General features: G+C 37.4%; 10 protein-coding genes and 2 long non-coding RNA genes across 25 annotated transcripts; 4 read left to right on the top strand and 8 right to left on the bottom strand.

Moving 5' to 3' along the window:
- Positions 1-1,219: 1,219 nt before the first annotated feature.
- On the bottom strand, positions 1,220-214,323 carry LOC143259126 (netrin-1). Of its 3 annotated transcripts, XR_013032929.1 has the most exons (8): positions 212,170-214,321; positions 95,226-95,414; positions 33,336-33,485; positions 30,907-31,002; positions 10,590-10,658; positions 9,012-9,222; positions 6,733-7,854; positions 1,220-6,667 (listed from the first exon to the last, which is right to left on the bottom strand). XR_013032929.1 is itself a non-coding variant. In XM_076519993.1 (7 exons), exons 1-7 carry the CDS (start codon positions 213,500-213,502, stop codon positions 7,650-7,652), a joined length of 2,253 nt encoding a protein of 750 aa, XP_076376108.1. In that variant the 5' UTR covers positions 213,503-214,321; the 3' UTR covers positions 1,220-7,649. The 3 variants fall into 3 exon arrangements, 2 of the variants coding, with proteins under 2 accessions (XP_076376108.1, XP_076376109.1); XM_076519993.1 differs by having other exon boundaries at positions 1,220-7,854; XM_076519994.1 differs by lacking the exon at positions 33,336-33,485 and having other exon boundaries at positions 1,220-7,854; positions 212,170-214,323.
- Positions 214,324-221,805: 7,482 nt separating this feature from the next.
- LOC143259124 (uncharacterized) lies at positions 221,806-236,329 on the bottom strand. Of its 3 annotated transcripts, none has more exons than XM_076519986.1 (12): positions 236,045-236,329; positions 232,806-235,248; positions 232,571-232,704; positions 232,143-232,278; positions 231,845-232,003; positions 231,580-231,718; positions 231,264-231,493; positions 230,810-231,132; positions 229,127-230,551; positions 228,789-228,948; positions 228,319-228,487; positions 221,806-228,033 (listed from the first exon to the last, which is right to left on the bottom strand). In XM_076519986.1, exons 2-12 carry the CDS (start codon positions 235,102-235,104, stop codon positions 227,847-227,849), a joined length of 5,361 nt encoding a protein of 1,786 aa, XP_076376101.1. In that variant the 5' UTR covers positions 235,105-235,248; positions 236,045-236,329; the 3' UTR covers positions 221,806-227,846. The 3 variants fall into 3 exon arrangements, with proteins under 3 accessions (XP_076376101.1, XP_076376103.1, XP_076376102.1); XM_076519988.1 differs by having other exon boundaries at positions 231,264-231,481; XM_076519987.1 differs by lacking the exon at positions 236,045-236,329 and adding an exon at positions 235,691-235,961.
- A 421-nt stretch (positions 236,330-236,750) lies between these two features.
- On the bottom strand, positions 236,751-240,382 carry cin (Molybdenum cofactor synthesis protein cinnamon). Of its 3 annotated transcripts, none has more exons than XM_076519997.1 (12): positions 240,330-240,382; positions 239,640-239,728; positions 239,331-239,482; positions 239,046-239,233; positions 238,757-238,964; positions 238,401-238,679; positions 238,243-238,309; positions 238,059-238,173; positions 237,711-237,986; positions 237,493-237,632; positions 237,219-237,406; positions 236,751-237,150 (listed from the first exon to the last, which is right to left on the bottom strand). In XM_076519997.1, the coding sequence occupies exons 2-12, from the start codon at positions 239,668-239,670 to the stop codon at positions 236,908-236,910; spliced, it is 1,887 nt and encodes a 628-aa protein (XP_076376112.1). In that variant the 5' UTR covers positions 239,671-239,728; positions 240,330-240,382; the 3' UTR covers positions 236,751-236,907. The 3 variants fall into 3 exon arrangements, with proteins under 3 accessions (XP_076376112.1, XP_076376111.1, XP_076376110.1); XM_076519996.1 differs by lacking the exon at positions 240,330-240,382 and adding an exon at positions 239,891-240,019; XM_076519995.1 differs by lacking the exon at positions 240,330-240,382 and adding an exon at positions 239,862-240,012.
- Positions 240,383-240,837: 455 nt separating this feature from the next.
- Positions 240,838-258,026, top strand: whd (carnitine O-palmitoyltransferase whd). Of its 4 annotated transcripts, none has more exons than XM_076519989.1 (16): positions 240,838-241,051; positions 249,729-249,889; positions 249,967-250,103; positions 250,484-250,760; positions 250,905-251,228; positions 251,291-251,490; positions 251,630-251,834; positions 251,913-252,020; positions 252,095-252,120; positions 254,392-254,457; positions 254,913-254,975; positions 255,678-255,792; positions 255,941-256,210; positions 256,290-256,439; positions 256,509-256,718; positions 256,802-258,026. In XM_076519989.1, the coding sequence occupies exons 2-16, from the start codon at positions 249,749-249,751 to the stop codon at positions 256,907-256,909; spliced, it is 2,400 nt and encodes a 799-aa protein (XP_076376104.1). In that variant the 5' UTR covers positions 240,838-241,051; positions 249,729-249,748; the 3' UTR covers positions 256,910-258,026. The 4 variants fall into 4 exon arrangements, with proteins under 4 accessions (XP_076376104.1, XP_076376106.1, XP_076376107.1 ...); XM_076519990.1 differs by lacking the exon at positions 240,838-241,051 and adding an exon at positions 248,610-249,184; XM_076519991.1 differs by lacking the exon at positions 254,913-254,975 and having other exon boundaries at positions 240,839-241,051.
- Positions 258,027-259,473: 1,447 nt separating this feature from the next.
- Positions 259,474-265,422, top strand: Set (NAP domain-containing protein SET). 3 transcript variants are annotated; one of them, XM_076519983.1, is made up of 5 exons: positions 259,474-259,837; positions 260,917-261,106; positions 261,399-261,604; positions 262,009-262,273; positions 262,345-265,422. In XM_076519983.1, exons 1-5 carry the CDS (start codon positions 259,577-259,579, stop codon positions 262,395-262,397), a joined length of 975 nt encoding a protein of 324 aa, XP_076376098.1. In that variant the 5' UTR covers positions 259,474-259,576; the 3' UTR covers positions 262,398-265,422. The 3 variants fall into 3 exon arrangements, with proteins under 3 accessions (XP_076376098.1, XP_076376099.1, XP_076376100.1); XM_076519984.1 differs by having other exon boundaries at positions 259,477-259,837; positions 261,408-261,604; XM_076519985.1 differs by having other exon boundaries at positions 259,477-259,837; positions 262,359-265,422.
- A 5,725-nt stretch (positions 265,423-271,147) lies between these two features.
- On the top strand, positions 271,148-284,967 carry LOC143259120 (uncharacterized). The gene is made up of 19 exons (XM_076519980.1): positions 271,148-271,677; positions 273,388-273,693; positions 274,071-274,316; positions 274,435-274,582; positions 274,680-274,897; positions 275,179-275,334; positions 275,750-275,902; positions 276,011-276,148; positions 276,608-276,863; positions 276,958-277,073; positions 277,245-277,549; positions 277,608-278,188; positions 278,738-278,826; positions 280,234-280,553; positions 281,092-281,531; positions 281,698-282,022; positions 282,275-282,527; positions 282,984-283,113; positions 283,442-284,967. Exons 1-19 carry the CDS (start codon positions 271,602-271,604, stop codon positions 283,845-283,847), a joined length of 4,662 nt encoding a protein of 1,553 aa, XP_076376095.1. The 5' UTR covers positions 271,148-271,601; the 3' UTR covers positions 283,848-284,967.
- On the bottom strand, positions 275,580-278,105 carry LOC143259123 (uncharacterized). Its single transcript, XR_013032928.1, has 2 exons — positions 277,909-278,105; positions 275,580-277,829 (listed from the first exon to the last, which is right to left on the bottom strand). It is a non-coding gene; the product is annotated as an uncharacterized LOC143259123 (long non-coding RNA).
- On the bottom strand, positions 284,846-327,986 carry LOC143259121 (serine/threonine-protein kinase PLK1). Of its 2 annotated transcripts, none has more exons than XM_076519981.1 (8): positions 326,787-327,986; positions 296,567-296,671; positions 295,568-295,684; positions 292,718-292,932; positions 291,623-292,052; positions 290,741-291,234; positions 290,381-290,514; positions 284,846-290,275 (listed from the first exon to the last, which is right to left on the bottom strand). In XM_076519981.1, the coding sequence occupies exons 1-8, from the start codon at positions 327,510-327,512 to the stop codon at positions 289,932-289,934; spliced, it is 2,565 nt and encodes an 854-aa protein (XP_076376096.1). In that variant the 5' UTR covers positions 327,513-327,986; the 3' UTR covers positions 284,846-289,931. The 2 variants fall into 2 exon arrangements, with proteins under 2 accessions (XP_076376096.1, XP_076376097.1); XM_076519982.1 differs by having other exon boundaries at positions 290,381-290,511.
- Positions 307,031-307,892, bottom strand: LOC143259260 (uncharacterized). Its single transcript, XR_013033072.1, has 2 exons — positions 307,359-307,892; positions 307,031-307,278 (listed from the first exon to the last, which is right to left on the bottom strand). It is a non-coding gene; the product is annotated as an uncharacterized LOC143259260 (long non-coding RNA).
- A 3,069-nt stretch (positions 327,987-331,055) lies between the features above and the next one.
- On the top strand, positions 331,056-335,027 carry Plekhm1 (Pleckstrin homology and RUN domain containing M1). Its single transcript, XM_076519976.1, has 3 exons — positions 331,056-333,141; positions 333,289-333,924; positions 334,025-335,027. The coding sequence occupies exons 1-3, from the start codon at positions 331,618-331,620 to the stop codon at positions 334,184-334,186; spliced, it is 2,322 nt and encodes a 773-aa protein (XP_076376091.1). The 5' UTR covers positions 331,056-331,617; the 3' UTR covers positions 334,187-335,027.
- On the bottom strand, positions 334,800-339,169 carry Sas-6 (Spindle assembly abnormal 6). 2 transcript variants are annotated; one of them, XM_076519977.1, is made up of 4 exons: positions 338,783-339,169; positions 338,052-338,578; positions 337,233-337,981; positions 334,800-337,063 (listed from the first exon to the last, which is right to left on the bottom strand). In XM_076519977.1, the coding sequence occupies exons 1-4, from the start codon at positions 338,969-338,971 to the stop codon at positions 336,513-336,515; spliced, it is 2,016 nt and encodes a 671-aa protein (XP_076376092.1). In that variant the 5' UTR covers positions 338,972-339,169; the 3' UTR covers positions 334,800-336,512. The 2 variants fall into 2 exon arrangements, with proteins under 2 accessions (XP_076376092.1, XP_076376093.1); XM_076519978.1 differs by having other exon boundaries at positions 338,052-338,556; positions 338,783-338,923.
- Positions 339,170-340,822: 1,653 nt separating this feature from the next.
- Positions 340,823-359,654, bottom strand: LOC143259119 (limbic system-associated membrane protein). Its single transcript, XM_076519979.1, has 10 exons — positions 359,489-359,654; positions 354,645-354,746; positions 351,956-352,174; positions 349,122-349,243; positions 348,807-348,948; positions 346,739-346,836; positions 342,609-342,911; positions 341,623-341,815; positions 341,478-341,531; positions 340,823-341,401 (listed from the first exon to the last, which is right to left on the bottom strand). The coding sequence occupies exons 1-10, from the start codon at positions 359,526-359,528 to the stop codon at positions 341,277-341,279; spliced, it is 1,398 nt and encodes a 465-aa protein (XP_076376094.1). The 5' UTR covers positions 359,529-359,654; the 3' UTR covers positions 340,823-341,276.
- Between the last annotated feature and the right edge of the window lie 51,737 nt (positions 359,655-411,391).

The following is a 411,391-nucleotide window of genomic DNA, read 5'->3' as shown; positions in this document are numbered from 1 at the left end:
AAAGTCTCTGGGACACAAACTCGCAACTGCAATTTAAGTTTGCCATATTAAATCTCAAAGACATGAATGAAGATACAGCATGTAATGAGTTTATCAAAGAAATCGACAGAGAAAATTTTACTTTAAATTAAAATTATTTTTACCGCTTTTGCGTGGTTGATCGATAATGGCGTGTTTTGCGGTGAAATTTCAAAACGCAGTTCAGGGATTTGTAGAGTGCCAATCCATGTAGTGAGACAACGCCCAAACTGTTCGCCAAATTTTGTCGACCAGGTAGACGTTTCCTCTAATGCAATGTAGTGGTATAAAATAAATAAACTAATTGATTATAATATTTCCACTCAACATTTATAATTTATTTAGGTATTTGATATTTTTAAATTTAAATATTTTGATATGAAATTATCAAACTAATAAATAAATTATTCCCGTTTCATATATACGTGTTCACTCTAAGAAGATTTATTATAAATTGAATACTCGTTGGTAGGTAATAATAATAATTGAATTTATATTTACATGGTGACAAAAGATAATTCATAAACTCAATCGATATTTAAATATTGTTGATAAAATAGAAGACATTAATTATCAACATTTGCCATCTTACCATATAACGGTAAGATGCTGAACCTGCTAGTCAAAATCATGTGTTGGTAATTTGTCTAACAGGAAACAGATGGTGGCGACATCTGGATTGAGAAAAATATCTCTACTCGGCCGGTAAATTTAGCGAACAGTTTGGACGTTTTATCACTACGTCGAATGGCGCTGTACGGACCCCTTGAAGGAGTTTCGAAGTTTCACCACAAGCGACGCCACCGTAGCCCACACACGCAGAAACGATAACAATGATTTATACTCGAATAGAAAATAATATTTTAATTCTATCGTATTGGAATTTTTTAACTTCTGAGGGCTGCAATTGAAGCTAAAAGAATGCACTTTACGATAGGTGCATTGCGATTTGAAAATAATTACGATGGCATACTCAAAATATAAAAATAACGATTGGTTGCACGGCAGAAGAAATAATCAATGAAAGGATTCCAAAAAGTTAAAAAAAAGAAAAAAACAGATGCTGGTTAATAAGCACTTCCTTAATTATTTCACCTAAGTCAAATTTCATTTTTATATTACTTTCGTTAGAATGAAAACTTTTATACGTGACGGTTCGAAAAACATTCTAAGTAGAGGAGCTACGTAACAACGAAACCAATTTGTCTTGTTTATGCATTGTATTTATTATTCATACAACTAATCACATTTATTACACCACAATACACAACGGTACACTTAATAATTTAATCGAATCTAAATCGTAATCGTGGTACAATACTAATAGGTTATTAATGTGGAGGTATAAATAGCACACTTACTTTGACATCGTATGTATATACTCTACGATATACAATTGGTCAAGAATTTCGCGAAATCTTGCACCTATATAATGGTTTTCTTTCATCTACAATGTCGTCGTGACGATAAGTTTTCTGGCATTTTATAAGAAAAAAACATTAACATATTTCGATTTCTCGTTGAAAATGAGACATGTGAGTGATGCAACTATGATCGCTCGATCAATATTCCCTGACTGTTTCATACTGCTCAGGTCGTTAAAAAAAAAAAAAAGATATCAGCAACTTTTGCAGTCCGTCATTGAGTTACGTGACGACGATTATCGATTCTTTTCCATTTTTTTTCTTCTTCTTTGGTCGTTACCGGAAGGAAATATTTCTTTTCGATATCGTGCGCAGCGCAACCATGATTCTTGTCGCACGAACTGTACAACGAAAAATCATCGAGCCACTGGCGTACCATCGTTTAGACGAATAAGACAATTTGATAAAAAAAAAGAAATGAGGGGTACAAGTTCTTTTCGAAAGGAGAAATCGACGATTCCGTTCCTCTTTCTCCGAGAAACTGAAAAGACGATTTGATCTGCAGCTTCGCCGACGCGTTTGTATATCTTTAAGGAACAGTTCTTCAGTTTCTCCGTGAGAAAACAGCGAATCGCAGGGTCCGTCCATTTCCGGTCCCGAAAAGTCCTGTCCCCCTCGGAAACGAATGCTCGACGATGTAAATGAATTCGAATGTCGCGTGATTTTATAGTCTCTAAGTTTCTTTGTAAAAAGCTTGGAAGATATGCGGCTTAGTTAGAAATCATTCCGAAACGATCGAAGGTATATCGGCAAGGTTCTGTTCATCGTTTCGCCGTTTGACAGACCTTCGCGATCCAACAACGGGCCCGCATCGATCGGTCAATGTCTCCGCAAAAACGGTTTGCTCTTCTCTCTAACGTTCGAATATACGTAACTAATTCTGTGGATAGCTGATATATTCTTTACTTAGGCTAAAGCTATTTTACGTTGGTACATTTTATACACATAATCGTAGCACAGGCGACGGGGACGACGAACGCGTTCGAAGGATGACAACTCGGACAGCGGATGCTTATGCGAACTCGCGCGTTTATAGACAACTATACAAAATAAAAAGAAGAAAAAAAAGAACAAAAAGAGAGAGAGCAGTGAAATAGAACCTTTTGATTTCTTTTTTTCCCGCGAAGGACCTCCGTCGAGCGAAAAACAAAGCGAGACCGGTTTTATCTGCTCTTGACGAGTGCCTTCGTTTTATCGCACCTTGTGCAGTCATGTGTCCTATAAACGCATAAACTCCGCAGTCGATCAATGATACAATAATATTTAAAACGCGATTGCTTTACAGGAGAGTTCCCACGCCGTTGTCGAGTAACGATCAACAGCGATTAGGATGGATCCGCCATCTTGGTTTCTCCGTTTCTCGCGACCCTTTCTTCTCGCGACGTCCTCGGCGACGCGCGTGAAGCTTCGTTTTCTTTTTGCTCTCAATCCGATCCGGATTCGCTTGCGATTATAACAACATTAGGCAAGAAATTATGAATAGGTACATACGTTTGAACTGTGACACTTCCGTTTCTAAAAAGCACGACTCGGCGGGGAACGTCGATTTTTTAAGCGGCGACGCACGCAGATTTGCCACGTAAACCAAAGAACTTATAAAGTACATGATTCCGTACCGCTTCTCCTCGTGATGTACGATTAATAGGCTTGCTATTGCGTTCGTACGGGTGCCCGAAGCGCTCGCGATACTCGTTAATATTGTAAGTACATAGATACATCGTTGATTATTGTATGTAAAACAATACTTAATTACTTTCCTTCCGAGAGGTCGTGTTGGATGCCGCTGTTGAGGAACAGAGCTCCTTAACGTGAACTTTCGAGATCCTTTAGGAAGTTGGGAATAGCGACCGTTCGGTTATCTTTCGTCGAATTTGTTACGAAATGAAAGATCTATACTTTTTTTCTTTTTTATTATTGAATTTGAATAAACGTTCACGTTTTTATCAATCTTCCGAGGCCTTCGATCAAAAAATAACGAATGAATTCGGGACACTTCTGGTTCTTCGAATAAACGTTTCTCGAATATGTCACAAAGGGATTTGTTTCACGAACTTCTTACACCGGGATATTGACACGAGATGGACAACCAATGAGTATTACAACGTATGAAACTAAATCTTCTCGTTTAACGACGATACGAGTCGAGTGAAATTATTGTACCAACGCAGAAACGATTTGTACGGTTAATAATCGCACGATTTTTATAAAGATATTTTTAAATAAAGCTTTATGCTTCTTTGAGTATTTTTAATCGATACAGTACTTGGACTTATGTTTTACCACCGGTAACGTAATTTATTTAACTTGATAAGAAAACAGGACGTCCGAAACGATTACGAACTTTTTAGTATCTATATGCATTCGTTAATGCATCAAAATAATATCTTGCTTTCGTAAAATGCTTCGCAAAAATTCGATATCGCGTAAACGCGCGCCGTCCGAGCGAAACAATTGTATTGAAAGAACGAAGCATTACCAGTTTTGAACACTACACGTTGCTTTATTCGAATCAAATTCTGCCCATCTCTGTCGTAACCGAGACAGATGAACGTAAAGATTTGTCAAATAAACGAACACTTCATCGATCTATTTTCAATGAACGCCGACGTTGCAGTTCAAACCTTTGTTTTGGAAGAGCAACTACTCGTCGCAAGTATCTGTCACAATTAGGAACTTATTTTTTAACCCTTTCGCCATCGACGTCGATTATACGAAGCATCTTTTCCTGCACTCGAATCGACAGTTGCGAAAAATTACAGTTGCGTTTTCCAACGATACTTTCTCATTTGTAGCACATCGAAATGCTCTATGACAAAAAAGTGAACTATAAATAAAAATGATCGACATAACATGAATAAACTACGACAATCGTTTCGTCGGATTTAGAAAGTGCCGTAGCGAAAGGGTTAAGCACAATAAACATCGCCAATTGTTAATCATGCAGCTGGCAGTATTCGGTAATTAATGTTCGCGCGATGTTTGCGAAATGTCCGCCAACGGAGCGTTTATTGTCGACGTAACAGACGCGGATGGAAAACGCGACAGAACAATCCCGATCAATTGGAAGATCGATTTACTCCACGAAATCGCGAAAGACGCGCGCGTCCTCTTCGCACAATTCCGGTTCGAAATTTCACGACAAGCCGCGAAGAAACATGTACCACATGGCAAATAAATAATCCGTTCTACTTTACGTCCCGAATTAGGAGCCGCGACATCGACAAGCGGAAACGTTGATCACATCGTAATTTCAATTGCGACGGCAATTACGATAACACCCCCGTCGCGATAAGCGAATAACCCGATCACTTCTTCGTTTTTAAATGACACTCGCTTCTCTATTTTCGACACATTCCGGGCTTAGCCTCTATTTCTCTTTAATGATCCGTATACCTATTTCCTAATACCACTACTACCGATAATAATACTACTAATAATAATAATACCAACTAGAAACAAAATCTTAATAATTTATATAGAAAATGTACAAGAAAATCTACATTCAACGTACGCGTATATCTTTATATAAACGTGATCGATCCGCGGTGTACATATAAACGAATGAGGGGAGAATAAATAAATAAAAGAAGACAAACGAAAAATAAGGCGAAGGATGCAATGCGTGCGACAAAGACGGGAAGTCGGAGGGGCGGGGAAAGACGGAGCTTGCTCGAGAACATTGTGACGCCTCCGTTAATTAATTGATGTCGATGGCACGGTGGCAACGAGGGCGATGGAGCTGTTCCGAAAGGAGTTTTTCAGGAACAATTCGCGAAACTAAGGAATCTCCGATTGTACTCGATGTGTAACAGAGCGAGTCGTCGCAGAAAATTCTGCGTGTGTCCGTTATGCCGTTAACATTAAACATTATTTTATAGTATCGTATGCCTCCATAATTCACTTTGTAACTTATTCTCAAGTAAAAACTAACAAAGGTTCCGTTATAAAAACTTGTTTGTCCGTATCGTTGAGTTATACGTGCTCGTCCAAATGCGACAAAATTTTCTCTAGAGTTCTATAGTATGCTAGAAAGTACATATCGCGTTTCATTCTTGAAACCAAAACTTCTTCTTCTATAGTAAGGTAATTCCATAGAAAAAGACGGGTAGAACATCCGCGTAAATAATCACGCGTCGTCGTTTATATAAAGTCGTCAAACAAATGGAAGAATACGTGCGACAATGGGACCGAATTTTTGGCTCGACGCGCACCCTTCTCGGGACGGAAAAACAAGTTCTTATCGAGTATGTACAGTGCTATTATACTTGCAATGTTCGTTACAAATAACACGTCGTCGATATTCTCGTAAAAACGGTGTTCTCCTCGGTTCTCGTTCCATTTCGTTTTTGCTCGATGAATTATAATATAGTAATAATAAATTTGTATAAATACTTCCCCGATTTAAAGCTTCAGTTCGAACGGGAAGAATGAAAGCATTGCGAATTGACCAACGATATCCGTTCCATCGTGGTTGGTGCTCGTCGAATTAATTAACATACCAGCAGTAACAAACTATGAAAATCACGCATTTGTACGAAACGGCGGTTACAACTGATATGCGATACAACTAATCCCTAGTTTGCTATCCAATACTGCACATTCGATCCGTATCAGTACATTTAGTGGAATACATTCTTATCAATTTGTTTCTTATAGTTGAGCAAAAGGGGACTAAAACGGTCAAATTTCGAGAAAGAAAATAGAAACACGCTGACCGGCAACCTTAGCTTGAACTCTGTATGCACGAGTGCCAGTGTAACAATATAACTCTTCTTCTTTATTTTTGTTTTCTTTATCGGGTCGTTTAACGTTCCGTCTTCTAAGTCGAACAATTTTTGATTCAGCGTTACACGCGAACGAACGAAACCGTCGTTCAATTGTATAGTTCGCGTCACGATGGGAAATAAAATGAGAATAAAAATGGTAAATCCATAGGAAGTGTATAATTTATATCGATATAAATTCTACGTCTAATTTAGTACAAGATATTGCATTTTTGCCTCGATGAAATGCACGTGGGACATCTGGCCGGCAAAATTATCGGCGATATAAAAACCGTAGAAAGTATTCGATGGGCACTTCGTGTGTAATCATGCTTGTTTCGTATATCCGCTATAAAAAGTCATCGAAAAGATTCCGATAAAAAATGCAGCTACGTGAGAAACATTTTATCTTAAATATCCTACGGGAGGGGAAAACGGAGAAAACCGCGTCAGTGTGATCATCTGAAACAGCAACACTTGTGAAATGTATTGTTGCATTTCCAAAAATCGTTGATATTGAAAATCACCTGAATCCTAATACGTTCGTTAAATTGATCGTCGAAGGTAGCTCTGTAAAGCGAAACGTTACGCTCGTTAATCTAACATTTGTGCGTTATCGTTTGTAAAAAAGTTTCTTCGTTAGGGCCATTAATTTTTGAACACGTTGCAACAAGAAACACTAATAATTAATGAACACCGTGTACAACCGTGTATGCAATTTTCATGACTAACTAAGAGCGCAGCACTGGTTGACACTAGCGTGCCGAACAAATTTGTTCAGTGTTCCATTAATAACTATCGTTCTTTTCTCTCCGTTTGCACACTGGTCGAGAAATAAATATACGCGCGAAATTCCACTCGGCTTTTACTGAAATAAACGATCGCTAATTAATCGGCCAGCTTGTGGATGCGACACGAACTTCGTCCAACCTGTCTCTGCAACGTAAGCGAATGCGTGAGACATAAAATTACAGAATCCTCGACGCAATCGATCCAGAGTCCCGTTTTTGCAGTGTCCGGGCGTTATTTATACACCGTCGTGTACCCACATGCATTTCACATCGTATGCGATTCGATACTTATTGTTAATCTTAGGACGTCGTTGAGTATTTCGTGCAAAATTGTGGGTATGCGAGAGTACATACAGCTATTGGCAGTTTGATAATGAACGTGCACTTTTCTACAAATACGAGAGTAAAGGTTTTTCAATTCTATTTCTCTATTTCTCTGTGTTCTCTGTCCTCTTCCGTTCTCTCTTTATATTTCTATCTTTCTCTCCCACCCTTTCTCTTTTTCTCGCTTTCGTTCTCTCTCTCTCTCTCTCTCTCTCTCTCACACACACACACACGCGCGCGCGTACACTCGTACACTCATTCTTTCTCTCTCTCTTACTGTCTCCTCTCTCTCTCTCTCTCTCTTTCTCTCTCTCTCTCTTTTTCGCTTTTTACTCTCTATTTTCCCTTCTCTCTTCGTCTATTTTCCTCGGTATGCCGCGAATTAGCTCAATGACACAAGATCTCGCTCTTCGCTGGAAGCGTCGCATTCGGCGGTGCCATTCGCTGCGCCATTCGATGACGATCGACCTCTGTGTTACTGTCAGTCCACCTTGACTCCCACCGTCGCTCTCTTGGCCAAGAATCAAATACAACCTGGAAGTTACGATGATTTTAGTCGCATGTATTGTCGCATCTCTCGGAATACTAACGCTAAACGTGCCGGTTTCGGTCGAGAACGGGTGGTCCAGGGTCCGTCATGCGAAATTGGAATTCGTGCAGTTTCGTTCTTCTTACAAGCCAGTTACTTTTTTGATACACGATGCTTTTACTATTATTGGGGATTATTTTCTTTTTTTAAGAAACTTTTCGTTCGTATCAGGTGGGCGGATACGAGATGTCGGATTTTGAAACGAACAGGAGAAACTTCGTACCTTCTTTCGAAAGATATTGATTTAATCGAAACATGATCCATTCGCTTCGATACACGTTCCCCAAACCAATGTTTAAACGTAAATGCCATTTTTAGCGAAGTTCCGGAGCTTCCGAATGTAAATAATCTCGGCTTATAAAAAAATTAGCTCACGGAGAACACGAAATAAATGACGAAAATACAGAGTTTCGAGGAAATTCTTTTTGGCAAAATACGACCGTAAAAGTGTTTATGTCATAAGCAACAACACAACGTAAGCAGGGCGACAAATATTTACGCGCAATAAAGATCCGGCATTTCGTACCTTCCAACGATGCACGAAATTTCGTCAAAAAATTGTAGCGTTCGAATTGTACGATGAAAAGAGTGCGAACAGAATTTTTCGAATCGATCGAAACAATCTTTAAGCGGACAATCGCTGGGAAACGACGTTTAGAAAACGATCTCGGAGTTCGCAATCTCGATGTCTATCGGATGCGAAAGAGATTCATCGCAGAAAGTGAAAGGAATAGTGTGAAGTATTGTGAAGTACTCGAGGTGCACTCGAGCAGCAGAGAGTGACAGCCTTGAGGATTCAAGATGTTACATGAGTTTTTCGGCACTTGTTGCAAGGCCGTGTGTAAGCTGTTCGAGAACCAAGCCGCATAATTTAGCGACGATAGCATCGATACTGTGTCAAGAGGTTTAGGATGGTGTTGACAGTCGAGTGCATGTTTTACGACTAGATGTAGATTTGTATGCGAAGCAAAAACTGTCTGCGATCGTTACGCGATGCAAGAACTACGTAGACATTTGTCCCGTTTCTTACACGTCGAACCTAAGCAGCGCAATTAGGGAACGAGGAAATAAACAACCGTGTTATACTACGAATAGAACTTACTTGTTCGGCTTGATCTTCGGGCACCTGCAAGCCAAATCGGTTGAATGCACATACAGGAACACGTCGCCGCGACGAATCCTCGAGTTTTGAGCCTTCTTGTAAATGTAGTCGATGTTCAAAGTGAATCGTGTCCAAACCGACCCGGATGCGCTTGTTTCACTTGGGGAGCCATCATTCTTTTTGTGTCTGTCTGTTATTCTACCCAGAATAGCTAAGAAACAAAATATCGTCAATTTTAGATAATGTTGTGCTCGTAATATTATGCTAAATATTATTTGTCTCTGTCAATTAATCTAGCTCTTTCCGAATGTTCCGTTCAGATCTATAGGAAAACTAACGAGTTTACTAATACAATTAGCTATATCCAGAGCTGGATAAAAATATTTGAAAAGCTATTGAATATAGTTAATGAAATACTCTTGTTTCTATGAAATAATATTTCAACATTTATTTGACGTCGTAGAGATAAGCACATGTTTATAATTGTTTATATCGTTGCCGATTGTCAATAACTATAGAATCGAACTTTCTCTTCCCAAATTGTCCATTTTTGTTTCCAAGCTGAAGACCAATTAGGGAGAATTTGCTGTATTCCCTTAAGATGTATAGGAAATAATTATTTGAAATAGTATTCCGTGTGTCTAAATTTCTGTTAATTACTCGAAATTCCATTTCTTACGATTAATATTTATGGGAGAAAATAAACCTACAGAAAACCTACAAGCACATGTTCTTTTGAAAAATAAGCTTCCTTTTATATTTCTTTTAATTAATGTATTTAATTGGAACGTTTAACACCTGTTTGCTTTTCACAATGTACGTATCTAAAATATTCCGACATGCTTCGTCTTATTATTCACAATTTGCTGGAATCCATTATAAGTTAGCATTAGTCAGTATTTTACTTTTTACTGCAATCAATAAGACGAACTTGTTCGAAGTTGTTCTCTAATTTAGAGAAGAATTTCTTTCGGTGGCCAGACGGTATTACTTCAATCACGATTAACAAGGCTCGACTTAATGGCGAATCTCTACTTCGAATAAGAGTTTCAAAGATTCTTCCTGTTCGGTACGAAGACATAAAAGGCAGTCGTTCCACCTGTAATCGTTTCGATTGCGAACGTCGAAGTGCTGGTGCCACTTACGGCGATGCGATCGAAGTTATGTTACACGGTATGCAGTAGGGCCACGTGTAATCATTTCACTTCTGATTCCGAATCAAAAACTAGTAATACCATTACCGGTCGCTGAGTGTATAAATCGCGAAGGAGAGCTCCGCCATAACAAATTACGTCCATTCCACCGGTGACCGCAAATGGTAACAAGTTATTTCAAAAGTTGTCCCGTTTTACCTGTGTTTTGAAACGATTTCAGAAAAATACGCGGAAAAATAAGCCTAATTGAAAACACGCGCATAGATCAGCAAGCTGTGTTATACTTTCACAAGCATTCTTTCCTTCAAGAAATCTAAAGAAATCTCGTTACTGCTGCTAATGCTTCCAAAGAACAAATTATGTTGATTTCTTAAGAGGAAATGATGCTTTTCTCCGCAGTTGGTTTCACATATTTAAGACTTACCATAATCTCTTTTGCAGTATTTCATTAGATTTAATCTCTTAGTGTTGGCTCGACACTTTCCACACTGATCTGTAACAAGATAAAGTACGAGGTTAAATATATTATTTATGATTGTTGCAAATATTTTGTCGTACGCAGGTTCTTTTTAATTCGATGGATGCAAGGCTGATTATTTTTTGTTGTATTAAAGATTATTAAATCGTACGAAAAATGCTAATGCGAATTTCAAGAAACATAATTTCGTTTCTAATTTATTAGATCGGACTGAGGAACGCAAATTTCTCGCTCGTTCAATTCTCTCTTCACGTGGAGGTGCAAGGATTTGCTTCTCTTTCGAGCACATAAACAAAAGAAACGGTTTCATTGGCTTGATTTCTCCTCATCTAATAAATTAAAAGCCAAGGGAGTGTACAGTATCATTCCGATTTTCTACTTGACTGACACACAATGGGCGATGCTTAAACGCTGTGAATTATGAGTCATATCACTTGTAATTATATTGTTCGGTGTTCGCAGTGCCACACTCGGTGCGATAACACTGACAGGAAATCGTACCTATATGATTTAACACGTTTTACTCGAAACAAATGATGATTCTTCTTCTTTGAATTAAGGCTTCCCTTTCGTCCAAGATCTAGATATTTATTAAAGACAAATATTTGCCGTGAAATTAATTCTTTGAACTCGAAGCTACTCGAACTCCAAACCGAGACAATTTATAACATTTCCTAGTATTCATAGTATTTACATTTTCTATGATTTATTATCAATTTCTACAATACGATATGTTTCATACAACACTCATATTCTTAATATTTGATTTGGATTAATTATAAAAAGTGATTGCAATATGATGCAATATTGCAATATTGATTGCAATATGATCTGCTATCGTCGGTGATAATTATTCGAATAGAGCTAAGAATTCCTGGATAGATAAATTTAACAAGGTAAAAAACTTCTTTTGAAAAATGATACAACTATTATTAATGGCACCTCAGGCTAGCCAATCGAACACAACCGTTTACCGTCAGGACAATTTCTTTGCATTTGAAACTTAGCGCCTTTGTGCATCTTTTTGCTCGGACATAGCACTGTCCAGTATCGGCGACAGCATTGATTGCACTCGCCCATTTATTATGTAGTCCTGTGCTGTCCACGGTCAGGACCCCTCACACGTTTCACACTGTCTCCATTCAGCGTTGCTAACAAGGGACAGCGGTCGTAATAAAAAATAGAAACCTTAGATCCTCACATTCGATACGCATAGCGGTCAATAATGTCGTGCAGAAGAGGAATCGTTCGATTTTTCTGCACCTTGCCAGGCACTAGAACGCCTTTATGCAAGTATCATTTCATCAATTTTCGCGATTCAACCCTCGGACGATGGATCATCCTAACAACTAATTGACGATGATTCTGATAATTTACAACTTTGTTCGTTAATTTTTCAAAACATATTTTTGACGACTCTTCTCGTAGATCTATTAGTCTTTCGGTTGTCTCTAGTGTAACAGCAATTTGTTATGTCAAGGATTTTCACGGAAATTAGAAGTCCGAAATGATTGATCTACTAATTCCAGAGAGATAAACAGCTAATTTTTCAGTTTTGTTCTGAAATGATAGATCTCTAGTAATTCCAGTGATAAATAGTTAATTTTCAATCTAGTTTATGAAATTATTTTGATTCCGTGGAATTTTTCGGAGTGGCTGTCATTCCCGGGTACTGAAAACCTGACCGTTGAACAATATCAACATATGACCTCGGTTTTTGGCTAGACCTAAGCTATGTAGACAAGAACCATAAACCCGGTTCTTCCACCTGACGCGTTAATCCGTAAAATATACGACACGCGTCCTTCATGAAGATTATTAGTTACGGTCAGGGTAAGAATCACTGGACTGAAACGTATTCTAGAGAAAATTAATTGCGCGACTTCGAGACGAGGACGCGATATACGCTGACCGTGCCGTTTCAGATAATAGATGGACACCGTTGGCCAAATCCGTGCTGTCCAAGCTTTACTCGCGACTAAATTGGGCTTCTCCCGCTCTTCTCTTCATCGTTGTCAAGGTAACCAAGATGTTAACAACGGGGCTCCCGCAAAATTCCGCTTCTTTTTTTAACTTCGACTTTCGGAGACTTCCACGACACAACACTTTTCAGCAACACTTTTCTGCTCGCAGACGAATTTGATATTTTTGCGTTACTAGTAAGACATGTTATCGATTTTTATTATGTTAGTTGAACTTCTTTGTGATCAGAAGTTTTTCGATAATAATAATTTCTTAGAAATTCAATCCTTAAAAATTATAGCATAGAAAAATTTTGAATAAAAATTGGCTAATTTTGACTGACGACAATTCCGCGAAAAATTATCGTAGGAGGATAACCTTTCTTTCAAATTAAAGCTTGAAATCTCTACTTTAAGACACCATTTCCCGATTTTAAGTTCGACACATTCTCACCATTGTAACCCTTTAAATACGAAGGCATGTTTGTCATATTGGAAATTACCAAGTTTGATGAAATGCACGAACTTCGTAAAATTTTTTTGGGGGATGCCGCTTGAAGCGGGATATGCTTTGATCCTTCCTCTTTAATTTAAAAAAAGGTAAACGCGGCTGCGATTTTTTTTCATTAAGTTACAGTACTTTAAAGTAACCCTTGCATTTTTGTCATGTGCCCCCGGCATTGGCGTTACCAAATGTTGCGAATGATTGATAAGACACTGGGAAACATCATTGGGTAATTTCTGTAAGTACGAACACATGTATATTTATATACACCATGTTATATACTATAGTTATATGTATCATACTTAACACATTGTTACTAGAGATTTCAAGGGGTGACAATAATTTGTTCATACCAGACTTGGGAATCGTTGACAATTCGAAGTTCTTAACAATAATTTCTGAGAAATTCGATCAACAAATTTCCAGATTACCCAGAAAAATTGATAAGAGAATGTTTCATCCGTTCGACACAGTCAGTATTTTTGCTTTATCGGGACGAACACTTGATCCGTCCGGGTGCGAGGTCTTAATGTCGGGCGTAAATTAATCTCTCGTGTCGCGACAGTGTTTTCTTTGGCGAGAACCGTGGCCCGAAAAACGAATTTCATAAATTTCCGCGAACGTACAGCGTTCTTTTAGTCATCAAAGAAAACAGTGGCCGCGCAATAAGGATGTTGCTGCTCGTACATCCACCCACGCTCTTCCATATTTTACACATCATGTGGCGACTTCGCGTTTCAGCTTCTTCAATTTTCCTCTACAGTCTGATGACGCGTGTGCTCGCATTCTACAAAACTCTGGACGTTTATTAATCGAGGAGAACAGCAGAAAATACGTTGCAACAAATATATAGACTTTTTACTGCAATGAAACGAATTGTCGAGGAACTGCAGAACATACAAATAATAAACGTCTTATTCGACGATGTTATTCTTCGATAACGTATTGCAAAAAAAAAAGGAAACGAAAATACTGAATATATTCAGACTTATTCAGGATCGTTAATATTCATCAAATTTGGTAACATTAGGATTGTTCACTCTGTCAGGTATAATTCTATGAAGACGTAGGTATCTGACAATTCTTTTTTGACTAAGCGGTACGATGTTACTTCTACTTGTTTGTTGTTTATAGATGAGGTCATCACTCTACTGAAAATAACTGAAAATAAAAACGACAGGATTTCATAGCTATAGTCCAATACAAGGAATACAAATTCTGGCGGTGCGGCCGATCAAACGGATCCCCGGCAAGCGCGCGAAAACAAGGCCGGCGAGCTCACGAGAAGAACAGGAAAACCGCAAACAGTTGTCTTTGCATGTTTCATGCCGTTTTAATGAACCGTGGCCCTGCAGGTCGATAATAGAAACCGTACAACGCACCGAATCCCCCGAACTACGAATCCAAACTGCACGCAACCGGTGCATACACGCCTCCGCTCCGATCCGCTTCGCTTTTGCTCGGCCGTTGGCTAACCAAATTAAATGTAATTTGAATTTCGTTTGAAATTCAATCGATGCCTCGTTGGCCCACGACCGACGACGGGTTGTCCAATAAAAAATGATGAAAATTCCGGGGCACGTAGTCGCGTGCACGTCCGTCGACGAGGCTCCGTCTCAGGCCGTTTCGAAAATTCCGAGTGTTTCATCCGATAATCCGCTTCCGACTGTTAACGTTCGAACGTCGATTGATTGTTCAGCTCACGGTTTGCAATTCGACCGAGCGGAATGATTTGCGAAGTTAACAGAAAGAAAATTCAGCTGCCAAGATTTTAAGATAACGAAGTTCGGCGATTTCGTGCAATCATGAAAGTATGTCGGGAACGTACACCGTTGCTGAGAATCAAAATTCTCGCTCGATAAAGCAAGATTTAAAGCATACGAAACTTGTGTAAATTGCTTTGTTTCGGAATATCGCTTCGGACTACTTTCGTCGATATAACTTTCTTTTTCATGGTTTTCGTGAAGATTTCACTGTTTCGAAGAAAGGCTATTTTATCAGTCCCGAATAGATTGGGACATGAATTTGCATATCCGTCTGTATCTTCGTAACGAATTATTAGGTCGAGTCATAAGTAACTTCCGATGCAGCTAGATAGAATCTATCGTTCATATCTACTCATCATGAGTCATCGGGACAAGCGAGTGTTTGCTTGTACTAAATAGACAAGGGTTCGAAATGAATGAAATAGAAAGAAAACAAAAAATAAATAAAAGAATAAAACAAAATAAATGTCTCATAAAGAAACGAAAGTTATTTATGACTCGACCTAATAAATGATTTATGTGGAAAGGTGATTACGAGCGTAGGTGATGATGTTAGGGGTAATTCTGAAACTATGTCGGACTGGTGACTATCCCGTGGGATACGCAGAAAGCCGTAGAGAACGGCGCAGACTGAAGTTATACTTCGTACTTGTACGACTACGATCTAAAATCCCATCAAGGTGTTATCAAGCCGGCATCTAACGAAGGTTCATGTCTGATCACAAGTCGATGGTGAAGCCGATGATTCAATTTACTCTTCCGCGTTGCGTCCCGTCGGCTGCGTACGATACTCCAAACTTTATCAGAGCCAGAGAAATAACACGAAGGTGTTCCCGCTAGTATTTAGTTATCAAAATGTTATCAGGATCGGGGAGAAGTAAAACGAAAGTACAATAATTTCTCCCTAATTCGCGCTCAGATCGGACAATTTGGAAAGAGGAGATACGATTATTCGAGCTTTGTGCCTCGTTTTTATAGTTGTTGACAATCGGTAACTATAAAAGCGAATTGCATGGCTCGAATCATTAACCCTTTGCAGTCGAAGCTGTTTGAATTCGAAATCCAAAACATGATTTCTGATCTACAGTATTTCTATTTTATATAATTTATTGCGATTTATGCATATGAAATTGAGCCTATTGCAGCAAGTACAATGCAATTTTAAGTTTTTTTAAATATATAAACGAGTCTGATGCTCTCAGAATGATTTTGAAAAATAGTATACCAATTTTTAATGGCGCCTCAGAGTCGCCATTCGAGTGCAAAGGGTTAAGTCTCTTCATCGATAAAACGAACTCCGCGTTGAACCTAGTTGTTGCTTTCATCTAAATTTCGTATAATTTTCCGAAGATTCCGCAGTCTACCAAAATATGTGAACCGTACCGTGAAACGAATCGTGCAATTTTGTCCGCTTTGTTTTACAGTCACCGACTGCGAACTTTTCAATTTCGTAGTGCACGTACTCCGCAACCCTCGGAGCCGTTCCTGCGGGATAATTCGGAGGCAAACAGTTCCTTAATCCCGATTGCGCGGCAAAAATTCCGCAGGCGGCTCGACGTGCATGCTGCCATCGAACCAATTAACTGAATTACGAAATGGGAAATACGAGTCGAAAGCGAGCCAGATATATGTCGACCTGGCCAGCATGAATCGATCGTGATGGCGGAGACCTCAGACCATAATCCGTTTAATTCCCGACTAACGAGACGTCCTTTGTGTCGATTAACCCGTGCTAATCCGCATCAACCGAACGAGCAATAGGTTTGCCGTCGAACGTATCCAAACGGTAAGGTCTGCCTTTCTGATCAAGCAATCTGATCGATCGGATAGATGCGACTCGAAACTGGTTTCCGTTGCTCTCTTCACCGCAACGAGAGTCCGACGGTATATTCCAATCACCGTGCAAACCACCTAAACCCCAATGTTAAAGGCCAAAAGTCAGTGGCGAGCGTCAGTCGCGTCAGTTCGTGTCCGAAGTGGTTTCAGTATTTTGTTCGTCGAACAACCGGTAATAACGCGGCTAAACGTTTTTATTAGTTGCCGCAAGCTTGTCAAATGTAGAACATGTTTTATAAATTTCAAGTTTTTAGTATTTCTTTCTTAAAAGGCTTAGGGACGCTTTGGAAATTTCTTTTCTTTCGTGTTAAACAGCAGTTCGAAGTCTTCAAAATTAAGCGCAGAAGCTTCCAGGCTTTGAAACAAATTATTCTTGTAGGTATAGTAATTTCTCCCTAATTCGCGTTCAGATTGCGCACGATGATGGGCAATTTGGGAAGAGGCGATACGATTATTCGAGCCTTGCGTCTGGTTTTTACAGTTACGGGTTGTCAACAACTATGAAAACGAAACGCAAGACTCGAATAATCGTATCTCCTCTTCCAAAATTATCCATTTTTGCACGCGAACTGAGCGCGAATTAGGGAGAAATTACTGTAATGGCCGATTAATGGTAAGTGAAGAATTACGTTTCTCGAAACTGTGCGTTCAAAAGGACCTGATCAAATTCTGTCTCGTCTAAGAACTTAAACGACTGCTTTACAAGATTTCAAATACCTAAATCTTCGATAAAGAACGGTTAGACGCGAAATGTTTTCAGGATTGCAACAAATACGTTCACTGAAAGTATCAGTAATCGACGAAGCGTAGCATTAACATAACATAGTCCAGCACCCCAGCGTGCGTCGTGTTGTTATAGCGGGGGTTTCCTTAATTCCCTAACTATGTTAAGAGTGAAATCGTGTTGTAGGAACATGGGGTTGTACTGGAGTTACCTCGACACTAGAACATTTCGTACTCGAACGCTCATTAACCGAATATCCTGATATTCGAACGCTCTAGCATACGATCAGAGATTCTCAGGATTTCAGCTTACTGCATCATGCTCTCTGTTGAGGTTTCCGGGAGGAAACGCTGTCTAGAGCGACCTGTCCAGTGAATGAATGCTTAAGCTGCATTCTTTGTTAAAATAATCGTTATTTATAACACGTAAACAAAGCCACAAATTTTATTTTCCCTAAGGAAAAAGTTACTTCAAATGACCTCACGAATCACCCCTTTCCGAGTATTAACATAATTATGGGACAACCTGTATATTAGGTTGAATTAACAAAAATCAATGTTAATCTGAAGGAAGTAAGTTCAAGAATACGTAACAAAAATTGATGCATGAGCGGATTCAATCATGGCCGCCATGAAATCATCGAAAACATGCGTGTAAAGTTAGCGGACGCTGTACACGGTGCACGTATGTATGTGTTATTTCATAAGTTGAGGGATACCCGAGCAGTTTGGGCTTCATTAAGATATATTATGGTAAACCGAGAATCGTTTCTTGCCGCGTACAAGATCGAGACACGTCGAAGACGTACTATCATTACCATAATAACAGTTCCGCTAAGACTATTTTCGCTAAATCGTCGCAGATTAAGGAACGAATAATTTATCATCGTAATAAAAGCTGAATAATCAGCGACGAATAAATTCTTGATAGTATTATTAATGAAACTGCTACATCTACTTAGCATGTCTTAATAATGGAGCACTTCGGTCATTATTATGCATGTATCAGTACAATATGTGACGCCTCTGGCTTTCTCATTAAAATCCGCTTTGTGGATCTAAGGTAGCGTAATCAGAACACCGGTGGAGAATGTTTAATCTTGCTCTCGCGATTACCTTATCGTCTTGAATAAATGCAGCGATCGGACCGCGCAGTTAGCTTTAGGTGATTAGGTTGTGCCCCTAATCATTCAAATTGCAACGACGGTAAAATTCCTGATGATCACGAGCAAAGAGTTTTGCGAATATTTTATCGAACGCTGTATGTGTGTGTGTGTGAGTGCGGCGCGCTGTTGGTTGAAACGCGTTAGACGGCGTAACACCTGGCGCGTAAAAGTCCGACGTTGTGCAACGTTGACGAGAGTATTCCATTTAAACAAAAAATCAATAGCGGCGTTACGAAAATATTACAGCCTTTTCCACTTTTCTGGCATTCTGTTATCGAAACTGTTTAAATTATTCGTTCTATCGAACAATTGAACATTCGTCGTTGCGAGATTCAATTTTACCAAAAAACTTGTGTTCTCGTACCAAGGTCCATAAATATATTTATCGAGACTGTCTCTGCTTCAAATTAATTTAAACTTTTATATTACACGGTTTTACACACAACAACGGAACAATTGTATGACGAATTAAATGCGACAAAACTAAAGTATATGATTGTTTTGGATAGTTTTTAATTGTTTTTAGTTCTTAGTTTCTCTGAATTATTTTCAATAATTTTTAACACTCGATTTTTAATAGTTTCGCATAGTTTGGCACGATATTTATGTTGCTTCTGATTGTTTTCAGTTTCATTCAGATGTTTTTAATGATTATACAGCCTTCATACAATGAAAATAATAATATAAAATCTGTTTTTTAATGTTTAATAATACTCACATTATGGCGAAATACCATAAATAAATAAATAGCCACATTTTAAATCTATTAAATAACAAAAATAACATTTTGCTAATAATTTTGATTTATTTCCAATTATTTTTATCTGTTTGTAATTATGTTGTAAGTTAAAATACCATAAATAAGTTAATAGGTACATTTTCGACACAGTAAGTGGAAAATATAATTTTGACCAGCGAAATCGGAGAAAATTCGGAAAAACGAAATAAAGTTGTCTTATTATCGTTGCACTAAATGAATGGCCGTCGGGTATTAACGGCCGAATTTTTGTGAAATTCAAGCAGTGACGAAATTAACGTTCTCGAGGTAATGAAATTTCGTTCTTTCACGGTGAGGCCGTTTTTCAGTTTTCCTAGGCCACTCTTAGCGCTTGCATAGAGAATGCACGCGAGGTGTACTCACGACCGTAAAGTAACGTCTTAATTATAAAAGGGTCTCGGCGGTACGGCGTATGCCTTACGAGGCGCCCTAAGTATCTTACAGCGGCCGAGTGGGACTTTAATGGACGCGTGGGTGTTTGCCGGCCGCGACACCGTGGAGTTAGAGAATCTACGGTTTTTCGTGCGACTGCCTTTTGTGACGATCCCGTTCCACCAGGATAAACGGTGCTCTTAATTTAACGCACTTTCGCAATCAAATTATACGATTACGCCCATAATGTATCGCTTTAATGGGGATCCACCCGTCTATGCACCTGCATTCGTAATCCCTTAATGAGTCGCGGTAACAAATTGCAGCGTCGCCGTAACGTTTCCAAGTTTTTCCGGGAAATCTGCTCAGAAAGATGCTTCTCCGAGTGTACTACATCCAACGCTATCTCAACGGTAGAACGGAAAATGTTTTTACACTTTTATAAGAAAACTTCGTAGAGAACTTCTGATTAACTCTTCAACTTTTTCATTGCGTTATCAACAAATTGTTTCGGATTTAAAATACTTCTCGAGCGACAGCGTGAAGGGTTTATTTCATATACACGTACATATTATTCGGCGTTGGTGTTTTGCTCGTCCGGGCGATTAATATTGCACGAGCAGCCCGTAAACCATAACGACGCGATATTAATTCGTCTTTATTTGCATTTATCCGTGGATGTTGTGACAACGGGTGGATGTAACGAGACAAGTTTCGGTGAAGTTTCGCGATATTAGAAGCCGAGACACGACCCGCAGTAATGAAGGTAGGATCGCAATTAGTCTTGATTTAAATTAGCTACGGCGGCTGGTAATTAACTTTGGTTTAGGACCCAAGCGGTAAGCCAGCGCTGTCATAATGAAGATAATTATTACTGTAGAAGGCATCATGCACCGGGTGTCAAACATTTTTACGCGCACCTCAGTTTAATAATATTGCATGTTCGGCGACGTTACGCTACGTCGTGAGCGCGCATGAATCTTCACGATGTGCTATGCGCACGTTTAAGGTAAAATATTTGCAGAGTTTAAGAACGTCGATGTACGAAATCCATTTGGTAAAATTATTATTACGGTTTTTAAAAAATTTGGTGGACAATTTGATATAACTAATTCTAACACGGTCCATCCAAACTAAGTATTATGTATTATGTTTAAATTGATTCTGTATACAATAACCAAATTAAATTAAACTAACGAAGGAACAAATGTTTATTTCTTCCCTGTTCCTTGCAATCGACGCGCCACATTTTCATTATGCATACAAATTGACAGTCTAGTTTTTAGAAGATATCGCTAGTCATTCGATTTATTTAATAATAGATGCGACGTAGTCTGAGAAACTAGTTAATCAAAATCGCGTATCGAGATACCCACGATACTGATATAAACGTGCACATAACTGGTCGCATATAACTATTTCAATGTTTTTGTTCGTATTTACCAATGCAATTGAGTTTATGCCAACGAGTATACCAACGCGCCGCAGAACAATACCTACTTACGTCTTTTTGTCACTGTAAACCGCGGTCGAAGCTCTAATGTATTGTAGATGACATTGTAATTGCCTAAGCTTTTAAAGGCGCACCATCATCTTTTCCTAAACAGACCTCCTCGATTCATCAGAGATAATCGAAACTCGATCTAGTCCTATAAAACATGATGTCGTTCCAAAATGTTTTTTTCACACTGCGATCATTGAATCCACACCTATTTAATTGAAAACGCTGATAAGACGCGAATGATGACTGCTCGCGTAGTTCCCTTTTGCTGAACGTGTGTTCGGCTTTAATAGTTCACGAAAAACAGATCGATTGCTCATAGTGAGTACATCGTACCGAGAACGAAGCAAAAGGTCATTTCCGTCGAAACTTTCTTCTCTTTACGCGGAAGCACTTTATTCTGTAAATATTTTTACACGCGCATGATTACATTGTAGACAATGTGCTTGAACAATGAGAATCGAATAACGGCTTCATTGTTGGACCCTTTCCCACGGGGGCGTGATTCTGTCAAATATTTCCTGTGCAGCAACGCGAACCAATCTTTACTTCTGCACTTGTTGACATAAACGATTAGCTGTAATTCGAAACAGTGTAAACACTAAAAGAATTTATCAGCGTAGGAAACACGAGCGGTTCGGCTAAATACAGGATCATATGAGAGGAATTGTTTTCAAATCTTAAACGTACGCGGTAGAACCTTGTTTATCCGCGCTTTGTTTATACGAACGAATTAATGTTTCAGCTCGGATAAAACGAACTCGTATTCGAACCTTTTTTATCCGAACTGCCGTCGGGCATATTCTCGAGTTATTCGAACGCGTGTTCTTATATGTATACAAGAAAAGAACTTGAATCGCAAATCAGAACGATCAACGGAACAATTAATTCTCAGTAACGCAAACAAATAATTATTACGAGCAACAAACAAACTGTATCTGTTCTGTTTATACCAGTGCTGTGTCCGTTTTCTCGCGTTGTCAGCCGTAAACATTAATTCGTAGTCCTGCTAACTTTGACCAAATACCGTCGTCCGTAATTAGTATTAACGATCGCGGTACAGAGAATCGTACGAATATCGTAATAACCAATGAAACGGATATTTTATCGGTTAAAACCGGTATTTTATTGTTTGGTTGGTGCGCGACAAATGGAAATTGCGAGAGCTGCTTTAAACTGCATCCATGACTGTGGAAAAGGAAGAAAACGGGAAAGAGAACGAATCGATGCGGTGTACAAACAGTACCAGGGGTATGTTTCCTGAAATGGAAGGGCCCTTAGTGGGCGTTTATCCGAGCGCATACGCACAAGCAATAAGTTCACGCATCGGTACGGTGAGCGAGCCGCAGATTAACACGCCTTGTAAACCAGACAACACGTTTGTTTCTTCTTTCTTTCGTGCTAATACTTCCGTTACGCGTCGCACCTATTATATCTACTATCCCCGTATCCGCGATTTCTGATTAGCGTGTCCCGCCGTTGGAAATACGGATAAATGAAAAATGTCGCTGAATTACAGATTTCATGCTTTTATGACGGAATAGAGTCGCTGTTCAATTTTCGACAGAAGAAGGATTAAAGAAATTATTACCGATTTGTTGATTTTATGAAAGTATAGAGTATGCGCGTAATTTTTTAGTATTTGGTATAGTTAAAAGTTTGGTGTACGTATTTCAATCGGCTGGTTGTTTTAATTGAAATCTACTAAAACCCTCGTTGGAAGTCGTCCTCTTAATTCCACAGTTTATGGCCTATGAACTGTTCATCCCGCGTATGCATTCCAGTGCATTCGCGGATCAGTTGCAATTTCGGTATCGATATTATTAATATTTTATTTATGACCACCGTGACAGGACTCTGTTTAACAATCTTCTTAATACCGTTACATTTTTTATCACACAATTTCTAGAGTGGATACACGAAGGTAAATAATTTGAGTTGCATACGCTGCGTTATTCTGTCGTTCGCACACGTTGAAATTAATTTTCGGAAGAACTTCAAGAATCATTGCTTTTACGAATGCGATATTGTCCGTATTGTGTTACAACGGGCGCAGTAATCTTCAATCTGTATTTATTATACGTACACCTCCGGTTTCATCTTACGAGAGTAAAATTTTATGTCGATTGACGTCATCGTTCATAAGCTTCTTGTAGCTCATAATTACACTCGTAAAGAAGAATGCGTACGGCCACGGACACTGTGTACTTGGCATTTCTGTGTAACTCGTGTTAACAGTGTATGTATTAGCATAGTGTGCGAGAGGAGAACTGTTACGGCGGAGTGTGCTTCGGTGTGTAAGTGGACAATATCGTAAAAGAAGCATTAAATTTGGTTAAACTGATACTACACCGGTAATAAAATTAATTTAACTTTCAATCAAGTTAAAGCCAATACCGACTTGCTGCACGGAACGGAGGTATTTTAATATGTTATTGCTTCATTTATTTGCGTAGCGCAAGATACTCGTAAAAAGAAATACCAATTATTTTGATAATAAATCATCTGTAGGCATTCTAATCGTACAAGTTATAGCACACGTATGCGGAATAAAGTGTGCGTTTCTGTGTTGCGAATTTGAGATGAATGGTTTCGTTAGTGGCAGTGGAAAAATGCGGCTTTTGTGTATTTACAATAAGCGTTTCGCTAATCAATTTATGATACACATATCTAATTTCCGTTCTTTTTTTCGGTTCAATCTTAAGTACTCTACCTCGACAACGATATTAATTGTGATGCAACACTTTTACTCCCAGTAATAAATAGATCGATCTTCTTCAAACTCTACTCGCACATAAAATCGACATTACTCCGTCTCGTGACTTATGTCAACGTCTGCGATAGTTATTTTTATTACCGATAGAAGTTACAGCTTTCCGGATGCTAGAAATATTTATTTATCATTATTTTATGTTTCATGTACGATCGACTTTGAAGAATCAAATCAATAAATTCCATCCCAGGCATATTTTTCACTTGAATTGCTTAAAACCAGCATTCTTTGTACTATCGGAAAGGAAAATTATGAATTTCGAAATGATTATATTATCAACAAAATGTCCGTACACATAGTTAAAATTGAAAAATAAAACAGTTCGGGTATCCCGATCGCCGAACAATCGTAAAAACTTCGATCGCCTACAGAAGGTTTAAATCATGCCGGTCCTGACGATCCAAAAAAAGACAAGAAAAACAAAGATAATACATTGATATTGCAATGATAGTTGGATTAAATTAGATTAGAAAATACTTCGAAACACCTGATTCGTAGCAGCTCAAGAAATAATGTTAAGAGATCGTGAAAAGTCGACAGGTTCGAAGAGGAATGCATGGCAAACGCGGCGCAGGAAGGCACGAATAAGTTAGTATGCGGTATGTCTTTCATTCACCTACGGTCTCTGCACGGTGAGTTTTTTCGGAAAGCCACGGTCGTAACTCACTGGCAAGCTGGTTCGATACGATGTACTAACATGTTATTACACTCGGTTCCGCGCAAGCAGCAGAAAGCATCGATAGCCGTGGGCATCCCCTTTTTAGCATCCCGGGCACATTGTTCATGAGCGTTGCAAACTAGTAGCTGGAGGATACTTCTCGGTCCTTCGGGTATACGCGGTTCTTGCGGGGAATAAGAGCATCTCGTATCGCGTATGCAGGCGTGCACCGATCGGCCCAGGGTTTCCGGAGGGGGGCCGCTGCATTTCGCGTCACGAATCGCATCTATATGTTAATACGGTACGCAACCGCGCGCGTAATTCTCGTTGCGCGCACCCACGCACCGGTTCTTCGCAGCCGATGTGCATACGCGGACGCGCGATCCTGGAAATTCTGCGATGAGAAATAATCGCGTTGCGCCGCGGGACAAATTGATACTAACGCGGTCCCTTCCGACAGAGCTGCAGTTTCAACCTAAATGCCGATTAATGGGACACTGTCGACGACGGTGTAAATATGCTCCACCTGTCACAAAATCGGGCGCGATCGAGCTCGCGAATGTCATTGTTGCAGGAATTATTCGGGGTTTCGTCGGAAAGCAGTATTATTACATACAGTGCAACCTCGATTATCCGGGCTAATGTAAGCAGAGTGACATAAATGTTCGGATATCAAAACGGTTAATTGCAATGTCAGATTTCGTCTTTATTAATCTTTTTTTGCAGTAAATTGTTTTGCATATGAGTTGCCTTGGACTGCATAATAGATAATTCCGACATTGGAGGTTCTTTCGCGTTGGGCAAATATGTTGGTAAAATATTATTCAAGTGATCCGTGGTACTTTAACCAATTATGAAGTAAATAAAGTAGCATGGTAAAGAAGATACAGATTGCGAGAAAGTAAATGTTCTCAACGTTTAGTCGTGATTGAATCTCATTCTGTAATTTTGAGATTCTCATTCTGAATAACAATTCATCTTTGCATTAATATTTGCTGTATGCAGGCAATTGCATTTACGTGTATCGTTAATAAAAATATTTGACACGTGGAACATGTGTGCATTTAGAGAAACGAAGAGACACTTTGTGTTCATTGGTTATTTAACTCGTGATTGGATCACCGATGTTACTCTCGAGTTAGTGCAGAATAAAAGTTTTACGCATCGTTTGCAACAAACAGGAAATACATAAACATTATTCTTGTCTTGAATAATTTTAACGAGTTAAAAATAATACAGTCGAATTGTTGTATTCACCTACTCATTTTTGTTATAAATGCACAAAAATTGCAGTCTAGTTACAATATTACATTATTTCTTTTTACATTATTTTATATTACATTACTTCTATTTGCGACTACATCGGGACTCTCCGAAACACAGAATTTCTATTTAGCTGCCAGGCGTCCAGATGCTTGTAGTATAGTGTAGATAGAGCGTAATTTTGCTTGGATACAGTTTAACTGGTAAATTGTGTAACACTGTGTACAGCTAAGACACACGAGAGACGGGAAAGCTGTTCGCACAACACGGAAGGAATCCAACTTATTTGTAATTTCCGTTATAATATCTCCGCAAGCAGAAATGCTTACGGCACGTATGGGAAAATGTAGGGAAGGTAGGAAGTTTATTCGGATACAAGCTCCCTCGCCACGTGGCGGTATGGAATGCGAGCACAATATTAATTTGGCAGACGGAGAGCGAGAAAGACAGAGAGGAAGAGGGAATAGAGGGTTGGAATGTCTAGCCGCTTGGTCGCAGCCTCTCAGCCACCCTAATGGCTTAATTAAAACTACCGTCACTTGCGGCTTGCCCATTTGCTTAGAGTTTCCACCGGCCTATTTGCACCAAAACATCAGCCTAAATTGTCCATGAATTTTTACTTGCGCGTGTTTACCGAATACGTCATTCCGTCGCTCCAGCGATTTCTTATCACCTACGAAAATGCGTAAAAAAATGTGCTAAAGAGATCTTCTTCGAACAATTTAGAGCACAGGTTTTGCTGTTTAAATAGAAGTTTTGTACGGAACTCTGTTCAGTTTTATAGTGCATGAAAGTGCATCAAATGCACTCGTATAATAATAATAATTACGAGAAGAAGTATAGCAACGTAAAGACCAATTGAACATCTTCAACGATCCTGCGGTTACAAACTTGCGCACAAGAGCCACTAATTGTAATTCACTTCCACAAATATTTGTATTTACACATACAATCGAAGACTGGTTGCAATAGCGAGATGAAACGTTGTGTCGAATAGTTATGTTGAATTAGACATGTTGGCAATACGATTGCAGCGGAGTATGATATTCAATCACGTATTTCCGATTTCACGAAGTTTACTAACTTCGATGTAAACTGCAAATATATATATATAATCCCCGGTTCTTGCCCGGGAGAAGCATCAGGCTGTGCTTAATAACGTTAATGTATTTCCATACATCAAATATCCAAGTTTAGGCAATAATATTGCAATAGATTTAACTAAATAGATTTATAAGTTTCACCGAGTTTACTCATCTCCATTCTCGAACCAGCTAGCTTCCATTATCATAACATAAATAAACGTGAGCTATACTCGTCGTTATCAAGAAGTACATGGTCGGATGATGTATCAACAATAAATATGCCAGCGTTATCCTGTCCGTGGACATGTTCAATAGTTAGATCAAGTATCGTATCATTGCCGTGAGGTTCCAGTTAGTCCTACTATTACAAGGCGCAATAATTTGCAGATAAGATGCACTTAACGTTATAAGAACAGATACAGTCGTTACGGCTCGTGAACGATGCATTCGTTTCTTCCGAATCGAATGTTCCATCACGTTTACAAGCAATATTAAGCAGAAGAGGACACGTAAGTCTATCTACAGAAAATAAGTGTTTATACGAGTTTCAGTGCCCTTTAGTTTCAATACCGTATAGGACTAAAGCATTTACAAAGAACGTTTCGCTTGGAAGAAATAACTAAAGATTATGTATCCGACATTAAAACATTAACACCCTTTCACATAATTAATTAGTTAGCTGTTACAATCTTTGTGAAAAGTGTGTAAATTACTGTAGTTATGCTGTGTTTGATTTTCTTTAGATTTTATTTAAATACAACAAGTTTATCAAATATATAATTTGATAAAGAGAATATCCTTTTTAACCAGTTGGAGATTTTTTACGAGTACGTTCGTCATGAAGAAATGGCATTACTCGTTAAAACACAGCTAACTGGTTGAGAAAATCTAAATATATCTTAACCCTTTGCACTCAAAGCTAGTTTAACCATAAATTCGAAATAGTTTTCCTGACCTGCAGCAGTTCCATGTTGTATGATTTATTGCCTTTTAAGCATGCGGAAGTGAGCCTTGTGACCTTTACAACATTTTAACAGCTCTTTAGAATATAAACAATTTTTAGTAGGTGCTTCAGAGTCGCTGCTTGTTAAATAAAATTAGTTTCAAACGAAAGATAGCTGTTACAATTCACACGATTGAAATACGAGTGCACACCTACGCTTTTAATTTCCTACACGCAATGCCGCTGCTGTGTTCAAACAAGTAAATCGCCCCGAAACGAAAGCAGGATAGAAAGAAAATCTGAAAAAGTGTCTCTGAGCTTCGGTGCTTTGACTTTCATTGAACTGCGTCCCGGTGTCTTGCGAATTACTCTCCCTTGTCCCCTCCTTTTCTCGCCCTTTTTCAATTCCGCGCTCACCCTCGTCCTCTCTGTTCCTCTCCCGCAATTTCCCTTCTCGGCCGTCTCCTTTTTCGCTTTCCAGCTCTGTTTGCACACTGTTTCCCTCCTCGTTCTTCTCCGCCGCCACGTCCTCGCGTGCCGCCTTCTCTTTCTGCTCGAACACAAGGGAGGACGAGGGTTCGCTGTCGAGTTATTATTATTTAGCCGCAGATATACATTCGTATAGGCTCCCTTTAATGGACCGACGTTTACTTCCACGCGCCTTCACGCACACACGCCGGCCCATTCGCAAATTATTTGGCCCTACCAGGGCTCGGCCGACCGGCAAAGGAAAACTCGAGGCACCGGGGGCAACTGACAATAAATGCCTTACGTGCACACCCGAAACCTCCATCGAGCCGGTCTCTCGCCGCTCGTTTCTTTTTTTGTGCTCTAAGTGGGATTGCATTCGAGTCGATGACGTGCTGCACATACTGCACTCGCATGCGTCGACTGGTACGCTCGATCGCAATGCTAGATTTTCAGCTGCGGGCTCACAATCGATCTTCAGGCCCGTCGATAATCAATGACGTTCAAGCATTTTAACCCTTTACGGTCCAAAGTACTTTCAATCCTTTGTTCCTGTATTTACACTCCGGTACCATGTAGTCCGGTGCAAAAGTTTCCACGACTGTTCTAAAGGCATTCGATGAATAATGTTTGTACACCAAGATTTCTGTACGCTTACTTCTGTTCACAAGTATCTGGACACGTAACAGATATCGTTGTACACGTTTATTTCGATAATTCTTCTTATTTTATTTCTCTACATTTTCCAACCGATCGATTACTTTCCCTACATTCCTTTCACATAGCATTTCCACCATAGCCTAATTCTCTCTTTTCAACTCGTAACAATCCTCCAACCATTGCCCATATTGTAGTCATGTCGTTGTTACATAATACGCATGCTACGTTCACTATCCTTTAATATCTGTTACATCTCTTTGGGTATCTGCATCTTGTCCTAGCAAGTCACTCATAAGCATTTACAGCTTGATTCTTAGATAGTTGCTAGATAAAATATTCAAATGTCATCGAATCCAGTTTCAAACATTCTTCTGCACATTCTCACGTTGAGCTTTTATACATCTAGATTCAATTTAAAAATTCTATGCATATCTCTACACAGATTTCTATCTGTATTTCTACACGGATTTGATCAGAACGATTGTTATACTAATGCGTGGGCTGGAATCACAGTGATGTAAGACGTAGTTTCGAAAATTTTCGCTTATGTTTTAAAACATAATCTACGTGTGCACGTGAAATCGTCGAAAAGACGAACTAAATAAATGACAGTTACTATAAATTAACTTCACTTTAAATTATCCGAACAAAAAAAAATTGGAAAACAATACACACGTTAGCAAGCAATGACACTCATTGTTCCTCGCGATGAGGAAAACATGACTTACGTCACTATGATTCTAACACGCTCAAACATTTATTGGAAACTTTCTTGTTATTATTACATTTGATACGTTCGTGCACGACTTCCTCCGCCGATTCAATTAAATTTGCAATTATTTCAGCTGGAGCATATGTTAAAACAACGGTAACAATGAAATCTGTATTCCGTTCGTTAGTACGTATTCGAATTCGACAAATCGGAAAATTGAAAAGTTCTCGATTATATATCTACGCAACACATTAAAGTGGCGAAACGGCGTGTTACGGAAATGTTTAATCGTCTATTTGAAACTCGAATCACATATTATCCGTGTAGCTACCGACTCATTAATTACATTCGTAGGTACACGGTGCCTTCATTACTGCGAGCATTTCATTACAACCGGCGCAAATATTTGTCTGCGTTAATTACTGTAGAATTTTGAGGACGTCACGCTTGCTTCCGCAAGTTTCAGATATCGATCGTGAATTAATGAAAACTGTTTTCCTCGAGTGTCCTTCCAATTAAATTCCAAGTGGATGCGAATACAATTCAGAGATTACGTTAGACATCTTTTTTAACTATTCCTGAATATGTGGAAACCAAATGCAATTATAATTTTCTAGGCGATCTTGAAACTCTGACTTCATTTGCAACAATATTTCTCCCCTCGACTACCACAACTGCCATTCTATGAAAAGATCATTACTAAACAGCGGATAACAAAAACATGTAGATCAATCCGAGAACAGTAAAAACCTTTGGAGAATTTAAGAACATCAATGTATTATTTGCAACCCATTGAAATTATTAAGAAACGAAATAAATGTGTATATAGCTTACGCTTCTTGCAATTAACGTAGACAATTTCTATTTTGCATAAAACTACGCAGTCCGGTCGTTACTTTTCACGTCGATAAGCTAGAATAACGAACGCAAACGTTCGATGTCAGAGCTAATAGCATTTCGTTGGCGAAACATTCGTTGGAGAAATATTCAATCCACGTGTGAGGTGTGCTCGCGACATCCAGCGATTATTATCCGGGCAACGTGTAGATTCGCGCATTTGCAAGGGACACCGATTCGTTTGACATTTACTCACCGGCTCGTCCATCGTAACCACGTTCGTCGTCGTCGTCTTCATATTCGCCGCTCTCTTCGCCGGCTGTGCCCTGGGTCTGCACAACCCTCGGTATTCCTGCAAGAAAGAACACCAAACGTGAAACTGTTCGAGGAGAAGCCAACGCTAAATACGCCTCGTATCTCTTCTAAAAGACATACACGGTTTCCGCCTTCGTATTCGCAAATTTCGCCTAATTGGACGTGAGATCGAACGATAACGCGGTCGGTCGGTCGCGTGTTCCTTCCAATTGATCGATCGATCACTTTCCAAAACAGGACGGCTACGCCCGAAATTCTCAAGCCGTTTTATTTATTGGTTCTTCTTCTTTTTTATAACATTTCCGTCCCCGCTTCATGCAAATTATTTAATTGGCGAGCGGTTAAGCGTTATCGCGGATACAGTGTGTCCTCGGAAGACTTCTTTCCTCAATTCTTAATAAATTCCGTGTCCCCCGGATTAAAAACGTATAGAAAAAGGAAAGTTTTGTATATAAATTGATGATCTATATTTTTGTATTGTACCTATCGCGACACGTAAGATTCAGGGGGAGGTATCAATTTATACAGGGTGATCCGGAATTCGCGGTACAACCGAGCAGATGGTGATTCTACGTGAAAAGAGAAGAAAAAAAATTTGGTATAACATTTTATTATCCGGGAATGTCTCCATCATCGTCGATGTTTGTAGAAACTAAATTCTTTACAAAGACGAACAAACTTTAAAGTCGATTTTCTGGAAAATGGAGCCCCGGATAAAAAAAATGTTATACCACATTTGTTTTTTATTTTTTCACGCAGAATCAGCCCCTGTTCGCTTGTACTACGAATTCCGGTCCACCCTCTATATAAAACTTCTCTTTTTCAATACGTTTTTAATTCATTGCGACAGGCACAGAATCTGGGACATTTACCCTAATCAAATGGGAATGTTCCGTTGACGAATTAAAAGCTGAAGAATCATTTCTTAAGTACGATTTATGCAAACTGAATACAACACCGGGTTGCTGCATAAATTCTACCAGCTAGAAAACGTTTCCTGCAAATTTGATTTGTGAAACCAGTTTGTGCTCACTTCGAATGATGTATTCTCCATCGTTACTTGCAACTGCGAATGTTTATCCTTTTGTTGTGTACAATAACATTCATCATGCAATGTTTATAGTACGTAGAATATACCGTAGCTGTTTAGAATCTGTATCATCGTGAAAATTTGTTTCCTGAAACTGCCTATGTTTAATATCCATTTTTTTTATTTGTAAGTATCAAACTGTGGATTTTTGTAAATTAATTTACAGAGATTCGGATCTCAACGCATCAAGGAAAATTAGCTTGATGCGTTTGAAAAGTACGACGTACGAGACGAAATTTGGTTTGTGATATCGGGATAATAGTGTGTAGCTGATAATAGTTAGTTTTTGAACACCCAGTGTGTAGAAGAAAGCTTCGGAGCTGTATCCCTTGGCGTGTATAAGCCAGGACATGCTGTATAGGAAACGGCGCAGTGCGATATGCTGGAAATAATTAAGTCTGCTATGTGCGCAGTCAATTTTGATCGTCAGCATCGTGGGAAGCTGATAATCGGTTATTATGAGACATGTTAGCTCTCGAACATAAGTCAACCGTGCCATTCATCGGACGCAATATATCATCGCGACTGTAAAAATATTTCATTTCAGAAGTGCAACATTCGTGCTAAACCTAACGATGCTTCGTTACAAATTAACACGCCCACCACATTAACAACTACAACGATTCGTTCGTAGTCAGAACGATTTATTTTATAAACTAGAAAGTGATCAGTCAAGATTTACGATGTCAATTCCTCTTGCAAAACGTACGTACATTCCGTATAATTACCGTCGCAGAAATTCATTCTAAACTGTTGACAAATAATTTCGTCCTGCAAACATGACGAATAGTCAACGTGTTAACTAAGATTTAGTATGAGAAGATTGCAATGGTAACTTTTATAAAATCGTATCCAACAATTTATTCTGATTAATGTAACGCATGCACAACACAAATCCATTCAAAATCTAAATAGTAACAACTGAATCAATTTTATGCAGGAGAATCTTTGACACTATTGCACAAAAATGTATGTCCAAAAGGTGCAGAAATGTCACAGATCTTAGGCAACCGAGTTCAATTCGCGCGAAATGCTTCATAGTGTTGAAATTGTTCTACTGTAAGTACACTTGGTCAATAGCTTGAACCAAGCAGCATGTACATATTTCGAAACTATAAAGTAACCGTTCAGTTACTGGTTAAACCGTTTCACGTCCATTTACGTGCAGCCTTTATGGACAAAAATCGATTCGGATGCAGAAAGAAAAACTGAAAATGTCGTTTACGAGCGCCCTGATTCTCACGTGAAATACAAAAGGTGAAGGACTCGCGGGTACTTACTGATGCAAGGCGCAATGTGCGATCTACTCTGTTGGTAACCTCTGGCACATCTGTTACAAGTGGTGCCGGTTACACCATCTTTACAGGGACACTGGCCAGTACTTTGATTACAAATTTTTCCGGATGCTCCGATCGGGTGACAGTCACACGCTGTAACACACAACATGCGAGAATTAGAAACGGTTAGTCAAACAAATCGTAGGATTAACATCTCAAATCATTAACTAGTAATAGTTGTCGGATCACACGTGGGTTTCTTCGAGTGTACACAGAGTGGCTCGCGAAATTGATCACACACCATTTAGAACGAAATAACTTTTTTTCAGATTGGACCGAACGACTTGTATCTTTTTTAGATGTTAAAGAGACTAGTTTATTAGGCAATGTCTACAAAATGCTTTTCAAAAACATCAATTACTTGGAATAACGAAATAAAATAAAATACGTTTTTGAACTTTTTTATCCGAGCTTATAACGAAAATTTAGAAACAAAATTAAAAAATTTAACTTATATACATGCTGACAATTTCATCGAAACCGGTTGACGCATAGTTATGCTACAGTCACTGAAAGATGTCAAAATCTCCTGTTTTTATCGTTGAAATTCGTGAAAAATTGCTTTTTTCACGAACTGTTAATATTTAAACAGTTCGCAACAACGTCAATCGAATTCAATGAAATTTTCAGTACGCATACGAGTTACCGAGATCGACGAAATACATGTTTCAAATTTTCGTTCAAATTCAAACGTTGAAAAAACATCATTTTATCATTTTTTCATCATTCCAACCAATTGCAATTTTTGAAAACAATTTTTTAAACATTGTCTAGTAAACCAATTACTATAACATCACGAAAAACTTTAGAACGCTTGGCCCAATTATAAACAAGTTATTCCGTTCTAAATGACGTGTATTCAATTTCGTGAGCCACTGTATCTTAGTTATTAGTTAATAACTATAGTTTTATAGTTATTAGTCAAACTGAACAATCTTCTGGGAGGGCGAAATTACACTAACTTTTCAAAGCCATTTAAAAGAATACATTTGTAACACACAAATCAGGTCTACAAACTTCAAAAATAATATCATCCATGTTGAATAAAGGAAATTTTTATATTTCAGTTTTTAATCGAAAGAATTCCAAAGCACGCGAATCTTTTTTATTTATTTTCATAAGGTGAGCAACTTTCTAATCGTCGACTATCAAATTCGTGGCATCCTGTTTGGGAATTAAGTCGATTGGAGATCACGATGTATGTCAGCAACGTGAACTGTGAATATCTGCACTTTCCTGAGATCGATTCGTCCGAAACACAAGGTTCGAAGTCGCGGTTAGGAAAAGTGCATGTGCATCGTCGCCTGCATATTTATCGATCAGCGTTATTCCGACATTTTCCGCGAGCGTGTCGGGGATTAAGAGATGATTCGCGATGGAAAGAGGCTGAAAGCAAAATCGAGGGAGAAACGGTCGCTCGGGAAGCCAGCTTGACACGTTCCTTTTGCCCACTTATTTATGCAAGCTCGTATTTTTCATGCGAGAGAGACACTGAAAAGCGGTTAATTACGATTGCACTTCGAGCCGAGTGCATCCCTGCGAAAATCTAGGAGGAGAGTCTCGAAAGCTCTGTCAGTCGTTGCTCGTCTGCTCTCCTATTCCCCTTCTCCTTGTGCCCTGGCATCATTTTTTCTTCTTCTTCTACTTCCACTTATCTACTACAGTCGTGAACAAAAATCAGTGGACAGCGATATTAATGAAACTTAATCGAATTCACGTTAAAAGTATAAACAATTTCTTAAACGCTACATTGTTTTTTCTTTAAATTAGAGTTAAGCATTATTTGGATTATTTCGATACATATAAATACATATAAATACATATAATAAATACATATCTAAGATAATTAACCGAATGAATTCCTTTTAATCGAGTATTTATTCAAATAATTCGAAGAAGTAATATGTAAGAAATAAATCGATAAACTATGAAAAAACACTTTATATTCTATCATTTTTATTCAAACCAATTATTTTCCGTATGAATTTCTGTACGAATAAATTCTTGTTCGAATAGAATCTCATTCGAATAAAACTTTGCTCAACTCTGCTTCAAACTTGATGCTTCTTTTTTAATTGCTCTATCACGAATTTAATTTCATGGTTATATTACGTTTTTACAAAAGGACAGTGGCGTATTATAGACGTAAATATTAATTTGAATTTTTTAGCAAAAGTCACAAAGTGATCCATTTTGTAATTTGGCAATTACATTTGATTTTATAGTACCTCAAATTAGAATTTTCAATTTTTATGTGTTTAAAGTTTAAAAGCATATTGTAATTATTTTCCAACAAAACAGCCAAAAAAGTTTATTGCTGCCTGATCTACTTTTTATTACAAGTATGCAGAATAAATAAGACTTGTGTTAATAGCAATAGAATAAATTCGATTAAGTGTCGCGAATATCTTTACTCTCTACCTGACCATTCAATTTTTGTCCGCGACTGTATTTCACGGCATTACTATTTCGCGTTGAAAACATCTCTGTATTTTTGTGCCCAGCTGTGAGCCTCCTCACCGTAAACAGTCAGCAATTATTTCGTTTGATATATTACGCGATCGTAACGTTTAAAATAGCAAACTTCCTTCTTTATATTTGTAAAGTATAGAAAATATTTTTTAGTAGTCGCCGCGTGTCTTCATCTACATAAAAGACTAAAGTAGAAAAGTATTTGTGCCTTCAATTTGTTTCGAATGATTTTACATAAAAAGAGAGCAAGTTGGAAAAATCGAGAGATAAACAAGTATGCTCATACAGAAATTATTAATAATTATTTATCATGCAGTAGAAACAAAATCTGATTGCACAAAAATATCTCAGACGCAATAAAAACTCATTTATAAGCTCACTCACTGCAAATTATGAAATTTCAATCGCTTTGTGAAATCACATCATTTATTAAATTGTTAAATATATCGCTTCACTACTTTTCACTCATTTTTATCTGATACGACTTTTTCATTCATTGTTGAATATTATTCGAATAGCTTTCACATTGTAGTTGTCTAGAGTGTTTGCGCTCGATATATGGATTATTTATTGGACTAAATAAATTGGTGTATCTCCATTGCTCAAATTATGAAAATAAGTTACTATTATTAAATCAGTACCAGCGTATAAGTGAATATGAATTATTTCAATACAAAAATTGTTCTGATACAAATGTGAACTGTTTACCGAGATAAGATAATTTAAGATAATTTAGAGTTCAATTAATTTACAGTAACTTCATAATTTATTTCTTTGCAAGAAGTAAGCGAAAATTTTCGAAAATGTGATTCACGCCGCTACGATTCTAATCCACTCGACTAGGAAGCGAAATTGATCATTTTCTATTAGAAATAATTTCCTCGCGCAATCTCTTCCCAGAAAAAAAGATATAAAATTAACACCAAGCACAACCGGAAGTAGGAATGAAGCGAGACGCGAGAAAGAACATCGAGGTGACAATGAATTACGATGGTCAGAGGAGATAACCACACAACCTGGAGAACAGGAGTACGAGGTGACCATTTGCACTTCCGCGAAATGGATTAATCTTGAGGAGACTGCCGAAGGGACGAACAACCGGTTCACGCTTCTTCAGCGTGCACACATAGCAGGAGAATTTTAACCGTGACCAAGCGGAAGAAGAATCGCGAGATGCTACCGACGGGCATCCTCAAATTAATGTCTTGAACATTTTAAATAAATGAAGCTCGACGACAGAAAAATGATTCACCTATTATCTGAAACTTTCTTTATCGAAAGATGTATTTATAGTACTGTTCAGTTCAGTGCCCATCGTTATCCCCATTGGTTCTTGGAACTGGCTTTTCAAAGAATTTCAGCTTTCGACGTGTGTTACTTTAACTTTCAATTGTATCGATCGCTAAAAAATAAAAACTTTCGTTATAAGATTGTTAACATGAATCTAGCTCGTCTATTTGATCTAATAAAATCCTCTTTTTCATCCCCTGCACTACGATTTCATACAGCTACGTTGATTAGCAAATTTATATTCATTTATATTCAATGTTTAGCTTAATGTTCAAATATCGATTTTGATTTATCAGAAATACATAATATCAAGATTTAATAGATTATGTTCGAAATCTTCGTCACGAGTTTGACACAATGTTATAGTACAAGGGGTTAAGTATTGCTCAACAGGTTCAAATAGTTAATGAAAAATATTTGTCCATTAAAAGTATAATTGTACGTATTATATACATTATAACGATACAATAATTTTACTTGCATCTTAACCCTTAACTACTACACCTATTCAAACTTACGTAACTACTATTAGCGGTATCACGGACCGCTAATGTTTACTTTCTTATTATTGACACAGAACTGATAAATAAAACATGAAAATCAATTGTTCTTACTTTACACATCAATAATGAAGGGATCCAGCTTGGAGAGAACAATTGAGTAGGAACAAGTGTATTAAGAACGTTCCACTTTTTATAATTATTAAGGGTCAAGGGTGGAAGATTGCCAAAAGTCGACAATTTCAAGATCAAGAAAATGAAGCTCTAACATTTCTTTGTGACTCTATACGAATCTCAAAGATTCGAATTACATCAGCAACTAAGTAGTTTAAAACAATCTCTACCAACCACCATTTTGCTTGCCAAAACCAACACCGAAGCGTGTGCATGTATGCTATCATTCTTAAAAACGTGTATCATTAATGTATAAATAACCCATGAATTACCATTTAAGGTTTATGGTTAAAAACACTTACTTCACTGTACAACGAATAAGTCTCACCTGAGACTTGAAAGCTCATAATAAAAGGAAAGTTTAAACATACAGATGGAACCGTATTACGAACATGTCCTCCGAAATCTAAAATCACAAATTGCGATCTGGTATCAACGAATGAACGGGGGGGAAAAAAACAAAGAATTGTGCCGGTTGCGTCTACGAACACGAGAACAAAGGGAGGATGGGAAGTCGATCAAAAAGAGAGACACGCGTGCAACGTGTGAACTGCTCGAGTGGCCGGCTTTCGAATCGGCGGGGATTAATCGAACAATTCATCTGAACGCGAAACATCGAGAACGTCGGACGCAGATTTCACGGCGAGCCGCTCGATGTTCGACGCATGCACGATACAAAAACCGTCTGGACGCGATTTCGCAAGGGTCACCGGGAAACGATCGGCGGACGGGGCAACAGCGGCGTGGCCAGGAAGCACAACGGGGCACCGTAATTCACGTTCGCGCCTGCGAAATGACCGGGCATACCGGCGTGTCACTTATTGCTGGCTAATATAAACATGACCGCGAGACACCCACGAGAACAGAAAGAAAATATGTACGCGCCGGCCGTAAATCAAGGCCGTTTTACATTTTACTCGCGTTACGCCTCGTTACGGCCCGATCCATTCAACGCCGGCGCGTTGAAACGAACGCCTCGGTAATTGAGAGGATCGAGAGATCGATACCGAAAAAATCACCGACACGACTTCGCCCTCTGCCCGCTTTTCCCGGAGATCGACCCCGAGAAGCTGCATGGGCTCGCTCGTGACACTTCGTGTCGTCGTGGTGCAGCAGCGTTCCGTTTATCCGAACCTCGTGAGACAAATTTTACAGGCGGATATTACAGTTTTTTGATCCCGAAACCGGCGAATTTTTTTTGAGAATCTTTGGAAACGTACGTACACTCCAAAGTAGGGCAAAAAATAATTCGATCAATGATTAACGTCTGGAACGAGTTAGGTGTTATACTCAGTTTATAATAATTTTTATGCGAGATGAAAATTGCCTGTACTAATTGCAAGATACAGGAGCTACATAGATGTTTAATTCATTTTTTAATAATTTCAATGAGTTGAAAATAGCGCCACTGTGTATTTAAATTCTTTAAATATTTTTACTGTTTCGTATTTGATCTAATCATCTTTGTCATAAATTCATAAAATCCGCAGTTGAATTATAACTAATTTATAATAACTTACATAGAATAATATATAAATATATAAATTATTAATTTATAGGTAAGACGTTAGAACGTAACTGTGGATGATTTGGACAATGATTAACCACGAATACTGTAAAAGTGTTTGTTCATTGACGGTTTCGTTTAACTAATTACAACTACGAACAGAACTTGTTAAATCATATCTGAAACAAAATGTTTCGACTGTACACGATTATAATATTATTAGTTATTATAAGAGGAAAATTCTCACGCAATACAATTTCCTATAATACGAATTGTAAAACACCTAACGCATTATCGTGTTACATGGAAATCTACTGTACAAATAGAATTACTGAATCTCAAGTTTCGCATTTTACAAAGTGAATAATTACCCAAGTTTTTTATCGTTATGATGATCACATTAACGATTCGATATAATAATTGTAATCAATAGAAAATAACTTCTGCACTATCTTGATTATCGACGAATTCACTTTCGTAGCATGAAACATTTGAGCAAACATTCGTTCAAAGAATTTTTAATGTTCGCTAAGAAATGACAGAGATCCTCCTCACTTCTCTTCGATGTTACATACGTGCGAAACTTGCGTAGATCATTTGCGTCGCATCATTTACGCAGCAGTATGCATCAGGGAAACGGAAAGGGCTCATTTTCATTAAGGAATAATGTTTTGGATTTAAAGTAGCTGCTCCGGTCATAATTTATTGTATCGTCTACGATTGGGAACAACCTTCTTCGCGAGCGGTTCAGATATGCCGAAGGAATTCGACCATTTATCCGGCATTGGTCGTTTCGAATACCTGTTCCAGCAACCCTAAAGCGAGATCAAGTGCATAAAATGTGCAAAGGATGTCGCTTATTTATGAATATATTATTAGATGGGTGTAGAATATTCCAGCGAGAGAAGCGACTGTTTCTGAGATTACCAATCGGAAGGTGTATCAGTTCGAATTATAATATAAGAGTATATATTAGTGTATCGTTTCCAAGTATAATGTCATTTTTTGCTGGTACACGCTGCTTATTCTTTCATGATCTTTTATGGCGTAGATCTTCTAATCATTTTGTAAAAAATTATCGCACTGTTGTAAGAAGTATTCCGGAAAACTTAAATTAAATGCCACTTTGTATTTTCACGGTATCGTTAAGAAAATGTAACGAAAAACGGGAACAGTCATGAAAATACAGACTACTTCCAGTGATATCGTTCATAGAAAAAAATAAGAAATTATTCTTAGCAAAATACAAACAAATCGGCGTCTAATATTGTAGTACTAAATTAAGTACTACAAGTAAGTAATTAGTACAAAGTAAGTACTAAATCTCTCATTGAATAAACAAAACAAGAGTATTTACTACAACAGTTGGTACCAATCGTTGATACCTAGTATGCTAGCACTACATCAGCGCAGAATGTATAAGAATATTCGATTTTGATATAAATCTGCAAGTGATCAAAAACTTTTGTTCGCCGGGTATTTCACACTCTTGTTTGTTTATTAGTAGTTATTCTAGCTTCGTCAACTATTTTCAAATACGTTTACAAAGTCCCTATTTTAGGCATGTTGATTGTTCATCTTATGGCCATAGATCGTTCAACGTGGAGATTTCATTGTGATTCCGGGGACAGCGTGGATCTCGTCGGGTTGATCGCGATTACAGCCGTTTAACGCGTCAGGAAAGCAAAAGAGGCGAAGTCGTTGGCGCTGCCGCGCCATAAATTCAACTTACCAGGCTAGTTTCACAAAAGTATGTGCACGTATTTATATCCGTGTACCTACGTGAAATTGTTAAGGCGCCTTAAGCCGATTACCGGGGAGGGTCAAGTTGATCTTGCTAGGTTTCATCCTCGTCGTCCCCTCGGTTTCCATCGTTTCTTTTAAACGTTAAAACAGTTATGGTTCATTAGCGAGTCGAGTGCGTCAACAAACTTACAAAAGGGCTTTCGAGAATTAAGCCGAGCGATGGTCGAAATATCGATACCGTCGGCGTTGAAGGGTGAAACGCAGCTCTAAAGAAGAGTCTCCTTTCCCGATTTATTAAATTTCTTGTACTCCGCCACCCAATGTTCACGTTTCTCTTTCGTATACTCTGCTACGGTATTATAGAACGCTATACTCGTACAAAATATATATATATTTACCGATAAAAGTAAAGAAACCGATAAGATTACCGATAAAAGTATACAAATGCACGTTCTTGGGTGTAGTAAACATTCTTAACATAAGATAAGAATACCGGCAGTTTTTTAAATCCATTTAAAGTCGAAATTCAACAATTAGAAGTTCCACAAAAAATTGTTCGAAAATGATAGCAATCTTATACATAATTCAATGAATTATTTAGGTCCACATGGTGTAACAATTCCTTCTGAAATTGTTACATTACGTGGCTCCAAATAATTCATTACATTTACCTTACAGAAATTCGATAAATAAAAGGGACAAATGGGTACAGTATTTTGAATAACCTGCAATGATAGCACGCGAGTACAGTAGGTATGTACATAGAATGGATAGGAAGATAGTATTTAATAGCTGGTGGAATTTGCTTACCGAAAAAGCACGTAAATCGTCACGTGCTCCCCCGACTCTTATAGTAAGGAAGGCAGGATAAATCTGGCAACGAATTTGCATACTGAAATCGCCCACTTGTTTTTGCTCTCAGCAGGTAGCACGTGGGTCGTTTGATGGTTACTCCACTACCTACGTCCTTCTTCAGCCTCCTAACATCACAGCACCCTCCCTTTCGACAAACTGCCGTGTATCAGCAACATCCGGTCCCAGATTTGGTTTCCCTCGCGCGGACACCGGCCGCATGGAAGGTAACGAAAATACGCGTCAACGTAGTATATCGGCAACAAGCCGATACTTCAACGATACCGCGAAATATACTCAATCAAATAATCTTCGACAGTCCAATAATGTACTCCATGTTGCTTGTTCAATTAGTCTTCAATAAGGTGTTCTGTTACTTGTAGTCTGGTTAACAAATAGGGGTACACGATCGTCGTGACACGGTGTTGGTTACAATGCCAATGCATGTGAAAATGTTCATTCAAAGATACTAGTTCGTACATTAATTGGCAAAACGTGGAAATGAGTGGACATTTTTAATTACCTTTATTTATTTTTCGCTATCCTCTATTCACTTTTGCCATAATAAAATTAGATCGCGGATTTCGTGCATTTATTACAATAATGATTAAGCCAAATTTCAAACTGTGAAAAGATTATATAAATTTAAGATTATCAACGTACTATAATCTGTTGATTAAGATTGCTACAGGAAGAATGAAATTTGTTTTCGTTGCCTGTTTCTTACTATTGAGACAATTTTATTTTGCATAAAAATCCGCGATTATTATATGAAGAAAGTAAAACATTCGAAGGAATTCGTGTTGGTCCGCAGAACAGGCGAGCATCGAAAATCGAAGCCAAGGAACGCGGTTCCGTTGTTCCGCGGGAAAACTATAAATCCGAATAAATTACGCGTACGATCGTGGATTTTTATATACTATATATATTTTGATTTCCGAACGAAACCTGACAGAACGCCGCTTGATATTACGGTAATAAAAGCGAAGGTTCGTAAATTTCAAGCGGTCGCGTGAAAAAGGGAGAAAAGGGAGAAAGAGAGAGAGAGAGAGAGAGGGAGGGAGAGAAGAGAGAAGAAGAGAGAGAGAAGAGAAAGAAGAAAAGATAGAGAAGAAAAGATAGAGAGAGAGGAAGAGAGAGAGAGAAGAAAAGATAGAGAGAGGAAGAGAGAGAGAGAGAAGAAAAGATAGAGAGAGAGGAAGAGAGAGAAGGAAAGATAGAGAGAGAGGAAGAGAGAGAAGGAAAGATAGAGAGAGAGAGAGGAAGAGAGAAAGAAGAAAAGAGAGAGAGAGGGGAAAGAGAGAGCTCGCAGAGCGCAGAGGAAGAGAGAGAGAAGGAAAGATAGAGAGAGAGAGAGAGAGAGAGAGAGGAAGAGAGAAAGAAGAAAAGAGAGAGAGAGGGGAAAGAGAGAGCTCGCAGAGCGCAGAGGAAGAGAGAGAGAAGGAAAGATAGAGAGAGAGAGGGGAAGAGAGAAAGAAGAAAAGAGAGAGCTCGCAGAGCGCAGAGGACGAAACACGCGGTACTTTGTGAGAGCAATAAATGGATCGCGGAGAAAGATAGTCAATTAAATCGAGAACAACGATCGGTACATACGGCACGTGGATGCCAGCCAATTTATTAATCGGATTATCAGGCTGATTTCCCTCGAGTAAACTTGGGTGCGGGTTGCTCGATAATGTCGATCCGTCGAAGCCCGAACAGTTCCCCCTCTGTACCCATCCCCCCACCGAAAACCACCCTTTGAGAAGAAATTCTGTTCGTCGCCTCTCGCTGGAAAGGATTCCTCATTTTCTTTTCCCCTCTGCTCCACGTTATGTAAAAAATTCAAGTATTTTGGCCCGTTTCACCGAAGAATCGTGTTTCAAATCGTCAGTATCGACGGGATCAAAGGGGATCTGTTCAATCTCAGGATCGAGGTGAAAGCCGGCGGCTGTTTTTCCTTTAATAGAAGGAAAAATGGAAAATCAAGTTCACCGGCGGAACGAAACACGAGGGCGGACACGCACGAAACGATTTCGTATTTCGAGACGAATATGAAATATTCGTAAAACGAATATAAATTTAGCAATTGCGAATTACATATTTCTATGTTGCCTTATTTTATCGCATACGTTAGTTACACGGTTTACACGAAAATTCAAAGTATTTAAAATTGTTTCGAATCTGTGACATATGCGATGAATAGACGCTATTCATTTACAGGCAAAAGTAAGTATGTGAAATACGAAATGGTAAAAAATTTGAAGCAGTTGAGAGAGTACTGGGGTGTTATTTTCAACATACTAAAATTATTTGGAAACGGAATTTTCTATTTAGCAATTGTATGTGGCACCTGACGTAAAACACTAGTATTGTGCACAAATAACTGTCATCTGGCGATAATAAATCAATATTAAAAAACTTCGGACATTTAAGTAATTCAATAATAATTGTTTTCATCGCTTTATTCGATGTTATCTCAATTTTCTAAATTTTTTGATCTCCAATCGTTTATTACATTACTTATAAATTAAAATATCATACTAAAAGCAATCGAACGTGTAATTTCTTCGAATTGAAGGTAGAAAAGTATAATATTACAGTTAAAACGGCTATGTACAAAATGCATCGTATAATTTAAACAGTATAGTGTAAGTCGCGCAAACAAATGAACACCGCGCGCGTCCACTGAACTGGAAAAGGGATAATTAAGATGTATTGCCGATAAATAGAGTGTAATATGTTGTGTTTCTTTAAATTCTTTTTGCTCAGCAATTTCAGCGCGATCAACTTTCATGTTCTGGTTAAGGAATGTTTAAAATGCCAGCGATACAAGGTACCACATTAACTAAATCGTTTCCTTGTGCAGTGGAAAAACTGTAATATGTATGTATACTATAAAATGTAGATTATCTTCGGATCATCTGTTGCTTCTTTCTTTTTAACATGATTAATTTTCTATCGAAGTTTTAAACCGGTTCTACATAATTATATATAATTGTATACTAATGTTTGTTATAAATATACTTAACAATCACTTCTTATTAAGATTATGTTGTTGTTTAATACGTATTAACACAGTTAATGATGAGATTTTGAGTTTATTAGAAATAATTTAGTAATAATCTCAGTTGATTTATGTATATGTAAAAATATACGTTCACAGGAAATTGAATATCATAAACTGAGTTAACAATTCGATGCTATCCTCTAATTGCATCATTTCATAAATTCGAATAACATGATTGCACAGAATGAAATTAAGTTAATAATTAATTAAATATCGAAGAATAATATAATAGCAGGAGAATAGTAGCAGTAGGCTCGACACTGAATCTACGAAATACGATGGCCGTTCACCCTGATTGTCGTTTCCAATCGATAAAACTGCGGGGTCCACAGCTCATTGAATCGCCAAAGCTTTTCGAAAATTCTACGCTATCTCATAATCGCAGGAATCCGTATTATTTCGGACATATCGAATATTGAATAAAGCAATCACCATAACCCTCTGCGGAATTGCTTTGTTATTTCCGAAAGCCGTCACCGAAGATTGATTGAACGATGTCAATAATGGCCGGTCAAGTTCGTCGAGATGATGGAAAAATAATATCCCATCCGCTGATACGTTTTCTAGGGGATGCTGTCTTAATATCCAGGGGATAACGAGTCTGGCCGATGCTTCTAACAGTTGTCAAAAAAAATGTCGATAAACTGCTCCCCCTTCCAATAAATCACAATCTGACTTGTAAAGGAAGACGAAGAGCCAATACAAAAGCAATTTTCAAAAGCTAACATAACATTTTCCATTAGAAGTGATCAAGTAGACTGCAAGGATCTGTAGCTGGAATATAAAATTGCGAAGACACAAGAAGAATTTGATAACGTTGTTACATTATTTTGACTAAACTCAGGATGTATGCTTTGGTTTAATAGATGAGATATGTACATACTTTTTATACTGTTTTACTGAGAAATCGATAAGCATCATACCCAATCAGATGACTGGTAAACCAACTTACATAATCATTATTTCACAGATCTAAAAAACATTAACTCATTCATTTTCGTTACATATAAAATGCTAAAATCTTAAAAAAAGACAAAAAAAGCCAAGGACAAGATAAAAATAATATGATTTAACAGGAAACCATAGGTAATAAATTCACTTTATTATCTCCTCGACAAGCGTGTTTGTAATCTCAACAATCGCGAAAGAAAAAGGAACTCTGTTAATTCGAAAATTAAAAATCTGAAAGAATTCCTGCCTTCTGGTTGGAAAATTCACAATTTTCCATATTCAAAATGGAAATCCTCGAACGACTGTTAATGAGTCCATTGAAGCAGATTAGGTTTCGCGGACACCGAGGCGAAAGGGACGTCCATAGAAATATCGAAAATTACAAAGCACAAGGGGAGGAAGCTCGTCTATAAGGGAGACATGTTTCGCATTCGTCGGTTCTAACGGGACCAAGTTGCGCCTCTTCCTTTCGGGTTTAAGTCGAGGTTCCCGATGGTGTGGACGTGGCGAACCTTCAAATCCAATTCGAGACACGCTCGCGGAACGGCTGATGTATTCGCGTCACGACGAGACCGGCAGCTCCTTTGGATTCGGTTCGCCTTGCGTTTCTAACCCCCGTAATCAGCCCTGCGCCGTGGAAATTCCGATTCATAATTCACACTGCTTCTTTTTCGCCTTTGTGGCTCTGTTTTCCCCTCTCTGGCCCAGCGCGAGCGGTGCGTGCGCGTCAGCAAATTGTTATCCGATTCGCACACACGTGTCTGATTGAAGGTGAAAGCTGGAGGTCGCTTCTCCGGCCTGGAAATTGGAATCCGTTCCCCGGACAATGATTTCGTTTAATTCATTTATGCAGGGTGTGCCGCATTTTTCCGTACATACATCGGGAGTGTGTTCTATAAATAAGACTAAAGTGTTGTATAACAAAAAGTCCATAAACGCTTTGTTCTCAGAATTAATTGCAAAAATCAATATTCTTTGAAATACTATATTTCATTTGTAGAACGCATTGCCGAAGTAAGTTCGGAAAAATCCCTGGAAGAAATCTATGTTTATAATAACAGAATGACGGAGAATCGGTAAATTAGGTAATCGGTTTATAAAGACATATCTTAAATTTTGTAACATCGGCTGCAAATGTGTCTACGTTATCGCTGTTGTTGTTAACGAGTTGAAATGTCTTGTGAAGAGTCAATCGCACTAAATCTCGATGAGTAGTATGAGATTCCAAAGTAAACTTTCTACATAAAACATACGTCAGAGAGTAGTCCTCGAAAGCGATCCATTAAACCTTACACTCTGTGCGCGACCAGTGAGATAGGAAACGAGCCAGCGCATCTCGAAAACTTAGGCTAGTTTACCAATTGCAACGTTGATTTATTTTCAAAATACCACCGGGACCGGAGACGAACGATTCGCTCGTGGATTTTCGGAGCCGAGACTCTTTGATGTCGGAGACAGCGTCGCGTCGGCGCCGATGTTTTCCTACGGAGAGGCTAGAATGGAAATGTGGACTGTGTGGAAACCGTGAGGCAACTCGGCAGTCCTTTTCTCCTCGTAGAAAAATATTATGATACTGTGTACTGTTACGCGTAATGCCCGCCGTCGCTAGATATTGAGACCTCGAGTAATGCTAGTGGCTGTTTTGCTCGGATACATTAAATGCGCGCCGAAAATGGATACGGACGATAACAGCGGCCATTCGGTTGTTCAGCCTCGCCTTTTACGTTTCATCTTTATTCTTGGTGGGTCTGCACTACTTTCTTTTTATATTGCGTCGTAAAGACGGTCGTTATTGTTATCACTATCATCGGGATGACGTATACCTTGAAATATTGGGTTCTTGAAAGGGGCGCTCGCGAATTTCGTGTTCAAGTGATTCAGCGTCCCGATTATTAATTAAATTAGATGAATAGTAAATCGTGCGATAATCTCCCGGATCATTTGCTGCAACAGTGACGTCATCCGAAATAGTGTGGTGGAGAAAACGAAGACGAAGATGAGGACGTGGTTCGAATTTACTGCAGTTCGTCGTCTTCACGTTCCAAATTTCAAGTATTGAGTATCCGATTAACACGTTCCGTGCCGAGCTTTTTTTACTCGAATCTTCACACTTTGATATTTTACTAAAACTTGATGTATTACGTGCAATTATTAATTCTCGTACACATAACAACGTAACAAAAACTTATCAACGCCCATTCTTGCGGTGGAAATTGATTCTTCGGTTCTAAATTTCTTGTAAACAATTTGTTCAGTTCACTAAGTAAACATGCAAGCGTGTACCATGGATGGTACACGTGGCACGGAACGTGTTAACCCTTGTCGATCCGAGTTTTTTATTTGGATATACAAAATTTATATAATTCGTAACGAACAAATAATAGCCCTTTTATATGATATATCGTTGTTGGCTAAACTTGAGAAAATCGTGTTCTCTTAATATTTTTAATAAATAGCAGTTTCATTTCTTCGTTTTTCTTCCTCTTTGGATTTTCTAATTATCAGGCTTTACAAAATTTTCGTAATTTCCTAATTCCGTAATTTCGTACTTACGTAGTACTCGCCGAACTAAATCAAACAGATTTGGTATATTTCACTCAGGTACACAAGACTCTTTTGGTCGGCATTAAAAGGGATAATCTCGGATTGAATCGGAAAGAATTAAGTTTAGTCTGATACGTGAAGTGAAAGTTGAAAAGTGCGATGCATAACGTCCTTCATTACGAAGGAGAGGTAACAGAGAAAGATATTTTTACCACATTGCTGCTACAAATTGGATTAAACAAATTGGATCAAAGTTACATTGAGCTATGGAAAATCAAGTTACAAGTAGACTGCTGATCTTTATGCAGAGTAAAAATTGTCTCCATCAAAATCCCGAAACGTGAGATCCGAGTGCAATATGCCTTTTTTCTTTTAAATAATTTTGATAAGTTGGAATGAATTGCACCAACATTCTTAGTTTCTTTTAATTTGTTCTCTATTTTGTTTCATCTATCAATTTTGGGGCCATAAATGCATGAAATCCGTTAGTTATAAGAGCCATTACCTATTGCAAAGGAAAACAGAATAGTTTAACAGTGAAACTTGCGTAAAATAAACTGTCTTTCTGTGTAAAATTTTGCGTAAAATAAACTCACTTCATGTAATCTTCGCTTAGATTTCTAACCATTTACGTTTGTGTCTATCTAGGAACAGAGAACTGACATTAAACGCGCACGGAAGTCACCAAAAGATCGTTCAGCCTAATCGATACTATCGTTTCCACCAAAATGTATCAACCCTTACCGGTCTCCCCTAGCTAAGTGCCACAATACAATTTTATATCACAATTCTCCACTTCATTTTCGTGCAACCGTGTACGGCCAGAGCGATTCCACGACCGCAAAGCATGTTATGTCCCGCATAATCGGTCGAACAATGCTTGCGAACACCAGACCCTCGTCGTCTGAGAACGATATCCGCTCGACGCGTTATCATTCATCGATCATTAAATCCACCACTCCAGATTCGATCACGACTCGGCCGAATGGGTTGGAGTACGTTCGCTCTTCTGTCCCCTTGTTTAATCGGTCGGGACAGCCAGTCCAGTTGAAAATTTGCATGTAAGAGAGTACACCCTGGAAGGTGTACAAGGAGCGCGCTTCAGATCTGGCCCTCTCCAATCTCGATGAAATTTAGTGGGATCGTAAATCTACGTCTATACCGAGCTTATTGTTAGCTGTCTTCGTTGGCTCGGTTGGTTTAGCAATTTTAAGAAAATATTGATACACTAGGATGTGTCTCTTGGAGAGCTCTATTCAATCGTCTTCTCCAGCGTATTCTTGTTCTTGAACCGCTCATCTTGTAACTATCAGAAGTAAATGTATTGTTTAATCTTCCGACTGAGATCATCTTAACCTAGTGTATTTAAATTGTCACCTATTAGGACATTCAGTTTGAAATGCATACATTGCTCTATATATTCAATGACCTTAGAATTATATATATTCAGATTTCAGCCATTAAATTCAATAAATTTCTGTTATAGTAGGAACAATGGAAGAGTAATATATGGACCGTTTATTTCGAAAGCGGTGCAAGTCCGTTTTTAAAAATAAATGAGATATCACATAATTTGTGGTTAATTTGGTGTAACCTTTTTATTTATAACTAAAACAAATGGACTTGAACCACTTTCAAAATAAATAGTCCATATGTACACGAATTATGTTTAAAAACGTGCCTAGTAAATTTGATCGATAAAATTGAGAATTATCGTAAACATCGTCAATTTTATAGTTGTGCAGGGTTAATACATTATCAACGACAGGCATCAGCATATAAAAGCATGGTTTTCAGTAAAAGTAGACAACGATGGGAAGATACCAATTTTCCTGCAAACGTGTATAATATTATTCGAGTGAGAATCGTTATGCAAAGTAGTTCCTGCATCATTAGTAGAAACAGGTGTGACATAGAAAGTTAATTCTCCTTTAAATAATCGTAATAGCTTGGTAATAATACGTTCAAGGGTTCTCTTTAACTGTTTCCTGTTTCACCTGGATTACCTTGAAATCACCAACCAATGTTTTCATCGACACGATTTCAGCGGCACCGCATTTCACCGACGTTGTTTATATGCCGAGACGTTGAGATCACCGACAAATGTTTACATCGATTCTCGTTTCACCGACAAATGTTATTATCGACACTCACTTTTGGCAGTATACCAAGTATACGTTTGAACGTCGTATCGTACGCACTTATTGTTACTGCTGTGTATTACATATTATTTACGGTAAAAATATTATCGATGAAATAATTGTTGGAGATTTCAAGATAGCCCGTTCTACCTAGTCGTATTAGTTACAAGTGCGTAGACCCTACAGGCTAAAGAGAGAATTATTTCACGTGAGAACTCATCTTCTGCTGACAACTGGGTTTGTTATAATTCCCGAAATTGGTTGGTTAACCGACGCCGTAGCGACAGGTAGGTGACTAAATTTCATTGAGATCGGAGGAGGCCAGATCTGAAACATTCCTTGTTGGACCCCGTTTCGCGCGTAATCTATGGTCATATAGAGCGGTCCCGTGTATGCACGTGTGCATCGGTGAGGCTACCCACCTGTGGCGGGGGTATATGCAGTAAGGACGGGTCTGGCCAATCTTATGTAAACACGCTCGCGTGAGGAGAGCCTTTTAGCTGATGCGGAGAGACCTGTGTAGACCCACGGCACCGACGCATTATGCACTCGATTCTCTTCGCGGACTTGCACATCTTTCGTGCGCACCTCGTTATATCCTCGGAATTCTCGCGTCGCGTCTCTCTTCGTCCCTTCTACCCTAGATCGTACGCTCGCGATTTTTTCAGGAATGCGAAAACAATGCTTGTAACTCGGAACGCTCCGGCACCCTTATTAACATATTTTCGCTGAAGAAAATTCCGCTCGTTCCTTTCACGCTGTTTCCTTTCTTCTGTCTCCGCGCCGCATACTTCAGCCGTGGAAAAAGACTTCGGAATGTCTGCGAAATATTAGGACGTCCCGGTCGGCATCGTACCCCTTCTTCTTGATACTTTCTACCGTGTTGCAGTAAATTAACATCCTTGTTATAGAGTTGGGCAAAATTTTATGCGGATAAGAGATAAGGACTAACGAATACAATTTTATACGATATTATCGAATAAATATCCAATTCAATAAACATTCATCTCAATAAGAAGTTGTTTGCGTTATTCGAATAAGAATTTATCATCAACAATTATCCGCATTATAGTTCGAATAATTTATTCGGTTGAAAAATGAAGAATTATTCGAATGAATAGATAGAATAATTTATTACGAATAATGAATAATTGTTGTTCGTGTAAAATATTTGACTAAAAAGAATTCCTTCGAATAATTATTCTAGATAAACATTTATATTCGAATTAGTTCGGATAATGTCCAACTCTGATTCCAAATATGGAAGTTGTAGCAGCGTTGAGGGTTGTTTTAACAACCGAAAGACTGTGGAAATAATCAGACAAGCTGTTTATCCTCGTGGTATTAATTTACATAAACAGTTGTTTAAAATTTCGTAGAATTATGCGTACATAGAAGCACAAAATAATGAAAGAATATTCTTCTTCTTCTTCTTCTTTATTAAAATTTCGATTCAACTATATTGACGACCGCTCTAAAAATTTAATTTAGTTACATGTTTTTTTTAAAGAGAATGTCGTAGTTACGTGAAAAGATATAATTTCTACGAAACTCATTAAAACTTGTTTCTTGGATAAACGTTGAACGAGGGTTGGAAACTGGCTAAAATGCAAAATAACACGTCGGGTCGAAGCGAAATTCAACAATTTATTAAGCAACCCATAACATTGTACGTAATGCGACTATGGTAATCCAGTGAAAGGAAATTCAAATGAGAGATCTGTAAAAATATGTTATTAGTTATCACAGATATATACCAGGATTGCAGAATTACATGTCATGTATTATCGTTCGATTATAGTTCATGTTTTCTTTCAGCGAAGAAATTCTTGGTATTTTTAGGCGGACTGTTTTATTTTTATTGGAAATTCGTGTGATACGGTAATACATAGGTATGCAAATGAAACGTGAAATTTGCCTGTTTCTTGTTCCTATTCTCGTCTCTACGGAAGAGAACGATTACGCGAAATTGACGCAGACTTTTTTAACACACTGTCCTTGCCATTATCAGCTCGGTATTATTGTGTGACACGCATCGACGATTACTGTCAATCTTTGACAAAACCGGCTACTACTTAGGACGGCACGATAATTCTGTCTAATACACTCTGCATTATGTATATGTCATAGAAGGTCCATTGCCGTCTAGCGAGAGATCACATGTCGGATTTCAAGGCATTCCAACCAGTGCAAGCACATGCTCCTGTTGACGAGGTACTTAAACTTCTAATCGCGTAATCAGTGCCTTCGTTCATTTCTCTGTTAAATCACGACACGATTTATGCAAATTTTAATGTCACCTGACAGAATCGTGACAACGTTCGAAGAAAATTCAATTCATGTTCACGTCGAAGAAAATACTGTTGCAGATCTAGATAAATCACATTTTACGATATTTTTAGTTCAGTGGATGGAACATATATTTCATTCGATTCTAATTCTTACGAAATTATGAATAAAATTCGCGCGAACGGCTTGCAATAAATGCAGAAGTTGTAGCTGAAGATAAATCTGATTTTATGTTGTTTTTAATTTAGTAGATGGAACATATTTTTCATTTGATTCGAGTTCTTACGAAATTATGTACAATGTTTGCGCAAACGTATTGCAATGAATGCAGAAATTGTTTATTCGCAGCGATACCTGCAGTCTAATGACGAATATTCTATGAAACAACTAAAACACTGTTTAAAACTAGTAGTTATGTAAGAAAACAATTTAGAAATAATACAATATTTAATAATTTTCTATTATAAACGATACAACGGCATTGCAAATGATTGAAAACGGATATTACCTATGTCTAGAAAATATAAAGGTGAAAAGTAAAACGTTCATATTAACGCGAACTTCTGCATTTTCGAATGGAATGTTAAATAGCGTGAGAACTGGAGAGAGAGGGGGAGGGCAATAAAAATTTAAATTCTTTCGGACGCATGTAGTAGGTGGTATTTTACTGTTCGCATATTTTTCATATCTTATCTTTGTCAGATGCAGGCCATGCTGAACCACTAAACGGCGCTAAGCAGCTCCGCGACATGTTACGCGACGGGTTTCTCGGTCCAATATCTAAATAACGAGGACTGTTACGGACATTTAACTTTCCTGATTAAACCGAGCTACCACTAAAATTATAATTCGAGAACTTCGAGAATTTACATATGATATATCATGATAATTATTCTAATATCGATGAACGTGTATGAAACGTTACGCACCAGTAATTAAAGCCAGAGCTGACGTGAAATATATATATTACCAATTCCATCGAACTAATTGCAAAAGTCAGTTTGCAGAAGCGATTGCATCAATAACAACATGTGAACAAAATGATGTTGGTCGAGAGCTTGCTGCAGGTTCGTTCTTGATTTGACGAGATTTTTATTTTGTATGAACCTTTTCGGCGAACGAAAATGAAACTGCGCATGGATTAGCAATGTAGGTGATCGCAAGACTGCGGATTTTATGCACTTATGTCAATGATAAATTGATCGAGTACAAAACGTTAAACATTTGATGAATTTAAAGATACTGTTGAACTATTTTCAATTCATAAAAATGATTACATAATTAAATAAATATCTATGTAACTTCTATATCCTACATTTAATAGAGACAATTTATATTTTTCATAAAAATCCGCAGTCTAGTGATTACGAGTAAATGATTGGAGTGTCAATTAGCTTATTTTATTCAAAAATTTTGAAGTGAAATTTTGCGAAACTCCTGAAACTGTTCCAAATATTCTCTTCTTCTTTCCACAAACAAAGTCAGTCACTTTAAACAAAGTCAGATAATTTCGCAGTAAAACAGATGTTTGCTGAAACTGTGAATCGAAAGTAGTGTCTGCGTGCTAGCCGTGGAAATACTATTGAAGGGATTCAAGCCGTATTTAACCCTCCAGTGCGTGGGTGAAGGGAACTCCCATGAATGCACGGTTAGGGTCCGTAGAACGTTATCTGCTCTCTATAATATTCCTAATAAAACAAGAATTCACTCGATCGATTAAAAACCGCAAAAGAATTACCCAACACCGAAAGAATACTTTCGTTCCTCGACGCTGACAAACTCCTGCACAAAAGTGTTAATTCCTTTGTTTTTGAAGTAGCAGCTTCCGTGCAAGACTGATCTCTGAAGTGATCGATTCAGCTGAATACAATCTTTTTTATCGAAAGATCTGCAACACGCGAGAACAATACATTTGCGAAGCGACTTCTTCGCACCAGCCGGGACGAACAGTCGAAGAGAATGGAACGATAGGGCAGAGTGCCCGAGGCTGCGTTTACGTTTGACATTTATCGGAAACGACATTTGCGTTTCCATATACATATACACGTACATTTTTTGATCGCGCCGAAGAGGTTAAGCTTGCTGTTACTCAAGTAGTAAGCCGCGAACAAATTGGAGATCCGAGAGTAATCGGACATCGCCTGGAAAATGATCGGAGACATCCGCGACGACGACGGTGAAAGTGCAACGGACGATGCATACCGCATGTAAATTCGGGTTTTTGTCAACGTCGCCATATTTCAATCGAAAGCTGCCGTACTGCGTTTGCGAACGCTTAGAAAAGCATTCGATAATCTCAAGTAACATGATTTTTATTGTACAGTGACTCCAAAAAATATTTGAACACTTTCCGATTTTCGATATTTAAACCGTTATAATTAGATTGCGAATTTTATGCATTTATGAAATAAAAGTGCAGACGAAACACAGAACAGTGGGAAGATTCAAAGACTTAAAATACTGCTACATTATTTTCAATCTATTAGATCTCTTAGCAAGGGAAACACACTTTTATGACGAATAAAGAATAATCGTTATTCGAATAAAAAACATTCGATTATAAAGAATTCATTCGGATAATCTTAGATAAATATTTATTCCGAGTACTTTGCTTTCAATATCCATAATGCATTTTATTTTAAAATAGTTTTGCATTATGCAGCGGATAGCTGAAAACGCGTTTTGACTCGAATCTTCACTCGAATTTTTGTAATATCCTGATACCAAAACATTCTATTACCTAAAAATTTCATTCATGTTCTCCACTAGACGATAATATATCTATATAATACAATGATTAAATAATGAAACGTTTCGATACCAGAATGTTGTATAAATAAACATTCGGATAAGGGAGTCTCTACTGTATTGGAAAATTGTCTGAGACAAATAATTAACATTTATTGTATGCCAACATTTCTAATTACAGAATATAGAGAATAATATCCATATTTAGTAGCTCCTCTTCGACATTTTCATAATGAGTCCGATACTTAAAGGACTGGGGAATAATCGAATGTATCATAGATTTAGAGATTAATTGTTTGTTACTTACGAAATTATACAAGAAAAATTATGAATACTATGAAAAAAATTTTCGCATACAAAATTGCAACACAATTCTAGTAGCATATTAAAAATTCTCTATACATGAAACAGTCGTCTACGAAAAGTTTCTACGATTTACAAAATTGTAAATGAATAGTTAAAACACAAAATTATCGATCGGCCTACTGGGAAACAAAACATCGTCACGAGGCGAAATGTCTCTTCCTGCTAATGGAACGCGTGAAATCGTAAATCTGCATGAACTTCTACAACCTAATTATCACTGTCATTAGTGTTAGGAATGCAATCCAGGTAGAAAAGAACCTATCATTTATTCCATCAACCGAAAGTACATCGGTACGTGATTGATAATCAATATCGTTTGAACACAAAGTATCAAACAGGTTTGGAATTCATCGATCTTTATCGGGGTTGTCATTTATATGCGCGCGGGGTCAATCATGATTGTCAATCACATTTACGGACAATCTTGAGTAATGATATGCGATCAGCCGCGTGTGATGGACATTGAAATACGAAGGCGACGTACAATTATAGAAACGAAATAAAACGTGTAAATATTTTTTACAGTCTTGCTCGTGGAGAAGGACGTAATCGAGTGTTAAAATGTCTCATAAATGCAGGGTGGTAAGTTGGTAGCCTTTATTTTAACGAAACGACTAGCCAACAACGAAAGAATGGAAAACTATGGAAGTTGAGTATCATCTAGTCGTTGCAAGTCTTTAATAACGGCAATGTCAAAGGAACAGCTGGTCGGTAATAGGAATGTGGTCGCGAATAGGGACATTTAACATATGTAACCTCTTAACCCTCATACGCTCCAGAGATATACATAGATACACAAAAGACCGTCGGGAAGCATTTCACCCATTGTCGCTTTCTACTTCAACCCTCCAACCGCGGGCAACGTGGAATTCGCGGTCTAAATATTTTGTGAAATCTGGCAGAAGGAAACTAAATTTCAAGAATTTTACATTTTGAAAAATTTTTGAAAAGAAAGTTAACTGTAAAAATTATTTTCCGAATGAATTCCTGTACAAATAAACCCTTATTCGAATAACAAATAACTTCCTATTCGGATAGACTTTCGTTCGAATAAAATCTTGTTCGGTTAAATTGTTATCTGAATAAATCTGTATTCGATTCGATATTTATTGGATAATGCCGAATAAAATTTTATTCGTTAACAGTTATCTCTTATCCGTCGTCCGAATAAAATTTGGCCCACTTCTGCAACAACTGCGCAACCCGCAGAAATAAAATGCGACGTTTGTTGAGAGCTTCGGAGCGCGAAGAGTAAGATTGCAGAAATTTGGAGAAGAAAAATGACCGACGTTACGGGTAAGCTAATTGGTCGAGGAAGCAGCAGACAGTGATCCGTCCAGCGAAAATCTCTGCGGAAACAATTAACGGGCACGGGTGCGCAAAGGTTACGGCTGCCTGTGAGCGTAATAATATTTATCCGCGGACACAAATGGCGTACGAGAAAGTGAGTCACCATAAACGGCCGTCGAATTAAGGCCAGTGCGCGGCACAAGCACGCGTCAGGACAATCGAACAATTGCAAGCGCGATCTGCTCTCCGCGCGACTGGTCAATGCCCTTAAAAGTCCACTCCCGTCGTGTCCGATGACCTTTGCCCCTTTCCTGTTATCATCGTCATCATCGTCTTCCGTATATTTACATGCCGGCGCATCTCCGATAAAACACACCATTACGAAATCATCTTTTGTCGGCCTCGCGAGGGAAAATCGGTTATCATTGCCAAGGAGACGTGGTCCGTTCACCGGTGACAAAGGATCCATCAGGTTTCAGTGGTGTAATTTTTAATTAGTCACGGGAGCACAATGCGCGGCCCCGTCGTCTCGGGACACGCTTTATTAGGAATTATTGTTCACGACTTCGGACGTACCGTGATGCCCGGCTATAGTTGCCACGTAAATTCCAACTAGTGGAACATTTTTCGTTTATAATAGCGCCGTTCATTCTGTTGAAAGTCATTTTGACGAGTGTACACTGTTTCGTGCGCATCTTTTGTTATCTTCGAAGAAAGAAGTTACCTTCGCTCGCGTGTCATCTTATAATAAAAATTGTGCTTTCCATTATTAGCGGCGTTGCTTTGCAAAATTTGCAAAATCCTTGTTTATCACGATTTCGAGATGAATGGATTTTAGATCGATTGGCTTTTGATGCCGTCCATGTAAACGTTACATTTCTTAGAAAGCATTTTATTTCACCGGGAAATCTTCGTCCCCATCGATTCATACGAGCGTTTTCACGCGAACGCGTCGAATACGAAGTAAGGACAGGGAATAGTAAAAATTTCGAATGCGCTGCCTCGCGTTTCGCGACGGGTAGGCAAATGTATGTACAGAATTTCACGTAGCGAAATGCTGAAATTCAAACGAGCCACGGGAAAATCACGTAGCAACGAAGACAGGTAGGAATCAAGAATGATTGGAAATTCCTCTGCGCACCGTTCGCCGAGGTAACTGCCAGTCGGAAGTGCTCGTTATACTTTTCCTCCGGGAAAGTTGCCTTTGAGGCACCACTTTTGTTTCCTTTTCGCGAAATTTAAGGCTTGTTGACCGACTACGTAACCAGAAATTAGGGGCACAGATTATGTCTTTAATGGCAGCGAACTTAGTTAGCTGACTTTCTCCGACGATGTTTGTAGTATAGTATAAACTTTGAAGCTCTCTGACGGAAGAATATTTCAGCAAACTATATTCTGCCTTTCCGCGCTGAACTCGGGACAAAAAGGCTGAATGGTCCATAAATTCTGTGCTTACCTGCACGCGGATTATTCAGCACAGTTGGTGCTGTATATTTTAATCCTGAAATAGTGCTATTTTGAATATTGAAGCATTGCCGAGACCAAAAATAACAGAAATTTTATAGAAAAAGGATCACCGATAGAAGATCAAGAAGATCAGTTTTTATTCACACGATGAGTAGTCATCATTAAATTTTAAAGAAAATTTTAAAAAATATAAATATATAAATTTTAATAATATTAGACAAGATGAACTTTTATGTGTTGTGACTATTAATTACTATTAACCAATATATGATCCTAGTTATCCGTAATGGTTATTCATAACCAAACACTGTTTACCTCAATTATGATGGCTATCTATAACGATTTCGTTATAGATAAATAATGATCGTAAATGACTAGAATTTGTTTGTTTGTCAATAACCATTATATTATATTATTTAATATAATATAAATATTATTATTATAATATAAATATTAAATATTAAATATTATTACGATTATTATTTAATATAATATAAATAATATAATATAATGGTTATTGACAAGCAAACAAATTCTAGTCATTTACAATCATTAATTTATAGCCAAAATCATCTTTAGCAAAAATTTAATGGTTATGCATCAATTTTGTCTCGTTTTGGTTATAACAGTTATGGTGTTTAAAATTTTGTAATAGACATGTATTTTTTTTTGAGGAAGTTATTGTTTCGATGAATATTTGAAAGGAACGATTTTCTAACATTTTAGATAGGTCTCGCATCAATTTAATAATGTTAGAAGCTTCGATGACAGAAATCTGTTTAGAGCTGCAATTTTAGCGAATTGATGCACGAGCTCTCGTAAATTTGCACAAGTATGTATAGTTATTTTGCGAGCAAAATGAATATGAAAGGAACACAGGAAAGGGAAAGCAGCGTTTGTTCGAACCTAAATTTTCGTCCTCAAACTTTCTACGCTTTCTGTTGGCTCGCGAGCCGAACATATTCGTACCTCATTAATTCCATCTTTTAGGCATACAAGCGCGCGATCAAGCTACGATGTAAAATACTGCGATGCGCAGGCAGGCGACGGAATAACACGTATTCTCCATTCGGCCCGATATGCATTGATTCAAAGTACACGAGTGCAAATCACAGCGCGCAGGCACGAGCAAAGTGTACAAAGCTGTTGCGGACTAAAAAGCCTTACATCATTTCCAAGATTAATGGGTTCGTGGACATCAATCTTTCGCATCGTCTTTTTCCCTCATTTCCCTGACCTTTTACGTGCTCTTTCATTTTTCTGTCGCGAGTCAGTGTATTACGACACTTTCTCCATCGTCAATTTTTCATTTCGAATTCAAAATCGCGAGCCGAACAATTTGACGCATAAATATCACCATCTCGCATGTTTGCAACACAAAGTGAACGGAAACCTCGCGGAAACATTAAGCAATACAATTTCTGTTTCTTTAAACAAATTACACCAATTAGTAGTTGTAAACTTAAGACAAATTCTTAACGCCAAAAATCTCAAAAATTTCACATTAAAGTATTTCTTTCAATTAAATAAAAATTGCGAAGCAAAGTTATATGATATCAATTACTTTTCCAACATTCCTACCGTCTGCGGATCTTCATAAAATTAAGAAATTATAATGGATTAAAGTAAATATGTCACCCGCATATGAATGTCACGGCAGTTATGATACGTTTTGATAATAGTGCAATTATGATATACTTTGTTAATAATATAAATAGGATAAGTTTCGTTAATAATATAATTATTACAGATACATTTTTTAAAAAGACTGAGCTGAATCGATTTTTATAATTCGAATTTTCGTGAAGTCATAGATGCGAAACAACGGCCGTCAGAGAGTTTAGTAAATAAATGTATATTATAAATAATAGTTTTAAAGAGAACACATTATCGTTAGAATTTCCTACATTTGGCGTTAGAAAGTAAAATTCTGCAAATAAGAATTTACTAATTAAGGAAACTTCCGACCGACAGAACGTCAGCCAAGAAAAATGATGGCGACTTCAAAAATGGCGGATGCGCGGTGCACGCCTTTCTTCGATAACGTAACGAGAGAAAATGAAGGCTGTTTCATAAGGCGTACGGTATCCGGCAAATAAGATGGAAAAGTATCGATCAGATATAATCCCAATAGCATACTTGCTTTCAGACGATATTTTTTTCGCCGCCGACGACGGCATCCGTGACATCGATCATTCACAGTTACTCTTTTAGGGATCCGTACTTCGAGTGGAACGAAACGGCCGATTAATCTTTGGTTTTAAGCAATGGTTTTTGCTCTTGCATGGATTATGCGACCATCGAACGGACCACTGGCCACGTTAGTTCTTCCATCGGTATCCCGTGGCATAAAGACATCATGGTTTATTAAACAGCTTAATTTGACGCGATCCTCCATCAATGGCCAGCATTAAACCAGCCGGGGGAAAAGGACGGCGAACTTTTCGCCTGGAATGCTAATTAACTCATTTCTCACCGGTCGTCGCACTTCGATTCTTGTTACGCGATGATCGATCGGCCGTAGGCCGTCTATGAGAATCCAACGGACTAAATATCTTTCGCTACAACGGCTGCGCAAACCTTGATCTCGATTAACCTTCCGATCATAAAGTCGGGGAAATTATGCGGATTCTTGTGTACTCCGACATTTTTACACACTTTTGAAAACGTGACTGCGTTCTGCGGGACTACATAATACGGGTCAATTTTACGCAATAATCGAACATGACGTGAGCACGTTCACGTTTCATTCCAATGAAATTTCTAACATATTACATCAATTATGACATAATTTTGTGATTAATGAGTTTCTTGTTCGCAAAAATACTCAGCGTATAGATATGAGAGCGTATGAGTAAAGGGATGTGAACAATTGAGCCGTTTATTTTGAAAGTGGCATAAGTCACTATACCATAATGAAAAGTGGTGATTTTTTGATATTTATACGAAATTATTTATACTGAGAAAAATATCAGTATCCTGAGATAACAAATACAAGTAAATCTTCTCGAAAGTTAGCATCCATATTTTTAAACGTGTTAAAACGCAAACCCTTAAATATATCGACTTAAAAACAAAGTGACTTATGCCACTTTCAAAATAAACGGCTCAATTATATGTATACACAAAGTAACTTTTACATTTTTAGTGATTTTTGAACGTGTTAAAACGCAAACCCTTAAATATATCGACTTAAAAACAAAGTGACTTATGCCACTTTCAAAATAAACGGCTCAATTATATGTATACACAAAGTAACTTTTACATTTTTAGTGATATTTAAACAAAAATTTAACGAAATATTCAAATATTGTATTTAATAGGGAAGTAGGTTTCGTCGGTTTTCAATAATCGGGTTTAGAAACCGGTCTTTCCGTACATTTGTAAAATTCGATAACCGGTTTTAAAATTGTTTAAATCCGGTTTTAGACACTAGAAATCGCATGTAAAAATTAATTGATTGATTCATTGGAAACGTTAATGCTTAAAGAAGGAAGATAAGCTAAATTGATGCCCTCGGAACGATTAAACCGAGTTCAGCAGCCAGTGAAAGAATATTTTTTATTTCAGGCAATTTCGTGTCGAAAACAAGAACAGTATTAAATCAGTCGATACTTGATGCTTCTTAAAGTCATATTTCCTGAGGAAAAATATTAAAATGAGAAATTATAATTTACATTTTCTGTATTTTTTAAATTATGTCTATTTAAATTTCGTTGTATTTTTATAGTTCCATAACTGCGAACTAAACTGAAAAATTTTAAGACAAACACAAATGTTTTTTACTGTTCTAATAACGTTTGTATTTTCTACGCATAGAAAAATTCGAAAATCGGATTAATCGATCTTTTTGAAATATTGGAATTCGGGGACTGGTTTTTTCCAAAGACGACTTTTGCATAAACCCTATCGGGAAGCGACGCGAGTTTCGAGGGTACACGTGTAACAGCGCAGCGGGTTGCGATGTTCAAGTCCGCGATCGCGACGCGAGCAAATACCGACGGAACCCCCGTTGTCGCTGACAGCGTTATTTCATACAATTCTAATCGGGCAGAGGTTAATGGAGGAAGATCGTTCGATAGGATCGAGCATCCGCGAGGCAGGGTAGTATTTTCGCGCGCGGATGCGCGAGCCGTTCGGCCGATAAACGAACTCATTGGGACGGCGGCCGATTAATCTACGACATTAGCTCGGTCATTTCTTTGCGTCCACGAGTAACTCCGCTCGCTCGGATCGCGTACCCTCTCCCGGTTCTCTCGGCTTATGAATGATCGCGCAGCGGGCGGGATTCCGCGAGGATGGTAATTGCCGGCACGCTCGCGACTCGCAGGAAATGCCCCGTGGCTCGGGCGACACATTATGGATAAACCGTTGATTATACGGTTCGAGGGATAACGGCCGTGGAAAGCGAGTGCGGCGCGTGAATTATCACCGGTCCCTTGGTGTTAAAGTTACGATGCGGAGCGGGTCTGGACATCGTCACGAACGGGACCGTGAACGTTCGCCACCGTGAATCACGCCGTTCGAAAATATACCCGTCAACGGAAGAATTCTGTCCGGGGCTAGACAAAGCGCAGAATACGCGTTTGAGGGATCGTGTCAGTTATCACTTTACACGCATCTTTTCACCCTTCGGTGGTGCGTGTCCCGTCAGACCCAGGGTCATGTTACGCGCATGTCGCCGCTACAAGGACAACTCTACACGTTTTCCCGTGGGACAGTTTCTGTAATGCTACGCCGCTTTAAGTTCGTTCGTAGACGATCCTTGAAAATCATTTTCGTCATTGAAATGCTCGTTTGCTTTACCGATGATCTTCGTAATTGCAACGCTCGCGCCTTTGGCGAAACACTCGAAACACTTGCGGAACAGTCGAATTCTCGGGTTAATCCTTCTGGTGACACTCGAGATCTTATACGATGTTCATTAATATCGTATCTTATACAGATTCGATTTGCATTTATTTGCTTATAATTATCCAAGATCAGAGTTGGGTAAAACTTTTAGTTCGATGACGGATAAAAGATAAAGACTTAACGAATCGAATTTTATTCAATATCAATAAAAACTATCCAATAAAAATTGTTCTGGATAAAAATTTAACTGTATAAGATTTTATTGGTATGATAATTTATTTCTACAAGAACTCATACGGAAAATAATCGATTTGAATAAAAATGATAGAACATGAAGTGTTTTTAAAGTCATAGTTTACCAATTCATTTATTTCATATTCCCTTTTCTAAATGTTGCATCGGAAAATTTATTATATATATAGTTTGATGTAAAACTAAATAATCCTTCTATGGGTGCAGAGGAAGGCATCGGTAATCTTGTAATTCTACAAGTAGTTGGAATTGAACTGAATTAATTGACTGAATAAATTATACTGAATATGTATTCGTATAAATATACTCTTATAAAATTACGTAAAAACAAAAACAATCAACGAGTATGCGCATTATGATTCGAATAATATTTCAAATAACTTATTCGAATAAAGAGTATGCGAATAATTTATTCGAATAAATGGATATAATTATAATTATATTATAATGATATTATTAACGATATTATTATTCGATTATATTATTAACGATATTATTTTTCGAATACAGAATTATTCGAATAAATAGATAGAACAATTTATTACGAATAATGACTAATCGTTATTCGAATAATGTGAATTCTCTGACACTAACGTTGAATTTACATATTGTGTACCACGAACCAGTACTGTCGTAGCATCAGAAAAAGATCAGAGATTTCTCAAGTAGTACAAGAGCTCTGTTTCACTGTACACGGCTCACGTAACAAGTGTAATCGAATTTTTCAATGCTGGATTCATTTACTCGACCTTTCGCACGTTCAAGTATATGCATGTACCGCGGCATCCAAAAGCCCGAGTCAGTGTTGCTTTTCTTCGAAAGTAACTAATCAGTTACTTGCATATTCTTGAACGTGCGAAAGGTCGAGTATGAACAATCGATCATATTCTATTATTCGTTACTAGACTGCGGATTTTATGCACTGATAACAAAATTGACTAGGTTAAAATTAACACGGTGAGGAGACTCAAAGAATTTAACATAAATAATTATTAAAATAATTAAAGGAAAAGACTTAGTCTCTATTTTTTATTATTGATAGACAAAACTTTTATTTTACATAAGGATCCACAGTCATTTCATTGCAGTTGCAACTTGATGATGAAGTTATTATAATATGTAGTAATACCGATTTTGAATTTCTGTGAATATGTCTGCAAGTACAAAAGCTTGACATCAAGTGTAGTCTCAAGACAAACTTTAGTTCGGAATATAATTAATTTTTTCCATGATGGCTAGAATGAAAAAGTACAATAAAATATCTACGTTTTATATTATTTTATATTATATCAGTATTATACGAATGCCAGATAGATTTGATCACTTCTTCCTACATTCTATGCGCATTATAGTTGAACTTTTCATGAATACCAAAAATTAAGCAGTGTGACAAAACCACGCTGTTTAAATAAAAGAACAGTACAAATTCGTAATAATTTATGATAAACACATTATTGTTATTTTTCTAATCTAGCTTGCTTCAAAATAAATCACCCGACAATTAAGAATAATAATCAGACTGCGGTTTTACGTACAAAATAAAAACCATAAGAAATGGATGTCATTTGAAAACGTGCCTTCTTTCAATAATGTTAACAGGCCGATAGCAACGTAACAATATTATCGAATCTTTTCAATCTCTCCAAAATTTCGTTTCCCATTCACTCATTTTCGTCAAAGTTGCATACAGATCCGCGATCTAATGACAACACTCGGTTTTCGAGTCCGCGTTAATCGGGTCGAACTGTGTGATATTAATCACTTACAGTTATAGCGCGACGGCGCATACGTTGCAGAGTGCCATAAAACGGGAAAGCAGCTGGAAACGGATTCGAATCTCCAGAAAATTACACGTTAACTAGTTAAGCACCCGATCTGGCTCGTACCGGCAGAACAACATCGAGGCCCGTTACTTTTAAACGCCGCTGTAGCCGCGCGGTTCTCGCGTATACGTCTGTTTGCGGAAGCGGGATCGCTGGAAAAAGGGGCATTTGGTATTACAGTAACAGCGAGTTCGTCGATAACGGCGTAATTTTACCAGTGTACGGTTCCCGGCGCGGCTGTGTCCGTGCGCGTTCGAACGCCGTACAACGATAGAAAGACAAAAAGTCCTAGGAACCGATAAAACACGCGAGAGCCGGCGCATGTAACCGAGCGCGTACCAACGCGCAACGAAACACGGATCGGAACACGACCGGCTGTAAATCACCGTTGAATCTAAACACAATGCCGCAACGATTCCTGCGGATCGTTTCAAATCTCCTTAGCGTGCCGCGCAAGGAGACACGAGGATCGAGTGCAAGCCCGTGTTCAACGTGTGGAAACGTTCGCGCGGAAAACTCCGCACGGCTGCGTACAAACAAATAACGGTCCGCCGCGCCGCGCCGCGTCGGATCGTGGGCTCGCGAAAATATTTATAGTGGGTACTCGGTTTTATCCGTTTGCTTAGCCTCCTCGCCCCCGCCCGAGCGCACCGAGTCCAACGAGTGCAACGAGTGCAACGAGTCCAGCATGCACGCGGTCGACGCTTTTATCCCTCGCGCGTTCCACAGTGGTCCGGTACACGGCCTTTCGTGGCGGAAATCAATTTTTCAGCTATTACATCCGAAAGAACTTCATTTTGCCGTAGAAAGACAATGTTACAAAATTTCGAAATCCGAAATATCAGCACCTTTTAACAATTCTCTGACCAGCATTTTGAGGACAAAGCCATGAAATTAAAAGCGAATCTGTAGTTTCATGCAGTTATATTTCAGTTGCTTAATTGCGACGTAAGCAGTTTTTAATCGTTTTATAAGCGATGTAAAGTCAGTGACAATGTAAATCTTAGGAACAGTTTTAAAAAATTAATTATAGGTGACTGATATTGGGTTTATTTTATATGATACATACATCATTTTCGATGATCTGGTAACGATATATTTCCAACAAAAGTTCATCAGCATGCATTTTTCTACAAATTTGAATACAAAATATTTCAGGAACTATATTTTTTTTATAAATAATCGAAATCATTTCGATTTCTTTTTTAATATTAATGTATGCTCCTGACAACATGATATTGTAGTTGACGTCAAGACGAATTCAACGACCTACTACAACCCTGACATAACCCTCAACCTTCAAATAGCGCTCAATCAATTTTTCAGCTATTACATCCGAAAGAACTTCATTTTGCCGTAGAAAGACAATGTTACAAAATTTCGAAATCCGAAATATCAGCACCTTTTAACAATTCTCTGACCAGCATTTTGAGGACAAAGCCATGAAATTAAAAGCGAATCTAGTTATTTTAATTATTCGTGGTAGAACATCAGAATGCAGATTGGCGCTGTATTTTCATGCAGTTATATTTCAGTTGCTTAATTGCGACGTACGCAGTTTTTAATCGTTTTATAAGCAATGTAAAGTCAGTGACAATGTAAACCTTAGGAACAGTTTTAAAAAATTAATTATAGGTGACTGATATTGGGTTTATTTTATATGATACATACATCATTTTCGATGATCTGGTAACAATATATTTCCAACAAAAGTTCATCAGCATGCATTTTTCTACAAATTTGAATACAAAATATTTCAGGAACTATATTTTTGATATAAATAATCGAAATCATTTCGATTTCTTTTTTAATATTAATGTATGCTCCTGACAACATGATATTGTAGTTGACGTCAAGACGAATTCAACGACCTACTATAACTCTGACATAACCCTAAACCTTCAAATAGCGCTAAAATAATTTAAGCCACAGAAAGCGAATTCCCAGACCGTCTGTGCGTCCCTGCGAATTCTCGAGAAATCGGCGCGACGGACGTTGATCGTACCGCGCCACCAAAAACTCGCTTCATCGATCATATTTAATTGAAACCCGACACTCTGCCGGATGTCTGTTCGCGAATTCGGGTTCGCTATTTTCAGGGACGCTTTCGCCCATCGCTCTACCAATCAGCGCGGAGAGAGCCTTTTCCATAAAATGGATGAAACTCAATTGTTTCCGTGGCATGAAATTACTAACACGTTAAGTGCCCGAAAATCGATCCCGAAAGCTTACACCAAATCTAAGTAATTTGATCAATGAAACGGAAACTGAAAAACTAAAATTTATTAATTAATTAAACCTCGATTATCCGATCCAATCGAGGAAACACGAGCGTTCGAATAACGTATTAAGTAGAACAATTACTTACAATTAATTAGAATGTTGGATCAAGTTCCTTATGATTTATACAATAAATTGCGTAAATTCTTTTATTGCAGTTTCGGATAATCGAGGTTTTACTGTGAAAGAAAATTGTCGGAACCGTAGAGTTGCAGTGGAATAATTGCAGGCAAATATTGGGAAATAAGAGCGCAATATTTAATAATAAATCACGTAAGACATTACTGAACGGCGATTACTTGTAAATTCAACGATAATAACAGATCGACAAAGCGACGGACACTCGACGATTCATTCAAAGATGCAAAAGCTCTCCATATAGGAAGCAATCTAGCAAAAATTCGCGGATAACAGAATCAGATCGACGCGTTTTCGGCGTCGGTATTCATTTCGCCCGAAGCGAAATGGCGCGGGGAAAGCAAAGGGTAGCAAATAATTGGTTACAGGTGGTCAGGATGTCGGGCGAGTGGGTAAATTTCTTCACTGTTATTTTCGAGTTTTCGGGTCGGCGCGGCGCCGCGGCATTATGACATTTCGCCACGAGACGCCATAGACACCGTAGCCCCGTGGCAGGTTCCCCGGCTATCGAGTTTCGTCCCATTACACCTCCCATGCATTTATTACCGGGTTCCCTCTGTCCTCGTCCCACGTGGCGACCGTGGACAGCAGAGATCGGAGACCACGATCCCTTCTCGCTCGTCAACGTCTCGTGTTCCACTCGTTCTACACGCGCCCAATCAAAACTATGCGAGCGATGACGTCTTCATTCATAAGAGAGCAGCCGGGATCCGAATCCCTCCTATTGCCTCTCCTTTTTGTGCCGTGCTAATTGATCCAAAGTGGCCTCCTGAATTTTCATCCCCGACAAGGCGATACCCGACGCTCTCCTATAAGAAACAAAGAGCCGATCCTGACACCCGAGAATGCCAGTCGTTGCCTTCCTTGACACGCTCGTTGCCGCGCCGAACCGGTCAGCACGGATGTTTCACAAAATCAAGGTAATTTGTTTAACACTGAAAAATGTCAATAATGGTTTTCGATTTCGTCTTTTACAGTTTTACCGAAATTAGTAGAATTTGTGGTTAACTTTGGTAACTTAATTACAAATAAGTAGTAAATGATTATGTCGCTCCTAAATAGAATATTTGTCCTTACGGTAAAACATATCCTGAAAATGTGGTCGCCGTAATATTATAATAACTCAAATATTTCATAGCGCGTCATACTCCACGCCCGACATGAATATACGTAATTATAACAAGAATGAAGCATCATTTATATAGATTAGACGAAAATAGCTAGTAGGTAATTTATTTAGTGAATCTCTAATATATTAGGTTGGGCGAAAAGAAATCCATTATTTTTTCGGTAGAACGCTGTAGTGATCGATATCTCATAAAGTATCGAACAAACAATTTCAGATTTATACTCGTTGGAAAGGTGACATTTCGCACTAAAAAAATTCTTTTGCTGTTTTTTGTTTGGTCCATTCAGTTGTGAGTTACAGGGTGTTAAAAATGGAAGTCAACAAAGAGAAAATTCGGTAAAATTTACAATTTTTCTTTGATAAGGGCGAAAATTCAAGCCAGGCGGCTGAAATTGTGAATGGTGTTTATGGTCTCAGTACTGTAACAGCCAATTACGTGCAATTTTGGTTACGTTCAGGTTTTTTTGATGTTAAAGATGCACCCCGTACAGGTAAGCCTGTCGTCGAAAATGTCGATAAAATCACAGAAATAATCGAAGTTGACCGACATGTTAGCTGTCGGCATGTCGCAAACCGGCATGTTTGCACAAAGCTGAATTCAAAAAGAAGGTCGATGTTTAGGTGCCATACCAATTAACACAAAAAAACATGATGGATCAAATTTCCATCTGCGAAGCCTTGGCCAAACGGAATGAAATCGACCCATTTCTTAAACGGATGGTGACTGGGGATGAGAAATGGGTCACATACGACAACATTGTGCGAAAACTATCGTTGTCAAAGCACGGTGAAGCAGCCTAAACGGTGGCCAAATCAGAACTAACGGCCAGGAAGGTTCTGCATTTGGTGGAACTGGAAAGGAATCATTTATTATGAGTTGCTTCTATAACGCCAAACATTAAATTCGAATCTCTACTTTCAACAACTGGATTGTTTGAAGCTAGCGATTGGTCAGAAATGCAGTTTTTCTTGCATTGCAAAACTTCCTTAGTGATAAGAAATTGGCATCAAGAAAAGATTGTGAAAATCGATTACTAGAGTTTAAAATAATAATAAATAACGTCTTAAAGTTCACGTAAAAATAATGGATTTCTTTTTCTCCAACCTAATAATATTTAAAATTGGATTTAAATTTGCTTTAAAAAGTTCGAATTTATTATAATTTCAATTTTTCGGTAAAGGTCGCTTGTATTTTTTTAAACATGTTTTTATGGAAAGATATATAGCAATTAATAAATAAATAATTATCAATATAATTAATAAATTAGAGGTGTACAAATAAATTTTACATACATTTTACATACGCAACATATTTATTTTTGTAATTTTCGTATGTACGACGAATGTAGAAAGTAGAAGAAATTATTAAATGAAATACATCGTCCGCACTGTTGTCACAGCACGTAATAATAAATGGAGTCATAACGCTTGATTGCTAAATCCCCAAGCACGCCATCCAGGCAATTGTGAAACAATACGTTAATTGAGTGATTTTACACCGTACATATTACTTGAAAGTTTCGTGTCTGTGACCGCCACGGAGCGGAGTTTTCTCGTTTAAATGGATAACACACTTTCGCACAGTACATACATCAACTCTTTAAACTCTAAATGCGCTTAAACTGGGAGTAACGTGGACTATTAAGAGGTTAACCCCAGCTGGTACATATTTGCATGCAGTATCGTTCCTTTAATTACGCTTGAATTACGACTTCTCCTCGCAGTGCGATCGTTTTGTGTGTATGTGTGTGTTTGTATGCCGAAGAGAGAAAGACGTTTTAATCGTCGACACGTTACAACTCCGACGGTTTTGTCACGACGCATTGAAATTGCAGTTTCCAGTTTGCTTTTAGTGAAAAACTTTTTACCGAACAATACAAACACGTAGAACTATCACTACGTGAAAGTGGAGAGAGAGAGCAAATTATGCCACATTTAATTATCATCACGACACAAAACTTTCACAGTAAAGAAGGTTTGGAAAAAATGATCGAAAAGCACGAAAACAATGAATTTTCAACCGAAAGATATAGTTCTTTGTGACAATTAGACGCGATTATTGACTATTGAAATGAAAATTGAAATTAGTATACTTTAGTTAATAAGAGTAGAAATGAGAACGAAGGTAATTATAGAATGAAATCAACTCAAGTTTATTCAGAGAAATATGAGAATAAATGTAACCATATTATGTAGCTCGAAAAGGGAACATTATTCAATAAAAAGAACAAAATTAAAATTAAATATCGAATTCATTTCCGACAAATTATCATTTCAATTCATCAAATTAATCAAACGTCATTACAATTGAAGGGATATTTATCTCCCTCTACAAATACATGATTCTTTGCGTCAGAATTTGTACTTTCGTCTATAAAATACAACTTTCTTGAAAAACATTTTCACGATTAGACAACAGATTTTTATGTAAAATAAAAATTGTCTGCATCAATAGCAAGAAAAAGAAACTAAATAACAAATTCATCCCTTCTGTGATCATTTTAATAAATTAAAAATAATACTTAATTCGAATTCCGACCCACCGTGTATAGAAAAATAGAACTGCCCCAAACATAACTAGAAAATTACGGTTAATGGAAACAATTGTCCTCAAAATTTCAATCAAATAACTTTTTTAGCCGCGCTGAATCGACTGAAATCGTGTGAAAAGGGAACTGAATTTATTTTTCTAGACCGTGTTGAATCGAAACCGTGTCAAGCAGAATTAGGTGTATATTAATATTCAAAGAATTTTTGTAATCCTATAAATTTCAACGACGCAGCTTCGCTGCAAATGCGTAAAATCCGCAGCCTGCTCACGACTAAATTTATCTGTGTACCTTTGCAAAACGATACAGCGATTCGAAGGTACAATAATAAACGAATCAAAGTAGAAATGAACCGATAGCAATGCATTTTGATGAAAAGTGCAGCGATCGCGTCGATCGTTCGCCTCGCCATTCATGCATCCACGGGCCACCAGCTCGCAACGTGGTAAACGCGGTGGAAGATTGGCATGGTCGGTTAAACCGTGGATCGAGGCAAGAGCTGTTTCGACGGAGCGGCGATTGTCATTAACGTTTCCAAGGCGGGATTTTTTTCAGCGTGGCAAGGTGCATCGGGAGGTGCATCAGGCATCCCGGCGCATCCCGGCGCATCTCGGCGCGCGGCGTCAGTTGCTCGCGTGGTGGCGAGCTATCAATTTAATCATTCCCCGATGAATGGACGGATCGGTTTTCTTAAAGTGCCGGTTCTCCCGTAGAGCCGCATTTCTTGACCCATCCCCTGGTTCGGCCCATGGTGTATTCTCGGTTCGCGTTCACCGCGTGGGTCATATATTCGTGCCGCGCGGCGCGCCCTTAAATTATGCGCGCAATTACGCGTACCTGCATCGCGTAAGTGCATCTCCGTACAGTGTTGCGCACACATTCGCGCGCAACCGCCTAGAGAGCGAAAGAAGAAACGTTCGAGGGACGGGAGAGAGGAACGGGGATGACGATGATGAACGAAATCTGGCTCTTTCTCTCGCAGTTTCTGCCTTTCGCATTCTCTCTTTCCTGACGATCGCTTAATTCTTTTTTTTCTGCACGGGTGTTAATGACTAGTTGGAGTGGCTTGTATCGGGCCGGCCAAGTGCTCTCGAGTTAGCGAGATATACTTGTACAGGCCGGACCAACGTGTCGGCGAAACGCATCGGCCGACAAATTTCTGATACCGCGGACACGTCCCGTAACCCCCTAATGTGTTTCGAAATGTCAATGCCGATAGGCCGGCCACGCAGCTTCGAGGAACCGAGGCTAATCTTGGTGAAGGCAAGCCGAGACGGGAACGAGTTAACTACTTTACGGTACGACGAGCTATTAGAAATGTACTTGGCTGTCCATTTGAAACACGCCTCCGTCGAGAGGCGTGCGTATGTTGTTGTTGTTGTGTGCGAGCGCGGGAGTGTATGCGAGCGCGAGCGCGTATGCGTGTGCGTGCGTGTATGCGTGCGCTGTATTCCGTGTCCCGTCGCGAATGGAAGACTATTTTCCATCGTCATCGAATGTCTGCCCTACCGTCTGCGACTTGGCACATTCTACTCTGTAACAGTGTCATGTACGGGGTGGTCCAAATAAGTGTTTTTGCTTGGTTCCGCTACCAGAACATGTTCTTTTTGGAAGTCCAACGATACATATGCAACGAGCAATCGAATCGCTTCTTTTTCCAATGGAAATGTGTACTTTTCTTACGTGGTTAGATTCCTATCGTTGTTTCGCGTAAATGGAAATTTGGATGCAGCGGGAAACAAATTAATTAATTGTCGAGATCCGAGTTGGAAAACAAAGTTATCTGATCAATGATTAATGATTATAACTCGTTAGTTATTGTAATTAATTTACAATATTGTGTAACTTATATCTAATTTATAATAAATAAATAAATTCTATAATTTTTTTAATTTATAATAAATTCTAACGAATTTATAATAATTTGTAACTGATTTTTAAGAATTTATAATTTATAAGTGATTTATAATAATGTATAATATATATCTAATTTATAATAACTAATAATTTATAATTAATTTATAATAATTAATAACAAATAACGTGTTGTAATAGTTAATCATTAACCAGATTATTTTTTGCCCAACTCTTATCGAGATGTTTATCTAAGTAAGTTTATTGAAGTAAATGCTGAGATGCTTCTCCATTACCGCGGATTTAACGAATTTATTGCATTTTCTAGCTTCAGAAAATAAAACAGACTTAATGGATCATTTATCTTTCTGTGTAAATCGGTATTTCGAAATTTTATATATAACTTTTCTTTCGTGCGCGAAAGTGCTTCATATTTATTTTATTACGTATCCGAAGATCATGATTATTGTGTCACGTTATCAAGTTTGAGCTAGAAAATGTTACTTCGACCGTAATAATATTTACTCCGTCGGAAAGAACAATACCTCGTTTGGAACTCTTTTAATGCCGGGAAAGGTAACGCAGTTATTCCGCACGTTTTATATTGCGTGAATACTCCCGTACAAAGCGGTCAACGTTGAACAATTGAATGTCATATTATCTAAACCGTCACATCTCCGTATTAGTTCACATAATAAAGGTTCCAACCTATTGTAATCGCTACAGTACGATGCCCGATGGACCATATTATCTATCATTTATATTTTATGCACATTTTTGTACGTAGGTATATTTCGATAGAAATACTCAATCTGTAAAAGAAAGCTGCTTTTATTAAAGCGTGGTACGAATGCTTTCGTGGATTTTCTTTATTCGTTACTCAAGTTTGTTGAAATTTGATATAAGTGAATCTTATACGTGTGTCCATTTTCAGTAAACAATTTATTGCAAAATCTTGAACGCATTGCTTGATTTCAATATGTTTTTCTTTATAAACAGTGAGGAATTTGTTTTTTCTTTATAAAGAAAACGTTGACATTTTTCTTTTGTTTCTCTCCTGCTTAAGTTCACTTGTATGTAATCTCCTAATTTTTTACAGCTGATTTGCAAAATCCTTATTTATCTCAATTTTAAGGTTAATGGACTGATTGGCTATTGTGAGCCTTATGTACTACTTATGTACATTAGAAAATTGCACTTCTGCCAACTGTTTGTGAGAACACATATCATTGGCAATTTATTAACACGTTGACTGCCGCGTCACCCGTATTCGGGTGACAGCAAAAGTTCTCATCAGGCCACGTCACCCGTAATTCGGGTGACGTTGATTTGACTACTTACAAAGGATTTCCGAAAATATTTCGACAAATATTCTACAGGAGGTAATGAAACTATTGAATTCTTATAAAAATGGTTTATTAAAAAAATTATTCGCAGTGTGTAACATTAAAACATTCTCTGCAAAGTTGAGGTTGATCAGGACAGCTTGGACAAAAAGTTGTTGGTTTTTTCAGATATGCTCGTGCCTCTGATCGGTCCATTTCGTATCTTTTATTTGAACTATAGCTTTCTCAGTATCATCAACATTTCTTTCTTCTTCCATGACCAATTCTCGTAAAATCTCGTCAATAGTATCTTCATAACATTCATTATCACTAAGATTATATTTATCAGTATCCAAATCAGAATCTGACGATGTAATTTTATTTATGCTTCTCCTTCCGGGCAATCCGATCTCTTTTCATTATTGAACAAAAATAAGGGCAGAGATTTTAATTTATACCATTCGGTACTCGGCAAAGATTCCAACTGTTCATGCAGGAACAGAAACAGATATGAATTAACAGCGCACGCTTCCTATAGCGGCACGGGTGGCCTGTAGGAGATTTTGTTGTAAATACGCGTGGCAGTCAACGTGTTAAAGGTGTGCAAATGCCAGTAACTCACGAAAATTCGCTGTCTACACCGACATTCCATCGTGGCCACGGTCCTCTCGTAGTCCCGAATTCTCTAGACCCTATCCACTCAGGCCAGCGTGCCTATCGGCCAAGACGGGGGTCTGATCAATGATCATCCGAGAGCAGCAGCCGGTGGCTGGATCGCTGTCCCGGCTGTCTCGGGCTTTAAGATTTTCTTTTGAGAACGAAAATAGCCGGCGATACTTAGCCGGTCGGCCGTCGGACGATGCTTTTCAAATAGAGAAGTATCTCTGACACCGGGTGTGCACGGTGCGTATAAATTTCGAGCGTGTACACACGCACACGCATAAATCCCCGCGTAACCCTCGGGGTACGCGCGTAAACCGGCGCGCGCGTTCGCGAGCACGCCGCCTCACTGCAGCCTGCGCCCGCGAGAAGAACCTACAGAGACCGCATGTGCGTCGTTCAATGGACAAAATTCGAGAAATCAACTTTCTATTTCGTACCACTTATTTATGAAATTCAATTTAGGGTCGTAGACGAAGTTATAAACATCGTCGTGAAACAAAAAGATTCTGCTTATACAGTAGGACCTCGATCATTCGGGTCAGAGTTAGGTGAATGTTTGGATAATGGAACGATTACTTAATTAGAGTGCCAGATTACATCTTTATTAATTTGCACGGTAAATCGTTTTGTATATAGATTGCTTTAGTTTGAACTGATTACGTGTGAAAAGTATTCGCATAATGGATAATTCTGGTATTATTTTACTGCAATTACTAGACTGTCGATTTTGATGCATTTATGGCAAGAATGGATATATAAAATTGAAAACAGTGAAAAGATTCAAAGGAACTGAGAATGTTGGTGTACTGTCTTCAACTTATTAAAATTATCAAAGGAAGAAATCAAATTGTACCTGGCTTTTATATCTTGCAATTGATACATATAATTTTTATTTTGATCCTTCCAAAGCGATTAAAACGATCCTTACCATTTTTTTGCATCCTATACATATGATGATTAGTGAATGACACTACAAAGCGTTGGTCCATTATACAGAATTCATGTTATTATGAATCAGAACACATCAGTCAGCTTACATGAACATATTATCCCTCGGTCTGTGATTACTGGCTGATTTTGACCCAATGTATTTAAATTGCCACTTAATGAAGTTTCGGCAATTTGTTTGAATAAATGGGTATTACAAAAGGAACAACGCGAAGACTAATAAGTCTACATGAAGTATCTGCAAAATTGATGAATAAAACTAAGAATGGTCATAAACATCGTCAATTGTACAGTTGTAAAAATGGTCCACCGTCCGAGGGTTAAACAAAACGCTTTTGTTACTTGCAAATAATAAAATGCCAGAAATTTGATTCTTGCAAGCTGAAGTAAAAGGAGAAAAACAATTTTTAAATGAACGAAATACAAGAGTACAACTGCTGATTTTCGACACGATTCAGACGTTATGAATAGAAGCCGACGAACATATTGTGTTAGTAAAAATCTGCATGCAAGTTTTTATTGAGTCAAAAACAAGGGTGCCTATAGTTTTTTTTATGAAACCATATAATCTTTTTATGCAGATCAACGCATCGTTGTATCCTCTTTGAAAAATTATCAAGGCGTTCAGGTCGAAAATTGATTAGTTTCGAAGTTATGATTTTTGTCCGGCACGCTGCTATAAGCAACGCATTGGTGCGGCGTGGCGCGGCACGGCGCAGCATCCTAAAGGGCGAATGAAACGCGACCGAACGGATGAAACGAGACGGAGAGAGGAAAAGAAAGAAACTCGAGTCCTGCGTGTTCAAACAAAGGTGAGTCTGCACGTTGCACCTCGGCTGCAGGTACTGCGCTCCCTTGCTCCTCTTGTATCTCACTACCTTTCTCTTCTTTTTCTCGACCCCGTGCGCGTCCTCTCTATGATTTTATCTTCGTTTCGCTGATGTTATACACCGCGAAGGTTACATCCGGCCGAATGTCTTGTTGCCAGGTGTATAAGCGAACCTTGATTCCCTCTTCTTCTTCTTCTTCTGCTCCTTCTTCTGGCTCCTTCTTTGTGCCCTATTACTGCCTCTCTTCTCCTCTTCCTCATTCTCATTCTCATACTCATCCTCGACGTTCCTCCTGTCCTTCTCATCGCGTTGCGCAATCGGCCGATCGTTGCGTTAGGAAAGGAATCAAGGTGAAAGGTGGCGCGTTCGAATTTAAAAGGAACGGACCCGGCTCTCCCCGAGCGTAACAGATAGGGCTACATTACGGTGATTAAATAGAATGTTATCGCACGGTAGTTGCCTTTGTATTAATCCTCGCAGCGAACGACCGGAGAGACGCCGTTCATTTCGGTCAATCTATTCCCTAACTTTTCACTGTCGTTTTATTTACGATCGTCCCGGGCCACGTTGCAACAGCTACGTAATTGATTGGATTTACCCGGCCGCCCGGGCGGGCTCTCTGACGTGCTGTCATTTTTTCTCGTGGTTTGCTTCGTGGTTTCTCCGGAACTGGGCTTTCGAGATGGTTCCCACTTGTCCGGTTTACCCTTGGCCCGCGCTGGCTGAAGTTATCCGGGTCTTACATCCGAGAGACGCATTCAACTGTTCAACTTCTGGCGATTCGATTGTGTTGTCAGTTATTCGGAGTTCGTAAATCTAACGAGAAGACTGATGCACCTTGAACCCGGTACGTTGGAACGGAATTTCTGAGGAGATATTTTTATGAACGAATTTGAAGGAAGCGACGTAAACTTTGGATTCCTGCGAAACAGTCTCGATGGTGAATGAAAACAAATTCTAATTAACGATTGCATTCGTTTCAATCGTTAATCGCAATCGACGATTGAAATATTACTGTTTACCATTCATGGCAATCGACGATTGAAATATTACTGTTGATCGTTAATCGTAATCGACGATTGAAATATTACCGATGATCGTCAATCGCAATCAACGATTGAAATATTACCGTTGATCGTTAATCGCAATCGACGGTTGAAATATTACTGTTGATCGTTAATCGTAATTAACGATTGAATTTCTTTCGATTGTTATAGCCGCGATTAACGACTAAAGTAGGAATTTAAAAAAATATAATACAGTAGTAAACATGATAAAGACAATTCTTGTCGGAATTACATCAAAATATCCTTTAAATTCCATTGAAAGATCATCAATTATTAATTGTCTCTTTGAATCAACGACTGACGTTCATTCATCAGTCGATTAATTCAATCGATTTTCCGACGATTAATGCCTCCAATCAACAACTGATGATTACATTCGTCAAGCGATTAATTCAGTAGTCGAATTTTCGATGATTGATGCCAGCGATAGTTTTCATAAATCATTTAATCAAATTAAAAATTTTAATCGTTTGATGCGACATTGTTAGACTGCGGGTTTTAATATATTTCTAACTTCTATCCATTTACAAAATACAAGAAAAAAAAGTATTGCTCTATATTAAAAAGAATGTTCTAGTCAGTAGTACACATTTTTCTGTCACTCTAAATTATTAGAAATAACTAACGAATATTTCAACGGAGACTGAACGCAGTCTTATCAAAAAAGTTTGAGCTTTGACGATAAAAAGCATCAGTACCGCCAGAATTTTATTCGTAACGAATGTACAGCCAAATTTTTGGAGGAAATTCCATAGGAAAGTCGGGAGCCTGAACCGCAGATGTCTTTGTCGATCGGAATTTATGATTGGTTCGAACGCCGAGCGAAGATTGTTGCTTCACCAGATTGAAATTCACTTGAAAGACTAGCGCAGATAGGAGCATCCGAACCGGAAACTCGGTCGAATGGCGCGACAAATGAAATTTTCTTAGCAATCTGGTTAGCATGGAGACAGGAGACAGCGCCTGCAAAATTGCATTCCTGTAATCCTACGTTCTGCTCATAGGATTGTGGACTTTCTGGACTGTGCATCCTTTCTGAGGGAAGAGGCGTCTCCAGAGTTATCGTGGAAAATGTACCAGATTACGTCTGACGGAATTGGCGTATTCGACAAAATGTCGAACGATGCAGGGAGAGATAGATTGAAGTTCTCCGCTTCTGCGTAAAATATTCCCAAAGAAATAAATATCTTCGTTTATTTGAGAACTACAAGCACATTTCTAATTTTTGATTTTTCCTGTGTCTCAGTCCTTGAAGTTGACCAAACACCGCATATTTCTTTTCTCCAATTTTCTTATGCGTTTATAACGTTACTTACCATCGCCAACATTTCCATGAATTCTGCGATCGTATTATTGATTCAATCAATTCTACCGAAGGCGGTGCGCAATTAAAATCAACAGCTATTAAGAGAAAGTCGGTCACTCCACCATGACATTTTCTGTAAACAATTTGAAAATGAAATCGTAGAGAACAATCGATATTCATAGAGGCTGGCAAAATGTTACAATTTCATCATGCCAGTAGGAGTGTATCGACGGAATGATTTCTCTTAATTTATTTCAGAGATGCCAACTCGTGAACCTGATCCTAAGCTTCTTATTCAAATTCTAATTGGTTGGATGGTTTAGTTTCGAGACTGTGATTACAAGAGTTCTCAAGATCCGCGATCGTATTCCGTTTCAGTCTTGTTGTCAAAGGATGAATAATTGATTCGATCTGATTAATGAAATCTCTCAAAGCTGGGCAAGCTTTGCGGTGTTCCGAAAATGTTATTCTAGCATAATTTGCGCAAATATTTACTAGACACGGCTTTACTTAATGGCTTCCCCGTGAAACCCGCGCTCGATACAATGTAATCCGTTAAAAGCTGATAGTAGTTCGATAGTATTCAGCAATGAACGGTAAACATCATCTTACTTCGATCGCATTATGTTGATCAACTTTATTTGATGATTTATTCTAGCGTACAATCGTATTTTACTACAAAAATAACGACAATTTTTGGCAATTATTTTATAAAAATTTTTATTTCAATTATAGTACAAATATAATTTGAATAATTAATATTATTCATCAAGCAGGTTCGTACGACGAAGAACTTGCTGGATTCATAATATTAATTATTCAAACCACGTTTATTGCGTGACTGAAATAAAAATGTTGCAGCTTTTTAAATAGTTTTATTTTTTGTCCTAGATCGAAGGAAAGGAATATCAAGATTAATTGTTCCAGTAAACGAAAAAATAAATATATGTAAAAAGTTTCATCAATGCTTTACAATATAAACAAATTTGTCGTAAATTGTCCTTATCTTAAAAAGGTCTGGCAAATATTTCTTATGAGAATTAAGAAGAACAAATAAATTAAGAAGAACAAAGATGTTCTACCGAATTCGTCATTTATAATATAATAAAAAATATATAAAAACCATAAAATATAAACATTTAGAGTTTATACAAACGTGTCTCCATTGTACAGACTGCACAATTCTTTCGAAATATTTTGTTGTGATCTTTGTCGCGGAAAATGTCTTTTATACAAGACGTTGGAAAACGTGTCTGGCATTTTCGAGAATATTTTGTGCACACATTTTACACGCACAGTTCATTTATTCCGGCGACAGTGTAGGTATTTTTCTTTTTTATTTCGGGCCATTCGCCATAAAAAAAAAGTAGAAAATTCGCGGACAACGTCCGCAACATAAACCTTTTAATGTATATTAGTTCTGCCGTAATTCGAGCCGCGCGATTAAACCTTTTACGCGGCCGGCGTGTTTAATTGTTCAACGTAGAATAAAATTCAGCTGCGATTAATCTGTTGCATAAACAGAATTTATTCAAGCCCTGGCCCCGGACAAGAGGAATCGTTGAAACGTCCCGGCGGCGCAAACGAAACCGGAGTGTTTTTTAAGCGAGGCGCAAACGAAATTGGATGCTTGCGCGTAATTACATGCGTATAGCGTGTTTATCTGAACAAAGGGTAACGAGGGCCGGCGAATTCGAGAGCACTTGATTTCTTTGTCTCGTTTCGCGCTGTCTAGACGATCGATCGTACCTACTGCACGTTCCAGTCGCCTCAGCAGGAAGAAACAAGTTAGCGACCCGGACGAAGGAATTCTAATTGTCGGATCATACGTAAGAAAACCGTCTCTCGTTCAATGCCCCATATTTTTCAATATAATATTCACGAGCGTGTGCTGCAGACAAACAGAACCACCGCACGCAACAACGTACAAAGGAACGGTTTGTGTACCCGGCTATAAGAAAATCAATTGGCTTTTAATCTTTCATGCGTCGCAGATGGACGCTAATTCGACAGACTCAAATAACTGCGACGGTTTACGATAATTTATAGAATCGGGAGAGCTAAGTGTTTCATTCGCTAACAGTTTCGAAATAAAATTCTGCTGGGAATGGCCAAGTACTTAATTACAAAGTTTTGCAAGCGTTGCACGGTCAGAAAAACGTTGCTTGTATGTTAATCTAAATGCAAATTAGATGACACGAATAATGTTTATGGAAATCGCCCCCAATATAAACTTCATTATCTTTTATATTCAAAATCTTCTGCTTACAAAGGACTACAAAATCATAATGAAGAAATTCGTTGGTTACAAAGAGGTGATAATGTTCGGCACAATTTGGTTCCAGAAATGTCGTTTAATAGATCCAGAATGTATTTCTTCACGGAAAAATTCCCAAACATTTGGATAAACAACAAATCGAGGAGATTGTATTCTTCATTGTATTGCGAAATCTGACGGTTTCAAAATATATATTATATATTATAATTAATATATTATATACATTTGCAATGAAACTACACTGCGAATAAAATTTATCACTTTTTAGAAAGATATCGTTTCTCGGTGCAATCTCAAGTATGACATACTTTGTTCATTACTATGTTAACTACCTACAATGTATAAAAATTGAAAATTGTTTGGCGGTATTATAGTTACGAGACGCGGAGTATACGACCGAAAGTACCCAAAAGCGGTAGATAACATTTTCTATGTAAGATATTAAATAAAGAAATGTAGAGAATATAGGTGCTATCAAAATGAAATTTTGCATACTTAAAATAAACATCTAGTATACTTACTCCCACGAGCAATTAGTTGGATTAAGAAAACGACACAGCACTGTAAATAAAGATTTTACATTTCAATCATCTTGAGGTGTGCTTCTTTGAGATCGTGTAGCCGCGTGACAATTTAACACTTCGTCTTGCGTGTTACCCATATGTGGGTGACAGAATCATATATTTAAGTTTAACGTAAGAACGTTGAAAAAGTAATTGACGTCATACAACTGAAATTTTCAGTTTTAATTTGATCGAACAACTTCGTTGCACTTCATTCATAATTACGTTAGCCGCTTACAATGTATAAAAAGTGAACATTTCTCGGTGATCTTATAGTTATGTGACGCAGTGTAGGAGTAGTGCAAAGGTGCGAGGCGGAGAAGGAAATGATAGCAAAAGGCGGTGAAGGACTTAGCGAAAAGGAAAGATACATATAAAGAGAGAGTCAATGGAGGGTAGAGGAGGAAGGGGCGTGAGAGACTAATAGTGCTGATCCCACCGCAAGCACCGCTGGTTTAAGACCCGACTAAGTGGCGGATAATGAATATGCTAACGTGTGCCGAGTACGCGAGGAAAGCTTTGCACTTGGTATCGGGTTCAAGCACCTTCCGACTACTGTACGTGTGCGGTTCTATGCCTTTCCCTCTGTGTAACCGCCGGTTTTCACAAGCTTCGAACTAAGGCCATGCCAGGCGACGAGCACAAGAACGATATTGGCACCTAGCGTGCGGCAGGATTCAATTCCAAGTCTGACATTCGATTCAAATCGAATAATAGGATCTCGCCGTAATAATGCCGCGTTTTTTCCTTCGTTGACCCAAAAACGACGAGTGTCTCTGCCGAGTATCGCGTCCCCGGGATCCTGTTCGCTTGATCAACGCGTGAATCAGCTAGAGACCGAGATAGCAGCGTGATGGATCATGGTCACGCTGGAAATGTTTAATTAATCGACGACCATTGTTCCTACGGAAGCGACGCCGCAAAATATTATTCATTCTCCACGGAGCTGATCGCGGGAATCGGAAGAGTTATTGGATTCTTGCAGGGCTCTGTCGCGGCTCTATGGAGTCGAGCACCAGGAGGATCCACTCGCGGGCTATTATCTCTTGATTTCAATTAATCGTGTCTGTTTTGGCGCGGCGATTAAGTGGAAAAGTGGTTGTGTCGATTGAAGAACCGTCGCGATTCGATTGCGGATTTTCTTCGTTTACGGCTCAAAATTGCCACGCGAACGCTGTTTCTACTCCGGTCGGATAATGATTTATTTCGTAATTAGTGAGATAATAAAGACGCTTCCATGGGAAACGATGGAGCTTTCTTTATTCGAGTAACACGTGTATGTCCACGACTTCTTTTCATCAGTCCAACATTTCTCTGTCTCTGTCTCTCTCTCTCTCTTTTTTCGTCTCCGTCGTCTTCGTTGCAAACGATACTTTGCTCACTTCGCTCGAGGTTCGTCCCTGTTTCCGCACCTTTGGGCCCCTTTCGTCTGTTTTCTTATTCACTTCGGTCGTTCCTATGTATGTATGTCGTTTATTTTCTCTCCTCGTTCGCGCTTTCTTCGTCTCGCCACCTTCTTTTTTTCGAACATCTCCCGCTTTGTTTTCTTAGCTCTCTCTATTTGGCCTTGCCGCTTTATTTTCGCGGCGAATCTGTGTTCCGGCTTATTGGCTGCGGACTTTCGCGAGACACTGTTTGCAGCGGAGAAAAGTAAATTTTGCTTTCTTTGGATTTTGTCGAAATCTTCTGTCGGATCTCTTGTAAGAACATTCGTATGGAATTTTGTCTGCATCTTCGGTGGACAAAATTGTCAGTTTGCGTTGTTAGTGGACAAAATAATTATCAAGATAAAGTCATCAGGTTGCGTATATTTTAAATAGCACCGTGAATCTGTGTTATCAAATTATAATAAGCTAGCACAAAATAGAGAAATATTTAATATTATTGCTAGTATTACTGCTATTGTTTTATTGTCTGACAGACTATTTTCAGTAAGTCGAAGTGAAATTCGACTATTTCTCTTCAAATGAATAATTTCTTCCGCTACTCGGTAAATATATGGGCACACTAATTACAATCAAATGGCTTTGAGAAATGAAATATTATTTGAATGAATTCTTATTTGCATGAATTCTTATTTGAATGAATTCGAATAAATTTTAATCGATTAAAATCTTATTCGAATAAATATCTATCCAAGTACATTGTTATCCGATTGGATAATTTATTCGATAGTGTCGCATAAAATTTCATTCGTTGGTCTTTATCTTTCACCCGTCAACCGAATAATATTTTCTTCATTTCTTAACACAGATACAATGTTTTGAGCATCGTTCCACTATTTCCTTCATTAGTGTATAAGCAAAAAAAGAAAAACGACGAAGTCTAAGAAACAATAGATCCTTTACACGAAATTCAGTCTTGAATTTGCTTCTGCTAGAAAAATGTTGAAGTTAAATACAGGTCTGCCAGATGTACGTATGTTTTCCGAACAAATACTGGAACGTACAAGTTTCGATCAGGAAAAATCGAGTGTCCCGGAAACTTCCAGATTGAACTGTGGCCGAACCCTTGACGAAGTGGAAAAACCAGTAAGATTGCCCAGAGAGGGATCACGAATGTCTCAGTGACCGATTCTGTTTGAGAGACAACCCTTGCCGGAGGGTGTCACCGGGGTTAAAATCAACACGGGGCGAAGCTTTCGGGGCTGGATACAGTTGAAACGTATCGTCCCGGTATGGCCGCGCGTGCTGTACAAACAGGGGAAGTTTCTAATATTACCAGCCACTGTGTGCACATACAGGCTCTGGCTCCCCAACGGGGAGCATAACAATCCAACGATGAACGATATCAGAATCGAAAAAAAAGAAGCGAGAGTAAAGGAAAGCGAGATAAATGAGATTTCCGGCACTTGTGATTTTTTCAAACGTTCACACCTTGGATTATTAACTCTCTCTCGTTACGTTTTAAATTTTCTACTTGGTTACTGTTCGATCGCCGAATTTTGGCGTGGCAGCTTTGTATGCAAACTACAAATTTTCTTATTAAATTGTGTTACATGTAACTTAAATGTAAACGTATTTCTTTTGTTAATAATTCTAATAGATTGAGAAGAATGTAGAGACATTCATAAATTTCTCGAATGTTTTTACAGTTTGTTTCGTTGATCATTTTTATTATAAGTGTATAAAATCCGCAGTCTAGTCATTAAAGAATTGTGAAACATTAGATTTAGTAAAATGTTATTATTATAACATACCGTGTTCGTTGATGTAAAATATTTAGTTTCACAAATTTTCAAACAATTAAGATACCCGTACTAATCGACATTTATGGTCTACAATTTATCTCGTAACTCGTAGTATAGCTAGTCAGATTACTCTTCTATGGCAACGTGCTCCAATCATTTCACCCTTACTCATCAAACCCTGTCTGGTAGCCCTTGGTTACTACCATAAGCCATTCGCAGATTGTAGAATTGAAGCGTTTATGGCATATACAGCTTATAATTTAAGTTTATTATAATTACAGTTTATTATAATTACAGTTTATTATTTAAAGATTCGATATATTTTAATAATCGTTTGTTTGCTCTATTTAATTTTAGGCAAGTTTTCGTTCATATTTTAGGACAAATTTTTACACAATCAACGTCAACATTTTGCTCTGAGATCTATTTAAAAAGTTAAATTGACTTCTCAAATTGTCTGATGTATAAAAAACCAATCAACAACACATAATATGTTTCACTCCATATCAAACATCTTCTGTATTTAAGAATCTTTTCGTATCTGTAATGGTTCATGAGATACCCTAGTGTTTCCAGTTTGACCACCTGTTTCAGTTACGCGCGTTGCATGTAGAATGTACATAATATATCTCTTGAAGTTAACCCTTAAGTACTTACAGTTGCGTCTAGGAGTGCCCCAGACGGTATTAAGATTGTCATAACTTCGCTTCCTAGTAATAAATAACGTTAAACGCCGCTCTAGCCTTTCTTTCCGTTGAATTTCATAATGCGATGTCCTATTGTTTGGACGAAAGTAATCGTGTAGATGTGATGATCAAATTTTGACTTTTATAAAATGTACGTGTCCGCTGGTTGCTGGTCAACGTAATTGCATTTCACCACAGCAGTTAACCAGTTATGTAGCTGTTTTTGACAAGTATAGCTCGTCATAACAAAAATGTTGCCCTTTCTTCGTGACGAGTATACTCGTCAAAGACAGCTAACTGGTTAACAAGGGCACAGTAAATCTTCTCTAGAAGGCCAAATTTCGGGTTTCTGTGAATTTCCCTGTGCTAATGCTACGCCTGTGTAATTTATTGCTATGTCGATGCTAAGGGTTGACGGTGTCGGTCAAACCGGCCTCCGAATTGCCTTCGAATCGTGCCATGTGGCCTCCGAATAGTCTCCGAATCGTAGCAAAAAATTAGAAATAAAAAGTTATGTCATCGTTTTTATTCTAGTATTCATATTAATGTACACCAGCATGCTGGCCATTGCCTTTTCTGCCGACTGCCCCGAGTTTCTATAAAAACGAGCCGCGAGGCTTGAAGAATCGTGCTCGAGTGTCCGCCGATTACCGTTTCCAATTCCGAGCTCCGGGACTTCCAGGGAGAATTTACTGTACATTCTCTGATTAAATTATATATTTTATAAAAGTGTTGTATTTAAACAAAATATGAAGAAAATCAAATATATACAATATAAATACAAAAACTTACACACTTTTCAAAGAAATTTCAACAGTTAACTGGTTAACAATTAACTCTCCGGTGATGGATCTTTTCTATAGTAATCTTTCAAAATACAGTTTTTTAAAGCACTTCATGTAGATCCATTAGTCATTCTTTTCTTTCCAAAAATACCAGTTCTTCAACTATTTTAACCACAGAGAGTTGAATAATTAAATGTCGAATTTGATGCTGTTGGACTATTCCTTCTTTGAAAGTGGAAATTAAATTCTGCCATCTCATCTCAAATAAACGTAGCAACAAAGTAAATGTAAATTTTCTTATTTTTAGATTTTATTTTTAGACAAAGATCTAATCGTCGCAATCCCGACGATAATGGTTCGTCCAGCGGTCAACATTGACCAACGGACCGTGTATTTTCTTGCAGAACGAAAACGTGCTGATTGCAAGAAACCAAAACGACATAGAGATGACTCTTTTCCCTCGACGCTTCTAGCAAGTTACAAATAACGCGACAGAGCTCTCCCAATCTTCCGAGTGTCCCAGCTGCTCCGTAGCTCGCCAACTATGTACATACGAAACCCGCTCAATGAACAATCCTTGAGCGTCGCCGATGAAACCATCGTCGTTCTCTCCAGCGTAACCCGCGACATCGACTTAAATCACTCCGATAATTCTGAGTGCGTCAAACCCTGCCTGCAATTTATCGCGGCGATCCGGAGGCGAGATAAAAACACCGCGCTGGAAAATAGAAATCCGAAAGCGTCGCGGATGTAAAATGCCAGCGACGATGCTCCGCAGGCGTGCTCCAGATCAGGCGATGCCAAAGAGAAGAATAAAACCGTAGGAACGGTGACCATAAATATGTATGAAAATATGAATCGGGCAGCGAGCGTCGTCGGCGCTCGCCATTCGAACGCGTTAAAAAGCCGATGGGGGAGAAAACGAGAAAGAGGACCGAGTGGACGGAGAACAGATGCCGATCGGGCGACGCGGTTCGGCCACCTTACCATTAGGGAGGTTCGTTTCTCCTCGAAGAATTGATTCTCGAATCCATTTTAAAAAATCGAAATCGAAGAACCGATTTTGCAAAAGTCGATGCGAGAATGATCGACCCTTTATAACCCCTCGCATTACGATTTCTTTCAGAACTACGTTGGGTAGCAGTTGCTTTTCATTAATAAATTTCTATTTATTAACTTTTTGTTCATCTGTACATTTTCAGCTGAAATTTACGTAAAAATCAATTTTTCCTTGCATTCAATGTTGCTTAGTTCTCCAGTTATGCAACTAATTATTTTCAGAACGTTGAAGACTTTAATTTCATGCGAGATTAATGAAAAATGAAAATAATGTAAATGTTCCAATTATCGATACTTCAAAAGCTAGTTATGGCAAGTTAATCATGACCCAAGTACTGATAAATCCCAAATTTTTTTTAAGCGAAAAGCAAACACACAACTAACATCTTCTAATCATTTTTTTAGAACTTGCAGTAAACAAATGGAATGCTTAAATGATTTCATTCAATTAGTAGAATATCAAATGTCATATTAAAAATTTGTTCTTTATAACTCTTTGTCATATCATTCTTATTATCGATAATTGGGTCTCTTATCTAAATATGGTTTTAGTAGACCTTGTTCCAAAAATTCACGACGAGTGTGGCATGATATTACGAGTCAAGCTGTTAAAAATCAAAACCAATGAATCGATGTGAAAACAGATGTCGTAAAAATGGCTATAAAACAATGGATGTAAAAAGAAAAGACTCGTGTATACGATAGGAGACCAAAAGAGCCTACACGTCGAGCAGTTTGATCGATGCTTTGACCAGTTACAATTGTTTCTCATAAAAAACAAGACATTCGATTGTTGCATCAAAGAATCAATTCTGTACAATATCAAACACCGAAGAATAGATCCAAATGATCGGTCTTTCAGCCAGAAGAGCCGATCGATTTTCTGAAGAATCGAATCGAAATCGAACACCTCTGCTTAGCATTCGAAAAGAAGAAATCGGACGACATGGGCGCAGATGCAGAGCCAGAGCCAGAGGCAGAGGCAGGCATCCACGGGTCACCTCACAACGACATTAGATACGGCTGTTGGTTCGTTGACGAGGCAACAAATTTCCCGGGTAATTCACCGCGGCGCGGCAGGAGAGAGGGATGGCGGCAGGGCAGAAAGAGGTGAACGACGATTATGGAAAGGAGAGGGACGGAGACCGACCCGGGGGAAAGAGAGAAAGATGGAGAGAAAGATAGATAGGTAGAGAGAGCAAGATAGAGAGCAAGAGAGAGGAAGAGAGAGAAAGCGGGCGCGAGGCTCGTCGCGTCGTTCGTCGCGGTGGAAATCTCGAAACGAGCAGCAGTTGCCTGACCTGACAGTGCGCGGCAGCCGACAGGGCCGTATTTTCCGTGTGCTGGAAACTACGAGCACAAAATTGAGAGGGCTCGCCTCTGGGAGCCATTCGGAGTTCACTAACCGTGGAAATGGCACCGACACTCGATGCAACGTTGCGAGGCGACGCCGGTCGACACGACGAGACGCGACGCCGGCCGCCGCGACGCGACGCGACGCGACGCCTGGGTAGAGGACGACGCTGATGCCGTTGCTAGTGTTGCACGGCGAGGTAAATGGACGAATGCCTTTCGAAGACGCGAGCGAGAGCACGCTCTTCTACCGTCTCGATTGCACTTCATTTTTCCCTCTTTTAAAAATGCATTCTCTACGGCGAGCCGAGAAGAGCATCCTTCGTTTGCGTCTTTAAGTGCCAGCGGATCTCTTTCCTTGCTTTCGCTGTTTGCTCGCCTCTTCCCGTGGACGCTCCTACGTTTACTAATCCCCGCGCTTTCGCCGAGATGCAACCTCTGCCTGCACGCCGTCCTCCGAATTACGCTTCGCGAGGTACGGCTCGTCGTCGTCTGCCAGCTAACCGTGAACAGGTTCGGGACGGTGACACACAGTGCATCGGAAAAGTAGGTAATTCTTTAACGCGTTGACTGGGCTAGGGCTGTCAAGGTTTTTTACCTCGGTTGTTTGCTGGCGAAGATGCAGATTCATCGAGTTCTTGTTCTTCTGCGTGTGCCGCGTTTCGTTGCACCTTACTTCGCAAGATAACCAGCTTCACGTATGTGGATTAACCTTTTGTACTCGGATGTCGCCGATACGGCGACACTATATACAGGTTGTCCAGAAAGATTGGTATCAAATTTATATTATGCGTTACTGTGGTTAAATAGATGAAAATGTTCGTGTACGCTTGGGTCCGGAAATGCATTATTGAAAAGATATAAGCGTTCGAAATTGATATAAGCGTCGGTTTATAGAAACACTATAGAAATGGAAGATCAATTTTGGGAATGTACTCAAGTGTATTTACTATTATTTTCAATAAAGGTGGAATATTTGAAAGAGTTCGATAATCACTAATTCGACGAATAGAAGCCTGGATTCTTGCAGTGGGAGGAATTTTCGAACATTTCTTATAACTGCTACAATAAATCGTGAATGTCTTTAAAAACTTATATTTTTTTACTAAAGCATTTTCAGACATAGATTTACGTTAACAATTTTCCATCTATTTGACCTCAGTAACACGTAGTATTAGTTTGGTCCCAAACCTTCCTGGTCACCCTGTATATGCATGTCAAAGTATCGTCTACTAAATATGAATGTCAATCATTTCTTCTAAACCGATACAAAGTTCTGTCATCGAAACCTGAGAATGAAAGCACATGGAGCCATACAAAATTATACATTGTTTCTTTCAATATTGTTGAAATTATCAAAACTCTTACATAGAAAATGATTGAATAAATTTGTTAATTCAAGCATATATTATAACATTGTTATCATGATATGACATTGTTATGTTATAATATGTCAACGATCTAGAACATATCGAGGAGTTGTGTGTTCATCTTTGCAACATATATTTGACTGGCAAAACGTTCTACAAATGGTTTCTTTAAGGATAAACTCTAGCACGGCACATTAAATATTAAAATAACGAAGCACGAGAATTAATCAACTTTGACGGACTACATCTCAACAACCGTGCGCGATATTTGAAAATATCGAATTGCGTTCGATGTTCTAAAAAGTATAAAACATTTCGAAGAAAGGTGCCGTTGTGCGACATTGGCTGAGAAGCGTCGAAATTTGAAATCGACTCCCGCGGGAACGCTTCGGAATCAGGCGGTCGTACTCGGAGAAAATCCGAGGAGCGAAAAGGCGCGTGGAGGGTTGGCCGAGGGTAATTAAACGCGTTCCGAGCTAACAACTCATAGCCAGGGATATGGTGCAATCGTGGCTTCCTTGTGCCCATGGTTGCCAGTGTCTCTGGCTCGCATATAAAATACAAGTGTCGTGCCGAGGGCTTGCGCGTGCTCTCGCTGCGAAGATAACGAACAGTCTGTATTCTCGTTAGCAGCCATGGCAGCCGTTAAGATAACAACGAGACACGACACTCACCGAGAGCCCTCGCGGCACGGAAAGAAGATTTAACGTCGTCTTAGGATAGTAGAACTTTCATAAATTAGTACCTAGAGCGAAGAAGCCACCCATCGACGCGGAATTGCGTGGGACGCGCGGACGACGTCGCCGCCACGTCGAGTCGCGTCCTCTCATTTCTCTCCGCCTATGAAACGTAACCCCGGGGCTTTCGTCGCGAATTAAATCCGCCGAACTGCCACGGGAACCGACGCCTTTGAGAAGGTAATTAACATCACGGTAACTGGTTTAAAGTCTGTTCAATTTTATCGTGTTCGGGGTAACGTGTTCGCCGGAGCGCGGCCACGAGGAACCCAGCGCGCCGCACCTACGTACTCGCGTCGATTCCTCCACTCTATCGATGTAATTTGTAATCGTCGCGAGGGAAGCTTGTTACTTGCACGTGCACGCGTGCACGCGCTTTTTAAAATTCTTTTTGAGCACCTTCTTGCGGCCTATAAATAGAAATATTAAGATGCTTCGCGTCGTTCGTCGGAAATGCCGCACAACTGCTGAGATATGTGACTGTTCGTTGAAACAGTAAAAATATTTTTATTGCGAGATTTTTTATGGGTGGTAGATTGAGAGATCGCGATAGCAGAATCGCGTCGAACAGATAGGAATAGATCACCACGACATCTGTGGCATAATTACCTTTGTGTTATGATTATGGACATCCGTTCTGGAATATTCGTTCTTGCGTGAACGATTCGCTTTGTACTATGCTTGTTAGAAGTATTGTTATCGTATCGTCGATACGATAAAGACGTATTTAACGCCTTATTTACCGGAAGCCTATTTAATAGGCTTTTCAATGATTGAGCTGCATGTAAAGGAAGCTCGGCAATTTTTATTTAAATAATAACTTTAGAAGCAGTTATTCCATGTTATTCGACAATTTCGTGCATCACGGATAAAATTGTTGTCGCTTTTGATCAATTTTTTAATAAATTCTCAACTGGTGATTTTTAGTTTTTATATGACTGTTAGATAACTATCGGTACACAAAATTAATGCATAAATTACGAAGAGAACACTTTATATTCTATCAATGTTGTACAAATCGATTGTTCTCTGAATCAATTTCTAGCGAATAAATACTTATTCGAATAACAGATAACTTCTTATTCGAGTAAATTCTTTGAATCAATTGTTATTCGATTGGATATTTATTCGATAGCGTCGAGTAAAATTGTATTCGTCAATATAAATATTAGGTTGTGAATTGAATGCAACGAAGACCATGAATCTGGACAAGCTAATGTATAGTTTGTTCGAAAACAATCCGTTAGGTTGGTCTAGAAGTTCGTTTCACATTTCATAGAGCTAGTTTCATTCAGTTCATACGAAAGACTTGATATGAACTTTCACTTGTAGCGAACAAACTTAAACGTCCTACCGCGAAATCAATTTCACACAAATAACGCCATTATATAGGCGTCTCGAGTCAAATTTGTAAAAGGGGGTCGTACCATAGCTCACATTTTTACAATAATGTGCAAGTGTCCAAATACTTATGCACGATAGTGTAACTGGTTCTTTAAGTTGAACGCGCTAGGATGTTTTAACGATGTAACGAGGACAATGGTAAAAGGAAGAGCAGAAGAAACTATAGAGCATAAGGGAGCGTCGCATTGATAAAAGAAATCTGCCCGCGTCGATAGTGAAGTGTCAACGAGCGTGATATCAGTTCTATCGTAATTCATGGTGAACAACTAATTTAGTAGGTGCGGAGGATCGTCCGCGGCCGCGAACGTACTAGACAACAAATCTACTGTGTTACAATCACACGAATGGAATGTAGTACGTGAACACAACGTATGTGCAGTGGATGCACACGGTGGTGGACTGCACGGTGCACCGCATCGCGGCACAGAGCGGCGCGGCGCGAGCATGAATACGTTCCGGCATGCTTTCTCGCGCCAGGAGATCGTTATCCCCGCGTAGAAGTTCTTCTGGTCCTAGACGAACCTACATAAATCGAACTTAGAGCCCGAAGATAGGGGACGGGGGGATAATCCCCGCTGGTAGCCACTTTGTAACAGTACCGGGAAACAGATGAAATTAATAGTAATAACGGGGTAATAACTGGATTCCACTCGCGGAACGAACGTGAGAGCAAACACCGACCCCGCTTGCTAACTGTCCGATTCACCGTAATCGAGTGTATTAAGCTGTCCTGATCACTGCGCATTTCATGGGTTTGCGTGAAAAATGGTAACATGGAATACGGAGCAGGAAAAAAACCGACTTGGGTAAAGATATTTCAACTAAGAAATGCAAATGTACTTGTGCAAATACTATTTCTCTCAACTGCGTTACATATCCTCCATTTGAAATAGTTATTTATTTCTGTATTAAATGGAATACCAGTTGAAATGCTTCGCTGATTTTACATATGTACAATAAGTATTTCAAGTGTATATTTTATATTGAAATAAATATTTTCCTTATTGTATGTAAAATGTGACACTTGAACATTATTTCCATGAAATTTTGCCGCCCAAGCAACTGCGGGCATATTTTGCATTTGAGATATGTACATTGTTTAAAGATGCTAAATGATCCAATTAGATTCATTAACTAAGGAAATATAAGAAGAAGCTGATTTTCCGAAACAATATGTGTTTGCACTTTTTCTAGAGGTTTGTTGAAAGTTAATCGTAAGAAATAGAATTTCATGGAAGCAAGAGTACTTTCATTAACCGTTTCCAATACTTTTTCGAATACATTTGCCCACGTCTGGCGAAGAACCATCAGAAGAATATCGGAACATGTTGTTTTTAAATCATTAAAATTGTTAAGTTAGCTATTGAAATTTCTTTGAAAAGTACACGCGTTTCTTTAAACGCAATATTTTTGTAAGATGTATGATCGTGGTCTCACGAGAATAGTGAAACGATAGGACAAAAAGTTGAACTGCAGCAGAGAAATTCCGTGAACAAATCGTATTAAGACAATAGCCGTTTGTCTCCTTAGTTATTGAATGACTCTCGTGTTATTAACCCTCGGTCAATGATGCATCTCTCTGTTCAAAACCAGTTATACAGAGAGTCTTCTAACGTGAGAATACCAGTTTCAGATCCGAGAAGGAATGCAATTATCACACCATCATAAAAAATATTGGTGCTCTCACAAATGCGCTCTTACAGTCCGATAAAATTTGTTACCCGTAATTGCGACGTGGTCCCAGTTGTTAATATCGCAAACATATCGAACCAGATAATATATCGTGACTCAATCTGATTAATTGCTCGACGTCGATTCCGTCTAGCGATTACTTTCGCGCGTACGTCGGGCGTCTCAAATGAATCGTGATTTTCAGCATAATTTCAATGAATCGTACACCAGCATGCAAGTAAACTTCAACAAGTAATGCCTGATTAATAGATCAGCAGTGATAGCCTCCACGAAATTAGCAGTGATTAATGTCTGTCAGAGAGTACTACTTACGTTTGCAAGCCTTACGGTGCGTGATCGATCTCGCTGGATCTCTGTAGTAACCTTCCCGACAATAATGACAGTGTCTTCCTGCTGTAAAATGCCAGCATTGCAGACAAACGCCTCCGCTGACACGACCCGACAGCTTGTACAGTTCCATGTTGAATATGCACTTTCTCGCGTGAAAATTGCAGTTGCACACTGAAACAGATATACACACGTTGGTTTAGTCGACCGTCCGCCGGCTAGTTCTTGCTTCATCTTTTACATTCAAATCCCGTCTAATTAACCGCGCACAGGAACGACTACGGCTCCACCGGTTCGAAGTTTGAGACGCTACATTTTCTAAATATATACGCGAGACTTTTGTAATTAGACTGCGAATGTTATGCATTTGTGGTAGAAATAACTAGTTGCAATTTCACACAGAAAAGAAATAATAGAATTTATTTGATCAGGGGTCGTGGTTGTTATAATCAAACTGTTTGAAACTATTATTATTTTCATTAAAATGTTTGCCATTATTGAGAGAAACTTTATTTTGATTATTTAAAACTAGACTGCGGAAGAAATTGGTTCATTGAAAATGGTTCATAGAGTCGACAGTTTATTTTGTGATTAGAGGATTCTAAAACTACATTGTACCAATATATATTTCATTTTTCCAAAATACAAATTTTCCTAGTGCAAAGGATTAATTGTACGAAACGTAATAAGTGGGACGAAAATGTCTTTTCTCTTTTAATAATTGTAACAAGATGAAAATAACGTGACAATATCCTTAAATTTTTCTAATGTCTTTACAGTTTTATATCGGATTTGTCAATTGATTTCATAAATTCATAAAAACCGCAATTAATTCGTATATAATTGGAATAAATTCTCCTTTGTCAGAAATACAGACGACGACTAAATCCTAGTCAGACGACGACTAAATCCTTTAGAAAGATGAACAAACTTTAAAGTCGATTTTCTCGAAAACGGAGCCTTGGTTAATGTCATACTCAAATTTGTTCTTATTTTTTCACGTAGAATCATCCCCTGCTCGGTTCTACCACGAATTTCGGCCCACTCTATATAATTATTAGATAATTATCAGAACGCTCTTTCCCAGCTATCTTCTAATTCATAAATTCAGAAGTCGGAACTGGATTTTTTTCTCTCATTCCTCTGCCATAAGCATTATGGCTTAGCAATTCTTCGCATATTATCTAGGCTAGGTACAGACTATAGCCACCCTTAAATGAAATCAATACGTCGGACACGTTTTGCCTTGCGAAACACAGGTGCTTCCTCTTTCTTTCGAGCCGTGGCGTCGGCAATAAAAACGGTCAAGGTATTGAACAGTTTTAAAAAATACATTGTCGACGTCACAACCAGACCGCAGATTTTATGCATTTATAGGAAAAATTGAGTAAACGAAATGCAGGAGAATTTCAGAATATGTTTACATTATTTTGAATCTATCGAAACTATTAAAAGAAGAGATACGTTTTTGTTCAACTATTCTTCTGTACAATCGATTTTGCATAAACGTCCGCAGTCTAGTTATAATACATAAAATCGTGCCCACTGTCGGCAGCACTCGCGAGCAACAAGAAATTATTTAGGCAGCGCAATATTCTCCAAAGTTCATTTGCAAATTCTATCAGATTCATCCCAATCTCTAAACCCTCGTTGGTCCACTACATGAGAATTCTGTGAACGAGACCCGAACCAACTTACGACATAAATACTCGATGTCATCGCTGGCTTCGTCTCCGCAAATTATTCAGCCACGGCGCGGACTATCGGTGACACCTGAATATCGATTGGCAGGGTCGAAAAGTCTCAGCGTCGAGCTCCGTCGACGGGAAAGAAGAGGAGATTTCGCGTGTATATCTTGATAACGGGTAACGGGCGCATTCACACGGACAGGAGACAACGGAGACACGTGTCACCATTCAGTAAACGATGACAGTTTTCCCGCGGCGACCTCCTCGTTTCCGCTTTGCCCGGTTTCTTCAGCTCGCAGATTGGCCGTCGCGGCGCGGCGCGGCGCGGGGCGTCGCGTCGTATCGAACACGGCTGTCCATTGAATTTCTCGAGAGAGAGAGAACCGAAGATGTATCTCGAGAAGAATCGTGCCGTAACTTCCTCTACTCGAGCACGATGCACCGTCGTTCTTCTTCGTGACTTCTTGAAAATGACGGAATAATTGAAAGGCCGCGGTGGCGCGGATCGAAAGACCGTAGAAGGAGCTGGAGGAGAAGAAAAAACTGTGGGGGTAGCAGGGTGGCAATCGGCAAGGAAGTTGCAATTTTAACGACCCTTCTTCCCTCGGCTTTGCTCGTATACAATCACTCGACCCAATAATCCGTGTGTCGAACCGCGCGTCGAGTGTGCTTTTATTTTCCGCTTTCGCTGATATGTACTACTCCTCGGACTCGCTCGGTATTCTTCGCTCAGCCTCCTCGGCGAATCGAAATATTGGGTTGCCGGCAAAAGTAATTTCGCTTCTGTGGATGCATTAATTAATTCGCCACGCTGGCGGCTCGATTAATCCGTTACACTGCTCCGTTTCATCGGATACATCGAACTCTTTTTCAATCGAAACGATTACGTTGTGAAACAGTGATTTGTGGACTCAGGATTTTTATGTAACATTTCTATACCCGGTTTTGCGAAAGATAGAATTATAATAATAACAGTAACAATAGTTTATTGATATTAACGGGAAAAATCCTCTAGTGTACAGTAAAAAATAAAATGTACAATTTTATACAAAGAATAAATAAGGTGATAGAATTAAAGAATTCTATTCTATATACAGTAAATTCTCTCCAATTGTCCCTCGGCTTGTAAATAAAAATGGACAATTTGTAAAGAGGAGATACAATTATTCCAGCCTCTCCTCTTTCCAAATTATCCATTTTTTTACAAGCTGAGGGACAATTGAAGAGGATTTACTGTAATCATTATTTTACATGTCAAATGAAAATAAATCAGTACGAATTCGAGATTACTTGCATATGATACTTGTTATAAATAGTAACTATTTAAATCTTGGTTGACAATTAAAATAGATTAAAGACAGGATTATTGCATTTTCTTTTTATGTATCGCTGCTCGTACGAAACAAAGCATGACATTCGAAGCTTTAAAGGCAGAAACATACTTATGTCATGTCAAGTGAAATCACGTGAAATTATAAGAATGAAATCCGTCCACGCGTGACAATATATATATGAACAGCGTGACGTGATACCGATCTGTTTCGAACAGATTTGACACAATAGCGATACGCATGCTCACACTCTTCCAAAGTCACATGATTTCACATGATTACGCGTGACGTGACATTAGTATGTTTCTACCTTATGACCTATTCATTCACGGGTTAAAGCATTACAATTCTAAAGCAACGACGTATAACACAGTTGCTTCAGTTTCAACTAAATGTATTTCGTATCTGTTGTAAATAGTAGAAAATGGATTAAATGCAGAATTATTGTATTTTTCTTTTAAGTATGGCTATTTGTAAATGAAGTGCGACGTTCGAAGTCTTCGTTGACCTATTCACGGTTTAAAGCGTTACAATTCTAAAACAATGACATACAGAGTTTTTCAACTGATTTTTATGTACTCGGATCATCCAGGATGAATGTCTGAAGTTAAGCGAAGCCAGGAGTTCCGTAAATTTTCATAATGTTTCGACTCTATTTAAAAGTTGATCGAGCCCCCGATAAATTGGTTCGGTCTATATATATTGTAATATCATTCAATTTCAATGAAGTGTTTCCCTTGAAACGACCGTACATCATGCCATAGCCGATAAATGTCGCCAGAATAATTTATTCTGATACTCGGTCATTAACGTTGAAGGTACTAATTAAATACCTACACTTTGATGTCCCTTCATTCGTGTATTAACGAGTACCCGGGCGCGGTCATTCATGTCGCACACTGATACACACAAAGTGACCCATTATTGGCGATAGAGTCCAGAAACAGATGATTCTCCATAGAGAAACCAGTCGAAAGTGAAGCGTAGCGACGTTCCGAAAACTTTAAGATGTTTCAGGCTTCGAACAACTTCTTAGATCGAATTGGTACGTTTTTTTTTTACATGAGAAATGAAACCGTTTAATTAACTAAATGAATGAGTATTTGTTGAATAGACAACGGAACGAGGAATAAGTTTCAAGCGGGAAAACATTCCATTTATTGTAACAAGAACGTAAAATGTGAATTGCAATAAAAATATAACTGTATTTTTTACAAATAATTCTTGAAATGTTAGCTGTCAAAATATGTAATGGCTAGATCGCGGATTTTATGCATTCATGATAAAAATGGTTGAATAAAATATCAAAATGTAAACACATTAGAAAAATTGAAGATCGTTGCTATCTTTTCTTCGATTTATTAGAGGTACTGAAAGGAGAAGTATATTTTAATTTCATTTCTGTTTCGCAGTCTAATAGTGATCTAGAATGAAGTTGACTAGTTAAAAAAGACAATTAATGCCTCTGTTGGTAAACAAACGAGATTACTTTCCGACTACTTTCGAAGTTGAAAATTGTATAATTACTGAACGTGTTCGACTAATTTCTGAGAATGGAATTACATACCAAATTCGAAATTGTTGGAATCAAGGCGATTGCCCACTTTCGACTGTAAACATGAAATAACATTTAATCTGGAAAGTTCGCCGCAACTTTTTCATCCAATTTAGAATTTAATGTTACGAATAAGAAACGGTGGGTGCACCGTAATTAACGGGTGTCGATGTGATAAAAATTGCAGCCCGGTAACGAAATTGTACGTAAATGGAAACGCAGGGGTAGCATTATCGTCGCGTACACGAAAAAACGATTGAAATCAAGCGATTTTAAAGAACATTCGATTATTTTACGAGATACGAGATTTGATGGACTGGATACGAGCAGCAGTCGTTAAATGCGAGCGGAATATAGCGTGTCAGATCGATCGAATAACCTCTCGATAGTTAATAACCTTGTTCAGCCACCGTCTGAAATTTCTCGATCGATTCCTGTTATTAAGCTGTGGCTGGCCACGGCTGAGGCCTCGGGTTGTTTTCGTAGAGGGAATCGCTGTAATTAGCGATTAACCGTCGTATAATCGATGTTCTACGTCTCCTGGATTTTCCGTAGCTCTTCGAACCACAGATTTTACGCTTTCGATTTCGCTCCGATGCGTTATACAACCTCTGGCAAAAAGTAAAACTTATAAAACGCAAAAACATTTTTAAAACTGTACCGAATAACTTAAATTTTTTTTGGACATGTTAGAGGCAAGTTATTGTTTTTATCACTCCAAGTAACAGTAAAATTAAAAAAGAAAGTGTCTTAATCATTATAGAGTAAATTAATCTCTTTAATATTTAAAACATCTTTGTCAGAAGAGATTCACAGTCCCGAAACAAAGTTTATGGGACAGAGTAATCTGATCTTTATACATAGTACGTGGTTTTACAAAAACCTTTTTACATATTCCTTCCGTGTTTGTTTTTCAATTCGGAACAGTTTTTCCGTTTGCATTCCATGTTTCACCGTCAAACAGCATTCGCTATCGGGTAGGAAAAATCACGTTTGACTTTTCGGAAGATGAATGTGCGCATTTTTAAAAAAAATCGCATGAAATAAATTTACAAACTGAATGTTTGCCTTGTCATTACAGGGTTTGCAAATATAAATTCTGTTGGAAAAGAATAACATTCGCGTTAAAAAGATGTGTACTACAAGATTTATTGGCTCACTTTGATCCGGAGTATGTAAATCGTTGCCTTTGACGATTTCAATAAAGTATCTCGCTGTTATACTAATAGGACCAGATCTGCAAGATACATCTTCGAAAATATGTTTCGAAGAGCCGAGAAAAGCTGATCTATCGTATAAATGTTTTATAGGAATTCCCATTTCCATAAATCATTTTCGAAAAATCAGGATGGAGCTGGTATAAAAATCAGAGTAATAAAAGTTGAACGAAGATTTTATTGTGTCTAAACATCTAGTAATTAATCGCTTCATTGAGTGGGCTAAGAGAATTCGCAGAGAATTCGTTGGGCCGTGTTTTCACTTGTGTGTATTCCATTTATTTCCCAGAATATAGGACCATATATTACCTGAACACGCACCAATAAGGTCGGCTAGCGCATGCAACATGTGCTTAATCATACCTCCGCGTAATAACTACGAACCAAGTGGAACGATCACACCGATATGATTTATGTGGCAGAAACTGATCAGAACTTCGTAAATACTTGACTACCCGCTCCGGCAGATCGGATAAACTACCCGGCGGTGCGCGTTCGCACACATTCCCCCTCTTTGGTTACAATCTTCGTTGGATCTCGATAATCAGGCGGATCGGCTTCACCAGATGCGCGATAATTATCGTATCGGGACGACAATTTCATTACGAAATTACCGGCGGGTAATATATAGCACGCGGAGCTGGCCGTGCGAACTGCTTCCTTCGGTTTCCAGTGTAGACCAAGCAGATATAGTACACGCGCTACTTCAATTACCGCGGAATTTTAATTTGCCGTTGATTAACACGTTCGGAGCCCCTTAAATAACCTACCCGTTTACGCTCGTTTTGTTCTTTTAACGCGTTTATCGCGGCTGCTTGGCGAATTAGTCAGGGTAACGTGAGCTACAAAATTCCCGCGTAGTCTTGTTCCAGATCGATTAAAAAATTAGATAAGTACCCGCGGTCTCGGAATTGATGATATAATACAAGCGATAAATCTCGGTACGGTTTGCTTGTGAATAACGCACGTGAATTGGAAACCTTATTCTTCGAACAGGTTTCGCCATCTCCTCCGACAATTTTACACGACAATTCATTTTATATGTCGCGCACAGTTTTTACACTTTCTTTCGAAATTATGATAAATATAATAAAGCATCAAAATTATGATAAATAAGGCTTTTGCAAAATAGCTGTAAAAGAAATGTCTTTTTAGAAAAAACAATTCACTTTGTACAATTTTATTATCATTCTCCTTTTATTCGAACAAAATAGAGCTTTAGGCATGTAGGTCTATGAGTCATTGATGTAGAGATATAATTTCTTATTCAAAGATTAGAAGTAGAAATGCAATATGAAAAATCAAAGTTAGTTAGTAGTAAGAAATAGTAGTAGAAATATAATATATAAAAGATAAAAGAATCAAAATATATGTACAAATGAGTAGTATAACACAATATTAAATTTTAATGTTAATGTTAATCGAAAACTTGTTAATTATATTTCCGTGGTCGATATAAGTACTGCTATCTATTGTTGATTTATGAAGAAATCGGCTATATCGATTTATCGATCGCAAAATCCTATGATAAAAATATATTTGCGGTGCGTAACTCATTTTCAAAGAAAGGACACACGATTGCTTTAAAAACTGTCCATATATCAACGCAGTTTTTAATATTGATAACATTGATAATTCGAGTAAGTTTCTTTTTAATAGGCAAAGAAGAGGCAAAAGTCTTGGGAAACTGTTTACCGCGTAATATTGAGCATTTAATTTCTGGGTAATGCGTTGAGTTAATTACGGACGACGGTGGGTTTGTCGCGACGCGAAGAAATCGTAGACAAATTGGTTTATCTGGAGGCACACTTAATTTTCCCCGTTTTCTTCACGATCTGGAAGATTACCCTGAAACGTCGTAAAAGTCTGACCCCGGAGGCATGACCTTTTCTATGGGGATGGGAGCGTCTGCTATGGTGGTCCGCGTGAAAAATCTCCGTCTCGTTTTTATATCATTCTCCGTGCTTTCACAAAGAAAAAATCAGAAACTGCTTTTTCAAGGAAATTCCTGTGTCCTATATCACGAAGATGTACATTTTATATTTCAAATTATCAGACTGTATTGGAAAACACGTTTGGAACAAGAGAAAACGACTAGATCTTAAATTACAAAAACTGAACACCGATTTGCATGAACGAAAATGAAATATGATTAAAATTTCTGCTTCGGAAGTTTGAATGAAATCAACATTTATGTACGAGATATTTGTATTAATATTATATAATACGATATTATATTAAATTCCAACGAATATTGTTACAATCTTTACCAAGAAATAATGATAGTATCATTGGAATCTCCATTTTGAATTATAATGCAACATGTTGGGTTATATTTCTCCACGCACACGAGTCGATTCTGAAACGAGAAATACATATTTTAAATATATTCCACAGGGATGAAACAAAACAAAAAACGAGTAATATTTTAGACGTCTCGCGTTTGCGACAAGGAAGAAACACCTGCAGTGAAGTTTCAAGCTAATTTACGTCACGCCTGTGGATGCAAGTGCGCGTCTCCTGTAAACGTAGCCCGACCAACTTCCGGGGTGAGAGGTCATAAAATCTCTGAAAATTGTTCGACACTTAACCACGTTCTCGACCCCACTTCTTTATTACAATTTCAAAATCGTCGTAACGCTTTAAAGTTCGAAATATTTCTAAAATTATGCGACAAATATTTCCACCGACATCTATGCAGGTTCTGCTTCGCGTGAATTATTTTATTGTTAAAGGTACTTTAGCATGCTGCGAAATTTTAAAATCCGTGTTTTCAAAAGTAACGTAAGAAATCAAAATTTCACGCCAGCTACAACTATAATCGAGTGTTTGAATTGTCGTTTTGCTAACAAAACGTTCGACATAATATGATAAAATTGCGAAAAATGAGAACAGTAATCAAAAAATTCGATGAAGCGTCCGCCATGGTGAAGTAGAAAATCCCAATGGTGTCAAGTGCACAGAATTCCAAAAGTGGTGTGTAGCTCAGGAATGAACACTCGAGCGATAAATTAGGTCAAACGGCGCACTGTTTCGCACTTAGATCAAGCGAATACGGTTTAATGATTGCTTTTAGTCGATGGAGCAGTAATTAGAGCCATTCTCGGCATATCGGTCCCCAAGGGCGGTCTATTGTCACAGAAGACGCCGAGAACCACGGCCCGGGGAAATTTCAATTCGGTCCATATAGTTGGCTGCACTTAGCGAACTTAACCGAATTACAACCTCCGCACACTTCGCTTTTGTCGAAATGAAGAAGAGGCTGCGCGCAAATTGCCCCGACGCAATTTAGTCTTTTAAGTACGCCGCGCGTACACACGGCATCCGTGATTTTCACAGCTCCACGCTGTACCGCGATATGCTCTGACGAGAAGGCCATCAAGGAACAGAGCTTTGCGTACAATGAATATTCAGCTGAAGTCGGGTTATCGAGCAAAAGTTCCAGCTACGTGCATTGCTAATGCAAAAACGTTGGGGAACGTGCACTCTCTGAGAAACATTCTTTAAGTGGGTACAGTAAATTCTCCCGAATTGACGCTCGGATTGGAAACAAAAATGGACAATTTGGGAAGAGCAGATACGATTATTCGTGCATTGCGGCTCCTTTTTACTGCAAGCTCCTTTGAGCTGCAAGTCTCGATTAATCGTACCTCCATTTGTCCTCCATTTTTATTACAAACTGAGGGAGATTTAAAAATAAATTAGGGAGATTTTACTATACTCATAAAACTTGGTAATTCTAGTGTTAAAGTCTATAGAACAATTAACATCTTTGGAAGGAGTATTTTAAAAAGTATGTTGAACAAAAAATTGACAAGTAAAATTATAAACGATCCTAAGCATACTCACAATTATTTGTTCTTCTTAGTAGAACGTATCAAGTTTTTTTTCGATATTTAAGAGGATAATTGAACTGAAATTTTTCGCATTGTAACTGAAATTTTTGCAGCTCCGTTACCATGAAAAGAAGTAGGCATGTTTTAGAAAAATTGATAAAGCCGTAAACGGTTCTAAGCATCGTTAACTGTGTGTAATAATCATAATGGACCGCTATCAGAGCGTTAATCTGTGCCCCATATTCGCTACATTATGGAGATGTTTAATTTACACGTTTATTTTCTCGTGTAAGTACTCTCGCGTACCACCAGCAGTTTTCACACAGTCATTCACACTGTAATTACAACACAGTGGCTGATGAAAAGATAGCAAAAAAAAAAGGGTGAATGTTTTAGATCTCGCATATGTTACACGTTCATTCCAGAAAATATACACAAAACACCATCTGTATGCAACGTGTTTCAGTCCTCGTAGTTTATACAATTCGACGTCTCTCTTATTTTGTTGCGGTTTGTTGTATTTTCTTAACGTGCGACATTCTAAAGCAGACACGATTTCTTAAATGAATGTGTAAAGTTATGGGAGCCGTGTGTGATGTATTCAGAGAGAAGAAGAAGAGAAGTTAAAGAATTCGTAGAACAAAAGCAAGAACAGTATTTAATGTTAAGATTCAGCAAAAATATGAATCACAATATAATTTAAAAGAACGAAATATATCAAAAACAAAATATAATCATACAATTAACTGATTTTGTAAATACAGGTACACGATAAATATAAATTCTTTTCCTTCTAAAAAATTACACTATTACCTCGAAATTGTTAAGAGAAGAAGTAGAGTTTTGTTGTTTGAGTGATAGATGAATGTTGCGACCGAATTTGCAATCAGTGTGTCATAATCAACGGAAAATGATGTATTACACGTTATAAAAAAAATCCGACTGTATTTACATGATAAATCACAATTTTGTTGGAATATTTTAAGTTTAACATAATTTCTCAATGCTAAAAAATATTCACACCACAGTTCCTGCATTCGTTCCTAGTTCTGCAACATTTCAGCTTTAACGTAAAAAGAAACTCGTCGTTCTTCGATTTTCACACAATTCGTCGCTTTGCCCCATTGTACGCCACTCGAACTCGTTCGCCCCGAAATCAACGATCATCAACGAAGCTGTTTAATTAAATCTTTCAATATCTCATCATAGTTCCGTTGCTGTAACGCGCGACCGCTATCGTCTTTACGACCCGAGAATCCGACAGAGAAGAACGTGCCGCAGCTTCCGAAGAAGGAGAGAGCTTCACAAAGGTTTCCTTAGGTAGCCCTTAGGAAAGCTAATTCGATGTTAGGGCGATCCGTTCGGTTGGCTCGATCGAAAAGCGGCTTCGTTCGGAATTCCCTTTTCTTCCCGACGGGACGCGACGCGACGAGTCGGCGCGGATCGGCTGAAACGATTCCCATTAAATTTAAGCTCGTTAGCGGAGCCGGACAACATGACGTATCACGTGTTCCCGGGAACGACTACTAAACAGTGAAACGTCGGGAAGGCCTCCTCTATCCTTTCTAGCTTTCAAAGGAGATCCGCCGACCCAGGCCAGGTATCATCGGCTCCGGCGAAGTTCAACGGTGATTGCCAGCTGTATCGATAAGATCTGATACAGACACTCGAGTTTTCAAAGGCTGCGAAAGGTCACGAACCCTCCTCGCCGCTGCGCCGTGATACTTTACGCGATCCGATCCCGGTAGTCAAGGTTCCGCAGATCCGCTCCGCGCCAACTTTCGTAGCTGAACCGTTAGACTGTTTTATTTTAACCATTTAACCCCCTTTCCGAGAGAGAACATCGGATTACCGTATGGAAAGGAGAACTCCTATCCGAACGATCCGCGCTGCGAGTTAGCTGGAATCTCCATTGTATAAACTAACCAGCCGAGACTTTCGTAGAAAATGCGTGCTGGAGTTTTTTCAAGTGTTCCGGCAAAAGAATTTTACTAAAACTCGCTAAACATCGAAGTCGTGGCTGTAGCAAAGATTTCCAACGGACCATTGATCGAGACTTTATTTACTGCGTTCGATCAGCTATTTCTTCGAGAATGTTGACGCATAGCATCGGATTCTTCTTTTACCATAGCAATGAAACAATTTAAATGTTTAATATTGTCATTAAGATCATGAATGGGGTACATAGAAGATCGGCACCTTATGTTTCGCTTGTTATATCGTTCATTTTTAAGATATTTTCAGCCCGAAATTTTGGTCAACTTCGTTCAGTTTTTATTGAAAGGATTACTTGATGCCAAGTGAAATACCTATGACAGTTTCAATTAATCATCGGAAACTAGATGGTCGAATAATGATATTTATTTTGCCCCGTCATCCAAGCGTTAATCAAACATTCCACCGTCTCCGGAACCCGTCGCCAACGTATCTTTACGCAAGTAGGATGATTGCGGAGTTTTCTTACGGCGGGTTGCGCGTAAACGGGAAGATAAAGCATTGCTTAGCCATTGCACAGGTGTGATAAGAAGAGCATTAAGCTTGATCCAGACTGGTCCGTTTGTTCACGCGAACAAAACGACTCGGGGCCGAAGACGATGGCGACAGCGGTAGCGGCTCGATTTTAATTCCCGTAATCCTATAAGCCCAGTAACGTGATTTCACGCTTTCAGATTTCACGTGAGTTTCGTCCTGGGGCACGCGTTTCAGCAATCAACTCGAACGCTGACCAGCGTCTCCTATCTAGTTAATGACTTCCTCGACGATGCTCCGGTAAGAAACGACTGGCTGTTTCGAATTACAGTTACGTTTAAAGGGCCGAACAATGGAAGTTTCTTCTTCGCGAACATTCCTAATGAATAGAGTGCGCATCCCTTGGCGATATAAAAACTTTCCTCGAGCAATTTGCGAAGACCGAAGTTGAACGAAAATTCGCTCCCTTTCTCGATGATTTTAATCGCGTTTATCTGGATTCGACGTTTATCTTAATTCCACCTTCTTTTTTTTTATCTCGCTGCGTATCTAACAGGCGCGTAACTGTTTCTAGTTGGTCGTTCTTTATCGAACCTTCGTGTCGGACCCGTTACGAAAATTACGAACGGACACCTCCTCTGGATTGGAATAAAATTCTGCTCTTCTATCAACGATATTTCAACATCGAAGCAGAGATTGGCACGCAATTTGTGATAAATAGACTGCGGATTTTATGCATTCATTGTAAAAAATTATCAAAGACAAAAATTGTCGAGAGAAAACACAGAGACTAGAGAAAACATTGGAAGAATTTGAGAATGTTGTTATGTTATTTTCGATCGATTGAAACTATTAAAAGAACGAATACATTTTTATTTATCTCCTGCTTCATACAGCTGCTGAACAAAATTGTTTTTCTGCACAAAAATCCTCGGTCTACTGATAAGATGTGTTGAGCGTCTATTAATGCTTTCTTATAAGAAATAATTTTGTGTCGCGCGTTGTGTTATTAATTATATTATTACAATTAATGAAACGAATATTCATATGCACGAGAGTTACTTGTCCGACAGCTTTCGATTTTTCTTGGAGACAACAAATAAACGTTTAAGGTGAAAGCGATCTATTTATTGGTTTATTACTAGTTTATCGTTACTCAATGATCTGTGTAATGCGTGTAAAGATCTATGATTACTCGTTGACATAAGCTCGGACAGGTGCCAGTAGGACAGGTTAAAGGGATAAACATTCTTGTGGTTGTTTACGTCTCGGAGTAAGTCTACGGAACTATCGAAGTCATTTTATACACATACTCCGAGTTAGAATAAATACTCGATCGACAATTAAATGAAAGGAAGAGAGCGTTTTTAACCCGAGAAAGATAACCTACGTCGCAGAGGCGCCTGCGAAGACTGTTGATTTTTGTTAATTTTTCATGGAGGTCTAGTGATTTAAGTTTAAAATTACTTAAAATATAAAAAAATATAATATAAATGCATTTTATTTTTACAATAATGCCAAACCTTTAAAATGACTAGATTAACTTAAATAAATATCCATTGTTAGTATAAAATTGACGCCTTAGAAAAGCATGCGCCTCTGAAGCGTATGGTTATCTTTTACGTACGTTGTCATATGGTTATCTTTCTAGGGTTAATAAAAGGGTACGGACAGAATTTGTATAATTGTCGCTAATGCGAAGTAATTTAGTGAAATTTGCGCTTGCATACAGATTGGCACTCACGTGCAAATACGATGTTGCCAAATTGTTGGAACTAAAACAGTAAAGCATGTACATTCATGTTTTACGTTCTACAGAAATTTATTCATGCGGAACCATCATCCATAGGGCAGAATCACCAGTTACACGCCGCCACGTAGATTCCGCCACGTAATCCAATTATAATTACATTTGACACGGTCATTGTGTATCTGTCAGTTCCAACACGCTCCCAATGTGAGCATTCGTTTTCGTAATTGAAATTCTCTTCGATCCCCGAATCGGTTATGGTAATAAGAAAATAATAACGCCAAGTTGGCCGGAATTGTTTTCGATGTTAGTATAACGGACACGCAATAACCCTCCGCGCGAACCGTGCGGGCACAAACATCATTTTTTTTCCAAGCACACCTTGGAAATCACGTGCGTTCTATGTACGTGCGTACGTGTGTCCGTAAAATGTGATAGAGGCCAAGAGAAATGAATATGATAAAAACGTTCACCGTCGAGTTCTTTGATTCCCTAATGCGCGACACACAAGTCCATTTGTTCTTTTTTACCTTTTTACTTCGTTTATCTTCGAAATGAAACTTCGTCTTTATAATTTATTACCTGCTCTGACCGCGGACAAAAAATTATTACGATCACGTTAGTTTCGACAGATAAATTGATAGCACGTCATTAAAGTTTTTATGTTTCGCATCGCACGTTTAATCGTGCTCCGAACGAGTAACCTCTATTTCCCAACAATAAGTACATTTGCAAATAAATATTGTAGCTGAAAGCGTTTGTTCCATTATGTATATCGCACGAAATCATACTAAAATATCACCGCGATCAGATTGCAGATCTGTAAGGAAAACGCACTTTCCTATCTCATTTTGCGAAAAGCAGAATTCAAAAAATATATGCATCTATATTTATTACTGTGTTAATGATACAGAGAAGTTGAAAGCGTAAAGTTAATTACCTTTTATTAACGTGTCAGTTGCACGCGCAGCAAATGCATAAAACACGGAGTTTAATTGTAATATACGAACCCATATGTTCTTTTGAAATGATACATTTGCGACTACATGTGCAACTGAGCATTCGACAGCAGTCAGTACCGCGGAAAAATTAATTTGCTGCATGAGCTCAGAACGACAAATTGCAAAATCTGAGTTTCTACCTTTTTGAACAATTATAAATTAACAACGTTACTACAGAGTCGAACGTTTATGAATGTTCGAGGTACCGAAGAAACAAGAGTACAGTTTTCATGCTCGGACGATTTCTTCGAGAAAGAAATTTTTCCTTAGGTAAAAAATATATTCACAAAATTAATTTCTAAATATTTGAATTTGTCGTAAAAAGAACTGTAAAAAACGCGTACTTTCAAAACTTTATCTTCAAAATTACTGGTAGCTGATGTGTTTAGGGTTATCCTCCCCCCACCCTTCCTCCCTTAAAACAGAAAACGAAATAATTCAGATGTAAAGAGTGTACCGAAGAACTTTACTTGAGAAAAGTCCATATTTAAGTAACAGTTAAATTCCAGTCCCGCTTCGAATTAATTTCTCCAAACGGCCGATAAAAGAGCCGTTCAAAAACACGGTTTACATATCATTGAATCCCGCATGTAGCGGCGCATAGGTGAAAGCGAGGATATCAATATTCGACTTCTTCGGTCTCGGATGTTCATAATGTCTCCATAAAACACTCATCCGACAAATTGGCGGCGGAAGCCGCGCCGTTGTCCGTCATCGGGAAGATTAGCCACGGACAGATATAGTACGTGGAACGTCGAGTAAACACACGTGACCGTATCCTGTATATTCGGGAAAGCGTAAATTTACGAGCCAATAAATTATCGCGGCACGCCTATCGTGACACCGCTTGCAAAACGCTAACAAGCCGTTAACGGCGTCGCGCGACTACCGACGTTAATGAGAAACGGCATGCGTGAAAAAGGGTCCACTGAAATTTTGACGTGGCGTGAACGTAAAACAAACAAAAAAATAGCCGAGAAAGAGGGGGCGAGAGTGCGAGCGTGCGAGCGAGCGAGCGAGTGTACAGAAAAAGGAACGAGACGGGATTAAAATTTTCATATTTTATAAGCCTTCTCTGACCGCGCGCGTCGCGATGCTTGAACGAATATCGGATACACCGCGCCGCGGATTAGCGAACGTTTTTCAGATCGGATTAGCATTTAATAGCCGCGCTTATCGTTTTATAGTTTATATACGCGGCCGCGGGAAATTCTCGACTGAGCGTTAATACGTCCATACTGCCGTGCATGGATTATGGTGATTATAAACACAAAGTTAACCTTCCGCATTAAATTCGTAACACGTCGAAGTCGGTAGATACTTTTTAGCCGGAAATATTTTCAGAGGTTTGGGAACTTTGATCAACGCTGAAACTATCGAGTCAGTCAAAATGACTGGTTTCTGTATTTTCCTTTTCTAATTACTGATATGTATTATCAAAACCTAAAAGGATATATTATAATAGAAATCGTACGAAGTTGAAATTAATACAATTTTGTTATCGTTGTAAAACAGTATACATTAGTCATGTTTGGGACTCGACAATTGTAGTGTGAAAAACGAAAACGTGTCAATCGTTGTTTCACGATTAATATTATATAATTATTTATTTTTACATATAAAGGATTATATATAACCTTTTTAAAGTGCACGAATAGTTTCATGTTATAATATCGTCCAAGAGTAGAACAATATTTAATATACTAACATATTCAGTCTTTCATGTTAATTTTCCACTTTCCTGTTAGAACTTGCGGGCTAAGATCGTTCCAAAATCTAGTTAATTCGAGACAATAAGCTAACAACCATAGACTGTCCAAATTACTGCCCTCGTCCATCTCTCGTGTTGATTCGACACATTTCTCACAAATTCCATATGAACAGTATGTTCTATACTCCATTTAATTAGATAAGTTGGGCAAGTTAGATATTAAGTTAGAGCAATAATATTGTTATGCTTTAACGTAAGCATTCAGATCCAGACCTAAGATCTTTCTGTAATCTTTATACGAATAAAAATCCTTATTCAAAGGATCAGTAGTCCTACTGATCTTCCTAAAGGGTGTCCATTTTTTAGCGTTACTCTTCAATTTCGCGCCATTTAAATTTTGTGTACTAGATCGCCATATATTGACAAGCGTAAACAAAACGGTAAACAAAAATGGAGAAATATTCGATTCAATAACTCCTGTTTAACGGTAAAAACCTTACAACACTGATTTGCTGTCATTGTGCGAATTGAACACCAAGGAAGAAATTACATTGGGAAAACGAGAGGCGGATGGGGATTAACACGTTCCGTGCCACGTGTACCATCGATGGTACACGCTTGCATGTTTACTTAGTGAACTGAACAAATTGTTTACAAGAAATTTAGAACCGAAGAATCAATTTCCACCGCAAGAATGGGCGTTGATAAGTTTTTGTTACGTTGTTATGTGTACGAGAATTAATAATTGCACGTAATACATCAAGTTTTAGTAAAATATCAAAGTGTGAAGATTCGAGTAAAAAAAGCTCGGCACGGAACGTGTTAAAATGTTGCAAAGTCGTATGCAGAATTTTCCGATCGACCAATAATTCTCGATGAGAACCGGAACAGTTAAAAAACAATGAGATACAGGCGAGTAAGATCCGATAAAATGGTAGGAAGCGAGTCGCAACGAGTTCTTTCGCCGCTGATTCGATAATGGGTGCTAGGAGTAACGCCATAAACGACACGCCGGGGCAGCGCCGGTGTCAGTTGTTCACCATTTTCATTACAAATGGTCTCATCCCGGGACACGTGTTTGTTTATGTCGTCGTCAGTCGTGCGCCGTCGTTGCTACTAGCTCCAAGCACTTACTGCAAATGTATTCCACGCGAGAGGCATGCGAAGTGGAACGACTTTACTATCCCTCCGCCATTATGGCTCCTCTCCGCGGACTTATATTACGTCAGGACGTTGTTTATTCGACAGGGACAAACACTTGCTGCGACCGCGAAATATCAGGCGCGCTCGCTATCTTTACCCTATCGATGAGAACGCGTAAACGTTCTTCAGTATCGACGCCTTTACAACTCCCGGCACTTTTATCCTCCGGTTCCTGAAAGCTACCTTTCCAGGGGACGTTAAAATTTCATTCTGCGACGCGACGCCCCGGCCCTGGGGTCTTCATGGTGACAGCAGAATTTGCTGCATACTGATTCTTGCTACTGTATTGCCGAACACAGTGGCTCACGAAAGCGTACGAACATTTTTTGAGATCGAAATCACTTTTCTGGAATTGGACCGAACGATCCGAATCTCTTTGAGATGCTACAGTTTATTACGAGTTTTTATTTATTAGTATTTTTATTTACTACTACTTTACTGGTCGATGCCTAATTATATTTCTTTTAAATTGTAATTAGATGAAATGATAACAAAAATTAAATTAATGTCACATGTTTAGTGGTAATTTTAGTACGATCTCTTAAAAATAATTTCACAATCGTAATCTCACAATTTTAAACAAATGCAACAAATTACAACAATTCCATAGAAATTAGAAATTTCACTATATTGGAAAATAGTGTACACTGATCTTTTGATACATGGTCAAGATTAACCACTTGTACTACGGTTTTTTTCCTACGTTGATTAGCACTTCTTTGTCTGTAATCAATTTTTCCATGAGAAATATAATTTACATTTATTGTACGACAATCTCTATTTTGATATTTAAATATTGATAATAGGAGATATTAGAACTTCATTTCTACTTAACACTAGATTTTCAGAGAATTAAAAGCAGCCGTTTTATATTAGTTTATAAAAGTAACAATGAGACATCTATTCTGATTTTTAACGAATTTTATTGTAATATTTGCCGCAGATAACATATATATTGCATAAATAACTCATAAACGTATCTTTACAATCTGAATAATCGTAAATTGAAAAATCAGTGACCCATCAGTTTATTGGATCCCGCAAACTTAGTGTAATTATTGTTACAAATAGACTGAATTTTTATGGAAAATAAAAATTGTCTGCATCAATTGCAAGGAATAGAAACCGAGTAGCAAGTTCATTCTTCCTGTAATCATTTCAATACACTAAAAATAATACATTGACATTTTAAAACGCTTTTAATCTTTGAACTGTTTTAAATGATAATTATAAGACAATTAGTTAAAATACAACACTCTGTAGACCAGTTTGAACAGCTTGAAGCAACTCCGACGAAACAGAACGAGGATAGAACGTTCCAATGATTAACGCTGAACAGTATTATCGGCTCGCCTCGTCGGCACTTGTTAAGCTTTCTTTCCGTTCGAGGTTCGGAAAAACAGGCTGCGATCAAACCGTCAGTGGCTTATCGGTCTCGAGATCGTAAATCTGTTACTTTATTTCTTCCCTTATCTCTGAAGATGGTGCAAAACTGGCGGGCCAGTAGTAAAGCCCGAGGTACGTAGTAAAAAATAACAAGGTCATTCGGCGGAGCACCGGCGCATAGCGAGGGTGAGCCGGAGAGACCGTACACTTTATTCTACCATTCTATGGGACAGTCTTCGGCGTGTGATACCGAAAAATCAGTTTGTTAAATGGCCTGGAATCTGAAATTGGTCTGGGTTCGTCGTGGCACGAGCGTGGTCCGCCCAATCCCAGAATCCTTGGACACTTTCTCGAGTAGATAAACCAAACATCGATTGATCAGATGGCCGACTAACGTATGACAGAAACCGCACGGTTTAATAACGAGCCACGCTGATACCTTGAATTGCATGAGTTTCTGCTTAATGGAAATATATTATATGCGGTTCCCATGGAATCGCTGTAATAGTGTTTTAGATATTTAAACGCACTCTTAGTGCGATCTACGAACGCTTAACTCCCACACGATCCTCGTTTAGAAGGATCTTCATGGTCTTCTTGGTCATTTCTGACCTGACCATTTACATAAAAGGAAATTGACCACGAGCATAGCTATTCGTTTATTTAGAAGGTCGGGAAATTATTTTCGTAATATTTAACTTCGCTATCTAACCACTAGCATTCAAAATTCCTTCTTATGTAATTTGAGTTTAAACAAAGGATTTATGCAGAATTTTATTGAATACTGGAAAGTTAATTTAAAAGGCCTGTTGTTGGCTGAACTGACTAGCAACAAGAATTTGTTTAAAAATATATTCCACAAAGTTTGATTGAATTCTGAGCAAATGTAACGATAAGATGGAGCTGAATGAGACTTATTGTAACATAAATCAATTTTTGGAAACACAGCCATCATATCGCCATCATTTTTTAGCAAACAAGAATTACATCAGCGCGTAATGAAATAATTTGACATAATTGTCGATTATAATGAGTTTAAACACTTTGAATAAATATCGCGGTTAGAGAGAAAGAGAGAGAGAGAGAGAGAGAGAGCACGGTGATTTCTATACGAACCCGCGTAACCCGAGCCACGTGTAACGCGGAAATATGTTTTACGGTAATTTTGAGAGAACATTTCGTGATTTTTAAGAGACTTAAGTACCGGCCTGTATTACCTGTCTGGCTCTCTAAGGTGAAAGCACGCGGGAATATTACCATCTAAATGGTTAACATTATAATGTTATGTAAAATGTTATTTTACCGGGCTTATAAACCACGGTCGGGACAAGAATGCTCGTTATATTCGCTGCATACTTTGTCTGAAGTTTTTTGCTAGCACATAAGGTGGGCGTGTTTCACAATATATACGTTGCTTAAATGATTCTCGCCACTCGGAGCTCAACTTTTTCTAGCTCCAGTATCACTTTGAGACTGTCCAAATAATGAAGACTGAGAAGTACAATGTGAAGATCGCATAATATAGCGACATACCACTGAAATATATTTCGAATGTTTACGACAATGCTCAGAACTCTCGACAATATTTTTCTCCGATTACGAAAAGAAGCTGTAGTTTGTACATTAGGGGTTCAAAGTCTGCAAAAACTCGCACATGGCTCGCACATTGCTTCGTGTTCCGATTCTTAAAAGTTGCTTCTTTCATTCGCATAACAATTAAGGGCGAAACGAGCGAATTCAAAAAGTAAACACTGCGATCTAAGAAAATACAAAATTTTACGAGAATTTATCAGACAAGCTATTCAAACAACGATACCATTAATAACAAATCGCTCCGTGAATAAATTCTCATATAACGAAAACTTATCCTCACGTTAGAATAGATTGTTTCAGTAATTGCAAGCTAAAGCAGCTACGAGCTTGTTATTTTTTGAAAGTTCTCGGCTACCGCGCTAGCACAGTTTCAATGTCGGCGGCGCGCGATCCACAGGATTCAAGGTTCTGTGTGGGAATGGAAGGTCTGGGCTGGTCAGCTTGCCCACGTGTATTTCTTTAAAACCTTTTGTTGCCTCTGTCAGCTCTCTAGGAATATTCAAACACGCTTCTCTACTTCACGAAACCTAAGCACACACGGTGAAGTGACGTTTTACAACGCGCGCCGCGCCGCGCCGTTTCTACGCCCTGTACGATATATCCGGGGCCCCGCGAACCTATCGCGCTGTAACATGATCCACGTGTTATAATTCGAAGGTAACGTGCTTGCTTAGGAATCTACGATGGTACAAGTGCTTTTCCTGTATTTGTGGGCCGGTTTATTGCGAGCACACGCGATCCGAACATTTCCCTCGGTGCGCGTTCGTCTCTTTCGAAAGCGTCCACTGTCACGTTTTATTGGTATCAATTCTTCGTATCATCTCTGATCCGTTAGGTCATATCATACGTCACGTTATTCCTTATGCTGACTAAACACTCGGACAGCGAACCATTTTAACGAACATATAACACAATACGCTGTGGATTATTTATAATTTTATCTATCAATCTCTCTTTTCTATGGAGTGTAATAAAATATGAGAAAATTTCTATTAATGTCTTATAATTTGTTCTTTTTCACTGTTACATTTTAGCAAGTTGTAAATCTATTTCCGTATTTTATGTGAGTGAAGTAAACAATGGAAAGAAAATAATACGAATTATTTGAATTCAATGTATTCTACATATAAACACTAAAGAGTGCTTACATTAGATTAGATTACTAGTTTGTGGAAAAAGTGATTGCATAAATCGTCATACAAAATTTTCTATTTAACTCCTATTATAACAATATAAATAACTGAATCTTTGATTAAAATTCTGTTATAATCAACTTATACTATCTATTATAGATATGTAACTAAGTAAGTGGAAAGTCCGAAAAGTACAAAAACAATAAATGATCGTTCTAGAAGTCAATTTAAAAGAAGGAACGATTTTTTTCCAGCAAAAATGAAATCAATTCTTGATTTCATGAATTGATTTCATGATTCAAGCCATTCAACCACGAGAGTAATATCAATCAAATAGTTCTCTTCTCCGATTAAGCCAAAACACATAACCGTTCGGTAAATTAGTCCAGAACTCATCGGTCATTGTTAATAACCACATCCATCCATAACCACAATATTATTTGTTCGCGTGTTGATACGGTTCAATGAGAACCATCCTGTTTACAATACATTCTGATCAACATCATTGTACTGATTGAATCAATTGAAACGCTGGATTATTGATTAACATAATCACTGACTGTTTTCCAGCAAAACGTAACAGCACAGCCAACTCTGTGTTTAACTGTAATTCGAGCTTATTTGCCTTAATTACAGATCTATTGCAAACGAGAAGTGCGCTTCTCAAGTAAAACATTTTTATCGCAATATATTGTCGCATTTTAACTGATTCTATGATAAAAAATATTGTGTAATGTAACATTTAATGTGTGTAAAATATTGTGTGCTGAAAACTGTTCACCTTCGCACATTTCTGGAGTGTAAATTTTTAGATTCTAAACACTTGGATGATTGATTTCGTTTTCATTCTGCTGTAGTTCGTTGTATTTACTACAGATGTAATCATTCTAAATAAAATCAAAGTTGTAATGGATGAAGCAAAATTTCACACGAAAAATTCTAAACTTTCTAAATAGTGCAGCCTCCAATATTTCCAATAATTTGTAAAAATTGTTAAATGTAAAAATCATTTCTTATTTTTCGTACTTAAATTTGTAATAGTTATTTCTTATTTAATACTGTTTATAGACACTTAAGTGTTCGATTGTACAAATTCTTAAAAATCTTAATTTTTACAAAATAGAATTTCTCGATTTCTGAATACTTAAATGTTTGTACAAATTTTAAAAATCTTTAATTTTTAAGTTTCACTCCAAAAATACATAAACAGAAGTAAATAAAAAAATAATTTTTGCACATATAAATAAGAAATTTCCAAAGAATTTCTAAGCAAGTTCTAAATCCTTGAACGTTCGATTGTGCAAATCGTTAAATTTGTAAAAATGTGAAATTTTAAATTTTAAATTCTAAAAATTAGTACAATCAAACATTTAAGTATTTAAAAAACTGAGAAGTTTTCACTCGAGAATTGTATAAACAGAATTAAATAAGGAATAATCCAGCGAATTGGTGCAATATCGAAAGTATTTTTCCGGGTTCGCAGAATCTCCATTCCAGTGAAAATTAATGGCTTCTCCAATCACGATGTGCCACGGAATAGTCATAGAGGGTAATAGAAATCATAGATGCTATCATCCGGAGAGCCACAAGCGATATATGGCGGCGTCAAGGATATCGTTGGGTATACGTAGGTAAAGGCTCGCGAAATTGTATGTATAGGGGGTGTAGAATGGTGGCTGTTCGACGATGCGGATAAGCTGGAAATCGAAACGATCAATCGAGAATTCTTGGCGTGCGTCCATTTATCCACCGGGATTGAATCAAGCAATGGACAAAAAATCAGAGGGGCAAAACGAATCGATAGCGGTGATGCGACGAGTGGAGCGGGCGACGGTGTTCCTGCTATGCTTACAAGCCTTCTTTGCCGGGAAAGTAGACTCCGGGGAGCTTTAATTAAGCAACTAATTTCGGGGCACACTTTGCTCCCGTTGCCTGTCTGCCGGCAGACATACGAGCCTGACGCGAAGCTGCTCGAAATTTATTGGGGTACGAGGGTTAAATCGAGCAGTCGACTCGCAGCTACCGCCCTTCGTGAAGCACGAAGGGTCGAATAATGGTAAACATAATTCCCGCGAAATTTCCTTGCCGTTCGATTCGTGTCTCTATAGGGTATCCGATTTAAGGGGTCATGACTAGTAAACAATCTGACAGATCATTTCTACGAATTTTTTTCGGAACAATTTAATGAACCATTTTCCAACCCTTAGCACTCGGATTTCTGATACACCTATCAGCAACTCCGAGCGAAGACAAAATTCTGATTTTACTGTACATAGTCGAATTGAAAGAAAAATCATTAGACTGTTGCGAAATTTTATAGGAATTAATATAAACAGAAGATTTATGTATTTGAAGTATGAAAAACCAAATAGTAATTACAAAAGATGTCACTCATGAATATACATATATATCGTCGTGTCGGCGACATCCGAATGCAAAGGGTTAAAAAATCAGTTACTTAAAGGTACATACATTGTACAACTTGCAGTAATTTTTTGCAGCGAACTATTAAATAATGTTGCGGTTTAAGGGATCATAATTAGTGAACAGACGATTTCCACGAATTTTTTCTGAACAAATTAATGGACTTCCTTTGTTCCTTATCGAAAATATAAAGATCGTAAAAATTAAATTTTGATCCAAAAGCAGTGACATAGAACAGAGATATGTTTCTTGCGCGAATCAGTTTCTTTCATTACTTTGTCGAGAGGTAAAATGATTTGCAAATTAATATATCGTGAATAAACAGTAAATGTTTATACGAATATTTGTTGAATAAAAATCCCCGGTGAATTCGTGAGATTTTGAAAATGATACCACCTCTGCAAAACGTAGCGTACTAAAATATTAACGAATACGAGCCCTTGCACGAACCTACTAATCCCGTCGTGTTGTACATATTAATGTAATTGAACCAAGTCATTCGACCCCGTTGGAAAACACAATGCGAAATATGGAAATGGACGGAAATACGTTGCGCGTCAATTACTCCGATATCCGTATTTCATGCACGAGAAACATGTGCGTAGGTATATATATATTTTTTTTTTATCATGGCGGAAATACTGCTTGGATATTGGTATCTGCTGCCCGATGAAAAATAAATCCCAATAGTGTTCCTACGGACGAGCGACGCATTAATATAGCGATGTCGCGTATTTCCGTGACAGCGAATTTATTCCTTGAGTCGTTGCATGCAAAATACACTGAAAATTGTCTCGCCAAACCGAAAATAATAATGTCTCAGAAATTTATAATACACTTCATTATGAATTGTTCAAAACGATTTCTTCTCGAACGAGTAAAAGGATCACATTCGTTCGGTTATTCTTATCGAAAACGACGAAGATCTTACGTTTATGGTTGTAAGAAATAACGCCGCTCATATGTTTTCGCTTTCAACACATTTATCGCTAGCTCTGATCACTAGATTTATTATTCTACAGATCAGTCGGTGCATAGTTTTAACTTTGTGTAATAGTGTAAGTTTTAATTTTTTGAAAATGTGACATACAGAACTTTCTGACAGTTACAGATATTACATGGAACTTCTTTACATCAAACAAGAAGTAAATAAGTATACGATGAAAATGTTTACTAGACAAAGTGAACGAGTATACGATGAAAATGTTTACTAGACAAAGTGAACGAGTATATGATGGAAATGTTTACTAGACAAAGTGAACGAGTATACGATGAAAATGTTTACTAGACAAAGTGAACGAGTATACGATGAAAATGTTTACTAGACAAAGTGAACGAGTATATGATGGAAATGTCCACTAGAGAAAATAAACGAGTATATGATGAAAATGCTAACTAGAAGAAATGAACGAGTATATGTATATGAAGAAAACGTTCTCTAAACCGCAAGTTGGTGAATTGGGTTAATAGAATCACGAAAATCCACTTCTACTCAATTACATGATTTTTAACATTCCTATGCATATCGGTCTGTCCGCGTCCCATTAATTAGATAATTACGGCAATGTAGTCTGTTTTATTAGTTCGGTTAGACTACATAAATTCTCCCAGCTGTTACCCTATGCGCCTCGCACCGCGTACAAGCTTATCGGACGTCTCTCTGAAACTCGTAAACTCTATTTTCTCTTTTACGATGCAGTTATTAGATTATTTCGTAGGTAATGCCGCTTTATACTTGACGTAACATGGACATAAGCATTTCGGCCTCCGGCAACTACGTTACGTATTTAGAAACTAACTGTTCCGATATGTTTCGGTAACATATCGACTCGTAAAAGATCATATGCGAAACATCTATAAAAACATTCGCGACACGATTTCGTTGTATCACAGCAAACTTGTCAATTTACTATTAGAAGCAGCTTAAAACTTGTATTAAACAACGTAATAATATTCTCTATATGTATAGCACGGAGTTGGATAGAATATCATTCGTTCCAACGAATTACGTTAGAACATTCGAATAATTTCTTCGAATAAAGAATTATTCGAATAATTTTATAATCTCGATTCGAACAATTTATTTCAATAAAGGATTATTCGAGTAATTTTAAATAGATAGAATAATTTCTAACGAATAATGAATAATTATTATTCGAATAAAATATTCGACTAAAGAGTATTCATTCGAATAATTGTCTTAGATAAATATTTATTCGAATAATGCCCAACTCTGATACAGTATAATAATTGTTTGACTTCCTAAATAGAGTAATAATTATCTGTACTTTATCTATTCCTCAACACTCCCCCCGATTTTCTATAAATTAACGTGAAAATTTTCAACAAAAATTCTCGAATAATTATTTTTACTTCATCCTTTAATTATCCGAAGGCTCACGATACCAAATTAAAATATTCATTTCCGCTGGAAGACGTTTCATCATAATCGCCTCACACAAATATTTGCGACAGGTGTCAGCGTTGATTGAAAGACACCGAACGGTTTTACTCGATTTTTCTCTCGTGTGACAATCGAGATCCATTTCAATCTCTGCTCTGCTTACTGTCGCGCGTTCCCGACGTCCCTCCCGTGACAGAATAATCACTGCCACGGGACCGGCGCGTTTGCGCGGAAGGTACACGCTCGTCAAAGAGCTAGAATGCACTACTCATTTATCAAAAAAAGAAAGAGAATAGAAAAAAAAAACACTTCGCGTGCATAAAAATATTATTCCGACCGATGAAAACCGGAACAGCGGCCAGTGAGCGAAGAAGTCATCAGGAATAGCTTTCATCTGGCGCGGCGCAGAGATCTCGCGTCCTGTGCTTCGTCACGCAATTGGGACGAGTTAAATCTCGATCTTGATTAGAGCCTTGAAAAAAGCCGGATGCTGCGAGGTATGTCATCTTCTAATGACTTCAGGATTTTTATGAAAATGCGACCGGAAGAACACCTTGAAAAATTATCCCAGAAGGACTTTCCAAAAACCTGCAGATCCCTTTTTTTAAATGGAACTGTTTGTCTTTTCAATCGATTCTTTGAATTGTATGATGGCGTGGTATTTCAAAAGTTTTGCAAGTTATATGCTTTAATAACATCGACTGTCAAGCAGAGTTAAATTGTTTCGTATAAATATTTATGTAAGATAATCATTCGAACGAATTCTTTCAAGTCGAATATTTTATTCTAAGTATTCAGTACTCGTCATAAATTATTCTATTTATTCGAATAATTCGAAAAATCACGTAAAAACAAAAACAGTCAACAATTATTCGCATAATTTTACAATCTCTATTCAAATAGCTTATTTGTATAATAAAGCGAATAATTGTCCAGTGCATTTATTTTTATGTAATTTTATAAGGATCAGTTCAATTTCAATGATAAAATTATAAAATTGATGATAAAATAATACCCAAAAACTAAATCGATAAACTGTGAAAAACGCTTTATATTCTATCACTTTTATTCAAATAAATAAACGAATCCGAAAAAGTAGTACACTCTATAGATTTATTTATTTGCGAATGGTGTCAGTAATTTAATTTTAATCTGGTCTCATCACAGTGTTTTATTTTTCAAGCTGTTATTTAGAGATTTAATTTAATTGGAGGAAAATAAGAAATTAATAAGGGTTAATTGTAAGAGGAGTTAAAGGAAAAGGTAGACAGTATTTAGCTCAGTATTACACCACCAGTTTTTTGCAGCTATTAAAAGATTAATAATCTTAATTAGGGAGAGTGCACTCCAAAAATAACGCCAAAGAGTTCTCTTTCATATTTCGTGCACCAGCATTTACAGATCTAAGCGTTCGAAATACTGAACCAATTTCATTTACATAGGCATTTCATCGTATCCTCTACGGTCAACAAAATTGACCGTAGATTGACCACTAACGTTAATCAATATTGCAACACATTAAATCTTTTCAATGATATTAATACTTTCTGACTCAACTTAAGAAGTTTAGGCAGCTTTAGTGAGGAGTAACAAACATTTTCATCATTATGTAATCTTGTTATTGTTGGTTTTTCATTCCTTTGCTATGTGATTTTTTTATATATATTATATCATAATAGCTCGCATACGCAAATCGGGCAATTTCGCATTTCGCAATCGGGCTGTATACTTTCCCGCGTGCAAAAGTATGGATTCATTTATAATTATTAATTATAATAATATAATTATTTATATTATTATATTATATTATATATATATTTGTCTATTCTAAATGGCTCGGCCCGCTAAATAAATGAATCCATACTTTCGCACGCGGGAAAGTATGCAGCCCGATCGCGAAAGCAGCGCGTTCATATCTTTCGGGTGGATCGCCGCGTTTCCGGAGCGGAGGCGAGTCGTTTGAAAAACAGACCGGCCTATACCATTCAATTTTCTCCTCTACTACCTTCTCCTATCAGCGATCAAGCTCTCGGAGCACATAACCTGTCCCGATCGCGTGGCTCGCCCTGTATAAAGAGGAACCGGCGACGGAGAATCGGCTGACACGAGGAAGAGAGTGCGAGAGGATCGCTTTCAGCCGTAACAGTAAGCAGGGCAAAAAGCGAAAATCTCCGGAGCTCCTGATGGTAGCTCTTCTTCCTATCCCCCGGGGGAGCCTCTCCTCGGGAACGACGAAGGGTAAAACGAAGGACTGGGAAAAAAGAGGAGCAAGACGGCCAGAAGACGCGGGAGGCGAAGAAGGCGGACGTGCACGAGGAAGAGAAGCTGGACGAGGAAGAGAGCAAGAGACCGGCGAACCGGCTGGCGGTTATTTTAATGAGAGTTAAAGACCTTGAGTAAACGTCGAATAAATCATTTTGCCGGGGCGCTAAGTGCACGACAGAGGGGAAGTGCATCGTTGGACACCTCTCTTTATCCGCGCGGATCGCAGACAGGCGATGCTGCGCGTTACCGTGCAAACGCCTACGTACGTTCCGTGCGTTTCGTACGCGAGCTCGTTGCGCGCAGTGAACTATTTGCCGGGTTTACCTGGCCAAAGCCGATTTTGTCGAACTTGTCGTAGGCAGGAATAAGTTGTTACCTGGAAAAGACAAGTAGTTGGCAGACGATGTAAGGTAAAAGTGCCTATTACGAAACACCGCTCGATTGTGACGCCTTCTTGAAACAGTCACACGAGTAATACAATAAACAGATACAAGTATTAGATAAGTATATTTTTGAATATTATTCTTTATAAATTCACTCACACAGATATTGTTATGTGATAATCAACTGTGAAAAATAATTTTTCATACGAATGTTTCTAAGCAAGAACACACTGTTCCATATTGTGTACTTCAATTTTGCCATTATCCCCATTTATGGAACAGCTGGTCTCCGTGCTACATATACAATGTCCCCTATATTGGAACGAACATTTCAAATGGACATTGCATACATGGTACGAAATGTAATATAATAAGTAGCCCAATTAATTTCGAATCCACGTTGATGAGAACATTGTACCTTATTTGAATGAAACGTGAAATAAAAACACATGAAAGTACAGTTTCGTCCGTCCGGCTCCTACTTCTCGAAACATTGTGCGACGGTGCTGTCCGCGCGCGCGTGCACGCGCCATGTACACGACCGCCTACTACACGCGTTCGTCCTCGCAATAAAATGTCGAACAACGGCCTACGAATATAAACGAACCGGTGCCCACCCGTGATACGACCTACGAATACGCTGAAAACGGTCGTTTCACGCGCGTACGTGCGCCGATCAGTTTTATCGGCGTCCTAATTAATATGCATCCCCCGGCACCGCCATTCATAATGTTCCCGCGCCGTGTCGCGCGTCATGGAAAAAATATGCCTCGATGAAATCCTCCTTGGACGTTGTAAAACTCTGCCTGTAACGCGCTGCGGTCGACGCGGTTTTACGAGGAAAACAACCGTTCCGTGGTTGCTGATAGAGGATTCCCCTAATTTTCCCACCCTCTGTCTGCCCGACGCCCTCACCGACTTTCCCCGACTTTCTTCTACTTACTCCTATTCGCGCGAGCGATATGCGTCTTCGTTGAATGGCGTTTCATTATTCGAGGGGGTCTGTCAATCGTTTTAAGATTTCTGTGTGTAAGTTCGATGAAGTTTGACGTGTATTTCTGGTTGCAGGCGGCGGTGCGTCTTCTGGTTCTGTTTAACCCTTGCGTTAGCAATTGGTGGGGAAAGTTTGGCAAGGGAAAAATGAAAAATTAGAAATTAAAAATGAGAAATTAAAACTGAAAAATCAAAAATTAGGGATTAAAAATAATGATTATTTTGAATAACCTTTAATAATTTAACCATTATTGGTCATAAATTATTCTATCTAGTTATTCGAATGAATTCTGATCCGGATAATTTGTAATCTAGATAAATTCTTATTCGATTGGATATTTATTCCCCATAGTATTCAAGAGTTTAATCAAAAGTTCAATCAAATTTAATTCCTTTGTCTTTTTCTTATCCGATATCCGGATAAAATTTTGCCCAATTCTAGGTCGAATACAATTTTGACAATTTCTATTTTGCATAAAAATCTGCAGCTTAATGATAAGGGAACAATTCTTTCCCTGTTGAAACGTAGACTTAGGGATGAAATTGTATGTTTCTGCTAATTACTCAACATCCTCAATTTTCCTGAACTCTCACGTATGAGTTAATGTTAGAAATGATAAAGATGTATATTCATTGAACTATTTCACCCAACCGAAATAGAGATTCGTGTAGTCCTCGTTAAGTTTTTGCTATCATACTAGCAAAGCTGTGGTAAGTTTTAATCCGCAAATCCCTTGAGAATGCATAGTGTTATATTTCCAAATTGCAACTCTGTTTTATCATTGTTTTCGTTATTAGAATATGGGAACTACTCGGGTACTAATAATATATGCATACCGAAAAAGGCCAGCTAGAAATATGTCTTTCTAAATTGAATCCAACTTTAACCAAATTCAATTCGCAGCCATACGGGGTAACGGCTCCTCTGGGTGCAGTAAAATGCAGATTTTAAGCGCACACGTTCAATTGAAAACGATAACGCCAATGTTCGAACGCAGCGTTACCAAAATGAAATTGTGTCTAATACTGCATGAAGCTAAAACAAGGTTGCTCTCTAGGCAACAATATGCCGAAAATTTGCGAAATAATATCGCAAAAGCGTTTCTTCTACTTTTAAGCATGAGACTACATCGTGGATATCTTCGCGAAAATAATAATAAAAATTCTTATACACTTTGAATCTTTCCACGGTTTCGAAATTTCACCTGTACGCGGCGAACGTGTAAAATCCGCAAGGCTACCGGCGATAAAACCTGGGATCGTCACGATCTTCACGGCTACCCAATCGAAACGAGAAACTGATCAAACGGAATCGTTCCCCAGAAACTGTAGAAGCAATCGATAGATAAGTGCCCCCGTGGGTACAGTAAAATGTAGATTCCGAGCGTGGAGCGCGTGGAGCGATTGAAAACACAGTATAACGCATACATGGCAGTGCAAACGAGACGCGGGGCCTAAGTCTCGGCGAGGAGGAAAGATTTTGGGAAGGAACGAGTCTAAACCGCAGGGTCTAATACGTTCTACCTACACAGGAACAGCCGACCCCAGTTCCTCCGTGTGTCTGGATAGACTTCCAGGTACACACGCGTCCACATACGCGATGGAGCACATATTCAGGATAATAAATATCCTTCGTCCGAGTCAGCATCGGCTCGCTTGATCTTTCATAGCCGGTCGTAAAGCCCGTTGGGGTGGCTCGTAAAATTTGTCGGCTATCTGAAATGTCTCGGTCCCCCCCGGAAAACTTTTGGCGGAAACTTCGCGTTATTTTCGAGTTAAATGCGTCGGGATCCCTGTTTCGCAACTCTGAGAACGTAAAGTTGTAGCTGAGACTGATAGAACGGCATCGAATTGCCAGCGAATTACGCTTGTAATCGAGCACATCATTCTGCTAGACATTATACTTACATTTCGGTATTTTGCAAACTTGTATTCGGCATTGATTCGTTATTAGACTAGAATTCATTAGGATTTGATGCATTTTTGACAAAAATGACTAAGTCAGAAACAAAATTGTAAAGACATGAGAAGAATTTCGGAAGATTTTTCTATTGTGTACAACTTATTAAAAGAGGAAAGATATTTTCGTCTGACTTACGTTTCTTACAGTCAAATTAGACAATTATCATTTTGCATACAAATTCGCAACCTATTCATCATATTTTATATTAAATTTACGTATATTGTTCAGAAGTAGGCTCAAAATGTTTGAAGAAGAAGGCTCAACAGCTCATTTGTAGAAGTCGACAATGATATTACACCAATTTCGTAATATATTCTGAGTAATTAGAAATATTTATTCATTAGTTTATTTATTTATTTATTTATTCATTCATTCATTCATTTGCTTGTGATTTCAACGGGAAAACCCTTTGTTACATGAGACGAAAAAGTGAAATTGTAAAGCAATTAGCAAACTTAGACTACAAGTCAGTAAAGATGTCAAAATAAGTCATGAAACGCAGTGATAGCAGAGATTCTAAATGAGGCTGAAGAAGTCTTGCTTGTCGCAAAAAAAGGTTACAGTCCATAATTAAGCGATTTAAAGAATCGAAACTACTGCAGAGACTGCGACGGGATATTTCTAAGAATATGCAATTTTAGCCGAGAAGCAATACGAAGTCTTATCAATATTCTCCATTCAATTCTGCAACTTCAGCACCATAAGCGCGAGAGTAACGCTTTAATATCGAAAATAGAAACAAAGGCGCACCCAATTTCCAACGTAGATGATTGAATCAGCGAGCGAAAATTGGAAAAGCTCCGAGACGGGAGGAGACTTTTAACAAATAGCTGCGAGAGACCGGGACTTCGGGCAACAATCAGCCGTCGACGCGGCAGCTTATTATAGAATTTCGTCCAAGTTATCCAATGTCGGCCGTGAAAAGATTTCCCAGGACAACGGGACGAAGTTTTTCCTAGTAACGAGAGAAAACTTTTCCGGGGCGAGATACCGCGTCGAGGATCGGATCGACTCCTCTGTTCTTTCTTTGCGACTGTCTAACGAAACGTAGCCGCGGGGTTAAGTAGGTGATACACCGGCTGCCGCCTAGGGTTCGGGATGCTCGGGAAATTAGCGAAAACGGTGCTCTTCTCTCCCGCCGGTTGCGAGGGGAACGGAAATCTCCCAGCGAGAGTGCAGATTTCCCCCAGGGTCTACTTACCGCGTCCGCCCGCGAGGAACGTCCATGAAATTTCGAGCCTACCGCCATGTTCGGTGTTAAATAGGGGTGTGCGAGAACCCGGCAGCATGGGAACTCGACCTCCGGACCGGATTTCGATTCTGAAAGTACCTTACGGATCTTGATTGTCCGGATTTTCGAGAAACGATTCGTTTCAAACCAAAACTCCCCGAATCTGCCACTTGCGAAGTAATAAAAATGCAAAACCTGTTAATCTAAACATCCCCGTATATTTTTATGGGAATTATTATATTATATAATTATTATAATTATTATATAATATAATATAATATATATAATTATTATAATTATTATATAATATAATATAATATATATAATTATTATAATTATTATATATAATATAATATAATATATATAATTATTATAATTATTATGGGAATTATAATGAATTTTTATAATAACTTTAAATTGTAATAGATTTTAATAGAAACTAAAATTGTAGTAGATTTTTACAGGAATTTCGATAAAAAATTTAAATTACAACAGATTTGTAGTAAAAGTTTAAATTATAATGGATTTGTAGTAGAAATTTAAATTATAGTTGATTTTAAATCACACCTAGTTTCATCATTACGATTTAATTTTTATTCACGAACATTTTCTTTATTTTTCGGAAACGTGGATATTTTGCACTTGAATATATTATCGACGCGAGTTGATTACGGGCCAAGTTTCTCATCCCTTGTGCTCCTCGTCCAGTTGAATTCGCTTGGAACGCTAATGTAACGAGATAAACATAGAAATACATCGAAAACATGCTCATTAACGATAAGAACCGTTCACACTATTCGACGTCAGGACGGATCGGACGATATTAAGTTGCGTGAATATTTTGTTTCGCGATTTTTGCGCACACGGCGATGCCAGTTAAAACCAGTTGCGCATCTAGATTTCGATCGCGACGCTATTTAATGATGCAAAACAAACTAAACGGATCAAATACCTTGCTGCGCCGCATTAGCGATATTTTAATCGCGTTGCTAATTTAATGCGGCCCTGGTTTTTCGCGATAGAAAGATCGCTTCGATTAAAGGCCCGAGAGGAGAGTAGAAAGAACGCGACGCGACTCCTGTATCCCGCGTTTTTAGAAAACGTTTCTTGTTTATGGCGTAAATTCTACTGATAAGCGTAAATTTCGCGCCAACTGATTAAACGGAGGAATATAAAGATATTGATTGTCTATAAAAATTCGAATGGTTGTTCGTTGTAAAGTGCCCAACGAGGAACTCGTTCTCGTCACGGAAATACCTAATTATATTTCAGATAAACTAATTTAAATTCAGTTAAAAATTGAATCAACGTAACATTTGAATTAAAATTGAGTCATATGATGTCTCAATGTCATGTATTTTTCATAAATATCGTTATAGTTGTTTCGATGTGCGATCGCAACCAATTGTTGCACGAAGATGTACAGAAACGGAATGAATAGCATGCAATAATGCCTTTAATTAGAGAGCAACTATCAATGCAATAAAATACTAAACCTCGGGAATTAATTACGGTAACAGTATTAGTCGGTAGAATCCGTTAAATCATGTAGCAACGATCCACTAATCACGTTATTAATTCAATATCAATGTACATATGGACGGCTCAGAAGCCAATCGGTGCAAGTCCATTAACTTTAAAATTGAGATCAAATAAGAATTTTGCAAATTAGCTGTAAAAAAATAACAAAGCCACTAATAATGACATACGAGTGAACTTAACCAAAAGAGAAACAAAAGAAAAATGTAAATGTTTTTAATAGAAGAAACAATTCCCTCTAAACATTTTAGTTTAGTCATTCCGTGGTCGATATAAGTGCTGCTATCTATTGTTTATTTACGAAGAAACCGACTATGCTGATTTATCGACCGAAAGATTATATGAATAAAAAATGTGTTTGTACTGCGTAACTCATAAAGAAAGGTGGACTTACATCTCGGTTGGCTTCTGAATGAACAGTTCTTATGAAACATTTTTGTCGGATCAAATAAGACACTGCTTGAGAAATGAATGAATATTTTTCTCACTGCACATTGTCATAAAGAAAACGTTCGCTGCTGGAACAAACATATCTGCCCGCACAGATGTTTTTGTATCTCCTGTCAGACTCCGCATCTTTCTTACCTTTGTTCTTGCGAACACTGTTTACCGTTAAAAGTATCAAACTGATGTTACAACGTTTTCTTCGTACAGTCCGCCCACAAACTAAGTTTCTCGCAGCATCTTACCGTCTGAAACCTTGATGTTATCATAATGTTGCCAGCACTTTCTTTATTCTCCGTGCACAATTTCTTTTCTGTAGGTATCCGAACCAGACGAGACCCAATTCACTTGAACTTTTTCAGACGTCTAAAAGGTTGATGGTTGCATTCTCAACGAGTAGTATTTTGAAGAATGATCAACCATTGCTAAGTATCTCTTTGAACTTTATACTTTCTCCCTGCACGTCATCAATTTATTGATATACTTTTTAAAAACGGAATAACTTTTTTGAAATTGGAACAAGCAACTTGAATTTGTTTTTTGTAGTCTACTAGACAATGAATAATTAAAGAGCGATGTTTTTACAACTTTTTCATCATTTTATCATTCTATTATTTATCTACTATTTTATTATTACATTATTTATCACTCCATTATTTAGTCATTGTTTAGTGGACTAGCCATCTACTACATCTACAACTATTCCTTCTGCCATCTAAAAAAATTCAAGTTGCTTGGTTCAATTTAAAAAAAATTATTCCGTTTTTCAAAATGTTCCAATAATTTCGTGACCGACCGTATATTGATAATCGTCGTATAATCGTCCAAATACTGAAATGAAATAACTGAAATAAGTTATTGCTTACGAGTTTAGATTGCAGTATCATTTCAGTAACAAAATATCCTGTCACTATAGTAACGAAATTTATTGTCGCTTAAAGTTGTAACAATAATATGGTTGTAATAATGTAACAATAATAATGTAACAATAATAATGTAACAATAATAAAGTTGTAACAGTAATATGTGAAAACATGGTGCGATAAAGAAAATCTAAGAGATACTTAGACTTGTAATCGACTTTAAATTTTGTAATGAATGAGATCGAATGCATACTTTCTCTACGAAACACCATACGCAAAACCTCTATAAAATTATTCACGACCGATTTACCTCAAACTTTGCACATTAGTAGCCCCATGGGTCGACATCGATTCCACGCGATAACTTTTTTACTGACCTCCAAGGTTAAAGGAGAGGGTCAAAGTACGTATTTAAATCTATCGTATGGTATAACTTTTAATGAAAAACAGATGTCGGTTTACAAGCTTCTGTACTTATTGTTCACATCAATTCTTCATGTTGTTCCGGCGAATTTCGTGAACAATTCAGTATTAAAAATCTATTTATTTATTATCTACAAATTTGTGCATAAGCTATTGTAATTATACGGTATATGTTTGATGTTCTTCATATTTTGTTTAAATACAACACAAAGAATATCAAAATTGTTATACTCTTCTTAACCAGTTTGACGAGTATACTCGTCGCGAAGATATGAAAATATTTCGTATTACGACGAGTATACCCGTCAAAAACAGCTAATTGGTTCAATATTATAGTTGAAAGAATCTTGCTTCAAATCGAGCCTATTAACATATGAAAAAAGATCGCGCGGAAGAGAGCTCGAAGCTCGAATCGTCGGGACGCGTCGCATAAATTAAAGCCGGGCAGAAGCTCGCGAGATAGAATCAAGGAAATGGAAATGTTCGTCGCGGGTATCGTTAAATTTGTTGTCCTGTTAGGGCGATTAAGGAAGGAGTCGCACGAACGAAGTAAACGCCTTATCTGCGGAGTCGATCGTTTCGGTGGCCGGCGGCCCTAATTGCGACAAATCTGTCATCTGTTCGGCGGGTATTTCTGTGACTGTGAAAGGCAGAGCAGCGAGAGAGGCAGAGAGGCGAACGGCGACGGATGATTATCTGATTTTCGCCGGGGTCTCTGGTATCTCATTATAGCCGGAAATAAATCAGCGAATCCCTCGGTCGAATCGTTTCCCCGTAAAATTCGGTGTCGGCGAGCGTTTACCTGGTTTTTCCAATTTCACAGGTCGCCGGAGATTCCGGGCTGCGATTCCGCTCCACCCTTAATCCCTCCCAAAGAACCGAACACTTTCTTCGCTCGAAGACAAACTACCGAGCCCGGGATTTATGGGGCGGCGTGTGCACCACCATCGTTTCCGTTCGACCCGGTACAAACGCGACAAGGAAGACACGGGGACCGCTATTGAGCAAACCTCGGCCAGCTTCGGCTGTACCATCGTCTTGTTTTGCTCCCGCTACCGACACCATTAATATACCACGAATAATGGCATAGTAAATTCTAGCAATTACCGTGGGAACAACAAAAACACTCGGACTTGTGAGATACGGCGCGATCCGTCATTTCCTGATTTCATTATTTATAGGCGAAGCGAGAGTTTATTCTTGTTCCGTCCGACGGACTATTTCGTCGAGCATTGTTCAATTTCTGGGATTTGTCTCGCCCATTCGGGTCGAAAGTATGTCCCTTGTGCTGTCAACTGCTATCGACTGCTCAAAGAATACGGTAGAATTCCACTTATCCATTTATTCGAGCGAAATTTTGGACAATGCCAGATGTAGCGAACTTCTGCTGAACTTCTATCATCCGAGCCACTGTCGAGCGTTACTTGGTGTACGTGGACACCCTAGGGAAAATATTTAAGGACATTATTATTGCTATTTATTGATATTATTATTAGCATTACTATTATTACTGTTACTTACTTTTATAACTGTTTATTGCTTTTATCATTATTAATTATTGTATTACTATTTTTACTTTACCATTTCTTATATACTATATTTCCTTTTTCCTTTCATTGTATTGTCTGTAAATCTTCTTAAGGTTCTCGTATGTTTATTTAATAAAAATTCGTTTAGATCTGACCATATTTTAGTCAACAGTAGAATTCTAGTGAACGTGATACCTCCAGAATAAACATGATTAATCAACAGATGAGACAAAAATAGAATAAATTTAAAAATCGCCGACACTATAAAAAATATTCAATAGACTTTGTCATGTATATGTACACTATTGTGCAACACTATTTGTTCGTGGTTTAAATAGAAGAGAAAATGTAATGGCAATTCAAGCTACTGATTTGTGATGCCAAAATGGAAACACTTCCGTATCACATTATTATTTCGTATACTTTTATCGAAATTATTTCCGCATTTTTGTCTAAAATGTTAAGAATCAAATTGCTTTCAAAGTGCCACCAACCGCTTCGTAAATCTTGGAAATCTTTTCCTATCTGCGAAAGCGGCGCCGTAAGCCGACGCCCGAATCAAGTTTAGCTCCTCCCGCGATTCCTCGATTATCGTCTTTCGCGCGGCGAAACGTGGGGCTTTTAGCATTCGTTCAAGACGGGGAAAGAGGACGAGATCAGCTATCGAGAAATCGGATGAAAACTGCGACGAAGAAAATATTTTATGATCATAATTATACAATAGTCTAGAGCATGTACTTACTGCACCGATATGTTGCATTAATTTATTGCAGGATACAATGGTGGTTTTAAACGACCGAATTTGCTCCTCGTTCCTGTTTATATGAAACAGCCAAAAAGTATCGTAAATCAAGCTTTAGAGTGTCGTTGTAAAGGGGAAGCTTCAATTTTTCAATTTATGATACGATCAATCGCGAAAGAGATTTGTCAGTGTTTTCAGGCAATTCATGGCATTTTTATAGAAAAGACGCATCTTTTACACTAAACCTACCATGGCGGTCAGACTGACCCGTTTCAAAATTTTCATTTGAAAATTGTTGAAGTTATACAGACATAACCATTGACTGAACAATGATGAAGATCGAAGCCATTGAATGAACTAAATTCAAGTTACTATCAAAATAGCGAAGAGTCTATACAATTCAGACTTATCACTTTTATAAAAAAAACACACACGTTTTGTAATAGGTTTAGTATCAATTCCCAACCCACTGCATCATGCGAAAACATCACAGAAAAAAGTAAACGATGGAGTGCAAAAGCAGAGGATACGAACATTACAACTTATACAACTCTTTCGTACGAGATTATAAATGTTAGCGGTATTTCGGAAGTCAAAACTTCAGCGTCCAAATACTTTTTAGGGTTACTGTACGGATTTTTATATACGCTATCCAGACAGTATTGTTGCAATACAAAAAGGGAGCCTCCTTTGATCAGCAACAAACGAGTACCATAAATCGAATCGGCATCCCGCCATTATTAACGGCACGGCGGACCATAAATTTCGAAGGAGTCACCCCAGCATCTCCGAAAATATTCTTTACAGTAGTTACATGACGCGCATTCCGCGGGCGGACACATGGTCCACATTTGATCGGTCGATAGGGTGGTATCGTCTATTTGTAAACAGGGGGAAGAGAAGCGAAAGAATCTCGTAAATTCATCGGCACGTTTGCGATGTAAATTTACACGGTAAACGCGCCCACCCCCATGGCCACCGTCTCCCGAATCTCCGCGAGGAAAACAAATCCGCCGTCTTCGAGCCTCGCTATTATCTCTCTCGTCCCAGACGTTTCCAATTTTTTATGCGGAGCACCGGGGAGGAATGAAGCTTCTCTCGTTTTATGGGGTACAGCATTATTGGATACCAAAAATCATTGGTTTTGCTACGCTTTGATACGATTTTACCAGCATACCGATAATTTTTACCCTTAAACACCCGGATGACGGACGATTTCCGAAACCAGATGGGTCAAAACGGACGCACAGTGAACTGTGTGAATTTAGCTATGGTGTGAACGTAAATAAGAACAGCTTGTTGTAACTTTTCAAAATTACGGCTGTTTTTAGTTCGCGTTTTTAAATTTAAGGTTCTGTTTCTGTTCTTAACCCGATAACAGATGAGAGAAGATGAAAATATTGATTGAAAATTTTTATGTATACGATACTGGTAAATATGTAGAAGATGTTTTAAAAATATGAAGTCCATCCTTTACATTTTTACGTTCGTTTATGAATTGGTTCGTTTTACAAATTGGGATACATCATTTTGCAAACCTGTTTTCGAAGATATACGTTTTAAGAGAACACAATAAGAAAGGAATTCTGTTCGATCTCCAAACCAGAATACCCGTTTAACACATTGGAAGCGTGGTCGACCTTAACACATTACTGAGCGGCGGATTTTTATAGACACTGACGCATGTTGCCGACAATTTTTCCGAAAAATGAATAAGAAATAAACTACGTATGATTACATATAAACAACATTTCCATCACATAAGCTGTTCATTTATTTATAATATTTGTTAAGAACATGATGGGTTGTATAGCAGGCACCTCTGTGGAGGAGAACGCAACATTTGTCACTAGACTGCGGATTTTACACATTTATGGAAAAATTGGGTAAACGCAATTTAATATAATAGGAATATTAAAAGAACTTAAAAATGTCAGTGTATTATTTTTAATCTATAAGAACAATGAAACAATCAAATGAACTTGCTAATTAGTTTCCACTGCATGCAATTGATGCAGACAATTTTTATTTTACATAAAAATCCGCGATCTATTTATTACAAACGTGTATCAAACGACGTCCTCGACGTCTCCGGTCAATAATGCGTTGATCATTTCCTAAATAATAAATACGCGATCGTTTTGGAGTAAAGCTAAGCGGAAAGCGGCACAAAAACAGGAGCAGAAAAGATTGAAAAGACTGTTCATCGCTAACTAGCAGTAGTATAATAATTCGTCCGGACTAAGCGCATTAATTCTCGAAGCATCTTTTGCGCCGCTAGAGAAGAGAGCGAGGCAGCGAGCAGCGAGCAGCGAGCAGCGAGCGTTTCGGCGGGGTCCGTCTTTTCTACGGTCTCCGCGAGATGCTTTTTAATTAAAAACTTTCAACCGTCGTTTCGGAACACGGGTAAACGTAAAACTCGTTGTTTTCGAGATGGAAAAGCGAAAGACGGGATCGACTGCGAAAATAATTCATCCGGCCGGTGTTCGCGGAAATTGTGCGTCGGCGGGATCCGCGAGGCTCGACCCTCCGGCGGATTAATTTCAGCCATTTCGAGCGGTGAAAATGTTAATTAAAAAATGCAGCGAAATTTGTTCCCGTCGCGTATCGACGGCTCGCGGATATTCGAACGCCGCGCATGTACTCGAACGCTATCGAATTAAATGAAAGATACCCGCGCGTCCTCTCCAGGCAGATTCGCTGCCTCGATAAACTCACGGCGAATTCGGAGCCGGTTAAATTAGGAACGCGTACCTGCCCCTGCACTTTTTCTTATTACTAATTAAAAATTAATTATTCATAGCTTCGCGCACGCGTGAACCAGCCTCCGGAGTTCCGTAACTCAATAATTTAGCGAGGAAAGAAAATTGTTGTTGGAGCTTCTGCGAACTTTTCGAAGGTTTTTTCATTAAACTCTGCAGAAAACTTTTCCTTTCATATTTTATAATGTTCGAAGCGAGTGGAAAGCTTGACACACACTTTTTGAGATATTTTCGCAACGTTCGTTGCTGTACACTTTGTGTAATATTACTAAAGTTATTGTGTTTGAAAAATATGTAAGAAATTGGAATCGATGTAAATAGTTTAATAAATTATTAGCAGTACTATTGTGTTCTAGCGATATAATGAAGAAAGCATGGACAATCAACTAAGTAAGTGAGATCTCATAATTACACAATCAAAAATACTCTTTGTATTGCATCCATCACATTACCAAGATATTTATAAATGCCTGTCTTAAAACATCTGACGGAGGCAACCTGCGATAGAAGAATAGATAACTAAATCCTTTACAAAGGTGAATAAATTATAAAGTCGATTTTTAGCGAAAACGAAGCCCAGCATAAAAAAAGGGTTATACGAAATTTTTTTCTTATTTTCTTTACCAAAAATATTTTCACTACGAATTCCGGCTCATCCTGTATGTATATATATATTACCAAATATTATTGCCAAATATACAGCACATATGATGATACAATGATTTCACATAAAACAGAACAAATTTAATAGGAAATAAAGAAATATGAGAACACGCAAATAAAAAAGAATTCTTTTTAACCGTGCTAAATCGAATGAAATCGTGCAAAAAGAAAATTGTATTAATTTTTCTAGATCTCGTTGAATGAAAATCGTATGAAAAAGCTACCGTGTAAAAACAGAATCAAGTGTCTACAAGTGTGACATTTTGTTAAGTTTTCGTGTAGATATCGGTAACAATGTAAAAGTTACGTCGAGTCTATAATTATCCACGCCACTGTATCGCGAAATAAAGATGTTAAAAATAGACTCCCAAAACGTAATTGTAACATAGTAATTTACTCTTCAGCCGACGCAAGGGTTAATCACGGTCGAGAACAGACGGCGTCGCGGTGTTATGTCATCGCCGTTTCGGGACCGGTTAAAAACAATGAGAAAGAGGGCAGAATTATTCGGATCGGGCCCTGTCGGTGTCGAAGAAGTCAAGAGTCAAGAGTCAAGACAAGAAGACCAGTCTCTCGTAACGAGCGGTTTTCGCGGGCGCGCGGTTCTCCACCGCGTGCCGATGTGTTGGTCGCGTTTACACAGTAAATATATCAATGAATTTATGATCCTGGCTGATCCCTAATGGCCTCACAAACAGATCTTCGTCGGGGAATGCGCGGCCCGTGCTTTCGCCGCTGTCGGAAGGTGCATTAAAGCCCCGGAGAGTGTCGAGAAAATGGAGGACCGCGAATAAACCTCCACAACGGAACACATTTTTTTCTTCTCCACCATCAGCACCGCCACCCCCTCGACCCCCCCTCCCCTCCCCGCGGCTATGCCGCGGAGCTTCGTTTTACCTGCTAGAAACCCTTAAAACCCTTTTCACCGGTACACCGTGCCGGGAGCACTGCAATTACGTAACTTGACGATGTGAAAGATAATCGCATAAACGACACCAGCACAATCGCCATTCTCTGCCGGGAAGAATATTTTAAGAAAAAATATCCATTACCAGCAGACTCCGGAAAAGAAATACCGTTTTTCGAGAGCGAACATATTTCCGGGCCACGGTGCCCTCGCTTCGGTTTTAATTCTCGTCACGGAAGAAACTCCACCGCCATCATTTTTTTTTTTTTTTCGTTTCTCTGCCGTGTTTGTTCGGATCGCTGACTGCGATTCGATATTCAACCGAGCGCATTCAACGTGCTACCGTCGCACGCGGGTTTAAATTAACATCGACGAAATTAAAGCTTAATTATCGCGGACATTCGCGGCACCGTAAAATGACGTTTCGTTCCGAGCGGCCGATGATTCTTCTTAATGGAAGAACGGATTGTACGCCGTTTGTGTCCTTTTTCTGAAGTCTGTTTGGATTTTTGCATACTCGTAATCGATAAGGTTAAGAATAGTACACAACAACGACAAGAAATAAATTTATTACGGAATATAATGCAATGAAAAATGTTGCAAAGTATCACCGTTATATCATCACCGTTTATATTAAGCAATGCATAATAAGAAAAACGAAACGGTTTTAATGACAATTGCAGGATACTTTGAAACGTGATGGAACATATTCATTACATTTCATCAGTGTCCTGATTTTGTCAGTAATTATCGGATTTCTATTAACCCTTTCGATGTTTAGTACGTACGTGACACGAGAGTCATATTGTCCAATTTGCAGTATTTATGACAAATTGAACACTCGAACGGCGAACCTTTTTGACAAAAATGTAACTTACTGGGCTTAAGGTCATTTATAATATTATTTATCAATTTTCTTAAAATAAAATAAATATATTTTTACTATTTGTTAACTGTATTTGTAGATGTTAGACCGTCGGTTCTTCTAGAGAATGAGCATAATACAACATTTTTGGATTGCTATTTATTGGAATGATAGAAAAAAAGATTGATGTGATCTCAAGTTTTTAATTTTTAGTCACGCTGACATCTGAAAAAAATTCAAGTCATTCGGACTAATTTTAAAAAGATGTCAACGTACTTTCCGACGCGGATGTGTGTAAAAATCTAAATGCATTGTCAGAAGCTAGATAGTTAAATAAGAATATTTACGAGCGTTAATCTACCGTGATCTTTATAATATGAATATAAATGTAAGTACGAATAATATTCGTATAATACAAATTAACACGAAGTCATAAAAGTAATGTAAAAGTAGATATTCCATCTACTATAATTTCTCATTTTAGTCAGCACTGAAAGTGTTAAAAAGATTCGATTCGGAATAACTGGTAGAAATTATTCACAATGTTCTCTGCTATCATTTAGGAAGTTCCTTTTATATGTATATACATATATTTTATATGGCAACCGAATAAATGATATTTCAGTGTCCGTAAATTCATGGCTCAGTGTTAATAACCGCGAGAGGCCGAGGCCACGGAATTCTTCCATAGCATTGGCAACTTTAATACCGAAACCGAATTCCATTGTTTGATACACGCAATCCGAAATTATACGAAATTATTTCCGCGCCAGGACCACGGAAGAGCTATTTTATATCGCAAAGTTTGTTCAGTTGAGAATTCTGTTTGCGGATGAGCTCCGGCGCGGAGAGGAAGCGAAAATGGGTGAAAAAGGGAAAACAAGCGAGCGCAAAACCGGTGCTGTCGACCATTAGCTTTTAGCACGGCACACCGCGAGGATGAAAAAGAGGCGGAAAAAAAGGGGCGACGCAGGCAAGGCGAAAAATCATTTGAAAATTACCATCTTTGGCCCATTAGCTAGGCCGTGTTCTGAATTATTTTACCGGGCACAGCGACGCAGCTTGGACCAGAACTCACGGAAATCCATCGTATGTCGCGGATAAAAACCATTTCAAAAGAGAAATCGTCTTTTCTCGGTTCGCTTCTGTCATTTCTCCTTCGAGAGTGCAATTATTAAGGCGGTAATGACGCTGGATGGACGAACTATAAATTATTTACTAGATGAATCGCTAAATTATTCATCCATTTTTTCATGCATTTGATACATATACATTTACCGAAAAAAGTTAAGAAACTTTATATATCGTTAACATTTGCGTAACATTTGATATTTTAATAAATATACGTCTTAAATTAGAAGTTCATATTATAGTGAAAGATATAATACATTGTTTATCTTGCGATATTGTTTTATTTAGTGCATACGATATATAAAAATAAATAAAAAGTAAATGAAAGACTGAAATTATAAAAAAATGATAAAGACTGAAATTAATGTCTTCGTTGACACAATAGAAATTTGTATCCTTAACAAGGTTAACTACACCTAAAAATATGCATCTGTGTTATGCATCAACTTTCGTCAGCAAGTGTATGTATTAAGCTTAACATTAAACATGCAAATCACAAATGCTTTCGATGAAATCGATTTAAACGTTCAATATTGAATAGCAGATAAATAAATTACCGATGCACTGAATTTTACATTTTCGCGTGAGCTGCGTATGCATAAAATACAAAGTTTGATAACACACGGCACCTTCGATTATTTTGTCACACACTTCAATCATCATTAATAATATTTGGCTACAATTGCACAGATACTTCGAATAATTTAAAGCCGAGACGTTTCCAAATGTTATACATCATGCATGCAATATCGTCGGCAGCCAGATAATTTGGCTACATATACCGACAAATGGCGAAACCCAAAAAACAACGCACATACACACGCGCACACCATAATCGATGCGTCTGGACGCGCACACGTATCAGGGGATGCATAAACTACAATTATAGCGGCGCGTGATATTAAAATCAGCAAGAATATTCCGTGAAATTGCTATTGGTAAACGTATTGCCATCATAAAGACCACAATGCAGTTTCGATGATATTTCGCAGTTGTTATTTCCATATGCGCGGCGCAATAAAGATGTTGCTCCGGACAATATTATCTCTATCGTGCAATTACACGTGCATTACACGGAACTGTTCAAATGGATACAAATTAAATTGCTTAACATTCTATGAAACAAAGTTTCAGCAATGAGCGTGCAGTGAATGGCGATAATGCTCCAACGCCACTTTACAACGCAATAATGTGTTTCACATTAGACGAAATGGTTTAAATCGTTTCGAGATGTGAGGCTGACTAATTGACCAGAACAATGTCTATTAAAATTGTTGTGAACATTTGCAAGTTGTTCGAATGGCAAAGAAAAAATGAGCCTATGACGAAAATTTAAACAATGTGTTTCGTAGAGATCGTTTTCCATCCATTATCACTAAACTGCAGATTTTATACGTTTATAATCAAAATAACTAAGTGAAGTATAAAAGTTTACACTATTTTCGATTTACTAAAATTATTGAAAGAGACAATACATTTCCGTTTTGTTTCTGTTTCTGGCAATAAAATTGACTAGTTTCTATTTTGCATGCAGATCCGCAATCTAATTGTCATACTTCAGAATTTTGTATCACAATGGAAACTCGACTACGGATTTTTATACAACATCAACATTTTCTGAGGCAATTAAATGTTTGAGGAAAGCGTGATATAATGTTTGTTTCCAACGCATAAAATCCAGGTTTAGTTATAACTAGACAGCGGAGTTTTATGCATCATTAATTACAAGATGAAGGAACTACGTAGACCTTCGTTTAATTTCTTAATCATTTCAATGAGTTGACAGTAATACAGTAATATTATCAAATCGTTTAATTATCCATGCTATTTCGCATTTGAATTACTCATTTTTGTCATAAATGCATAAAATTCGCAGTCTAGTTATAACCAATTAGAAACCCGAATTCGTCGTTGAAAGAATCCTTGAAACGTTCGGTGAGTCGACGAATTTATTGAAATTCAATGGCACTCCTTGACCCACTCACACAATTTGCTTCAATGCATTTTTCAACGCGTGATGCAACACGTGAAATCGAATTGAGACGTATTCAATTTTTATATCCAACTGCACGTAAAACGTTTGGGGAGAAAATAGTAATGTCAATTAGTGTCACCGCTGGTGAGGGCGATAATGTATTTAATATCGCGGAAATGTCATTAAACATGATTACAGTTATAGCAGGTCAAAGGTAGCACGTGTCCCCTTTCATGCTCGGTTCAGGCAGCCGCCAGCTAACTGCTCGTAACAAACCCCCTACCTTCGCTCATTGAGCACTGATTTTTTCCACGAGCCTGATGGGATTGCGATAACGTTATCGATCCAGCGCCGATTCCCGCACGAAATTAAACTGCCGGAAAATTCGCGCACCACTCCAAGTGGACCCAGTTTGCAGGATCGAAGAATCGATTTTTAACAGCTCCTCCTCCAATCTTCATATTGAAGTCATTTCACAGCCTCGGATCGATCTAACCTTATGATAAAGCTACGGAAATTGAAAAATATAATTAAGGACGTTGTCGAAGACATTCTACAAATCGTAAAAGAAAAAGGCTCTGAACATTCCTCACGATCTCGTGCGATAAATTTAAACATGTTTTACGGGAAACTGATATAAATTTAGATTTCTATCAAAAATCTTGTACACTTTAAAACTTCTATTTACATCGCTAATTCAATTTATATTAATATTCATCATATTAAAATTTCGACTAAAAATCTATTACAATTCAAATTTATAATAAAAATTCATTATATTTAAATTTTGTATTACAAATTTATTATAATTAGTATCACCTCATTTAAAATCAATTAATCTAAATTTCTCTTAAAAATCTACTACAATTTCAACTTTCTAATTCAATTTCCATTAAAAATATACTATAATTAATTACAATCTATATTTCTATTAAGAATTTAATAAAATGTAATTGAAATCCTATTGAAAAATAATTGTAATTCAAATTAATAATAAAAATTCATTATAATTAAATTTGAATTGAACATTTATTTTGTGACACGGTTTCCTCAATTGTTATTCTCAATTTCATTAATTTTATTCACTTACAATCATTATCCTGTCGTATTCTTCAGTGGGATTAGTATTCAAAATACTTTGATACACGCTTCAATTTCTGGTTTATTTCTTAACTATGTTCCCTTAACGTACGTATCCAACATGAAAATCGCAGTAAAAAGCGATGAAAAATATTTCAATCACCCATGTTGCAAAAACCGAGATATCCTATGAAGAAGCACCGAGCATTTCTGGTAGTAAACATGACAGTCACATTAAACGTCAGTGAACACGCTTCCAGATTAGAAGGAAATAATATTCCGAGATCGGTGGGAAACCGAAGCCCGTAGATAAACCGAAGTTTACGAGACCGCGGGTGCTCGAACAGGAAGACCTATAAATTACAGAAGATTTTATAGAACTTTATAGAATCGAGGTGTGAATCATGATAAGCTATCATCGCAGTCTACGACCGAGTGATCAGAATTTATTTTGTCGGAGCCATAACAAAAACAATGAAACGGGTGTAACCGCCTATCTCGCACAGATAGCCAGGAAAAAATGGAACGGCACTCGGAAGATATTGGGAAATAGACTGACGGCCGCCGAGCTTGTGAAATAATGGGAAGCTGGATATACCGCTTCGATGGTCTAATCGCGATCGTAGATATGTACATCCGTGTCATTAAGTGGCTTCCTCCTTTTCCTCTCGTTCCTTTTTATCATCGTGATTTTTTCTCAATTTCGCTGCACCGTTCGAAATGACCGCATCAATCGACAATGTCTTTGCGTTTCTCTGCGCGATGTGCGCCTGGGTGCAAGAGCCCAGGATTATTAGAAGATACTCAGGACCAGGATACCCAGGATCGCGATATCCAGGATCATGATAAACGATTCTTCTTTCCGAGTCGTTAACTTTTTATGGGACCTATCTGGAAAAACGGTTTAGCCGGCAATCGATTCACCCCTTTTTTTCAGGCAGCTCGGCTTCCACTTCAGCTTATTGATTCAAGGGCCGGGCAAAAGCATTCGCGTTGACAGACAGGACCGATACATTATTGGGTTACGCGCGTCGAACGAAATATTTATTTGCCTCCGGATGCCGGCGCAGTTCACCGGAATTATTTCAGTCTGCGATGAATGCCAGCGGAATCCTGTTTCAACGATTTCACTAAAGCGATACGATTTTCGAATAATCGGAATCCAAGTATTATTGTATTCTACGCAAAAGAAGTCGTATCACACATTGGAATACTTCGCCTCATTTATTATGATCAGTTCCATTTACAGTGGTCCACGAAAGTGATCAACCATTTAGAACGAAATAACTTTTTTTAAATTGAACCGAATAACTCCTATTTATTTTTCCTTCAGATGTTAGAAAGATTAGGTTGCTAGAAAACTTTTACAAAATATCTTTAACAACTTCAATTACTCGGAATGACGGAACAAAATAAAATACCGACGTTTTCCAAATTTTCTGTTCGAGGGTGTAGCGAAATTTAGAATGTACATGTAAATTTCATCAAAATCGGTTAAGTAACGTTTCGTGTAATTTATTATTAATAGACTGCGGATCTACATGGTAAATAAAAATTTTGCGAGACGATTATATGAAACAGAAATTAAATAAAAATAAGTTCTTGCTTCTAATAATTTGAATAAGTTGCAAATAGTGTAACGATATTATTAAATTTTCTTTATGTCTTCACAATTTTATGTTTCAGCTATTCATTTCTGATATAAATGCGTAAAATCTGCAATCTATTTATTAAATATTGTGTTCTTACTTCTCAATATTGGTCTACAATTATTCCACTGCGACTCTACAATTCCGAGACTTGCAATATGAACAAAAAAAATGATAATTATAAAGCAATGCCACTTGGACATGAATATATGTATATGTAGCGTCGCCGTATCGGCGACATCCGAGTACAAAGGGTTAATTATAAAAAGGACACTCACAAAGTATGGAAGTTGTGGAAAAGAGGAAACGTGTCGGATACGCTGCTGGCGACGCGGAATCTCGGTATTAGTACCTGACATCCATCTGCAGGCTCTGTTTTGCCCTCCTTGGGCCGCGTATCGAGCCATTGTTGTCCGGGAATAACAGGCTTAATCTCCCCACAATTTGCCGGATCGTCCCTTCGTCCCCACCATCCCCAACGTCATCCCCTTTCTCTGTCTCTCTGAACGGTTCGCCGTGTTCCGTCTCTCCTTTTCGGCCGACGTACACGCGGGTGTCTGAAATTACGAGAGCAGACGCGAGTGCATTCGTCTAGAAAATTGCAGCTTATTTTCGGCCGATCATCGAGGCCCGAGGAGTGTGTTCTTTCATTGGTACGTTTCGACACGCCGCTGCAGCCCTGACGAATCACTAAACTCACTCTTTCTCTCTCTCTCTCTCTCTCTCTCTCTCTCTCTCTCTCTCTCTTTCTCTCTCTCGTGTTTTCTCTCTGCGCGGCTGTCTCCTCTGACAAAACGTGTCCCGAAGAATACCTTTCGTTTCCATCCGACTGACAACCAGCCTTTTTAACTCCTTTGACACCGTTACCCCCTCGATTTCAATTAATTCGTCGACATTTTTTCCGCGAGTGCACGTCGCTGGGGTTGCTATAATGTCAAATCGCTTTCGAGGAATCGAACGTGTTCCTGCGTTCGATGAAATAGCAGAAAGCCGGCAATAAATTGCTCGCGCGATTTCTGGTTTTGCAATCAATCAAGTATGCAGGATTTTCTGACGAACAGACACTTTTGCTTTACTCGCGTGAAGCTTTTGTGAATGAAAGACATTTTCTCCTTTGAGAAAGTTCATTTGCTTATTACTAGACGGCGCAATAATTATGTAAAATGCATATTGCTTTAATGCATGAAATATATGTAAAATATGCAATGCAAGTAGATATGTATGCAGTAGGGGCCATATACTTAAAACCATTTCGAAAACGATATAACTTTTTTAAAACTGGTCTAAAAGGGTTGAAGTTTTTTAGATGATACAGGTACTAGTCTACGCATATAAGTTACTGAGATGTACAAAACGCATTTTTTAAATTTTCGTTATAGGCTCAGATAAAAAAGTTGGAAAACGCGAGTTTATTTTTTTTTTGTCATCCTAAGTAATAGCAAAATTTTAAAAAAGCATTTTAGCCATTGTCTAGTATACTAGTCCCCCTATCACCTAAACAAAAATTCAAGTCGTTTAGTTAGGTTTTAAAAAAGTTATACCGTTTTTCAAGTGGCCTTAAGTATATGTCTATTACTGTATACAATAGATAGCATAATGAGTAGACTACTGTAAAAACGAGTTTTTAATTTTTTTGTTATCATCCCAAGTAATAGCAAAGTTAAAAAAAAGTATTCTAATCATTTATAGTAAACTAGAAGCTTCTAACATTTAAAAGTCATTTAGTCCAGTTTCAAAAACGTGATTGCGTTTTAAAAGGTGTACGAATACTTAGTCCGTCACCGTATGCATAAAACCAGTGTTACTTAAAGCCTCGTAAATTTCGCATACCAAGATGAACGGTGAATTATTATGGAAATTATAAAACCTCCTCTATAAGTCGCTTCTACAATCGGCTGTCGAAGTTAACGAGACGTGCGTTCCGGTATTTAGATACGACAGCATGCACGACGGCTGCCACGAACGAAGAGGCGGAGGTGTGGCATCGTCCAAGACGATACTAATTTGCCTTCCCTTTGGCCCTGTTTGTCTAGCGTTTCCTTTTCACGGTCGGTAGACAGAAAAATCCGCATGCCATACGCGATCATCTGGAATAATGCTCCGTCCTTTTCTCTTTACCGGCACTCCGGTGTCTGCCGGAGATAATTGAAGAAAAATAATGTTTATCCTTGGCCGAGGGGACGCAAAATCCCCGGGATTCCGACGTGTCTCCCCTTCTGCCGGTGTTGCGATTCAATTTATACGCTTTCGTTTGAATTCCTGCATTTATCTGTTACCCAATGAACTACGATAATCCCTCGGATAATACAATTCCGACTTGCTTACGACGATTTCAATTTCCTAAACTGGTCAACTTAAATCGAATCATGCGTGCTCGTTTATCTTCGTATATGGTGAATGTCATTCGCAAACCCCGGATTCTATGCATTTAAAAGACAAAATACCATTGATACAATGGAATGACAAGAAGAATATTTTTATATCACGCACAACTTCTTAAAATTATCAAAAGGCGAGAGACGTTTCGATTTTGAGAGACTGTGGATTTTTCTGCATTCATACCAAATAGAGGACAACGTTGACAAATACCGTCCTCACTTCACGGTGATTACAGGGACATTTTTAATCAACATTATTGTCATTATTGTATGCTTTATTGTATGCTCACGCGATGGCCTATAGCAATAGGAATTTGTATAACATTCTGATGTTTAATCATTATCAAAAGAAAGATATGAAATACAGCAGAATGCGTTAAATTTTAGCGAAAATGAAAGTGGAAGCTATTAGAAATAGATAAGCATGTAATTATATTCCTGAATCCCTTGCCTGCCAAATCAGCAACTTCAAGTCTTTCGTAAAATCAAAGCAACATATTTAACACTAAACCTATCGACCCCTAAAACTAACTAACGTTTAATTCTTTACAAGAATAACAATACAGAATTTATTCAAACTTCTTGCCATTTTTTCTTGTAACGTGCACTTAACGTAAGAAATTTATTTAATATCTTTCAACAAAAGTAGGAAATATTTTTCTATAGTGCCAACAATATTAAAGTAGAAAATTTGGAACACGTAATTTTGACCGCCATCATAAGTTTAGTGTTAATAAAATAAAACACTGAACATAGTAACACAAAAATTTACTACCAGCTGATGACTAACAACGTATTAAAAATCCAACGTCGGTAGAAGACCTCGATTAATACAAGTTCAAAGACCCGACGACAATAAAGCGCGAGACGGAAACGCAACGGAATGACCTGCGTCGAAACCTGCGCCGTCGCCCATCGAAAACTACATATAATGAATGCGATCGAGCGGCGAATATCTCGAGAATTTTACGGTCGAGTATAAACGAAATTTGTGGATCGGTCGGCGCGCCCTCTTTTTTTCCAGTTATTATTATCTACTTCTGTTTTACGCGCGGAAACGCGACCGGATGTGCGTGGAACGCGCACGCCCGAATACCTACGTGTGGCCCATCTCGAGGAGGAAGAGGGATCGTAATTTCTGCCACGACAATTCGACGCCTCTGTTCCTCGTGACGCCCACGCTGCTGCAGTCGCATCGTGCATGCACTTTCATATAACTCGGATTGCACGGACTGTTTCACGAGGTGCAGCCGATTTTTACACCGGTCTGCTGCAAACATTCAGCGAACTCTTTGAAACCGGAGATTCTGGCCAGTTTTAGCTGTTGCTTCGATATCGAGAGTAAAAGAGGGTTACTCAGATGACAATACATAGGCGTAACACGCCCTCGAGGGTAATTAAGTAAGCTACGGATCTTCAAGCAAAATGAAAATTTTTTGCATCGATTCCAAACACTCGCAGTTAACGCGAAATTTGCATAGTGTTGCGAAAGTTAGCGAATTTGACCCAATGTCACATATTTGTGGGAAATAGGTCCAAAGAATAAATTCAGATCGTTTAATTGTTACAATGTATTACCGTAGACTTCCACGATATAACTTCAACATACATATACATGTATATATAAATTTTTCCATTTTTAATGGAATAATGTAATTTTTAATACGTCAATGGATGCAAATCGACATTGGTTCAAAAAATGTATTAATCTACTAATGTCGAAAAGTTAATAATTTAGTACATATTTCAATGGAATTATTTAAATTGAAATATGTTCTACTCGACTTTTTCATATATTTTTAAAATTTGCGATTTGAATTATGAAAAAACACACGTCAAGGCTCAAGCATTTTGGACCGTTCAAATAGTTGGAATTTTATTTACAACATAATCGTTTCGCGTGAAGCATGAAGTCAGAGATGGGTTGTCAATCCTCGAACGACATTTTTGACGTCTTCATAGGCAAGAGGCCTGGGTAAGTACTTGTTCACATGACATCGAAAGTCATGACTTTTACTGTCATGACGGCGCGTCTTCTAGTTCTCACGACAACAGTCATGACTCCGATGCAATGACAACGCGTTTTCTACTTTTCACGCTAATTAAAGTCCTGACTTATCATGGTAAAAGTCGCGATTTACTATCACGTGAAAACGTAGCTTAATCACGTCTACAGGTTCACTCGTATGCACGCTGTGCGATTAATATCGCAAGGTTAGGATTCTTCTGCAGAATTTTGTTCAAATTCATGATATTACATTAATTATAAAATTAATATTAATTTTATTATAAAATTAATATTAATTAATTATAAAATATTATTAATTGTAAATTACAAATAAGATATATATATAACACAAAATTCAGTTCTATTCAGTTTTTCATTTTATAGTAGTTTTGCAGTGTAGTTTTAATTTATTGGTAACAGAGGTCCATCAGAGCGTTATCTTCTATCACCAAATCTTTTAAAGACAGAACGCCGCGAGTTAATCGGTAATATAAATTCTATTACATCGAAAAAGTTGAATCTAAGTTTCTCGTTACGTCATGTATTTATTTATAAGAATGGAGTGATTAAATCGGTACATAAATTATGCAAATACAAGATATTGTATGTAACTGTGAATGCGTTTATGCCACTTTCGAAATGAGTTCACGCCGATTATTCATTTCTGCTTATATGCATAAGCTAATCAAAGCGATAGTTCTATCACAAAACGAATCGACTGAAATCTAATGAACACATTAGAACACAATTATATCGGCTGTCGTGTACTCGGCGCTCAGCCGATCATAGCAGCTTGATTGCAACCACCGTTCAATTTATGGTCGAGATAACACGTCCGTTTGCACTGCTGCGCAGCATCGCCGGCAGTCCTATTCTCGAGAAACTTTGATTTGCATGAATAGAACTTTCGAGTTTCTACACAATACGCATTTGCATACAAAAAAAGACCGATTCAGTGCGTGATTGCACTCAGAGTATCGTTGAACCGTTAGTTCGCCATCGAAATAATCAAAATAGAGCATGGTCAATGTGAGTGGGCAGGCAAAAACGTGCAATTTGAATTTCGACAAAAACAATGTCGGTCGTCGCTTTCAAAAAACGAGATCTTACATTCTGTAAGAAAATATAACGGGAAGAAATGTGCGTTATCATATGCGTTATCACACACTTATCATAAAAATGGCTAAGTAAAAAATATAAAATAGTGAACAGACTAAAAGAAACTACGAATCTCTCTCTCTTGATGCATTAATTCGAATTTATTAAAATTATTTAAAAGAGAAAAAATGCTGCACTTGTCTCTAACATGTTGCAATTGATACAGACAATTTTTATTTCGCATAAAGACAGTTGTTAAGCTACAGTGTTCGATATAATCTTTATTGAATTTGTTTATCTTAATTTTGGAGTTAAAATTGGTTCGAGTTCAAAGGGCTGAATGCATTTTACAATAATTGAGGAGTGTTTGTGGTAAACAATGTAAGTGCAAAAAAAGGAATTTTCTAAGAGTTAGAGAAACCACTGTTATCTTCAAACTGGTAAGAAAACTTGATTTATTTTTATCTTTACATGTAACTAAAACCGTAATATTAATATATAGAAAATACAAAAAATACTAATAATATATTTCTTTAATATGATGTATTAAATTTTTATTAGGAGGTATTGCAAGAATTTTAATTTTATAATATTTCAGGAAATATATTTACTATCCATATATTCCATACATTAATATTCCATATTATGTCCTCCAAACCTAAATTTTTTCGCCTGTTCTTCTAATGCACTGGCACTTACATTGTTTTCTGTAAAAGCGACGATGTACATACAGACAATTATTTATATTAGCATCATTTATAACTATTTATAAAAATATATTGCAATTAAATGATACACTACCTTATTTTCATTTCACAATATTTTAAGAAAAAACAACAAAATGTCTCAGTTTTGGCATTTACGTTGCTTTCTACAAACACTCCTCAATTCTGACGAACTCCTTCGCCGTCCAGCAAAGGAACGAGAAGTTTTTCGCATCTGACCCCGTCGCCATCTTGTTCCTCTCTCCTGCCGCGAATTACCGTCTACGGAAACAAGATTGGCGAAAGATGAGAGGTTTCGGTAGAAAAGCCAGCGCCGAGAGAGCCCGGTGCGGAGCAAAGACCCCGCACGTGTCGAAAACCAAGAGCATTTAGAAGACGAGTAAAGAATCGCCCCTGCCATGCCAGCAACGGTAATCTAGTTTCAGCCCCGAGGGAAAAATGTGCCACTGACGTATACATTGGGTCATCGTCGGTAGACGAGTGTATCCGATCCCTATGTTCGCCGAGGGTGCCTCCGTACGTGCACGTTGGCACCAGGTTGCCATTCCGAGAATACGAGCAGAGATCCACCCCGTGTGCACCAAGCGAACGATGGCCAACGTCAATCCAGACTAATCTCTCTTTCTCTCTCTCTCTCTCTCTCTCTCTCTCTCTCTCTCTCTCTCTCTCTCCCTCTCACTCTCTATCTCTCACTCTCTCTATCTCTTTCTTGAACACACAATCTCCTTCTCTCTTTAACTGTTACATCGTTGATGCTCTACCACGGACGATCCAGTTTTCTCTGCAGCAACTCCGTTCGCCAAAGGGAACCGGAGTCTTGTGGATGACAGGAAATAACCTTTTCCTTCGACTTCGCCCGCGAAACATCGGCCCGGTAATTTAATATGGAGAAAGTCGTATCCGGCCGTGCGATTACTATTTCCCGACGATGCGCAGCGTTTCGCTCGGCGAACGAAAGTCAGAAATTCGAAGCGTCGAATCTCGTAATTATTCTACGAGGAAACAAACGTAGTTTCTAATGTTGCTCGTAAGTGCACTGCGGTTTTTTATGCAGAATATATATTGTCTGCGTAAATTGCAAGAGACAAGAGCCGTATAGGCTTTTAATGCTTCGCGCTCGATCTATTCATTTTTGCTACAAATGCATAAAACCTGTGAGCCACAAATTTTACCGAACGTATCAATTTTTGCGTAAAATTGAGACTCGAACGTTTATAAAAAAAACAATGCGCTCTTTTCAAACTCGCATCATTAGCGAAGTATGTAATTGTTTCTTTTTTTATAAAAACAAGTGTAACAAACAAGACAAGAATAATATAAACAGTAATAAACGAAAACAATGAACTAAACTTTTAAACGCGATTTCGTAAAGAATAGAATGCTTCCATATTTTACAAATAGAGATTAACAAACTATAGGAAACTTTTGTATTCGAGAAGTCGTAGAACGATTCGATCGATTCTAAAGTCAAAGAATCGAAACAGGAAGTTCAATAGTTTCGCACGTCGATTAAAATTCTAATCGATCATTCAACAAACCTTTTCGGGAAAAGAAGAGCCGTCGATGATAATAATAGCGCATTATCATATAGATTTGATTTTATGCACGAGAAAACGGGACGCTTAAGAAAGCAAGAAAGCCTGTCGAATTTTACGTTAGCACACAATATATTCATGCGAAGTGAAAGAGGCGCATGCATCCTCGAATGAATCGGAGAGCCGATTGATCTCCGATAAATCCGATATAAGAGAATCATCAGTCATCCTCTCGCCGGAGGGTAAAAAACGGGAAGATACGGAACTGGCGGATCTATCGTTTTCACGATCGACGGCGTCAATTTCCGCGCCTCCTTAAATCGAAGACAAGCTCTCTGCCGCCGCCGTCCCGCGGGACGACAAGTCGCTGCTGTCATTTCGTAGAAATCTACCAGCCGGGAAAGCAAACAAGATTATTTCGCGGATTTAAGGGAACCCGCGTCGTGGTCTGCTTAATTTCAGAAATCTCGTAATAACACCGGGCTCCTTTTAGATCTCCGATCCATGTTCATTCGCGTTTCCGCGAAATGAACTCGGTTCTGGAGATCCAAATTATTTTACTAAGCGGACCGATACGTCAGGCCACCGTGTTTGTCAAACTCTGCGTTCATTTCCGAGAAAGACGCAGGTTTATGCTATCTGATCAATATTTATAGTTCGCCTCCCATATCTTACACCGTTCGGATAACAATAAACAAGAACGACACTTCTACGAACAGATCACTTTACCTTGTGTTGTATTAAATAAATATTGTCCGAAATGGAATTAGTCGAGCGAGACACTATTTTTAGATCGACCGGATCGATCTAATATAACAAATGTAAAATAGAAAAATGACAATGATGACTTTTATAACAGAAATTAGACATACATATAATTGTGAGAAGACTTTAGATAACACAGAGTTCTCCTTCAAAAACATAATAAAGTATTAAACACGTAAATCGATAAAACGATCGACCGAGTCTCCTAATTAATAAAAGAACTGTTGCGGTACTCACAATAAAATCATGGTAATCTTGGGTATTGTATTGACATCTTACCTGTAACAAAGATAATATTTTGCATGAAGAGAAAATTCAATAATGTCGCAGCGAAGATATATAAACCAATGACGTATAATAAAAATTCAATACTCCAGTATGAAAGACAACTTAATCTAAAATCAAGTCTGAAATGTACATATGAAACGTACTGCGATGTTATTAAAATTGATGGAATTTTCATAAGCGTTTAGAAAATCTTTTATGAATTGTTAATAACTAGACGGCGGATTTTTATGTAAAATAAAAATTATCTGCCGTAATTACAAGCTACGTAGCCGTTCTTTAATCATTTTAATGATTTAGAAATAATGCAACCGTATTTTTCAATTCTTTGAATATTTTCACTGCTTTGTATCCGATCTATTTACTTTTGCCATAAATGAATAAAATCCGCAGAGAGTCTATTAATAACTGATGGAAGCTGCGTGTAGTCGTAGGAGAGCACTATTCATCGTCAAAGTCAGATATACACGACACCGAATATCCGTGAACAGTACGGCACGAAACATTCGTTTGATGAAAATCCGTAGAGAAGAGAGGAGTACATCCATTTCTAACCCAATTTCATAGGATTCAATCAGACATGAAATACAATGGCCCGCGCGGAGCAACATTTTCCCGCGGTAAGAGTCATTTTTCAAAATTGCCGGCACATATTCTACGTACAGAATCCAATCACGGCGACTGGTTATATTTCTTTGATGGTTTATGTCCACGCTTCTCTTTCTCCCACCCGCAATTCTCCGCTCGAAACAATACAACTGTTCACGAAAATTCATGCTTCCATACTTTGTTGTAACGTAGCGCGCACTATGCAATCAATTCTTAACTGGAAAACTCCGTTCATAGAACAACGGCCGCTATCTATAATATTTTTCCTCCGTTTTTGCGAAAGATTTAATACGTTGCCCAGAAGATCTATTCGCGTTTTTTCGACAGTAAAAATCTATTTCTCACGCGTTTTCAATCGCGGCTTCTTGGCAATTTTCACCGAACACTGAAAATTTTAACAAATTATATCTCGCGTGGATTACTGTACACATTCGTATATGAATGTTATTTTAGTAATTTAAACAAACCACGAATACGGAGGATAAATCCGTCATTCAATTTCCGGAAATACTATATTCCCGTAATTAAATATCGCAATTCTGGAATTGAAATAAACTCGGACAATACGAACGTTCATTCCACATGTATATGTAATATTTTATACTGATATCAGGCAACACGTTATTTTCAGCAAAGAAATTATTAACAGGAGAAACAAACTGCTTTCTCGTCTTGCAAATGATTCGCAAACGCAGTCTAATTAGTATTTGCGAGTATAAACGGTGCCACGATAGCTACAAATCAAGAATTAAAAGACCGTCGGGCGTTCCGAAAATTGAGTATAATCTGTATCGACCTCTTTTAAAATTTCGTAGGCTATAAAATTAGCATAATTATGGTACCGGTAAAAGCGACAGGTGTACTGCACGTACCAAAGAAGTCGGAACGAGACGTGAAATATCACGGAAACAGCGTGATTGCTTTAAACACAAGTTATCAAATTTTGTTATAGCTTTCGCACTTTTCGTACTATAGTATATCCTGTCTTCGTCGAATAAGTGTAACTTCATCGATTTCTAGAATTTTGAGAAACAATTCTAGAAACACATTTTTGAATCTGCATCATTTAACAAAATGCAAGAAATTTATTCGCGTGAACTTTTAAATATTTTATTTTATCGCATCTCGAACATCCATTAAGTACCTAACTATTTTAAAAACAGAGAATCATGTCACATTATGCGACGACAATAACAGTTTAAACAGAATTTTTAGAAACGTTATCTTCGTCAGATGCATCGCCTTCTTGACTCCCACCGTCAATTTCTAATCTTTCTAAAGGGATTCTTCTTCCCACAAATAAACAAATAAATCGGCGAACGTATAGATTAGCTAAAACTAATAACTAGACTGCGGATCTTTATGCAAAATACAAATCGTCTGAGTCGAAAATAAAAATAGCACAAAAATGTATTTTCTCTGTTAATAATTTTCTCACGTCGGAAACAGCGAAACAGTATTCTTAAATACTTTCATGTTTAAACGCATCGATTATTATTAATTTTTAAATGTTTTAAAAATGTATAGATGAGACACAAAATTATGAAGACGTTGAAAAAAATTTAAGAATACTATTAATAACTAAATACTATAGTATTTATAAGGATACTATATATTTTCGACGTATTCAAATTACATATTTATGCTATTTCTGATTCGCAGTCTAGTAATTAGTTGAGTTAGTCTACACGTTCGCCGATCATCTAATAAGTGCGACAAACACTTTGTCACTTTCCTTTCCCAGAATTCCTAAAATTCTACGGATTGGCGAACGCGCTTCGGCAACCGACGACAGATTCGCCGGGCCCCGAATGTTTTCTCTGTCTCTCGTTTACCTGTATCTTCTCTGGCCCTCGATTTCCTTTCTTTTTCGAAGGGATAGGAGCGGCGGCAGTGCGTTCGTCGGCGCGATTCGAGAGATTCGTTCGACGAGAGGCCGTTGGCTTTCATCCTACCGATTCTTGTCCGGCATTTTTGCGCCCGTGGCGTTTTGAATTACAGAGAGGATCGGATAATAATTTCAGGTTCAATTACCTCTCGCACATCGATACGCGTTATTTAAAATCTCCAGCTCTCCTCTGCTGGCCGGCGCTGCTGCCTCGGAGAGCCCTGAGTAAATTCAAGCTGTTTGCACGTGTCAAATTAAAACCTCCGCGAGCGGGCATCCGTTGATGATATTTGCGTTCTCCGCGGAGAGAGAGAGCTCATCGATCTCGCGAATTTTCTTCCCGCATATATCGGCCGGCACCAACGAAACCGGGAAAACGTGCGCTCGCAGGGCAAAAAGAACGAAAGAAGATATTATACATACTCCGAGAATTGAACGCATCCTTGAGATCGCTCGAAAAATATTCAGATAGTACAACGCTATTAAACAAACGTTGACAGAGTGTCGCGTAAACACTAATCAAATATTGACGTTCGGTGCTCGAATAATAACGGACGAAACACGTCGATTCTTGCCGGAACGTACCTGTTATTCGGTGGTCTGCGAACACCGCACAATGGCATTTTAAAATGCTCTCTCGGAAAACAATGTACGAAACGCGCTACGCGATATTTCTGTATGCACATATCGTCCGTCAATATTATTACAGCGAATATAAATTAATTATCGGCGCGGTTTGAATTACTGCATTTTTTGCATGTGATTCCTGCCTGTTCAATGAAATGACGCGAATGTGCAGTACAATCTACTGCTCTGAATATTGTTGGGTGAATGAATTTTTGATGGCCGGTCGCTATTCGTTTTAAATTTTTATTTGAAAAAATGCGTGTTGATTGTGTTAATCGGTAATACAAATACGTTCGACAGCAAAATTAAATGATCGGTGATTTCTTGCCGAAAAATTGTCAATCTTTGAATAGCTCTAACTCCGTTAAAAGCTATCATAAAAACACGATGTTTTTCTTTTTTAAATTAAAGCTTGAAAAAAAAGTGTCTACTTTATAACATGATATCTAGTTTTTAATCATTTGAGAGCAAAATATTTGTGAGCAGAATTAATTCGCTACGATTTTTTCTCATCGATATACAGCTTCGATTTTAAAAAGAAATCGTGATTTTATGTGATAGCTTTTAACGGTGTTACAGCTGTTCAAAAACTGACAACTTTTCGGTCAAAAATGACTGATCCTTCAATTTTGCTGTCGAGCGTATTTATTTAATGGTAATAGTAAGCTACTCCAGCTAGGGATAGAAAAGTTAGTCAATAACCTTGGATCATTTTTAATTGATCGTTCGTCTGTAAGAGATTTTTGTATGTTCGATCATTTTTAATAATTTTATATTTTGTTTACACGGATTTTGTGGTTTATTTGTGAAAGTGGGATTGCTAATAATTCATATTGGATTATTAACTGTACAACCGTGTGAAGAAAAATTAGCACACAGTTTACAAACAAAACTATCGAACATTTAGACAATGTAAATAATGAAACAGTTTAATTAATTTTTCTACATTTTTTAAACTCAATTCTGCTACACACAAAAATCATACATTGCAATGATAAAATAACTGTAGGACATTTCATTTGACGTTTAACGTATCGGGGATCACAAAAAGTGGAAACAATGCACTCCCATGTTTTCGTGAGAGGATTTTTTTTTACCAGATTATCTGGCTGCTGAGTGATGGTGAGCGTGTACAACACTTCAAAATAAAAACAAAACAACAAAAATAACTGTACATTGTCAAAATGTATCAAAATTACATGAAACTTGCAGAATGCAACGACATATTTCATATAAAAATTGGTGCGGTATGCCAGTGACGCATAAACTAAATTTGATCGTCGAAACGAACTGATATCGTGAAGATATTTGCAAACGTAAAAATCGTATCGCTTCGTGAGGAAGGAATGAAACCGTGCATTTTTTATGTCGTGCCAGATTTAACATTCGATTATATTTTGTTTCAATGTAAGCTACAGGCAAGGTGTCACAAAGATAGTCATTAATAGTAACGGTTGACTATTCCGATGATAAAGCTCTTGTAATTTCTCGAATAAGTTTGCTCCAAAATCGGGAAAGATTTATGTAATCACTTCGCACATAAAAAAAATAAGTCTTCTAAAGATTTCGATATTTAAAATTTATAGTGTTATCTACAACAATCACTTGTTCGCCCTTTGATGTGAAACCTATAGAATGGTATAAAATCAACAGAATAGAAAGTGGAAGATTGTAAAAAGAAAATTGAAATAATTTATATCAACCCCTTGCCGAAAACATAATTACCTAACGATCTACATACGCAATGTTACATTCTACACTGCCTTAGAATCATATCGATTTTATTTTGTTACAATTTCTAAATTTTTTATTACGATTCTATTTTTGTATTTCTTTCATCATTTCTCTTATAATATATCTACTAAATAAAACAATATTGTAATATAAACAATGCAATATTCACAATAATATGTACTTTTAACTTAATAAGACGTATATTTACTAAAATAAATAAATAAATAAACAACTTTTGTCCGTAAGCATATAATACCATAAGCGCGCAAAGATCCACACTTCGACAATAGCGAACGCTCGATTCGTCCGATCTCCGAAATTTCACCGAAATGTATTCAAAAAAGGAATGCCGAATCTGGCGTCGCCTAACCCAAGGATGTCCTCCATCGAGGACCCAACCCATCGAACGATTCCGTGATGAATGAAGCGTGGACATCGCGGTCCACAAACTTCGCTCGGCAGTCGCCGGCAATGATTGCGATTGCATAACTGGCCGGCAAGGTCCCGACCGATAAAATCGCTGTGTAATTTATGCTAATTCGTTCGATCGCGACGTCTCGGGACGGGGCGCAGTCGGTTAATCGCGAGGCGAGATCGAGCGTCTTTCGTCCATTTAAATTAAGCCGGGCAGAAGAGGTCCGCCAGTCGTAAACGACGGAAACGAATCTTTAATCCTCCGCGCGCCTCCTTGCGCGGCCAGTATCGTTCCATTAGTATTCACGATCGCGTTTATTTCACGCGGACGGGTATCGAGCGGCTCGTTTATTTTCGCTAATTAATTCCAATTTATCGGCGTCGATATAGCAGCACGGCGCCGCTCCAGCACACACACTGCGTCCCGGCTCGCACCGGGATCCCCGGGGATTTTCTACCGATTACCACCTCTCGGCCGTCCTAGATTTCTTTCCCACGGATACCCGGAGCTTTTCCCCTCTATTTGGCCCCCCTCTGTCCCCTTAAACCATCTCGGTGACCCCCGAAACGATCCAGGGCCCACCTCGTTTTCCAGATTCGCCGTACACCCGAAATCTCTCACTCTATTTGTCCGGCTCGTTTCTAGTCGAGAATACGACCCAGCCTCTCGTCTCGATCCGAGTATTTAAATTGAAAACTGTATTTTCCGGTGGGACAACAGGATTTCGAAATATCAACGGAGGAACCACCGACCGATCGTTTCATTCGAGAACGCTCGTCCACGACGATCGTCTTCGTCGATCGAACGCAGCGAGGGTTCCGGTGAACGTCTTTTACCTCTCTCTGAGGCTTCCACAACATTATTATTATTGTTATTGTTGACATTATTATTATTACTTATTAATTAACACGTTGAGCGCCGTGTCAGTCACTTGTGGCTGACACTATAGTCTCCGTTCGGGCCGCGTCAGTAACCGACGACGATATGCGATCTAAAAAATGATATTCTTCTATTAATACATTTTAAATAACTTGAAGATCATAAAAGAATGTACCTAAATATTACTTGTTACCAAAACATATTTTAATGAGTATTATTAAAACACGCGGGCTAAACGGAAACAGAGACAAAATGGCCTGGCGCCTATCGCGTTAAACGGGTTAGATATCCTTAAGAATGTAGAATGTAATACATTCAACGAATCAGTTAGGAAATGCATAGTGTAAACTACATCGGAATATTTGAGAGCCACCGAAAAAATTGCATATTGGTGCCATCAAAGCTTATATTTCAAATAATACAAGACAATACGATATTTGCTGAAATATAGTCTTGTTCTTGCAAAAATATCGACAGGCACAATATTATCGTAATTATATTGAAAATTCTAAAGAAAACAAGACCAAGATTCTTATAAAATATCGAGTGTATTATCTTGTTTATATCCTTGCCTTAGAGAGCCTCGATTTCGTATCGAAAATGCTTTTAGTCTTGCTTTCTCGAAACAAGACAATACAAAATCGATATTATTCTCGACCCTTTTGGTAGCCCCACCCTCTTTCGTTTTGTTGGTTTAATAGGGAGAGTTAACAGCGCGTCATTCCTTTTCCACGAGCCTTTCGCTGACTTTTCGTTTTCTTGCTTGTTCAACTAACGATTCTAGCCACTTGATTGTATTGTAATTGCGCGCGGTCGTGTAGGCTGCATTGTATTCGAGGCTGTGTTGCATCAGAAGCTATGGTAGATTGATTTCTTTCGCGGTCAATTATGCGGAATTTTCTGTTCGTTTGTTAGGGTGACACGCAGAATTAACCTGGCACGGTGTCACTGTTTTCCCAGGTCGTTCTTGGGTGATTGTGACTTGATTCGATATTTTGATTCGGACGAGCTTGATGGTTTGATCGACCGCCTTCATCGTTCCAGATATTTTGTTAGGTTCTTTATGTTTCTTACAGTGCGTAGATAGTATTCCTTCTTATTTTTCTTCCATCGTCGAGTATCTGTCTGTGAACCTCTAAGCAAATTCTTATTTTCATACGTCGTTTTACAAAAATTATAACCCAAGGAAAGTTGCCTCTGGTAACTAAAAGATTACTTATTGTAAAAGTGAAATAAAAGTGCTATGAAACCTTGTTAATTTCTACATTTCTTTGCACTTAAAAAATCTAGCAGTTTCTATAATGTTATGTCAGAAGTGCACAGTGTCTGTAAACTGAAATAATAAGACTTTATAGAAACATCTATAGCCCAGTGACGAATATTAAACATTGTTAAACTTAATTTGTATACTGTTAATATTAATTTCCGTTAGTTACATTTCATTTTTTCGAATTCACAGATGCGAAAGAACATCATCGAAGTCTTAAAAGGAACTCGCACTCGCGTCTCTTCGCTCCATATTACCAACACGAAAAGTATTTCGATGACGTTTCAATACCTCCCGTTAAAACAAGAGAAAAAGAAACGAATGACAAGTTGATAATTTGTGATATCGTTCCACTTTCAAGAAGGTATCCATTTAACCACTTCCCTCCCTTATCTCCCGGAGCAAGCTGTGAATTTAACTGTAATGGCGATCCTATGTATGTATATTAGGAGCTCAACGATTCTGATGTTAATACATTGTGTGCCGTTCGTAAGAATACTTGCAATTAAATATTCATGAGATACTTAGGGCACGCATAGTGCGATTTATTGAACGGCACGAATAACTTATCGGTTTGCCTCGAAGAGTCATTCGACGAGTTTGTTAGGTATTTATAAGTAGCTTATTGTCCATCGTAACAAACGGATGCTAGCTATATGAAAAATACTGTTTTTACAGACCGCGCGAGCAGATGAGGCTATCCATCTGTGTGAGAATTCATCGAACCGATACTACGTCCCACGAATCTATCCCCCATAACTCTGTGTAACTGTAAAATCACACGTTCGTTAATTCTAATTATCATTCGTTTAAATTCTTCTAATTAATCATTCGTTAATTTCTAATTCATAATTAGGTCCTATTGTTTTATTTATTTGTTTATAGTTTATTTTCGCACTGTTTTATTTTTCTGTTTACTATAACATTTTATTGCCACGTCATCTCTTCGTGTTTACTTTCTGTCAGATCAATTTCTAATGTCATTCTTTTAGCTTCAAAATAATTACAAGCACAATTTGCAAACGCCGTGTACAAATACCGATATCAGTTAACGATAACCAAAATAAAATTCTGATCGTCGATAATGGTTACTCGTAATCAATACATCATTCTGGTTATCCGTAATGGTTATTTGTAAGCAAAAAATATTCTTCTCGTGGATAATTGATATTTGTACCAAAAAAAAAACAATTCTCGTCATCTATAAGGATTATCTGTAACGAATTAACGAAATGTCATTACAGTTATTTGCAATCAAAAACTATTTCCGTTATTTATAATGGTTATTATAAATAATATAACAGAATTTATAATCATTAACACGTTAAGCGCCGAACCTGTTTTATTTTCATTTCTGTTCAACCCACGTTATAACGTCCCGTGAAACGTGCGAATACATACCGTGTTTTTTAAAATTCTTCATTAAAATATTTTTCGTAACAAATATTATCTAGAAAAATTATTAATAGAAGAATTATGTAATTTAGTAACAAGTAATATTTAGTAAAATTTAGTAATAGAAGAATTCTTAAGTGATTCAGTAGTAGAAGTACTCAAGAATTTAGTAGCAGAAGAAGTAAAATTTAATAATAGAAGAACATAATTTTTTTATTTGTATATCGTCAGGAAAATACATATAGCGTCAGTCACCAGAATCAATTCAAGAAAATATTAAATGATTACGCTTCAATTTCTTCTTCTTTTGATTACAACAGTTTACGCTCTCTGGCTTTATCTCGTTTCGATTTTAAACAAATTCGACACTTCTCCTCACTGAGTGAGTCATCGCTACAAAGAAAAGTATCCCTTACCCCGAAGGCCAGATCGTTTATTTTCGTAGGACACAGGATCATCTGCGTCCAACGCGATTTCATCCAACAACAGAGCAGCGTTCGCTGCACCTGTTTACTTCCGAGAATCCAGCGGAGGGGTTGATTTGTATAAACAGTGACACCGATTTTTCCTTCAGCGTCGACGGAGTAAAAATTCTCGGTGGCAAACCGAGGACCTCGTGGCTCTCCCACGTGTGCACGTTAGCACTGCTTACGCGTTTCGAGAGGCGGTCGCCGGTTTTTCCTTCGGCCGAGGGTGGACAAGAGGACAATGGATTGGTAGGGTGCCTTCGCACCTCGGGGCCGCCGTGACGCGCCGCGGCTGCTTGCTTCCAGACGATTCCACGGTTCGTCCTCTCGCTGGAATTTCCTTGACACCCTCCTTCGAGCCCCTCAGCCGGCGTTCAAGGACACCGGGCACCGCGACCCTGTATTTTCCGACTGCGAACCCTATGAATTCGAAATGCACCCGATACCGGCGACACCGAGGAGTATACGAGCTGACGGATTTTCCGCCTCGGAATCTCGACGCGTGCAGACGCAGAGAATACACCCGGATCCCGTGCGGACACCGAATGGAAACACACCTGCGCTTCGACACACTTCGGCAAAATTTCTCCTTTATTATTCCGTGGCCGAGCGCCCGGCCATTCCGGTGATTTATTTCGCCTATCAATTTTTCAACTATAACAACGACCGGCTTCGCGCTGGATTGTACGGGCTGCTGCCCGAGAATTATACGGTGCGACTTGGAATGGGATTAGTACATATGTTGGAACACTGTGTTGTCCGTAAGTACGGTCGGAGCAAATTTAGATAAATGACGTATTAGCGCTGCGATTAAGTGGTTTTGTAATGGAATTAGTGCTTGGCGAGTTTATTGTGTCGTCGTGGAAATAGAATGCATGATTTAGCATCCTACGTTGAAGCTTTGTACACATCATTCTTTCTCGTATCTTTGTTGTATCCTTGTTGCAGCAATTTGACTAACATCATCTGGTCGTGAACGTTAATCAAAAGTGTATAGTAAAGCAGAAGAAAAGCTGTACTGCATTTCTTAGTTACATTGTCCTAACATCTCTGATCATCCCAAAAACGAAGCTTTGAACTAATAAAATCGTTTTTAAATGAGTGAAAACAGATACATGGAATTAAATTTGGAAGTTCATGAAGTCCATAGAATATTCTAGCTTTGCTTAAAAGGCGAAAGGCACGAGATATTCCAAATATTCTAAAATATCCTGAAAATGACAAATTAGTAGGTAAGACCTTTCAACTAATGACAGTAGTAGCGTATTTGTGAGGTGTTGTAACGATGTCGACGAATATGTAAGTCTTTCATGTGACGTGTTAATGAACAAGTGAAAATTACTCGCGATAATTTTTTATTGAAGTCTTTTCTTTAAAGAAGATCACTGTGAAGCTTATCTGAAGCTATCTAAACGAGATCCTTTCATTTTTAACTTATAGCCAGTGTCATTTGAACTGCGAACTCGTAAATTGTTCAGGTGTCGCTCTGTCGCAGCTTATCAAAGCCTTATCGAATCTCAGAAAACTTTCCTCCGCAAGAAACTTTGCACTTTTCCTTATACATAACTTATCGTAAAATTCGTAAGAATTATTTACGCGTTTAGAAGCGAAAAGAAAGTGACGTGGTGTAAGAAATATACTTCCCGGTATTATCTCCATATTTAACCATTTTCATCAAACGGTTCCGGAAAAACTTTATGGTCGAACTATGTAGATACGATTCGATCGTCACAATGTTTCCACGGTTTTTTTAAAGGTTTCGAGAGAAAATATTGCGGCTTTATTGCGTTGACTGTGGAATGTATTACCTCAGTTGGAAAACGTAGGGTGTGTGTTTTTCTAGGAAAGAGGTGAGTTCACGCTGTATTTTCAAAATTTTTAACGTGCAGTTTTCTTCTTTTGTTATTGCTGTTCATGGAAAGATGAAAACAAACGGCGCGAGTATTCGATTCAACGATGCACGCTAACATTTTTCCCCAGTAAATTCTACGTTCATTTCTCAAAAAGAGAACAAGTCTATGATGTCGACGATAGTAACAGTTTTCTATTATTTATTTTCAATCAACCAAAAATTGAGAAGCTTAAAAACATTGAAACTTTGAGCAAGACACATTTGACTAAATTGTACGACGAGGATTGTGCATACGAGAAATTCCAATTGAAAGGAAGCTTAAAGAAACGAAACTGTTAGATTCGTTTTAACAGCGTAACTGATCGTCGCGTAAAACTCGACGACACCGTATCTTGTGCAATAAACATGCGAGACAAACGCAAGTTCGAAAGGACGCCTACGTTTTAATAAAATTTCTCCCATATCACTTTACGGTGCATCCATTTTTATCACTTTAGCTTGCTTTATGTATTCAGACGCGGGGCGCTATACCAGCATCTTTCATGCATATGAATTTATGCACATTCACGCGATAAACCTCGCCATACTATGCGCGAAACAAAAAAGCCTGTGTTTATTCCGGAATCCTTTTGAACTTCTTAAATAGAGCGTGAGATTATTCCAAGTGAATCGCAAATCTGCTACGTTCGCTTTCAGAATATTGATAAACGGTATATCGGATCGGCCAGAAAATCTTATGGCATTTTTTTCTTTTTCAGGAACATTAAAGGCAAGTTTCGCATCGCTCGATTTCAGATTAATTTATTATTACGTAGAGAATACTGCCACGAATATCGTCATTCGATTATAGTTATTGGAGTAGTGAATATAAAAATATGAAAATCAAACTTTGATAGACATCGTGAATTTTATGTAATTATAACAGACAGAAAAATTGCATAAGGGAGAAGAAATGATTATAAATTAAAAATAATATGAACATTAGTAGTTGTTAAAATGAAAGTATAAGAATATTCTATGTACGAACAATATTCTAAGTATACTACTTGCTTGACTACCGTCGAATTTCAAATTTTGAGTAAACCAAATAATTGTTTGAATTTTATACGGTTGGAATTAATGTACATAAAATTTCAGTTCGAAAGGTATACGTAAAATCTTTCACTCGATTCTCTCCGGCAAATCGCGCGAGCGATTAAATATTTTTCGAGGACTGTGCATGTCGCCGCGGAAATACGATCTGTTTGCTTAGTCTTTCATGTGCCTACATATCTGTTTAATACCGCTCGTGCAGTCTATCGCGTGCGCGATTGGCTGAAAAAAAAACGCCAACATTGACCTGAAACTCGACTATTAGACACGTAAAGGTCGTTCGCTGCCGTTCATTTTCAAAAATTGTGGACATAGCTTCGAGCTCCAACAAAGATACGCTTTCGTGTGACAGTAAATCGCCATTTTCACTGTCACGCTTCTGATGTCACGATTTTTCGTTCTTTTTCACCGGGTCAACAAAACGCCAAGAATCCATCCTCGAACCTTTACAGAACTGATAAAAGTTCATAAGAAACACTTTTCTAAACAAAGTTACTCTAAACGAACGATATCTGTGAGATTTCAAGAGGCCAGTGATTTGATAGATGTAACAAAATGTTTCACTTAAGTAGGATGACATGATAATTGCCTAAGTGATAGTTTCATCCCTTCGAAAGATACAAAACTAATTAGTTAGCAAGAAACCTTCGAATGAATCACTGTGAAATACGGTGAACTTGTAAACAGAATTGGGCAAAAAATCATCTAATTAATGATTAACAATTATAACTCGTTATAGTTATTGTAATTAATTTATAATAATTGGGCAGGAAGTATTTATGCAAAAAGGTAATCTGATTAATAATTAACGATTATAACTCATTAGTTATTATAAATTATTATAAATTAGTTATTATAAGTTATTATAAATTATTTATAATCGTTAATCATTAATCAGGGTATGTACCCACATTTTAACCAACTCTGCTTGTAGAAAATGTGCTTTTCTCAGATTTGAACGTAATTTTTTTTAGTCACTTTATTCTGACGCATATAAATAATACATATACGTCCTCAAATTTTTTCAATATTTTAATTGTTTTCACCTGCCCATTTTTACTATAAATGCAGACAATCCGCAATCCACGTATAACGAACACAGAGCTCGAACTTCTGGAGAAGCAACACAGGAAAAGAAACGTTCTTTGTCAAAAATTCGATCGCGAAGACCACCGTGATTGCACGGTGAACAGTTGGAGGATGTGCATTTGTCACGGGGATCGTAAGTTTCTAGCGTCGATCGTCGATGCGAAGAGAAACAGAAGAGACAGAATTAGGGGACAAGTGGGGAAAGGAGCCCTCTCAATTGATAGCAGCCATAAGCCAGTTCCTCGAGGCAGTCGCACCGATGGAGATTGCTAGATTATTCTTGAAACGCGCATCACGCTCTCACGTGTCTTCGTCAATAAATCATGTTTGAGAGCCGTTACGTGATACGATACCGTGCCAGCACTCCGAGCACTGGATTTCGTAGAATAACAGTAAGTACATATATAGTTCGCCACGCTTTACGGTACTTACGCCCAGTCCCTCATCTCGTTAACCCTCGTACGCTCCGCAAAAATAGTTGGGCGAACAACCTCCCGCAATTTCCTGTCGCTTTCGTTCCACGCTTTGATCAAACTTATTGTGCATAATGGGATTTTCTAGGGTGAATCTTTGAGAAAAATCGATCTCTTTTTTACATTTTCTTGAAGAATATACATAGATCGGCAAATACGTCTAGAAAAACTTATGCCCGAATTCTTAAAATTAAGAAAGTTACAGCTGGTTGATCTCACTCATGACATGAATTCCATTAACCCAAAGAATTTTTAAATGTTATCGAAGCATGCATAAATAAAGCTTGTAAATGTGACTGCAAAGATCTTCGCAAAAAGATCAGAAAAGAAATTACACAAAAACGTAATTATCTCACCGACTCATATTTTAGAGAAATAAGATAATTAGGGTGATGCCACACAACCATAGAATAGAAAAACTAACAAATGTGTGTTGTAAATTATTGTTGTAAAAAAAGGATGCTATCTATCTGACTCGAGCAAAAATAACTATGGCGTGGTTTCTTTTCTAATGTCTAATATAAAGGTTTAAACATATCATTCCAATGCAATGGATTTAGTAGTTCTACGTTGCATGATTTAGACACCAAACGAAGCATGTTAACCCGACAGGATCCACTCTAAGCTACTCAGTATCAAATTGAAATCAAATCGTGGAAAAATAAAAAACTGTTCGAGATCGAAAAATTGTCTAAGATAATTGTAAGGAGTATAAGTTAGATGAAAATGTGCTTCCCCTTTTAATAGTTGTAATAAGTTGAAAGTAATGTAACAATGTCCTTAAATATTTCCAGTGTCTTTACAGTTTTGCAATTTGACCTGGTTGTTCTTGGAATTCGAATAGAATTGCATAAAAATCACGGTCTGCTTATCAGTAAGTACAATCATCTTAGTTACGGAAGTACACGTTTACGTAGAATCGTATGAATGAATTAGCCAACCGAATACTTCGGAGAGACGATTCGCCAAATTTCCAATTAGTGGTTGTAGAAATATTTTCGAGGCAAACCTGAGACCGGCAATTATTTGATAGGTGGTAGCCCGACTCCTTATTATCGCAAGGCTGAGGGAGTCAACAGATTGATTCTCGGCTCGGCCGTTCAATGTGGATGTGAACGCGGGTGGTCTGAGAAGAGGCCGCCTACGCGAGCACGATCCTTATGGTCGCACACTTTTACATATGCCTTTACGCCTTTACACGTTCAACCTGAATCCTTCCTAATTTCGCTGTGTTTATTTACTCCTCGTTGGACCTGTGGACGCGGCCCACCGGACGCAAATCATAAGTTGTTAAGAGCAACACCCGAAACACTTAACACCCTGAATACCACTTCATTTGTGTGCGAACGACGCGACGTCCACTTTAAGGATTACTATACAACCTGACACAACATCCTGAACACTGATTACTTCTCTGGAATATTTTCTTATCTGCACCGTTGCGAAAACCCGAAGAAAATTAAGCGAGTTCAGAGTAATTCATTTAACTCTTAACAGGACTGCCATTTACTGCAGATTATTGTTTCCGTAAATATTGCATATTACCAAATTAATAAGTATCTGTAAATTTACGTTGACACTTTGCAAACTCGATGAGTTAATAGCGGATTATATGAATTCTTAAAATTGCGTGGAACCACCGCGGCCACCGTAATCCGATTAAGAATTAAAAAAGCAAAAATCGAAAGGTTATGGTTCACTAGTATGATAACACTTTAAATTTTATTGCACCTCGTAAGTCATACTGAAATTCATTTCGCTCATCATCATACATACTATTGTACTCTATCGTACGCAGCTTCATTGAACGAATATTTTCTCTTATAGTACTTTTAATCTGATACTAATAGAAGTACATTTTACTACGATTTTCATTACATTCATATTTTTTTCAACGATGATATTAATTCTATCTTATCCATATTATTAGAAGTTCAAAAAAAGTGTGTCTAACCCTTATAGGGTTTTCATTAACCCTGAAATTGTGTTCTTATTTTATTATGCCGACGTACAAGACGCCAAAAAAATGCCCGTGTAGTCACGATCTAAGATACAGTTGGTTGTTTATCTAGAGGTGGATTAACTCATCTTTCCGTACTTTTAATTTACACTATTGTTATTTAAAATATCGTTCCTAAATTTTAGAAGAGTTCACTTTCTCATCGGACTGGATTTTTTAATTGCTCGCCGTTTTCAGAAGAAGAACCATAAACCTTTGTCAGCGAATGCGAAGAGGAATTCAGTATACATACATATATTTGGTTTAGTGTGGGCTAGAGGGTACTTCAGATCCGTTCCTTTTTCTTTTCTCTGGAAACTCAATCACAACACGAATACGCCTTCCTGCCAAATCGGAATGGCTCGCAAATCTCCCAGGATTGGAATGCTGCGAGCCAAAACTGTCTTTGGCTGCAAATGATAAAAATAGTATACTCGCCGATGCGGCGTATTTTAACATCACACCGTCTGTGGGCAAAATAATTCGCTTTCGTGAAATTTCGATTCGAATTTACGATGTATCACAATTTGACCGTGTCGCCTGTTTTTCTAGAGAAGATGTCGTCGTTATACAAACACGTTGTAGACGCAATGCATGCTTGGAAGTAACACTGGCTCTTCAAATATTTTTCGTTCAATATTTGGCTACACCATTATCGGAACAAATTACAGGTTACTATCATTTCATGCACACGACAAGATTTGTTCAACAAATAATACCACGGTCTATATTTGCATTAGGGATATTTTGAAATATGCTCAAAAAATGTCAAACATACTACACAACAAACACCGTGACAGTAAGTCAATATACCCAGTCAGAAATTCTATGTATACGATAGAACTCTGTTCACACATGAATTCCGTTTATATAAACCAAGTTTTATCAGTGCCTGATTAATTGAACTCTATCATAATCAGTCGTAGAAGACAGTTGTACTTCTATTAAATGAACCACCTGATTATGTAAACCTGATAAATGTAAACCAACTAGTCTCCCAGCAGGTTCCACTCTAGTACACCTACAACTTATATCGTGCGAAACAAACGTGTAAATTCTCCACTATCCGAATTTCTTTAATCTCCAAATTGATTTTTCGATCTGCCGCACGTAATAATTAGACTGCGGATTTTTGTGCAAAATAAAAATAATCCGCACCAATTACGGGACTGGAGTTACGTAGATAGTTATTTCGTTTTGCAATTATTTGAATAACTTGAAACTAGTTCAACAAAATTTTGCATTATTTTAGATCTCCACTGATATTGTATTGAATCAATTCATTTTCGTTATAAATACATGAAATCCGTAGTCTGGTAATAATAAATAAAATAGAGTCCTGGCTCTCTCTCTCTCTCTCTCTCTCTCTCTCTCTCTCTCTCTCTCTCTCTGTGTGTGTGTGTGTGTGTGTGTGTGTGTGTGTGTGTGTGTGTGTGTGTGTGTGTGTGTGTGTGTGTGTGTGACTTTCGAAAACTTCTTCAAACCCCACAGAAGACTGCTATGGAAAATCGATGTCGCTGCTTCACAAAAATTCTTGTATAAAAATTCGATCGCGCGTATTCAATTCCGGTCGCTTGAAAACACTCGAAACTTTCCTTTTCGACCAGGAACGTTCATGCAAGATGGGGCACATGGTAGCATGAATTCAATTTACCTGCCCCCACGGATTCTTTGTAGCGCGACCCGTAACACTATCATTCTGAAGAACTGAAAGGGTACGGTAACCCGAGCGTGGCAGGTAAATGTCCTGTAAGAACGGCAGCGGAGCCAATTTGGCGAGATAGGACGTCGAGGAAACTTGATAGATGACGAGAGCCGGCTGATACAACTTACGTTCGCTTTCGCAGGGGTGGTCGTTATCATTATTATTGCGTCGCAGACACGGTTCTTTCTTCCTCGCCACGCTCCGCCACCGGTAGCTTCTAGTTCGTGGAATCTCAAATACACAGAAAACTTAAGTCAACACTGTCCGCCGCAACTATTTCAGATTTTTCGGGATTATTTACTTTGGTACAAGCAAGCCTTACTGAACCGCTGACGGAAGGAAACTCGGACCTGCCGCCGGTGAAACTTTCCACGGAATTTAAATACGCCGGACGCGGCTGGAAATTCTTTGAAGTGTTCCAGAATGATGTCGAGCTTGGCATTCGTGGTTAACACTGTTTAATGTCTTCTATTTAAACATTTAATACGGTTCAATGTCTTCCAATTGTATTAATTGCTATCTATACATATGTATTTTTAAGATTATTTTGTTGCTGATATAACCGTACACTATACAGTTTGTAATTATGCAAACAACAAATATTATATATAATATAATATAATATTATATAATAATAATAGTAATATTAATAATAATATTAATATTAATATTTTAATAATAATAATATTAATATAATAATATATAATATTCTTAATCCCTTGCACTAGATATTACTGCCATTATTTATTTCTTTTAAAACGATACAAAATTGTATTATTCTGTTATAAAGTAAATCAATGAAGATAAACAAGAAATAAAAATTGCCCTCGTTCGCAGCTGGGAAAGAAATTGTTAAAGCTATTACATTCCAAAAATTTAAACAAGAAATGGTAAAGAATTTTTTAACTATAAGTCTCTTTAGTTACTAAGTCAACTAAGATATTGTTAACTATGTGTGTATAACGCTATGAATGCTATGTCACCCATACATGGGTGAAAATTAATTTGTACGCTAATCTATTATATCTTCTTAATTGTATCCGCAAATCTTGATTCTTAAGAATCCGTAAATTCTAAGAATATTAAAAATATAATTGATATCATAGAATTTAACTTTATACTTTCAAGTTGGTTAAATAAAATACTTTAATTTTATGAAATTCTTGAGGTCACTGGCGTGACAGTCAACCTGTTAAACGAGAAATAGTGGAGAGTCTTTTAACTGCGTGCAAGTGGATTACAGTCTTGTGTATAAGCTCACTATGAAGGTACAACGATTTCATTCTTCCGTAATAGTCTGCATGTGAAACATTTAACGTCACTCAAGAAGTTACGAACGGGGGGTGAATGATATAAAAGAGGACCGAGAAAACTCTGGTGACACGCATTTAAATTTCCAGCCGGATGATTAACGCGTTAAATGATCGAGAGGCGATCCGATTATTAATGATCAATAGCCGACGGAATGCCAAGTCCGATACTATCGTGGCCCGTAACCTGCCACCTACGCCGCACGAGTTTCTCTTATCGTGCTGTGTCACCGTCTTCCTGCAGGTACGAACAAACACTTTTGTACCTGCGGCCTGGCGATCAGATATCCTGGATCGACGGTTGCTCGATACGTCGAATCAACTGCACGAGAAATACATTTAAATTGAATGTAATCGCTCGTAAAATATCGCTCGCAATCGTTATCAATTTTATTAGCGTCACTAAACATAGGATTTAGCGGATATTTGTGCGAATTTAAATATTTATGTTTGTTCTCGCGTTAGAAAGTTGTCGGGACCACCTTACATACAGCCACATTCAATAATGAATTTTAAATATAATTAAAAATTTCGAATTTACGGTATCAACCTGTAGATGGTTTTATCCTGTAATAATAAGGTATCGTTTTATAATGAAATGTAAAACTTGAATGACAACGATAAAAGAACGTATCGAGGAATTGACAATGGTTATTATCTTTGAAAAGATTGCTCGTATAGATGTCATCCTAAGTTCAAGAATCTGTAGAAATTGAGTGGAAACTATATTTGCTTTATCGAGAATTGATTAGAAATATTAAATTAATTCGAGCGCAAGAATTGGCAGGAAATATAAATATAATTCAATATTAATGTGATATCGTTAATTAAATATTAGTAATATTGTTATACCATAATGTAAAGAGGCAAATAAAAGTTCAAATTAAGCTATGGGAAAATTTATATGTTCAAATTTAATTTATCTGTTTAATAACTCTAACATGTTCAACACGTTTTCTCCAGTTTTCAACCGTAACATGTTTCGTAATATTATATATGTAGGAATATAAATTTCCATAGCTTAATTTGTAGTTTCATTTGTCTCCTTATTTGCATTTATGCATCATAATATCAATAATATTTAATTAACGATATCATATTGAATTACGTTTCGGCCCGGTCTGATCACGTCGCGCTCGCGTGCATCTCTTTATGTTTTGTATTGTATCTGTTTGTATTTACTGCCAATTCTCGCGTTGCGCCGGACATATAGACGCGTTTTCTTCTTTAAAATACGTAAACCCTTCGGAAATTACATGTAAAAAAATGTTCCCGAAGAAACAAGATAGTGTGGGTCGGGTTCAACGGCATTTAAGCGTTGGATAGCAAGAAAATAAACAGTGAACACAGCCGGTTTCAAAGGGTACTGTGTGGCAGCCGACCGACACCAAAACCCATCTATCTCACTCAGAATCTGTCTATTTCGAAAACATCTCTCACTGCAGTAGTCATCCACAGCATGAAAACAATTCAAGATGAGAAACTTCAGCCGGTGTGTCCTCGCACATTAACACCCAAAGCTCTTAATAAGTACCTTGGATCATAAATTACAGGAATGAGACAGGAGTCACCGAATGAATGGCTCACTTCTTTCCCTTGTAACTGCATTGTAATGCAATTAACAATACAATTTTTATTTTAGCTGAAATGCTTCATTTCGAGAAGCAGATATAGTATATTGCAGGTATATCATTATACGAAACACACTTGTTAAATTTTCAAGAAATACGTGCAAGTTTTTTCGTTCACTTCTAGGAAAATTATTCCGTTTTAATAGGTACGCGATTAACACGTGCGACGGTTAACACGTAAATGTCACTGTATGCATGAAAATGAGAATTTTCCTAAAGATCCACAGTTCATTAAACGGCGGATTTCATGCATTTATGAGACAAATGGGAAGGTGAAATTTCATGCAATGAAAATATTTAAAACGTTTAAGAACATCTATGTATTATTTTCAACTGGATGCAGTTATTTAAAAAAAAGAAAGAATATCATTTTTATTTCGCATAAAAATCGGTATTTTCTCAGTGAAAAATCAAAAGGAAATTGCCTGACTTACATTTCTCCTGTCAGTCTCCGCGTAACGAAGTCATTATTAAATGCACTTTGCATCTCTTTCAAAGAGTACCCCTTGGCAATTCGATATCGCTCACTTGAACAGTATATTTGCACGATGGTGTTACGTATACAAAAGTGCGGCGAGTTTCGCAGAGCTTCAGATTTAGGAATTCGAATCCTCCGGAGCCCCACGCCTGCACCGTCGCGCCATGCCAGGGTTGTTTATTTTTTTTTTCTACTCTGTGTGCTCCGCCGGAACCCTTTCTGTCGTAGAAAGTAACGAAAGAAGAGGATTGTTTGGCCGGCCGGCAGCTGTGTGTCAGTTTATTCGCAAATTCGAAACACGCTGCTGAATTTTCAACGTTTATCGCAGTCTCGAATTCGCCGAAATAATGGAACAACTTCGGAGGAACTCTACAGAAACACTTGATGGTTTCGCCCGTTTTTGAACACCTTGCCATGCAACGTCGTGTCATACCCGGGATGAAAAGTGTAAAGCAAGTTTGATAATTACAAGTGTTGTTTTATTTTAAACCGAATTACAATTCTGTCCTGCGTCAGAAATAGCTGATTGGTTAAGAAAGATACATGTATACTTCGATATTCTTAACTAAAGAACATCTTTTATCAAAGTGTTGTATTTAAATGAAATTGAAGAAAATCAAGCATATAGGTATAGATAATTACAGTGACTTACACATTTTTCGAAGAGATTACGACAGTCAACTGATTAATTTAAAACGCTAAACCTACCATGCCGATCAAATGATCGGTTCCACGTCAATTATTCTAAAATTATTAAGGCTGTAAAACTCCTTGATAAGATATGATTAAACGAATTTGTTATCTTGTCTTTTTTACGAAGCAACACGCCTTATACGATAACCATAGTAAATGAATGAACACTCAGAATCACGTAATTTATAATAAGTTTGTTGTTCCACAAAGACAGTTCCGAAAGTACTGTAATAAGGAAAATAATGTTTTGAATATCATAAATGGACTGTCAATTTTTATGGAAAATAAAAATTGTCTGCATCAATTGCAAGGAATAGAAACCAAGCGGCATTCTTCCTTTAACCATCTTAAGGGATTAAAACTAATACATTGACCTTTTAAAACACTTTTAATTTTTACGTTATTTTAAATTATAACCACCCAATATTTTACCATAAATGCGTAAAATTCACAGTCTAATTACACATAAATCTAGCACCGAAATCATCGTGTTATTATTCCCTTCAGAACCCGTGGGGTGTATTAAAGTTATCTAAGCGAGGAGGAAATGGAAATGCGGTAATTCATCATTCTGAACAGACAATGAGCACTCGGTTGCATCGTAGATTGAATCACCCGGGCGACAAATCATTGCGCGAATGAGACGCGAATTAAGCCGACTGATCGGTTTTTGACAGAACAGCAATTTATCGGAACCACGGGCATTAGCTAGGTCAAGTGCTGGCAAGAAAAGACGAGTTAACTCGTCCTGTCCGGTTAATAGGTTAAAATGATGCTTTATATATGGGTTACTTAGCCGGCCACGCGGGAATTATATTTCACCGATCATTCGTAGACACGGGAGATCAACGATCAACAAGAATATACATTATGGAACATTGGTTATTCCACCGGCCATTATTTCTCCCAGTCCCTCAATGGCTCGCCTTAAGAGAATAAATCCTTTTCAAGGATGGATCTTCTCCGACGGTGAAAGACACGCCGTTGCCTTTGATCGCCGTTGGAAGGAAGTTCCGAGACTATTCAACGGCGCGAGGCAATTAATTCTTGACTTTAGCATTCGGTCGTTCGGCCTTTTTCCCCTTTTTATCATGCGCGTACTTACGTAGCGCACGTGTGTATGTGCCAGGCACCGCCATTCAAAAATATCTGAACACTCGTTTATTTTTCACGGGGCGCAACTTAAAGGTAAGCAACGACAGGTAAAACGTTGTACCGTTTGTTGTTTAATTTATTTAACGCTGCAAGCATTCGTATAAACATTATGTATAACTCTGCTAAATATCATTTGCCAGTTTTGTTACGTTCGTATATCATGAAACACCTTCGGTAATGGAACGTCACGGTAACAATTTCATAAATTTCCCCGCTGACATGCTGCAGTGGAATTAGAAACTCGAAGCATAATCGTAAAGAACAGAGTCGAGGACAAAGTAATTTGATTAATGATTAACTATTATAATTCCTTGGTTATTATACATTGTTATAAATTAGTTATAAAAAATTAGTAATTAGAAATCATTATAATTCTGAAGAAAGAAAATATTAATCAATATTTGTCTGGATTCCTAGTGCGTTTGATTTTCAAATTTTCAAGTTTCAGCAAATCGATATTTAGTGAGACTGAATTAAAGAAAACGATTCTTCCATAATTTCGTAAACACAGCAAATAATGAAGTAAAATTGTCACACGAATATTCATATCATTAATCATTCAAATTTAGACACAAAGATTCCACCATAATGCATAGCTGGGGAAAATATATTTTCGAAATAATAAATAGACCATAAATATTTGTATCTTCTCATCTAATACTGAATTTGGCAAAAAATTTTTTTTTAAGTAATAGTTACATATGGAAATAGCATTTTAAATATCTATATGTAACTATTATTTCGAAAAATATTAACTTGCCAAATTCTGTATTGAGAAGATAAAAATATTTATGGTCCACATTTACTATTTTAGAAATCTATTTTACCCCAGCCCTGCCATAATAGCGGCCCAATAACGAAAAATTGATAATTAATGCGTTGGAACCATTGACACCGCTTTTGCCACAATCGATCAACCCTCCACTCTCGTACATTTAAATCTCCCTGTAGATACAGATCAGAGGCCAGCGTTTCCCATCAATTAAAAGTCTGAAAGGCGCGAGTTGCCACGACCAATTCCCGTACGCTTCGTAGTTTATCTTTAAACGGTGTATCAATGGTGTGGGTTTACGCGGCAGCTACCATTGTCGATTTCTCTCCTCCAATCGTGGCTATGTGATTAAGCGCTCAATCTACGCGAGACAATGCGACGTCCCACCCGGCCAATTTATCGGACACCCACGAGGATACTTCCACGTGGACGTGACTTGTGTAAAGATAAGACATAAACCGAAGGTCGGCCAGGTCGTCGAAGAGGAACCTCTTACCTCTCGAACCTTTTCGAACAGCCAACCCTCGAGTATCACCCAAATTTGGTTAACCTTAATCGTACCGATGAAACGCTCTATACGCCTCGTTAAAGACCCACGTCATCAAATCCTGCGATGCTCCTTGTAAACGAACGAGTACGCGCGAACCTTTAACTCATCCGAATTTCTGTTATTTATCGGAAGCGGTATCTAGTAATACAATTTTGGAAATGAGGCAATTTTCAATAATTTTCTATCTGATTTTTCGGATAATGATTATTGCCTGTTCTTTTAATTAATTCAACAAGCTTTAGAAGAGTAATTATTTGCTATGAGACGTTTTTTATGAATCTATTTCTAAAAAATATTATCTTGATCTAAGCGAGATAACGTTTCTTTCCAGATTCTATTGTTATAGTAAAATAGGGTTTAGATGTGACTAAGCAGGAACTATCTGTAAATTGCTAACATTCTTATAAAATAGTTATTCTTTTAGAAATATCTTCGTTTCACTGATTGAGAAGATCTTATTCTTCCTACTACTTTGAATAATTAAAAATATTATTAAAAATATCTCCCGATCCAATCTACAATTTTATGCATTTATAACGAAAATTAATAAGCGCCAGTTGACTGCTATGCCGTCCACCTTAAAAATTTCATAAAATTAAAGTACTTTATTTGATCAAATTAAAATTGAAAAATTAAGTTGCATCAATTACATTTTCCACATTCTTGTGGATCCTAATAAAATTAGGAAGATACAATACAAAATTAATTTTCAAATCCGAGCAAATAATTCTGTCAAAGACAACAGTCATCGAAGTCGAAGTGTTTTAAAGCAGTAAACAGAGTCAGCTTATTAAAGTTATTAAAAGAAAAAAGATACATAACATAAAGATCTGCAGACTATTGATGAAATAGCTAAGTAAAAAACAGCGTTAAAAATAAGACTGTCACAAAAGTCGAGCCTCGAATGAAATTAACTTTTACGACTCGTCTGGAGCGTCGATTCTAATCGACTAAAATGCATATAATAATCCGGATCTGCGCGCCGCGTCGAAAGTCAACACCAACAACTTTTGCGACGAAGTTCGAACCGAGTTCTGCAGAAGAGAGAAAAGTCCTGTGAAACCACCAAGAGTCTACTCGGGGCAGTTTTATTTGGTTCGTCGGCGCATGTTTTCTCGGAACGCTATTACGTGTTAAGAGTTATTTTTCAGTGGTTAGGAAACATCCCGGTCTCCGGCCGTAGGTAAAAATCCCCCGGACCGTACCAGTTTCGAAAACTTTTCCAGTTACCCGGCTTCTTCCTTTTTGTCTTTTGTATTTTATTTCATGCGCCGCCGTCTCTCGCTCCCACCTCCGCGATTCCATCGGCGCTGCTCCAGCCCCATCCTACTTTTACCAAGTAAAATAGCTTTCCGGTCCCGGCCTATGTTTTCATCCGATTTATATACCCTCCGCGAGATAAAGGTCTCGACTTATCGTGCGATGAGTTGTACGATTTTGTTTCGAACGACTGTTTCCACGATGATCATAGCGAGCGTTTCGTTCGACTACGACTATGTCATAAAATCTATCTTATTGCCGGTTGAACGTACGGCAGAGAGCAGTCCGAACGATTTTCTGCTGTGTTCTCGGGTGGAAAAGTGAGTATAACCGTTCGTAAACTCCGTTTGTCTGCCGAAAGAAGCAGAATAACTTCTTTGAAATTCGATCAAACGGTTTGAGCCTTTTTGAGGCGATTGGGTGACGTATAAAATGACACTCGAAATGATTGCAACTGCAGTCGGGAAACACATACTAAATGATTATTATAATAAATAGGGTGTTCAGAAAAAAGCATTCAATATTTATACGGTGTATAGGACACATTTTACCGAGAAGAAAAGCCTTGGTAAACATAATAGGTCGAACAGTCAACCGTTTCTGAGATATAAACATTTTTGTTTGCTAGCTTCATGATTATACCACTGACTTTTCGATATTTACAGAAGATTTTCCACGTGTCCTCTTTCCATTTCTATACACGCTTGGCATCTTCTTCCTACAGTATTGTGAACTCTCTCTCTCGAATTCCACATCTCTGACGAGATTTATAAACACTGAAGTAAACATCGCATGCGATGAAAGCAAGTGAGTTAATCATGGTGCTAGCAAACAGGGTTGTTTATATCTCAGAAACGGTTGACCTTTCGACTTATGTTTACTGAGGCTCTTTTACTCAGTACAGTGTCTCCTATATACCATATAAATATTGTGTGCTTTTTCTGAACGTCCTTATACCCTGAACAGCGAAGTCATTAACATTGCTTTTAGCTACGAATTTATATAAATTGTTAAAGTCAGAGTGTCTCACGACTTTCCGGTTTACTTATAAAGTACTATACATACATATGTATCTTGATCATTTGTCGTATACGCAAGCAAATTACATGTCGCAATCCATGGAAAAAGATGTACATCCTGAAAGAATTAATATCACGAGCACGGGAAACGTCCTCGTGAAAAAAATCAGAGGGTTATCCAGTTATTTTAATCAGAAAATCACGATTTCGTTGGTCTTTTCTCTTAAATCGATTTATTTAAAAATTTTATACATTTTTGGATTTGAAATCAGCGTGACAAAATCTACGAAAACTGTATAACATGTCGTTAAAAAATTCCAACTTACATGGTATTGAATAAATTACAATTTTGTTGAAATATTTAATATAAATATCATTTGGAATATTTATATTAAATGTAATATAAATTTTCAAGATTTAAAAATGTTTATACTACGTTCTCCCTATTTTTCCCTAATTCTGTAACATTTCAGGTCTAACGTAAAATAAATCATCCCTTTATCTCATCTCTATCAAAAGTTCTTCGATTTTGACAACTTCATCACTTTGTCCCACTGTGCGACGGTGCAAACAGAAATTACCGTTCAAACATTTCTCTCCAGAAATCCCGGACAACGTAGAGTGGCTTGGAAGCACCTGGAGTCTAGGGTATCGAAGAAGTTTCCTAGCGCCTTTTCAATCCACTGGCCGGCCACTCAATTAAAAGTTGCCGTTCGCGAATCGCGAGAGAGCGGTCGCCACGGCGGCTTAGGAGCTACTCAAACGGCAGCCTCGGTCTATTCAAACCGCTAATAGGCCAAACCGAATCCAACGGGGAACGTGGCGTGTTTTCACCGGCGCCGAGGGAACGAAAGCCGAACCGCGTCACGTATACGATCGTGAATCGAACTCACGTACGGACTTCTCGCCGAAGAAATACAAAGACCGAATTCCTATTGGCGGACCCGCTGGATCGGATCCCGGTGTCCGACTGCCGTTGATCGAGGACCAAACTTGTTCGACCGTGAATCAAACGAACGAACGCTTCGCGTCGAATAACGATTATAGAGCACCGGTTCCGATAGAGGAACCGAAAAATTCGGCTTCCTCTTTCGCCACTTCCACCTCATTCGCCGACCTCTTTTTTCCCCTCGTGTCTATTCTCTTCGTTCCGCAGAGCCAATTGAACGGTATTACGGGTTCGGGACTCGATTACTTCGATCCACCAAAACTGCTCAATTCTTGACGACTTCTCCTATGGTAAGAACCAGACTCGGAACTTCGGAGCAGGAGTTGAAACGTTTCCGAAAATAACTGTTTCAAACGGTTATGTATCGATTCTGAAGTGAAACAGTTATGAGAACCGAAAAGTGTTATAACCAGACTGCGGATTTTATGCAGCTATGGCAAAAATGAGTGGCTGAAATATAAAATTATGAAAGCCTAATAACGTTACTTTCAGCTTATATTAGAATTATTAAAAGAAACAATTTATCCTTATACATTTATCTTTATATTTCCTTTCTGTTTCTATTTCATTTATATTTTGCATAAAGGCGGTCTAGTTACAACTGTTACGGATATATCGAATCTGGCTGATTTCAGTACCGGTTTTTTTGTTTAATTTCACCGATATTATATCGGTTCTATGCTCGTGAATAAAATTAAGGGATCACAAAATTTGGATCGAAAAATTGCCGATGTTCGAACTGCTTTACCTTCGTTAAAAAAAATCGCGCAGAGATGAATTTTCGCTCATTTTAAAGGACAGAGTTTCGACTTTTTGACCCCTGTTTCAATTTTATTTCGAGGTGCTTTTCTACTCGGATGCGAGGCGAAAATGTGAAGATACTTTCATTTCACAAAAATTCTCCAATTTCCAACGTTCGCATGGAGTTTAATAAAAATTTTCCGGCTTTCTATCTGTAACGAGGAGTCCGTAGATTTTTATGTAGAATGAAAATTTTCCAAAACGATTTCATGAAACAGAAATTGAAAAATCAATTTCTTTTAGTAATTTTGTTAATTTGGAAACAGTGTAACAATGTTATTCAATTCTTCTTGTGGCTTTACAATTTTATATTTCAGCGACACATTTTTTCCATAAACGCGTAAAGTCCACAGTCTAGTAATGAGATTAAAGCGGATGGTCTCCCTTTTACGACGATCACCTAAAACTTCATATACGATTTTTCGTTCCTGAGTTATCGCACTTCGAATGAAAATCTTTACATTTTCGCCTCGCATTCGAGTAATCAAACGTCTCGAAATCAAATTGAAACAGAGGTTATGAAATAGAGACTTTGCCCATCCCGATACGATTATTTTTAACGAAGTTACAAGCAGATCGAACATTAGCAATTTTTCGACCAACATTTTTCGATTCCTTAATTTCGCTCATGGGTGTGTAACAGTTATCTTTCTTTTCTATCTCGACTACGATTCTAATCTGCGTGTGTGTATTATTGTTCCGGTATTATTTCATCAGTTCTTATGAAATTTGTAAAAATGTTAATCGCTCACTTCCTCATCGCCATGTTTGATGAATCTATAAAAACAACTTCCTGCCCTAAAGTCGCGTTCGAACGAGGCTATTCTCTCGGGACACGAACAACTTTCGCCATCCACGCGGAACCGTGCGAGACAACTATGAAACTATTAAAACGGAATAGCGATCGCTAAGATCGGCAACGATTACTCTCAACAAACGAATGTTTCTCGCCAAGCGTCTCGCGCCCGGCGCGGCGTCTGAACTCGGGAAAGGGAAACGGAAGTTATTTACGGTTCGGCCTAACGCGGCCGACACTTACAAATGCTAACAGAAAAACTTCCCTAGTAAAGATTTGCGAATGTTCCGCGTGTACGTGTACAGCGCTTTCCAATTTCCTCGTCGACGCGAGTTGCCATTAGGCGCGTAAACTCCGCTCCGCGAAAGTTTCGACGGCTAATAAAAAAAAAAAAAAGTTACGAACGTGGGTGGCTGTCGACACAGTCGGGCAACGGTATGCGAGCTGCTAGGATCATAGATCGTAAACAGCGATTTATTCGCGCGAGAGGAGCAAACAAATTCGATGACACCGCGGCAAACACACACCTACGGGGCACGAGGATCGTGCCGCTTTCTAAGCTGCGGAACTTTATCTAAATCGACGGGACGATATCGGGTGGTCCGTTGTCTTTCGATCGATTCACCTCGAATACCGGCTAGGCTAGGCGATTTCGATACTTTCTACCGAGAGCCAGATGTACTATCTTCGCCGGCGTGTTGCCTCGGCCGGCCGCGCTATAACAATCCCCGGCTACACGAACGATAAGAATATGATAAGGTCAGTTTTTTATTGAATAATAAAACGGCCGGGAAGATCTTCTGAGCTGCACGCGATACCGACGCCGAGGGTACCGTTCGGGAAGATTGAAAAAAATGACTTCGCATTTTTGCACGATGATCGCCCGGAAAACGTTGGTTTAGATCCGAGTTGGGCAGCTTTCCAATAAAATTTTGATCGTATACCACTTCGAATCAATTCATCGAATCAAATTGTATTCAAATAATATTTCAAATAAAATTGTATTCGAGTAATATTTCGAATAAAATTGTATTCGAGTTTTATTCTTCGAATCAAATTGTATTCGAGTTTTATTCTTCGAATCAAATTTTATTTGAATATTTCGAATTCGAATGAAACATTCGGTAAGTGTTCGAAACATTTTACATTAACACGTTAAGTGTCGAATATCATCCCCAAAAATTCTCACAATATCAAAATCCTTTAATAAACGATACCGTAACTAGTGAAATGCTTAGAGCAATATTCGACGACACGCGTTAGGTATAACTTGATCTTAACAAAAAGGAATAGTAGTATTTAACATTTTTAGAAAGAAGTTGATTTTGAAGCAAAATGAAATACCTACCAGTATTCTGGAATTATCTTTTACAGCAGTTTGGATCGCAAACAGTAGTTCGTTACCAATGTTGCAATCTACTGATTCGATACTCGCGCACAAGAACAGAGCCTTTTTCTCGGTCCGGAGAACAAGAAACATTGATAACATTAAACGGAATTAATTGCAGCCAACAGAGCGGCACCGAAACGGCGCGCAAGCACGCGAACTTCAATCAATTGCCCCGATAGAACCAGATATCAAGAATTCCAGACATATTCCGTGGCAATGTTTGCACCGCCATTCACTAAATCAATCTACTTAATGAGAAGCGATGGCCATAAAACGATCATTGATTCCGCTTCATTCAGGATCACGTGAGACGGTGAAGTAATCTTGATATGCGTAATTTCACACGTAATTCTGGGACAACAGTTTCTGCTGAGATCACCGACCGCAAGAAAAACTGAATCTGCCGCTTTGCTTTTTTTTTTAATAGAAATTTTGAAAATATTTATATATATTGTATAGCAAAAGAGAGTAGATGGAATACAAAACATTAAATACAGAAGATAAATTTACCAATGTTGTTAAATTACTTTTAACTTGTTGAAAATGTTACGAATGGAAATCAAATTTATTTAACTCCTGATTGTTGCAATCAAGGTAATATATATAATACTATACTATAATACACCAAATCAACAGTACATTAACATTACTTCTTCAGCTAAGCAAAAGATTGTAGCAAAATTGAACTAAAATAAATTTTTGTATCTTTCTTGTATCTCACAAACAGATCTAATAAATTTATCTCTAATTATTATATCTTTCTACTTCACATCAGTTTCATTCTAAAACTCATTACTAGACTGCGAATCTTCATAAAGAATACAAATTGTCTATGTTAATTGTAAGAAATGTAAGTGCTTTTCTCCTTTAATAATTGCAATAAGATGTAACAATATGTTTAAACTCTACTAACGTGTTTTAGATTTTGCATTCGCTCTATTCTTTTTTCGTCATAAATGCATAAGATCCGTAGTCTAGTCATTACCATCTCATCTTGATAAAAACAGAAGCAAGTTATTGGTAAAACAATAAAATAAACAGCTTTCTGCAAGAAGTTGACAAGCAAATTTCGTTGTCGCGTCGAGGTGCGAAAAAACGAGGTTCTCCGGAAACGCCGTTAAGAATTCCGCTGGATGGTATCGCATAAGAAATTAGTATCAAATGAGAACACGCATCCGAGAATACCAGCGCAGAAATAGCAGACAGAGCATTTGCCTTTATTTGTTCAAGACCTGTCCATGCATTAAAGTTAACACGAAATTACGGTCGCGTGCATTCTTCGGATCTTACAAATTTTCTCTAATTGCACCGTGCACGCCGCGCCGCGGCTACGTATTCGCACGGTGTTATTACGGCGGCGAGTGCGAGAAAATAATTGTAAGGGGGCCAGCAGGAGAGGAGACGGAAAGTTGGTGTCTACGTATACTATACGTAATAACCGTGCCGCGAGTTCTAGAGCAATTCCCCAGAACGGCGCACGGGTTAGCGTTTCCTTGAACGTGCTATCTTCGTCGCCGGCCGGCCGTTGAGCATCCCCGATAATAATGTGCCAACATTCGGTTTTCTCTGTAATTTCGCCGAACCATTACGGACCACCTGGCCCGATAGTTCGTATCGATAGTTCAATTTCTACCATAGAGATATTCGAATCTGTGGAGACGATTCTCGGCTCTATACCGCTCGGCCAAGAACCTCTGCCACCAATAACACTTTCCGACAATTGATGTTAACGTTTTACCCACTGGCAATTGCCTGCTGTTACTTTAAAAATTAAACACTCACGATTGAGAAGTCGACAAAGTATTCTAGAGCAACGGCTATTTCATTTACGAGCCAATAAATTATGGTAAAACTTAATCTGCTGGATGTTTTGTAACAGTTCTTTTAATATCGAAGTACAAGAGTCGAGAACATTTCTTAAACAATTGTTCGAAAGCAACGATAAGTCTAACAAATTATTTGGATTATTATAACGCAACAATTTCTGTAGGAAATAATTATTTAAAAGATAATCATCTCTTGAGTTTTTATGCTAGGATTTTATGCTAGGATTTTATGCATTTCTGAGAAAATGAGCAGATGAAACGCGAAACAGTGAAAATAGATGATGATTTTAGAAATACTGTTTTGTTATTTTCGACTTACTGAATTTATTAAGAAAGGAAATATATTTTTATTCGACTTCTGTTTATAGAAGTCTATATATAACTGTTTATAGAAATCTATAAAATATTTCTATTTTGCAAATCCAGTATTCAGTTATTAAAAAGCCTATTCATAGACTTCTGGTAAACTTTACTTATTCTTACCGTCACAACCTCAAAAATTTCATAAAAATAAAGTCTTTTATTCAATCAAATCGAAATTGCACAATCTTCAGCATTTTCGTGTGTTGAGAATCCTAATGAAATTAAGAAAATATAATAAATTAGGGAAAATGATGTAACGTAAGACGAATAAAATTGGCATTTTTTTTGCAGCCACCAACGTAAGTACAACTTAGTTTACAGCAAAATGAATGTTATGGTACAGTGAAATAATCTAGAAGAAAATATAAGGATTCCAGATGGTGAAAATGTTTGCTTCTCAGTTGAAAGTGATCCTAATAAATTACTTATAAGAAATATTGATTTGCCCACTTTTCCAGAAATCACGTATGTACAAAAAATACAGATCATACGACCATTCCGAAAGCTTTTGCAAAATCGAAATAATTTAAGTAACAGGAACGACACTACGGTTTCGAAGCTGATTGAAATATGTTACGACGAATATTCATTTTTGGAGATTGATACGTGAGCTAAGCTATCGAACACATGTCCAGCATGCTGCACAGTTCCACCAAGATGAGGATGGCTATGTCACCGCGCATTCCTAGCAAATTGAATTCTCGTGTTCGCTTATGGTAACGTTGTATAAAAGGATCCCACGGCGCGTAACGATTCGACGCATCGGTATCAATGGGACATTCGCATCGTGACGTAGACAGCTAGCGGCATTAAAACCGTCGCGGCGGGCGCGGTGACCGTAAGACGTCGAGGAGGAAAGTTGAGCCGCGGCGACACGCGATTTCAGAATTGCGAAACTTCTCACGCTTCGGAAAGAGTTGTACGGATAATGAAATTCCCCGAGGGAAACAAAGGTCGTTAAATGGTGGCTTGGGTGGAGGAAAGAGGCGTCGATAAAGTGATGGAGAAAGGCCAACGGGACGAAAGAAAAATCGCGCGAAGACGAGAGGAGACGGGGGAGAGAGAGAGAGAGAGAGAGAGAGAGAGAGAGAGAGAGAGAGAGAGAGAGAAGATAAACGAAGAAAATACGCTGTGACGGATTGCTAAATTAGCTGAAACGACGTTCGTGTTTCGCGATTTCTGTATATTCGATCCGTTGAAAGCAAAAATAGTGTAAGTCGAAAAAGTTAATTTGTGGTTAATGAAGAATGTCCTGTAAAATGAAATAACGTAAACTTTTTTGTGTACACCAGTTTCAAGTTTTAGCTTAAAATAATATAGAAAAATCAAATAAGCTATCAAATTAAATATGACTTAATAATATTAAATCAACGCAGCAATAAATTGTGACTTGCATCGTTTGTGCTTTAAACGGCTCATTTATCGGCTGATCACGAGATCGAGAAGATTTCCTGATCGCCGAAATGATTTTTGCTAGATCGTCGATCCGTCACACGGCGGTACGACCGTGCGATGCGAAACGACAGGAAAGCCGTGGCGCGGTGACGAGACAAGTTCCATCGAGCGGGGTTTCTAAAAGGCGATGCCAACCGGAGGCCATTTAAGGGAATCCTGGCCAAAGGTGCCGGTGACCTCGTTGATCCTCCAACTGGTTCCGAACGTGTATCCGCGTAGAATCTTTTGTCGCTTTTTCGCTTTGCAAATCGCGCGACCACAAAGGGTAACGAAGAAAGGAACGAGAACGTACGCTGTGCTCGGCTCGGCTCTGCTCCGCTCCGCTCCGCGCCGCTCGTCTTCGTCGATAAGAGAGAGGGGCCGGACGAGAAGACAGTTTAAGGTGCGCAAAAATAAAGAACAGAAGCGGAGCAAGAAGCCAGGGATCGGCGGGACAAGGAGAAAAGAGAAAGGGTAAATCGGTGGATGGCGAATCTGCGCATGCGTGCGCGCGGGTATGCGGTCGCCGTTTATTTCGGGATGGAGCCCGAACGATCTTTCCTCCCCAAACGACACCGCAACACCGTGTCTCCCGTTATTGTTGTTATTGTCGTTGACTCGGCACCGCACTGTCCCCCATGCCGCACTGTTCCAGCCAACCTCGCCGGCTAACGACATCCAAACTGTCGACCTCCGACCTCTTATCACTTTTACACCCCTCTTCTCGACCACCAGGCGAAAACCGCGCGGCGCACAGTTGGCAAGAAACCACGAAAAAATTTCATTTCCGACCTTCTTGAGAATTTTCTTACATTTTTTTAAATGCGTGATCTACTAAAGGATAAATCTTGCACCAAGCGGTTAAGTTATTGACAAAGATTTGTAAATTGGGAGGAATGCTGGAGAATTGACCTAAGTCAAATACCTATGCACTTCATTTGAGACAGAAAAATAATTTTGAATGACATTTTCTAAAATCCTTGCCTTTTATCATTTTCCTATCTTTTATATTATGCATTTAATGATAAAGATTGCAAGTCAGGAATATTTAAATGCACCTTACCTTGTACAGCATGACGAATAATAAAAAGCAGATACATGTTTAACGACAAAATAGTGTGGCAAACCTGAGGAACGTTCAAAAAGAATGAATTTTATGCGCTTATGGCAAAATTGGGTAGTTACAATTTAATATAATTTACTTTAACTTTTACTTTTTATTCTAAAATTAAAAGCATTTTAAAACTATTATTTGATCTATTAAGACGAAGTTATTGCTATTTTCCGCAATCTAATGATCATAAAGAAAATATACTATTTGAAGGATTTCATACATTAGATGAAACACACTCTACAAGGTAGTTTTATAAGGGTAGTTTTTCAATCTACCAGAATCAGATTCTATCCCAAAATTGTTATGTCTACCGTTAATAATGTATACAACCAACAGGGGCATGAATTTTGCCCTGTTTCCTACGATCCTGACTGAAATCGCCAGAAATTCGAGTCTCGGGTGAAATGCAGATCCATATCACGATAGTATGAATTTATGGGAAAACAAGTTTTCGGATACCAAAGGAAGAAGGAATGTCGAGGACAACCCGACTGAAATGCTTCGAGGACGTACCAATGTAGAAGCTTATCAAAATTGAGCGGCATATTTGTGATCTGCGATAAAGCAGAAACTATGTACAGTAAATTCTCCCAAATTGTCCCTCGGCTCGTACAGAAAAACGGGCAATTTAGAAAGAGGAGGTACGATTATTCGAGCCTCGCGGCTCATTTTTATAGTTGCCGATTGTCAACAACTATAAAAACGAGCCACGAGGCTCGAATAATTCGTATCTCCTTTTCCCAAGTTGTCCATTCCTTTTTAAAAGCTGTGGGGACAATTGCAGAGAATTTACTGTACTTCGGATACTTCGCAGTTCTTTGTTTCAGCATATAAAAGGGAAAGAATGTACGTACCACGTGGGGCATGTGCACTTTTTCTTCTGAAATCGTCGCTAATTATTCCGCAAACGATACCCTGCTTCGCGACTCTCCCATGCCCACCCCTCCGTTCTCAAGTTCACCGATTTAGAATTCCTGTAATTTCATTGCTCTGTTCTTGGAAATCCTAATCGTTGAAATGGGGAACGACGAGTGATACCGCGAATGGGTGTTTCCACGTGAAAATATGCTTATATTGTGTGTAAACTGTGAAGGGTACTCAACACATTATACTTAAAGTTCCCGCTTATTAGAAGCAAGGACTTCGGTTAACGCACTGTTGAATTTTCTCATGGGAGAACAATTCCATTCGTAAAGAACGTACTGTGTATTAGAAAGTGGTAGAAAATTCTGTACACAAAATGGTGGTCAGAGACATGATCGATACTTTTGACTTCGGGAGTCGTCCGCGTGATACCTTTTGGAATTGGAAAGTTGCTTCATGATTTATTATGTGTCACGTTTGTCCTATTTGATTGCTCGTGACCATCTGGCTACTTTACAAAGCAAACGTAAAAGTGTAGAACAGGCGAACGGAATCTTGGTTACTCTTTCCAGAGTTTTCTTCAGAATTCGCGTAATCAGTTACGTGAACGCAGTATTTTTCGAGTAACAAAAACATTGCGTGATACACCTTGCAGGGAGCTTTAAAATATAGCGATCGGTGAACGATAACGAAAAAGTTTAATAGAATTTAATTTCATATAAATCTTGCCTCAGAATTCGGAATTGCTTACGTCGCCATCCATTAAGTTGTCGCTTTTTCTTCGCGCGATCTCCGAACGGGGTGACAGTACTTATCCGATGACTTAATGCCACCCAATATGATTGAAAAAACTGGTTATGGTGAACGATTTTATGTAACACGTTTCTCTCGATCAAGGTGATATCGCTTGTTGTTTCAGCTCATCGAATTGGCAGTTTCTTGTTCGCGCGTTGCAATCGTTCCAAATGTATCAGGAACACACATCACGAAATGCTGTTGTGCGGAGATTGAAACTGATACGCGACTACGTACGAAGCACACAGGTGTTGCAATTTCCATTTATCGAAACCAGGTATACGTACGCTAATTATATAGGATCCAAATTATGAAAAATTACGCGTAAACTTTGATGAGGAAAGGACAATATATGGGTCGGTTCGACAAACAAGATCGCAAGAAGCCTGCAATAAACAACGATTATTTCTGCTTTCGGAAATTGAGCTATTATATAAAACACTGTGGAATACTCTTCAATATAATTATAACTTTAGTTTAAGGAACGAACAAGGCACGTCTTTAATACAAATAATTGATAATATTAATATACGTCCTAATATAAACAACTAAGATAAAGACACAATCAAGAGCAACAAAGTAACACTGTAATAACATAATGCGCTTCGGATTGTCTGTGCGAAAACTTTTACGTGTAGGGGTTCTTAAAAAGAGAGGTTCTTATCTTTAAACAAATTAAAGTTTTAACTATTAAATTTTTTTAGTAAGTTTTGACTCTCCAGCATTTCGCGAGCAATCAAGAAAATAACTATTTTCAGTCATCCAGCATTTTACGAGCAGTCAAGAAAATGACTATTTTTAGTCATCCGTAAAGTAATGCGTTAAGAATCGAAAGAAATAACAGAAGATAATTTTTGTATGTTTAACAAATAAATCTAATAGTTTTGGAAAACCAATTTACACATGAAAGTATAAAAACGTACGTTCATTCAGTCGTTGAACGAAGGAACACCGAACGACACTCTAAAAATGCGCTTCTAGTCTAGAAAACCGCGTTAATTACAGCCGGAGTCTCACGCTGTTATCCAGTAGTTTAAGTCGAATATACTCAGACTCGGGATAAGCGGCGACGCGGGGCATCGTTTTTCATTCGAGGAGCATTACACGCGCCATCAAAAGAAAACATCGCACAAAAGCCGGCGGGAAGGAGATTCGGCAAAGGTGGGTAGCCTTTTTGAAAGCGTTGGGGAGACTAGCCTAACGAGCCAGGGGCGCCAGTAATAAATACACGGGAATCGAGCATAATTCGCGGAGGATGTTTCAAGATGGAGAGAAACCGCGACGCGGTTTCATCCTGGAGAGAGCCAGCCTCGAGCTGTTGCGTGAAAGACCGATGGAAGAAACCTGCGGAATTTATCATATTTTATAAATTCCGAACGAGCCTTTTAAATATGTCGGTTCATTCGTTTTACACGAACGATATATATAAAACAATACAAGTTTTGTACAATAATATCTCGATTATCCGAATCTATGATTTTTGTTATTCAAACACGTTTCACACATCGATAACCCGATTTGAGGCAATATACAATATAAAACAGTATGTATCGTAAAAAACGATAAGGAAAAAATTAATTCTAATAAAATATATTAATTTTATTCTTTTTTTTGTATAATAAACTATATATTCTTATATAACTATATATCTTTCTTTCTTTCTCTCTCTCTCTCTCTCTCTCTCTCTCTATATATATATATATATATATATATATATATATATATATATATATATATATAAAACTATATATCTTTCTTTCTCTCTCTCTCTCTCTCTCTCTCTCTTTCTATATATATATATATATATATATAGAGAGAGAGAGAGAAAGAAAGATATATAGTTTATTATACAAAAAGAATAAAATTAATATATTTTGTATAGTTATATAAGATATATATCTTATATAACTATACATATATTCTTCTCACTATTACGTGAGCTTTCAATTAGATCTGTTCTTAAGATTAATACAGGTGTACACGATTTCCGAAATTTTGATAATTTGAAACGCGAGCAGCATTTCCAATGATATGTGTGCAGCTATGGTGTGAACCAAAATGAGTAACACATCTTATCGTTCGTCAATTATACACACGCAGAAAATTTTACTTAAATCTATTAACATTATCACGAACTGTAAACGATTCAAATGATTGAAAAATTCCAATTGTTCAGCTAAAAATAATGCCGTAAAATATATTCCACAAACTTTCATCAGGTAAAAAAGTGGTAAAATGCGACGTTCATAATTTCTTCCGCGATTCTGTTAAAAATTGCAATTTTCTTAAAAATATTTCTACTATGAAGCCAATCAATGTTAGTCGATCACTCTGCAACGGACAATAAATCCGACGTTTCACGTTACACAACCGAATAACACGATGAAACAACTGCAACCGTTAATTTTGGAAAAATCTACGAACATATCCCTTCGCGCTCGAGTGGCGACTCTAAGGCGCCATTGAAAATTGTTATTATCATGTTTCGAAGTAATTCTATCATCATCAAATTTATTTGTATTAGAAAAACCGTAAAATGTGTAGTTGTTGCATGGGTCGAAAAATTCAATTTCCCATGTGTAAGATGCACTGGGTTCTATAAAATGGAAATGCTACAGGTTGGAAAAAGTATTTCGAATTTCGAGTTGAAATGGCTCCGACCGCTAAAGGATATATGACCCACTGTACGCCTGAAGAAAAATGTACAAAAAGAGAAGAAGAAGCATAAGTTTTCGAAGTTGCAGACGAGAATATCCGCTCGGAGCGTCGGAGAATCTTCGAACGAGAATACCCGCGAATCGCGGAAGCACCTGTGCACCAAAGAAACCGTGTCCACCGAGTCGCGGAACGAGATCGTGAACCCTCTTACGCGTGTGCGTACGCTCGTGCGTACGAGCGTGCGAGGGCGTGTGTGCGGCCGTGGGCACGTGTGCGTAGAGTACACTCGTGCGTGCGCGTAGACGGCAGGGAGAGTGCGTGGTGCACTCTCGAGACACCGTGTTTCACGGCAGACCGCGTGGCAGCTCCTGGATTTATTTATACGTCTCGCGTACCTAGCTACATACGAACGAGCCGGTGGTACGGCTGGTTCGCGTTCGGATAAACACCCCGCACGCTCCGCGCCAACTATCGCCTGTATTTATGGACGTCCGAGCAACCTTTCGATTCGGACAAGTAACGCGCGAATTGAAATTTATGCTCACCCCCGATCGCCGCCGTGTCCTTACGCCGTTTGCCGCAACGGTTCCGCGTGAAAATCGTCGCCGCGCCACTTAATTATCGAAAAGTAACCACCGGGAACGCGCATTCTCTCTCTCTCTCTCTTCAGCTTGGCGACAGTTTTAGTCGGAAGCACCTTTCGTTGCGCAGTGATCTGAAAAATGGTACTTCGTCGTGAAAATTCAATTTTGCATCTTTCATATCTGAACTTTTTTTTTTATTTTTTGCATTCACTACTCTTTGGAACTTCGAGATCAGAGAATATAACTCTGCGATTAGATACCGTGTTAAAAATATGCAATTAACACATTAAAGGCGGGGGATCTTGACGAAAGTATGCTAGGTAACGCGGCGACCGCCCCGCCTCGTTTTTCGTCCTAGAGCGGGCGATATTTTGTGTAATCATTAAAAAATTTAGACTTAAAAAAGTTTATTTAAACTCTTAAAACTAAAGGAAGTGTTAAAAAAGAACTAAACACTAATTACAAAAAATGTTTTAAAGTACATATTTATGAGAAGTCGAGATAAATCGTAGTACTACGACTCCCGCCTTTAATGTGTTAAGATTGAAACTAATCGCTTTAATTGCTCGTTGCGAAATATCAAAATGCAAGTTCTTGCGCGTTTCTTTATGCATGTCAGCACTTGTATCTCAACCGTCTATGCCTGTCAAAAGCATTTTTTAGCCCGTGTAAGAAGATAGGTTTTTTTAACAGTTTAAACTTCAGCGAGGCTTATAAAAAAAGTTTGAAAATGTTTATAATGTAGAACTTTTTTTATACTAGAGCTAACGCTGTTTGTTGAAAGAAGCACGTAAATTTGAAGTGTTGTTTATTGCGATTTTTAACCCTAGAACTACCGAGCTCTAAGCTAATGTATATGAGTTTATAACAATGATGGATTTATGTAATTGTGAAAGAAAAAGTCGGAAACTAGTCATTTTGATCAGTTTGATAGTTCTAGTGTTAATTGGATCCGATGATTTTTAAAATAGACGTCACAGTAGGACATTATAATGTGACGTCACGTCACCAATAGCGTTGTGACGCTAGTGGTGACTGCTCGAAGGTTAACATTTTGCCGAAACCTCGATTATCCGAACCTCCAATATCTGAATTGTCCATGACCAGACCTCGAAGATCCACGCGCGAGATCATTCGGACCCAAGGACTCATGCTTCGAGACTCCTTGGACGCAAGACCCGAAGACCTAGGGTCTCCAGGAGCCACGGACCCAAGATCGTGATCTCCTAAACGCAAGAACTTGAGGTCGGTTAAGGTCTCGGCATCTCGAACATATGAAATGTGGGGCTTAGATCCTCGGATCCGAAGAATCCCCAGCTTGTGCGTCCAGGTTCAGTGGTTCTCAAGCTTGAGCCTTTTAGATTCGGGATGCTTCAGGCTTGGCTCCTTGAAACTGGATGATCTGAAACTCGGATTCTCTAATCCGTCACTTAAGATCTAGATTCTAGAGAGTTTTCTTCGTGAATCAGACTCGCGTTTTTTGGATAAGAAAGTCGACTTTCGACGTCTCGATTCAAGTTTACTGGATCTTCGCTGGCCTGATTCGAAGGTCCAAGTTCTCGATTGGTCTTATTCGAGTTCCTCAGACCTGGTATGGTTCGGTTTGGATTCTTCAGTCCTGAGTTGGTCTAATTCGAGCGTCCCAGACCTGGGGATGATCCTCGGCGCTGACATGCATTCGTGTAGCAGCGTTGAAACAAGTGCCTAGGATAACTTAGTTCGACTTCTTCGGTATTGAGTTCATCCAAGTTTAATGATCCGTAATCTGTAGACTGCGGATTTTATGCATTTAGGAGAAACATAAGTAGGTGACACAAAAATGTATAATTATTGAAAGAGGAAAGAGATTTCTTACTGTTAACTTTGACAATTTTTGTTTTACGTAAAATCTGCAGTCTGCTAATCTACTATACTTATATTCCGGTTAAAGTCTTTCAAGTATGCTTTTTATTATATCTAGGTTAACGCTAAATTTTCTATTTTCAAATTGTTAAAATTGTGGAGACTATTTCGTAAGAAACGATTGACTAAATCACTTTATGCAAACATATAATACAGTACAATAAAAATGGTAAAAGGTGTAAATAGAGGTAGAAAAAGGTGTAATAGGTGTAGAGCACTGTAAGTACATTGTTAACATTATTTGTTGCTCGTTAAATGATAAAATCCGAGTCTTCTAGTTCTAAGCTCGAATCAAGTACCCTCGCATAAGGAAAGAACTCCACTTTCTAAATAGTCGTTTAATCATTCTTAAACAGTTCAGTTTTGCAACAGGAAGTAACAACATCGAGAGACAATAATCTCGTCGATCGATCTCGCTCCATCATTTTTATCCCACTCGGTTCTCCGAATCCACGAAAGCTCTAGCATAATCGCAGCCTCTTATGCAACCGTTGTGCAACGACATGCATGTAAGCCTTAAAGAATTCGGTATGCCAAAGAGGTTCATGTTGCCGTAATTTCGTGACTGTCTGCGCCGCGACAGACTGCGTGGCATCTCTTGAATTTCCTTCTAACACGAGGAAAAATTCTTCTTGTTTCGCGGAACTTCGCGACGCTTTGAGAAACAACTTCCGACCGAAATACTTGCTTCTTTCGAGGCTCTGTCTAACGAGATCTTACGGGTAGTCACAAACAGAAGTATGAATGTATGTATACCTAATTCAATAGCTCCGTGGAGCCCAGATGTTTCCTTAAATTGATACTGTTCTTTAAATCGTCAGTATCTTGCAAAAGACCAACTGTTTTCTAATTTCCTAAGCTCAATTAAGTCTATTGGATTATACTTTAAGAAAACATTCTTATTTTTAATTTCAATTTTATGAACACTCTTTTTAGAAGACCATAATATATTTTTAATGAAATTTTAACCCATTAAGTGGAAACGACGAGTCTCGTCCGCTAACATTTTCTGTGCCAAACTCGAGTTTGTCGGGCGACCGACCACCGCATATTTAAATACCACGTATTTAAATACCATGTAAAGTTCTTCTAACTGCTAAAAGATATGATTATGATATTTACACATTCTCTTGCTTTTTTTCTATCTAAAATTTTGTAACTATAGTTACAATGAATTATAAGAAAATAAACAATATACAAAAGAAATTTAAATAGTTCGTAAATATTATAGTAATTTAACAGTAATTTAATAGCAATATAAAAGTAATTTTAATTTTGTTAAGAACTTCTCCTTTAATTTCATTGTAACTTCAAAAGGATATTTTTCAATTTTTATTTACTACTAACATTAATTTACTAATCTGTTCTATTACAAATGAAATAGTGTCGATATTTATATAGATACATTAAGTAAGAACAGAAATATTTTAGTTCCATTTTGTGATAACTCCTCGCATGGAGTTGCGCCAAATTAAATTATCTGCTCACGCACGTTTCTTGGCCAATAAATCATAAGGCAAGAGATTAAGCTAAGTTACTGTGAGATATGTTTTATAAGCTGGTTGCGAAGATGTTTTGTAACAAGTATAACAGCACACTGGCGTTTAAATTTTACGCGATATTCGCGGAGGTCGTTGGCTGGTTCGCAGCGTTCTGGGGATCGAAATCGGAGAGGCGTTCGAGGTAGCGTTGTTTCCGGTGATAAAACAAGGGGGACGAAGTCGAATTCGAAAGGATCCAGCTCGCCGTCGACACCATGGCCGAACACTGGAAACGAAATTCAACGAAGTCCACGCGTATCCCGAGCGGAGCGGCTTCTCTCGCCTCGCGAGGAGTAAATCTTATGCGGTGCACATGCATGCGTAGGTATGCACGAGTCGGTTGCACCGTTCACGAACACAAACGTGAAAATCGAGCCGGTGGAAAGGCCTCTCGCACGACTGATATATTTCCTTTTCTCTTGGCTACGGCTGCAAACGGCTACAGACACGAGGCCGCGCCGTTTATTCCGAGAGACTCGAGACTAAACCGTGCTCGAACCACTAAAACTATTTTGTATTCCATAAGTACCGGCGTTTCTGATGTTACATCGAAATACCACACGATGATCTTTGCAAATGATCTATCTATTATACTAATCAATTCTCGCCTTAAAGGGAGGCATTTAACTGAACACCAAGTACAGTAAATTCTTCCAAATTGTCAACATGGAAACAAAAATGGACAACTTGGGGAAGAGAAGATACGATTGCACGAGCTTTGAAGCTCGGTTTTATAGTTTGCCGATTATCAATAACTATAAAAACGAGTCCCGAGGCTCGAATAATCGTATTCCCTCGTCTCAAGTTGTCCATTTTTGTTTCCATGTTGACAATTTGGGAGAATTTACTGTACTCGGTGCTCAGTTAAATGTCTAGTTCATTTTTGTTTACAAGCTGAGGATCGATTAAAGAGAATTTATTGTATACGTTATTATAGCAATTTTTATGCTTATTCAAATTACGTAGAAATTAATTTTCCAACTTCGATTTTCTTCTTAAGAAGAATTTGTGGAAAGATCCATACATAATTTTCTTCGATGTGATGTAGGTGCTTAAAATTAAAGTCTGAAAAATTCATTTTTGTTCGAGTTCTATTATTTTTAACATCAATTGAAAAAAAATGCATTGATTTTCAATCCAGCAATTTTATCACAATAAAATCGACATGAATCGCACGCATTTACTGGTTCTGAAAAACTATTACAAGCTATATGTACATATACGCAAAAAAAGGTGCAGCTTACCCGCGAACGTGACTTCCATTGGCATAATTGCTCACAAAAGGCATCGCCACGGCAAAATTGCACAATCGACTCCGTCGTTGCTAAAACACTCAAGCTTCAAAGAAGAAAAGACACGGATTTTCCAAACAGGCTACCTACGAGCGACACAAAGGTGAAAAAGCGACCATGAAGGAAGAGGCTCATGTGGGAGGTAGAGAAAGAGAGAGAGAGAGAGAGAGAGAGAGAGAGAAAGAGAAAGAGAGTGGGAAAGAAAGAGAGGGGAAGGGAGAGAACCATTCATCTCGGAGGTCGCGACGACTCCCATTCATGCAAAGCGCGTCGGCCTCGCATCAGGAGGAAGAGTGATCGTTGCATGAGCGTCGGCGGAAGAAGACTCGCAGCCAGAGAATAACATCGGCGCAGCTTCGAAACGTGCCGGGAAGAAAGAAAAAAGGCGAGGAGGGCATCGAGGAATGAAAGCGATCCGTCACGCGGATACCGTTTTGATTTTGGCCAAAGGAAACCTATTCCCGCTCCCGCATATTTACCAGTCACCGTCACCAGGACACGTTACGCTAGGCTCTGTTCGCCACCGGTGTCACGAATTGCTAATCCACGCTGGTGAACAGAATTCTAACACAGCCTGAAAATTACTGAGATGTTATGTTAATCAGCGTTAAATATAAATTCGCACGATCTTCGCAAGACAAGCGAATATTAACCCAAGAACGACCTCCTCGGCTTGTCGACGACCCCACAAAATTTTTAATTTAGTCTGCAAACACGTGTTAGATATTAAAACATTGAGGTTATATATTATATATAACCTGCAATATTAATATTAATAATATATAATAACAATATTTAACCATAATATATTATAATAATATATGTTTTACTACGCATTTTTAAAATAATGTATAATACTTTATTTATTAAAATTTTAAGATGTCGAAAAATAGAAACAGGTTGTTCTAGGATTTAAAAGAATGTTCAATTTAGACAAGAACAATACGTTTGCTTTGGAACGAAGTTACAAAACACTGATATGGAAGATAATTAAACATAAGTAAATAAAATTACGTAATCTCCGTGAATACTTTCACTCAAAATTGCTCGTTTTCACTTTTTAAAATCATTGTATAATCTGTAATCTTCAGACATGGTTGTGCTAAGTTTCTCCGGTAGGTATGTTCATTTTAAGATCAGTATATTTTTTCAGTACAAAATATCATTTTTATAATTTTTTAGTTGCAAAATATTCTGGAAAATTAAATTTTCTCCGGTTATTTTGGCAGCACAGATAGAACAAAAGATGTGTAAAGTATCTACTTTTCCATCGATCATTAACATACTTGATTTCCGTCTTCCGATTTAAAATTCTTTCATCTTGTTAAAAACTGTGACCGTAGTACATCCAAGTCCATTCTTTCCTCGCCAGTAATAAATAATTCTCTGCCATTTTATTTTCCACTTACAATGGCTAATAACGGATCCTGATCAGTATTGTTTATGTAGTTGTTGACAGAAAATTATTTTTTTCCGAATAATTTGTGTGAGAATCGCTCTTTCCGCCATTTTTATTGGTACGTTAAAAATGCACATTTAGGTAACATTTGCAACATTTTCAGGACCAAATTTGCGAATTTTTCGAGAACTATATTTTCGGATTTTCGTCAGTAGCTCGCGATAAGAATTCAGAGACAGTCAGCAAAATGATTTTCGTCCAGCTAGGCGGGCGATCCGTCACAATATGCACAGAGTCGAACGAACGATTTGCGCGAGCACAAAACAACCACTCGATCACAGTGGTAAACTCGGTTAACGGCGCGCTGCAACGTTTATCCTTCGAGTTACACGGGAAACTGCGCCCCAACGACTTCGCGGACAACAATTAACGCGCGTTTACACTTCGCTCGCGCTGAAAATTGCTCGGTGCTCTAATTTACAGGTCGCGCGTCACGCGTGTAAATAAACACTATTTTTTTTTCGTGAGAGAATTTCTGTACACTATATGTATTTCCATTAAATCGGCCGCATATGCCGCCTGTGAAATTGCAAAACTTGTGTTCTTTTTTCCCGATTCGAAACTGACAGAATTGGAAATTTTTCCTGCAGAAAATTTAGTTTCTACGTCCGCTTACGGTCCCGAAGACCATTTTGTTATATCTCGTCGAGTTTATCTATCAAATAACTATGAAATAGTGACGGCAGTTATTAACCATCGCGGTGTATTGAAATGTATTAATAAATAATAAAATCTTCGGTACTATTCGAGAACGTGGTTGTTCACGAAAAACATTTTGTAAGAATAAAACTTATCGGTTCCGGAAACGCCAAAGTTTTCACTGAAAAATTGAGATTCTGTTTGATTGGAAAGTTTGCTCAATTTTTGTGTCATGTTTCTACATGAAAGTAATCACAAGCAATTATCATATATTAGAAGAAACCATAAAAAGACCATCTGTTTTCTTTACTTGTCTAACTCAACTGCGGATTAAAATGAACATTTTCTTCGACTCACGGTGGTCTGGCCATGGTGGTTCCATAAACAAACTTCAACCGTTTAAGTTTAATATATTGGAAAAGTTGGATTTGCTATAAACTAAGAACCCTTTGAAACTTTTAAATCCGGAATATTATTTGTTTTATATGATTCTATGCTGAGGTACGACGTTCTAGATACAAAATCATAAAATTCGAAATAAAATTAAACGTTTTACACAGCAATTATAGAATACTAGCAAACAAATTTCAATCACGGATATTTTTATATTAGCTGCTGCGCTTGAAGTATTGAATCTAGTTTTAATCATTTTTTTTTATCCATGTACAAATAGTGACAAATATATAACAATACTAACTTTGAGAAAAGTTTTAAAAATACTATAAAGAGTTATAAGCTTCTTTATACGAAAGTTTAAACAATTGCTAAGAGGTTCATGTGTAATTTCTTGCAACCTTCGTATGCAGAATAGTTTTAACAAATCGATGACCATCAGTATTTCAACGCCTGGGTAAGTAGGTAAGCGATAAGCGCGCTCGTCGCTGAACGTTACGTATCCAATTTCAAGCCAACCATGATTTTCCACACATTCCCGATGATATGGCGAAAAAAAATATTTCCAACAGATAGCCATCAGTATTCACTTTTCTACAAATTACAGTATAAAAACTTGCAAAAAAGAAATCACCGCGATTTTTTAAATGTTGATACATATTTTTGACTTGATAATATTCTAGCTGATGTCAAGACGAATTCAGCCAATTCAGACGAATGCATATATCGTAAGTTACCAAGATCTACGAGAGGCATTTTTTAAATATTCGTTATAGACTCAGATAAAAAAATTAAAGAACGAAAGTTATTTATTTTTGTTGTCACTCCACACAAGTTATAGCAAAATTGTCTGTCTGTCATCTAAAAAGAATTCGAGTCACTCAGTCCAGCTTTAAAAAATGTATTGCGTTTTAAAAGGCGTACGCTCAATCTTGCGAGTAAATGTAAATGCTTAGAGACTGATCCATGTATTCTTGTTGTCGCAGAAAATGTGACTGACATTACAAATGGAACGCCTCCTTTTCTCAACTTTCCTTGCTCGAGCGTGCAGCTTTCTTTTGTTTCCTTCACTTTGAATAATGCGAAAGATCAAATTTTTCAGGCGGTCTCGCCGTAAATTCCGAACTTTCTTGCGAGCAGCACTTTACGGAGCGCAAAAACAGCTGCGAGGGTAGCAGATGTATCGCGGCTCGGTGGAGGCTCCGCAATTAAGTGCCCCCGGCGGAGTTAAATGTAGCAGAAGGAAAATCAGTGAAATTTTTCCGGTGGAAATTGAAAAGAGCATTTAAAAGAAAACGCCGTAGGGAAAGAAAGAGAGAAATAGAAAAAAAAGAGAGATAGAGAGAGCGAAAGAGAGAGAGAGATCGCGAGAGAGAAAGAAGGAAGCGGAACACTCGTGCAGAATAATTGCGGTGGCGGTGGCGAGGTCGGCAGCTTTTTAGGAGAAATCAACAAGCGGCCACGTACGCGTTAAAGTTTTTGAAACTTCCCGACGGAGAAGAGTGGGCTCGCGTGGTTTTTGTCGAAACGACAACAACCTCGCCAGACGATGCTAGCCGCCGAGGAAGCCCTCGAATCACGACAAGAAGTGTCCAATTTAAAATGTAAATTGCGCCGGATATTTGGCATATCGCGGTGCGCGCTGCGGAATGGCCGTGAAATTAAAATGTAATTTAATTCGAGCTCCCTCCTGCGCGTCGACGCGCCGTGTGCTTCTCCCGTGCGTCTCTCCTTCTCTTTTTTCTCTCCCCGCGTTTCTTGCTCTCCCGCCTCTCTCCCTTTTTCTCACGCAATCCGCTGCTTTCCAAAAATGTTGCACCGTTCGTTTCGTAAATCGTAAATTTCTCAGCCGTCGAAAATGCGAAGGGATGCTGCATCATTTGCAGCAATACCGTCATTAACGTGTTCGTTTGCCACCGTTTGCTTCATGAACCATCTTTGTAATTTCTACATTCTGTTGCATACAACCTGCCTTTTTTAATAACTGCCAAAGAAAAAACGTGTTACAGAAATCACATTAGCCTTTAAAAGGTTTAGCAACATTAGCTTGCGCGAGGATTTTCCAGTTTTGTGCAAGTTGTTGTTTGAAGTCAATCTTTCTACGTTGAACCATATCCGTCGTATCACGACCGGATTCTTTCGGACCTAGAGCTCGAAACTTGACCGTTTGAGATTTGATGCTGTCTCCCGTTCGTTTTAAAAAAAGGTACAGTAAGATAGCAGTAATAACAATAGTTATAATTATAATGATGATAATAACAACGAAATTTTAGTTCAAAATGTTTGTATACATAAGGACCCAATCATGGGGCTTCGCGTGAACGCCCAACCGCCGATACTGCGAGGGGTAATATTTCATGTGGAATGTATCACGTTTTACATTTGAAATTGCAATCGCAATTAAATGAAGACACGCAAATGTAGATTCAAATTCAAACTATGTCGAACACACTTGTTACATTGCTTTAGTAAAAACAAACAACAAATACCGAAGACAAAATGCATGTAGAAACAATACTAAACGACTAGATCTAAAATAGTTGAAAAGCGAAACCCTTTACGTACGTATCGTATCTTTCCAAATCTATCTGCAGCAATGTGGATTTCCGTAGTTTGGCACTCTACGGTGCCTATTTGGACGCGAATTCTTGAAAATCCATGAAATCCGACGGTTGGCAAGAGATCAAGAAAGTTGTAATCATTACAGGATTTTTTTTGTGCGCATTAACACTCGCGTGGCTAGGAGCGTGCCCGTGTTGCGGTATATCCATAATCGAACGCGTTTCTTGCCAACAGCGGTATTTCATGGTTTTTCAAGAGATAGTTCGCATCCAAATAGTTATGGTATAGTGGCGTGCGTATGCCATTCGAAAGCAGAACGGAAGGCGTTCACCCGGCGTACGACGTCCTGTATCGATTCTTCGGCTTCCGAACGGTGTTTCGACTTTTCTTCGCGAATGGATCTCGCGGAACGCGAATTATCCTTCCCACGATGCAAAACTACATTATCCAGTCGGACGTGAAACACTATGATTCCTTACGGCTCCATCCGTCACGCGAGTAACCGAGGAACCAGCTTTCGCCGAGGGAAGCTCGTCGTTTCCGCCTATACTGCCGTTAACGTCCCTTTTCCTACCATCGGAATGCTCTTTTATTCCCTGGCGAAATTTACGTTATTCCGTCGTAACGCGATGACAGCCAGACTAACGTTCATAAAACTTCCGCCGACTTCGTATTTTTTTTTCTCCCAAAATAACTTCGTATATCGCCAGCAAACTCGAATTTCTCATTCTATAATACATGGAATGTGCCAGTCGCGCTTTTGGCTTAAAGAAGTATAAGTTGTCGTTTTGATCAGGGCTTGAATTGAAGTGTAATTTAACTGCAAATTTTTGTGAATATCAGTTATTTAATAAATTTTAATTTCTGAATTATTTCTTTTCCCGTTCGAAGTCAACTTTTACATTAACACATCAATATTGTTATAGGAATTTAATTTTAACAGTTAGTCCGTACTTGATTGATTCAAATTCTGAAGGAACATTTATTTGTCAATTTACTTAGCATTATTTATTGGAACTGGGAACAGCATAAATATAGATGGATAAGCAAGTCATGATTTTCATGTACTTATTTTAATGTACGCTTAGATCAAATCATTACGTAAATGCTTTAACTTTTTCAAAGCAGAACATCTTTTTCCTATTTTCGAAAGAAGTAGACATTTTCTGTTTATGCATTAATATATGGAACAAAAGTTTCGGTGAATTTTTTCCATTTTCTTGGCTCAGAAAAGTGAAAAGTCAGGAAATAAGTGCTACGTCAGAACCAATTGAAATTTTAAAAGTTTCATCAGACCCTGGTTTTGATACTCGAACCAAATTCTAAATAAGTATGTTTTTTTCGTCATACTTTTTAAGGTTCCCTTCCGAGACACATTAACTATGTATATGTATATCTATAGACGTTAATGAACCATGTACAAATTAATCGTCAAAAACTAGAGAATCAAATAATATTTATACTCGGGGTCGGGTAAGAAAGAGAAGAAGTGGTTCCAAATCGAACATTATGAAAAAAATGCTATAAGATTATGTTGAATCACTTTTAACGTTATCAAACATTAGACTGTGAATTATAGATTGAGAAACGCTTATCCATAGACCATCAAGAAAATGATTACTACTGTTAGTTAAGTACGGTTATTTAGAAACTTTAAATTCCCTGTATATGTGAAACCAGCACTGTTATGAATTATAGTATGCAATGAAGAATACATAAACTTGGATCTAGATGAACCCTGTGTTTAGCAAAAATTAAATATCAAATTGAAAGTTGAAGGTATCCTTTCGGAGAATAGTAAAACTAGATCTGTGCAGCCACCTTCAATTATGCATACTAGTAGCGCCGACAGTTTGGAAACATACAACGCCTAGTAACATTCGATAATGAAATGATCACATTCTGTTTAAGCTGCTTAACGAAATTATAATTGACGAGGAGACGATGTAAGCAAATCTGCACTTCCGCGGACACCATAAGCACTCGCGACGGTATCGCCATAGCAACCGTTTAATTGGAAAAGGATCCCCGTAATAAAATCGTCGAGTGTTTCTCTCCTACAATGCGGAGCAAAACCAACCCGTCGTTCACGTAATTGTTCACAGAAGGGCGCGACGAATTTCGAGCTAAGCCTCTTCACCGTCTTCGTCTTTGACTGTAATAATTTTTGGTTGGGAGGTCGACGGATTCCGCGCCGATCCTGCTTATAATCTCCATCGCCCCCTCCTAATTCAATTTCTTCTCGACCGGAAAATACTTGTCAAATCCGGGGTGATGCGGGATTGAAATCGCGTACCATTTATAATTTACAAAATACAAACTTTGTACATACACGAATCCAAACATTACATTCTGCTAATAAGATCTATTATTGATTTATTTACTTGTTAAGTGCGAATTTCTTTTTTTTCGAACGTTTTCTGCTTTGCATGATTAAAGAGAAAGTACTGGATCGATCAACCCGAAACTGGAACTGCATCTCAAGAAAGAGAGTGTTGCCGTTTTCCCAAAAATTAAAACTATAGTCTCTATAGATTTCTTATAGTGTTACAAATACCGTTAATTGTGCAAGCAAAATTGAACACTGAATAGAATTTGAATAATTGTAGATCATGCGATAATCTTATGAACCGTTGAAAGTTAATTTTGTGGATAATGAAGGATGAATTGAAAGTTCTGTAAAATGCAATTGTTAAATTGTTCTGTAAAAAAATTGTTACAACTTCTTTATATACGCCACTACTTTCAAGCTTTAACTTAAACTAATTTTAAAAAATCAAATAAAATATTAAATTAAATATGATTTGATAACATTAAATCAAACTTGACTTACACCGCTTTCGCTTTAAACGGCACACATGCATTTAAAAGAAAATCTCTTCGTAATTTTCGGCTTTGTTTCAACCACCATTGAAGAGAAATTGCGCAATTAAGCCGGGTGAATACTGATTTAGCTATTGTGTGTTTTGCTGCTGGTAATCCTGGCAAGAACACGGCACCGTGCAGACAGACCAGCAGATTTTCAGGTCGTGCGGTTTTTCCTAGCAGCTTTTAAAGCCCTATGGCAAAGTTGCACGGCAAGGTCAAGCCGATGAGGATGCGGCTTCACGCTTTTTTGGAGGATACAGAGCAAAGCCTCTCCGAATATCCTTTGGTCGACTCGTCAGTGTAGTAAAAGCCCGAAAAATTTCATAGCTACTCACACATGGTATAAAAAATGCTTTTAGAAGAGCTTTTAGAAAGTTTTTAGCAGAGCTCGCGCGTGAAAAATTCGTATATAGCGTGTTCTAAAATTTTATTGAAAATAATCGTACACATGCAAGAGGTTATTTAGTAAGAAAAGTATGTACTCAATGATCTGAATTCAAGAGATTACTGATGTCAACGTTTGTTAATCTTGACTTGAAATTTAAAAAAATGTAGAAGTTTCAATGAAGTACAAGATTAAAAGCGAATTCACCATTTTGAAGCTACCGACAAAGAGAGAGTTAGAATTAATTATAATCCTTGTCTTGGTTCAATATTTTTTTATACTAATTTACAAAGATATATTGGCTAAAACTTTTAAAATCGTCTTCTAGAAAATCGGGATCTTTTGTCACGTTATTGTTAACTGTATACGACAAATATTTTCCAATATGCTGTAACCAGTAATGGCGTTTGATGCTATAGACCATGCCATTCTCAAATAAAGTTATCTCTCGAAGAATTCTTCATTAATAAGAATTAACCAGTTAGCTATCTTCGACAAGTATACTCGTCGTGAAAAAATGGCCATATTTTGTATTATGACGAGTATCTCATCGCGTGTAAAAAGTAGTTGTTTAAATCGCAACTGTCGTGGAAAATAAAATATATCCGTAAGTTTTAAGACGTTTTGAATATTTGGAGACCAAAACGAAGTCAATCGAACAAATAAAGAAACAAAAAGATAAAAAGATATCGTCAGTCATCGCTACATTTTGTAACACATTTTAGTAGACAATTTTCAAAGAGATCGCAACAGCTAAGGGGTTAATTAATAAAGCAAACGTCGCATATCTTTAAAAAATTGGAGGACACGTCCAACGCACGGATTTTTTTCTAAAAATAGCGAATTGTTCTATTCGTGCCCCTCGTAATTCGAACGGCTGCGGATATTGAAGAGTAGATTTCCGAAGACAAGCCAACGAAAACGACGGGAAAACGCGTCTGAATGCCAGCATTCCGCGCAGTTAAGCTGGAAATTCCACGGTGCAGGGAAAAATTGAAGCGAACGAAGGGCAACGGGGAGGACTCGAAGAGTATAAAGGCAAGTGGAAAGGACGAAAAGAAGGAAAGTACGGCGCAAGAATCACGGGTATAACTACGCGTCGTATAAACGGACCCTTGAGAGCATAATTCATCGCCGTAAACAGCCGGTACGCGTGCCGTGTCAAATTAACGGCGAGCCGCAACAACAAGAACCGCCCCTTCAGCGTTACGAAGAATATTCATCGACGTCTAAACTCTCCAAGTTCTGTTTCTACACCTTGCTCCTCGCAAATAATTCGAGGCCAACAATATTCTCGGAAACTCACGCTGGACGTCCACGGAAATTCCTATTTAACTAATTATGTACATCCCAGCGTTGTGCAAACACATTTCACCTCGCGGACTTTCTTTCGGCGAATTTAGTTGCTCATGTTGCAGTTATAAAAGGAAATTCTAAAGATTTACTTAATTATTGTTACATTATCATTTCTTCCTTCACATCTGGATTCTAAAGTGTTCTGGAATTTTACAGAAATTGAAGTAATTGCCGTGGATTTTTATACAGCGTTTAGGATTATTTTGCAATTGGAATATTTCAGCAAAATAATCATTCAAACTGTTACGGTCTACATTTAAGATCTTCACATTTTTACGTTATTATAAGTTAAATTTGTCCATCGACTTCTCCGACGGGATATCTTTCGGTGAAAGAATTGTGATCTGATCTTTAAAACGATTTACTATTTTAAATACGACATTTGTTTGAAGAAGAAAATTTGACGTTCTGCCAGAATAAGAGTCGTTATGCGAATTGAATTATTTACGATTGAATAATTAATCAACAAGGATATCATTTTAATGTCGAATGCAAAGGCCTCGCGAGTACCGGAGCTAATCGATATTCGATAATTTCATTATTCTGACCTGGTTCTAGTACTCGACAAAGTCAAAGAAGATAATAAGAGTGGCTGGAATTCTGAACGGATCCAAGGCTTTGCATAGTATGCGGTGCACACCATACTGTTCCGTTAGCCTATTTTCGGGTTGAGGAAATGCACAAGAACGTAGACCCGACCCGAAAGTTACGGCTTGGGAATCCCCAACTTCCACATTGTATGCTATAAATCGTGTGCGCCGCCTGTGTCACTAAAACGCCGCAAAATCTCAACATGTTACTCGAGTGTTTCGACAACGGTGGTTCGCCTTGCCGCCCCGAAACAGAAAGAAATCTAGTTGAGATATTTTATATACTTTGTATCGGTGGAACGGGATCACTGAAAAGAACACAAAACAGCATATGGCAGTGGACGAACGTATGGGCGAACGTATCTTAAACGGTCTTTGCGAGGTCGAAACGAAACAATCGTTCTCGCGAAAGAAAAATTTCATGTATGTTTAATTTCACGAAAAGAAGGTTCACTAAACGCGAACAATGGTACATTGTCTCGTAACAATGACATTACTGGATTTATTCAAACGTCGTGTACGACTTCTAAAAACGTTCTCGTACAAAGTTTTCTATAATTTCAATAACTGTAACAGATCTTTCGACTCAAGTCCTTAACACATTATCTACCACCGATGACTTCATAATTTTGTAGAATTTACAATTTTCAATTAAAAATTTCGTAATGAATTGCTCGATGAGCATACCAATCTCAATCGTGTACCGATAAGTCGTATAATCAACAGTAACATAAATAAATAATTTCGTTTGGGATTGTCAGGTAGAAAAGGAATTTTAAGATTTCTCTCGAAATATCACAATAATTGAAAATCCTATTAATAATAAGCTTCCGGCGGATAAGTGTTAAGTTCTTTAATTCAATTGTTATAGTTGTACGAACAAAATATTTACTCATTTACATTCAAGTTAAAAAAGAAATGTGTGTGCAATTTCGTTCAAGACGATAATATTGATTCGAAACGTAGAAAGAGACGCTAAAAATGTTATTTAGTATCACTCCCCAATCTCTGTGCTGATATTCGCAGACTTTGATGTTTGACTAGGGTTTCATTTTCCTTTGAAAGAACAACATTTCGCATGCACGAAGCTAATTCTATTAGAGCGAACGAGTCCTGCGATGGTCCCTGCTCCGGCAGAGATATCCGAGGACAGCTAGCCGCGATTAATTACGATTACGGTGTTTTTATCGCGATACACTACCCCCGGACGAGGCGGATCGCGGTTGCCGCGCGAAAAGGGCGTTCTTTATCGATTCGAAACGATTTTCGAGGGTGGTTTGCCCCCGACGTTTTTGATTTGAGCATACATCCTCGATATACGAGTCTCGAGGCAACGCTTCGCCGCTTCGAATTAAGGGGTGAACTTACGAAAGGAGCGCCCTAACCCTGGGGTCGTTTCGCCCCGGCGAAACGGGGAACGCCGGGCAAGAGATGGAATCGCGAAGAATAAAACAGAGACGCGCACGGAAGATCGGGAATTGGGAACGGAGGATGCGAAACGAGACGAAGGTCGTCGGCTGGTATCAGGTACCAAAACAAAACGAGGAACGAACGGCCAACGCGGTGCGTTTATTTTCCATAGCTCGCTCTGCTCGAGGCGCAACGGAGGAAGGGACAACCTACTCTGCGTGTCCACCGGCCGGACCGCATAATTTCAGAGATAATCCACCGTTTTTCATAATTAACCATCGCTCGAAATTATAAACCTTGTTGCAGAAAGTGTCCCGACGTTCTCTCTTTTGGCATCTTAATGGCGGAAAATTGTTTCACTGAATTATCAAGGGACGGCCTGGATGTCAGCAATTACATAAAACCCACATTTCTGAAGTATCATTGCAAAACCACGCATTCTCTGAAACGCAACATTAACATTGTCAGAAAGTAACAGCCGAGTGGTCGAGCAGCAGGCGATAATCCCACGAATTGAATTGGTTCACCGAGTATCGTAGCTTTTCAACGGAATAACAGAATTATCCTCTTTCCGTGGAAGCAATTAAAATTCCTGCGCCGAGATAAAATGCTTGATAACCAAATCTATCCGGGGGACAAAAGAGTTCGTAACACTATACTATATGCATGGATAAAAAGATATTCATTTTGATAGATCCTTAGATCGCATGCTCGGAACGTCTCCCGTGTCCTTTCGATTGTAGGTAACGTGAGTCGACTCGCGACTTCAGAACCGATTTGTGTACACGATACCTGGGTCGTTTCGGACGAAGTTACATACGTCGCTTGTACTCTTGCGCGTGCTTGTTAAGTTACCGCTGACAAATTACGAGCAATGGGAGACGCAAGAACCGAGTACCTAGGAGACAGCGTATTATCGGGGCAGCGTAACCGAATCGAGGATCGTTAATCCTAGAATAACGCTGCACCACTGTTATGAAAATTTGATTCGCAACGTATAACCGACGTAAAAAGTTCAGTAAAATCTCTGACACTGTACAGTTTAGGAACGAAATATTTTTAGCTTGAATTATTCAATACATTATATTTGTATGAAATCGACATTGATCTTGGATCCAATACGTAAAAGCTAATGATTTGAATTGGAATTATTAGCAGCAAATTATAGATAAAACGTCTGCAAATCTGAGTCAAAATAGACTCAAATCTGAGTCAAAATAGACTCAAATCTGAGTAAAAAAAAGAACTCAAATCTATTTCTTACCGTAGGTTCTTATCGGACCCGATACAAATAGCTACCGATTTCAACTGGAACATTTACGAAAAACTGAAGATGGCGCCTGTGTAAATCTGGGTCAAGATAGACCCAAGACCGAAAACAGCAAACGTGAATATGAAAATTTGTAAAAAAAATAAGAAAAGAGAACCACGCAGACTCGAGACCGCGTTACCCGAGCGCGCATTCTCGGCCTGGTCTCTAAAATGTGTCTAAATTTTGCTTCATTGAGAAGCTCGTTGTCTTTGAAATGTCACGCTAGAACGAGGCTCGCTTGAAATTCGATTCGAGCGCAGTGCCGCGCCGCGCCGCTCGGTCTCGATTCGGCCGGCGCGGCGCGGCGGCACGGTCGGAACACTCTGGGAAAGAAAAAGGAATGCGAATAGGGGAAGAGAAGCCGAAATAAAAGAGACACACAAACCTTTGCATTCGTTAGCATCTCTGGCAGTGGCTCGTGCCCAGGGTCGATCGAAGTGGAACGGCCGACACCTCTCGCAGTCCCTGCCGGCGGTGTTGTGGCTGCACTCGCAGGCGAGCTCGCCGTCCTTGCCCGGGACGCACCTTGCCGCGTGGCCGTTGCACTTGCACCTGCCACCGACGGCGAAGTCGGACACGGCGTAATGATGGGCGAGAGTGCTGGTGCCGAGATTGCTGGTCAGGGTGCTGGTAGTCGGCGAGGAGATGGTGACCGCGGAGGCGAAGCTGATGTCGCCGACGTCGACCGCGTCGTTCGACTGCATCTCCTGCGGAGCGATCACTTGGTGGACGGAGGGCAACGCGGTCGCCAACGGGTCCACAGAGCCGCGCAGCAGAGCCTTCTGGTTCTTCATTCTCTCCTCGCGCTCTCGCTCGCGTTTCGCCAGTTCCTCTAGGCCGAGACCAAGGCCGTGGTCGTGGTCGTGGTCGTGATCATGGTCGTGGTCGTGATCCCGGTCGTCCGTGTTCCCTAGCTGCGGGACCTGCTCCTGGGACGGCTGCTGGGGCATGTGAAGCCGGTTGAAGACGACGCGAACATCGGTGGCGGTCACCCAATCCTGAAGTATCGGCGAGTTGTCGAAGTCCGACGCGGACGGGCGGCCCTCGAGGGTGCTGAACGCGATCCTGCCGACGGGTCCCAAGCCATCGCCGCCAGTGTACCGGTGGCTGTCGGTGCATCTCGCCTCCTGCTCGTTCTCTTTGGTGATAGTTGCTCTGTTCGGCCTGCCGTAGACCCGTCGACACTGGGACGAGTAGAATTGGAACGGTTGCCACGTCTTCCCGTAGTCCATCGACTTGTAGATCGCGATCGAGTCCGGCTTCGCCGCCTTCGGGCAGAACTGCAGGCTGACGTAGGTCAGTTCGTACTTCTTTCCTAGGGAGAGGGTCAAGGTCACGTTGTCCGGCGGCGCGGAGAAACTCTGCGACGTGACCAGGGGCTCGCTTCGCCAGCAGGTCACATTGCTGGGGTTGTTCAAGTCCGTTAAGTAACTGGCCGGGAATCGTCGTCTTGGCGTGCTGTCGTCGCAGATATGGCACTGACCTATGCCGGTGCTGCCTCCCGGCTGCTCGGTCACGTCGCAATATCTCGTCGGGCCGCCGCTTCCGCAGGTCGACGACGCCTCCACGGCGGACCCGAACGCCGCGTTCACGAAATCGGGTATGCAACGTCTCGGCCTGTCCTCGTCGTAGCACGGGTCCGAGGAGGCCCGGGTTCGATAACGAAGCAGCATCACCCCGAAGAGGAGTCCGAGCGTCCACGCCGGTGCGCTCTTCATCCTGACTTTCCCCTATCGGACGCGACTCTTAGCTTCCTTCTTTCTTTCTTCCTTCCTCCCTCTTTCTCGACTCTCGCTCCCTGTCCCCCTGCCCCTCCCCCTGTAACCCTTGCCGTGACACCTACGCGCGAACGGTTTTCTCTTCCACCGACAACCGACGTCGTCCTCGTCTTTCTCTCTCGCGCGAAACAGATCCCAAGCAGAGGGTAGCAGTCGCGTGCAGAATCCTGTTCCGTCGTAGCTGCCGTGGCTCGAAATCGAATCCTACGCTCCTCGCCTGCTCGTCATCGTGACCGACACGCTAACCTCGAAAAACATCGATGCCCACCGCGGCGGTTCGTTTCCAATTGTCAACGGTTCGCATCGTCGACGAACGATTCCGAATAGAAACGATGATTCCGGCGTTCCCTCGTGTTCCTCGCGTGGCCGCGCGACCCGTGAATCGACGCGACGCGACGTTCGCACTGACGGCGAACGCTGTTTGTTCCTCTTCGAAACTTGGTCCAGTTCCTGGCGCGTCCCCGATGGAACCGGAACGGTCCTACAGATTCACCGGCTTCGTTGTATCTCGTCGAATCCTCGGAACCCCGTCGATTTTCAGCGAACACGACCGTGACAGTCTCATTCCTGAGCGTGTTCGAGGATCGCGAGGTGGCCACACACGAAAGTCGTTTTCGCAAACCGCGGCAAACACGACGAGCACGGTGTGTCTGACCGACACGTCAGGTGAATAGGAACCGAGACAACCGACAACGACGACGCTCTACCGAGGGCGGCTCGCCGCTAACTGAATCACCGTCCTTGCTTGCACGGTGTGCATCCGAACTGTTCCCCCGAGTCCCTCTCTACAACAACGCGCTCCCCACCCGGCGACCTCTCTCGCTCGCTCGTCTCTCCCTCTCTCCCTCGCTTTGACCGTCGGCTCGCACCCTCTTATCCAAGACCAATTCCTCTTCGGCCAATCCGACAACGCCACTACTCGAGACCCCCCACCACCGGCTTTCCGCCACACTGGATCGAGGATCCAGCAGCCGGTCTGCGCACCGCGCCACGTCGCGCACGTCGCGCCACCGGAAGCTGACCGTGCAGCAGACGATTCCATCCTTTCTCCGAAGGAAAATCGGCCCTCCACGACCAGCCTCCTTTCCAAGGGTAAAAGAGCCTTTTCTTTCGATCGCGTCTCCAAAAAATCGTACACTTCCGCTCGAAGAAGCGGCGATATCACGGTGATCGCATACTGTTGGGCTAGCCGATGTTTTATCCTGTCTTTGAAGGTTAGTCAAGTTTTGATATTGAAAGTTACTTGTGTTGGTAATATCGTTGTCTCTTGATTCTTTCGGAGCATCAACACTAAATCTGCCGTGCCGGTCGGAATGACAGGCTTCGCATTTTTTCCTGTATAATTGTTGAAATTGTAGAGACTCTTTCATAGAATAGTGAAAATTTGTAATTACTTTGGTCTTGGCGTTTTTATAAAACGATACACATCGGGTAATTTTAGTGTTCGGTAAGTTTAGTGTCAAACTGGTGACCTACTGTTCCATATTCACATCTTTTTCGCTTGACTTTAATGCTGAAACGGATTAACGGTATGAAATATTGTGCAGGAGGAAAAGGTACCAGAAATAAAACTCTTCACTGAAGGTTCTTTGGGGTGATATCAACCCAAATAGATTATGAGTAGACTAGGTAGAAGTTTGCGCGTTCCCAACATGACCTAACTTGCAAAACCCGACAAGCTTAAGATTTCATTAAAGTATTAGCAATGTACTTATACAATACACCGTATGCTTCATGAAAGGATCGATGTTTACTTACATATTCAGAACGTTATTCCAACCAGAAAATATATTCCATGCATCATATGTTGATTTGCTTCATTTTCGAGAGATATACTACTTCGAAAGTCCAGAATCTAGGGATACAATTAACACATTAAGCGCCAAGTCTGTTTTATCTTCTTTTCCGTTTAGCCCGCGTTATAACATTCTGTGAAATCTGCGAATATATATAATATAATATAATATATAATATATAATAATAATATATAATATATAATATATATAATATAATATAATATATAATATATAATAATAATATATAATATATATAATATAATATAATATATAATACTTATTAAAATTTTGTTTGGTAACAAGTAATATTTAATTACACTCTTTTATAATCTCCAAATAATTTAAATTTATTTATATAGAAAAATATACTTTCCTAAATTGAATATCGTCAGTTATCGAAGAATGACATAGTCCGAACGTAAAGTATAGTGTCAGTCATCGGTGACTGACATGGCGTTTATCGTGTTAACAAATGGCCAGAAACGTTGATGGCACTTCTCTAATCATTTGTTTCTATATTATTCTATAAAATTGCGACATATTAAATGCAATAACATCGTTTACGTACAGGTATTTACACGATTATTCGAAATAAGCATCTCGTGCACGCGAGTAGAGGCGTGTTTCCGTTCGATGTATCCATGAAGTATTGGCATGTTTATTCCAATTTCACGTAGTTAAGTACACTCCTAATTTTATACTCTACCGTAATTGTATAAAATTATGGTGTAGTTTATTAAAATAATAATTGCAACAATAAGTGGAATGTCCATATCTGTCCACATCTTATTAATGGAATTTTGTTGTTCATAATCACTTGGTTACTTTCGCTATAGCCAATAAGATATTGGCAAATATTAAAATTGATATGTTGTTGTTTAAAGCAACACCTGACGACCAAAGTTGTGAATCTTCGAAATAGATTTCTATGCAAAAGATTATGGAAATTTTATAACACAAATTATACTTGATGCTTGTATCGGTATAATTTCAAATTTTATGTTAGCGTATAAATAATAACATCGTCTGTTATGAGCAGCACGGTCTGCTATTCAAACATCATGCCAATTTCTTAGATACATAAGAGCGATAAACGCATTAAAACAATTTGCAGAATGAATAACAAGTGTAAAATACTATATGATTTCTGCATACATTGAACATTGCTGAGGGCTCACAGAGTTGCTTACTGATTACGAGACTGCAGAAGTAGTTATTATAGATCGTAAAATGCGTTGTGATTGGTGACTGCAATGTTGGAAAAATTAAAAACAAAGGGGGCACGAGTACTATAATTTCGGAAGAGATTCCAAATAAGAAGGTTATTTTTTTTTTGGATGCTTGGAAATAATAAATAACAATAAACTAGTAGACTACGCATCTTCGCAAACAGAATTTCAGAGATGCTAACAAAAATTACATTTCTAAACTACACATAAAGTATGAGTTACAAATTTGCGAACTATTTAAATTTTCTCTAAAAAAACTACGTAATCATTTTTCATTGAAAAATCTTTAAAAAATACTTGAATACTCTCATTTACAGAACTTGTTTCTCTAAAGCACAATTTCCAAAGCTGAATTATCTGAAACAAAAAATTCATGAAAATTTTGTTCATAGATGACTTTGTCTAGTACACTGACGAACAAAGGGTTTCGATTTTGCAGTAAAAAGTTACCACAAGTTATACAATATACATGCGTACTTTCATGGAAAATGTTTACAGATTCTTTAATTGATCCCCAGTTTGAATTCCTAAATCAATTATCGCTCACAGTAAACATGCATTTTCAGACGTCGGTGTTCAACGACTTCGTGCAATGTTATAATAAACATTTTCCATTAGAGCAGACCATGGGGAGGCATTTATCGCAAATAATAGTGATTATCGTGGCCGATGGAAGTGTGAAGCACGGGAAACGCGTATCTTCCGACTCTTCAATTTGTCATCCTTCGAAAGAGACGTGCTAAGCCGGTAGGAGATGCTCGTACCGAAGCCGAAAATCAAATTATAGTTTAGATAACCCGAAATTAGAGGAAGCGTCCGATGGAATTTAGCGCGGGCTCTTTCTCTCGCGCACCAAAAAGCGGCCGAAGGCTTCGTTTCCGTCGATTCGATGAGAAGACAGGTCCTGATGCGTGCATGGATTATGGAGCGAGTTCTCCAGAGGGTCTATTGGTCGAATTGGCGAGCGGGAAAAAAAGCAGAAAGGGAATGCAGGAGATACGACGTCGAAAAGCAAGAACGGCAAGGAAGAGGGAAGAGGATGGACACGATGCTTCTGCGGGCCGTCACGCGAACCTTGGCGATCCTCGAAGAAAGCCTCTTGTTAGTTCCTCCAATCATCTTGTATTAAACAACCTTTAATTTTTTAATAGATGTCTGTGTGTCTGTTTTAAGTCGCGTGACCAGTGAATTCGACATAAACGCTGCCCGCCCTGTAAAAATATTGCCCTCGTTAGGACACGTTCTTGTGTCGGCATTAAAAATTTCAGTTATTTTGGAAAAAATTCCACGTTCGACTTTCTTATTTTGTATGAAACTATTAATTTATAACATTTAATAAAAAATTATCGAAGTTTTCTATACACTGTTCCAGACAACTTATATGAAAACTCGTGTTCCAGTTATATTATATACGAATCTAAATATCATTGCGTAGTTAAGAAAATGAATATTCTACTCTAAACTGAAAAAAAAAACATAACTGGAAGATTAGCAAGCTAGTCTTAAGATACATTTAGTCTTCAATAGATTGTTTATACAGAAACTGATTTTGTCGCTATCTTAATTGAATAGTTTAACTGATTTACTTATCTTTATTTTAACTCATTCTTAATTTCTAGTGTTGTATTTATTTTTTATTCATATCCTAAATATAAATATTTATAGATACGTATCAAATTATAGATATATGTTAAGTACATTTTACGATTACTAGAACCTACACAAATATAGACACTAATATTTGCAATTGAATTAAAATGATCTCTTAAAAAACGAACGTACCTATACAATTTGGTTCAAGGTTTTTGTGAAACGGTACAAAGTATGTATTTTGAAGGCACGCGAAGGGTTAAAGTTGCGCTACAAAGGAGAGTATTTATGTTGAACGTAAAATTGGTCGGAGGTTTGCTGGTTTCCGACCAGTTCAAACAGATTCCGGAAAACTGTGAGACGGAACGAATCGTTTTCGAGGTCGTCTCAAATATCGCTGAAAGATATCCCGCCGGGCCATTTAACGCTTCCCTGTAGAGCTTCACCGAATGCGCCAAAGAACTGTTCCTCACCGAGTAAAATTCCTACCGAAAGGTGTTGGAAACATAATTATGGTATTCAGGTCCGTCCCCCAAAGATGTTATTCAGTAGCAATATTCTACCTCTTCCCTAGATTCTATTCCGAGCGACAACCTGTGGCTGCTTTCACAAAACGTGTTCGACCAATTTCGTTGGTATCGTAAAATTTGTTCAATAGTCTCAAAAGATACTGTTACGTCAAGAAACATCTCTCAACGTAAAATATCGAAAAAATACTAAAATAATAACGAAAGGACAGTTTTAAATTAAAAAGAAAAAGACAGTTTTAATTCGACACGTCAGTTCGTTGATTTTTGTGAATGCTGAAAAATGATACCTCTCATAAGTAAACTGTGGGACTTTATACATTTCTGAAATACAAGTCAGCATCTGTAGTATCAAAATCAACAGCATTTTTAGTTTAATTTTGCTGCAACGTATTTAAAAAATTTTCGACTTCCAGAAAAATAAATGTTACAATGACATGTGATAGAGTATGGTGCTCGTTTATCGGTGTACCTTGCAATGTTGCGTTTAATAAAGACTATTTTAATAAATTAAGAAAATTTAATGTCGAGAATATAATTACTATGTCAAATTTAGCAGCGTACAATAGCATGAGAATGAAACGCAGAATCGATCGAACGAAACAGATAGACCGGATAAGAGGGAAATTCAGCGAATAATAAATGGAGTTGTTAATCCTAATTGCAATAAACGGCACTAGAATTTCGATTATACGATCCGGTCAAATGGCACCATGATCGGCTAATCAAACGATGATGCCGTGCTATTCAAATAAGTATTTAGCATATAGCATTTCTACATATATTATTAAGGATAGTCGTTTTACTCTGGTTCGAATACAAATTATTTATTATAAATCCACGAACAGTAAATAAATTTCGCATTCATGTGTAATGCCTCATGTCGCACGTTTTTACTGTAATTAATTCACCATATTATATTTTGTCACATGCATTCATAAATTAATTTAATTCACACAATATTAACAATTACTTGAACTAAAAAACACCCAAATACGCGATTGGTGACCCACAAGCGCAACCTTTGTTAGTTAGATATCATTCAGAAATATCAAATTTTTATCTTTGGCTTGCAGAATAAATGCCTACATTTAACGTAAAAATTCAGGAATATGTTGAAGATTTCGTGGAACGTTATCGTTGCTCCTTTTTCGGCCGACGACTTCTTGGACCGTCTCGTGGGTAGTTCAGGGTAAATGTCGAGATAACAATCATCGGCAAAAAATGTTTCTGGTAGGATCACGGGCGTGAACGATAAGCGGCATTCGTTAATCGAATTAATGTAATCTGAAGGAGCAGCTAGGCGAGCACGAGCGAGCGTGATGACGTCCTCGACTTCAGGCTTTTCGGCTTAGACCTCTCGCTCCGGATTAAAACTTTAGAACGACCGGCAAATGACCACCGATCCGAGACCTCGGTGCCGTTTTTTGTTTAGCATTTTTCTTCTTCCCGGACTTCTTTCAGCGAACTTCCGGCGCCGTACGTAGCATACGATACGCTGAACTTTTTTCTTATGTACCATGTTACAACCTGTATAAAGTTTTCCAAAATGGAGTAACGGCGTCCTAAGTGCTAAAGCCCCCAAAGCGGTATCGCTTTACATTCTGTGCCCGTGTAACATTTTCTCCGCCAGCTTCGAACTTTTCGAAAAGTTTTATGTGCAAACACTTCAGTATGGTGAACATTGCGCGCATTTGTTAACATTTTGTCTACCAACAGGTCACTAATAAGATTTTTAATCAGTATGCTTTGTCGAAAAGGAGCATAAATATAGAGGATCGAAAGAGTCAACGGTTACTTTTTAAAACACGTCCTGAAACAACAGGTTTTTATGAAACTTTTATTATACAGTTCTTGCAAATATTCTTTCAAGTAATGACTCCAAAAGAAATTACCATTTCATGCTATTAGTAATTATAATCTATGGCTTGTAATTATATTACTTATGCATCACGCAAAAAATGTTGCAATACACACGGAGTATTAATATTTGATGTTTCCGATATTGTCTAATTTCGCATAATTAATTGTTGTTTGAAGACACTTGAAGTCTGCAAACATCTGGAACAAGTATGTATGTTTTTCAACAGGTATACCATATATTAGCGAAATACAACCGTATACTTACCTTCCGTCGTAATTTCCATAACTTATCCGGATCTACCCTTAATATTATTTATGGCAGTAAAACATACCCTCGGCATTTTCATAATGTATAATTAGCTTCTTTGCGCTTTTCATTCGTTTTTATGAACTCGCAAGTAATGAATATTAAAAAGTATTTGTAAAACTAAATTAAGCGCCTACGGACGTTGTTTGCTCTTTCTCCTTTGCGTTGTTGTTCCGTTCGATCTGTCTTGCCAAACATCGGTCGACAATTTGTACCAAATGCTAGCAACAATTCCCTAAACAGTGATCAAGAAAATGGTGTTACTTCTAAACTAAACAGGTTTGATGTTCAACAATATTTGGTTAAATTGGTTAGAATTGCGAAGAAAATGGTAGAGACCGTTTCCGCAGCTGTTTTAACTGATCTCATTCCAAAGTTAACATACATGCTGAAAATTGTATCGAAATCGGTTACGGGATCAAGGGTTGCAGTAAAAAATTAGATGGAGAAATGTAAGAAACTACGATTGTCTTCACAGTTCCGATCAATTACCGTTTTATTAAAAATCTTTTTACACATCGTTCAGTAAACTAATTCTTCTAACACCTAAAAAAACTGAAGCTGTTTGGTCCAATCTTCAAATAGTTATTTCGTTCTGAACAGTGCACGAAGACTTTTCTAACAGACCGTGAGACACGTTAAATGGGAACTAACGCATACCTCAAAAGATAATACAGATGAAACAGTCGGAATCCTTGGATGCTGCTTAATTTTAGGTTCTCTTAGGACACACCAGATTTCATCGAAAAGAGCACAGTTTTATATAGTATTAGAGGCTTCGGTATGCTAATGGTAACGTGTAAAGAGGTACTGTAAATGCACAAAAATCTGCAATAATAACGTGGAAAAACACGAGAGGCATGCATGTTCACAATGTACAGAAGGATGATAAGAAACTGTTACGAATTTTCCTTTCAAATAGAACGTCTGATTCGTTGTAGGTACAGAAAGGTAGCAGAATTTCTTTATTATGTGAAAATGAATAATATCATTACAATTAACAATGTATTAGATCCTTTAAAATAGTATCTCCCCGTGCAGCTATATGCATCGGCCAAAAACGACGAAAATATAAGAATAGGTGTCAAAGAAATCGCTTGTAATATTGCTGAAGCATCGTGATCGTTCAAGGATGTGTGTAACTACAGAGAAACTAAATTGAAAGAAACAAGATCTAAATAGCAATCGTGTAATACATTTTTCTATAATGAAAGAATTCCGAAAACTTTCTGAACCGGCTATCTTGCTACCGTTTAAAAATATTCGATCACTACTTAGGCGAAAAACAATATTTAGCGAAAAGTGTTCAAAACAGGTAAGTCCTTAAATTTGAATGCAAAATTAGCTCGTGCGGCTGTGTGTGTGAGTAATAAAAATAAAAGAATGACTGAAAATAATATAGATCAATGTTTTTCTATTTCTTTTTCTCTTTAAATCGTAAATGATCAAATATTTTTAAGTGGTAGCGTATATCTATACCAATCGTCCAACAGTTCCTTTTGATGTCTCTCGTCTTTTAGCTAAAGAAAAATTGTTTAGTTCGTTATCCTCTTCATCTCTCAGATGTAAATTCCAAACAAGCAATTCACTCTATTGGATACATTAAAATGCTTTCAAAAAATGTTAATGACATGGCCTTAAAGTGACTTTAAACTCCTAACATTAAAATCAAATACGAAATTCATTTCCGCCATATTGCAAACAAAATACTTCTTACATAACACAACTGAAGAAGATATTTAGGTGATTACCTTTAGTTGGACCACCCTGTATTTACAACCTGTTCGCATAATGACCTACAGTTTAATTATCGGTGGACGATTACTTCAGAGGAGACTGTTGGCGATCGGCTGGTATGCATTATATGTATAAAACCTTTGATGCCAGACAAGAATTCTTAGTATTTCTATTATCAGCCCTCGTACAGGTTCACAAAAAGCTTAAGATAACGAAGGCAATGTCATCATCACCAGACGGTCGAGCATCTCTGTTTTCGAACGCGCGAAAAACCCGCGCGAAGAGTCACCGCCGGAAATCTACTAGCCCGGCCGATGAAAAGTCCACTGGATAAATCGTTCACGAAATGGAAGTTCTACGCTTTTTTCTGTTTTTCTCTTTTATTGAAGCGTGCACGAAAACTCCCAAGAGCTTGTCGCGCGCGCGCACGAAACGTACACAGTGTAAAAAGAAAGTATTTCTCAGGGATTCCAGACATGAATCTGCGTATCCAAATTGATAAAGATATATTACAACACTTGTTCTTATTTCTAGACATTCTACTCGCCGAGAGCGGTGTACGTTCATTTCACTAATTATTCGTGGGAATGAGAACCGTTTTCGTTTGCTAATCACTGTAAATTAGAACACTCCGAGCATGTGCTTCATTTCATAACTTCGTCAACCCTCGAACAGCGGACGATTTTCGCGACTTCATAGGCGAAAATGCCTATTCAGATGATCCATTTCATTTTTCGACCAACTTTTGGTGTGTACATTACCACTCAAAAATATTTGTTCGGCAGCTGCAGTATTCGCAGTTGTTTTGTCGGTAATTTCAAGAGTATAAAAGTTCAAACATCTGTTCGCACATTTTCTGTACTGAAAGAGCAAATCTCATTGTTCATCGAGCAAATGATCTTCGAACGGTAGCGTACTGTACCAACACGATATAAATACACGACTAATAACTTAAAGTCAACTGGAAAAAGTGAGAAGTCAGATGGAGCTCTATAGAAAAGCTGAGTCCGCGCGGACCCAACCGCTGCCGTCCGAGGATTGATAATTATACTTTTAATATAAAAATTCATGAACCCTCAACATACGTAAATGTATGCACAACACTACAGCTTAAAATGTTTCTCAGTTTCTTCTGAGAGAATGACTTATATTCACCCCCAAGAAGGAGGAACGCTATGTTCTTACTAATGGTGGTTCACGGTAACACGAGAGAAAGTTGAACTACAAGTAATGAAATTTGTCGGGCCAACCGCTGAGAAACGAGACGTTAACAACAATTCGTTATCGATATAACTTCTTCGAATCGGCTGTAAAGACGACTCGTTCACGATTGATTTTCGAACTTTCTCCCTCTTGTCAAGTAAAATATCAAGAAAACCATTGTTCGACGATCGTCCCGATGTCCGGACCCATTTCGATACGCATACCCATCCTTAAAAGCCGTGATGCACATCTTTCTCACACCCGGTCGCGTCCTACAGCCTTTGAACCGTGAAACATCAGAATACGCTCGATGGAGAGGTGTTCGTCGGTCGCGTACCATAATGAACAGAGGATATGCAGAGTTCTTTTTGTGCAATGTTCCCATATTAACCATCGTTGGAGTGTGTGTGTGTGTGTGTCTCTCGGACTTTCGCTTCATCCGCGCCACGAAGAGAAGCAGCCGTCGTTTTCGCTCTCCCTAACCGTCGAAGAAAACGCGATTGATCGCGGTGCGTAGACCGCGCTTATTAATTACACAGAAAATGCGAATTACACGATATCTATACGCGCTGCGGCAGCTCGTCCGCCTCGATAAAATGCATCGGCGCATCGTAGTCGCACACGTGATGCGATCCCACTTATGCGATAAAAATGAATACAAAACTATTTGTAATAGGTCGCGACAATGGTGTAATGGATCTACATGCGCCGCCAAATGTATCGTCGTACCCCCCCCCCCCCCTATTTGATCGCGCGCTACGATCACGCGCTAGACATAGATAAACACAATGGATTTTTGTTTCCATTTTCTTCTGAAATTTTTAAATACACGGCGCACGACGATGCTCGCACACGATTTTCCATCCACGTATCGACGTAGGTAATACTAACAAGATTTTCCTTAGAGGAGACGTATCGCTCGTATTATATAATCGATCGTTATAAATTAATAAATATAAAATATATTAAATCGCCAAGAAAACATTTTGAAAAATGAGAAGACGTTTCGGTATTCTTGCTCTACACTCTTGCCTTCCTTGCTGTCTCTTTAAACATATGAACCCGCTTCGTAATTTTTCAATTATCTTTTCCTTGTCTCGTCGTTTGTTTCTTTTTTTTTGTTCGTTTATTTTTCCGCTTCAACGACTTGTCGTTATTACTCTGTTTTTCTTTTTCTCGCATCGCACACACGCATACACAGACAGGAACAATCACGGGCGCACTCCCCTTTTTCCCCCTACCTATGCTACATATAATATTTCGTTCTATCGGAAATAACTTAGCGTCTATGTCCAATATATTAGATATTAAATAATAATCGTATCATCAATATATTAATTTTAAATAATATAATTTCTAACAAAACACCCGCCACTCAACAAATAATCAAAAATATACGTCGACGTTTATCTTATTTGGAATTTCAGTAAAAATAATTACGTCCTAAGGTTTCTACTCATTATCGTAAATCCTCGTGTAATATAATTATATTATTGGCTAACGTAAGGTTTTTACGTACTTCGCGAATACGTTTCTTCCTTCTCCATTTTTTGGCATACTACGATGCGATACATTAACTATGCGCTAATGAATAATATGTGACTCGAAATGATGAAGATACAAGGGATTATATCATACAACCACATTCCTTCCTAATAGAATAGAGATTGTGATTCTCGAGAAGTTAAATAAAGCAAGTGTGTTCGTTAGAAGAGAGATAGTACAAAGTGTGACGGGTTAGAACGTAAACGCTATCTAAACAATCGAATCGCCGCCATTCCGGTGTCGTAGTTAAAACAAAAATTCATTGGAAAAGAAAGATAAAAAAAGAAGCATGAAGGATACAATTTCATCCCATACAATAAATGTGAATTATCCTTATGAATAGATCAAACTGTTACCATCAAGGACTCAATATATTCGATAAAATTCGACTTTGTTCAGAAGCGCCGGGAAAATAAATTAATGGTATAAATCTGCAACGAAAGGAATAATCAAATATATTCTGTAATATAGCAATTCTGTTCAATTCGAATTATAGCAGAATCAATGAAAGTATACAATTTGTAGCGTACACGTCACTTGCGATGTAATTCGTTTGACAAATAGTTATCGTGAGGTTGTGAAAAGTAAATGTTGAGATTTAATTACGGCTGTTAATATGTAACACGATTTAATAGATTTCTACGACTCCATTATTCCACTACATGCAAAGTAGTAGCATATAATTGACAAAAGTGATAACAATAATAGGTTTAATAAGAATACTTAGAATAAAATAATTCCAGTAATAGGATAAATTGTTTATAGCGATATAAATATTATATACTGAGAATTACAGACTTAAAAAAGGTTAGTAGAATATTTATACCGAAGAAGTAAAGAGAAAACTGCACCACAAAGACATTCTTGGGTTGGTCTTTATTTTATCATTTAATCTTTTTTAATAGCATATTGAAAAATACGCGAACACCGTTAAGCTGAAGGCTTATAGCTCAAATACGAATTGGGCAACAATAGGATCAAGCATATACTATGCATTTCTGTTGTAATTAGTATTTTGTACAAAACATATCTCACGTGCTAAAAATTGCTATGTACACAATGATAAATATTTTCTCCAATGTTATATTTCATAAGGTTTTAACATTATTTTTAAATAAGAGACGAAGCAATTAAAACTAATTCTTGCTAATAAATTCGATCTCTACTATCATACAAGTCGATTCTTTCATTGATTCTAATATATGTATTGCAGAATTTGTTTTGGTTTCTAAGAAAGATTTTCTGGTACGCAAAACATACTGATCCAGTAAAATTTCCATCGAATCAATTCCATTTCGCGACACTCCGTTGTTAACGGTTGCTATTAGAAATGAAACTTACGTTACTTATGCGTTATTAGAATAATGCATGTGCATGGGTCTCATGAACCACCGCAATACAATGGAAGTGTTCTCATGTCGCAATCGAATTCACCTTGCTCTTATCAGCTTGTATTTGTCCGCAGAACACATCGCATACGTTACTATTTTCGCTAAATGGTCGAGTACCCCAGGCATTTGATTTCTACCTTGAAACTGTTCGAAGGTCCCCTCCAAGAAGGGCGCCATGATACATAGCATATACGTATTTGTATCTCCAATGTGAAAAATATTCATTTAAGTGTTATAAATACTATCTCACAAAAAATATGATTCTCTCTATAAAATTGTCAAATTCTATTATCTCCCTAAAAACGTGTTGCGCTCGCGATAAAACAACCCGTATTGACGAAACAATGATCGTGTCGTTTGCTATTCGGTAGACAATTATTGAACCCTCGTCCAAGGATCACTTTTTTAACAAGAACGTTGTCGACAGAGACAAATTCGCGATCATGTTCCGGTGCTACGAAGCGTGTCCTACATATTTTTATGCTATTTTTCATTGCATTGATACGGAGATATGAGTTTCGAGATGTTTCCCATCTGAATTAATTAAATAATTTATTATAACTTTTCTTAAATTGCAAGTTAGAAACGTAGAAAATGAGTAAAGAAGCAATGTCTATTTTATAAGATTACACACGAGTTTAAAACAATACTCCTTTCTTTTTTTGTTACATTTTAATGAACTTGAAAATTCATTTTTTGCTGTGACTATTATAATCTAGAAGCTTTTTTAAGTTCTTTTCAAACACAAGACTTTACGTAGATTGAAATATATAAATGGATGTGTAGAGTACACATGAGATATGCAACTAAAAAAATGTATAATTCTGCCGTAATCTGTTATCATAACAAAAGTAAATCTAAGTCTATAAAATGTTACTTATATATGTATATATATATATGCTGTATTTGTATATGTATATATATGTATATAAAGCTTTAAAATTCACTCAGAAAATGAAGATAGACTTCTCCAAATAAAAATAAATTGATAACGTGCAGTTACGCTTGAAGGGAGACCTACGTCCAGTTTCAATTTATACTGCAAACTTTGTGCATTCCATTGGTTCCTGTTCAAAGCGTTTTATAAAAAGTCGAGTCATCCAGGATTCTTAACAAGTTTTTTGCCACGGTAATCGTAGACGCGTCGACAAAACAGAACCATATCCGAGGATACTGGTATCGGAGGCTGTCGATTCTCTCGTGGATATAGTTGATCTCCCGGTGGAACTATTAAACCAGGACTCTCTAATCCCTCCTCGATTCTTCGTAAATTTTTACGGTACCTGTAAATTATATTAAAATTCGGAACGCTCAACAACACTACAACATTGGCATCGAGAGGCATTGAGGATTGTTTTATTATTACTAACTGATTTTTTCGTATTGATGTCTATAAGTATTAGCAACAGTAAAATCTTCGTTCATTTCTTATAAATTTTGCTAAATCAATATTAACACTTTAGCTACTGAGAAGTTTTCAATTTTTCCTTTAACGGTTAAAAAACTGTTAAGTCATCATCAGTATATAGAATGTTACGTGGGATTATTTTTAAAAAATGCCAACTCACCGACAATATTCATTGAATGTCAAAATATAACATTTATCTTCTATACAAGCAACACTGTTTGCATCCCGATGCCGAGAAGCGAACACCTCGTCCTCGGTGTCGTATTGAGTTCTACCTTGCTCAGTATGTTCTGGTCTATAGTACCACAACAAGGAAAACATCATTTCGCCTATAACAAAATGCTTGCCTTTACCCTATCAGTATTCCTTCAAAAGTACAATACAGTGCCGCCCAGATTTTTCTGATTTTACACTTAATTAATATTCCCTTAGGAATCTACTCTTGAGGTGCAAACTACAAATTATTATGAAATTTGACAGAAAAATGTATTTCTTAAACAAATAACAAAAGCTAAATTTTTCTCCTGTATCCGCCGTTAAAAGACGTTTACTTTATTAAAAATTGTAGTAATTTGCTCCTTTCATGGACAGCACTGTTGCAAAAAAAAAGTATCACATATAAAAATATACCGTCGTCTGGATTTTCCCATAACGCGGCAATTTTCGCTACAAACGGCAAATCAGCTTTTCGTGGACCACTCTTTAATAAAACACAGTCACGAGGTCGTAACACATCGCCACTTTCGTGTTTCATACTCGCGTAACATCGACGTATAGCCGATTCTTCGTTCTGAAAAATAAATAAGAACATAATTAACTCAATCTGCTTAGTATCGTTTACACCGTAATTATATCAAACACTTTTGGCTGTTCAGGATCAAGGTTTTTGACAACAAAAGATTTATTAAAATACTGTAACTTTTCTGCGATTTTGAACAGCTAAAAATAAATTATAAACATGCATATACCGTTAAATAAACTTTGGCTTCAAACGGATCCCCTTCCCAACTCCATCCATTACTCCACTTGGGTTTTAAAAATGTTTTCCTAGTTAGCAATAAATTTTCATTTCCTACTATGCATTCTTCGACTTTGGTAGTTGACTTTTTTACATATGCTTTCTTCGTGCTTTTCCGTTTCTTCTTAATCAGGGCTGGCTTTTTAATAGTCTCATTAATAGTTTTTAATTTAGATTTTGTTGTACTCTCGTGCTTTTTACCGTTATCTTTTTTCGTTTCCTGAACTTTGGATTTACTTTTCCCTTTACCTCTACTTCTATCGTGCGCCTTTAATTTTATCCGTGTGTCAGTTTTACTTTTAGAATGACCGCTTTTTGAAATTACTTTTGATAATTTCTGAGATACTATATTTTTTGCTACATCAACTTTTTTAACTACCTTCTTCACTGTAATTAACAGATTCCCTTCTTTCTTTGTCTTTTCAGACTTTCCTATATTCTTGTTCTTGCGATCTTTTTTCTGAGTCATTTGCAAACTTTTTTGTATAACGTTGTTAATAGTCTCCATGATAGAATTATCGCTGACTGCGTGTTTAAAGCAATTTGGGATATTATTACTTGTACTTTGTTTAGAAGTCTTTGACTTTTTCGGTACAATTTCGCAAGAAGAATCTCTATCAACTTTTCGCTTTTGACTCTGAATATCTTTCTTAGGTTGCTTTTTCTTTGAAATGCATACATCATTGTTAGTATCAACCTGTTTGATCAGAGATAAGATTGGTATAGAAATTTTAGATGAAAAATCACTATTAGTTAAATCTTGTGAAGAACCAACAGAAAGAGTTCTTTTGCTCACTTTCCTTTTCTTTCTACTATCTGATAAACTATCTAAAGACAATTTTCTCTTTGACACCTTTTGACATTTAGGTTGTTCTTCTTCCACTTCTGTTTTTTCTATACTTTCTTTCTCTGAAGGTTCCTCAATGGTTTCTTGTACCGTTGGTTCATAATCTGGCTTTTTCCAATTTTCATTCTCAATCACAACAACATCGTTCAACTCCTCTTTAACATCGGGATCTGCATCCAATTTATCATCTAATAATATACCCGAATCTTTGTCGATCTCTAGAATAGCCATTTGTCCCTCTTTCATGCATTGCTCACATTTCATTATATCGCACTTGTAATCTGATTCGCACTTGACATTACAATTTGCGACACAAGTCAAGTTATCACCCATTTCTACACTACAAGATTCGCACTTCACATTGTTATTTTCTAACTTGAATGTGTGAAACTTGTTACTTGGACACGTTGTCACCGACAATTTCTCAGTAGGAGAAAGATTTTCCATTTTAACTTCACACGTTGATGTACAGGCATGTTTCTGACACCCACACTTTTGCAACTTATCCTCCATAGAATTCTTCTCATTCTGGAAGAGCATTAAACATGTTAAAGTTATTGCATAACATGGAAAGTTGAAATTAAAATCTGTAACAAAAATTAGTTATGCAGAATAAGGAGACACTTGACTAGTTTCGATGACCTTAAAATATGTTTTCAAGATCGACGTTCTAAACATTCCAACCTAACATCACATTTCAAGATCATTGAAGTCAGTGAAGATGTACCCTTATATTCTACATAATAACCAAAAATCCTTTTAGAAAGTGAAAAAGTAATATCAGACCTTGTCTTTGCAGTCCGAGTTTTGAGTGCGATTATGTCCACCGACTAAGTTATGAGAAGGAGGCGCCGAAGGTTGGTTCTGATTCAGGTTGCGATGTGTGTTCAGTTGGACGCGATCCGTATCCCAGGCATTGGCACCGTGAGGCGGCGCTAGCCCGGCTAGCCCCCTCGCCGGCGAGGGCGGACCTACCAAAGCACTGGGCGGCAATGACAGACCGGTCCCCGATACCACTGGCGCTCCCTTACCATTACCAATAAGGGGCCCAGTATCCACGTTTTTTGGACAAGATTGCATCGGGCATGGACAACTCTGGAAGGCTGCATCTAAAATAAATGATTAAATATTTATATCTAATCCATATTACTGCTTGCAACATACAGATTCAGAGACCTATACAAGATACAGAGACAAGATACAGAGACAAGATACAGAGACAAGTAATTGTTATACTTACGATCTAAAAAGGGTCTTCCTTGAGAATGCAGATATGCTGGATTAGGTGGAGGTGGAGGTGGTGGAGGAGGTGGCGGATATGCTCCATAGTATGGGGGTAAAGGATATTCACCAGGTGGAGGCGGAGGTGGTTGATAGTCGACGACTGCTGGACCACCTGCGGTAGCACCACTTCCAGGACCACCACCTCCACTAGATTCTTGATATCCATAATACTGCCTGAAAATATACCTTTTATAAGGCAAGTTAAAAAAAATGAACTTTTGTTACTATGGTTTCTCCAAATTGTAACATCAGTAAGAATGAATTTGTAGTACCTTCTATAAGTTGGTGCATATTTATAGTAAGGTGGTGGATGAGCATGTGGATGAGAGTAGGCTGAGGGATAACACAAATCTGCATATTGTGGCGGTGTACCATAGTATTGAGGACAATATGCCCTATAGAATCCACCTCCTGAAATAGGACATTGGATAATTGATTGTTAAAAACATTTTTTATTTCTGGTTTCCTTGTATTCTCTTTTGATTATTTTACGCATGCGTGTGTGTGTAATAACATTGATAAACTATGTATTTATACCTGTACTACTAGTTCCACCGGAAGTTGTTGAAGTTGCTACCAAATCATCTGAACCTTCAGAATTTTGGGGAGGCGTAGGAGTTGGTTCTGGAGGTGGTCCTTTTATTGGTGGCAAAGTTGGTGGGTGCTGTATCAGTGGACCAGCCGGCTGATAATACCCTAATAATTTAAAACATTCAGAGTTTCAAGAAACTATATGGAAATTGTTTATTTAAAAATGTTACAGAAAGATTTTAAAAAATTTTAATTTGCAGAATATAATAGCTATATTTATAAAAGGAAATTATAATTAATTTACCATGTTGGTGTGGAGCTGAGAATGCTGAATGTCTCCTCGGTGACATATTTGGATGATTGCCCTGACTACCAGGTGGTTGCATTGATGATAATGCACCTAATGGTGTATATGACTTGCAAGGTTGTTCCAACTTTTGCTATTACAGAAAAATAAACATTCAACAATTTAACAATCATAAAAATATAGTAAATTCTTCCCAATTTGCCTTCAGCTTGTAAACAAAATTAGACAATTCGCGGCTCACTTTTATAGTTGCCGATTGTCAACAATTATAAAAACGAGGTGCAATCAAATAATCGTATCTCCTCTTCCCAGGTTATCTATTTTTGTTTACAAGCTGAGAAAAAGAAATTAGGGAGAATTTACTGTATATTTTAATTACTTAACTATACATTAAAAATTTTACTATTTCAATGAAAACACCTCACCTGCTCATGAAGTTCAGTAGCAACTGCAGTAGCTGCAGTTTGAGTGTGACTGGTTGAACTTATTCTATACTGCATACCAGCAATGCTACAAAACCCTTCATGATGCGTGGATCGAGTTTGATTAACATAAACACCTATGAACAAAATTATTTACCATAATAAATTATAAATACATGCAAAGATAAATATATATATATATATATATATATATAACTAATGCAAATAGATATAGTACCAGTAATAGTAACATCTGTATCCTGATTAACAATAACAAGTTTGTTGGATGGTTTTAGTACTTCATCCTGGTCTGAGTTTTGCCTTGATTTTCGCTTGTCAATATCAGAATCATTTTGTTTTCGTTTTTTAATAATTTCTACCTCCGATTCACTAGAGGAATCAGAACTGCTACTGCAACGATTTTTCTCATCCGAATATGAAGCAGCCAAAATTGCAGTAGCATTAAGACTTGCCATTCTTTTACAAACAACCATATCTTTCAAATCCATTACTTCTTCATTTCTCTTTCTTCGTTTAATTGTTTTTTTCTTAGTGTATTCTACACTTTTTTCCTGTTCACAATCATCCTCAGAAGAAGATGATGATGAAGAACTCTCTATCATATCCCAGTGCTTTCCCCGTAAACCTGGAACGTTACGGAGTTTCCTTTTTGGAATATTTTCTTCTCCTTTACTTTCTACTTTCTTTTCCTTCTCCTTACGAACTGGTTCTTCTTTTTCTTCTTTAGCTTTCTTCTGTTTCTCTTTTTCAGGTTTTGGTTTACAGAAACCACCAAGGTACACACCACCAGTTTCATTTTCATATAAACAATGTACTTTAGCCAATGCATTTAAAGAAGCCACTCTATGTCTTTTTGGTCCACTCCAGAAACCAAATAATCTCATTCGTCGAACAGGTTCATCAGATGGTGAACTAGCTCTTTCTTTTTTCTTAATCTCTTTCTGTTTGCTTTTCTTTATTTCATCATTACTTTCATTTTCTGAATCTGATGACAAAGCATTGCTACTTAAGTTATCACTATTAACTGCTTCCTGTTTTAAATTAGTTTCTGTTACATCTTCACTATCAGTGTGTTCTTGTTTAGAAGTAACACTATCACTTGGACTATCTTCGCCAACTTTGATCTGCTTAAACGATTCTTCGGAAGATGTCTCTTCAGAAGAAGAAAGTATTTGATTAGTGCTCTCTGTTTGTGCTTTTATAACCTTCTTTTTCATTTTTTTACCAAGCTTTGGATTACTTTTTACAGGTTTTTTAATGTCTGATAATTTCGATGGTGATAGTTCTTCCTTACCATTTTTATCAATATCTTTACTTTCTTCTACTTCACTTTTTATATCTTTTAGTTTAATTTCTTCATTCAAATCATCTTTACTTACAACCTTCTTCTGTTCATTTAATGGTTTCTCAATTTCTTTTATATCCATTTTCTTTTTAGGTACAACTTTCTCTACCAGTGTTTTAAGCTTATCATCTTTTTTTAATGCAGTGCTTATTTTACTATTTTTCAAAGGCAACTTAGCTTTCATATGCTTCCTTAACTTTGGTTTTTTCTCTTGCATGACTTTACCTTTAGAAACATTAACACTTTTCTTCTTTGCTTTCTTCATTGTATCATCTTCTTCACTTATTGATGTTTCTTCGTCTTTTATTAACTTGTTTATCTTAATCTTCTTATCTACCAGTTTCTGAACTACTGATAGATGTGACTTTTTTGTTAAAACAGTCTTTCTAGAAATACCTTTCTTTTGCAATGATCTTGTTTTAGAACTCTTTTTTGTTCGTGTTAAAGAACCTTTGCTACTTATTGTACCTTTCTCTAGAAGTTTTTTGCATTCTGACTTTTTGTCTTTTATCACAGAAATCTTTATATTTTCTTTGAAGTCTGACTTTACTGGTTTCCCATCTTTCTTCTTGTCATCTTTGCATTTTTTCTTAGTAATGGAACAAACAGTATCTAACTTTTCTTCATGTAAATTATTCTCTTCTGAAACATTTGAAAGATTTATTTGATCTTCTGTACTTTCCTCCTCAAGTTTACCACTTTTCTTTTTCTCTTCCATTTTTTCGACCTTTTTCTTACTTTCTATTAACTGTTTCTCAAGTTTTGTTTTCTCCTCTATCTTTTGTACTTTCTTTTTTTCTGTTATATCATAAGTACACTCATCAGTGACTTTTTCTTCTACCTTCTCCAATCTTTTTTCTTCTATTTTATCGCATTTCCTCTCCTGATCTTTAGCACACTTTTTCTTTTCATCTACCTTCTCAAATTTCTCTTTTCGTTTATCTTCAATTTTCTTCTTATCTTCGATCTTCTTCTTTTCTTCAGCCTTCTCCGATTTTTTCTTTTCACTATCTACTTTCCTTTTGGCATCATCCATCGGCTCAAGCTTCTTAGGCTTTTTTTCTTTCCTCACATCAGATACAGCTTTCTCTAAAAATGAGCGACGTTTTTTAGCAATTGTTGGCATTTTGGTTGCCTTCCGGGCAACCATCGCCTTTTTCTGTGTCTTCATTATAGTTCTTTTCTTTACATTTTCAGTTTGACAGAAATATGCTCATAGTTGACGAAAGTCCTGAGCAAACAATTAAGACTACCTAACTGCCATTGTAAAGTTTAATTAGATAGGTACTGTAACTTCCACTGAAGCTGTCTATATCTGCAAATAATATAAGGAAATATAACATCATTAGGCATGAATTATAAAAATTTATGTACTTCATGCAAATGTAAAATGGACTACTTTAGTAACCTACTTTTCAAAGTAATATTATTACATTAATAGCAAAATATCTGTATTTAAAATATTTCATGTTTTCTTAAAATTAAGATAATTTGATTTATTCTCCTTTTCCTTTTTGAGAATACCGAAAAAGGACAAATTGACACGAATGTTTTGTGAAACCGAAATACCTTTAATACTTAAACTACGACTAAAATAAAAAAGATCTATACTTTTTTATAGGAAACAGACGAGCGAATTCCACAAGAACGAATAAATGAAATATAATTTCGATCGAGATAGTTGGATGCGCGCACTTTCATCGACTTGTTGACAAATCGATCCCTTTAAATCTCAATGTTCACATCATTTAACATACATCAGTGAAATTCGGCTTTCAATGTGTCCGTTTATGTCCCTTTTATTCTTCTTGGAGGAAGATTACTCCAATTATCACAAAAAAAAAAACAGTGTTCACGTTGTACGTAGAGAAATTAAAAGGACAAGGACACCAGGATACCTTTAAAATGTATCCGTAGATGGCCACAAGTGGCTAACATAAACTCAGTCTACTGATCGATGAATTTGTCACGTACGAAATTTTGCCAGGCTCGTACTATATTACGAAAGCCACGAGCGATATATCCTCAAAAAGGTGATTTCTAATATACGAATCGCAAGTATAATCGAAAAATAAAACAAAAATATAGAACGATATATAATTTATGTTTACCTCTAGCGAACCCTTTTGTTCCTACACACGGCCCGCGAACGCTTTTTTAAACGATAAATTAATACACTGATGCAGTTGACTAGTCTGGTGACTTTCCACTCAAACGCACCACTAAAAGGAACAACAACGCAACTGTTTCCCAAATGCTATTCGCCCAAGTTTGCGAAGCTTAACACGGATTTTGCATTGCCTTCGCCCAAAACACGTATCTCACTCGACGTCCCTGCCCTTTTACCGTTGCCTTGTCGGCCATTTTCTTCCTCGCGCCGCCCCCCCACTTCTCTTCTTTTGCGTTTCCAATACATGTACATACATAGTAAGTACATGTATATACACTGTACATATATGCACTCTATCGTTTTCTCGGAAATATCCGCTAGATGGACTCACTCCACTGCCGCTAGGAGAATAAAGATTTTTTTTTTTAATTTGTTCAAAAATAGAAAACAGACATAAAGAAATTACTAATGAGATTAGGAAAATTAAAACAACGGGAACACAAATTTTCATACGAGCAAAGCCTTTCTGATTAAAATATTTGTTTCTGCGAACAAATCAATAATGATGACGTTCTTATTTTGTAATTTTGGACTACATTTTATAATGTAAATTATTCGATGAGTGTAAATGTATAATTGATTCGCTATTACTTCTAGTTAATATAATTTAATTACTTAAAAGATGTTTGAATTCTAACACGTACGTATAATGTATAAACAAATATATTTGAAACCATTTTAAAAATCTGATAACATTATTGCACATTATTCATGGAACATTTCATTGCCACTGGTACAAAAATATATATTAACAAAATATTACTTTTCACAGTAAAAAGCAATATCACTTTATTCAACGTCTCTCTAATTTAAATATTGTGGCAATCCAAACAATATTGCTTTCACTATGTCTCCTGAATGTAATTCAGGTTTTTCAGTGGTACGAGCCGGTAGCATTAACAATGCATTCGCTTGTTTGCAATTAAGTAGTTTACTACTTATTTGATTTCCGGTGCTATAAGCAACTGGTAATCCACGTGGTTCCTTCCATTTTACAATTGCTCTAGCATATTCAGGACGCGGATCCAAATTGTAAGACGATGTCAACTGCAATGAATGTATACGTTCAATATTATACAATTTAACAATCCTTGATGAATACAAATATTACATACTTGAGCTTCTATAAGGGTAGGCAAGGAACTGTCTTTACATAATATCTTTAGTACCGGTAATGCAAATAAATGCATAGTAACAGTTGCAGATACTGGATTACCTGGTAAGCACAAAAAGTATTTTTTCGTACCCTCAAATAAACATGTTGCAAATGTTGTTGGTTTTCCAGGTTTCATGTTCACGCGTCCTACATAACAAAGTATTATTAGAAAATTAATTAAAATTGATTATTAGGCACAGTTAATAAGTAATAGGTGCTATTAACATAGATACCAAAATGTATTGTTGCATTAAAATGGTGTTGAAGTATAGGTTTCAACATATCTCTATCACCCATTGATACAGAACCAGTAGTGATAAGGACATCAACTTGTCGTAAAGCTTGTTTAATCTTGAATATCATTGCAGCTTCTCTATAGAGTTTGTAGATAGAATTTTAGTAAGAGAGTCAGTATTATACTGCCCTGTGGCTTCTATATTAAAAAACTTACTCGTCTTGCGCAATACCCATATCTATGGGATAAAAACCATTTTCCTTTAGTATCGATAATAACGTAATCTTATTACTATCATATACACGTCCTGGCAACAGATCTGTTCCAGGAGATTGCAATTCATCTCCAGTAGATAACACACCAACTTTAGGAAGATCAGTAACAGTTACTTCTTTATAACCACAAGCCGAGAGAAGACCTAATTCTACCGCACCAAGTTTTGTTCCTGCTTTCAAAATCAATTCTCCTTTGATAATATCGCATCCAATAGGTCTAAACAGGGATTAGAACATGAAATTATTGAATTACTTCTTAAATATTACAGCATAATAGAAATAAAAGTACCTAATATCTTGTCCAAATTTTACGTCAGTCATAATTTCAATTTCTTTTTCCTCTGTATTATCAGAAGTTCCTTCTATAAGTTTAGTGTCTTCCACTTGGACAACTGCTGTCGCATCTATATTAACATAATTCATGAAAAATAAATGTAGAATATTATCTTTATGAAATGCAAGTAATAATTTACCATCCGGAACTGGAGCACCCGTATTTACTCTAACACATGTCCCAGGTTGCAGATTAATTGAAGTTGCCTATAAATTCACATATTTTAAATTTTATACCAATATTTCAAATGATTAACAGTAACAATAAAAAAATGTAGTAAAGAATAATATTACTTACAAGATCACCAGCTTTTATCCCACTTAAAACTTTTCTCTTTCCTTTCCCATCATTTGCTAACACGGCATAGCCATCTTTAATAGATGCTCGAAATGGTGGTAAATCATATTTGGATTCTAAGTCATTACCCAATATTCTACCATGAGCTTCATCTACATTTACTATTGACGTGGATTTTAATGGATCTGTACTTTGACATATTATTTTCGCAGCCTCTTCCATAGAGATCATTGGATATGGTGATTCTCTGTTACGTCCTACTACATTCCCCAGGCACAACTACCAAAATTTGTTCATGCATATTACTAGTGCTAAAAGTTACTCTAATATTCTTTTATTTTAAATTTTTAACTTACAGATGTTTCATCTTGACATTTATGTGCACAAACAGAAGAACTATTTTGTATATTTTCATGTGTATCTTTTATTTTTTTCTTATTATCTCTCAACAAATCTATTGCATGAGGTATGACAGGAGCAATTACGCTCAAGCATTCTTTAGCAGCTTTTGGTGACCCAGGTAAATTTATAATTAATGTCTTATCTCGTATTCCACATACAGCTCTTAATGATGCGCAATAAAAAATTATTAATAATAAAATACAGCTTTAATTTGACATGTATATCATCTTGTATATAAAATACCTAGACAACATAGCCATTGGAGTGATTTTTAAACTGGCAGTTATCATTGCTATAGCAATACCTGGAGCTTCTTTTTGAATAATTTGTTTTGTTGCTTCAGGAGTCACATCTCTTTTAGAAAATCCAGTACCACCAATTGTCAAAATAACATCTACTTTTCTGCTCTGACTCCAACGTTTTAGACTTTCCTATAAATGATAAATATATAATAATATTAACATCTTTAGGCTTCTTATCAGTAGACATTAAACAAAAATTTGCAAATAAAGAAAACAGGATATATACCATTATTGTGTATTCATAATCTGGGATAATCTCCTTAAAATAAACCTCTCCTTTAAGAATTTTTCCAATTTCAGACGTACTGTTATTAATAAAATTTTCTATTTCAGGCCCACTTTTGTCTTCAGCTTCTCCAGTAGAACAGCTGTCACTAACTACAATAAGAAAATTATGTAACATTTTAAATAATACAAATGCAATTAATTAGCAACAAAATACTAATATATTGTAGGAAAATTAATTTAATAATATTAAAAAGAAATTAATTGATATTTAACTGTCGTAAACAAATTTACGACTCAATATACATACTCGTCAATATTCCAAACCTTATAGAATTCATAATTTCTTATTATTTTATCAATGTCGAACTTGTTTTTATCTTGTCGAACTATATAATTCTGAAATAACATCAAACACATTAGAAACACAAATATAGATTATATTTAATTATAATTGGGAGTTATATAAGATAATCGACAAATCCAAAATATAAATTTGAATTGTTAAATTTAACAATAAAATATATATTACCATACGCATAAGCGCATACAAGTACGTACAGATGCTCTCTTTTTGAAGAATGGTCACAAGACATAAAATAATATTTTTCATTGCTACCAACCATAAAAATACAGATCCACATGATCTCAATACAGATCTCAGCTCATGCATCGATGCATTTTACTATGAACATACATACATACATGTATTTTCTTATTCATTTATAAACGATGATTTAATATAAAATATGAAAGTTTTGGAATAATGTAACGGACAGGAAAAAAAAATACATATTTACACTTCAGATTATGTTTATAAACCGTTAAATTACATTAGTACATAATAAAAATTGCAGGCATAACAAATATAAATAATTAATATAAATTCATTTTCTTCAAAAACTGTGTTATAGAATTTTTAATTACAAATGAACTTGTTATTGTTTACATTGTATATGCGCATGTGCGGAAATAGTTAAAGTAAAATTCTGATACATACGTCCAATGTTCTACAGCGCCACGAGCACCATGCGGTACACAGTATGAACATGTAACGTACACATGTGTTATAGAGTAGTCTCTTCATACCATCGTACAATTCAAATGAAGCAAGACGACGTTTGAGAGGCCGAGGTAAGCTTTCTCATTATCCTGTTTGGCTCTAGCGTATTACCAATGGTGGTCTGGAATGTATTGCAGGGTAGCGAAGAGGGGACCAGAGTGTGCTGGCTACGCTGCCATTGGTAATTGCCATTGGAATTCATTGATATCATCCAATCCTACTTGTGAGGTCTTTCCTCCACCACTCTACAGCACATTTCAGATCACCACTGCGCACTACTAGATGCGCAATCGAATTGTGGGGATAAGTTTCGAAAAGTTACTAAACGTTATGCGTGGAGAGAATATGTACCTGAATATACATATACATATATCCGTGTGTGTAACAAGTGCATGCATCATCGTAAGATCGGTGCAGACGTCTAACGCTTCATAGTTGGTAACAACGTGGTTGTGCACTGCAATTCTGAACATAAGAGAGGGAGTTCAAAGCAGAGTGAATTAGTGTTACACACGAAGCCGCAGCAGTAACAGTGTAGCGGGAGGTGTGTTACGATTGAATATTCAAAGATTTCGAAGCGTGCATCAGCCCGTGAAATTTCTTCCACCATCAAATTTCCTTGCATATGCATACATCGAAGGAATTCTGTTTCTAGCCAGGTAATATGTTTAATAATTTGTTTATGCGTGTTCCAACGAATATGTAAACTTTAGCATGCTATTAATAGTAACTGAGTAAATTATTTTGGCCTACTTGCACGTAAAAATCCAAGATGGGAGGCTCGACCACGCACACCCTTCGACTCAACCAATCAACGTTCACGTTCCAATCCTTAAGGCTAATAACCTTTGACATCCATTTTATTTATACGAAGGCAGTGTTCCTAATTTCCTACACAAATAATATAATTATACTACATATAATTATAATACGTTCTATTATTTTGAAAGATATGAAACATATTGTGCATTATTGAATGGATTAAATTCAAAATATTCGTGTATGGTCATTAAATGCCAGATTATTATTTACTAAAAAATAATAACGTTACTTCAGTATCGAAAAGATAGCGCTACGAAATCATATAAAATTGAAACTTTACATTTGTTAATAAATAAAGTAGAAACAACTTTCTATGAACATTGGTATATATTTTCTAGGTGCCATATGGAACACTATAGACTATGATGTTCATAACAGTACTTTCAATCCTTAATCTTTATGTACTTTTACACTTTACATAAATGACATACTTTATAGGACACCATTTAATAGACCCTATTTTAACGAAATATACATTTTTCTATTTTTAATAGAAACAGATAATTATATAGTAAATATTTATAACGAAAATAAATAAAAATAACCTTTAATACGGTCAAGTTATATACTGCGGTTCTCATTTCATTCGGAAACAGAGTTTCCAATCTGTAATTTTTATCTTGCTTTGTCTTATGTTTCTAATATTTACATAATATGTAAATAATTTTATAAAATTATTACTAATTGGAGCAATTCAGATGTTATTGCAGCTACGCCCGAACTTAAAAGTAATTTTTATCGCATTTATATATTCATTAATTTTATATTATTAGATTCTTTTCATTTTCAAATTTAACTTAATTTTTGTACTTTATTTTGCAACACTTAATAGATTGTTTTACAGATTTCTTCATCAGGAGCGAAAGGCGCTATTTTTTGTTATACTCCGCTGATTTCCTACAAAGTTTCTCAACGAAAAATTAACGTTCAGAAATTTTGATCATGATTAGTGAAACGTTATTTTAAGTTTTAGATACGTACTTATGCACGATATATTCAGTAAACATTCATTTTTTTAATTATTTTTTAATGTCATTTTTTTTATTTATAAGTAATTCAGAATTATTTTTCTATAGAAATGATTAAATATTACGAATAATGTTAGTAACTTTTAATTCATTTTTAGAAAACATTTTCTAGCAATAAATGATGCTGTGTCGTATGTTAATTATCTCTCTTTCATTCATGATTTCTACCATTCAGTTTGCTTGTAAAAGCACAGCTGTATACGTATGTGTACAGACGTATACTCATACGTTGTCGCGAAATAATTGAGTGTTTTACAGAGAGAGAGAGAGTGGAACATAACGTTATTTTAATTATACCGTGTGAATTGATTGATTGTACAGTTGGGCATTTGTTCTTCATTAATATACGTACATATATATGTATATTCATATTACTCGGACACGAATGCAAAAAAAAGTGCAACGTGTTTTTTGCAACGTCATCTCTCTCCACTTGTTGAGTTCCAGTCACAAGGTTCATATCGAGCTTGGAGTGAAATTTTTCAATAGTGACCTCACCTATGGTATTATTCAATTTATAGTTTGTTCAGACTCGCGTGCTCAGGAATAAAAAATATTCCACTCATTTCATTGCCATCATAACTGTTTCATATTAAAAAACAAGAAGGATGATGTTAAGGTTTTGAAGTTGTAAGACAAATTAGAATGATACAATGGAATGGAATTGTTTAATTAGAAGATTAATAACACAGTTATACATCATTATATTTTACGAAATATGCATGAAGTACATTATATCTTTTACAAACATACAAACGTGAATCAATACGTTTCAAGCACATTTTTTCACATCTGTATAATGTATATATATGCCTGATCCTCTACATTTGCAAGCCATTGTCTTTACTTCCTTAAAGTATAATCTACCTATGTACCGCTACCGCAGTTGGAGGTCAGTGATCAAGTATAAAGAAGACAATGAATATTTTTATATTCGGGGATGGGTTCAAGGTGCATGTATAAGGTACAGATATACAATAACGTTGTACAACTTATAATCAAGCATCAGGATAAATAATTAATGCTTATTAGCGGATACTTCGCTAATGTGATGCTCCTGTTGTTTTATCAGTAACAAAACATCAATAAATAACATATTGTTAGATTGTCTCCATTATCATTATTATGTCGTTGCTTTAGTAACTAGGTCATTGAACCGATAACGAAACGAAAACTGAATCGGAGGTGTGTCTGTTGCGTGACGATTTATCGTCGTGAATCCAAAAACTTGATACCTTATCGCGTATAATTCATATGTAGGAGATAACGTTCGCTTCCCATTCAAAATAAATCTTACGCGCTTGTTATCGCTGCAAGATGTGGAATGGTTTAAGTAGTAGTAACCAGTAATGGTCGTGATAAAATTAAAATTAATTTCCTACACTTCCTATAAACAAGTCAAAAATTGCTATCACTGTATCCTTCAAAACATGTGCCGCGCGTCAATCGTACGTAAAATAACATTCAAGATTTCTAGATGAATCACCCATGAAAGTTAAAAGAACAAGACAAAACATGTTTGTGAACATTCATTTTGTGTATTATGTATAATGTTAACGTTCTCCATTCGGAAGAGGCAAAGTCATTGTTTGTGTAACACATACAAATTTCAATACACGTTCGAATTAATTCAGCGACCGTAGGTTAGTAAGATTGACTATGCAATATCAGGATCACTGAAATACAGTTGCATACCGGAAGGGATATGTTACAGTGTCATTTTGATTTTGCGACGCAATACATAGTGGTCACGACGTTTTTACGTTAAACATATCGCCAAAACGATCATCTAAAGAGATCATCTACTATCCAATTTAATTTCTACTTAAAATGTGTATAACTATGTATATATATGTGTGTAATAACTATTTTTCTTTCACGAAATCCAAAAAATAATCTGTAGAAATTATGAAAATTTTATTGAACATAAAATTATATTTAGTAAAATTAATTGAATAAAAATAGATTTCAGTTTTAAGAATTCGATAATTAATGCAATCCTATGCGTTGCAATGTTGGCAAGAAATATTTGATTTTACTGACAATGAGTTGATTTTAAATAGAGTTTCAATACGCATAATTGCGGTGCACATGTAGATCGAGTTCAATGACCATACTCACTTCAAGCTTGCGTAAGCGTCGACAGACAAAATTCAGTTGTCTTGTTAACATTTTTTGCAATCAATTTGTATGGTGATCAAATTGTTAATTCTCTGAATATTGTTACAACTGTTCCATGGAAAATTGAAGAATACGGTGGTATAATTTCTGATTTTCTCTAGCGTTTGAGATGATTATTACAAATTTCCAATATGAGATATATTTACAGTGAATATGCATGTATGTAGTTGAAGAAAAACAGAAATAATTAGGCTTCAACATGTGATACGTTGGCTGGTATAATAAATATTAATAAAATAATAAATAATTTTCAAAATTTATTTTATATATTTGGTGGTATAAATAATTCACTGTCGCAATTTCTACTGTGTCGAGATACAGGAACCATTGCGCCGTCGATTCATGTACTTATAAAAAGTGTACATAGAATTCAAAACAACTCGTAAAAATAAACATTTCAGCGAGAGTTATAAAACTTCGTTCTATATTCTATAGAATGAACCTTTCAATGGATAATCTAACATGTTTTTGTTGCGTAATTTCTGTTGATCAGACTTTGACAAAGAGAATTTGAACGACTATCCGTAGTTGATACATCAGTTCATGAATTCCATACTATGAAATATTAATAGATGTAAAGTTATAAATTTATAAATATTAATAAATATTAATAGAATATTATAAATTTCTGAAACCTTTGTTCTGAATTACTATTCATGAATCGACGTTGTTGATCGGGATGAAGTTCAATGTGATATTTTATTCAACAAATACTCGAACTTGACTTTATCGAAACTAGAATTCAAATGACCGCATATTTATGCCCGATATTAGAGTTTCTCACTTGATAATAGCCATGCTACACTTAAGCCATACAGTTTCTACTAGATCATTGCATTATTTCCTTGCTGAAATATCATTCTCTTATATCATATCTTATATCTATTATCTTCAATGTGACGCAGTCTTGTACTCTGATAGGTGATTTTCCAACAAGGAAAATAGCATTGTATTAGAACAAGATGAATTTATTTACGAAATTAATTTCTTCTTTCAAAATGTTTTCCAAAACATCTGATACGACGTAGCTGTGGCAATGTCTCCTTGTGGACACGTACATTTGTATGCCGTTCGAAATGTCTGAGTGGTACAAACTACAGAAACAAAATAAACGCTATCATATATACTGTATTGGCAAAGGTACAAATTCGTATGACAATATTACTAAACTGACTTGCTCTAAATAACAATGAATGACGCTATAGTTTGCGATATGTATCTTATAAGTTTTAATAACAGTGCAATTATGTTCCTTAATAGCTTAACAGAAATATTTTCAAATACAAATAGCGTGATACTTTTTAAAGACTTTTCTAATTTTGTAGAATAGTATAAAGGAAAGTGAAAATGCCGAAATGAATATGCATAGAAATGATGATGTACATACATGTTAATGTCTCAGGAATTATATTAAAAATAATTATTTCACAGAATATTTCGTAAAAGAGTTATCTAGTAAATTTGATTTAACAGATTTCTAATGTAATTAGCCGTTCAAAATGCCGAAATCGTCGTAGTAGTTTTCCGTTTCATAATAAGGAACATTGCGATATACAGTCTACGTATAGGAAAAGTTAATTAGAGCTATTTCTTATACATGTAACAAACAGAAACTATCAAACTTGAATTATTTTTTGGAAATTTATATTGTCGTAATTACGTTGCCATAGTTCTAATATCGAAATTTTACTTCTAATATTTATGTCGCTTTTCGTACAATGATCTAGTTATTATTATTCGCTATGTAACTTTAGTGTGCAACGAATTACTTACTTCTACCATATTCAAATAATCACTAGTAATACTTTCGCAGCAATTAGTACATAAGAAATTAGGTACGATAAAAAGAGGAAAGATAAAGGGCAAGAAATAAATGCTATAATTGTTGCGATAATTAACTACATCATAGTTCAGAAACTCAATAATCATGAACATAGCAGTAATTGCGTCTAACAAAGAAGTTTCCTTATTTGACTCAGCATAATTTTAGCGGCCAAAGCAGAATTTATAGTCTTCCACTAAGAAACGGACGAAGTACATTCGTCGAATTCATTAAATAAAGTGCATCGGATAAAAACGTATTTGCATTGACAGCAAAACCTGTGGCTTCGAATCAAACAAGGACATTGGTCATATTTCGCGACGAATGCATACTGCGTTATTTAAAACGACAAAAATGAAATACTATAGAGGAGCAGAGGGAAGTAGGCTAGTTGACCTTACTTAAGAAGCCACAATTGCAGCGCGCGTGCATGGATACGTGAACGCTATTTAAACAGTCGTGATACATTGAAAATATCAATTTCTCGTTACCCATTTACTGCGTCCTCCTTTTTAGCATGTCAATCACCTAAAAGTTTTCTGGAACAATTACTTGGCTTACGCTATACGATACCTACAATATTAAGGAATACCTAAATATTTATAATTTCTTGGTTTATGTGTACGCAACTGCTCGGGGCCAAGCTATTTCAAAAGGCACGTTCGATGAGGGGTGAAAGAATTTTTTAAAACCATTTGAACGAGATTTCAAGGCCATCGATATTTATTTAAAATAAACCCTATATGTAATTTTTTAAATTCAATACCCCTCCGTTTTTCATAACAGTTCCATCCACTATACATAGAATTCCACAGAAATTCTCGTCGTGTACTTGTTTGCTTCGAATGTTTTGCTTGCGAACTACATTTACTCACTTTTCCTGGTTGCAGTTCGTAATCATAGTCTGTCTGTATGTTTGAATATATAATTTGTCTATATTAAGATTACATTATATTTTTTGTGATAATATAAACAAATTTGTTTATATTATCACAAAAAACTCTAAAAAATATAAGAACGTAACACATTAGTTTTAATATTAAAGGTCATTTTAGCTCCTTTATAATGCTTTTCCAAACTTCATGTTGTATTTAAACATCAAAATCAAAGGGACTGCTTAACACCGTTTGTTGAAACCCAAAGCTTAAAGTTCTGCAATAGAGTTACTTTCCTTGAGCCTCATTTGTTTGTTCAAACTATGTGTAGCAAATTTGTCGAACAATTTTTCAAACTTTTGCTAAAGAGAAAGGGACACCGCGATCATAGCGGGTTGGGAACCGCTGCCCTAAAGTAAAAGTGCTGCAGACCAGAACACGTTTTAGGTCTGCAACCGAGCTGCAGGCAAAGTTAGCATAGCGTCCAGTTTAGGTGAGGTTTATACATCATTCCATAAGAGGATTATACCAGAATCTAGGACAATGTAACGTGCGTACAGAACGAAAGGGAAATTTTATCGGACGCTAAAAAAAAGCTCGTCGAGTTTTTAAGGTTTGTTTCCGCGTTTATTCGTGGCAAATTATGAATATTATGGTACAGGGCCATTCAAAAGTTCCGGCGTCGTTTAGACAATAGGTGCAATATTATATAATATTATATATTATATAATACATACGTATGAAAACTGTGACTAGTTCATCTAAGGCTAAGTGTAATTAGATACTGCTATCTTTTCCACTGACATATTGCTTCTATGCATCAATGGTTTGTAAACGGAGTGTGTTTTCGCAGCATGTATAAACATGCAATTTGTTATATTATTTGTTAGACTCACAGGAAACCCGTAACGAAATCTTATCAGAGTACTGCGAAGTAACGCACACACACATTATTCATCTGTCATCTTTTATAAGTATAGCTATATCATTACTAATTTCTCCATCGTTTTATATTCAGGACTAATTGGCCGATAGTATACGCAAAGTGTACAGATCGATAAAGAAAGGATAAATCTATATAATTATTGAAAAATTTGGTTGATTGAATTTTCATCTGAAAATGTTCGTATAAAATATGGTAGATAGTAGTGTTTATCGCGAGTGTTTACGGCTAGACGTCGCAGTATCGTCAATATGCATCGTTCATTATTCGAAGGCCAGTTAATTCATAAGTTAACAACGTAAATTTTAGTTCTATTTTAATATGAGCATATAATGTCAGGCCGTGTGAGAGTTTCATCTATCGATCACGCGAACGCTGGATCCGCAATAGACACAGTTACGATATGAGCAGTGTGTGCGCGCGCGCGCTTGCCGTTCGAATGTGTAGAAAGATCGAGTAATTGTTTGCGAAAATTATTACTGCTCATCCAGCCAGACGAACACCGTTCAAAGTCCAAGGTTATATAAGAGAAGCGTACAAGCGGTAATTCAGTCTTGTCCCGCGAGTGAGAAGGCCCCTTACACGGTTTTGTCCCCCTTCACGTGTCCTATTATATTTTCACTGTGCTTATATTACGTGTACTTGCTCATGCACGCACGATACAGCATGAGTAGAATTCGCGTGAACAAAGAAGCGATTACTTGAGCCAGGATAAGTGCATCGCGATCATCGTCACCCGAAAGCATAGGTCCAGTAGTTTGCACGACACCTATGTATCCTTATACTTGCTGGTTGTAAAGCTTCTCTATGCGCTCGTTCTCCATTTGTGAACACTGTTTCTAATTTTGTTGATTACGCGACAGTGAAGATCACAGTGAAACAAAGAATTGTGAAATTTATCATTACAACCGCTGCACGGGTGAAAACAGCCAGTTTCAGTTTCTTTTACTGTATAATTGCTGAAATTATTGCAATATGCTATGTTGTCATTTTTAAAAGACAAATGCTTGCTTTTAGTAGCCGGTAATTCTAGTGTGAATTCCGTATGGTGTTTATTGTACACAAAGATTTTCATTTGTGATACATAAATTGCGGATTTTATGGATTCATTATGAAAATTGGTAGGTAAAGTTTGAAACAGTAAAAAGGGTAACAGAACCGAAACATATCGATTTTCATTTTACGGAAATAATTAATTCTTCGTGTGATGTGTCTGAGGCACTGTGACTCGTCCTTTTGAAAATTTCCACAGTCTAGTTATATCATATGCAAATGTGTCGTTTCAATATTACTTTATTTGTATAACAAGATTATCGAGCGCGTAAGAAATATAATCAGATTGTAAGAAATTACGAAGAGATTTATAATTATGTATTAGATAAGTTACTCGGAAAATACTTCAGAAATGAAAAAAAAAAATAGATATGAGGCCTAAAACTGTCATGTATCCTGTAAATATCTGAATTTTAATATTTGTTAAATATTTCTATGATCTACAATTAAAAGTTTGACTGAAATTACGTAGACAATCGAGGAGCTCATTATTTTGGTGCCCAAACACCAAACATGGTGTACATTCGTGTTAATTAATATATTTCAATCAGATTTTGTAAAATCGTTTGTGAACTCAAATGTTCGACAATTAATTTATTTTATTAATTTCAGAGTTGTAACTAAACTACAAAATGGCGGAAGCTCACGCAGCTGTAGCATTTAGTTTTTCCATTACTCACGAAGGATGGGATGTTAATTTTGATAGAGAAGTTTTACATTTGGTATGGCAGTCGGGTGTCCGTTCTTGGAAGAAGCGATTGTTCAGGTTCCTCGTAAGTACAGAAAATGCTTACCTAATTGTCTATAATTTCTAAAGACAGTGTTGATAATATAATGGTATTTATGTTAGAACAACCTGAGAAGCGGCGTATATCCTGCCTCTTTGCGCAGCTTATGGATTACTACAATTTTGGTAACTGTGATACATTTCCTGGGTTATAGGATAGCTTATGATCTTGTCGGGAAAAGTGTACCATATCTATCAGGGTAAGTTCAATGGAATGATCTTTGTACTAGGCGAAAAACGTTATTTGAACATCTGATTTGTCATTGATATAAGAAACAGTAGTAAAGCAAAATATTGTTATAAGAGACAAATATTTCTGAAGGTCATATTTATTGAAACTTTAATGCTATTGATGTTTATTTTTAACGGGAATTTTAACTACCATCACGGAATATAAATGTCATGTCCTTAACGTGACCTTGAAGTTCATTAAAAAATAATGTTTCTCTTTAACATTTTTTTCTACCATAAAAAGTAACTTAATTATTGAAGGCAGATAATATTACACCTGTATTTTTCGTGTAAGTATAAGTATAATCGTATTGTTCTAATTACCGTGTATTTACTTATATTTCGATAGGTCGTCAATACTGGCGCATTTAGCTGGATCATTAGCTGTTGGGCTCCTTTTATGGCTAGTAGTTATATATGCAATGCGATATACCTTGAAATTATTACTTATGTACAAAGGATGGATGTACGAATCAAGAGAAAAAGGAACTAAACTTTCGAAAGCTACCAAAACATGGACCACGTTAGTTAAGTTGTTCAGTATATGGCATAAACCAATGTTGTACAGTTTTCAAGGATCTTTACCGCGACTTCCATTGCCATCGGTAGCTGACACTATGCAACGGGTAAGACCATAAATTTATTTATGACTTTATACTGACATTGGCAAAATGATAATAATCGGTAAACACTCACATTTATTGCTAATTATGAATCACTATCCCTTATATTCGTATGGAACTAAAAATTAATAAAGAACATTTAAACAGTATCTTCGAAGCGTGCGACCTTTATTGGATGATGAAAATTACGCTCGAATGGAAACACTGGCGAACGAATTTGAAAAAGGCATTGGCGTAAAACTCCAGCGTTACCTAGTTTTAAAATCTTGGTGGGCCACCAATTATGTTTCTGATTGGTGGGAAGAGTATGTATATCTACGTGGACGATCTCCTATTATGGTGAATTCAAACTTTTATGGCATTGATGCTATTCTCATGCATCCTACTAATGTGCAAGCTGCTCGTGCTGCAAACGTTATTTATTCGTGTTTGCAGTACAGACGTCTCATTGAACGTCAAGAACTAGAACCGGTTTGTAGATCAATCCTCTTAATATGTACTAGTGCATTGTATAATTTTATTTCGACTTTTAGATACTAATCCAAGGCTTGGTGCCATTGTGCTCATGGCAATATGAAAGATTATTTAATACCACACGAATACCAGGACGTGAAACAGATAAACTTGTTCATTACCAAGATTCTAAACACATTGTGGTATATCATAAGGGCAGATACTTCAAAGTTCCTATATATCATAAAAACCGTATTCTCCTACCATGTGAAATCCAAATGTAAGTCAAGCAAATGAATCTTAAGGATTAGAAGTGTCACTGAAACTCGTATACCTTTTATGTCAGCAACTATCTGCACATTTATTTTATCTATATTCTTTGTGTTGCAAAAAAATAAATCAAATTATATATATTACAGTCAAATGAAGTATATCTTAGCTGATACATCTGTACCATTGGTAGGAGAAGAAAAGTTGGCTGCATTAACAGCAGGAGAAAGGACCGCATGGGCGATAGCTAGAGAAGAATATTTTGCAAAAGGAACAAACAAAATATCCTTAGATCTCATTGAAAAGGCAGCATTTATGGTTGTATTAGATGATATACCATACATATATAGTCCAGTAAGTGACTCCATAAAATGTATAAGAAATTAATTTTTAAGATTATTTTTATGTATTATGAATTAATTCTGTATTCAGTCAGACCCAGATAAATTAGATCAATACGGTCGCATTCTATTACATGGCAAAGGATATGATAGATGGTTCGACAAATCTTTTACTTTGTGTATTGGCAGCAATGGTAGAGTAAGTAATATTATTTTGAATTAATTTATTGCAATGCAAAATAGAATTTTCTAATACAGAGTTATGTCTTATAGATTGGTTTTAATGCTGAACATTCGTGGTGAGTTCTTTTGCATTAAAAATATATGTTTATAAAGTACTGCTAAGCAATATAAAAAGTGACTTATAAGACAAGAAGATGGTTGAAAAACAGTTATATCGCAGAAATATATACTTTCTTTATAAGCTTTTGGACTCTTTTACTATATTATTGTAGCACAATAAGCATTCACAATAATAATTATATATATGATACATTATTATAATATTATATATATATATATATATATATATATATATATATATATATATATATATAATTATTATTGCGAATGCTTACTGTGCTACAATATATAGGGTGTTCCACAATTATTTTAACAGCCGAAAATGAGGGGTAGCAGAGATCATTTGAAGTAACTTTTTCCTTTGCGAAAATGCAATTTGCGGCTTTGTTTATGAGTTATTAACGGAAAAACTGACCAATGAGAGGTGACGGCGCGAAGTTCGAGAGCCCGCAGCACGAGTCTTCGACAGATGGTCGGGACGAACTCGAGCCGCGTTCGAAGTATTGAACAAATCACGAAGCGAGAACTTCCCGGATCTTTTTTACTACGTAACAGTGATATTTTTAAGAAAAACACTGTTCACCTTTACTTTAGAACGTCTGAAGAATATTTACTAATTTTTCGGACCCGAAATAGTAAGTAATTTAAGTAATTTATTCTAGCGTGCATGACACCTTGTGTGTAACATATGAAATTTTTAAGCAAGGTGTACAGTGAAGAGGTTATGTCAAGGTTATTTCAAGGTTATGTCAAGGTCAACATATGAAATTTTTAAGCAAGGTGTACAGTGAAGATTAACAAAGTACGTAAATGATATTTTAATTTAAATAATTCCGCGTCCGAACACAGTTCAACGAATGATTTGCAAAGCTAATTTAATAAATAATAATCGTGTTAAAGGACGTAAGGGATATGTTTGTTAGAGAAATATGAAGAATATTATCAATAAGAAACTCACCCATTTAGTTGTAAATCCACTTCATGCACGGAAATGTGTGCAGGATAGTGCATTGACCTCGTACAATGTATGATGAACTGCACAGCTGATCTGTATCCGACGGCAACGAACAGAAGGATATTTCCGGGCAGGCAATTTCAACGTTTACTTTCACTGTATTATCACTAAACACTGATCACTTATCAATAATATTTATGGACCAACTTTCCTGGGTTAATATGTGCGGTCCTGAAAAGAGCCGATTGTTTTATGCGACGCGTTCGAAGTTCATATCGGTAAGAACACACACCGCGTTGACGGGATGAACTGTGGAAGACTAGCACGATGGCTGACAATGTTCGCGTTCGATGGGAAACAGTTGAAATTCGCTCGTAGGAAAACGAAACACTGTCGGCCATCGTGCCAGTCTTCTGCAGTTCGTCTCGACAACGCGGTACATACGTGTCGTTAACAGTGAGAACTTCGAACGCGTCGCATACAAAAATCGGCTCTTTTCAGAACCATACATATTAACCCAGGAAAGTTCGTCCATAAATATTATTGATAAGTGATCAGTGTTTAGTGATAATGCAGTCCATATAATGGAATTCATAGCATATAGCATCATAACACATAACCTCGACATAGCCTTGACATAACCTTGTCAAGGTTATGTCAAGGTTATTGATAATAATCTTCATACTCCTCTAACAAACATATCCCTTACGTCCTTTAACACGATTATTATTTATTAAATTAGCTTTGCGAATCATTCGTTGAACTGTGTTCGGACGCGGAATTATTTAAATTAAAATATCATTTACGTACTTTGTTAATCTTCACTATACACCTTGCTTAACAATTTCATATGTTACACACAAGGTGTCATGCACACTAGAAAATTAAAACGGCCGTTACGGTTAAATTACTTACTATTTCGGGTCCGAAAAATTAGTAAATATTCTTCAGACGTTGTAAAGTAAAGGTGAACAGTGTTTTTCTTAAAAATATCACTGTTACGCTTCGTGATTTGTTCAATACTTCGAACGCAGCTCGAGTCCGTCCCGACCATCTGCCAAAGCCTCGTGCTGCGGGGTCTCGAACTTCGCGCCATCACCTCTCATTGGTCAGTGTTTTCCGTTAATAACTCGTAAACAAAGCCGCAGATTGCATTTTCGCAAAGGAAAAAGTTACTTCAAATGACCTCAGCTACCTCTCATTTTCGGCTGTTAAAATAATTGTGTAACACCTATAATTAAAATAAATGAGATGCTATAAAATCACAATAGATTGCATTGAAATCGATATTATAATCAGAAGTAATGAGTAGGGCAGATGCTGCAGTGATGTCACATTTGTGGGAGTACGTCATGTCTAAGGATACCGACACTAAACAGTAAGAATCCAAGTTCACAGCTTCTGAACACAACTGTTCACTGTTTCTTCTGCTTCTCTTGCCTTCTCTGCTCTCTCTAAGAAGGCCCACTGCAACATATTAACTACAAATTCAACGAAAACCACGATCTTCAAAGAATTTATTTCATTTTTATTCATATACATGACTAAAAATACGAATTCCTTCACTATGTATGATATACTTATGCTAGGCAGAAAATTACTTTTTGTAAGTTCTGTTTATTATAATATCAAATATACCTACATAATATCTTCTGCATACAAATACTTTCGAAAGTAATTCTGTCAAACGCCTTATGTCTTTGAAGATTTAAACTGGTGTCTACCATCTCTTTGTTTTATTCCTATATCTTATTAATTACTTACACATTTATTGTAAACGATTTCTTTTCTATGTAAAAGGTTAAATAATTTTATTTATAATATGCTTGTTAGGGCTGATGCTCCTATAATGGGATCTCTATGGGAATATGTTATCGGTAATGAGGTGAAAATGGGGTAATTTTTTTTCTTATATTTCTTATGTTTTACTATAACAACGTTTTCATTCAATGTGACTTATTTTAAACTAACCTCTACATTATAACTCATTTTGCTTCTCTAATTTAGTATGTAATATGCCATATCATGAATATAATAACAAGTAATGATAGTATATATGTACACATTTACTTATATTCACTTTAATTATAACACTTAAATAGAATTCCAGTGTATGTCGGATTCTTAATGATGAATTATTTAATATTACTAATGCTTTTTAAAATCGCAATCTTTAAAAAAGAATTAGATAATAGCCTTTCTTAATGAATAAAAATGTGTAATACATGTTATTATAAATGTATAAATTATAATTATATTATTTTTATATTAAACCGGAATTCATAGTTGAGTAAAATTTGTTGATACTCTGTTAATCATAAATATACATATTGTATATGTGTACATATATAAATTTATTGTATACGTATTGTGACACTTATATAACAAGGGGCCTAGCCGACTAAGATGGTCAAAATTGCCCTTAGAGGTTTTTTAATGAGCATTATATCTCTACCCTCACAGATAAGTTACAGGACTGTAATTTTGCACAGATGGGTTTTTCTTGGTCAGTTATCGATCGGCATAATGCTTATTAAAAAACCTCTAAGGGCAATTTTGACCATCTTAATCGACCTTTTTTCTTGACTTCAATTACAGATATGGAGAAGATGGATATAACAAAGGTGAACCCGAATTTTCACCTCCGTCTCCGATACGACTTCAATGGGATTTAACTTCAAAGTGCATAGATGCTATTGGAGAATCACTTGAAGTAATGATCAATATATTAAAAATATACTTGCAATTAAGATAAGATTATAAATTAAAGATACAAACTACTTGTAATTCACATCAGATAACAAACGTGTAAGCAAATGTAACAGGTGACTTCAATTTTACAACAAATTTTTATTCATCAGGTGGCTGAAAAGTTATTAAATGATGTTGAGCTACGCATTTATGTGCATGATGCATATGGCAAAGGATTCATGAAAGTCAATTCAATGTCACCTGACGCATATATACAAATGGCACTTCAATTGGCGTACTTCCGTGATTCTAATAAATTTAATTTAACTTACGAGGCATCCATGACTAGATTGTTCCGCGAAGGAAGAACTGAAACAGTGAGACCATGTACAATTGAATCTACTGAATGGGTGAAAGCAATGCACGATAGTGATGCAACTGTAAGTGATGGAAGCTTTATTTATTTTTATTTATCTTTCATACAATTTGTATTAATTTATAAATAATTTTTTATTGCAGGTAGAGCATAAGTACAAATTGTTGTTGGCTGCAGCAAAGCAACATCAAAAAGGTTATCAAGATGCTATGAGCGGTAAAGGAATAGATAGACATCTATTTTGTTTATACGTTGTATCCAAATATTTAGAAGTAGATTCGCCTTTCTTGAAGGTAATATTATTTAATAGTAAACGTGTACTCTACTAAATGAAAAACATTTGTAACAAGTTTTCTTTCCAGGAAGTGTTAAGCGAGCCGTGGAAGTTATCCACTTCGCAGACACCGCATGGTCAAACATCTTTAATAAATTTAAAAAAGCATCCAAATTGTATCTCTGCTGGTGGTGGTTTCGGTCCCGTAGCTGATGATGGATATGGTGTGTCATACATCATTGCTGGAGAGAACCTCATATTTTTCCACATCTCGTGTAAACTCAGTTCCTCACAAACCGTAAGTATATGTATCTGATTCGAACCTGATTGCATAATATATGTTATTAACGAAATTTTTAATATAATTGTACTTACTTTTAGAATGCTGCTCGATTTGCAAAACAAATAGAAAACGCACTAGCTGATATGAAGAACTTATTCATTGAAAGACAGAGGTTGCAACAAGCCAAAAAGAATGGATCTGTGTAATTAATAAACAAGAAAGCACGAGTGAACATTAACAGGAACTAAGGACGTTGAAAACTTTTTCTTAAAATAAACGAAAGTTTATTCTATTTATATAACTGGAAAATGCACAACTTTTGAACATTTGCCTACGTAAGTCCTTAATGGACACTTAAAAAGTACAAATTAAACAATGAACAAATAATTTTCATTGGAAAAATTGAGCGATTTTTCGACATGAACTTACTTACAACATTTATATAACTTTATAAAGTAAAATGTATATCTCATATCTTTTGATACTATATACTATATGAACACATGCACAAATTAAATTCTATCGATTTTCTAATGGAAATCGTCGTCAATTATATTATAGTTGTCAGAAATATTCAACTAAGAAAAAGATTGACATATACAGATATATATATCATCTAAATGAATTTATTGTTTGCATACTCTAGCACTTCAATATTTTACTCAGTTATTAGTTTCGAGATTAATGTAGCAAACAAATGTAAAAAGAAAAGTAGGTAAAATATTCGAAGGAATTTTTAATCTTGTTTTATTGAACAAAAAATGACTCAATGAGTATAGTATTAGATATACACTTATCATTTATATTTTTATTCATTAGAATATTACATCATTTAATAATCAATACTTAGGCGAAATATTCAATATTTTGAATCATTATTAAAATGAATCAATCGATTACAAATAATTTCATTTTACATATCATATGGTATACTATCAGAATGATTGGCAACTGTATGTATTATTTTGATAATGAAATATGTATACAAATGCATCATGTTATGTTACAAAAATATCAAATGAATCTTAAAAAACTCAACTAATAATGAAAGATTTTGTCTTTCTTTTATTTAGTTTTATTCTTAATTCACAAACAATTTTTAATAAGTAACTAATGAATTTGCAAATTTTATGTATTAACAAGGCGGCACTTTATGATGCAACGTGATCATGTTAGTAATTAGTATAAAGTTGTGTTAACTAATATGCCATAAATCAATTTCTGCAACCTATCAATGCAAACTTTTAATGTTATAGATAGTTTTATACGTGTAATGTATTACTCCTTTATATTAAGATTTTATTAAAATTATATTTCCAGGTATTGGTGCTTTTACACTTTTATTAATGGTATTTTACAACTTTACGTGTATAACATATTTATACAAGCTATATTAAATAAATAGTGAAGTAAATGATAATGATAAATAGTTATTTTGTACGTTTACGTAAATATTGTAAATATGTTAAACTGACAATAATAGAATATTTTTTAAATGAAAAGGAAATATTTTAGTACGTACATTCTATTTTATATACTTTTTTTTTATTTTTGAACGCTGTCATTATTGTCATGATTATTTAATTTTAGACCAAATAAACTACGTTCTGATTCTCTTTGATAGCATTTTGCGTTTTATAGAAGTGTCTAAAAATTACGGTACTTCTGGGAAATAAGGGATTTCTGAGGTCATTCGAAGTAACTTTTTCCTTAGCGCAAATGCTGGCGCAAGGCAGCCGAACCAATAAGAGCCGGCCGAAGCTCATTGGCTCGGCCACCTCGCGCCAACTGATCTCGCCTCTCATAATAGCTCGTAAACAAAGCCGCGGATTGGATTTTCGCTTCGAAACCCCTCATTTCCTGGAGGTACCATAATTTTAGGACATCCTGTATATCACTTTTTAAATCATTTGAGATAGAAACTATGAAAGATTTTCAAATCTTGAGAAAGAAAAATATACTTCTCGCGTATATAGTAGTACACATGCGTGCATAAGTTTTGTATATTATGGGCATACTTCAGACTACATAAATTCTACAGAGAGTTCTTATTCTATGTAAATTTATAATCACAGGTACGATATCTATCATTGTGTACTATATTATGTTTCAAATATTCCCGCGTTTTTTCAGTGTTCTTAATTTTTGCAATTTCTTCGTTTGTTCTCTAATAGTCCAGAAAAGTAATGACATTTTCAACCTAAAGAAATAGCAACTTAATTTTAGTCAATTTAAATATATGATACCATAGGTTCCAAGAGAATTTCGTTTCAATAATTATTTTTACATTAGAGTTCAATACCACAGTACTGCATAATCGATGTACATATTCATTAATTCACAGTGTCATCGTCATCGACCTTTATTCCACTTTATTCGAAAGTCGATGCAGTGTGTACTAAAATGTGACGTACATTATACTCACCGTTTATATTATGCAAGTACTTTCTCCATTTATCACTTTTTATAAAATAAAATAATTACAGATACTATCAAGACTGGCAAACACGTAGATTCTTTCATTTGTATCAATTGTCATAGAATATGTATATGTACAGTAGTTTGTCACTTTCTTAATCATTTGCTATATATGCTGTATCCTTATATAGGTCTCTTAAAGATATGAGAAATTTAAGGTGTACATAAAGTTTGTAAATTTTTATACGCACGAGAAATTGTTTACATTGTGCGTAAATAGAACACATAATCGACATTCGCAGTGGAGTGGCCCATCTAGATAAGCTATTGACCTCGTGGTTGCAGTTAGCTTGCTTACCCGCCGTGAATTAGTGACACGAGCGTGACGAACGCGGAGTGAGTGCCTACTGAAAATAAACAGAAAGTAGTGGAGTGGTGACAAGAGCGCGGGTCGAATGATGGCTTCGCCGAACAAAAAGTCCAAGGAATTGGAGGACCCAAGTTCGGGCGAGGGTGTCGAGTCGCGGGATTACGACATTGAAATACAAAAAACACTTGAAGAGATTGACGGGTGTCAGAATCAAATCGATGGCCTCAATGAGAAAGCCAGCGATGAAATCCTCGAAGTTGAGAAGAAGTATAATAAGTTGCGTAAGCCCTATTTCCAAAAACGGAATGACATTATTAAAAGGATACCCAATTTTTGGGTCACTGCTGTATCCTTTCATACAATGATATTACATTCTCATTAATAATGATTACTAATGTATCTTTGACGTTTCTCAGCAATGCCGGCGTCCACCGGCGCTAGTCGCCATCTTGCCTACTTGTATACGTACGAAAGTATGTATAACTACATGCGGTCACGCGGAATATGATACACATTTATTTTTATAGAAATCACTTTTTCAGATTTTTCATACATTGATACCGTTTGGTAATCTATTGCCAGCTTCCTATTATTCATTGGTTCTAGTACCTGTTTATTGAGAATTACATTTTTAATTTCTCTTAATGCAACAACACAAATGAATTTTTATTTCTTGAAATTATTTTCTCTGCTTCTATTGTAAATTGTTTCTGTACTTATAATTTCTTCAATGTATTCTAAACTTTTTTAACCTACAATTTGAATGTGTTCTAACTGATGGCTTATTTGTAATGATGCTTGATGAAATCAACTCTTAAGAGTAATTCATCTGTTATTTGTATAAGATGTAGCTATCATTTTGTTAATAATTGTATAATATTTTTTCATATTTTCCTTTTTAAAGTTATATTTAATATATAGTCCATTCTTATTTTATTTTTATAATCTCTGATTGATTCTAAAAGGTTTCATTTCCATATGTTGAAGATCATATTGCTCTTATTTACCTTACAATCAAGTATTTTCTAGTAAACTACAGTCTTAGTTTTTATAATAAAAGATAAGAGAAAATAAGTTATAAATATTTATTGTACTTACAATAAAAGGAGCAATAAAGATATTTTATGTTCAATCTCTAATTGGTTGGAATATAAATATTTACTTCATTATTTCTCCATCTATAGTATATGTTATGGTAATTTAATATTCACTCTTTATTCTTTCAATAAATTCAGTTGAAATATAACATAGTTGCATGTATTTAATATTAAGTAACAATTTACTGCTATAATTTGAGTGGTATTTATAAGGTTACATTTGAAGAAATTTTATGGTCTAATAAAATCGTGAATGTACGAGTCTTAATCATTATCTTCTGTATTAATACAGATGAATATGCTATACATTTCCTTATTACATATATAGTTTGTAAACAACAAAGAAATAGCAGAAATATTGGAAGAAGATGAAGAAGATGCACTTCGATTCCTGAATAAACTAGAAGTGGAAGAATTTGAAGATATTAAGTCTGGTTATAGAATTAATTTCCACTTCGATGAAAATCCATATTTCGAAAATGAAGTACTTACTAAGGAATTTCATCTAGGTTCTTCTGGTGAGAATATTTCTAAATCTAAATATTATTTTTTTGTATTATAATATAAATTTGAATAATATTTATTATTTTAATTTCAATCCTTTGGAATATTGTTTTCATGCACTAACAAATCATACTGCATTGAATGTATAATGTAGAATTGTATTTATTAGAAGGTACAAATGAATTTATACTTGCATGATGTCTATACCTTATCTATACTATAATGTTTTTCAAAACAATTTCCAAATGGAGATTGAAATTGCATTGATCAATCATAGTTTTAATGTATCTCCTGCTTTCTTTGCAGGAGATCCAGCTTCTCAAAGTACACCTATACGTTGGAAAGAAGGTGCGGATTTAACAAAACGAGCAAAAACCAAAGCCCCGTTAAAAGGTCGTAAAAGGCCATTAAAACACAGGTCATTCTTTGACTGGTTTACGGATCATGGTGATCCCAGTTCAGATGAAATAGCAGAATTAATTAAAGATGACATGTGGCCTAATCCTTTGCAGGTAAAATGTTTTATTTAATGTATACTATAGATTATTTTAGTAGGATTTTGCATAGAGCGTTTATACCATAGAGATATTTTTATACTAAGCGTTCAAGGAAGAAAAACTCATGAATGCAGATCTGAATGGTCGTTAGGCATATATAATTTTGTTATTGGGTGAAGTGGTAATATCAGTTAATCAAATTATACAATTAACAGGATCTCCTTGTTCCCCTGTGCTATCCCATAAGTCTTCCTTCCACGTACACATTGTAGAACTTTTAGTTATTTTACTTTAAATATTTACTTAAACTTTTTAACTTTTTTGATAATGCTGTAATCTTATGTATTACTAGTTAGTTTAGTATTATGATTACTACAATTTAAATGTAGGTAATTAATATTTCATTTGTTTGTTGTCAGTATTATTTAGCACCAGATATGGATGTTGAAAATGGTATTGAAGGAGATGGTGAAGATTGTGACACAGAGGAGGAAGACGAAGATGAAGATGGAGGGGCGGATGATGGCGATGAAGCGGGTGAAGGTGAGGAAGGAGATGACAGTATAGTTGTCGTTGAAGACGATGTCGATGAAGATGAAGAAGAAGAAGAGGCTGTGAACGATGAAGATGATGGGGTAAACGAAGAGGATGAATTATTAGTAGATGATGAAGTAGATCGTGAAGGTAAAAATCTTGTTTTCTTTAGTGATTCATTTTAATTTGTTTATAAATACCTTCATATATTTTCATCTCAGTTGTTATTTTACAGACGGTGATGGGGAAGAACCATAATAGAATGCAAAGTTGATTTTGCATAAGATTGGTTACAGTCATAGAGATTGAGAAAGGATCATTGAAAATACACATCAGATTGGTCGGAAATAGAAGAAGTTTGCAGGACTGAAACTATTGAGCCATATGAATAAACCTCGGGACATTTTTCGGAAAATACAGTAGGGACTGAGTTTAGCAGATTTAATATCTTTTAATGCGAGAAAATATCACTTGTATAAAAGTACCATATTTATTTGATTGTGTTAAACGTTGTTAGGGTAACTGCAGGGTCTGAATTAAATTAGGTAGATTTCACTTTGCACTTTCTTCTATGTATATCAGTGTCGGAATGCAGTACGAATTCCTTAGTTATATTCATATGGCCTAGTCATTTTTTATTGTAGCAGGCATATGGTGACAAACACCTGTTCAGTTTCATCGTGTTATAATTGCATTCAGAGAATCAGTAAATTATAAGTTATGACATAATAGTGAACAGGTGGTTTTTCCGTGTTGTCTGCTTATAAAAATTTATTCCATCACATTTCTTCCAGAACGAGGTGTTTTAGATACTTTTTGAGAGTGACAGTTTATATTTACATACCAAGATCTGTAACGTCCAATTCGTTGTCATCGAGAGAATTATTTTTTTTAGATTAGTAAAATTAGGTACTTGTAAAAAGTTGTACCCTATTACTAAATTACATTTGTGAAAATATCTTTATAATTTATTTAACAGTGCAGGTTTTTAAAGGAGAGTAGAAACAACTTTATAGATTCTCAGTAAATTAATCTACTTTTAAATGTGGCAGGAGACATATCGCGTAGAATCACAATTTTATTATTGTGGCAGTTGAATTTGGTCTATAAATATGTATAAAACATCAATATGATTCATGCTTTCATGACCATTTTATTCTTATTTAGAAATCTACACTTAACAGTATATAAAAAAAGTTAGGTACTATCACTCTTTCCATATAATGTATTTGCATTCTCTTAGTATTTTAATTTTATACAAGAAGAACATTTACATTACTGTAACATTACACATATATTGCGTTTAATGCTATTGGATATGTATTTGCAAGTACGTTTATATTACATTATACATGAATGTATTAAAATTATACAATATAATATATTATATGTACATTCTACTGAATTCTATGCAAAATGAAGAAAATGCAGGTAGAGATATAAAAACGTAACGATTAATGGTAATTAATATTTCTTATTATTGCTTCATTTGTATAAATGTTTAATTTTATGCAACAAGTAGTTCCGTCTCAACGTCATAATTTAATTTCAATTATGATTGAAACTTGTCACGCTCAAATGGGATTCAACATGTGCACCTCACCTCGTTCTCATTCTTCCAGATTTTACATGATAAAATTTCCACTCCCGCGAAGTGAAAATATATCACGAACGTTTCTCCACATATAGTCCACACGCACTTCTAATTCTAAGGGCATCTTTGCAAATTACTGTTGCGATCCAAAGGTGAAGTTAGAATCAGGAGTTGAAATTGTAAACCCCTGTTATATTTCCCGCGGTGTGCCAACAAAAGAACACATTGCAAACAATTTTAGGTGTCGGGTGCAAGCGAAGGTTCTGTCGAATGGTTCTTAAATCAGCGTTCTCAGTGGGATCTAGGAAAAATCAAATAATTATGCCGCTCAAAGTAGATAAACACTATTTATACCTGATTTGATCATATTCAAAATTATCCAAGGAATACACATGTTTTTAAGCGTAAACAGTTTATTAGGTCTTGGATAAAACAGTTTCGACTTAAGGGGCGATCTTTCGATTGATACGTGAAATTATTATGATATTATAAAAATTTCCTAGAATAAGATTCCTATTTTTCTACTGAATATTTAACGTTAGCAATGTAAGCAATTATTTGATTCCTCCTAGACAGCGATAAGGTGCACTCTTCTACGACGTATACTGTCATTAAAAAATTTCGAAAACACCAACTACTGTCCTGAAATTTCACTAACGTAATTGATACGGTGCGCGATTGTAAGTGATGTATTGACGCGATGAGGTGCAGGGTACATTCAAAATTCGATATAAGTTTGTATTCTTCGTGGATGTACTCAAGTTTTCTAGCATTACTGCAATGCTACACATTCGCATACATAGAAATACTTGTTACCTTCATCGAAAGAAATAGAAACAAAGCAATAACAGCTCTTTGCAGCATTCAATTTACAGAGGTGTACTAATTAATAGAATTGAGCTGTATGAATGAAATTCGTTTATTATATTATTTTAACACAATAAAAGTCTCTTATTTTGTAACAATAAGTATGTTAATTTAGTAACTAGTTTATGATAATAATATTTTTTTATCAGTGGTTTTATAAAAACGGAAAAATAGTTAACAAACTGTATTGAGTCTACTAATTTGTGCAGCTCTGTAACATATTCACGAAGTAGCTACGTGTATAGGCTTCATATTTTTTTCTGCGAATCTCAGGGGTTGTGTTAAACGTGGATCATACTAAAAGAAATGAAATCATCGAATTTGTTTGAGTTCTGCATTTCTAATTAGTCAGTATGAATTCTTACAATGTATTAGGTTTATTCTGTACCTCGTCTGCGGAATTATATACACATAAGTCCTGCGAGTTGGCACATGGTCGCACAAAAAGATACCTGTGTCCGGGATGAATGAGTGAGAGTAGGCAAGCAGGGAGGAGACACAGAATAACTGGGTGTACACATTTTTTTTAATCAAGCAACGTATTCGTGTTACGCAATCATACAACAAATTAATGAAATAAAGTTGTCAGTTTGAGATAGGAATGAGTTTTTATATTTGAAATTGCTTAACGACATAAGATACACGACTATAAAAACGTTTTAATAATGTAAAGAAATCGGTCGAAACATTTTATCCTGGATTTTTTGTTTCTTCGTACGATCGAGATACAAGTTCAGCATATTGTTGCAACATTGTTCTTATTTGCATGAATTATCATTTTCCTACGATATATTGTAATGATTTCCGACTTGTCGATAAAAATTACATTCTGGCGGCACCGTTTTTCTCTTTGACATTAACCTGATCGTCGTCCCTGGTTTTTCCCTTCTACAATCGAACCAATCATTTACGTATGTCAGATATCATCTTCGACTTAATTATTCTTGACGAAAAGAAGGTTCGATTATATGATGTTTTTAACTACAAAAAATTTTCGAAATATTGATGTGACCAAGGAAGGAAATTATACGAGAAACAAAAGTAATTATGAAAAATGTAACAAGAATAAGTGGTAAATGTAAGAAGCTAATATATAAGATTTTATTGTTTGTAATACACGTTTGTAAGATGTAAGAAATTTGTTAAAAAGTTTTTACTCGTATCAAATTCTATCGACGTACAGGGAATCAGGGATGTGGAACGAAACGACGATTATCCGAACTAACTATTCAGAGATGGATCCTTACAATTAATAGAATGAATGAAGGGTCTTGTCATAAAGAACAGCGAATGTAGAACACATTATCCTTATCACATGAAACAGTCTTGTCACGTATTCACTAATTGCATTTCCTATTTTATGTTACAGTGAGACATATAGTTAAAGATATTTTTACACTGATCTATACTATTATTTACATACTGGTATACCAACGGAATAATTATGTATATGGGAAAATAAAGTTGATCGAGTATGTAATTTAAAAAAACCCGTAGGCATGCTTCATATTTTTTCTTAGACTCAAAATATTGTTACTATATCGAATTTAGTTAGTCTTTCTATTATTCGATTATATTTACTAATATTTAAATATTATTCATAAAAAAATATTTCAATGTGTTCTATTATCATTTACTAGAATAAATATCTGCGAAAGAAACAACTAAAAAGAATTTAGAATATCAACATCTTGAAGCTTCCAACTCAACAAATTGATTCTCTTGTTTGGATAATCGACGTTTTTATTTCGTGCAAGTCTAAAACGATTTTTAATTATGCTTTCTATCTATTTTATTTGATATTCGTTCTTGCAAATTTTCTAATCAACTTAATCAGTTCTTTTATGTTTATAACAAGTTTAAAAAATGTAGTCCTTATATTGAATTTAAGTGTGAACATAAGATTTTTAAGTTAAAGAAAAAGTTATAAAAAGTCAAACGTCGACAAATTTTGTCTCTCTCTCTCTCTCTCTCTCTCTCTCTCCGTATGACTTTTTATTGACTTGTACTGCTTGGAAGATTTCGAAAATTTTTAAAAAATTTTGCAATTTCTAAGTAGTATAAGTCAATGAAAAGTTGGTCGTAGAAAAATTTTGCCTCAACAAATTGTCTATTTGTTGTATCATGTCTGCGTCGTGGGCAGAGTTTCCATTAGCCGGCGTCATAGGGGTGTCCCTCGCGCCCGTACGCTCCACGAAGTCGTCGAAAAACCTCCCACTCCTACTGAAAGGTAAACATCGAATTGATGGAAATGCACCGTGTAAATAGCAACAAGCTGATCTACCTACGCGTCGTTACGTACTACAGTAATACCTCAGATTTTGTACGATTTTTCTATTTCCCTTAGCTATTACAAGCAGGCTTACCATTTTACTGTGCATCCAATCCGCAGTAAATCCTGTCTTAGCAATGAATCGTCAGCCAATAAGAGCAAAGCAATTTCTACTCCTATTCTCGTTAACTGAGCACGCAGCGGCGTGCAGCGTCTTGCAAAACTTAAAGTCAGTGGTCTCAGACTTTCTTCCAGGAAAGTACCAATGGGAGAATCTGCGCTAAACACATCGTGGAAGCATAGAGTGACATCCGTGAATTTTGGAAGAAATTAGTTTACTTAAATTTATAATAAAAATAGGAACGTGCTGTAGAGTGGTGGAGAGAAGACCTCATAAATGGGATTGGATGATGCCAATGGATTCCATTGGAATCGTAAGGTAAGGTAAGGTTTCCTCTCCTCCATTTGGAGCAGATTCCGAGCAGAATTCCTGATCCCATTGGACGCACTAGACACCAATCGACATCGCTGGACTTCAATGGAAATTTCAAAAACGGTCAGGCGCATTACAGTTGAGGAAGTCAACAATCTCCCCTATTACTCCACTTCAGTTTACAGATCATTCAGGGAATAGAGCGGACGCGAGGGACGCCCCTATGATGCCGGCAAATGGAAACACTGATCGTTCGTGACGTAACTAGCAGAGAGGAGCTGTATTTCCCTCAATTCTCCTAATCTGACTTCATTGCCTCTGTGGCAGATGTAGATAACGAAATTTTCTATTTTATCGGCGATTTTAATATTGATTAAGTTATTAAATTATGTTTTCATTTATGTTTATTTCACAAAAAGTTAATGTTTTTCAGGGACCTAACATTTGATTATATCAAAGATGTTTAGTTCAGGTTTTTATCTGGTGAGAGCGTTTCGTGGTCCATAAGCACGCTATTTTTGAAAAATCATGAATAGGCATAATCATTGTGGAGCATTGCCATACCAATTTAAGATTAATAATATTAAATTTGAGTCACTGGTTGCGAAAAGAAATGTATCTACTTCCGATTATTCGGAATGTTCAATTATGTTTCAAACAATTTGAACAAAGATGAGTAGACTACTTATTTCTTGTTTGAGAAACACTGTCTTAATAAAAGTATAATGAAATTTGCATTTTTACATATACTAAAATACAATATTATACATACTTTAGATGTGGTTCACACTCAAGGGCGTAGTCAGGATTTCGTTTAGGAGAGGACAAAAACGTTGGACTAAACCAGTCTTTAATTTTACATAAATTATTTATCTCTTTATACAATACACAAAATAAATAAAGTACAAGTTTTCATGATATCTAAACAAAATGTTTAAACATATAATTTCTCGTGTGTCAAATTTAAAAAGTTTAGCTTAAAATCAACCTCCTAGATATTTCTGCGAATCTTGTCAAAAAACTTCAAACTCAAATTTCTTTTTATTGTCCAGGATCAAGATATCAAGGTGGTCAGTCGCGGTTCGTGGTTCTAGCTTTTTGGATGCTACTCGTACAATTATTGTGTCACTCTTCTTCCATATATTTCCAGAAAAATGTGAACTCTGAATTTTAGTTTTTTTTTCTGAATACCGAATCTAATATTAATTTTTCATAAATAACGCATATAAATTTATGCTCACATATTGTGCCCCACTTGTCTCCCACCCCGACCACGTTCTTGGCATACTGTCTCGGTATCCGCTGGTAGAAGGTCATAAAATGTATTCCTACGAAGTATCTTTTACTTACGGCAGGAATTGTTTTTTTCGTTTTACATAACATTTCGATTTTTAAAAGCTCGATATTTTTTTTTAACAATAAGAAATTGATGGAATTATAAGAACTTTTCGAGTAACTATAACTATTAACTATATAATTGTAAAAAAACTATAAAAATTAACTATATAATAAACTATAACTATTAACTATATAATAAACTATTACTATTAACTATATAATAAACTATAACTATTAACTATATAATAAACTATAACTATTAACTATATAATAAACTATAACTATTAACTATATAATAAACTATAACTATTAACTATATAATAAACTATAACTATTAACTATATAATGAACTATAACTATTAACTATATAATAAACTATAACTATTAACTATATAATAAACTATAACTATTAACTATATAATTGTAAAAAAGGGCCACTATTTTCAGTGAAGAAATTATGAAAATATCAGCCGGACAAGAAACATCGATTTGGAACATTCTTCGGATCATTACAGTGAATCACTGTGACTCTGGCTGCTCGAAGAGCGAGGGTTTACGATAGCTGAAAGGAATCCCTTACCTTCCTCGTGTTATATCATCGTTACGTCTTCTTCGCCTGGACTCGTTGCTCTCCATCAGGGAATACAAGTAGAGTGGACCGTACAAGTAGACACATGCTGCTGTCGTGGAGGACGCAAAAAACGACATTTCAGATTCAAAGAGAGTAAGCGTGTAGACAGCCGACGCTGTGGACGGATGTATTTGACTTTTTCACAATACAAGACACTGTGACTCGGATGTTACACGATCACCACTGTGTTGCGCATGCCACGGTCATCGCAACCTCGTTAACTCGATGATGACTGCTGTCTATTGGCTGCTTTTCGTGGCACACGTTTCCCTTCGACCTTTGTTATCAAAGAGGAACTCGTCACTGAAAATGCTAAACTCGTTTATTCCTTTCCAACCATTAAAATGCACATTCTGTCCTTTTATACTTTATCTCCAATTAGAGTTGTACAATATTGTACATAGAAATAATGAGATAAAATACAAATTTTTTCCCAATGAACAGAGTTTTGAAATAACACTTCGTTTTCTTTCTTGATAGTTCTGATAGATCGAAGGCAGTGCAATATTTCTTCTAATGCTTTTATTATCTTGTGTTTCATTCACCTCCACCTTTGCACAAAATTCGCGATACAGATAACATTAAATTCCGTGTCTGTTTTCTTGCATGGTTTAAATGCAAGTTCCAGTTTGTTGGTAAATGAAAGGATTTTGTTGTTAACTTAACATTAGTCCTCTGTAGTCGATGTTATTTTGATATTTTATCAAGCAATAAAGTTTAATAGAAAAATCGTTGGCAAAATACACAGCGAAAGAAGTTCAGATATCTTTAAGTCAAGTTTCAAGTACGGAGGATTTCAGAATTGAACGAAATCGGCAACTCCATCAACACAATACCGATCCTTGAACGGCATCACAAAAAAGAAAAATGACAATTCATAGAGCGAAAGGAGGAGGATACACAACACAAGATTTATCCCCTACGGGCGTCACGGAAATTCGTGAGATCAACAAGGCGTCTACTGTCCACGGGACACTGACAAAAAAAGGATCTTTGTGCCTCGTGACAGCGAGTCGGGAGCATATGCTGCAGTAGAAGTCGCCCGTGGCATGGCAAGACACTGTCGAAACTCCTGAAGGGAACCGCCTTTGAGAAAGGAACACGATAGCTAGTAGCGATGGCTCTAACACCCTCCTACATTACAAATTTATAGGATCCAGATTATCAACGACACTAGAAGTTTTCTTTCCCATGATACATGCTGGTACAAAATTAGCTACTTTAAGATGATTCTACAAATGTTTTTCTTTAAGCATTGCAACAAAGATCGTGCAAAACATAAATTAACAGTCTTATTATTTTTATGAGAGGCAACATTCCACTTGCTTTTAGCGATTATTGTTTCATTAGTTTTGCAATGTTTTATTTTCTATTGGACCGTTGGAAGCAAGAACAGTACAACATAAACTGTACATATGAATACCTATATCTTACAAATTATTCTACTGCTAAAATAATTGTAAAAGAAATTATACTCATGATACAATGCGATAAGTTTAAACATTTTTTACTATTTTTAATTTCGAAGATATTTTTGCGATAGACTTAGATATATTATGTTTTATACTATTGCTGCCCTTTCTTGTTTTTGAATCAATTTTTACTGTAAAAAGGTATTGTAAAGTATTGAGCTTATGGTCGTTGGTATAAGCCTTTGCCTAGTTCGCTGTTTTTTGCAATAGACATTTCTTTCTTTTTTGTCTGTCGGTCTTTCCAGAAAATGGATTGCTTCCGAAGAATTCTCTAAACTCTAGATTTTCATCATTATTTAACGCGTGCATCGGCGTTTTCAAAAAAATTTATTAAAATTGATGAAATTTCTTCAGATGTGGTCTTAATGATTACTGCCGATGTAAGTTACATCTCACGTGTTCATTGTAATAATTCCACGAATTTAAAATTTAAAATTTTACGTTCTTATGAAAATTTTGAACTTTTAATTAATTTTAGTTAATTGGATTATACGATAATAACTTCTAGTCCAGCCAATCCTCATTTACAAACTATAACAAATTAATATACACTTACGTATAACGCACGCCGCGCCGCGCCGCACAATGGGACGGATCGAGAAATTCAGTGATATTTTGCCGACGCGCCGGTCCGGAAGAAACGGAAGAAACGATTCACGTGATGGAGGAGGAAGATTTGGGAGAAGAAGTGAGATGCGGATAGAAAGGTGTAGGGAATAAAACCGAGGTACCGGCAAACGAGAAGTTCCAATGCACGCTGAGCGCTCGTTCGGAGCGCAGTCGATCAACGAGCGACTGTTCCTGCTTGTGTTTGCGATTTCTTGGTATCAGTGGAATTTACGAACAAATCCCATTCGAATCGATAGAGAAGATGGACCGACACGTTAGGCCGTTCTTTTTCCTACTTCTGGCTGTCCAACTGGAGCAATTTTTCCCCTGGAAGCAAGGTACTGTGAATTGAGTTATTTCATTTTCATATTTTCTTAACGGGAAAATTTTTTTTTGCTTTTCTGAATCAGAAATGTCGATCTTTTTCCTCTCGAATCTGATAGTTTCACTGTGTAAACATTTTTCCAAATGGAGAGTTTACAACTTTATCGTTTTGTCCAACGATAGTAGGACTCTTCTTCAAGATATTGGTTCAGTACTTTCTATTGAGTCGTGTCAACCAGCTGCAAAATTACTGAGATCCAATTAATTGGTATTATTATGCATCGTTTAAATGTTCGTTGCAGATAGGTAATGAATGGAATACATATTAGAGTCGTAGGATTTCTCGGAATCAGCAATTGATCGTGCAGTCTATGTATGTGTAGATCCGAGCAGAACTCTCGAGATAAGTGATTTAACAATTAAGGTTGATTAACGATCGAGAAATAATGCAAAATGTTTGGTGAAAACGTTTACTGTTATTTGAAAAGATTGAATAGTTTAATTCTCAACTGATAATAAATTTAATCGTATTCTTTTATTTTATTTATGCGGACTTTAATATTAAGAGGTTGTATGATTTTTTAATGTAATGCACATGTCATTCTTATCACTGTATAAAGCATGGTTTTCCTTAGAACTACGTGACATGTATACTTTCTACTGATTTATTGTGGTTTCTATTCAAACACTCCTGCAGAATCGCTACTGCAAATATATACGTATCACTGCTACGCAAATCCGACTTAATTGAAAAATGATTTACACGATCGTTTCCATTAAATCGATTCTGCTTTTGTGATTTTTAAATTTGTAAAAACTGGCGAAAACTTGCCAGTATTATTTTTGATTGTTACATTGAAAATGATTCCTACCACTCACGATTGGTAATATTGATACAATAAAAAGATGTGCAATAAAGCTAAAATATCACGCATGAAAAATATATTAGAAACAATTAATGAAACTTCATGGAATCCTAATGAGTCCGCTCCATTTTTTCTTTCATATTTTACATACAAATATTTCATGAATTTGATTAATCTCATTGAAATCATTTAATGACGCGACAATTCTAAATTGTTCGAATACCCTCATCATTGTCCTATCGTTCGGTACTTTAAACAAATTGGTATCATACATATTAAAATGTGAATGAAAGTTATTTATCTAAAAATGACTTGAGAAATGCATAAATCATTCGTTCGTAACTTTCTGTAGGAACGGAACAAGTTTTGAAAAATATAGCACGAATTAAAATAATAATAATCTAGTATCGATATATGTAGATATAATATTTCGTCATTATTACACTGCATCATTGGGTAATGTATATAAGTCACAATTATAGAAAATTTCTCACAGCTACTCTTCTTATCATTTAGTTCGTTTCAACGACAGAGAACACTCGTCTCCTCAACGCAGTCGAGGGTTTATAAAAATGTCACGCAAATAAGAGATAACTTCGTCAGAAGTTTGCCGTTCTTCACGAACCTAGGATTAATTTGTTGTGTTCCTACTCCACTTCCTCTTTCGCAATAGCACCTAATTCAATTACAACGTGAGAAATATAATTAAATATTCCTAAATATCGCGCATTTTTTTCTGAAATGCTATACCTCATATATCTCTCCATTAACCGGACAGACGACGCCGTTAGAGATCCTAAATGATTTACGCAAGGAACAATTCTTTCAATGATCGCTCCGAAAATGTTTATTTCGCAGGAACTTTTTTCGCCGATGCCGGAATGGAAGCGCAATTTGAAAAATGCTGCGGCCTGGGCACTTCGTGGGCAACGGAAGGGCTAAAGTGTGAAAAGTTCACAGGCCCGATAAATGGGGTGCCAACAGAGGAGCAAGATCTTTGCTTGCAGAGCGTAGACATTTGTTGCGTGAAAGCGTATCGTGAACGACAATGTGAGAAAGGGAAGTCGGATGCACGTGCTGGTTTAGCATGTGTCTCCGGTACCAAAGCGAGACGTATCGGGACCGGCGATTATCATCGCGACTGTTGCGAAGGTTGCAAGTTAGGTAAACATCCACTTTCGCATGATTTTTTACTTTATATATGTTTTTGGAGTCCGCGATCGCGCGGAATCCCAACAAAATTAGAATTTACAACTGTTGATAGGAAAAAGCTGGCTTTCAATGCTAGACTGGTACCTGATCTTTTCTTTCACAGTTACTCAAATTACTAAAATATTTTTAGGAGAAATGTTCTGATGAATTTCTACATTATAATAGCAATAATACGAAGTTTGAGTAAATTCAATATCATCCTTGTTATATTAGTTGTATTTAAGAGTCGGTAGGTCTAGGGCTAACGTAAATTTAATTTCTTTACACTATTCATGGTTAAAGCAAATTCATAATCATGCGACACCGGTTCACTTTTTATTTGATTCTAGGTATTTTGTCCGGATCCACGGGCCAAGGATGTGCTTTCAAAACATTCAGTTTCGGAATTCCATGGGATCCAGCGTTTATGGAGTGCTGCACCCAGGCGTTGCCAAACACCACAACGACATTTACCTCGGAATCCACAAATTCAACTTCACCCAGCGAGAAGACCGAAACATCTTCCTCGCCACTTTCGTCGCCTTCTGCATCCAGCGCTCGGACGACAGATTTCTCACCGTCAATTCCCACGCCTCGTAAGAGAAAATGACTACCGCATCTTAAACGATTTAGAACCGAATCCACCGAACTTTGAAAAATTAATCGAAGTTCAAGAACCAACTACTACTATTACTTTGTGCAAATAACTTGCAGCTTTGGACGATATCTGCCAGATTATGAAAGGAATGTTGTGTTCCGACATTTGCATTCCCACGGCCACATCCTATTATTGCAAATGCCGAGAAGGTTTCACTTTATTGGAAGATCAGAAAACTTGCAGACAAGACCTGCCGACCGACAGGTACAATTCTATCTGCTCCCGATCGTCATTTTTTATACGGAAAGATAGAAATAGTACAAAATTCTATAGTTCTAATATGACCGGTCCCGTAATTCAGATGTAAAACAAGCAACCCGTGCGAGCAACGATGCACGGACAACGGAGTTGCAGTGACTTGCAGCTGCGACCCCGGTTATGTTTTGGCGAACGATAATCATTCGTGCATTCCCAAGTCTGCGCAGCAGAATAACACCGCTGCACCAGATGAGACAACCGATTTGTCACCCATCTGTCCACCGGGATATCGCTATAACGCTACCAATCAGGTCTGCGATGGTAAGTGGCAAGTTACAACAGTTAGGGTTGCCAAATAATAATTACAAATTCGTTAGGGGTGCTACATCGATTGTAGAAAAATATTGCTATTCTCATCGAATCGTATCGAGATTCCGATGTACCCCCTTACATCGCCTTTATTTTCCACAACGACCAGGGATGACGGGCTTTTATCGATGCTTTACGAAATAAGCTTTCTTCTTCGACGGTGTATCGTTACGCATTGCAATTCTGTTATGTCCGTGTTGCTTTTTGTTTGCATTGTGTATCCTACTGCATAGACGTGAACGAGTGTATTGAAAAGGGACTGTGTCCTGGCCAGTGTGCAAATACTATAGGATCTTACGTATGCGTGTCGAAAGATGAGCTGAACAGTATGTCTTACGAGGGTTGTCCACCTGGATACCAATGGGAACCTCGCACAGGTCTTTGCACAGGTACGGTTCTTCGTATTTTGTTTAATGATGCGAGAATATTAAATTGTTAGAGATAACTGAAAATAATTTGCTTTTTTACCTGATTCTGTAACGAGAATATTACAAATACGTTTTATGTTTTAACCCCTTGACATAACGCTGTCTTCGTAGTTATTGCGATTAGAAATTTTTCGATTGCAATAATTTCTTAGAAGGGAAAGAAAATTGATGCTTATTGTGTGCCTAAATTTACTCGAATGCTTAAATATTAACGACAAGAGATTAGAATTTTATTTAAATTTTAAAGGACAGAATAACACATCTACGCTCAATAAGTTATTACTAGAAATTTTCACGACGAGTCGTACGAGTCGCCAAAGTACAGCAAGGGGTTAATGAAAGATTATCGTAGTTAAAGCCGATTACATTTTTCCAGACATCGATGAATGCGCCGTACTACCACAACCATGTCCTGCAGAAAGACGCTTCTGTGTCAATACACAAGGTAGTTTCAGTTGTCTCGAAAAGAAAGGGGCGAAATCTTGTCCTGCTGGGTTCAAATTCGATCAATTGTTGCAACAATGCAAAGGTATAATTGTTTGTAACGCACGACACATTTAAATTGTCATTTGAAAATTCAATCGATGAATCAAATTGATCGACTAACTGAATAAATGTTCGCCCATTTTACACGTAGACGTGGACGAATGTGCAGAAAGTATTCATAGTTGCCTCGAGGACAGTGAGGAGTGCAAAAATACCGAAGGAGCTTACGAATGTAATATAAAATGTAGGAAAGGCTTTATCTATAGTAACAACCTGGGCGTTTGTATCGGTAAATATTTTTTCACTACATGTTATATATATATATAAACATAATTATTATTTAATTGGAAGTAGTTTGCCGATCTTATTTATTTAACAGCAATATATAATTACTGCAGCAATAAATTCTTCTGCTTTTTTTCGTGTAGGCATATGCATGCTTTGTACATCTTAATTACTTAATCGGCTAATTATAATCATCGAATTTAATTTGAATGTTCATGCACGAGATCTATACATCGATGCAGCATGCGTCGTATTGTTATATGAATGTGAGTCAGAATATTTATTTACGTACGAATATTTGACACAATCTCGCACTTAATAATATCACTCGGACATTGAATAACAATGTTGTTATCAAACCAACAAATATTAGTATGTATCAGTAGACATCTGTCTGCAGAAATATTTTCAAAAATATTCTTATGGACGATATTTACCGAAACTTATCATGTTACGTTTTTAGACGTTGATGAATGTATCGAGTTAAATAATCCCTGCCCCGAGTTAAATGCTATATGCAGAAATACAATAGGAGATTACGAATGCACGCTTCAAAATCATTCTTTGCCACAATACTCCTCCGACCAGTTGATTTGCTTCGCGGGATACAAGCCGGCAGACAATCCCGAAGAAACTTGCATCGATGTTGACGAATGTAAAGAGCAGTTGCACTCCTGCGAAACTACTGAAGAGTGTGTCAACGAAATTGGTAGTTACAGGTATTTTTTCTTCTCAAGTTATAATTTAGCAATAGTTCGTTTAATAATAGATATAAGGAAAACGTGACTTCTTTTTTATTATCATTTCAATCAGATGTGAATTGATAAACGAGAAAAATGCAAGTTCAGATCAAAGCATGGACATCGCAAATCGAACTATGGATTGTCAAATAGGATTCGTATTTGATCCGCAAAGTCTAGACTGTACAGGTAAAGATTAGTAATAATAATTATTAGTTATATTACTAATAATTATAGTAATCTATTAGTATATTACTAATAATTATTAGTAATCAAGAAAATCGCGTATGTCTGAAATATTAGAATTGTACAACATTGAGATGTGTTTTTAACTAACTGTCAAATATCACCATTTCATAGATATCGACGAGTGCAGTAACGGTTTATCAAATTGTGGAATCGGAGAACAATGTGAAAATTACGCGGGCGGATATAGCTGTCTCCCGATTTGTCCGCCTGGCTTTCAGCCACATAACAGCACCGATTACTTTCGCACAGCGGATTCATTTTGCGAAGATATAAACGAATGTGAACTCGGAATCCATACCTGCAACATAACGTCTCAGGATTGCGTGAACACGAACGGTTCATACTTCTGCGATGCAACAACTAAAACGACAACGACCACTACACCGCGAAACAGTATAAGAAATCTGAACATCGAGGTATGAACACGCTTAGTTTGACCAGAGAAGTATGGGTAAAGTAAAAACGATATTACAGGACAGGAAGGCTCTTTCTTACCAAACGACCTGCGAGCGCGGATACGAAAGAAACTCTGCGACCGGCGAGTGCACTGACATCAACGAGTGTGAACAAGGTCGAAGTTGCCGGGACCATGAGCGGTGTCATAACATACCCGGTGGCTACGAGTGTTCGCCACTGTGCACCAGCGGCTGGTATTTTAATACCCAGACGAAAGGTTGTCAGGACGTGGACGAATGCCTGCTAGGAAGTCACGATTGCAGTCAAAGTACTCACATATGCCGCAACACGAACGGTTCTTTCGTCTGCGACCTGTTACCTCCTTGCGAGAGTGGCTTCGAGTACAATCACAACGGCATCTGCGTAGACATCGACGAGTGCCTGGACGACAGTCTGCACCATTGTGATATAGAGCGTCATTATCATTGCGTGAATTTAGTCGGCCACTACGACTGCGTATGGAGGAAGCCGTCGTGCCAGTCAGGATACGTGTATTCCTTCGTGGACAAGCGCTGCGTGGACATCGACGAATGCGTCAACGGCAAGAACAATTGTAACTCCAGATCGGAGAGGTGCATCAACCTGCCGGGCACGTACAGGTACTTCGTATAATCATTTACAAGATTTTAGAAGTATTTAGAACTGAGAGAAATTTAGAAAGATCTGCGGAATTCAAGCAATTATCGGTGAAATGAAAAGGTGACATTTAAGACGGTTATAAAACATCGGAGTAATTTGAGAATACTGCTATATTACTATTTGCTTATTAAAACGATTAGGAAACGATTTTCTATTTATTCTCTGTTTTATTGGTGAAGAAACTTGTGTAACTATAACTTTTTGCATAAACATTTCGTGACCAGGAAATAGAACTTGGCTACCAAGCCTTTCAAAATGACATACTTCCATGCGATAATTTCTAATTATATCATTTTGATACGTTGTAAGAAGACTATTTTCGACGACTTCACAGAAAGGATTCGCTGAAGATGTTTTGTTTGGTCCCTTTCGCTTACTGTGGACCACCATTATTTTCACAATATTTCACCATCGAACGATATTAATTGTTGCTTAAGATACCATAAATACGGTAAATGGAATTTTTTACTGATATTAATAAAGGATTTTTGGAATTTTGATTTCTTCAGATGCGAAAGGCGAAAAAGAGATCCTCCACCTGATAAATCAGGCTGCCCTCCGGGTTATAAATACTGCAAGCTACTGGGGAAATGCCTAAGTATTAGTCTAAAATTAAAATTCTAACATTTTGAATTAGAGAGATGAAGAACTATCGATAGTATTATCAATAGTTATCGATAGTTTCTTTTACTATCGATAGTTCCGATCAAGGTAGCCAATATATTAGAGAGTAATTTAAATGAACTTTTAGATATTTCTATCCTACTTTGATAATGTATTTATTTAAACACTTCTACTATTTATAGATAAACGGGAATGGCTTAACTCCTTTTTCTTCGGACTTGCGGATAAAATACATTCGCATTTTAACTGGAGTCGGAGACTATAGTTAACAAAGGAGGATTAATAATATTCGTCAGGCGATCAAGGTTGCAGTAAAAGAATGTCAATACTATTCTATTTTTATTATTGCGTTTGTTTAAGAGTATAACAAAACACTTCTTTATCGTTCAAACTCCTTTTGATATTTTCAAGTTTTTTGTATTATACGTATTTCTTATGATACTACGAAAGATACAGAACTATCGATAGTACTATCGATAGTTATTGATAGTTTTTGTAAACTATCGGAAACTATCGATAGTTCACCACCTCTACGTTTGAATTACGATATCTTCTTATACAGATAATGTTCACATTAAACTTTCTGAGAGTGGAAGTGCAAGGAAAAAAGAAATATTGATAACGTATAACGTAAAGGAGCAAATAATTAGTAAGACTAATTAGTTGCTCATTTAGTTGCCAATTATATTACTAATTAGTAATAACTTATAACTTTTTTCAGGGTAAAATCTTTGTTACCGGAGTTTGCAAATCTTCATGTATTTACAAATATAATATACTGTGTTATGACGGCTTTTCGCGTTTGCATGCATGTAGGTTCGTTCACATTAACGTGTATGTGCTGTGTTATTTGTTTTTGCATTGTTCTGCCATGTGCTGCATTAAAGACAATTTTGGTTGCCTTTGTACTAAATTTTCAATCGATTTTTCTTCCGGAAGTATGATTTCCTTGTTTCGCATACTGATTGCAAACGCTGGTGTATGAATATCCGTGCTATTATTTATTAACATTATGTGATGTCACTGCACGTTATCATCTCAATTTAATCGAATTGTTAGTTTAAGCAATATAATACATTTATGATAATATTTATAGCAATCTCCTAAATAACTGTAGATGATCATGCTCGATTTTTCTACGTCCTGTTTACAAAAACAAAACGAAATAGACCTAAACGATAGAAAATTACTGCTTCTGATCAAAATTTTACCAGACATACGTCAGGACTTGTTATAAAAATCCGCAGCTTACAGACGACGCTTAAGAAAAATGAGCATGCAGCAGAAATTAACTACTAACATTCCACTAAAATTGCCAGTCATAATTTCGAATTTGTGAAACCGTTCCAACCCTTTTAGCCGATCGGTATTTATTTAACAGATATAGACGAGTGTACTGAAAATCCGAATATCTGCAACGGCGAACTATGCTACAACCAGCCGGGTACTCACACCTGTACGAAACCTCCGACGCCAATCATGAAGAAGCCGCCAGCGAATCAGAAATGCTCCGAGGGCACCAGATTCATCAGGAATCGCGGCTGCATTGACATTGACGAGTGCCGCGAAATAGAGGACGTGTGCAGCAGTAACGAAGACTGCGTTAATACAATTGGAAGCTACACTTGCAATTGCAAAATTGGTTTCAAACGTGACAATCTGACTCAGGCTTGCGTGGACATCAACGAATGTCAAATGCGGGTAAATTCCATTCGCTTACCTATACCATAAATTCGTTAGCAATTTATACTTGATAATGAATGAAATCGACATCCATAAAAATAATGTCCGCAGACATTTGTCCAAGTGTATGAAGTAATATTAAATTCAATTTTCTTTTTTCATGGTCTCAAAACTTTTTTATATTTAATACAGGGATTTTTGAATAGACTGCAAATTATTATGCAAAATGAAAAGAGCTGCATAGACACATTTATTTGATTCTTTAATTACTTTATCGAGTTGAAAATAATGCGATTAAACGTTTCCACTTTTCTGTATTTGATCTACTCATTTTTGTCGTAAATTCATCAAATCCGCAGTCTAGTTATTATAGTTGCAACTAATAATAGTAAAGAATTCATTTTCTTGACACTGATGAAGGGAATGTTGACTGACTGTTGAAGGGAACCGTGGTAAATGTGAATCGTGAAAAAATGAACCTCGTAAAAAACACAAAAGCAAATTGGTCTACAATTAATATGTTCCATTTCATATAATGGGAAATGTTTTGTTACAGGAGGATAACTGCCTCCCAACGCAGAGATGCGACAACACAATTGGCAGTTACAGTTGTACACGGTTCTTACCATGCGGCACAGGGTACACATTAAACGCTGCCACCGAGATCTGCGAGGATGACGATGAATGCACTCTTGGCACACATGATTGCGGGGAAGGCTATCATTGCAGGAATACTATCGGTTCGTACCGATGCGATCGTAATTCACGAATGCCGAACGCACAGCCACGAATCGGTGGGCCAACGACCACGGTGACGAGGACCACATCCACGACCACTATGGCACCAATGACGCCTCCATTAGCACCTGGAGCACATAGCTGTCCGCGTGGATTTCGGCTCGAAAGTGGGAACAAATGCGCAGACATAGACGAGTGTCAGAACAATCCCTGCCGTTCGCCCTACCAACTTTGCATAAACACTATTGGATCCTATAGGTACGAAGGGTGAATTTGAAATATTCATTTTTCAATGCAATTAGCACTTCGTCTGCCGCGTTTCCCGAAAATGTTCGATGATATCATTTGTCCGAATTTGAACATTCATTTCTGCTCTGACGTAGACTCTCCTTCGTTTCATGTATTTAATTATTACTTGATTTAGGTGTGCATCCAGAGTGATATGCGGCAATGGGTACACTTTGGACCCCGTTTACGGTACACACTGCGTGGACATTGACGAGTGCACCAGTGGTAGCCACGAGTGTTCTTCGAACCAAATCTGTGAGAACAGAATAGGCGGCTATGTTTGCAAGTGTCTGCCAGGACACGTTATTGGTCCGAATAACGAGTGCGTTGACATTGATGAATGCAGTCTCTACGGTAATATTTGCGGGTCGAACAGTCAGTGCGAGAATACGGTCGGCTCTTATCGTTGCGTTTGCCGAGATGGCTTCCAAAATGTTGATACATTTGGTGGAGTTTGCGAGGTACGTTGCAAAAGCATTCGATCTTGTATGTAGGATTGCGCGATTATATTGGTAATTTCTTTTTTTATTGGCTTTTAAAATGTCATGTGCGAAGATCTCACATCGAGATGTCTCGATACAATTTGAACATTAGCAAATCTTCGTTCATTTCGCCATTTTCAAAATGTATCGAAGTTCTCAGAAAATAATTAGTAAATACTTCTAAAATATAGAAAATGTTCTATGTGAAATCTCTTTCTTAAAACTCTTTAGGACATCGACGAATGTCAACGAAATCCTGGACTGTGCCAGCACAAGTGCGTCAACATATGGGGCTCGTACAGATGCAGCTGTGAACTTGGTTACAGACTAAATGCTGATAATCGGTCCTGCTCGGACATCGACGAATGTACAGAGTTTAGAAACAATCATTTGTGCATTGGAATTTGTGAAAATACACCAGGAAGCTACACTTGCAAATGTCCGAAGGGTTACAGGCTTGGATACGACGAGCGAAGCTGCGAGGGTAAGTATCAACATTACTTTTATTCCCATATTATAGAAATGCTAATTAATCGTCTTTTCGGAGCGAAACTACTTAGCTTTTCGTTGGTCGAATCCACAATTGCTTTTCGCTCCAGCAATTAAATGTAATTTAATTTGGTCCCCTTAGTTCGATGAAGAAGTAGTTGAATCGAGTGAACCCTGTTTCCACGCAGATGCATGACAAAATAGCAACGTGAATCATAGCGTGTTTTAGTGATTTATTAATGCACGGCTCACCTCCGTCATTCTGCATTATGCAGTATAACTTGTTCTTGACCTAGTTGCCAGATCTGGGCCACTAGCTGAATCTCAAATGATACCTCTGTATGTGCTCTTAGATTAAACGTGACAGTGACGTGTGGCTGCAAACTGCAATCAGATTAATTTCTAATCAATTCATTATTCGGTTTCTGAAAATCTATTGATTTATTATTAGATATCAACGAATGCAACGCGGGACAAGTCTGTAGAGCATCGGACGAGATTTGTCACAATACCAGAGGCAGTTACCGTTGCAACAGGATAAACTGTCCTGCAGGATATCACCAAGATGCTGTCAAGAAAAAGTAAGCATTCTTTGTTTTCACTAGCTGCTACGTTAATTCATCAAAATTCTAAGAACGAAAGATCTCGATATTATCCGTTTGTAATATTTAAGCTTTGGGTTGTCTCTAAAAATGTTACAAAATTTAATAGTTTATGAAACATGCCCATACTAAAATCCATTGAAATCTTCAACATAGAAAATAAAATGGTATTTAAGCGTATGCATTTCCTAATTGCTGATCACAAAAATTTACATCAGCACATGCAGCGGTGCTATAACTTCTATAATGATCGGTACCTAAATTCAGATGTGCAAATTAACGATTGCATAAAATATTGCATTTTCAGCCGATGCGTGCGAGGAACACCTTGCCAGTCCAGCGACTTGGCCTGCATCAAGTCGCCGTCGCATTATTCGTACAACTTCATTACTCTCGTTAGCATGTTACCAATCGCGCCGAATAAATCGGAGGAGTTGTTCAAGATGAGAGGATTTCCTTTAGCAAGTTCAACGTTGCAGTTCAGCATGGCATTCGTGGAGGCTCGTGCTCCACCTGGAGTGCAACGTGCAACAGAATCCTGTTTCGCATTGAGGAGAACTGCACCTACCAATGTTATCCTATTAATGACGCAAAGTATACAGGGTCCTCAGGATATTGAACTCGATATCACCATGGAGGTTTACTATGGCCCGATATACGCGGGATGCGTGGTCGCGAAAGTTCTGATTTTTGTTTCTGAATATGAATTTTGAAGAAAGTCCAATCTTCTTGCATAAATTATAACTAACTTTTTTTAAAGGCTTGAGCTACATTGATGATCATAACAGCTGTACATCTTGATTACACTGTAACATAGGGATAAGTACCTAATGTGACTGTCAATATATTTCAAGTCCGTATTTCTAAGAAACAAAATATACCATGAAGTTTGGATACTTAAAATGCGCTGGGAACAATGCATTTTTGAGAGTTTCGTGAATTTTCTTTATTAAGTGACTTTATTTACACTGTAATTAATTAATGTGTTTCATCTTTGTTAAGATTTGTGGCGAAAGTAACACGACTCGTAGAAATACTTTCCAGGAGAGATGGAAAAGCTGTTTTTGAACATATTTAGGTGTTATTTCATTGGCCATGAACAAGAATAATGCTCGTAAAGCAGGTTTAAATATACGTCATGAAAGCAGTGATAGGATCCAAAAAATTTAAGAACCGCTTTGAACTTTAATATTTCTTTGGAAAAAGCATAAACATATTTTCTATTTATTCTTAATATAAAGAGAAATGACACTTCATCAAATTTGAGCTACTGGTACTGTTCATAATAATATTACCGGCAAAACTATGGAAATAAACAAAGAAAATTGTTATTATTGCTCGAGGAAAGTTCTCACGGTGTCGCAAGTGTGCGATTTGTCCTTAAAGAAACTTTGTCTTCTAATATGTTAACACTTATCTACAGGATATCGCTCTATTCAGCAGACAATTAGATGCTACAATAATTTTTAAGAGTATGTTTCTAAGCCTTGTGTACTTTTAAAGACGCTGCATTTTATAATCGAACTCTCGTTTCTATATTATCTTGTAAAACGATTTGTTCGCTTTTAAACTAATTACGAAACGATTTTTCATGTTTCTATTTTTCTGTACAAAGAAAGACACTTAGCCTAAGTAACGTTTAATACTTATAGTTACCAGCTGTTCAGTGTTTTAGAGACATATGTAAAAAGGAAGAGTGGATTGTAACAAATGGAGCAAGAATTTTATAATGTATTTGTCGGTAAATAAGTAGCTTTATATGTACATAGGGTATATCTAAGTGTGTACACATGAAAGAAACGAAATAGAATCACATTAATCGTGTTGAATGAACCTTTCCGATTCATTGCATTTCGTGAACGTGTACCTTATGAAAATCGCAGATCTATAAAACGTTTCAGCAAAGAAACATTCATCCTCGCCATATTCGCATTCATCGTTCACAATCATAACATATACGTCTATGTATACACAGGAGACTTTAAACAAACATACCATATTCAATGTATAAATTTTCATGTGCGGGTATCAAAGTAGATAACGATATTGCTCAACCATTTACAATTGAATTTTGTATTCTTAATTGTGGAAACAGATTGCAACCCTACCGAACTTAAAATTACTATTTTGTAAAATATTATAATGTACATGATACCCTGTACTATAGAATGAGATATCTTTACAGGATTCTCAATTCTTATCAGTTTACTTCCTCCCATGCTTGATTAAATTCCAATCTTTAGATACATTATTATATGGTAAATTCTAAAGACTCTGCATGCATACATAAAATGGGAGCATCGTGTATATTTGTCGTCGCGATCATTTGATTCATTCCGCGTATAATGGATAAATTAATGATTCTGAGATCCTTAACATCAATTGCTGTTTAATTACACGGTATGCAGCTGCCTCAGAAAGTAAATTAACCATTCGAAGAAATCAACAAGTGAAGATGGAAATATGGTGCGGGAGATGAAAATTTGAATATCTTCATTCTAACATGTCTATAACGCAATTGACTCAGTTCCCGAGGCGTCTGCACGCGTAATACGCATTACAATTAGAATATATCGAACGAAAGTAAAGTATATAATCAATATATATCGTTTAAATCACTTCAGGCAGATAGATAGTGTTCGCTGGAAAGTAAGTTGGCTTATATGTAAATGGATACATGCGTTACCTTCACTGTCATTGTACTAAAAATATAATTACATTAGAAGAACCGATCAAATTATCGTAAGCTATAATACATTGATCGCGTCAATAGCGTTGATAATGTATATCACAACAAGTCAGAGAATAACTTATGGTGACGATATAAAGATATATGCTGTCCAGAAACAAACTTGTGTTTCCCTAAGTTCCAATTACGTGTGTACTTATTCGACAAGTTCGGTGACCGCCAAGCCCCTTGCCCTTGCAGTTTAGAGTTTCGTCTAGGCACAAGTGTCCGCCGAGCGGTCCATCGCTTCTCTTACTTTTTCCATCGAGGCTACCTGGCTACATGCTACTCTTTGCCAGAGATGGAGAGTGGAACAAGCGAAGGACCAATCTGCGGGCACATGTAGACGAAACGCGGAAGGGTAAGAGACCTGGTGGGACGCACACCTGGGTACCAGATCTGTTTCAATGAACTTCTAAATTCTAAGTCATTGACATAGATGCTTTTTATCCTATAATATACTACATTATAAGAATTACTTATACTGCTGGAATTTTGGTTAAAAAAGGACAATACCAAACACATGTAATTCAACCTTTCCAATGAGGACTTATGCATACTATTCTTCAGAAAAAATTAATAATTCAACATTTCTGAAATATTGTATACTCTAACATATCTTTAAGTACATCTCATTTAATTTTCTATCGTCCACGAATGATATTCGGACAATTCGAATTTTCATTTTGATGAGATCAAATGATTAAATATGCTACATTTCATAAATACGAAGGCTTAATATGTATTCAGTAAACAAATACGCATAAAACTTGCCGATGGCAATGCTAATGATAATGAAGACGAGTGTACTTGCAATAAAAATTCTAATAATAAAGTTTCTAATTATAATAAATAATGTTATCTAATTAACAGCCTGGATATAGCAACAACAGGCTACTGCGGTGTGAACCGATGGCAGTGGTACCCTTTTCGCTCTTTATCTTATTAAAGCGAAAAACGAGAGTGACTAGGATTACTAAGGATCATTAGACCTTCAGTTAAGCATGTTCGAATAACTAAAACACCTTCGTATGGATCTACTCGATTTTGAGTAATGTTAACGAACAAATTAATGATATTCCTTCCTCTTGTAAGTTACATAGTTATTTAGATTTAATGCAGTTTCGTATCTCGCGAATGATAGAAATATTTTTTTTGAGATTGTTATTTCTAATTGTCCGCAAAGACGTCACACGAAGCGTCGAAGTCAAACTAAATAGCATGCCGTATCAAAAGTATCTAACAACATTGTATACATAGTGCCATCCACTAAAAATTTTCGACTTCCATACAAAGTGCCAATCTATTAATTCATCGTCCTTACTACAACAACAATTTAAAATCCACTTAGGATCGTAACATAAATCTGTTTTGAATTTTTACATATTATCAACGTAAAGTATCAGTGTTTGAAAGTACAATTATTTTTCAAATTTAAGTACAAGGAACGCATCGACAGTTATCAAAGAAAATAAATGGAAATGTAACCAGTTTTGAACGTTTACGAGCGTTTAATGATGTAACTAGACGATTAATAAATACATAAGCGATCAAAATATTTGGCTCGGAAAATAGAGATCTTCTGCCATGTATATGTATTAAAGATGCTGTATCATTATTTCGGTAAATGCTATTTGGAAGCATTTTTAGTGGGTATATGATATCGTAGATTGCAAATGGTTGTACGTGTTCCCGAAAATAGATGACTTTTTATCATGGAAGATTACCTTGGATAATTATGCGTCACAATCATTCACATAGAAGCAACTAATGTGCGATATATTGTTTGCAAGCCAATCAAATTGGTCCGCTTTATGTTATTTTTCGTTGCGACTGTACGTCAATCCATCTACACACATACTCTGGAATAATTTCTAACGAGGCCGTTGCTAATTGGTAGCCCCAGATTGTTTTTATCACGATGAATTTCTTTCTCGAAGAAATAAAACTTGCCGAAATTCAGATTGTTCCAAAACCTAGATTTACATTACGCACAGGCTCTTGTTCAATATAGGCACTTAGATTGAGTGTTTTGGCATTCTGTAGAAATCATTGTTTAGCACATCATCTTATTTGTATCCCTCTTATATGGAAAGTTTTTTTTTTAGAACACACTTTTAATTTTTTTGTCGTTTAAATATTTTTTTATTACAAAGTATTTTAATGCTATGATTGAATATATCAGAATAAGTTTCCATTGCTTCAATTTTTCCATTTTTTCCTTTTTCGTTTGGTTCAATCTTCCCCATGCCTAATCTAGTATCCTTTATTATTGTATAATAACAATGTTGATTCAGAACGCTAATTTGACGGCTCTGATCTGACTTCTTACTACGGGTAAGAATATTTGCACTATAACTTATTGCCTACGTGAAAACAAATATTTATACTTAGAAAATGCGCTTAGGAGCTTACTGATTGGTAAAGATATCTTCGAAGCATATTAACTCATTCTCATAATAATTATATTGAGATGGATATACAATGGTCAAATGTTAACACACAAATTGCACATTTGTTGACAACCAAATGCAAATATAATTGACTGAAAACTCAATTGCTGTGTGCAAATTTTTTAATTTATATTTCATATTTGTCAATTGAGTGTGTTATTACTGTATAAATAAAAATTATATTCAAAAATAATTGTTCTAAGCGTGGTAAATTAAAATTGAATACCATAACGTTAAAATAATACACAAATATGACTTCTTTTTGAAGATATCATGAATTTAATACAAACAAAACTCTAGTCATTAAATTTTCTTACTCTTATAAATAATTTTCGAATCTGTGTGTTAACAGCTTTTGTGTTAACAGTTAATAGCTTTTATGCGTATGAGTATGCATAACTATGATATAAAAAAGTCACGAGCTCGTTTAAATTAGTGTAATAGTAACAAGTGTATACACAGTAATATATCCAGTATCGAGTTACTTAGAACTAAACTACTGTGCATATACCATCAACGACAAAGTTAGTCGCAATTATAATTTTAACCAAACATGAACAATATAGTTGTTCGAAATGGAAGTCTGAACAGATTTGCTTACAGACACTTACTGTAAGAGTCTGCATTTATATACTTGTAATTAAAAAGTCAACCACACCTTTAATGTTTATTAATTTACCTATGCCTTGTTTTGTTCTCTTACAACATAATGTATCACAACTTTGTTATATTTTGTAAAAGAAACAATTGTATGCAAAATTTAAATATGGCTTACCTTACACCTCCATACATTTATCCAATAATGTCTTTCTTTTGGCTGCACCCAAACCACCTGATGTACTAAAACTTTAATTTGAACTGTTTGAACATAATGCACCGATTATTTTTTAAATTTAACTTACATCAAATAGATTAATCAAAAATAGTAATTTTCTAAAACATTCGAAGTAATTTTTATCAAATTTTTTTCCATTTTCAGTATTTCAATTTTATATACCATGTACTATTTTATGACACTAATTTTACTTTACAAAAATATTTATTACAATGTAAAATTAATATTATTTATCACCTTATCAATATTGCATAATAAAATATGTTTAGTGGGTATTGTTGTATGTACATTTTTCAGTAAATGCTTTTAATATTACAAGTTCTTTTAACTTCATAAATTCAAAATGCAAATACTCAAATATTAAAAGTAAAATTTTTAAAAATAATGAACACTTTTATGTTGTATCGGTAATAGGTCGTTTTAGAAATACTCAATTATCGTAAAATGTAACATAGTACCAATTAAATTTTATGGTTTTATCTATACACGAGAGAAACAATAAAATGTACATAATAAAATAATGATGTAATACGTTCTTAACAATTAACGTAAGCTAAATAAGACAAAAAATCATTTCTTCATAAATATTAACAAAATAGTTTCAGGTTTAATGTAAATCTTTCATATACGCTCAAATTTAACAAATTAGTTTCAATATTTTCCCAAAAATTCAAAGATTAAACGTTGTATGAGTGCAGCTAACAGAAAAGACATGAATGGCGGTACCAAACGAATTTAAATCGTTCGACAAACCTTGCAGTTTCCAGCGCACCGGTAATGGTCAAGCGATTGTATTATTATGCAATTCTGCAAATTCCCTGGAGAGTTTGCACACGTAATATAAACATTCATAGAGATCGTTTGTGCAGCCGAAATCTCTTATATCGTTCAACCAGTAAGAAGTCGTTTGCCTACTGGTGTCAATATAGGTAATTAAGTAACCTCTGCTAGGCGATTCTTGCGAAACCACTAACTTCGTGTGGTCCTCGAAGAAGTTAACTTGTAAAAGGGGAACTGTCAGTTCCATCACGATAGTCTTGTCCGTTCTCAACCATTTTCGCATTCGTGGTATACAAACATTCTTTGACTGCTTTGGAGCACTTCGATATTCCTTGATCTCACCACCTTGAACAACATTGGTAAACAATTTCATAGAATTAATCGGTTCAATTCATGCGTCTCTTAGTATCGCAATCTTACAAAGGTTTCATTTATATTTATTTGTATTACCTTCAGTCATATAGTTATCCATATATTGGGTGAAACGTTGAAGTAATTCAAGCTTCTCTTGCAGAACGGGCGGAACGTCCTCTTCTTTATGGTATCTCGTTACTTCGTCCTCGGTTGTCATATACTCCACTCTTCTTTGCAAATAGAAATCCATTTCAGAAAATTAAACGCGATTAAAAACAAATATTTAACTCTTTGTACTTTATTGTAGATATTCAATGCAAAATTATTGCCTTGTTTAAATTTCTTTTCTGATGAAACTCGATACAAAATATCAATCAAATATGAAATTATAGTTTTCGAGATAAACCAAACGATTTAATAAATGAAATACGTATTAATTAAAAAAGGAGTACTGACCTTCTGTCATGTGTGTAACTAATTTTGGTATTATCGTTGAAGAGAACCCCAACAGATTTATCAGAAAGCTGAAAGCTCAGACCATATTTATTCGAGTAGTCGATCCATTTCGTGATAAAAAGCGGTACCACGTCCTCCACAGGCGGCGGATTCTGCATCATATTCTTATGATTTATTTCGCTGATACATGCCTGCAACGCTCTGTGCATTTGCATGCTCTGTGCGACGTAGCCCATCTTTTTATGATCCGGGCACAATATACTGTTCAGTCGTTGCATAAATTTCGGCACTTTCGGCAGCTTCCTGGCTAGCCATGTGATCACTTTCGATCCTTTTCGTAAACTCTTCTGAGATCGGCTCATCTGATGCTGCTGTTGTTGCTGCTGCTGTGGTTGATGCTGTTGATGTTGTTGCAGTGGTTGGGGCTGTTGCGTGTGCATAGTTTGTTGCTGGTACGGGTGAGATGCCTCTTGCGATAACATGTTTGGCCAAACCTAGGAGCATTTCAAAAATATTGAAAACATTGAACAGTGTCAATGTGTACGAGTACAGAAATCTTATATGGTTAAAGATCATGAATTTTAAAAGAACTTCTGTGTCTTCTAAATAAAATCTTATATTGATAGTGTCCTCGTGCATTTTTTAAGGTATCTATATATGTACTTTTATCTATATACTTTTAAACAAGGTACTAACTCGATAATAAAAAAAAAAGGTCCATTAATTGTACCAGAAAATTTTCCTAAATTTCTAGATTGCTAACTAGATACGATCCCTTAACGAACTAATATTGGAGAGAAAACTAAGCGTTATAAGGTAATGTATGAATACGATATTTTGTTATTATTTCAGCACTAACGAGAATCGATTCGAAAAGCACACCTGATTTTTATTGAACTTCTGATTTCTGGAGGTGGTCGAGTTTGAAGACGGCGACGGTATGGAGTCGATTATCGTCGCGTGCGGATGTTGATAGCAACAGGTATGGGACAGGGAGGACGGTACGTATTCCTTGGTGAGATAAGCATGTTCCTTGACCCTCTCCAAGGATGGTCTAAGCTCCGGATTCGGTTGCAGAAGCCGTCTAATGAGATCCTGGCCGCTACGGCTCGCTATCGTGTCGTCGACTTCCCGATAATGATTATTACATATCCTGTCGTATGTTTCCTTCAACGTCGCCGTGTCGAAAGGTGGTTGCCCTACCAGCAGGGCATAAAGTATGCAACCGAGCGCCCAAACATCCGCTTCGTAACTGTACGCCTGTTTATACAACACTTCCGGCGCGATGTAATTCGGTGTTCCGCATATTGTCCTGCGCATACAAACACGAATTATTACGATTCCTGTCGGATAAGCCGCGAGCACGTCTGTTAATCTCTTTAACTTCGTGTAGAACATACACCTCCTTTTCTCACAGTCGCTTCTTGTAGCATGAGTAATTAGGAAGAGAGTCGAGATAAAATTGTTTCGTTCGGTCGTTTACTTTTAATTGTTAACATTACAGCTACCGATCCCTAAACGCGACTAACGTATATTGTTTTATAACAATGACAAGATAGGATTTATTTAAATTTCGTACGATTTCTACTACGATATATGCTCTAAATATTTCTCATTGAAACGTTTTCACAATATCAAGAATTACAAAAGAAAAAATTAGAAACCATTCGTTTCGACTAGTTTGATGGTATAGTGTTAAACTCAACGACGAGACTGTTTCTTATGCATTTGAAATTTTTATATCGTGATCGAGAATATTTTTTCTGTAATTTATGGAATACAAATCTGTCTGTGTTGAAACGATTGTCATTTAAATATCGCGTACGAATTTCAGAAATTAAATTTTTCTTATTTTGGGTGTACGCAATTCGTTAAGTGAACGAAGTGCCAGAAGATCGGTTTTCTTAGGTTCACGGATTTCCAACTATTTTCAGAACAAGACGTTGCATAGCCGGAAATAGAGAAAAAAAAACTCACACACGTCTGCGTTGTCCGTCGGGTCTGGTTGCCAGTCCGAAGTCTCCGATCTTAACGATCATGCGATCCGATAGGAACATGTTGCCTGGCTTCAAATCTCGATGAACAACTTTCTGAGAGTGAATATACGCGACCCCTCTTACCATTTGCTTCATGTAGTACCGTGCTTCCGGCTCCGTGACTTTGCCACGGTACTTCAGCACGTGCATCAAGCTCTGTCAAAGAAAAATGACACAGTTTACCATTGTACGGTGTCAGTGGGACGATCTATAATCTACGCTATCGCAAAAATATACATATATGATGGTTGACCGCATTCGCAATCTAGAGGACAAAAATAGCGCGGCTTAATTCAGTTGTAATTTGGGCATTATCTGTAAGAAAGGTATCAAAATTGAAGTATTGTTCCAACGCTAATGAACCATTTTTCCTGAAATTTTCTGCGAAAAGAGTACACACTAACTGGTGAACTGTCCAACTGTTATTGTTCATTGTTCCCATTATCTAAGATTATTATAGACAATCTAGTTCTCCGAGGAAAATGTCTTTAAAGCTTTAAAATGTCCTCGTCCGCAAGGTGTTAAAAATCAATCAACACCGTGGTACGTTCGAAAGGATTAAATTGCGATCGAAACGTGCAGAAGTTCGATAAGTTATAAGTTATTTTGATTTTGTGGAAGCTTTTTGGAATCGCGAACCGGCAGTCAACGCATTCACCGTATAACTGGCTAACTGTTTAACTCCAATCAACAGAACTTATATGAAGGAAATTTTCTGTAATACGAAGATCCTCGACCTAATAGGTAATTTCCAGTTTCGATATCATAGTTGGAAAGCATCTAGCAATTTTCTTGTTGGTTTACCACGCGGTCAAGCGAATATGTACACCGGTAAAGTTAATGATTTGAGAAGCGGTTAATAATCGAGCGATTAGTTGTCGTTCCAGTGCATCCTAACGGTACAAACAAGTGGACAGATCAGCTATGGAGAGTGCAAGTGCTCGTTCCCTTTTCTGACCGCAGAGGAATACCAAGATTTCGTGCGGCCACGATTCTCCTCTAACAATATTTTAAATGGAACATATTATAAATAAATAAATAAAACTTCGTATTACTGCGAATTTTGCATGCCATTTCTTTAGCTTCCTAAAATTCTTTCATGTATGATTTCAAAACATAAGTAACCATAAGTAACCATTAAGTAATCAATGTAACAATTTTACAAAGGCTAAACAAGATGTTGTATCTTTTTTATTGTAACGATTTTGCTGAACCAATCTTTGAAATGGAAGTAAAATCAATTTTCTTACGTTATAGAAACCAAGCAAAGTACTAACTACTTTTGCATTCTTGCATGTTTTAACGTTTGCGGCTTTATTGTAACGGTTCATCTTGATGGACAATATTTTCAAGTATTCCACACAGGAAATGGGGTTAAGTTTGGAGACCGGGCCAGGCACAAAGTTGATTCTTCACGTTCTATTCATCGATTTAGGTGAAGTTCATTAAGCACGCCCCTTATTTTTCAAGCATGGCGCGCTGTCTTTCGTTATGCTGTAACCGTATATAGTACTATCTTTCTCTCTCTCTCTCTCTCTCTCACCAAAGTATATTTTCTTTTCTGTTTAATAAACATTTCAGATGTTCCGTAATCTAAGAAAGTTTCTGTTATACTATCAGATTTGATCTTAGATTAGCTGTTGCGATACTTAGCAATTTCAATCATGTCCTTTCATTTTTTGCAAAAGTAGAAAGCAACGATTCTATCTCTATTAATTAACAAGATATTTTCTGAAACCATGAATGCGACAAATATTGGAACGGGACTTTACCATATCTTCCCAAAGATATTTTTATTCAGAAATTCTCGTTAATATCTTTCAGTTTCTTTCTCATTCAAAGGATTCTTTTGATCACAAAATAGTAAAATGTAATAATCACGCAAGTGTATAAAGATGATTTGTGAAATTTCAAATTAGTAGATATTATATATACTTACAATGAATAAAGAGAACAGTAGTTATCAGACTAATATCAATGTTACTTTATTTTGTTACACTGTCCCATGCAACCCCAATTGATAAATCGGGCAAGATGCACCTTTTGAAAAGAAATTTGAAATGAAGCAAGTAAACGTAGGAGAAACTCGTTAACACTGTGCATTCTTATAGTAAAAGAACTGATCATCGAGTGTTTCAAACTGGCATTAGATAGACGGCTTCGTTTCTTTGTTATCTCGTCCTGAATAAAAGTGCCCCGTACAAAAGATTGGAAAATTCTGCAAAAGGAGATCCAAGTGTACTCTTCCACGCACTGCATTCAGCCGAAACGAGTTATAATCGCACCGAAATATTTCCTTCATTGTACGAAATTTCTGTGAGTGTCAATGGAGACCCAGTTCCGACTGTCAGTGCCGCCGTCAAAGATTCGGCCGCGCGAGGGTGGAAGGTTCACCATTGTCGGACCACCGGAGAACGGTTTCAAAGGTTCGCTTGTGTGGCGCATCTATTTCAAGGCGAACGTATAAATTCGTGTTGCCTCTGAAGAAACGAGCGACGAAGCAATTTCGTTTCTTTAAATGGACCGTAAATACTGGCGCAGTCCGGCTGAAGCTGGGGGCCCCTTTGAGTTAACTGTGGCTGATCTCTCCGACGTAAGTTCCTCGCGGGGGAAGAGCAAGAGAGAGCTTTTATCTAACAGGTACGCGAACTTCTCTCATTCTTCGAATACAACGGGGATCCCGGAGGCCCCGACACGAAAGGAGACGGTTGGGAAATTCTTGCGAGCGAGCGTATAGAGAGAATGTACCGTAGGAAACTGCGCGGGCAGGTAGGCATGGGACATACGATACCTTTCGAGGACAGGCTTCCAGAAGCATGTACACGTTCAGGTTATCCTCGAAGTAGTGATGCATCTGGACAACGTTCACGTGATTCAGCTCCTTGTGGATCATGATCTCGCGGGCGATCTGCAACCAATGGATCGTTATTGTTGTTTCCGTTTTGGCAACCGCTGTACGACGAATGGCCATTCTTGAAGAGAAAACTCGGAAACTATTTTACGATTGTTGTATTGTGTCTGTTGTATCGGTCCTGATCGGGCTTCGTAAAAATCTCCCATCAAAGACGACAAAAGACGTCATCTTCTCTTGGCGTTGTTTCTTTAAGCTATTACAGTAGATTTCCGTATAACGCGAATTTTTTACAACACGAATTCCTATAATGCACCAAAAATTTTACCATCACAATTTTTACATAACACGATTTCTCGTGCAATACGCTATGTAATCGAATTAAAATATGTGAAAACAAAGAGATACGGACAATTTTCCTCAATTGACGCTCAACTTGGAAACAAAAATGGACAATTTGGGAAGAGGAGATACGATTATTCAAGTCTTGCGGCTCGTTTTTATAGTTGCTGACAATCGGTAACTATAAATCGTGTCTCCTCTTCTCAAATTGTTTATTTTTGTATCTAAGATGAGCGTCAATTAGGGAGAATGTACTGTAGTTGCATTGGAACGAATACCTTCAAACGTAACTTTGTACGATTCGATTAACCATCAACTCCATAAAAGCGTTTTTCAGGTTTCGTTCAATTAATTACATTTGTATAACGATATTATGTTAGCAATATTATTCGTGTTATTACAGGAAAATTACGCATTAAAACCCGTAACGCATTATACTTTATATATAAAGTTTTTGACGCTATTCGAAATTATTTTAATTTAAACGTCATCGTGTTTTTCTGATCCGAAAGAATTTATTTCCACGCTTGGATTTACACATGATAATGAGAAAAGCGGATAACATGTAACGTAATGGTAAAATGAATATATACGAACCTTTTGCATATGAATTTTTTGCATCCGATTTTTTGGAATTATTTTGCAAGCGTATTTATTTCCATTGCTGACGTCAGTCATCAGGTAAACTCTCGCAAAACCACCCTGCGAACAGAAATTAAACACGTATCAGTACCAGTGAACTGAATTTAATTGCCTCGCAAACAATTAACATAATATAATATATAATTATTTGATATTTATAATTATCTGGTATTATTAATAAATTATGTAATAGATTCGGTAGATATTCCTTTCTCTTCGATAAAGGAAATAATCCAATAGTAGATAAGTGTTTAGGAGCGGATTTTCCATTGCGTAATTAGGAACATACGATCTAGTGTATCATGCGCATTTGATGTATTTATGGCATATAACATTTTATATTTTACATTATAAAATGTAAAACATAAAATCGTTAAGACATAAAAAGAATTAAATTATATTACACTATTTCGAACTTATCAAGATTATTAAAAGAAACAATTTATTTTCATTTTATTTCCGTTCCTTGAAAACGTCTTGGGAAACTGTTATATTGCATAAAAATTCGTAGTCCAATCATAAGCGAAATAAAAATCTCGTATACAATTTCTACACGAAATCCGCATTCTAATCCTGCCAATGCTTGTGGAGCCCCTATTTCATGATAGTGCAGAAAAATAATAGGGGTTCCACAAGAAGCATTGGTAGGATTAGAATGCGGATTTCACATAAAAACGGTAAAAACGAGATTTTAAAAATAATTAGAAAATGGAGCAACCGTCCAACGACACATTCAGTTGCTCGCCATATTTCTTACTTTTACAAAAATTTGAAAGAGCTTCGTAATTGGCAGATAATCTGTCGAAACCAGACGCACGAGATAGGAGGAAAGTCGAATACGCGACGCGAGATGAAGAACGATAAAAATGATGGTCTCGAAAACGAAGACCCCAAACTAGATTCTACAATTTCTCCTACAGCATCCGTTTGGCGTCGCCGGAGTGAAAGGTTTCCTTCCTCCGGAACGCTTGCTTTCGTTCCTCAGGAACATCTTTCAATTATCGTTTATTGCTTCGCCACGGTAGATTTGCTGGCAATGAAAGTAAAAACAGTTTCCACGACGCCGCGCCGTCGTCGTGCCACTTCGCGAGAGTTTTGCAAATCACGCTTCTTTCGCGCGGAAACTCCGGACGGTGAAACAAACAGCGCGGGCATAACAAGCATTTGCCTCGCTTTCCAACTTCAATAGATGAAAGAACATCTGCGCATTCAAATATTTATTCAGACATTAACAATCTGTCATTCTGTTTGTTGATAGAAGTGGACAGAAACATTTCCGCGTGATCAATGCCTTGTATCAACTGGAAAACTCACTTCTAATGTTTTAGAATCGGAATCTTGGTTGTAATATTGTTCTGTTAATACTTTCACGTCATATTTTTCACAGCTATGAATGACATTCTTTCTTAGACCAATGACCTTAGACCTTCAACTTCCGAGTTGATAGATACAAGAAAAATCAGAATAAAGAAAGGCGGTACATATTGAAGAAAGGGTTGTAGAACCAGCATGTATAATTGAATAGAATGAAAATATGGGAGGCGTTGATAAACAGGATCAAGTGTTTACTAGTTTTCTAATCATGCGAAAATGTCTAAAAGGATATCGAAAAATATGTTTTTAGGTGACAGACATTGTTATGTTCAACAGCTATGTCTTATATTCTAAAACAAAGCTCAGGGGTAGTTATATCATTCTGTACATCATTCTATCACATTATATTCTTTTAGGTGCGAGCCATTTCCGTTTGAATGTCGCAGAAGAAATATTGAAAAAGTTAGTGCCAAATTATATACAATATTTTTACGAATGTTCCTTCGGGAGTGGCGAAAAATGAGAACTTGTTGCTCAGCGAAACTACGTGGCAATGCAAAAAGTAAAAAGTGCCATTACATTTGCCAAAATGTTTTGAAACATATACGCTGCAAAACTACTTATTATTTTTTATATTTTGATTTTTTAACAATGAAGAACATATGTCACTGTATTTTAATCATTTTATATAAGTAAATTCAATGTTAAACCGTAGAATTTAATTTACTCATTTACGAAATTTCAAGCGAAATTCAGCCGACTGCATGAGCACCGCAACTGCGAATATCGGAAGGATGCGAAGAAGTTAATATCGTGTTTTCTACGACTTATTTTTACACTTCTTTTGAAAGAAAAAATTTGTAGAAAACAGCCTCCGAACGATTATTTATTATCTTTCGCGTTCTCTGAAACGTGAACAATTCTTCGTAAAATCAACTTCACGGGATCTAGAACACGTGCGAAACCTGATCATAGCGGTCGGAAAATTTTCGATTCGTTCCCGTCGAACTCGGGAATGACTCGTCCAACGGCGAACACCGCGAAGAATTCTTGTCCAGCAATTTTCATTGTGTTCACCGAAGGAAAAGGAAACTGCCGCAGTTTCGTCCTCGTTTCGAGCACCAACGCGTTGTAAAACGCTTTTGTGCGCGAGATAACGACGGGAAACGCGAGACAATGAAAATTTCGGATCGCGGGAGACCATGATTACGCTGATCACGCTCGTTCTGAAAATCTGATGGAAACAGAGACGTGTGTAATAATGAAGTTCGGCATGCGATCGCTCGTAAACAAGCGCGCGACAGCTTCGTCGTTCCCTCTCAGGTTGAAAAGGGGTGTCGTGCATTTACTGGGCCGATTGCCAGAATAACTCGTTCGAAAATATCCCTCGACATTACGAAAACTTCGCCTGTCGCGGCTAATCGTGACGTCACGTGATCGAACAGGATTATCCGTTCGGTAGGCGATTACGGCAACTGAGGGACTAAATGAAATTTTTAACGATCGCACGGACTGGTGGTATCGTATTCTTCGATGTAAATACATGTTGCGGGCACGCACTTTAAAAATAATCAAACTTTCGTTTCAATTTCATGAGTGTATGTAAGATGACTTTAGTTCAAGAAGAAATCGAACAACTCCCTAAAAATTTCAAACCAGCATCGTTTCACATACAAATCCTTTAATGAAAACGAAAATGCCCTTTTGGCTTAATTTAACTCTTAACTCTTAAACCACACTTAATACATTGATTTGAAAATAATACCACACACGTGATTACTGTAAGCTTGTTGTTGATATTGTATATATTGTGTAAATATTTGTTAATATCATGTAAATAGTAGGTACTACCAAATAAAAGATAATAAAAAATGTTTTTCATTAGTTTTCGTTATCTATATATTTAAGATTCAATATCTCATTGAAAATCGTAATTAAACGACGAATTTTCGTGGAAATTTGGGGTTTACAACGAAGTATGTATCATATTTAAAGTAATTCTGAAAACCTACAACCTATCTGTCTGAAGTATTGTAAAAATATGTAACTTCTCGACAACATGCAAAAACAATGCAAAATAATGTCAAGAGATTAAGATAAAAGATTAAAATTGCTCGAAATAAAAAAGAAAGTTTAAAGTATTTGGCGGTTGCCTTTAACCCTTGCGTGTACAACCAAAATATCAAAAATATTCAAAAAAAAGCTTATTTATTTAAAATAGTTTATATGAATTTCTTTCGCGAAACGTAAATCGGCATGAATGTGAAACGGTTTATCTCAAATTTCCTCTGTTTTTGAAGATCTTCGGAAGCATGAATAGTTTATAAAGCTACGTCTGCAGAAACAACGAATATAACCAGGTCTTTAATTTTATTTTAATTTGCGTGTAGAGCAATCATACGTCCGATTCGTTTAAATCGCAAAATAATTTCGCACTTCCTTCTATTCAGTCGTTCATAACGTCTCCAACTTCCTTGTTCACAAGAAGACAATTTATAAATAATAAAACAATTTATAAAAATAAAATTCAATTTCGCTTTCGAAGAAAACTATCAAAATTTGTATTTAATATAGTCTGTTTATATGTTAAAATTCGAACTACTTAACAACAGAAGATTTATACACAATGTATATCAACATTTAAATTTATCCAAAAACTTTGGTAAATGAAAATAATAGCAATGATTTTTTGTACACGAATAGTTCGTATCGTTGAAATATTGAAAATAAATAAATAAATCAAAATTAATACTTAGATATTGACAATGCAACATGATTAAAATAAAGCGAAGTCTGTTCCAAGTCTTTATGGCGAGTCAGTCTCGTTAGTATACGAAAGGGGTTGAGTATCAATTAGTGTTATAAAATCAGATGCTTTATGCTTTTGTACGAGGATATACGCAGGGGGATATTCACATGCTAACGAAGAGAGAGAGGAAGAGAAATGTGAGATTCAGCGAAACGGGAAATTCCTGCAGCGTCTAGCTCTGCTCGTCGCGCTATTTAAATTGCTCTCGAAACACAGCCGCTGACGTATGTTTGATCCTTGCTCACGGCCAGAAAATGGATCGTCCCGACGACATGAATTTTTTATTTGGCTAGGTCAAAGCTGCAACGCAAGCTGCCCGGCACGAAATGAATTTTCAACGCTCCAAAGATGTCCCTGGCCCATACAGGCTGTAAAACAAGTAAATGCTGCCGCAGTCCAAAATTCTAAAAATTCCGCTAGAAAAATGTGACTCGTACATGGTTACTGCATTTACTATAATAATTCATTTACATATGCAAGATATAATGCTAGATAGTATTTTTAATTTCTATAATTGATGCAATATTATATCCAATATTAAAATCAATTAAGTTGATTGAAAATTCATTTGAAATCAATTAAATTACATTTCTATTAAAAAATAATTACAATGCAAACTTATATTAAAAGTATACTATAAATCAATTTCATAATAAAACTCACTTTAAATAAGTTTTTATAAGAATGCATAATTAATTTTATCCTCCTATTAAAAACTTAAATCTATTAAAAATATTAAAATCTAAAGTTTTTAATTAAAATTTAATTAAAAATTCAGATAATTGAAATGTATATTTTTTATTAAAACTGCACTACAATTTAAATTTACAATAAAAACTCGTTATAATTGATTTTACCTTCAATTAAAATCACAATTAAAATCTATTGAAAAATTATTATACATATAATAGAGGATACAAGAAAAGGTGTCACTTCTAAAAAAGATGGCACTGCCAAATCACAAAAAAGTCTATTAAAGAAGTTTTTACTTTTGAAATATCAACAGAAAATTGTTGTGTAATATAAAAGTGTATTAAAAAGTAGTGGATTATTATCTTCTAAATGAAGAAATTTCATTAGGCTTCAATATATAATTTTTATACATTTAAAGGTATGTTTCATAGCCTCACAATTTGTATCTGTTAATGTGTCCGTATAAAAGAACGAATGTTTCAATTTAACTTACAGTTCGCGTCGAGTTCTACGAAACATGCATTGTCAGAAATTCAGGCTTGAAGCTCGTTGATAAAAATATCAGCAAAAATGTTCTCCTACAGCTTCGAAGTTACCGAACCTGTATTCATTGCTCGAGATTAGGATGATTTATTGCTGCTGTCAGTGACGTCGAAAACTCATTAGTCAAAATTAGATTGAGCCATTACTCTCGTCTCGAATTCATATCTTTTGGGGAACTGATTACTCGTGGGTCATTAACCTCTATTCAAAATATGTACACGTAACTCCCATTTTATCCGTAATGAAGATTTTGCATTGCTGAACGAAATACGTAATCGTAAAATGTCTACAAATTCAGTAACACAAATATGAGTTAAGTAAAATCGATGGAAACACAAAGTTTAACAAATAGGAAATTGGAGAAATTAATTTTTCATGAACAAAGAAACAGATACAAACCACTTTTTTGTATCTGTTCCAACCAAGATATTTTTGAAAATTTTAAATCCAACTTGGAACAGTTCGTTACATTGAATGTACAATTTATAAAAATTACAATTAAAGCAAAATATATACGCATTTTATAATCTCTGCAAATCAACCAGTTTAAACAAAAAAAGAGTATTCCTTTATGAGATTAATGGACCGTTCTGTATCTTCGCAAATTAATAACAAGTTAGTGTTAGCTTTAGGGTCGAATAAAAGTCGTGATTTTTGAAGTCTATTTATTTTTATTTCTCTATTTCCCTGGTGTCGAGAGCCAAATAAGACCATAAAATTTCTCTCTTCGATCGAAGATTTAAAACCAGGCGTATACACGAAAAACAATTAGAGAATGTACGATCGAAAACTTTATTCCCTGCGGAAATAACTTTGATATCTCTAAAATAATACAAACACTGAATGTGACCCCGCTATGGTTTCGATATCATTCCTTTAGACAAGTTTTATGAGCTATAAATGTATAAAGACTGCTAGTCTATTTATAAAGAATCCGTCCATTAAAAATTTATCAACGTCTGTTCAAAAGAGACATTTGACGTGCTATATCGTACACCGATTCCTGTATACATAATAAATCACCGACCCGAATACATCCCGAATGAATGCGAAACCTTGTCGAGACTATTATTAATCTTCGTTCATTGTTCAATTAATTAGTAGACCACTCTTTCCTGGATAATTGCATTATGAGCATAATAGATTGAATTAAAGCCTGTTAACAATAACAAATCATTTGTAATTTAATCGTAAATGCACGAAGCGGCGATCAATTAAGTTCATTGCATAAATAAACTATTATAAACTAGTAATCTGTGCACAAGTGATACATTAACGGAGTACGTTCCTCACTCTAGTATTTCTAGGGCTAAAACCCATGTAATTTACTCTTCTGTTTCAGTCCAATGCCTCGGCAACATTGCAAAGAATGTCTCCAAAATAATTCACTATGAATACTTGTAGACCACCCATACGGCTCGCAGCAATTATGGTCGGCAAAACACAGGACGCTAGTATTTTTAGAAATCGGCTGGCAGCCACCTAACTAAACGCATTCTCTGTACGCGTGTTTCGATTCCCATTTTCGTTCTGTTAAATAAGTCTCCCGATGAAGAAGAGTCATTGTGCCTCCGTTTCCGTTTAGCGAAATGGACCGACAAGGATTTTAAAATAAGTGGCTGCACGACTCCAACAACACGTGCAACAGCTGCGTGGAAACGGATGCTCTGTTTGTGTTTGCGGAAGGCTCGCCGATTCGTCTTCGTCGCACACGGTTTTACCTTGATCTTTTCGGTGATATAACGTTGTACTAAAACTTGAATTTTACGTTGATAGAGGATGTTTCACATAAACATGTAGAATTGAAAATGCTAAGGGATACTTTGGAATCCAAAAGCGACAAAGAACTGTCGTAAATGCATTCGTAAGTTTCGTTTCTTTCTTCTTGATGCAGCACAGTTACGCATCGGTATGTAGAACATTTGAATGGTTGAGCTAATTACAGGCAGACAAAATTGAAAGGTTGAACGGAAATATTTGAATATCGATTTCCTCCTAAATATAAAGTCTAACATGACGTTATTTAACCAGTTAGCCGTTTTTGACGAGTATACTCATCATAACTGATTAACGAGTTAACTGGTTGATTGATTAATTAACTGTCTGACTGTTTAGTTAACTGATTGGCTGATTAGTTAACTGATTGACTGATTAGTTAAGTGGTTAAGAAGAGTTTGATATTCTTTATTAAATTATATATTTTATAAAAGTGTTGTATTTAAACAAAATATGAAGAAAATCAAACGTATACAGCATAACTACAGTAACTTTTCAAAAGGATTGCAACAAATAACTGATTAGACTTCGATGTAAATGTAAATAATAAACTTTCTATATTCGCGTCGCTTTTTTAATTTGCTGTTAAAAGATCCACAAAGATATGCAAAAGTTCAGGACTTTGTACTTGTTGATTCAGCTGAGGAAATGTTCGAATTGATAATGTCGGAATAGGATGTACATACATAATTAAAGAAAGCACATTGTTTAAAAGTAAACTCTGATGCTGTTTAAAATTGCTTTACGGAAACAGCGTTAAACACGTTATTGCGAACGAGACTGAAGTGTGTCCCACTGTTTTCAAACGGCTGTTCTATATTTATAATTTCACTTTGTGAATGGAGCCGGTATATATTGCCGTTGATAAATCATGAACGTGCATAAATACCTCCCTCCTGGTGTGGCCGTATCAAACCAGTTCACCACCTTTCGCTAAATTACTATCGAACTACTGCGTTTTGTGTGACACAGAATACTTTGCAAGAAGAAAAATTCTTAAGACTATAAAACAAATTTTCGATTCGCTCGAACACCTGTCTGCAAATCGAGATTGAATTTTACAGGCGCGTAAATCTTCTCGCAATTTTCTCATTCGTTTCTAGAAGTTATCACCGGGTGAAAGTAACGATACCGAGATTTTTGATCGCTCGAAGTTATTCGATCGCCTTTTATTTTGACCGATACAGCCGCGCGGTTGCAAAAGCAACTGGCATGAATCACGGCAGGCGACACGGATAAACCGAGCACGTGTTGCAAGTACGAACGCATCGAATTCATTGATTGCCGCACCGATATCAGTGCCCCTCATTTTTCAAGCGAGCTCGCAGACAGCATTTTCCACGCGCAGACACATCTAAAATTACAAATTCGATTTGACGAGCGGCCAAAACTGTTTCTATTTATCGCTGAATAAGGAGCGTGCGAAACTTCGGCCGCAACTTGTTCAACATGTCACCTGGGAATCGCTCTAATTTTGCACGTTCCTCGCCTTTCATTTACCTTGACCTCATTTTCACCTCCTCTGACATTTTTCCATCAGTTTTCCTCCTTTTACAGTTTCTCCGTTCGTGATTAATAGGTTAATCAAAGAGATTTGCTACTCTTCGTTTATTGGACATCTCGCAGATTATACACCTGGACAACTTTCTTATGAGCTTGCCACTTTCTAAAGCAACAATCATTTCCAGGAACTACAAAAATTGTTCGTCTCGTTCTTCGAATTTTCTTTCGCGCGTTTGTCGCGAACGATACAGTTAACAATCGCGAATGATTTCGTTGATAAAGCAAATAGCTTTTTATGTTACTCCAGTTTGTCGCAAGCGAGAAAGATCATTTTTATTTTGCATAAAGATGGAGGTCGTTGATCGATCGTTACGTTACAGAAACGTTGTTATTCTATTACTCTGTATTTTACAAATAATCTTCTTCATCTGTTCAATAAACCAGCTTTAAAATGATATGCTGCAAGCAATATAAGCAACAGGAAATATTAGAAGAATATTTATACAATGTCTAAAACAGAAAGCAAAAGAATGTGCCAATTATTTTTGAGTCAACCTGATAATAAATAAAAGAATGAAATTCATGTGACGAGTGTAGACTTTTCCAGCAGATTGTACAAACCGTAAAATTGAATTGTGGAAACAGAAATCGCGAAAGTCGCGGTAAACAAAGTTTAATCGGATAATAGAAAACACGCGTAAGAGATGTACTACATGATCAATTAGAAAAAACGATACCGTGTACGGAATGTTTTCTTCGGAATTGAATCTTTGCAATCGACGGTTCCCGCATACCAGAGAAACCGGTCGCGAGAATTTTCTCGTTGTGGCCGGTGCATATGAACGGTGATCAGCATTTAAAATTTTTGCATCTCCGACAGAAACGGGATTTCCTAAGCGGACACGTGAAGCCAAAATGGCTTCGTGTGACAACTTGACGCCCCAGAAATCGAACAAGGTTAACGAATCGTGGTATCTACATACTTCTATCCTTTACGTAACGCGGATCGCAAATTGTACATTAAATCCTATCACGGATCCAAGCATTTCTAAGAATTTCCAATTAATATCGAACAATGTGTCACCTAAAAACATCCGTCACATTAGTTACTTTCCTTTTGCAAATTACAAGTACGAAAAAGAACCAGTTTTACCAAATCTTAAGTCTCCATTCGGAGCCAACTTGTTATACTCAACTGCTTGAAAATTTACGTAAATCTTACGTTTTTTTAACGATTTAATCAGAGTCGGGAAAAAATAATTTGATTAGTGGTTAATTAGTTAATTATAACTCGTTAGTTGTTAGACTGTGGGTCTTTATGCAAGAGAAAAACTTTTTAACTGAATTAGAATTAAATTGTAAAGAGAACGAATATGAAATGAAAATATGTGTCTTTTAATAATTTTTCTAAACTGAAGAGAAGATAGCAATGTCATTTTTGTCTACATTTCACTATTTTTTTTTAGTCATTTTTATCATAAATGCATAAGATCCGTAGTCTAGTTATTCTAACTAATTTATAATAATTGGAAAAAAGTGATCTGATTAATAATTAACGATTGTAATTCGCTAGTTGTTATAAATTATTATAAATTAGTTGTAACAACTAATTACAAAATTATTACAAATTGATTATAATAATTGCAAGATCGATGTTTCGCAAACAAATTCAAGTAATTTAAAAAAGAATAATAGCAGCAAAAGACTTCAAAACAAATTATCTAGTGCGTAGTTCGATAATATTGTTAATGATATGTGTGTTCTATGTATATTAGTCTGAATCACAGCATATTTGAGTTTATTCTGTTTCTGTTCGTCTCGATTAATTGGTCGTTTTAATAATTCGATTAATTGTGACCACGTGTGTAGGCGTGAAGGATTGATAAAGCAGTTGATTGCGAAGTCGTCTAGTCATTACGATTTCTTCAAAGGTCAATAAGCTCGACCAAGCGTATTTGTTTCCCCGAGTCCTTCGAAACGTGTTGAAATCTGGCAGACGCGGATAATTGTCTGGGCGGAAAGACGAAACCTGAAAACAGACCGTTGTCCTCCACATAAATTTAGGTTTCAAACTATAATTGTACTTGCTCCGTGTCGCAGTGGTGTTACCGTTAAATCGAGCACTCGTTCGACGTTGCTCCAAGCAAACGTTCGAAGGCCGAGATACGCGATAATTGCTTAATTAATGACCGCGGTAAAAGCTGGACTTGAACTTTCGGAGACTTTAATGGCGTAGAGCTGCGAGACCTTCGGGAAAGGATTCCTCGGCGTAAATTTTCTCAACAGTCAATTCGATTAAGTCATCATTGTCGTCGATTCTTCTTCACGCACGTGCACTTCTTCTTGCGAAGTTTCTTAACTTTTTGAGCGATGTACATAACAACGCATAATGTCACTGCCACGGTGAGTGTTATCATTAAACTGCGGACCTTTTATGCATTTCGCTTCTAACCTGAGAAACTTCGGGGAATGAAGATTCTAATGACGATTAACCTTACATGATTTCATTCTAACGGCTGATTTTCTTTTCTGTAAATTAGTCGGCAGAGTTGCGAACATACCCGCAGTCTAATTGTTATAAGTAAATAGGTATAAAGAGAGGAATTGGACGAAACTGGTAAACAGCCTCCATGACAACTTCGGGCGCAAGTAGTGCACAATGAAGATATTAAAAGCTCTCATCGATATCGAGCCTTGGAATCAATAAGAGACGTTTGTTTAATTGAATATACAGAGTGCTTCAAGTAACTAGGCCAAGGTACTAGCTATTCGGAGTGAAATTCCGAAAAGATCGTAGACAGAAAATTTTACGCTACGGTGATATTACCGTTTATATGCCTATCTTCACTTTTGTGAATTTATTCAACGAGAACTCTAAATCTTGCACACCTGGCATTTCACATGTAGATTTGACACGTAATGCTCAGAATTTTTACAATATTTTTTACCAAAGAGTAAATCAACAAAATTTAGAGTAAAGCAATTAATTTGTATACAGAAGTTTATATAGTTTCAGTCCCGAAAACGTTACTTGTTTTCAATTCCAAAAAGAGTTTGGCAAATCGTAGACTTATTTTGCCGGTTTCAACTGTTTCAACCTGTACCCCCATAGAGAAAATTGTATTTATAGTTTCCTAGATAACATATATACTACTGATATCGATAACTTATAAAAAAAAAACCATAGAATATTTGCGATAGTCAACATATAATCATTCTGTGCACAAAAGGCACGAGCTAATGTGAGAATTCATTACTGTAGATTTGATGTACGTACTTGTAGAATCAGAGATTACATTGGTAATTACATTGATCATTGGAATTTAAAATAGCTTTATATTACTATGATGAACATCGAATCAGTATTAGCGGAAATAAATCTGCATAAAAATCCGCAATCCGCAGATTAGATTACAGAATATTTTAAGCTTCTTGTATGTATATATAAGGTTCATGATGAGAATTGTGATAAGCTACCAGTAAGATAGGAGTAAGTGCATTAGTGACATGATAATTTTGCGTACGTATGAATTATAAATAATAGGATGATAGGTTTAATAACTAACTCGGTTTAGTCTTAATAGCAGTGCGCGGTAACCGTTACATCAAGCTCTTGAATAGCTCTGCTCTCTTTCTGTTCTATTTCGTTTGACTCCAATTGTTGTGATCTTATGTTTCTATATCTTTATTTCACAGGAATTTTCATATTTCTGCTCTTGCCGTTTCTATGCTCGTTGAATAAATTGATCGCATGCGATGAGGACATAAGCGTTTCATGGACGTCGTGCGATTGCTGTCAATATTTTTGTTCGAGACGGGGATAATAAATTCCAGCTGAAGGTAAAATACGTGGCCATCGGTTGCTATCCTGACGTTATCTATCGTGCATGTAACATCAAAGAAAGTACATAAAGGATCGTAAGTGTGATCGTACCCGTGTAAAGGATCAATGACTTTGAAACATTGAAGGCTACAGCTCAACGCGCAATCGCAACTATAAAAATTGTCATATTCGTAAAGTAATATTTCTTGCACGTCGATCGAAGGTATACAACAGTTGCGCAACTTTTATTCAAATCTGAGGTTCACTTCCTACTTTTTAGTACAAGGCGGCCAATGAAAAAGTGAAAGGTTTGAAAAAGTCATAATTTATTCACTTTCAATTTCTTTTATTTTCTTCTTTCGTGGGTTATAGAACCTCCCCTGGAGATTAGAATGGCTTCGCATGATGTCCTGAAACGAGTAAAATCCATCGAGTTTTTATATTTCAGTGAACAATCAATTATTAACACTTGCACAAAGTCGCGGAAAATGCTGGTCATTTGAGGAATGTTGTTCGGCGCACATGATATTGAAACATCTCCATTAATTATATTTCCAAATAGAATAATAAAGAATCAAAAAGATCTGTGTTCGTAAAAGTTATTTTTGTTTTATATCATTCGGTGGCCACCCTGCATAATGCTTATAAAAAGTTTCTTGTAATATTTTAAAAATTGTGTCAATTCTTCAGCAAACTTGTCGCGTGTGTTTAGTATTATTTCAAATGATTAAAAAGACAACTAGAAAATTATATACAAATTATAAAAGTAAATTGAATCAACACGCCCGAACAAGGTTTTCGACGATGCTACTCCTAGCAATTGTTAACAACTGCAGGTTAAAACGAGTCAAGTGAAAGTTATACCCGTTCTCGCATTCCATGTTTAGCATTATTATCTAACAAAGCTTATAATTGGAAGGTGTGTGTGTGTGGCCTGTTACGCTCAGATCAAAGAATAAATTATTTAACCACTCCCACGAGTATAGACTGGCAACTAGTATAACTAGTATTATTGCAATTATAAAGACGAATGTAACATCCAACTGAAGACTGTGCCATAGTCCAGTGTCTCAGGATGAATCATTCAGCACGGATCCGAGTTTTGCATCACTGTTCCAGGAAGAATAGTAATCAATGATTAAAAAACTGACGATCCGTAGATGGTGGGTCTATCAGGAATACAGATATTATCGACAGAAGACAAAGCGCGACAGAGCCTACAAAAATATTTAATCTTCACAACGATTACTCCAACCAAAAAGATTTGCAAAAAAATCAAACTGAAAAAAATAATGCGGGTTTCAGCACCAAATTATTCACCGTAGGCTAAAATAAACTGATCCATTCGTTGAACAGCTGAAAAAATAATCCCACTTCGCGTGTGCCTCTGACTAGACCGCAAATTTTTTCCACTCATTTATGTACTCGCCGACGTACAACGTGTAATAAAACAAATATCGCGCACGTGCAGACACATTTTATACACGGCTTTGATAAATTCAAGATAGAGTGAAGCTGTGACAATCAAAATTCATATTTCACCGTTTTTTAGAGAACTTTCACGAACGTATCGAATTCCGTTGTTTATCATCAAATATCCGATAGAACGTTCGTTTCATCCTGTTTGAACAGTTTAATAAAAGATGGAAATGACAGTTTTATTCTCCCTCGAATTCAGTAGTCGCGGAAGACTCGAATTTGCATAAAAATCCGAGGCGCCCGTTAATGTCTTCTTTCTGTTTTAATCCTAAGGATGCTCAAGATATTAAAATATTTAAGGTTTGCTTAAGAGAGGGTCATTTTGTAAGAGAGAGTGCTATAAATAATATTTCTTTTTTATTGTTCGAGATATATTTATTTGTGCAACAAATTTATTTATACCGCATTCTGTGGATTATTTTTACCATCCCTTAAGCATACTAGGGTTATTATTATTTATTCACTGTAATACAGGAGAGTTTCCTATTACATATACCTACATACATTAGGTAATAGCAAGTATAATTTACATGATGGCGTAATTATGTCAGTGAGATAATTAATGATATGTCAGTGAGTTAATTAATGATATGTCAGTGTGTTTATTAATGGATACTCTAAGTTAACTATCGGAGGAATAATAGAGTAAACAAAATATATTATTTACAGGGAATAAAATAGAATACAATGTTATAAACATAAATTAAAGTAAAATATGTATGGAGAATGAACCTAAAGGTATGAAGTAAGTATCCTGGTCTTTATCTTCCTTCTTTTAACAGTTTAACATCTTGAAACTAAAAGGCTGAAATTATTGCGCTACATTTACTTTTGGACACTAGAGTTCGCAACAATCAATGTTTGTAAACACCGTCTCGGACGGAGGCAACTGCGGTAGAAGAATAGACGACAATTAAATCCTTTACAAAGATGAACAAACTTAAAAGTCGATTTTCTCGAAAACGGAGCCCCTAAGAAAAAAGCGTTATACCAAATTTGTTACTTATTTTTCTCGCGTAGGATCACCCCCTGCTCAGTTGTACTACGAATTCCAGTTCACCCTGTATAACAGTTTGAAACGGTTATTTTGTAAACCTTCCATTTCCTGATTCAAATATTCTGACGAACGAGCGTCCCGTGAAAAGACTTCATTTTTCAGTTGAAGCTATGCAATCTTCTCTAATATGAGTTAAGCGGTAGGCGGGTTTTCTGCTTTTATCTTGCGGACAGACACGACGCTCTGTTATTCGACGAACAGAGAAAACGTTTCCATAGATCGAAGAGATGAGACACCAGCAAACGACAAGTCGAGGAGAATCCTTTAGTAGCATCGAGCGGAAAATTTACTTTATTCCGATTCCAGTGGTCCGGCAGCGCCTCGGATTCTCCCTGGTAATTTCCTACGGCACTTTGTCGCTGGTTATTAGGCTTGCTTAGAGAAATAAAAATAGCCTCCGCGGACGCGGAAACAAAGGGTCGTTACAAGTGCTTTGTTATCAGAGAAACAGACGACACTTCGAGAAAGTCGAAGTATTCGTGCAACATTGCAGATGCATATTTTATTTCGCAGGGAAACTAGATTATTATGCAAAATAAGAATTTGTCCGAATCGATTGCGGTGCAGAAAAACCAGATCAAAATTAGAGATATACAGAATTGCGAAAATATTAGAAGAATTTGAGGACACTGTTAAATTACTTACAATCGATTAAAATTAAAGCTATTGAAAGAAGAAATATATTTTTATTCAGGTTTAGTTTCATACAATTACCGAGCAAAATTTTGATTTCGCGTGAAGTTCCGTCACTCGATAAGTATGCAGGTGTACAATGTATATAGATCGAGAAAAATCTTCTTAGAATTTTTCACAGAATTTTTGACACTGGATAAACTGAAAGGCGGATACCAAGTACTCGCGACTACAGAAATTACGCGAGGAAATGGAACTTAACCGAAAAGATTTGCATAATTTGATTAAAGCATAATAAAGACCTACATACGCGGCGTTACAAATTAGTAACTGCACATTTGCATCTTAAAAAGATGCAAACGAATCTGCCAAAGTTTTTGATAGCGGCCGCTTCCTCCGCGAACGAGGTACTGTAACGAAGAATATTTTTTGCGTAACCGTTAATTCACGATAACAAAAAAGGCCCGTTTCTCAGTTCCCGTGAAAGTACGCAGATCACGTGTTATGTCTATCGTCGAAGTATGAACGCACGCTCTGATTTCCTCGCGAGTACATACATACATAATTATCACCAATTACGCGTCGCTTCCCACTGTACCTGGTGGTCGGTTACTTTTTCAGAATACATAATTCTATTAACAAATGTCACGCTCTGTTTGAAAGAGTACATTTATCTCGTGCGAGTCACAACGGAAACTGTTGAGAGAAGTTAAAAAATCGACTTGAACAAAAACAGATACGATTTCACTTCACGCTAATCTCGTTCAAGACCGAGCCAAGATGCAATATCCAGTTATGTCACGCATGAATAACCATTAAATAATTATCGAAACCGTTCGGGCATTGACACGATGCCGTTATTTCAACCTCACGCGATAATCTCTTCCTTTGCTTACACAATATTTGTAAAATTGATTACCAAAATTATAGTCGATTGCTCAGATTTTTAAATCTGATTTAATTAGCTCATTCTTACAATACAAACGTAATGTAATTAATGCGGATCACAATGATAATGAAAATACGGAGTATTTGGATATTTCATTGAAATTCGAAATGGACATTGTGAACACCATAGATATGATGTATCTAGAATTTCCTCAAAGAAGTAATCGTTATTAAGCAATTAATATCATTTCCAGCAGCACTAATTGCGTGCAGCACGGTAACACTTTCCAGCGTATCATAATAAACTGATTCATACAAATTAATGAACTCTGCCGAGCGTAAGCTCAAATCAAATGTACTTTAAGAAAACTGAAAACTGATTTATGGCTATACGTATTTTGAAACAGCCAATTGTAATTTCATGATAGGATTCCTTCCTGCCATTAATTTCACGATTATACTTCCGAAAAAATTTTGCGAATTTTTCTTGTAATTACCGTCTTTTTGCGGCGAATGCGCGAATCATATTTCTTTAATTTTAATATAGTATTTTATACTGAACGGGTATAGAACGATAAAACATAATTACTTCCTTGTGGCGTATGTTTTGTCTCTGCATGATTGGCAAGTAACATAAATGTAAAAAAAAAAAAAAAAAAAGTTACAATTCTAGTGATTTATATTTCGCGTATAATTAACCGGGCGAGATCGGTATCATATTTTATAAATTCTGGCATCCTGGAACTCTGTCATTAAATTTTCAATCGTTTCAATCGTCTCATACACTGATTTAAAAAATCCGTAAACACAATCTCCCGAGAATTCCCTTTCACAGTTACTTACCCTTGACGTTACTCGCACGGCTCCGATGATTCACTCAAATTCTATGCCCGATTGGATCAATGAATCATAACCAGGTAGTAAGAGGGCCCAGGTGCACTAAAATTTCTTACAGTCCTCGCTTACAGAAAAGCTTAGGACTCGCTTAATCAGTTGGTTTCCGAGTTCCAACAAGTAAACTGCTAGCCATTATCTTACGTAAATAATAAGGTCGTTCAGCTAATGAAAGTAAATGATCTGTTTCGAGCAGGCCTGGGCACATTTAAAATATCATTTGAAATAACGTGTTATTTTATTTCATAATTACTTTCATGCCTGTGGTCCCTTTTGAAATAACATTATTTCAAATATTATTTCAAATATTATTTCAAATAACATATTATTTTATTTTACAATTCTTTGGAACAATCATGAAGTTAAATTTAATGTTTGAAGCTGGTTGAAACTGTATTTGTTCTAGGCTTTTGCTCCAAATAAGTCGTGAAGATTTCATAAAATAAAATCTTTTTGTTCATTATCGTTTCCAGCATTATCTTTTTTTTGCCAATTCGAAATAAAGTAAAATACTTGATACGCTTTTTATATTGAATATTTGTATAATTAAAGGGATTTCTACTTCGTTCAATGAACATTATTACTATTAACTTTCTTTCAAAATATTTTAACATGATGTGAAGATACGTGTTTTTTAAAAAAAACCTGCCGCAAACAAATACGTCTCCAGAAACACCGCAAAATTTGACCTGTATATAATCTGTGTACCCAACAAATTCGCACGAACCTTTCCAATCCAGCCACAACCATCGATTCCAATAATCTCGCCATTATATTCCCTGGACCCTTTAACAGCCGTGTACCACGTGCAGAGTGCACTGCAGCTCGTGTTCCATACAAACGAAGTACAAACCGAAGAAGGCCGTAACAGATCGTAAAGGGCCCACCTGTGGCCAGCATGTGTTCAAAGTGAAACTTCTCCGCCTGTTTAAGAGATGCTATAATTGTCTAATTGTTCGGCGACTTCGGGTCTCTATTCGACAAATAGGACAGGTAACCTGGTCCACCAAAATGCAGAGAGAAAAGACCTGACGGTGCAATTTTTTCATCCCTTACAATACGTGCCGCTAAAATAAATTTAGCTGGCGATCGTTTTGTTGTCGAAGTAATTGTCGAGTAGAAAAGAAAGTGTTCGAATCTGGTAAACAGATGACACGTGACTTTCCTCGCAGATGTTAGTAATTACCGCCTGGTGCGAAGCAGATTCCAAACAAAGATAGGGATATAATGCAACGACGTTGCCCGACAGTGGAGTTTTGCACCGCTTTTCACACTCATCTGAAGACACATGGCTGTGCGAATTCCTCTTTTATTGGTAGGTGGTTTTAATGGTGAAATGTAGTTGAACAAAATGAGCAGTATACGTTTCATGCAGTTTAATGCAATAAACTGGCACTTAAAAGAGAATCATAAATAGACTGCTTATGACAATACGGAATAAGTGAATCACAGGACGATAGAAAGATAAAAAGAATGTAAAAATATATATTAGTATGTTATTAAAATTACTAAAAGATGAAACAAACTTCGATGTGCTTCTTGTTTTCACAATTGATGCAGAAAATTGTTATCCCGCACAAAGATCCACAGTCTAATAGACATAAACATTGACTGCCAACCACGAGATAACTCGTGGTCCGTCGACGCGTTCGTTAAAGGTTCATTACTAACAAAAAGACGCAATAAAAAGAACTTATTTATTATGTTTTACTTATTATTTATTAAAAAAAAAATGTTGGCCTCTAGAACAAATTTCTTCAAAATGGGCTTGGCAGTCAACATGTTAAGAACCAAAGCCGACTTCAATTCTCGAAACACAAATATCCGTAAGTATTGCGAAAGTGTGAAGATCAGCTTACAAAAGAGTCCGTGACTTTTGTGCGTGCAGTAAAAGAATACGTGCAACTCGATTTCAGGTTTCACGATGAATTTAATGGCACGCTTATAGAAAGGTCTAGCCTTTGAAACCAGGGGCAACGACAATGCTGCGTGATTGTAGAGTCGTTTAATTGGATAATATACATTTGATAAAATATTCCCTTTGTCTGGCTGAACGAGTGCGGCCCCAGAGCGCATTCCCAAGGAAGCGCGGATCTATGAAATTAATTTAATAGACACGAGGAATTCCGTCCCGCATAGAAATGATGAGAACCGTGTATCTCGTGCATGTGAACAGCCCCGGTGCGAAAGAACAGGGGAAAAAAGGGGGGAAACGGACGGCGAAAAGAAAAAGACCTGGAGGAATAGAGAAAGGAGAGGAAGAGGCCCATCCGTTCAACTTATCCCGGTGGTGGATGCGCGGAACACACGACCGCGAGCCAATCAGTGAAAGGCGTAACGTGTCATTGACACACGTGTATGCGCGACTATAACAAAAGCCCCCGAACGCCACTTGGCACACGGCGAGAAATAAATTTCTAACACAGCCGACGCATTGTTCGGAACGAGACGGAAAACTGTAAAAGAGTCGTAAATTTCGCGTAAATAGGGTATTTGCAAACGATGTATGCGAAAGCTACTCTCGGACTCATTATCTCTTCACACTAAACCAGCACTCTCGGTCGAACAACCGGTTCCAGCCCATTTACAATTATTCAAATTATCATGATGGAAATGATTTAATAAGCTTCTTTATTCGCCAACAAAGATCGAAACGAATTCAGACTTCTCGCCTTGTAGTTTTGTTTATTTAATCTTTTCAATATATTTTTGATACTCTTTCTAGATACGTTAATGTTCCTGTAGGTTTTAGCGAACCATGTGAAAAATTAAATTAGTTGTTAAAAACTTGATATTCAAATCATTTTTGAAACCTACACTATGCTTCGTAGGGTAGATTTCTACCTGATTCAAAAACTGCAAATATTTGTGCAGGCTTTATATTTAGAAATAAATATATATTTGGAATATATTTGGAAATATATAATAATATAAATATAATATAATATAAATATATTTGGAAATAAAAGACTGATATATATTCGAATGTGACAAAATATGATTATATATCCGATTATATATATATATATATACATTTTCTTTGTTTACCCGAATGATAAAACAGCAATAGTGTTCTTGATACTGAGCACATAAATGATTTAAATATTTTGACCTAGAGTTTAAAATTGTCATTCAATTACACAACGTTGTTACACCACGATTAAGAGAAAGGCTCAAAAGAGACCAAAGAAATACCTCCAAAAGTACATATATTTAAAAATAGTTGACGAAGAAACCCAAGTATCGTCGATTGTGTCGAGCTAAGATCGCTCGTCGTCGATTAATAATCCGCCGAGGATAATTGGCTAAATACCGTTCAAGAAGCAGCTGAAAATTGTCTGTCAAATAAATCAGAAGTCCAGTTACGGCTAATCAAGGTACATATCTCCGTGATTTTGCCAAAGAAGGACATGACCGGAGGTCCGTGTTCTGTTTTCGGGCGTGTATCGGCTCGTAAAGTCGCGCGGAAACGATAAATTAGCGCCGGTCATCAACAAAATCCATGCACATATCCAGCTTAAGTCCGTTATCAATTAAGACGCGAGCTCGTCTAATTAACGCAATAAAACCTCGGCGAGCAGGGGCCCGGGGTCTTTTCTGGATTCCGGATCGCGAGCGCCCGTAACAAGTTAGGAATAATCGCGATAATGACGCGCGCGCGGGGGCGGGCACGGCTTCTTTTACGGTTTCTGCGCGTCGCGTCACTTCGCCTGGAGAAAAGGGAACACGGAAGTGCCTATCGAGGAGATGAGATTCGATGAAAAATGACTATCCGAGCAGCGCAAGCATAATCAGCGGAGAGGCTTGCTCGATTTCAGCGGGTACATGCCGAAGATGCTTCGTTACTAATGGTAATCGATACTTCGGTGTCACCACTTTCTACGGGGTATTTCATCTTGATTCGTGCAGGTAATTACTGTCACAGTGTTCGCTGCTCGAAGAAATGTTTCGAAATGCTCTGCAGGTAACAAGTACATAAATCGAAACGACTGTCGAAACTGTGAGTAGACTTTCTAGAAAATAATAGGATGATCTGTCCAGTGAATGAACTTTTCATTGACAAATTGGGAATCAATTAATTGATCTTGCAATAATTGCAGGTACTACACCTACGGATGAAACATAATGAAAATATCCAATTACATAATATGTGTTATGAAGTATGATGTCGATAGAAGAGTTAGATAATAACACATTAATCCTCTTAAAGTGAACATAAAAATAAACTCTACAGGTGAAATAATTGATGGATTTAAATAAATTCTTGATCCACAATATATAGGGTATTCATTTTATTCTGCACATTGATATAAAATATGGGTCAGGACAACTTTGTTTAGTTCAAAACTAAGAATATTATGATTTTTTTAGGTTTTATTAGTTTTTTTCTCTCAAAGTTATTTTTTTACAGATATTGAAGGTCACAGTGTCTGAGGTCGTTGAATTCGTCTTGATGTGCACCACAGTGCTGCATTATAAAAAATAGGGGATGCTATTGTACAAACTTTATCATAGATTCATTGAACGCATCTTAGAATACAAATCATAGATTTCAAGTAGCAATACTCACCTTGAACGTATGAAACGTCGATAAGGCAACTGCTAAATAAAAATTATAAATTAAAACAAAATGGCATCTGCAAGACGTCTGTAGGTGTGTGATAAAACTACTGTGTTTTCAATGTGAGAAAGGTATAATAAACGTTACCTTTTCGTATATCATTTATTGGACAGATCACCCTAATCAGCATTCTCCTGAAAATGCTACGGATGCTGAAAATGCTTGTAGACACGGATTTTTTGTGAATACGCAGAATTCTGTTTTTCACGGTTTTTTTTGGAACATGTAAAAACAGAATTAGGTGTATCGTTTACTCTCCTACATGCTTGTATGATATTTGTTCAAAAATCATGCTCATTATTTTGGTCGAATACTGTGTAATTGAGAGAAATTAAGTTGAATATATGCACTTTTGATCAACATTCGAAAAATATTGAGGATTTAGGGGTTCAGGCGACAATAAAGCAGAGAGAGAGAGAGAGAGAGAGAGAGAGAGAGAGAGAGAGAGAGAGAGAGAGACTGCGAAAACAGAAGACACTGCCTAGGGAAGCGCCAGCAGGAAAGTCCGTTGGGTATGTTCCTCTTCATCATTCCAGATTGCAAGCTCTTACCGCGACCTCGGCGTAAACCTCGACCGCGAGCGCGAGCAACGAGGCGTCGTCTTCGGGTGTGTCTGTGGATCGCCTAACGCGGTGTGCATGCGACAGGACAGAGCACAGACGAAGAAGAGTAGCAACACGCCCGAGCTACCTGCCTCGGATAATCGGTATGATGAAACGACGACCGGTTTTCTCGAACGGAGGATACACTTTGAGCGCATCCTCTGAAATTACTGGTCTCCCTTCCTCCCTTTTTCTCTCTCTCTTTCTCTCGCTCGCACCTTCCTCCTTCCTGCCGAGGAGAAACCCCGCAAAATCGCATCTTGCTACCAACAGATTGAATCCCGGGGCCTGCCGGAGACAGAGGATACTTCCTCGCGAGCAAATCGATACCGCGCCAATGCTTCCCCGACATTTTTGGAATCTCTCCGACACGCTCGCCAAATGACGCCGAATGACCCCGAATGACGCCAAATGATGCCGAATTAATCTATCCCTGTGATCGCGCGAAACATTCCCTTACGTAATGAACCGACCCAGACCGGGCTGAACGACTAAAGCCGTGAAAATCAATACCCTTGAACGAAAAGCTTTTTTTTTCTCTTCCTCTCTCGTGGTGCAAGGATAACGCGATTGCGAGGTGTTTTTGCGAACAGGACCCCGGCAGGTGTCTCATGAAACGCGGGATTTGTGGCGAATTGCTGCGGCGCATCCTTCGCGACGATGTCGGAGATAGAATGACGTCAAGTATTTTCTGCGTTGACTCTGTTATACATGTCCTGTGAATTTATATGCATTCGTGGCGTCTACAGATTTCTAATATGCATGGAAACGTACGAATATAGCGTTTGTATTCCATTTTTATGAGAAGGAAAATGGGAATTTGCGTAACGTTCCACAATCAAATCGTGAGTAGACTGGCGAATCTTCGTGCAAAATAAAAATTGTCTGAATTGAGTGCATGATGCAGATGCTTAACGAACATTTATTTTCTTCCTTAATAATTTTAACGAGTCGAACACGACATAGCAGCTTCAAATTGTTTAAAATTGTTTCAAATTGTTTTGAATTTGATCTACAGTAAAGTCTTTCCAATTGCCCCTCAGCTTGTAAAAAAAAAATGAATAATTTGAGAAGAGGAGATACGATTACAGTTTTAGTTTTTATATTTGCCGGTTATCAACAACTGTAAAAACGAGTCGGAAGGCTCGAATAATCGTATCTCCTCTTTCCAAATTGACCATTTTTGTTTACAAGCTGAGAGATAATTGGAGAGTTGAGTGAAGCTGAGAGATAATTGGAGAGAATTTACTCAACTCATTTTTATCATAAATGCATAAAATCCGTAGTCTAAGACTAGAGAGATATTTCTGCATCTGTCGCTTTTAATCTTTCGACTGTTTCGAATTGCAGCTAATCGTCTTAAGTTATGTTCGTGTTTGAACTGCTATAAATGGTACATATCGATCAGTGCAGCAGTAAAAGCTGCGATAAAGGTTTCATTGTTTATAACGAAGTTAACAGCCCAATTTCGGTCGTTTAATCAAGAATGATTGATTCTGGATAGGAAATATTAAGTCGAACGTACCGTGTATTGCAGAATACGTATGAAAATATGTGCGAAAACAATAGAATGCATTTCAACACTTCGCTCTTATCGTTTATCACAGCTTAACATGTATACGACTGTGCAGAAAGGTTGTCAAATACAGGATGGTCCGGAATTCGTAGTGATTCTACGTGAAGAAATAAGACAAAATTTTTTTTGGTGCAACATTTTTTTATCCATCTTCGTAAAAGATTTAGTTGTCGTCTATCCTTCTACTGCAATTGCCTCCGTCCGAGGTTGTGTTTCCAAATATTAATTGTTGCAAAACTATGCACACTACACGGAATGTTAAAAAATATTTAAGTCGATTTTCTCGAAAACACAAAATAATAGAGCACGTTACGTTATTACAATCAATGAAAGTTATTGAGACAAAAAATTGCTTTCTGTTTTAATGTTCTTTGTTGCAACTGATGCGGATCAATTTTGTTTGAAGATTACAAACTTCCTAGCATTTACAAGATAAGGAATCCGGAATGGGAATTTTCAATCCACCTAATAGTTTTATGTAATGTTAATATTGATCGATCAAAGAGCAAATATGCGATCCGGAGTTAAGTATGAATGAATGAAGAGTGCGAATAGGTATTTATTGGTACAGTACACGAAGCACTGATTTGTCTGTTTGCAGAACCATGTGTATTTTGATAAATCGTTTCGGAGCAAACGTTCGAACAAAGCGTTCTGTTTAACCATCTTCTTGTTTATTTACAACTAGATCGTTGATGTTCATGCGAATTCACGGTTCCAGTTCCTTATCGGTTTCTTCGTAGGCAGACTATGATCATAAGAATTAAATTATTAATAGCTTTTTAGTCTCTCGACAGAGAAAAACATTTTATGTTTTCTGTTGCATATACTGCTAGATAATTAATGATGATATGAGATTACTCTTTTATGGCAGCAATTGGTATCCTTCATACAATAGATTTTATTCGTATTTTCCGAAAGTCATGGTCGTGTTTAGATCTATCTGGAATTAGATAGAGCTCACTATATCGATAAATCTTATCATTTAATCAAGAGTATTAAACTCTGTGATAAAATCATTTTACATGAGAAATGTGTGCAACGCGTCATGATAGCATATGTATTGTTTTGTAATTTATAGAAACGTGTTAAATAAATTGAAAAGTTTGAACTTTGATAAATGAAATAAAAAGGGTGTCTAGATGAATGAAGTAAGATATAAATGAAAGAACGTTGCGGTACACGAAAACGCTGACAAAGATAAAAAGGTATTTATCAAGACGTGGGATGCTATGCTTTGTGATAAACAATATATCGATCAACTGACATTTCAAGTATAAATATAGTCTTTCGTAACATTTACATTTATCATGTAACAGGGGCGATGGATTCTCAACCTTTTATACTAATAATAGATAGGAGATCCTAAACATCAGACCTTTTTCTATGTATAATCTCTCGCACGTTAACGAAGTACAGTGATCTTAAATAATCATTGATCCACGTTCGGGTCGCAAAACTTTTGTGAAAAATAAAGTATGCATCAAGTGACATTTTAAAATTTCCGTAGTCACATATTGCTTTGAAAATAAATAATGCAAAGAGCGTAACCTTTTCTCCTGCTATCGAAGGACACTTCTCAAGATCCATTTGCAGCATAACGTTTCAATTAATATGTATTTCAAATTACAGTTCTACCGAACAATTTTATTGATTATATCTTTGAATTTTAAAAAAACCTTAAGTACTACAATATGCATGATACACGCAATCTGATTACAATGTAAAACACATCACTGATTGTTTTCTGCCTTGAACCCATGGTTTCAGATTCGTTTGGCATCTGTCGTCACGAACAAATATTTTAACAAGACTAATTCCTACAAAGCACTTCGTACACGCTTGTTCTGCGTGCTAACTGAACGTGACAATTCTATGTCAACGCGCACTTAACCGCACATTTATTAAGACGGTTTCTTGCTCTGTAACAGCTCTATATTGCTTTCACGTCAACATTCTCTGAGCAGACAGCGGAGGACACACTCTTTAATTATGCCTCATAAATTTCAACAGACAATGCGTCCTAACGTTAAATGTCGTTCCAACATTCTAACGCTCGTTCAAATTCCTTTCAAATTCTTATTCTCATTGTTACTTTATCCAAAACATAATTTATTCATCATTGGAAGCGCTCCACTTTGTTTGGAAACTTGTTTAAATTATAATGTAAATCAAATGGCACAAATCGCTGAAAAATATAAACGAAGACTTCTACTTTGATACGATAAATGTATTGCAGATTATTAAAATGAGAGCATGGAACCTTGCGATTGAACAATTAAGCTTTGGCCTTGAAAATTGTACAAATAAATTATAACTTTATCGCATTATTGATGTATGCTTTAAGTACATCGAAGTCTGCATCAATTGCACGATACTGACACTAAAAAGCGAGTTCTTTCTTTCAGCGATAATTTTAATCAACTCAAAATGATACATTGACATCTTTTAATTCTTTCACCTAATTTACTAACTACTCAATTTTCCCATTAATGCATAACATCTGCAGAGTCTAATAATTAGGTTTCGGTTTTCGCTCTCTTCTGGTCGACTTCTCTCGCTGAGAAAGATGGATACGACTTTACTATCAGTTGTTACAAATGCCCTAACAAGTTATAAATCGGTGAATTTGATTCCCGACTAAGTTTGCAGACCTTCGAAGTTGCATAAATTGAACTTTCTCGGCAGTTGCACCGGAGTCCATTGCTAATTTAAACGGTGCCGACTTCTTTCTTTCTCACGGTACTTCGTTACTGCATCGTTGGCCATAGCTTTTCTTGGAAATAGGTTCCGCTATGGTGACAGAACTTCTCCGAACGTTTCACATTAGAATTCTCGGTATGTGAAAACGAATCGCCGGTGATTCACATCCCACTACGTACTTCGTCCTTTCGAAGGGAACGCAATTACGTGAATGTTAACCGCTCGTAAATATCAAATCAAATTTTATGAAGTATTTTTGCGTCGTTCGGTACACTAAATTTCAATGTATTAATGTAATTCATAATTACACTGTCCAATAAATCATTCTACCATGAAATCAATATTTCATTGCCTTCGGAGTATTATAACGAAAATTTAAACTGGACGAAGATAATTAATGGCTTCGAGGTATTCTAGTTTGGCGAAGATTTAAACAAGACGAGAATAATTAACGATTGCCTTGGAGGTATTCTAGCTGGCGAATTGGACCTAGACGAAAATAATTAAAAATGTATATTTCGAATAGACGGCGCAGGTGCAAACGTTAACCGTAATTGATCTTCCATGCAATTTGTGCTACAGGAAGTAATGACGTCGTAAATTAGACATAACTTTCAAAGTAATTAGAACAGATAAGCATGACGTAAACAACGTCTTGGACTGTCGGGTGTTACTGTATCCAAAAGCAAATGTCACAGCACGAGTCATATTTTTGTGCATGAAATCATTACCAACAATTTTCTTGCTATTTTCTAGTATACTGTGTCACCTTGTTTACAAAATTACTCATATACGAGGCGCGGTACTCTGTAGTTCATAATTGACCGAAGGTTCAGCTATTCTAAGTACAGAACAAAAATGATCAAAAAAGAGGAAATTTGTATGAATATAGAGCGTTGAACAAGTTTCAGTTTTCGATTATCTTTTATGGAAATGATGAATGTATGAATTGAAAAATCATCGTTTTCGAGTCTCGCTCAGAACGTGCAACATTGCAGACAGTTATGCTCAGCGTTGAATGCAGTTTCCATTCGAACAAAAACCGTATTGTCTTAGAAAGGAGCACCAGATGGACTTTGTTACCACAGAAACGAGTACCTGCAGTGATTGGCGTACGATTAAGAGACTGATAATTTTGCGTGAAAAAGGAGCACTTCTCCTTTCAAAAGCACAATTACTTGTCCTTGAATCCTTGTCAACATAGCAACACTATGACCTACTATGCTGAATTATCCGATCGCATTTTCACAGAGACTGGATGCATATTTTAGAGCTCAAGTGGGCAGACCTTCTAATTTCTCGGAGTCTATGCAGATTTAAAATTATAATGAAACTTTGTAGAGTTTCCAGAGTGAAGAATTCCTTACAGGTTAATTTATGCCATTCCATTTTCGTAACATATCTTTCTAATGTGTTTTGTAACTATTGCAGTCTACGATGTTAATGAGAAAATGAACAAGAACGAATTAAACCTTGCGAAAGATCGTCGAAAACCGAAGTCTGATGAACGTGAAATATTGTACGATTTTCGATTACCAAAGTATTCTAAAAAATTATCATACGACTAACTCTAACCGATGCGTAAAATCTGCTTTGATATTTGTGTCGTATTTTTTTATTCAACGCCTAATGGATACATATAATCCTCTGTGACTATCATTCGTGCAACTGTATCATCCTCGCATTAAGTAACACGTTTTTAATTTCCCGAGAGAATAATCGGATGGCGTAATATTTCAGGATTATAAGAGAACGTAATTACATTTAGATAATAATCCGACCACGTAAAAGCTCGTTATAAATGTAAGAAGCGTAGACAATAACTGAACATTTTGCTTCGGTATACAGCGCAATATTTTTCTAAGATATAGCTTACATTGGTATTCTAACTGCTCTTGAATTTATGGAGCGTGCAATTTATTAGAATGTTCTTAACACCACGTAACTACGAAACACTAACTTTCAATTACCTTGTAAAAATAACAAGCATGCATTTAATTTTGAAATACGGTGCGAATTGCAATTTTTTGTGATTTTGATAGATCTTTAGCTATGACTAGACTGCCGATTTTTATGCAAAATAAAAATTTACCAAGACGAGTACAGGAAACAGAAGTTACATAGAAAGGATTTGTTACTTTTAATAATTTTGATAACTTGGAAATAGCTTAATAATATTATTAAATTATTCTAGGACTTCAAAATTTTATATCTCAGCTACTCATTTTTGCCATAAATGCATAAAATCTAATTATAGCCTGTGTGACTTCGATAAATCTATGATTATAAAATACAACCGCAGTAAATCTAAAGATTCTTACATCTGCCGATCCTGCACGCTTGCTTCTGTATCAATCGATTTCAATGAAATTTTCATTGCTTATATTAACTGATATAAATCCGTAAAATAGCTCATTTAAGTTTTTAATACAAGTTTAGATAATAATGTCATAAAAACGAACTTTTCTAGACAAATTTCTTCTATACGCCATCTTGTGAATTAAACTATTGACTTCTCAAAACAATCTAAGAAATGCTACTAAGTAATTTCCTAGGGGCACCAATATGCATACATACAGTTGAGAACAAAACTGAGTCAACACTTTTAAAACGGTATTTACAACTTTTTTAAAACTGATTGAAATGACTAGAATTTTTCTGTAAATGTTAGAAAGACTAAAATACTATTTACAATGACTATAATACCTTTTTGTTAATTGAGTTATTACTTGGAATAGAATGGAATAGAAAAACTAAAAAATAAATAACTGGAATAGAATGTACCAAATGCATGTTTTAAATTTTCATTATAGGCTCAGATAAAAAAGTGAGAAAACAATAGTCTTTTTACATTTTGTTTTATTCCAAGTAATAACAAAATTAAAAAGAAACTATTTTAGTCATTATAAAGTCCTTCTAACATTTGCAGGAAAATTGAAGTCATTTAGACCAGTTTCAAAAAAGTTATACCGTTTTAAAAGTGTTGACTCAGTTCTGCTCCACACTGTATGTATTTCTGCGGTACCAGTTAAAATTTGATCAGTGAGTCCTTAGGCTAATTTGTATAAATTGTTATACATGTTCCTTAGAAGATTCAATTACGACCATCTAGATGGTCAAAATATATCACACGAGTGACAGGAACCATTTTTTCTTTCGGCCACGTTCTACGACAACATCCGTTTCCACGGTGAAGCCATAAGAAAGGAAACACACAAGAACGACAGGTGTCCGGTAGTTTATCACGTATAGAGTGCTCACCTTTCCGAGGAATTGCCCTTTGTGGTAAGCATTTCCCTGGACCGGGTCGACGACGTAATCCGACTCCTGCTCCGTGGAGTTGTTCCAGGAAGACGTTGATGGTCCGGCGGTGATTACACTTGTCGTCCTTATCAACGAAGACGCGGTATTGCCGAAGTGGCTGCCACTCGCCGAGGATGTAACGTTACTCGTGCTGCTGGTCGTGGTGGCGACGGCTACGCTCGGGACATTCACCGCCGAGGAGACGTCCTGCCCGTTGCTAGCTGCTCTGGACGACGGTTGTTGCGCGGAGGATGCATAAAGCAACGTGGATGTACGCGTCGTGACGCAGGTTTTCTCGTCGTTACGGTAACTCGCGGCGTTCTCCTTGGGTGTATCCTGGAGGGATAGCCTGCGGACCAAGCTTTGCAGGGACGCGGAGCTCTTCGAGAAGCTGTGCCGCGGCCGTGCATTGACATGTATGCCGCTGCCAGCTGATTCGAACGTTTTTTTAGTGGAACACTCGGTGGACTCGGCGGGCATGGTTTTGACGGTCTCGTTCATCAGCTCGTGGCATCGAGCAACGACCCCGGTCTCCAAGAAACGGCAGGCAGCCGTCTCGATGTGCAGGTCGCCGAGCATTGTCTCCAGGACGAAGCTCTTGCTGGTCGCTTCGTACTCCCGCGGCGGCGACGAGCCACCGACCTGCAGCTCGACCGCGTTCGTGGGCAGCATATCTAGCTTCATCGAGTCGGCCTCGCGAGAAGATCTTGCGACCCAGGGACACTCGTACCAAGAAATCAATTATTTAGCGCACACCCTGTGCAACACCCGACTAGTCCCGGTCCCGTTTCCTCGCACACGGATCGCTCGCACGCTACGATTTTCTGGAGGCTCGTTACACGGGATGTCATGTTATCAAGGATTACGGCATTTGGGCACACAGACGACGCCTACCATTTGACGTCCGCGGACACACGTGCACACCGCCAAGAGGACACAGTGTCACAGCGATGTATGACACGTTGCCGCAGCACAGGACCGCGATCAACCGTCGAACAGCTTCGTCCAAGGCGAAACAGCTGGCGGAAACACGGCCAAGTCAAGGGAAAAGCGTTCAGACAAACGCGTGCAACTGCGCGCGATGCTGCGAACACCTAAATGCACGCGCTCTGTTAGAAACGACGAGCCCAAGACGACCGCAACCCTACCGCTCCACTAGTCGAATCACCACTGGTCCGCGCGCACCGACCCAACGACCGACACCCTCGGTTCTCTATTCCCCCCACCACATCCACCACCTGAGTGCGCAGGGCCGGCGACGCGTTCGACACAAGGGTGCTTCCCAACAGACCGGGCAAATTTTGTTTGATATCAGAATACAGTGGTGTGAATAATTATAGACTCAAAATAACTTTTACATTTTCAGTAATATTTAAACAAACACTTAGCTGAACATCATATTCGTATATTTCTATATTAGAAATAATAGAAAATAGAAATATTCGAATATGATATTTTGTTAAGTTTTCGTTTATATGTTCATAACAATGTAAAAGATACTCGAGTCGATAATTCTACACACCACTATCAGTTATAACTAGACTAACAGTAGTTGAGAGATAGATAATCAGTTCTAACAATAACTAACTTATCGGGAACGTAAGTCAGATGGAAATGTTTTCTGTCTTTTAATAATGTTAATAAGGTGTACTTAGTATGCAAATATTCTTAAATTCTTTTGATATTTGTACGATTTTGTTTCTGATCTAGTCAGATTTGGTGCAAATGCATAAAATGAAAAATACCGTTATTTGAAAATAAAAATAATATCGATCCATTTGAATATAAAAAAGATATTAAATATAATTAGTTAGGATATTACATAAATTGATTGTAGTATGCTATTTTACAAGGATGATAAGATTGAATTTGTCCATCGTTTTCGCCATGTGTATTACAATTTTCATTTATTTAAGAAATTTATTCAATCATTTCTTATGAAAGAATTCTTTTCATAATTTCAAGAATTTCTCAAAAGAAACAATGCGAAATCGGTAGTTTTTACCAACATTGTAGATTTAGTGTTAATTTCAAGGAAATACCATTTGAAACATTTGAATAGTTTACGAAAGTAGCGTATGATTAATTGTCATTTAATCAACTCATTTCATTTGCACCGCATCTACGTCGAATTGCAAAATACTATATGTTTTTTTAATTTATAAAAAAAATTAGATGTATTTAATGAAAAATATGAAAGCGTACAAAATGCGCGTAATATATCAATTCAGAGTAAAATGAAATGCAGTTTTATATTATTTCTTGTGTTGGTTGCATAGTTCAATGTATTCGAAACAGCATAGAGTGTTCTATACACCGACGAAACGTGAGAAAGCTCATTGTTTTTGATATCGTGTAAAAGGGAAGTTCAAGCATCGGTGCATCGTTCCTTTGCATACAGAACGGATGTAATCTGACTTGGAATACCGATGTATGTATTCATTCTCGTGGGTCGTTTAGGTATCGAATAGATTACAATTTTACAGAATTTTCTCACACGTTTCGTCAAAACTAAATCTGAACACTTGAGATTGAAGGTAGAATACATCCTTCTTGTTTGATCAATTTGCGTGAAAATAGATAATGAACATAGTTAAGATATAACAAATGTCCGAGTTATATATTTCGAAAATGACATAGGAATTAAAGAAAATTGTAAATAGTTTGGTGATGTATCTAATGGTGAAAGTCGAAGTTTAGAATTTTATGACGAACCGTTTAGTACGCGAGGGGTAGTGTTTATTGGCAATGATCGTACGGCCCTGATTCTACTATTTGCTTCGTTGTCCTCGTGTTCAATCTACTTGCTCCTTTCCACTTGTACACTTCTGTTGCACTTTCTCTTTCCCTCTTGACTCCTATACCAGAACTCTACCGCCGTCAAACGGGGAACACGCATCGTCTCATCATGCGTATTCGGTCATTCACACAAGATATACCTGTTTCAACATTTGAGATGCGCTAAGTGCACATCTAAATATAGGAACGGTATAGGAAGAAAGAACATGGTTATAGAATCTAAAGCAACGACCGTCATGTGCTTCATGAACCGTTTTACATTTCGTAATCGTTTGACACCCGATCAGAATTCCGAGAGTCTGCTGCTTTCAATGGCAAGGTGTACCGATAGGAATGGCGGGCACGATCAAACTTTTATGCACGAACAATAGATGCGCTGCGGTTATCGTTACGGAGTCGCACGTTTTTGTAATCGTTTGCAGAAACATATGTCAGATAGAAATGCATTTTTTCCTGTAGACTTGATTCAGATAAAGATATGTTTATATAATAATATAACAGGAACTTCTGTTCTCATAGACTACAGACTGTTTTATAAAAAAAAATTTATTTCGTTCGTTAAAAGATTTTTTGTGGTAAAAATAAAGTTAAAATGTCATTAATACTACTTAATAGTATATAATTTGCACCAACTACATATATGCAATGCATAAATTAGTATATAAACTAAGTTTAAAGATGAGCTTTCGGCATGTGACACAATATTAATGTAATCATTATCTTATTGTTAGTTGGCATTGACACAAAATTTAAATACACATGTGACTCAACGAATTAGTAAAATATATTTTATACATTGCATACATGACTATTTTTTTATGCGGTGGTTTTCTATTTTTTCATTATAATTATTTGAAAAATTGATGTATGTAAACTATCTAATACTCGAGCATTATAAATTTGTTATTGTTTATTTAACTAAGTAACTTGTTTAGTTAAATCGTTTATTGTCAGAAGAAAAATGATATTTGAAAGAAATTAATTAAATTAGAATGGTTGAAGTATTTTCCATTAATGAGGTTTTCTAATCAAAAGTATGTTGTATGAATAATAGTATTAATTAATATAATATAAAAAATGAAACAAATTTGAATGATTGATAAAATGCCTAGAAATACAACTATGGGTAAGTTTAGTACCATTAGTAAATAATTTATCGATTATGTGTCGTCCACAGGATCGATTCATGGTGTACACAGTATAAAAATAGTAAAAAAACATAATTTTGATTTCTTTATTATGTTTTATATAATTAGTTTAATATTATGCAACCTTGCAGCATATTAATTACATCAATGATATGCCATCGAATATAACTGCCCTTATAGAAGCTTGACAACAATTCTGAATAATGAGAAACGTTTCAAGGTAACACCTGATGATGCACAGATATGCATTACAGCGCGATCTACCGTTGTGATACGTATTAGAATGTTGCAAGTGAACGTTTGGCTGTGACGAAAACAATGATAAATCATGTTCCGTGTATCATTGAATTAAAGTTTTGTCAGATCAAAAATACGTATTCATCGATTTATCGACAAAAAAAGAAATAGCGTCCTACTGAATTTGGTTCGTAGCGAAGACTATGAAACAGAAATTTACGATATAAAGGAGGTCGCTTACAGTGTTTTGTTTTTACAAGATGTAATAACCTATTTCTCGTATATACATACATTCAACAAGAGGAAGAGATAACGCTGGAATGCATTACAACTGGTTCGAAGTTCAACCATGTTTCTTATCACGCTGTGATTTATATTTTGTCTTGGGGTACTTCCTTGTTTCTTTGTCAGTATCAACGTAATGCTCGAGTCGTACAGATTTAATTTATCTAATATCTGCTACATTGAGTTACATTTGACAATTATCCTTCTGAGTTACCTTAGGACATTTAGGTAACTCTCGTTTATTCGAAAAGCGAAGATGCTTGAAAGAATAAATTACAATAACACTACTACATCTTCTGTGTCACGTCAAATTCGAAAAAATGAATTCGTTTTTGAAAACTGTGAACCCTATGACCAACAAGAGGAATGTATTGGTCAAACAATCACTGCAAAAGCAGTTAAACGTCAGTGTAATGGAATTGGAAGGTGCACCAGGCGCAGAGGATGGTACAATTGGCAATTGCGAAGAAATTATGACTCTTTGTTCTGTCTTGGAAGCAATTTTCTTACACGGTTTGAAAAACAGTCTTTTAAATCGTGTAACAGAGGTTCTAAGTGGTCCAGACTTAGATGCAATGCCTCAGCCAAGCTTTTGGGGCCCACTGTTAGTTTTCTCTCATCGGCAGATCATAGATCAAATACAAGGTTTCAGTCAAATCAATACAGAAGTCGGATATTGCAGAGCTTGGATACGATTAGCATTGAACGAAGGTCTATTAGCTAGCTACTTTGTTTCAATCAGAAGGGACAATTCAGCTCTGAAGCCTTATTACAATCCTTATGCATTCATTAGAGATTTGGATCTTTTGGAAGTAGTGCAGAGATTAATTGAAACTGTTGGCCACATACACTTTGAAATTGCCTGTAATGGAAGCCTTCTAAATTACTGGTCAACTACACCTCTTCTACTAGCAGGTATATGGTCACCGCCAATGAAATCTTGTCCTGTGCAAAGTGCAGTTGATATTGCAAAAACAATAACTACAGTTGACAGTGAAAATATGGATGAAGTTGAAACAGCTAGTTCTATTGGCAGTTTAGGATCTTTTAATTCATCACAATCTGTACTCAATACCATAGGTTCTATCACAGAAGATGAAGCTTTAAAAATTATATTGGCTACCACAAAGACAGGAGATAGTGGTACAGAAAGTTCAAAAAACAGTGGTACAGAACGTTCAAAAAATATTAGTACAGAACGTTCAAAAAATAGTGGTACAGAACGTTTAAAAAATAGTGGTAAAGAACGTTCAAAAAATAGTGGCAAAGAACATTCAAAACATACTGATATAGAGCGTTCAAGAAATATTGGTATAGAATGTTCAACAAATAATGGTATAGAACATGCAACAAATAGTGCTGTGGAACATTCAACAAATATGTCAAGTAATAGTTTACCTGTGAAAGTAGAAGAGGAAGAAGAACCAAATTTACAAGAATTAGAAGAAGAAAAACAAATTTTGAATAGTACTAGTGTAAATACTAGTGCTATAGAAACTGATGCAATACCTGATACTGAAGATTCAGGAATTGAATATACGTTAGAAAATCATGAAACATCTCAGGATGCTACTGCAACTACAGTAGGAAATTCTTTAATTAGGAAATTAGGATGGTCAACATCATTTGAAGATTGTGAGTCATCTTTAACTTCTTCCATAATATCACATGATTCTGGAGCAGATGCACCACGTACACCAGCTGATGGTGCTACATATGAATCAATTGTTCAAAGTTATCAGATTGTTGGCAGTACATCAACACCAGATCTTCAAGAATTTTTAAAAAAGTATCTTAAAAAAGAAGCAGTTGATAATGGAAACAAAGTTCAATCAGAAAATAAGGTATAATTTTACTAAACATCAGTCATATTTTTATTATGCGCAACAAATATCTTAGTAATGAGCAGAATTTGTATAACTTGTTACATTTTTTTTAGTCTAATAAATTTGACAAGTTTTAGATCAATACAATTTTTTCATTGTTTTCAGATTGAAGTCAACTTTGATGAACAATTGGGTAAACTTCCAAGAGAAAAAGGTTTAGACATACAAAACTACTGTTGTCTCGATTGTGGTCATGCAATTGGTATGACATTTTCAAAAGCACATGTTTGTGCATATTCGGGACACTATTATTGCTCTAATTGTATGTCTCCAAACGACTACATTATTCCATCAAAAATAATTTATAATTGGGATTTGAAGCACTACCCTGTTTGCAATAAAGCTGCAACATATTTGCAAGATTGTTCAGTGTTACTAGATTTGAAAATCTTGAATCCACGAATTTATATGGCTGTGGATAATATGGCTCAACTACAATCATTAAGAATCCAATTGAATTTACTAAGAGCTTATTTATTTACTTGTCGTGAACCTATTATTGAATCTCTGCAAAAGAAAGTTGCACCCAGAGACTATTTATATGAACATGTACATCAGTACTCTATTTCTGACCTTCTTGATATAACCAATGGAACCCTTGCACAACAACTACAGAAGGTTGTAGAATTTGCAAGAAATCATGTTTTAAATTGTTGGCTTTGCAGTCAAAAAGGGTTCATATGCGAAATTTGTAATAATCCAAAAGTTATATATCCTTTTGATATGGAGTCTACATATAGAGTAAGTCAAAGTCAATTACTACTATTATACATCTATACAAAAGTTAACAATAATAGACAAAAATTCATTTATTAAATAATTATGCATTGTGTGATTTTAGTGTGGAGCCTGTAATGCAGTATTTCATATTAAATGTTTAAATGCACATAAACCATGTCCAAGATGTGAACGCAGACGCAAACGAATAGACCTTCCACTCCTAGATGTGGGTTGTACAGAATTATCAATGGATAGTGCATTAAAAGTTAATACAAGTGAATAAGTAACATTTGAAAAAATTTACACGTTTTTATCTAAAAATGTGTGCAGTATTGCTTTTTAAAAATTAATTATTTAATTGATTTCTACTGTCATCATAATTAGTTTTCTTTTAAGTTCTGTAGAAACTACCACGTATATTTGGAATGTATTCTTTTGCACACTGTTTTGTAACATTAAATTTAATACTGAATAATGGACAAAAAGAAAGAAAACCGAAATGATATAATGATATTTTCTAACTAATGGTTTGCTTTACAATCAAAGGAAGAATTTTTAATATTTCTTGTGATGAATGATAACATATTCTACAATTAAAAAGAGACAAATAAATCATTCATTCTATGAATTTGTTTTATAATTTATATAATCTCAATTTATGACTAATGTGGATATTATATGCTATGGAACAATATGTGTGTGCATAAGAAAATTTTTAGGCCATATTTTAGTAATCTACTAATTCAATATCTTTCTTATATTTGGCTCAATTTACAATTTAATATTTTATGTACTTTACATCACATTTATTTTATTGTCTTTATTGTTTATGCTTATTACAAAAACTGTTTCTTATTTTTAAGGTAGTTGATTCCTAAATCCGTAGACAGTACCAATGCTATATAATATACATTTTATTAAAATATTATGTACAAAAGGTAGTAAAATATATTGGCCAAACATTTATGAAATTATTTTGTATTTACTATGCTTAATACTGTTATATTTCTGAAATGTAAAAGAATCACCGTGCTTTGTAAGCGATATCCTTGTATCATGCATGTATATATACTAAACCTATTGGTTTTAATGTACTAAATTGTAAATAAAAATTGGAATTTGTATATACTGACTCTCATTATGTTAAGATAGTTATACGTTTATCAATTAAACTTTGTTAAAACAAATACTTTGCAATTGCTTAACAATGTATATTTTTACTACATATACTACTAAATGGTAAGCAATATATGCAAAATGTGTTTTTCCATAATAAAGTACATCATTGTGTTACCGAAGTAAATGAATATGTGTAAAGTACCTTATAGACTAGAAATAAATCATGTGAAACAAACTGTAAGATAAACCATAAAGAAATTCTTATAGAATACATAGTTTTGGTTTATCAATAATACGTGTTCCTAATGTATTTACATTTTCCTTCACATTTTTGGAAACCATACAGCATCTAAAGTTCATTTTTTAGTAATTTCATTTGTACTACGATTTTGATTTAATAAATAATTCTAAATTAAGATACTAAAAATACAATATGTATATCATATTAAGACTGGCAAAATATAAAACACTTTAACAGAATTATCTTGTACGATATAAATACATAATATTATTTTTATTAATTTATGATATTTATATTAACTCGTTCAGAATTATATTTTGTGTGTGTTGCAATAGATAAAAAAATTATACATTAATTCTAAGAGAATGTCATGAAATTTGTATCGTAAGAGAATGAACTTTTCTAGTCTAACTTGTATTATAAGGCACATTGATTCCTTAATACTAATTATTTAATACTTTCGTTTATCATTTTAAGTTTAATTTTCATGCTTATAAAATATTTATAAAAAATAATATTTACATAATCTTCAGTGCCTACTTAAGATTTTTCCAGGTACCTATTCACGAAATTATGATTTTATGAAATATAACAACATTGTGAGCAACAATATATGAGTTAATTCAGGAAAGAGTTTAAATATTAATTGAATTGATATTGGCACTCTGTTACAATACGTTATGTAACAGTTAAAGAATTATTAGTAATTTACACTGGTATGAAAAGCGATTTTGAAAAAATTTGCGATATGTGTACCACTTTTTGATATGTTTTAGAAATGTTAATATTTTATGAACTGACGTATATTATGCAGAAAAAATACAGAATACTGTATCGTTCCTTGAATGAAAGTTGTGAATGGTAATTGCTCTCTTATATAGATATGTTCTTCATAAACACACAATTCAATCACTCATTTTCATTCAACACATCTAAATAGAGTCATAATGAAAATATTTGTAGATGCAAACACATTTTTTAAAATCCCTGTAACATAAGAAAATAATATGGATACTTATTTTCTTATATATACATATAAATTTACAACAGTATCATGTAACTTGAAATCTGAACTTTCATTTAATAATACTTTTCAGTTGAGTATCTATTTTGTACTGTTTTTTATCATCAAGATTGATGTAGTGCCAATTTAATTTGGAATGCTGTTTCAACATTCAGCGTTTCCTTTTATGACAATAACATAACTTTGATGTTTGTGTATTTTTATTTCATCTATTCAAATCTTTGATCAATGTAAAGTTTTAGGAAAATACGCGGATGGCAAAATTGGTTTATCAGACAAACCAGCTCTCCTTAATCCTCCCTGTAATGTAGTACTTGAACTTTTTGCTTTTGTACCATTTGATGGCAAGCACGAATTATTATTTTCTATGACAGCTGGCGTCGAAGAAGAGCCTGCGATATTTCCAGATAGTTTATTTAAAGAATTAATTCTTTCCATAGGAGTACTGGTAGTTGATATTTGGCCACTTTTGTTAAACGTCGTTATACCCATTGTATTATCAGTAATACCAACACCCATGGATCGTGCGGACATGCGTGTTGTTTGATTAATATTTGGATTTTGTACAATTGGATTCCTCATTGGCAGTCCAGACAACATATTTGACTGTATCGTAGTAGGTGCGGGAGTACGTGTTTCATATTTATTTGTAATTAATTTATTTGTTCTCGGCAGAGTGAGCTGAACTGAAGAAGGTACAGTAATTGGAGCTGTTACATTAGCATTTTGTAACGGAGACTGATTGTCTGCTAATCGCCGATTTAACCAACTGATTACTGTAAACACACATTACAATAATTAGTATTTGATATAATTTCTTAAAGGAAAAACTTCAAATAACACATAATAGAAATAATTTTTTAAAATAACATATACTGATTAAAATATTTATATATTACCAACCATTTTATATATAAACAATAACCAACAAAAATAGTTTCTTACCATTGTCATTGTTTTTGATTATTTTTTCTTTTTCTTCTAATTGGTTCTGTAAAATTTTAAGTTGCTCCTTTAAATTTTCTACCTCTGTTTTCGCATTTTTTGCTTCTTTAATTAAGTTTTCCATTTTATTTTCAAATTGGCCAACCTCTTTTTGTTTAGTATCTAATAACCGTTCTTGTTCAAGTGCTATACTTGTTCTTAATTTTAATTTAGATTTAGTAGAAGCAAGTTCATTCTGCAATTTTGTCAATATTTCATTAGCTTTAACCAACTCATCACTTAAGTTTCGCAAAGAATTTTGTTTTCGTTGTAATTGTCCTTCTTTATCAGCCAAGAGATCTTCTAAATGTTGTTTCTGTTCTCTTGCAGTTTTTAGCATTTCTGTATGTTTACTTATAAGTACCCCTTTGTCTTTTAATTCTTGTTCAAGTACAGCAGCTTTAGTTCTCAAAGTGTTCACAGTTCTATCTTTTTCATGATAGTCTGTATCTAATTTAGAATTTTGCTTCTTCAATGAACTTAAATCTCTTTGTGTCACATTAAGTTCTTTCTCAAGGCTTTGTTGTAATTTCATTTGTTCTACATTTGTTGCTTCAAGAAGAGATAGCTTATCTTTGTATGTTAAATTTTGTGTACGTAGTTCTGCAAGTTCAGTATGCAGTTCTTTTATAATTTCAGTGTTTCTACGTTCCATCTCTAACTTTTCTTTCTCACTTTGACATTGCCATTCCAATCGTGCTTTAGCAAATCTGTAAAATATCAATATTTTATATACATCTAATAAACGTATTCAATGAGACATTATGTAGCTTTACATACCTATCTTTTTCTAGACTCATTTGCTCATTTGAAGATAATTGCATTTGACTTATTTCTGCATTATATTTGTGTTGTAATTGTTCTAATTCTTTTGTTTTTGTTTCTATTTTAGTTGTTAAGTCTGACAATCTTGCTTCAAGTGTGACTGTATTTCTACTTTGTTGCAGGACATTTTCTTTTAATTGCTTAATTTTCATAGCCATATGAGTTTTTAAATCACAATCGCTTGCAGGTGATATGTTTAGACTCAAATGGCACAGATGCTTGAAATTATTCGTTTCAACTAGTTTTAATATCCATTCTCCATTTTCTTCTGCTAACAACAATAAAAATTTTGGTGGAGTTTTTGATAAATTCGTTGATGGCATTTGACACTGTTCTAATAAACATATTAATTGAGTTGCAAAATTATCAAAATCCACCAACAATCCCTGCTGGGATTTTAATACTTTAAAATCTTCTTCTGTGATGAATAATGAGTACAGAAAGCAGGGATCGTCATCATCTGCTAACAAAACACACAAACTCTGTAATGTAAACACAGAATGTTATTCTACAGTACTCTATTCTATTAGATATCTATGTGAGATCATTTTATAAATCAGAAATTAATCGATAATAATACGATAAGTCTAAACAATTTTCATTAGTATCGTGATAGGATATAAACGTACAGAAATTGTGTAGATTTATATATTATTTTAGGTTAACATAATTAAATGAAATGTTACCTTGCGACAAACAGGACTGATACCGGCATGAACCTCTACGTTAACTCGAAGTTCGCGTTGACGTTCTTCTTTATGCTGTGGCTTAATATAAACTCTTTGCACTTTAGTATATAATACCTCAACATTGTTCAATTGGAGGCCAGAATCACTAGTCACTCCACCAACTATTGAATTATTCAAATAATTCATCGTATGCCCATACGTTTAGCAGTCATCTGTTAGCTTCTAATCACCCGGTATTTTCGGAAACGGGAATTCGGTTTTCGATTCATTTGTCAATCTTTAATGAATTAAAAAAAATATGTAGGAATCGAAACTTTTAAATCCTGTAATTTACATCCCTAGTTGATGCACGCTTAGTCTTCAGTGCTGCCATCTTAGCGTCACGCTTTATTATTACTGCCCCTCCCATTGAATCACTTTCTGCATGATGTATGTATGTACATGCATTACATGCACGTGTATGTATCAGCATATTAGTAGCAAGGAATTTTTGATTTTGATTTTGATCCAGTTTAGTTCTGGTCGTCGATCAATGTTAGAGTCAACATTGTAACGTACGGCTCAGTATTTTCCTTTTACTATAAACATTATTTTGACGAGAACACTACCCAATAATTGGAAATGTTTTCTTGATAAGTACAAGCCCAAATATTACACGAATCATATATGTAATAACATACAGTAAGGTTAGTCCTGAAAAAATTATTTTCCAATTAAATTCGCTTTTCATTTAAATATTATTGTATATACAATATTTTTCTCTAATACATTCGTGTAGTAATAAAAGAAAAGACTTGTGATTTGAAGTTAAAATTAATTTTAATTTTCGTTACAAATATTGTAATTGAAATGAAATATACATAGCCATAAATATGTACGTAAAATATATTAAAAAAAAATGTTTACATTAAAGTTTTATCTATTTGAAAATACACAAATAGAAGACATGGGAAGACATGTGTACAAAAAGAATTGTGTACATGTTCAACAACTTAAAATTTATATTGATAAAATTCAAATAAAGTATAATATTGGTTTAAAATGTATTAAATGTGTACTGTGCGATTAGCTATATGGTTCTATTGTTGAAATTTATGCGCCTTATGAATTTGTTGACATCAAGTTATAAACTCATAAAGTATACTAGAAGCGAATCTCGAAACAGCGAATCTCTACATACGTTAGATGCTTGAAATTAGCCTGGACACAAACCATCAGAAGCATGGACAAGGTATAGGAGTAGATCTAATTAGTATGAATCGATTATTTTATATACCTTATTTCAATTACGAGTTAATATGATTTGTTTATAGTGGATACTATAGAAATGTTTGAATTTACGAACACTCCAATTATAGTTGGAAGATAACACTTTACGATAAACCCATTTAGGATAGTAGAAAAATTTGAAATTATGTCGAAAAATTCATTTTCAGGAGATACTTCCAATCGATATAAAAATGTATTTCATAAATTCCATTTAGTTTTAGTTAGGTCAGACATTGACGAACCTGTGGGCCAAATCTGACCCGTTTCCACTTTTATGGCTCGTCCATCACACAATCACACGACACGAGAAATGATATGACATTGTTTCTTCTGTGCTCCACGCGGAGCTGCTATGTAGCAACATGTATGGAACAGTAGTAGTGGAGCTTGTGGCGAAATGACTCCCTTATGCCTGAGTTAGGTAGTTCATTTAGGTATAAGATTTCATTTAGGTTCGAAAAGAATTTTGAAATCATATCGAAAAGTTGGAAAATCCCGACCTTTAGCTTGGACAGTAATTATTCGATTTTTGAAGCATACTTTAGATCGATTTAAATATTAATTCTCATGTGAATTTTCGAAATTTTTGAGGCCTAAATTAAATGGAGAGGTGATTGTTTTAAGATGTTCAATATCTACAATTCCTTTTGCTAGTGATACTGTTCAGCACACCCTTGATTATTTCACCATAAATGTTTTAAACAAAAATGACGAATAGCACTCGAAATATCGAGTAACTTTTGAAGCATGAATATTTCAATTACACCATTATTTTATCTTAGGTTTATTTATTCTATATATTTTCGGTAAATGTGTACATAAATTTAGAATGGAAACTGTTTCCACCGTTTGTTTTATATGCCAAGACACACAATATCCTTAATCTTGAAATCTTTGCACTGTTAGAAGATGACTTGGCATTTCCGTAAATCAATTAACTAACTTCTGTATTTGAAACGAAGGGTAAACCCCACTACTCTCACTAAGCCGAGAAATGATTAATAATCTCTTAGAAAAAGAGAAAACACGATTCCGAGTATCCTTAAATAGAATCTTAATGCGCGAAAGGGATCAAATTTATATACAATTTTAAAGCTTATCAATCTTATCCTACGTTTATCCTAATATAGGACACGAATCACTTCTCTTCCAATAATCTTTTTCCACTTACTTCCTAAGACAAATTATATCGTAGCTTATTTGATCGAAATGCTTGAAAAGTTTAGAAGTTCACGCTAAAAATATACAGCACGGGGATCATGATCATCATGTCTGCTCGGTTTAGGCTCGTTCCGCTTCTTTCGGCGCTCAGAGTCGAGTGTTGCGACATCGATGCAAGTTGTACCGCTATATAAAATAATTCAAATGTCATGTAATTATCGTATTACAACGTTCATTGCTTTTTTTCAAGCAGATAATTTACCAGGCATGATTTTGTCCTCTTGTATCGTGTTGGTCACGTAGTTATCCTCGTCGGCTGAAACGAGTTACGTGGCTCGTGAGAACATGAAACCAGTCGAATGATCGTTCCGAAGACAAAGTGTTGGCCATTTGTCATTATTACTTACGAGCGCCTTCGGTCGCGAATCGTATTATTTCCGAGGGTTTGCTCCAGCCGTAACGATTCTTCGACAAAACGACCGCCTCATAGTAAGTCGCCTCTTCCAACCCCGTCAGCGTAAACGAATAAGTGTGAATGACGCTGTTGCCATCACTGCCATTTGGTATGTACAACGTGTGCCATTGGCCCGGCACGCCGTTCTAATTAAACGTAAAACAACATTCATTAGAACCGGCGTAACGAGTATTGTAACGCTGCACTGTTTCCTTGGAATACGAAATGTCACGATTAAGTCCCTCTGAAAATTCTGTATGAATTTACCAGACCACTTTCGAGGACACGGTTCAAGCCCGCAAGGTTTAAATGCACGAAGGAAGTTATGGAAACTTCGTACTTACAATTATTTTCTGAACAGGTTGTCACCGGTTTAGATGTTGTCAAGCAACATTTTGAATAACATCGAAATATGTCGTTCCATAAGATCGTTCGGTTTTAATTTCGATTTCGCATAATAATTGCCTAATAGCTGTGGCTTATAGGTCATTCGACAGCTTTGGTTTTCTTCTGTTGTGCGATTATTTATTTATTCGTTCCGCGTGAGTGAAAATTATGGAGTGTAAAATTAACAAGAATGAACATTTATGATTTAATCATACGGCAGAACATGTCGGAGACGTTCATCCTTGTTAACTTGTCACTCCATAGCTTTTAAAAAATTGATCACTTTATTACTCATACAGAACGAATAAGTAAACAATCGCAAAACAGGAGAAAATCGAAGCTGTCGAATGACGTATGAGTCACAACGATTGGGCAATTATTATGCGGGACATTTAAACCGATATAAAAACCGGATAAACTTATGTTTCTATTCTATGATTCCAACCGCACCGTATCCTGGCTTATAAAATTATTCTTTTGCTGTACCGATAATAGTTTCCGATCGGAATTCACCCGATCTTCGTCAACCATATTCCGGCATCGGAGTCTTACCTTGTATTTACGAAATCTGAACTCGTACTGATCGATGGGACTGTAACTGTAGACTTCCCAGATGAAATTGTACGAGGTCTTCGCTAGGCTGTGCGAGGTCTTTTTGAAGACGGCCGGGTCCGCGATACCCGATAATTCAACCGCCTCCTCCGTGATTCCCAGGGAATTAGAAGCCCTGCACAAGTAGAAACCGTAATCCGTCGTCCAGACGTTCCTGATCACCAAACTGTGATCGCCGCCCGAGTTGTGTTTCACTATCCTCGAGGAGTATTTCACGCTTCTGTTATTGAAATACCACTCCACCTGTGCAACAAAATTCTTGCCTTTACAATATTCCAGTTTTGCTAATTAACGCGTACGCTCTCATCATCGTACATGTCTAACATCCACGATCTTGTATTTTATGTGAAGATAGTCAAATTAACCCTTTGCTCTAATTAACCCATTTTAGCACACACTAAATCCAAAATAGTTCTCCTGAAATTGAGTATCGTGATTCATACAACACAGTCACACTTTTAACAGCTGGTTAGATACAAACAAATTTGATAATATACAAATTGTTTTGTAACGTGATGTAACAATTTTTTTCCGAGTACAAAAACTAGTACTTATAGTCGATATATCGTTTAAGACAATCTTTTCTTTTTGCTTTGTTATTTTTCGCATAGGTTCATTTTCGAACGGCACTAAAAATGCTATCCAATTTTTTTTTTGCTGAAAGCCCACCGAACTATATCAACTTGGTTCGATATTTTTCGCATAGGTACAATCTTTTCGGTCGGCGCTAAAAGGGTTACGGTTATAGCAGAGTTCGTGATCTTTAAAAATCAATTTCACGTGCCTAGTTTCTAGATGGAAGACTTTTATCACAGAGGATACTAGTATAAGTAAAATTGCATAACTAAATAGTAAAGTCAGGGTTAGTTTTAACGAAGTAAATTTCAGTGAAAATTTGCGGTTAATACTTGTTGCATTTGTTAGTCGTGTTGGATTTATAAGTTCAATATAGAAAAAAATATGAATTCAATGTTCTGTCAACGTTCAGGAGAAATATCGGCTACCCAATTTAAAAAACGGAAAGGGATCCCTTGTACTTTGATAAACAGGTATAGCAAACAGCGAACCATTATATCACGTGGCTCTCTTAATATTCAACAATTTTTGCTTAAAATCCTTAATAAATAATCTTTTGAAAACACGTCTAATGTTATATTTCCCACAACAGTAACGAACATGGATTCACTTAAACTTTGTATCTTTAACAAAGCAGATTAACAAAAACATTTTCATAAAGATTTTTATAACATCGGTAACAGGAAAAATCAGAAACCAATTATATTGACCTGTCCGATATTCTGCTGTTAAATAAATCTTTTCGATCTATTTTAACACTAAATCTAGCGTGTACTAATAATGTCTGATATGTGTTGCTCTCTTTATAAGAATTACATGACTGAATTTATTATATTCAGACATCTTACTAGTTTTCAACTCAAACATCTTGCTACTTTTTACTGAATTAATACTATTATTCAATCTTTTTTTTTCTATTTCCCACGGATGACTTTATATTTCCAACAATTTTAACTGCTACACCTATTAAATCTTACGCAACTTTGACATAAAAGTGAAGTAGAAACAATTGTATAAAAAACGTTCCCCTTTTTTCTATTATTTTTTACAATTATGAATAAGAATGAATAAGTGATTAATAGTGGTCTCACAGACCGGCAGTAGTTAAATATTAAAACAAAAAAGCTGGCGCACGTGATTTTGCGTAGTTGGTTTAACGTTGAAACGTGTCGTATCCATTCCGTCCAAGGAATGGAACAATAGTAATCAAACAGCGTTGAGTGGGAGGGTTTAACGTGTATAACGCAAAATGATTCACGAGTTCTTTCCACCGAAGATGCCCAATCGTTCGATGGTGCGTTTGTGAGGAGGAGTTATCGAGCGATGACGCAACCGGGAAAAGTGCATGCACCCTAAGTTGCATTTTCTTCGCCTGGTCCACGAGAAACCCGGAGAAATGCCGCGTCAGCTACGAGCTTAAGCCTACCGGGGTACTTTTCGCGGGTCACGTTCACCCGCGGAATCGATTTGTCACTGCTGCCGGCTCGAAAGGGTTAACACTGAGAAATTGCTCCCCGAGATTTCGTGTGTTCGAGCGGTAGGAGCCGCGGATCGCTTCGCCGAGCTTAATTCCCCTTGAACAAGCCCGCAAGTTACGCTCCATCGAATTTAGATCTGATCGATTGCCCCTTTCGCGTCTGCGAGACTTCGCGCACGGCGTTATTGTTAGTTTGCCTCGGCCGGAAACAATTGTGCGCCCTCCTTCTCTTTCTAGTCATCTCTATTTTCAAAATCGTGCGAATTTTTCGGTATGTCGCTGGTTGCGAAATGACAGTGGAACAGCGACGAAAGAATTTTCCGCAGTAACGTTGAACATCGCCGGATTGGAGCAGCTCACTTTGAAATATTCACTCGCGAACACGTCCGAAACTTTCAGACTTCACCTCGAAAGTCTTGCTACGGAGTAAAAGGTGCCATGAAATATTTAGCCGCACTCTAAAACGCGCATCCACTCAACATTTAGAACGAATGCGAGCTAATTATTATCGAGAACAGGCTCGCGAAAGATATTGGGTCGTTGCGAATGTATGTCTTTGAATGATCGAAACCAGTGTTCGTCGAAGAAATGTATTAGAAACAATAACTGCTAGATAATGGACTAAATTAATTGTTTTGATCAAAGAACTCCTATAGTCTGCTACTATCTCGTTAATGAACACTAGACTGTTCCAAGAAAACATTTTTCTGATCCTCGACTCTACTTTATTTAACAGATTCGAATTCGCCGAGACAATTAAAAGAGCTTAAACGACCCTCGACAAGATATCAGGGTCCGATCTTTAATTCTCGTTTCAATTGTCTACAACCCAAGTAAGACAGTGAATCCATACAACGTACGCGACCTCCAAGGATTACGCATCAGCGGCCATTTTGCTACTAAGGGCTGGGCTAGCACTTCTTTTTCGAGAGAAGACATAATCATTTTATACATAACCATTTCACATAAATTTGCAGGCTAATTATTAATCACCTTGTTCATTAAAATAGAAAACGGAAATGAACTTGTAGCGAGATCTACGTAAAATTAAACTTTATGCTGAGTGAAATATTAACTGAGCCTTGGCTTATCTTCATCGAAATCGACACTTATCTACTCTTCCCAGATTGTTCATCTTTCTGTACCATCTGAGCATCAATTAGAGAGAATTTACTGTACTTCTACATTAATTGCCATATGATGTAATTCAATCCTTTACAGAAAGCGATGTTACAATTCAGTTTAATAATACCATTTGATTGTTTGTTACGGTATCGTTTGACGACTGTTAAAAGAAATATACTTTTTCCTTTAGATTATGTTATCATAATTAGACTGCGGATCTTTACGCAAGACGCAAATTTTCCAAGGCGATTGCGAGAAACAAAAATGTAATAAAATCAGATTGTTTCTTTTAATAATTTTGATCAATCGAAAATAGTGTAACCGTATTATTAAATTCTTCTTATGTCTTCACAATTTTATATTTCAGTCTGATCATTACTACTATCTTCTCACTGTATTTTCTAGCAATAAAGCTACATGCTGTTCCTAATATTTCAGGAGGTAGTACACAAATGCCCAATGTTCACAATACTAAGAAACGGGATTTATGCCATTCGTCGACTAAGAGGCTCGATTAGTCTATCATTATAGTCGTCGACAACGAAAGTTTTCGGCGAATTCGCCAAATTTTCATAACTCATCGCTGACTAAAGAATAGAATCAGTCAGCATCAGCATTCTGTCTCGTCGCGTTAATAATCGAGGAACACAGCCTTGATTTGCATAAACACAACAGCCTCGAGGCTCGGAAGAACGAGCCTTCATCGATGTTTCGAAACTTTCGATTCGAGAACGGAACTGCAGATGCGAGTAATTAAAAGTCCGACAATGGGGGATGTTCGTGGGCTGGACGAAGAAGGACCGGCCCGTTGCGAGGGATCCCCCATTGTTGTTCGAACTGTTAATTGCCGGCGTGGTAATTACGTCGTTCGTTGCCTTGTAATATTGCTCACCGTCGCCTCTGGCCAAGCTGTCACCCCGCAATGCAACTGCACGCGGATTCCAGGGGTTGCGTGCATCCAGGTTTTCGCCATTTCGATCCTCGGCTTGTCTGTGTTCACCGATCACCGAAATCGAGAACAAACAAGAAAGACAGATCGATTATCCAACGTCGGAAATAATCATTTTGTCGTCGAGCCGCGGCTCTCGCGCACTTGTATTGTACCGCGCAGCTCGGTGTTGAACTAATGAATAACTTGATCGTAGTTTAATCATGTTTTCAAATTACTCTCCACTTTTAAGAACTTTCGAAGCGCTGCGAATAATTACGTGCGGCGGCACAACTTTTTCACCGCCGAGCGTAGATTATCCTGATGATTTTGTTTGCTGCGATGACTGGGTTTATTGCCAGCTTCGTTTATATTATATACTTTCTGTTTTATTGTTCGCTTGAATTTATGAGACGTTGATGGGATTGCTGACCGAGAAAGAACATCATTTTTAAGATTCCTTGATCGTCACACTTTTAATTTTCGCATATATTCTGGCACTTGTTCGAGTAAAAATTGTTTGCCATTATCAATTCTGCATCCTAGTTTTTGATAACATTATATAGTTGATTTTTAAATTGATTAAAATCATCAACGAAGAAGTTGACGTCGTTAGTATAAATATATTGTTTACTGATCAGTTGTTAAAATAATTTAGAGCTAAGTTAATTTGCGGCAACTTTATCATTTATTTCACTTGTCTTTGTAACGTTTTGACATATATAGATTATATACTGCGATTCTAATCCGCACAATTGTGTGAGAAAGAAAGTAAGAGTTCGCTATTTTCAGTGTTTCATACTGTTTAGAAACGTTGTATTGTTCAATACATTTGGACAGGAACCAAATGGAAATTTATTTTTTTAATAATTTTAATAAGTTCATGATAAAAGATATCAGTATACTATTAAATTCTCTCACCTGTCCATTTGTGTATTAAATTCTTAAAAATCTGCATTCGACCGATTATGATCCCAGCATTGAAGATGCTGTACTTTTAAACGTGCATCGCATTCTCTGAACGTCGTTCTCGGAAGACTACACCAGCGTGATTGCATCAGCGTCGTGTCTAATCGTCGGTCAGCCCCGATTAATATTGCGACACCCTTAATTACCGAATTATTCGACAGAATGAGTCGGTCGATCATAGACAGACAAACGTCTATTCATGGAAATTGGGTTTCGTTCTCGGGACATTTTCGACCCGGATTGGAATTATAAAGATCGTCGTGGAACGATTATCGGGGAGACGAACGATTCGACGCAGTTGAACGTCGTGTGGTTGCAATTAGATCGTGCAGATGTCTGATCGGAATACTAAAGGGCGGAATGCCAGGCAATTTCCTAATTTAATCGTGATCGTTTAAGAGCAAGCGCAGGATGCCGCACGCGATTAGTTCCGCGATGCACATGTGCGAAGCCGATGATTTAGTTCGACGTAGGTGCATCGTAAAAAACGAGCATCGCATCCAGCTGGTCACAAGAAAATTACTCGAATTTTCCGCTTAAGAAAATACTACCACGACGATTGTTATTAGACTGCGAATTTTTGTGCTTTTATCACTAGAATGCAGGAAACGTGAGTAGCAGCATACAATTACTGCATCGAAGATATCTTTATACTTCATTGTGCCGGCCGTACAATCTCTTAGTAATTTCCATAGCAATTTACCTTTCAGTCACCATCAACAGTCTCATTATTTACCTTCAGTTCCCGTTCTTGACTATATCAAATTGAAGATTACTAATTGAATTTAACAAACAAGAATATTATGTACGTTGAATAAGAAGCGAGGACTAAAACATTAACTTTTCATTTTATTAAATGCCAGTCTCATACTTTAGAAAAGTGCTTATTCACAAAACAATTTCAAACGCGCGACTGTCATGAATTATTGAACGATCGAATCGACCCTGGAAAATGGTCCCGCGGGAGAAGAACTGCGAGACATAGCGTTAAAATCGCAATCCTCGCTGTCTGCGGAACCGGGGATGTCGCGGAGCTTTTAATCAAACGAAATTCTGAACTTACATCGAATGTAGAGATCTATGGTGGCAGTGGCCGGTTCGCCAACGTCGTTGTTAGCAACGCAAGTGTAACGTCCGGCGCTGCGAGGTTCCTCTGCGTGGAATCGCAGATGCGATCTGTCATACAGGAACGGTATCTCACCGTCCTGCCAATAAATAAACACAATTACTGTTCTGAACGTCCGACGTCCTGCTCTGAACGTCGGAAACGATCGTTCAGTGTCAATACAATCATTGCTCACGTCCGACACTCGTATATCTACTTTGTGTGCAGAAAACCAGATTGTTGGTCGATCGTTGCCGATAGATCATCGATTACCTTGTTCTTCCAGGATATGATCGGTAACGGTACGCCTTTCGCTACGCACGCCATAACCACTTCTTCTCCCAAATTGACTTCCAGTTTGCCGTTCTCTGGCACTGGATGGACGGTCGGTGGATCTGCAAGCAACGTTGCGATATGTAACAATCTTCGGCATTCTTTCGATATGGCATTCTTTCACATTTCATTGCGAATCGCAGAAGCGTTTCAAATTAACCGAACGATACTATTTGATCAACAATTGCATCCATTTTTGTGAAGCTTCTATTATATTTAGAATGAGATGTTAGCTCAATTTTGATGACTGTACAGTCTTTGCGAGACGAATTTTTGCGTCTACTTGGCGATATAGTTCTGTCATTTTCCTCTTTGATGGATCATGGTCTGAAACTGTCATTTATGCCTTATCCGGTGACAAAGTTTTCTATGATTTTCGAATAAATAATTCGTTCAAAGAAGACGCTCAAGCTTTCCGATTGAAATTTCTGCACACGTCCCTTATAAAACTAACAGAGATGGAGGGCGTATAATAGACTATAATATTCGAATATAATGTTTCTTGACTTAGAACTTATAAGAAAAGGAACAGAAATGATGGTTCACTTTGATTTAATTTAGTGTTTCGGTCGCAATATATATGAATCCTACTAAAATACTAAATAGGAGCACCAAATCTGTTATTTATTAATTCCTATAAAATTTCACAGCAGCATAATGATTTTTATTGCAATTCCACTCTGTGTAGCAAAATAACAATTTTTGCATTTGCTCCGAGTTGCTGGTAGGTACGTATATCAGATAAATCTCTCGAGCGCTAATTGCTAGAATATTTCGAAATTCATGTGCAAACTTCAAATTTCTTCGAGGTGTTTAGCACAAAATTCAAGTTACAGATTACAGATTAGGGAGCCTTCCGGTTTCAAAGCCGTATAAATTACTAATCACGGCAAAACCCCCAATTTCCACGAACATGCTGCGGCCGCGGAGATTTTCCTCGCGGGACTTCCAAATTAACGGGAGCGATCGCGATTGTTTGATAATTTCGCTGCGTTTTAATTGGTAAAACTGGCAGCGGACCAACGGCGGCACGGCGATTAATTGGAATCGATAATTTAAAACCGCCGAAGCACGAGGAAAGAACGAGCCGAGAGAGAGAGAGAAAGAGAGAGGCAGAAAGAGAGAGAGAGAGGGAGAGAGTGAGAGAGAGGGAGAGAGAGAAAGACGTCCACGTTCGTATCCGTTGGAACACCTGTATCGATCCTATCAGGCGTATCGTTGTCACCGTTAAATGGTGTACGGACCCCCTCCTCCTGCCCCGCGTGCTGCGCAAACAAATTCCAGGAAAGTTTTTCTCGGTCGGAAAATCCTCGATGGAGTTTTCCCGAGCCGCGAGGATTTTCATTCCTATCCCGTTTTCCACGGCCGTCTCGTGGAAAACTAAGGAGAACCGTCCGCGAAATCGAATTTTCCGGTCGACCCTCGGGTCCCGCGGAAACGAACGTCCACCTTCTGGCGAGTAACGATACACGCAGATTGTCGCCTGGCAGTTCAATTTAATTAATATTACCGGACTTTAAACGGAAAGTCACGGTCACCGAAACTTTCTAAGATTGCAATCCGGAATAGTTTCGCGACACCGCATCGCGATCAAATCGCTTCTAATTCAACGTAGAAAGGATTGAATTGACTACTGCCCGATGATGAAGCACGATCGTAATCATGGCACGAGAGAAAGCCGGTGACTCTTTAAATACACGAAAGTGTCTATTGAGCCACTGTAAATTGGAAACTCTTTCATATCTTTGCGATATCTTCTGAAATGTAATAATCTATTTTATTTTATTTTTATTTATTCGAACGAGCAGAATAAACCCAATAGTGCAATGAAATTCGGTGTAGTCGATTTATTGTCAATTAGAACGAGTGAATAGCATCTATACTTAGTGGACTTTGTTCGAATTTTTAATAACGGGTCCGACACGACATTATAGTATATGTCTGACAGATTAAATTGGAATACTATGTAGTTGATTAAAAGAATATTTTATAAATGGCATCGATGGTCCGATCTAAGGAGCTGGCTTTTTTTTAGATTGGATTACAGATATCGTAAATTCAACCGTGGCTAGTATTTCGTTATTTTATGTGAGAACTTTTAACTGAACTGAAGAACTGTATAACTTATACTTTGAAACTCAACACAGTCTCGATTTATATCGTAGCGATTCAATCTTCGAACATTCAATTATAATAAGAGTCAAGCCGCGTCGGACAAATAGACTTCCAATCGATGCGAATGTATTTCCGTCGATCCTATTAATTTCGAATGCCCGTAAACGCGCACAGTATAATCAGATACGGGCTTCTTTATTGGCCGTGATAATAGCTAACGAATGGGAATGGGAGCGGGAACGGAGCTGCAGCGAGAATCCGAAATGATCGGTTTCAACGAATGCACTTCGACGCTCGATGCAGAATGCAATGAAAGGGAATATAAAATATCGATGATCGTGAGACCTTATAGATAAAAAACGTAGTGGTACCGATTGTCATTACTAATTTAGCTGCTCTCCGCTAACTAGAATCTTGGATCAAACGCGTCGCATGAAATATAAAAGTTATGATAAAGGGGGATGAATATTTTCTTCCAAGAATCAAGCTTATCGAGCTTCAGCTCGAGCGTCTCGGATTCCTTCTTAGCGCTCGCTAAGTCCGATTTTCGGGTAATTGAAGGCTTATCTACGGAATTAGTGAACCGGATAGTCGGTTGTTGGATATTTGCAGGATAAACTGGATAAACGGAGGTTAGCGCGGTGGTAGTTGGTACTCACACATCACTTCGATCTCGTGTACTTGTGTGGCGTGTCCCCAGGGAGCTGGTCTGGACGCCTGGCACACGTATTCCCCGGTATCGTTTCGTTTCACGTGAGAAACCTCCAAGCTCCTGTTCGAGTACATTCTAACTCTTCCGGGCGGTACGTGTCGTGGTTCGCCGCTGTCAGCCAAAAGGATGCCGTCCCTCCACCATCTCACTCTGGTCTGCACGTTATCTGGACGCACGAACGGGGAAGACTGTTTTCAATTTCCTCGAGACTCCGGGCTCCAACATAGAAACGTTAATCTGATCGGTTTAATCGACTTTCTGAAGGCTCGCCGACTGTCCGTGATCTTATTTAAATTAAACACCTCTGCGCTTCTGTTTGTTTGATTAACCAGGTCGCCTGAAAGTATTTGGAGCTTTAACTAATTCTCGCTGTTTTTTCATCGAAAAACTCATACTTATTTAACCCTCCGCTGTCACGCACTGAGTTAAAATGTTTCTCATTTCTTTTTTTTTATCGAAAAACTCATATTGCCATAAGAAGAATGAAATGAATAATTAATTCAGTATACTTGGTAGCGAAATATCGAGTTCTTAAATCTTCGTATTGCTTGTTTTTGAGTGACAATGTTTGAAAACTGAACTGGTTCTGAGCGAGTATGACGTACGTGTTTCGCATAAAAAATGTGATAGCGGAGTGTTAAAAAATACGGTATCGCATATCTTATTAAAAGTGTTGCCTTTCCGAGATTACAACCCTTTTCCACATTTCGGGTAATAAATGTAATCCACGGAACAAAAATTCGAGGGGTTCCTTCGAGGCGATTCAGGCATGTTTAGAGTAAAAAAAATAGTCCTTATGCTCGTAGAAGTCCTGTTTTTTTGGCAAAATACTAAATCAAGTGCTTTTCTAATACCCTTGCAAAACGAAATTTGTTTGAGGAACGAAACAACTTTCCCAACGACCCAATATTTGTCCGCGACTGTACATCTTATTGTACAGTATTCAAATTTTTATTTGCTTTGCGCGAAATGCCTGTAAATAGAAGATCATGATAGTCGTTTTAAGAAATCACTGTCTACAGTACCAGATATATCTCCGTACCTCACAAATGTCTGTGCATTATTTTGAGAACAAATTAGCATTTTAGTGGGACGCTAGACCTACAACGGATGTATCGACTTGCAATTTATCTGGCACTGATACGCAACCACAGAGTCAGTTAAGTGTTCTTCCTTCGACCTAATTCGACCTTAATCCCAAACGGAGTGTCGAGGCGATAGTTCACCGAGTTCGTGTTCACGGTGACGGGGAGAGTCGTAGGGCCGGGTAGTTAATCCGAATCAAGACTCCGATTTCCGACGATCTTGAAAACCGTTGATCGCCTTACCACGCCGTGACCTTCACTTGGAATTGCGACATGGCAAAGCAGTCAGTCTGACAGGCAATCCCGTTAGTGAAACCGCCGATGACAGCTCGATCGATTGTACGGCAAATTGTTTGCTCTCCATACCTGTGCACAAGTGTCGCCTTAGACGCGATGTTGCATAGGGAAATTAGTATCGATCACTGACCCGAAATTACTGTCTCTGTTGGGTCCCTAAGCGGTCGTCACAAAGGACACTGAGACAAAATTTCAATCTAATCAGGGCTTCGTGTTAGAAGACCCTGGCAATTATTGATAGCAACGGCATAGATGCTTCTTTTTAAGAGCTTGCTTTACCGAGATCTTAATTCCCTAGCAGCCAGCTTAAAGTATTAATTTAGAAATGTGATCGAGAAGTTACTAGTAGCCATGGCTATCATGAGATTTCCTAAGTTTTCAATACTGTACTTCGCATTTGTCTGCGGTCTATGCAAATGGTTATGTCGAGAGTCGATATGAACATTTGTCGGTGATTTCAACGTGTCGGTATATGAACAATGTCGATGAAATGCGGTGTCCCTGAAATCGTGTCGATGAAAACATTGTCGGTAAAATAATTGTCGGTGATTTCAAGGTAACTCTTTGCAAATCGACAATTTCACGAAAGTCATTGGCAGTGGTCCAGGGTCAGGCTGACTCCCAAGAAGTGTCCAGAAGGTTAGGCTATACCCCAGCAGGGGAGCTAAGTGGGATGAAACCACTTCCAGGGGTGAGTGGAATAAATCGCATCGCCTTTTGGAGAACTCGCCGGGCTAGGGTATTATGAAGATTCGCACGACTCTCACCGCAAGGTTCTTTCTCCCGGACCCTCTAAATGGATTATGAGAGCCCATCAGCCGGACACTATCGTATTTTACAAAAGACAGATGTTTCGAATGATCCAATATAGCCGCCTCAGGTTTCAGAACCAAACCTCTCCCCTGGAATAAAGGGAGCTCGTGAACGCGGCATGGATCGCGTAGCAATCAACAGCTACAACGTTGCTGCAGTTTGAGAAACGCAACAGGTGATATTTGTTTGCAACAGCTGGAAGTTTGACCTCGCTGCGTCTTCCTGCTAGTCGATATGTTTTTTCTTATCGCGGTTCTGGGCTCCCGAGCCATCAATGTCTCGGGTTCGCCGGTGTCCGAAGGAGCCGAGGCCCAACTTACCAGACCTCCGGATCGAACCGCAATCAATTACGCTGGTGGACGTGTTTGCTTGTCGGCAATTTGCCGAGATTCGGAGTTGCCGATGGCGGAGGCAGACTGTAAAGTTTGCTCGAAGACTCACCGAGATCCTCGACGTAGCACGGGAGCAGGACCGTGTCGTTCTCGAACGTCTTCACCGTCGTTGGGTAACTTTTGAAGCCGTTGTTTACTGCCGCCCGACTACCTGCATCAAGACGGATTCGTTCAATTAGTCGGGAACGTGTTGCAGGCGATGACGGAAGTCTGATGGAAGTCGTTCAGAGACCTATCAAGTCCTAAATAGTTTGCAATCGTACATAATACCGTGGTGAATCGGAGATTACTTAGCTTATCCTGACTTCTACTTTTAGACGAACAACTTTTTAATCAACAACCATGATCCCACGTGCTATGAAGTAAATACAGCATGCGACGAACATTTGTCTACTCGATCTTGTCCGAGTACATTGCAAATATTCTTTTAACGTTAGAGTCATGACTTACGTCAGATTGACTCATGACACTAGTGATGTACGTCGAATGGACTTTGTATTACTATAATATTAGTGATAATGGTGATTTGAAGTCAAATTGACTCCGTATCAATTAATGGTAACTTGACGTCATATTAACTCAGTGTCGTTAGTGGTACCACTTGATATGAAGGCAGTTTGGCGTCAAGTCACCATTATTGATAGGGCGTCTATTTAACATCAGGTCACCATTATTAATACAGAGTCAATTTGACGTCATGTTGCTACTAGCGATATTAAAACAGTGGCCACAACTTTAAAAGGTTAAATCAGAAAAGAATTTTGTAATCAATAACTCAACCGATGCCACGTGCAATAAATTAAACACAGTTGTCAGAATATGTTACAAATACTTCCTTCAGTCAACAATACCGAACATTTTTTTAATCAACGACTCAACCGATGCTGCGTGCAATAAATGAAATACAGTATAGGGCAAACATTTGTCCACGATGTTGGATCTTGCACGAATGGATAGAAAACGTTTTGTTAGCTCGGAGTCGTTTAGTATTTCAGTGATAAATTCCTACAAGTGATGTGTTGTCTGTGTAATTTTATATGGGAGGGCGCTTTTAAGAGTGAATGAATTGAACTGAGTCAAAAAGAATCACTCTTTTATTTTATGTTCAATATGACTATAGAGGGACATTCAATATGGCGTTTTGTTGTACCAATCAAATGTTTACGATCCACTTTACCATTTACTATAGTGTGTACTCTACATCGTATAATTATTTCAGATTGCTATTTGTTTATTTAACAGATACACACCTTCTGAACAGATTGTTTAGCTTCGCTATTGGATTTACGTGCATGTTCTCATTTTTATAAAGCAATTTAGTAGAGCCGATTATTGAACGGTGACCAATTGCTGTGGCTTTGGGCAAGATTAACTTTATATTTATAGAATAAGACATATTACATTTTTTTATTCTTTTATTTCGTTTATTTTTTTATTTTATATTATAAAAAAATGTAAGATGTCTTATTCGATAAATATAAAGTTAATTATGAAAAAATTCTTCTGCCAAGGAAGTTTATGATGGTAAAAATAGAAGAAAAATGTGCTCTCTGTTTTCTGAAAAATCTATTGTAAACGGAGAGGGACCAGACAATCAATTTTTGAGAAATTTACGAACAACAGGATTAGCCGTGTCGCGTATTGCTAGCGAAAAAGAAACTCGAGGGAAGCAGCAACGAGACATTTTTCTGGCTGCTCATTTCCGCTCCGACTCGCTCCCTTTCCCCCGCTTTCTGTTGGCTGGTCGCAATTCTACTCTCCGCACCGCTTCAACTCCATTGTTACGAGATAATGTTCGCTTTCTAGTCCCCGATGCAGTTGCACGCGCGCTCGCGGAAACTCGAATGCAGATTTCGTATGCATTATGTATGCGGGAACGAGACGCTGGCCGCCGGACCCTTGATCTGCTCTGTCCGTGTCACCGAGTCGCCGGGAATTTTCGGTGTCGCCGAAAAGTGCGCAGGAAAATCAGAAGACCCTCTCAATTGCAGGTGTTTACGAACAGAACGGCGCCCGCGAGACTAATTTCCCAGAATTCGCGAAGCTCGTCACCGCTTTTACCGCGAGCGCAATATTTTTGCGAGAATGCGAGAACCAGCGCGGGTCCTGGCCGTAATCAAACGGATTTGAAACGAATTAATTCGCGGCGAATTTAACACCGAACCGCTCGGGAATTGACAAAGTTCCGCGAAAATTGAATAAGTGCGACGGTTTAAGCTCCGATCTCGGTTTATAACCGAGGAATGTTAACGCGATTCTCGCGTGTCCATCGTTCGCTCGTTCCGTTCGTACTCGTTTCGAGAACGGAAACCCTAAATCTCATTAACCGGAAGCGCAGTTTCGAACGAGGAATGAAAAATTTCGTAAACTGTCCTCGGCTCGACGAGTTGCAACGTTTCGCTGCGAGAAATTGGTTGTTGGGGTTTCAACGATCGATCGACCGTCCTCAAACGTTGTTCCATGTTTGTTACAAACTAGAGAAAAGTTTGACACGTGTTAGAGATGAAACAAGCTGGGTTTTGTAGTATCTGGAAGGGACGAGGGAATAATTACTATGCTAAGTTTGAATATCCTGGTCCAATTAATTCTTGCGTATGTAACCGAAATGTATGAATAATTTTGAAGCTTCGCGAGATCGTTTTACGACCTATGGAGTAATAAAAGCAGAGTCAATAGTAATCATTGTTTTATAACTTCTTCAGATTTGTGAATTGAATAGAATTTTAGGGACGGACAGTCAGCCATTTTGATCACCACCATTGGCTATATGAAATTTTTGGTTGACAGTCATTCTTTGCAAGCGAAACGTAACCAATCCTTCCGGAAATGTATAATAATTAGCTGTTTCTCATAGAATCACACGTCCTGATAACGTCAGATTGTAATCAGAATCTGCTATTGTCTTACCAATTCACTTTTGCAACAAATACATCATAGTTTTATGTATTTTAAAACTTAGTACAACGCTGTTCTTAAATTCTCTTAATATTACCACAATTTAGCATTCCTTCTCCCAATTTTTTCATAAATGCATTCATTCACAATACGTTCATTACATTTCGATCTCATAACTTTGTAAGAGCATCTCGACCAAATACCGAATCGATCGATACATGGCGCGTTATCTCGTTAAATTATTCGATCGGAATCTGGCCTACGTTTCGATTGCCACGAAACGCCAGTCGTTTGAATTGTTTCAATTTTCATCAGATTAATCGGCATTGTTGGCGAAATTCTGGAAAAGATGGGAAAACAGTCACGCCGCGTGCACACACGTGTCAAAGATTTTGTCAGGCGGGGGGTTGGACTGTCACTGGTATTGTACCGAGCAACAACGGTGACAGTGGGAAAGAGGGTCTCCGGGCGATCCGAGTTTCCTCGATGGTGTTTTCATTCCTCGGACATGCTATTTCCAATCTGCTTTCAAAGTTTCCAAGGTGTCATTGTTCAGCCGTTTTCTTCGGTAAAGAGATCGGTCGTTAAATCGTTATCAGAGTTGTCAGCGAGACGCTCAGTGTAATTGGAGAACTCCGACCCTAATAATATCGCCCGGACCGATTACGTTTAGCCCTGTCACTCGATGTGCACCTCTTTGACAACCATAGAATTCGAGGATTTGCCTAAAGAAAGTACAATGAACAAATATTTTGGTTAAATCCGATTTCCGTAAAATTAAAAAGATATCACTTTTTTGAAACTAGTTTACTGTACAATGAAAAATTTCTTTTTTTAATTTTGACATTCCAGGTAATAGCTGAATTAAAAAGGATTATTTTAATCATTGTACAATTAACATTACGTCCAGTTTTAAAAGAGTTGTACCGTAAAAATTGTCTGAAGATTTTTTACACCTACTGTAAGATATGCACTTGTTTTAGTGAAAATGAACTTTCTCTTTTTTTGAATTTTTATAAAAATATAATATATTCTAGAATTTGCACGGAAACATTTTTTATTACAAACGACAAAAATGATAAACTTGTGATTTAATACTAATATTAGTATGAAAAAGTCCGGTGACATCGGGCTCGTTGGAAAACCATAATGAAGACAAATACTTTGCATGTAATATAGTTTCAAAGTAATACACCGTATACAAGCGTGGCTACATCGTGCGTCGTGTATATTTCATGTCGCAACGGGGTTGTTCAAATATATCTTCATTTAAACTTTGTTTTCAAGAATATTGGATCTGTTCTCTAACAGAGTGGACTGTCAAAGCCTGTAAATAACGCTGTAATTAAAACTCGCGAGTACCATTCTGAATGTTGGAATAATCCGTGGAAAAGAAGCTATATCCAAACATAAATAACTATTCTAGTCAGCTTCAACCACAACGAAAGCTTAAATTAAAAGGTGCTTCAGCAATTATTCGTTGATTGATTTTGTGGTATCTTGTCGGGTTTTCTATGATTTAAAATTTAATTAAATTTCCATTGTGTTAGATTCGGAAACTGCTGGATTTAATAACCACATAAAACCCAACTAAATGCTATCGTTAAATGGCGTCATAAATCTGTCATTTCTAAATAATCTTTATAATTCACACAGCACGTGGCAAACGGTTTTAGACTGACTGCTTAATAAACTTTTTAGTAATAATTATTAGGTATAATTATTTCAGTGAATACTTCTTGAAAATTACAATTTATAATGTATAAATAAATTTTACCAGACGAACAACGGTAAAAATATGTAATTCGAATAATTCTTTTTCAAAATCATATAACTATAGAACGTGGCACAGTTTACAATGTAGCAAAGTGTAGAAAATAGTCTCTGAAAATACTTTGTCATTGTCGTATGCAGGTGAGGATTAAGTGAAATGTTAAGGGTGTAATTTTGTGAAAAGTGAATTTAAGTGTTTAATGGGAAATTGTTTGTCAGACTTACCAATTATGAAAATGCAAAGAACATAACCGAATAGCACCATGTTAGCGAAAACATACACACGCTGCACCACCCTCGAACCGCTAGACGCAGGATGAATAGGACACAGTCTCGGAATCGTGTCGTAGCACGCGTGAACTCTTCGACTTTTCACGAGACACTGATCTTGGCTTAAGATGGTGATCGTGTTCGCCACGATCTTAACGCACACCGACTGACGGACACACGCGCTGACTCACGCACACTTGTCGCTCGTAATTATGACCAGTTGCCCATTGTGCGGTACAGGGATGCTCATGCCGTGACCCACGCGACCACCTCGAGCATCGTTCACTCATACACAGGGACCAACGCTGTAATTACATTTTGTTATTCTCTATTCAGATCGCAGGCAACTTGATTTACGATTTATCGTTTAATTAGTTAACAAGTACCAAACAATGAGACTGATTTAATTTGATATTATTATGTAGATTAGAACAATGTATGCATTAAGATTTCAAGTCTTTCTAGATTCAATTGAAGTTTTATACGATTTATTGTCTAGTTGTTTAAGTAAGTACCAGAAGCAGTCGAAATGACTGAACTTGATTGTATTGGATAAATTATAAAAATGCATTCATCGATGTCAACCCAGCAACCTCCATAACTACATATAATAATGTAGTTATATAGTATATATTATATAATATATTATATAATAATGTAAAATTCCTGCAAATTTTTTTAGCAGGAAAGTCGAGATTAAGGGCGAACCTCTCTAGTCAGTTAATTCAAATTAGATCTGTTCAACGATTACGGATTTCGCTAATGTTATTGTCACGCTGTGCGCAAACGTGAGCTCTGTGAGTGACAAGTAATAAACCGATGAAGTAGTCCGGCTTATTATTTTCTGTTCTTCAAGATTGTTTTCCCGACGGGGGTGGTTTTCTTCTTAACAGGCTCGACGAGTCTGAGTCAATATTGACTGGTGCTGCCTTGTCGGAGTTGGGATATCTTTCGGTCTCACTGCGAGGATTTACTTTATCGATCAAAAAGAACGTATCTTTTCGAGAGTAATATCCCCGATCGAAGTACGATAATAGAATCGTTCCTGTACAAAAGTTGTATGAAAAATTACTAGAATGTATCGCTAAATAAAATTAAATGTTGAGCATTGCTAATTAGCAGTCATTTTTTCCAGACCACTGCGCATTTTTCGAGTTCGAAACACGTGGAGATTAACCCTTCAACATATTGTTTATTTAGTATGATGTTTATATATTTTATAAAATGAATATGCTATACAAGTAATATAATCTGATTGACATTCATATAATACGAGTATAATATAAAATCACAAGAATAATGTAAACGATAGATATTCCTCCTACTATACCCTGTTATTTCAGTCAACATCGAAACAATTAAGAAAAGCAACCGCACGGGCTGAGAACCGTTGCGCCCTATTGCAACGCTGCCACAATGCGTACGTGCATAGGGTGTCCATCTACCAACACCAGAGGCATTCTTCTATAATTTGTTCAATTTACGCACCGACACGTACCATACATAGAGTCATTCATCGAGTTATCCATTAAATCGTTAATCTAATATGTGAATCGACCGGCCGTTTTAAAAGGAGGCGATAAACCGTGTGCCCCCATGGACCGTTGTAAACAAATGAAACTGTCACTGTCATCGGCAGTCACGCGCGCTTTGAACCACCATCGGACCTTCTGTTACGAATGAATGAAAATCAATTTTACGTTAATTTCGCTCACCGTCGCTAGTTCCAGTTCTATTTTGACGTTCTTCTCAAAATTTCAAGAAAATCGTTTACTGAAGAGACGACGACACAATTAGGTCAACACGTTTTGTTTCAGCAACAATGTCTCTTACCGAGAATTTGCTCTTTGCTCTTTGCTCGTCCCATTTATTTTTCGGTCTTCACGTTCATTCTACTGTAATTACTTCGTTCTCTTATTTACAAAGCATCCTTCAGTCTCGCCGTGCTTGAATTTTCTTGTAAATTCCGCGATACTCGTTTTCCGTTGTTACATAGCATTGTATTTGTTATACGATGGGGGCCCTATTACGGAAAATTCTCCCCAATTGTCTCTCAGCTTGTAAATAAAAATGGACACTACGATACACTTTTGTAGTTGGTGATTATCTACAACTATAAAAACGAGCCGCGAGGTTCGTGTTGTTATCGGATTGCGAAAAAAGAGCCGAAGGTCGCGGGAAAATTTAACTTCCAGCTCTTCGGAAACCAGAGGATTCGACAGGAACAATGAATCCGGGCTTCTTTTATTTATGCATTTACAACACGGACTACAATGAGAACGTGTACAAACTTTACATTTTAATAGCTTCCGCCAGGCGACACGACGTGGACGCAGGACAATTCCAACTATCGCGTAAATCTCTATTTTTCTCCACGTTTTTTTCGTAACTGCAAAACTGCATCAGCGAAGATAATTACGAAAGTTATCATACTATTAACAAACGTGTGGACATTTACGAATGCACCAACATAGAGACTGCTCCCTTGGGCGTCGTATTTGTCGTAATGTTTGCATGTGACAATGAAATTTGCCAAGTGTCCTCAGAGAACAAATTACAAAGCTTATTGGAGATATAATAAAGCAATGTATCGAAAGAAGTTTGAAATTGCAGGCGGAACTACGAATTTTTAAATAGATTTCGAAATTCATTTTTAACATAAATCATTTAATATTAATCATTTAATAAAATATCATATTAATAATATTGAACGAACTGCATGTTACTAGGGTGTTCAGAACACAAAGGAATTCAACTATTTCCTATGGTATATTTTATCTTTCTAGATTCGGTTTCCCGAATTAAATGACTTTGATATTGTGGAGATTTTCGTAGTCGATTTTCTGCAATTATTGGGTTAAATACAAGACCTACATTAATTCTGCAACATATTTCGGGCTCAGAATTCTCAGGCATCTTGGTATTTTCGATCCACAAAATTGCTCAGGGACTCCTCCCGATTTCGAAAAAGAAATGTTCGACCCGACTTTCTTGAAATCTCGCACACCTCTGGAAAACACGCCTAGTGTTCGGTAAAATAGCTGGAGAACAAACCGGCGACTTGGTACCGATGCACGTTTCGATCCAGCAAGTCCAGGACACGCGTTGAGGACGGCGAAATTGCTCGGAGCGGCGTTCGTTTTCAGAGGGAGCAGTAAGTGGCAGCTTGACCCCTATCCGTGAGCAATCCCCAGGATTTTATATTTCTATTCGGACGATAGGTCACGCCACAATTTCCCCAGAAATCATAATAAGCTCCGCGTTGCTTTAAAAACGTTTGTGGTTCTTAGATTAGCGCTTCGTTCCCGACGATCTCTAGATCCGCTCGTTATTCGTTCATGACACTGTTTAATTCGCTACATAACGAAGAATCGCCTTTTCAAAATTATTTGTCTGAAATTATCGTCTCGCCTAACAGACCCAAGTTGTCAACAACTGGATTTTCCGAAACTCACAATAGGGTAGCTGCATTGTTTCTGGCTATCTGTATCATTATTTATATTTTATTGTTTATTATTTTCGGTTAAGAGCACATGAGACGCATATGCCTGTACTTTTTCTCCCCCCCCCCTTTCACTCTCTCTCTCTCCCTCTGTTATTTACACGACCACAGGCGAGCGAGACGCGCGACGGGAGTCAGGAGGATGATTATTTGTAATACTAATTACTAATCAGCATCTTGATTGACTTTCCATTGGATTATGCAGCAAACATGCTGTACTATACACATATTTTCTATATTTATGTTGTATTATATGGTATCTTACATCTACGTTAACGTATAACGTTGAGAATCTGAAGATAATATCGGGAAACGAGAAAATGAAACACTATGCATAAATTAAATGACACAAGGGGCAAGGAACAGTGGGAATCGGTCGCCCGCTCTACCTAGCTTCATACAATTTTCAGAATGTTATTGTTATTTCGATTATTATTGCCTGAGTTATGCGCTGAGCAAGAGACGTGATTGGGTGGAGTGGGCGACCGATCCTCCAATAAAAGGTTATAGAAAAGTGGTAACTCGTAGTTACGTTCGAGCGTGCAGGTGAGGCAGAGCGAGCGGAATACCTCCTTGCCCCTCTGCCGAAACGACTGACTTCTTCTGAGCACCCGACAGTAGTAAACCGAATGTTTCCATTATGGAAAGAGATAAACGGAGCTCGGGATAAAAAAATGTTATACCAAATTTGTATCTTACTTTTTCACGTAGAATCACATCCTTCTCGATTGTGTTATACAATACTACGAATTCCGGCCCACTCTGTATATCATTATATGTTGTAATACCAAGATGTACATGCCACAAAGTAAAATATGGAAAAACGAAAATTTGTTGAAATTACGCTGCCTTTCAATCTCCTTGTCTATTACAAATTTATGACACCTGCAATTTTCTGAGGTAACCAGAAATTGTACTAAACATGGTCAGAGCTGGTGTACAAGTGACCAGAAACGGAGAAAAATACGTGTTTGACTATTTTTGTACCATAACAATTCTTGAATCATTTTGTAACCTTACAGCAAGTTCGATGTCAAGACCAAAGGTATTAAATAATCTATTAAAACTAATTTGCGTTGAAATTCATGCAAATTCTTAACGTGGTCGAAACCGGTACGTTTATTCTAAAATATTTTTAAAAATAAGAGAAATTGACAGAATAAGGAAAACTATTCTTCTTCCAAGCGCTCAATTATCGTAGCGTTCGAAATGAAGACCTCCGTGCTGCGATCGTTAGGTCGCGACCGTGAATCGCAGAGGATCCGAGGCAGAAAAATATAATTGTGAAGGCACAGTAAGAAGGATTATTATTGTGGTCTATTTAACGAGCATTGTGGCTGCGTAACTCGCTATTGGACCGTATTGTTCGTCCATTATGAACCGGGAAGACTGTGCAGCAATCGTTCAGCTTGGTGCGCTTATAACATTCAGGTATCGTCGCCACGAGTCGCGCACGTCCCTTCGTCTCCGTGAACAACGGGAAATTAACGGCGGGGTTTTGATAAACGTTGCTCAATGCTATATTCCGGGACGGATGCGGACGAACGTGTTACCTTTGGATTGACGGATTTAAATTGACTGTGCGATTTAACCGTTTCGTACACAGAATTAATTCGGAATAGACCGGATATGACGGGTTTTGTCGTCGGAAAATGGACTTGTTGCCTGCATTGTTCACCCGCGAGAATGTGGCCAACGGCAGATGAAAATATTGACGAGAATTAAAGTTGATAACGCCGGTGGTAGACAATGACATGAAATTTCATTCGGCTAATCGAGGTGGCGCGGATTAATTCGCCGATGGCTTTTGTTCGACGATGCTTTTTGTTTTCTCTTTATTTATTGGAACCACCCACAATCGAACGCAATCGATCTCAAAAAGTATTTCAATAAATTCCTATGGAGAGTGCTCACTTTTTAATTGGACAGAGACAAATAAACTGTCATTCGGTGTTCCTATCTTCGGTGTATTGTAGTTAAGTGGTGAAATATGTCCATTTACACGGCTCAGTAAATTCTCACCCTATTGCCGATTCATCTGATAGATGCCTTACGATATTTTGCAACCCAAATTATCGTTTTGTAGATCATATTAATCCTTCTGCAAAGAAAATTAACCCTTTCGCAGATTGCCTTCTATTTATTTTTTAAAATTAATAAGATATTTATACACTCATTTATAAGAGATAATACAAATTTCATTACAAGCAATTCATTTTCATAAATCTTCAATAATTATTTATAAAATGTCATTCAATTTTTAAATGCAATTTGTATTTCGTTAAAAATAATTATAAATAAATGAATTTCATTTGTGAAAAGGTGAATAAGACGCGCAAAATAGTTAATTTGATTCATGAATATTTTATAATTTGTTCATAATTTCGTCCGATAAAACGTCGAATCGAGAAGTAAATCGTTTTCAATGAAATACCAACGGAATTTTTTATTTACAAGATGATGATTGCTCGTCCAACGGATGGATTACGTAGTTATTGTTCCCCGGGTCGATGGAAACGACCCGTTGTCGTAAAACTAAGTAGTAAGAGAATCAGATTGTCGGTTTAAGAGGGAGTTAACGCAGCGAACGATAAATTATTTTGCACAATAAAACACATTTTATTGGCGCTCGAGGCATCTCGGACGTCAAATTTAACTTACAATTCAGAGCCATCCGCGATGTTTTATGCGCGGACATGAATGTTCCGCGAAACCTTTTACAGACACCTTTCGTCGTTTACCAGGTCTTCTTTCTTTTCCAATGGAAATGCGGGCAAAGAGCGAGCATCTGCCGCGATACGTCTGAAATCGGCCGCGGCATTCCGATCCACGTTCTTCCCCTTTCAGGGAAAAACAGGGCTCGATAAATTCTCGCGTCTCTTCGTCCCAATAACGTTGGAATTAATTCCGAAGTTTTTGCCGGGAAAACTCGCCGACGAATTCCAAGTTCCTCGGACCGTCGCACGCAGCTGTGGAACCGGATGCTGACTGATCAAGTGAATAAAATCAAAATTATTAACAGACATGCGATACATATTTTCACGTCTGTACGGAGTCATCTCGACAACTGTTTTGCGAATAAATCAGAAAGCTCTTCAAAATGAGGAATTTTTCATTTATCCGAGAAATGGCATGAAGTCATCAAACAAAATGGAGATCATCTCGTTCAATGAAGTTTGATATTATTTGAATTCTTGAAGCTGTTTTTGAGAAAACCATAGATCTTTTCGAATGACTAAATATTCCTTGAATTATTAATCTTGGTTTTTGGATTCTTAGCTTTTGTTCGATGATACTTTCTTCAAATTTGATAAGTGCATTGTGATTAATAGCATGAACAAAATAACTATGGATGCTATTAACGATAGTCGCGAACATGTTAACCTGTAATTATTATTTTTATTTATTAAAAGTTTAAAAATTGTCGAACGGATAGTAACTGTAATCGTCTTACAATTTCTTCTTTCATTTTTTATGGATGTACAACACATATTATACATGTCAATTTTCTCTCCACGGTCATGTTCACAGTTCTGGAATGATACCTATAGATAAAAATGATTGTGCATTAAGGAGTTCAATTCTATGTACGAAAATTTTCTTGGATTCGAGAGGTGGGTTGAAGGGGTGGGTCGAGCCGGTAGGTATTTCTTTTATTCGTCGATCACGTTCAGTCGTGGACCAATGTGAAATCACCGTAAATATTCATGACCGGAATGAAATTCGTCTTTGAAACCGTGCCCCGGCAACCTATCGCCGACGCGTCTTTTCCTCGCTGACAAATTGTGCAAACCGCCCCCGGCGACACGCGTTCAACGCCGTTTTTTCTTGCTCGTCACCGAAAACCACTGCGTTTACCTCTCGCGATTCACGTTCGCCCAGGGTTTCACAGTACCCGGCCTCCGATCCTCGAAATTTTCGACGACTCTGCGACCAAGCTTGCGCCGTGAAAGCGTTCCGGAAAGTGGAAATGCTGGTGCTAACTTTGTCTCGAGAGAAATGAGAACGAAATACCGGGAAAATTCCTGTGAACTGTGTTCGAAGCGGACACAGAAATCGTTTTACACGGTCTAACTCTCTCTTTAACTTGCTCAATGCAACACTTCTCTCGTTCGTAGTCTGCGGATTTTTATGCAAAATAGGAATTCTCCCTGGAAGCAACAGAAGTTACATGAAAATGTGTTTCTTCTCTTAACAGTATCAAGAAGTCGAGATTGCTCTAACGACATTCTCGAATATTTCTCGCGTCGGTAACCCCTATAATTCGAAATTACTCTGCGTAAAGCCGCAAGAATATTTCCTCGGTTCCCGGACGAACCCGTTTCCCTAGATCGACCCGGAACGTGTTCCCGCGTCTTAATTACACGCCGTTTGGGGAATTACGGGCGGCATGCGTTTTAACAGCTTCATTATGCCCCACTTATACCCCGGATGATCGAAATAATTCGCCGTTCGTACCAGGCGATCATTTCACGCATATTTTTTGAGTATCTATCGAGTACGGGATATTTTTTATGATGGATTTTGAAAGCCTCGCTTTTCGTGAGGATTTTGACAACTTAAGAACTACAGTAATTTCTCTCAGAAACGTTCGGAGATTGGAATGGAAACCAGCTGATCTGAGAATACTAAGTCGCGATTCTTCGAGTCCCGCAGCTCATTTTTATAGAAACTCGGGGCAGTCAGTAAAAAAGGCCAGCATGCCGGTGTACGTTAATACGAATACATAGTAATGCTATAATAAAAGCCATGACTTAACTTTTTTATTTAACTAATTTTTCTCCATGATCCGAAGGCAATTCGGAGGCCACATGCCACGATTAAGATGGCTTCTTATTAATTTATATCTAGAGATCGATGTTTGCTGGTTTCGCGACATGCAAATCTTTCATAATCATTTACAAAACTGATTAACGCGTTCGCGGACAGTACAAATTTTCATGAGCTGCTAATTTCGATATTCGAATTTTTATTAGTCGCATTTTGTCTGCGTGTATATACAATGAAAGTTATAGCATCCACGTCGGTACAGATCAAACTAAAGTGCATAATAAAAAAATAAATGCTATATAGAATTGCATGCATGATAATCTATCTTATAAATTTCAATATTATAATATTCATGTAATTTTGTCTCGCAATGAAAACGTATGCTTTCAGGTCCACGAACCTGTTAGCAGAAATATGTTTAAATTTTGCTGGTGACAATCGACGCAGCAATTTCAATTTTGTTCAAAGCTCCGCAGTCGAAAGACGAATAACGAATAGGGAGCTAGCTGTTCGAAAATCCTACCTAACTATTCGTTTTGTTGTGGTTCGCCTAACAATTCATCCATTCCGCTCGCCGCGGTTTTAATGGGATTCCGGAGCATTTGGCGGCGTTCGTACACAATGCAGTTTTGGCACTCCGGCTTCCCAACCCGTCGATTACTTATGCGACCGTTCCAGGACTAATCCGCGCGACTTATACCCGATATTTCCGGCGGAAACAGCGTAAGGAGATATCCTTAGACACCGGTCGCCTAGCTTTCCCTCTCAGCCGAAGAGGAAACGAGCGAAAGGTGGCGGCAAAAACGCCGGGCGTAATCCTCGCCCGTTCTCTTGGATCGCGTGCACGAGTGTCCGTGCACATCCATGTGAATATGCTTAATCCGACGCGAAGAAGACACTTTGGAGCGGTTCTCAATTATCCGATACACACTAAGAGCCGCGGAGGCACAGAAGGCTTGTTAAGTCGATTACGAAATCTGTTTACGTTATCTGTTTAGAGGCCCGCTGCGGATAAACTATCGCGTCTTTCCTTCTGCGGGAAACCGTGGAAATCATTTCGTTCCGCGATTTAACGAAATGTTGCTAAATGATCGAATTAATTCGTTATTATCCGATGCGTGCAAATTCAAGCTTAGATCATGGGAATTATCCTATTATTATATTTAAATTCAAAGTTTATTCTGAATTTATCCGTCAGTCGAGAATATATGAGAACAATGGTCGATGAAATGATATCATATTTTCTGAAATGAAACGTTTAAAGTTAACCCTTTGACGCTCCAATTTAAAAGATCACTGGTAGGACAGTATGACTGTATTTTTGTAAATGAACGTTTAAATTTATCGAGATGGAGTGGAATTTCATGTCCAGCCAACGAAATGAGTCATAATAAATAAGCTACATATAAGAATTATCGTTATAATTATTGTTTTATCTGATTCTTTATCAATTTTTACGTAAAATAATCTACTCTACATCCACGGTCAATGGGAAACCTCTTGGTTACATGAGACAAAGAAGTAGAATTTAAAAAGAAATTAATTTCTAATCTTAGACTAGGAGCCAGTATTAAATACTAGGACTAAGACGGTTCAATTGTTAAGATAAATCATGAACCGCAGCGATAGTAGAGGTTCTAAATGAGATGAAAAAATTGTTATAGAAGTCTAGCACGTCGCAGAAAAGGTTACAGTTTTATAATTAAACTATTCAAACGATTGAAACGACCGTAGAGAGTGCGATGGGGATTCAGGAAGGAAATCCACATCGACATTTCCTGAAAAGATGAGCAGAACTGAACGAGATAAAATGAAAGTTATACCAATTACCTTTGTTAGATTTTATCAGAGGTCCTGGCAAAAACGCAATTTTACGCAACCGACTGCTAACGCGTTAATCAGCGTGTCCACCGATACGATATTTCGCATAATTAGGACACCTGTTTAATCGGACCACGAGACACTGGTCCCGATGTGTCCCAAATAACCAGATCCACTATAGTCAATGACGAGTAGAAACATTTCTCGCTACAAGTGGTTTCACGAATATTTAGTCAGCGTGTCCTTCACCCCGCTGAGCGTTCCGGCCCGCTCGGCGAACACTTGCGCAGAAAATTGTACACCGTCATCGGGTCGTTCGTGGCGTGCCAGACAGAGGCTAAAAACTCATGGTTTAATTAACGCTAATTTACTGAAACGCTAACCCCAAGCGAGACATCGTCGGCCGGAGCTTGTACAACGGTGGGCTCAAAGGAATATCTGCCGGTTAGGGTCGGAAATGAGATTAATTGCGCAGGTCATGCTGAAACACCGGAAACTTTTTGCCCCGTCGATTCGTAAGCGAACGCGGTTAACCGTTGCGACATCAATTTCGTGTGGGCTGACACGCGTGCGGCTCGATGAACTGTCATGGAATTTATTAACGGGTCATGGCTAACTAGCTGTCTGAAAAAAAAGAACAGTTTTCGCGGAATCTGTTCCTAAACGATTGCCTTATTTTCGAATACGCATATCGAACAAGACGGTGTACAGCTTTCGCTACGAAATTTAAAAAAAATGGAACAGCTATATTTTCCCGAAAGGTGTTTCAGGGTGCAATGATTTCTCCGAGCTAGATGGTCTGAAATAAAGGATTCACGATTACTCTGCTGACATTTGTGCGACATTAAAATTGATCGAATTAATCGTAAGAAGCAGAAGTTAAATGAAAATCGATTTCGAACATAGTATAATAATTAGACAGTGGATTTTATGCATTATTAATAGAAATGAGTAGAACAAATTTTCTTCAATTGATTAAAATGATTAAAAAGAGAAACATTTTTATTTCGATTCTGTTTCTTTCAACTGAGTTAAATAATGTTCATTATGCATAAAGATCCGTAGTCTAGTAATAATATTCTGAAATTCTTTTAATGCCTGTACTGTTTTATATTCATTCGTTCGTGTCACAAATTGTATCAAATTAACAATCACATAATGACGATCCCATTGATGTATGACTTCATCTTAGCATACGCAATAAAGAAGAGGGAGAATCAATTTCTTAGAGCTGCTACACTGGGCCACCGCCGCATGAAGTCCAACGAAGATTAATAACCGAGTTATTAACAAAGGAAATCGATTTCTGTCCTACAAGAATGTCTATTTACGTAAAGATCCGCAGTCCATTCATCAATTAACTCTTTCAATCATAAATCCTCTTTCTTACAAAGTTTGCTTGATAATTGTACGTCCACGTTCCAGTCCGCAATTGGAATAAAATCGAAGATCGGACGGTTTCAATCCGGGCACTCGTGGCTGAAAAGGCTGGGCGGTTCTAATTGATCGATAACATCAAAACACGGTTAATACGCGTTTCCCTCGAATTCACGGCTGGTTTGTTTGATCACGATGACGTGCAGTTTTATTCGGGGCAGACGAGTTCCATGGCGTACCGAACAAACGCATCGCGTAGGTGGCTGCAATGCGAGTCAAAATATTGCTCGCGTTGGCAACTTGCTCGCATGATAAAATCTAGCTCGGACGGATTGCGTTCATTTGCAACGGGGAGAATTAATCAGGCCTGCTTCCCTGGAAATATTTCACGCGCCCAGAGATATTCTGCCCACGCGTTTTCGTATAATCCTTTTTCCCCTGTCTCCGGAATCCGACTGATATTATTCGGCGCGCTCGTGGGACTCAGCCGCCTGTTGCGGAAACGATAATGGATACCGTCGCGTGAATCGTTCTTGCATTTGGTGAAATATTAGTGGCCGCAGAGAGCCAGGTAAATTGTGGCAATCGGTCTTTTTGCGCGACTGATCCGATCGCCGAGTGCCACTTTGTTACGTTCGTGCCGTTTATCAATGTTTTTTTTTCTGTGAAAGTACAATGCGATGGGCAATACTTGATTAAAAGTATTGAAACAGAAATGCGAGAAAAGGTAATTATTATAGTTAATTAGAGTTGCAATCTAACGTGAAACTACGTGACAGGGGGTGAAATAAAAATAGAAAGATAATAATTCTTTTTATCAACATTTGTATTTATTCGCTCATTAAAAATTAATTTTCTTTACGTAAAAGCGAAATATTTGGTTTTCGCTGTATTTTTTGAATTGGTAATTTATAGATATTTCTATCATTATTACGATCCGTAAATGAGTGTTAAGAAATATGTATAATGTTAGAAGCAATCCAAAAAAATTCATATAGCACCTTCAAACATTCTACATTCTACTTTCTCTAAATATATTACTATTGCAGATGTCTACAGCGAAACACGTGGAGTGTACGTCCTTGCAGTTGTCATAACGGTGGTTTATGTCAACCGCGTTTTTCAGTGTATAAAAGTGGTGGAACAAATCTGCAAAAATTTATACAGTTTTTTCAAACATTTTAAATTGACATAAAAATACGAGATTTGAACAACGCATTTTCTAATTATTATTATTTATTATTATTGCAAACATGTAAAGCGAAACATTTGAAATGTACGTTTCTGCAGTGTTCGACAAAATTTGTAGAAATTCCAAATGAAGAGTACAATAAAAAAAACTATCCTGCTTAAAAAATACAATTTTCGAACAAGTTACGATACAAGAAAAGCCCAATTTGTATAAAGAAGCTCTCGAGCTTCAGAATAACATGTACACATTTGTGCAGAGTTACGAAGTGTCGCGAATTAATTAATTTAATTACGTTCCAAGGAGAGAAGGCAAGGCTAAGATTAGGGTCGGAAAATTGCCGGAGCCAAGGAACACAACGTCGAAACAACGCGACGTGTTGTTGCCGACAACAAAGTCAGTGAGTCGCCCCGACGTTTTTCCCCGTAAGGAAGCCTCATTTCTCCTTGTCCTTGTAAAAGTTTCCGGGAAGAAGATCAAATGTTTCAGAGGGTGGCGCGTGTGCGCGCCGTTCAGCGGTGCATTTTTCACGAGGCGAGCATATCCAACGATTTACCTACCTGGCCGGAGGAAAATAAACACGAGTGGTAGAAACGGCTAGGTAAAAAAGGGGGAAGAACTCGGCCCAGTTTTCGAGGCGGAAGCCGGAGAAGGTGGCGGAAGGGCGGAAAGGTCAGTTCAAAGGGGAGTCTCCGCATTTACGAGACCAGAAGTACGATAAGAACGCGCGGAAACGGAAAAATAATTGCTCGACCGCGTCTATGGATCGACCGAACATGCTCGCGAGCTTAACGATCGCGCACGAGAGCGCAACTATTAACAGGATACTAATTATGCTCGCGTGGGACGCGACAACCGCCGCGACTGAAATGATAATTGTTTATAGAAAACGCGAACGAGAACGTCGAACGAATATTTTCTATAGGTTTTTGAGAAGGTTTAACGCGAAAGTTGGTAACGCGCGAGTATCGCTTCTGTGTTAGACTTTTAATGAACCTTTTAATGTATTTACGGTTCGTGCAGCCGGGTATTATAGAATGAAATATACACGGTTTAACAAAGGTTCGTAGCTCTATATTTCATCCCTCGCTTAATGAAAGTGTTCAAGCACGGTGTACATGTTTCGTCCCCGTTTTTGTGAAAGTCTTTTGTTAATAGCTACATTGGCCAAGCTTTTCCTGCATCTAGTTGTGAAATGAGTCTGATTACGGGGTTAGTTCTACTTAACCCATTAACACAGGACATTTTGAAGCGTTCAAAATGGTTTCTTCTGGCGTATACAAAAATCTTAAATACTGAAGAAACGCGATAATTAAATCGTTCTCTTAGGGAAGGCTTACCACCATAAAAAATCAATCTTTTTCTGAACGTATCAAGCGTGTAGAATATTATGTCAAAGCGGTATTTCGAAAATGTTCGAAAAATTTTATTTTGTCAGAGAGAAAAAAGTATCTTAGAACTCCTTTTTAGTTTTTCTCGACACTATATTTTTCAAACCGTCACGAAATCTTATATTACGCTAAAATGTTCGAAAACCTGTACGCTACATTTTAGACAGTAACTCGCACAAACTCTGGCAGACAAATTGACACCGGGTTGATATTGTTACTATTAAATGGCGTCGAGCGCTATTGTAAAATATGCAGCAGCACCGTGCGACCTTCCAGGCCGGCTCAAGTAATTTTAGTTGTCGCGAACAAGTTAACGGCGAGTTAGAACACACTTCGTGAAATGTTGTTTCGTTGATATTCCGGCGAATAATTGAAAATTTCGCTCATAAATCATGCGGGTTGGAATTCACGTGAGCGAGAATGGCGCGGGGAACACGAAAGAGCTTCCGGAATTTATTTTGTAGGCGGTGGCAATTTTTTTCTAGAAGTTACACCGTTGTTTGGGACATTCATGTTGATGTAAGGACGTTACATATTCATACGAGGCTACGCGCCGCGCCGTATGAAATGGAACTTACTGTTTTCATAGCGATGTCGCCGAGTTTAAATCTTCATAATTTTACCTTTATAGAACACAGGATGTTTTATTCATGGGAATCTTTGTTCACAGGTAAAGCAAGTGTATAATACATAAATTTAAATAATTAATGTGTCACTCTGTACCCCGTTTAGGGGCCGAACAGAATAATGTGGACCGTTGTAACATTATTGTTATACGAACCCGTAGAATCAGTTACGAAAATCGTTTTCACCACTCTTAACTCACAAATGACCTTAGGTATCCGCAACCAATCACTGTCTCGTTGTTTATTCAGGCGGTTTATACGACAGTTTTCAATGTATTTGTATTTTTAGAACAATTTTTTTGTGGTTCTGAAACTAATAGAGAACGATGTTACGAATATCGTGGAACACACCGAGAAAAATATATAAAATATTTTACAAAAATATTTACTGTGAGGGAAAAGTACGAAACAAATTGATTGCTTCCACTGCATCTTCTGTCTAAAAGTTCTACATTTTAGGATGTTGGAATCACCCCGAAAGTACAAGAAAAGCGAGACGGATTAATTGCAACATCGATATCCCCAAATTATAATTATGCTAGTTAACGTGATTTAAGATAGTGCAACCTCTCGCGAGCCGTCCGAGAAAAATATCCCCACAAAACCAGAGGCGAATCAGACAAATTACGACATCACCTTTTAATCAGTTCGTTCGGCTAAAGTACTTCGAGGATCCTCCCTCCTCTAGTCTCAAGAATTCCTCTCACTGCCATTTCTTAGCTAAAAGGATTATCTGAATCCATCAGGACTCGCTCCTGATTAAGTTAATTAAGTCATCAATCTATCGTGCGAATAAAGAACCGCACTGACCGTCAATTTCAATTTAAATTCATTCTATGGAAAGAATGATTGAGAAAAGTAACACTGCTTGTATCAGGTTTCTAGGGAAGCTCCTATTGATTTTTATTAAACACGTGTCTATGTTTTTGAAGTAATTTTCTTATACCTATCAGTAATATTTTGAAATCCACTAGACCAAAATTGGCTTAAATTTCTGCACGTTTCTTCAGACTAGAATTCTTTACTTAATTACAACGCTGGATTCACGCTTTGACCATCATATCAACAATCTCAAAAAATTTATAGAATTAAAGCGTCCTATTTAATTCAATCAAAATGGAACAGTTAAATTATATAGTGTGGGCCGGAATTCGTAGTACAACCGAGCAGATTCTACGTGAAGAAATAACGAGGAAATCGACTTAAAAATTTGTTTATCTTCGTAAAGGATTTGGTTGTTGTTTTATTCTTGTGCCGCAGGGGCCAGAGATTACTTTGACCTTTAAGCTAGAAATACGTTGCTCAGATTTTGTATCGTCTTTATGGACAGCGTGTGAACACTAATGTTACTTTAACACTAGGTTTACGGAGTATACTGAAAACAGCTGTTTTATATTAGTTTATAAAAATAACAATGAGACATTTGTTCTGATTTTTAACGAGTGTTATTGTAATATTTGCCGCAAGTAACACGTATATTGAATAAATAATTCATAAATGCATCTGAATAATCATAAATTAAAAAAATTAGTGACCCGTCATTTTTACGAGTTTCGAAAACCCAGTGTTAAAGGAATCACGAGTTAAATAATTTATTCAATTGTGTCCCATGCGAGAATCTCTATAATCTCGGCAATTTCAAAGTAAACAACGTGAAATCTGTGATTTTGAGCGGCACGGTAGCTAATATAAAATAATATATTGTCCATTTCGTCGTCGAACAATAGTATCGAGGCATCCCGAAGCTGTGTGTGCATCGATGTATTTCGAGACCGTCGAGTGGAAATCGACGCAAGATGGTACACGGGCGGCTCAAAGCCCGCGCATATGCCATCCCGAACGACTTAAGTGCATCGCGTGTGCATCGAGCGCATAATTCCTCGGCCACTATGCCGCGTGGAGTGCACGGCCGATCGACGTCGATGAATCGTTGACGGCGCGACAGCATTGTTCCCGGGATTCGACGGCCATCCCCGCGGGCCGATACCAACCCCTTCAATGAATCGGGAGTGGGACAGACCTCGAGAATAGATCAGAGTCTCGATTGGCCGCCCGTGGTCGATCCGATTAATTTGTCTCTGCGCCGGGTGTCCGGTTGTGCATCGGTATCGGGTACGATCGTCGCGGCCGCGCATCGATGCACCCATTAGCGCATACGGTCGCGTTTCGGTTCACGAAACTCAGGTGAACCGGGCCGTGGGTGCCGCGGAATGCTGTTATAGGTATGGCAAGCGACCTAATGGAATTTTAGCGGGGTCAACTACAGGGTGTTCTGTGGAATTTTGTAAAACGAGTACGGTGAAAGTACCTATTATGAAACACCGCTCAATTGCGGTCCCTACTTGAAACAGTTGCACGAACAATAGAATGCAAAATACATAGATAGAGCCTGTGAAAGTGGATATGAAAATTTTATCTATATTTTTGAACATTGTTCTTTATAAATTCATTTGCACAAATATTGTTATAAAACAAACAGGTGTAAAAGAATGTTTATTCGAATACGAGTGTTTCTAGGTAGGAACTGTTCCATATTGTGTACCTCAGTTATTTTACTGTCTTGATTTATGAAACACGTGGACATGGAACGAAAACGATATTCTACATATAATAGATACGTGATTGTACTTCATTAGTTTACTCGTATTATTTTATGTTCATATTAAATAAAAGTTACAACGTTCATTACGATATCTAGAAATATCGATCTATCGCACAGTAGTGTAAACAGTCAACAATAATACTTTTCAGTTGTAATAAAATCTATGATTATTTTATACCTCCTAAAAAGCGTTTCATAATAGGTACTTTCATCTTACGGTTTTCGAAGGAAACTGAAATGGCGGGGAATGAACGGTTCAATGGGTGTATGGACTTCTAGGGTGAAACGTTTTTCGCGAGTGCAACGGTGCGCGTGCAGAACGCCGTTGCAAAACTCCCTCGCGTGGAAATGCACAGCGATGGAAAAGGGGCAACACTTGTTCTTAAATTCAGACATGTATATTTCACTTGAATTCAGAGCTGCGTTTTCTTTTCTTAATGATGTACTGTTAGGAATTATTTTAGAAAGTAATAGAAAACATGTTTGATTGGATTATATTTGGAATTTAATAGAGCTAATAGTAAGTAAATATTTATTAATATTATAAAATTAATAATATAAAGTTTCAGTAAATATTTGCAATATAGAAGCCAATTGATGTAATGACGCACTGTTGTAAGTCATTAAGCGAAATGATATATAAGAATTTTTCAAACCTTAATATGACAGAATGTGTTGATTGAAGTTTAAAATTATATAAAATAGTAGTTCTAACACTGCGGTTTGACGATAGATTAAGAAATTTTTAACATTGAAGGATCTGTGGTTTTTAGTAGCATTTTAGTAAATTTTTAATACTTGTCGATTGTATTAAGTACCGTCGAAATGTAACGTTACCACATAACAATATCAATATTTAATCGGTCCAGGTTTCCATTCGATCATCGTAATTGATTATTTAGTAACCGATACAGACCGCTCGATGTGTATATTACGTTATTAAAATTTATCGGTGCAAATCTTGATGAATATTGCGCAATGTATCGAACTATTTATTCTACGTGAAAGAATACATAATAAATTACGTTCTACCAACGGCGAAGCAATCCCAATTTCAATTATCTCACCCTCGTACTTCAACACGGTTATGCAAATTAATCCGCACGAGAATGTAAAAAGAAGTACGCCGCTTTCATTCGGATATATTGTGCAACTGAATAATGCACGTGAATCCATGAACTTCTAGAAGTTGTGTTACAACGAGGTGATTTCCGGCGATGGCTTCTTGAAACAAAATGGCAGTTTAGTATAGCAACTTTTCCATTATTTTATAATATTATACGTAAAATCGATTCTCTGAAAAACCACCTGAGTTCCCACACTTCGGGAACCCTCTGCGTGGCGTTAAAAAAATGCAAGCATAAATCGTAACGGTATAACGGGACGGATGCCTGTCGAGAAAAATAAGAAACATGCGCGGGAAACATATTTCAGTGTTCTTACAACCGACCCGGCATAATTTGTATCACTGCCAATCTTTTTAGAGCAATTTTTCTAAATGAAACATTTATTCATGATAAATTATCATTAATGTTCATTCATTATTATTCCTTGAAGAGCAAAAAGCAATATGTTGGTATGAAATAAAAATGGTCTTATTATAGAGGTAGCCGTCTGTGGATAGATTTTTAGATGCTGCAAATGACAAATAATAACGAATTAATTCACGGTGTATGATTTAGGTGGCCAGTACAAATTTGGCAACTTTATCTTGTTGTCCTTTGCTAGGAGGTGAAATATTTATTACCCACATTGATTTATAAGCAGATTTTTCCAGATCAGGCTCGTCAGAGCTACAAGTTTAATTTCACGTAGACTCTTACGCTCGATCTTAATTATTGAAAGGGTGGTCGGCTCGATTGGCGGTGGGAAGTAAGGAGCTCCGTGCGTGACCTAACCGGAGGCCGCATCGGGGTGTAGATCGAGCACACCGGGATCGTTTCGAGTTTGCTTGTAAATGCCATTAGCGCGACTGGTGAGCTCGCTTCATAAGCCAATCGACTAATGAGAAGCGATACGAAATCGGATTAGGGTGGAAAACGGGGACGTACGTTTCGGTCGTCGGATTTGCGAGTTTGAATCCTTCGTAGCCGAAAGTTGTCGACTATTGGCGGGTGCTCATGCGATTTTGTTCGCGGCTACGTACATGGCAACTGATCCGGATCGAAGAATTCACTGACATCTTGTCAGAAAGTTTTCCAATCGATGTCTGTTCAATGTGCATTGCGTATATGACCTTAATCTTAATATAATATAACCTTAACAATAGACATTCAGAATCTGGAAATTGATACGTTCACTGTTCAAACCTTTAACATCTTGCAGAATATTCAAATGTTCAGAATAAATGTTTATTTTTTGTTACCAACTATATTGTTACCTGTCGACGTTACTTATCATTAGACTGCGGATTTTACGCATTTATGACAAAAATGAGTAGATCAAATGCAAGATAGTAAAACCATTTGAAGAATTTCAAAGTACTGTTGTATTATTCTCAGCTAATTAAAATTATTAAGATATGAAATTAATGTCAACATAGCTCCTTTATCTTACCACTGCTGCATTTCCATTTAGCATAAAAATCCACGGTCTACTTATCATTGATTAACGCATTTTTATTTTATGTATGTTCCAAAAAAACATTCGATACTAAATCTGACTAATGCACGTGTGTGTTAAAGAAATGGAATAAATATTTTAGTTACGTTTGTAATATAAACATACTTTATATATATATATATATATATATATATATATATATATATATATATATATATATATATATATAAAAATACTAGACTGCAAATGTCCATCGTAAGTTACGAGTATTATTTGTATTATACAATTTTCAATATCTTCGATAATAACGGTATTAAAGTGAGTATTCTTTGAAATGTTTCAGGGAAACTTCGTTCGAATTAGATCATTAGATCTAAAGTTCAAACGACACTAAGTACTTGAGACTACTGTGCGACTCATCGACCGTTTCCGTATCCAGAGATCCGTGACCTCGCTCGTTGGGACAGAGGGGTGAGAATTCGAAATTCTCGGTCCGAAAGCTACCAGTTTAGAAGCCCGAAGTTGAAAGCATGTTGGGAAATTAGAAAGTTAGCGGGTCCCGCGGGATCGCTCTAGAATTTCTACGGTACGTTTTTGATATTTATTTTGCTGTCGAGTGAGTGAGAGAGTGAGAGTGAGAGAGAAAGAGAGAGAGAGAATGAAGTGTCCTCCTCCCTGTTCTTCGTGTTCTCTCAGTGCTACTGGATTGTTCTGAAAGCACCCGGGGCTACTTGTCTGTCGCCGGTGAATAACTCAACGGGCCATTGAAGCCATGGCGACCGGATGATTAATCCGATGCTTTGCGGTGGCCACGTTCGCCGGGGCCAAGAGGCTTATGACATAATAAAAGCGAGATTATCGCGGTAAATACGGGCCAGTGTACTGTAATCGACAGCCGACGCCCGTAAATATGCCCGGCTGTTTTTACTGTCGCTGTGAGCTGCGCCCGAATGGAAACTCGGCGCAGACGTTAATTAGAAACTACAATATCGTGACCGTCGGAAATCGCGCTCTCGCCGGTTTTACCGAGATGAATGCGATCGCCAGGATTTTTCTTTAGAGAAACTGTAACCATTGTTCTCTTTTTAAAACTTTAAAGGTGTGCTGATGCGCCTCTTAGAAAGTAGAAAATATTTTTGTATGTTTAACGCTAAACCTACCGAGCTCTGAAAATGGCGAACGTGTGTTGTTTCATAGGAATAACAAGACTGTATTTATTTCGACTTCCTGCCAGTTTTATAATAATGTAAGCTTGAATAGAGAAATTTATTCAATTGTTTCTTAAGAAGGTGTCCGCATAATTTCAACAATTTGAAAAGGAAAAGTATGAGATCGAACATTCTGACCGGCAAGTTTAGTGTTATGATATACGGTGTTTTAACTAAATCTGAAAAATTATTTCGACGTGGTCACGATGTTCGAATTATTTTCTGGAGTTGCATTTGCACACTTGGATAGCGGGGATCCATTTTGATAAACAAAATTATAAATGATCGTAATCATAGCCATTTATATCTTTGTCAAACAAGTTTCGCCGGTTGAGTGTTAAAATTGAAAGATCGGACGGTTTCCCATCCCCAAAGAAATTACGGAGTGTATTGTATTTTTGGCACATGCAAAATAGAATGTAAAAGGATGTACAAAAAAAGTTAAGCAAAGTTGCTGTCACTTTTATCGCGTTAAGTCTTATGAGACAATAGCATAACGATATATAGTAACGTACAATATTCGCGATCTAATAAGAAATTCAGATAATTTATTTTTCCCGTAGATCCGCAGACCTTTGTATTTTTAGCCAGTTAATTCACAGAGCAATCTAACTGAACTCTGGCTAATGTCTGCCACGTCTGAATGAAACATTACTTCTCCGTAATCAATATGTAACCTTCGTAGTAAACGCAGGCATGCAACGATCATAAATTTCGTTTTCTCTCGCAGAGAATGACTAACGATCAAGTGGCTCTAATCAGCACCGTTGCGAAAGGAAACCATAAATGTGCCAGTTCCTTCTCAATTTCGTCTAACTGAATTCGATGGAAAATAATACCGGGCATTTGGGAACGCGAATTCGCCCGGGTGTTAAATATTTCGCGAGAGTCGCCTTTCTCTCCACTGGAGTGTTCGTCAAATATTTTAGGAACAGGGGACATAGAACGGCTGCTTAATGAATCCAAGATTTTCCGACGGATCAAACGGAATATGCAGCGGTTGCGCTAAAACATGAATCAAAAGGTCGACTAATTCTTACGCCGGCGGAAATTACGTCGTCCAATTATAAATAGATGAGACAGCTCGTAACTTTTTCAGTTCTCTGTTTCCGGAGGAAGACTTATACCGAACGCACTGATTTTCTAACGTTTCCTAAATATTCGTCAATCTTGAAAATGATTAAATTAATAATCATCCTCTTGTATTTTCGGCTGAAAATTGCTGTTAAAATTGAATTCCTTTTTTGTAAATATTTAGCAATTACAATGAATGTAGGCATATAGTAAATGTAAATCTTTTCCCTTGAGCAAGAAAACCGACAAAGAAGTGCTAATTAACGTAGCTGTAGAAGAAATCATAGTACAAAGGGTTAAGAGAACTAAAACCATAAAGTCTTCAGTATTCAAAGCACATATTTTTTAGTTTTACACAAATGTAACATTATAAATAAAAATAATTTATAAAATAATTTATTATTTCAAAGCTGTTGAAATTTCCATAAAAATAGTATAACATCGTTATCTTCTAATACAATCTTCGTTTCTTAACACATTATTTACTGCAAGTCTATTAACAGGCTTTTTAATTACTGAGCTGCGTCTGCGAGAAGCTCAACAATTTTCCTTAAAATAATAATTTCAAAAGAACTTTTTACACTATATCAATCTAAATAATTTGATGGATTATGGAGAAGGCTAATGTAGCTTTTGATCCATTTTCTATGAAATTCTGAACTGCTGATCTTCGATTTTAAAGGAACTATTACAACAGTTGCCGATTGATAAAGTGTTAAAATGTTTAACAATCCTTAATATCACTTCAAGCGAATTAAATTGAAAAAATGAAGATCGCTATCAAATGAACTCAAAGTAGAACGAACAAATTTTCCAAAATTTGCCAGCGAGAATCCCATTTTGGTGGCGCAGTTGAAAATGTCAACGCAACTGCCGTGAAATTCTGGGATCCGGAGCACGCCGAAAGAATCCTAATTTGATGGAGAAAAGCGAGCGGTTCGTACCGAATTCCGGCGTGTTCGTCGTCGACCCGCTACCGGAAGTGACCGTTACGTCATCGGCTTTTACCTCGATGACTCGTTCACGGATATCACGACAAATTGAATCGCGCGATGATCGTTCCAGGCTAAGTGCCACTGTCAGGAAGTGGCTCGAAAAGGAGCTATCGATCCGGCCGTGAGAGAGAGGACAAGGCCGAACCATCGTGGGAATTCTCGAGAGGTGCGGTGTCCTTTTACCGTCCGCGTTATCCTTTTGCCGGATCCCGAAGACTTCGTTGTCCCGAGGCCCGCAGATTGTTCGGGGAATTGCATGTTTGCCCGCCACGTTTAAATATTTACGGTGGCCAAAGAATAGATCACCGGATTTCCACGACCGCGTAACGAATCCGCGATCAAACAAGAACACCGGAGAAACGTCCGTTGATCCGTTACACGAAAAATCAGCGACAATTTTTCGCGCGAGAACCTGGCCGGACGAAGCTATTACACGCTTCTGTCCCAGTACCAGAGAAATTCATTCCGAAAACTTATCAAATATTCAGCGACACGCGGTACATTTCGTTGAGGCACCGGGGGCGAAGGAAAAAGCCAGCAATTTGAGAAGTTTCGATTAACGGTGTATCCGACTTTGCGACCCGTTTAATTCTTTATGCCTCGATCGAGCGGCTTAATCGCTTATTCGTAAAGTCGTTGTTAAAGATTGATGCTTCTCCTAATCTCGCCTAGATTCGAATCTTCGATAAAGGAAACACAGCTCCGGCTTCTGTAATTTGAGGATTAAGTCGCTAACGACTGGGTAGCACGCGATTGTCCTGACAGCAATTTGTTACGGGTTAATAGATGCCGGAAAAATACCGTTATTAGTCGATAGGAACGTTGTACGTTCATGAATAAATTTGTATTATACACGATCTTGTGAATTTTAATAGTACGCTTCTCTTTTTCCGATGGATCAGCTCACCAGAACAAATAGAACCCATAAAGATCCAGTACCGGCTGGCATAACTGCAACTTTTAGGATAACGAGATCCTGCGCAAAAAGCGCGGACCATGTTCGACGATTTTATCTACGAAATCTTCTTTTTCGGAATAATTATTCGGAAGAATTAACCGCGCGTCTACAGAAAAACGTAGCTGGAGACTGAAAAACGAGGTAGCACATGCATCGATTAATATTCATACGAGATTATAGCTTGAGTTCGTATAGATTATAGTTTTAGTAGTTGCGAGCACACGGTAGGTGAATAAATATCGATCGGCGCTTTGAAAAGCTTAAAAGAAAACTCAGCTAATCATTTACGACGTTATAGCAAGCTTTTGATTCGATTCGATTTAATTCGATCTATTAACGAGCATGGCTCTTTAGTATGCATAATAGAACATCGTAAAGTAGAGCTGTTCAACTTACTTGCCGGCAGTGATTTTTAGTCCTGGGCGAACACCGATCCTCACTCCCGAGGGCAACGATGTCCTTTCTTTAGCTCCTTGTGGGACTCCCCACCAGTTAACTACACGTTATTGATTGAAGCAGTGACAGAGATCAACTATAAATAACGTCGAGATTGAGTGAATTAGAATGAGCATCGGACAATCGACATATAACGGTAGTGCGTGCAAGTGAGATAGGAAGGATAGCATGAAGGATAGCACTTCACTGTTTTTTTTTCTCATATCACAACTCTGCTAAGATGCTTGTCCGTAGCTTTGCCCTTAGCCCGCGGTTTTGCTCTTGCCATCCGCGAGGCATGTTAAACAGCTCTGATGTAAAGGATGATGAACAAATATGTACGGATTGTAACTCATAATTTAACACGTAACAGACGGGTTGTTTTTCTTGTCTTCCTCGGTTTCCGGGCATTTTTTAAGAGAATTAAATAAACATGTGTTCATGGTTTTTTAAAACGTTGCATTTTTATTCGATCAACACTATTTTTGATAAAATGTTACACAGTTATTCATTTACATGTCTAGTATTAATAAAATATGAATAAAGTATTAATAAAAATTCAAGCAAAAACGTGAATCTACGTGGTCCGTCCTAGAAAGTCAGAATGGAAAAACGAAAATCTACGTGACCCGTCCGTTAAGTATCTTACGTTGTGTCAGAAGGTATCGAAAAAATTTACTCTGTTGAATTTACTCTTTATGTATTGATATTATATATTGATATATTAATAGCCATCGGTAGATTGCAGAATTTTGTATAAAATACAAATACAGTATAAAATATCAAAAACATTTCTTTCAATAATCTTCTTCATTCATCAGTAACAGTTTCGAGCAAACTGAATCGCGCGTGGACAGCTTGTTGATAGCAACATGTGTAGAACGTTTCCACATGTAAGTATTTATTTGAAAGGAGCTTTAAATCGCGTAGCCAGAAAAGACGATAAAAGCTTGTTGGTTCACGATTGTGGACATAGCTTAACCCTGGTTTCCGGCCCAGTGAACGGGTGATTCTCCGAGCAGTGGGACGAATCGCTAAACAAAGTTCCGCGCAGCCACAAGCGTGAATATCCTCGATACGACGACGACTCAGGAGGTGTGACGAAGAGGATCTCTCTTTCCTTAACGAATTCGTCCCGGCTCGTCGCGGAGATCCGAATGAAGTTTCAGGATGACGTCGCGGAAACTTAACGATTCGTCGTCTTGCTCGCGTTTTCGAACGGAAGCAACTGTGGAGCTCGCTGCAGGAACACCCGTCCTCGGCGAACGCTAATTAACCGACCGTTTTTCCCATCCCCGCCGATTTAGGTACGCGTCGCGTCGGTTGAACGTCGATTTAACCGGAGCTACCGGGAGACACTAATTATACATTCGAATTATTTCCGGCCGACGTTGAAATTGCGCCCAACTAATGACGCCACCAAGATCCTTCAAAATAATTAAATGCCGACGTGGCACGGCGTCGGGACACCTCTTCCTCGGATTATGAAAAACTTATTCCCAGCTGGGCGTCGCACCGGCTGCTCGGGAAAATATCATGACCGGTCGGGAGAGAGGATCTTTCGACGAGTTCCGCTCTCGTCGTCTGATTATCTGCCTCGACGGGCGTCGCATCGCGTCCCGACGCCGACATCTGCCTCGCGAGAATGTTTTTCAGTCGTTCAGCCTGAAAATGCCCGCCCGTTCTTAGAAACCTTCCTGCCGGGCTAATCGCGTAGCCGACGTGATGCTGAAAAAAGTGGAGTAATGTTGTGATTTTCACTGCACGGAATATGATGTTTTAAACGTAATTTTATCTTGAAAATACGCTCGTGTCACGTAAGTAGGTTACTGTGAGGTGTCCAATTTAATTTGTCCTCGGGTATAATTAACTTTACATTTATCGAATAATAGAATATCAAAGGCACAGCAATTGGTTATCCCGTAGTAACCGGCTCCACTACTCTATGTGTTTTATGTCATTTTACTTTTCATTAGTAGGTGATAGTTATAGGAGCCGAGGGTTAACGACCGGAGAAGCCGCGAGGGCGTTATAATTTCGGAGCAACCTCCGAAATCGTAACAGCTGATCGGTGCTCGTGGACTCCCGTGCGTTAACCCCACGCGATGAACATGCGTGAGCACGTGTTTGGATCGCGACGAGCGGGTGTTTGGCGCTGATCGAATGAAACGAACAAATTCGAAAGAAGATTTCGTAACGTTCGACCAGCGCACCGATAAAAGGACACGTTCGCAGGGCACGCGGCAGAACGCGACGAACATCGATACGATTACACTTACGGTTTGCGACTTCAGCGTGCGATTAGGGGAATTTTTGCATACGGTTTTACTGTCTTTTAATACTGTATTTTGTGTGCGTCACTATTTAGTAATAAATAGAACAGTTTCCAAAACCTACTATCTCTACATAGACAAATTCTTCTGCCATACGATCTTTCAAGATGGCTGCTGTGTGCACGTATCGAACACACTGTTCCAATATCGGTCAGACTTGGACGGAGTCCCGTATTATCTACATTTCAGTAAAAAAATCCAATTTTTTTGCGTCTTCGTTCATTTCAACTTGAACAGCGCTGCTTAATTCGCATGCCAGGTAAATTAGTACATGCACCGCGCGCCATTTTGTATGCAAAAGTCTCGAATCCTATCTCTAATCGTCCCAATCGCGCACGTAGGGCCGTGTTTAGAAAGCCTGCGGGTCCTTTACCGAATTCCCCGTTAAACCAACAGCTGCATCTGTATGCGAGCGGCGTTCTACAAACGTTCTACGGGCACGTGGAAAATGACGCGCACTTGTACGTGCAAATTTTGACAACGAGCTATGAAGTACAGGTTGATTGAATCTGAATATCACGAGAAGGAGTCCGAGAAGAACTAGAGAAGAGCAGACAAACTTTTCCTCGAGAGTGGAAGATGAAAATTCGAGATCGCTCCGAGACGTGGACAGCGTTGGCGAAGAAACGAGGAGAAAGAGAAATGGTGGGTTCGTCGCAGGTTGTAGCTGACTTTTCGCGATTACTCGATTTCGGATAGCGCATGATGGAACGAGTAGGCGTGTAGGTGGAAAGAAACTGTATAAACGAACTGATGTAATTTGTATTGTTTTTTTCTTGAAAAAACTTGGCATTGATATATGGAATATATTTAGCCCTTTGAGGATGACTGTCCACATATTAACGATAAGCCAATAGCCAGTACAGTTGCAAACAAATAATTTATCTATTCAAATAACAAAAGTCTTCGATATGTGATCGGGTTCTGTGAGGATAGTTGTTTTTATCTCAAAAAATTCTTGTTCGCAAAGGTTTAAGTATCTTATTGTCGTGAAAACCTTGTTTCATGTTTTTAGTTTTTTCTGAGCAACATAAAATGATCAATGAGTATTTTTCATCCAGAACGCGTCCGTTTGTTCATCACTGCGCAGTGCCTCATTGAGACTTTTTTATGTGGTCGCGTCGTTCGCATATATAGGTGAAAATAATTCTGTACTACTTTTCAGAATTCATTCTTATTACGATACACAATTTTACTAGAATATTCAGAATGCAAAAATATCGTCAATTATGATGTTTAATTCTCCAGTTACAGTTTCATTAATTAAATTACTTTAATTGAACTAATTGAGAGAGAAACATCGTTGCGAAAACTCTTTACATTTAACAAGGCATTTATCAGAGAATAAAGTAAAAGAAAAGCTATTGAAATATTGTATTCTGTACATTCAACTATTCCAGAAATGAAACATTTTATATTTTACGCACGAGATTTATTAAATCGACGTTTAGCCAGATTTTCAGATCAAATACTCTAGTGTGCGGAGATTGAAGGGCAGCCAACAGGTCGTTTAACCATTTTTTGATTCTTTTCGTCGCGACCCTGTGGTGCGTCGTTCACCCGCGGCTGCCATTCCCATTTCATTTGATCTAAGAATCTGTCCACGGCAGTCGGTCGCGTATCCAATTCCCGTTTCACCTGTCTCTCCCTTTATCACCGACTCTTTCCCGTTATTTTTACCATGTCGAGCTCTCTTTGAGTCTCCGTCTCTCTTTTCTTTCCCTCTCGTTTCGCCACCGCAGACTCTCTTACGGGGACGATTTTCCTTCGTGGCCCCGATTGACCCACTGACACACAAATCCAAACTTCCAGCCCCCGTTTCTCCTTTGATCCGCCCGACCGGCTTCGCCTAAACCCGCCACACGGAACCTGAATTTTATCACCGATTCGTTTCCTTTTCCCTCGAACCACCGTCCGGTAGTTCCTGCCCGCCGTGGTCACCGCGACCGATTGATTTCCATCGACCTAATTACTTCTTCCTTCGTTCTTTCGCCTATGCGCCGCTCCCAAAGGCTAAGCTGCGAGATAATTGAGCGTCATTTAGTTCGATGAATATATTAATTATTGAATTGTGATGGTCACGATTTAAAACTGAACACGTCGCAACTTTTTCAAAGTTGGACGAAATGACTTGAACTTTTTTTTTTAATGTTAGAGGGTCTAGTTTACTAGAGGAATTTTCTTTTTGAAATCGCAATCAGTTGGAACGACAATAAAATAAGATACTTACGTTTGCTACGTATTCTCGCACTAATTCAAAATCCGAAGAATGATTAAAAATATATTCTCTTAAAGTTCGTTTTGTCACTCCAACCGATCATAGTGCTTGCAAAAATATTTTTATTCATTATCTAGAAATTTTCTATACTACTTAAAAGAAACGGGCACCATTCAGACTCTTCTCTATGATTTTCTCAATCTTCTTCTAGTTCTAAATGACACCTATTTATTCTTGTTAAAACTACGAAAAATCCTACGTCCCATTCGCTTCTAGTTTATGCCTCCAATCCCCCTCGTTTTCCTTAATTTATTCTTTTTACGTCGGGAGATAAGACGCTCGATTTCCGCGGGTTTTTCGTGGTGGTAAAGGAAGCTTAGCGTATCTCCGTTGTAAATCGCGGAAAGGATGCACTAATGCTAGGCATACATAGCCTGGAGGATCGCGATTCCCCCAGAAAACCAGCAGCTCGTTGATCGCTCGCGGCCACCTAAACCGTGCCATTTCCCAAGTTTGACGCAGCCCCGATTCTCCCCGGCCCACTTGCCCCCAGAGTTCTCCCCGGTTTCTTTCCCCGAGGTATATAACTTAACCGTTAACCTCCACACGCTATCGTTTTTAGACACGAACACATTTCACCGTTCGCCGGCCTCGCCCCTGTTCGCACCCCTCTGGACCTTCTCCTTTCTTTCCAGGACCTCGCGTTTTTCTTCGTCGGCGGGCAAATCCCGATCATCGTTCTTTTCAATCATTTTTCATCGGCGACTGGAGGCGTCGTTCTATCTGGACGTTCTTCCACAAAATATCGAGAAAATAATAAGGCAAAAGTACCTATTATGGAACGCCTCTCAGGGCCTATAGGATTATCATCGATTTTATTACAATTTAAAAGTGTTATTGCTGAATATTCATACCGCTGAATATTTAGAGTGTGTTATTGCTGAATATTTATACCGATAATGACATTTGCGGTGAAACGAGAGTCGATGTAAATATTTGTCGGTTCAACGTGTCGGTTTACGTTGTCGGCGAAATACGGTGTTTTCGCTGAAAAAACGTGTCGATGAAAACATTATCGGTGAAATAATTGTTGGTGATTTCAGTGTAACCCTATTTACGTGAGTGAATTTCGAAAGAACAATGTTCAAAAATATGGGTAAAATTTTTGCATTCAATTTCATATGCTCTATTTATTTTTTTATCGTATTGTTTGTGCGACGGTTTCAAGAAGGGGTCACAATTGAGCGGTGTTACATAATAGGTACTTTTATCTTACATTCCCGAGAGGATGAGGATAAAATTAGGTCAACGTTTTGCTTCAGCAACAATGACGGTTACCCAGAAAGCTTTCTCATTGCTTGTCCCATTTATTTTTCGCTCTTCACATTCATTCCACTGTAATTACTTCATTCTCTTATTTACAAAGCATTTTTCAGTCTCGCCGTGCTTGAGTTTTCTTGTAAACTGTTCGTTTTATATTATAATATCTGCTGTTATACAATGAGGATGATATCGTTATTATCCGATTGCGTTGCGGAGCGAAAGAAGACCCGGAGGCCGCGGGAGAATTGAGCTTTCAGAGGATAGTATAGGAACAATGACTTCGGATTCATTTAGTTTTAACATTGCCCGACGATCACGCCACGGAATTTATGAATTTATAACACGAACTCCGATGAAAACGTGTACAAACTTTACATTTTAATAGCTATCGCCCGGTGACCCAACGTGGACGCAAGGACAAATCCGAATATCACGTAAATCTCTAGCTTTTTCCCACGTTTCCTCGTAATTGGAAAACTGGATTAGCGAAAACAATTATGAAAATTATTATGTTATTAATAAGCGCGTGGACATTTACGAATGCACCAAAATGGAGCCAGTCAAGGTATTTGCCATAATGTTCAGAAACGTTAGAGGTGTATAGAACACGAAATTGTGGGGAACGCGATCCTCGGGAATATAAAATATCGAATGTAAATACATACTATCTTGGGAATCGAAAATCTCGGATTCCCAAGAGATTCGCGAACCCGAGCCACATGCCGGGACTAGTTTCGTTTAATATGACCAGGACTTCGGATATTTTATTTTACAGAATCCATTTTCCATAATTCGTTTTCCATGATTCAGGTAATATATCACTTAACGTTTTCATTATTATTTTATTATTTTATAGGTATAATATATTCTTTGAAATTATCGTGTCGAAATTTTCACTTTTCTACATTTCCCGATATTAACCTTCTTCCACAATTATTCAATTTTTCAAATGTCCCCAACGAACAAATTGTAAAGCTAGAACGGGAAAAAAGATTTATCGAAAAGAATTTTAAATTACAGGCGCAACAGATATAGCGGCAGAAACTAGGTTTCGAAATTCATTTTTATTGTAGCAATATCGAACAGACTGAATGTTACTAGGATTTTTAGAATACAAAAGAGTTAAGCTAATATTCCCTATGTCAAATTTTAATGCTTTATTTATACCGAAAGCCTACTAATGGATTATTCAATGACTGAACTATGTCTGTAAGGAAAGCTCAATAATTTTGTTTTAAATAATAATTTCAAAACAACTTATTACCTTCTACTAATCTAAATAATTTAACGAATCATGAATGAGATTATCGTAGTCTTCGGTTTCCTTAATTAAATCATTTTGATATTGTGGGAATTTTGGGAGTAGATATTCCGCATTTAACACGTTAAATGTAAGAATAACGTTAATCCCAAAATACTCTTCGGGTTCCCGAAATTCTCAAGACATATTTTATCCCAATACATATTTTCGATCCCTGCAATTACTTACGGTGCCGTCTCGATCCCCAAAAAGATTCTCGACCCGACGCAATCCAATTTTTTCGGGATCTCGCACACCTTTATCAGCGACCATAAAACCATGCCGCAATTCTCCGCTCGCGGATCAAGTACAAGGATAAGATCAACCGATTTTCCGAAGAAACTTTCAGCGAAACGTTATCTGCTTGCCCCGCCGCGGTTCCGTGGTTTTTCGAGCATAATCCTTGCCACGCCCGCATCCTTCACGTCCCCGTAAACGCCTCGATATATCGGCGCGAATTCGTTTGTGCTCCGCGGGATCGATGATAAAATATGCAAATAGGACAGGTCGTTTAAAAAATTCTAGAACTGCCGTACTGGGGAATGGTGCCGAGCCGTCAAACGAATTCGCGTGCAATTCGTTTCCTGTGTGAAACGCGGTTGCGCTTAGGGTAACGCGTTTCAACGCGCGGACTTGTGCTCCATTGGATCGCTTTTGTTACAGGGCTGTGCCAGAAAAACGTTAGTCATTGATCCATTTCACTGACCATTTTTCACGTTTCCTCTCGTGTCCCCCAGAAATGATTGCATGAAGGATCCTCCGGTAATATTTCACTAATTCTTGGTTTAGAGTACCGTGGCGCCGAAAGACCTGACTTTAAAATTTTTATTCGTGAACAGACCATTAAATGTTACTTAATTTTGCATTCGAGCACGATCCTGAGGCACCAATAAAATTTCCTATACTGTAACTGTGTATTTAATATGTGTATTCAATAAACTGCTAGAAATTATGCTGTGGTGTGAGTAAGTGTACATCATGAGTAAATGTTCTACATACAAAATGGGAATAAAATCGAGTAAGAATAGAAATGTTCCAGATCGGAATAAATGTTCTAGAATTAAAAAAAGAGTTCTACAGTTAAAATGTCTTCGAGTGCAAAGGGTTAATTCGTGATTCGAAGCATACTTGTATTGTATAAAAAGAATCTTGTAGCGTTAATAATATAGTTAATACTGTTGAGTGACTATGAGTTGTAGAGCAGAAGTAACCGTGGTTTTGGTTCTTTGACTGTTTTTCCCTATGTTCCCCTACGTTCAGTTCATACGTTTTTCTAGTAACGTATGCATAAGATTATTTATTTAACGCTAATTACCTAATTTACATATTTTTAATTTAGTCTAGAAGTCAAGATTATTGTGCAATCTTTTTCGTGTATTTATGAAGTATCCTAGACAATTACTAAAATTAATAGAACTAATTGAGTGAACATTAAAAGAAAACTTTAACGATCGTGTCGCGGAATAAACTACTTTTTTTCAAGGACAAAGTTACGCCCATTCGTCTAAATAAACATTGATGTTTGCTAGCATATTTTGTTAAATGCGGCTACCAGTCGTTATCTCGTTAGAGTGCCCGTCAGTGGTCATTCATTTTCCGCTGCAATTAACTAATGATATTCACATGTAAGCGTCTTTTAGTCGCGCCACGTACCGGTCGCGCATATATTTATACGGGGAGTGATCGCCGCGTGACGCGTAAAATGTTGTAATAAAATTCCAGTGTTGCAGTAAAAATTCTGCAAAAATATCAAGTCATAAAAGCGGAACTGATACCCGCGGACGTGAGTGCCGGCCGATCGATATTAAATGTTTACCAAACGACACACTCGACAAGGCGTGTTTTGTTATTACATTTTCACCGCGACGCGACTCTCTCTCGGCGCAGAATTATTTTATTTGGTTCAGTTTTTCATGGGAAACTGCGTACCGCGCGCGCTGAAAGCTGAAACGGAAATATTATCGACGGTCGTTACCTCGACGGATTCCATCATTTTAATGATCCTCCAACTGACAATGAGTCTCGGTAAACTGAATTCATGCTTCTGACGAGAACGAATTATTACTAAACCTCTGGCAGACTTATCGATTAAATCATTAAGTACTCTTCTTCTTCTTTTTCTTTCTCAGTTCACAAGGCTGTAACTTCGTTGCGGATGGCTGAAATGCAATGGCTTTGGACTCATTTTATAGGGTCAAGTCTCTACTTTGTAGGCATGTTGGTCATTTTAGCGTAGAATGGCTGCGTCATTAGCAAGCGCGCATTTTGCAACGAGGTCCGTTAAAATTCAGGTATTTTTGGTTCTTTTGAGAAAAACTCTAAAGTTTCTCCAGAAGTTAAACAAAAATCTTTCCTCGTATTAAAACCACAGCGATTCGATAGCGTAAATTCTCCTCTTTCCAACCAGTTCAGGAATATTGTCATACGATTTTGTTTTTCAGCATATTCTAATTATTAATTTCCTATGAATCGCTATCACCGTGCGTAGTTGTATGTAATTTCTCTCGTAAAACCAGCATGCGTTCAGGAATCTCGTTAGAAATTATTTGACGACACCATGGGACATCTCTATAAAAGAGAAATTCCGAGTTCTCGAGGACCACCAACAGACGAGCTGATAAAAATTCACGCGCGTATCGATGACCGTGCCCAGCAAAATGAGATTTTGAATTAATCCGGCATGGTCGCCGGGATCACGAGCCATGCGTGACTTTTATCAAGGCGGATTTACATTGCCGCGAACCCCCAGCGACATTTAAACACGCGTGGTAGCTGCTGATACATCGCTCGTGAAAACGTTTTAACGAGCCCGTTGCTAATCCTCTTATATTCGTGGAAAAAGGCTATCAATTCTATCTGATTACGTTGGTCAACATCCATTTAACGTTTGGATACTCATTCTTACAGATTTGAATATTCCAAAGCGTTAAATTATCAGATTTCTTTATTTATCCAGCTTTAATCGTGAAAGCAGTACGAGTGATATGTAGGAGTACGTGGAATGATTATGTAGAATCTAGACTACTCCGAGTGTGTAGTGATGCATTTTTTTTACGTTAACTAGACTGCGGATCTTTATGCAAAATAGAATGTTCCTACATCAATTGTAAGAGAGAGGAGTTAAATAAAAATGTATTTCTTCTCTTAATAGTTCTGAACAATTGGAAATAATGTAACAGTGTTCTTAAATTCTTCCGATGTCTTCATTGCTGTGTATGTCATTGATTTATTTTTGCCATGAAAGCATCAAAAATCCGCGGTCTAGTTACAACTATTTAAATGTGTGTATATTTAAAAACCTGTATTACTCGATAAATTTTCAACGTCAGATACACATATTCGATTTTCAATTGGCAAAATAAAATTGACAACGATTAAAAATCGTTTCCACGACGAATATGTGATTTCTAGGTATCTTCTGAAGTTACAAATAACAACAACAAACCGTTCATCTGCGGTCGCAAACCGGCCATCCCACGCTCGAGTCCCGTTTCAAAAAAAAAGGATCGGCTGTTACTTTTTATCACATCCCTTAATTAACTGTCGCGTTAACCGGCACAACGTTACGTTTGCCGGGTGTATTTTTGTTTCTCTGGTGCGCGTGTCCAACGCACACGTCATTATCCTCGGCGAAGGATTTGCCTCTCTCTATAAATAAAACGGACCGGGCGGTGAAATTAGATCAGGGTGAATACGATCGTGCAGTCGGAATAGCGAGCCGAGACGTTTCTGGATTTACATTTCCATCCAGTGGCCCGCGGGTCTCGATTATCGCTGACCGGCCGCCGTCCTGATTTTTAATAGATGCAAAACGGATGCATACGTGCGCGACAGCATGCAAATTCCGCGAACACGGCCGAGTCGTTGTCTCGTTTCGCTAAACGAGGCGAAACTCTGGATATTCCTGCATATAAGATCGGGCCGTCGACACAATGGTTCGATATTATTAACACCTTATCGACGAGTTTAGGAGAATACATATTGCAGCCTGTAAGAGAATATAATATTCAATTTCGTAACAAAAGACGTCACCTGTAACAGGGAACAGTATATAATTTAACGCTGAACTATGCCATCCGTAATGGGAAACAGTATTCAATTTGAAGGTAGACTGTGTCATCTGTGAATAAGGTGCTAGGATTTAGCGGACCAAAATTAATGTAACTTTCTCAGAAGTTTCTCAAAAGAGGCAACATAATCGACATGTATTTCTTGATAATGTTTGCAGCAACGGTTCGATGTGAAATTGCATAATAGGAACTTGGCCTTTATGTATCGTTTTTTAAGTAATGGTAGTGACAACTTGTGGTACCTCGTAATCGTCTTGTGTTGACCGATTTCACAATTTTTATTCTAAAATTGTTGAAATAATAAAGAGGCTTTCGTATGAAATGATTGAATAAATTCTGTCTTATAATTCTTACGAAGCAACACACATCAAACATGTTTAGAGCTCGTTAGGTTTGGTGTTAAGGTATAAGTATAATTTCGCTTTTACGTTGATGAGAAAATGGAACTTTTCTGAGGATGCAGCATCTACGCAATAATTTTATTTGCAGGATTATCGAGATATAAATGAAGAAATTCGTCTACATATTGTTATAATTTTGCTATCACTCGTGTGCACAATTGCAGCGACCGCGACGTCCAGTTTTTGCCATCAAATTGCGGACACCCATCGCGGATCTCATTAGAGATTAATTTCCATAGAACGAAACGAGGAACATTTTACAAATATGCATGAAACTTCATGAAGTTAATACTGCCTCGGCGTTGAATTCGACGTGACTGCAACAGAAATCAATTTTGTCGCGATTTTTCTATGGCTCAGCCCCACGCACGTCTTCCATCCGTGAATCATATTATTGCCTCGTTAATTTGCGCGCGGATGGATCGTTAATATCTTCATTGGCACGGTGTAATTATTCAGATAGGATTTTCCGTAACGAAGATTGAAACGTGATTCTAAATCACGTTAACGAGCCGCGGGAATGGCAGTGCGTGTCGCAAATGCGTAATATCACTGATCGCGGGCCGCGATGGAATCCAATAGGTACGTGTTTTATTTATGGCAGTCGCGTCGGGGCTCGTTCATTTTAATATGGAGGTAAATTTTTAATTTCTCTCGTCGTTTCGGACGTGTCGAAATTGGACGCGTTTTAATAAACGCTGTCCCCGAAATTGAAATGGTGCGAGTGCCCGGCCGTCATCGAGGAGGAATGACAAAATCGCTTGTGGGAATTGGCAGTGGGAAACTGGACACGCTTTCGTATCCCATTGACGCACATAATTTCATGAGACCGTGAGCGTTCAGTGGAAAATAAATGATTCGGAATATATATCTATTTCCGAATTCGTTCGGATCTGCCAGATTTTATATTACTGGGCGAAAAGCTGCGAAATTCAATTATTGAGTTGTGTGGAAAGTAATTTCGTTTTTCAACAAAATCTCGTTTTTTAAAGAACGTTAAAAAAGCACTCGATTCAGTATTTTGCCAATAAAAAACAGAACTTCTACGAGCATAAGATATTAACGATACCAGACAAATGTAAAATGTTATAGAACAGAATACATTATTGACATAATATTTATTCTAAGCATTAACTAGTGAAAATACGAATCAGTTTAATGTTTTTCAAAATTTAATGCTTTATTAAAAAGAGTAAATCTACCGAGTAATAATGAAAAATAACTTCAATGGTGCAACGTGTCACGCCAGTCGTCGAACAATCGACCTTTCGAGTACTAAGTGATCACTGCACAGCTGCGATTTGACGCCGTTAGACTTTTTTTTTAAAACTAGGAACTGTTAATAACCGCGCGTTGTGACTCTAACAGTTCAAAAACAATTCAGTCGATTAAGGAAAATATACGTCGAGCTATTCGCGAAATAAAAGATATTAAAAAATTGGGTCGACAGGGAAGCCGGTTGTAGCAGCCATTTCAATGAAATTATTTTTCAATCAAGCAAACGACTTTGAAAAACATTAAACGTTTTTTTGTCCTAGCAATTTTAAAAAGAAACCAACAAATGACCCGCCCTATACTTTCAATGCACACCACAAAAAGGAAAGTCGAGATTTAATCCAATGTAGCCATATTTGAATACGATCAAAGCTGGTTTTTCTGCAAGTACTGGACGTCTCATACGACGCGAATGGGTTAAGTAAAAATAGCAAAGTGATGACGTTAACGATATTCGAATGATGGAACAACAGAGATGTCCTGTCCTTTTGTCCAGCTGTGTGCATACCGGAGAGAGCTGGCTCGCAATAATTCTCTTCGTTTCCCCTATTAATATCAACCTCAATTTTCACTGGTTGCGTTCCGTTGACACACGATACATCCGCGCCAGATGCACATTTACATTTACATCGACTTGCAGCCGCGATTGCCAACCGACACCGGCCGCCGGAAGTGGCAGCACTCTTCCGAAATAAATCGACAACGCGAAAGAGACGAAATTCCCTTCATGAATATAATTGTTCGACCGCCTCGAAGTGGAACCGGCTTTCAAGCGTGCGGAATTTGTTAAGTTTCAGCCGGTGTTTTGGCTTCTTCGGGGTAATTTCCCGCGGAGTTTTCGGAGAATGGAATCAAGTCGCCAAGGTCTTATGGTTCCTTAGAATAACGCCGTGCGATAATTTCAATGAAAAATACCGAGCCAGCTGTTCTCTCTCTCCGGAGCGAGATCACGGTCTCTGAAAGTCTGCCTTGATAATTGGCGTCGGAGACTGCAACTTATTTCCTTCATTAAGGATCTAATTAGGTTCGGAATTAAATAAACACCTTGTCGTGCCACGGAGAAAAAGGCTCGTCGGGTCGCGTTTCGCACACGTTCATCATGGAAGCGCGAAATCTGCTTATTACGTGTAATAAGCATTTAGCTTGTTATCTCGACCGATACGCCACATGTGTATTAGACGTGTTTATCGTTTTTATTCGAACCGAATATTAACAGAATATTAAAGTCGCAGTTAATTTGCGCAATCAAAAATTGTACTTCATTTTATTTAATTCTGAAGGGCATACATTTGAGGAAGGTTGAACATTTTTATGCAGAGCCTAACAACGTAGCAGAGATTCTAAATAATTTCTTCCCACCACAGAAATCTGGTTATTTCAGATGATATCGAAGGATAAAAAATCACTAGTAAAATTGAATTACGATTGTGGACAAATTTGATTCTTCCCGAATACAAAACGGACCGACTAAAAAGAAAGCAACGAAATCTCCGTTATTCCACACCGAAACTCTACACCGAAGTGAACACTGTCCGAGTTTGAACGAAAAAATTGAAAGATGACACGAGCAAAATCGTGACGTTATCTAAATACAAACGGGACTGCAAAAAACAAAAGCATACGTATACCTTTTCTCAATACAACCGGGACGGTTGCAAGGAGAATTTCGCTGTTTCCAAATCTGTTGCGAGGGGATAGAGTGATACCTGCGCGAGAGTCGGCTGTCGAGCGAAACAATGTTTCCCCCGTGTGCCTTTCATTTTTCGCAATCCGTTCGAGCGTGTTTCGAATTTGCCCCGGCGCTGCTCGTAATTTCATCGCGACTCGGCGTGTCCTCTGATTGAGAGGCAGTTGATAGAAAGGGAGCGCGACGACGGACGCAGCAGAAATTAATATATACGAAAAGAGGGAGCTCTGTACTCCTCTGCCATAGAGATTGAGAGTCCCTGCCGTGCGCCGGACGTTTATGACACGAAATTTGCTGCAGACATCCGTTTCCCTGAGAGCGCGATGCCGTGTCCCGACGGTATTTGTCTCCGAACTTCTATCACCGTTTGATGGCCCAGCTGCCGCCGTGCACGTTATCGCCCATTGATAGCGCAATAAAACGGCACCGATCGTAAAATCCAACGAAAATCCATTTGTATCGCAGTTAAATGAATTTTCAAACATCCGCGGACGTCCGCATGCACCAGATTTTATTGTTCCTTCCTGACTTATACCGTGACGCGTACTTCGCGTAATAGATGCCGTAAGACGCTGTGCAGCTTTAACCAGTTAGCTGTCGCGATCACTTTGAAAAATCTGTACCTAAAATGTGCCGCAAAAGGTAAGCGACGACGAGTATACCTACCTAATCCAGACATTATTTATACAGTTCTTTCATAATAATATTTCAAGGTCGTCGTCGTTATTTTAACTCATTCGCGTTATTAGCGCATACGTACACTCTATTTTTCCGGATTGACACAGCTCCATCAAGAAACGTCCGAGAGCGTTGGGTCGTTCGTTTATTACAAACGAAGAGAAGAGGAACAATCTGTCTGCGTGACAATTGCAATGTTGCAATTCTGCAACGCATTCTCCGTTACGATGCAAATAGGGTGAATGGGATGGCGTATTCTGATCAGTGTAACGTTATAACTGGTGGAGAGACAACTGCGAGCATGTACAATTGGTTGACCTTTATGTGACCTTTTGGGGAACCTAGTCTTTAAAATGCGTAATTGAAACTTGAAAATTATTTTAAATATTAATCCCGATAGAAGTGAAATTCCAAGAAAGGAAAGTAATACAGCAATTTGACAAAATATTTATTTTTCAGCGTTAGCTCTGAGAACGACGCTTTTCATTAAAATATTGTAATTCCACGTCGTTGTCGTTTACATTTCTGTTGCGAGTCGCGCGAACCATTATTGCTCGGTCTTCTCTCTGCCTCTCCAAACTTCAATTACTTTCGAAATCAAGTAGCGTAGTCCGGCAAAGGTCAGACGGAGACGACTCGTTCGGCGAGTCCCATCTCAGAAATTGATTTCGCCCAGTGGCGGCGTTTCAGCGGATCCCGGAGTGGAATTTTTATTTTCATACTCCCGTAGATTAAGAACCTGCCGGCAAGTAAATGGTAACATTTTCGTAACGAGCGGGCAGGAAGAAGAATGCTCAGCACGCTTATACGAACCGCATGAATGTGAGGCCTTGCCGCCGCCTGGTGATCCTGATTTCATGTTTAAATGTAAGCGCTTCGGCGAGAAGGAAAACGGCTTGGGACTCGAGAAAAATGTACTTGCCGCTGCCGGGAATATCTTGCCCTTCGCACGCGTTTGTCATAATATTCTCATACTTACCCCCCACCCCCCGAGGAGGTATTCTGGTCTGAAGTGTCATTTCTTAGACGCCCTTTAGAATTTTTTCAAGAATACAGAAGAATATGTTTTTCTTATTTGCTAACACTTTGAGTACACATCTCTCTCCGTAACTGGCACAATTTCGAATATCGAGTTCCAGTTATGGTAGAGATTCTTTTGTAGTGTTCCGAACAGAGTTGGAGAAAATTTTATTCGACACTATTGAAAAATATTCAGTTTTTTCATAGTTTATCAATTTATTTCTTCCACATTACTTTTTTGAATTGTTCGAATAAAAAATTAGTTGAATAAAGAATCATTCGAATAAATAGATAGAATAAAATTTACGGTGAATAATGAATTATTCGAATAAAATATTCGCCTAAAAAAGATTCATTCGGATAATTATCTTAGATAAATATTTATTCGAAACAATCCGAGTAACGCCCAACTCTGGTTCCGAACGAACGGAAAGATAGCGATAGAAAAAGAAAGAGGTTCAAAGCGTTCGGTAAACATTCAAGAATTCGTGCGATCTGTGCCTTCTGAATTCTAAAATCAAAATACCTTATTTTTGATTTTTTGTTAATGACACGGTGTGTTATTAATGACGATGTATTCGGCTCATTTTTCTTATAAAATAACATCGAACGCGATATAATCGCGATTATAATTACTTGTGTAATAAATTGAAGACCGGAACTTTAATCACTTGTCAGGTATGCAAGTAATTATAATCGTAATTATACTGTGTTTGGTGTTATTTTAATGAGAAAAATGATTGTTTCGCTTGCATTACCGCGAGCCTCGCTGACAAGCTACCATAGCTATCCGTATCTTGTAAATGCAGAACATTTATTAAAAGGTCCATTAACACTTTAACGACCGCTCACACAACATGTGTGTGATAGCCGGAACAACCGTTATCGACCGCTCACACATGTGTGTGATGCTGCCGCCGAAGGTTGTTGGCCAGTACCACACTCTTTGTGTGATAATTTATGAATGTAAACAAGTGTGGATATTGCTATTGGCTTCATATTTCATTGTCACGTCTTTGATTATAGGTAATTATTGCCTATTTGTTTTTTGTTTTATGTTAACTTTTTCGTGAATTTAATAAAGTTCTTTAAAATTAATTCTTCAAAAATACTGCCGGCCCCTGGCGACGTTTGACTGCGTAGACGTGCGGTCGTTAAAGTGTTAATAGACATCTAGTCGCCATTTAAGCCGACAGTTAATTATTCACGTACCTGTACCCGACATCTGCCGTTCAACTGAAAATTTTTCCTTGAAACTTGCTGCACAATTTAAAGCTTTTCCGTACACGTACTGACCTATCAAAATTCTGTCGGTTAATTGAAAGAGGGACGCGAAAGTTTGGAAACGACAAGCTCGGCATTGCGTTGCCTTGAAATTAGGAACATTGTTCGTGGAAAGTTTGTCCACGGGCTAGCAAGGCGAGAGTGCCTTTTGATAAGAGAATTTAGGGGTTAGCCTGGCATTCGCCGAAGCCCATGATCGAATCGAGTTCCTTAAAGGATCATCATAAATTTTCGATGCGCACATCCATCGAATAAACAAACGACGACCAAAAAGTGAACTTTCGCGAACATACTTCGAAGCTGTTCGATCCTCCGCCTCGAGTCGTTAAGTTTAATAATTGCTTAATTGACAGCGGAATTTTCCCCTGGGAACGCTCTCGCCTCCCTCTGATTTTTTCACTTTTTCTAGGATCCTCGAGTCTTCTCGGTAATCCTGCAAAGACTCGGATAAATTGCAACGTCGTCGGACGGTGTTGGTGACACAGTATCGCCGGTGCAGAAGGGAGAAAAAAAAGGAATATAAGCGCAACGGCAGGTCTAAGAGGGTCACGGCTTTATTTTAGACGGGCGAGGTCGCTGCCAGAGCCTCGCCTACCAGCCAGAAGAATCTCGATATTTCAGATAAGGAGCTGGGACATCGCTCTAACTCGCTAAACCTCGTAAAACCGATGACTTCTTCTCACTCGATAAAGCCGGGACAAGAAGAGGGACGGCGCGAAGGAAATTCCGGCTTTATGAACTTCAGGCCGCAAAACACAGCCGATGATCGATGCCAAGGACTCAAAAGAATCCCAGGTTACGAATTTCTATCATCGTCAGAACCCTGTGACGCTCAACGCGTCGGGCACAGCTGATTTCGTGGCGAGAAAACAAATCTTAAGATTTTATTTATCGTTTTGAACAGTTTGAATGCCGGATATCAATTCCAAAAATTCTTACAATATCAAACTTATTTAACACGTTACACGCGGCGTCAGCCTCCTAGGGCTGACAGTGAACTTTCCGTTTGGGCGGCGTCAGTCCTTTTCGGCTGACAGTGTAATTTTTTTGGGTGGCGTCAGTTTCCAGAGACTGACAACGAACTTATCGTTTGGACGGCATCGGCGCATGAGACCGACAATATCGAAGTGTAAAAATAATGACGGCCTGCCGTCAGCAAAATCGTAAGCCCAAATCGCACTTAACGCGTTAATTAATGAAACCGAAACTAGAAAGTGAAAATTTGCCATCGGAAATATTAGTTTATCTTTTTGTATTCTAAAAGTTCTAGTAACATTTCGTTTGTTCGATATGTTACAATATAAATAAATTTCAAAACCTAGTTAAAAGTTAGTGTACTCGACACACACTCGAGTTAGTGTACTCGTACAGCACTCGACGCGCTAATGAAATTCACTTCGAATATTTTGTATGAAAATGCTTATTTCTTTGTAGATAAAAGTCGACGTCAGGAGTGTATATCTTCTACCAGAGATTACAGAGGTGTAATTTGAATATGCAGTATACTTCGAATATGCAACCTAGCAGTATGCATTGTTCATTTTCTCATTATTTAAGTCTTTGACATATAATCTAGTTTTCTGAGGAAGATATTCCTTAGTAATTTAAAACGAATTTTCGCCGGCAGCGGGTTAAAGTTTCTTATTACACGTAGATATCGTGGGCGAAATGTCTGGAATTCGTTCCTTAATCCCTTACCGAATCATTTTCTTCGCTGTTACAATGGTTAAAATAACTTCCCAGAAGAAGAAGCAAATTTATATTAATTGTGTGCTTACCTTTACTTGCACGATCAAATATTCACAACAAGAGAACAGAATTTTATTCCATCTTAGGAGAATGGAAGATTATTGGTACGCAACAGATTATTACTAAAAATCGTCACCACGAATCAGACCTGTCAAAATACGGTAAGAGTTAATAATTTGTAATGCATTTAAAGCCATATGAGTCATTTTTAATTTTTTAAGTCGCTAGTCTGGTTTGCATTTAATCTACGCATTTTTGTCAGAAATGCGTAGTTATCAGAATACGAAATTTACTGGTTAGGTGTTTTATCGCATTTCGACGGAGAAAGGATACAAGACAATTTCTCAAATTAATTCATTTGAATATTGCACGAAGCGATTTGCCGTCGAAAACATGAATTAGCGGAGCAATTAAAAATTTGACAGGATATTACACTCGCACAGTTGTTACGCTCCGCTAAATTAATTCGACGTTTCCAAAATAATCCCTGATTAAAGCGTCGGGTTTCACGTTCATTGTGGTAATAGTTTCATTGTCGGAGGCTCGATATTTAGGATCGCTTGATCCCGCGTAATTGTATTTCTCCCGATCGTCGGTATGTTTCTGATTAGCCGAGGTGGAGTGAAAAGCGATTATAATAATCATGGACCCGTAGTTGGGGGCGCAACGTTTACAGCATTCCGAACAGCTGTTTCCATTTTTCTGGTGGATATATTACAAAGTGGACGCACATACTGCGTGCCGAAATCATAATTAGGCGTATGCAATTAGTTCGTTTAGTTTCCAATGAATCAACAGTATGCTTAATACGAGACCAGTAATTTAAGGCTCTTTGTTATGATCAGAACGTTATAGTATTAATATTTATACGTTTATCCATTGTTTGAAATGCTTCACATCTAAAATGGTTAATTTCGTCGTAATTTACGACGTACTTTTCAATTTATTTATCTGAATCAGCAATTTTTAAATGCAAGTAAATTACAAAAAGCTTATACACAAACTATACTTGAATTTGTCTACTGATAAAAAGTAATTCAAAAAGTTTGAACTAGTCGAATAAGATGCAAAAGTTAATTTCTAGTGTCTCATCTACCAGAAGCATAATTTCTTGAGAATGTTTCAGGAGAACAGTTGTGTATTATCACTTTCTGAGACATTATTATATTAATTCAGATGCTTAGATCAGGTAAACGTGTATTATGCTAACGATGATTTCCTAGCGTTCCATCGCCCAATCATTGCAGACAGATTCCATTAAATTTGTCTGTTGCTCAGGAACACCGTGGCGAAACCAATCTGCGTGACGTATTCACACAGCATCCGGCGTGATTGGTTTATCGTGGTGCATTTAACTGACGACTATATTTAGCGTTCCGACGATGGGCCAATCCTTCATCGAGAGGTTTCCCGGCGATGACTTGTGTGTCACGCTTCAACATATTTTTAATGCGATTTGCGCAATGCGCTCTTAAACTCTGTACAATGGTCGCGAGGTGATCTGGAACCACGTGAACATTTCATTCGAAATAGTTCATTGCTCTGCAGAAGATTGTGCAAACTTACGTCATCACAGGGAAATTTTAAAACATTCATATTAAACGTTCCTTCCTTCGCCAGAACTTCCAAATTCAAAATGAGGAGACTCAATATTACCACGTAAAAAGTGGACGTTTAAGGCGTAAACCCATTCAAATCTAATTTATCGAAATGTTACACAGATCCTTTAAAAAGCTGCGTCAAAGTCTGGTCGTTTTCCTAAAATTATATCATACAACTCGTTAACACTAAATCCACCGAGTCGATCAAGATGACCGGTTTCATATTTTCTGCTTTAAAGTTGTTGAAACTATAAAGACTCTTTAATAGAAGATGATCGAACAAATTTCTTCATACAAATAATCATTATAATAAAAATAGCGAGAGAACTAAATAAATGTAGTCGTTACATCGTTATAAATAGACTGCGGGTCTTTATGCAAAATAAAAATTGTCTTCTATAATTTCAAGATGCCAAAACTACATACATACTACATGTTTATTCCTTTTCTTAATAAATGTAGCATGTTCATAATAATGCAATAATATTTTCAAATTCTTTAAATGTTTCCGCTACTTTGCATATTATCTAATTGTTATTCTAAATGTATAAAATCTGCAGTCTAGTTATAAAGCAACGCATTAGGTATTTTTAGGACTTGGTAGGTTCAGTGTTAATATTGCAGATACTATATTTATCGCTATATTATGCGCACAGCAACGAATATTTCTCGGAACTACGCCTACAAAATCGAACACCCAATTTAATTACTTTCTCACCGCGCGCGCTATACAAACACCAAAAAATGTGCATCGACCGCGGCGCACACATTCCGGAAAGGAATTCCGCTCACAGACACAGTAACTCCGCGGGCAATTTCGGTATCCCTTAAACTTGTTCGGCCTTTTGCCACGCTAAAACTGTCCGCCTTAATTGACTCGTTCCACCGACAAAGCCATTCTTTCCGAGCTGGAAGTGCGAGGTCGCCGTGAAATTCCGTAGCATCGAACTCGCTGGAAAAATTCGAAAGATTTGAAAACCGAGCGGAATCTAGGTCTCTCTCTCTCTCTCTCTCTCTCTCTCTCGGAGGGCTCTATCTCGTCGTTGCGATCCCCTCGATGAAAACCAAAGAGTATTCGACATTGAACGCCGCTGCGCGCCACCGTGAGCCTAAGCAACGAACACCGACGATCCCCGACAGGTAGAAGTACCTATTAGGAAACACCGCTCAATTGTGAGTCCTTCTTGATACAGTAACGCAAATATTACAATAAAAAATAAATAGAGTTATAGTAGTCCATAGTTTTGAACATTGCTGTTTATACATTCACTCGCACGAATACTGTTATGTGACAATCAGCTGTAAGAAAAATGTTTATTCGAATACGGGTGTTTCTAAGCAAGAACGTACTGTTCCACATTGTGCATTTCAATTATTTCATTGTCCCAATTTGTGGACCAATTGTCATCCAGCCATTTGAAGTACCATATTAAGAACATTGAATATGAAACACAAAAACGGTGTTTCCTAATAGGTACACGCTCGTACCTTACTGTTTCGTTCGTATTAATTTTTATTCGGATTAAAGAAATATTTGAAAGTTCATTACGTTATCTAGAAATCTCGATTTATCGAATAATAGCATAAATATTTAACAAGAACACTTTTAAATTCTAACAAAATCGATGATGATCTTATAGCCACGTAAAACTTGGCGTCGCGTTTGACATGTGCACTCGATCGCGCATGCACCCGTATCGATGCTGTGCCAACATGAAATTGGTCTGTCAGTTGATCGCGCCTGTTGCTACGATATAGAACCACCCCCGCGACCACACGCCTCCCCCTATCGTCTCCCTATCATCCCCCTGGCGCTCGATTTCCGTATGCAGATATACATGTTACGCGGAAGAGTAACCGTGTTCAGTCGACTCCGATCTACGTCTTGGATCGAAACATCGTGGTATCGGGGTGTCTGCTGTCATACTAGCAGAATATCAACCAGAAAATGTTTTGGAACTCGATCCCCTTCGATTCATAGATTACACACAAGATCGTTCATAAAAAGTAGTTCACGGTCAAGTAGCAAGAAACACTGCGATAACAATACCAATTACTAAGTTGTTTAAACAAATGAATTTGCCTGTGCGCGATTAAATTACCTAATCGAAAGCACGCAATCTCAAAAAAAATTGTACTGTCTTACGAATTAAACAGTTAGCTGTTTTTGACGAGTACGCTCGCTGTAACACGAAATGTTGTCATTTCTTCACGACGACCATACTCGTCAAAAACAGCTATCTGGTTAAAAATGTGATCCCGTTTTAATACAAATCAGTTCGAGTACTTCATATTACTTTATGAAACTAAAAAACACATGACCAGATGTATTCACATTTTCCTGTGTTCTTATCGCAATGCACATAAATCTGAATATATAAATGTAATGAATAATTCACAATAAAGGTATCTTTATAATCGAGACAACCGGAAATTAAGAAATTCGAGATTCATCGTTTTTTTACGGTAGTTTTAGTGTTGAAAAGGGAACTGGAGGAGATTGAAAGAGAGGTCGACTCTGCGGTCGAACAGAGACAGAAATCGATACTAGTGACCGTACTCAAAACGAGACTCACAATGTTCAGTGTTCACCGATATTTATCTGATTTACGTCGTGTACCGCGCCTGCGTACAGATTCGTTTCGCGATAGGATAGAGAAATCGCGCGAACAAAAAGGAAAAACCGCGATCGAGTCCCCGAAGGACGCACACCCTTAAACCCCAGGGGATTCATATTTACCAATTTTTTTTCTGGTATTCATCCCGCTCGGTATCGCGCTCAGCATTGCCGGGAGGACGTGTCGAGGCTACGAACGAGAAAAAAGACCGACCAAGGTAGAACCGAAGGAATTTCCTATCGAGCGTTCATACATTCTCCAGAATGCATCGATCAGAGCCTGGTCCAGGGGATTCGTGTAATCGTCCCACGAATCGATCTTCCGCGACTCGTCCGGTGCTCGATCGCCGTGTATAGGGTGGCCCGTTATCGGCCGCGAGATCAATAAGGATGAATAGATCAACTGGAACTTTTGAAATACACGATCCCACCGTGCAGCTACGCCCATTCAAGGAGCTGTCCGAATGTTGCATATCTTAGCCGTTTAATCGTCTATATTCTTACGCTGCTGTAAATTTAGGACAGTCAGTTTCGAAGCTGGTGAAAGGGTAATTAGTGGGCACGAATTTCTGTGCACACATGATCATACTAGAACATATTACGGAACATAGTATATTAAAGAAAAGTAATGGTATTTTTGTTTGAGCTCTCCGGGTAACGTTTTCTTCTAAGAGAAAGTTTCTCAGTTATCCTGGCTGTTGTGAAAAAAGTAGACTGCGTTTGCATGAATTTGCATAAAGATTCGCGGGCTGACGATTCTGATTTAATAATGCATAGAAACACCTGATTTTGGAAGCGACGAGTTTCCTACGTCGATAAAATTGCAAGAATGCTTTGAGTAAGATTTCAAACGATTTTAACTTAGTCATCTACGACAAAAGCAAGTTTACAGTTCAGTTAGTTATGAAATGAAATGTCTGGAATGAATTATACTGACCCATTTGGAAAATGAAGGATTAGAACTTCGACTGTGATCGAATCGAGAGTTGAGAGTGGTAGTACTTCAGATTAATTGCCGGTAATTAAGCAGTTTTGAATTCAGTAATAAATAGTCTACGCATTTGTATGCAAAAGATAAATTTTCGAAGTTACTCGCAGGAATGAAAGCTCTAGAACGGATAATTTCATCAGAATTAATAATTGAAAAGTTAGATCTACGACGGCGTTTCAGCTTAAAGCGAGCAGTTTTAATTGAAAGCAGCATTGCTTCAAATTGATTTAGTTTTCCCGGTGATGTTGAAATGGGATTCGGAAGAAGAAGTTTAACGCGGGCAGTTTCTGAGAGCGATTGTTTGTTGGACAATTACTAGTTCGACGATCGCAACACCAATAACAGGTACACCCGGTATAACCGGCATTGATTCGCGCTATTCACGATATTTGTATTGTATCCTCCCACCTCTTCCGTGCAATCTGTGCATCTCCGGCCGAATGCAAAAGGCCGCCAGTAGTATAGTGGCGAACTGGTCAGCCGGACAGCGGCGATCCACGACAAAGGAGCCAGAAGGACTGCACCCCTCACCCCTCTGGAATCACGGTGTACCACGCGACGATTTGGTATTACTAGACTCTATTTTCGTGTCGCAAAAAGAAAAATCAAACGGCCGAATGAAAGGCGAGAGTGTTACCGGAACGTCCACCAAAACTGGGGGGTACCCTACCTAGACTGTTTAGTATTTTTTCCAACAAAATCAGAGAACTGTTTCACATTGATTTTTCGGACATACATTCTTCATCACGTGGAATACACGATGTATTTTTTCAAGCCAAAATATCAATATTTGAAAAAATGGATGGCGAGAGTGTTACTGAAACGTTCACCAAAACATAAGGTAGCATCTGATTCAGAGTGTGATTTTGAATGTTATGCATTCAATTTTGTCTGCAAAAATTGTAGAAGCTGCAGCTTCTTGAGAAAGGACTTTTTTTTTTAAAAAAGCAGTATCTTAGTGATACTTTAAAAAATAAGTATCTCAGAAGTATCTTAATTCAAAACAAAAAGTGAACTATTTCTTTGATTAATATGAACCTGGCTGTGTTTGAATTAAAGTAAATTAAATATCTTATTATTTTAAAAAACGGCAGCAGAAGGTGGAAACTAGAAAGTGTAAGAATCTAATAGTATCTAGTAGTATAAAATTAAATTGATCAGGCATCATTCACGTTGTCGAATACATTACAGAAGGATGTTTGCTCTAAGTTTAGATCAGTGTGCATACTGTACCGGGAACGTGGACGAGAGAAAGATATCGTGCATTCGGTATTTTGGCGGTTTTACAAGCTTACTTCAAGTTTCGAACCAAAGATGCCGGAGACCCGAACTTCCGAAACGAAGTTTGATTACATTGTGCGCTAACTTATACAGTTCTCGACAGAAATTGTTGAACGACGCACTGTTTGCCAGCACACGAACGACGTTACTTATTTCCGCGCTTCAATAACTGCGAGGACTTGTTCCAGCGAGGATTCGAATCCGCCGGAAAATTCGGTGGCTCGTGTAACAGCGTCTCGACCGAGTAATTTAAATTCGAAACTGATTTCCCCAACTTGAAGTGAAACTCGCGCGGACAACAAATTTCGAACACTGTTTTCGCGATTTTCCTTCTGAAAAGTAAATCTTGATGGAATGCTATCTGGAAACTTGTATCCGCTGTTGCATTCTTTGAACGAGACTCGGCGAAACTAGAGTAGCAGACAGTAGCTGCCTTTTTATCGACTAAAGAGAAGATAATATATCGTATTATAGTAAATAATTAATAGTTGTGATAATAATAATATCGATATTTATTAATAAGATACCATTACACAACACCATCTTAAAATGTACCAAGGACAGTTGAAAATTCTACGAACACAGTCCGGTAATTGAATTTATCCTGACAGATCCTGTATTTATTGCCGAGTCTGTAAACTTATTAAACAATCTCTGCTCGAAACGAAAAAGTAAACAACGAGATTTAATCTGCTGGAAATTGAATTCCTGTTAACAGTTTATGAGAAAACAGTGGTATATGGTTAAATTGCGCCGAATAAGAACGAAATTTTAATTGTAGACGGTTCTAGCGGTTGTAGCGGTTCTAATTTCGCAGAAGCTGTTAGAACGCATTCTCTTCGGCGAGTACGCGTACTTCGCGTTGCAAGTCGCACGTGCATGGGTCGTTTTACTGGAAGGACGCATAATTACAATATCATCTGAAAGACTGAAGCGTCATTACTGCCTTTGAGTTCCATTTTAAAGCGACATTAGCCTCTTTTTGACCATGGACTTCGTTCCGGCTCACAAAAGCGGCGGCCAGCACCGAAATCCTTTCGTCTTTCCTTCGAGGTAATTTTTTCTCCCCATCGTATTACCGTTCCCCTTCCGCGTCGTATTCAGCTTTTCCACGGTGCACGGGCCGCATGCATCCAAGGAGAGATGACAGAAAGACCAACCGGTCTGTGCACGCAAAAACGATATCTCGTCCAGAGGGAGATTTTAAAGAATTTCGACGATTGATTTGCACTGATTTTTCGTACACACATTGACTATTACTTGGAGCATACGATAAATTCTTTTCAAACCAAAATACATACATGCTTGCATAGAATCTCTTTCAAAAGAGAATGCCTTATTAGACGGTTCTCAGTTGTTTGAATAATTTGAAATAATAAAATGAAGCAGCTTATTCTTTAAATAGAATGTAGATACGATGTGATTTTAAAGAAAGAGAATATTTTGTTATTTGAAAAGAATGACAATTTTTCAAATTTTAACGATTTAGTCTCATTGGCACAGTTAAAAGTTCGAAAAAA

This window comes from Megalopta genalis, chromosome 3, assembly GCF_051020955.1.
Source record: "Megalopta genalis isolate 19385.01 chromosome 3, iyMegGena1_principal, whole genome shotgun sequence".
Taxonomy (NCBI): Eukaryota; Metazoa; Arthropoda; class Insecta; order Hymenoptera; family Halictidae; genus Megalopta; species Megalopta genalis.
The sequence above is the reverse complement of the archived record's forward strand: the minus strand, read 5'-3'. Positions and strand labels throughout refer to the sequence as shown.

Bases quoted from the DNA above. Each gene is read 5' to 3' on its own strand.
- LOC143259126 (XM_076519993.1), bottom strand. From the start codon at position 213,502: ATGAAGAGCGCACCGGCGTGGACGCTCGGACTCCTCTTCGGGGTGATG. The intron at 10,659-30,906 runs GTGAGTAAATGT...ATCTTGTTACAG, and splicing joins TGGTTACGATGGACGAGCCG to ATCAGTGTGGAAAGTGTCGA. The intron at 7,855-9,011 runs GTAAGTTCTATT...CGTAACTTCCAG, and splicing joins CCGAAGATCAAGCCGAACAA to GTTGTATTTGATTCTTGGCC.
- LOC143259124 (XM_076519986.1), bottom strand. From the start codon at position 235,104: ATGAAGACACAGAAAAAGGCGATGGTTGCCCGGAAGGCAACCAAAATG. The intron at 230,552-230,809 runs GTCTGATATTAC...ATGCTCTTCCAG, and splicing joins ACTCGGACTGCAAAGACAAG to AATGAGAAGAATTCTATGGA. The intron at 228,034-228,318 runs GTGAGTTGGCAT...TATAATTTACAG, and splicing joins ACATTCAATGAATATTGTCG to GTACCGTAAAAATTTACGAA.
- cin (XM_076519997.1), bottom strand. From the start codon at position 239,670: ATGAATTCTATAAGGTTTGGAATATTGACGA. The intron at 238,965-239,045 runs GTATTTTATATA...CGCATCATTAAG, and splicing joins CCAATGGCTATGTTGTCTAG to AGCTGTATGTGGAATACGAG. The intron at 238,310-238,400 runs GTAAGTAATATT...GTGAATTTATAG, and splicing joins GGATAAAAGCTGGTGATCTT to GCAACTTCAATTAATCTGCA.
- whd (XM_076519989.1), top strand. From the start codon at position 249,749: ATGGCGGAAGCTCACGCAGCTGTAGCATTTAGTTTTTCCATTACTCAC. The intron at 249,890-249,966 runs GTAAGTACAGAA...TATTTATGTTAG, and splicing joins AGCGATTGTTCAGGTTCCTC to AACAACCTGAGAAGCGGCGT. The intron at 254,976-255,677 runs GTAATTTTTTTT...CTTCAATTACAG, and splicing joins GGTAATGAGGTGAAAATGGG to ATATGGAGAAGATGGATATA.
- Set (XM_076519983.1), top strand. From the start codon at position 259,577: ATGATGGCTTCGCCGAACAAAAAGTCCAAGGAATTGGAGGACCCAAGT. The intron at 261,107-261,398 runs GTGAGAATATTT...CTTTCTTTGCAG, and splicing joins ATTTCATCTAGGTTCTTCTG to GAGATCCAGCTTCTCAAAGT. The intron at 261,605-262,008 runs GTAAAATGTTTT...GTTTGTTGTCAG, and splicing joins TGTGGCCTAATCCTTTGCAG to TATTATTTAGCACCAGATAT.
- LOC143259120 (XM_076519980.1), top strand. From the start codon at position 271,602: ATGGACCGACACGTTAGGCCGTTCTTTTTCCTACTTCTGGCTGTCCAA. The intron at 275,335-275,749 runs GTACGGTTCTTC...ACATTTTTCCAG, and splicing joins TCGCACAGGTCTTTGCACAG to ACATCGATGAATGCGCCGTA. The intron at 282,528-282,983 runs GTAAGTATCAAC...ATTTATTATTAG, and splicing joins CGACGAGCGAAGCTGCGAGG to ATATCAACGAATGCAACGCG.
- LOC143259121 (XM_076519981.1), bottom strand. From the start codon at position 327,512: ATGAAGCTAGATATGCTGCCCACGAACGCGGTCGAGCTGCAGGTCGGT. The intron at 296,672-326,786 runs GTGAGCACTCTA...TTCTGTTCGCAG, and splicing joins AAGGGCAATTCCTCGGAAAG to GGTGGTTTTGCGAGAGTTTA. The intron at 295,685-296,566 runs GTTCGTATATAT...CATTGGTTGCAG, and splicing joins AAAAAATTCATATGCAAAAG to ATCGCCCGCGAGATCATGAT.
- Plekhm1 (XM_076519976.1), top strand. From the start codon at position 331,618: ATGAATTCGTTTTTGAAAACTGTGAACCCTATGACCAACAAGAGGAAT. The intron at 333,142-333,288 runs GTATAATTTTAC...CATTGTTTTCAG, and splicing joins AAGTTCAATCAGAAAATAAG to ATTGAAGTCAACTTTGATGA. The intron at 333,925-334,024 runs GTAAGTCAAAGT...GTGTGATTTTAG, and splicing joins ATATGGAGTCTACATATAGA to TGTGGAGCCTGTAATGCAGT.
- Sas-6 (XM_076519977.1), bottom strand. From the start codon at position 338,971: ATGAATTATTTGAATAATTCAATAGTTGGTGGAGTGACTAGTGATTCT. The intron at 338,579-338,782 runs GTAACATTTCAT...TTTACATTACAG, and splicing joins TCAGTCCTGTTTGTCGCAAG to AGTTTGTGTGTTTTGTTAGC. The intron at 337,064-337,232 runs GTAAGAAACTAT...GTGTGTTTACAG, and splicing joins AATCAAAAACAATGACAATG to TAATCAGTTGGTTAAATCGG.
- LOC143259119 (XM_076519979.1), bottom strand. From the start codon at position 359,528: ATGGTGCTATTCGGTTATGTTCTTTGCATTTTCATAATTG. The intron at 352,175-354,644 runs GTGAGTCTTCGA...TCGTGCGTCCAG, and splicing joins GTGCTACGTCGAGGATCTCG to ATAACGTGCAGACCAGAGTG. The intron at 346,837-348,806 runs GTAAGTTCAGAA...CGGTGAACACAG, and splicing joins CATAGATCTCTACATTCGAT to ACAAGCCGAGGATCGAAATG.